The sequence below is a fragment of the Pagrus pagrus genome (assembly GCF_965226575.1).
Source record: "Pagrus pagrus genome assembly, chromosome: 1".
Lineage (NCBI taxonomy): Eukaryota > Metazoa > Chordata > Actinopteri > Spariformes > Sparidae > Pagrus > Pagrus pagrus.
Genome location: NC_140185.1, coordinates 36,905,224 through 37,468,992, shown reverse-complemented (window position 1 = coordinate 37,468,992; position 563,769 = coordinate 36,905,224). Strand labels below are relative to the sequence as shown.

General features: G+C 43.5%; 9 protein-coding genes, 2 long non-coding RNA genes and 2 pseudogenes across 47 annotated transcripts in view; 10 read left to right on the top strand and 3 right to left on the bottom strand.

Moving 5' to 3' along the window:
* The window catches only part of LOC311255050 (nuclear receptor ROR-alpha A-like), a 63,393-nt gene extending 51,399 nt beyond the window's left edge, over positions 1–11,994 (top strand). For both annotated transcript variants that reach the window (XM_084349184.1, XM_084349185.1), the window contains 10 exons: positions 1–69; positions 1,682–1,823; positions 2,191–2,456; positions 2,546–2,753; positions 4,844–4,965; positions 5,100–5,232; positions 6,076–6,183; positions 6,672–6,782; positions 6,884–6,996; positions 7,658–11,994. The exon at positions 1–69 is cut by the window's left edge and continues 17 nt beyond it. In XM_084349184.1, coding sequence (XP_084205310.1) covers positions 1–69; positions 1,682–1,823; positions 2,191–2,456; positions 2,546–2,753; positions 4,844–4,965; positions 5,100–5,232; positions 6,076–6,183; positions 6,672–6,782; positions 6,884–6,996; positions 7,658–7,825 — 1,440 coding nt within the window. In that variant the 3' untranslated portion in view covers positions 7,826–11,994. The remainder of the gene's footprint in view (positions 70–1,681; positions 1,824–2,190; positions 2,457–2,545; positions 2,754–4,843; positions 4,966–5,099; positions 5,233–6,075; positions 6,184–6,671; positions 6,783–6,883; positions 6,997–7,657) is intronic.
* Positions 11,995–126,663: 114,669 nt separating this feature from the next.
* On the top strand, positions 126,664–148,709 carry LOC311263188. Its single transcript, XR_014623327.1, has 5 exons — positions 126,664–127,010; positions 145,015–145,106; positions 146,517–146,590; positions 148,321–148,457; positions 148,620–148,709. It is a non-coding gene; the product is annotated as an uncharacterized lncRNA (long non-coding RNA).
* large2 (LARGE xylosyl- and glucuronyltransferase 2) lies at positions 142,542–222,370 on the bottom strand. Of its 2 annotated transcripts, XM_084363094.1 has the most exons (16): positions 222,239–222,370; positions 192,626–192,728; positions 164,774–164,997; positions 159,952–160,241; positions 159,303–159,385; positions 157,160–157,283; positions 154,980–155,151; positions 153,940–154,044; positions 153,676–153,788; positions 152,368–152,493; positions 151,638–151,793; positions 150,920–151,083; positions 149,755–150,033; positions 148,614–148,760; positions 148,327–148,522; positions 142,542–145,620 (listed from the first exon to the last, which is right to left on the bottom strand). In XM_084363094.1, exons 3-16 carry the CDS (start codon positions 164,871–164,873, stop codon positions 145,423–145,425), a joined length of 2,253 nt encoding a protein of 750 aa, XP_084219220.1. In that variant the 5' UTR covers positions 164,874–164,997; positions 192,626–192,728; positions 222,239–222,370; the 3' UTR covers positions 142,542–145,422. The 2 variants fall into 2 exon arrangements, with proteins under 2 accessions (XP_084219220.1, XP_084219221.1); XM_084363095.1 differs by lacking the exons at positions 192,626–192,728; positions 222,239–222,370 and adding an exon at positions 176,332–176,425.
* On the bottom strand, positions 160,934–163,315 carry LOC311263195. The gene is made up of 3 exons (XR_014623328.1): positions 163,058–163,315; positions 161,152–161,214; positions 160,934–161,023 (listed from the first exon to the last, which is right to left on the bottom strand). It is a non-coding gene; the product is annotated as an uncharacterized lncRNA (long non-coding RNA).
* A 78,930-nt stretch (positions 222,371–301,300) lies between the features above and the next one.
* Positions 301,301–303,609, top strand: LOC311261697 (tripartite motif-containing protein 16-like; annotated as a pseudogene). The gene has a single exon. The product of its transcript is annotated as a tripartite motif-containing protein 16-like (transcript).
* A 23,291-nt stretch (positions 303,610–326,900) lies between these two features.
* LOC311261650 (para-nitrobenzyl esterase) lies at positions 326,901–339,827 on the top strand. The gene is made up of 10 exons (XM_084360479.1): positions 326,901–327,006; positions 328,313–328,583; positions 328,756–329,176; positions 330,660–330,767; positions 331,590–331,786; positions 333,907–334,106; positions 334,184–334,242; positions 335,802–335,969; positions 337,263–337,490; positions 337,600–339,827. The coding sequence occupies exons 2-10, from the start codon at positions 328,320–328,322 to the stop codon at positions 337,740–337,742; spliced, it is 1,788 nt and encodes a 595-aa protein (XP_084216605.1). The 5' UTR covers positions 326,901–327,006; positions 328,313–328,319; the 3' UTR covers positions 337,743–339,827.
* A 1,225-nt stretch (positions 339,828–341,052) lies between these two features.
* Positions 341,053–361,814, top strand: LOC311261658 (USP6 N-terminal-like protein). 4 transcript variants are annotated; one of them, XM_084360490.1, is made up of 15 exons: positions 341,161–341,475; positions 347,079–347,152; positions 347,341–347,419; positions 351,678–351,763; positions 351,859–351,898; positions 351,978–352,058; positions 353,468–353,575; positions 353,834–353,943; positions 355,448–355,496; positions 356,487–356,607; positions 356,797–356,891; positions 357,023–357,088; positions 358,633–358,732; positions 359,197–359,349; positions 359,465–361,814. In XM_084360490.1, the coding sequence occupies exons 2-15, from the start codon at positions 347,145–347,147 to the stop codon at positions 360,109–360,111; spliced, it is 1,743 nt and encodes a 580-aa protein (XP_084216616.1). In that variant the 5' UTR covers positions 341,161–341,475; positions 347,079–347,144; the 3' UTR covers positions 360,112–361,814. The 4 variants fall into 4 exon arrangements, with proteins under 4 accessions (XP_084216619.1, XP_084216616.1, XP_084216618.1 ...); XM_084360491.1 differs by having other exon boundaries at positions 341,252–341,293; XM_084360493.1 differs by lacking the exon at positions 347,341–347,419 and having other exon boundaries at positions 341,053–341,293.
* A 136-nt stretch (positions 361,815–361,950) lies between these two features.
* LOC311261521 (ankyrin repeat and BTB/POZ domain-containing protein 2-like) lies at positions 361,951–381,586 on the top strand. 3 transcript variants are annotated; one of them, XM_084360223.1, is made up of 18 exons: positions 361,951–362,264; positions 363,553–364,577; positions 372,485–372,634; positions 373,304–373,511; positions 373,614–373,766; positions 374,032–374,197; positions 374,413–374,502; positions 374,865–374,966; positions 375,374–375,470; positions 375,834–375,969; positions 376,875–377,116; positions 377,541–377,719; positions 377,858–377,963; positions 378,044–378,146; positions 378,952–379,024; positions 379,103–379,171; positions 380,297–380,410; positions 380,646–381,586. In XM_084360223.1, the coding sequence occupies exons 2-18, from the start codon at positions 363,695–363,697 to the stop codon at positions 380,874–380,876; spliced, it is 3,102 nt and encodes a 1,033-aa protein (XP_084216349.1). In that variant the 5' UTR covers positions 361,951–362,264; positions 363,553–363,694; the 3' UTR covers positions 380,877–381,586. The 3 variants fall into 3 exon arrangements, with proteins under 3 accessions (XP_084216349.1, XP_084216350.1, XP_084216348.1); XM_084360224.1 differs by having other exon boundaries at positions 362,218–362,264; positions 363,550–364,577; XM_084360222.1 differs by lacking the exon at positions 361,951–362,264 and adding an exon at positions 362,625–362,712.
* Positions 381,587–381,594: 8 nt separating this feature from the next.
* LOC311261541 (serine/threonine-protein kinase BRSK2-like) lies at positions 381,595–557,241 on the bottom strand. 26 transcript variants are annotated; one of them, XM_084360279.1, is made up of 24 exons: positions 557,036–557,241; positions 554,823–554,987; positions 509,689–509,835; positions 503,791–503,887; positions 441,190–441,284; positions 426,963–427,048; positions 423,978–424,118; positions 422,508–422,624; positions 419,339–419,372; positions 417,961–418,029; positions 413,956–414,102; positions 412,751–412,782; positions 411,939–412,103; positions 411,535–411,632; positions 410,248–410,401; positions 405,922–405,981; positions 400,496–400,556; positions 395,359–396,016; positions 394,773–394,821; positions 394,164–394,287; positions 393,414–393,594; positions 391,687–391,779; positions 384,754–385,019; positions 383,689–384,480 (listed from the first exon to the last, which is right to left on the bottom strand). In XM_084360279.1, the coding sequence occupies exons 4-23, from the start codon at positions 503,885–503,887 to the stop codon at positions 384,796–384,798; spliced, it is 2,685 nt and encodes an 894-aa protein (XP_084216405.1). In that variant the 5' UTR covers positions 509,689–509,835; positions 554,823–554,987; positions 557,036–557,241; the 3' UTR covers positions 383,689–384,480; positions 384,754–384,795. The 26 variants fall into 26 exon arrangements, with proteins under 26 accessions (XP_084216390.1, XP_084216405.1, XP_084216382.1 ...); XM_084360264.1 differs by lacking the exon at positions 384,754–385,019 and having other exon boundaries at positions 381,595–383,793; positions 557,036–557,240; XM_084360256.1 differs by having other exon boundaries at positions 383,689–385,019; positions 557,036–557,240.
* Positions 513,512–514,842, top strand: LOC311261723 (hatching enzyme 1.2-like; annotated as a pseudogene). Its single transcript has one exon. The product of its transcript is annotated as a hatching enzyme 1.2-like (transcript).
* Positions 523,641–530,831, top strand: LOC311266801 (up-regulator of cell proliferation-like; the record flags this gene model as incomplete). The annotated part of the gene is made up of 2 exons (XM_084369349.1): positions 523,641–523,695; positions 526,126–530,831. The coding sequence occupies 2 exons, from the start codon at positions 523,641–523,643 to the stop codon at positions 530,829–530,831; spliced, it is 4,761 nt and encodes a 1,586-aa protein (XP_084225475.1).
* LOC311266718 (up-regulator of cell proliferation-like) lies at positions 538,944–550,239 on the top strand (the record flags this gene model as incomplete). The annotated part of the gene is made up of 2 exons (XM_084369230.1): positions 538,944–539,100; positions 544,958–550,239. The coding sequence occupies 2 exons, from the start codon at positions 538,944–538,946 to the stop codon at positions 549,661–549,663; spliced, it is 4,863 nt and encodes a 1,620-aa protein (XP_084225356.1). The 3' UTR covers positions 549,664–550,239.
* LOC311261705 (ras association domain-containing protein 7-like) lies at positions 554,982–563,404 on the top strand. 3 transcript variants are annotated; one of them, XM_084360570.1, is made up of 6 exons: positions 554,982–555,052; positions 560,100–560,228; positions 560,871–561,506; positions 561,591–561,859; positions 562,770–562,938; positions 563,206–563,404. In XM_084360570.1, exons 2-5 carry the CDS (start codon positions 560,126–560,128, stop codon positions 562,920–562,922), a joined length of 1,161 nt encoding a protein of 386 aa, XP_084216696.1. In that variant the 5' UTR covers positions 554,982–555,052; positions 560,100–560,125; the 3' UTR covers positions 562,923–562,938; positions 563,206–563,404. The 3 variants fall into 3 exon arrangements, with proteins under 3 accessions (XP_084216696.1, XP_084216695.1, XP_084216697.1); XM_084360569.1 differs by having other exon boundaries at positions 562,770–563,404; XM_084360571.1 differs by lacking the exon at positions 563,206–563,404 and having other exon boundaries at positions 561,591–561,852; positions 562,770–562,877.
* The last annotated feature ends 365 nt before the right edge of the window (positions 563,405–563,769 follow it).

Below are 563,769 nucleotides of genomic sequence, written 5' to 3'. Positions count from 1 at the left end.
CCCTGTAAGATCTGTGGAGATAAATCATCAGGGATCCACTACGGGGTGATCACCTGTGAGGGCTGTAAGGTAAGCCCCGCCCCCTCCTCGTCATCATCTCACTTCCTGCTCTCAGTTATTTCTGTTTCCTCTGTTGCTCCGTCACTTCAGAGCCTCTCAGTGTGCTGTCAGGTCCACGTTAGTCTGCTTTTGTTTCTGGTGGTGAACGGATCAACGGCACCACCAGGACGACTGAACTGTCCTCTGAACGGTCCATGAACGCACCAGGAGCCACACTGCTGTTGTTCGACATTGTGCAGCTTCACTTTCTGTCATTGGCTGTTCAGCTCAGCCAATCCGTGCACGAAATGTCCTCCATTCAGTGCAGCTTCTCTTTATTTTTCTTCACCAGGGACTTTTCCACCTTTAATCAGATATATTCTCCGATGGTTTCTCGAGGTGTTTCTTCTCACACAGTTGGCTGTGGTCTTTGGTCTTTGGTCGTTGCGGTGCGTTCAAGTGCAGCTTTTGGCCGAGGCGTCATGAGGCAACGCAGCACTCAGCCTTCATCGCTGCTAGTTCTTTAATGTCAGTTAATGTGTCGCTGTCCAATCTTCTGCATCTATTCCACCTTTAACCTCCAGTTAATGACACACCTTTACACAAGTGTGTTTAAATCTCCTGAATCGTTAATAAAACGTTTTAAATCTACCTTTTACACGTATTTAACGTTGGTTAACACCTGTTGATTTTAACTGCGCTCGATAAAATCACCTGAATTGACATCAACATAGTTTATTATCCATGAGTATTGGACCTGAACCACGGCCGTGCTCAGATATATTTACAAAAGCGAGAAGTAGCTCACACGTTTACACAAAAATCACGATATGATTTTTCCCGTTATCCTCTGAGGCTGATCCGTGTGATCCGTCCACTGTCTGAGTCTCATTAACAGAACAAAAGGGAACATCTGATGTTTAGTTTGGACCATCAGTGAAAAGCGTTTGGCACAGAACCTTCTCCTGGTTAGAACCGGTCCCCAAACAGCCCGGTGTGAACAGCTGCTGCAGCTGCTGGAGGCTCAACGAGCAGCAGAGGGAGGTTTAACATGTACAAACATGAGAGAGGGACAGACAGAGAGACAGAGAGACAGACAGAGAGACAGACAGACAGAGAGAGAGACAGACAGAGAGACAGAGAGACAGACAGAGAGACAGACAAACAGACAGAGAGACAGACAGAGAGACAGACAGACAGAGAGACAGACAGACAGGCAGACAGACAGAGAGACAGACAGACAGACAGACAGGCAGAGAGACAGACAGACAGACAGACAGAGAGACAGAGAGACAGGCAGACAGACAGACAGACAGACAGACAGAGAGACAGAGAGACAGGCAGACAGACAGACAGACAGACAGACAGAGAGACAGACAGACAGAGAGACAGACAGACAGACAGACAGATAGGATGGGTCATGGACACAGGAGATGTTGAGTCAGGAAAGTGAATCAATGAAACATCCTGACAAAAAGAATATTTTTAAATGTGCTGAAGTGACGTCCGGCCCACCGACTGACCGACTGACTGACTGACTGACTGACTGACCGACTGACTGACTGACTGACTGACCGACTGACTGACCGACCTGGTCATGGACTCAGGTGTGTTCAGGTGTGACTGTGTCTTCGTCCCTCAGGGTTTCTTCAGGCGCAGTCAGCAGAGTAACGCCGCCTACTCGTGTCCTCGCCAGAAAAACTGTCTGATCGACCGAACGAGCCGCAACCGCTGCCAACACTGCCGCCTGCAGAAATGTCTGACTGTGGGCATGTCCCGAGACGGTGAGACACACACACACACACACACACACACACACACACACACACACACACACACACACACACACACACACACTAAACTGATTAGCAGATCGAATGATTTACAAACTGTTCTGTCGTCTTCGATCAGCTTCAGCTTCATGTTTGATGTTTCAGGTTGTTTCTGACTGTAAATGAAATTACAGCAGCTGAAGAAAACTATAAATCAGTGATCTGAGCGAGACACAGCAGAGACATGACGTTTGATTATGTGTTGGTTATAACTGTGGACAAAATAGAACTTAAAGGAACAGTTCACCTGAAAATGACAGTTCAGTTCATTCACATGACTGAACTAACAAACCTCTCTCCTCCTCTCACTCGATCACAGCTGTAAAGTTTGGTCGCATGTCCAAGAAGCAGCGGGACAGTTTGTACGCGGAGGTGCAGAAACACCGTCTCCAGCAGCAGCAGCAGCAGCAGCAGCAGGGTCCCGTCCTCCCGTCCCACCCCGGCCTCAGCAGCCCGAGTCCGGCCGAGTCTGAGCCGGTGTCCCCTCACTACTGCCTCTCCTCCACGGGCCTGACGGAGCTGCCGGACGAGCTGGGAGGCTACATGGAGCAGAACTCACCTGAGGGAGGATCGGTTTCATCCAAGGTCTGTGGTCTGTTACTTTTCGAAGGTGTTGGAGCAGAAACTAGACCCTAAAACTGATTAAATCACCAAATGTTCTCTTCCACAAACAGGCCGACTCTGGAGGAGGAGGAGGAGGAGAAGGAGGAGGAGGAGGTGGGTTCTACCTGGACTTCCAGCCATCACCGGACCAGTCGGGCCTCGATATTAACGGCATCAAACCTGAGCCGCTGTGCGACTACGGATCCAGTAACGACTTCTTCCCATATTGCTCCTTCAGCAACGGAGACACATCGCCCACCGTGTCCATGGCTGAACTCGGTGAGACGGAGGAAAAGTGGATTTATACTTGTATTGATTAGCAGACAGCAAAGAGTTAACAGGAAGTGAGGGTGACGTGGTCTCTTCCCAGCAGGACGTCTCACTGCTGCCTCTGTGGAGGAGCACGGAGGAGGCCTGGTCACAGAGTCTGTATCCATGTCTGGTGAAACAGAAAAGAATAAAACTTATAACATATGTTAGAGGACTGCAGAGAGCTGGAGGGAAAACAAACAGAGAAGATGAGGAAACATCGTGAAAGAAGTGAAGCAGAGACGAGGAGGAGGAGGAGGAGGAGGAGGGGGATGAGGAGGAGGGGGATGAGGAGGAGGAGGAGGAGGAGGAGGGGGATGAGGAGGAGGGGGATGAGGAGGAGGAGGAGGAGGAGGAGGAGGGGGAGGGGGATGAGGAGGAGGAGGAAGAGGAGGAGGAGGAGGAGGAAGAGGAGGAGGAGGAGGAGGAGGAATAAGAATCCACAAAGAGGAGTCGCAGAGACAAAAGGAAGGAGAGACGAGAGGGAAGTGTGGAGCAAACAGAGGCAGAAAGGTGTTTTAAAATAGCAGGAGGGTGAAACTCATCTTCAGAGCTCATTAAAGTCTCTGTGTGGTAATTAGCCGGCTGTTAATTAGGGCCGGGCGGGACGTGGCAGGGCACTCGATGGGGGAAATCATCTCTGTGTTCTCCCCGGAGATTTTTTATTCACTTATTTTTTTTATCTTTCACAAAAGCATGTATCATAATACTCCTAGACCTCCACCTCCACCTGCCCCTGCACCTCCTCCCTCTGATCCAGGAGCTCTCTGATGTTATTTCACATTTCTTCATTCATGCTTGAACAGATGCTGAACATTACAACAGTTACTGTACGTTCCTCATGAGCTGCGTTCACAAACACTTAGTAGTTTCACACAGTATTAAAATGTGACTCGAGGACTAAACTCCTCTTCTGTGTTACAACACACTGGATATTTAAAACATCTTGAGCAGGAAGTTCACGTGTTTTGTTCGGTTGGTATAGACACAGACCTCAGGAAGTACCAGAAGCCGCCAAGTCTCTGTACAATGTCCCCTCGTTTGATTACAAGCTGTTAATGACCTTTAGTTGGCACTTTGTTGCTCATCAGCTGGTGATCAATAAAATAATCTAGAATACCTTTCAGAAAAACATTATCCATCATCTGTTCTGACTGTTGTCGTAAAAAGTCAGCGGTCAAAACACAAATCAGTCGCAGGACTACAAACTTCTGCAGTTTTTTGAGTTTTTGACTTTGAGACGTCCTTATGTCAGGATGTGTAAGCGGCTCATAAGGATTTTATCCTCCATTACAATGATCGTGAGGTAAACATGCAACATTAAATGATCTGGCAGAAATGTGTGATCCTGACAGATCCTGTTGCTTCTGCAGCCTCGCTGTGATAGTCAGTCTGAACGCAGCTCAGTCTTCATGTTCCAACATCTTGTTGCAGGCGAATAACTTCTGAGCTCATGAAGTGTTGATGTCAAAGTGCTGATGCTGATTATTTTTAAAGTAACAATCTATGAACATGTGCATCTTGTATTGTAACAGTAGTAGAAATGACAAATTACCTCGAGTCAATTAAATCAAAACTCAACAGTTGTGAACGCTAACAGGCAGAAGAAGTCGTCTGACGATGAACCAAACTACAGCAGTGAGTCTGTTAACTCTGCCAGAGGCTAACAAGCTAACAGGCTAACAGGCTAACACGCTCTCAGCCTGCTGCGTGACTCTGAATCATGAACAAGTGTGTTGAGCCTTCGGGCGCTCCCTGTGGTCTTCTTCAGCGAGCAGGCTGCAGGCCGGCGTGTACAGGAAGTGAAGAGGCAGCGCTGAGAGCCAGCTCACCTTTGTCACACTGAACTAAGCGAGTCTGTGACTGTGTTTAAGGTTCGAATGGAAACATTGACTGATATATTTCTGCACTCAGCGGGTTTAAAGAAGCAATGAGCGAGAAGATAATAATCACTGACCCTGCAGACATCTGTGACTGAAATACACAAACACTGTGATGCCCCTGACCTGTGGATGGATCCAGAAGTGATCACCAGCTCACTGTGTTGTGTTGTGTTGCAGATCACCAGGTCCAGATCATCTCCAAGTCTCACCTGGAGACGTGTCAGTACCTGAGGGAGGAGCTGCAGCAGATGAGCTGGCAGAACTTCCTGCAGGACGAGGTGGAGAGCTACCAGAGCAAGGTGTGTTCACTGCCTCTACCGTTTCCAGGGTTTTGTGGCATTATTAGACTCGTTAAGCCGTCACATTTATCACACTGTTTTCATTTCCTTTATCTAACATGTATTTTGTTTCCTTCCCGCTCTGTTCTGTGCAGCCTCGTGAGGTGATGTGGCAGCTCTGTGCCGTAAAGATCACCGAGGCCATCCAGTACGTGGTGGAGTTCGCCAAACGCATCGACGGCTTCATGGATCTGTGTCAAAACGATCAGATCGTGCTGCTGAAAGCTGGTGAGAGGAACCAACACGGGTCTGACGGGCTGCAGTCAGAGTCTGGTGATATTCAGTGTTTTCTGATGGTCAACAAATCAAATAAAAAAACCATCCTGTGTGTATCACAGTATGTTGGCTCAGTACGCTGCTGCAAAACCACAGATGAGTTCAAACTGAACGTTTCTTAATGTTGCACCTTTGTTTAGTTTGAATTTTCAATTTCTCTCTCGTCACAACGCCGACGCTCTGCTCATGTTCAGGTACAGAAACCACCTGGTTAGAGTCAGAAAACATCAAGGTTTGGATTAAAATACCTGTTTTTTTACAGGATTTATTGACAATAAAAAGTTGTGGCCAACAACTTAAACCAGCTGTTCTCAAACCTTTGTAACCTCCTCAAGGACCCATGAGGGTCCCTGGGCCCCACTTTGAGAACCACTGTCCCATCTATTGTTATACAGTCACTGTTAAGACGAATCAGGAGCACAGAGACGTTTTCTAAATATTCAAACTGGAAATTTGGTTACCGGTTTAAAAAAGTCATTAAAAAGACTCTTCTTCCATGTCCCGTGTGTTGTTTTCTGTCCTCCGACATTTTACATCATGTTCTCTGTGTTCTTCAGTACAATAAAATCAGTTTTACACGTTTTAAATCTCTATAATACAAAATGTGTCTTAAGTATTCAGTCAGACGCGCCTCTGCTCCGATATGAAAATCATCTAGTCTGAAAAAGTTCCTCAGTTAGTAAAGACTGATTAATCAATGAATCAGATATTAAGCAGCGAGTCATTAAACGATCATTAGATGTGACATCATCGGATTAGACATTAATCATCGGTGTCTCTGTTTTTCTCTGCCAGGCTCTCTGGAGGTCGTCTTCGTCCGAATGTGTCGGATGTTTGACTCTCAGAACAACACCGTCTTCTTCGACGGGAAGTTTGCAGGTCCGGACGTCTTCAGAGCGTTAGGTGAGAGGAGGAACTGCACAACTCATGATGCTTGTTCCTCATTGCTGTCACAGCCGGTCTCACAGGGAGGAAGCTGCTGTTCCTTCTTGTAGTGGGAGATTTTAGTACAACATGTATTTTAATGTTTTAATGTTTTAATGCTTTTACTGAGTCCAGTGTGTAACTCAGTGGAGTCAAGCAGATTAATGCAGCAGAACGTGTCGCCTCTGGCCGCTAAAGACACGAGTCCCTCTCTCTCAAGTCAGTGTGTGGTTTGTCCATTCTGGGCTACTGTAGAAACATGCTGGACTCTGCTCTGCTCCCTCTGTAGACATGAAAAGACTGTAAGGGCACAAAAACACAGCGATTGTTAGTTTTAGCTGATTAAACACAAATGGAAACATAATTATCAATATTATATTCCAATTTGGTCTGTAGATCCTCCAAAATAAATTATTTCCCTCTGTCTGTGTGTGTGTGTGTGTGTGTGTGTGTCTGTGTGTGACCAGGTTGTGATGACTTGATCACATCAGTGTTCGACTTCGCTAAAAGCATGTGTTCTCTGCATCTGTCCGAGGACGAGCTGGCACTCTTCTCAGCGTTCGTTCTGCTTTCTGCAGGTACGTCTCTTCACTCAGGTGTGTCCAACTTTATTTATTCATCCCCCAGTGTCGTCTTTGCTCATTGTGTGTGTGTGTGTGTGTGTGTGTGTGTGGTACAGACCGGTCGTGGCTTCAGGAGAAGCTGCAGGTGGAGAAGCTGCAGCAGAAGACTCAGCTGGCTCTGCAACACGTCCTGCAGAAGAACCAGAGAGAGGACGGACTGCTACACAAGGTACACACACACACACACACACACACACACACACACACACACTACAGTAACAGTGAGTTGTGGAGGAAGCGTCTGGCTGCAGGCGTGTGTGGACAGAGAGCCACTACATGTTTGTAAATCATTATGATATAAATCAAATATAAACTCTGCATAAACACGAAGATGAAACATTAACACCTGGTCGTATTGTTCTGGTGTCGCACTGTTCAGTGGAGCTCACATATTAAACTCAAAGGTGAAGACAAGCAGTTAGGAAATGGCCTCACACTGCCCTCTGGTGGCAAAATGTTGCACTACACTGTTCACAATGAGCATAGAGAAACCAACAGCTTGATAATAAAATACTGAAATGTTTAGGATTAACCTTTAAGACTTACTCTAATTTTAACGCTACTATGATCCTACATTGGTGTCCTGGCCCTGAAGAGACCGGAGGGTCGACTCTAACGTATCATCTGACGGTAAAATCACTTCCTCTTACTGCTGTAATAACTCTCATCCTCTTCCTTCTCTGTCCTGACTCCTCCCTGTCCTGTCCACGTCTCCTACCTCCCACTGATTCTCCCTCCTCCTCTCCTCTCCTCTCGTCTCCTTGTCTCCTCCTCTCCTCTCCTCTCCTCTCGTCTCCTTGTCTCCTCCTCTCCTCTCCTTGTCTCCTCAGCTCAGATGTAAGGTGTCAGCGTTGCGTTCACTGTGCGGTCGGCACACAGAGAAGCTGTCAGCGTTCAGAGCTGTTTACCCCGACATCGTTGGGACTCACTTCCCTCCTCTTTATAAGGAGCTGTTCGGTGCCGACCTCGAACTGACTCTGCAGACCGACGATGACTAAAAGGTCGACCACGCTGCCGGATCCGGATGTACCGAGCCCGGTTTCTGTGGCCACGGAGGACCGGACGTGCTGACTCTGCACTTCTCCTGGACAGTCCACACAAACGGAGAAATTTGAACTCCTTCTTCACCTCCTCTCTGGGTCTGGATGCAGTGAGGAGTCCGATGGTCTCCCTCCTCGTGCACTGACACCCGTCTAGTATTCAGGATCAAGGATCTGGATCAGATTCACCTCTGACTTTAAAAGAAACCTTCAGCATTCACACACTGAAAGTTTCATATCTGAGTGTGGTGCAGCACAATTCATTTTTATGTCCTTGACAAACTGGTTCATCTGGAGGCTTGGTGACGTAGTGACCACCAGCAGTCAGCAGGTGAGCTTCTGTGGCAGGTTTCTCAACACCCAGAACAGCTCACCAAGCTGAGAGTTCACACGACTTCTGTGGAGCAGTTTATACTTCGAGCATAGCAGGGTTTTATAAAACTGGACGGGGCACCAAGCTGTAGCTGCTCCTCTTCACCCTCAAACATCAGCTCTGATAAGGCAGCCCTGACAGTGAACGCCTCATCTGTAGGTTTCCATGTAAATGTTCCACCTTTTGATTCTGTATCATCTTCTTTATGTTTTCATGGCTGCACCATGTCTCCAGATCATTTTACAGACACATTTCCCAGAATTCAACCTGAAAATGTTGGTATCTTTGTAAACAAATATTAATGTCTGTGAGGTTTGATTGAGCCACTGGAAGGTACATTAAAGTTTAAGACAGGTTGAGATTATTGAGTCATCACAGGACATCCACAGTCCAGCCTTGATTGGCTCTTGTTTATCAGCAGCTGGTGTAATGAGAATATTCTGCACAGCTGGGTGTTTTGTTCTGCTGACATTTGTATCTCTTATTGCTTGGTAAAGATAAGAAGTCCAATATCATCACTTCAAGTTTTATTGCACCCTAAATTTACCCCTGAACATTTACAGGAACAGGGAGATGGGAACATGAACCGGTCAGGATGTTTCTTTCGTCTGCTGAGTCGACCGGTAAAGTTTTTTTCTGGTTCAGGTTTAAATGAGTTCAGCTGGTCCGTCCGAGCAGAACGTTTTTCTTCTCCTGGTGTCTGTTCGTGTATCACTCAGGTCAACACAGATCTTTAATGTCTACAATAATTAAACTGGACACCAAACATCATATTCACGTCTCTTCTCAGGCAGGTTGAGTTAATTAGCAGAAATGTAACGGCTGCAGTTGTGATCTCATCTGATTTGAAAATGGATTTCCATCTTTGTGGCTGCTGATGATTTGTTGATCACATTATTTCTCTTTTCTAGTTATTTTGTTCAGATTTCGATTATGAAAATGAGTTTTTTCTCTCTGTGGTGTGAGACGAACAACTGATCCCAAAACAAAAAGGAATAAAGTAAATATGCACCAGTGACTCAACACACAGCTGATCCAAAATAGTGATATTTATTGTTCATGAAAACATTCAGAACCTCTTCAATATGATTTGATTTATTAGCTCTGTTGGGGTCGTGTCCAGAGCACCGACTGCTGAGGCTCATGGGAACTGTAGTATTTAGAGTTCTCCTTAAAAGTGTAAATGTCAACAGTGAAAATGACCTCATGCCGATGTTACTGCTCTTTAAAACTGAACAGGTCGGTCACGTCTCAAACAGTAATAACAGTGTAGCAGATATGAGTCTTTGTTCATGAGTTCTGGTTGGTTTTATTGTGTTTAACAGAAATAATTTCATCCTCCATGATTTCATTCCTCCTCCTCCTGCGGTTCCTCCTCCCAGCAGCCTGTCTGATGCTTCTGTGCTACATCTGGTAACATCTGCAGACAGCAGCATCAGACAGTTGGACTAACTCATTCTAGTTAAGCAGTGAACCTGTAGCACCATCTGGTGGCTTTGACAGGACAGCGCAGGCTGTTTTCTCCTGTCAAAGTATCTACTCCACTCATCCAGTCTGAATCCTTTTAAATCCACATTGATTTGATAAGAAGTCGGTCCAGACAAGCTCTAAGGCCACTGGCTCCAAGGCTAACTTTGAGCCATGAGCAGATTATCTGAAGCTCTGGTGATCTGCTGTGTTTTTGGAGCTACCTTTGAATTCTGGGCATATTTTTTAAGTGACATTTGTCGGCAGAGAAAACACAATCAGTTTTGAGAGTCGGTGACATGATGCTTGCTTTGGTCTATATTTTTATTATCGCCATCAAACCTTCATGTCCGACTTCCAGTCTGCAGCTCTCAGCTCCGAGCATTGTGACGACAGATATCTTTAAAAAACCATCAAAAATATATACTTTCATGCTTATAAAGAAATGTCCTCAAACAGTTGCTCAGTGATTTTATTAACAGGACTATTTTCAACGTCGGATTAAAAGTTCTTGAAATGAAACAAAACGAAGAAAGAACAGCTCAAACCTCACATCAACACAAGTGTTTGTATGTTTACATTTAGGATTCAACCAGCTTAATTATTAATAACAGTATTAAGAGCAATATAGACTACGCCATGAAAGAGAAACTATGCAGACTCGAGTTTGGTGAAGTGGTGAGAATATTAACGTGTTGCACTACAGTGAGCATATGTACTGCCTACCTTTCAGTGTGTGTGTGTGTGTGTGTGTGTGTGTGTGTGTGTGTGTGTGCGTGTGTGTGTGTGTGTGTGTGTGATCTGTGATAAAATACAAATCATTTTCAAAGTTCGGACTTCAGACTGCTGGGAGAGTTTTCCATCATCTCAGTGACTCATTACATCCTGTCGTTTACTGTTCCACCATCCAGAATGAGCATCTGTCTCACCTTCACACATCAGCTTTATATTTTAATAGTCAATCAATTTGTATTAATATAATTAGTAACATCATCACCATCATGTTTTATCACCTGCTGCAGTCTTGAGGTCAAAAGCTCAATAAAAAGTTGTGTTTCTGGCAAATAATGAAGAAAACTTCAGCCATAACTGAATGTCAAGCAATAATGTATAAGTGTATTTTTTATCTCTGTTTATTGTGTATACTTTGGAAATGTGGCATGTCAGTGCAGATTTTCATTTTGAGCTGTGTCGTCACTTTCCTATTTTGTCTCGACCCGTCACGTGATCACATATGCTGATGACACTCTTTTCTCCCTCCATGCCACCTGTTTTGGTTCGGCCCTCGTTCTGTAAGTAACTTTATTGATAAGTCTGTACAGGCCACAGGAAAAACTGCTATAGATGCCTGATGAGCATCAAACTTTTTATCTGTTGATTGATATGCATCATAATGTATAATATCTGGTTTGATATGCACTGCTCTCCCTTAGATTTAGTTTAGCTACAGAGAGCTTTTTTGTGTTTTAGGCTAAGCGTGTGGTGCTAGGTTACCTTTTGTTAGCAGGGTCTTGATTTTACCAACTATGCCACATTGTACGTTTCCGAACAGGGTAAAACATTAAGAGGAAAATTCTGTTTTTTTACAACCTGAATGCTCCTTTTCAGATCTTTGGCTGTCGTACATTAACAACCTTTTACTGGTTGTGTGTCAGACTTTTATGATTGCTCGTATTGCATTGCCTGGAAATATTGTATCCTGGGACTTCTGGTGACTAAATGTTTATTCTAAATAATGTTATAGTTCAAGGTAATGATTACTACAGTTATATGGTACAACGTATACAGTTAAAGTCCTGTAGCCAGAGTCATAATTTGGGGGCTGGCGGCCAAAACCAGGCCATTGCTTGAACTGGCAATGTATGTTACTCTACTTTTCCTAACTTACTGTATGTTGTCATGTCAATTAATTAAATATATTCAAAGGGTACGGACACTCATTAGCAAAATACTAACAAGTCTAACAGTTTCAACCTTGTTGATTCATCTCACCTTTGAGCTAATCAAAATTGTCTGTGTACTCAAGGTAACAACTATAATGAACATAAAACCAGGAAACTGTTTACAGAGTTGTATAAAAACAGAATTTTCCTTTAAATTGTCAAATGTCATTATGATATTGAAATATCATAGTAGAAACATGTTATTGCCGAGCCTGCACCTGCATCAGTGTGCCAGGCTTGGGTCAGTTTCTTTGTTTAAACGAGTCGAACACGACTTCTTTTGTTGTGATACAAAGCAGAGCTGCTGCGTCTGAAATGTATTTAAAATAAAACAAAGAAATGTATTTGTTTTCTCTGGTTTCTTTCAAACTCCATATGCTGCTGTTTAAAGCATAATGAACAAAAGTGATAGCACAACCTCTGTGCGCTGCCAAAGAGCAAACCGTTCATGGCCACCTGTCATGGTCCATTTTGTAGGTTTTATTATCTGAACCTCATGTCGTCCTGGTTTGTACTCACTTTGTCACCTGCCTTTTTCATTGCCAGCATTTCGGCTTTATTTCTTTCAAGCTCACTTTCTGTTTTCCACGCTGCCCTGAGTCTTGCAATGGGGTCAACTTTTGTAAACCGTAACCCCATCTTTCAAAGTAAAATATAGTTTGGAGTGTTGGACCAATGAACCAGACGATCTGAGGCCAAATGTATGAGCTGTGTGTGTGAACCAACACCACTCTCCACATGCATGGGCGATAAGAGTGACTGGCTAATGTGTGGCTTTTGATTTTTACAGTAGGAGCTGATCTCTTGGATTACTGTGCTGAATGGGCCCCGTGTGTGTGTGTGTGTGTGTGTGTGTGTGTGTGTGTGTGTGTTGAGCAACCATGATGCCAGGGAGACCCTTCAAGAAGAAGGAGAGGGAGGATGAGATGATGCAGGACAACAGTCTGCAGAGTGGAAGCAAGACGACGAGCACGTAAGACGCCGTTGAATGAAATTTGGAAGCGTATTTCTTCTTCTCTGACCCGTTTCCTTCATTTTCAGAGGCGACCTGAGTGGAGCGGAGGGCTTGAGTGACACCGGATCGTTTACATGCTGCACACTCACGTCTGTGTTGGGTCGACCCGTGACCGTGGTACCGTGACCCGGTACAGAGATGTGGACACTGTTCTGGTGACTTGTAACTTGACGAGACTCGACTTGGAAGTTAAAGACGTGAGACATGATGACTGACCGACTCGTCTGTGTCTGTTTGATGTTTAAGTATTTATGTCTGTCAGTATTTCACAGATTAAAAGTGACGGGGAGGAAATGTTTCTATCGAAGAAATTAAGGAATAAATTAGCGTTAATGAAATGAATTGTTTTTTGTTTGATTATATTTATTTCAGTGATTATCAGTCAATACACATGCAATTCATTTTGGGAGGAGAAGGGACTCGACACAACCTGTGAGAGAAAAAATGACTTGGGACTTGGAACAAACACACTGAGAGGATGAATCTGTTTACAGAATGAGAAACACTTGCACTCCGTCCATGTCCAGATCATTGACGATGCGGAAATGATGCCAACAAAAGTGGTCGTTAAATGGCCACAATTCATTTATACTGTCTCATACTTCACACCAGCTGGCAGGGACGTCACCTCTGGAGAGACAGAGTGCTCCTCAGTTTCAAATAAAAGTCCAGTTACCTGTCTTGTAATGGGGCAGAGGCAGAAACCTCAGAGACGGACATCAGATCAAACATCTGCACGGTTAGATACCTCAGGAGGAGTGAAAGTAGTTACAGTATGACATGAACCAGGACTGTGTCTCTAGCAGGACGGTGAGATGGTTTTCCTGCACCTGCCTGCCACCAGTTTTTCTCAGTAGATGGCGCTGTTGTACAGGTGTCTCTGTGATAACCTGCAGCGGTTGAGACGGGCAGATTAAACCAATTTTCCTCCTGACACAGACTGCAGAGCTCATCACCGCTCTGAGGATCACACACTGTGTCTGAGATTCCTTCTGCTTTATGGAGTCTGTATTTATGTGCTCAATGTCAAGTTGTACATTTTCACACGAGGAAAAAAGCTGACAGTCATGAATCTCTCTGACAGCTGACGGACTCGCTCCACTTCTCTCTCATTGTTTTTCCTCTTTTTTTTAAAGCATCATTTCTACACTTCAGCACCTCCTCGCTTGTTGTTCAGTCTTTCTCACCTGCTCTTCACAAACTCTGAACTTTAACAAGTGATCCCAGCTTCCACAGGAGAAGTAGCCTTTGCTATTTCCAGTCCGACGCCTTCACTTTCTTTGGGTGTTTTTTACTCGTCTGTCAGACCCGGTGCTCTCTGCAAACTGTCTTCTTGACAAAACATCACCGTAAAATGTTGTTTTCTTCACTTTGAACTGGGTTCGCCTTCAGCCCGTCCTGAACGTCTCTCATTTAAAGTCTTCGGTTGTGACCTTCAACACGTGTCAGGAGTTGTTTTTCTTCTGTCACTTGGTGTCATTTTACAGCTACTCATGTGACCAGGGCCATGAACACAGTCCTGAGAACTGGGGGACTCTAACTTTAATACTCTCCTGCAAACACTTTGCATCCATTTGCATGTGAATTTGTGACAGTTGCAACACTTTCATGAAAAGGTTCGAACAGATTCATGCCAGCTCGCACTGAATCTCCCGGGGAGATTTGGAGCTGATTCAGCAGATTCTGTCAAATCTGATCTTCCTCTCCGCCCACACAGACACCAGGACAGGATGGTCAGCACCACCACCTCCGTCAGACACTTCTGCCCGAGCTGGCACATCATAGAAATAAGGTGGAAGCTGTTTCTCTCTCGCTGTGATCAGGCTTTCACTGCCCTGCTGCTGCAGAAATCTTCTCATGTCTGTCTGTCTGCCCGGTCCACCGTCACACTGTCCGTTCTGCACAACACGATCGGTTGATGCCAGACTCTTCTCACATAGTGCTGTGCTGTAGTAATGTTTGAGCTGACTGATTGCAGTGGATTCAGATCACCTGTGTGCAGGTGTGCACACTGGCTCCTAATTAACGAGCGACAGCAGCTTGGGCCATTCCCCTCACAGCCAATCAGGGTGTGACGACGCCCTCGTGTGAAGGCTTAAGAGAGGTGGAGACTGACTCACCTGGGTCACTGCAGATCTCAAAACAGGCTGTCAGCCAGAACCTCGGCTCTGTTTAGGTCCAGTTCAGATTCCTGTGCTGTCCTTGTTCTTTCTACTTCAGGGAAATTGGGAGTGGATCATTTGTTTGAGTGTTGCTGCCTCTCAGCAGCCTGACGCTTCTTTTGTTGTTTGTCTTCACTGAACCCTTTGATACCTGAGCCCGTCTATACTCAGTGCGTTCCCATTACATTACATTACATTACCTGAGAAACATCTCCAGTCCGTCTGAACTTTGGACAGAAGCAGGCTGACATCATATCTACTGTTCAAACATGAGACTGGTATCAATATTCTCATAGCAATTAAGCAATTTAGCAATTTCCCAACATGTGGAACTAATCTTCTTCCTGCCATGAGGCTTGATTAGATATGATCCCGTGTGTCGTCCTTGGTAAGTGTTCAGGCAGAACTTAAAGCTCATTTTCTCCTCAGTTTCTTCTTGCGAATGAGGTTTTACAGTCTAAATGTATTTAAGACAAACACCCAGTGTAACTAGCTAGCATGCTACATACCCAGCATGTTGTGTGGAGTGTGTGAACAGCTCAGACTCTTTTCCTTTCACCCCCCTCGCCTCAGATCTAACAGCATGTGCAGACACCAGTGCTCTCTCTCTCCAGGATGTCGGGATATTTCAGGTTTCCTCAGAGTGACTGTGGACTCAAGAAGCAGACATCCATCTCAGACTGAGAGATGAGCCGGTACACAACTTTGAATTGCCACAATTTGTCATCACTGATTTTTCAAAATTGGATTGAATCGACGCTGCTGAGAAATGTTCCAGCGTCTGTGTCGATTTCTCAGCGATGATTATTTGAAGCCGACTGCTGCTGATTGTTTGTTCGCTCACGGAGCTGATTTGGCTCTCAGAAGCTAAATGACTTCATTTTCTTTCGACATGACTTTAACACTTTCAATTTCAAAGTTCAGTTTTACTGTGTGATTAAAAAATGTGCATCACACTGTCAGAAGAGCACCTGCAAACTAATCAATATACATTATGTGACATCTAACTCATACAAATACGTTACAGGGTACGAAGAGGAGAGTTGTGTTTGTCTGTGGAGGTAAAACGGAGGCATCGCATGTATTAAGTTATCTTCTGTAATGAGAATTCCTTTGACGAATTAGTCCGTCGCTAATGAACAAGTAACAGAAGCTGTGGAGGGACTTTAATGAAATAGGAAGCTTTAAACAGGTTACAGCAGCTCATTTTGTCGTCATTACAACCTGTTTAGCCTCACACACGTTCAGCAGTGATGTAAAGATCAGGAGAATATTAAAAACCACACACCAGAAACAAATTACATTTCAGATGAGATCACATTTCACCACACGAGAGCTTCTTCATGTCTGTGGAAACGTGAACAGACGTCGGCACTGACCTGCTGTTTGATCATCAGTTTACAAATCATCACTGAAGTCACAAAAAGATGGACAACGTGAGAGTAAATGGCTGCAAGCAAGCCAGTTAGCTCATCAGCTAACTCCAAAAGTGTGACGTTCATTGTTTTTTATCAGCTGAAGCAAAAGATTTAACCCTCTGTGTGCATCAACCACAGGTGGTGCGTATCAAGATGCTAACTGAACAACATGATGGTGCACAGGTGTGTTACGGACGGTCACAACAGAAGAGCACTCTGAAATGTGACAACACGATGCCACAGACTGTTGGCCGACTGCAGGACTATCCACCACAATCTCTGGCAGCATGCTTATGTTCATTTCATAAAGATGCTGAGCATTTAAAAAACATTTGTAGCCGACACACCTGTGATCCGTCGGCTCGACATCAGCCTGATAACGAGTCATTTGCATCAGGTGTTGATGCAGAGAAACATCTACATTATAGAAAGATGACTGTGTGTCCACACAGGACAAAGTATCCTGTGTCATATGTCAAACCAAACGTCTTCCATTAAGAAATTCATCTAGTGTCACCTGTTTGAATGCTGCAGTGGCCGAGCCCTGTTTACATGCAGAGTGTTACAGACCACCTTCTCCTCTGTATTAATAAAAAGGGAGAGTTAATCTTCAGCTGCTGTAAGATGTAAAACATGTGAAATAAATGCAAGTGGTTGTGTGAGCCAGCCGCCCCTGATAGTATTGGCAGCCTCCCTCTGCTTTTTGGAGCATTGTTCACACATTTGTTTTTTCTGTCCTCGTCCTGGCTGAAGACAATCTCCACATTAAATCCTGCGAGAGACCAGTTTTAGAACAACCAGGATAAACAGCCAGAACAGGGCTCAGCAGCGCCCGTCTGTTCAGCGCCAAGCTGTAATGACCAAACACTTCCTCCGTCTCTGGAATGAGACTTTGATTTACACAAACAGCTTACATGTGCCTCCCCTTCTTTTACCTCTTTACCCCTTCATCCAGCCCTCCGGCTCTAATTACCCGGACACACGGGAGGACGTCCCTGACGACGAGCGAGGGGGCGAGGAGAGGAAGGGAAGTCGCTGGGGAGGAGTGTTTGTTAATGAGATGGATCAGACTTGGCAGGCAGCAGAGCCTGGCAGCAAACTGTGGACAGAGAGAGACGGACGCTCAAATCTGCGAGCTCCACTCACACTTAACCAAACAAATCTGGAGCAACAGCAAAGACCTGGACTGTAAATAGCCTCCGAGTCCATTTTAGAGCCTGGGGATTATCTGCATTTTCATACCGTCAGTTTGATAAAGCCTCAGTGAAGCATATGTGAAGCAGGGCTGATTTCATGGTGGAACAGAGTGAGCACGTCGCAGCTCGAGCAGCAGAAAAGCTTCTCAGCAGCAAATAAACAAATAATCAGGCAGAAAAGTAGATCTGTAAGATCTGGCCACACCCCCAACCGTGATGTCATAACAGGTGTTTTTACTTCAGCCCACTCAACGTGATTTAATGCTAGCACCAAATCCAAGGTTGACATTTGTAGCAAGTATGACCTTCATTATCTGCCTATTGGCCACGTTTCACATGGGGAGGTGGAGGTGGAGAGGGGGGGGGATTCAGCCAGCGAGGCTGCCAGTCAGCTGACTGAGCCTGACTTTATATCATCAGGAGGAGACGATGACTGAGCCTGACTTCATATCATCGGGAGGAGACGATGACTGAGCCTGACTTTATATCATCAGGAGGAGACGATGACTGAGCCTGACTTTATATCATCAGGAGGAGACGATGACTGAGCCTGACTTTATATCATCAGGAGGAGACGATGACTGAGCCTGACCCTGCACTTTTCTGTCTTGGTTGTTTTTATTTTGTGAAATGAAGTGTTATTCGTCTGTGTGGTGCTTGTTGGTAGCCAACTTGAAATACAGAGCGAGGTGATGAAATGGATCGAGGAGTTGGAAGAAGAAGCTCCCATTAATTCCCGGATGATGATGAAGCCCATATGAAGTCACTGCAACCCGCTTGGAGTGGAGCCATCTGAGGCACGACTTGGCGCGTTTTAAACTGATAATATAAATGCAAATCAAAAGTGGCATGGTTTGACTTGGCATGGCCAGAAGTGCCAATGCAAGAGCCTAACTGCTCTCTGCCTTCATGTCCTGCTCTCTCTGCTGAGTCTCGTACCTCGCCCGATATTAGTTGAGATATTTCAGTCTGAACCAACACTGACCTCATGCCATACCGCTAGTGAAGCTAAAATATCTACCTGCTAAATTCTCGTTATTTTCCTACAATCAACCATAACTGAGACTCTTCCTGCAGTTAGTTTCCTCCAAACACTCAGCGCTCAGCCTGAGACAGCAGAGCAGAGCGACACTGACAGCAGATGAGTGGCAGCAGAGCACAGAGCTGCAGGACGGACGCCCTCCGGCTGTCGCTCACCTCAGATGGATCACATTTAGCAGCTTTCACCCCTGCATGCTCCGTCCTCTGTTCTCCATTTTCTCATCTCCACCGCCTCCACACACACACACACACACACACACACACACACACACACACACACGCACACACACGGCGTCCACTCCTGTCCATCATATTATCTGCTCAGCGAGGCCACATCTCCTGTCTGTCTGCCTTCAGTGTCAGAGGCTCTCAGAGGTTCATCACTTTATCGGCCCGCTCAGGGTCGTGCAGATCGTCTGATAAGAATCACATCATGGTTTCTGTCCGATGACACGCCTGAAACTGCTCCGGGCCAAAGCCATTAGCTTCTCTTCATGGTTGTTTTCACTCAGGTCCTCAAACACCGCGGCTGTTGACTTGAATCATTTCATTCACAGGAGGCTGCAACATCTTTCATGTGGTCATGCACTCACATTATACTGTATGTTAGATGTTGTCACAGTGTGTATGAACTGATGTCAAAGAAACTGGTCACGGTGAAAATAAGGTGACGTTGACGGCACACGAAACCCATCTGCAGTCACACATTTAGAGACACATCAGAGGAGCAGTGATGATGTGAGACAGTGATCAGAGCTGGTGGAAGGACAGACGGACAGCTTTCAAAATGTACATGTTGTCAACAGCGATGTGTTTTTAGATGGACCTCTGTGTGTTTTGATTTCAAAGACAGGTCTGGGATGTGCTTAGCTTAGCTTAGCTTAGCACAAGACTGTACTGGAAGCAGGGTCAAACTGCTAGCCTAGCATAGCCAGTCCAGGGTTTTTTGTGTCCATATCTTAAGATAAACTGTTCCTGAAGAGGTGGAGGGACACGATGAAGACACGGTGAAGACACGGTGAACACCCAGCAGACACAGACAGTGTCTGGGTTCTGTTCTGTCTCTGACTGAAGTCAGCACACATCAGACTCTCTGGTTCTGGTTTCCTCTAGTGTCTTTTTGTTACCATCTCCTTTCTGTCTGCTCATGAAGTAAAGCAGATTACAGTAAATTACACTGGAAGTGAACCGCGCTTGTTGCTGCAGGCAGGTTGAGACGGTGCGCTCCTCGACTTCAGGTGTTTTTCCTCCAGAAGCTCCGGCTGTCTCATCCAGAGCTCTCCGGCTCCAGCAGCTGTCTGGTGGTTAACGCTAACAGCGTCGCTCATTAATCCAACCACTGGTGTCTGTCCCTGTACGCCGGTCTGTTAATCCAATCAACCGCACAGAAATACTTGTTGTTCAATATTTGCATCAAACGCCACAAACACGGCCAAGAGGTGAGGGTCAGTGGAAGCAGCTGAGTCCATCTGACGTACAGGTGTCATCAGGAAATTAGCTGTTAAGACCATATTTGGTACCGAACAGTAAACGTGTTTATTTCTGCATTTTAACGTGGCGTCTCTCTTGGAGCCACTCGAGTAACTGCAGTTTCTTGTAATGATAATGATAATGCATCAGTATGTGCAGCAGTATATCCAGACCCAACATTAGTATTTGTTGATTAGCATGTAAAACTGTGATGATGGCAGATCTGTATGGTCGCCCTCCCTCTGCAGCTCGGATGCTTTTTTCTGTAATTCAGTCACATGTTTGTATTTCATCTCTCACTCTGACATCCTTCATCCATTTACCTTTAACCCCATCTTCTTCAATTTCCTCCAACTAGATCCCATTACCACCACCCCCTGTGTTTCTGCATCCCCTCCTCCACCTGCATCCATCTATTTTTCCCTCTCTCTCTCTGTTTGTGTCTAAATCACACACACACGAGTGGCAGCAGGACTCATCCACGCCCTCCATTACCTGCCCCCTGCGTTCCTGCCATTTTTCACTTATTTCCCAGGTTCCCCGTCTCTCGGCGGCGCTCTGATCCTCTCCTGTGGTGTGTGGAGGTGTGTGGAGCGCAGCCCACAGCTTCTTCTCCGCCTTGTTACATTCAGAAATAACTTCATGTTACCTGAGTGTCGAGGCAGAGATCTGAGATGGGCGGCTCAGTCACTTTCACCGTGTTCTCACTTTCATCCTCCACCTCTCTGTTGTCTCTCTGGCTTTCCTCTTCCCTTCTGCTTCACACTCTGTTTACCGTGCATGTTCGTTCCTCATCTTTGCAATCTCCTGACAAATATTCAGTTTTGTCATCTCTTCTGCGACACATCCTGCTCAGCCTCCGTGTCTCTGGCACAGCTGCAGTGTTTGTAAAGAGGTCTGCGTCTTCAGATAAGTCGCTAACTAAACTGGACCGAGCTTATGTCATCGTCTACTTGCAGCTGTTTGCATCAGAGCGAAAATGTAGCTTCTTTTTTTAAACATAACATGTTAAACTACATTTCAGAATAAAGATGAAGGTATAGGACAGTGCAGAGTCTCTCTGACTGCTCATGTTGTGTTTGCTGTTCAGAAAGTGTTCAGACGTTTACATACAGTATAAGTAATGATTCTCTGTAGGTTTTCACAGCAGGAGCCCTGCAGCTGCCATTAGCCGTTAACATTTATGACTCATCATCGCTTGTGCAGTTGTCATGACAACAGAAACAGAGTGATATGTAATCAGCTGGAGTGTGTGATCAGCTGTGGCTAACCTGCAGGAACCACAAGATGATGGTGAAGTACTAAAACCAGAAAAGGGGGAGCTACTGTATGTTATATGTTCTGTTGTTATGGCTGCGGCGGCGCATGAAGATGCTGAGATGTTCCTTCAAATGATGCTCCATGAACACGTAGGTCCACGGCAGAAATACTGTCGTCATCACTGGAGAAGAAAGCGGCTGTTTGGATCGCCCCAGGGAGAGAGTCGGAGTAAGAGCCGTGCTGACCCAGCTCGGTTTAAAGGAATAGTTCACTCTAAAACAAACTTCAGTCATTATTGACTCACCCTCCTGCTGATGAGAAGTCCGGTGTAGTTTCTTATTCCTCAAAGTGCAGCTGCAGACCCGCGGTGCTTCCCTCCGCCAGCAGTAATCCATATAATGAGCATAAGTGGCGACCGAGACGAAAAGGTTCATAAAACTCCACAAAAACTTTGTAATATTCCTCCATACTGCTCGTCTGCTGCAATCCAAGTGTCCTGAAGTGGCGACATCCAGAGTTTACGCCAAACGACATCATTTAGTACATTTTTACAGCCTAAACAGTCGCTATGCTACATCTGCCTGGAGGCACGCGAGTCTCCATCACAGCGTTTGCACTGCGGAAGCCGCGGCGGACAAGATGAACGACACTCGCGATAGATACACACCGGTGTTTACTTCCTGTTGTGAGTGTCACATTTCAAATCACCAGTGCAGCAGATCCCTCTTGTGTTTGTGTGTCGCTCAGTCGCTCACAGCAGGAAGTAAATACTGATGTGTATCTATCGCGAGTTTAAGCTCAATAGCTTCCAGGTCATGTGATCAGTTGACTCAAAATCATGTTGGGATCATGTAACTACACTGGCTGCATGAGATACGCCTCTTGTTTTTACGTTTTTCATCACTGCTTGCAGTTTTAATTTGTATCTATTTTTGTTATTCTTACTGGTGAATTTGACTTTTTACAAGCTTCATGAACTCCACCGACATGCAGCTGACCGGCTCCTCTTTCCTCCAGCCGCTGCTGGACCAGGTCCTAATGAGAGGAGGTTATTTAAAGAGGATGTGACTCGACTCTGATGCTGCACATGTTTTTTGAAAAGTCAGTTCTTTGGTAAAGTTTGTTGCCCAAATCTGTGAGGGCCGGTTCACTTTGGTGTATATTCAGAATATCCTGTGTGCTTATCAGGCGACCCCACATTCAGTGTAGTACTGGTACCACCGTGTGGTTAGAGTTTAAGATGGAGGAGAATTTTCTCCACATGAAGATGCTTCATCCTTCAGTTTATCACAAACAACTGGAGATGCACGATTTCAACTGGACTGAAAAATAATCTGCAAACAGACTGAACTACATCTGGTGGAGGAGAAGTATGAAGTTGACATTTAGACTTTTTTGACAATTCTCCGGTGGAGTTCTGCAGAACCGGTGTCCCTCCTGTGAAATATCAGTAAAACTCCTCTGTGCACTGAACATTACCGAGCAGCCTCTCCAGGTCCAAACTAACATCTGAATCCTTAAAGCGATCAATCTTTTTATCATTTATGGCACGAATCAATAGTCCTCCTCAACTCTGCAGCTCCTCCTCTCTTCAATGTTATTTCCAGTTACCCTCTCACTCAGGGAGCGGATCAGGCTGCCCCGAGGCATCAGTGTAATGGGAAGTGTGGCGGGCCGGGCAGCAGGTCGATGGACATTGATCCGCCTCATTATTCCGCTCCATCGAACGCTCACCTCGGCCATTAACGGCTAAATAAAAACCAAATGCTCTCCTGCTCTAACTCTCAGTAATATTGCAGCGCTCTGCTCTACCTTTGCTCTTCATTGTTGTTTAAAAGCTGCAGCACTTTATCGACTCTTTGTTTAGGCGGCGTGGCTCGCTTGTTCCGGAGAGGTGGAGGTAATTACCGGCTGTTCTAGCTTTGGTGGGGCTTTTCGGGTGGAGCAGAGGAACCCAGGAGGCGACGGTCGATGGCGCCTGGCAGCGCGGCGCTCTTATCGAGAGACCAGAGATCTAATTCAAACTCTCAACTTTCCACTTTCATGCACCTGGGGAGGAAGGAAGGAAGGATACAGGCTGTTAGTGCTGCGTTTCTCTGCACTGTGGGAAAGATCTTCACCCGGACTAACAGGCCACACACACACACGCACACACACACACACACACACACACACACACACACACACACTCATCACATCGTCCCTGTCAGTATCAAACTATCACATCAGTATCTCAGCTGCTCTTCAATCTGTCCTCTGGTTTTCTTTCTATCCTCCAGGATTTAAAAACACTGAGAGCTTCTTCAGTCTGTGCAAACTTTTCAGTCTTCAGGAGGAACTTTTGATTTCTTTTTCACTCACACAGGTTTAATCATTGTTCCTCACTTTTTCTGGTTTTCTCAAGTTCGTTCTGACACGACACAAGTCTTGTCTGATCTTAAACCTTTTCCACTGGTTCTGTTTGTTTCGACAGTATTTTGCTTCCCATCTTTGCTGCTGAAGATGTGGCAGATGAATAAACAGACGTGCGTGTATGTTGAATTCATGGAGGACACATTCTGTGTAAACTAATCAGAAGGTTGTGGCGACATTACAACAGGCTGCCAAGCGTCACACCACTGGATGTACCACTGGATATACACCGGAAGTCATGTCCAGCGACCAAAACCGGCTATTTTTCACCAGTAGTCGGATCGTCTCCATCCATGACCGGGTATTTTAAACCAAACCCAGTGCTTTTAGTACCTAAACCTAACCAGAGCATAAGCAATGTGTTTGCAGATACGTGTGTGGATAACATGGATCCTGCTGATGGGTTGATTATATCTGCTGTCAGTTCTGTTATTCAACTTTTGTGGCGTTTGTTAAAGTGAGCCAGGAGTCACCATTCTTCACCCCGCGCCACTCAGAGATCTTGCATGGATATTCACTTTTCCCTCCCACCGTCCAGTCTGCTGCCAGCTGCTCTGTTTGTCTCTGTGCCCGAGCGAAGTGTCATCATACAGATGTTTAAAACTTCTCACCAACTCGCACAACCTCTCCTCAGTCCTCTGGTCGTGTCTCTCTTGGCTACACTGCCCCCTCATGACTACAGGAGGCGCTGCTCGTTGGTCCACATCCGTAAGCTCACAGAGAACGAGCAGAAATAAGTATGAAATGAGTACGGACAAAGAGCTCGGTCCATATCTGTATCTAATGTAGAGCATCAATCAGCCTGAAGATATTGATCATGGCAAACATGAACTCTAGCGTTTACCTCAAAGCACCGCTACATAAGTGATCACAGCCTCGGCTCGCTGCCGGCACGGCTGCAGCCTGTTGTCCTGACGAATGAGCTACAGCCACCAGAACCACCAGCTCACACTCCAGATGTGTAAGATATGAGTGTGAACTGAGGCGTCTTTTACGGATAAAAGTTAATTTTTTCCCACTTGTTCATGATCGTGTTCATGATCGTGTTCATGAGCTGTCAAAGCCTCCTGAGTGCTGAGGGATCCATCAGCGCCGCCGCCGCTTCAGTGCAACACGAGTGAAGGTGAAGCTTCACCTCAGTCATCGAACTTTACCTGACTTTGTACTTCATACTGTTAGTGAGTGTGTGTGTGTGTGTGTGTGTGTGAGCGCGCTCAGTTTCTTTATTTGTGCTCATATTCTTGTTTACAGCGAGATAACCTTGACAGCTCTAAAATCTAACATTTTTTATTATTTAAGGAAAACGTTGTGTGTGCAGCCAGATAAGCAGCGTTATTTGGGATAAATCTGAGCAGCACAAAGATACTTTAAACTCCAGGAAGGCGGATAAACACATTAGAAGATGGTAAAAGCGTTGATAAGCTCGGCGGGTTTTCTCTGAGCATAATGCTGTTTTGCTGTTATCAGGGAGGAAATACAGAAGATAACAGACATGAAAGGAAAAGTGACTCCGGCTCAGATTCCTCAGCAGCGCTCACATCACGTCTGACTCGCTGTCTGTCCGCCGAGGAAACACTTTGTACAAGCTCACTGACAGACACAGAGGAGCAGAGCACAGCTGAGCAACACAAACAGACTCACACACATGAAGTCATTGTCATTATGGCTGTGATTGGTTAGTTACCCAGCAGGCATTGCATTTACATGAAGGACGGGGATACAAACATGTGCAACTCTGTATCTTACAATTTCATTTATGTCCGTAGTTCTTCCCTCCTCTCGGACAAACTCAAATCAAACCAATAATTACAGCCCGTTCACGAGAAATGTCAGCAGTTAACGTTGCTTCACACCACAGATGCATCCACGGATGACGTGTAGCAAACATCTCGTATCACGTTCACATTACATGCTTATAGCTGACGGTCACATCAGGAGGTGGAGGAGGTGGTGTTGGACTTATTACAGCCAACAAGGCTGCAGAACGGCCGACCACAGGTCCACTCACACCGCTGGATAAATCCAAGACGCCCGCAGACATTTCCCGCCGTCTTTGTGGCGACCAAGACCGACTATTTACATCCAAACCATGATGTTTTCTGAACCTGACCAAGTGGTTTTACCAAACCAGAGCATCGCACTCTGTGACGAGAGAGAAATAGAAAATTCAACCTAAACAAACATAAGTTTTAACTTATCTGTGGTTTTGCAGAAACGTACTTAGCAAACATTCATTCTGGAGATTGAGTTGCAAAATTAATAAACTATAGAACTGAAGTGAATGTGCTGGATTCCCTCAGTGTGTCTTCTACAGATTTCAGTAATGAGGGGAAATAAACCAAAATGTGTGGATACAATCTTCGTCTTCAGGCTGTGGCAAAGATAAAACGTATTTTACAATAAAAGTTAAAGGTTTCCTTTCACCTCCGTGAGCGAGAAAGCAAAAGGGAGACAGAGAGAGAGGGAGAGAAAACTGCCCTTCACCTGTTGAGTGTTTTCTCTTAATGTCTGACATATTCTACATACAGACATTAAAACTGTTGCGTAGACCCTGAAGGATGAGCAGTTTCAGATGATGGATGGAGGGTTGTTATTGTTGATATGGGCCCCGGAGAGGTTCCCCCCCTACGTGCTGCTGTGTATCAGACTTGAAGCCATCAGAGTGAAATACAACATCTTTTTATTCAAGAGTTAAAGTTGTTATTACAGATCCACATAAGAAAAAGTCGAACTCTGGTCGACACTCTGACTAACTGCGAGTGTGTTGTTACCTTTTGACCGCCCCCCGGGGCGACATCTCTCCGCACTGATGTCAGGAGTCTGTTGGAGCGTCGACCTCAGTGACTCAGCGCTGAAAATCCATGAAACAGAATCAGGAGTGCAGAGAAATCCACATCATGTGTGTTCAGGGGTTCGTCTGCGAAGAGGAGAGCGGCTACGAGGGAGCCGGAATCAATGGAGCGGGAAATTAGGCCTTAATTAATAAATATTTGTATTCAGCTCACCCACCGCTGCAGGAGGAGACACCTGCGTGCATACTAAACACACGCACACACACACACACACACACACACACACACACACACACACACACTACAAACAGGATTATATAGCGTTATCAGCCGTCTGCTTCCTCTCACACACAAATTGATAAAAATCCTTCAGAACATATAAAAGGAGCTCATCCTCTGTGTTATGAGCACTTTACTTTCTGTTGAGTGATTTCTCATCACTTCCTGTTACACTTGACTTCTGGAGTGTAATTAACTCTCTCGCGCTGCGCTGCGACGCTGCAGACACGTCGCTGCAGACACGTCGATGTGTTTTGGAGGTAACGGATGTAAATTCTGCTGGATGTTCATTCGAGGCACGCTGTCAGAGTGGTTGTTGCTCATTTGGTGCTTAATTCCTTTTACTAATTAGGTGATGAGGCGTTTGCGGCTCAGGAGGATCGACTGAACAAACACACGTTACGTCTGAAACTACAAGTGATTTTTTGACCGTGGGGAGGCAGTCGAACTCCACGACACAGACCGAACATCTGGTTATCAAGTTGTTATAGCGATCTTGTTAGCAAACAGCTGCCCTGTGCGCTACCTGAACATGTGTTCGCCTTCCTCTGCTGTTGGATAAGAATAAACTGTGTCTCTGAAAATCAACAAATACTTCAATGCAGCACACCTCATCGGATACAGCAGCTTGGTCAGCGGCCCGAAGCTTCAGACCTCTAGTCAGTTTTGCACGTGAAGTCAGAGAAAATAAGTTACATGCAACATCTGGTTACACTTTCAAAATAAAGCGCTCTGATGAACAGCTGACATGACATATTATGAATATTGGACTGTTGTCAAATCATTGCAGTTTGGTTAGGTTTAGGAAAAGATCAGACTTTGGGTCATTTATGTCATGAAACATTAATTCAAATGAGACGTTCTGCTCATTTTGAGCTTTATCATTTTATTTTGTGTCACTGTGTAAGTTTACATGTTTAAATGCTCAAAAAAAGATGCATCAGTTATTGAATCATGTCCAGCGCAGCAGCCCTCTGTCTTTCAGCTCCTGTCCCTTTAAGGCCCGCCCTCCTGAATACCCGTTTGGTTCTGATTGGTCAGCTCACACACGCCTGAGCCAGCACCACTCACCGCGTCCCCGGTCAGCTCTGTTGTAAAGGCGGGACCACTGACGAGGTGTTTCAGGCACTTCAGGAGCAGCGTGCCGCCCACAACCGGGACTTTCCTCACTCTTTATGCTACTGTCCAAGCCGAGGGGTTCAACAAGTGCAGCTAGCGGGGGAGCTACAGACTGACTGCTGTGTTGAACGTGATAACAGGTTGTCTGTACAGCAGACAACACTTCCTGTCCAGAGGGCCTCGATAGGAGGAAAAACTCCCCAAAAACCTTTTTTTACACTGTTTTCTTTGAAAACTACAACTTGTGTATATGACGCGAGGAGATGAAGAAAACGTCCGGCCATAAAACAGACGATAATAAATCATTAATGCTGATGTCGTGAGGAGGAAGGATGTTGTTCGACAGTAAATAATTCTGTCACATAACTCCTGATTATTCTGTGGATTCTACGTTTCTGTTTGTGTTCTGAGTTCAGAGGTGCGTTATGAATCACCGGTCGGGTGCAATCAGGTATCACATGAAGCAAAATGACGTCACAGGAGCTTTTATACGACAAGTCATCACCTCCTCATAACAATGTGTCATCTCTACTGATGGAAATGTGTCGCCAAACAAATAAAAAAAGCCCGTCTGACACGACAACCCCGTTCATCAGAGAGCAGTTTCCCACCGACGAACACGCCTCTTACGAAACATGAGGAACATTAATTTCCCGCGGCTGCTGTGACAGCAGATTCTCAGGGGGGCAGTTCGGCTCCGAGTGGCTTCCTGGGAGCGCTCAGGTGGGTGCGGCGACAGCCGAGGAGCCGCCACGACTCATTCGCTTGTAAATTGGGGGAAATAACACGACCAGATGTTCTCATTATTTCTACTCGGCCCCGGAGCATCACTACCAGCCAGTGTTTCAGGGCAATTTTCCACAACCAGGAGCCTCATTTCACAGAGAGCTGTGTCCCTCGGTCCTGCTCAGCCCCCCCGCCGCCGCCGCTGCTGCTGCTGACTACAGGTCACATGTGACTCTGGTCAGGTCGACCATGAACGTGTCCACAAACAGTCAGGAGTGAAAGCTGTGCGGGGTTCAGTCTGAATGCAGTTAACTGCATCGTTATAGTAGAAACATCTTCTCCATCTCTACGTCAGTTTGAGGGAATCATGTGACATTTTTAGAAACTATTCACTTCATCCTGCTTCAGTTTCATCTACGTGCTTTCAGTTCAACATGTTTAGCTTAGCTTAGCTTAGCACAAAGACAGGTAACGCTGCTCACCTGGCTCTGTCAAACGTGCCTCCTACGATCTTTGTGTGATCGACGTCTGATGAAACAGAAAACAGATGTGTGACATGACGTCTGCTCTATAAGTGCATTAACCCTTCAAACTGCAGTTAGCTGGGACCAGTGGCTGCATGTAGCTTATGACGGCTGTACACAAGTTTAAAACTGGAGAGGACTCGGTCTTGGACGTGTCGATCAGTTTCCTGCCAAAACAAAGATACTTCTGGAGCCTGATCGCTGCAGTTTGTGTCAAAAATATCGTTTCTTTCTTCCAGTCAGATGTGAACACACTGACATGAAATACATATTTAGATTCAGTGTGACTTGATCATTATTTTATTTATGTCCAACAAAATAAAAAGCTTCAATTAATCAGCTTTGAAATCAGGAAAAAAGATTTAAAAAAAAAGACAAGAGCATCTGAGACCAAAACAAAGATAAGAAGTTCACTCATGAAGTCGGTGAATAAATCAACGCAGCATCCGATCACTCTGTTTTCAGAATCACGCTTTAGTACATTTGTCACGGGACAGCCGCCATTTTGTGTTTTTGCTCCAAAATGGAGCTCATCAAACTCAGATGTTTTAAAGTTTAGGTCAGTATCAAAGTGATCCAGTTATAGTTGTGTGTGTGTGTGTGTGTGTTTGTGTTCAGTCATTTTTAAACTTTAAATGCAAATGGTAATTTATGGGCAATATTTTTGAATATCTAAATGACGCTTCAGTCAACAATTATTATAATTATTTGCATTATAGTTGTGATGGGGGTAATAAAACAACTCACAGTATTTTTAGCACTTTGTGAAATGCAGAAATGTTTTCTGGAGCTAACGTGTGCTGTACATTATAAAGTGAATAAAACCACCGGAGTGTGTTTGTCTGTTTTGACTTCCTGTCCTCTTTTTGTCCCCCGACAGTCCTCGTCACCGTCGCGTGTCCCAGTTTGTCAATTAGTCGATCCGGGTCTGAGAAAACAGCGAGGAGGAATCCACCACAGCAGGACGACTGCTGCTCACCGTGTTTGAGCTCCTCTGGACGTAAAACAAACCGAGCGGCCCGGCTGACAAATGTTTGCCAACCTCACGTCCGCCCACTCGCAGTACATCAGGCACACTCCAAGCGCTGTGTTTGCCGAATTGAATTAGCGCCCGTGGTCTCGTTAATGTGCAGCATCAACAAGGCTTAACGGGAGCCGGAGCTTTGATTGGAGCTGGTGTGGCTCGACAGTAATTCCCTGGCAAACAACGCTATCAGGAACGCCAATGACCAGGCTCGGATTAGTGCTGACAAAAGTATAATTGGATTTCCTGTACAGTTAATTTAATTGGGCTAAGTGTTTCTGCCCATAGTTTGTTTTTGGGTTTGGTGCGTCTGCACTGAGTTTCAGAATCCTCACATCTAAATACCAAAACCTCGCGAGCCTCTCACTCACATGGTTTCTGTTTTTTAATAACTTCTGATCCTCGGACTGTTCAGGTGATTTGATCTGTCCAATGCTGCTTATAAGCAAATACTCGCAACTGGGATGGTGCACATGAAAAAACACTGCACCTACTCAACATTAGCATGTTAGCAACCTAGCATTAATCAACCATCTATTTTCCTTCAGAATATCTTTGAATCTGTCGGTTCAGTGGAAGAACAACAGAGATCTTTGTCTTCTGGACGTGAGAAAAGGTTCATGACTATAACTTTAACTATATAACGCTTCTATTAAGGTCCCTGTAATAAGCTAATAAGCCAATAATCACTACTCACTAATCAAAGCATCACAGGTTCTGCTGCATGTCTCGTAATCTTTAACAAAACTGTTAATACGGCATGAATAGAGCTACGTATGAGATTTATTCGGTAGCTGCAGTTGTCTGTTAAATGCATAATGAAGTCTGAATGTTACAGCTTAGTAAAGCTTTACAGTGACACTAGAGGTGAGTTAAACTTTATAACTGAGTAAACTTTTAAATCACGTTTTATAATCCAAAATAAACCAGTTTTATGATTTTAACATTTATTTGTGTTATTACCATTAACAAGCATCGTATCAGAACTTCTATTATGCACCAATGCTTGTTACAAGTACGTGAATATAAAGTTTTACTGATACTTTTAATGTATTTCTTGTATATTTGCAGTGGATCTTTAAAGAACTGAACCATGAGAATAACCGTGTCTGCAGACATATCAGCGTATGAAAGTGAAACCGATGAGATGACGGATGAAGAAGCAGAAACATTTAACATTTCTTTGGTCTGTAAATTGTTCTCATCAATGTCCTCGGGGCCTTTAATGACTCATTAACGCCGCTCTGTGTTTTTCTGCAGTGTGATCTCGACGAGTCGTCACAGAAACACCAAACAAGACGAGTCACGGGTCGATGAGGCTGCGGCGCTGATGAGCCTGCAGTGCAGTGTGGGTAATTAGGCAGCCCAGACTAATCAACCGTCGCTCTCCTCCTTCGTTTTTAAAAAGGGAGCAGATTAGCAGCTGTGTGGCTCTTTAATGTGTTTCACTGAATCAAACCAACAACAGGCTTTCACCTGTCGGCGCTCGTCACGTCACACACCTGAAGAACCCAGCTCGGATCTGATGATGGTCTTTCTTCCTGCTCGTGATGAAAGAGATGTTCGTCCTGATCGTCAACACAAAGCTTAAACTGAAGAAATACTTCTTACTCTGTCAGCCGTGATCGATGCAGACGGCCGTTTGGTCCAATCAGCAACAAGACGCACACGGCTCGTTACAGCGCGTCAATTAAAAGTGAAACAAATCCAGAAGCTTTTCAGAGACAAGAGGAAAGACTCACATTCATTAAAATAACATTAAGCATCATATTCGATGGTAAGTAGGAACAATAAACCGAAACGCACCAGAGGAGCAGAAGTTAGTGGCTCTCTGCTGTGACATCATCTTCTCCCGCTGTCATTTTGAAGCTGATTCTCAGATTTAGAGTCAAAATGTGTTTTTTCATTATCGTCAGTGTTGTTCGACCTTCTGTGCCGGGTTGTTTTCACATTCATCCTCTGAACAGGGAGCAGATCTCACATCTCTGTTCAACACCTGGACTCACCTGCAGGAATTATGACATCACAAGTAGCTCAGAGCCAGTTATGGTCCAGTGTGAAGAGGAAACCTGAAGGACACTGAGGCCACGACGCCACGTACACGGGCTTTTCTCAACACAAAGCTTTTTCTGGTCTCAGGTCAGTGAGACTTCTGGAAAACTCTGGACAGGGTGAAGACATTCAGAAATACGTGGACGGCAGAAACAGAGATTTTTGGAAACGATGTCATATCAGACCATTCGTTTTCATGTCTTGAAATAAAACTGTAAAGATGAACGCAAGGCAAATTTTAGAGATGATGCAATCACATGCAGAGTGGAGTAGTGACCATGTTGGGGTTGGATCACAGCAGCCTCAGCGCCTGTCAGCATCAGAGTGAGCTTCACTACGAGCGACCTCTTTATTTACCTGTTGTTCATATGAAGACTCTGGATAAGTTCATCCAGAAACACCTCAGGAGAGTATCAGGTCATGGAGGGGGCGACGGCGGAGCTGTTATTTTAAAAGCTCCAGTTATTTCCTCAAACAGCTGATCACTGTTTTTATCAAACCAACAGGATGAAACAGACGTATTTGTTGGAGACTATTTTCAGCAGCGGATTAATCCACGTTTGGTGCTCTCAGGACGGTGTGTGTGTGTGTGTGTGTGTGTGTGTGTGTGTGTGAGTGTGTGTGTGTGTGTGTGTGAGTGTGTGTGTGTGTGTGTGTGTGTGTGTGTGTGTGTGTGTGTGTGTGTTCGTGCTGATAAAGGAACAGCAGTGTGGCTCACTGATGTGTTTTTAATGGAGCTCTGTGTCACAGAAGAAGAAGATACATCAGGCCGATACACTCAACACGTGTCAGGAGAGACGTTCGCTCTCGTGGGGTCTGTTGATAATAAAGTATAGAAGACATCAGTGCTGGTCAACATGTCCCACGACTCCCTGCAGTAAGTACACACCATGTAAAGCGAACACTTTGCCCTCAGACCGGCCTGATCAGATGCAGGTTTTCAGCCACTCCTCTCTGCTGCTCAGGCTCCTTTAAAGTGTTTCTCCCTCAGGATGAAGGCAGAGCAGAGTAATGTCCCCCGTGGAGACCGCTGGGACTCCGTCAGGACTTTCTCCAATAGCTCAGCGGGAGAAAAAAGCTCTTCAGAGTCGCGGTCGATTCATCACGGTGCCGAGGACGCTGGGAAAACATCACCTCTGCTGGGCCCATACTGAAGCAGTGGAAGGACACGGAGGACGGAGATTAAAGACACATGGTGACAGCAGAGGGACGAGGAAGGGAGGGACATCTGCTCGTTCAGGTCACCGTGTCAGAGCGGGCGATGTTAGAGTCAAACCAGCTCTGTCGGCCAAAACTCAACTAGAACATTCTGGATTTTCTGGATTTTTGCAAATCGGACAAAACACTCAGACAAACGGAGAGAGAACTGAGCTGCTCCTGGTTCTGTTGACTTTAATGTGAGCTTACAGCACCACAGGTCTGCAGCTCCAGCACCAGCACCTGACACTGTTTCTCATCAGGAGTCACAGTATCGTCACCGCGTCAGGCTGCATTTTATTTCATAGTATGAATTTACTCTAGAATCACATCACGTCCAGTCAGAGTGAAGTCAGACATGATGTAAAAGCTCCGTCAGCTGAGGAACGAGCCTCCTCGTTTCATTCATGAAGGTGTTCCTGATATCTCACTGTCGCTCAGCACACACACACACACACACACACACACACACACACACACACTGACCTCTCCTCCTCTTCTTCTTTGTGTAACTCTGCATTTCTTCCTCTGAGCTGCTGTGTGAAAACTCGCTGTTCAGTCTGTGATCTTGTAAAACAAACAAGAAAAATCACCCTGAGGTGAAATTCTCTGTTAAAGTTTCAGGTTGTATATCCAGGACTCATTAAGTCCTGAGTGTCCTTGGCTCATCAGATTTATCTCTGTGTTGTGCATGCTGAACGATTCGTTCATTTAATTTGAAAAATCTTTCTTGAGGAGGGAACATGGAGCCGATCTTCCTTCCTGCAGTGATGAGTTTATCCTTTGGTGAGCTCGTGAAAAAGTCCAACTATAACTCATTCAAACACGGTGAAGACTGGAAACATCTAAATATTTGCATATCTTGTGCAACTTTAAATATTAAAACATTAAGTGACTTTTTTTTAATTTCACACAGCATAAGAGTTTCCTAGCTTGCTGACAAATATGCCAAAAGCACCGTATCTTCTTCTTCTTCTTCTTCTTCTTCTTGTTTTATGGCGGCTGGGAAACTAGCGTAGTTCACTTTCTGTTTGTGAACGGGGAAAAATGAGCAGAAAAAAAACACGTGGAACAAATTTCATCAAGTCAAAATATTAGCTTGGTAATCTAATAAACCAATTTTGCATTAATAAACTATATATTTATGTATTTAAATTGTGTATTTTGAGTGAAGCATCTGGATTAAATATCATTTTAAAGAGTTTAAAATGAAAGGACGGAGTAATAACTACTTCTACTACTCTGAGCTGCACGTCAACTCTCTGACCACTCGTAGTGCTTCGAGCTGTGTGTTGATGACTCGCACCCTGTTTGGTGTGTATCATGTACGAGGATGCTCGAGTGTGTGCGTGAGTCTTTCTGGTCTCAGATAAGCGTCTCTGCAGCCTCTTCACAGCAGTCCAACCTGCACATAATGGACTTAAAGAGGTCGTGGGCCACCAGCAGCGCTCCCTGTTCATCTGCTCTCTGCCTGTAATGTGCTCTCCATTGTTTCTGGTCCATATTGAATGTCTCTGTTATTGTGAGTGAAGCTCTGGCTGGTCAAAGATTGCTGTTGTGTGTTTTCTGTCTGTGTACATGTTCACCCTGTCTGCAGCCTGATAACACACACAGAGGAACAGAGCCGGGCCGGCCTCCTGCGTGAGGAGATAAGGAGCTGCAGACGAGGGTTATGACGAAGGAGCAAAATGTCAACCTGTCACCGCGCTGATGAGTCACATGGCGAAAGAGCCACGGTGACATTTCAGCACAGACGAGGTGTGATGGATGGAGGGGACGGAGGGGACGGAGGAGGAGGGTCTGGACGAATGTGAGGGTGGAGATCCAGACCATTCCCACCATTTTCTCTTCAGCTGCTGCTCGAATGAAATAAAAAATGTCACAAATATCTCGTGATTGTCAAGTCAGTTTTATTCATAGAGGCCGACATCACAAATTTGCCTCAGGGGGTTTTACAACCTGCACAGCAGACGACATCTTCCATCTTTAGACCCTCGAACCAGACGAGGAGGACGCCTCAGAAAATGACTCAACAGGGAACTGAGGAGGATCCTTCTTCAGGCTGGACACAGGAAGCAGATGTGTGTGGCGAACAGACTGACGTAGGGAAACTGATGAACGGTCGATCTGGATGACAAAATTATTGATTGTAAATATACAAAGACTACGGATCTGGGAGGACGTTGAGAAACTTCAGGTGTCGCCATCCACACAGAGAGGATAAAGGAACACAGGAACACAAGGAACACTGAAAGTAAAGATAAATATAACTTCGGTCAAAGTGAAAGTCACCTACGGATGACAATCTGATTCTAATCTACTAAAGTATAAAAAACACATAAAAGTACATTAACATTTATTCACTTGTATGTATATATTGTATATTCTGCGTAGACGATCATCAGATCTGATATTCAGCATTTTTTTAATTATCAGGATTTTTTTTATCCACCTGATGATAAAACAGAAACATTTGAATAGGAGCTTCTCGCTCTGATGCAGCATGTAATCTGCATAATGTGCCTCCTAAAGGAAGTGGACGTGTAACGAAGCAGAAAATAAATACTAAAATAAAGTATAAGTACCTCAAAATGTTGCTACAGTACAGTATTTGAGTAAATGTACTTAGCTACATCCCATCACTGCCTCTATGTTCCTCTGATGCTTAAATAGTTGTAGTTCTGTGTTTTTCTTAACCAGGTGCAGTAGTTTTACTTTAAATCTTATTCACATAAAACTATTTTAATATTAATCATGTTTTCATGATCAAGCATCACGACTTTCTGCAGCTGGAGCCCTTTTTATTTTCATCAGGCAGTCTGAGGCCACGACTAGGACCCATTCTGACTGTAGTTACTAGTTTATCATCTTTAGACACGTTTCTCTTCACATTTCTCAAATTACAGACGTCGTGACCTGAGCGTCGGGAGGGTCAGCGTGGATCAGGCGAGTGTTGAAACTCACATTAGATCAAATGAAATCTTCACACACGTCAGTCTGCGTCTTCAGTTGAGCAGCGCGCTCATGATTGGCTCCTGTCTGCTTTAAAAACAAGCCGACAGCCAAGTCAGCCATGAACCGCCTGCAACCGTCAAACCTCGAGGATGTTTCATCAAACAGACTTCACAGCTCCTGCAGCCGCGAGGGTTTTCGTGGATTCCTGTTCTCGAGGCCAAAAGACCAAAGACTGACAGGAGCTGACATGACAACTACTTCTGCTGCACGTATTTGTTCCGAGGCGAGGTATACGCTCGTCTTCACCTCGTCTTCTCAGGAGACGACCGAAGGGGGAAAAAAATGAACCTGAAGGCAAAATGTTGACTTGAGAATATCATTAGGAATATTTTAGAAGAAGTTAATAAGAAATCCCAAAGTTTTAATGGTCTGATATGACATGGAATAAATAAGGCAGAGATAGTGTCTAAGTCAAATTGGTTTTCTATAATTAAAACACAGCCCGTGTGGTCCTGGACACACTGCATTACACACACAGCGTTAAATCCTGCCTCAGATCTCTCAGATTAGGACTCATTTCTGGGGATTTGTGTGGCGGTATGGCTGCAGATAAGAACGACTTAAATAAGCAGACAGTGTGAATGTTTGACATGACGATAGTTTAAACACGGGTTGCATCAGTAATGCACGCACGTCTCTTCTGAGAATCTGTGAAGCTGCTCAGTCGAAACCTGAACCACCGTTACAATAAAACAAACTGTAATACAGAGTCGGTTATAAAGAAGATCAGAGACGTTGAACTTGGTTGTAAACTGAAATAACATTTGGTTTTTAAGGTCATCAGTTATCAGTTATCAGTCTCAGTCTCATTACTCAGATGAGTTGAGGCAGAGTTACTGGAATACAGCCGAAGCTTTCGTTGGAGGAAAATGTACAAAAGTCGCATAAATGATCTCAACTCAGCTAAAGTTTACTCACCCGGTTACAGCAGACATGCACAGAGACAGCGTTAGCGACATGGCTGCTGCTGTTGTGGTACATGTTGTTGTCGGATTCGTTGGTGATCGACCTATTGAGTCGCTTAAGAGTTGGATCAGACATTTTTAAACATTGTCACAGTCCAGTTTTCTGCTCCTGAATTAATCTGCATGTCAAAATGTGAAGATAATCACGGTCGTAGCATCACACAGGGCTAACATTACCATCCTGCAGCCGTCTCAGGGTTTGAAGTTTCTGGTTGATCGGCCACGACTCGCTCGTCCAATTATTTTAGGAGGGAAGATTCACGGTGAGTGTTTCAGACGATCACCAATCATCCAGGCTGCTTCTTCAGATGTGGTGTGTAGTTTGTGCTCACTGGATGAACCCACAGAGCTACATGTGAACTGTAAACCTCACTTTGGACTGATCCGCCCCCCCCCCTCCTCTCTCTGGTGAGGGATCCTGAGGGACCGTGATGTTTGAGAAAAGCTCCATCTCTGATGTGATTGATGCTTCTGCTGATGGCGAGCTGTCGGCCTCCATCGGCAGAGGAGATCTGCGGCGCCGCTCGTCCTGAATATCAAACGGCTCACGACCTTCCCCAAACTTCTCCCCGGCTCCGTGAGACGCACATGGAAGGTGACAGGAATCGTGTGTGTGTGTGTGTGTGTGTGTGTGTGTGTGTGTGTGTGTGTGTGCAGCTTTCCTACAAACTCCGATGCGTTTCCTCAGCTCGTCAGTCTCTGGCACAGTTTCAGTTACAGTGATGAGTCGTGCAGAAGCATCTTTGTAATGTAAAGTGTGACAGACAGAGTCTCAGTGCATCTTTTTGCGCCGCTTCAAACTTTTTTTCAGCAAAGCGAACATCCCGCTGTGTGAATCTACTGGCTTGAGTTTGACTGGTGCCTCTGAAGGACCGTCTGGGTGGATAACGCTGCTCTTAAGGCTTCGGACCCTCGGGAACACCATCGATTCAACAGCGGCGCTCCTCTCTCTCTCTGTTAGTGATGTTTGAAGCGCCGCACTTCCTGCCCCTCAGGACCCTACTGTACTGAGTGTACCTGCAGTGTGAATGACTTTATTGATTTTCAAAGACAGACTGATCCAATAGACTGCTGATAATCGACTGTCCCTGCAGCTCCGGGGACACGCACCCTTGAGGGAAGCCAACTTTTTCTAAAAGAAAACTAAACAGATTGAGTTTCAACGATGGCAGAAACTTTTCTTATGCTCCCGAAGTTTTGAGTTCTGCTAAGTTGACCTACTTGTTTTAGGGGTCGATGTAGAAAATCAGCCTCATCATAATAAATAAAGCACACGTGAAAAATCCTGGTTGTCTTTCAGAGCTGAAACACCAAACAGCAACTCACCATCGCTCTGTCGCTGACTGGGAACAGCTGTTCTCAAAGCACCTGAAACAGAGGGCTTTTTCTGCAGATGACTCATTTTGTGCCATTTGGATGATTTTTGCCAGCACAAGAGTGGTGGGGGTGTTTACCTGGCTGCAGGTAAAATGGAGAGACGGTTGCAAATAAACTGCCAAAACTGCAGCGATACGAAGCTGGACGACAATCAGCAAAGATCCATTTAAGCACATTTCACTTTCAAAAGAGAAGGATAAAGATGAGCTTCAGCCAGCGACGGGACGGTGTGTACACACTGCTGTGTTTACCACACACACACACACACACACACACACACACACACACACACACACACACACACACACACACACACACACTGGCCTGTGTTTGTGTACCAGCTGCTATTGTTGCTGACACACAGTATAATCGTCATTAGCATTTCAAAGCAGTGTGTGTCAGTGTACAGTCAGTGTGTGCAGGTGACGGGGCGACGAATCATCCCGTCTCTCTCACTCTCTCACACACACACACACACACACACACACACACACACACACACACACACACACACTCACACACTCACACACACACACACACACACACACACATATTCAGAGGTACTCAGATCCCCAAAGTATTTCTGCTCTACTTCCTCTGATGCGGCTGCTGTCTCTTGCTGTGGAGCGGTGCGGGGGAACACAGTGCAGTTCACAGCGTGCAGAGCTGAGGATGTCACCGAAAGGTCACGGCGGCTGTTGGCGTGTTTTTATTTGGAGGCTTCGTCAGGAGAAACAGACACTGTTCTGATGACCTCTCGGCCCCTCGTTATCCCGGGTTAGACCTGTTGTTTTGTTTCAGACCTGGTTTGATTTTGTTTTGGGGCTTCGGTACAGGTTGTGATCAGAGGAACACCGTGTCAGAAGATTTACAGCTTCATCGGGCCCAAACGGGTGAATCACTTCAGCTTGACAGTTCACTCGTCTGCAAGTTTGCACCGAGTATATTAAGGGTGCAGGTAACCATAGCAACAGCGGCGATGCTTCACACTATTACCTGTTAACTGAATAGTGAAATTGACACAGCCAACCCGACAAACGACAGCAGACTGTGAATATTTGGGCACAAATGAAGCCGCCGCTCTCCACTGATCAGCACCAGCTGTCGGCTCCACACATGAACTTCTACAGGGAGATAAACTGACACGACAACATGACATCATCAGATCATCAGAGAGAAGATCAGCAGTTCACTATCATCATTTTACAGTTATTAATCTTATTCATCCTGCAAACAGCTGTGTTATAAAAACAAACTAACAATATATATCATATCTTTCTTTCACTCACTTCCAAACTGAATGCACGAGCTGCTCCGGGGAAAGTTTCTTGTTTTATCAAAACCTTTAGTATTTAATCACTGAAAACTCTTCGTGTCGTGCGCTGAGGTTCTGGTTCAGTCACCTCCTGTCAGATTTTGTAGGTTTGTGTCGTGTCTTGTTGTACGCTTGTGTCTCTGTGATTGCTCTGATTAGTTTCACCTGTCTTGATTATCCTGCTGTGTATTTAGTCCAGGTGTGTTTCCTCTTTGAGCTGTCGGCTCGTCTGTCTTCCTGCCTGTGTTCCCTCACGCTGTACCGATTAGCTCTTGGTTCACTCTTGTATTTCTTCTCAGTTTCTTGGTGTAACTCAGTCTGCTTCTTCTGCTTGTGTTTCTTGCTTTTTGTTTCTTCCAGCTGTCTTTTCTTGGAGCATTTGGGTCCCAGTTTAGTTGTTTAAGAGGGATTTACTTCTAGCTGAATCAGCTTTAGTTTGTATCGAGGCTTTGGACAATGTAATCATGTATTCTCTGATGTGAATATTCAAACCTGCATGAATATATGCAGACATTAAAAACATTAGAAAGCAAGAACACAACACTGACATGATATCAACCCACAGCAGAGAAGCCAATGCTTATTAATGTATTGTTTTATTCAACAGAAACACAGTGTTACAAGACTAAAAAATGCAACAGATGTCACTAATGTGCAGCCTCGGGCACATTCATCAGACGACCGACACGATCATCTCACTGTGGTCGTGTTTGAGTCGAAATGATGAATCAAAGTCAAATATTCACTCTCTGTTAGCTCCGTGTTTGTTTCTGTATGGAAACTGAAACTGGTGCTTGATGACTGAACAGTGTCGGGGCTCTCAGTTGATGTTACACCGTTAAAAACCTGCTGATGTGAGAGTTAATCACAAGTCTGATCAGGGAGAAGAAGCAGAGCGAGCAGCATTTTATCAAAACAGGAAAAGAACAATCGTAAATCCGTAAACACACGATTACACAAATAGTTTGTTTGCAAGTTTTACTTTGAGATGAGCTTTTTTCTGCTTCAGCAAGTTTTACTCTCAAATTCTCACTGTGATATTTAAGAAGTTTAGTTTGATCGTGGACTCGGATCTGAGTCGTTATAATCCGTGTGCGGTGCTGAAACGTGTGCTCGGCAGCAGAGGAAACATTTTGAGGAACAAAGACTCGATTTCTTATAAAAAGCAAATATTCAAAGAATCGTTCAACAATAATAAAAAACACAGTAAAAAGGATTTATATGTAAATCCTCAGTGGATGAGCTGCACAGCTTCAAAGTCTGTGTGAACAACTCATCTCCTTTCATATACTGTCCTTATGTTGTATGACAGAGGTGAGACGCTGAGTCTTAAATATGCATCACTGCCTCCTGTGTGTGTGTGTGTGTGTGTGTGTGTGTGTGTGTGTGTGTGTGTGTGTGTGTGTGTGTGTGTGTGTGTGTGTGTGTGTGTGTGTGATGGAGGAGGCAGGGAAGCTAAAGACAGGCAGATTTAATTCCTCCCAGATTCAGACACACTGCACAGCAGCTGAGTGAGTCCTACTCTCTGTGTGTTAACTGGTCTCAGATCTGAGAACATGATTTCCACGCAGCGACGTCTCCGTCCATCGTGACCTTGAGAGCACCAGCTTCTGCCTGCGAGGCTGAGACACAAACATGAAAGAGAGCCAGCGGGAGGGAAATCTCTGTAGTATCACGTCCACCAGTGAACCCAACAGAATACTAACAGCCTGGATTGTTGTATTAACACCAAATATCCTCGAGGTGTTTCCAGACAGAAGCCAGGTGAATTTTCTGCTCACATCATCTGTGTGAATTGGACGTCTGGACCGTTTGTGCAGTCTGTGTTCATTCACATTGAACCACCGACAAAGCGACTAGAGTTGAGCGAGTACTCGGCAGACGCGAGGATCCGGTACAGATGATGTCGTTTGTGGGAGTTTGTGTCAATATCTGCACTCGTGAGAGAAGAAGGTCCTCTTTGGTTCATCCAAGTAGAAGTGAACAGGTGAGCTGTGCAGCATACGTTACCACGGTGATGTAATCTGTTTTCTGAGTAATGCCTAAAAGTAGTCGGATTACCCACTAATCTCACTACATTAACAGGCCCCAGACTTTCTGAAATACCTCCACCTCAGACATGTGGGCGGTGACTCCAGAGGTGGGACTTTCAGAGGAAATAAAGTGCTGGCGTCCAAGTTACTGACAGAAGAAACTGGTGTTTAACTGATCTCTGTTTACTCCAGCGCTGTGTGTGTGCGTGTGTGTGTGTGTGTGTGTGTGTGTGTCTGTGTGTGTGTGTGTGTGTGTGTGTGTGCGTGTGTGTGTGTGTGTTTTATCCTGGACTGAGTGCTTTTCAGTCTCTTCTGCCCACTCACAGCAGCAGCAGCAAAAGAAGCACGTACATGTAAATAACTACAGAAATGCCTCTGTTCTGCTGCAGACACACAGAGTTTCTATCGGTTTGAATATCGTAGACACTTTTGCGTAACGTAACAGATGTTGAAGCTCTCGCTCAACAATAACTCGCTTCTTAAACTAATGATCCGCGCTGAGATAAATAGATGAAGAGTTCAAAACGCGAGTGGAGATAGTGAAGAAGTGTCGCAGCGAGCGGAATAAAACTTTAGTCTCTGGCAGCCGACCATATGCTCATCCACACTTTAAATGCAATATCGACGCGGTTGGAGAGTCGGGAACGTGCTGTGATTCTGAGAGCGGCTCGCCGCGCTGGGCTGAGCTCTCAACAGGAAAATGACTCAATGATGCTTCATAATGCAAATTCAAACTACAGTGTTGTCAGGAGCAGTGATTGATTCGCTCACAGCGCTGCGAGCTCACGTCAGCTCACCTCTGCTCTCAATTTCACTCGATACAATCACAGATGTGAGTCTGTGGCGGCTCCTTCTCCATCCGCCTCATTCAGTCGGCTAACACTGTCGCAGCGGGAGGCCGAGTGATACGATCAGTCGACGCTGCACATATCACAAATCAATGCATATTCCCAGAGGCCAAAACTAACACACGGCTTAGCTCACGTTGAGAAGGCAAATGGAGTTACAATGGGCTCACACACACACACAGCAGCTCTTCATCAAGTGTATGAAAGTGAACGGTGGATGTCCACTGTAAATGAAATCTGTTTGAGCCGGACACGAGAAGCATCGGCTGGACGATATTGATTCTGGACAAATTTCTCCAAATGAAAGTGAGATTCTGTTGTTTATTCTGACAGGAACAGAGAGGAAGGAGACATGAATGTTGGTGTTGACACGACGTTTTATTGTCAGGCTGTCGATCTGCTCCTGCTTCCTCCGCTTCATGCCGCTATCAGCAAGTCACATGTGATTACAGAGAACCAGAACCAGAACCAGAAGCAGGGTCTCTGCTGAGTGCTGAGTTCAGTCAGAGGTTCATCTGAAATCTCTGCTAGTTTAAGACTAACGTACAGTAAGTCCAGTAAGTACAGTTCAGTCTTGTTGGCGGACTCCCTCACTCGCTGACTCTCACCGTTAACAACATATAAACCAGAGGTCTAGTTGTGTTTGGACATTTGAATGCAGACAACAAACCCTTTTGCATTTGGATTTGAACACTACGAGCCATGAAAACTGTTTTAACTGCTGAGTATTGTGTGCAGTACTTTGGTATGATTCATCACAGTGCTCTGGATCCAGGTTGGCATTAGAGCAGGTGCCGTTTAGTTTGCCAAATGAAAACAGAGTGAATCCACAGCCGACCAGCACAAACCAGCAGTGTGCCAGTGGGTTGTTTGAAGCATCGTAAAGCCTTAAGGGGGCTCTGCTTCACTGTGTGAGCTCCAACACCAAAGTGCTCGTTAGCCTTTCAGCAGCTGAACCGTCGGTTACGCTCACTTTAATCACGCACAGTGATTGACCAGGTGTTCAGAGGTAAGAGCGGACGTGGTTTTCTTATATTGTTCTTCAAAAACCAACGTTTCACAGCAGCAACAGATGAAATGCCTTTGAGGAGAGAGACTGATCACACGTCATTCCTCTCTGTGATGGCAGGTTTCTGATGGAGAGTCGGACCATTTGGAGCAGCTAGAAACGGTTTTGTCTCTAGTCATCAGACGACAGGTTAGTTATGGTGCTGACGCCTACAGATGATGATCCACAGCTCACAAACACCAGCAACAACCGCTGTACGTGGAGGACGAGAGGAAGGAGAGAAGAGGGAACTACATTTACTTTCAACAACATTTAAAACTGTGAAACTTTGTGGTGAAGACTCGTCACAGTCACATCAGTGTTTTCATTCACAGGACTGAATTCAATCAGTGCAAATGTTGCATTCAAGTTCAACTTTGCTGAACTTTGATTCGTGTATTTATGCCACTGATCAGTAGCAGTTTTACTGAACCTCGTCCTCTGAAGGTACAAATTAAGAACGGTTTATAGATGGTTATGAGACAGGAGTCGAAGGTACAGATACATCTTTTGAATAATCTTTTTTTAGTGAATTTATTCTCATGTCCAAGAGTTCATGTTCCTCTTCAGTGACTGAATTATTGAATGAAATGATGGACAAAATTTCAGGAGGGAGTGACAAAGCCGGGAGAGCTTTTGGCATGTCAGCGGTTAGTTCAGCAGCTATCCTTTTTGGAGTCACTTAAGCTTCTTGAGCCACATATTTCACAAAGACAGCTGAAACAGCGGAGTCTGCAAAAGAAAGACGCCAGCAGAGGCAACACAACTATTTGTTTCAAGGCAGCAGAGAACTGAAAGACAATAAAAACATGTCTTCGTCTCTTACTGAAGCCTGTGTGTCTGCTTTGGGTCTCAGGCTGTAATGAAACAATAGTTTAGCTTTTGAATCAGTATTTCTAAACTGTATAGCTGGAAGGTTTCTGTATGTTCGAGCCATTTAGGGAAATTGTTGTAATTTATTTATATTTTACTGCATTTGATTAACTGTGGACAAGCAGCTCCACAGTTTAATTGCAGCATCCTTAATTAGAATTAAGACGGCAGCCAGCGCTGGCTACTGATTGGTTTAAAGGTACACTGCCCTGCGCTCGTTTAATAATTCAGTTGAAGCAACGGAGGCTTTATCGTTTAATATGTGAAGGACTGGTCGGACTGAACTTATCGTACTTCTGAGAGACAGACGGAGCTGCACTAACAGTCCTGATGCAAATTAATTGTTTTGAACGGCAGAAAAAAGGACCAGAGGAGCCGTTTATTCATACAGCACCGAACACGGCAATGTTTTTAATAGTGAGTTTATTCAATTCCAGTCCTCGTGGATTCACAAAGAATAAATCAGCACACAAATTCCCAGTGAGAGAATAAGAGAAAAACGAGGAATAATCAGTGTGCTGCTGTTAAACAGCCTCTGATCCATATTTTACCCGGAGCAGCAGAGCTGCAGCCGCTCAGCTCAGCTGTGGCTCTGATGCTCAGCAGAGGCCTCATCAGTCTGTGCAGCCGCCCGCTGAGCGTCAGCCCCGATGCAGAATATGTAAATGGCTTAAGTGCACTTTCTGTAGGTACATAACACGCTGATGATTACTGAAGCAGATCGCATCTGTGGAGGATCTGAGCTTGATATCAGTGTTGAACGTAAAGGTTAGGAGTGTAGATCCAGAGTGCAGAATAAAAGCTTTGAAACGTTAGTGACGCTTAAACTCTTTATGATGCTCGTTACCAACAGATTTGTTGTAGCTGCAGCACAAGTGATGTGGTTCATGCACTTTGTGAATCAGCTCACACTGGAATATTATATTTATCATCGCACATTTCATAAACAGCAAACATGAGGAGGTGAAACAAACACACAGACATCTGCAGCATTACACTCTGTATGTGTTCCTGACTGCGAACCAACCAATCAAAATGCACATAATGAGTCACACGTAAGATTAAACGACATCTGCGCTGTGTCCCACCGAGAGGACGGCGTTACGCTAGCTGCTTACCAGCAAACCAGTTAGGAATCAAAACGTCATAAAGATGCTTCTGCTCAAACATCAGCATGTTCATAAAACATCACATTCACACCACTAGTTTAACCCGAACCTGCTGCTAACCTGGCTGACACCTCGTCACCCAGTTTGTAAAGGACTGGACAGTATCACACACTGACTCCTACTAAAAGCCTCTAAAGTCTCTGTGGACCGGCGCTTACTGTATGTGTGCACGTCTTCATGTTTGTGTCCGTCTGTTTCCTTTGTGTCTATCAGGAGAATCTTTTTCCATTTTAACTCTGCTTTTGTCCTCAGTGAATGGAAGCGGCAGCGCCGTGTCTCCTATAGACTGGAGCTCTGCAGGAGGTTGTTACCGTCTATAAAGGGACATTGATTCAGTCCATCGGGCTTCAGTGGACACTGTCTTCAGATTCAATGGAACAAATCAGCACTTTAATGTTGTTCTCTGTCTGAGATTCATCGCAGCAGGAAGCTAATAAATGTTTCAGCTGATGTTCAAAGTGTTTCAGCGACGGACCGACTTCTGAATGGTGAATCCATTTTAACATCAACCTGCCTCGTCTTCCTCCACTTCAGTTTGTCATTTCCTGTATTTCCCAAAATGCCCTCTGACAAACTCCGGAGAGAGAACTCGATGTGTTGTCTTCGGCTGGGGGGGTTTCACGTGCAGGTTGATGGAGAAATAGTTTTTTCTAGTTTAGAAAAAAGCACGAACGAGCCGCACAAACAGACGTAGAAAGAGTCTGGTCTGATCTTTTCTCTCTGATTGTTGAGTCATGTTCGCCTGCTAATCAGACAGACCTGCTGTTTTGTCTGACATTGTTAATGTGAGCCTATGAGGGGTTTTATTTTGCTTTATTTGGCCCAACCCAGTCAGCAGCTAGTGAAGTATCTGGTGTCTTCTTTTTCCCCATTTACTCTCCGTGCGTACAGTATATTTACAGTGGGTTTCGGCTCATTGCTGAAGACGGGTTGAGGAGTGAGAGTGAAGATAAATCCACTTTTTAAATCCCAGAAGATTTAAAGATTCTGTTCTGTGCTTTCATCGTTCTGCATTAGTTGAGTCCTCCAAAAGCTCGAAAACCTGCCGGCTCCAGTAGCTGTCTGCCGCTTAAAGCTAACAGAGTTGCTCGTTAATCCAAAAAGCATCAGCGTCTGTCCCTCCGCTCCGGTCTGTTAGTCCAATTAACTGCACAGATTATTTGTCTGATATCTGAAATAAAATCCTCCAAAAGGCTCAACAGCACAAACACGACCGAGAGGCGAAGATCTCGCAGCTAGCTGTCACTCAAAGTGGCCACGCCCAAAAACTTTTTGACACTTCCACGTTGGCTTCATCTCTCACTGTGGGAGCTTCTTGGCTCCTGCCGGCATTTTCAGACTTGTGGCCATTTTTCGGACACTATTTTTCTTGGATGTCGAAGAAGAAAATGTCCTCGTTCTGAATCCCACTCAAAGATCCCTCAACGAGTTTGTCCGACTGATTCAGAGGTTTGAAACCAGGCAGAAATTTTAGATGAAGTCAGTGAATATCAAATCTATCTATCTATCTATTTATTTATTTATTTATCTGATTATATTTGCTGACAACATTAAACCATTACGTCAGTTTTTATTGCCGTCGTATTGTTCTGCTGCTGTCCATTACACCCAGTGCTCTATGGTAAGTGCCCTCGGCCTGTCATGATGGTTTGACAGCTCGTTATTGATGGTGATTAGATGGACCACGAGGAGCAAAGCTTTTAGCTTGTCTCAACATGGCAAAACATAATTTCATCTCGTCAGACAGGCCGGTCTCAGTCCGTAATAAGTGAGAGGGAGAGCGTAGGATAATGGATGGATGTGGAACAGAGGCTGACAGAATAAAAAGTTCTGTGTCTTGGTTCAACTCCTCATTGAAGTCCGAGGATGTTTCCACAGTGAAAAGTTCAAACCTTGTTTTGTGAAGCTGAATCATTCGTCTGTTGCTGATGAAAAAAACCTCTCGTTAGTGTGATGTACACTTTAAGTCTTTACGTTTAATTATAGTGATGATTCAAGTTATCAGTAAATTTATCCTCTGACTGATTTCTGTGTTTTCTTTCTCTGTCAGGTCTTCAGGTCTCAGCCGATGTCGCTCCATCACCAAACCGTCAGGAGGTAACGGCGGCTATTTCAGTCATTTAAAAACCCTCAAGGAGCAGCCGAGGACTCGTGTGGCAGCGGCTGACTCTGTCCATGCTGCTCATGCTGTTAGCATTTAGCATTGAGTACTCAATGCTAAATGCTAACACTAGCATGGCATCATGTTGATGCTAACATGATGTAGAAAAGAGGGCGCTGCACTCTCCCACTTCTCTTTTTGGCCTCGGTGTGTTCAGTGTTGTGACTCTAACCCTCTGGATCGCTTTTAAAATTCACATGTGCCACTTTGGCAGTAGGAAGATCTCATAAAGAGCTTTCATGTGATATATATTTATAACTCATATTTATAACTGGCTCTCGCCCGTGGACATACTGCAAACATCAGCTCTGTACTCCAATAATCGTCCTCTACATGTTGGAAACTAAAGCTGGAGGGAGATCAGGAAAGTCTCCATGATGTGTTTTTATAGACGGACAGTTATTGAATATGTTTCATGAATTGATTGATTGATTGATCTCCTGCCTCTCTGTTCTACTATTTTAGTGGTTATTGATTCCAGCCTGAACTTGTCTTGGTAACAGTGTCTTCACCCACCATAGCAGCAGAAAATAGACCAGCATGCACTGCAGCTGCACCAGGTTGTGTTTGAGTGAGGCTGAGAGGAAGTAAAGGCAGTATCTTCATTACCTGAGTTACAGACTGATGCTTTCTAACGGTGTGAGTTTCCTCAGGCGGCTTCTTACTTTGACTAATTAAGGCGTTCAGGAAGAAAACATTTACTGGCTCGTCTCCTCGCTGCTGTCCGCACTGTTACTGAATCCTCCGTCTAACTGTCTCTCTGCACCTCTTCACACATCCCTTCGCACATTTCCCTCCTGTGCTCACCCACACATGTGGAGAAGACGTTATGACATTTCCGTGGCTGTGAGGGCGGCACGGCGCCGTTATTGTGTGAAAAGAGGCCAACAGAGTGAAAATACGGCCGGGCAGAGCTCCCACACACAGAGTTTCAGTGGGGTATCGCAGCCATGACCTTTCTGCTCCTTCATGGTGAAGCCGCCGCGATGACGAGAGGACGATGAACAGCTTTCAGAAAATCCATGTGGGGAAAAAAAGGACAAAAAAAAAAATCAAAGGACCCCTGACTCGCTCTGAATGAAAGAAAAGTGTTTTCTTTCCAGTCCAACAATAACCACCAGGCTACAACATTTACATCTACTGCTTTAACAAGTCAGTTATTTCACATAAAGGTTTGATTATTTTGACGTTTGGTTCAGTCCAGAGTTATTTAACCTCCCCTCATCTCCAGGACTGATACTGAGATTCAACAAAGAAACAGTCAGTGTGAGAAGATGATGTGTGAACAGACAATACAAACACAGAGGAGTGAAACCAGACATGTTAACCACGTGGAAACACATCTTCAATAAAGGTAACCAGCTTGTTAAGGGATTTTTTTTAAGGCCTGAATTGTTGAAATAAATTGTAACTATTCTCGAGCAGATCGATTATTTACATAAAAGTATCTGCGTGTTTACTGGCTCCATTCATCAACTGTGTTTTCCTTCTGTGTCTACATTAACGTCTGGTTGAGATTATCTTGCTTGTTGATTATTTTCTCAATTAATTGATGAGTCTTTAAAATGTCGATCAGTGTTAGATGTCCACAAATGTCTTGTTTGGTCCACAACCCAAAGATATTCATCTTCTAGATCTAGAGGAGGAAAGAGACCAGAAAATATTCACATTTAAGAAACTGACATCCGAGGATTTTGATTTTTTTTTTTTTTCAAACTGATCAATTATCAAAATATTTGGTGATTACTTAAAGATTTGACAACTAATCGATTAATCGTTGCAGCTCTGAATAAAACTGTTAATGCTGCTGTGAGACAAGACGTGGACACGCGTCCACTGTTCACCCTCCGAACTGACGTCTTGAATAAAAACCGTCTGAAGGTGTTGTGTTCTCTGATCATTCGCTACTTGACCAAACAACAGGGCCAATCAGAGCATTTGTGGGCGGGACTGACTGGTCGACCAGCATCAGCCTCCTCCACTCAGAAGACAGACAGGACCTGTTGTTGTGGACGGAGTCATTGACCTGCACCAGTGTCCTCTGCAGGTTGGACCATGACTTCACCTGTCACTCAATAACCTGGAGTCAGTCACTAGTGAAGTGTTTCTGAACTGGGTGTCCACAATCGGAGCTATTTTAAGCATAACCATGATGTTTTCTCGCCCTTATTAAGAGGTTTTAGTGCCTTTTATTTTGAAAGTGTAACCAGATGTTGCATGTTTGTAACTACTAACTTGACCGTCGATCTTCTCACACGTAGACGAGGCCAAACATCTCGACCACGTACAAAACAGGAATAGAAGTAATGACGAAGTAACTCTGATTCTTTGCTAAGAGCAAAGCACATCGGGGGATTCAGAGACACTCGTAGATCTAGAGTTACATTCAGGTACCAACACTTTACCCATAAACAACTTTCAGTCCACCTGATCCGGACCTCATCTCCTGTGAGGGCTGTGAGCTCTGCAGCCTGCTGTGATTGCTAACAGGGGAGCACAAAGGCTTGTCACAGAGTCGGATCATTTTGGACGTGGCTCCGGGGAGAAGAAGCCAACAGGGTGAATGTTGTGCGCTGGTCAGCTTTCAGCGGACCACACATGCCCCCGGGCCACTATCAGTCCTCCCATTGGTCCAGATGGCCAGTTCTGTGTTGCCTGAAGGGAGAGAGAGGAGGATCATCTGCAGTCTGACCACGGTCCAAGTGTGCTGATTCAAAGAGAAACCTGTCGCATGAAAATCATTTCACATGTTCTCCAGAAATTTAATAAGACACTTCTTCTGATTAAAGTGGTCGCAGTCAAAGTTATTCTTCTAATAACCTGATTTACATCTTATTTAATAAACCACATGAGGCAGGGTTTGTTTTTTTGTTTTAAACTCTGAATCAAAAATTGAAATACACGAATGTATTATTCATACATGGGTTCTTATCATTAAATTGATACTAATTGAAATACATTTTTGTGAGACTGGATTTGCAAACTAACCAACCAAACACAAACAGACTCTTCCACTGTGGAAACACTTTGAATTCTCTTTTTCTGGAAGATCTTCCTCGTCTTTCCTTTGTGTGAGGATGCAGATGACAACCAATTAATTACCTCTAAAGTTTTCACTATTCAACAAATTCCAGACACTTCACTGTATTTCTAACTGACAAAGCCACATGAAAGTTAGTGAGAGAAACAGTCATCACCTCCCTCCACGCTGATGAAAGTCAGGTGAAGTCTCGTAGTCCACAGAACATTTCTGGAGCTTCACAGTAAAACAGAGTTGCAGCGTTCTGCTGAACAGCTGAAGCAGCTGGAGATGATTTAAAACAGAAAAACAACAAAAAAAATTAAAATGTCTCCGTACAGCTCGTCTGCTGTAATCACAGTCTGCAGAAGAGAAGAGATCACAAACTGATCTGAGAAGACGTTATTTTCAGGAGGTGTTTAGTTCAGCAGCTACAGCCAAGAGTTCAGTTTCAAAGGGAAGCATGGCGGTGATGAAGATGATTTCCATTCTGATTGAGATACATAGAAAAAGTGCACTGCAGCCCGTCCTCAACAGAAAAACAACCACGTAAGTTGACTGTAGCAGCTTTTTGCGACGGAGTGGCCTCTAGTGATTTTAGTAGGTAATGCGGCAGCACAGGAGGAAGTCTGGTGAAGCAGCGTGAAGAGCGACAGACGAATGCAGGACTTACAGTAAACAGGCCGCTGCTCACGTCCAGGGTCAAATCAAAAGTCAACAGTCAGTTATTTTAAGTTGCTTACATAGTGCAGTCATAAACATAACATACCTTCAATTAGGAACATATGTTTTCTGAAACCTCACCAAGTCGTTTTCTTGTCTGAGTCTAACTGGACTGTGAGGCTTGATGAAGGTCCAGTACGATGCAACGGCCATGTTGTTGTGGGAACAGTGATATGCATATATGCGTTGACTGAGGACACAAAGACACCACGTCCATTTCTAGACTCTTTGACTTGAATATATAACTGTTGAATACGTTTGATTCCTGGCTGCCCCGGCTTTACTGCACACGCTCCACTCACGTCTGCGTGGCTTCCTCCACAGTCTGAAGACATGCAGGTTTATTGACGAGTCTAAATTGCCCGTCGATGTGCATGTGGGTGTGGATGGTTGGACCCTGCAAAGAAAGAAGTTATTACAGATCATTATTTAAAAACTTGTGACCTCAGTTAGGCTTCAAATCAGAGTTACTACATGAATTATCAGCAGCCGTGAATGTAAACATCCGGGAAATGATGCAGCTTGATTCTGGGTCAAGCTTCTTTTTTTAAGCAAACAGTTTTCAGCTGATGTAATAACTGGATTCGTCTCTTCCATGAGGGGCAATTATGGAGCTTTACATAGAAACTGCAGAGGATAAAGAAGAAACACAGATGAAAGAGGAGATGAGGAGAGAGCTGAATTAATGGCAGAGACGAAGAAATCTTTTGTTTTTTTGCTTCCTGGAAAAATAAAAAAGCATGGGAAAAATATTGTGTTTGAAACAGTCCCATCCTTTGTTCACTGCAGGCTTAAAGTGAGTGTGAAATGATTATAATTATCTAGAAGCCAGGATTTTATACTCACACTGAAACCAAAACACACACACGCACGCACGCACACACACACGCACGCACGCACGCACACACACACACACACACACACACACACACACACACACACACACACACACACACGCACACACACACGTACTATTGTGCTTTGGCTGATGTCTCATAACCTGGAACAATGTTGTGTTCGTGGTCTGTAGTCGAGCAGAAAATGACAACGAGGCAGCTTTTGTGTAAAATAAATGTAGAAATATAATCATAAATGAATCACTGCACATTGTATATTTGAATCATCATGCTGTTGTAATTAAGCTGGATTCCTTTGGCTCGTGCTTCTCATTGTATTTTATCCTGTAACTGCAGCAACACGCACATGCAGCACAATGTAAGCTACAGGATGTCGCTGAAGATTTAGTGCTCTGTGCTTTCTGTAAGGAAGACGTTTCCTTGTCCTCAGGTAACACCTTACATAAATATCTGCCCCGACAAGCTGCATTTAAATCATTACCACAGCAAGAACAATAAAGTTTTCAGTGGGACTGCCAACAGCAATACGTCTTTTTCTGAGTCCCAAGTTTTCCCAAACTTAAGCTGGCATCAGAAAGTGACTTCATCGGTGAGTAACTGTAAAGAAACTCCTAAAACTGCAAAGTCATACAGGAGGGAAATTCAAGCATATTGCAGAGGAGAGGGAGGTGGAGTGAGCAATGACACAGTTTTCTTTAAAAGACGTTTATATGCCCAACAACAATCAGCAGTCGGAGCTCTCGCTCTCGTCTCTGCAGACAGATTTATAATCACCAGCTGTTGGAGGCTGAAGACGAGGAGGACGGGAAATAATTACTGTCTTTAAAGTTCTGAACTCAAAATTGATGTTTAAATGTTAGACGCCTATATGTCAGAATTAGGCCCAACAATTTGGTTTTCTTGTATTTTAGAGTTGGTAGTTCTTGATTAAACCATTAAAATTGTTCATGACTCATCCTGCAGTCTGGAAATGAAACTCATTATTTCATACAAACTTTTATTGTTTAAAATTGTTATGATGCTGCCGTGGATGTAGGAAAGGAAGTCGTCACCAGAGCTTTTCTGCACTGGTTTGGGTGAAAATGTCCTATTTGTTGGATTCCCAGGTTGTCAGGAGCCAAACGGGCTCAGAAACCTCCTCAGTACCGTGTCACCTGCTGTCAAACTGGTCTCCGTCTTCTCGGAGGATGTGTTGTTCTGTCCCGGTCCGGCCATGTTAACTGGGAGCTGCTAGTCCGGGTGGAGTCAGTGGTACCGCTGGCTCCATGCTGCTATTTTCTGATGTACAGGCCAACAACAAGTCCCTCAGAACTGCCTGTCCACAGAGGAAACCCATGAATATGCTGAAGCTCAGTAAAGGTGATGGAGGAGAACAGGAGGCTCTGAGGGTAAATATCGGCGGTGCTTGTGCTCGTTGATGATGAGTAACAGCCCGGTTCAGGCGGCGCATCCCGTCCCAGCTCTCCCTCATCTGCTCTGGTTGCTCATGATTTTCTGCTTTTACTCGTTTCACCTTCCTCATCATCTTCCTCTCTTTGCTTCCTCAAGGTCGTCTCTTCAGAGAACAGCTTTGCTCGTTGATGCATATTTTATTCTCTTCTCTGTCTCATTACTACGTATGCGTGCCTTCACCTTCACCTCTGTGCCTTCGTCTCGATTACTCTCCCCCTCCTGCTGCCTGCACTCTGTAATGTGGGGAGGATGTTTTAATTCCAGTTGAATACGATGTTTCCACGTTTCTCATTACCACAGTAAAAATCTGTAGTGTCTTTGGAAAAAGCTTCTGTCTCCTGTTGTTGGGAAGTCGTGTCTATAAAATAAGTGGCTTCCCAGCGAAACAGCATGAAACAAAGCATCGTATTAGCATCTCCTGTCCTCCTGGCTGCCGCAGGCTAATAAGCAAACATACCACTATGAGCAGTGTCTGCACAGCTGAAATAAGGAGGCATGCTGTCAGCTGCAGATGCTTCCTTAGATTTAAAGCACTTTTACGTCTAAATCGTATATCCCTCCCTCCCTCTGCTCCTCCACTCCCTCGTTCCTTTGTTTCACTCCATTACAGATGTAATCTCTGTTTTCAAAGCTGCAACTTTCATCACAACAAATCCCAACAAATAAACAGGATTTATTCTCCATTATTAGACTGGAAGCCAATTTCACACAGACTGCTGCAACATAAAGATATGTAGACGTTGGATGTCGAACATTTCGTGATGCTGCAGGGCAGTCCAGCGAAGAGCTGCAGTGTTGAAGAGATGTCCCTCGTTTTGGGCTTTTTAAAAACATTTTCGGAGCTTTTATCCGATGTTTAGGAAGTTCTGCATTTAATGCGTGCTTTGATTATTTCTTAAAGCGACCCCTGGCAGAGCAGCTGCTTTGTGATGGAGATCTCACATAAAAAACAAAAGGTGGTGCGCAGCATTTTGCAAACAGAGCTTCAGATGTGTAAAGGCTGTGAGCAGATAATGCAGCAAACTAAACATCACAGCAGACTAAACAGCCGTCAGTGCACCACGGGACACATTTTACACAGATGTGAACATTTTTGTATGCAGGGTCGCTGGCTGTCTTGCCTGTGCCCGTCCACAGGCCCCTCACGCCCGTTATTTTAAGGATTACAGAGCTCTTTTGGTCCTTCCCTGACCCCGGGCCCTTGATAACTGACCTGGTGTTCCCTCTCTTTGTAGCCGCTGCTCCTCAACATGCCACAGTTTCCTTTTAAAGAAACAGACACTTAAAGTAATGAGTTAAAGCCCTGCAGACCCACAGCGTCGCACACAGGAGCTCTGATTGATTAGATCTCTTCTCAGGACTGTGTCGGCTTCACTGACGTCTCCCACAGTGTTTTGTCCTGCGCTAACCTCGAAGTTACAGACACTGAAACTAAAATAGTTTTTCTTGCTTAATTAACTTCTTCTGATGTTATTAAACAGTCAGTTCCCGATTTGAATGAAAGTCCAGGTTGGAGCTTTTGTCCACTGGGAGCGCTGTGGAGCAATGTTTTTAAGAGTGGGTCCCTGTTGTCTTCGTCGCTTGAGCATGTGGGTGACATGATGCACGGTCCCGTCGATGGTTCGCACTGATCGACAGCGGAGGAGACGCACCAACAAATGTAGGAGTTCACCAACAGTGGGCGAGCAAACATGAATGACAACAATGAAAAGGGCTTTCAGTCCTCCAAAAACTGGGCTCTGCAAATCTCACTGGTTACCATGGTTACAGCTGCCTGTTTGCCCTGTCAGTTTACCTTATATTTACACCACATTTTCACTAAAGGAACGTACAGAGAGCAGCTCTTTCACACCTTAAGATCAACTGGTGCGAGTCCACTTCATTCGAAATTAAGTGTAATGACAACAATGTTTCAGTTCTTGGACCTTCGTCAGGTTCTCTTACAACCCAATGTGGGGAGGCTGTCTTCAGTAGGTTGTGGACTTGCGTGGCCCAATCAGGACACACCGCAGACGACATCCCTAAAGAAATCCCATCGAACACACCTGGACCAACAAACACAACCATTAAAATCAAAAACATCAAAAACACCATAACAGGAAAATCTCATATCAATCAATGTGTGTATGTTCACAATAGAAATAGTACAACAGTATAAATGTAATACAAAAGTAAGTTAGATTATATATATATACATACACATATATATACATTGTATACTGTACATACCTCATGACGTCATATTAAGAAGTCCAGACCAGGTCAACATGTCAATGACAGACATGACATCAAACGATGTCCAGGAAGCATGGTCTAATATTTCAGAGGTTACATCTTCACAATAAAATTCACAGAACAACAGGAATCTCCAGAATATACAGAACTAACTTGAAAGCAACGTGTCAACTGATGTAATGAAACCGACCCAAACCTGGAAATCATTTCAAAATTTGTGTCCGCATCCAAACACCAGGAGGGAGAAGTTGGGTCGTGTTTACTGCGTTTGCTTTCATTAATTTTAGTATTTTTTAGGGTCAAATTCTGCAACAAATGTCAGCAAAGAGGCTTGAAGACATAAATACTGTTGTGGAGGAGAACTCGTTAAAATGCAGCATATAGACAGGAATGATTTTGTGAATGCATCATATCGTCTGTTAACCCTGATGTTGAATCCCTGCTGCAGTGAAGGAGATCACAACGCTTACCCATATCATCAGTGTGTGTGTGTGTGTGTGTGTGAGTGTGTGTGTGTGAGTGTGTGTGAGTGTGTGTGTGAGTGTGTGTGTGTGTGTGTGTGTGTGTGTGTGTGTGTGTGTGTGTGTGTGTGTGTGTGTGTGTGAGGCTTAAGCAGCAGATTAACGCTGGTTTAAAATGCAGCCTTGGATGTTGATAATGCTGAAAAAGGTGCTTCAAGGAGCAATTGTTTATTGTTTGAGGGGATTTCCATAATGTAAAGGCTAATTATGATGTCGCTGTGGATTCGTCTGCGTCTGACTGCTTAATACGGCCGATGGAGAAGGAGAGTGCTGAGCTATTGATCCAAGACGGTGAAGGTTACAGCCATCAATCAGCTGCTACGCTGCTGCTCTGTTCTTGTGCCAAATGGACCATTTAACCGAACCTTTTGTCCACTTTGGCCTCAACTCAAAGCTTTTGTCTTCCTTTAAATTCACTCATTCTTCAAGAGATTACTCTTCCTGCATCCAGCCTCGTCCAGACAGCACAGTCAGATGAGGTGAGGCTTATTCTTGTGATTCTGTGTTCAGCACCGCTGCCTCCTGGGACCTCCCAGCCTGGCAGGACTTACTCACGGAGGCTGGCACTGGGCACAGTGCTCCATCTCTTTCCCCGGAGACTCAGGCTTTGTAGTCGGCCCATGATAGAAGTAAACTGTACACCCTGGGACTGCTACAGGCAATAATGGAGACACCTCAGGGACCTTCAGGACCTTTGATGAGGTCCCTGAGTCCCAGAGGGAGAGGACATTTGGGCCATATAGCAGGGAACAACAGACACCTGCAGTCCTGCAGTTACTGAGGCGCAGACACTGTGTGATCGTATTACTCTGATGTGTTGCTGTGTTAAATTCTTCTACAACATTCTTGTATGTTGTGACTCCTTTTAATACCTCGTCCAGTTTCATCCGCAGGGTTTGTTGCTTCTTTTTGCGACAGTATCTTCTTTTCTAAAAGTAAAAGTTGTTAACTCCAAATTCCACCAGAGCGAGCAGGTCCACCTTTCTATGCTTCAGTCGGGAACACCGACCTTTTGTCTGTCTGTTGTTGTGTTTATAACACACACATGTATAATTGTGATTACGTGTCTCACCACGAGAAGACACGGCAGGCGGGGACAGGAGAGGACAGAGAGAGAGAGTCGGACATCATCAGCGTGTAGAGTCAGAATATTTCCACATGTTACTGTGAACTGAGGATTTATTTGGACCGAACCAGAGGTGACTGTGGAGACAGACCAACACTGTTCTGGTGACTGTGGCTCAGTTTGTGTCCAGTCTGAATGAAGTGTGTTTGACGAGTTAACGAGGAGATGAAGCTCGTCTGAGTTCAGTCACAGAGAAACTCGAGTTCAGACGGTGGACGCTTGTATTTTTCTGTTCAGAAGGAAAATAGATGTCAGAATATTTCTTTCTTCACATTTAGTGAGTTCATGTTGTCGACTTGTTGGACTCAGTAGTGAACTGGCTGCTTTTACATCTCCAGCTGAAACTACAGGCTGTCAGACTGTCACCTCTGAGCTACAGAGGGCTGTGAGGAGGCTAGCTGGTTAGCATGCTAACTTCTGCAACACAGAACAGAGACGTGTTGGACATCAGCACTGCTGTCTCTCTACATTTTATTGAAAATATCGGATCATTATTTTATGCTATGAACCAAGTCATATCCTCGCCCCCTTCACCATCACCTGTTCTGGGCTGCTTATGTGTTCTGAGTTCACACAGTGTGAGATTGTTCGGGCCTGGTTTGAGCTAATGTTGATAAGACGTGGATAAATCGTGTTAATGAGGGAAAGTCGACATTAATTTAAACTGGGCTTTTTCAATTAAGCACAGATTTAATTTGCAGCGTTGATGGAATACTCCACTACTTCAGAACTGGATTACATTTCAAAAACAAATGCAAATGCTGAACTGTTTCTCGGTCCTGAGTGGAGGACTGATTATGTTGGAAGTTGAAGCATGCAGGCATGAAGAGCAGACTGCTCCCTTGGAGGTGTCTTCTCACCCGGCAGGGTCCTCGCTAATCATCCTCACCCAGGCCGACTGATTAGTCTTTAATATGTTTGTTACACCTTCCACCACGGCTCATTACAGGTCAAGATGTTTGTGATTCATCAGTTAGCACGTTCAGTGACTCGTGACAGATTGCACCGCATCACACCGAGGAAGCACACCACTTAAAGGTAAAAGTGTGTGTGTTTACATGCCCCTGTGTGTTTCCTGAGGCAAATGGCGAGGAGGGGTGTTGATGCAACATCTGTGTCTGTTGCATGCATGTGTGTCTACATGTGTGTGTGTGCTCTGGGATCATTGGCAGGGAGGTTTGCAGAGGCATTCGGGAGGTTCTGCCGGTTTGTTTGATTATTGAGTGACAGGAAGCTCAGGAGAGATGTGCCTCGCTAGTTCAGCTGGCGCCTCGGGGCTTCAAGGTCGACAGGATTAGCATTTTAAAACCTCTGCTCCTCAGATCTGTGAGAGGAGAGAGGCGGTGGAGTGGCAGCAACCTGGCTGATTCAAAATTGGATCTTCTTCTTACTTTCAGCTCCTCCTCATCTCATTGAGATGTGTGGTATAGATAGGGAGCGGAAGTTTACCTGTCTCATTACCCCACATCACAGAACGGCTCAGAATAACAGGAAGCAATCGAACAGCTCTCCAGGCTGCACATGATTCATCCACAGATTTGTAACAGCAGTGAGGGTTCAGCACATTTCTGCAGTGCTGATTCATGTTTGAGTGAATTTGTACTCTTCGGCCTGAAAGTCTGAAGCTGTCTCACCGTACAGTTTATTTAAGGCAACAGTCCACCATGCTTCTCAACCTGTTCTGACTACTGGACCTGTTCTGATGAGCTGATGTGCCTCGGGGACACTCAGCCGGAAACTTCTGACATGTCCAGAAACACATCTGTGACTCAAACTGTCCATGAACAGTGTTTGTGCAGTACGAAGGCACATTCAACTCATTCAGGCTGTTGAACACATCTGGAATATGAACTGAGCAGGACGACCAGCACTGGTGCTCACGTTTGCTGCTGCAGGCTCGTTGAAGATGCTCTGCTTGTTAAATGTTTCAGTGAGCATCAGACCTGAGGTAGAGACGGTGCACACGAGTGTAATGTAGTCGCGTCCGCGGTACAGTACCAGCTCTCAGATGTCTCCTCTCCCCTCTGCAGTGCTGCCACAGACTCCCGGTTGAGAAACTGTAACAGGCAGAATCTGAAGCGTGGTGATCGGATGTTTCTTTCTAAAATGTGCCGCTGCAGTCAGAGTTAACGTCGACCTCAAAGTGTTTATGAACACAAGCTTGTGCCTTCAGATATTTTCTGACAGTTTTAACTCTCAGAGAGTTCAGTGCTGATCTGAACTGTGGAAGAGCTGCAACTGTGACTCATGTTATATTGTTTATGGGAAAAAAAAACAAGTTCCCTGTTTTTAATGTTTTTATCAATGAAAATACTTCCTGCTTTTCCCTCGACTGTCCTGCTGCTGCTCTGCCTCAATCCTGGACAGATAGCTTTACTTGTTGCTCAAGCAGCTGCAATTAGGGTGTTATGAATCCCCCTGGTTGTCTTGCTAGACCCCGCCTCTGATTGGTTACTTTTGTTGGTTGCGCTCCCTGTGTTTGACTTAAACTGTTAACTCCTTGTGTTGCATGGTTATGTCTGTTTTTCTTGTAGCGCTGCCGCCGGTCTGCTACTTGGCCCAGAGACACTGCAGCTGCTATAGCCAAAGAAGTCGGCGTGTTTACCGGGGAAACTACAGCTCACAATCCGCAATCCACATTTTTTGTCTCAGTTGTGGTGTGATTAAACAGTTAATTCATCCTCCACTAGAGGTCGCTACCCAAAAAGACATGTAAATATCGGTCGTACTTGGTTACACAGACGAGCTGCTTTCACCTGGTTCTGCACAAAAGAAACTGTATGAAGAAATAAAGTCATATTGTCTTTCGGGTATTAAAAATTCAGCAGCTGTTTGGTGTGAAGCGACACTTAATACCCCGCTGGAATCACTACACTGCCAAACCCGTCACTGCGAAATGAAAAATATCAATAGGACGCCGCAATTTGCTGAACCTGGCTTCACACAGACCCTCAGGAGGCTTCACACGTTTGTATCAGGAACATTTTCTTCCTCAAGTAATTTAAGTGACATTATTGTGTTTGTAGATTTTTTTTTTAAATCAGTTCAATCAGAACACTTCAGGGGATTCAACACAATACAGTAAATACAAGGAGCTAATTAAACGACCGCCTGTGGCCACGAGTATTGACTCTGTAATATCTTGCTGAGGTTGCTGAAACACTCAGGAGAAGTTAATGATTCAGACTGAGAATCTGACACAATCAATATGCCGCAGAGCAACGCAAGAAATGACAAGCCGACACTCTGAGACGGGTTCACACAATCATCCTGCTGAAGCAAATGTTATTATCAGTCATCCCGTCTGCATCATGTGATCAGCAGCGTCTCAGGCAGCAGGAGGATCCTGTTGGATGGAAACTGAACCAGTTTCTACACAAACATCAGAACATTCATCGGATCGGTCTCTGTTCTGTGGGAGCAAACACAAGACAAACTGAGACCTCTCATCAGGAGCTGCTGGTTCAATTCCCAGTTTTTCTGCCTGTCTTCTGTCGTTTTCAGTTGTGTCTGCTGCTGACGTGACTGTTTTATTACCTCCTCAGTTTCACGTGTTTCTGATAAAGCTGACAGCAGCTTCTCATTTGACACGAGGCAGAAGATTCTTCACACGGTGGGAACGAAGCTGCATTTTGTTTTAAACACTGGAAAAGTTTTACAGCCAGTCGCAGGTCGACTCTCCATCCAGTGGCTCAGTGATGCAGTTTATTACTTTGAAGGAGTATTATTTATTGTTACTGGCCCTTTAACTTATTGTATTTATCACTTTGTCTGGTGAAGAACAAAAGCTGATTTCATTTGAACTAAAGAAAGATTTTAAAGGTTAGTGAAAGCACCTGATGTTCAAAGAGCTTCAGAGGATTTCATGTTCTGTGATAATCCTCCTGTTGGTATTTAAAGTCTGAGGCTCAGTTATTGTTTTCTTTGAGTCATTTATTTTACTCAGGTTGAAATTATTGGAAACTAAATATTTGTGTTCAATATTGTATTCGAGTCAGTCGTTTATTTTTAATTTGACTATTTTAATCAGGACTGGGGCGGAGCCGTGGTTCAGGCTCCTGTTATTATTTTTATGGGTCGGTTAATGTTTTTGTTTTTGAAATTGTTCTGCTCAGTCTGATTGTGTCTGATTCTGCGTTCACTGAGTTACTATTAACAGATTGTGGGAGAAACAAAACAATTTATTCATTATTAGTTTTTACAGAATGTGACATTATTAGAGTTCACTTTAAAATACCTATTAACATTATTCTAGAGATGAATAGATTAATAGATTATGTCTCCTGTTCAGCTTATTGTTTTGATTTTACAGTGAATAACTGAACTTTTCGGTCACTCTCTGTTTTCAGTGATATTTTTTCTCAGGAGTTGAGCTGAGACCAAACCGGAGCTAAAAGGAGAGCAACTCTTGTTATTGGACGTGTTAATCAACTAAAAAGAAGAAAGATGTAATCAGTGTTGTGTTTATAGCTCGTTTCATTCCAAGACATCCTCACACCAACCAAGCTGCCACGACCAGGTACGAGTATAAGTTCAGCTTGAAGTAAACCCTGTCCGGGGTAAAAGTCCTGCATTTTCCAGCCCAGTCTCCTCGAGCAGACTTTGTTGCACTTTACACTATATCACTATATCACCACACAACACCACACCACACAACACAACACAACACCACACAACACCACACAACACCACACCGAACAGGCAGCACGTTCATCATGTTGTCCTTTGTTCATATCTGACAGTTTAACGTTGTTAAATATTTCTTACACAAGCTGCAGTTTCATATTTCAAGGTTGGACAGAGAAAGCACACGAGGTCTCTCTGAGGTAGCGGGTCGTATTTTAATTAATTTCCTTCAGTGTTTCCATTCAGACGTCTTCCTGTCTCCTGCGTCTCCGATTAAACCCCGACACATTTCTCTCTTCTGAGTGCGTCATTTGCATTTTAAGCACACGGCGCTCATTTCACAGCATTTCATCAGCCCGGCTGGTTTTATTAGTGCGGCTCACATACAGTACTGAGGCCTACAGCACACAGGTGTGTGTGTGTGTGTGTGTGTGGGCTCTCCTTCCTCCTGGGCTGAACTCTGCTTACATACAGTACATGTGTTTTCATGCATTACCGTTCCATTATTATAATTAATGACACATCTAATGCTCATCACCTCTGTCATGGAGGCCATTAGCAGCTCAGCCCCTCCAGCTCTCTGTCATTACGTAGCTGCAGAGCACACAGAGCAGGAGGTGTGGAGATGATAACAGCTGACTGAACATCACAGAGCAGAGCGGCTGATGGCTGAACAATGAAGATGTCAGGATGACGCACTCGCTCTCTGGTTGTTACTCAGACCACTATTAGAAAAAAGCTTCAGTTACTGTCGAGGGCGAGAGTTTAAATAATCTGAGGGCACAAATAACTCATTCCTTCTATCTGCCTGTTTTATTTCTTTATGATTTTCCATCTTCAAACTTATATTTTATGGCACTGTCGCTTGTAAAGCAACTTTTAACTCTTTAACTCGCTATAGAAAGAGAAGGAAAGATTATTATTATGAATTCAAGGGACCCGATTAAGTAGTTTAATGGAAAGGACGTCTAAACTGAGGTGCATTCATTGCTTATTGATTGTATTGACAAGGTTCTGGTCCATTTCCTGACTCCAGCCTCTCTCTCTGAGGATTTGCTGCTTTTCTTTGATTTTATGTTTTCTCCAATTTCTTGATAATTTACAGCAACAAGGACGCAAGTTTAGACAGGCCTCAGTGCACACTGCTCACTCGTTATGAAGCGCACACACACATACACACACCACGGAGCACATTTATATTTTAACAACAGTGCGTTGGGTTTTACAGTCGTGTCATGTAGTAATGCAGTTGTATTTTGAGAGCACACCGTTTTGATGTGATTGCAAGCAAAAAAATTTCAATCAGCAGAGACTCTGATTTTTTGAGTGAACATAATATTTAGGGAGGCGATGAAGCTGTGAGTAGGAAAGGAAAGCACCTGATGGAGTCCAGACTCTGGTGGTGGTGCTGATGGAGGAAGAAAGATCCTGGAGAGGATGGGGTGGAGACGGGTCGCACCAATGCCTGAAATGACAGCTGACAGCAGAGACGTGATTGGCTGATAGTGTTCGTGGCAGAATCCGGTTGGTCAGGTGAATAGAGGGAGAGAGCTTCATAAAACCACGACAGAGACGGGTTTGTCTTTTCAAGGCTGTATTGTAATGTACCAAATGAGACCGAGGTGAGGATCTGTACCTATTCTCCAGCCAACACATTGTTGGAGGGCCCACTCTCGCCTGCATTGTCTGTATTTAGGGTGATATTTAGCCAAGCAAGCCAACCAGCATGAGCAAATGAATGCCTGATTTATTTATTTCTTTATAGTATCTTGGAGATTAAAGCTGCCGTAAGTGTTGTTGTCGTTTTAGCTCACTTCCTGTCTGTTTTGCAGGTAGTTATCCCCTCCCTCCCCTCTACATCACCATGAGGACCGCCTCTTCCTGCTCTGTCCTGATTGGATAAAGTTGGCAGGGATACCCAAAAATGTATCTGCGACACGTGTCACTGACCAAACACTCTATAACAGTGATTACTGTTGGACTGCAGAGTTATTCAACTCTTATTTTATTAATAGAAAACATGAGCAGCTTTAACTTTTCTGCTGCTGGAAACAACTGAAGCAAACAGAGAATCAGAACTATGAATAAAAACAGGCTGCAGACGTGGTGACAGCTCGCTGCAGGATGATCAGTGGGAGGGTTCGGGTCACATTGTCACTTCTATTTGCAATAATTTACATTATTTACCTCGTCTGTAAGTGCTTTTTACTCTCTCTCTCCTGGTTTCATTGCAGACTGAACACAAATACTGCAGAGAGCAGTTAGACCAGGAAATAAAAATCCTGCCTGCAGTCTGAACACACCTAAACTGTCACGGCAGCGCTGACCGCTGGGCCTGCACACAAACACCACTGTGTAATTTGCATCTTAAACATATTCATTTCTGTATTTGTTCTGTTTATGCTGAACAAATGTCCCCGTACCACTTTTTGGGTTTTTTTCAATTTGAAATGTGTGCTGTCCCTGAGAGCGTTGAGTGGAGATAATAAAAAAGGTTTTCTATTCAGCAGATATTTATCTCTGCCAGGTCATTTCCCTTTCAATGTCAAAGAAGTGACATTTTCAAATGCATCCTCTTTTTTTTCACTGCAGCTGTGATTTTACTGCGTGCAGCAGTCAGAACCAGACGGGAGGCGTTTGTCTGAAATTATCCCATCATGATCTGCTAGACTGACAGTCCATTAAACAAAAGCAACAGACTGCTGCTCTGAATCTGTGATATGTTCTGCAGCTGACTGCTCCTGCAGGCTGGCAGCAGCTTCACACACGTGCTGTTGTTTGCTGCATCACATAGCTGACAGAAAAAACATGTAAAAGCTTGAGTTTGAAAATGATTTGAAACCTACGAACACCAGAGTCTCCCCTGCAGGCCTGGACAGCCTCTGGGTGGATCGAGCAGTCCTCAGACCCTGACAAAGACGAGTCTCCGCTGTGTTTCTGAGAGCCGTTTTTAAACAAGTGAAAATGTCTTTTGTCCATATCGACATGTCCAGGGTCAGTTTTGAGGAGACTTCTGCACAAAACGAAACACCTGATCCAAAGAAAGTCTCGAGGAAAAAGCTGTTGTTAGGTGAGTAAACACTGTCTCAGTCTGGACGGAGGTTACTGTGGACATATTCTTGAAACCAGGTATTAAATGGGCCCTGGGGCTAAATTATTAAAGACAGTAGTACTGATGAGCTCAGGACTGTCGGTTCTGCTGTTGGAGAGACAGCAGAGGACATTTAAGACGCCCGACTATGATGCATTTTCTCTATTCCCAGCCGAGAAGAGAGTCAAAAAAAGGTTTACATCTTCGTTGCTGCTGTGTGTCGAGTTCTCCGTCAACAAGACTGACAGCTGCTGTTAGGTCCCAGTTAAAGGGACTGCAGCAAGTCAGACCAGAACTTGGACTGGTCCAGTAATCTACTGAAGGTAACCAGAAGCCAGATTAAAGTAATGTCTGTTTGTGCAAGTGGACCCACGTGTCTACTGCTGCAGCACATATGTAGCTGAGGTGGTTCAAGCAGTTGATTAGGATCCTCTTGGGGGCACCAACTGGTAGGAGAGTCCGAGGCAGGCCCAGAGCTCGTGGAGCGATCACTTATCTCGTCTGGCCTGGAAACATTTCAGGATCAACCAGTAGGAGCTGGAAAAGCGTTGCAGAGGAGAGGGACGTCTGGAATACCCTGCTGCCGCCATGACCGGATGGATGAGTGTTGGTTAGCTCAGCAGCATCCACGCTGTCAGACCGCCCTCAGTCCATAAGGCTCTCGTGTATGACCATTGTGTCAGTACGAGAAACTCTTTCTTCTGAAGGTCTTCACTTCTTTAACTTCCCCCGTTATTTCAGCTGGCAGCATCTTTGCATTCAGGTGTCTCATTGTGTTTTGCTTGTGTACCTTACATTTCCATGAGCATTTACTCTCTTCTCTGTAAAATGCTGATGAATCTGTTGTTTGAGTGCTCGGACTGTCTGCGACCTCTTTGAGACTCATTCTGCGTGGCAGTTAACGGCGCTACCTCTGCAAAGTCTTTATATACGACCGGTTTTCTTTCATTTTCCTTCTCCTGACAGAATCTTATACATAAATTGGTGTGAATAATCATTCACGTTGCAGCCCAGTGGAGCTGATTTAGAGCGATCTTTAAAGCCACCTCTCTTACACAAAGCTTTCTTCCCGTTGGAAAAAGCCCCTCTTTGACCTAAATACAGAGGCTGGGGCACTTGGAAGGGAAAATGCCTGCAGGCATCGCCACAAACACAATGTTTACTAATGGAGGAGCCTAACCATGTGTTGTCTTTGAACCAGTTATCATTGAAGGCCTTGAGGTGAGCCTGTACGCGACCTTCTGCTCTGGATGCAGAAATGTCAAGAAGACAGAAGCTGTAACTGTTGGAAGTATCTCGCTGTGCTGACCCGGTGCAGGAGGGTCCACTGACCTCCGCTGGCGTCTGCTCGCTCTCACTCACATTTATTGTGCATGATATTAAAATGCTGCTTTGACCAGTGAAGACACAATTTAACTGCAGCTTTTTATTTTCCCTCCTGCCTCTGTGAGACGTTGCTTCAACAGAAGGCTGAGAAGGTGAAGTCAGTCTGGTAAACTGAAGGTACGTGTGCGGCAGGTAGAAAGTCTTAACTCACACAGGCAGCCGGAGCATTTTAAGAATCCCTCTTTCTTCTTCTGCCTCTTTAGTATTTACCCTTTCATGAAAAGATGAGAAGGATCCGGAGCTGTTGAGGCCCAGCAGGGGTCTCGGCAGAAGTCTTACCTCAACTTAGAAATGTTGCTTGGTTTCACAGTCGAGGTTTTTATACCAGCTGCGGTTTCTCTTTGACTGTTTGGCTTCATTTTGTGGCAGCAAGCGAGAGCAGAAAGAAATAAAGTTGTTGACAGTGACTGAACTTACAGTAAAGTTTAAAGGTGAAGAGCACCATTCTGGAGAAAGATCAACTAATGATCAACTATATTTCTTCACAATCACTTTCTGCCCCTGCGAGCCGGAGTTTCTCTTTGAAATATGACTTTCACTCGTAGACTAACTACGAGGAGCGCATGATGTTCTGAGATGATCTCTCGTTAAAGCGTCTCATGGTCTTGCAATTTTTTTGTTCACACAAAAAGCATCAGAAGTAACTGTGTGTTGAATGTCAAAAAAGGGAAGTTCAAACTGAGAAGTTTTAAGATTGTCACATGCGCTGTGTGAAACGCACAGACACCTTAATTTACAGCAGCGAAGAATCCAGTGATTCCTCCCACATCAGCTCCTGACGAGGAGCGTGGGCTGAGCTGTCTGACAGAAACAGTTTCCCACAAGTTCATCTTCTTCCTTCAGACTCGCAGCTGAACAGTTTCTCCTCTCACAGTACAGAAACACGCACCATGTTCTCCCCTCTCGTGCTTTAAGAGGACAGATGTGAACCCTCCAACCATCCTCAGACTCCCTCAGATTGTATTTGATGAGTTATGGCTGGATCATCAGCGTAACACAGCGAGGGGAGAGTTCATGAAACTGCTATCTGCCTTTCCTCAAGGTCTGCTTCACAAAACATATTGTACTCATTATATTACAGCACAGACATGAACCGTGAAGTTTTGCAATCAGTGTAATCTGCCCTTTTTTTTGTCTCATTGCATTTCTCCCTGTGGCGCAGCATAAAAGTCTTTAAGGAATCGACCCAATCGTGACATCAGGAGATGGCATCCCCCATCAAATCTCCCACTGATTGCACAGTTTCTTTTCTTTGTCTTATGTGTGCAGGTGTAGCAGCCGCGATAGCCGCCAGTCCTTTTATAAATCTGCCTGTCACTACCTGGTGGTGCTGAACAGTATTGACTCAAGATCCTGAGAATGTTGTGTTTTCTGCAACATGTTGAGCAAAACCGCCGAATATTGGATTCTAATAATAAAAACAGATATGTTGAAATTTTTACATTTAATTTGGCTCAATTGTCTATTTCATGTTGTGACACCGCTGTGCTTCTGGTCTGGTTAGGGTTAAGGCACTACAGTCACCTGGTTAGGGTTAGGACAAGACAATGTTTTGGCTTAAAATACCTGAAACACCCGGTTCTGTTGCCAAAAACACGGCTGAAAAATGTCCCGATGTTTGGATAAAAATATCCGCTGGTTTCAGGCTTCTTATTGCACGTACAAATCTGAATGTTTGGTTTGTAGAAAGGTGAAATACCAACATTATATTCAGTCCTGGGCTGGACTGACGGATCGGCTCTGCTGTCGTTGATCTACATCTCAGATGAAACACCTGAGATTTAAAGGAGCGGTACAGGTAAAGGTTTCTGACAGCAGTGATGTGTTCGAGTGCCTCCACAAGAGCGTGTTGCTCCCAAGCTTACGACTCACTCAAACCCACAACTGATGAACGATAATTCAGAATTAATACTTGTTCTGTCAGCAGAGTGATTCTGCTCCATCAGACTGTCCGAGCCTTCATCTCTCTTCAGATCCTCCTCCTCCTCCTCCTCCTCTGTTTGCTCAGCAGCCGATTCATCGCCGGCTCTGATCTGACTCTGAGGGCTGCCAGAGGAGCAGATTAATGGAACAACGTTCTCCTTCACAGCGATAAAAACGCCCGTCGTGCCCCTCAGCTCTTCTTGGAGGCCGTATCCAAATGGATCTGTCGCAGTTTTGTGGAGATTAGATTAAATTTGGTGGTAATGTGATGCCATTCTGTGAAGAGAGATAAAGCACCATCTGCTCCTCTCTCCCATTTTGTGTTCTCTCTTCCTCTGCAGCCTCTCACCTTCACGCCCCCACACACACTTCTTCCTCTTCTATTTTCTCTTTTATTCCACTTCTCACTTCCTCCCTGTATGCGCTCGCCTGTACTCGTTCTCTGCATATTTCTCTCTTGTTATAACTCATAATTTAATGTGTCCTTCTCTTTCAACCATGTACTCCAGGCTGCATAATGTCCCATGAGTATGCAGAACTTTCTGCATCTTCTCGAGTCATTCGCCTTCATCTCAGTGAATTTAACTTCCACCCTCTCGCTGCGAGCTGTCGGTGCTCTGCAGAGTCCTGGTGGGCGGTGTAGGCTCCAGTCTCTGCTGCACTCTCGCTGTTTGTTTGTCTTTTTATGGATTAATTTAACATTTCTAACCATGGAGGAAAAGCTGCTCGCTGAGAGAAAGTCAACAGGTTAAACTTTCCCGAGTCGTCTTCCTCACGTATTAATTCATTCTCAGCTCTGACAGCAGTAACGCTCGTGCTGGAGCGGTTGGACGGAGCTTCATTGACCCGCCTCAGTGTGATTTTCCTCAACGGGAGAAAACTAAAAATAAATTGCAGATATTTTGTTGAACTAAATCACTTTGTGTATTTTGTAATTCAAAATTCAAAAAAGTTCTGATGACAGACGACTGTGAGGTTCTGTCCCAGCTCATGTTTGATGCACTTCAGTTGGGCCGGTGTGAAAGCTGCCCTGCAATCTTTGGTGCGTTTGTCCGGTTCTGTTTGGACTCAAGTGTGGATCATTTGTTGTGTGAAGGCAAACGAAGCACAACAACACAAGACTGACAAACTGCTTCCAAAACACCAGAGTCACTGTGACGACTCGTGTGGTTACAAATAGTCCAGTTCTCCATGACGTGTTAATTATCTCCTAAAAAGCCAATTATTTAAAACGATATATGCTCAATAAAATATATATTTTATAACACATTTGGTTTAAACTGTGTTTTAATTTGTGTTGATAAATCAGGTTCCAGAGCAGTAAAGTAAAAATCAGACGTTCATAGTTAGTTTGGCTCTGCACAAGAAAAACTGAGAATATTAACAGACTTCATGCAGTTTATACTTTGAAACCTTGGCTTGTTGTATCTCTCGTCAGAAGCACAATGAAGAGCTGAGTGGGACGAGCCGCGTCGTCAATGTGGGATTTTTTCTCTTTGCTGCAAAACAAAAGACAGAAAATTAACACGAGGAAAAAACGAACGATGAAACAATGAACGCAAGATAATTACTGAGGTTTGGTCAAAGAACAAGGCCGTGGAAGTCACTGGGTGGTGTGTTGTTGTTTGTGTGTGTGTGTGTGTGTGTGTGTGTGTGTGTGTGTGTGTGTGTGTGTGTGTATTTCACACTGCTAGACTGGAAAGAAGTGCATCAAGGTTGAGGGGAGGAGGGAGACGGAGGTGGAAAGCTAAGTTATTCATTCTCACACTACACTTGGATACTGAAGTTAAAGATGGGAGAGCCTGTGAAGATGGTCTTTCTTCCTACGTGATATATACGTAGACGTTTCTCTGCTGACAGCAAGTAGCCGTCAGCTCGCCCTTTTATTTAGGTTCATATAGTAAAAGGAGACAGCAGTGTAGATAACATCTCAGTCAACTGTTGCTCGTCCGTGTTGCACTTTAAATGTGAGCGTCATTGGACATTTTGTTCGAGGCATCCAACGCCGGTGGCCAGTCATGAGACTCCACAATGAAATCGAGCAGATTTAGTTGCTGATGCGTTTCATGGGTTAGGACACAGTGTTAACCGGCTGGTGGGGCTGCAAGCCATCAACAGATGCTTCAGTTTGAAGTCGCTCGGGACACGTTCCTCCAGACACCACTGATCCAGCTGTCCCTCCTGAACTGATCCCGGACTCTGAGACGCTCACATAACTCCAGTCAGTGTTGAAGAGCAAAGTCTTGATCACAAACTTTTACAGGCTGTTATTGTTTTCAGTCACCAGCATCTCTAATGCACCAGATTCCTTTTCCAAAATGATTAATTTTCTGTTGATTGCCTGATAACTAGCACTGATAAACTCCAGTAGTGACAGTTTCCACTGTGTTAGTGTCCTCAATGTCCCAGTTTGTTCTGCAAACTTGTCTTTTAAGGCCACATATCTCAACACCTGTCCAGGTCATCACTGAGTCACTGTGGAGGAAGTTTAAACTCTCACACTCGGCTGTCCTTGTCCCAACCTGCGGCACATTGATTATTCACATACAGTCTCTCTTCTGAATGGCTACAGTTAACTGCTGAGTCACTTTTCCCATCAGCCCTCTCTCCCCTCTCTGCAGGCGTCCCTTGTCCTCTCCTGTCCACCTGAGCGTCACAGCGGCGTCCAGATGGGCCTCCGACCCGACGCTCCGTACAGGAGCTCAGAGGAAAGGTCATCGAGACACAACGCGACGAGAAAGAAGACGCTCCGAGTCTCCTGGACAGCAGCTGTGACATTCACACAGAAGAAGTGCTTTTAAAGGAAGTTGCTGTAGTTTTCAGTGTGTATGACAGGAAAAGGTTTAAAGACTGAGTCGAGGAGCAGCTTCACTGAGCAACACAACGCTGACCGCAGCAGAAAACATCTCGCCAAGACACATAAACGTTAAACATTCATGCCGTCTGAATATCTGAGCTTCTTACAGCTCTGCAGCTGAATCTCTCGTCCTGGTTTTACACATTTATAGGGTAATGAAACCGCAAATTCTGGTCAAATTTAAATTATTCAAATATCATGAATCTGGTTCATGCGTTCTGTATCAGGCTGCATCATTTATGACATTGCACTGAAGTTTGTTCCAGGAAGAAACTCTGACAAGCTCTCAGATTAAAGTCAGAACATCATGTTCCTACGAACCAACTCGTATTATCAACTAGTAAATTAGTCTTCAAGAGGAAAACACATCTTTACAGACGGCGTTCTGGTAATATGGAATATTCTGAATTTGTAGAAAGCATTTTTTTTCAAATAAGCTCAATATTGGCAGAGAAAATAAAATTGTCCTGCTTAGAGTGAAGTTCAGAACAAGTTCAAAGTCTTTTGAACTGAGAGGCCAAATCAGGTTATAACCAAAATCTGCAATGAATAAATAAATACATACAATAAATATTAAAACAACATGGTGCTGATTCCCTGTTAATAGAGGTCAGCTGCCGAAGAAAAGATGAAACTAACTCTCATCTGAACTCTGAAGTTGTTTTGTTCTGTGGACAAACTCTCCTCATTAATGTTCTTAACCAGCGACAACAAACAGACTTTATAAGTGTTTTCTTATAATTCAAAACTGCTTCTTTATTTCAGAAACTCATCACTTACAATTTATCATGTTCAGGTGCTTTGTCTGATGTCATTGTTATGTCTGCATGAATGCAGCTGTCTGTACAGCTCAGGTAGACGTTAAAAACGTTACAGACTTTCAGGTAGAGTTGGTCACATTTCAGAGAGACGCTGGTTGAACTAGTTTTTGAGTTTTAATTGAATTCTGGTTTGTAGATGCAGAAACGTGTCTGTGCTTTTTCTTGATTGATTAAATAAAGTGCAGTTGCTTGATTCCCTGCAGGTGCCTGCAGGGGGAGTCAGAGGTCGTCGAGGTGGATCTGCTTCACCTGGTCCGACGGCTGCAGCGCCTCATGAACCGGTGTCACGTCTCATGTCTCAGTGTCGATGGATGAGATGCCGCTGACGTTGCACTGCCGCTCTTACTTTGTTTTAACTTTGTTGAAAACAGAAGGTAGCGTCTCAATAATGGGCTTCTCAGCAGAGGGCTGAACTCATATTCTCAAAAACAAACTGACGAGGAAGCACTTCTCAACTCATCAAGTCAGGGAGACGAATGACTCACATCACTTGTTCATTTGGATCATTTCACAACAGAAAAACCTTTTGTGAAGTAAACAGGTTCAATCAGTTTTCTTGGGCCCGGTTGAGGTTATTCACATGAAATCACACAATGCTGCTAGCTTTAGCAACTGAGCACGTTTACATGACCGCGATTATCTGATGACTGGGAATAATCAGGTTATGATAATAATCCGATTTGACGTGTTTACATGCACTTTAATGTGATAATGGAAAAAACAGGTTTCCATGATTCAGTCAGTTTGGTGGATTTCTTTCCAAGTACATGCCGATAAAAACATCCTGTCGACGTGACGTCACTTATCACGGCGTCTCCGCCGGCCAGGACCGTCCTCATGTGGGATTTGTTAGGTTTGTAAAATAACGCTCTCCTTCTTCGCTTCATGAATATGAGCAGAAAATTAATCTGCTCACATCCAGTTACAGAAGAAACCAGATTAAAGAAGAAACTGTGATTATGGGATTTATCATAATCCGCTAATGGCGCATTATCCTGTTTACATGACCACCTGAATAATCTGGTAACTCCATAAATCAGATAATGATTTATTATTGTGCATGTCAACGTGCTCATTGTAATCCATGTTGGCACCAATAAAGTGAGGAAAAAGCCGTCTGAGGTCCCTGAAGGAAGCCTGGAGGACGTCCTGAGTCTTCCAGGAACATGAGCCTGTATTGATCGATCGTCTCGTCTGCTATCTGTGAGCTGCAGTGCAGAGATATTTCACTGAGCTGCCGGCTGCCTCATTCTTCTAATGAGCAGGGAGTTTCATTTCTTTAACAGGGAACTACTTAATGTTGGAAAAAATACAGTTTCTTACATAAAATTAACACAAAAACAACTTTCCTGAACAGGAATAACAAGAAGTATTGTTGCTGTTTAACTCAGTTCCACCTACGTCCTCCTCAAGCTGAACCTTCAGTGTCACAGCTCGCTGCTTTTGTTTTCCTTCCTCTCCCGCCTGCCGGACGTCGAGCATCATGTCGGTCCGCTGCAGGAACAGAGGACTGCTGCGTCTTTTCATCGTCAGCAGATTTTGTGCGGAGCCTGTAAGGACCGACTGCCTGTGGAGGAAAACTCACCGCCGCCTCTCAGACACTCCAGCTGATGTTTAATGCAGCCGGACGTGTTCGGCGGCGTCAGCAGAGACCAAACCTGAACCCAGCGTTCACCAACATGTGGACTTCAGCTGAGTGCTGCAGGGCCGGAAAAGTACACGTCACCTGAAGACGCTGAATTCACCCAATATTTGAGTTTAAAAGGAAAACTCTTTGTCTGCCTTAACAGTAAGGAGGATCCCCACATCAAGCAGAGACACATCAAGCTTTAAACCCTGACAGTGATAAAACCCGTCTGACTGAAACTGAAGATTAAACTTATCATGAACTCAGACGCAGACGTCTAATCGACAGCTGTCAGAGGGTGAAACCACCTCTCCAGCCTCCCAGCCCTGTCAGTGTGATTCTTTACCTGTCCACCAGAGGGCCTCAGATGTTTCTTCTTCCATTCACGATCCTGCTGCTCCCACCTGCCATCACCTCATTCCCTTCACCTGAGCTCCTCCACACCTGGATCTCATCACCCTCATCAGTCACCCACACACACACCAGCCCAGATCCCTTGTTCCTTTTGAGCACATTATCTCCATCTTTACCTGGACCCCAGTAATCTATTACATCTATAAATCACCGACGTCGTCCTGCTGCCTTCCTCCGTCTGGATTTTAGACCAATTCTGTATTTTCTGAGCGTGACAACAGCTGAAGCAACCTCTCAGAGAACATTCAAAGAGAAGCCATCAGCATCAACACTCTACAATCACCTTTTACCACAGAGGAAATAATAATGCAAAATAAAATAAGCAAAATCACTGTTCTTCTCCTGAACAGCCAGAACAAAACACCAAATACTTCTGAAAGGACGATATGAAACAGTGCGTGGATGACTGAACCAGGGGCAGCGCTGTGAGGGTGAAGCCTGTAATTCTACTTTGCATCATCAAAAAGCAAAACTCGACTTAAACTTAAAGTGTAACTGCAGAAGTATCTGCTGGTGTTCCTTCCTTTTTATAGCTGGAGGGACTTTGTAGTTCTCTGTAGCCAATCAGCTCATCTTTACGCCTTGTGTCTTGTGTCTTTGTGCTGCAGGTAATAACAGAAACGCTGCGACAGCCATGATTTAACCAGGAAGTGACGATGACACCAGCAGCAGCAGAACAATAATTAGACTTTCAGTTAAATCCTGGTCCCCAGAGGATGAATCCTAATGGCATTTCCATCTACACATACAGAAATAATGGAGGAGGGACAGACACAGACGAGCTCCCGGAGCGACTGTCGACCAGGGCAAACTGTCCTCACCGCGTCGCGTCGCCAGGGTGGAGACCAGCCAACCTGGAAGACATCAGGGGTCTGCGGCAATGTCGGCAACCCACCGACCCGTCCTGAAACACGGACCAAGGAGTCTAATGCACACGAGTCAGAGGGTAACGTGACAGCAGGGCTTCACCGAGCCCGCGGCATCCCTCTGTGCATCATTGCTCTGGCGTGTGCTTGACGGCCTGCGTTTGCGGTTTCATGTGGACGGGAATGCGTTTTTAAAAATGTTCGTGTGGACGAGGTCTGAAAGAGAGGAAGGTCTTAGGTCTTTTTTCCCCTCGGCAGAAGGTGAAGAGTCGAATCTCGTCCTCCTCTCCTCTTCTCCTGAGGCTGGATTTGAACTTGTGACAGTGATTACAGTACAGGGTTTCCAGGATCAGCCAAGCTGCCTTTTGTCCTCCTCCTCCTCCTCCTCCGGTCCTGGCTGAAATGGCAGTGGAAAGCTCGATAATCTGACAATCTCTGTGGACATTACCGGTTGTGGCCGGAAGGCAGGTGCCTTAATTTCCAGTAACGGGTAGTTATTACTGAACAGATCTTCTTAAAATGGAGTAGGTAATGGCCCATGGTGCTTTGGGTGCTCGTCTAAGCTGCCTATTAGAGCTTAATGTGATTTACACTGCAGAGGAGAGGAGAGCTAAATCGGGAAGAGGAGAGCGCTGCTATCTGTGTGGATTTGTGTGAATGTGTTTAAAATGGGAGCAGGAATGAATCCATGAAGGAATTTAAATTGAATGTGATCTGCTTTTCTGCAAGTCCTGCGAAGACGGACCGGTCGTACAGGAGAGAAGGACCAGTCCTGAAGCTGTGTGTGTGTGTGTGTGTGTGTGTGTGTGTGTGTGTGTGTGTGTGTGTGTGTGTGTGTGTGTGTGTGTGTGTGCCCGTCTGAACTGTGAGTGAGGATTAGTCCCTCAAGTCAATTTCATGACTTGCAGCAGTAATGCTTCTCTACATAATCTGTAAAAGGAAGCAGGAAGTGGTGTCGTGTGAGGGATCTGCTGGGATCCTCGTGAGGTGGCAGAGCTCAGCACCAGCTTAACCAGTTTAAGGATGATGGACACAAACTGTGACGAGTATTAAGAGGCGACCAGAGAGCCACAGCCCTGTCCCTGTTTACCCCCGGGCTGCATATGTACAGGCTTACAGCACAGCCACCCCGTGTCTCAGACATGTCCTCCATTGTTGTTGTTTCCAGGGAAGTGATGCTGCTCAGAAATGTAGTTCATCATCAGCACATATGCATCTGAAGACGGCTGAATAAACCACGATTTCATATTCTGCATTAAAAAACCTGGATGGAAGTGGTTCACAGCTTTCTGTCCCCCTCAGGATGACTTGTAATAACTTTGGTGATCCTTTCTCATCGGGTCAAAGCGTGATGTTTAAGCACAGATGTCCCTTTGACCCAGGAGACGGGTGTTTGTGTCCCGGGTCAGCGCTGACTTATTCAACTAACGTGGTTTATTTATCTTACATCACATTGGACGATCTTCTCCTAAATCTAACAGAGGAGTTTTGGTGTCTTACCCGACCAAACAGCAACAGCTCCACATCAACCACGTGTTTATAAGTACGAGGACGATGTCCTGGTTTTGTTTTGGTGAGGTGTTTCCTGTTTTATTTTGTAGTTCTTGGTGTCTTGTTGTCACTTTCTAACTGTATTACTTTGCTTTGCTGTTGTCAGCTGTCATTTTATTGTTCATGATTTTTGAACATCAGCTCATTAAAGCTCGCTTTTTGTTCTTTACCTCGTCAGAAGGTTTTAGGACTTTCTCAGTCTGATGATACATTTTGGAAAAGATGTCTTTGACTCTGTCAGCAGCACATTCACCACAGAGAGTTAATCTGAAGTCCTCCCACGCCGCTCAGCTGTCTGCAGTGATGGAGGCTGCAGGTGTCGAAGTGAAGGTCACCTTCAGCTTCCTGCTCGCAGCTTTCCTTCCTCCCCCGCCGCCGCCGCCACTCCTAATCCACCGTTAATTAACCAGAATCTGCTCGTTAGCCAAATAATCCATCAAACGGCCAATAAGGTTTAGGAGGAGACGCTGAGGGAGACGCTGCTCCTGTTCAATTAAAATGAACTTTAACTCCAGCATCACGTCCGGGTGGTTGATGTTGGAGCTGCAGCAGGCTCACAGAGGACGACTGCGTGTCTCATCACGGGTGGACGGACACATTTTACATCGAGGATGCATTAAAAACACACGTATGCACATGTGTGTCAGTTTAAACATGCTGTTTCTTGCACTTCATGAATCTGAGGGCTGGACTCGCTGGTCACTGCACGTTAAACATTAGAGGAACCATGTTGCTTTTTTCACCCTCATATTCTTTCTGTCCACACGGTTTTTCTTTGTTGGTGTTTTTATTTTAAGAATTATAAACGAAAGGACAGGAGATTTTTCTAATATCTTCCTGTGTTGCTTCCGTCTTTGTCTTTCTATCATTCTTCTTTCCAGAGGATAAAGTCGTCTGTTCAATACTGATACTGATACTGATCCGATACTTTTCGGTGCATTATCTTCAGTGACGTTGCTCATCCTGCTCTTCTGTTTAAAACTGAACTTAGTTTCAGGTTATTGTTCTCCTCAGTACAGCGTGGCTGACTATAAAACAGGCTAAAACACTTCCACAACAAAGTGAGAGTCGTGATCAGAGCATTAAAGAGGCTCTGATGAAGTCTCCGAGCCGCAGTGCACAAACATTTGTTTTTTCTGATATGAGCCACACGAACATGAAATGAGTTTTTTATCCTCCTTGACTTGGAGATTTGAGACGTGCTACCATTTCACATTTTTTAGAAAATGCTCACTGGATTTTTAAGTGTACACCTGTAGCTCTCGACTGAGGATGGAAATGATTATTATTTAATAAAATAAAGTGTGGGCGACACCACCTAATGATGTAATAATATTCTGTCTAGTTGACTGTAACGTTAGCAAACGTAGCTCCGCTGGCGTTGCTGAGCCTCTCAGTGAGAGCTCAGTCCGACTCGGTGGACGTAGACTGAAGTCTGCCTCTCCTTCCTTCAACAGCCTACATGCTGAAAATGGCGCTAACCTGGTCGCTAACAGTCTGAACCTAAACAAGCCAGCAGCTGATACCTTTTCTGTCGCGGAGGAGTCGACTAACCCTCTTAAATGTGTTAAAGTCTGGAAGAGCCGCACCATTAGATCATTTTATCATCATTTCCCTCAGCCGGGAGCTGAATGAAGGAGCTCAGGCTACTTTAATACCCTGAAAGTCAAACTTCTTTGGCTTCGTGTGCCGCTGAGAACCTCTCGGTGTCACATCAGTTTGGCCGATGCCCACAATGATCATTAATTATCACAACCACCGCTTCACTTAACGTCCACAGGTGTCGTGTTGTGCTTCGCTCCTGACAAACACCAGGTTTTCTTCACTGTGATCGCAGGCTGTCGCTGCTGAAGTGAGGAGTCTCTGCTGATTCACCCTCCAACATCCACACCCATAATTTCCACATTTCTCTGCATCAATCTGCTTCCTCTTCTCCAGCTGCGCCTCCTCTACCTGAACCCTCCCGCTGTGGGAAAATGAATTTCTCTCGCTTTTTAGTGTTCGTCGCAGGTTATTTGCATTTTCAGATGCGGTGCTCATTTCGCTAAATTTCATGGGACCGGGTCGACGAAAAAGCAGCAGGAGGTCAAAAGTATCACGAAGCTCATTTTATTCAGAACTCACAAAGAGTGCAGAAAGTCGAGGAGCAGCTAAACTTTAGTGAGCTGGTTTCTGTTACACTCGTAGTCAGCAGGTTATTGCAAGGAAGGTCGAAGCGGCTCAGCGGCATGCGTGCATGTTAATGTGCCGACGAGCTACCGAGCTCCGCTGAGCGCCTGCTGATGATAAGTCCAACACTTGAAAGGGTATCTGGAGCATGGAAGGTGGAAAAACTGTCTTTTTTAAGAGAGGAAATCCAGGATCCAAGGTCGGTGTTTCCCCCTCGAGCGAGCACCACCACTCACGCCTTTTCAGCCTCCTGTATTCAGAAGGAGCGCCACAGGCGAGGGCGCCGCCATTCACCAGAAAAGACTGCGCGAATCTGCTCCGTCTGCTTTTTTCCAAACCCGTCCTGCCAAACAGCCCGATTGGGGAATCAGGCAGCGATTAGTCTCCCCTGAGCCACACATGAAGGACGATCCACCAGGCTTGTCCTCATTAAGTCTCCATTAGCGGGAGTGTAATGGATTTTTAATGAAGGAGGGAGACACAAACACAAAGATGAGCTCGACTCGACCCCGACATCAGCAGGGAGTCACGCCAATCATGGCTGTGAATCCTCCTCCTCCTCGTCTTCTGCTGCTGAGGGACAGAAACATCCAAGAACTCATATTTCACAAAGATTTTGTTTTACATTTAAACAATTTCCCTTTCAGTCACACGTTAAAGACCTCCCTCATTACTTTCCATGAAATTTAAAGTGAAACAAAAGAAGTCCCTCTGATGCACGCTAGCTCCTGTTTTTCTTCACTTTAATCTCTCATTAGCAGTTTTGTTTTCTCGCTCTTCACCGACAACCAGATTGTTTTTGTGCGGATCGGACGACACTGATGAGAATTCTGCAGAACGAGACGCAATCAACTCCTCTTTTCAGCGGCAGCGATGATCGTCCCCCGACTGTGTCGACTCCCATTACACGAGTCCGACAAACACCATTAAGATCCTTCTTTTGTTATTCACAGCAGCGTGTGAGGCCTGAGCGGAAAGTCATTAAAGCTGCAGCAGCAATCAAAGTGAGGAGTTTAATCAGTTTAACTGAATCACAGATAAGATTCATCCATGTTCTGCTCAAAACCCTCGACTGTCACAGACACGATTTAAGTTAATATTCTTTAAAGATCCTCAGCACTAAAAACTAAAACTAATCATTTCTGTCTGTTTTCTCACAAAACACAAAATTCAATGATGAAGTAAAAAATTCTGACGAGCAAAAACTTTTCCCTCTTTGGAGGCAAATATTAATATCAAAAGTTGAATATTTGCAGTTTGTTCACAGTTTGATTTTTTTCTAAAACTAAAAATCTTCTATCATTTCTCATCATGCGTGTACGTTCTCTACAGCTGGACGTCTGCATGGTTTGACATTAAAACATTTACAGGCAGCACTTTTGTTTGTTTCTCCAAATCACAATAATGATTTTGTTTTTTTTGTAAAATGTCAAAGATAAGTACGGCAGCTTTGTTTCTGTCCCTCGCAACAAAACACACGACTTTCATGTTTTAACATGTGAAATTTTACATTTTACATGTTCTAGTTATCACATTTTCATTAAGAAATCACTTCATTAGAAACAGTAAACTTATTGGGAGTTCAGTAACTGCCAAAATATTCACAAGCATCTTTTCCTGCATCGTGATATCGGCCAACATCTGACGATAATATCTTCCAACTGATACGTCTGTCAGGCTCTAGTTTCTACATCCAAAACCTGTTTCCACAATGATCAGGACTTGTGAAACAGAACCAGGCCAACACACAGGTTCATAATCTGATGAAAATAGTCTGAGTCTCAGTTGTGAATCTGATGTCAGGGTTCACATCCAGTCCTGGTTGGGCTCAAACAGAAGAGTTAGGAAGATATTTTCAGTGGTGAATAAAATGTTTGTCGAGTAATATCGAAATGTAATCTTTAGGATTCGTATACATGGACATGAATCGTAGATTAAATTTCATCAGTGGGTCGACAGAGCTCCGATCAAACCACACATCACTTGTATGTGTCCAGTGTCGATGTCTTTACCTGGTCTGAGTAATCTAATTACAATCTGACTCTTCTCTGTTATCTCAGCAGCTGCGACTTCAGACTACAACTACACTGTACGGTCCGTCACAGAACGATGAGCCTGTTCTCAGCGCTCGTCTTTAAAAAAGGTCGTCCTGTGTTGATTCACTGTGACTCCTGCGTCAGACACGAAGGCCTCACGCTGATCGCAGACCTCAGTCACCTTTTTACTGTCGTATATCTTGAATTCAAACTCAACCCTCCACCTGCTCCTCACGGTAATTAACACAGGTATTGATTCCTTTTAACAGCTTTTAAACTCCCAGCGTTTGATTTAAAGGAGGAAAGACGTCCCGCTTAATGGCTGGCCTCCAAAAGGTCAGTTTTAATTAATGTTATGACTCCATAATGTAGGTGTGATTATCAAAGAGTCGCTCTCTGCATACTTAACATGCAGAAATACCGACGGGGACTGTGGAGTTTTTCTTAGAGAAAGACGTTTGTGTGTCTCATCACCAGCCTGAGAACACCAGAGACCAGCAGTGCACAAAGCTAATCGAGAGGCAAATCAATCATAATTACCTCCAGGAGAAGGAAATTTACAGTAGCTCAGACCCAAGCTTGTTCTCTAAATGATGGAAAATTGATGAGAGCAGAAGGTCAATCACTCAGGATCATCTGCTGCAGTATCGCTCTGCTGTGCAGGCTGCACAACGGCCCCGCTCGCACCCATTAATACACTTTCACATCAGTGGATACAGAGACTTGAAGCTCTCACCTTGAGACTGATTCAACTGAAACAAAAAGCTCAATGTGATGGAAATACGTGAAGATGTGCAGGAACAGTACGTCAGTCCTGCACCGACTGCACGAGACACAGATGTGGATACAACAGGACGTCTGCAGAGATCAATACGTCACTGTTGGATGTCTCTGCAGTAACAGCCTCCATCATGTCTGGATCATAATATTTACCCATACAAACTTCTTACCCCTCCGGGCCAAAGTCGCTGGAGCCTTTTGAAGAGAAAGGTCATCAGGCATCCGAGATGAAAGCTTCAGATAATTGGAGCAGGTTCAGAGACGAGGCTGAACAAACGCAGCTGAAACACGACAAAATGAAAATATGAGTCAAAGACGAGTGAGAGAGGAAGAAAGGAAGAACAGACGAGATCAAAAGCAGAGCGCAGAGAGCCGGTAATGCATCACAATTACAAGTCATCTTTTCATTATCTTATCCGACCTGCCGCGTGGTCCTACATGTAATAAAAGCCGCAATAATTTTTCACATCAGAACCGAACAGACCCGCACGCCTCCAACCCCGCACACTTCACGTTAACTCCGGCTCGTCCGGTCTCTGTAATCACATTAGAGACGTGTTGGTGCAGCAGCCGCCTGCTTCCAGTCAGAAGACATTTCCCCGGAGATCTCACAAACTTTGTAAAGAGCGACGAGCGGCTCGTGAAAGCTCATCTCTGCTTTTTATTGCGCTGTCACGCAGCTGTTGTTGAAGCCGGTGGCAGAGATATTAAAGGTGAATGAAAGCAATGCTACATTTACACAATAAACTTCATACATATCGAACATGTAACATTAAATTGTCTAAACTACCAAACCTCTGATCTGTGTTTTGTTCAGTTGTGTTCTTACATTATCCAAAATGTTTCCAAACGTGTTCACACCAAGTGCACTGAAGGTAACGGTGCGTTTCATTCGGTCGCCTGTCGCTCTAACGAGTGAGGATGAAGTGGAGACTTGACGCAGTGTGAATAAAACATCGTCTCATGCTACCTGTGTCTTTTACTTTGATTTGATTGAGAGATGCCGAGTGGCAGAAACAACACACTCTGATAGTTTGACTTTTTGGAAATGTGTTTATTGAAAGATGATATGTGTGCACGACCAAAGATCGTTTGCGAGGAAAGACGCTCCACTCTGATTGTAAAGTGGCGTTTTGTAGTTCTCAGCCAATCAAACTAATCAGGTACATGTCAGGAGTCTAAATCTCCCAGTTAAACAATCAGAATTTAATCTTATCACCTCAATATTTTGAAGTAGGACTCCCAGTATTGGCGGCACACAGGTGTGGTCTAGTCTCTGAGCTAAACTCAGCAGAGTGTTTTCACAAGCGAAGCATCTGTTCTTCAGCAGCTATATTCATAATATAATTCAAGTAGCATTAATAAATGTCAAGGCTCGTTATCGACGTGGTATCAGACGCCCTGCGGCTGGTTTGAATATGACGAGCTTTTGTTACTTTAAACTTACTATGACCACTCGATCTCAAAGCACAGCTGCTGTCATTAACTTACATTTTGATTCATTTTGTCTTATGATCATAAAGAAATGATCATTATAAAGCTGAGCAGCAGATAAAAAACAGCATCTATCGACAGCGATACAATTTCATGATTACAACAAGTGTGTGTACAATTTGGGTTTCATGCCTCAGACGCAGCCGGGTCCAGCTGATCGGCTGTTAGAGGGGAGCAGACGAGGCCTCTTCCAAACCTGTGTGTGTGTGTGTGTGTGTGTGTGTGTGTGTGTGTGTGTGTGTGTGTGTGGAAAAGCAGCTAGGCGGCGACGAGAAGTTGTCAAGGTCAGCTGCTCTGAGTTTGTCGTCGTTACTCGGCTCCTCGTTTCGCCTCAGGCTTCATTAGCTGCCTGATTGGCCTCCAGTTCACCACCCTGATGACTCTGTTTTATCACACTGAGTCATTACTGGCTGCAACAGTCATGACTGGCCCACACACACACACACACACACACACACACACACACACAGTTAACAAAGATGTTCATCTCCATTAGTAATTTAGGACACAACCAAATGAAATAAAGCATGTTGACATTAACTATGAGCGTCGGTTTGGTTGGCATTCAGTGCAAATTAGTCCACACACACACACACACACACACACACACACACACACACACACACACACACACACACACACACACAGTGAAGGGCTTCAGGGGCCACTGAGACTTCTGAGTCAAAACATATTTTCCCTCCAATTTGGCGGCGGTCCATGGGAGACTTGACTCGTGCTGGGCCCGCGAGGGGATGGCGTGGAGAAGCAGAGCTGCTGTCGAGGCCGGCGAGTCAGCGGGAACCTCTCAGGACAGGAAACTAAAAAAAACTTGGAGCGGCAGAAAGTGACGTCCATCTCTCACAAGATGGAGACAAGATGGCTGCTTAGGTTCAGCCATGTGACACAAACTTGCTATTTTGGCTGGTCGACATTTTAACCACGGCTCCAAATAAGTGAGCGAGGTAACTAGGTAACCATAGCAACAGTTCTTACACTACACCCTACCCTTTAGATAGTGGTCTTTGCACGAGGACAGTGCTCAGGTATTTTACTCGAGTATAACAGTGTCATGCTGGAGCGTATGATCAGCCTGCCGCCTCTGAGCAGACAGAGCGTGAGCGTGAGCGTCTGTAGTTGTGAACGTCACACGCCCACATTGAGGTGCAGGACCAGCAGGACGAATAATGGACAGACAACAATGGGCCAGAACGTCCATGTGAGGCTGGGTGACCTACTGGATTTGAATCCTGTGTGAAGCCATCGATCGACGGAGACTGTTTTAAGGAAGTAGTTATAAACCTGACCAGGTGTCTCTGGAAGTGTAACCTCGTCCTGAGGAGTGACCTGGCTTCACCAGAGTGAGACTGTGTACACAGCGTCTGTCACCTCGTTGGCTTTAAATGTTTTGTTTTTGCCGCAGGAGGTGAAAGGACTTACGTTTCATCTTCCTGTCGCAGTATCTTCAGGTCTTTTTCAATCAGGTGTCCTGTTTTGAAATTATACTAATTTATGCACGTCAGGTTCGGTGGGTTGAAGTCCTCTGATCTGAAGACCGGCGGCAGGAACAGGCAGGTGCAGGTAGAAGAAACAGGCCTTCAGTTAAAGCAGGTACACTTTGGAAGAAACACTGATTGTGCTGTTTTGCTTTTAATAAACTGTACAAATGTATATAACATAAATGTACAGTGTGAGTAATGTGTCTAATCAAAGACAAATCTACACTTCTTATTTACAACATCCCTAATTTTGTGTTAACAAATAAGCACAAATTCTTATTTCCAGACGAAGCCTGGAGGAAGCAAAGCAACAACTCAGAGTGTCAAACCAACAGAGAGAGAGAGGGAGTGTGTGTGTGTGTGTGTGTGTGTGTGTGTGTGTGTGTGTGTGTGACACAGTGGGGGTGTTGTGTGTGTGTGTGTGCATCAGTGTGAAGCACTGAGACAAAAACAACAAAGTTTTGAAGTGAAGAAATACGACCAGAGGGGAGGAAGGAAGCAGCTCGGAATAAATGTGTCGGAGAGAAAGCAGCAAAGTGGGACTGATAAAGCAGCAGATTCTGCACATAATGAATAGTTTGGGTGAGTAATTGTTTTTCAGACAGAAAAGGGAAGGAGGAATAAATTGTTTTCTGAATCCTCTCTCAGACATTGAATCTGTAACACGGCTCGTTGTTCTGGTGACGCTGTTGAAACAGGACCTGTGCAGACGGAGCTGCAGGGCTCCAGCTGATGTTTCACCCAGAGTCATATCACCTGCAACACGTCAAACCCAGCAGCCTGGTCAGTGGTCAGTGGTCCTACACTTGTACATTGGACGCCAGTTACCCCGCTAGCATCACTTCTTGCCGCGCCCTGTCATGCAGCAGTATGAAGAGTGAGAAAAGACCAAGTTGGGGCTGGTCGGGTTGGTCAGTTGGGTCAAGGTTAGCAGGACTTACCCCCACGGAGACCAGAGCTGATGTGAATACATAAATGATGTAATATGACGTGACTTAACGTAAGTTACATGACTGAACGTGGTTATTTTAACCCAAAGTATGATTTTTTCCTAAACATAGCCAAGTATTTTGTGCCTAAACCACAGATGAAACTACGTTTTCACAACGTTAAAGGGGCTCTGTGGGACTTCACTGTCAGCTACTGTTAGCGACACGGAGAGAGGCATGAAGTCACATCCTTTGGACTCATGAAATCAGAGTCCTTCATGAAGAAATCCTCAGTCGAGCAGCATTAAACTAACAGGCTTGTACAGACCACAGAGAGAGTCGGGGAGGGTCTCATTTTCACAGAGCCCAGTCTCCAGGATATAATGTCAGCAGCTAACATTTCTGCAAACCACAGATACATCCAAGGTTGATATTTGTATCAAATGTGTCATATCACGTTCACGTTATATGATTATTAGCTGACTTTCACATCAGGAGTTGATGGTGGTGGTGATGTTACAGCCAACAGGACACCTGGAGACGTTTCCTGCTGTTTTTGTGGCAAACAAAACTGATATCAAGTCAAACCATGATGTTTTCTAACCCTGACCAATCAGCACAGTGTTGGGACGAGAGAGAAATAGAAAAATTCAACTTAATCAAACGTCAAGTTGCAACATGAAGAAACGTTCAGTGTGAACTTGCAGAAATATACTTAACCTTAATATTTATTTATTTAATAACAGTCCAAAAGTCATAATATGTGACCTGTTTGTCAGGAGGCTTTACTTTGAAAGTCTAACCACAATACGTATTATTACTAACTTGAATAACTGACTCTTGAGGTTTTTTGTGTAATAGTTCGAAGCTGAAAGCCGCCGAGCTGCTGTTTGATGAGTGACATCGTGTTGAATTCAACACTTCTTCTGTCGACTTAATATGTGTTGATAGAGACGTTGTTCTTCATGTCTGTGCCGTAATGTTGGAAACGTTCTTGGAAAAAAGGTTTTCTGCGTTGGCTCTGAGGGTGGAAACACAACAACAGTTCAGATTATAGAAACATTTCTTGTTTGCTGTTGGACACGACCAGTTTAATGTCATGTCCTTTTTTTTCTCGTCGGTACTCCCAGCCTCTGTCCCGGTTCTTTGAGTGTCCGGGTTTCACAGGACATTTTAAAGACAGTTCAGCTGCTAATGGTTGCTGACAGTCATGAACCATAATCAGTAGCTATGTTACAACAGGAGATGGCAGTCGGCACACCCCCACTCGGGAGAAGCAGCGAGTGTAGCGGTGTAGGAAGCAATGTGATGCCGTGGACGTGCAGCAGCAAAACAAATAACGGACGTATATATTCTCCTCTGTCGTGTCAGTGCTCCAGTGTCTGTCTCTGTACAAGTGATGGAATAACAGCTGTTGTGCAGCTGGACCTGTTATTGAGGAAGGTATCAATAGATGTCCAAAAGTGTCAGGAGAGAGCTGCACATGTGCCATCATCTCCTACCATTTCCATTTCATCCGTCGGCGTCTGCCCTCTATTCAGAAGCGCTGGCTGATCCAGGTACAATAGAGCACACAGATCCCCGCCATTGGCCGGGGCGTCGTCCAATTAGAAGCATTCAATAAAAAGTGTCCAGACCATCCGTCTGTGACGAGAAGACGAGAAGACGAGAAGCTGAATATCTGAGTGTCTGTCAGATATTTGGGTTCCCTCATGGTGAGTCTTGACAGCCACAAAAAAAATGTTTCCGAAGGCAGTTTGCTCTGACACCATCTAGAGATTCAGCGCTGCAAGCGAGTGACTGTGAGGCATAAAGAAACACATCAGCTGGCAGGCTGAATGAAGATATTCAGTATAAGTGCTCCATTTGGTGAAGTGGGCAGAGCTGCCAAGGATGAAATATATTTCTGACAAGTGGAAAATGTTTCCAAACTTCTTTGCTGCTGAAGACCGGACACAGTCGACTGCCACTCGGCCCAGAAGTGTTTGTAGAGAATGACATGAGAGAAGATCTCCTAAATGCTCCGAGACAACCAGGAGAGTCTGAAAAACAGAAGAGTGGAGCGCATTTTAGCTGCAACGTTAAAAAAAAACTTTTTTCAAAGTACGTTTCAAGGACGAGGACTGTCTGACGAGTTTAGCAGAAATGTCTCAGGTCCACTTTTCCTCCGTCAGTAAAGAGCAGGAGAAGAGTCCACGTATGAGCCGGGTAATCAAATACGAGCAGATGTAGCAGGAAATGTAAATGATTATATAAATCAGTTTAATGTAGCAGAATAAATAAACACTGTATAGTTTCAGCAGAACATGGAGCCTGAAGGAGGAAAGACTTGAAAACTCCAGTAATCGATACAGAAGTACTCTGTAGGGCTGATATGTAATACTCACTGTTTTAGTCGTAGATGTGGCATAATTCACTTATTTGTTTTAATTGGAGAGGATTTAGTCAAGTGAAGTATTCTTGTCTCCATCATCTGTTTTATGTTTGAGGATCCTCAACGTGACGAGGTCGTTTCACATGAAAAACAAAAAACTAATCACGGCAGTTTAGCTCTTTGTAATTTGGCATTTTGCATCTGTGCAGAGACGAGATGAAAGAAAATTATGAATAATTGTCTTAATTTAGTGAAATCAGGAGGAGCAGGGAGGAAAACATGCCTCTAATTACAGAGTCATTACAGGGCTTTGTTCAGTGTTCAGCTCTGATTGGCCGATGACAATCAGAAGTTCACATGTTCACGTCGTTTCACATCTGCAGCAGAGTCAGTGACACCGTGTTGTTCATTCAATTCTTTAATTTCTGTTTTTAAAGAGGAGAAGGCATGTGTCAGGTTTAATGTGTCTGCTGCTGTGTTTCATGTTCACACTGACAAAGATGACGTCACACTGACGGACAGTTAACTCGTTTATTCGTCATTCATCTCCTCTTGTTGCAGTTTGGACTTCTTGCTGTGTTCTTCTGTGTTCTGGGCGGGTTACACGTCCTCTGGCGCAGCGTGACGTCTACTCACACCTGCAGCGCATTGACAATCAGCGTCTGCAGAGAAAGCCCTGGTCACCTCGCGCTCGCTGCCAGATGATTCACACGGTCGCAGCTCCGGCGTTACTCTCGACTATGTATTTGCAAAACGTGTTGTTTTGCCTGTTGTTAATTCAAGATTCCCCCTGGTCAGCTCCCAGCCGCCAGCACCTCAGAAACCACCGCACACTGCACCTGTTTGGGTCAATCTATGTCATGAATCTCCTTGTACTCTTTTCAGTCGTTAAGTAAGGCCCTGATCAGACTTGTCGCTCCAGGCGTGGTGAGCCTGTAGAGTGGGGCTGCGTGCACAACGGGGCAATCAAATGCAGTTGATGGAAAAAGTGGACACCAGAGGACAACAACGGTCGAACTAGTTATACGTCCTATAACGACACGCCCCGGTGTGATTGGCTGCTAAATTAGCAGGACACCAGGCTCATGTCCTCTAAAATCAGTCTCGCTTCATCATGTAAGTGCTTAATTTCAGATTGCGTAATATCTCGAAGCGTCCAAATCAACATCAGCTTGGATCATAATCATTTGCTTTTTTTTTCAGTCTTGTAGCTTAATCAGCATCATAACTGCTGCTGAGGCTCGATGATGGTGTTTCACTGAGTTATCAGATCATCACACTCAGGATTAGTGGCAGGGGGTCAATCTGCACCCCCAAATGCAACGGGATGTCTTTTAGGGAAATTGCACCGTCTCAGCAAACCCACTGGAACAACAACGTGTGTGTGTGTGTGTGTGTGTGTGTGTGTGTGTGTGTGTGTGTGTTTCCCTACAGAGGCCGTGGTTTGCACACAGAGCTGCAGCCGTAACAGATGAAGATGGATTAGCGTCTCTGCGTGTCCGTCTTAGGGAAGCAGAAACAGGACGGAGAAGCACCGACACTCGCAGTGAGAACACATTACTCCTCCCTGCCAAGGTCCCCTGATGAAAGCTTCAGCAATTTTGTTGGCTGGTTATCAAAACCAAGACGCAGCAGTTTCCTCTCCTCTGCCTCTCTCTATGTATCCGTCGCCTCCCTCCTCCTCCTGCTGTCTCAGCCGAGGAGCTGCCGTTCTTCTTTTGTCTGATGACATTTGTGTCTCAGTGTTTGTGTGAGGATGACGCTGGTTGTGTCTGAATTCAGAGGTCACCTCTTTCCAAAAGGGCTGAACGATTGCCTGCTCTTCAAAATATGAGAGACCCTCAGATGATTCACCACATCATGAATCGTCTCTTTGAGAACAAAGTGATACGAAAGATAAACATTGCAATCATTTGTCTGCTGAGTTCTCACAGTTGTGCTAAAATAAAGTTGGTTTGCGGGTTGGGCTGGGTTTGATGGCATCGCTACGAGCTGATACGATACTATATTTACTGTTTGTCAACCATACGCAAATTTGATTTTAAAGCTTGCTAGCGTAGCGTTAGCTCCCTGGCCAATAGCTGAGCGGACAGTTTATCATTAGAAGAAGCAATCGTAGGACATTGTTTTGATAAAGGTTTGACTTCATCCTCGTATGATTCGTTTGTGTCTCATGAATCCTCAGAGTCCAAACTGAGACTGTGGAAGGACGACACGGCGATGAAAGATCTTCACGAGACTGGAGGGGGTGTGCAAGGAGGCTCAGACAGTTCGGTGATAACATCCCTGATATATGCATCAAGAGTAATGAAGCAAGAGGGACACTGTACAGCTGTATGTGGGAATGTGTGCAAGTGAAATCCATTTGAAAAGATGTTATCAATATGATTGAACAGATTTTATCAAAGAAATCACCGCTGGATCCTCAGATTTTTATTCTGCATATCCAACCAAACCACACTTACACAGAGTTTAGGTTCATAGACGTGCATATTACAAGCTAAACATTTCATTTCTCTTCACTAGAGAAATATTGATGGACCGAGAATCAGAATGTGGATTAAAGAAACATGTCGAAGGTAACAATGACATACACTGTCAGATGTAAGCAACATGTTCTGATGATATCTGGAGTCCTGAGGGAGTAGAGCAGCCTCATAATGTGGCAGACTGTTCTGAGAAACACGCTTTAATTTATTTCATCTGATTATTATTCAGATTATTTCTGGTAACTCTACGATTCTTAGCACTGAGGACCATGTACCACGTCTGGTTGACAAAATAATGTGGCAGCGTGCGTAGAGGAGGCCGCGGATCTTAACCTGCCGCTTATTACCTGAAGCCGCTGCAGGTGTGTGTGATCAGCTGTGGCTCAGGCCACCAGAACCAGAACCAGCACCGACCATGCTGCAGTTTGGCTCTCCTCCTCCCCACAACGCTCTGCTCAAACAGAGGAGCATCACTGAGCGCCACAGGAAGTCATTCCTACCTGTGGCCATTAAACTTTACAACTCCTCCCTCTGATGATCGGACTCAACTGGCTTTATATATTTATATATGTTTATATATATATATGTGTATCTACGTATACTTCCAGTACCATATCTATATTGCACTGTATATCTGTAAATACTTGGAGTGGTCACTTGAGATTGTCTACTTTATTATTTTATTTATATCTTTATCTTTATCTCTTGTTTCCATTCATGATTTATTTCTATTTCTCCTTCACACGGAGCATCTGGAAAAAAAACTATTTCCCCCCGGCCCGTGGATTAATACAGTATTCTGGTTCTGATTCTGATTCTGATTCTGAAAGCCACGCCCACCAGCTCCACAGCACCTCTGAAGCACAACGCCCGTCTGTGAGACCCTGAAGGCATCACTTTTCTTCCTGTGAGCTCTGTGTCCAGATGTTTCCTGTTTCTTTCTCTTCCTCTTCCTCACTGAGTTAATGAGACAGGTGTGTGTGTGTGTGTGTGTGTGTGTGTGTGTGTGTGTGTTTATGTGTGTGTGTGTGTGTGTGTGTGTGTGTGTGTGTGCGTGTGTGTGTGTGTGTTGGGTATCGTTCCCGTCGCAGTCCAGCGCTCTCACGGATCAGTCAGTCTGGCAGGTCATTAACCTGACGGAGGCTGAGCGATACCAATCCACCTCCAAAAGGTCAGAGAAAGGTCAGACTCATACAGCGGCTTATCTGACTGATACCGACACCGCGCCGTCTTCTATCGCTCCACCATCCCCAGACAAACATACACAGGTCGCACACCTTTACCTCTTCTTCCTCTTGTGTTTTACGTCCTCCCCGGAGACTAAATGTCAGAGAAGTGGCCTTTTGACAGGAGGTCACCGGATCACGTCTGTACACCAGAGGAGAAAGACATTTATAGGATGGACGAGATCGTATGATAGTCTCTCCTCTTTAAACTGCTGCCCTCAACATGCTCTCACACGGGTACAGGAAGAGAGAAGTCTTGAAAACTCTTGACTTCACAAAGCTCAGAGGATATTACACAACTGTTTCCCTCATGATGACTCAGCTGGTGGTCAAAACTGTTAGAGGCAGTTTCTCGTCGCTGTCTTCTCAGATCAGGTTGTGATCTCGGGGCTTCTGCAGCCTGTGATTACAGCAGACGAGCTGTACGGAGACATCTGATGTTTTTTTGTTTGTTTTTCCGTTTTAAATCAAGTCTCCAGCTATTTCAGGTGTTTAGGAAACTGCTGCAACGCTGTTTTACTGTGAAGCTCCAGAAATGTTTTGTCCACGTAGCGTTTTTTTCTGAGCGCTCCTCCTTTTTTGTGCGGCCGCTCCGAGCACGTTTAGATTGAAAACTAAGGATCCCGTCCACACATGTACTAAGGGACAAGAAAGGCTCTCCTGTGTAACTGTCCTTGTGTTTTTGCAGGGAAAAAAGGTAGTTTCCACATTAAAATCCTTCAGACGGCAGCTGTTTGTTCTCCCTCGTTAGAAAACTCGGAGATATATGAAGATGTAAATCATTTTGCATACAGTTAATATATAGTTTTCCTGCTGGACACAAGATGTCTCCTCCTTCACTGTCAAGTCCATTCTCAGTGTGTGTGTCCTGTGTATGTGTTTGCTGAATATTGGACCAGGATGTGTGATGTCATGAATCCGACACGTTCTCGCGCCCAACTCGTTGAATCCAGCAGCTTGGTCGACTACGACACGCCGACTACTTCTCTGATCACAATCACAACAATATGTTAGAAACAATGTCTGATTACATTTTCAAAATAAAGCGTGCTGAATGCTTCGAGTGTTAAAAACGTTGTCAGACGATCACAGTCGGTTACGTTTATATAACTACTACCTGGTTAGGGTTAGAAAAAGAAAGCACTAAGTTAAATTAGGACAATATAATTCTTTAGGTTAAAAACACTCATGTAAGTGATGTAAGTGAGTGGGCGGCACGGTGGCACAGTGGTTAGCACTGCTGCCTCACAGCAACAAGGGCTGGAGGCCTGACCCAGGCAGGGTGTGGTACCGGGGGGGCAGAGTCAGCATGTTCCCCGTGTCTGCGTGGGTTTTCTCCAGCTTCCTCCCACAGTCTACAGACATGCACGTTCAGTTAATCGGTCACTCTACATTGTCTGTAGGTGCAAATGTGAGAGTGAATGGTTGTTTGTCTGTATCTGTCAGACCTGTGATGAACTGCTGACTTGTCTAGGACGTAGCAGCCTTCGGTACGATCGGCTCCGGCCTGATCTCAGCGGGCTACGGGGATCGGTCACAGATAATGAATGAATGAATAGTTACATGCGTGATGTCACTAACCTTATTGGACGTGACATCACTTACGCCATTTATGTACGTTCTCTTACTTACGTTACATAAATTAAAGACAAATCACTGTTGACTCAATAACAGGACATGAACCCAAACCACGCAACCAGCTCCTGGCTCCAACGCTCTCGCTCATTTATTCAGGCTGCAGCAACCACAACAAGAAAAACTGAGCCCAGGGCTTGTGACCAGGCTGCTGTATCTGACAGGTCCAGAGTGAGAACGGGCTGCACAAATCATGCCTGAAGGCCCGCCTCTGAAAATCAGATCTTCAGTTAGCTCAGAGAGAATTTACACTTTCAGCAACAAATGTGAAAAACAGCCTTTTAGTGTCAAACTCTGGACGGACGTCACTCGACAGAGTTTTCATCACCTGCCATTAGTTAACTGTCAGCCCTCATCAGCGCTGACACACGTTAATCATCCTTTCATGCTGTTTTTTAAACGTTGTTTCTATGATTGTACACATTTAAGAGTTTTTTCTAACTCAACTCATTTCGTGACATTGAAGCTCACGACGGGTTGTTAATGTTGGCTCGATGCAAACTCAGCTCTCTATTAACGGCCACTGTTGTGTTTCGACTTGAGGGATGTAAACATGCTGTTATCTCACACACGTGCAGATAATTATTTCATAATGACACAATATTCCCTCGTTTCAGCCTCATTTTCTTAATCTTTGTTTCCGTCACTTACATTATCTCAGTTACAGCTCCCGTACAAATGAAACCAAATCATTATAAATCTGCGGATGATTGTCGGTATCACAGTGTCTGTGTCTCCCTCAGCCAGCACCACCTCATTATGTTTGCACAGACTCAGAGCTGAGGAGGGGAAATCACAGCTCATCCTGTTAAAGCTGTAGTTTAAGTCATTAGATAAATAGATGTTTTCTCTCCTGAAGAACGGCGTCACCATCAGTCTGAACGGGCTCGCTAACATCCTGCCTGCCTCTAATGACAAAGCATTGTTATCACGTCGGATCGCTGTCAGGATTATAATCACAAATAAAAACGGGCCGCGTAAAATCATTTATTTGTTGTGTGTGAGGTTGTGAGCAGGCTGCAGAGCCACGGACAGATTACAGGCCTCAGTAACGATGGAGGGACTCACATTGTTTAAGAGGATGAACACTTGTAAACTGCTCTTATGTGTGATGATTACAGGCTGTACAAGAAAACAGCACCATGATGATTCGCCAACAACACCAATTAGATTGTGTTATTTATTATTCCCGGTTAAAAACTTCCTGTGTGCACATCTACAGGCTATTCACCATCAAACTGCAGATGATCTGTGGACTTTGTACTGATGGATAGAAGAGTATATGGACTCTTGCCAGAGGAGTCACGGTTCAGTATAACTCGTGGCTCAAACACACATCAGGGGTCCAGCTTGTTTCAATGTCAGAATGGCTCTTGTTGATGCCGGTGACATTGTTCAGATGTGTCACAACTTTACTTTTTAAAGTTTTCTCTAACATACCAAAATGTTTCAGCCTGATTAACTGAGAAAATATTCTGAAGTCTCATCTTTGGAAACAGGAGAGCAGTTGTTTCCTCCAGCTGGCTGCCTTCCTGGGGCCGCATGTATAAAACTCTGTGTATTCAGGTGTAGAAATCTGTCTCCATCATCCTGAAATCGTTCGCACAATTTACTATAAATGGCTGTAAACTAATTACCTGGTTTGCATATAAAGGAGCAGAATGTAGTTTAGTTTTGTGCAGAAATGCCAGAAGCAAGTAAGACACAGTTGAAAAAGAAGTATAATTTTACGGAACGTGAACTTGAAGTAACGATTGGTCGACTGAACGTTGAAGTCAAGTTTTATTTGGAGGCTTAAGTTCAGCAACAAAAGGAAGCAAGTGGAAAGAAGCAGAGACGCTGTGAGTTCAGATCCACGGGCTTTTTGAGGAGTTAAAAAAAGTGGGATGACTTTAAGCGAGAGGCCGAGAAGCACATCCCTGTGGGAGCTGCTGGAGGAGGAGAGGGGATCCCTGCACCTGGTGAGCTTCACAGTGGACCAGAACATCAGTCCAGTCCCTGAAAAATCACTCTCACCTAATTTGCGCATTGGCAATGTCCTCTAGCAACACCAAAGCAGCTGCTGTGTCCTGTGGCACGGCCATTACGCATGGCCACAGCCCTCATATAGTGCCGGTTACACCTGAAGGCATCTCACTCCCCAACAACACAGGAAAATCATCTTTATTTACATAAACGTTATCATAATCATAAGGCTAACAACTTGTGTGATCATTACGGAGGTTTGCCATAAATAAATCAACATCTGAAGCGACTGCCTGCATGAACACATGGTGTTGAAGATGTGCACCACACACACACACACTCTCACCCTCTGGATTAATACATTTGGCCTCTTGAGTGGCAGCAGATAACGAGTCGTCAGAGTTGATTGGCTACCACTGCAGAGGGCGTGGCCCGAGCTTATTAAGCTGACTGATTCTCCAGGTGCACTCTTTCTTTTGTGTCTGAGCAGCCTGCCGACCACAGGACCTGCAGCCTGCAGCAGTTTGGGTTTGTGTTGTTCATTTGACACACACGCTCCTGATATCCAACATGACTTCATTATGAGTTATGTTTAGTCTCATAAATCTCTTTCCCAGGTCAGAACACTGTGGACACTCATTCGTTACAGTCTTTGAGCCAAACTCTAAAAAAGCTGCAGCTTTATGAAATGGCTGAATCCTCATGTGACTGAAATGTGCCCAAAGTTTAATCCACCAGAGAACGATGTAGACAAACGATGTCAGGCGATGTAGTGATGTCTGCAGGAAGTTACCTTATTTTACACGACCCTTTCCTTTTCTGCACCTCCAAAACTTAAAAGATGTGTTAAATGACACACGACAGACTTATAAAGTGTGACCTGACACGCAAAAGTGTCCTTAAAACTGCTGTTTTTATACAACATCTCATGAGATCCTGTGTGAAAAACTCTGGACCAACAGTGATTCACCTGAAAGCAATCAGTGCAATCATGAGGTTAACGAAATCCACAGTAAGACTTTGTTCAGACCCAAATTTGTTCTTTTTCCTACTTGCAAACAGCCTTGACAAAATTCGATTGAACTTTGTTTTGCTGCTCGGTTTGTCAGCGGGAACATTTTGTGCACACAACACAACACAACACCACACAACAGAACAACAAGGAGTGTTTTTATGTCCATGAAGGAAAAACACAACTCAGAGACTTAAAAAAAATCAAAAAGCTGTGAAATGAAAAGTCACAAAAACCTGAACTCTGAGATGTTCCTGCCTGTTCTGAATGATAAAAGCTTCACGGAGATTTTCCACAGAAATGTTGTAGTTAACGGTAACATGCTGTTGTTGCTTAGTAACAAGTCCCCTGATGACTGCCCTGCTGTTCAGTTTGAAAAGATCAGAGTCAAGGTTAGCAGCTGTGGCTTCACCTACCTGGATTATTATTAATGACCTTGTCCCTCTGCTGGCATGATGAACAACACCTGACCTGCCACTGAACCCTGAGGACCCTGAGAGAGCAGCAGCAGCAGCAGCAGCAGCAGCAGCGCTCACACAACAGATGACACAGAGGACAGGAAATTAATTTACCTGAAGTTGTTCAGTAAAGTTCGAACACAAGAGAACAAACAGAGCGAAACACCGCAGGACAGATGGAAGTCATTTTCTTTTATTAAACTGCCGTATTTTTTTTATTAACGTTTCCTGCAGGTTGTTAAATAAAACTGTGAAAAAGTTAATTCTCCGTTGGGACACCAGTCCTTGAGATTTATGCATATAGATTTATGAAGATGGTAATAAACATTACGAGTAAAGTTTAGAAGTAAAGAAGTGACTCACAGCAGTCAAAGTCAGAGAGAAAATAAATTACATACAATAAATGTGTACCAACAAAAATTAAACATAGCTCATCTCCGTCCTTCATCCTGACTGCTGCTGCTTCATGTAGAAGATTAAAGTGTCGCGATGGAGGAGAAAACTTAGTTCATGAGACTCACAGGTGATCATGTTGACAGACCAGAGGACACACGTTTAAAACTGTGTGTATATTCAGCTGTAGACATCTGTGTACTCAACCATCCTGAGCTTTACGCTCCCCAACAACACAGGAAAATCATCTTTATTTAGGTATAAAGATCATGTATTTATTTGTTTATTTACATAAGGATCATTAAAAGTATAATTATCATAATGCATACTGACAAACGTATTTGCAAAAGACGAGGTTAACAACTCGCGCATCACTGTTCTACCTAATAAATATATATATACATATATATGTATATATAGTATATATATATATATATATATATATATATATATATATATATATGTTTACCTGTACTGTACCGTACAACGTCTGTATTCCTACGCACAGGTGGAAAATAGTGGAAACATGGGGAGAAGGAGGGGGCCTTGTATTAAGCTCTGAGGGACCCCAGAGGCCACATAAGTCACTTAATATTGAAAAGAATGATGTTTTTTGAAAAGAAGAACGATCAGACGGAGAGAACATTTACTTCTTCTGTTCAATATAATACTTTTCTGTCGTTTGTTTCCTCCCTATACACAAATAACCCTTTACAAATGTCTAGAGTGGTGAGAATAGTACTGCCGCAGGAGTAGTAGTTTAAAAACATGTATTTATTAGTTCAATTATTTAGAAGTTAAAACTTCAACACCTCCCCTGAAGAGAAGAAAAGCACGTTCTGTTTCTTTAACAGGACTCTGATACCTGCACATTTGCTCTTTCATACCATCATAAAATATTTGTGGGTTGTATATTTTCTCATATTTTGGGGCCTTGTTTCATTATAAAGGTGATCCAGTCTGTGAACTGTCTCGGTTCTCACAGCAGCAGCATCTCCGGCAGACGCACACAGGTCATTAAAGTGTCCGAGCAGATTTATGGAGGCAGGAACAGGCCACAAGTCAGCCGGCAAAGACCAATGAAAAATTAATAACTGATTGGCTTTTAAAGAATTCAGGAGTGGATGATTTGCTCGAACTGTAAAATACGAACTGCCAAAGATAAGAAATACAAATATATAAAGTATTTATGAGCCAAAAATAAAGGATGCACACAACAGTCACATTCAAAGAAGAGTAACGGATGAACAACACGAGCATTTAATATCACACAGTGCAATATTTAGACCAGATAGCTCATAATGCAGGTGAGCAGCTCCAACACACACTGGGGATTATTCTGGGATGACAGGTATTATTGAGTACAGACAGTTTCGAGACTATAACAAGCCTTTCCTTCATCGCAGCTGTCCGTCAAACACAGACCACAGTGGTGTTCGCCTCTTGAAAAGTAATCTACTTCACTTATCTTTGTAGAAACTTCTCTCTTTTGTGTGACTGAGCTACAGAAGCGGTACATGTTCAGGTCTTTGGTGGAAAAGACATCTTGACCTCCTCAAGAGACTTCCTCCATGAACATGTCTCCATCATGTCCCCATGTGCATGATGGACAAATGAAAAGTAAAGTCTCATGTTGTCTCAAACTGGAATGATTTTATATGATTCAGTCATGATAAATGTATCAGTCCTGAGTAAAGCACAAACCTGATTCATCCTCAGACAGTCAGTGAATTAGCGATAAATCATCCTGAACCTCCTGAAGTCTGATTGATGGAGCACCAGGCAGTGATCAGAACCTCTCCTGTGCGGCTTAAAAGAGTTCACACAGTATCAGAACAAAGTCCAGACAGCCAACTAGTTCCTCCACAGTTCAAGCAACTAATGACACAGCAGCCCTCAATGAAAAAACAAGGCTGTACAGCCACGCAGCAGCTCTGAGGTCGTACTTTCAGCCGTATTTTAAGCTAACGTCTGCATGCTGTAATGCTCACAGTGATGATGCTAACATGCTGATGTTCATTAGGTTTAATGTTTGCCATATTCACCATCATGATTTACTATGTTAGCATGCTAACGTTTGCTAATTAGCTCTAAACACAAAGAAAAGTTAAGTCTGATGGGAATGTCAGTAGTTCTGCAGGTGTTTGGTCATAAAGCCCGTCCTCGTCAGAAAAACAAATATAAAGCAGCTTATCACGACACACATTTACATTTTTTGTTAGGCGGTGGCCGTAGTAACTGTTATAGGAGCAAAGGAGGTAGTCAGGTGTAGTAGAAGAAAGAGCGAGAAAGTCTCCCGCGGTAGGTCAGGGTGGGTGGTCGGATTTTAACATAGTGAAGTGCATCACGTACATAAATAGAATTGAAGCTACGTACGCAACGTTGGTAAGTAAAGTGGTTATTTTGACCCAATGGTTTGGGTCGTAGTAGTTTTGTTGCTTAACGTTGTGACGGTACGATGAAGGTCCGTCAGTCACGAACAGTGATATGTCAGTTCTGGGAGTCACCAGCAACATTCAGTCCTTTAGATATGAGGAAGTGTTGTTATCACGATTCATCCTGAAGGGAACATGAATGTCTGAACCACAGTTCATCACAATCCATCCAAAAGTTGTTGAGATACTGAAGATCTCGAATGTCAATCTCATGGTGGTGCAAGACAAGAAGTCAAGGCATCACTCAGGTCGTGTCATCATATTTACTGATAATTATCAAAGGCAAAGTCCTGCATCCAGTGTGTAAGTCTGTCAGGCTGTGATACTCCTGAACTCATCCTCACACGACAAATAAAAAGTATTTTTTCTCTTGTGTAGCATGAAGCAACACACAACACTTACGTTTCATTGTACAGACCTGTGAACTAGAAGGACAATGAAATGAACCTTGATGGAAACACGTGTGTGCTCCTGAGGCTTTGTACTCTGAAAACTCTCCTGATGATCCGTCTGTCTTCGTCCAAACAGCTTCAGGTTGTCAATAGAAACAGAAGTACAACGGTGTGCCGAGACAGCTGAGGTCCACGGGTCAGAGAGAGGCCGGACGGGATGAAAGACCTTCATCATTCTGTACTTTCATGAGCTGTGAGGTTGTCCTGCGGCCTGACGGCTCGACGTCAAACTCTGTGACTGTAAAGAAAGAAAGTGTTCTGAGTCTGATTACATGCTCTGCCTTTTCTGACTTTCATTTGGGTTCATTTTCATTTGGTGACAAACATTAATCACCCGACTCTGATGTTTACTGCCTCGCTCAGGAACAGTCTCATTATCAAACTAACACAGAGAGTCGGTCGGTGTCGGCAGGTCTCTGCTCAGATATACAGCGTCAGGTCACAGAGGTCGCATCACTGAGCTGATTTATGTCGTCCACTCTTTCAATAAACTCCTCCTCTCTCTGTGTCGCTCGCTGAGAGATGACGGAGCAGTTCTCGGGCCTCTCCAGCAGCACCAGGGTCAGCTACTGCGTCATTATCACCACATGTGGGCGAACGGCTTTGAAATGTCTCCTGCATCACCCACAGCTGAGGGGTGAGAGGGTAAGCTGCAGCCCGCTGGCACAACATAACACAATTCACTGCGAGCTGCCACACGAACACACACACATTTATACTTCTGTCTTTATGAGGACCAACACTGACACGATACCGTCCCTAACCTCAGACCTGAACCTTTAAATAATATCGGCTCAGCGTAGTTTCAGCAGAATGTTTTCACCTCTTACATCGGGCAGTGACTGTAGAAATGATTATCTGTTCCTTCATATTTTCTATTTATCATTATCAAATATAAACGTATATATAATAAATCTTTTGCCGTCCAGGGCCCTCGACTTTGGAGCTTCCTACCTGAGGAGAAACAGAGAATCAGAAACGTCTTTAAATCACTTCTTAAACCCACTTTTAGAGACGTTTCTCGGAGAGCCACAGTGAACAACAGTGTTTTGAGCCCAGATTGAAATGAGCTGGTTTCAGCAGACCTCAGCTAGTGTGAAAGCATAAAAACTGAAAGCTGCTTTACCTGGCTTGGTTCTGATCCTGTACGGATCCGCCCTGCAGTTCAATTCATATTACAATGAGCCTGTGTAGGAAAAACTGCATACAGGAACACCGGCTGCGACCGACAACAACCTTTAAGGTGGTCTGTAAAAATATGTTTTTCTTCTGAATGTGATGCCTTTGTGCTCACTGCATGAGCTGATGTTGTGAATCAACCCACCTAAAATTTAAAACCTCTGACCATGAAGGTCCGCTGGTCTGTGGGCATTCAGACTGCCTCTCTTGAATGAAGTTTGAATTCAGGTTTTATCAGCTGGGTCTTATTCTGTGTGCTGGAAACAGTAGATTTCACTATTTCTCTTGATCCAGAGGAACTTGTGTTCTTATTATCCACAGATAATTTCATGCCAGTTGAGATATCAGGTTCCTCAGAGCGTTATCTCATCGTAAGCGTGACCACTTCCCAGAGAAAACAAAACAACACCGGTGTTTTCATTGGCTGTGGCATAAAAGTTGAGTAACAGCAGACGGAGCTGATTTGAGATGCGTCTCGTCTGTTATCGGTCCCCGTGGCTCGTCTTCATCACTCTCTCTCACCCAAACATCCATCCTCACAAATGTGCACCTTCTGGCACAATCCTGTGTGATGACAAAGCAAGGCTGCTGTCTTCATATTTAATCTCAGCTGTAAAAGTGTCAACACGATCATCTGTCAGAGTCCTGACACTGAACCAGAGAGAGAGAGAGAGTTTGAAGCAGACTTTATCAGCCACGTTCAAATAAAGACACATTTCTCTGATAATTCTGAGTTAAGCTTTAAGGTCAACCTACTGAAACATAATGAAATCTGATACGTTGCCTGTATAAAAGGTAAAACATACAACTCTTTAGTCTCTGGTGGCTAATGCTTGTGAACTGCACCATAACAGATTAGATTCAGGTTACACAGACATGCTTTCAGTTGTGACTCATTTATTCCCATTGTGATCGCACATTCATGCAGTTGGCAGGGAAGTGTGTGTGTGTGTGTGTGTATATATATATATATATATATATATATATATATATATATAGGTACCTATTTTTCCTCACATATATTTTCCATAGACTGAAGAGTCTTTTAGGACTTAAAATATCTCGTTGTGGCGTCCTGTTGGCCGAGTGGTTGAGACATGCACCATAGATCATCTCTCTCATGTCAAACTAAAGAAAAATCCCCAGTAAAGTTATAAATACATCTATGAAATTGTCTCATTCAGTGTTTCTGTGATTTATTAAACTGCTTTCGTGATGACGAGGTGAATTTATAGCAAAAAACAATGTTTTTGTATCATCAAGAGAAAAAAACTGCATTTGATTTCTGTGTGTTTCATCTCTTTCCATCACGTTTTGTCTTGATGTGTCTCACTGAAGAACAGAGTAAATAAATGGGACCATACAAGCAGCAGGTTCACAAGCTTGACGTAACGTTAGTTCATTTTCTTTTCTACCTTTACATCATCCTCATTTGAAGTTGCCTGAGACCAATTAAACCACCATCTGTGATATCTGTGAGACTAATTCCACTTCTGCTGTTAACTTTGTCTTTTATCTGGTTATTTTTGTCCCTGTGATACGGTTTGAACTCAAATTAATCCTTGCTGGAGTCTTGTGCTGGCCTCAGGAGAAAAATGCCCAGTCGCTCTAAATATCGACACACTGGCCTTTTCCGACTCAGCAGAGAAACGTCGACACAATGGATGCTGCGCCGCAGTAATGGTTGACTCCTGCCTGACCCCTCAGCCTCGCTTTTAATCTGAACCCAGGAGGCTTTGACTTTTCTCTGACATTTAGCATCATACCGCTACCTTAGAAAACTGAAAAGGGCTTAGTTACTGGCTCTCAGCAATCAATAGGCGGGTAGTACATCCTGCAGCAGACGTCTATTGAAAGACGGCCTCTGTGTAATCACATTAATCTGTCATATCAAGGTTATAAAATGTAAACAAGCCGCTTAGCTGTTTCAGTTTGGGTTCGGTACAACTGCAGTGTTTGGTTACACATCAGCTGTTTGTGATGTCCGATAGCAGTAATCACCACATTACTGGGAGCCGAGAGTCCTCAGTGAGTCAGGCTGAAGTAGAAGAGGCTCACGACTCAACATGGAGAGGATGTAGGGGGCAGTGTATCACCAGAGCAACTGCAGGTCTTTAGCTATCCTAGGCTGTACCTAGCTGCTGATAGCTTTATTTCTCAGGGCTCAGTCAGCCGTGGAGAGTTTGCTTTAATGAGACTTTGGATCATGAGGGAAGTCACCACGAGCGATGGGGCTCAGCTCAACTGGATTTAGTAACGTGAGAGTGAACAGCCTCTGAGAGTGACGGAGGTCAGTCTGAAGACAGGGGATACAGTACAGAGGTGATTTACAGCGAGACAGAGTCGGACATCATCAGCGTGCAGAGCCGGAATATTTTCACATGTTACTGTGAGCTGAGGATTTATTTGGACCGAACCAGAGGTGACTGTGGAGACAGACCAACACTGTTCTGGTGACTGTGGTTCAGTTTGGGTCCAGTCTGAATGAAGTGTGTTTGACAAGTTAACGAGGAGATGAAGCTCGTCTGAGTTCAGTCACAGAGAAACTTGAGTTCAGACGGTGGACGGTTGTATTTTTCTGTTCAGAAGGAAAATAGATGTCAGAATATTTCTTTCTTCACATTTAGTGAGTTCATGTTGTCGACTTGTTGGACTCAGTAGTGAACTGGCTGCTTTTACATCTCCAGCTGAAACTACAGGCTGTCAGACCGTCACCTCTGAGCTACAGAGGGCTGTGAGGAGGCTAGCTGGTTAGCATGCTAACTTCTGCAACACAGAACAGAGACGTGTTGGACATCAGCACTGCTGTCTCTCTACATTTTATTTTTTAACATTTTAAACTGAATTCTGTCCGTGTCTGACAATCTGCCTCTTAAGTTTTATTATTTTATACACGATGTAAAACATTTGAACTCAAAATCAAGTAAAACACAATCAACACAGAATTAAAAAAACAAAACAAACAAACAAAAAAACTCCCTCTCTCTCCTAACGTTCATGGATTTATCAAAATGTCCCTGTATTCCTTCAAGCACGTTCCTAGAAGTTCGGCCCACGATGAAGATCCAGCTGGTGGACGTCAGCGCCTGCTGACGACAGCAGAAAGAAACCTGACGACGCATAAACGAGTGAGAGAATCTCTGACAGCACGAGAAAGCAGAAATATGTCATTTGACTCAGCATCAGAGGACGTCTCCGTTTAAATCTGATGTCATGGGGCCGACGGCAGTGACTGAGTTGATTGAGCGTGTGGAGAGGAATCACTTGACACCAGCGTCGTGGGTTCAGCAGGTAATCAGACGGGTGAAGGCCGGGGCAGCCTGGAGAGTCTCCACCAGAGCTGACACGATGCTCCAGGAAACAAACTCTCTCTACAGCGCTGACAAAGTGCTTCTGTCCTCTTTCTTTACACCTTTTTAAAATGCAGTGAATCAACTGTACGACAAGCAGCCGGCGCTGTCGTTGTCCTTTCGCCACATCGTCTGAACTGTGAAGCAGTGGAGCAGATAATAAGCAGCAGAGGTGCCTCTCAGTCGGACTGAAACTCAGAAGTTCACACCGAAAAACCTGATTTATTTTCACCACCACTTGCCCTCTGTCTCCACAGGTGACTCGGAGGTTCAGGAGGACGAAACAATGAGCCACGAGAGGTGTTCAGGAGTCAGAGCTGACTCGAGTCCGGATGAAGTCAATGTGAAGCATCCAGAGGAAAGCACAGCAGAGCCTGGCTGATGTTTTAACAAGAGAAATTAACAAGATCACAGAGCACTTTCCTTTTGTCCTGTCCGACAGATCGTTACAGTGTGAAGAGCGAATCAGAGGCGTCTGAAAATAAATGAATCTTTTAACATGAATCTCACAATCAGAGGACGAAACTATGAGCGTTTTCTTTTTAACATCTCAGTCGTGTGTAGATTTCTAAATATCCTCGTACCAGTTCATGAGCTGATTAAAAAACACCTCCTGCCACCTGCATCCTCCGTCCTGATTGGTCGGTCTATTTAAAGCTCTGTCAGCAGTGAGTAGTCGAGTGGCTGCTTGTGTGACGTACTTCAGGTATTTGCTGCGCTGCCTAAGTGCCCATTGAGACGGCAGCATGTGGACGTTATCAGAGCTCAGCAGGACAAATACCTGATTTGATTTTCACCTGAAGAAAAGACGTAAGAAATAACCACAAAGTATTCCAGTCACAACCAGATGATTCAGGAGCTGTCTAATCAAGACGGATAGATTTATTAAGTGATAACCACCTGGAGGGTGAAGAGCAGCAACAAAGAGAGGAAACAAGAAACTCTCTGCAGATACGAGACACTAACACGCCTTTTCTCCCCATTCAGCCTCCCTCTCTGTCTGTTCACGTCTGTAACGTCTTTGTTTCGTCTCGCTGCGTCTGCCGTGCGTGATGTGCTCTGATAGGTCGACATCAGTCTTGTGATGTTGGGAAGGCGGCGTGCGATGACGCCAAATAACAATAATCCATAATTCACCTCAAATGCATCAAACTAAAGTAACGAGGCTGTTTGAAGCTGTGAGGAGGAGAAAGTTCAGATGTTTGTGTTCAGATGTAGAGAGGGAAAGTCTCAGAGATACTCAGGTACAGGACAGACACCTGAAACACAGAAACAAAGTAATGCCTACAACCTGGAGGTTCATGAACTTCAGTGATTAAAGGGGAATTCCAGTATTTTTAAACCTGAGAATATATTTACTTGATGTAACCACGAACCCAAGAGCTGTTCAGGGAGAAGTCTCGCTCTGAAAATCACTTCAGTATTCAGCCACGACTTTGGGCACATGTTCCTCCTCTGACTCATGTTTCCACCGTCGACCTCCTGCAACAACTCACCTCGTCAGATGTCACATCTCTTTGAACGAGACCTCAGTCGGTTACATTAGTGAAATTATGTTTATCAGTTACAGTTTTTCATAGTTGACCATTTTCTTTTGCTTTACAGGCACGAGACACAAACTGGACTCTCAGCCAGTAGATGTCTTTGTTTCACCCATCCAACAACCCTGACGTCCCCCTGTGGACAGCTTACACCACATCACCTGACCTGCAGTGAGCTTGTTCACATGACAACAGTCTGGAGAGCACCAGTACATCATTGCAGCAACATCAGCAAAGTCTTGGTTTTCAGGGTGGTTTAAGTTCCTCTTTGACCAAATTCAGATGTCAGGGGTCGGTGGAGTCAGCATTTTATAAATATTTAATTAAGTTACTTATTGACATCTTCTGCACTGCCTGGACGTCCTAAAGTCCAAGTGACTTGCCAATCTAAATGAAAAATGTAATAATTAACTGCTCCTCCTTCAGCAGCGTTGAACGTGGCTGATGAGCAGCAGGAAACCAAAGCAGGACGCATAAATTAAAGTCCATCAGACCTCCTGAGAACATCCTGGTAATCATCACATCATGTACAATAAGTCTCTTCATTCATCACGCAGCTTGTCATGCCACCTGTCACATGTGTGAGATCACTTCACCGCCATGTGTTTCTTACAGGACGGCCTCGTCAGGCGATGACCTTCACGGCTCCTCGGTCGTCTCTCTGTGACGACGTCCCCATGACAACCTTTAAATCAGCCGGCGGTCTCGTCTCACGGTCAATAAGTCACATTATCTGCTCTGCTGGCTCTTTATCCACATCGTCAGGACACTGCTGCTGACGTCTCAACATCTTTAACCATCAACACAGACTGTTACGCCATTACAACCCGCCATCACCATCATCATCATCATCATCACCATCATCGGACTGATTGTGGTAAAATGTGGAATAAGCAGCGGCAGATTGAAGCCTGCAGCTGGCTGCATCATCAGCCCGCAGCAGTGAAACGCATTAGAGCTGGAGGATTGTGATGCACTCTGACAATTAGAATAACAATGAGAGTCGGATTCATGTGGAATCAGGCGACACACTCCATCATGTCTGATGTTAATGGCTTACAGATACCGAAGGTGCGTTTGTGCTCGGCGCCTGATTTCCCTCGAGGAACCGAAAAATAATTCAGCTAATCCTGCAGCCTCCTCCATCAGCGAGCGTCTCTACTTTTCTGTACTTATGTATATATTTGAGCGAGTGCCTGTGGGTGAAGTGCTGCACATCCGACTACTGTGCAGCCTGTGTGGGTTTTCTAAAACTGTAGTGAAGTAACACGGCGTGACTCCGGGGACGTATCGAAGCGTTAACGCTGACGTGCTGACAGAGGTGTTTTGTTCTGACGTGACGGAGCGAGCTCGGGGACTTCCTCCATTTATCTCCTCTTACATCTTTGGTTTCGGGTTTTTTATGTTCTGCATTTAATTACGAGCTTCTTGCTGCTTTTTCTGCATTTTCTCTAACAAACTTACAACGTATCTCGTCAAAGGTCGAGGTGAGAAACTTCAGATCACTGAGTATTGATGAGGATCTTTTAAGACCATCTGGCTCCTATGATGCAGACATGCGTCACTGTTTATGTGCAAAGTGCTTTTTTCTCTCTTTTTTCCTTTTCTGTTGGGATAAAATGTTTGTTATTGCTGTTTGGCATTTCCTCTGCAGCCTGGTGGGAAAATGACCAGTCATCCACATCTGGCAAAATGTTTTTTTCATTATTTTAACTACTGACAAAACTGCATGTTTTTGGGTTTAAATCCGTCAAAACACAAATGCAGTTCTGCATGTGTTTCGCTCTTCACCTCAGTGACAGTATTCGACCTGATGCTACAGCGGTTTCAGATTTCTACTAGCATCTGTAATCCATCATACCTTGTTTGCTCACCTGCTGATATCCTTGGATTTTGCTTAAGTTATAAAGCTGCTCTTGATGAATAGTGCAGGGTTCAGAGTGTAATATATCACATAAAGTCCAAATCATCACGCTCCAAGTTCAAACCAGCAATTCATTTTTTCCTTCAGAGGATTAATGAGTCTGTGCCCAAGTCACTGCTATCGCTAACAGAGTAAATACACACAGAAGTCGTCCTGAATAAAAATCCATTGTGACATTTTAATTGCAGTTATTTGCACAGAGTCACTGAATTATTGCAACCTGAGAGTTGTGAACTTGAGTTTGCGTCTCAGTGTGGACCTCTGCTTCATTAACTCCACACGCACCGCGGATGTGAATTAAAGCAAAGTGTAATGTGGCGACTGTCCTCTTGCAATTACTTGTGTCTGATTAATTGACTGCGTTGAGCCATTTTACCCTCGTCTGTTCTGAACAATGACAGACAGGTAGAGCAGAAATAACACCTTTTGTATTTCTGAGCTGTTAGTTGCGTTGAGATCTCCTTAAAGGCTCTGCAGTTTGGAGAAGTGAGTGAGTCTGCAGTGAAGTGAAGCAGGACACATGAACAGGTTGAGGACATGAAGACACGTCAGCAGCTGCAGGAACAGTGAGCTCAGAGCTGCTGCCTTTGAAGGCAGCGTGTAAAAAGGAAACTCCAGCTGTGCGTCTTCTGCTCAGCTCTCCTCGGGACTAATTGAGATGATGTACAGTGAACCTACATTTCCCTCCGTGAGGCTCCTCTGCTCCGGCTTCACTCTCTGTCGCTTTGGGTCTTGAACCAGTTGCCTCACAGACTTGTGGGATTATCCAGCGAACCAGCCTGCATTTCCACACGTTTTGAGGAGAACCATTGTAATCAAGGATTATTAACGGAGGGTGCTGCACAATGCAATCTATAGATTATGACACACCCACTAAGGTTCACACTTCATGTCAGGAAGAACCTGGTATTTTTGGCTCCATCTGAGAGAACAGAACCAAACCCATTTCTTTTTGGACAAAAGGCTCCTGACAGTTGCAAATACATGTAAGAACTGAACTAAAATACTCTTCATGGCGGATTTACTTTTTGCTTTGCGATATTTTTAAGGTGAAACCAGACTGATGATGTTTTCAAACCTGACCCGCTGCCGGCAGATTAAACAGATGTTCCTGTAGGCCGGTGTCAAAGTTGTCATTCAAACTCTGGTGCAGATTAAAAACATCATGACTGTTTGATCGTGACTTCAGCGTGAAAAGCCGAGGAACTGTGAGACAAACTGCTGAAGATGAAACAGTGAATACAAAAACTTTTCCCTTCATACATCAGAAATTGGAAATGCTGTGGTACAACAGTCGACCCACCGATCCTCTAGAGGACGTGTGAGTCTGATGGTCAGACTCACTACCTCAGTCCGGGGTGAGTGAGCTCAGCTGTACAGTCGAGTCTGATGGGAAAAGATTTTTGATCTCAAATCAAAGTATTCATAGTTTAAATGTGGACCTGATGATGAGATTAGAGGATCACCAACATCATCACGATTCATTCTGAGAGAAACATGAATATCTGAACTACATATGATGTAAATCCATCTATTTCTTTAAGGTACTGAGATCTGACAGTTTGGACCGCAGTGGTTCAGCGTCAGACGAACATCATGACCCACAGAACCGAGTCACCAACAGTGAATACATGAAAATCCACGTGACTGCTGAGACCGAGCTAACGTCACTCCTGTGTAGGTGGAGACAGAAATACGGAGGCTGGCAGGTGTCAGGTCCCTGAAACATGTAGCATGTGAAATTACTGCAATGCATTCTGGTCTACCTCCTGCTGCTGTCGGTGTGAACACTGGTCTGATTCTTCTCCACGCTGGTGCAAGATGGTGGATCTGTTTCAGATCGCTGAAACATTTTCTGCCTCCTGAAGTCCTCCGGCCACATGAACTGTACTCGTCTCATGAATCTTCCACGTTTCGCAGCAGCTCCTTCAGTCCAGCAGTCGTCCTCCTTCATCCTCTCAGGAGGTCGTGTGATGATCTGCTTTCACCTCTAAATGAAACGTATCTGTGTCCTGAGGGCTTCGATCAGTTCCAGTTAGAGAGCGAGAAATTACAACCTCCGTCTCTCCTCTTCTCTCCCTCGCTCATTCAAATTCAAATTTGCTTTATTGGCATGACAGTAATTATGTACAGTACTTCCAAATCCAGTTTGTGCAGGGCCCACACTGTGGCAGCGCTGAAAGGAAAAGCTAGATCTTTATAAAGGACACTCCTACACAGCCATGAATCATCCAGCAGCTACACATCCTGTGTCACATCCAGATGTTCGCAGCAGCTCCAGCTGAGGTCTGTAACAGAAACTGATCCAGTGATCTGAAGCGTTTCTGTGAAGAGGAAACAGACCAAACGTCTACACTCAGACATCTGAGTCACTGACGGTGACACCTGATGTCTTCTCTATTCTTCTCTCTGCCGACGCTGCAGTAAAGTTACTTTGGTCTCAGCTGTAAAGCAGATTTTCCTTTAAAAGTAGCCGCGTGGCTGCAGGATGGTCGGTCAGCAGCCCACCGACTGAGCGGACGGTCCCCAGCTCCACCACACACAGACAGACACAAACCTGCAGTCTGTACGATGGAGGCATGTGATGGACACAGAGTGTGCATGTACCGAATCAATAACTGTAAGGAGTCAGAGTCTCCAGCTGACAGGCTGACAGATGTTGAGGAGCATTTTACTGAAGTGAACCGACTGACTCTTGTTCTTTCTTCTGCAGAAACAATCCTGGTTTTTCTTCACTGCTACAGGAGTAATAGTTCAGTCAGGACACTCACGTCACGGCTTTTCATGTTGGCCATTATTAAAGGCCGAGGACACCTGGAGACATTTCCAGGCGTCGCTGTGGCATCAAAGCTGGAAGTCAGAGCATCTCCGTCCATGATCACAGCGACCAAACCAGATACTTTACACCAAACCAGATGTTTCCCTGAACCTAACCAGAGCATCAGCACAGCGATGTGACGAGACAGAAATAGAAAACTCAACCCAAACAAACGTAAAGCAGAAACATGAAGAAGCGTTCAGTCTGAACTTCTCTGTGTTTTTACAGAATCGTACTCAGCTTTAACATTTATTCTGGAGAATTTGTTGCAAAATCATAAATAAGTAAAATCCCCAGATTCGCTGGTTAAGTTTGGTCTCCTTATTTCAGCTCTGATGTCTGGAGGTCGGCAGGTATTGATCAAACAAACTTATTCATGATCGACTACGATCATTGACTTTACTTTATTATTATGAGCCCTGTCACAGAACAGCTGCTCATTAAGTGCACACCGATAGCGAAGGCCTGATTTAAAGAGCAAGTTAGGTTAAGTTACTTCTCATCTCGTCTTCATTTTGACTTTGATTTAATGCAAAGTAATCGAGTTACATTACTTTAATACTTGGATTTGGTGACTGACTACATAATTAACAGGTAAATAGTACCTGGATCAGAACAGGTGATAAAAGTAAGTCCCCACCCTGCTGATGTGATGCTCAGGAACAAATCTGTCAGACTAGTTAAATATCTGGTATCTGCATACATGAACACTAAATGTTTTATATGATGATGATGATGATCAGATAGTAAGATGTTTCCGACACACACGACTGGAGGATGTGTGGACGCGTGACTGAGCTGCAGCAGCTCCACAAGCTTTAATGTGCAACTTTAATGTGCCGTCATATAATTTGATCACTTCCTGTAGGTTGATGCAGAACTTGGCAAACGGTTGCTTGAAGCTTTTAATCTATAAAAAAGATACCATAAGAGTGTGTGTGTGTGTGTGTGTGTGTGTGTGTGTGTGTGTGTCTGAAGGTTAATAGGGCTGTGTGTGGGGGCAGAGGGAGAACGAGTTTTGGATGAGTCCCATTTGTAGCGCATCATTACTCTCTGGCTTCTGGCTCCGTCCTCAGACAGACTGATCTATAAATACAACCGGTCCAGACTTCGCTGCACGAAGCCGCACTTAGAGAGAGCATGACTGAGCAGCCCCGACAAACAAACAGCCAATAAATGAACAAACAAACATCAACGAGGAGTTAAACTGCACAGGAGCGAGGGGCCGGATGTTCTCGGAAGCTGAAGGCCTCGTCAGTCGTTCTGACTCAGCCAGCGTCAGCGTTTGGAAAGCAGTCGGTTTTATTTGTGAGTGAAACTGTAGAAATGTTGAATGAAAACTCAAAACATAAATGATACAACAGAGGAACATACACACACGGAAACAGTGACGCAGAAAGTAAAGTCTGAAGTGTACACACACATTAAATCAGTCGAGCGCTTCAGCCGTCCTGTCGTCCCGCTGCGACTCTGTGTTACCTTCACTTCTTCTGTGGTCCGTCACAACGGATGAAAAGAAACCTTCAGACCTCTGAGCCGCCGCAGTCTTTACAAAGATTATAAAAGTTCATCCTTGAGTCGCAGGTGCAGCGGCTGGCTCGCCAGGAGAGAGAACAAGTGATGGTGCCGAAAAGCTGCACCTGAACGCACCGCAAACACTAACGCTGACGGCCTAAAGCTTGTCTGTTCTGCATTTTCTGACACCACTCTCGATCATATTTCTGATCAAGAATGAGTCTGATATAAAGCTGCAAATGACATTAACGAAGAGGCAGAGGAGAAACATCAGGAGAGACTGCACTAAACAGCTGAAGTCATGGATATGTTCAGGCTCAGGCTTCACTTTATTTTCTCTTTCTCTTTCCATGCACCGATCCGCTCACCGGAAACCAATAAGAGTGATTTTATCTCACCGAGAGCCGTCCAGTGCACATGAGAGAGAGCAGGCACCTTCAACAGCTACCATCAGGTGATCGGACGAACCAAATCCATCTGTCCATCTCTGTCTATCGTGGGCTAACTTCAACCAATCAGATGAACAGTAGAGAGCGCCACCGCCAGCAGAGCAAGCTGCTAAATCAACTCTCCACTTCTGATTGAACTGATCATCAGCGCATCAACCGCCAAGTCTCACTTCTCTCGCTGGTCATCACATCTGAACCTCGAGCTGCCAGTGGATCCTCAAAGGACTCTGATTGGTTCAACCCGTGCGTTCGAGTACAAGCTCGCAGCTCGATCAGGTGATCTCATGAATGCAGCTGCCTCCTCATCTTTCTCTTTCCTCTTAATGATGATGTCCAGCCAGCTGTTTCCTCCAGTTTGTTAAGAGATTTCCTCACCTTGTTTTCCTCCAACATGCCTCCATCAGTCACTTCAGCCGCCTTCGTCCTCAGCCAATTGAATGTGCTACCGAGGCGGCTGCACAGCAAATAACACAGATAACGAGAGAGCGAGTAAAGAAAGAAGGAGTATCGGGCCGCGCTGCTCTTTGATCCGGTCCTGTGCTGAATGTTTTACATCAGCGCTGACGGAGGAGGTCTGAGACGGAGAGGAGGCCGTGCACACTCACAGAGGACGGGGCGGAGACGCTTCCCTCGCCCTCCAATCTGGATAACAAGACTTCCATCAGGCCTCGAGCAGCTTGTTTACCTTCCACTTACTGCTGAGCCTCAGATTGTCAGATCAATAGCAGCACAGCAGGGTGCTACAGCAGCACACACACACACACACACACACACACACACGATCTGCTGCTCGCTGTTGAGGCTCAAACGGACCATTGATATATTTAGTTTACAAAAATAAAAATGTGAATCTTATTTATTTATTCTCAGAGGAGACGAAGTGCACAGACGGTTCAGTAAACGTTCCTGACACGGTGTCGACAGCAGGAACGTTAAAAATGTTGAGGAGTCAGAACCGATGTGATCCAGTCTAATTTTAAACATCAGATTATTGGAAATAAAGTTCTGTAATATCAGCGTGTCTGAAATAAAAACCAAGTTACACTCTGAGGTTTTTGATTTCACATCCTTTAATTAAAGCCTGTGTGTGTGTGTGTGTGTGTGTGTGTGTGTGTGTGTGTGTGTGTGTGTGTGTGTGTGTGTGTGTGTGTGTGTGTGTGTGTGTGTGTGTGTGCGCGCGTGTGTGTGTGTGTGTGTGTCTTTCCACTGGATCACATTTTATAATAAGAGGTGAACTTCACTTCTGGAGCTGCAAAAAAATTAGTTTTTAATTTATTTTAATTACAGGGAGCTTTGCTGCAGCAGCACAGATCACAAAACTAATGTAGGAAGTCTGATATACAGCAGTGTGTGTGTGTGTGTGTGTGTGTGTGTGTGTGTGTGTGTGTTGAGGCTCAGTTGGTACTAAAGGGGCAGAAATGCTTATAGGAGGGTTTCTGCAGACTGCTGACAGAGAGCTGTTATCATCAAAAATCAGGCCGCAACATCCAGGAAATCACAACAAGATAAACCTGAGACACACACACACACACACGCACACACATGCACACATCCCCTCCCACTTTCCTGTGCATGTCAGCAGGTGACAGAGGAGGAGATGGGGGTCACAGTGGGCTCATCAACCTGACAATTTTCTCCAGGTAAGCAGTTTCACACACACACACACACACAGACAAACATAAAGCAGTGAAGATATATGACTGTGTACATGTGACTGAAGTCCAGACTGTGAGTCTTTGATGTAAGATTTTATTAAATTAAATGATTTCACCGTTAATGAATAATAACAACGTCTTCAGCCTCTTGGATGAAACGAGTCCAGTCGCCTACGACACAGCACTTTTTTGTAATCATGACCTGGATGACTGAGAAGCTTAACGCTAACGTTAGCTAGCATACTACTGTTGACAGATAATAAAACCTCACTTCCTGTCCTCACTGAGGAACAGACAGCCCGTGAAGCGTCTCTCCGACCGTTTTATCATCCGGACTCGTTTCACTGCGAAGTGTTAACGTCACTACAGCAGGTTGTCTCCGTTCGTCTCCACTGGAGACGCTCAGCGCTCCCTCTGGCACGGTAATCTTGATGACATCCAGGTTTGAGATCGGAGAACATCTGTGAAGACTGTCCTCATGCACGTGCTGCCGGTCGGTTGGGATTTTAGAGCCCAGCCGAAGTTAACTGAACGTTTATGGGTGGCGTCCTGTCTGTGACATCACAGGAAGAAGCAACTCTGTCAGATCACGCTGGGATAACATGAGTCAGCAGGTTTTATACTGACTTGTGGAGTCCGTGCAGCTCGAGTGCCTGATGTCATTAGAACAAAAAGACTTCTGAAGAGATAAAAAGACTTCAGCTCTGATCATCTGTAATGAAATAAATCTTGACTTTCTGACCCGACTGTAGAATAACGTGTTTGCGCTCTGATTTGCAGAAACACACCGGTGGTCCAAATTTCATAAAAAACCTGCACCACCTGCCGTCTGGCTGCTCTCGTCTGGGAAGAGGTCCAAGGTAAAGAAGCAGATTCATCACTTAAAGGACGACGAGCTGCTGGAGCGGAACGAGTCGAGCCAGGACTGGAGTGAAACATCGCTGTCGCCGTTCCAAGATGGAAAAAAACTCTCCAAGGTGAGAAGTGATGACGAGGAGCCGTCAACATCTGGCTCCTGCGTGAAGGCCTCGCTCACATCGGCCTCAGCTCTTCCCAGAGGTGTTGATGGGGTTAAAGTCAGGGCTTCAGCAGCAGCCTGCAGCTTTAATGAGCATCAGCACGGACAGCCAAACATTTAGAAGACGTGTTTATTTCTAAACGTGTCTATTCCCTCTACAGTGGGAACATGTGTGTGCTGTGGTCCACAGACATGTGGAGGACGGGGTCGAACCTCTTTTAATTAAAACAGAAGAGAAAACAACATCTGTATTTCTCAACACGTCTCTGAACTGACACGTGGTCACATTCGTCTCCACCTCCTGTCAAACTCTGTTCTTAAAATAACACATTTACAGGATCGCACTGCTTCTGTGTCATTACGTCTCAAACAAATCACGTTCACATACGACTTTATTATATCTACAACTGCAAATATGTGTTGAAAGAAACATGAATCTCCCTCAGTGTCTATCAATCTTTCCATCCAGCTAAATCCCCGGAGATACATTTTCTATCAACATAACGGCGCCAAGGAGAGAAATATTTCATTTGGTTTCTTAAAATATATCTGCTTGTGCAAATACTGGAGCATAATTCATGCTCCACGGGTCAGTTTAGACGCTGGTGTAAATCTCTGAAGGATGACGGGTAAATATTTAAAAAGTGAAGAGAGAGTTCAAACCATTTAATCGTTTTAAAGAAACATCGTTCTGTCTGAGTGTGTTTATGCTTTTCTAAGAAACTGAATCTGCGACTCGAGTAAACGCAACATTTTACAAGAAACAAATGTAGAGAAACATCCTAAAAACTCAAAGTTTTGCAAATTAGTTTTTCAGGGATTTACTGGATTTACACACAAAGAACAGACTTTTCTTCATGTTTACACTGAATGTAACTGTGATTCAGATTTCCTGACTGAAGGAGAAGTGATTGACAGACGTCAGTGAATCAACAATCAAATGTTTTGTACGTATAAAAACTGCTGTTAACGTGGTCGACTGTCCCAGAAGTTGCAAACATATCTGACATGTTCAGTGATTGAATCTTGAGTCTTGAATTGTCTTTTTTCCGACCTGCGGTGGTGTGAAGACATGTTGGCTTCATAGTTCGTCCTGTTGTCCCGTCGTCCCTCTGGCAGGTTGTCCCGGTCCAGCTGTGCAGCTTCCTCCTCCCCAGTGTTGTTGCTGATCACCCTCCTCTGTCTCCTCCTGGTTTCCTGTTTGTCCTCTCACTCTGTGGTTCTGGCTGTTTTCGTTCACACCTGCAGCCGACCCGCTCATCCTGCTCCAGCAGCACATACAGGACCGCCCCGGCTTTACACTCAAGTCTTCGGCAGATGGTTCAGTTCCCCAGAGCGGCTCTAACTCTGCAGCCGAGGTCAAGTTAGTGTTTTCTTCCCCGTGTTCGCCTGAATCCTGCTGGATTCTGTGTTTACCTTTCTTACCTCGGGCTTTATTCCAGTCACAGCTCGGCTCTGTCCGCCTGCCGGCTCCACCGTGGTTCTGACTCAGTTCTCCAAAATAAATCTGCTGTTGAACTGTTGCACTCTGTGAGTGTGAGTCCTGCTTCGGGTCTGAAATTAGTTCAACCTCACAGATTGTAATCTGCACATCATTCATGAACCCAAACCAAAGTTTTCATTTTACAGTTTGAGTTTATTTCCTGCAGAAGTCTGGACTATTTAACGGTTCAGGAACCCTCACGTTGGGACTCTTTGCCCTCTGCCTCGCCTCTTTTCTCTTCGGGTCGCCGCCTCTGATCACGACAACGAGCCGCTGCTTTGAACTAACAGCAAATCATTTTTTGCTTTTATTCCTGAAGATAAATGCAGTTCATCACATTTCCACCTGACAGAGCTCTTAAATTGAATTGTTCTGCTCGTGACATTGATGTTATCGTCAGCATCTATTTAAAGTCAATTTCGGCGCCGGGCGAAGCAGCAATGAAGACGAGGGGAGACGAGGGCGGCGGGAACATGACAGAGCCTTTCTTCTCTCTGCTCTCCCATGAAGCTTCTCCAAATGAGAATCCATCTCTCGACAATAGGAGCTTTTCTCTCTGATGGAGACAGAAAACTGATGGAATAATTCAATAACAGAACCGACGCTCTTTGACTGGATCGAAGCACGGCGCTATCTTTAGTCCTTGATTAAAAAATGGAGAGGTGCCACTCAGAGGTAACAATGAAGAAGATGAAAACCGCCTCAGACACAATAGAAGAAGAGAACGGGATGGGGGGGGGGGATGCAGATTAATTGATGAATTCGGTACCGTGAACTGTGTCACTCATTGTCTGAGCTACAATGAAATGTGCCTCCGACACAAATACAATCCATTTTCCAGCCCGACAGTGATTGTTTCCTCTTTATTATAACACTGATGTGTGTTTTAGTTTTTCTTTTTCACCGTGTTTTCTCGGCATAATTCAATTTCGTCTCCAGACAGATTTTTTCAGGTGGTCTGACGTGCGACTCGCTGCCCTCCGTGCAAATCACAAATTCTGAAGAGAAGCTACATTCAAGTGTTTTTGTTGAACCCGAGCGGCTAAACAAACTGGTGATGTTCAGTCTGAGAGACGCGTTCAGACTCAGACGGCGAGGCTGATTTATATTGTTTAAATATCACACCAAGTCATTCGCTCTCTGTGCTGGACTGCAGAATAATTAGTGTTAATAGACAACATGACGTCCTGATGACACACAAAGTGGAGGTGAAGTCATTAAGTCCATTCTCTCGTCAATCAGGACACCAGAGGGAATTATTTTACTCGCCCCACGGCCGCCAACCACGAGCAGCAACAGTCATCAACAGCATCGTTATAAACACTTTCACATTAATAACTTTAATCCTCGTAAACTGAGCTTTTGTGAACGCAATCAAGAAATGACAGCGGAGCTGAGCTTCAGCGTCCTCCAGCAGCTTCACTGAAGGAAGAAGCATTAAGATCTTGAGTGAATATAAAATATGTGTATGTAAAAAAAGTAGCACACACACTCAACACAAATATAAATGCTTGTGTCGAGATGCTGATTAAACAGAACGGTTATTAAACCCTAAATGTCCTGAACCCGACTGACGACAGGCTCAACAGGTGTCAGACAAAGATAGAAAACACAGTAAAGATCTCCTCTGGCTGTAATTTTACATTCAGCAGTTATTTCACAGCTGAAGTATGAAAATGTGCTATGTTAAATGAAATGATGGAGGCAGAGCTGCAGGACGCCCCGGCTGCAGGTCACGATATCCTCGAGCAAGATACTGAATCCTGAGTTTCTCCTGACGAGCGGGTCGGCACCGTGAACGGCAGCCTCGGCCTTCAGTGTGTGAGTAGTGACATCTTTAACTTTTATTATACATGCAATAAATATTTACACACCTTCACATGAAAAACGTTTCAGGGAAGTTAAATTTATCTTCTTGGAAAAAATGTGAAATCCAAATATCTGAAAAAGTGTTTTTCAGACTGAACTCAGGTTTTTATTCAGCACCAAATAACTTGAGATGTGACAGAACCACAGAACCACAGAACCACAGAATCATCTGATTCATCTGATTTTCCTCTGAGAACAGCTGGTTTATTCACTGATGGAGAAAGTTTGTATTATGACCTCATTAATATTATAAATATAAAAATTCTGAGTTCAAAAGTAATCAAAGTAAAAAGAGTAAAAAGTAAAAAAAATTACCGCAAAAATGTGGTTACATGGAAATACTCAAGTTAGGTAGAAACACCAAGAAATGTATTTCAGAGTAAATATACTTGAATAAATGTGACTGTAGTGTTTCTTGGTGAACAGTGAGTCACGTGGAGTCGAGTTACAGAGCAACAGAGTCTCATTGATGTGTTTTTAATGGAGCTCTGTGGCTCAGAGGAAGAAGATCAGGCTGTGAAACACACAATACTTCACTCTCAGGGGATTTGATGACAGTAAGAAACATATAAATATATATATATATATATATAGAGAGAGAGAGAGAGAGAGAGAGAGGGAGAGAGAGAGAGAGCACCGTAGACGTGTGCTATAAACAGAAACAGTGTTTCTTTATGTTATTGATCGGAGCTGCCGGAGACGTCTGCGGTGTCTTTGGTGTCTTTGGTGTCTCGGCTGTTTGTGAATCGACGACCACGCAGTTAAAAAACAAACAGACGCCGACGCTGCAGCAGAAAGATGCGCACATCTCATCCCTCCTTTCTTCCTCACATAACAGGATTGTGTGTGATTACAGGGTTAAATGATTTCATAATCTAGCAGGCATGGCTCGGATACAAGAACGACAGATAAATCCTCCCAATCCTCCCAATCCACTCATGAGATGCCCCCTCTGCCTGTGTGTGTGCAGCACAGACGCCTCAAACATCACATATGAAACATTTTTATATTTAAAGAGATGTAACAAATATAAATATATGATATAATATGAAAAACAACCTCCACTCTGATCTTTTTAGAGCTACAGGAGAATATGAGCTCCAGCTCAGCAGCAGCTCAGGTGATGTAACGCTGGAAGCAGACAGCCACACTCAGTGTTACAGTGGAGGTGCAGCCCGCTCCTTCTCTCAGCTCGCTGCAGCTCCGCTCTCGTGAAAACCCAGCGGGTCACGACTCACTGAACGACTCCCTCAGCTGCTGCTGAACGCTGGATGAACCGCGGGCAGCGGCAGAGCAGGAGTGTTCATTTTACAGCAATCAGTTCTGAAGGGGTCTCGTGACAGGTTTCATTAAAGTCGTTACTGTTCATACAACTGTTTGGTTTCCCAGGTTCGGACTCCAGGAGAACTTCACAGCTGGAGGTCCGATCAGCTCCTACAAAAATGCCTGAAATGAAGTAATTGTAGTTCATTATTTCTGCAGCTGCTGAGCCGTTTATGAATCCTTTGTGGTTTGGAAATGATCCCGTCATGGTTCCCACTTCAAAAATTATTTACTTATTTTTAGTAGCATCCTGGAAATGACCTGAAATAAACATGCTCGTTTGGAAATGTTGTAACTGAGCTGTATTTGAGCTACAACCCACAATGCAGCTCAACCACAGACACCTGGGCTGGATATTCAGGTGTGTGTTGCTACCAGCAGCTAATGTGTCCGGCAGCAGGGATGAGGAGCAGCTACGACTCCACTCGAGGACACAGGTGGAGGCCTTCAGCAGCTTCAGGCTCATTTATGTTCAACAGCAGACACATATCGTTGCATCTGTCCATACTTTGCATTTATTTTATTCATAGTTGTGCACATTTTCTGAATGCGTACAGATGAAATGCAGGTGCAGTGCAGCAATAGTTCAAGCATGACGACCAGACATGATGAATAAGTTTGAACAATGGCGAACGTCAGAAAGTACTGGAGATGATGTCTGTGATCAGCGTCCTCTCGTTGAGAATATAATGTTCAGTCATGATGTGTTGAGTGCAGCTCAGTCTGGATAAAATGTCAGCAGTTAAAGTTTCTGCAAACCACAGACACGTCCGAGGTTGACCTCTGTACCAAACGAGGCATATCACGTTCACGTTATATGATTATTAGTCACCTGTCTCAGCAGGAGGTGGAGGGGGTGATATCAGACAGCCGACCACAGTTCAAGTCACACTGCTTGATATTTTTAAAGACACTTGGAGACGTTTCCGGACGTTTTCTTGCCGGGCCATCTTGATCCTTGATTGTGACGATAAAAACAGATATTCTGAGCCAAACTGTGATGTTTTCCTAAACTAACCAGAGCAGAAGCTCAGCGGTGTGACGGGAGAGGAACAGAAAGTCCAACATTAACAAACGTAAAGTTGCATCATGAAGAAACAATCGTACACTTATCGGTGGTTTTGCAGAAACGTACTGAAATAACATTGGTTCTGGAGATCGGGTTCGTTTCGTGGCCTCACGGCCGTCAGAACTTCCTCTGCTGTCACCGTGTGTTGTTGTTGGACGCTGAGCCGCCCTCCAGGCCGCATGGCAGCGTGTTAACAGTTATGGTTACATTGTTTTTGGGCATTAATATACGTTCAGGCCGTCCTGGTGCCACACAGGACAAACTTGAAAGCTCTTGGTTTTTCTGTCCATCTATCAGATTAGTCTTCAGTGTGTAAATGTACATCGCAGCCTCACAGAGCCGCTAACATGCAGAAGACATTTAGTCATGATAATTGCTTTTCTGAGCAAACAGTCACACATCACGACCCTGTGATTAAAAAGCTTCAGCGAGTGAAACTGGCAGACTGCAGTGATTATTCCCGCCTGCCGTCCTCTGGCGAGGCTTGTTTTTCTGTCCTCTGACACGATGTAATTGTCTTCCAGTCCCCACAGGAATCTGACCATCAGATGTCAGAAAGTCACATCGTTCAGCCTTTTTGCATTCAGAATAATTTGATTTCATCGCTTTTTCTCTTTTCTTGTCAGTAAGCTGCAGTTCTTCAATGAAACCAGACAGTTTCCTCTGTGAAACAGACGAGCAGCGGTCGTTAGCCGTTGTGTGCTAACTTCTGTCCGCCCGTGGTTTTGGTTTTGCGTTAGTGGAATAAAGTTTACATGTAATAAATCAAAAATAATTCAGACTGCTACTAGTTCCTGATGTTAGGATCTACAGGACTGTGTGAATCTGCTCATCGCCGCCTTCTCTCCCTCTCACAAACTGAGAGAGAGAGACTGGAGAGTGGAGAGAGAGGGAGATACAAGACGGCCTCGGGGGAAATCGCCACATATCGGATGTGCTGACAAGACACCGCAGCCGAGATTAACTCTGTGAAACGCTGTGGAAAACATCCCTCCCCTGCACCTCTCCACACGCCATTAATCTGAGATGACACGCAGGAGACGGGCCGAGAGGCGGAGGCCGCGCTGACGACTGCGACTGAAAAAGAAAGAGGCGGTGACGCTTATTTCCTGAGATATTGGCACTATCATCGCCTCGCTCCCTGTCATGTTTGTTCACTGCGTGCCCTATATGAATAGGCGATGAAGTGTGTTCCACTCTATAAATGTTTCCTTTATGAGCCCTTGTTTAGGCTGTCAGGAGGAAAAACAGGAAGTTGTGTTGATGCTGTAAGAAGTGAGTGGGAGGGAGCTGCAGTGTCGTCCTGAGGCTGCAGCGCCTCACAGTCTGAGATAATGAAGAAGGGGACGAGGAGGTCTGCTGCCGCTGGACTGCACAGATAGTCTGTCAGTAATTAAAACTTGGAAGTAAAAGAGACTTAATCATTTCTACTTAACGGTGACGTGACGTGTGTTGGTGTGAGTCCAACAGTGTGACTGCATATAACAAATATGATGGTTAGTCCTGTTGAATATCGGTTACAGCTGCACACACAGCTGATTTTCTGAGGAGACGTTATCTACACCCTCAGTTTTGTGGACTACGAAACTTCGCCTGACTTTCCAGCAGCATGGAGGGAGGAGATGATGACAACTTTTGGTTGAAATGTTCCTTTAAATGAAGGTGTTGTCAGTCAGTCAGTGGCGTCACCAACAGCTACAGTCTGTCTGTACATGGAAACCTGCCAGCATCTTTCTTCTCGTCTATAAAACTGAGGTTTAAACGTTAGAAACACTGTTTTCTGTTCCACAACTGAACAGAACTCAGCCACCGAACTGTGCACACAAATGATGTCTGTCCTGCCAGACGTGGTTTACTTTTACTGACGTGTATCTAAAATGTTCTGGCAGAACCAAGAGGATGTCTTCCAGGCTCTTCCAGGCTCTTCCAGGCTCTTCCAGGCTCAGTTTACGAGAAGCTCCAGGTCAGAGGTGCCTGTGAGGAGTTGTTCTGCACACGTCTGACCTCCTCTGCAGTCCAGAGGCCTGCAGGTGAGGTGAACTGACAGACTGACGCTGTGACTGACTGACTGAGTGTAAACGTCTCCGCCCGTCCGTCAGCGCGTGGTCGACCTTATCAGCTCAGTTGATTTGATGGTTTTCAGGTCAAAACACTTCCGAGTTAAAGTTTGTTGAAAAGTTTGTTGAAATGTCTCGGTGCGTTACACTTAAAGGGCAAAATCCAACATCAGCAGCGTTGATCCCTCTCAGCCAACTTATTCTAATAAATGTAAAAGTCTGTCTCGACTCTGAGCCGCACAATACAACAAAACTTTTTATCTTGTATACTTCTCACAGAGCCTGTGTGGAAATGTAATTTCCGAGGTTGCACAGCCTGGTGAAGACGATCTGAGCTGCAGATAAATCCCTGCAGCTCCACTCTGAAATGTTGTGGAAAGCAGGAGAGCGGAGGCAGCGCAGGAACGCTCGGGGCTTTACAGTGACACGTTCAACAGCAAGTCAAGTTGTGTTCTCTTGTGTTCTTCATATATTCTCTTCCATGGAAATAAATACGTTTATGGCTTCAAAGCATCTTGATGAAGTAAACGTTGATTGCACGATGTAACTATGACGCTCTACCGTCCCTCCTGCTGGGGGATTTAGTGAAGCCGCCATCATTTCTACAATTTCATTTCTGCTTTCACGTCTCTGTTGTCGACTACATGAAGGAATACACTCACATTTCTGTGTTATTGGTAGCTGCTGCTAATAACACCACTTGTACACGCTAGCAGGTAAATGTTGTCTGTTTTAAATATTTGAATATTTGTCTTCACATTTTCAGGATGTGTAACATGTAGAGGACAACATCCTTATTTTAATTCCAGTCATGTTCTGTAAAATGACAAATGAAACCGTGAAGTTGAATTTTGGTGATGACATTCACTGAGTGCTTCACTGAGCTGATCGACGCTGCAGAGCCAGATATCCTCTTTGGCAACTACACTACCCACAATGCAACTTGACCAGCAGCAGCAGCAGCAGCTAACACGGCCTGTATCCTGCAGGATCAGCTCACTTCTCCACACACCAACACGTTCGTTTCAGTTTCTAACTTGCCGACTCAGATGACATCACTACAGGACATTTCTCAGACTTCACAGACACTAAAGGCTTCATGCTGCTGTCAGATATAATAATGTGTTCTGCTCCTTTAAGACTGTTGTCATTCGTTACAACATGTAAATAAAGTTTAAGACTTCAACAGTTTGAGAACTTCTTGCTACAGACGAAACATCCACTGGAGCCTGTCGTGGGTCAATTCACTTCAACGTCAAGCAGCAAAGTGATGCTGAAGGACCCATCGGCTTCATGCACCACGAAAGTTTGTCCTCAAGTCTGTTAACACACACACACACACACACACACACACACACACACACACGCACACACACACAGGTTGCAGCTGCAGTGTGTGCCGACGTGTCCTGATGTGTCGGTGGGTGGATGTGGATGCTCCACGCTGCTCACTAAGATGTCGGGCTGTTTTCTGATGTGAAGCGCCGTCGGCTGGATGCTGCTCAATTAGTCTAATGAGGAGAGTCAGCGTGACGTCACGACGCAGCGCCGGCGGCCGTCACTCGGGCCGCGGGGGCGTGGGGACCGTCCAGCCGCCCTCTTCATCACACCGTGTCAAATTATGCAGCTTTTAATAAGAGCGTCTGAAGGTTTCATGATCGAAGTCGTCTGTAAGTCGTCTGGCTGCGTTTCAGATCGATCACCTGAAGCCGCTCTCATCTCGTCATCTCCCGCCTCACCTTTCATGGAGCCCTGCAGAACCACCCGGCGCTGGTTCCTCCACAAAAAGAACTAAATTAGCTTCATCTCACACGCGTCGGTGTATTAAAAGAAGCCATCGACAGTGATTTATTCGTCTGCTGTTCTTGTTCTGCTGAAGGGACTTCTTCTTTGTCTTGGCTCAAAGAAGCAGCGGGCATGAATATAAATGAGTTAATCAATTTCAAACGCCACAGTTTGTGCACCGGACGGCTCCCACGCTGTTGGCCTGGAAACCACAACTCCAGATAAGACCTGGAGAGCGTGCGACAGGCGTGCAGCTCCGTCACTGTCGAGTTACCGCCGAGGCCTCAGAGACGCGTCAGGTCGCTGCTGGACTGAGTCGCATCCCAGAGTCAAGCTGCTGGGAACAAACACACCAAGTACCAGCCAACATTATGGTCTGTGTGTGTGTGTGTGTGTGTGTGTGTGTGTGTGTCTGTGTGTGTGTGTGTGTGTGTGTGTGTGTGTGTGTGTGTGAAGCTCAGCGGTCGCTGCCTCTGGTTCAAGTCTGATGATCAACTATCAGAACCGGCAGGATGAACCTGTCTGAGTTGATATTTCACTGATTATTAAACGACGGCTGTGAAACTCGTCTCTGTTGTTTGTGGTTCAGCCTGTTTTTTCTCTGTTGTTCTGTTTTGGTTTGTGTAACTTCACGTTTTCAGGGTTATTTAGATCTCAGGACACCAATTTAGTTAAAGCAACACTGTGTAACTTTTAAAGCAGTTCTGGAGAAAGATTTGACCGTACAGATGGTTCTGTTGGACCGGAGAAACCAAACCAAAGCTTCAGTACTTGACAAGCGGGGGAATGAGACTCATAAAGGAAAAGAAGAAGGAAAGGCCACAAAATGAAGAAAGGAAGGTTTCTCCACAGTTTAATCTGCAAAGCAACTTTAACAGAAAGAAATACACACAGGAGAGAAGGAGAAGAAGGAGGAGGAGAAGAAGAAAAAGGAAGAAGAAGGAGGAGGAGGAGAAGAAAGAAGAAGAAGGCAAAGAAGAAGCAGAAGAAGAAGGAGAAGCCCCGCCTCCTCCTGAGCTCCCTCTAATCAACAGGAAGTAGCAGCAGGTGTGTGGATGTCAGCACATGTTGGAGTGGAGGGAGATGAAGCTGAAAGTCTTAAATGTGAATATAACAGAGAGAAAACTGCCACAACACACAGAACAACGTCAGCTGAACACTGTGCTCAGGTGAAGACAGCCGTCCTGCCTCTGGACACACCTGGACACATGGGACACATGAAAGTGGACGGTGTGGACGGTGTGGACATTGAATGCATCACAGGATCACTTGTCTACAACTTCTTCTAAACTGTGAGATTCAACAAGGAGGCGTCAAATCTGCTGGAAATCAAGAGGAAGAAGAAGAAGAAGAAGAGGAAGAGGGACTGACTTGAGAGGTCAACAACCTGCAGCAGGTAGGATCAATATGAAGTTCAGGTGTCATCAGTCAGACTGTCAGTGTTTCACTTCACAGACTGAAATGTGTCTAAAGTTTTTATTACTGAACGGATGAAAACAGCCTGTGGAGATGTTTCCTCCCTGGTTGTCTGGCAGACAGGTGTGTCATGTCACCAGGTGTGTGTTCATGTCAGCAGGTGTGTGTTCATGTCACCAGGTGTGTGTTCATGTCACCAGGTGTGTGTGTCATGTCACCAGGTGTGTGTTCATGTCAGCAGGTGTGTGTGTCATGTCAGCAGGTGTGTGTTCATGTCACCAGGTGTGTGTTCATGTCACCAGGTGTGTGTGTTCATGTCAGCAGGTGTGTGTTCATGTCAGCAGGTGTGTGTGTCATGTCAGCAGGTGTGTGTTCATGTCACCAGGTGTGTGTGTCATGTCACCAGGTGTGTGTGTCATGTCAGCAGGTGTGTGTTCATGTCAGCAGGTGTGTGTTCATGTCACCAGGTGTGTGTGTCATGTCAGCAGGTGTGTGTTCATGTCAGCAGGTGTGTGTTCATGTCACCGGGTGTGTGTTCATGTCAGCAGGTGTGTGTTCATGTCAGCAGGTGTGTGTGTTCATGTCAGCAGGTGTGTGTGTCATGTCACCGGGTGTGTGTTCATGTCACCGGGTGTGTGTTCATGTCAGCAGGTGTGTGTGTTCATGTCAGCAGGTGTGTGTGTTCATGTCAGCAGGTGTGTGTGTTCATGTCAGCAGGTGTGTGTGTCATGTCACCAGGTGTGTGTTCATGTCAGCAGGTGTGTGTTCATGCCACCAGGTGTGTGTTCATGTCAGCAGGTGTGTGTTCATGCCACCAGGTGTGTGTTCATGCCAGCGGGTGTGTGTTCATGTCAGCAGGTGTGTGTTCATGCCAGTAGGTGTGTGTCATGTCACCAGGTGTGTGTTCATGTCACCAGGTGTGTGTTCATGTCACCAGGTGTGTGTTCATGCCACCAGGTGTGTGTTCATGCCAGCGGGTGTGTGTTCATGTCAGCGGGTGTGTGTTCATGTCAGCGGGTGTGTGTTCATGCCAGTAGGTGTGTGTCATGTCACCAGGTGTGTGTTCATGTCAGCAGGTGTGTGTTCATGTCAGCAGGTGTGTGTTCATGTCACCAGGTGTGTGTTCATGTAAGCAGGTGTGTGTTCATGTCAGTAGGTGTGTGTTCATGTCAGCAGGTGTGTGTTCATGTCAGCAGGTGTGTGTTCATGTCACCAGGTGTGTGTTCATGTCACCAGGTGTGTGTTCATGTCAGCAGGTGTGTGTTCATGTCACCAGGTGTGGGCCTGTTGTGTAAAGTGTGAGGCTCTTGTGTTGAAGTGTTTGTGAACAGTGTGAGCTTCAGAGAGAAGAAGCTTTGTTGTTTTTTGTTTTAATTGTTTTTGAACATCGTTGTTTAAGCGCGTCGGCTTTCTGATGGATTTCTTGTATTTTGGGTCCTGAGAGAGAAAGTAGGAGCAGATGGTTGCTCTTGTTGCAGCGTATTGTTGTTTGATAAATGTTGTTTCGTCACTGCAGTGTTGTGTTTTGCTGTCTAACTCTTTCACACTGGCTGAAACAAACACCAACACCTGCAAACATCTGGCTTCTGCAGTGTGAACTATATTTTCAGGGTTTTTACTCCCGGGTCAGTCGACTGCAGCAGTCAGTCACGGGTCTTCATCCCCTCCGGCTCGGCTCGGCTCGGCTCGGCTCGGCTGTGATGTGAACGCTGATTTGTGTCAGCTGTCTGATCGGTACTGAGCATGTACAGCTCATCAGAGATCAGAAAGAAGCGCGATGTCTCACTCCTCAGCAACAAAAAAAACGATGTGTCTAATTCAGATTATTATTGATTATGACTTTTTAAACAAAGTTAACGTCTCCTGGATGTTTTCTGATGAGGTTTATAATCTGTGTCACTGCGGACAGTCGGGTACGGCAACCCGACCTGGACAAACCACACTGAACTGATAAAATGCTAACGCTGCAATCTGAGTGTTTTTTTCTTTATCTTTATTTATCATCTTTCCAGTGTTACATTAATTGTTCATAGAAATAAATGGAGGCTAATTCAATAATCACATTTTCTACAGCTCATATGGAACAAAAAATAATATCAAAGAAAATCTGGTACAAGAAATCAATACAAAGTCGATGATGTCAAATGTGTAAGAGGAGATCGAAAAATATGGGTCTTTAAAATCTTCCTTTTTTTGTTGTTATCTTAGAAAATTAGCAAGGTAGCAGACGCAGTTATCAGCAGATTTACCTGCGTTTTAAAAATCTGCCTCAGCGCTGATTTGTCTGTATGAATTAATTTGTTTTGGCGGTTTTGTGTTGGGTTTCAGCGCTGACCTGTTAAATACGTCTGGTGTCCTGACAGAGTGCTTCAAGTTTCCTGAAGATGAGCGTGAAACTGTTCATTGCTGTAGTTTTCTCTGCCAAGGAGGTTGTGTTTTCACTGAACGGTCGGTCGGCTGCACAAAACTTGGGTAGAGGATGAGTCTCGGCCCAGAACAGGCTCTTATTAACCTGGTGCTGATCCAGATGAAGGGACGGACCCAGGACTTTTCTCTCACTTTCTTTAACATTGTGAGATAACGTGCATGGATCTGGGTGAACAGAACCAGGTGTCAGCTGGCTGTGATCTGAGGGACTGCTGGGCGTTGGTGGAGGTATGCACTCTACACAGTGCCTGTCTAGTTGCTGTTTATAAAAACAAAGTTGTCAACATTTTGCAGCTTTATGAATGAACAACGTCTCATTGTGTTGATTGACAGGTGTGTTATAGGTGACATCTTTGAGTGTAAATGTCATTTCTTGTTCTGGCTGAACGATGCATAATCCTGACTTTGGCGAAAAAAACGTCCCATAATGCAACTGGATGGTGTCGTCCATCAGACCTGGTGAACAGCCACATCTTTAACACTCCGAACCGCAGAAGTCCCATTTTTAAAAAAGGTTTATGAGGCCAGAAAAGTGATCGGCTCCCTCCAGAGCAGCGACACAAAAACCTGAAAACTGACACACACAAAGTGACAACCTAGTTCACATTAACACACACACACACACACACACACACACACACACACACACACACACACACACACACACACACTTCCTGCAGCGAGCTCAGCAGATGTTGTGAGCAGGTGTTTTGGCCTCTGTTCCAGATGAGAAGTTTGGTCTGTAATTGGAGACCTGGGGCCACGATGGACACACACACACACACACACACACACACACACACACACACACACACACACACACACACACACACACACACACACACACACGCTGCACCAGTTGGGCTTCATTTACCAAATGCTGCAGTATGTCTCTCTAATGAATCCATCGTGTAAAAGCGTGTTCGCCCCTTCGCCCTCATTAAGCGCTGCTGCTGCCGCTGCTGCTGCCGCTGCTGCTGCCGCTGCCTCCTCGTCGGACCACGTGATGTCAGAGACGAGAAGACGACTCTGATCCACGTTGCACAGCTGCCGGCCGCTGAGAGGCCCCTCGACCATCCTCCCATCAGGGGGAAGGATCAGGGGGGCATCAGATTTAATGAAGTGGAAAATGTCCATTTGTTTGTTTTAAAGGCGTCGGGTGTGAAGGTGGACGTTGTGGGCGTGATGTCAGATACATACGAGGCTGCTCTGCTGGCGTGTTGAGGCTCGGGAGTCCTGAGTGCAGCTGCTGAAGTTTGGCTTCAACCATAATAAGGACAGTTTTGTGTGGTGTAGGAGACTGTGTGTGGTCCGGATGACAAAGCAGGTGAAACTCTCTTCACCTGGACGCACCTGCAGCATTCATGACATCACAGCTGGCTCGGAGCCAATCGTGGACCAGTGTGAAAGCTACACACACTTGTGCCTTCATGTCTCCTGATAAACAAACTGTTAGGTGTGATTGTTATGTGATCCAGACTTAATACTTGGAGCAGTGTAGACGAGCATCGACTCTGTGAGGAATCCTGACAGGATGAAAACAACTTAACACGATTAATCAGCTGTAATCATCGTTCATCAGGCGCCTCTTTGTTTGTGAGCCGTCGTGTTTTAAACTCGCAGCAGAAACACGCTCGTCGTGTGAAAAACAATCATCTGATCGTCAGACTGACGCTAACGATGCTCTTTATTACTTCATGATGAGCTCGTTTGTCCCTGACAGGGTCCTGTGGGAGTTGTGTTTTCCCAATGAGCTGATTGGTCAGTAGTCGGGCAGGTGACGGGTTAGCTGGGCAGCACAGGTTGCCATGGTGATTGGCCTGGTTTAAAGTGAGCCAGACTTTCTGATGCGGAGCTGCTGACGGTCTGTTTCTGCTTTTGGAGACTCAGCTGTGTTTTTTACTTTGTGGTGGTATACACACTGATGGAATGTAACTAAGTACATTTACTCAAGTAAAACTTTGAGGTACTAATTTTCTGCTTTCTTACACATGTATTTAATGACTTTAGTTACTAGTTACTTTGTAGATTACATGCTGCATCAGAGAACATAAATAAGAACAGCGATTCTGATAATCAGAGAAATGCAGAATATCAGATGTGATGACTGGACGGGTCGACGACACCAGGTCAGCACTCAGTAACTGGTTTATACTTCAAAGTTTAATTTACTTTTACTAGTAGTTTTATTACTTAAGTACGTGTCATATCAGATACTTTTACTCGACTACTATTCATATGGGCGACTTTCACCTTTACCAAATTTTCCAAATGACCAATTTTAACACCAAATCTGAACTGTGGTTCTGTGACGCTGAACATCTGTGGAGCTGCGACCATTAATCAATAAGTTGTCAGTTATTAACCTTCATTATTTCTATCAGTCATTATTTCAAAACGCTTTGATTCCAGCTTCTTTAACTGTAAACAGACGTGTGTTTGCTTTAACGTATCATTATGAAGCACATGTTATTTACATGATGTAGAACAATGACACCATCATCATTGGTTCCCTGTAAACTTCACTTCAGTCTGCAGCTTTGTTCTGTCAGGAAGATGAAGACTGACTGGAAAATGGAAATTATCCAGTTGTCTTTGCAACAGCAGCAATAATACAGTTGCAATAATATTTAAAATTTGAATATCTTCTGGTTTCTTTCCTCCTCTGTGACAGTAATCTGAATATCTTTTGGGTTTGGACAAAACAAAACATTTGAGGACGTCATCTTGACATTTTTCACCGTTTTCTGACATTTTATCGACCTAATAATTAATCGATTAATTGAGAAAATAATCAACAGATGAGGCCGAACGTCACGTACATCAACATGTGACATCATCATCATCATCATCATCAGGTCTAAACGTCTGCGTGTCTTCGCCGCTGCAGCTCAGCTGTGATGTGACGTTGATGCAGTGTACAGCAGTCAGGATGTGGAGGTCAGTGGTGGGAGGATGTGTTGTGTAACCGTTCGTCTTCATTGTGTTCAAGTTCTTACATCCCGTGTGATAAAGGGCCTTTTGTTGCTACGGACGACAAACCGCTGAAAACTGCTGACTGACACAAACATGAAGCTTCAGGGTGAAACGATGAGACTTTTCTGGAGCTTTCAGTCGTATCAGGCAGTCTTCATCAGGATGTTTGCTCAGGTGTCATGTGAGAGTGTTTTAAACCACCTTTCTACACCATCACACGGTCTTCATCAGGATGAGTTGTCGCTGCTGTTTCTGTGTAGAAACCGATCGTGTGGATTGAGTCAGATCACATTGAAATCGCTGGGTTTTGTAGATTTGAAGGATTTCTGAGATAATAAATAAAATAATAATGGACAATGAGTTTTTATACCAAAGCTAAGGGAAGGAGTTTCTTGTTCAGTGCAGCGGTCGCTGCTTGTGACGTCTGATCGACTTTAATAATTATGGAAATTGCAATTTTGTTTACAGAAGTTACAAATCTATTGATCAGAGTTTACAGCAACGAGTGTTTAACAAGGATCTCGGGTTTCAGTTCGAGAAGCAAACGTGACAACACGAAAAAGTCTGTAAAAGAAAACATCCTAACGATTTGAGCAGAATGTGTCAGCCGCCGGTTTTCTGTTTTTTAAATCCATTTTTAAAATGTGAAAATATGAAGATAGATATGAGAGTAAAGTCAGGATAACTTAAAGGTGAAGTAGAAGCTAAAACATGTTGTTTTGTCTCCGATTCAAAGTTGGAGAAACAGAAATATTTGAACTTATTTAATTTGCTGACTTTCATAATGACACACAGAGTCTGAACATTCGTATCGACCCGACATGAACGTGAATGTGTTCTGAGAGCGGAGGCTGTAAACTCATTAGCTCAGTGTTTTCTAAATGACGTGCACTCAATTAAAATAAGACTGAAATCCTCCCACAGGCGGGAACCTGCTTCCAATTTATGACATTAAGCAAAACAATTCATTAAACTGCAGATGTCAAATATCAAAAGTTACCAATTAACACATATTGATCAAATTAACTTTGAACAGGCAGCGGAGAGAAACGACCTCGGCCTCTCATCAGACCAAACGTTTCTCAGTCTGATTTTCTTCATGGAGGAAAAGTCACATCTATGGATCCAACTCGACCTTTTAATGTTTCCTCTTTATCTGAACCGACTTCTGAGAAACGACGCCGTGTTTGTTACAGAAGCATCTTCAGTTTCTGTCAGAAATGTTATTTATGTGGCTGAATGAGTGTGAAACTTCAGATGGTGCCCTCAAAAACTCAGTGTTCAGGCGTTAGTGTATAAAATATTTATTTTTCTTGCATAAATGTTTTAATACAAAAATCAGCCTGCCGATGAGCGATAACTGCCCCTTCACATCATATAGTCTCACATGGTCCAGTTCAATCACTGAAAGTGAACCCAGTCCTCCAGCCTGAGAGGAACCGGAGCAAACACTCATTACGGTTCTTTATTTCTTATTCACATGACTGTGCTGATAAAATGGTCAAAAACAAGAGCTGAGGTGGAAAAACAGCCACATAAAACTACATTAACTTGCATAATTTCCAGGTTTATGGCTTCAAAAACTGACTAACTATATATTACTGGGTTTGAAATCTCATTGGCTACATGATGCATCAGTAATCTGGAGGCTCAGGACAAAGGAGAGTCACTCATCTACACCATCACTCACTGGCTGTTGTTGGCTCTGGGACGGGCGTAGAAGCTCATCCGGCGTCTGACGGCGTCTGACAGGAAATGAGTCTTTTTACAGATTAAAGCTTGAAAAACATCCGTGATCGCCATGTTTTTGCCACTTCGTCACCATTTAATCATAGAAATGGATCTCTTGGACATTTGGGAAGAAGAGAAGACTATTGGACTTGACGCATCACTGAGATGGTCAGCAGGTTAAACTTTGTTCATGCAAGTTTATTAGCTTGTTTGTTTGTTGCTGTGGTTTCATCGTGACCTGGTTTGCATGAATAGAGTCACGTCTTGTGTCATGACTGCGTACTTGTATTGAGCCGTTGGCCTGTTTGCTCGGCTGTTTGTGTCGTTTGGTGAAGCAGCCGTGCAGCTCGACAGGTGAAGCCTCCTCGTGCTCGCTGTGACGAGACAAACTGTTTTAAAGCAGCCGAGTTCACATTGTAAATAATTTCTTTTACTGTTTCTGTCGTCAGTCAGTGGGGCGAATAAAAAACCAGACTTCAGCTCATAAATATTCTGTTTCACAAACTGCTGATCAGATCTGTAGTTTATGACGGAGACATCGTCTGACAGTCGACATAAATACAAGCCGACGACAGCAGCAGGTGATGTACGGACTGTAACAGTGAGTAATCACAGAGAAGTGGTCGTCTTCACTGCACATCACGTTCGATATTCCTCTGGTAGTTATGAGATATTTACCTGGAGGTCACGTTAACGTCTCTGATCCGCTCACTCACAGTTGAGATGTGTTCAGCCGTGTGGTCCTGCCTGTTCTGTGACTCCGGCTCTACCGGGTCTGGATTAGTCATCAATGGACAAAGCAAACTCTCCAGAGACGGAGCGGTCAATAAAAGGCAGACAGGACAATAACCACCCAGAGTAAATATGATGGATACATCAGTGCTGCTCTGCTGTGAGCCTAATCACTGCTGAGAGAGACGGAGTGTCAGCCTCCCCTTTATTGAGCTGATGGAGAGGAGAAGACCGAGAGGGAGCAGTTATTGTCATCGATCTGAGGAGGAGGAGGAGGAGGAGTCGTCCTCCGGGCCGCTGGTGGGAGTTGCTTTTTGTTGGGAGCACATCGATCCAGCTCGACTCTGACACTAATAATCGTCCTGTGCCCGGCCCGGCCCGGCCCGGTCCCCGACGGCTCCGTCACCTCCTCCTGCTCCACACCGAGCTCAGGCCACAGCTCCGGAGAGATGAAGTCAGACCCATTGTTTTATTTTCATTCTCCATGAAACCAGAGCGCTTCTAGTGAAACTGGAGGAGGCGCCAAAACAATTGAGTCCAAACTTGAGGAAGTGATCCATATTCTGATCGAAATCTAGTGCTGGTAGAAGTTTTGACAGGATAATCTTTCTTTCTTTCTTTCTTTCTAAGGTCCTTAATTTTTTTTTTTCACCTGTGAAAATCTGTGAAAAAAAAAAAAGGTTTTCAGGAGATTTTTTTTTTTTTACATGTGAAACAAAGATTTTCTCCTGGAAAAAAAATTAAAGTGTGTTTTCCTGGCAAAAACCTTTTTTTTTTTTTTTTTGATCGGCAGAAAAACAAACAAAAAAAGAGATCCTGATTTGATCTGTGAAAATTTTATTCAAAGTAAAAACATTTTTTTTAAAAATTCAGTTGATTTATTATTCATGTTTGAAAACAATTTTTTTTTTTTTTTTTTTTCCAGGAGAATTCATTTTCTTTTTTTCTGTGTGGATCCAGAAACCAGGTGGGAAACAAATAATCTGCCGTTGGTGTCAAACATTTTCATTTCTGCGGATTCATTTTCTGATCTGAATTATTTTCTCTCTGTGATGATGAACTGTGACGTAGTGGTGAAAACAGTTTGGCAGGAAAATCTTTCTATGTTCCTTTTTTTTCCATCTGCGATAATTTTTAGAAGTTTAAAAAAAATTCAGCTGTGAAAAAACTGCTTTTTCTTTTCTTTTTTTCATGTGAAAAAGAAAAGATGAAAATGTGTTTTCACAGATGAAAAAAAGAAAAGCATGTCTTTCTTTTTACGAAGATTGTTTCTTACATGGTGCTAATCGGCCGTTAGTGTCGTGGCTGGAATATTTTATATCGGAACAGATTGAAGATTTAATTTTGTGGCCTCATAATTATTCAAATTCTGATATACGAGCATTTTCATGTTATTTAATTACAGCTCACCTGGAAAAAAGCCTGAATGGTTTTCATCCTGTTTAGGACACGAGTAGTCTGCACTTCAGCCTCTTGTGGTCAAAATGAGTATTACAAAAACAAACTCGTATCACAAAATGAATCTTACAAAGTAAAAAAAAAAATCCTCTTGAAATTTTTTTTTTCTTGAAATGTTGCGAGAAGGAAAAAAATTTTTTTTACTGGAAAAGAAAATTAAATTTAACTTTTTTTTTTAAAAAAAAATCACAGAATTTTCTTTTTTTTCTCATGAAAATTTATTTTCTCTCAAACTCTTCTCACGTCCCTTCAGGGCTTCCGTACAAAGTAGTGACCGACGTCACAAAGTCTGCAGAGGCGCCTCAGAGAGCACAGCAGAGTGGACTAAAAGTTTTACAATAATCCATCGTCAGGAAATTAGTTGCCAACTAATTAAATTAGGGAAAAAACGTTTGAGCGGACGTTTTTTACTGGTTCAGCTTCTTAAATGTGAAGATCTGCTGCTCTTCTCTGTTTCTGACAGTAAATGAAGACGCTCAATAATAATAATCAGCATTTGAATCAATAATACTCATAATTACTGTTTGATTGGAGCCCTCCTTAAAGGTGACGTGTTACACGCCGTTCAGTTTTCCAGCTCTTATGGAAGAGAGTAGTGTTACATTGTGACATCATCACTTCCAACAAGGAAACAAAACTCTGACTTGTTTCTTCTCGGCTTCATGAACCCACTTATTCAAATAAATCCCCAGAAGAAGAAGAAGAAAGCTTTTACTCCTCAGATGATAAAAACGTAATGAGCAGGCTGTCGTCAGCTGAACCGACTTTGACTGTTGAACTCCAGCGTGCGATCTGCTGAGAGGATATTCTGTAATCTGAGTTTCAGTCTGTCATTAATTTTACATTCCTCCACTCTCCCTGACCCTGAACGCCTCACATGTGGATGTGAATCATCAGGAGCTCGTTCGTCCTGTAAAAGACTTGTTGCATCGTCGCTGTAGTGAACTCTGGTGCATGTATGTGTTAAAACACATCCAGCTGATATTACTGTTCATCTACTTAAAGCACCTTGTAGTTATGTTTCATTATAACCATCATTGCAATGCACAGATACTGACAACATGAAACCAGAGAGAGGGAACAGAAGAAGAATGAAGCAGATCAGATGTGGTGACGTGTTTTATTTCTGTCATGGCGGAGCAGGAAATGATCGCAGTGGGAGCTTCACTCCTCTGGAGAGGCGACTGAGGTCCAGGTGGAGCGAGTCGCAGCTCGTCTGTTCAGCAGAGTTAAATCATTCACACCTGCAGCTCGTTTCCTTTCGTCTGAGCCACAGAGGAACTCACATTTAGAGCGTGTGTCTTTCTAACTTTGTTTGATTTCTCAGGTATTTTCAGGCTTAAAGTCAAAGAACAACAACAACAACAAAATAACTCATCAGAGGAAATAAAACTAAAATCAACTAAAACTTCAAACCAATTTAAGAAGATAAAAGCATTTTTCTTCAATCTTCACATCAAAGATGTGAAGATGTGTTTCCATCAGCTGCTGGAGCCAAAGTATTTAAGGCGGTTAGATAAATGAGTGTTTGTGTTTGGAGTTGGGTTCAGGTGAAGTTGTTAAACATCTCAGTTAAGATTATAAATTGTTTTTAAAAAGTTGATATAATTTTGAGAAATGTGCTGCAGACTGATTAAATATGCACGAGTTCATCACCAGCATCCGTCATGGACAACGTTCAGGAATCCAAATTAAAATCATAAAGACACTGACCTGAGATCATCATGTTTAGTTTTCCTCAACCCAGTGATTATTATTATTATTATTATTATTATTATTATTATCAGCAGTATACACAGATATTTACAACCTGTTCTTTCCAATAAAAATGTTCTCTGTAGGCTTCAGTGTGCCTCAGATGCTGAATGATGGATTCGTGAGTATAGACTAATAACTACGGTTATTCTGAAAATAATAAACGGCGTCCTGAATGTAGCGACCGTCTCTTCGATGAATAATTGTACATGTGTGCTGTATGTCTGGTGACACTGTACTTACGGGCCCGGTTGGCCTACATGCAGAGAGGCTGACTAATAATTGAAGAGTCGTAGCTGAGGACCCTGCAGGGGAGACGTGGACGGGGAGGCCGAATGTTCCCGCTGTGTTAATGTGTCGGAGGAGAGGACGGCTGCAGGCTGCTCCACATACAGACACACAACCATGAGGAGCAGCGCTGTGTGCATGTATGTGTGCATGTATGTGTGCATGTGCATACAGCTGCAGTAAATGCAGACATGTTGAAGGTGTGGGACTCGAGGAGCAGCACGACATCGAGCTCCTCTGTGGTTCACATGTTCGGCTCATGTTTCAGGCAGTTTTTATCAGTCCGGACAGAAACCATCATGAAAACGACACCTGAGTCAGTGAATAATTGTCTGTATCCCAGTCGGATGAATGTTGGCCGTGTACATTCCTGCATTTCACGCTGTGTTAACAGTCTGGTTGGGTTGAGGCACAAAGACCTGTTGGTTAGAGTCGGGAAGAGATCATGTTGTTTTGTCGACACAAACGTCCCGATGTCTTGTTCTAACGATCCAGTGGTTTCACTCTTACAAATGTACAGAGGTCTCTGGCCTGGCAGCCTTCACACCTTGCTGTAACTCCACCTCTCAGTATGAGTCAGGCCACTAACAGTCATTTGAATGTGATATGACATTTTGTAGACTGTCAGTATGATGAGTGGCCTGAAACGTACAAATGTGAATGCATCAGAAGTTTGTAGAAACGTTAAGTGCTGACATTTTTATCCTGGAGACCTGGATGGTGTCCTCACATTGGGTGGTGCTCTGTTTTTTGGTCTCCACCAGTTCCTGAGGGGAACATCTGAGGAACTCGTACTGAGGAACTGAGAAACCCTGTTGCTGTGGATGACATCATGTGAGATGGATGGACGTCCTCAGGACCGCTTCAGTGATTGGTCGACAGGTGATGGGTCTGGGTCAGTGAATGTGAACATGATCAGGATTTAATCTGAAGTATTTTAGATATTTCATGTATTTCATCACAGATTTCACACATAAACACATGAAAGCAGATTAAAGCCCGTCTGCATGTTGATGCTGTGACACTGATGGAGCTGGTGTTGGTCTGATGAGGTTTATCAGGTGATCCAGTGATGGAAATGAAATGAGTTGTATTTATTTCAGCTGTTCACTTAATGAACTGATGATTGTGGCGCCTGAGGAGCCGCTCAGGTTTGTGTTATAGTGACAGCTCAGATATGAACTCCAGTGTTACTGAACAGTTCCCGTCTGTTGATGAGCCGATTGGATCCGTATGAACCTAAATGTCATCTAAATGTGCTTTTTAAAAGTTTGTCACCGGTGTAATAGTCTGAACGTCTGACATGAGGCTCGTTACCTGCTGACGGTGAGCAGCTCTGAGCCCGCTGGACCTCAGACTTCTCTCAGACTGAGGAGCTTTTGGCTCGAACGACTTTGTGGATTTCTCTGAGAACAAAAACTGTGAACGTTCAGACTGACACGAACTTTAGTTTAAGGAGTTGCTCGGCCATTTACAAGGGTTAGGGTTATATCATTATTGATTGATTGATTATATATGTGATATGAGACTATATAAGCTATTCACGAGAATTTTTTTTTCTGTGTGGAACCGAGCGTGTGCTTCTTTATGTAATACTAATTTTGACCACAAGAGGCTGAAGTGAACCACTACTGATGTCTTGAATGAGATAAAAGCGTCCATGTTCCTCCAGGAGAGTCTGAACACATGATGCATCTATAAAGTATATGTCAGCAGGTGATGTAACGTGACTGTCATGTTTCTTTTGGCGAGGAATATGACATAACTTGGTGCTGTGTGTTATCAGCCTTCTCTTCAGTGGTTCTCTACAGTCAATAGTGAATCACGGCCACAACTGAAAGGAAGAAGAAGAAGAAAATGAATATATCTGGAACAGAAAACGAGTTGTGAGTGTCTGAGATGGAGGTTGGAAATCACCTTAGTGCCGCCGCAGTATTTCTATGTTTACAGCGATCACACCGTCTGCTTCCCAGATTGCCCAGATTATGTGTGACGATCAGTGGTATCCCTCCGCCTGAGGTATCGTTTGAAAAATAGAAGTTTGACACATGAACACTATTTATTTATCAAAGTCTAGTAACAGTGAACTCGGCCTGCATCGTGATCGGGACTCACACTGAGGATACGGAGTGCAGGTACAGCCACGTTACATCAGCTGTAACACACAGTAATAGATTCATCTTGTGTTAGCGTGCGGGGAGAAGTTCAAACTCTCCTGGAGGAACATGGACGCTTTCATCTTATTTTGGACATGAGTAGTCGTGCACTTCAGCCTCTTGTGGTCAAAATGAGTATTACAAAAACAAACATTTGTTTTTGAACCTTACTTTCCTCGTGAAAAAAAAAGTTCACTCTGTTCCACACACACTTATTTTTTTCTGGTGAGAATTATTTTTTTATTTTAATGTTGTGAAACGGTGAAAAAAAATAGTTTTTTTTTTTTTTGTCGAACCGAGGGGCCTAAAAACATTTCACAGGAAAAAACATGTTCATGTGTCGAGCCGAGTGGAAAAAAAACCAAAAAAGAATTTTCTTTTTCAAGCCGAGCAGAAAAACATTTTTTCACTCAGCTCGACACATAAAAAATCATTTTTAGAAGTTACAAAATGGAGAAGCAGAAATAATGTCTCACTTGTGTTCATATTTTGTGGGTTAGGTCAGTTTGATGCTGTCGTTACTCTGCTGTCACTTCTTAAAGCCTCGTAGTGTCGCAGGACCAGGACCGAACTCTGGACCTGAACTGAGAGGAGGGGCTCCGGTCCTGTTTACAACTAGGAGGGATTTGTTTTTAAGTTATGATACGTCAACACGTTAACGGACTAGATAACATAATGACTCAATATAGTTATTTTAATCACAAGTATGATCTTTTACGTCTTTGTCTCGTCTCGCTGCGTCTGCCGTGCGTGATGTGTTTGTGTTCAGATGTAGAGGGAAAGTCACAGATACTCAGGTACAGGACAGACACCTGAGACATGTACTGCAGGACAGTAATGAAGTATTTGTACTCTGTTACCTCCAGCCTCTGTTTGACATTAAAACAGTCCAAAAGTCAAAGTTTGTCATAACACGTGAAATGTTTGTCAGCGAGCTTTATTTTGAAAGTCTGGCCAGATGTTCCAGATGTTATATTACTAACTTGACGTGGAGCCGCTGACAGCTGCTGCATTTAAGAGTTAGGAGTGAGATGTGTTGAATATCAATAGAGGTATTTAGTCATAAATATTGTGATATTTAATGTTTTTGTGTATCATCATTCAGCCTGATGATATTTTAAGGCCACATGGCCCAGATGTAGTTTCAGGGTTTATTTTAAGGCTTTTCTAAATGTTCTGTACTTGATAAATATAATACATATTCTAGTGTTCCACTACTATTGTTGTAATGCATTACTACATACTATCCTTACCATTAATCACTACTACTGTTATCACTAGTAATCACATTTCCATGTGCATTTCATCATTATTGCTGTAATACACCTTTATGTACTTTCACTCCTGTCAACCATCGCTTATAATTGTATACATCGTGATCTCGTTGATCTGCTCTGTACATGCGACATCTATTGCACGTCTGTCCGTCCTGGGAGAGGGATCCCTCCTCTGTGGCTCTCCCTGAGGTTTCTCCCGCATTTTTTTTCCCTGTTAAAAGGGCCTTTTTTTGGGGGGCAAGTTTTTCCTCACTCGAATCGAGGGTCAAAGGACAGAGGGTGTCGTCTCTGTACAGATTGTAAAGCCCTCTGAGGCAAACTGCGCTTTGTGAATTTGGGCTATACAAATAAAATTTGATTTGATTTGATTAGTGTTTGCCAGTGAGAAACTAAAAGATAATGTTTTTTACACACTGCAGGAGAGTTTGTGTCCATTAATTTATTGTAATTTACGTTTAACCTGGACATGAACTATCAGGAGGCTCCTGTCTTCATCCAGAATAATTTAGTTAATAGTATTTATTGGACCAATTACACACATGGAAGGTTCACACGGGCTTTAAACCAGCGAGCCTGGTGAATATTACGACCGGCTGGTTAGACTAAGATGTTGTTTGTCCCGGCGGAGTTTTAAACAATCCCACAATAACATGAATTCAGATTAACTGAAGAAAAGTTTCCGAGTAGAAAAACGAAACGCACCAGACGAAGTGATTTAAAAAAGGGCAAATTTATTTAAAGCACTTACATAGAAAAATATGATTGATTTGAGTCAACAATAATAAATAGAGTGCCTGACTATCCCCAGGCCCTGTCGGTACAACAGTACAATCAATATCCAGTTTCACAATACAGCAAAGGCACTAGCATTTACCACAATCAACAACAAGTCAATGGAGGCGGCGTGGATGGGGGGGGGGGGCAGTTCACAGTCACTCCTCAACAAACAAAGTGTCTGAGCCCGCGGGCCTCACGTACACCACCACTCGAGATCCAACAGCCACTCCCTGTTCTGTGGAAATGATACCAGGTCTGAATCAGCTCTGCTCTGCTCTCCTTTTGTCCGAATGCAGGAAGGGATAAAATAAAATGAAGGGACAAAATATTCTGAACAAGTGAAAAGAGGAGATGATCCCAAATTATTCCAATTTTTGAGGGAAAGAGTAAAGACGGTTCTGTAAGAACATCAGGATCATCTGTGGGGAGCTCGACTTTACAGGACAGATGCATCTGGCCAATAACTTCATAAAGTTTGTCAGGGACTGAAGGTTCATTTCATTCGAGAATCCTCTGGGGAGCGTGACGGCTCGCTCACTGAATGTCGTGGTCACACGGTCAGTCGAGAAAGTAAAAACTCAAAAGAGAAAATAATAATAAAAGAAATGAGGAAGGTTAAAGTCCAACTGAACCTGTTTCACACGTTTTCCTTCTGCTGCAGCCTCCAGATGAGCTCTGAGTGACGGCTGTCGTTCTTAAAGGAATACAAAAAAAAATCGTTGCCTTCTTTAGAGTTTATATATTTTTTAAATGCATTAAAATCCTCGACTGACTCGTCTCACAGCGACGGGAGGCAACTTTTTCTTTGTTTGTCATCTCGAATGCGCCAAAAAAATGAAACATACGGAAGCGTAGACACGGTTGATCCAGAAGACAAAAATATTCTGAAGACTTTTTAAAACTAATTTAGACGCATTGTTTTTTTCTGGAGCTGATGATGGAAGTTGTTGAGGAGTGAGACGTCTCCTTTCTGTCTGGTCTCTGTTGAGAGTTGCACACGCTCGGACCCGATCAGGCAGCTGACGGGTTCATGTTCTGACGCAGCATCCTTGACTTCTGCATGCGTCATAGCCAGGTGTTGTTTCCATCTCAGCCAATCAGAGCTGAGAAACACTGATGACTCACATTCACGTTAGACAGAAGCCAGATGTTCGTGGGTTCTCTGTCCAGTGTGAAAGACGTCTGAAGGCCTGTTGAGTTTTCTCTTTATCTACCAAAATAGACTCGTCTTCGAACAATATAACCTTCACTGTCACGCTTCCCTGCAGCCTCAGAGTCAAATCTGTCTCACACGGACCTCCACTTTTCCTTCGCCTCCCTCCAGTCTCCTCCCAGCTGTTCTGTACTGACTGTCTGCAGTCGCATCATACAGATGTTTAAAACTTTTCACTAACTCATAACCTCTCCCCAAAAAGCTACGCCACTTTAAAAACTTGTCCTGCTTGAACTATAAGCCACACTGCCCCCCCGTGACCACAGGAGGTACTGCTCCTTTGTTCAGTACCCGTCTGTACCCGTGTACGTGTCTAACGTAACGTAAATAATGCTTCTTTTTCATGATGAACCAGATGAAATTATCTTGTTGTGAAAAGATTCTCATACTTTAATTCAATAAAGTAACAATGAATCTGATCCGACTGCAGGAAGGTGTGAAGTTTACATTTCAGTTGGACTTTAGAAGAACGGCACCTGTAGGGCGGTTCAGTAGACGGCACATAAATCCAGTGAATCGGACACATTAAAGATAACATGACACAAACTGAAGAAGCTCCTGCCCCTCGTCCCAGTGTAGCTGTTTCATTTCAGAGCTAAGAGCTTCATTAATAACAACTCACTGTCACATGTCAGAGTTGGTCCCAATCAGTGATGATGTCTCTGCTGTTATTAATAGATTCTGCTTCTCTCTGAGGATTAATGCTGGAAAACAAACTGAACGATGACGTGAAAATAACGTGTAGTGCAACTGTTCACATGCAAGCAACTATATGATCAAGACAAAAGCCAGAATGACATCGACAACAATCAGTAAGCGTGTTGAAGACGAGCCATATGATGCAGCTGGATCACACTCACACACACACACACACACACACACACACACACACTGAGCATGTCCCTGAAGCTCACAGAGGATCTGACACGACTCGACCGGGACACGATGGATTTTCTTTTAAAGAGGTCAGAAAATATAGAAAGGAAAAAATAAACTGATTCTTATGTAAAGTCGTAATCAAAACATTGTAAATGCCAATGTTTGTTATTCATTGGTTCTGATTTACACCGGGAAAAAAAAAGAAATGAAAATATTAAATATCTCAGTAAATACCATGAAAGTAATAAGGCTTAAATCTTTCTCCAGTTCGACTGGCCTCACACATACGACTCTTCTCTTTGAATGTTTCCCCAGACAAGACGCTTCCTGTCGTGTCCTGATGTCCACGAGGACGGACTGGTTCATCCTGTGTCTTCTGGAAAAAGCCCTGATTGTCAAAACAAATTGTAAGTATATGGTTGTTATTTCCGGCCTTAAAGCTAGTCCCATCAGTATCCACACTCATCCGTCGGCCCGTCTTCAGGAGATACTCAGTCTCTGCATCTCGTCCTCGGTCCCCTCGAGGTGGAGTCGACTGGAGAATTAATGCACAGGAGCCCAACAATGTTCAAAGGGCTGTAAAGCTTTACCGTCATTGTTTTGCACTCTGCAGCGATGCGGCCGGCGGCGCCGTGCTGCGTCAGTACGTGTCCGAGCTCTCGGGCCTCGTCAGTCAGGAGCTCCGAGGCTGACGGACTCGCTGGCTCTCAGCAGTTCGTGTTCTTAGATGTTCCTCTGGGCAGTGAGGTACTTGAGAGCAGCCGAGCCGTACTTCCTGGACAGGTCCTGGTGGAACTCGTCCTTCAGGGTGTTCAGACAGTTGCGGTAACTGGAGCTGGAGCGAAATTTGGAGATGTCGAAGCTGGGAGCGTGGGGCATGTGGATCATGAACGCGTTGGGGAGAACCATCAGGTCGTACTCCTGAGAACGGGAAGAGAAACAGCTTCAGACAGAAATAATGACACTGAATATAGATTTAGTGTTTAAAAAGTACCAACAAGTCAGATAGTGTGTTAAATATTGGCTGTTAGAAGTGAAAGTCACCAGTATGGATCGTAATCGAGTAAAAGTATCTGATATCAAATGTTCCTAAGTATCAAAACTATAAGTATGAGGCCGATCACACCGACTGGTTTTAAAGCACAAGGCGCAGGAGTCGCACCGTGTTTCCCAGTGATGACTTAAGATGGCCGACTGCACATGCAGCAACGCTCTGCAGGAGCTTCACACTCGTTTGTCTAAAACACACTTTTCTGAGGTGTTTATGAAGCGGTCGCAAAGAGTGTGTGTGTGATCGGCCTCTTAAGGTAAATTATACATCCTGCATATACTAAATACTGTAGGTCCACTCACGATCATCCTGTATTCAACATTTTCTTGTTACTGAAATCAGTGTTTGTTTTTATCCAACTGCCGATTCAGATTAATTTATAAATGTAAATGCAAAGTAATTAATGTTGTCAGATAAATGTAGTGGAGTGAAAGCATAGCAACAAAAATTTGAAATAAAAGTTCTTGTACTTTACTCAAGTAAAGTACAAGTACCTAAAGATTGTACTTAGTTACATTCCTTCACTATTGGCCTGTTACACCTTCACAAACATCGTGTCTCTCTCACAAAACTGAAAGTTACTGAAACAAATTAAAATCACCGTCTCCACACAAACCTGACTGAACGTTTGTTTGGAGGAAACTCATCTCATGCAGAAAAACAATAACTGGATTTGAATTTCTACATCAGAAACAGTTTTCATGTCATCGTGACTCGTCTACTGTTCCCTCAGGATAACGTCTGGCCTTTGTGTTCGTTCAAACAGGTTTCATCATCGTTCCTCTCAGCTGTGTGAACGAGGCGGCACAAAGGGAACACTGTTCAAACTCAAAGGATCAAGTGAGTCAAACTTTATTACTTCATTATGATCGTTAGGAACACACATTACAATCAGTGACCAGAAATAATTCACTGAGAAAAAGCTGCAACATGTAAAAAATATTTTTTCCCGACCAGCCAATTGTCTCCATTTGATTTGGAGTTGCATGTATATTTTTTAATACGACAGCAAAGACTTAAAAGCTGCACATATCAGAACATGTACCGACTGACCGGGCTTCTGTGTTTACTTCCAAACAATATTAATAACTTAAGGCACAAATACGGAGCCAGAACAGTGACAGTGAGTTCTGGCTTCGAATAACAAAACCTGACCCGACAAAGGAAACATCGACACTGAAACACTGAAAAATAAAACAGACATCAAAAGTTGATTCAATTAGATTTTTGGGGGATTTTGATGTTTCTTCTTCAGACTACTTTTCTCAGTTTCAACTTTCTGTCACTGTTTTGGTGTGGAGAAGAGGCGTCTGGGGGGAGGGGCAAGAACATGTGATTTGCATACCTGCATACTAATGAGAAAACTCCTCTGATGGAGTTGCAGAGCTCTGACATCAGCACATAGCTCCTATAATTTCACCTGGAGCCCCCAAGCTGCAGGTACGCTCAGTCTGTTTCTCTCTGCTGTTGTTCTTTCACACAGAACCGGATTAAAGTTCATTTTGAATTGATGTAATTCTGGTCTGGTGTTCTGCTGGAACAAGATCTGATGTTAGCTAATGTCGGCAATCACAGCTAACGTTAGCGACGTTGTAAAAAAAAAAAATGGCACACTAAACATTCCTGCTGTTTTTAACGTAACCAGGAAGTCAGGAACATGTTGACAATTTCCTCATTTGAACTTTATGACTCATCTTCAGGAGATCAGAACCAGGAGTCCGAACTGCACCACGATCACACTGACCGCAGAACTCTGACATGACGGCTTTCATGAGTTCACCTGAATCTCAGCTGATTATCAGCGTCCAGCTTTATGTTAGCTGACGTAAGCAAACGTCTGAGCTGGTCCCAGCAGACCTCTGCCAGACCACGACACATCAGTCAGAATGACCTTTAATCCAGCCCAGATGTTTCAGGTGAACTCATGGAAGCCACTGCTGTATGCTCGGGTCGGAGCGGACCTCGGGTCCACACGAGATGTTTTCTCATTGGTTAGTGAATATGCAAATCACACTTTAATGTCCCTCCTCTCCACATCAAAACAGTGACAGAGAGTTGAAACAGAAATCAGCAACACTGAACACTTTGCTGACGTGTGTGTGTGTACCGACATCATAAAAAATCCAAAATGTGATAAAATAACTTTTGATGTCTGTTTTATTTTTCGATGTAATTTTTTTAGTGCCAATACAAATGTTTCCTTTGTCGTTCAGTTTTGTGTTTAATAAAAGAAAAATAACTTATTTTCGATGCCAAAATGACCCGTCGCTGCTCCTGCTCCACACAGCAGCAGACAAACCTTCAGTCTGAAGGACTTGCAACACATGGAGGTAATGAATGTTCCTGTGAGCATTTCTTGTGTGGAGAATATATTTTTAACGGAGACATCCTCACAGTGAGGACTCTGAAAACATAACCGGACTTTAAAAATCTCTTAAATCTGTTTCAAGACGAGTGCAGTGACTGGCTGAGAGGATTACTTATCGAACCTCTCAGATTTAAATTCAGCCAACATCTTCGCTCATCTCTCTGTGTATTTATGTCCCTTCTAACCTGCCATCACGGATCAGACGTACCTGTGCATCCAGCTCCATGACATGGGACACTTTGTTCCAGCCGAAGCCAACGAAGCGCTGGTCGTACTCGGGACAGTCTCGTCTCACCACGACGTACGGTTCGAAGTCCGGCTCCCACTCCACCTTATAAGGTGTGGTGGCTGTTCGCCATTTGGCATAGTTGGTAGGAGCGTGACCTTTGGGCCACACGTGATACCTGGGGAGGGACGGGAGACACGTTTTATAATCAATTTTTCTTCATCTCAATCATCGTTCACTAATATGAAAAACTGTTCATGCCGATGTACCTGAAGGTGTAGAGAGTCCCCATGTCCAGCATGGAGAGCAGCTCAGCTTTGGATTTGGGGAAGGACAGACGGTAACGAAGCGTCTCGAAGGCTGGAACCACCAGAGCCTTCTTAGTGTGAGCCATGTCCAGCTGCACCACGGACTTTCTGCTCGGAGGAAACGGGACAGGTGAGCCACAGGTAAAAAAGGAAACAAAGATGTTCTATCAGTCGACGTAAGATATCCTGAGCAAGGGCTGCAACTAACGACTTTTTATGATTGTTTAGTCTACAAAATGTCAAAACCATGTCGTCAAATTACTTCTTTTGTCCAACCAGCAGTCTAAAACCCAAAAACTCTGTACATATACAGAGCTGGAACCAGCAAATGTGGCAAAAATGACTGAGACGATTAATTATCAAAAAATAATTGGCATTTAATTTTCCTTCTGTTGACTAAACGCTGCAGCTCTACTCTGAGCTGACCTCACCACCTGATCACATGCACTAGTTTAAACAAACAAAACACAGTCTGGTGTTTACCAGGTGTTGAAAAAATACAGAAACTAAATGTTAACTTATTTTAATTTGAACATTTTTCTATTGTTTTTTGCACTGACCAGCTGAACACAGAGGACGCAGCAGGTCTGTGTGAGGGTAGGAGCTCCTGTTAGACGTGCTCTTTGGATTGTGATTCATGGAGACATAAAAACTTCAAGGCACTCGCTTTTAAACTAAAATGCATTTGTTGTCACAGCACTGGTCATGTTAGACCTTACATACAAATTCCTATGTGTTACGGCATCAAGCCTTCGACAACCTGACCAAATTGTTCTTGTGATCAGCATCATTATGAAAACTGAGGGCCACAGCTGCAACGATCAGTTGATGAATTGATTAAGTGTCGGCTATTAAATTAATCACCAACAATTTTGAGTCATTTTGAGTAATTTTTACTCTTCAATAAAAGGTCAACTGAATATCTGTCTTCTGGACAAATCAAGACATTTCACGACACCAGTGATAAACATTTTATGGACCAAACGACTAATTTAGTAGCAGAGAAAAAAACAACCTAGAATGGACGTGTGTCAGTACGGTGTGTTGCTTCAGGTGCAGGTGCAAACCATTATTGTTCTTTCAGCACGGCGGCTGATCGTACCTGAGGTAATCGTAGAGACCGTACATCGGCAGGAAGTCCACATCGGTCAGGAACACGTACGGCGTGTTGGCGTTCTTCAGGGCCACGTTCCTCACCAGGTTGACGGGGTAGAACTGGCCCTCCTTGTAGACGATGTGATAGCCGACGTTCTTGCGGTTCTTGAGGACCTCGGAGGCCTGGGCGTACCGGAGGAACTGCTGAGCCTCGGCGTCGGACATGTAGAGTGCCAGGCTAATGGGACCCTCCCAGTGTTTACAGATGGCCTCCAGCATCTGCAGCCTGCAGGTGAGAAGTCACAGGTGTTGTGATTTTTTTTTTTTATTGATTTAGTTAACAAAATGTCTTAAAATAGAAGTCATGCCAAGTTTCCAGAGCCCGAGCGCACATTTATAATGTCTTAGTTTGTGCAAAACCCAAATATATTCAGCAACATTTACAATAAAGGGACCAAAAATGTAGAATAGTTACGAGGGAACAAATTAGGAACTAATTTCTAGTAAATGATTAACTCCACATCCAATTTGATAGAAAGTTAATAAGTAGCTTATACTTCTTAGTATAATGAAGTACTTATTAACTTACTTATTAACGAGTTATCAAGTCTCTCGATTTATTTCCCAACTCATTATTAACAGATATTCAGTTTACTGTGATATCACACAGAGTAAAGTGGCAAATCTGGAAACACATAATGTTTGACATTGTGCTTGAAGAATGACTTAACAATGACTTATTGGATAACCACTGATCAGCCAGAACATTAAACCACTGACAGGTGAAGTGATTAACATTAGACACCTTGTAATGTTCTGCTGGGAGACTTGTGGTCATGTGGATGTCACTTGACACACACCACCGTGACAGACCAAGTCCACCCCCTCATGGTAATGGTGCTCCCTGACAACAATGCACCTTGCCACGTGCACAAGCTGCTCAAGGTTGGGATCTGGGGGTTTGGAGCGCTTCGTCACATGCCACGAGGGGGTGTACTTGGTTCTCCTACAGTGTTTGGGTGGGTGGTGCTTGTCAAGTGGTATCCACATGACTGCCAGGACCCAATGTTTCTCTGGAAGAACGTCTGATTATAACGAGATGATCATCGTTATTCACTTCCCCCATCAGTGGTTTTAATGTTGTGGCTGATGAGTGATGGTTGGCTGGGTACCTGTCCATGGACAGCTGGGCGACCAGTGTGACATCCGTGTCGTCTTCAGTGGGCGTGTACTCGTACTGCAGGAAGTAAAGGTGCACTCGGTGAACGGTGAGTCGCTCCCGACGGAAGTCGTAACACTGATCGTCCTCGTCCAGCTCCTCCAGAGCTGCCTGTAGCTGAGGAGACGAACAAAACGCCGGTCAAGATAAATTCTTCTAAAGCAACGAAACACTTTGAACAGAAGGAGTTTTTATAGCCAGAAAATGTCTTTTAAATTCGTATTACGTGTTTCTTCAGACTGGACTGAAGAGATTCAAGTTTCTCCTCCTCAGTTTAGTTTTTGGCTCTCTTTTAGATTTTGAAGGACAAACTCGACCGCACACATGAATCAACCAATAAAATTAACATCAAGTTTTGGCAAATCTTAGCAAAAAACGGTGTTACCATGGCAACCACGCTCCTGCTGTACAGAGAAACATTAAAACTGATATCCTGCCAAATAACAATGACATTATTAATGAATCACATCTGAAAGTGTTGCATTTAAAATGAATGTTGGCCAAGAGATTATCAGATATTTGTTACAAAAAAAAAAATATCAATCTTTTCTTCAGCCTCAATTATTCAGTCCGACTCTGTGTCACCCTGAAGTCCCATAACAAGGTAGAACAAACTTCAGCATGTGTCATGTCCAGTTTCCTGTAGCCTGAACTGCGTTTGTCTCTCTCACCTGCACAGTGTCCGGACTGGCCTGACTCGGGCAGCCGAACAGCTCTCGTCTCAGCAGGTTCCCGTCGTACTCCAGGAAGGTCAGGTAAAGGTTCCTGAAGAACTCCACGTGTTTGTTCTTCACTCGGAGCTTCTTTGGAGAGTTCCAGTGGATCACCTGAAGACACAGCGACAGTGTTTCCATTTCAGGAGACTTTCGTTTGATATTAAAATGATCTTAGAAACCAAAAAAGTGTTTTGTCTTCTACGATTTGAGGAGATTCATCTGAAAGTGAACCAGGAAGCTGTCCCTTTATTTCCTGTTAAAACTTGAAAAACATTCTTATCTCCAATCCAGTGATCATAAACTTTTAGAGCAGCGCATAATCCTCAAACTGGAGGGTCAAAACTTTGTATCTCAATTAATTGTTTTTATGATTTAATTGAGTCACTATCAGGAACTTGTAAATGTCCACAGTCATTTTTGGCTGATTTGACTTCTGCTCTGGATGAAGAAAAGGTGCAACAGATTTAACAGGGGAGTGAGAGACGTGTCGATCAAAGATAGGTTGTACAAACACGTGCTTGCAGCACCTTTAACATTTGACACATGATAATATTTTACTGCTAATTTACTTTAACTTAGGTTACATTTTCAATTCAGGACATTCAATAATAATGGTGACATTTTTTGTCTGCCCTCAGCAGTTAGCTACTGATATGTGTGTATGTGTGGGTGTGGGTGTGTGTACCTTGAGGTCCGACACCTCGGTGTAGCACTGCTCGGAGCGAGTGTGATCAGACAGCTGAACGTTCCAGAAGCAGGGCAGCTGGTGCACCAGGACCGGGTTCTGCTTGATGAAGGCGTTGAAGATGTCCTGCACACAGACAACAGACAGCGTGAACATCCCTGACAGCAGCTCCTCTGGTCTGCCAGCGGTTCCTGACACCGTGAGTCATCGTGGCATTAAGACTGAAACGCAGCAGCTCGGCTCTTCAAGGCATCAGGAAGAGGACACATTATCTCTGCGCTGGTTCCCTGGCAACCTCGGCTTTGATTTTACAGCCTGTAGGATGGTAAACAAAGGCGGCTCCCGGCGCACAGGCCGCTTTGTGTTCTTTAAAACACAGTCAAGGTCTCTGATCGAAGCTCAACAAGCATGCTGGTAATACAAGATGTATAATTGTAAACGCACTAATATGAATGATGCGGCAAAAAGAATAATTCTTGTTTCATATTGAACTGTATAACAATGGACCGGGACTGAGTATCGAACCTCAATGCTGATCTTGTGTCAGTTTGTCTGCACTTCGTATTAAAAACTCACTGAATGTCTGTTCCTGATTTAAATCTGAATTTTGACCTATAAAGCCTAATAAGCTCAATGATTGATCTAACCTGGGTTTCTTTTTATTTATTTTTTTTAAACCAGCCTCGATACCAGATTCAGACATTACTCCCTAAAATGCTGGAATCAGTATTGCTGAGTAAACAAGTCTATGCAGCAATAATCTGTACCTTCCTACTTCCCAGCGACCTGCATTCAACTACACAGATTTTTAATGCGTAACTGATCTTGGATATCATATTTTGATAAAATAATCTCTAGCTGGGCGTTTCAGCCTCCTGCTGAAAAGCTAGTGAGAGGATTGTTTTGCAGTCATTGTTTAAGTTGTCACTGTTTTCTCTATCTATTTCTGCATTGGTATATTATACAGTCTGCACTATATGAATATTAAACCGATTTTCATACACTTGTACCTCTGAGTGTCTCACCTTCTCCACTATGTCCCGAAATGATAGTTGTACTTAAGCAGCTGCAGCGTATCAAACAAATTACCAAAAACAGTCAAGTCATCAGAAACTGCAGCCGTTGTATAAAACCGTATTCAGACTCACTTTTACTGTGTGACCTCTCAGTGTTGCTATCACAGACTAGAGATCCTGTTGATATTCATGATCCATAGAAGAAACATTTTAATGTTTGGTGACCTCTGACCTTTCGTCTCGTGCCATCAAATGTCCAAAAAAAAAAAAGTGTGTTGGAGGCGTCACTCACCTGATCAGCCAGCGATGTACTGAGCATGCTCATTAGCTCCCTTTCTGCCGTCAGCCGCCACATCTGCTCCCAGCCGATCCGCCGCAGTCGCTCCAAGTAAAGAAGAATGACGCCTGTGAGAGAGAGAGAGCAGAAAATATCTCTCAGATATGTCTTCCAGCTCCTCTGTAGAAACCGCCGCTGTAACCTGCCTCCAGGTGACTTCACATTGTGTCTTAAAGCCGCTGACTTCAGTGACAATCGGTCCGGAAAACCAGCTGTTACCTGTGTTGAAGCCTCGTCCCAGCGCAGGCCATGGTTTGTGGTTCTTCCACAGGTTCCCCAGGTACCAGTCACTCTGGTTCTCCACCAGGCCGATCACCTGTTTATCTGCACGCACAACAAACAGCTGTGATTAGCAAAAACATAAGCTCTCATACTATACTGTAGTTTATATACTCACTGTATAAACACATTAATAATATACATGTGCACATTACTATACATAAATCAACACATACATTATTCATACTTATGTATAAACGATAACTACATATATCTAGTTACACATTTATATCCTTTTTAGTTTATGTATAAACAACATCCTTATATTTACATTTGTACTGTGAAAATCTCCTGTGCAATTAAATGTTTATACTTTTAGTGTGATGTAACACAATCATGGGTCAAATATCCTTTTCTGTGCACTGTACGTGAAAATCTTAAGTTTTCTGTTTCACTGTCTTGCTTCACTTCTCTGATTCTGACTCTTGAACAACTGAATTTTCCTGCTGTGGGATCAATTAAATCTCATCTTTATCCGTATCTTATCTCGTACTCGTCGTGCAGTTTGACAGCAGCACAATGATTAACAGATGAGCCGATGGTTTTGTTTGTGGGCATGTTAGACAACAACAGCTTAGAGGTGATGGAAATAAAAATAATCCTCTAATACGAGTGAAACTATTGTTTTTTGTTCCAGTTTGTTTATCTCTTAAAGCAGATTTAATTAAGTAACAGGAGAAATCTTATTTATTCTGTGGTTAAAGGTTTTGGACAGTCTCTCCTCTGACTCATTTCATTTTTATTAAAATTGTTGCATATTTGAATGACAATGAAGTTTTTCATTTGTAGATCTGCATCATTTTCCTGTAATTGTGTTTTTGTGCTTTAACGCTCCAAACTCTGATGGTAGTTGGTGTTTGGGTGGTGCAACAGCAGCATCATCAGTTTAAATGGCCGCCGCCTTTGTGTTCATGAATGTGACGCATGCAAAGCCTCGACATCGTGTTTACAGACAGGAATACAATTCAAACACGTCTCACCGGTGAACTTCCTAAAAATGCCCCAGAGCTCAGCGATGTCGGTGGCGAAGGTGATGTCCGTGTCCAGGACGATGACCTTTGACAGGTCTGAGGGCAAAGCTTTGGTTAGCGTCAGCTTCATCAAGCCGTAAATACCTGAGTAATGTTTGTTGGGTATCCACGACACCTCGGACTGAAACGACAAAGAAGAAAACAAATGTGTAGGTTTCAACAAACAGGTCGACAGTGAGTGATGTGTGAGCCGTATTCTGTGCGTAGGTGAACACAAAGCAACATTCATCATATTTTGGCGAAAGCTCAATGTGTTCTTTTCTTCCAGAATCTGCAAATAGTGTCTTTTAATTAATTCTCTTGATTCAGAGTAATTGGATCTGCATAAGTGCATCATGTGCAAATATAATCGGCTTAGAGTCTCGTCTGTTTTTCCTCCAGTTTAATGTGAGTTAATGAAAACTGAAGAGAGAAGCTGCAGGTCGAAGCATCTGACGGCACAAAGGACTCATTGTTCAGCACAAACACTGTGAGGGAGGAGAATGTGATGATGTGATGGAGGGGGATGCAGGTTGGAGACACACACACACACACACATTCATGCTCGTTCCTCACATTCCCGTCACTCTGAGAGCTCATTCATCAACTTGATGTTAAAATACATTATTTGGTGTTTTTGTGCTGAAGTGTCACTCGCCTTGGGGAGAAAAGTGTTTAAGCAGCTCGGGCAGATTGTTGCTGTTCAGTGAAAACCTTATAACCCTCACTGAGGTGAATGTCACTGTTTTAATGTTAAGGAGCACGATGTACAACTTGGAGGTGAGGCGGGTGAAGGTCCATCTCAGTCGCGGCTTGGCTCAACAGGACGCAGTAAAACAGACAATACTGAACCTGCACCACCCTCAGTCAACAATGTGAAGGGTTGAGCAATATGAGATATACACCGTAAGACAACTGCTACATTAGGGCTGCAACTATACCATTTTTCCATCACATCTGCCGGCCTGGTTCTACTCGGTTTGACTCGGCGCGGCCGGGGTTTAGCATTTCCATCACAACTGGGCTACCTGCTTGAAGGTGTGTCCAAAACCAATGACACTTGTCCCGTTCCCCGCAGTCCTATCGAAGAATAACCGCTAACAAAGTGGCTCCGCTAAGTCAGTTACAAACACATTTAATTTCCTATAACTTCTTCACAATAAAAGCCCCTCTTATTTAGTCATTTAAAAGCTTTTATTATGAAGCAGCATCACAGGAAACATCAGCAGATGTTTGAAACAAACAGGACGAGAGAAACTAAAGAGATTCAGTCAGAAGCTGCAGACGTACTGAGAGCTGAACACACTGACTTTAAATCCTCTCTCTCTCAGGTTTCCTGCACAGACATGAGTTCAGTATCCAATTGAGGGGCAGATGGGTGTTTGTTACTTGTTGCATTTTCTCAATTGAACTTCCATTTAGGAAAAGAGCAGCAAAAACAAAACACATCATCATTAATCCTGCTGAAGTCTGCACTGTAATATATGCACAGTGCTGATCCCACACTTGGTATATAATGAAACAAGGTGACTTCAGAGGCTGAGACTGTTTCACACTGAACGGTGTTTCTAATATTGTGTCCCAGCACATTAACACAAATGAGGGTGGACACAATAATAGAAATAACAGACAGAGATGTTAATTAGTCGAATATTGACGCGTCCAACTCTGACGGGAACTTGGACCTCCTGTCTTCAGATTAGTTGTCAGTGTAAATGGAGGTTAAGCTGAAGATTGACCCTCCATCACATCTTGATGTAACATCCAGTTAACACTCAGCAGCTTAAACAGTCCTCTGATCTGTTAATGTGACATCTGACAGGCACATGAAGACGCACGCTGTGACCTCCTGCTTTAAATTCACGATGTGTCTGAACTGTGCAGGTTTTGTATTGATGTCTCTCAGTCTTTGATGCTCCGAGGTGAATCTCTTCTTGAGGAGATTTATAAATACATTTAACTCGACTCGTATCCTCACAACCAGCTGCTGCTCTGGTGCAGAGAGATCCTCCTTTGATATGTTAAATGTGGTGTTTGACTTTGGCTCACCTTGTCCTGACGGAGCAGGAAACGGGGGATGTGTCGAGGTGTTTGGACAACGACTGACACGGTGTATGTGAGACCAGGTGTAGGTGTGTGTGTTCGCTCACCTTGAGTTCATCTGCATCGTAGAAGCTGACTTGCACAGATGGGACCATCCAGGACTGGAACAGAGAACTCAGGATACGATTGGCTACTGTGTCGGTGATGAAATGAAAGTGAAGAGGATTTCTCCTGAGGAAAGGAAACAAAAGAGCCGTCAGGATGACGAGGGAGAAAAAAAAGCCAGTGAAGTTTTGCTGACACAGCTGCTTCTCTAACAATAAATGTTGATCTGTATGGTGGTTTGATGTTCTGGGCAGGTTGAGGGCGGTCTGGTTTGAAGCATCAGTGCAGTTAATACCACCTTAACTCACCTTAACTTTTCCAGCGCCGAAGCATAAAATATGACTCATTGAAAAAGCTAAGCAGGGCTGAACCTGTTCACAGCCTCGAGGGGAGACTGCAGAAATATAAGGAGTGTGTTGGACTTGAATTACCTTTTTATTCCCCCGCGCCTCAGGCCTGACCGGCATCTTTCAAATATTTATGATGATTTTTTTAAAGAAAAGTATTTAAATGATTTTACTTGTGCCTGTGCACATCACCAACATCCTTCGTATGTAGTAGGGAAAGACAGATTATCAACCTGGACGATTACTGGCTCCGAGATTAAACATTTTTCTGATTGTTGGTGTTTTTTGTGTCCAATTGCTAATAAAATACATTCATTCAGAAATGTGCTAGTTTGGCTCTGATGCAGCATCTTCTCTGCCCTGCTCCATCTACAGCTGTAGGTGGTGGTCACACATGCATGAAATGAACAGTGTTGAATATTCACCTCCCGTTCGCTTCTTTTCTATGTGAGCGAAGGGGCAAATAAAATGTTCGCTTCCGTTGGCGAAGCAAATTTGCATCACGGCTGTGAGTTGAGTTCAACTTTGGTGAACCTCAACTGACGAAGTCGAGCCGCAACCAAGAGCAAGGAAGCGTCGTCCTGAGTGCACAGTCACATTTCCTCTACAGAGGACAATAAAGAATGAATGTGTGTGTGGTTGAACCAACAAACCAGCAAACTGACTTCTGTGTGTGTCACATCGCTCACTGCCCACATTCAGCACCAGCAGTGTGTGTGCGCCGATGTGCGACCGGCTCTCACTTGGTGGCAGTTAAAATATTTAAACAAAGGAGCCAAGTGAAGGTTTAAAACACAACATACAGACTGTGTTTATGGCTCATTATGTCCCTTCTTTCCCCAAAAACACACACATTTTCTAAAGGACGACTGGTGAGTTAGCGTCAACTCTTCACATGAAGACTGTGTTGTGTTGCTGAAGTGAATATTTTGCTTTGTCACGTCTTTACAAAGAGGTTTCACGGTGACTTCAAGGACCTACGAACTCCTGACATTTATATATGTTTCATAAACTGGTCTTTATTTGAAGATTTTCCTGTTGACAGGTTCAAGGCTGAAACGAGAGCCACATGATCTCAAAACCAACATACACACATGGACATGGACCGCACTGAGCTGAAAGCAATTTAAAAGACAGAAATATCTTGAAAGCAGGTCGACAAGAGGAAGCACTCAGAGTTTGAAAATACAGAGAAAGAGAATTCAGTTTGTTCTCAAACCAGCAGCACATCAAGAAGGTTGAGGTTCAAATAGGAAAAAATACCTAATTTGAACTTGAAACTGAAAAGTCTTTAAAAGCATCTGTAAAAAGCAACAAACCCACGAGACAAGAGCCGACTGAGGTCAGGAGAAATCTGCAAACAGCAACAAAAACCTGACAACTTCTCAACATCTAAATCTAGAAGGTTAAAAACATACGAGTATTCATAAATAGGAAATCAGGAAGAAATAAAAATTGTAATTTCATTTAATTTCAGAATCAGAAGGAAGTGATACTGGGATCAAAGGGTTGAAGGTTTTTCTTTAATTCGGGCGCTACATTAAAAGTATCATTAAAGGTTTTATTTTCAAAACCTCTCTTTCTTTCTCTCTCTGACACCGTTCAAGGATTTACAGCACCAACACATCGGGGTTATGGCCGTGTCAACTTCTGCTTCACAGAGAAAATAGAAGCTGAAGTGGAGCCCAAACACGTTTTAGACTCAGGAACAAAGAGGGAAGTGGAAGAGGTCAAGGAAAGGTCTTTGAAATGAAAATTCAGTGTGAAACCTTTTGCTGTTGTGGATGAAGTGACTCACCTGTGAAAGAGGACAGACTTGACCAGCGTGACCACGTCTCTGCTGGCGTTGTGACCGGCACAAACGCACGCTACATGGATCAGCTGCGGAGAAGAAGACAGGAAGAGTCAGCGGCTTCGAGGCAGCCATCGGCACTTTCACACTCCGGGTGCAGACAACTTTCATCAGAAGTTCACAGCATCCTTCTCTCTGTACATCTGCCACCGGCCTTTTTTTTTAATGACAACATGCAGCCACAGCTATCAGTTTAAACACCTTATTTGTGAATTTTAGCTTTTTCTAAAATAACTGAAGCTCCTCTTTTTAGTTTCCCAACATCTTCTGGAGATAAAAGCAGCTCCCCCCCGTCAGCGCCACATAATCCAGGACATCACACCCCACTCTGATGTGAAATTTCACATTTAGCTTCTCAGATATGTATGATTTCACGTCACACACTTTTCAGCAGGAGGAGTCTTTGAAAAGTTGGAGCTCAAAGGTTGGAAGTCACATCAAAGAGCAAAGTGTGTGTTCCCTCGAATCTGAGTCCCCGTCAGCTTCCTCCTGCCGCCATCTTAGATCTGTCTGTGTGAGCTGCTGTGATCCAGTGAAGGTGTGGTGCTGCAGTGTGTTTCACAGTCACTGTTCAAGTGTGTGTGTGTTTCCTCACCTCACACTTCTGGACGGTGGGCGATCGGGGACACTCGGTGTGGTTGTTTTTCTCCTCTGCCGTGTTGTCTCCGTCCTCCGGTCCCGTGTCTGCGGATGCTCCCCACTGCTGGTTGCCGTAGTTACCGTCCGGCGGCTGGGCGGCGGTGCCTTGCGATTGGCTGAGCTGCAACCGGATCTGCCGGTTCTCTTCCTCCACCTCTCGAACCCGCGACTCGAGCACGGCTCGCTCCAGGACTCGGGCCGCCGGTGTGTCGGCCAGACAGGGAGCCAGGAGCAGGGAGCGGCCATCTGTGGAGGAAGACAGTGGGCGTGTCAGACCGTCTGTGACTATGTCCAGGGTTTCTGTCAGTGTCCGACATGAAGTCCACCCCCACCGGACCTAAGCTCTGGGAGTTCTGAACAGAATCAGTTTTGAATTAAGTTTAAATTCTGAATCATTCTTTCTGAATTCTGAATAAGCAGTTAAAGGTGGTTGAAAGTCAGAGTGATACTAGTGAGTCTGATATTGGAGTAGAATTGATTGAATTATATGGGACTGTTGGGTCTGGGCGGAGGTATGCGATCTACTGAGTGCCATTCTAGTTTGCCATTGAAATGTGGTGGCTTAAAAATGGGAAGAAAGAAAATCAAGTGTAAGTATCATAATCTCAAACTGTAGGCCTACACTGAGATAGAGGATGAAGCTTTGAACCACAAAAAGAAAAGCAGATGTTTCATCCAAAGCAACATGAATATTAAGAGTGATATTTTGGTGCACCGATGACGGCGGCTGCTAACAGGCTCTCTTACTCAAAACTTCCCCGCTGACAGGCGACAGAAGGTGAAACCCTGAGCTCTAGCTTCAAATCATCACTTCACAGACCTCCAGCGGTCACACTCACTGCGCTCACGCTTTTATACTTAATGGTACAAACATGCAGAGAATATGTGAGCAACGTGTCCTCGTGAGTCTCACACTTGAAAATTGGCTCATCACACTTCTTCTTTCTCCACCTTCCTCCATCCCTCGCTCTCCTCCGACAGACTGTGGTGTGAACGCTGGCGGAGTGCCGCTGTGTGGCAGCTTGTTACTTAATAAAAGTAAAAATATGAGCGCTGGCAGAGATCCATTTGCTTTGAATACATTTGAATAAATCACTTTGTCTTTTACTGAGTAATTTCTGACGCCTAATTTAAAGCTGACTTGAAGTGGACTTACAGTAAATTATGCATGTATGGTTTGAGGGACGTCAAAGGCAACACCGGCTCTGTTTTAATGGCTCTGAGCACACGGACAAAGTAAAGAACAGAGAGAGAAATAAATTTGATTCTTTTCATTCATATTCACGTCTTTCATGATATATTCTAGTTTCCCTGACTGCCGGTCTCTCCTTTCCCTCCTCCTCCTCTGCTCCCTCTCTAATGCTGTTGGAGCAGCAGCTGGCCCACAGCTGAAGTGAGGCATGCTGGGAATGTTCACACCCTAATCTGAGGGAGAAAGAAGATGACAGTGACAAGCGGCGAAGGAAGGAAGGAAGGATCATCATCACTGTACAGGACAAAACTCGCTGTATATCACAACATATGTTTCTATTGGATTAATGTTACAGATGCTTCAACATACAAGAAGCATTGTATTGTAGTAGTATTATAGTATAATATTTCCTTTCCAACATTAAAATACGCTACAAATACCTCAGTGTTGCACTCGAGTACAGCACTTGACTTAATGTAGTTTGCTACATTGCATTTTTATTGTTGGTGGGCGATCCGGCCAAAAAAATAACATCAGGATCTATTAAATCACAATCCTGATGCACAATCTGAACTGTGGTCTCAGTTCTGAAATAACCTCTCGACTGAAGGCAGACCTGAAAAATTCCATCAATTTCTCTATTAAATAAGATCTAATTAAATAAGTGACGGTGTACAGAAGTCACTGTACGATTTTCAATTCAACACCAAACGTAAAGGTCTGGGTCTCTTTGTATTTATTTCTAACTGACTCCAGCTATTAAAACACTATTTTTGTTGGTATTTTTGGTAAAAACAGGTATTTTTCAGCCATGTCGGTGCTTATAGCTAATGTTGTTGTTTACAAAACGTCACCCGAGTAGGAGTCACGAGAGGGAACTCGTCCAGTCTGCATCGCCATCTAGTTTGCTGCATCACTCTGGTTTGTTGAAGCCGTCCGGTGGATCTGCTGGTCACTCGTGAACACCTCCACCTTCACCACCACCTCAAATCCTCAGATTACCCACCCCTCGTGTATATAGTGTTCTATAATGTATATAAAGTATCAATAAGCATAAACCATTTTGTCGACATCCTGGATAATTATACTCACATTATAAACCTTGCAAACACGCTTTTGAAACACTAGTTTTGAGAGGAAGGGAGAGTGAAAGAAACTTAACCTGAGACAGATAGAGTGACAAAAGACAGATGGACAGACAGACGGACATGTAGCAGCAGAGGCTGCTGGTTATTTCTGAAGCGCTGTGTTGCTATGCAGAAGCACAAACAGTGTCTAAAAGCTCAGTCCATCATGGACACACAGCACGGCGACAACTCAGCAGTCGTCCATGTTGCAGAGAGAAACGATGGACAACACAGAAGAGGCCTGCTGTCCAAGAATCACGCTCACCTCCACGTGTACGCCACATATGAAATGTGTGAGCAGGAACTGTGTGTGTGTGTGTGTGTGTGTGTGTGTGTGTGTGTGAGGCGGGGCCCTTGTTGCTGTCAACCTTCTCCATCACCATTAAAATCAATAAAAACACCACAGGGTGCACATGGATCAGCAGAGACTCATTCATCCATTAATAAAACACAAATGCACTGAAACGCCATAATGTTCCTCAATCACTGCTGCTTAATCAATAATGTCGACAGGTCCATACTCATGAATATGTTGAATATATTCTATTAATCAGAAATGTCAGAAATCCCCTTCAAACACTGAAGTACGGCTGATCTGAGCTCCCTGGTTCTGTAACCTGACTGTTTACAACCTGCTCCTCCAGTGAAACTCAGTTTACTTCTGCTGGTTCTGCTGGTTCTGGAGGAAAGCGCCGGTGTTACAACAAACTGAGACACGTTCAGGGTAAAAACTTCCAATCTACCGTTTAAACCAACATGGACGAGAAGTTTCAAGGTGGTCTTTACGTGCTCGCGCGAAAATTTAGCTTGAGTTCAATATTTTCAACTCGCGCGAATGCTAGCTTGGCGCCATTTCCGCGTCACTCGCCCCGCCCCCTCTTCACTGACTTGTGCGTAAGCTAGTCGCGCAACAAATCGCGTCGCGTTTGGTCTCAAAATGGCGGACAGGGGCGGAATTTAAACGTTTTATTAAAGTTCACAGAAACGCTCCGCTCGGTACCACAACACCGCCGTGACTCGACTACTGACCTGCAACATGTTGATAGAGTCCAGCACATGAAGACGCACCTCACTTCGTCATCCAGAGGTGTGGCCGGAAGTTCCCACCTGAGACAACCCGGGGCGCAACTGCTCCCGTGACAAAGGTTCCACCTGGCTGCTGCTTACAGTTACTGACGTCACTGTCGTCTACAGTTTTATTTGATGGATAATATTAAACCCTCAAAATCAATCGGAGGAAATGACTTCCCTGCTGTTTCAATTAAATAAACAAAAACCTATTTCTTTTTCGGGGGACCACAGCTGCAACTAACAATCTTTTACATTATTGATTAATCCGCCAAATTTCACGATTAATTAGGCCTATTTAAATTGTTGGTCTATAAAATGTAAAAAAATGTTTTTAAAAAAGTGAAAGTGCTGATCACAGTTTCCCAGAGCCCAAGGTGATGTCTCCAAATCACTTCTTTTGTCCAACCAACAGTCCAAAACACAAACACTCTTCATTTACTGTCCTGAACAACAAGGACAAGCAGCACATCCTCACATTTAAGAAGCTGGAACCAGACAATGTTTGATATTTTCACTTGAAACTTGAATCTCAACATTTGATGTTGTTATCACCACAAATGCTTAAAACCTAATACTAGTAATAGTAATTATACTATTAGCCCTGACAGAATCAAACATTGTAGCAGAGCCCAGAGAGGAGCGAGAGGACTGAAATCAGCATCCTGTATCATGATGACAAACCTGTTAACAGTGAAAGCATTTACTCAGAAAACAGATGCTCTGTCACACAGAACTGAGAAGGTCTTATCTTGAGTTTGTTCATTGGATTTTGATATTAGCCTGATAGAAGAGAGCCCAGATGGTGCTGAAAGCACCAGAGCTGAGGTTTGATTCTGGCTAAATAAGACAAATAAATCAGGAAGAAGCCTCTTGTACCCTGTCAGATGACTCAGTACAGTCCTTGCAGATTCAGTGTGAGCTCAGGCATGTGTGACTCTGACTGCCTGTGTGACTATGTGTTATAAAAGCTCTTCCAGGAAACGGCACCGCGGCCTTGTGGCGAAGAGATTCTCTGAACTGACCTCGACTCTTACGATCCAAACAAAAGCGCTGACTGCGGCCGCAGCGGCTCTCTGCGATGTCAGAATGTAAAAATCAAACTGAACAGAAAATAAGCTCCACATGTTTCAAAAATTAACTTAATAGTCGGATCGAAGGGGAAACGAGCTGAGTTGCAAAAAAAACCTCCGATAATTGATGTTTTCTGTTCTCGCTGGTTGGATCAATGTGTCCCTCTGACCCAAACCACAGCTCCACTCTTTTATTATAAATCAGCATTTGACTTTTTCAAGTCTCCAAGTCTCCATGATAATTACACAGTGTGGATTCTCAGATGGGACTGAATAATGAGAAAGTTCTGGCAGAGCTCGATTTGGGCTCATACTCACTCTCCAGGTTTCCAGCCAGCAGGTAGAGCCAGGTGAGCAGGACGATGGCCGTGAGAGACGCCACCAGCAGCTTTAGGCGCCCGCGACACAGCAGGTTCATGATGGGATGGCGGCGCTGAGGGCTCTGAGGGTCGGGGAGGGGGAGGGTCAGGGGTCGGGGAGAGGAGGGGGAGGGGTTCAGGTAGGGCTCAGTCCCTCGTCAGGTCGCTGCAGCATCCTTTCATCTGGAGAGACGAACAGAAGAAGACAGACGGTTGTTCAGAACAGTGAAACCAGTCGTGACATATGTACAGTACATACAGGATGACAAGGAAAACAAGCAGAACACGGACATCAGAAGTCAGTGTAGTGTTGTTGGCATGCAAAAGATCTACTTGTTTTTAACAAGCACAAGTTTGTATATTTCATTCAGTCATCCCAACTGTTTGTGCAGTGATTCAACCGATCAGCGTTCTGTAGTTGACTCGTGACCAACGTGTCAACCAGTAATTCTGATGAGTCTCGGCAGCTTCAGCAGACGTGATTTCTCTGATGAAGCGAAAAAGATGAAGCTTTTGCAGCCGTTTTTTTCTGGCACCAACACTGGCTGTTTCTTTTAAGAAGACCTGCACACATCTTTGTGTGTTTTTGTGGCTATTTTTGACAGGAAGTCAGACGATCTTCATCCGTGATCGTGGCGAACCAAACAGATATTTCGACCCAAACCATCATGTTTTTCTAACCTTAACCAAGATGCAGAAACACAGCGTTGTGATGAGAGAAATAGAAAATTCAACCTCAACAGACGTAAAGTTGAAACAAAGTTCAGTTTGAACGTATCTGTGGTTCTGCAAACACAAACCTAGCTGACATTTATTCTGACGACTGGGTTTCTCCTGGTGGTTCAAATCAAACAGTTCTTTCAGTTTGCATCACTCGTCTCTTTTATTTAGTTTTCCTTTTCCCGCCCAGAGATGGTGTCTGATCTATCGTCCATGATGTACAGTGTAATGATGCACAGACGCAGTTTAAAGACATCGCTTCAGCTTCAGGCTGCGATGAGATCAAATGATCCTCAATAGCTTCAGTCTAATGAGGCTCAACTGAACTGAACAGGAGAATCAATAAGTGTCACATTTGCAACATGTAAACATGGAGAATGTGAATCCAGAACAAGCTGTAGCAGCTTTGTAAAGCGTCCGCGTGTCAGTCGGCCTCTGTCTCGGCTCGCCTCCCTCTGTGTGCTGAGCCTGATTAGAGCCGCAGGTCTGCCTTTGTTTTACAATGTGATTCATTAATCCCACTTTAATTAGACAGAAGCCTGAAGGAAACATGACCGGCAGGAACACAGCGGAGTGAGTTTACAGCAGCAACAAGGAAACTGAGAGCTGAATCCACCGAGTCAACAAGTTTCATTTGGTTTCTGTCGGCGTGTTGGACGAGCATGCTTCGTTCTGAGACTACGGCAGCTGAGGAGGAACAAAACTGACAAATGTTCAAGATTAATGATGAATCCATCGAACCGTGGCGTTAAATACAAAATATGAAAAATGTCCTGCTGACTCTTGCCCCTCATAAATTTCAGGACCATCCAACGACCAGTAGATTCATCAATTTGTTGTCAACTATTAAATTAATGGCAAAGGATTTTGATAAATCAGTCGACCATTAAGTCAGATATTTGAAAAAAAATCAGAATTGTTTGATTTCAGCTGTTGTGAATATTTTCTGGTTTCATTCCTCCTCTATGACAAGAACATGACTATCTTTGGGTTGTGTGCAAAACAAAACATCTGAAAATGATAGACAGATTAAACAATGATGAAAATAATAACAGTTGCAGCTCCAAAATAAAAAGGTGTGTATAAACTTTTCAGGAACATTTCATTCAGTCGGCCGTTGCCTGGACAGAATCCAAGAAAATCCAGCGAGAGACGTCTGAGACATTCATCTGAGTTTATTTCCAGACAAATCTCCTGATCCACTAAAACCCAAAAAAACCCTTTTTATTCATTATAATTTATTACTGGAAATTTTATCCGTCATGTCGAATATGCTTGCAAACTTTTGTGTGTTCAGCTGACCTGCTTTGCACCGACTGAACAACTTCTGAGAAAGTGAAATTAATTAACGTGAAATGAACAAACTGAACTCTGCTTCACCTTCAGTCAGAAACAATCAACTTCTCCTGTTATCCATTTTTCTTTGGTAGTAGATTTAGAAAAGTTTCAATGCAATGACAAAGAAAAGACTCAAAGGACAAATATCACATCGTATCCACATGATTTATGTGTTTTTCTGTTTCAATACGAAGTCACAACCCTGTGAGACGAAACAAAACACTTTTCACTGGCTGGCCTCGTCTGTATGAGAGACACTTCCCGACCTTTAGATGAAGAGCAGTTTGGAGGACACAGTGAAGAGAAAGAGTCCAAACACAGTCGGCCTTCAGAGATTTAATAAAAACATCCTCAATAAAACAGTCCAGAGATGAAGGACACAGATGTGAAGCTTCTGTCAGCAGGAACATCTCCGCTCGTTTAGTTCTCCGGCTTCAAAAAGAGGAATTCAACAAAAAGAAAAATCACTTTTTCTGGTTTTTCGAGGAACAAACAACTTTCTAAGGTGTCAGTCAGCTGCAGGAGAAACGTGAGCGTAGCGCTGAATAATGATCCACGGTGCTGTGTTTACTCTGAGGACAGGGTCCTGGTCCATCCGTCTCTGTCAGGACGTTCTGCCATCGAGGCTCTTTTCTCTCCTCAGCAGCTGAATCAGCTTCATGTTCAAACACAAAACACGGCGCTGTCCGACACGCAGGCTTCCTCTGCAGCACCTGAAGGTCACCTCACACCGCCTCTCAAGAAACAACTCAGGAAAAAACGTCTATCTCAGATCCTCGTCCACTGAGAGCTTCACCGTCATCATCTGTGACGTTTCACTGACTTCAGTTGCTCTGACGTCGGCTGGATATTCATGGTCCTCAAAGGATGGACCCGAGTGTGTTTGGTGACTCCCTGGTCTCCATTTAATGTCACCAGCAGAACAAAATGTCCACTTGCACAGAAAAAATATTAAAATCTACTGACAAGACTGATGCAAAATGTGACTATAAAGAGAGAAATCATTTGGAAAACTTCAGTCTTTATCTCCTCACCCCCACGCTGATGGAAAGTCAGGTGAAAATATGATGTTTCATGTCCAGATCTTCATTATGTGAATATATCTTTAAGTCGAGGGTGAAATAACCACAGATCAGACCTCAAAGATTCTTCAAATGCGTTAAAGAGTTTATCTTCTTGGTCTAAAGTTGATCCTGTGTGGTTTTCTGGCCGGAAGAAAACGACAGATTGATCATCTGTAACAGCTTTATAAAACTAAACTTTTAGTTAACGGCAACAATACAAGGTCGTGAAAACACTGTGATTAGCTGCTGTAAATCAGAGCAAAGTGTGTGCAGAGCTCCACTCCACCGACACTGCCAGAGGTTTTAACTTTCCAAGTACATAGAGATGATTTATGAGTTAATTAGTGAGGTTGATGTATGCGCTGTACGTCGTTAAGAGCAATGAAAGGTGCTGAGATGGGAGGAAAAGTGAGGAAAAGAAGAGACGGAAAGAACGAAGAGAAAGTACGAAGAGACGTGAGGAGGAGGAGGAGGAGAGAAGGTGGAAGGGAAGTGTCTGCAAAGAGGAAGAGAGAAATGTAAGAGACGAGGTTGAAAGGAGGAAAATAGAAAAGATGGTGGCAGACCAGAGGAGATAAGGAACAACACAGAAGCTGAAGGAGAATAGAGGAAGATTTAGTTTAAAGAAAAGAGAGGAAACAGCAGCAGAGAGCAGAGAAAAGAGTCAGTAAATAAGATCCAGGCTGAGTTGTGGGATGCGGAGGTGTATTGGCCTTTCAGCCTCCAACACTCATAAACCCAGCGAGGATATAAAAGTGAGGGACAGTGCCACTAAAGAGGAGTTTAATAGGCAGCTTTTGTTGATTCTGCAAGAGCTGCACAAAACGCTTACACTCCTGGACTCTAATTGTAGCCGTAAAAACAAAAGACTCGCCAGCCGGCGATACGAGGGGGAGGCGTTGGAGGACTGCAACCGGTCGTCTAATCAGAGCTGAGAACAGCGCCGGAGGGACGGCAGAGGCTGCGTGGGCGGCACCGGGGTGGACATACAGAGAATAACTTGGTCTAATGGCTGTAAATTAAAGGATAACACAGAGAGTGGACGCTCTGAACGTTCCTCTGAAGCAGTTAAACTGTGACTCGTTTACTTTCATTCAGTCGCAAACTTAATCAAAGCTAAAGTTTCTGAGGTCAAAGTGAAGGCGGCTCGGAAATCAATGGAGATGTAGAGAAATATTAACTGCAGGATGGAGTTTAATGATGATCACTACCATCAGTGGAGCTGCGGTTCAAACCACCAACTACACAAAATGTAGGATGACCCGTAGCCTGCAGCGTACGAACAATGCAGCTACGCATCGGACCGGTCCACCTGCTGTTCTGTGTCCCACAATGAAAATCACTGGAATGGTCACACAGCCAACAAGAGAACGATTTTTACTATTAACATATTTCATGACTCAATTCACTTAAAAAAAAAAAAATATGATATTGAATATTGGCAAAAAACAAAAGTGGAGGCTCAAATGCAGAAGCAGCTGTTGGGGTCGCTGATGAGCATGAAATGAGTGGTGACCACAGACAGAGGCAGGACGCTGCATCAGAGACAGAGTAGTTTTTTAAATCAACTCATGTTATCAGCAGACACACACACACACACACACACACACACACACACACACACACACACACACAGCAGGGTGCCCTGGCAGCTCAGTCAGTCGAGCGTGGCCGGGTATAGAGGCCGTCTCCCTGCTGGATGTGACCCGTGGCCCCGTGCTGCATGTCATCCCCCGTCTCCCTCATCTCTTAAAGCCGTCCTATAAATCCAAGAAAGGCCAAAACACTACACATATACACATATACACATACACACATACACACATATACACATATACACATATACACCAGTGATCTGACAAACTCTGAATCTCTGCCCTGATAGTTGGCCAGGCCGATAATCAGCCTATCCCTACCCACAACTGTAATTTGTATTTTCATACTGCTGTTATTCTTTCTTTACATGACATTTTTGATGTATTTTAATGAATATGACCAAACAAACGTCGGCATTAGGACGAACAAAAATACCATGAGTCAGCAAGTTTAATAAAAAAAGGCATCCAGCTCGACTGAAACAAGACGGATGACTCTACGCTGCCAAAGCAACAGAAATAACGAGCTCCACCTCACGTTATATTTTGCAGTGAGTTGTGAAAAATCTCCAGGAGATCTGGTTCCCTTCAATCATCAGAGACCGTCGCCAGATCGGACCGGGCATTCTGCAAAATCAGTCGCTATATCTACATACTACTATGAAAGCTGTATGTTTGTTCACAGACACAGCACCCGCCTATCATCATCTGCTGCTCTGCCACCGTCCACTGGTCTCTCACTGCACTCCTGTAACACTGTTGGACTCATTACCAACAGTTTGCATTCTTCTTCCTCATCAAACACCTGGAGACTACATTACCCACAATGCAACTCGGCCACTGAGGGACATCACTGGAGGCAGTTTATCAGATTACATGCAGCTTCCTCTGGAGCCGCAGAAGACTTCACACCGTTACACTTTAACACGACGCTCGTCAGACAGTGAGCATCATCGTCTTCTTGTGTTTCCTTGTGAATCGTCCGGTTTCATCAGTAACACCAGTGTTAACACTCCGTCACTTCTTTTTGCAGACTTACTAAAATGTCTGTGAAAGTAGACGGAGTCGTCTCAAAGCGAGGTCGGCCCAGAGCGGTACTGAAGAGAACCGCAGAGGGAACCTCCTAATCAACAGATAACTTCTCTGATTCCTGAGGTCGGACCTGCAGGGAGTCTCTCTGCACGGGGGGGCCTGTGAGTCAGGGCAGCCGCGGGGGGAACGTACAGTATGATAATGCAATTAAGAGCTGAGAGCAGAGTCCTTTGGTCCGGCGGCCGCGTCTCCATTCAGACTGAAGGGCTTTTTAGCACCAAGCTAATCACACAGGAGATAGTCCTGATTAAGGGAATAATCAGCAGGCGCTTCCTGCATTAGAGGAGGCCGGAGATAAGAGTGGAGACGGGTAATCAACTCCACTCTCTCTGTTGACCTCAGTGACCCCCCCCCCCCACACACACACACACACACACTTCTTCCTCCTCTCACATGTCTACACAAGTACACTTGGGATTGAATTAAGCCAGTGTGTTTACTCGTCGTCCACAATAAGACAATTCAGCTGTGAACAAACTGTCCTCATACGTACGGCACGCCGCCACCGCCGCCGCCGCCGTCACACGCTGTGTTTATATACTGTAATCTAATTATCCCTCCCAGCTTCTGATCATTTAAATGAAGCTGTTTTCATGCCCAGCAGGAGAGCGTCAGAGTAGTTTAGTTCTGTTTTTAATGCTGTTTGTTCCACACACTCACCGAGCACACTACACCTTCCTCCATGCACGACGTGTCGGCCGTCTGAAAAACACTTGCACTGATGGAAAAGCGGTCTGCAGGAACACGTCTTCCTGCTCACACATTTAGGATTTAATTGACCCTTTCGTTTCAGATCCAGTCTATTTAATATTACTGTTGCTACATACGTTTACCCTCGGACAATTCAAGATGATGACCTCCAGGCACTTCACCTGTTTGCAGTTGTTTTCACTTTTGAAATGTTTCAATTCTGCATATTTGTGTTTGGAAATGAGGGAAACCTTTTTCAAGGCTTAAATAAAGGTTTCAGTGAATGAATAAATCTGTCAATATACAGTTTACAGATAACCAGTGGCAGATTTATAATGTTTCTGAAACAACAGCTAACGTTAGCCTAACTTTAGCATCCAGAACTGGACCCTGAACAGCAGAGGCGACGTCGCGGTCCTGGCCAGAGCTTCTTTCTAATGTTGTCTGTAAGCCCACAAAATTATGTAATTAGCTAAAGTCAATGATATGAAAATGATAAAAAACACTAACACTACTACAGATGTTTCTCTAGGTGCTTAGCCAGTTAGCATGGCGTGCTAACGTGTGTAGCCTAGAGCAGAAGTAGTTTAATCCGTTGTTTGTAGTTTTGCTCTTGTGTTTGTTTTAAGAAAAGCTGAATGTTAGCATGCTAACAAGCTAAACCCAGATGCGTGAGCGTGGTAAACGTTACACCTTCCAGCATTGCCATTGAGAGCATGTTAGCATGCTGATGTTAGCCTTTAGCTCAAAGCCCCAACTACGAACACAAGACAAGTGAACTCCTGTGTGTGTTTTTTGTGCATACAAAAACCCCACAGAAGAGTTCATATTCATAAACAACAAACATCTAAAACTGTCTGAAACTACATTTACAGCAACATCCTGCGGCTTCATCAGCCCATCCATCACGGTGAAGTGAGCCTCATTAAAAACCAACTGTAAGTACTGAGAACAGTTGTGTTGGACTCACAACAGACTTACTTTGCCAATATTATACACTAATAAAATCCCCATCCACTCACAAAACAAACCATTAAACAATCAGCACAATTAACGGACGGATAAATCAACACTGACTCACTCAGTTTGCCCTGAAACCGTCTGAAATTTCACCAACAGACTAAATCCACACAGAAACCTGATGACTGTTAAATGTTTTACCATTACAGACGCATTAATTCTCCATGGAGAAGCACGACTGCTGTGTTGATATCGACAACTATTAAACTTTGATCATGATTCAACATCATCGTGAGGACCGAGGCGAAGGTCTGTCGGGAAATCAGGAGGTGAAACAGCAACTACAGCGAGAGAGAAAGCCGTCTCCTATAACGATGTCTACGCACTCAACTTCAGGATCCGTCTCTTCTCTCATCACTTTATCTTCAGAATCACAAACCTGCTGCTCTGCTCACCAACGTCACCTTCAGGATTTCTGTGTACCAGCGGTGTCAAAACTCAGTGCCAGCATGTGAGAAACTGCCTGGTGCAGCTCTCAGAAAGTTGGCTGTTCTCCTCCTCTGCCCTCCAGCGTTGCCGTTTATCATGTTTCAGCATCTTCTCGTCCTATTTTTCCCTCCTCACCCTCGGCTTCATGACTCTGCTCTCATCAAAAACCTGCTGCTGCTCGTCTCTACCCGACCGACATCAGAATCAGAGCTCTGCAGCAGCTTTTCGGAGAAATTAACTCGACTTCAGCCTGTAAAACACACACCTCTTCTGGAAAACACTCATAAACACATGATGATAAAACTCAAGTACTTAAGAGGAGAGGGGTTGATGAGCAGATGCAGGAATACTCCAAACACAGACTGCTTCATGAAGGTGGGAATCAAAGGCGGTGAAACAGGAAGCGTTTGGTTGAGTAGCGGGGTTAAGCAAGGTGACCCCGTGTACATCCGTTTGTTTGCAGACGACCTGGTGTTGTTAAGCAGTCTTGAAAAGACTCTGCTGAAGGTGAACTCGCGCCATCTGTTCTCAGCTGGGATTAACAGCCCTGAATACGAAACAAACAACTGCAAACACTGAAGGTTGGATGACGCCACCATCCACCTGATTGGAGTGGAGAGTATCTGTGATGTATCTGGGGATCCTGAAGATCACGAGGGCCAGACTGACATAAATCCAAAAAGCTTGAGACACTCAGGACGTCTGTCCCTAATTTTAACGATTTATCAATTCACTTCTGTGCTTTTATGTTGCACATTAGTGCAGACGGAAAGATGCACAAACAAAAATCACTGACAAATATCTAAACTATCCACCAGCCATCGAACCTGAAGCATTTACAGGTCTAATAACGCCACAAAATGGGTGCAGGTGGTGTCTGATGACAAGCTAACATGTTAGCCTGTGGATATTACTGCAGCTGCAGTCTGATTGAACTCTTAGTGCCTGTTTTTTGTTATCTGAATATTATAGTCTCTAGATAAAGTACAATACTTCTTGATTTCATGTTCTCAGCTTTATGTAGCCATCAGCTTCAGATGCAGGAACGATACTGAAGCATTTATATCAGATATCAGCACATTCTGTTACTCTGACTCGTCGAATATCCCAAAAAAACACTCAGGTTCGACATATTTAGAGGTGACGAGTCTGATATACTGAGACAACACATCTCTTGAACGACTGCATCAATCACATTAATCAAATTTAATTAAAGTATCACACAGCGAAGGAGAAGGAGTTTTAAAAGTGTCTCCGCAGCTCTTCTTCTATCTGAAGTGAGTCCGTCTGAGGCGCAGAACATACATATTTCATCAAACAGACTCCCAGGTCAAATATTACTTATCATTCACTCTCACCGTCTGACATTTCTCAACATTTCCTGTCCTCAGTCTTTTGTTCTGACAGGAATGAGAAACAAGTCGGCTGTGAGCTCCGTTCTCCTGCTCTGATTTTAATTTGATTTCTTTTTGGTCACAGAGGCGCTCGACTTAATCTGCTGTACCGTCGGCGTGTTGGCCTGCTCGCTGAGGTCGCCTGTATTTCTTTGTGATTTATCAGAGTAAGCTGAGGTGGGATTAGTGGGTTTGTGACCAGGGACGACCTTTTCATTTCATTTCCCTGCAGTCCCACAGACGCTGGCTGGAAATCACAATGAAACACTGATCTCTCTCTCTCTCTCTCTCTCTCTCTCTCGTTCTCTGTTTGTCTTGTCGCTCGCCCACAGATGAACTGGAGCACATGTCTCATTCTGTTCACAACAAAGGTTTGGTAATGTTATCACCTTGTGTGTGTGTGTGTGTGTGTGTGTGTGTCTGTTGTAGTGAACTACCACAGAAGCAGTTTGGAGTAAGTTGTTTCTATCACCCATTTTCCCACTGGTTAAAAATCCCACTTAAACCCACTAACATCGGGCTTTTGTGTGCAATGGGAATGTTTACACTGCATTTACACCTGGGTCAGTTGACTCTGCAGTGGACACGGGTTTGACCCGGTGAACGGGCTAAAGTCTGACGTATGTCCTGTCGCACAAAGTGATGACGCGTTATCAACATCCGGTGGTGGCGCGTAAATAAGACCGCCGTAGTAAAATGTACAAACTGGTTCGTCACTGGCCTCCACGCTGCCGACTGCTCGCTCGTGCTTATTTACAGTGACGAAGGCTGACTGTGGCATCGTCTCACGTCACCTGTGTCAGGGCCAAAAATCAGCACTTGAACACATCGCAAAGACCACAACCGTGAAAAGTGGCAGCGGTGAAGAGGCAGAGTTAAAGAGTAAAAATAAGGATGTACACAGTCAATGGGTGCGAAACCCTTGAAACGTTCCCTCCTTTTTCTCTTCTCATGCAGTGATCTGCTCAGTTGAAAAGCCAATCAGAGCAATTTCTCTGACCAACAGCCTCGGCCTCAAACTCTACATGCTCAATCGACCAATAAGGTGCCGACAAGGGGCCAACTAGCGGCAGCAGTGCAGGAAACACCACGACGACGAGGGCCACAGGCGCTCACAGAAGTCGGTGGCATTGACACCAGCGTGCAGTTCAGATCAAAACGAGGGCTGAGTTCAAAGATGGGTGTGGTGACAGAGTAGTCACGGGTCGACTTCTGAACTCATGTGATACTACATGGTCTGTAATTATTATTTTACTTACAGATTGTTGTTTAACTGGTACTTCAACTGCAGCTGACGTAATATTTAGTTTTTTTTATGTCTCGTATCGTTTGTGATATGAGAAAATACATTCAGTCACTTTGAGCAGAAAACTTGAATATCAGTAGGCGTAGCTCACCATGGTAACAACCGATGAGTGGCAGCATTCCTAATATTGATCAAGTGCTGCAGTCTTAACATTCAGCTCGAATGCAGCGAAAATGCAAGAAAGAGGCGACTGTTGGTGCCGAGGATTTATTAAATAACTGTTCTCTTGTTTGTTCCCTGCAGTCATATTCTGGAAGATGCCTGTTTAAGCCACACCTGCCTTTGAACCCTCACCTCCTTTCATTTGTGTTGCTCAAAGCAGAGAGAAATAACATCTGAAAAACTCATCTGGGTTTAAATGATTCTTCCTACAAGAGAAATGTTTGCAGACGAGACCTGTGGACTATCAGGAGTCAAGAGGACGATATGAGACCCCAAAATGTGGACAAATTAAACCCAAACTATCTGTCTTGGATATAAACCAGGGTCTAACAGCATGTCTGCCTGTTAGACATCACAACACGCATCAAGACAAACCTCCTCCTCCTGCAGGAGCAGAAAACGCCTCGTAACAACATCTCAGAGGTAAAGCAGATAAATTATAGTCAGCGGTCGCCAGGGAGATGAGAGACAACGCTTTGATGAATCAACAGAAAGAAACCTGACGAGAGGAGAAGCTCAGAGATCAACAGTCTGACTGCGCGCGCGCACACACACACACACACACACACACACACACACACACACACACCCGCACACACACACACACACACACACACACACACACACATACACCCGCACACACACACAGTAACACATGCAAACACTGACCCAGTAACCACAGCAGGGACCTTTGCCCGTCGTCCTACCTGGATATATTTCCTGCGCTCCTTCGGCGTGATCTTAACATGTGGTCACAAGTTCAGCTGCACAGAGCGAGCCAGGCGCTCTTCCTCGTCATGCCCTCCTCCTCCTCCTCCTCCTCCTCCTCCTCCTCCTAATCCTCCTCTTTCAGCTCTCCAGCTCCGACAATAAACTCCACAGTCTTTTCTCTCTCAGCAGACTTTTGTCCCAATTCTTCAACCTCTGTCGCTGCTTCATGCCCTCTTTTCCTTCCTTCTGCCGCTCTCCTCCCACTGCTCCTCCTCCTCCTCCTCCTCCTCGCCGTGCACAAACACACCATAAATCGCCTCCACCTCGGTGGGAGCGGCTCTGATTTCAGCCCCCTCTCCTTCCTCTCCTTCCTCTCAGGGCTTTTACTGAAACGAGTTCAGCTCCGTCAGACAGATGGGAGGAGAGAGGTGGAAAGAGGAGGAATAACGGGGAGAAAGGAGCGGTGTCATCTTACATACTGTCAGGGATAATAGAGAGGAGCTTTGTGGGTGTTTTAGCTGTGGAATGCAAAAAGTCTTTGAGGCCAACACAAAAAAAAGAGAAAGAGAAGCGTTTGGGTTTGTCTTCCTCGGTGTGTGCGGGAGGGACGGACGCAGCATTGTTCACGGTCGATCAATGAACCAGCACCTGCAACCGGTCAACAATCACAGGGAAGAAGTCCAGTTCTAGATCCAGAACAAGACGAGGCATGCCACTGTGCAGACTGAGCATCAGACTGAACTGATGCCTGGTTTCACCTCACTCATTCGTTTTTATCCAAAGCAGTTATTATGTTTCCACCCTGCAGCTGCTGACACAGACGCCGATTCTTCTTCTTCATTTGTAATACGCAGCTTGAGATATTTCACACAGTCATGCTTTACAGTACTTGAGAACATGGTTTCAAATTATTCTGTTATGTTCTCCATCACATTTTAAGACTAAAAAAGCAGAAATCAAAGCTTGGCGAACTCAACCAGCCCAACAGCCGTCATCACAAACCAGACGTGCACAGACACAAACACAAACTAACTACAGCAGATTACAGTGAAGACAGAACCACAGAAATAGGTTGTCAGGGTCTAAAAATAACTTTTCTTTCTAACCAGATTAACTCAAATCTCTCTCTCTGGAATAATTCTAGTCTTGAACTGACTGAGCCAAAGATTATAATCTTCCTGGAGACCAGCTGAAGACTGACAGGAGTTACAGACACTGCTCCTGACCATCCTCCACCTGTAGGGGCAAGTCCCAGAGCTAACTGGAAGCTAAAAACACTGGCACAGCTGACCGGAGACACAGCAGTGCTGGCTCAGGCCTGTGAGGCCGACCAATCAGAGCAGACTGGGCTTTTCTGTAGGAGGGCCTTAAGGAGAGGGAAACACGAGTGGACAGTATGAGATAATTAAAGCATGTGTAATAAAAATATGAACCTGAATATTAGCACGTCTTGGATCTTGTCAGTGAAGACCGATGAGTATCAAACGAGCCCCTGATAGGACCTGTTCACCAATCAGATCAGTTTCTGAGTCCGATTCAGAGGAAACACAGTGGAGATGATTTTCCAGCTACAGAGTTACAATCTGATGTTGTGTTTTCTTGGCTTTGTGCTCATAAAGTTGTTTATTTCATCTCTTAACGTTGCCCAGGACACCACGGTCAAACAGTAACAGAGACCCATTTAAACGACTGTAAGCTCCTGGTTTAATTTATAACCCGTCCAGGAAACTGCCTTTGATGTGAGATTGCTCTCACTTCTCGATCCGCTGCAGACGCTGTTAAACAAACTCACGGAGCGCCTGCAGAGTCCAGGTTTATTTGCCAAACATGATTCATGGGGAGTGAATCCGTCCTGGCTCATCCTCTGTGTTTCAGGCGCCTGGAGGCATGAAGGTAAGTTCCCTTAATAACAAAAGCATCACGAGTGTGCGAGCGCTCTGTAATTACTGAGCACACAGACCTCCAGTGTTGGCGGCGCTGGGTCGAGAACGAGTCGGTGCACGCTGCATGCCTGAGCGACTGAAGCTGCGCCGGTAGATGCTTCATTAAGGACGGGGATCAGTGGAGTGGATCAGCAGGGAGGCTGGAAACCGACTGCAGCTCTTATCTCTTCTCAGGAAACAACTCACACTCTATCTGTAGCTTTGGGGGAAACTCTACACCGCACATGAGCAGTGCCAGGAACGTCTGTAATCACCTCCTGCAACGTAAACTGTGTGCAGAGCTCAGAAGCTTCCTCCTGGAGCCGCACTTTATCTGGAGGTTATTCCAGGTTACCTTCAGCAGGTACGACAGACGTGCAGACAGGACAGATTAAAAGAAACACCATCATTTTTTAAGAGTCTTAAGTTTGTCTTCGTGCCGACAGAGCAGCTTCAGTGCTCCTCAGCATTACGTCACCGAGTCTCTGAACTCTTCTGGAGGGATGAAAACCTTCCTACTAGAACATATTCCCTCATTTGATGTTCTGATGACGGTAGTGACGAGCTAACACGTCAGTCCAGTCTCTGTGACTCCTGAAGCTCCTCAAGGTCACTTAAATCTTTTCCACGCTGCTGCATGCTACAGACAATTACTGCACAATTAAAGACACAAATAAGATCTGAATCAGTTCAGCAGGCGAGCTGTGGAGTTTGTAGTTCAGCAGCTGGAGCTTGAAAAAAGACGGCCGTGTTGGTTTAACAAGGATGAGACATCAACACTTAGTCCATCAACAACAACACGTCCCGCGAGTCTTAACATCCAACTGCATGCGGCTCCCGTGAGGCTCCGGCAGAGACTCTGAGGTTAACAAAGAAATCTCTCCATCTTTGATATCCAAGACAGAGATGAGACCGCGGCGCTGCACTGTGAAGTAATATTTCTCCTCCGAGATAAAAACAGGTTTTAACAAACAGCGGTCGCAGGGTCAACGACTCGTCTCGCAATTTACTCCAAGAACAACAACATGTGTTTTATTGGCTGCAACTTGTTCTGCTGTGAGGGGATCAGGTGACCGTCCTCCAGACGACCTGACAACTTAACACCAACACTTCCCTCCTTGTTATGGGGTCAGAGGTCAGGTTTACGGGCCCACAGGGGGGTGTTACTGCAGACTGGTAGCACATAAACAAGAGACGGAGGCTCCACTTTCCCTGCTGAACATAGAAAGAGTGGTGGAGGTGGTGGTGTTGGGTGTGAGGGGAGTGAGTGGACAGTAGAGGGCAGGGGTGAGGAGTCTGGTTTCCCCCTCGCACCTGCTGCACTTCCCTCCTCCTCTTCTTGACTTCCAGGGAAGTTTGAACTCTGTCTTATCTCCTCGATACGACACTCCCTTCTGCTAAAAATGAAGCATCCAGCTTCAGTTTCAGCAGAGAGACTTCAGGACAGCAGACACTGAGATGTAATTACATTCGATGTATGTTAACCATCACAGCTACATGACAGCTCATCTTAACATCTGTCAGGCTGCCAGTATCCAATAGCTTCCGAGACACATTTCTGGATGTTGTGTCGTCCGACCGTCTTTACCTTTCTAAAACAAATGATCAGACCTGAGAAAGGAGCCACGGTTTGACTTCTCTCTCAGATCACAACTCATGCTGACCTTCAACGGAAAACCAAATCACAATCCTCAAATAGAACCGGACACTGACGACCAACAACAGCCCGCGAATCAGTCGTCACAAAGAAAATCTTATCAGTGATTATCCATTAAGACGGCACTGCCATGATCAACAGGGAGTGATGGTGAAAAAAACTATAAAAAAAAAAAACGCTGTGAAAAAAAGCAGAACTTTCCTTTTAAGGACAACAACAGCTGAGCTACTTTAAATTCAGTGCGCAGAGGATCAGTGTTGGACGGCGCTGCAGAGGATCTCTCTCCATCTCTTTCAGTGTAAACATGTGCTGCCCTCTGGCTCTGCACTGCCCACCCACACCGACTGTATAAATAATATGACAATAGAGTTTACACACAGATACACACACACACACACACACACACACACACAAGAGCTCTTCTGTCTGTTTCTCTGAGCTCCGGCTGCCTACACACTGCAGATTCACACACACACACACACACACACACAGAGCGGGTCAGAGGTTCTGCTGAGAATCTATTAAAAGCAGTGAGCTGTTGTGTGTTCACCTCCAGTTTCTGAGCAGAACTGCAGGTTTATAATGTTTCTATCTATCGATGGAGCAAACGTACTGAAATAGATCCGTGGGCTGTTTTACACAGGTCGGCTGATCGATACAGATGACTCAGCGATCGCTCGGCCAGTTGTTGAGATTGTTGCCTTTAAAAAACTCACTTAGTTTCAAAAAGTAAATCTCTCTCCTCCCTCAGGAACTCAAAGCATTTCTATCAATGTTACTGCAACATATGGGAGGTTGTCCGTGACCTCTCAGCTCTTTTACACCGAATCTAATGAAATGTGACCTTTCTGTAGGATTCAGACACAAGAACTGTGTTTATATTTACTCAGTTACTTTCTGGTAGAAAGCAGTGTGGGATGCATCCACATACTTTCATTTTTATGCTCCAATTTTGCAGCATTGTTTTTAAAAATGTACTGATTTGCTGGATGGATGGATGGATGGATAATCCAGAGCTCACACGAGGTCGGCATAACGCAGCATAACGAGGGTGATTATCATAAAACCACAACAGATACGGTCCCAGACGCACCAAACCGCTGTGTCAAACACGTCCTCCTACATGAACAACTGAATAGGTCTTTGTTGTACTGCACAGTTTGGTCCAGTTTAGGAAAACATTGTGGGTTAAAATGACATCAGTCATGTTATTATGTGACATCACTTTATCATGTTAGTCAGTTAAAATAAACCACAGACCACAGACAGCTCTTAAACCTCTGACTACTTCGCTTGACTTCCGTCTTTGCTGCTGAAATAATTATAACGGCCACCAGAGGTCGAAGAAACATTAACATGGTTGTAATAAGCTGCTTTCACAGTTGAACTCTACGATTGTTTTTCTGATGAGGACTCCTCACGTCGCCTGTGTCTCCGCCAAAACTGGAAGACTCAGGACGGCGTCTGCTTTAGTAAGAGTGGTATGTTTAAATCATGGATACTATGATGATGACAGACAGAAGAGACTTTATATGTTTCTTTTCTCGTGCACTGATTCGCTCAGCTGAACAGCCAATCAGAGGGATTTCTCTGCAGGCGGTTCAACATGCCGACTGATGCCAACAGTGCCGACACGCCGCAAAAACTCAGGCCAAAGATCCTCATTCATGAGCTGCACATCTGTGAACACCCTGCAGCCTCAGATGTCCTTTGTTATATTCATTTGTAAGACTGCAGAGACATTAGCATTAGCATTAGCATTAGGCTGATATTGAAGAGGGAAACCTGAGTTATAACAACTCCCAGCGTGGTTAGTTAACACGGTCAGAGAGAGAATCAAGGCGGTTTGTGATTTGTGGACTGACCCTATAAGATCTGTGTTTCTGAGAAGATCTCGGCTGGAAACAGGAGTTAAAAAACTTGTAGCATGGAGCAGCGTGACCCGGAGGCGACGCTCCATCATGTGGTGGAGCTGCAGCTGAAACTCAGCAGAGACCGAACCAGAGCCTGCAGGCTACATAACTACCAGCTGCTCTTTCCCTGACCCCGACTCAGATAACATGCTGCATCTGAGGCTGCAGGGTCGCTCTGTCTGCCTCCGTCAGCCCACACACCGACTTCATGTGGACGCTGACGTCTCTCATTACACACGGGTCCACAAGTCCAGAACTTTTTCATGATTTTCTGACTAAACCAGAGCAAACTCAGTATGAGAAATGTTATATTCCTCCAGCACTTTGTTGATGTTGTTCTGAAGGCTGAACAATGAAGCTGGTTCTGTTTCAGTCCAGACAGAGGTCAAGTATTGAGTTGACTCTCTCTCATGAACTCAAAAGATCGTGATGCAGAAATCATGAAAAAACAGAAAAGACGAGTAAAATCTTCACGTCTTTGCAAAAACTGCTGCTGGATTTAAAATTAAAGAGGTTTCGGATCAGAACTGTGTCACTGAGGGGAACCAAAAGAAAAATAATAGGTCTCTGACACAGAATCACACCATGATGCCTGAAAAACCCAAACACACACACACACACTTCCTGTGCAGCACCGACCCGACCAGCAGGAGCAGGTCCGGCACAGCAGGCTGAACCTCACAGCTCACATTTCATATTTGAGTCAGGACCGACTTCACCAGAACCACTGACACCTCCTCTGATCTCCTGCTCAGGAGGCATGACAGAACTTCCTGCTCACAGTGAAACACCTGAGACGAAGGAGACAGCTTTATCTTTTCTACTTCGTCCTCTTTTCAGCTGGTAAACAAACAGAACTGGATCACAGTAAACATCTGGTGAGGAGACAGACAGATGTGACCCGTTCAGTACCGTCCTCCTGCTCTCTGTGATCACCAGGACGAGAACGTCCACCAGTAGCTGTTCTCATTAACGCGTGTTTCTGTGGCAGTTTTCAGAAACTAGAAGAAGGATTTCAGGATTTCATCACAGTTCAGCAGCTGCACTGTGATCGAGGCAGTCAGAGGCAGCGTGTTTGTCTTCTTGACTTTCAGCTGAAACTCTGAAAACACCAACAGTGTTTCAAGATTTACACTTTTGGAAAAGCTACATTTTTGTGGTAAAAACCGACCCAACCACCAGAATAAATGTTGTCAATGTATGTTCCTGCAAACCATGGAGACACTGTATGTGGAGACACGTGCATATGGTCGGGTTAGGTTTAGGCACAGAAAGCAGTTAGTTAGAGCTAGAGAAAGTCTACAAGTGTTTAAATGTCGTCTCAAACTGCCGTCACTGGCTGCAGCCTTGTCGTCCAGCTGTGAGTCCGACCTCATACCCTCGTCCCACGGACACGAAAGTAAGATATACATGTAATCTGAACATGACATCAATGTGGTACGTCCCTGGTTTTTTACTTTGAAATGAACGTAGACGTACTCTCAAAAACCACACGTGTTAAGTTCAGCTGACAGCGCCCTCTAGTGACCTGGAGGAGCTGAGGAAGAAGTGACATTATAGCTCCATGAAATCAGACAGAAGATCTGTGTTTGCTTCCTGTTTTCTTTTAACTCTGTTTAACTAAGTCTTTGTGCCTAAACGTAACCAAACGTTAACCCAAGCTGTGAAGATCAGGGGATGGTCCTGTTTCTGTTACGCTGGTCTTGAGCTGCTCTCCTGCTGATGCCGGCTGTCTGGAGGACAACTACAAACATATTTTGTCACTTTCTCTGTTCACAGACTTGCAGAGCTCACAGAGGGCTTTGTGCCTGGATGGGGTTTTATCTTGGGAAAGTAAAAACAGCTTTTGTTGAGATTAAATAAAAAATTCCCTCTGTAAATGTTTTGAGCTGAAAACTCAAAGAGGAATCAGGCTGCTGAAGCTAAATATTGTTCCCTGTCTGACTGTGAACACCTCACACTTCTTATCTTTTCCTCTCTGCATCTGGAAACTAGAACCAGAATCTGGTTTTTGTTTTTGTGCGTTCGTTTTCCAAACGTTGAACAGCTGAGCCGCATCAATTAAGCGTCGCTGTTTGGCTGAAAATCAGATCCAGTTAGCAGCTTTTTGGATATATGTGGAAATAAACTGTGGCCAACTCTGTTATCATGTCGCTCATTATGAGTCTGACGGCCAGGTGTGCTGGACTCGGCCCAAGACAACCGGAGCAGAGCAGAACTGAACGGCTGCCCGGAAGATAGAAATCTACGTCAGGCTGCAGGACAGGCTTTGGAAAACAATAAATGTCATATATAAATATATAAATGTATGATTTGTATATTTTAACAACTGAAGCATTGAAACTGGAAAACAGGAACAAACTCTTATCTTGAAATCTCTGTTGGCTTCATGATCTGTCTGATGAGGTTTGAGGTTTGCACCTGTTATTCTGCGGCGCTGTTGACCCCGTTTGATTCATCTCAGATCTAAAAATAAAACTTTACTGGTCATCCTCAGATCTGGACTGAAGGTGAACACCATAAAAATAATCTCAATGTTCAAGTTCTGTTTTGGAAATCAGACAAACTCATTTTCATAACTGACGTCTCCTCCAACCGCTCGGTTTCATAAAGACTGTGCATTGTTTTGTTTGTACTCTTTAGTCCTTTCGTTTTAACCCTTTTTATCATATCATGATTCTCTTTCATCGTTTCTTCCATGTGAGGCGCGTCGTTTAATCAGTGTGAATACATGAATAAATAATCGGGTTGAATACGAGGAAAAGTGGCAGTCGGGACTCAGAAATGTGCTAAAAAAGTGAAGTCAAGCTGACATTGTGTCTCGCTGCCTGACACATTAACACATAAACAGACTGGATTTCATCTCAGCATTATTCAGAGAGTGTGTGTGTGTGTGTGTGTGTGTGTGTGTGTGTGTGTGTGTGTGTGTGTGTGTGTGTGTGTGTGTGTGTGCGCTGCACTTTGATGCTGTGAGACCTCGTCAGGCTTCTGTTAATGTGGTGAGTCACATGCTGCTATTTCTGTCCACATTAATGCTGCGGTGCTCTCAGGCTGGTCTGAGGTCAGCGCAGGGTAAACACCTTTCATCAGGTCACTCCCTGTGATCCGGCTGACAGGTGACGTCCAGCACTCACAGACGAGCTGGGAGAAAACGTCTAGTGATGTATAGATCTGCAGGACTGATTGTAACTTACCCTTCATCTTTAATCTGATTTTAATGCCTGAATGATTTTTTGTTTGTTTGATAGACAACTGCTACATCACTTCACTGGAGGTCACCAACAGACAGAGACAGTTTTCTAACTCGAGAAGTCGAGAGAGGAAAATATGGTAATGTTATTTTTGATCAATGGCATCATCAGACCGTATCAAACACACAAGTGATGAAGAAGACAAAGACGAAGGAGGAGAAGACAAAGATGAAGGAGGAGAAGACAAAGATGAAGGGGGAGGAGGAGGAGAAGAAGAAGAATACGAAGAGGACGAAGAAGAACAAGAAGAAGATGACGAAGACAAAGAAGACGACGAAGGACAAGAAGAAGACAAAGAAGACAAAGACAAAGGAGGAGAAGGTGAAGAAGAATACCAAGAAGACCAAGAAGACCAAGAAGAAGGAGAAGAAAAAGACGAAGAAGAAGAGGTAGAAGAAGAAGAATCAATGTGGTCGTCCAACATAATACGGGCTTTGCTAAATATCTTACTGGCGATGTTCTTGTGGGGCGACAGGGTCGGTTTTACATTTCGTCTCCTTCCAACAACACACTGATCTCTAAGAACACATCGTCACCATGGAGGACGTAGCTGCTCAAACTTAACTGAACTGTAACTATTGAAGAGCCATCAGACTGTTTTCAGTATGGAGACTCTGATACTTCAGGTCTCGTCTCGTGTGAGGAGACGAGCACCAGATCTGACTGTATCTGTCACCGAGTCAGAAGATGTTCTCCTTCTTCCTTCCAGGATTGTTTACACTGTGTTCATCCCATCTTAAACCTATTTTAACACCAATTATACGACAGCAGAGAGGCTGTGAAATCGAATTTCACCCCTCGTACCCTCTCGGCTGCCGATCTACAGAAATCCCGTCTCGTCCCGGTGACTCACAAAGTGCTGAGAGGAAGCTGCCGTGTGCTCGAACAGCTTCAGGATCTGATGTTGAGATTGTGGCGATTCCTCGGCTTGAAACGTCACGTACAGAGGGCGAGCGAGGTATGGAAAGAGAGAGAGAGAGAGCGAGAGGAGGTGGAGCTAAATGATTAACTATAGACGTGAGTTCATTTCCCCTGCGGAGCCCCGGCTCCATTTCTTCCCATCCACCAACAGAGATTCATCTCCCTGACAGCGAGAGGTGTGTGTGTGTGTGTGCGTGTGTGTGTGTGTGTGTGTGTGTGTGTGTGTGTGTGTGTGTGTGTGTGTGTGTTGATAGTAGATACAGTGACATCCATTAATAAAAGCTTTTCACTGTACGCATCGCATGTTGTCTCCCTCAATCTTCGTTCATCACTTCCCCTCCGTCCATCTTCTCCCTCATTTCTCCAGCAGTCACAACAAATGTAGTCGATGGCTTCACAGGGCGGCCTCATCATTTACTCGCTATGACGAAGAGGACAGCGAGGCACTATGGGGAGGAGGGTGGAGGCGGCGGTGTTGTTGTTGTTCGGAGCTCAAGGCGCTGCTGGCAACCTCGAAGGAATCTTTTTTCTTTCAGATGATTTCGATCAGATATGAGAAGGTTTTATTGTTGTTCAGAGTTAATTAGTGCGATCAGTCCGACAATCAGGATTTAAACGAATACAATCTTATTTGGAAGTGAACAAAAGTGATACTGAGGCTGTTTTATCCATTATCGTATTTTTGATTCATCTGTAATCATGAAACGCAGGAAACGTCCTCTCTATTGTTAGAGATCGTTCTTGATATGATTCTCTTTAAATCAAAAAACATAATATTGAGAGCATTCATTCTGTTTGCAGGGGAAAGCCTTCTGTGTTACCGCCTCACCATGTTGTACACTTGATGATGTCATTATGTGACACTGCGTGCGGTGCATGATGTCGTGACAACACGTTAAAGAGGAGCAGGTGGACAGAAATGGTTTATTATAGATGAAATTATCTGAACATGGTACGCAGGTTAATTAAGTTATGGAGTGTTTAGACATTTAGAAATCTTTTGGATCAACATGTTTTGTGTTTTTATTCAGAAAAAGTGATTTAATTCTTTAAATGACAACATATTTATATTATTTTTGTATTTTTTTCATGGTTTATTGACATTATTAACATAATCTTGAAGGGTAGGTTGTACTTCTGTCCATCCAAAAAAAAAAAAATCTAATAATAAACTGACACACAAACTGACAAACAGGCGACTTAATGAAAGTCTTGTCACAGCTCCTCTCCAGCCTCCTCGGCTCGTCACAGATCTTAAGTTTCTTCTGAAGAAAGACCTTTTATTGTTTCTTTATGATCTCTTCAAAAGAAAATTTAAATGTCAAACAAAGTAAACAAGATGTTCCCGGTGGACTTGAAGTAACTCTTTTCATAACTGGTTTTCACTTTACACGACAGCTGAATTTGTTTCGATCTTTCTACATAAAAAACAAAAAATAGGTTTCAATCAGATCCTCCCTCCACAGATCACACAACGTCGAAACCTGCTGTCACTTTCAAATTCATTAAGCTTTAATACACTGACCTTTCTATGAGGTCAAATATTTATGCTCATGTGTTCAGACCCTCATGCGGGGCTTCATGTCACCTCTGACCCTGACGGACCCCCTCAGGACAGAGACCTGGGAACACCAGCTCATTAAAACCACGAAGCCTCCGGCCTCCCGGACCCTACCAGCACATCACATGGCCTCTAATGTTTGTCATCCATCCAATCAGAGGCAGGATGTGGAGGAGGGGGTCAGAGGTCAGGGGATTAGGAGTGGGAGAACGAGGCATTGTGGGTGCGTGCCCTGTGGTTGAGCCAGGTCACTTCGGTCTGGAAACTGTGGCGAGGGAGAACACAACTGTGTGTGTGTGTGTGTGTGTGTGTGTGTGTGACTGGCTGTCACCTTGTAAAAGCTCATTACAAGTCTTACAGGTCATCTGCAGCCGCGAGCTCATCAATCAGTCAGAGGTGTCGCATTTCTGCACACAGCAGGTTCAGACACACACACACACACACACACACACACACACACAGGTCTACTACAGGGTCTGATTTAACTATCTAAAGCTCAACTAATCAATATATTTTATATTGCCAATGAATAAAATTACTACATGTGATCTGAAGGTGTAGGAACAGTCTCTCTCCATCGAGGTGACGGATCAGAAAATGCTCGTATGAATCACTTTTGTACCAACATGAGTCATTCTGGACGATACTGATACACAACACATTTACAGTTTAGACACGAGACGCGTCTCTATGAGACAGTGAGACGGACACAACGACGACAGCCACAGCATCAGGGAGGACATGGGTCAGTATGGTGTTGTTATGGACTCTACTGCCTCTGATTGGCTCGCGTCTAAGCTGTGACGCTGATGCATCTGATTGTGAGCTGCAGTTTCCCCGGTAAACACACCGACCTCTCCAGCTGTGGCCCAGTGGCAGCAGCCAGCTGGACGGTCCACCCGTCAGTCCACTCTGATTCGCCAGTGACACTCTGGTAGCGAAGAGCTAAATACTCTTGTATTGTAAAATAAATACTCTTCCTCCCTGCAGTATTATCGAAGAACAACCGCTAACAACATTATAAACATGTTTTATTTCCAAAACATTCTTCAAAATAAAAGTCTCCGTTACTTAGTCATTTAAAAGCTTTTATCATGAGGCTGCTAAATGTTGGTTTTCAGCGGCAGTTACTTAACGACTCCTGAAACAGTCAAACAGCAGATATCTGAGTGAGTAAACAGGGACGCAGGAGAGAAACTAGACTTCAGACAACAGAGATTCAGTCAAAAGCTACAAAACTGAAAAACTTCTGCGACCTGAACAAACAGACTTTTACAAAGGGGGAAGGTCGCAAGACGTCAGTGACGCCTGCTTTGAGGCAGGACGGGCGAGCTTTGGTCCTGCTCTGGAGATGATCCATCTCGGGCACGGCTCTGTAAAACTCTGCACTCGACACCAAAAGTGCCAATGGAAAAGCACCACAAGACCCCACAGAGCTCAACTCCTTCCTCTTAACGGCAGATCAAACATTACTGGGACTTTATCGACATCAGCTTAATCAACTGGGAGATTCTTGTTCAAGATGTTTGGTTAAATTGGGATCGAAAGGCCTCCAGAAGACGCCTACGCCACTGAACTGAACACACACACACACACACACACACACACACACACATTTCCACCAACAGTTTTCTGTGTGTCATGAAGCTGACAGTTCGCTGGTGGATCCTCTCGCACTGCACAGACTTCAGAGGCCGGTTATTCCCAAACTCTAAATAATCTGCAGCAGCCACGGGACCAAAGGAGGACGATCACTCGACGCAGCCTCTTTTTATCTGATCAGGATGAAAACACTGCCTCATACTCGCTCCGTCTCCACAGCTCCAACCAAGTCCCAGTGCCTCCCAAATTACTCCTTTTCATGTAGTTGCAGCGTACACGAGAACACACGACGTGCAGGCAGCCGGCTCAGAGTCGACGCTGTGTGCGTCGTGTTTTTAAAATTGAACGAGGTCTAATCTAAAGCAAAGACACTGCAGAAGTCTTCAGGGAGAGTACAACAAAGCAGAGAGGATGTGGGAGGTGGTGGGGAGGAAATCTAACGGTCGATACCAGGAGGAAACTGAAGCACAATTCCCACCTGGTGCACTTTGATATGAGGAGTCTCCTGCCTCTGGTCACATGTTCACACTCTCAGCTGTCTGATCCACGACATGACAAACAGTCCCGATGTTTCAGTTCAGGAAATCTGCTCTTCATCAGCAGTTAACACGACGAACATTTACCAAACCAACCAGTTAGTGTAAATCCTTGAAATTTCCATGAAGTCAAAATCTGTGTTTTTTACACCTACACATCTTCCACTTCTGCTCAACAATGCCAAAAAGTCATTTTACAGGACTCTTAATGGTAATTTAGAGTTTATAATTTCCTGGAAAACAACAACATTCTTGATGACTCATCCTGCGTTTGAGGGCGTTAACTCATTTTGCATCGAATAAAAACGAGCTAAATTTTTTTCTGATGCTGGGATGGATGTACAAAAACAAGATGCTGCCAGAGAGAAGTGTTTCTGATTTTACTGGTCGTTTCCCAGATATAGTTAGTGATTGATGAAAATGTAACCAGGGTTGGGTCGTCGTCTTTTCCAGTTTCTGAAGGGCGGCGTGACGGAAAAAAGTCTGAACTAAACTGCTAAAACTAGTTTTTATATATTGACCAGGCTCAGTGCTGCGTCTTGTGGCTGATGGCAGAAAAAAACACCAGCTACAGCTGCTACCACCAGTTGTGACAGTCGTACAAGACATTTTCAAGTCAAAAATGTCAAACATTGTCTGGCTCCAGCTTCATGAAGAGTTTTGGGGTTTTTGGACTGTTGGTTGGACAAAAGGAACAATCTGAAGCCGTCACTTTGGGCTCTGGGAGGTATGATGGGCATTTTACACAATCATCTTATCTTAAAGATTAATCGTGAAAATAATTGTCTGATTAAGCAATAATGAAATAAGTTGCAATAAGTTGCAGCTCAAACACCATCTGTGCCTCAGGGGGCAGTAATGAGTCCCTCAATGAGCGCTGCACTCAAAAACTTAGCTGGACAAGAGTCACAAAGAAGATATTTCTGCTTTGTTGGACGTCTTCAGTGTGTTTTGGTTTTGAGGATCGGCCGTGTCTGGTTAACTTTCCTCTGATGAAGAGCAGCTCAGTTTCTCCTACGCAGTGGATGAGTGTTCATACAGTCCAACACGACTGTCGGTGTCCCAGAGGGAAAACTAAAAGAAAGTCCGCCCACAGCTCACATTCATCGTCTTCTAGACTAACCGGGGGCCTGATGTGAACAAGATCTGTGCTTCATGTGAAACATTCACACAGACTATAAATGCAATAATAGACATTTACAGATCTTGAAATATTACTGAACATGAACATAAGATGGTTTCAAGTCAAAACCTTTCTACGATTGGCTGCTGCCAGATGATCTGATAAACACTGATACTTTTCATTGATCAGCAGTGAATGGATCCATTACACGTTCATATAATTCTATAAAACGAAATGTAAGTCAGTAATTCAGCCGGTTCTTGAACGCTTCATCAGTGAGATCCGTCTCTGTCTGTTTCCTGTTTGCTCTTTCTGCTCATTAAGTCTGATGTGTTTGAACAAATCGACCGCAGCCGACAGCAAATATCACAGCTGGTGACATTTTTATTAAAAAGCAACAAACCCTGCAGACTTTTACCACCTGAAGCTGATCTCCTATCTGACAGTTCAGTACATTGTATTATCATCATCATATACAGTTTGTCATGTTCATGTTATTCAGACAGAAACTGTGGTAGTGTAATCAAGATAACTCCACATTTGTTGCATTATTTAAAGAAATATGTCAATTAAAGAGTTTTTATTTCCAGAAGTTGACTTAAAACATCTTGTCTGTCGCTCCGACTGGCTCAGCTGTTAATTAAACTGGCAACAGGCAAATATTTGGCTCTAACTACTCAACCTGAAGTAAATGCTGATGGTACAGTGTGGTGACTGTAGAAAAGTGACACCATCCGCTTCTATATTGGATCCCTATCAGCTTGCTTTCATTATGCGATTCAGTCTGGATTTCTTTCTGGAAAGATGAGGGTTGAATTACAGCACAAAGAGACAATAAAGGGCGTCGTTTTCCCTGGTTACTAGTGTGGAAAAAGATCACTGCTGATGGAGGAAGCAAAGAAGGTGAAGAGGGAGAGGGCTAGAAACGAGAGTGAACGGACAGCGTTCACTGGATGGAGGCGCTCCGGTGTTGTGTCAAAGTCTGTTCCCCTGTTGATATGTGTTTCCTCTCAGCACCGGGACTCAAGACGCTTCAGAACCAGAATGCTTTTCACTCAATCGGTAAGAAAGAAAATCTGCCTACTTATTAATACGACCGGCTGTTTTACTCTGACGTTTCACAGCACTGAGATCAGGGTTTCTAGATCAAACGCGGATTCGCAAAACTCAGTTTTTTGCTTTGGACAGGAACCAGGCTGCTAGCAGCAGCCATGTTGCTAACCCTGCTAACAGCACCAACAGTAAACACCATAGGGAAACACTTTTGTATTTTAGCACAAAACACTCCACTGCCTCTATTGAGCGAGTATGGATCGTATATTAATACTGCAGTATTGATTTGTTTGTGATCTTTCTTCAGAGAGCTTCCTGCTCTGAATGAGTCTCCAGGCTAATGAGTTATGTTTCAAGCACACATTCATTTCCACTGCAGCTTCTATAATTAAAGGAAACCTTAAATCACTTAGAAGCCAATTAAACATGCCTCAGACTTTACTTCTTCATGTCTCGTGTCACATTATAGACACCACAGAAGAATCAGAAGAGCAGTCGTGTCAAAGTAAACACAGAGAAATCAACAGCAAAGAACAAACCCGACAACAACTCTCTATATCATCACGTCTTCTGTTACTGACTTGATGCGGCTGATTTTACACTTCACATGAAGTCAAGACAACAAAACCTCGTCACACTCCCACACACACACACACACACACACACACACACACACACACACACACACTGAGCGGAAGAGAAACAGTGTGACATTTGAAGCAAGAAGAAGAAGAAAGCGTTTGTTCCTCACCAGATTCGTAGACGTAAATCCCAGGGTGGGAAAGAAGTGTGACGGAGAAGCTGCTCAGTCGCAGTCGACGAGTCCAACGGGGACCACCGGGAGAAAATCCAGTCTGTAAATACATAAACAGGTATGAGATGACAGATACAGTGTGACAGACTGCTTATCAGATAAAAAATATAGAAGATATCGCATAAAAATACATTTAAAGAGAGAGTAAGATGGATATTTTTTTGTCGAGCTGTGTGAGCAGAGCAATTGAGCTGTCAATCAAACATCTGACACAGAAATTCAACTGTTCAAAGAAAAATCACAAAACGTTTCTGCTGATGTTGCCATCATTAGACTCATCACTGTGTTTCTGCATCAGGCTTCACGGGTCGACTGAACGCGGCTGAATGTGACCGGATCCGATGTTGTGAATTTCAGACCACAGAATCACAAATGGAACAAAAAAAACTGCATCCACCACAACGAAGACCAGTTATCGTTTAAACATGGTCATGTCTGTGAGCTGTGTGATATAATGATTGTTGGATGATAGAAAAACTACCATTGTTCCATATTATGCTTTGTTTATTTAATTATATCACAAATCAGACTCTTCACAGCAGTGATCTCAACATTTGGACGGCAGTTTGTGCAGGAAATTTGCATGAAGGCAACAGAAACAAACATGGAGAACAAACAGGACACAGAACGAGGTAACGCCGTATCAAATGACCCCGACCAGCCAAGACACAACGAGGAGCCTGAACCCAACACAGTCGGATCAAAACGTCTAAGACCACTGTAGAGATCTCTCATGTAGTCACGGAGAAGCACCGCTCCATCCTTCAGAGACATGCTCCACCCTGACGGAGTAGAAGCACTGCTCCATCCTTCAGAGACATGCTCCACCCTGACGGAGAAGCACCGCTCCATCCTTCAGAGACATGCTCCACCCTGACGGAGGAGAAGCACCGCTCCATCCTTCAGAGACATGCTCCACCCTGACAGAGGAGAAGCACCGCTCCATCCTTCAGAGACATGCTCCACCCTGACGGAGGAGAAGCACCGCTCCATCCTTCAGAGACATGCTCCACCAGTATAATGAGCCCAAACATGGTCCTTCCTCCACAGTCACCTGACCTCAACAAGACGCTTTGTGGAACCCTGTCGGATCCTGCTGGGATAACATGAGTCAGCAGGTTTGACACTAACTTGTGGAGTCCATGCCAGCTGCAGTGCATGCTGTCATTAAAGCAAAAAGGAGGACAAAGCAAATACAAAGATATTCTGAACAGAAGTGACAGGTTGCATGCCCTACATCATGTCTCCATGTCGTGGCAGTAATGACAAACAAAAAAAGTATCGATAAATCAAAACTGAATATCTGAAACAATTTCAGTATTCATTGTTTGCAGTATCGATACTCAAGCTGCATATTTCTCGCTGCTCCTTAAGGAGTAAATAAACGTAGGTGGTGTACACACGCTTTATTTCTCTTCTAATAAATGAAATGTTTTCCCATAATGTGATGGCAGTTGTTATCAAATATGACTATTTTTCAGGATATGATATCGAAGTCAGATAATCCAGTATTGTCACAGCACCAGAACTGAACTGCACCACTGAACTCTTACAATCAGACGTATTCACTGAGTCGCTACTACAAGTGTTGAGTAAAGCATCGGTCCAGGCCTGCAGCTTCACTCCAGTTGACTTCTGGGAAGGTACCAGTGTGCAGCGCAGCTCTGGGGGGGTTCAGGCGGTGACAGAGAGGCAGATGGGTGGAGTGAAGCAAGAAGTCAGAAAACCTCCACAAAAAGAGAGTGTTGTCTTTATTTCGTCCTCCCTGGCGCTCGCTGCGCTCCGTCCAGATGGCAGCTCCTCTCTGCAGCCGTACACAACAGAGGGAGGCGACATGACGCCCGTCAGAAACTCTGCCCCGGAGCCCGATCCGAGCCAGAGCCTGTAACAAACCCTCAGCACGCATGCCGACAGTCTAATCTGCATCCACATCAAACGGGGCGTGGAGCGGGGGAGGGGGGCTCGAGTCATCCCGACCTGCAGGAGGTCTCGGGCTGTTTTTACTGCAGCTGATAGCGGGAGTGCTGCTGTTGTTTGTGTGCTAACAGCCCTCTGATGGCTCCAGGAGCACAGCCAGATTGGCTCGTAGTGTGAAACAACAGCAGCCATTAAAGCTGCTCAATACAACCTGGGGGAGGGAGGGGGGAGGAGGGGGAGGCAGCCACCCACCCATAACACAGCCCTGCCCACTGTGAGCGAGGATAATCTCATTCTCTTTCTTTCTGTTTTTGTCTTAGTTAGCAGTAAACACAATCAGGAGAGACTCACATCCACTGACATGCTCTGCAGTAATCTGATTACTCTTACAGCAGTAAACAGATTACTGCTCTTTATCGTGTTAAAGGTTTAAAACAGTTTAACACACACACACACACACACACACACTTCTGCAGGATGAATGAAAACATGGAAGGTTTTGAAACATGAAAGGAAAGATTCCTTCTGCCAGCAGAGACGAGACGATGAGACGAAGATCATCAAGTCCAAAATGAATAAATCCAAAGTCTTCCAATCCACCGCACTGACGTGTATACGATGTTTACAGGAAACTTGTCACAGTAATCATGGGAAGGGGGATTAGAGGAGCCTGGTTCTCCTGGAGGAGACAGAATCTCTGGTATGTATCCACTTTAACATGCGAGTGTGTGCAGGTCGGGCTGGAGGAGCGTCGCTGCCACGGCTCAGCAGCAGGAATACGGATCAGAGGATAAAAGATTTCATTGTGGATTGTGATAAAAAACACTGTGGCTGAATACTCGGCTTGTACACCGGACAAGGATCATTAAAATCAGATGAGGGATTATGGATAAGGTCTCACAGTTTAATTATCCTTTATGATCACCTGACTGAAGACTGTTTGGTTGTATGTCCACATTTAATGATTCTCTCTCTTTTTTTAGACGATATAAAACTTTACGTCACAATTAACCCGGCCACATAATTCATGCTACAATCCTGAAGGCATCGTAAAGAAATAAGAAACAAATATTACTGCATCACAGATCAGCATATTCACAACAGCTTAATTTAAAATCTGATCAAAAGTGAACGAACACATCGTAGCGTTACAAGTGAAAATACATCAAATCTCTTCGTTTGAAACCTGATTTCTTATATTTAAACTGCAGACGATGCAAAGTGACACTGAAAAGCTGCAGCACCATGTTTCTACAGTTCTGTTTTCTGTCAGCAGTTGAACAGCTTGTTGATTTCAGTGGATCCTGTCATCAGATACAGTCTGTGACTTCAGATCAAACCCGACGAGAACACATGAAGAACTCACAGACAGGCTGGTGACAACACATCAACACATCAGCACATCAGCACATCGACACCTCGTGGGGATAAAAAATACTTAAAACCGCAGTAAGTTTATCAGCATCACAAACAGTCACAGGTCACACTGCATGGACTGAAAGCCAATTAGCAGCTTTGTGGAGCCGTGGAGGAGGTTTGACAATCAGCACTTTGATGTGCGACTTTTCAAAGCGACGTGACACAAACGACAGAGAGGACGAATCATGTGGGAGCTGACTGCAGGTGCAGCCGTCTGAAAGGGTTCAAAATAATTAAATACGTTAAAGGAGACGATCCACAAACAGGGACAACAAACAGACACAGACAGCACGGACGGACAACAGACGTGAAGTCTGTCTCGTGGTCGGGTCGTTGATATATCATATATATTACATCAGCTTCAGCCTGTAACAGGCTGCAGAGGTGCTTCATACAGCAAAGTGCCTTCAAACAGTCATGACTGAGGTGGACGAGCTGCAGTGGTGATGTTGGCAGCCATTTTAGATTTAGTCTGAGTTTTAGTCTTCAGACCGAAAAGCTCATTAGATTAAGTCACATTTAAGTCCTTCTTATCCTTCATAGTTTGAGCCTGTTCTTGTTGACAAAATGTTTTAAGTGTTAAAGTGTTTTCTCACTTTAACTAATTCAATCAGGCCTTTTAGTCTCTGTGGCTCCATTTGTTGCAGATTTCTCTTTCCAACGTCAGACAGTTTGATCTAGTCAAATGTTTTGATGTGCAAAATATTTGACTAGAAAGTGAAGTGAAAGGTCGCGTTCAGAGCTGCCAAGACGTGAAAACACATCGAGCATTAAGAGCTGCTTCAATCTCCAGATATATATATAAATATATGAATGAATAAACTGGCAGAAACACGATGGTGTGCATTTAGACTTTTTTCCAACAGGACAGACGTTTACTTGTCCTGGACAATGTCAAAGCTCTGCATGTTTCCCTCACAAGCTCTGTAGCTAACACATTTACCCAGCTAACACGTTACCCAGCTAACGATGGCCTGAAGCCAGACATTAGCTGACACATTAAGCCATCCGTCCATGCACATATATGCATCCATACCCCTAACTCACTTTGGGGAGTGTATTCTCACAGACAGACTCAACCAGGGATGCTGAGGGGTCGGTCTATATAATGTCTTTATAGTAAACGGTGGGCAACATGAATTTTTTTTTGCATTGATTTGAATGGGGAGGATTTCATGTGTCTGACAATTATTAACAATAATTAACAACATTTTGAACTAAAGCAGACGGCAAATGTGAACAGCAACATATTATAGGTCAGAACAGCCACTTTAACTACAGTCAACTACAGCAGGGAGATGAAGAGGGACACACAGTCCCCCGACTGAAAGTTCGCATCATGACTGAGGGAAATTAAGGTTTAACAAAGCTGAGAAACACCTGAGGTCCTCAGTATCCCAGAATGCACTGGGTGATAGACACTGTGCTATTTCCAGTTTATTTTTGAGTGTTTTTGGAAAAGAAAATCCACAGCCCACGACGACCAACATCTGAAAGTGATTTTACAGAAAAACAAGCACAAAGTCGCCTCTAATAAGCAGACCTGGCAACCCTGATCCGAGGCTCCAGTCTTCAGATCCTCCGACCCATCCACCCTTTCACTGCAGGGTCCTCATCTACATCTCCTCCAGGCTCCCTCCACTCTCACTGCAGCACTCGTCCACGCCTCAGGGCCGTTACCTTCAGTCCGACCAGCATCTCTCTCACCGGGACAGACGGACCGAAGCGCTGAGCTGCTGCAGGGCTGCTGAGGTATTCTCAGCATGTTTGCTGTGAAGCGTCTGCAGGGACTCAGGTTTAGACTTTGGGGTGAATTCAGGTTCTGAATCCTTGAATTCTCGGTACAGTAGAAAGAGAAACAGGACGTTGCTGCTGCTGCTGCTGCTGCTGCTGCTGCTGGGGGGGAAACTGAGAGGAGGAGCTGAGATAAGAAAGATTTTTAGATGAGTTTGGGGACTCGGGGAGGGATTCTAGCTTTGGTGGGAAGTGGAGGGAAAGCAGAGGGAAAGCAGAGGGGGGTTAAAAGCTTCGACTACACTTCTTCTCCTGACTGGCATACAGCAGGGAGAGAGAGGGGGGAGGAGGGCAGGGCGGCGAGGGAGGATCCTGCTTTCCTCTTTGAGGTGAAGCTCATCAGCCCCAGAAAACATCTACACCTTTAAAAAAGGAGTCTGTTGATTTTACACAGAAACACAAAGATCTGATGCTTCTGCTGCCGTCAGACGACACAACAGCTCAGAGTGAAGACGCTCTGAGGTGACGACGGATCAGAACATGTTTTCACCGACAGAGAAAAATACAGAGAAAGACAAAGAACCGCTGCCAAAGTAAAACACACAGAACGTTCTGGAGTCGTTTTATCATTTAGCTGAGTCATTTTAACATTAATAGTTTTTTAATTCACTCAAAAAACATAAATTAATTGGTGAAACTTTTAGAGTATAACTTCCAAAATACAGAGAAGCAATTCTGCCAAGTTAACAAGCATTGAACACACACACACACACACACACACACACACACACACACACACTCTGCATGCACGATTAACCCATCGACTCGCTCTCTCTGCTGCTTCAGTGTCTGGTGGAGGTGGCAGTAGTATTTGGGAGCGAGCGATGGAGAATAATGAGGTTATGATAGCGTCGCTCCACGCTCCATTACACCACCCGCCTCCCAGAGGCCCCAGCTACACCACCGCTGCACCACCGCTGCACCACCGCTGCACCCAGGACGCTCAGCTCAGGCGCCCGACCGGTTATTTTCACGTTAGCGACTTTATTCATGCTTGTTGACTGAGGGGAAGTGTGTGTGTGTGTGTGTGTGTGTGTGTGTGTGTGTGTTAAAATCAAACAGCCTTTTGAATCCAGAACGATCCTCCTCTGACACACAGTGATTTAATGTAACTGAAACTAAAAGTAATTTTTTACTCAAGTACTGTATTCAAATACAATTTTGAGGTTTTTGTACTTTGAGTATTTTAATATTTTCTATTTTCTTTAAATTTCCACTCCACAGGTGCAGATATTTCACTTTTTACTCTGATACATGCATTCGATAACTTTGATTACTTTGCAGATTACAGATTACAGATTACAGATTACATGCTGCATCAGGGCCAAAGTAATGTAATTCTAATTTTATTTGTTTAATCTGCTGATTCCAATAATCAGAAAAATGCTATAAATCAGATCCAATAATGAGTCACAGTGCATCAGGTGAGCATATAAATATATAATTCACTTGTACTATCAGATACTTTTACTCTCTGTGTGACTTTGTGGTACTTTAACAAAACTACATTTGTCATTTTAATCCAACTATAAACATCTCTAACATTTCATTTTCAGCCTGATGTTTAATTTAATCTGAATGTTTCTGTGTTTACAGAGTTCGTCTCTTTTTAACTAATTAACTTTATTTCGCTCTCAGACTTCTTTGATAAATTAGTAAAAATTACTGACAGTCAGAAACCAAAGTGGTTCGGCCCACCAGCACATCGTGCCAGAATCATGACGTGAAATAACCACTTCAAGTTCACCTGTCTGATACCGGTGCCAGCGCCGGCCCATGGCTGGCCCACTTTGGACCGGTTCCAAACCCTGGAAACCAACTTCCAAATCTGGCAACCTTGTTGGACACAGATGTGACTCACATCTGGCGCTGTGCTGCCAGAACGCAGCAGAGTGAGGCGAGGACGACGAGCGACGCGCAGACTGATGTTTTCTGTGAACAGAACTTTCTCTGTGAAGGTGACACGTCTGACCAACGTCTCCTCAGTCCGACCGGATCAAACCGGATCAGTGACCCGGATCATTGGAGACCGACGTGCTGCCAATTTAAATAACGCTCACTAATAATGTCGACCTGAAGAGTTCTCACTTAAAACTGAAACTGCACAAATGTTTAGTTTTAACACTGTGAGGAGTTTAAACTCAACAGTTACTCACAGCTCAGTTTTCTGGACCGAGTCAGAACCTTTTTAGACACATCGAACTGCTTTTAGGCACAAAGTCTAAATAAAACATTTTAAATAATCTAAAAACATCCGGTCAGTTCTGTTAAGTGATCAACTTCAACATGTTTTCTTCTGACAAAACGTGACGTGAGTTTGTAATCAGATTACTTCTCCGTCAGACTCTCGTCTTCACGTCGTCTCTCTGGTTCTTCTCTGCAGAACAAACAGCTGCCAGCTGAAGTGACCCGGCCTGTGATCACAGACAAACTGTCACAGTGTTGTGACTGTCACACACCAGCGTGGAGGTGAAACCTGACACACACACACACACACACACACACACACACACTGAACACACAGACTGGATGTTTACACACAGATTAACCTCCAATCAGCACTCAGGAAACCTGAAGCTCGTCTGAACAGGAAGTCACACACCAACAACAAGTCCACTGAATTTTCTTTGAGTTTTGGACAAAGCCAGACGTCTGGAGATGATCTAAATCTGTTATAGATGAAATCTGTTTGTTGGAAAAACAGGTAGAATAATTCTTCATTTAAATAAAACTGAGCACCACAGCAGAGCAGAGCTAGGTAGGCATTAACAGCACTAACAGTCGGCATCATTAACATTTCTGTAAACCACAGATACGTTCAACATTTCTACAGTGACCACTGTTCAGGACTGGGTTTCAACTTTTCTGAGCCTGAATATTTTAAAAGAGACACCGAGATATTTTTTCCAGCCTCGTCTGTGGCGACAGAACCAGGTACCAAAGCAGGATCTTCTTCTCACCCTGACCGGACTTTAAACACAGCAGTGTCAGAACACGAGATATAAAGTCCGTCCACGGTGTACAGAAACGTACAACGCCAACATTTCTACTGACAACGAGGTCGAGTCTGCAGGAGAAGAAAACAAGTGACTGTTCACTTCCAACACTGGTGCTTCCACGTCTCAGAGGTTACAACACCAACCAAGAACCAGGAGGTCCAGTTCAAATCCATCTGGAGACATTTTTACATCTCGCTCAGAGAGCAGACGGAGACGATCCATCATGAAGACGAAGAAACTAATGTTGAGTTAATTCTGATCTTACCGGCTGATTGAAGTGTTTTTATGTCAAAGCTGCATCACGTTACGCTCCACTTCCTGTCTGACACTTCAAATCGAAAGTGTAAAAATCTCATGAGACGCAGGTTCAATGAGTCCGTGTTGTTAACGGCTGCTCCGCTTCATCTGTGGTGTTTCTGGAAGACTTTTCCTCTAGACTCTTAAATGAAGTCATGTGAGGCTGTAGAAGAAACTGTACCTACATATTTTTTAATCTAAAGACACAGAAGAGGTTTTTGTCCAAATCCCACCAGTGTTGTTGTTTGTTGATATCTCACACGCGTCTGAAGGAAGTTACCGACTGTAAATCCCTCAGAGGCGAATGTGTGATTTGAATCTACATGAATAAGATTTACTCGACCTGGTTCGGCCATTTTTATTCTTTCTAAAGAAATTATTTTTGCTCCTCGTGATTTTCTGATCAACTGAAGCTGATCGGCTCTCGAACACGTGCTGCAGAGATGAAGTCAGAGCAGCAGAAAGTTTCCAGCTGAAGTTTGAGGATCACGTCACTCGGGGCGCTGAGTTCAAGAGCGTCGGCTAAATGGACGCTGCATTATTTATGAACAAGATTAACGGCTCATGTTTCCGCTTTCGCACAAAAGTCTAAAACATTATCTGGCTTTTTATCGCTGCTCCCTCCTGCTCTTCTCTCCTCCATCACTTCCTCCCTCTCTTCTCTTACTCATGTTAGCTTTAGCCGCTCGTCCCGGCGCCACGCCTCGTCTCCTCGGGTTCATTAGCTGCAAGTCACTTCCTGATCGAGAGCTTCTTTGATGGCACGACGGAGATAACGAGGAGGAGGAGACAAACAGGCCGAGGGAAGAGAGTCACAAATCACAACCACATCACACACAACATCACTGGTTATATACACCTCTCACTGTGACACACACACACTCGACACACACAGCATGTGTAGGTAGATGTGTGTTCACACACTGAAGACTCGTCCCACACAGAGAGCTCTATAAATACAAAGAGGAGGACAGTTGTAGATCCAGTGTGAGCAGCAGAGAGAGATGGAGGGAGGAAGAGGCTTTTTAAAGAGAGAGCACTGCTGGCAGATACGCAGCAGAGTGCATCTTCATGTACATTAATCCCGAGCGTTCAGGTCAATCAATCAGCGAGAGCTATAAATGGACTTATGTAAGAGTCTTTATGGAGTGACGTCATCACTTTTCTTCATACCTCTACATCACTAAGTGGAAAAGTAAAGTTCAAGTTCACTACGTGCAGCCGAGCTTCTGCTTCTGTTTCCAAAGCTCGACAGTGTGCAGCTCGCAGGGATCACAGGTCTGCTGTCACGTGACTCGTCCACATCAAATACAGCTTCTCAGAAAGAGAGCGCCATCATCAGATCAGATCAGATCAGCAGGTATCCTGAATAAAACAGGAAGGTGCATCCTTAACTTTGGTGTAGAGGTGGGTGATATGAAGACAAGTCTCCAGCTGCTTCAGCTGTTCAGCAGAACGCTGCAACTCTGTTTTACTGTGAAGCTCCAGAAATGTTCTGTGGACTACGAGACTTCACCTGACTTTATATCATCAGGAGGAGACGATGACTGAGCCTGACTTTATATCATCAGGAGGAGATGATGGCTGAGCCTGACTTTATATCATCAGGAGGGAGGAGATGATGGCTGCGCCTGACTTTATATCATCAGGAGGAGACGATGACTGAGCCTGACTTTATATCATCAGGAGGAGACGATGACTGAGCCTGACTTTATATCATCAGGAGGAGATGATGACTGAGCCTGACTTTATATCATCAGTACACTTTAAATTCTTCAGAATATTCAAACATTGGAAGTGGAATGTGAAAACATATTATAAATAAATAAATAAAACAATAAATAAATCAGACTCGTTAACAAAGATTGTCTGTAAATACGACGATAATAATAATCCAGCTCTGCGTCCATCGTCTGTCCGGTCACGACCGCACGTGTTCGTGGATTTACAGCCAACATGAAGCCGTGCTCTCTGACCTCCTGCGTGACTTTTGTTTCTCCAAGTTTCTAAAACTATGTTCAGGCGGAGACGATGTTCTGACCCACAGAGAGCTGCAGCTCCTCGTCCACTTCCTGAAATATTCAACAGTCTCTCTTCTTCTTCCCCTCTTTCTTTCTCTCTCTCCTCCTCGTCCTCAGTTCCTCCCATCACTCCTTCACCCTGACTCAGCATCCTCTCTGCTGCTGCTCGTCCTCGGTGTCACCACTGACACAAACACACCGGCAGCTTCTGCAGAAGTGAAGGGTAAATATAATATTGTTTGTCTGGAGGACACCTGGGTTTATTTGACTTACTGCGGCTTTAAGGTAAGAAAACATCCCGACAGAAGACTGAGTGAACATCAACGTCCCTTCATGACCTCAGAAACACTTGTGTTTCTACTGAGGACGACCAGGAGACACTGAGAGCTCTGGACTGAGCTGCTGAGAGGAACTAAATAAAAATATAAACCTCCTCTTTGATTTAAAATGATCACTTATATAAATATGAGTGTGTAATAAACCCACAAACCATGAATAACATGAAGTACATTCTGGGAGTAGCAGCTTCATATCTTACATTTTATTTTATTCTGAATTTTATATGCTGGTAATTTAATCTGTTTTGGCCCTTTGACGACAAAATTAACGGAAAAATAAAATAAGGTAATAAACCTGCTGGCTCCAAGGCAGAAAGTGTGTGAACCTGCAGAGAGCCGATCCATCACAGCCGACGTTATGTTGCCTTTAATTTCATTTACCAACGTTACATCATCATAATGTGATGCTGCCGTCGTGAGCAGAGACGATTTTAATTAAAAAATGTGTCTTTATAAAAATCACTGCACGACGGTGCATTCAAGGACATTCAGACATCTCAGATTTAATGATCATGTTTCCTGTAAGAGTCTAAAACTTATTTTCATTGTTTGGTCTAAAACCTGACCGATATATTGATCGGCTGATATTATCACAGATATAAAGTATCAGCATACATACATACACATACATGTTGTCCGAAATGCGCTAATATATAAAACCTTTTTTTTTTTTCAGAACATAAAGTGTCTGGGGTCATTTATAATTATTATATTTTCAGTGAAGTTTGACTTTCACTGCTCTGATATCACTTATTATTGTTCAATATTCTGCTTCTGTTACATGTTTTTGTCTCCAGTGTCCCTCGAACATACGAGGAACGATTGCAAAATTGTGCGTATATCAACCGAAATATCACCAACTGAATTTCTTTATTACCTGATATCAGCTTTGGCCCCAATGATTGAGTATCAGCCCGTTTCCCAGAGTCCTCAAATGTCTCGTTGTGTCGACAACTCTAAAAACATTTAGTTTACTGTCACAGAAACCAGAAAGTATCCTGTGCTCATTGTGAGGGAATATAAATCTCAAAATGCTAAAACTTCTTCTAAATTAGTGCTAAAACATGTAAAACCTCACAGAGCTGAACTTTGGTCCGTGAGCCACAGTCACATGTACCGACACAAATAAAAGTCCTCTGGGACGTCTTGGCAGACGTGCAAAGGATCGAGCTGAGCCGAGCTTTTTGGACAGATCATCAAAGTTTGACTGAGTCTGTGAGGACGAAGCCTTCAGCTGCCTGAGGCCAGCTTCCTGTCCTCAACCAGCGCAGACAACACACCAACCATCACTTCCACCGTCCTCCATGACGGCGAGCGTACTTGGGTCAGATCGAGGAGAAGCTCGTAGCAGCACAAAGTAAAATCAATGATGAATATGAACAAATATTAATGCACATCTTGTTGCCTTGTTAACAGCACAGGATTACAGTCATCACTCACTTGTCACCTCTTATGTTGTTAATGAGATTCCTCTCAGTCTGTGAAAGTGATTTTACCCACTTCACATTAGAAACAGCCTCGTCCAGCCACAATGATATATCAATGTTTCATCTCTCCTCTGTATAACAAGTGCACGGATGAATGAATGAATAATTATCCAGCTAAATGTTTTACATTCGGCTCGTGAGCAAAAAGAAAGGATCAAACAATTTATTAAAAAGAGAAACAAGATTCGGAGGGAGGAGGTTTTTTCATATTCATAATGTTCATTAATTCAGACTTTAAAGGCAAAGAATGGAAATCATCTCTGATGCAGCTGAGACGGGAGGAAACACTGGTTCCTGTGAGCTCAGACAGCAGACCTGCCCCGAACCCAAACCTTCACAGGTAACTTCATGAACTGGACCAACAAACTTGACTCTCCGTCGTCATCCTAGAAAACAAATGCTGCTGAACTGCCAACTCATTGTTGGTCAACATCCAACCACCGAGTCGAGGTGGCAGCAGGCTGAGTAAGGTACTCCAGACGTCCTTCTCCCCAGCAACACTTTCCAGCCGCTCCTGGAGGATCCCGAGGCGTTCCCGAGCCCGATCAGATATATAAACCCTTCAACGAGTTCTGGGTCTGCCCTGGGGTCTCCTTCCAGTTGGTCGAGCCTGGAAAACCTCCAAAAGCAGGTGCCAAGATGCCCCAACCACCTCAGCTGACTCCTGAAGGAGCAGCTCATTCTTTCAATCACTACCTAAGGCTCGTGGGTAGATGAGGGCTGGAACGTAGATCAACGGGTGAATTGAAAGCTTTGCCTTCTGGTTCAGCTCCTCTTCACCCTGAGATACTGCTGGAGGAACGGCCCAGTGTCTGCTGGAGGAACGTGGGCCAAAGAAGCCAACAGAACCACCTCGTTTGCAAAAAAAGCCAAGACACAACTGGGAGGTTTCCAAACCAGACGCTCTCCTCACCGTGGCTGTGGCTTGAGATCTTGTCCATGATTATCACGCACAGGATCAGGGACAAGGGACGACCCTGGTGGAGCGCAACGCTCCCTGGAAACATCTCTGACTTTGGGTAAATAAAGGGAGGACACAGTCGTAAGCCGTCTTAAACAGAACCTGCGTTGCTCCTCCTGAATCTGAGGTTCGGTCTCAGCCTCCTTTTCAGCATCCTGGAATAAACTTTTCCCAGGAGGCTGAGCGGAGTGATCCCCGATAACTGGAGCACTCCGACCCACTGGAGGTGTCGGTTGGTCTGCATGACTATTATTAATCTTTGCACATTGTTCAGGGTGCCGGTTCAAGAATATTAGAAAATACTGCACTTATTGTCTCTGGTGTCATTGAGAATAAGAACACAATACGTTCATGTAAAGAGCAAATTCCTTCATCATGAATCATGAAATAATCCATAAAACAGTGTTTAAAACCATCTTCTGGAACGTTGTCACTCTCTCCTCGTCTGTTATTACAGACAGAACCACGTGATCCACATCAGTCCACGCTCGGGCTGCCGACATGAACAGGCGATCATATCAGCAACGTATCAAACCCTCACATGTGAAGAGAGGAAACAGAGCGAACCAGCGCTGTCACAAAAGGCTGAATCACACACAAACACATCGTCTCCAGCTGATCCATCATCAGCTGTCACGCTGAATGTCCCGGTCAGGACCGGAGCTGTCAATCAGGGGACAATAAAGGCACGCTGGGAGCAGAGTTCAGCTGCAGCAGGACTGACGAGCAGAGACAAGACGGATACGTACAGGAAGGATGACGAGTCCTCTCCCGGGATTCAGACGAGGACTTTAAGCAGCTTTGAAGCACGACTCAGCAGCTTTTTAGACATTTGGACTGAGCGACAGTTCGTCCTCACAGAGCTGCAGCGAGGACGGAGACTCCTCAGCTACAGAAACTGTTCATCCACCAGACCGACTCCATTTTTCTAAAGAGTTGAAGCTCATCTTTCAGTCCCGCCTGCCTGCGGTGTAAAGAGGCACAGTATCACTCATTAGAGTTACTACCACTGAGTCGCCTCATCACCAAACGTCTGGTTGTGCTTTTTCTCACATTTGAACAAAATGCCACATTTTCCATCTGACACCTCTGTTAGAGATCAGCTCCAGCTGACAGGAAGCCGTCATGGAGCCCAAAAATAATAAAAGTCGTCCCAACGGACAGAAAGTGTGATTATCAGTCGGCAGAGTAAATTATAGAGCTGCAGGGATCATTACAGCAGCTGTGAACACGACCACAGAGCTCCACTCGCACATGAAACCAGGTGTCTCACCCAGAAATAACAGTCTTCTGAGGTTTGGTGCAGCCGACCTCGTGTACGTACATCTCACATGTTCCTGAGGTGGAGCTGGAGTTAAAATGAGCTGGTGACTATTTATAAAGAAGATTCAACTTCCTTCTTAGAGACGGCCACGTGTGATGTTTCACCACAATTCATTTTAGAGTTACTATTCATGCATGAATTATTAAATCACAATCAATCACATTTTCAATGTTTTAACTCTTGAACAAGTGAAGAATTATGCCAATAACCTTTCTTTCTCCCATGTATGTTATTTTGTGCTTCACGCTCAGCGGACTGGACGGGCGTATTTCAAGTCATAGAAAACAAGATCAATGTTATTAAAATCTCATTTAACATATTTCTCTCATCTTTTCCTCGTCTGGTTTTTATATTAAAAGAGGATTAAACAACTTCTCCAGAGGTGCTTGGTGCTTCTCCTCTCCCCTCTGCCAGTCTGAATTTATAATGCGAAATGACAACATACAAAGACAAAAATATGCTTGAATTAAGTCTCATCACCTGGTGTGAAACATGTTACTCAGACTTAAACGGCCTCCAAATATCTAACACAAGAAAACACCACAAACATCCAAAGGTCTGACTGAAACCATTAACTTCCTCCTCCGTAGTCATTCAGTTTAAAAATGTTTGCATGGAGTAAAATCAGTTCAAATCAGCGGACACGTCTGTTACTGCAGCTCCAACAATTCACTTCAGCTTATTTAAAAACTACAACATGAAACTTGATAGAAAACATATAAAGCACCAGGAGCTGGGGAAAGTTCAGGGTGTCTGTTTGTTCAACATGTTATCAAAATAAGTTCATCTTTAAAGTTATTCCTCATGTAAAATCGTCTGACAGAACATAAATCTCGCGTCACGTATTTCCCAGCAGCCTCCAGGGCCTCGACCTCAACTGACAAACACAGACGGCTTTAAACACATTTTAGCCAATCAGACGCGAGAGCTGACTGAGGTGGTCATCTTTCTCTCAGGTATAAATGGTTTTAACACTTTTTTAAATGTCGCCTCGCTGCCTCAAAGTTTCCTTTGTGTTGGCTCTGTTATATTTTTCCATCCGATTCAGTCGACAACTCTAAAAAGACAACTTCCATCCTTCCCTCAGGAACTATTAGGTCTTGTGTGCAGCTCCTCAAACGGCTCAAAAGATCCAAAACTTAATTCAAAAGTCCTCTCAATCTGTGAAAACATCTAAAGACCAGTCTGAAATATATCAGGCTTTCTCTTCTGTCTGGGTACCTTGGCCTCATGCTTCCCTTTCATATTTTTGCTGCCTGCAGCCGGCACATCACAGATGAACTGAAAAAACTGAGCAAAATCGATTTCTGTGACACAAAAACAAAACAAAACAGGTCTGAGTCCAGGGTTCAAGCCTTACCTCGAGGAGCCTCAGCAGAGAAACTCTTCCTGCCTGAGTTAGAAACAGTTGAGCAGCCAGAGGAGCACAGATCCATCTGAGGGGGCAGAGTTAATGTTCCTGACACCCACTAACAGATGATCTGAATACGAAGAGGCCGCCGGCGGGGACAAAAGAGCCGGCATGAAGAGAGCCGACACCTCCTGAGGCTAAAACACCTTACCCCCGCCCCAACGCCTCCTCTCCCTGATCCTCCATTCATACTGCCCTGCAGGAGTCCCCCTCGCCCCCACAGCCCCCACAGCCCCCACAGCCCCACTCAGGCCGTGTTAATGTGAGGGGCATGTTGAGAAGCCACATGTTGGACACAGGCCATCAGGACCAAAACACCCCCAACTACTCCAACAGCAACGTGGTGGGAAACACAAAGGTGGTGAAGTGGACGTCACTGCGAGGACAAAATACAGAAGATAGAAGATAAAAGTGTTTCTGTACGAGATCTGCAAAATAACATCCAGAACACCAAACCCACAGAATAATAAATGGTGTCTAAGAACCACACAGTCGTCTTCTTCAGGGTCCAGCAGTTAAACTGAGAGATTAACTTTTACTTTGTGAATGAAAAAATATTTCCCCTCTAAAGAAAAATGAGCCCTTGACAAACCCACTGTGCTCATAAGAGCCTGAAGACAGCACTGATTGTGTCGGATCCACGAGGCTCTTCCTCTGTTAGTTTTCATTTTATCAAAACAGATTATTCCTCTATTTTAGTAGCACAGTTGACTCGTACCTGATGTTTCCATCCACCCTGAGTCCTCGATCACAGGTGGACAGCTCTACGTCCGTCAGTTCACACCTGACGTTAACCACTTGTGATCAGAGCTCACTTCCCCGCTTTAAATGCAAATATCACATCACTGGGTCAAACAGACAGGAAGTTTTCTACACAAAGACAGAAAGAAGTTCATGTGTAACATTTGCTAAATTTACAAGAAGGAACAAATAAGTCAGAATCAGGTAGAGACAGAGTTTCACACAGTTTATAAAGTGTCTCCAACTCAACAACTCACTAAATTGGGTGTTTTTTTAAGGGAGTCTGGGGACAAAGAAGTAGAAGAAATCTGGTTTTGTGTATTTGTAACATGTGACATGTTTAGATCAATAAAATGTTTCTTCTTTCATAAATTGAGTGTAAATGGTGAAATCAGTGTAAACAGTGTGTTCAAACAGCTGCTAAATGTTGGCAGGTAAGACTTTAGCACTTTAGACACAGAAGCAGACAGGCTGGTACAGCCATGCTGCCACAAACTGACACTTTTTACAAGGAAACAAACAACTGACTGTTTTCATTTAATGCTGAATTTACAACAAGGAGACAATGATTCAGAATCTGTCAGAGACAGAGTTTCACTACGTTACAGAGTTTGTTTTAACTCAACAACTCTTAAAATCACCACATTTGTTAAGGGAGTCTGGTGATGTTGAGGTTACTAGTTCAGTGGTCGGATCAGTTGAAGCAGACAGTGTTTAAGGAGGTGCACTGTGTCACTGAAGTACTTCATCAACATCAACAGTCGATGGAGTATTAGGACTTGTTTGGGTACACAAAGTTCAGGACTTTGTCTCTGGACTTCTAGCTCAACACAAACCCTCACATTTTTAAATGCAGTCTCACACTGAGTGAGTTGTAACTCCATTTGAGGTTTCATTCTTGAAAGAACAAAAAAAGATAAAGCCGCAGCTCTCTCAGTCTTTGACGTATAACTTGGAGACGCAGTCAGAAAGTTTTCTCACCAATAAAAAAGTAATTTATCTGCCTGGTCAACTCTGAACTTTTCTCACAGCTCACAGCTCAAAAGGTTCAAATACAGAACTGAAATCATGTTCGGACACGATCACGGGTCAGACGAGGTCAAAACGTTCCCAAATCTGCTTTTCATTTCATTCATCACTGATCCGTTAGCAAGCTGCGCTAATGCTACACACAGATCTGCCTCTTTGAAACAAAACTGACATCTCAGTCAACCAGGAGGTTTATTTCTCCTTCATAAGACCACTGAAATAGGTGAGATGGAGGATCACACACACACACGCACACACACACACACACACACACACACACACACACACACGCCTTTCATAGTCCACAGAAATAGGAGTGCAGAGAGAAAAGCAGCGGGTCCGCTATAAAAGGCATCAAATCAGAGCTGGACTCCCACGTGCAGCTCGGCGCTGAAGGCGATGAGCGCCGCAGCAGCTCGGCTTCGTATCACACAGCACACTGAAGAGAAGCAGGACACGGGTCAGGCTTTATCCTCCTGCTGCTGCCGGAGCGACGGACACGTGAGAGAAGACCTCCACACCTTTCACACAAAGACTGAGTGATGAGATGAGATGTGGAGCGCAGCTTCAGTTCACGTCTGACCAATAATATCAGCTCTGTGGTTCTCAGGGCGATGATTGAGTTAATTAAATGTACTACAAATTACTTTTAATTGGTTGATTCTATTTAATATTGATGCCTCTATATGACCTGAATCAGCAAACAAGACCATCAGAGAGAAGATATTAAAATATGTTGCATATTTCTTTTAATTGCTCCCAAAACAAATGAATGAAGGCCAGATCTTTACCACAGGAGGCGCTGGTGCTCATACCGCTTCTGTCCACAGGGGGCGCCACAGTCAACACAAAATCAAAGCTCCTCAAAGCAGCTTTAAGATTCAATACAGCAGATTTATAAATGTTTTTTTATTAACCATTATTTTCTACATCGCCAGCAGCAGAACCTGAATATGTTCCTGTGTTTCTGTCCCTCCAAAGTCACGTCTCAAGGTTCATTCACGGTCTCCACAGGAGCGACCCAAGTGCAACCACAAAGACACAAGATGGAAACAAATGACGAGTCAGTTTTGCATCTCAGAGTTATGATTCAATTGCAGAATGAATCTCCTCCCTGAAGGTCACCTCCAGCACAGACAGGAGCTCAGTCTGCCCACTCAGGCACCGTCGCTGTACTGAATCAGCTTCAACCATCAGAATCAGAACGCAGAACAGCTCTTCTGTACTTTGATCATCTATATAGCAGGAAATGAACCAACTTCCTCATTCAGCCCAGTCTGCAGGATATAATGTCAGCAGGTCACAGTAATGTTTGTACCAAATGTGGCATCACATTTACATGATATGATTTCTCAGCAGGAGGTGGAGGAGAAGGTGGTGGTGTTAACACCTCTGGATATTTTTAAGGACACCTGGAGACATTTCCAGGTGTGTCTGTGTCGACCTAAACAGGTTTTTTAATCCAAACCAGTGTTTTTTGTGCCTCAACCTAACCGGAGCATAAGCACAGCGCTGTGACGAGCGAGAAAGTTCGATCCAAACAAACGTAAAGTTGCAACATAAAGAAACAAACATTTATTCTGGAGAGTGGTTGCCTCACTTGTAGCACTGCGGCTACGTCAGCTGGAGCAGAGGAGCTAAATGACGTGCTCACAAAAAAGACCTGTATGTGCAAATGGAGCATTAGTCAGTGGATCCTACATTTCCCATAATGCACTTCATCTTTACATTGTTTTTCACCAGCTGAGAAAAACTAAACATGACAAATAAACTGATGTTAATGTGTAAAACTTCTGTAGTGAGTGAAGCCAGCTCACTTCATTACTCAGTGTCTGTGTTTCCAGGCACATCTGGCACACCGAGTATTTGCTTTATAACACTCTGAAATCTGAGTGAAGCTGAAATAAAATCAAAACTGCAGCATCAAACCACTGAGACGAACAAAGGAGGAGTTTCATGTTATATTTTATCCCCCTGAGCTCCCATCTCTCTCTATAATGTCAGCTGGTCTTAAAATCACAAAAACGCTCTTAACACGAGCTCATGATTGAATAAATGACAATAAAACTGCAGTCAGCAGACGATTTAATGACGCAGAGTAAATCAAAATGGACCAGGTATAAATGAGCTGTAGCAGCAGTGATAAACAGACGTCTTAACAGCTGAATTTGACCGCACTTGTTAACGTTTTATCCTCAGTATTGGACGGCATAAATCTGACAAGCAGCTCTCTCAGCTGTACGAGAGCTAAAACACAAACACAGCAAACAGATAATGACCTGAAATCAATCAGAGCTTCAGAGGGATTATTAGCATGCAGCCCAGCAGGCCGCGCAAGTCTGCAGTCGTCTGTGCGGTCTGGATCTGGTTCAGGAAATGTTGAGAAAGGAGGTCGATGCTCAGAAAAGACGAGCGGGACACACAAACACACAAATCTGTTTCCTCACACGAAGAGGACGAGACGAAGGAGACAAGCATAGAAACTTAATGAATGTGGTACAAAGAACCTTTTCTATCGACGTGAGAGTAACGTCTGATTGTGAATAAACACACAGTAAATAAAATGAACAGACCGGAGAAGCAGGTGAATAAGTTCCTGACTGTGTTTTTTTAAAGGAGTTGGGTAAAAAGTTGAAACATACAGAAAGAGACCAGCATCAACTCTTTATGAACACATACACGTAATATTTCAACCTGACATAAATCATAATAATCACATACATTTATTTTGGCCTGAGAACCCAAAAATGAAAATTCAATCATTATGAACTCCTTACACCAATGGAAAGTCAGGCTCAGCCATCATCTCCTCCTGATGATATTAAGTCAGGCTCAGCCATCATCTCCTCCTGATGATATAAAGTCAGGCTCAGCCATCGTCTCCTCCTGATGATATAAAGTCAGGCTCAGCCGTCGTCTCCTCCTGATGATATAAAGTCAGGCTCAGCCATCGTCTCCTCCTGATGATATAAAGTCAGGCTCAGCCATCATCTCCTCCTGATGATATAAAGTCAGGCTCAGTCATCATCTCCTCCTGATGATATAAAGTCAGGCTCAGTCATCGTCTCCTCCTGATGATATAAAGTCAGGCTCAGTCATCATCTCCTGATGATATAAAGTCAGGCTCAGTCATCGTCTCCTCCTGATGATATAAAGTCAGGCTCAGTCATCATCTCCTCCTGATGATATAAAGTCAGGCTCAGTCATCGTCTCCTCCTGATGATATAAAGTCAGGCTCAGTCATCATCTCCTGATGATATAAAGTCAGGCTCAGCCATCATCTCCTCCTGATGATATAAAGTCAGGCTCAGTCATCATCTCCTACTGATGATATAAAGTCAGGCTCAGCCATCGTCTCCTCCTGATGATATAAAGTCAGGCTCAGTCATCGTCTCCTCCTGATGATATAAAGTCAGGCTCAGCCATCGTCTCCTCCTGATGATATAAAGTCAGGCTCAGCCATCATCTCCTCCTGATGATATAAAGTCAGGCTCAGTCATCGTCTCCTCCTGATGATATAAAGTCAGGCTCAGTCATCATCTCCTGATGATATAAAGTCAGGCTCAGCCATCATCTCCTCCTGATGATATAAAGTCAGGCTCAGCCATCATCTCCTCCTGATGATATAAAGTCAGGCTCAGTCATCGTCTCCTCCTGATGATATAAAGTCAGGCTCAGCCATCATCTCCTCCTGATGATATAAAGTCAGGCTCAGCCATCATCTCCTCCTGATGATATAAAGTCAGGCTCAGTCATCGTCTCCTCCTGATGATATAAAGTCAGGCTCAGTCATCATCTCCTGATGATATAAAGTCAGGCTCAGTCATCATCTCCTCCTGATGATATAAAGTCAGGCTCAGTCATCGTCTCCTCCTGATGATATAAAGTCAGGCTCAGCCATCATCTCCTCCTGATGATATAAAGTCAGGCTCAGTCATCGTCTCCTCCTGATGATATAAAGTCAGGCTCAGTCATCATCTCCTGATGATATAAAGTCAGGCTCAGTCATCATCTCCTCCTGATGATATAAAGTCAGGCTCAGTCATCGTCTCCTCCTGATGATATAAAGTCAGGCTCAGTCATCGTCTCCTCCTGATGATATAAAGTCAGGCTCAGTCATCGTCTCCTCCTGATGATATAAAGTCAGGCTCAGTCATCGTCTCCTCCTGATGATATAAAGTCAGGCTCAGTCATCGTCTCCTCCTGATGATATAAAGTCAGGCTCAGTCATCGTCTCCTCCTGATGATATAAAGTCAGGCTCAGTCATCGTCTCCTCCTGATGATATAAAGTCAGGCTCAGTCATCGTCTCCTCCTGATGATATAAAGTCAGGTGAAGTCTCGTAGTCCACAGAACATTTCTGGAGCTTCACAGTAAAACAGAGTTGCAGCGTTCTGCTGAACAGCTGAAGCAGCTGGAGATGATTTTAGGGCTGTAACGATTCATCGAGTTACTCGAGTTACTCGATTACAAAAATTGGTCGAGGCAAAAACTCTGCCTCGAAGCGTCGTTAAATTCCTATGACGCGCAGGGATCTTGAATGTTCCACACGGACCGTTGTTACTACTGCGTAAAGTGCCGTACACGGACACAGAGAGCCATCGTCGGAGAGCCTCTCCGGGCGCATGAAAGATTTTTTAAGTGTCCGTCACTCCGTCGAGGGGAAACGGAGACGGCAAGGGCTGTGATTGGTCCTCTAAACTCACGTCCTCACGCTGGTTCTCCAGCAGCCCGGGGGGGATTGCATTGCGTATCCGCCACAACGACGGAGAACTGCGAAGGCTCGAGATGACATGCCAGAGCAGAATCAGTTTGTGCCTTGTTAAAAAACGTAGATATGATATCTGCTTTACAGACAGTTGAGACCGACGTGACATGTTCTCTCTCTCTGTCTGTAAGTGTGTGTGCACGTGTGTTTGTTTACGTCGGTCCGGAGCTCCTCCCTTCGTAAAACAGAGCGGAGGAGAATTGTAGATGCGCGACGATGAAGAAATTATTAATTAAACGAACACGGTCCGGACCGGTTCTATAGGAAAAGTGACCTTAAATGACTTCTGTTGTGATTTGGTGCTGTGTATAACATAAAATCATATATAACACAGCATGCGTGCACACACATAGGTTGCTAGGTTACCATAGCAAATAGGCCTATCCCAGAGATTATATATTATTTGTTAGTAGGTGGTTAGAAGGTGCAATCCCTTTTTGTAATGTTGTATAAGACAACACTAAGGCAAAATTGCCTACTATTTAAGTTTGTATTGATTCATAGTGTTACATGTTATACATGTTTTACAGTAAGTTGAAACTGTATTGTTATTTAATTGTTTGCACTTGCACTAAATGGGTAAATTGCAATAAAGTTTTGGAGCCAAATGTTGGAGTTGTAAGAAATACCTCTGTTTTTTTAAGAAATAAAAGCCAAATGGTTGATCATTTTACAGCCACATCATTTTCGTCATGCATTATTTGTTTTGGTTGTTTAAAAATGCAAAAAAATATATATATACGATTAATCGATTAATCGATCGATAAAGTGCTAGATTAATCGATTCCAAAAAGAATCGATAGCTACAGCCCTAGATGATTTAACATCAGATGTCTCCATGCAGCTCGTCTGCTGTAGCCAAACTCTTGTAGCTGCTAAGCTAAGCATTTAGCAGATCATTACAAAACTGAATGATTCATTATATTCACAAATATAGTGATAATTATGATTGAATTAAAAATGGTCTGTGCACGAGTTAATTATCTGATTTAAATGAACCACAGCTCAACATTTAACTGGACCGGTTACCATCGGCGATCAGCATGATACAGCAGTGTTGGCTCTGTCCGTCGCAGCAGCAGCACACAGCCTCTTTCTGTGGGGCCACACTGAAATATCTAACAGCTACCTGATGGTTTCCCATGCAGACCTTTTCTTCAGCTTTTTCTGTTCTCAGAGATAAAAGCTGTAAAAAGCCATTGTACACTTCCTGCCGATCAGCAAACAGCAGACAGACACAGTTAAACAGTAGCTGGTGAACTCAGCGGAGCATTTAGCAGCTACAGAGACACATACTTCCCTCAGGCGGTGGTGGAGGCCAAAAACAGAGCTAAAAGGGAGCAAATGCTGGACTGAGACTCATCAGGTGACACAAACACAACACTTTGCTCTGTAGCGATAAAAACGACTCGATAACCTAAAAGATGATTTTGTTTTCTGAGCTCGTTTCTTCTGCAAAACACAAGGCCAGGAGAAGCAGCTCAGATCAGAGAGAGGTGATGGTGTGAAACACAGTCTGCTCCACCTGCATCAGAGTCCATGAAGATTTCATTTTAAATCATTCAGCTGCTCATCAAACAGCAGAGGGAGAGAAAAACTCACCGGGCTCCAGGTTAAACTGACGATACAGCAGCTGCAAGGACATCCAGAGACAATACTGTGCAGACCTTGTGGCAACAGTTTCCATTAAAGAGAAAAGGTAGTGAGTGCGTGTGTGTGTGTGTGTGTGTGTGTGTGTGTGTGTGTGTGTGTGTGTGTGTGTGTGTGTGTGTGTGTGTGAAGGCTTAAATGTGTGGTCAAATCTGTGAAATGCACGGCTGGATAATGTCTCTTTCCGCTTGGTCAAACACGTTATTTATTTGTCATTATGTGTGGCCACGGGCCGTAAATAAATCTGTAATTACCCACACAGCCGTCAGGTGGGGTTAATGGAGAAACCATTAGCAGCAGAGAGGGGACGGACGGAGGAATGGACGGACAAAATGGAGCAGAGACAGAGGAAGGAGAGGAGGAGGAGGACGAGGAGGAGGAGGAGGAGGAGGAGGGGAACAAAGCTACGGGCAGAAGCAGCAGATAGTCGTCGTTAATTCTGCCTATAACGAATCCGCCTGCCGCCCTGCTGCTTCCTGCAGGAGACAGGTCAGCAATTAAAAGAGGATCATAAGAAATAAAGGAGGATCTGATTTCATTTAATTGTAAAGAGGCTGGTGCTCCGACTGTCAACAACTAACACAGCAGCTCACGGTAGTTTTTATCAAACCGACAGGAGGAGGTAGAGTGTTTATTCATCTACACGTGTTTGTGGCAGCAGGACGGTGTGTGTGTGTTCACGGTTATGAAGCAACACTTTTAAGTGTACTGACAAAATGACATCGAGCACTACAGAGTATTGATTCATGTTCAATCAAATCAGTGCCAAATTATTAAAATCAATATTTGACTCCAGTGTATCAAAGTTATATCTGCACACTTGATGTATGTATTGTGCTTCACCGGACTTTAAAGGAAGTGAAGTGGAAACATAAAAACTTGATGTATTATTAGACGAGGAAGAAGAATTCTTGAAGGTAAAAAAAAAAAAGTGCTGTAAATTAGAGAAGTGGTTGAGAGGTCGAATAAAACTATTATTACACTATCAGCTCTACGAGCAGCAGAGTACATTAGGGCTCACTCAGCAGGGCTTGTAACATTAATATTATACAGCATATACCTTTGAAATATTGATCAGCCATATTTTAATGGTTAGGTTTCTGTTCTGCAGACAACAGAGCAGGACGAGCTCATTACAGAGCACAGCTGAGGGTTACAGGAAGTGAAAGACTTAAATAAAAACGGGTCGTTACTCTTTTAATCATCCAAGAATCTGCTGAAAGCAACTGAACAGAAAGAACAAAAGTTTGTGCTTTTTAAAACATTACTTAGTTCGTTATTTTGGGGAATACGCCGTCGGCGCTGCCATCGCCGTCTGTAACGTACATATGAAGCTACAGGTGGAGACAGTTAGCTTAGCTTAGCATAAAGACTGGAAACAGGGGGAACAGCTAGCCTGGCTCTGTTCGTAAGATACTAGAATCATGAAATAATCATTGTTTGGTGCAAAAAGGGAAAATTTATGACAAAATGCTTCATACTGATGTTAGAGAGACAGAATATTAAGTTCATATTTGCTTAAAGACGACATTCACAAGTATAACTCTGCGACCTGATCTCCGTCTCGCACACATCAGAGTCGCCTTCACATCCCAGACTCACACTTCTGCTCTTAATGAGAAGATCTTGTGATTTATTCTAATCATCTGGGTGAAACAGGTTGATTCTCTGTTCAAATTCTGATTAAATTCACGGTTATGAATGTTTTTATTCGTCACAAATGAAACTATGATTAAAAATTAAACCCCGTCATGCACACACATGAAGCTCCCCAGGTATGTCTGCAGAATAATTGTGGAACATCTGCTGTTTTCCTCTTTGTCTCATTCTCCATTTTTAATTTTAATTTTTTTAACCTTCTCCTCCGCCTCCTCCTCTCCATCGCTTTGTCTCTTTCTCTGTGATCAGTTACCATCTCAGCCATCTGTCACAAACGGTACCAGGTTAGACTTGATCACAATAACCATCGATCGTTGAGTGTCATCGCGTGGACGCTAACGACTCTGTAATTATTCGCTCAGTTACTCTGCAGCGACTCGCCACATGTTCAAGATGTGGCTGCCTGACTGTGTTCTACATTTCAGCTTATTACAGATATTATCAGAATTACTATAATCACAAGATGAAACCAGCAGTGAGTGGACACCTGCTCCGTCATATGTAACATGTGACACCACGTTCATTACGCTGCTGCTCTGACAGCCTCCGCTCTCCTGGTTTCAGACCCTCTAGCTGATGTTTGGACCAGCTGCAGCTGGTTTGATCTCACTGCAGAGCATCAGTCAGGTCCAACACTGGTGCTGGTGACCGGGTCTGACTGAGTCGCATTCAAATCAGGGCTGCTAATTTCTGTTTAATCGAAACCAAAGGTCCAAAACCAAAAGAAATTCAGTTTACTTTCATTTTTTAACAATAAAAAGCATCAAAGCATCATCAGAGCTGAAGTCGGGTATTTTAAAATTTTATCTGCAATCGGACACAAAAATCACAGATACCTGTACTGTAGAAAAATGCTGAATATCGGCTCCGATAATCAGTCAGACCAATAATCAAGCCTGTGTTGCATAAACCTGTGTCTCGACCAATCAGCACACAGCAGAGACTTCAGGCTACGGCCATCGAGCTCGTACCTTCTGCTCTCGCGTGAGAGGAAAAAAACTCTCCACGCCACCAGGGGGCGATAATATGTATCGTCATTCAAAAAGGTAAAAAAGATATCCTGATATATCTATGAATCAAGCTCAGAAAACATCCTACATTTCCCATAATGCAGCTTGATAGGGTCCTGTGAGTAGACCCTTCCCACCTGGAGAAGATCCACACCTCCAGGCAGTAGGAGAAGAGTAGTCCTCCACATGACATGCAAACTGATCTCATGTGTAAAACAGTCAGCCTCAGTATCCAGAACCGGTCTGGGTCCGACCCCTCCAGGCTCTGATCCGGCTCTGCCGTGCGTCACCGGTTCCCTCCACTAAACAGCAGCATTAACATAAAGTGCTGGAGGTGAAGTGTGACACGCGTCATCAGGAAATCCAATCGCACACTCGAGGGATTTCCGAGCGGATGCAAATGGCGTTTCTCATTTCCTAAATCTGATTTCACACTTCCTGGACGGGTTAAGTGTGGAGTCAGTGCGAGCCGAGCGCTACGACTACTGTTCCCTCTCAGAGCGCCACTCTGGCACACCTTCATTCAAGTGATGAATATTTAAATATTACATGCCGGGGAAGTGTTCGCCGCCATTAATACAAAGAGGGACATGAGAGGGAGGGACGGGGGGGGAGGACACAGAGGACAGAGCAGGACGTCAGAGACCAGAACGTCTCATTTCAACAGTTTCCTTTGGAGCTGCATCTTTAGAAAACATACAGCAACACAGCGAGTACACTGCAGAGGCAAATACACCCATGATGCATTTCATGACATATGGTGACTCTGCAGTTCCCCTCAGCTTTACAGAGCTGTTTAGCCTCTTTTAGCTCTTAGTTTTGGTAACAAGCTCTGAAAAACCCGACATTCACCACAGCAGACAGTCACAGTCAGATATCAGCTGATAAACTGATCAATGTACAAGTTGTAAAGTCAGAGTGAGAACAGTGTGTAACTAAAGTGGGCCTGTAAAGACGGACTAGTGAGGAGACGAGTCTCCGTGTTCGCTGTGAGGACGTTTAATGTCCCCGACAACCTCTGTAGTCTCATTCAGACACTTGTTGTCGTGGTTTATTTACTAACATATCTGTGTCGTAGAAAATCTCTTCATCTTAGATGCTAACTCATTTCAGGTTTAAGGAATCAGTCCTGCAGCACTCGAGTTGTAGTTTGTCGTATTTCACTGATTAACTACTAATTAGCTGACCCCAGCTCAGCTGCACAGAAGCTGTTAAATGTAATAGTTGATTAATAAACGATGTTATGATTCTTAAAATTTAAATCCTGGTTGATTTGGCGCCTCCTGTGGTTACTGGAGGTAACTGCAGCTGTTTCCTTTCAGCTCTCATGTGCATCTATTTAACCTGTTAGAAGCAGCAGCGGTCGCCATTATTCCAACTCGTCGGACGTACGGACGTGAAACAAGGCGTTGCTGCTCCACAAGCTGTTAGTGGACGGAGTAACAGCACTGAATCACTGTCTGTGTAAAAAAAGGGTGAGTCAGCAGGACGAGATGCTCCGTTACACACACACACACACACACACACACACACACTGTTGTGTTACATGTCAAGCCCCACAACGTTGGCATGTAATGTAAAAATCACACACTGGGGGCGCCTTCACGCCAGCGCTGTTCAGTTCAGTGTAAAAAAGCAAAGCTGGCGTCACGTTTTTGCAGAATCTGTGTTTAAAGAGCTGATCACTGAGGATGCGTTCACGCTGCAGCTGACTGACGGGAACTGGGTCTGAAATAATGGAAATACTGACTGAAACTTTAATGACACTCATATCCTCCTTTATTTAAATAAAATCCATTCCCTCTCCGTGGAGGAGGATGGATCCTGAGGCAAAACGAGCCGAAAAACCTTCATCTTCAGAATACAAAGTACAATCAGTGCTTCAGTGGGAGCATCGCTGTATAAAAGCACGACAGTTTGAATGAACTGGACCGAATAAATCAGCAGGTGAGAAGAGCATTCATGTTAAAAAGCAGCAGAGCAGGTGAGTGTGACACGACTGTGTGGACGTACAGCAGGACTCATCACCAGGTGAGTCTCCTCTCTCCCGGCATGTTTCTATTCATGAAACAATCACTAATCCAGATTCTGCTCCTGTTTGTGCAGCAGCTTTTATTTTTACTGGACGCTGTGTTAATGTTCTCACTAGTGACAGTTTCAGGAGTGAATCTACAGCAGCTGATCGTTTTGGTTTCTAGGATTTAAATATATAACCCAGAAGGAATTAGGTCATCGGTCGTAACCTTAAAAATTCATGACCTAAAAAAAAATCTTCTATTCACAGAAATATTAACATTTCAATTTATTTTGTTATGTGTGAGAAACCAGCGTGTGTGTGTGTGTGTGTGTGTGTGTGTGTGCACGGTGAGGGGGCTTCTGAACATGGCTCAGCGGATAAGAATGTAGCTGTTAGACCTTATCCAACACACAGGTCACATGGACCTGACACACACACACACACACACACACACACACTCACTCACACACACACACACACACACATACACACACTCACACACACACACACACACACACACACACACATGCATATAATCCATCAAAAGCAGAATTACATTGAGAGATTTCTGTTGCTTTCTCTTCCCTCTGATCCTCTCAGGGTCAAATCTGAGTATCAAACTCAAACTGGCTTCTTCATCTTCATCTCCATCATCATCATCATCATCATCATCTCCTCTCAGAAGCAGAGAGTGAACATGTTGCTCACCTGTGTCTGTAGATCCTGGAGGCTGTTACTTCCACTGCTGTTTGGTCCCGAGCTTGTGAATCACTCCATATCTTAATCCAGGAGATTTGTAAACCAATCAAACATCCATCCAGAAACAGGGACAGAGCTCTGCAGGAGGTGGAGGCATCGTCCAATCCAAAAAGGTGTGTATCCGCGTGCGTGTGCGTGTGTCACTTTAACAGCTCTGCAAAAACTGTCCTCAAACGCTCGTGCACACACAGACACACATGTAGAGCAGAGAGGACGGCAGAGACACGCTGAGACACGCAGAGCTCCGGAGGAAAGAGGCTCAGTCCGCGCTGGATTCACCCGCAGCACGGTGCACCCTGCCCGGGTTGGAGGAGTGAGGACGGTGCCGCTGTCAGAACCAGTCCGCTGGTTCTCTACAGTCCGCCTGTGTGTCGGTGTGCAGCCGGTCGGGGTTCGGTCCGGGAACAACACACGGTCCGCTGCCTGCTCAGCTGCTCCTGAACACTGAGGCTGACTGCAGCAGCACCACCCCCCAGCGGGACAGGCCCCGCCCACACACCGGCTCAGCCAATAGCAGAGGCTGCCTGCTCTTACTTCCTGCCTCTCTCTCTCTCTCTCTCTCTCTCTCTCTCTCACACACACACACACACACACACACCTCCCTCTGCCACACACACACACACACACACCTCCCTCTGCCATACACACACTGAGCCTCAGCTTCACACCAGGAGCCAATCACAGATATTCGGCCTGTACCAGCAGCAGACAGTCGGACTGAGCTGCACCAGCACCGAGCAGCGTTACAGACACAATCCGAGCAGCACCTTGAGCCAGAAACACCAAACTGAAGATTAATGGAGGAAATAAAAGTACTTTTACACCCTGAAAGTACTCCACTATGAGTAAAAGTACTGCATTCAAAACTTCACTGAAAGAAAAACAGAATATTATCAGCAAGATCTATTTAAATATACGGCCTGAGTTTTAGTTTAAAACGTTCAAAAACCAGAATCAACATCATCAACTGAGTGTGAGACAACAAGTGTTGATCTGTCTGTTGTCACCGGCTACAAAAGTGTCGCCGGGCGATGCTCGAGGTTTCTGACTCACTCACCAACTCATCAGATACTATACAGAGGCTGAAGCTCTCGCTCTGCGTCCAACTCGGTTCTTTTTCTTTGGTTCCTTCTTTTAAAACATGTTTCCAGTTGAAACTAGACGCCATGCTGACAGTCCTGATGTAACTTTTAACCTGACTGAAATACACTTAAATGTATCTCTGTTGACACAGCAGAGTCAATTATTAACCTTCTTATGTGACGTTAAAGTTACTGAACTACTTCAACAGGTGCTCAAGAAGAAAGATTGAAGGTCATGATGTTCAATATTTGCACATTTTTTAAGCTTTTGGACAGAAATCGAAGAATTTATTTTTGTGAAGACGTAGAATCAGAAACTTTAAGTGAGACTAAAGTTGGTGTCATTGAGACTAACAATCTGTTTTCCTGTCTGCAAACACAAGACTGAGAGGTTTGCCAAGACAAACAGAAATCCTGCAGAAACACCAGGTTGTAGACAAGAAGTCCAAAGTTCAAGGAAACCTGAGTTGGATTTTGCTGCAGCAGCTGCAGATATCACACTTCAGCTCTCAGGTCTCAATAAATCTTCTCTCCGTGAAGCTCAGGGAGCATTTTAACTGATTTAAGACCTTTTTATATTCAGGTTAAGATCAGCGTGGGAGCTCGCTCAGCTTTGAATAACTGTATGAAAAATGCATCAGAGCAACAACAAAAAAAGAGGGAACAAAAACAGGTCTGTGTTATCAGTTTGGACCTTTGGGGTGGAACAGATCCATTTTTCTAAACAGGTGAGAGAATAACTAAACAAGATCAGACCTCAGAGATAAAACTGTGTGAATAATGAAACCTACAAGGACACAACGGACCGCACAGGACAACACAAGAACACACTGATTAGAAGAGTCCACCACCCACTTCCCTTCACACTCCCATAACTCAGACGCACAACGTACAGTACAAACAAAACAGCAGATCACAATCAGTGCAGCAGAAACAGAGACTTTGGGTCCAGAGATGAAGGAGGAGTTTAGCGCGCCTCAACAGCTTCACATGGAGCTGGAAGTCTCCGGGGAGGTTATTAAAGGCCAGTCTCCTTTTTATTTGACTCTGATGAAGACACACAAGTGACATCAAAACCTCAGTCCTTGAATAAAAGTTTTTCTGGTCTGTACCCGTGTACTCCAGTCCACCTTGGACTTTGTTCCTTGAGTTTCAAGAGAGTTTGGGACCTATAACTAATAGATTACTTCCATTAGATTATTATTACATTTAGACGGAGAGTTCCTATTTGAACTGGCTCAGCTTTTCGAGCCTTTGCGGCACCAGTGACCCAGGAAAGTCACAGGCCAGTTACATGTTTTATTAATGACTCATATGAAGCTGCACAGACAATTAAATCTGTGTGTTGGATTAAATATTAACAAATCACCCGACTAGTGTCACTTTCAGAGATTTAAATAATCTTCGAACCTCTGACCCCGAAAGTGTTCGAGGTGCAAGATGCCAGAAGTGAACAAATACTTGACTTACTGTGAACAAATGACAGTCGACGCGTTAAACATTTTATTTTACAGACTTGAATACTGAAACATATCTAAACATTTCATTCACTAGTTTTTTACAAACACTAGTGTAAAAATGCACCCGACACCCTGCTGCCATTGTTGTGTAGAAAGACATTTTCAGGTTCTGTGTTGTCCTGAACGCAGCATTCCTCTCACACCTGCAGAGGAAATCGTCTCCTCTTGAAGGTGGACAGTTTATGACCGGCAGCCACATGATCAGATATGATCAGCTGTCCTGTCTGTGCTGGATGTCTGGACATGTCTGCAGAGGACTGTCAGGATGAATCAGGCATCAAAAATCCTTTCTGAGGTTGTGTTTCTGTGTCTGCAGCTCTCGTGTGGGTAAAGTGAATATGTGGAGATTTAAATTGCATTACTGTGATTACTGTAGTTTCATTTTGTATATTTAGAATAAAAAATTCTGCATTTCTGACACATTTCAGTGATGCATATCGTAACGCTGCCTGCTGTTGGTGTTTTTAGTTCATTGTGTTTCTTGTCAAATGTTGTTTTGTTGCATTTTGGATGTGAGATGAGCTGCATGATGGTGAAGAGAGCTGAGCACAGACACAATGTAAAGGGTGTCATTGATCGGGATACAACTTTATAATATGTGTGATTAGATCAGGACGTTGTACATACGACATCATTCTTAGCGCTCGCTCTCACCGACTGCCTCGTGTGCAGCTTCAACCTGCTGAATCAGCTGCAGATAAGGCTGAATAGAGCCAATAATGCTGCACACACTGAGGAAACTACTAACAACTAAACGATGGCCCGGTGATGTCTGGATGGCCCTGATATCACCTCACCATCACAGCGGTGTTTGTCGGTGGCCAGTGGTTCTGATTCCCACAGAGACAGACGGAGGTTCACACTGAAAAAACTCAGGTTGGAAAGAAGCTGATAAACGAGCGAGAGGGAGAAAATAAAGTCAGTGGAAGAGCGAGCGGGAGAGTTTACAAACTAGATTCAGGCAGGAAAAGAAGGTGAAGCAGCACGAGAAGCAAAAAACCCGCAGATCATAAATAATTCAGAGACAAGTTGTTTTTATAAGAGCAGAAAAAAATCAGACGAGGACAACTTTCACTGAGCTGGAGCTGAGACACACACACACTCAGCTCACACACAGACACACACACACACAGACACACACACACACACACACACACACACACAGATATGCACAAATATTCAAGGTGAGGCTGAAGATCCAGAAGAGGCATCGTATGCAAATCGCCCATATGTGCTGCCTGTCACAGCAGCAGTCTCTGGACACACACAAAGTCAGGGGTGTGTGTGTGTGTGTGTGTGTGTGTGTGTGTGCGCCTGTGTGGTGAGATTGTTGGTGAGACAGCTGATAGTTGGGATAGTGTGTTCACGGTGGGGTCAGAGGTCAGATGGGACGCCTTAAAGGACAGATGGACGACCGTCCTGAGAAGCACTTTATGTAACACACACACACACACACAAACACACTCACACACACACACACACACACACACACACACAGGTTTACAATATAATTAACCTTCTCTGACCCACCTTCTGCTTTCTGCAGTCCGTCCGTCTAATTTAAATTAAAAAGCAACATTATGTCATTTTTTACCTTAAAATAACAGATTCAAGTGATTTAATGTCAGTGACGTGTGATAAAGTATCACATGTTCGTCCTCTGTGTAACTTCAGTGATCACAGTGTGAGAACATCACACAGCACCGACTATCAGTGATCTCGGTGAAGCTGCTTCATATTTTATGAAGAAAACGTTCTCTGGTTTTCACCCTGATGTCCTCCAGCTGCTCTGCTGCTGCTGTCTGAGATTCACAGAGTTTCTTGAAAGCATCATGTAACTAACTGTTAGCTCTGTTAGCCGGCTCTGCTTAGAGCGCCGCCGGGGAGCACTGTTGTTTACACCGCTCTCACAGCGGCCCCGGACCATCGGGGAGGTTGTCAGGGGCCAGGATGGGCACCTGAAGTGGAGCCGTCCTCAGCAGCCTCTACGGACTTCATTACAGAGGTGAAGAGACCAGAGACCTGAGACCTGAGACCAGAGACCAGAGACCTGAGACCACTGACAGAGGAACTAAGAACAGAAAAAGGGGGAATAACTGAACGAGAGGCGACAGACAAGAGTCTCAGACCGGCTCTCAGTCCTCGGTGACAGCTTCACTACATGAAAGGCTGCAGACAGACGCAGAGCTGGACTTGTACTCCAACATTCAGTAATATTAGTTGTATTGTTGAGTTATATGTCTTGTGTTGTTGCACCCGCTGGCAGCATGTTAAAGCCAGGTGCTGCTGTCTCCGGTTCAGGTTCTGTTAGCTTGGCTCGCTGTTAATGTTCTGAGTTGTGTTTGCGCACGTTTACTTCAAAACCTACGTTTTCAACACAGAGCTTTTGTAGGACGTGCTGAGTTTTGTTTGTAGCCGGCACATAGCATTATATCACATCTGACCAATCTGTTACAGAGCTTGCATTGATGATAGCGGTGCTGCACTCAGAAAACACTACAAATTACAACAAATTCAAAAAACTTGATAAAAGTAAAAATCAATAAATGTTGAGACAAAGATCAAGTTTACAGCTGACTGATTTTTGTTTGTTTTTTTATTTAACAAATCAATTTTTCCAACTTAAAAACCTGAAACAATGAGCTCCGCCTCTCGTCTCGTCTCCAAGGTTACAAAAAAAAGTTTGCTCCAGCTACAAACACGCAGCGCGAAGGCGTCACATGTTCACCGCATATATTTGTATGTGCGGTGCAGTCGGTGTGACGGCTGCTGCAGACAGACCTTCAATATTTGATGAGCTGCCAGATGGCACAGTGGAGCCTTTGATAGCCATCTTTAATATAGGTAGTCAGGCATACCTCTGTGTGTGTGTGTGTGTGTGTGTGTGTGTATGTGTGTGTGTGTGTGTGTGGTTTGAAGATGGTGGGGTTCCTGCGATCAAAGAACCAAACTCCGATAGCAGACACGAGTCAAGAGCCAGACGCACACATCAATAATTTACCAAACCTACACACACACACGCGCACACACACGCACACACACACACACACACACACACACACACACACACACACACACACACACACACAGCATTATCTGAGTTCTCTTCAGTCTTTCTTCTTTAGTTTTGTGTTGATGAGAATCTGTAAATTCAGTTGATTCATTAATTTTTAGTGCAGTTTGTTTTGAATGTATAATTACATAAACTGTTAAACATCAGACGTTGAACTCGGTGACAGACTCATCCTGCTTTCAGTCGAACATAAATATTTCTGAGTGCGCTGCACTTTGAGCCTCGTGTTGGACAGACTGCAGATAAACTTGTGACATCTGAGATAATAACTGCTAAATTAACTGCAGAGAAAAGATGGAAGTTCGCCCCAAATGGCCTTCAAAAATAAAAATACAGCAGTGACTCAGTTTAAAGCGATGGCCTGCCAACTCCGGGACTCAGACTACAATAACGACTGAGTGCTTTTAATTCTGCACCAAGTCTCCACAGGCTGTGATAAACAACATGTGGAGACGCTGATGCAATCATTTCTAACAAATCTGAATCATGAGCTGGAAAAAGCCGGTGACAGCAAACAGCTTCAGTCTCATATTCACCAGGGCTTCAACACGAGGCGTCAAGAAGAAAGACATTCATCAAGCCAAACAGCAAGACGACAGCCAGCGACTTCTGTTGTCCTCCCTCGAGTTAAGATGCTTCGTCTTAGCGTTAGAAAAAGTATCACGTAGTTCTGATGTCATGATGTTAAACAAGGTGACTGCAAACTGACTGTGAACCGAACAAACACACAGTCTGAAATAACCCTGTCACACTGCAGGGTTAGGGTTAGATCAAGCACATGATTGGCTTCGTGACGATCTCTGGTGTTACAAATCTTTCTTTTCAAAATGCTCTCAGTGGTTCACCTCCTCTCTTCAAAGGTCTCTGGAGATACTAAACACAAGTTCCAGGTTTCAGTGCTGTCAGCTGTGATTGGTCAGGCGGGTGTGATGTCATCATCAAAACAATGACGACAAGATTGAACTCTGTGATGTTTGAAGTGTAAATTAAATGTGTAGCAGTAAGAAGCTAATGCTAGGCTACAAACAGACGACATCACGGTCACATGACTCAAACGTCTCCACCACTGAGCGTCTTACTGCACAATTACTATCCAGGTTTATATAAACTGATCAATGTACAAGTTGTAAAGTCAGAGTGAGAACAGTGTGTAACTAAAGTGGGCCTGTAAAGACGGACTAGTGAGGAGACGAGTCTCCGTGTTCGCTGTGAGGACGTTTAATGTCCCCGACAACCTCTGTAGTCTCATTCAGACACTTGTTAGCAACCGCTAACTGTTTTTAACACATGAAGAGCTTTATAATTAAACTGTGGGACATTTAATGCTGAATAAAATGTGTAAATATGTTCAGCCGGTGGTGACCACACACCTTATTTCACACATTTAACTGAAAACCAATTAAAAGAAACTCCCAGACTTTGAGACGAGGGAACAGGAAGTGCTAACATGCTAACTGATTTCCAGGTTTTAGGACTACAGACTGCACCTCTCTATTAGCCCAAAGCACAGGGCAGAGCCGAGGCTGATGGGAAGGTCCAACACTGTGAAGCACTTCCCTCCAGCAGGAGTTTGCATCAGGTCCATCAGGACCAAAACTTGCACCAGAGCAGCTCCTTCCTGTCTGCAGCCGGCTCATCAACACGGCCCGCAGACGCTACATGTTACATTAACATAAAGTCGACAGATCTGACTGGGCGCGTTGTATAACTTGTTCCAAACTGATGAATAATTTTCTACATGAGGCTTCAAAATAAAACCCTGACCATGTATATTGTATTGTATATTGTATATTATATATTGTATATTTATTATATATTGTATATTGTATTGTATATTGTACTGTATATTGTATTATATATTGTACTGTATATTGTACTTTATATTGTATTGTATATTGTACTGTATATTGTATTGTATATTGTATATTGTATTGTATATTGTATATTGTACTGTATATTGTATTGTATATTGTATATTGTACTGTATATTGTATTGTATATTGTATATTGTATATTGTATTGTATATTGTATATTGTATTGTATATTGTATATTGTACTGTATATTGTATTATATATTGTATATTGTATATTGTATATTGTATATTGTATTGTATATTGTATATTGTATATTGTATTGTATATTGTATTATATATTGTATATTGTATTGTATATTGAAGAGGTGACTTCCTGTTTCTCCCTGCAGGTCTCAGGTTGATTGACAGAGGGTGTGAGGCAGCACTAATGAAGTCAGGATGAAACAAGGTTTCCTCGTGTTCACGCTGATGGATTATCTCATTCTGAACGAGATCGAATGGCACCAAGTGGTTTCTCCTGATATCTGCACCGACAGATACAAACAGGAGAAACACAATCTGAACTACACACCAGCTGTGAACAGGTGTCTGCTTCACACACACTTCATTCAGCCTCACCTGTCTGATGGTTAACGCTTGACAAAGTTTAGAGATGAGACCATTTCGTAGATATTCAGGAAGTAACTAACAAATCTGCCAAAGGCTGAAATTTAGTGTTTTAACTTTCAAATTTACGTTACTAGTTTTCTTGCTAATATGCTAAATGTACAGACGTTGGATTAGTTACAGTGACTACGAGGAACTCTTAAGTGTTTATGTTTAACAGGCTGTGATTCCTCTGATGATTATAAATGACCTGTAACAGCGAACAAGACCATCAGCGAACACACTGCTGTTTGTATATAGTTATTATTAATGCCTGTGTTCAGCTCCGATCACAGACATCACATATAAAGTCACATAAACAACCTCTAAAACAAATGCACGCGCTAGCAAAGATCTTTACAACAGATCGTACTGCTTTTGTCCAAACGGACGCTAAAATGAACAAAAACTGAAAGTTCTTCATCGTCACTTTAACTCAGTTGAATGAAAATGATTTATTTATGGAAAATAAACAAACAAGAGTGTGCTGATCCTTTTCATTAGTTGCCTCCTCTGTCATTGTTAACGACTAATACAATTTGTGGATATTTGCTTAAAAAGACGGGTTTAAAAAATGTAAAATACATGTCTACTCTTACCTGTAGCGCTATTGATCCGTCTAGATTGTTTTGTTGTGAGCTGCAGGGCTTCAGAGATGTCTGTCTTCCCTCCAATATAATTGAAGAACATTTGAAAAACTCAACAGAAATGTCTCTTTCCAGAAATCATGACCCAGTTATTCAACAGAACTCCGGTGTGAGCCATTTCATTCAGAACTACACCTGCAGTCAGTGTGGGTCTGAGTAAGCTAAAGCTAAGCTAGCTAACGTTACAGCTCAGCTGAGGAGGACAGCAGTAATGTTTACATGCAGATCAAATCAGTTTTATTTATACAGCACAAAAGTTTACCCTCGATTTGACTGAGGAAAAGAACACGCTCACTACTAAACCGATCATTATCTGGTTTATGGAGTTACCAGGTCATTCAGGTAATCTGCCCAATATTCAGTTTTATTCGGTGCATTTGTACCGTTAATCCAGTTTCTTTCGTTCATTTACATCTGTGCATGTGAAAACGTAAAAGAAACGGGATGTTATTAAAACACGAGCAGATGTGGATTCATTTTCTGCTGATATGCATAACGAGAAGAAGAACAACACGGACAGATGTATTTTCCAGCAGCTGCCTGTAAGCGTTAAAGCTACAGCAGCGTTTCTGTCTGTGTAGGTGGTAGCATCCACTCGCCTGTGGGTTATAAAGTGTAAATGAGTTTGTGAGTGATTTACAGTCTGGTTCCATGAAGTGCTTTGCATGAATACACAGCACATTACACAGTATATCACAGCACATCTCCACCTGAGGAGGTTCAGTTTTTTCACTCGTGTCTGTTTGTTGGTTTTTCTGTTTCGTCAGCAGAATTACACAAAAAACTAATGAATGAATTTAAATGCAACTTGTGTGGCGGCTGAGTCTCTGCCTGGAACAGACACCATTAATGTTAAATATGTGTTTAAATGTGTTTTATATGATATCAGATCAGGCTTGAGTGAATTCACAGGGACTGTTGGCGGAGGTGAGTCGAGGTTAAACGGCGACGCTGAGCTGAAACTTGAGTATTTTCTAAATCTAAGAGTCTGTGGAGCATAAAGTGTGTGAGCTCCTCCGACATTACATTAAGTCTAATACCACTCCAACTTCTTCTAATGTGAATATAACATATTTAGGCTTCGGCCTAAAATAGTAATGTAATGTTCTATTAGCACCAAAATGCTGAAATTAAACAAGCCATCAGGGATAAATGAGGATTATTAGGATTGTCATATTACACCCAAAGATGAATTAGAGGCACTCGGGAGTGAGAAACATATTATTACTATAATATTAGTATCTGAGCAATAAAATGTGACTTTCTGATGGGAAACATAAAAATTGGATAAAAGGAAATTAACAATCTGCCTCTGAGATTTGTGTTATGTCATAAAAGATCCATCTCAACATGTCATTCAGCCTCATTTCAGCTTCATTTGAGATCATTTTTTTCTCCAGATAATGAGACGATTAATTCAACTTGTTCCTGCTTCAGTTTCCCTTCCTGCATCTCGACGGAGGACATTTTAAACAACATCTACAAACAGGAGTCAGTTTGTAGAGAGAGCATGTGAAGTCTTTGTGAAGAAACAAAAAAAACACTTCGTTTATCTGCTGAAGTCGACACGAGTGTAACGATCTGACCAGTGAGTCCAAAGCAGACCAAACATGTGGACGACCTTTTTACTCCAACGAGATTCAAAAGCAGCAGAGAGACGACTGAAATAAGAAAGTCAGAACTGAAAGAGCCGAGTGTGTGTGTGTGTGTGTGTGTGTGTGTGTGTGTGTGTGTGTGTGTAGTTTCTTGTATATGAGTGGGTCTGCTGGGAGAGGGATGTGCTCGTAGCTCCAGCTGCCTCCGGCATCGAGAACAACACATAATCCTCCCCTTCATGACTGCATGATTGCATATCAACAAATCCCAGAGTCTCTAACCAGCACAGATTTGATGGCTGCAGACAGATGAGGGGCACTTTTTACAGTGAACTACACTTCAGATACAGGAATCAGTCGCTCGCTGTTGCTGGCAGCGGGAAAAGTTTGTGAAGTTGGCACTGAATGATAATTTTGTGTGTGTGATGACGAGAGAAAATGTGTTTGAAGAGGCCACGAGGTCGTTTACCTGTGATTACAGTCCACTGTAATATTCAGTACATGAGAGAACAAATCCTCAGAAACATGAACTATTCTTGCTACTTGTGGGCAGCGTTGGGGAAGTTACTAAAAAAAAAAGTGATGTATTACACAGAAAGTCATTTGTTACACAACTCATTACTTAACTGTGATGCACGGTCACATAAATGGCAGTTAAGGATATGACATTAAACCCCTCATACGTCCGCACATCAGCACATCAACGAGGAGGACGTTTTTCTTAATGCTCTTTAATAACGTAACAACACAAAGCCGAGATCCCAGGCTGTTACGCAGGTTAGCATTCTGTGTTTGAGCCTGAGGCTGGTGATGAGGGCAATTCATTAATTGAAGATATGAAGAATGCAGCTTTCAGTTTTCATGTTCTAACTTATGAATTATTATGTCAGTGCGTCTGAGAGTTTGAAGGAGTGTGAGAGTGTGTTACAGATCACAGACCTGCAGTCTGTCTCTCGTTGTGTTCGTTCTTCCTCTCAGTGTTTCTGAGCATCTCTGTAAGTTAATAAGAGACAAAGAGGAGGCGAGCTGACGAGAAAAACCTTCTTGCTTCATCAAGGACGCTTTCTTCCACACCGGTGACAGTTGGCCAATACTCTCTTTTTATTCAATATACACAGCGTCTGTATTGGCCGTGTGCCCTCTGATCCGCTCCACAGAAGAGTCAGAGCGAGGAGAGTGTGTGCATAAACCGTGTTGATGTGTGTGATGATGTTTAAGTGTATGCGTTGCAGCTTTCAGCAGTGCCACGCTGACATTTCCTGAGCTGGCGGAGCAGCAGAGGTGAACGGTTACTCGGGTGTGACTTACCAAAGTGTGTCTGTAATAAAGACCTGAGAGGACGGCTCCAGTCTGCTCCGACCTCCATTACGGTGTGATTGTTGGGGCCCGGGGAGCCACTCCAGAACCATTATCCCCCCGATGTACCCAGAGAAGGTCAACCAGGAAGGAAACTCTGAGAAAGATGGAACAAACTTCAAACTTTTCCTCAGGAAAAAACAGGAAAGATGACGTCACTACACTCACGACACTTAATGCCTGTACTCGGGTCCGATCACATATATCACATACAAAGTCATATAAATGACCTCATTGAGACCCCCCTGTGGTCTCTGTCACGCGCTAGCAAAGATCTTTACATCAGCAGGCGCTGGTGTCGTACCGCTGAAAGTTCCTCGTCGTCAGTTTCCAAGTGGTGTTACTGTTGGTGTCGCTGCCGCAAAGACAACTGGATCAATTCTGTTTTCAACACAGAGGAACTGTGAAATCAACCTTTACTTCATCAGGATACGTCAAAGCAAAAAAACTTCTGTTGCTGGTTGAAGTAAAACGTATAATATTTCCCTCAGCAGCCTCAGAAGTACAGTACTTGTACTTGAGTAGATGTACTTTGTTACTGCTGGTCAGTATTTTAAAAGACGCTCACAGTTTTTAAGAACATTTAACTGTGGAAATGAAACTTTAAATGTAGGAGAGGAAAAGATAAACTGCTTCAGGCTGTTCCCACAGACGCCTGCCCTCCTCCTCAGTCTGCTTCTTGTTGTCGCTGCCCGTCCACCACGACCACCACCAGCACCACCTGCTCCCGCAGCACCCGCCTCTCCTCTTCTGGTGAGGTTTCATTTCTCTTATTTACTCAAGAATATATTTTTTTTATTAGTAGCAGATTAAACTGGCAGAGCTGTAATGAGATGCCATTTTACTGCAGCAGTAGGAGTCACCATCTGCCTCCATCTGCTCTCTCTCATTCCACAACACCTACACAAACACACAACCAACCACCGTGCACATGCAACGACACACACACATAGACACACACACACACACCTACACTGTACATCACACACAGCGGGCAGTAAATCAAAAACACGCAGCGGTGCGTCCGGCAGGTAGAGAGGTCTTTTTAATCCGGTCTGCAGGAGGTTCCACCGAACACACGGCGCGATGACGAGGAGGGAAACAAGACAACACAGCACAGCGTTCATTACACGCCTTCAGCCACTGTCTCCACCCTCTCCACTGTCTCCACCGTCCTCCACCCTCTCCACCCCCCTTCCCGCCTCTTTATTGCTCTTTAGTTTCCCTGCAGCAGCAGCTTCATTCATCCCTCCTCTTACAGACGGACGAGGCTCTCTGATCATTTCAACTGGTGGAATGTAACTAAGTACATTTACTCGAGTACTGTACTTATACTACTTTCTACACCACTACATTTAAAATACTGAAAATACAAACAAAACATTGTTATTTGAGTGAAAGGAGTGAGCTCCATCATTACATTGAGAGTTACGGCACTTTGGCACGTTTATGTTATGAGGAAAATCAGGCGCATGTAAATAAAGATCCAGATCGAGCAGATTTAAAGGTTTTATTTGATATTGGATTAGATTTGATTGAATTAACGGGGACTGTGGAGCCTTGGCGGAGGTATGCGCTCTACTGAGTGCCTTTATAGATTTAGTTTTCTAGCATTACGTTGCATTTTGTCATCAAAGAGATATTTTTCCTCTAAACTCGAATGGTTTCTTTAAAAATCTACTTGAGGATCGAAAAGATAAAAATATTCCAACATTTCATAGAAAAAGCAAAGATTGGAGAGAAGTCTTAAATATTTTAATATTAGATATATTAATATTTATTACACTTTTACTCGTAATGGGATATTTTTACATTGTTGTATTGGTCCTTTTCCTTCAGTGAAACATCTTATTCATCAATAAAATATCTGGACCGTCTCTGAAAACTATCCTTCAAGCCTGAAATGGGCTAAAAGTTAAAAATCGCAGAAGAACAAAATCGGGAAGCGTATCTTTAAATCTTTAAATGAGACTGGAGAGTAAAACTCAGGAGTTTCACCGCTGGTTTGTTTTGTCTGTCTGGACCTGGAGGGATCAGAGTGGACCTGGCAGGGTTCTGTGCTCGGCGCTGCAGATGAACAACCTCTGTCCTCCTCAGGGAGAAGCTAATTGAAACTCGGCCCATTTCCCCAAAACTGCTGTCAGTCACCTCTGACCGCTCGGCCGGGACACAATAATAAAGGCAGTCGTTTCAGGACAAACTCGGCTGCTTTCCTTCTCTTCCCATCAATAAAATAGGAGCAAGGTTAGCTCTGGCTACACGGCTCTGTCAGTGCCGTTAACGCCAATCAACGAGGTATTCTCGGCACGGAGCTCTGGTGTTTCTGTGAATTCAGTATCAGCTTTTACCTTTAATATTTTTTGTCAAGTGTATTCTGTAAGCTGTAAGTATCGCCTCCAGGATGTGTGTACGCGTTGACCGCAGGAGTTTAAAGAAGAAGGAGTGGAGGGACGATTGGAAAAGACGAGTCGCTCTCAATCATGATTCTCGAGCTCTGGTTCTCACTTCAGCTTCTAATCAGAGGCTGCTTTACAGTCGGGATGCCAGGTGAAAGCAATTAACCGCCTGGTAGGACAGAAACTCGAGGAGACGGCTGGATTCCAGAAACAAAACCAAATGGAAAAGACCAAAAGATGTGTCCGGCTGCAGCAGCATCAAACGAGCCGCCACGGTCCACCTTTAATCCCCCACACAGCCCTCTGCTCACAGCAAACACTAACAAGATGCATATTTTCAGTCCAGTCACATCAGAGCACCTGTCGCTGAGAAACAACGCAGCTCGGTTCAGCTGCACACCTCCGAATTCACTCCTCAGAGATGTTCGGACATCAAGACAAACCCGTCCAGCAGCTTCATGTTGGTGCTCGCTCACAGTCACAGGAGTCGTCCGGTGTGATGTCACGTCGGCTATCAAACTATCCACGAGGACATTTGTGAGTTTGATGAAGACCTGGTGTGAAAACACTGAAGCCTTCTCATGTGAGGACGTGTTGCGTTTGCATGAACAGAAATCAGCAAAACACAAAAAACAGCAGCAGACTGACACTGAGGCTTCTTGGAGTGTACGTGTGGATACAGTATATGTACAGTAGCTGCAGCACTGTGATCCTGTAGCATCGATTCACGCCTGCTGCAGACACCAGATGTGTCAACCAGACAGGAGGAGACATGCACCATCCCGCATGTTTCTATCCGGAGGGTTAATGGGATCAAACCGCTGCCTCTGTGCAGGGAAGAAAAGCTGTGGTGCATCAGGATGATATGTGGGCCTGTACAGAAAATAAAGGAAAGTAACCCGTCAGTCGCGTGCTCTTGGACGTGCTCTTGAACGTGCTCTTGGACGTGCTCTTGGACGTGCTCTTGAACGTGCTCTTGGACGTGCTCTTGGACGTGCTCTTGAACGTGCTCTTGGACAAAGTGTATGTGAAGCTTTATCAGCACATTTACACCAGCTCGTCAGAAACACAACCACGTGGGTCGACTGTTAGTTACTGTAATCGCAACTGTGATGCAAAAACGATCATTCCAGCTAATCGAGAATCATCTGTCAGAATAATCACAGCGTGGTTTGGTTTTTTTAATAAAGAAAAAAAAACTTTAAAGACTTTTTCCCTTGTTTCCAAACCGAGTGGCACCGAGCAGAACTGACACCGAACAACCTGGTTAAAATATCAGTGACTGTGTTTATCTGTGAGACGCTCGTCTCTGTTCTCCTCTCTGTCTTCAGCAGCTCGTGGACCAAACACAGCAGATCAACAGGTCAACAAGAGGAGGAGGGAGAGGAGGAGGAGGAGAGGAGGAGGAGGAAGAGGAGGAGGAAGAGGAGGAGGAGGAGGAGGAGGAGGAGGAGGAGGAGAGGAGGAGGAGGAGGAGGGAGAGGAGGAGGAGGAAGAGGAGGAGAGGAGGAGGAGGGAGAGGAGGAGGAAGAGGGGGAGGAGAGGAGGAGGCGAGGAGGAGGAGGAGGAGGAGGAGGAAGAGGAGGGAGAGGAGGAGGAGGAGGAGGAGGAGGAGCATTTTGATACAACACTTCAGTATCACAGTGTTCCTCCTCTGGACACTGATCATGTTCATGTTGTTCAGAGAAACTTTTGATTTCTGGTTGGAGGACGACCAGCAGGGACTCCATGGTTACCACTAATGGATGCTAGCTACAGCAGTTGCCATGGTTACAGTCCAGCTGGAACAGGTTTTTTTTTTTTTTTTTACATCACTTCAGTTTGTAAAAAAATCTTTATAAAAAACAATATTTATCAATATGACAAATGTGTCTGAAAGCTGAGGCCTGATGGGAAAAAGGTTTTCTTTCCTGACATGTACTCAGAGTATCAGAGTAAGAAGTCTCCCTCTGAAGGACATCCGTGGTCAAAGCTAACTGAAGCTCACGTCATATTAATATAATTCAAAGACTATTAAAGTTAAAGGTAGAGTCAGTAGGATTTGTCCCAGCTGTTCCTGAACGCACCACAAAGATAGTTGATTGTTGAGTCTCATTCCCAGGACGTCAAATAGCCACATGTTGGGCTGGTAAAGCGTCCCGAGCAGCAACAAAGAGAGAAAATAAGAAACTCTCTGCAGATACGAGACACTAACACGCCTTTTCTCCCCATTCCAGCCTCCCTCTCTGTCTGTTCACGTCTTTTACGTCTGTGAGGAGGAGAAAGTTCAGATGTTTGTGTTCAGATGTAGAGAGGGAAAGTCTCAGAGATACTCAGGTACAGGACAGATACATGAAACATGTACTGCAGGACAGTAATGAAGTATTTGTACTTAGTTACCTCCAACCTCTGCTGCATCGCTGTTTTACTGTGAAGCTCCAGAAAAGCTTTGTCGACTACAAAACTTTACATCAGCATGGAGGGAGGAGATGATGACTGTTTTTGGGTGTACTGTTCCTTTAAGTAAGGTTTTTTAACTGTTACAGAGCATTTTCAAAGTGACGTATGAGAACTATTAATGAATAAAGGATCTGAATGCTTCAGCGCACCGCTCCGTGTCCTGGTGTCTTTAGGTGACAGACATGTTGTGGTTTGCTCTCCTGCAGTCGGCAGCAGGAACAGTCGAGTCGTACGGAGAGAGAAGTACCTGCTCCGGGCTGAACTAGTAAAAACTGTTATTCAGCAAGTTTCCTGCTTTTCCACACAGTCAGGACAAATCACACATTTGCAGCAGCTAGAACAGTGACCCAGTTTCATGGCAAAAAAACAGAAAAATCACGATCCACCAGTGACGTGTTCGTTCAGCATGTGGCCCACGAGCAGTGTCTCTGGCTTGACAGATTGTCAGTGTCTTGTTTTGTCCAACAGGACAACACGGCACCTGTAGTCTCCTGCTCGTGGAGCTCACTGGTGCACAACAACAAGTCTTCACATAGATAGCAGCTATCAAGAGAACCGAGTCCTGATGTGAACCGCTCCCCCCCCCGGAGGTTCTGGTGGTGAGCGTGTCCGCCTACCTCAGTTCACTTGTGAAGCCGTCACGTTGAACTGTTTGGCAGGAAGCGTTGTTTAAAAGGGCTCTGAGGTGGAGGCTGGTGAGCTCTGTGTCTGAGCGCATCTGTGAGTCTAATGGAGCCTGAAGATCCTGCTGCCATCAGAGAGAGGCTGTAATCAGCCAGGCTTTTAACGCATGGCCTGCTCTCCACCAGCCTCACCCATCACGCCGCGCCGTCACACAGCCAAGAAACACAAACACACCGACGGGACACGCAGGCCGGAGGACAAGGAGCAGTGGAGGATGTTTTAAAGACTTTTAAAAGATCATCTTCATTATAAAACCTGTAATATTAATGCAATATATTTTCACATCTGCATGAAGTTTTCTTTGCTGACTTCAGTCGAACACACTCTCAGAGATCATTAGACGTCATTTTCAAAATCAATAACTCATTTTCCATCTGTGGTGAAGAATAACAGTCCGAACTGAGGCTGCGGTCCACTGAGCTATTCTGCATTTAACACAAACTATAAACTGTAAAGATTATCATTTAAAAGGTCAGAAGAAGAGGAGATACAGAACCGAAGCTGAGGAGAGATGAGGGTCTCAGCGTCTTATAGTAAGTCATACATAAGAAGTGCACGGCTTGCAGCTTGCAGGGAGCCGGTGGGCTGCAGGCTGAGATCCACAAACTGTGTCACAAGCACAAAATCCATCAGCAGCTTCCCACACAGAGAGACCAGGACGGGAATAAAATGCATCTGACTGCAGCCAAAAATAAAGTGCCTCAGCAGCCGTGTACTGGCTCAGCTACCAATAATAATTCACCAGAAAGAAGAAAAAAAACAAGAAGTGGCTTTCAATCCTCAAATTGATTTCAGCTCGATGCTTCCTGTCACGAGAAGAGCTTCAGTGAGTGATGATCGGCAGCGTTCAGGCTGCAGAGGACTCATTGTTGTCTTTATGCTCACTGACTCACCGATACACGGGTCCATCGAGGCTTCTCAGAACCAGGCGTCGTTCTAGTCCGAACATGTCGAGCTTTAAATAGTAAAAAGTACAACGTGATGTCTGTTAGTCTGAACTCTGCAACCCTGTACCTGCATCACCCGCATCATCATCCTGATGAAGGCGGGAAAGGAAACGTCCTTTATTTTTATTTTTAAACGAATAAACAGAATTCTGACAGTTTTTTTCATTTTTCATTTGAATGGCTGGATGATTGGATGATTCACAGACCCGACCCAAGTGTTGGCACCGAACGTTTTTGCAAACTACAGAAACTTTACATTTATCTCTTGGTTAGTGTTCGGAGAAGATCACATTTTGCTACAAATATCTGTTTCAGTCGTCGCTAACACAGCTGGAAAATGTCTTCTGAAATATATCGGACGGTTTCACGCTTACAAGTGTTGGAACACGTCCTCAGACGGCGGTCACTGGCTCGGTTTCACGCTGCACTGCAGGAACGCAGCCGGACGACCAGAGCTCAGCCTGAAACAACCGAGTGAACCTCAGAGACAGTCGAGCACTCTCAGATCTCATGTTTGTGAGTTTGAGCTGCAGAAGTTTTCTCTTTACTCCGTCTCCGCTGTGTTTGTTAACAGGAGGAGACGTTAATGTCACTCATTGACTCTCTTGTGTCCTGTGTGAAAGTTTTTAAGATATGCACAACACATCGCATCATAAATAAATAAGAGCTTAGCAGAGAGTCAGAGGGGATTGTTTTTTTAATTAACTGCAGCTATAACGTTCACCGAGGCCGGAGCGCTTCCTGTCTGCTGCTCAGGTAACCCCCCGTTTCTCTAACGAAGACTCCGTCTCTTCCTCAGTTTCAGTACTTGCTGTTGTTGTGGCCGGTTTTAAGATGCCAAACTTTGAAAAGCCCAAACTTTTAAGTGGCTCCCCGGAGGATAAACGCCAGACAGGCGCCAGAATTTGTGCCTGCTTTTAAAAAGTGGCCGCCCTGCACTTTAGAGTCCAATTCTAAAGCTATGAATCTCAAACAGGCTTGGAGGGAAATCTCACTCTACACTACTCAGCCGCCTTAAGCAGACACACACACACACACACACATGTCAAGATCACAGGCCAGGGTGAAAACAGCTTCTCTAAGTGATTTCAGTGAAGCCTGCGGGGTGTTCAGACTGTGTTACTGTCACACTTCAATAACCAGCCGCCCTCCAGGATGCATCTCTCCCAGCGCTGTCATTACACTGGAACAAGTTTGCACCAGTCACCTGTGACAGTGGAGAGGCTGCGATTTAAAACCCAAAGTCTCAGAAGTCTTTCTCTCTCGCTCTTTCAGATTCAGCAGAGTGACCGGAGCTAATGATCGTCAAAAAAAAACAACCTCAGCTCGCTTTCCCGTCTTTAACGCTGTGATCTCTTCAGTAAACGTACGTGTTCATAAACACGTCATCTCTGAGAATCCAAACTAAAGACAATCTCATCAAAGTACTTCTGTTACTTCTTCGTCTTTACTCGGGGACACAGATGTACCGAAGGACGGATATCCTCAGATACAACACAGGAGTCGAGGCTCAAGTCTTTTCCACAGCAGCGGCTCGAGGCTGGAAAGTGTGTTACATAATGCTAACACAGAACAAACAGATGATTTTTACATTGAGGCTGCTGTTAAAGTGAAAGTCGTGTAGCCATAAATATCCAAATGGTTTTCATCCACTTGAGAGTAAATTACATGTTTTTCTGCTGGATATGTTATGAAATAGGTGACGAATATAACTGAAGCCTCTAACACGTCGCTCTGAGACCCTGCAGGTGTGAACCTGAGTCTGGACCTCTGGAGTATTAAGTGTTTTATTTTACCAGTAAATACTCGTGTTGACGCTGCCTTTGTAATTAATGATGGTGCATTAACTGGTGAGGGGGTCGTCTGGTAATCGGAGGAGGCCCGGTTCGATTCCCCGGCTCTGCCAGCTGCACGTTGAAGTGTCCTCGAGCGTCGTCGTTGTTGACCTCCTCTCTGAAGTCGGCTCTTTCATTTTCTGGAGACGTTTCTTCATCAGAAGTCAGACGACGTAGATATGTTTGGGTTTTAGTATGTTGACCATTGACTTCAGTACAGCCGACACCAGACTGGCACCAAACCAGATCCGGTGACGTCGTGACCTCCTCCTTCAGGTTCCTTTGTTTTTTTTCTGCAATTGTTTCAACTGTTTTTTGGCGCAAATCTCAAAGATTCAAGGAATTTATTGTCGTGTATAAAATGCAAACTGTGTCTAAAACTGTGTCTTAAATACAGAAGGGTTCAACCTCTGGGAAGCATGACTGCTCTGTACATCTGAGGGATCTGGAACCAGCCCAACCATCAGACTTTCCCACCACTTGTGGACAAAACCCGATTTCAAAGTCTTCCCGTCATGAACCAGCACTCAGACCTGCTCCCCTCTCCTCCCTCTTCTGCACACAGATCATCTTACAAGGTCGGAGGAAGCTGAAACTGGGTGCAGCATTACATTATGAGAATAATACAACAGGAAGTACTCTGACAGAAATAGCGCAGTGGATTTTTCCCCTCAGCTCTGAAGAGCTTGATTGTCACCTCATTATTTTCCACGAGCCGGAGCAGAATCTCTGTCTTTAAACTCAGTACAGGATCAATACTGCGGCGCGTTCCAGGACCGCGTGTCATCTCCAGCACTGGGTTTATTCAATCAGCCTTCTCCTCTCTGCATCACTGAGCTGTAACTGATGATGCCGTTCAGGGAGAAATCGGAGCCCCTCCAGTGTACCTGGCTCTCCGTCTCACCATGAGAATATTCACAGATGAACAGTCCGTTGGGGAGAAACCGAGCAGCACAAAATCACTTAGGAATTCATCCACTAACTCGGCCCATAATCTCTGCAGCGAGTCCAACAATTAGAAATCGTTACCCATTTGCCACCTGAACAGCTCGCTGCACAAACGGGGGAGAAAAAATAGTCGTAATGAGGAGATAATTCTGTTATTCCTAACGACACTCCAGTGCATTGTTGCGGTGTCACTGTGAGGTTTTCACCCCCCCTCATCGTCCTCCTCTTTTCCCAGCAGCAGTGATTAAGTCGAGTTAATGAATGCCACAGTGAGAGTTCACCTCGCGTCCGCGCAGGAAATACAACGATTTACAGGAAAAGCTGCAGCTCTGAATAGCTCTCGTCTGATTACAGCCCTGACGCCACAATAAATGTTGGCAGCTGAAACTACAAACACGTTCTAATTTCTATGATTCACATGTTGCCACTACAATACATGTCGTATCACGCTTATGTTACATAAGTGAACTGACTTGGATGGTGGCAGCGAGAAGGCCGACCAAGACTGGTTGTTTTTAACAAGACGTCGTGTTTGTGGCAAACAAACGCAGATATTTTTGACAAGACGTCATTTTAAACCATGAGGTGGCCAAAAAAAAATGTTTTTCAGCTGGACATTTTTCAGCCGGGTTTGTGGCAACAGAACCAGAAATCTTGGGAACCTGGATATTTCTGACAAGAAGTCACAACACTTACAGCCATGTTTGTTGTTTGTTTGTTTGTTTGTTTGCATGTTGAGTTGAGTTGAGACATTTACATCCAGTTTTTTGGTATGAAAACGTGATATTTTCAACAAGAAGCTGGGGGACAAAAAGTCCGGATATTTCTGACGAGGCGCGATGTTTACAGCCGTGTTTGTGGTGTGAAAAGGACTTTTTTGGACAGGACGCCGGGACACTTGCAGGTTTGTTTGTCGTGACAAAACCAGGTTTTTTAAGCCTCGTCTTCCTGAATCTAACAAGGTGGTTTTTGTGCCTAAACCTAACCACCATAAGCAAACGGCATTGTGACATCATACAGAAAGGTGAAGTTTGAACATGTGGTTCGCAGTAACGTGCACATAAACACCAACCTGATTTTCTACCACGTCAACCTGAAAATTCAGTTTATTGCTGCAACCCAGCCTTGTACATAGTCGTTTGATGCATCACTAAAATATTGAATAGTGCAGCTTTAAACTGGACTGCTTACAGACAACGACACAGAGACCAGCTGGTCTGAGCCGGGCTCTCCACCCTGCTGACCACCGAGCTGCTCGACTTTCTCGCATTAATAAACAGCACAGGATGTTCTCCAGCTGCTGTCGAGTGTCCTCCACATCTGCCGGCTCATCCCATCGTAGCTCCAGTACAGACGCTGCTACGCAGCGAGAACAGACGTCTTCACAGCGCCTCGTGTAAGAGATAACTCATCCAGGAAAATATGAGGTGGCTGCAGCTTTTTATAAAACAGAAAGATGGGCTCGTGTGTTTTAGAGTGCATTTCCCTTTAACGTCCTCTACTGTAACCCTGTGTGTGTGTGTGTGTGTGTGTGTGTGTGTGTGTGTGTGTCTGTGTGTGTGTGTGTGTGTGTGTGTGTGTGTGTGTTAAACTGTACAACATCCACCTCTCTGACAGAGAGAAGAACCTTTTGTTCCACCTCTACAGTCCCCAATTACAGTAATCTCCTTCCTCGGCTAATCCTGCAGCGCACAACTTTGAAGTGAAGCGCTTCATTGAACATCAAAAGTGTCTCCTCGCTCCTCCGCTCACGCCAGCCGCCCAAACACTGTCGGATATAAAAGGGAGAGGATTGAGGATTGATGTGACGGATAGAAGAGCCTGCACAACACAAATATACACTTTGTCCCACAACTTCAAATACGCACTCAGCAGACTATTACAGAGGAAATCCAGCTAATGCTGATGCAAAGCTGCTGCTGCTGCTGGAGACCCGACGGTTTGCCAAGTTTTGACAGTCACACGGGCAGAAGTTCACAGAGGGAGGGTGGGATGCAGGATGAACTGTGTGCTGGTGAGTCTCACTCACTTTTAACTTGTTTTGGTCTTGTGCGGAAAGTTTCTGCTGGAGTTTGGCTTTTTCATTGTGCTCATATTTTTCTATCTGCGCTTGTAAAGTCTGCAGCTCATCTTGAAGCAGCAGAAGGCCAAACTGTATTCAGTTATAATTGACTGTATTGAGTATCTACTCGTACAACACATTCTTCAAGTGCTCGGATAAAATGACCTTCAGGTTTTCTGCCAGTCTGAAGACGTTTTACTCAGAGTTAGAAACTCTCAGAAACTTTCCATCAGTCGTCTTTACTGTCTCCTGTCGGCGTACGAATCCCATCATGTGCAGGTCATCATGTTTGGGGTCAAAGTTCATCCATCCATCCATTTCCTGCAGCTTATCCAGGCTTGGTCACTGTGGCAGCAGGTTAATCAAAGCTGGGCAGATGTTCCTGTCCAATACCTGCCGACCTCCAGACCTCAGAAAAAGGGAGGATTTTGAAATGAAAGCTGGCGTCGGGGGTCCTGTGGACACATCGCTTCCTGCGTTCTGGTGATTTTCAGAGAATGAAAATAATAAAATCCACTGCAGCATATTTAGGTTAAATACATTTAACTTTTAATATCAGGCGTCTGGAATAAACTCATATTCATCAGTTTTCATTCATTCATCCCTTTAGAGCGTCTGTGCACATCACTGCCCTGTGTCCGTCAGCCAGACGACGGTTCGACCCGCGATGGCCAGAAAAATCAACACGACAGATTTTACAAAATGCTCCTTTTCTTTAAACTTCCCGTAAGAAATGTGAACTCTTTCTCCCAGAATCTTTGAAATTCTGCTCAAATCATTTCTTCTCCTTTCACTGAGGACGACCAGATGCAACAGTACAGCGGGCTTCACGCTGCACAGTGTCAGAAACAGGTTGTGGTAACTAAAAGGAGAAACAGGTGAACATTTTTCATAAATCACATGAAATACAGAAGAATTGTGACCCTGGGAGAAAATCGGGGGAGGATAATGAAAAACAGGAGGCTCCCGGCAAAATCAGCTCTCTCCTCCTCCTCCTCTTCTCCTCAGCTCCTCCTGAGGGATACTGAGACATTCAAAAAGCCAGATGAGATATAAATAATCCCTCCAGCGTGTTCTGGTCCGACCCTCTGGCCTCCTACCAGTCGGACGTGCTCAGAAAACCTTGATCCTGATCAGCTTCCCGATCCAACTCACCTGGCTCTACTACTCCGCGCTGCCTCTGGATGAGAGCTGGAGCGTAGATCAACATGTAAATCAGAAGCTTTGTCTTCTGGGTTACAACACCTGTATCACCGCTGGCGCTGCACCGACCCGCCCGCTGACCACACGCTCCATTTTAACCCTCGCTGGTGAACGAGACCCCGAGACACTTGAACTTCTCCACTTGAGGGAAACAACTCACTCCCAACTTTAAAGTTAGATGTAGTTGAATTTCTTGCCACACACCCTGAAGCCTCACACAGCTGCCGGAGAGCGCTGCAGCTGTCTCCGCTGGAAATAATGACCTCGCTCTGCACAAGGCCGAATATCTCAGCCATGAGCAACACCTTAGTGCTGTTTTTATTCCATATTTCTTTATATTTTGGTGAAACTGCACCGGCTTGTTTGAGGACACAGTTACTTTAGAAGTTAGACTCCCATCTTCCATTCTCTGTACAAGGCTAAAAAGTTCTGGACTTATGAAACACGGACCGACGTCCTCGTCTGACAAACAAACAAACCCTCGACATCCGGCTCAGCAGCCTTCTCACCTGTAAGTCCACCACCATCTCCGCCACCTCCCAATGTGAAAGTCAGGTCATTAACATGTAACATGAACCTGATATGAGGTTTTATTGATCGTCAACAGTATGCAACCTACGACACGTACAAATGTTGCAGAAATGTTAACTGCCTCCATTTTGTCCTGCGACTGAGCTCGTCACATCAGCAGGCAGCAGCCAGAGTCTGGTTTCAGGAGGAGACACTGTGTTTATTCCACTTTTGCAGTTATAATGTTTTAATCAACCTGCAGATCAACCACAGACTCCGCTCATGTTGCAGAACCGCCGGCCATGAACACAGAAACCAAACTGCAGGTTTTTTTGATCAATTATTCAAACGGCACACTTTTTTTTCCACCTCAAGGCTTTTAGGTGATTAATTAGACTCGGGCACGACCAGCGAGGAGCCGCCGCATCCATTTTCATTTAAAACAAATCCAATATGTAAACGTTGGATTAATTGTATGTGATGAACGATAGGACGTTTATTACATCACGTCTGTTTCAAAAGCGAGAGCTGAGTTATATTTGATTCATTTTGTTTCATTTTGAGGTCGAGCACAACATTCACAGCTGAACGGACGACTCGATGTCTGGAGACGTAGCGACAGGAATATAATATATCTTCTTGTGTAAGAGTGCGGTCGCCTTCCTCCACGTGTCACATGACAGGATGTAACCATCAGGACGAAGAGGAAGTGGAGTGTGAAATTACTCTTCACTTACAATTCATCCACCTCCATTGATCATCCTATCGAGTTAGTTTTAGATCGGTAAATGTGGAAATCGTTTGCTGCTGAACGTGGCGTACTGCACGAGGAGCGGTGTCAGAGCCGATCGATCGTTCTACCTGTGAGTTCATTTAACACGAGCTTTACTGTGTAATCAATCGAGAAAAACTCCTTCAACACGAAGACTTTATTCTTCACATTAGTGCTCAGCTGCTCGGGTTTTGATGTTTTTTGCATACGTCTTTACAGACGTCTTTGAGCGGAAACATCCCTGAAAGAGATCGTTTCTTTGTTGGTTTATCAGTTTATCAGCTCGTCACATGGAGCCTGATTGATGTAGTTTTACATTAGAGCGATGAGACCGATCTGCTTCTACATCAAATTCTGAGGTGTCCATTTTTGCCGTTTTTGTGGCGATCACAACAGGTATTTTAATCAAAACCATGATGTTTTCTAACTCTGACCAAGTGTTTTTTGTGCCTAAAGCGAACCAGAGCATCAGCACAGCGTGGTGACGAGAGAGCACCTGTGTTGTTATAATTTACCAGAGATCTGCTCTTTAACCACCTTCTGGACACTTTTGCACTTATTTCTTCATGACCGCCAGGTATCAGAACCAAACTGAGAACTTTTATCAAGCACACAGTTCAGTTTCTGTACATGGAGTCACCGCCTCACAGAGCCACGAGCGCTTGTACTGTAATGCACAGCTCCAATGAGAATCAGTCATTAAAAACAGAAGAAAAGGTCATTGACAGCAACTCAGATGGTTTTTCCTGCAATAATGGTGCAGTTTCTGCCTCACAAGCCATGCACAATACAGAAAAAGGTCATTGAGAGCCGGAGGACTGAACACTCACAGTTAATATGTAACCATGAATAACTTGAACTATAAGAGACACTTTTAATAAATACTGAGAGGAGATTTGTCAGTTGAGGCAATTAGTGGAACTGCAGGTTTCAACCAACACACTGACCTTTGTGTTACATTAGTCATCACCATAACATACGTGTCATGATTACAGTGACTTCAAACACTCGCAGAGGCCGAAATAAAGGAGTCATCTCTGCTTTGCTTGAATCATGTGATGATATATCTCTGCCGCGTCGGTGGGTTTTGCTCCTCAGCAGTTACTCTGGGCTCTACTTTAAAGTTAGAATATTTTTATCACCCGAAGCTTCAACTGGACCACCTGCAGGTCCAACACCAGACTCCCTCACATGTTGCAGGTCACGGATACAGAGACAGTCCAGGTCTTGATCAATTATTCAAACAGCCCTCTTTTTCTCTGCAAGGCTTTTAGGTGATTAATTAGACTCTGAGACGCCCACTGAAGTACCAACACAGTCGCCTACTTCTTATTTTTAACCAAAAAAAAGCTGAAATTATTGAAGAAAAAATAGAATGGAAAGTGTCTCTGCTTTCAGAAAACGTTGCCTTTTATCCTCAAGAGCTTTTGAGGCTCTGTGGCAGAAATATTTTCAAGGAAAAGAAACTAAATTATTGAGGGAAAACTGCTTTTATCAACTGTTATTTGTGGGAGGCAGGAGGAAACCTTTTATGTGATGCTTCAAGTTTTGCTTCTGAAACCACACGTGTCCTGATCTGCTACTGTTTGATTAGACTGAGGCGCATAAAGAAAAGATTGTGGTCGCAGCTTTGCTGACCCACCCACAGTGTCCACCAAGTTGATCCTGGTTCAACTTTTCCCCAAACGCATCGTCATGGAGCAGAACGATGTGCTGTCTCATCAGGACGTGGACGTTTGAAGAGGTGCACATAACAGATTCTCTTCCACGAGGGGTGATTGATCATCTTATATATATATATATATACTACACAGCTCTCGTTACATGCACATGCAGTTCAACTCTTTGCAGATTTGAACTCATCCAACACTCGCCCCGTTCACCTGACTTGATGCCCTCAGATATCCACCTCGACCTCTACAGAGCCTCAGATCCAGCAGCCTGGTCATCCCACCCCTCTGGTGGAGAGAGCGAGAAAGGTCCAAGTCAGGAAGCAGACGGGAGGTTGGAAAGGTCATAAACAGGAGCTTCCAACCGGAGATCAGGGTATAAGTCCTGTGTGTGACCAAGAATCGAGACGTATCATATGTAAAAGTGACTTGACTGAACGCAGTATGATGTTTTTCTGAACCCAACCACATGGTTTTTGCAAACCAATCACCAGAATAAATGTTAGTCAGGAAAGTTTCTGCAAAACCTCAGATCAGTTCAAACTGAACCTTTCTTTATTTGAAACCACTTCTCTCTTGTCACCACGCTGTGCTGATGCTCTGGTCAGGTTTATGCACGAAAAACACTTGGCCAAGGTGAGAAAACATCAGGTTTTGGCTTCAAATACCTGTTTTGGTCACGACGATCACTGAGGGAGACTTCTTGTGAATAAAAAACACCCAGTGGTGCGACTCAAACTGCAGTCGGCCTTGTTGATGTTCACGACATCAGTAACAGTCCAACATTCATGATGTCATAATGTACAAACTGTTTCTCAGTAAGCTAGCATAGTTAGAGAGAAGCCACCGACCACGCTGCTGGATCTGAAGAGTTGGACAGTGATCATTATGGATGTTGTTCCCAAAACATAACGTTTTGTTCCCATAAGCTCGGGTTTTGATAGTTGAAGGGGATCTGTGGGAAACAGAAGGTGAGTTGTGAGTTTATCAAAGTCAGCGAAGTCCTTCTACCTTTTGTTGTTACAGTTCAAACATGGACTCTCATCCAGCAGCTTTAATGAGAGCAGTTTTCATTCAGGCTCCAGTCAGCGCTCACCTCTCTGAACCGAGCCTGAGCCGGAGGTAAGAGGCATGTTTGAGATCCGTCTGTATTGTTTGACTCTGTAAAGGAAGGTAGGAAGTGACTGAGGATTAAACTGCTGTGGAGGAACAGCAACAAGTACTGACTGAGGAAAAATAACTGCATTCATTACACATTTATTCTGATTACTGTCGTCCTCATCCTACTGGAAGATACCATCCATCCGTTTCAGAGACAAACATCCAGACAAATACTGAATGAATTAACATTAAATTTGGGTTAGGGTGAGGTTAGGTGCCAAGATGTCCTGAGATGGCCACCGTACCGAAGATAATCTCTGCTAATGCAGGACCTTTCCTCCGACACCACGCTCAGGAAAAAACTTTAGATTGTTTTCTTTAAGAACAGAAAAGTTGTCTCTCCAGTTTTCATTAGGTCACAGTTGTGTTTCCTGTTGTGAAGAACAGAACAGATTTTCTCTTCAACAGTTAAACTCTGTCTCACATTCAGACCCGTCTCGATGTCAGTCAGTTAAAAACTTTAAGCACAAAGAGACGTCAGCGAGGTTCAGATCAGATCCACTCTGATCCGTTCATCCGTCTCTCGGGTCGGCAGGCTGAAACAGGCTGGAGGGTGGAGGATTTGGCACAGGAGACGAACAGGTGGAGCCTCCACACACACACACACACACACACACACACACATTCAGCTGCAGACTGCACCGTAAAACTGTAGCAGCAGGAAGAGGTTGGAGTTCAACAACGCAAACTGTCATAAAGGCTGCATTTCAAACGTATAAACAGCACAAGATGAATTCGTCTTCTGTGTAAGTGTTCATGTGCTCATGGAGCTCTTCAACAAACTGAAATTGCAAAAAGAAACAACAATAATAACAATAATATTAATATTAGTTTTATTTACTCATAGGCAAATGCGTCTGCGACACATCGTCAAACCAAAACGTAGTCAGTGTTTTCTAAAACATCACGTATCACAGCTCCTAAAACAACATGGCTGTCGCAGCGTACCAGCCGCAGCAGACCGGACCCTCATCGTGCGCTCGCAGGTTGGTCAGGTTCAGGAAAACATTGAGGTTTGTTTTAAAATCACCACGTTACTTCTGCAACTTCAGTCACAAATGTACCTACATCACATACATAACTTAAGTGACATTGTGTGTCCGCGGCCACTTCGCTATGTTGGTAGTGAAGTAACTAAAAATACATCACTGTTGACTTTTGGACACAAAACAATCCGAGCCAACCTCTTCACTGTGTGTACTAACTCACCTGACTTCCTCCTTTGCTGCCATAATAATAATAAGTAGTCGCCATTGAACAAGAAATTTAAACATGGGTCGTAATAAGCTGCTTTCACAGTCGACATATTTTTTGTCTGGTGAGGACGGGTTGGATTTTTGGACATTTCGCATCAAATAAATTGAAATTACATCATATTTCACACATGAAATGTAACAAGAGAAAACATCAGGTTCACGTGATGCGAGTTGTGAAACAACATGTCACATTTCATACGCAAATGATCGTATTTCTTTTTAAAACAATGAGTTTTTTCATTTTAGCTGCGACCTGCGGCTCTACAGATCGCTCTGACGGTCGGTCCACTCAAACGTTTCCACCCTTTGACGTTCAAATGTTCAAAAATGTTGGATATAATTACTGTAAACCAGCTGGTGCAGAATAATCAAAATACAGGTGAAATGAGCAACATGACAGGAAACACAGCGCTGGCAGCAGCTCGAAGCCTCATCAACAAGTTCACCTCAGCGGTTTGGAGATATTTGGCTGTTTTTGTGTGTTGTCGGGTTAAATTACTAAACAGGTGTGTGGTGATGCCCGTCTCAGCCGCTGTGTGACGTCTGCACAGTTTGCAGTGAGAGCAAGAAGCATATTTTGATGTTGAAAAGAGATTTTATCTTTATTACTGTTTGAAAAGTTCCATCTCAGATTAGTGAAATGTTCTGCGGTGTTTCTCCAGCCCGGAGCCAAACGAGTCATATCACGTTCACATTATACGATTATTCCCATCTCATCTGCAGCAGCAGGAGGTCGAGGAGATGGTGGTGACATTTGCATCCATTTTAGTGGCAACAAAACCAGCTATTATTCACAGAAAATCAGACCATCTCCATCCATGATCGTGGCGACCAAAACAAGGGACACCTAGAGACGTTTCCAAGTGTTTATGTGTCGACCACAGCAGGTGTTTTCACGGTAAGTCTCCGTCAGTGATGTGTTGCAACATGAAGAAACGCGTCTAACATTTATTCTGGGGGTTGTGTTGGGAGTTTGTGAGGATGTGTGTGTGAATACGTGGTCAGCTGGTCGAACTTATAGTTAATTCACGCTTGTTTTTGTGAGGATTGCAAGAGAGGAAGAAGAAACAGAGGACATGCTGGAATGAAAGCACTTTGAGCAGAAACACCAACGTGTTGGACACAACGATCCGGTGGCTCACAGTTCAACACGGAGTGATTCAGTTTAATGGCAGTCAGAAATCTTCCTCTCCGGTTCACAGAAAGTCCAACAACTTTTATTGCTGGTGTTCAGGAGGACGCTGGATTTTAATCTTTCGCTTTCCAATCTGTCTCTCCACATGGAGACGATCTGGAAATCACACTGAAGTTTCATTTGAGCAAACAGGATGAATGTAAAGTGAAGCGGTGCAAAGAGACACTCCTCTCTGATGTCTCTGATGAAGAGGCTGTACGTTACCATTAAACTGTCTGATACAGACGAAGAAGACACAAACTCCTGTTGTACCACAGAATCAACTCCATGAAATAAGAAATCAAAGTGTGAAGGATGATGGATGCACCTGTATTTGGCTTATTTCTTTGTATTGTCTGACAGTGTGTTGCATGAAAAATGCAATCAAAGCAAGATTATTACTCCTCTGTGTCTCTCACACTAACACATGTAAATGTAATGCATGTTCCTGGTTTAATAACAACTGAGATTAAAACTGTGTGTGCATCTCAAATCTCTTTAAACAAAACATCACCTGCTTCCTCAGGAACACTGAAACAATCCTAAAGCTCCACTAATCAACATCTTTATTTTTACAATAAGATAAACTGCTGCGACAAACCCACAGAGAAAATCATCTACTCTGCAGCTTTACTGAGCTTTTAGCCCAAATACATTTCCTGTCTGGGTCAGTCGTGTTTCCAGCAACCGTTTTCATCGAACATGCTCTGATTAACCCGCTGCAGGCCGACATCAGCACAACTCAATCACCAGAATAAATGTCACCTAAGCACGATTCTGCAAAACCATTTCTTTATGTTGCAACTTTATGTCTGTTTATTTCATTAATTTCTCTCTTGTCACGATGCTGAATATCATGGTTTGGATTAAAGTACCTGTTCTGGTCGCCATGATCACGGATGGAGATCGTCCAACTTCTCGTGAAAGATTATTGGTCTTGGTCGTTAAACACGCTGGAAATGTCACCAGGTGTTCGTAATATCCAGTGATGTGACTCATTTGTTGACACTTGAGAACCAAACAGGATGACAACTGACTCATCCTCATTACATTTGAGAAAGTTTTGGGACATCCAGGTTTTATTATCTGAGACAGGTTGTGAGCTTAGCGAGGCTCCTATGATCCGAGGGTTTTAATGTACAGTTGAGTGTCGTCAGCGTAACAAGGGTAAGAGACATTCCTACATTTTAAATAACCTGGACAAGAGGCGGCACATAAATCGAAAACAAAAGAGGACCAAGGACGGAGCCTTGAGGGACTAAACAAGTCAGACCAACTGCTGAGGAAGTGAGTTTACTCAGCGACAGAAAGAGATAAGTGTCGTAAGCCTCGCGCTGAAAATGATTCAACTGGAGTGAAATGTTTGTTCATTTCTCGCAGCTTTACAACTCGACTTCATAAACATACAGAAAGAAGAGGAAAGAGGAGAGAAAGTGAGAGGAAACTACAGCTCTGTGTCTGCTGGATGTTGCAATAAGCTTCTGTTTGCTAACGCAGAAACTCCTCAGAAGGATAATGTGCCGCAAAAAATGTTGAAAGTCGAGTTCAAAAGCAAGAAAATTCGATTTAAGTTACGTTAAACTTGGGCTATTTAAATCAGTAAATAATTTAGGGTCTAATTAATATCTCGTGACTAAATTATGACACGATTTAATGGAAATGTTCATTAAAAGATTAAGATTATAGCTGGATTTAAAAACGGCTGTGAAAATGTTCAGGAGGAAGAAAGTGATGGAGAGCTTCAGAGAGGTCCGAGCCAGCTGATTGGAGCTCATCACTGTGTGTGCGTGTGTGTGTGCTTGTGTGCTTGTGTGTGTGTGTGTGTGTGTCTCATTAATTCACTTTTACTCGGCCTCTCTGATAAGACTCTCTCTCCTCAGTGAGCTGAATAAATTGCATTTCTCCACTCACCGAGAGGACGGCTGACTTGTGAATGAAGCGCTGAGCCTCGATAACGCGCCTCCCGTCCTGTTTATTGTTTCCTTCCTTCGGCGGGAACGTGAGGTTGAAAGGTTTCGAGAGAAGATTTCATTTGCTCTGTAGATATACATGAAAAAATAATGAGACGTCTTTGTGCGTTTCCGGCTTTCATTAATAAAACAGCAGCCAGTGTGGGAGCGAAGAGAGAAAAGGAACCGGATTCGATCTTTTAAGTTATTATTGAAGTAGCACTGTTTTCTCCACGTAGTCCGGGTTAATGTGGAAATAATACAGGCGATAATTCGACATTAACTTAATTATTCGTGCAGCAATTTGACACCGATTCTTTCTATTTTCCAGAATATCTGGCGTCACCACTGATCCGCCTGGTTTCACATAAAAAATGACTTTCCACATCTGAAGCGCGGTGTGCGTTACAGAGCGATTAAAGCCTTTGTTTTCTCAAGCGACTTTGTGTTTGAACTGTGAATGAGTAATCCTCGACACTGTAAGAACATTATAATATGGAAAGTATCTCTCACTTTGAGCCCTTATGTTCCACATAATCCCTTTAAATTCCCCCTCAGTAGCTTCATAGATTACACATTTTTCCAGCACTCTTAAAATTGTGGCACTTGTCGTCCTGCTCTGGTGCTCGAAGCCACATCACATTTAAATAGAGTGAAATATATGGCAGCCATTCATTGTAAATACAGTATATGCCTCAAATCAAATGGAAATACTCGTCATTTTATATACATTTCACTTCAAATATGCCTGATTTATTTACGTCTGCTGAAGCTGTGGACGTCCTTCTTACAGCCCAGTCACCAGAATACATGTTAGCCAACTGTGATTCAGCTAAAACACAGCTCGTTAAACTTATGTTGTAATTTTATGTTGTTTTGAATGAATGTTTTTATTTCTCTCTTGTCACAGCACGCTGCTTCTGCTCTGCTCAGGTTTATAGATAAAAACACTTGGTTAGGGTTAAAAATACCTTTTTTGTTTTGTCGCTGCGATCACAGATGAAAACGTCTCCAGGTCCTTAAAGATATCCAGCGGTGTGACGAGGACTGCAGTCAGCCTTGTTGGCTGTAATAACGCCACGTCCTGATGTAAATCAGCTAATGATCATACAATGTGAACGTGACGTGACACGTTTGGTACAAATGTCGACCAACGTGTCTGTGGTTTTCAGTAACATTAACTTCTAACATCATGTCCTGGTGACTGGGACGCTTTTCGATCAAAAAACTGAAAACTGTCATGAGGAACCGAAGCCCCATCCACATTCAAAAGACTGGACACATTTTGTAATCTAGGGAAGGAAAGTGAAACCGTTTCTACTTTACACACTTTCAAGAGACACATGAAATGAAAAGCACTGGTGGAATGTAACTAAGTACATTTACTCAAGTACTGAACTTAAAGCAACATCATGTAACTCTTTACCTTAAAATAACAGCTAATGTAACTGCTGCGTGCTGCAGCTGCACGTTAGCTGATTCTGCTCGGAGCACCAGGTTGCTCTGTTTACACGGCAATCACAGCCGGTTTGGACCGCTGGGACGAAGAGGATATCAGGTCTGGGCCCAGAGTGGGGAACAGAACCAGTGACAGACAATTGGCCAATAGAACTGGGCTCAGCAGTCTCCATGGACATCATGACAGAGGTGAAGAGACGTTGACAGACGTTGCTAAGTTGAATGTCTTGTGTCACTTTCTTGATGTTTGGCTGTCAACCCATGAAGAAAGTTGAGAGCTTGCTAAGAGTCAATCACAACGGAGGTTCACCAGGTGCTATTGTCTCTGGTTCAGGTTATGTTATCTTGGCGTGCTGTTACTGTTCTGAGGTGTGTGCAACGCTTCTGCAAAAATGCCTGAGCGTGCATGTTTACTTCAAGACACACGCTAACAAGACGTAACACTGTTGTGGGGCGCTGAGTTTTGTCTGTATTTGTACGCAACGTTACATCACATCTGACAAACTGTCACAGAAACTCTGCACTGACTACATCCTGATGGTTTATGTGATCTGCACTGTCGGGTTTACAAAGTGTTTATTTGGGCTGTGATGTGTTAAATGTGCCACCAGCATGTACCTACAACTTTAAATTGGGTCGTAATTTATGTTCAGGTTATAAAAACATGTTTGTAAAACTACAGCCTGAAACATCCAGGAACATGAGCTGTGTCAATAAACCTGCAGACCCTGAAAGCTTTTTTACTGAGAACGACGGTTTAGCAGTGGAGGCACACGGAGCGCTCTGTGGATTATTACTGCTGACATGTTTTGAATTGTTTGGAGCAAAACAAGCAAAATCTAATTTACCTCCGTTGAGCTGGACCTGCAGTCTCAGTGACAGATCTCACAGGAGGAAAGGAGAATAAACCAGTTATGCTCTCATTTATTTTGTTCTGTGCGTCTGTACGACGAGAGGAAAGTATTGTGTTAGCTTATTAACTGTTCAGTGGACTGACTCTTTAAAGAAAAACTCACGGACAGGAGATCAGCCTCCACCAGCCCCTTGTGCACCTGACACCCTGTGCACCTTATTCATTAAGATCATGACGTCTTCTTCAATCTCTTCTCCGGCATCAGAAGGTCGAACGCCCACTTTAATCTCCTCTCGGTGTGAAGTGCTGCTGTCATCTCCTCTGCTGCTCTGATCGCTCACTCATTAATTCCTTCCCTCGACTCCTCGTGTCCTGTTCGACACTCTAACAACACGTGAACGCATGTTTTAATTTCCCTCCTCGTGCTGCTTATATCTCCAGGCTCTCCTGCAGCCCCTCGGCGGGCGGCTGTTCCCGCGCTCTGAGTGTCTCCTCCAGCTGTCGGAGCTCCGGACTCGTACAGAGAGCTCTTCACGTGGATCTGAAGAGGCCCAGAGGTTACACAAATGATGGCGGGGAGCTGCGAGTAGCGATGCAGCCGAGGACACCTGAGGGCTGATTCAAGACCGGGGCTGATCAGGAGGCGAGACATGCAGTGTGTCGAGATGTAACGTCTCACTGGTGGTGATCAGACTTCTGTAGATAAAGTATCCGCCTGCATCATAACACACCCGGGTCTTCATCCAGACTGTCTCTGAGACAACACGACACCTGAGGTCTTTTCCGGACCTTAATCAACTGGTTTTGGTTCTTGAAGCTGAACCAAATTGCTCCCATATCGAGTGTGTATAATGTAGCAGGCGTTTCCTGTAGTGACGCTTCAACATCCTGTATTCTTGAAACTGTCAGACGCCAAGTTGCATTGTGGGTAGTGAGTGAATAAAGGAGATGATATCTCTGATTCTTCTGCACCAGTTTTGATCCTTTTAAAGTCAACACTGTTCACCTGATTCAGCGAGTCCTGCGCTCGATTCACCGACAGTCTGGAGTCCGAAGACGCCCGTGTCAAAACTCTGACAGTGACGCAGATTTAAATTCTCATTAAAGTGACTGTTTACAAACTAGTGCACAAACCAACCAGTCAGAACACAACATAGATACACACAGGTAGATAATAACACACCTGCATCTGATGGCTCTCTGAATATATATTTCTTCTGTTGCGATTGTATATTTTAGCATTTAGATTATCACAGATTCTTCAAACTGAAGCTACAGTTCAAGCCTGGCCTTTAAATAATATTCTGATATTTTGTGATTCACGATTTATATCTCAATATATTTTGAAATCTCCTCAAAACACACAAACAATGAGATTTTTGAATGGCAGTCTGGTAAGTTCAGAAAATGACATGGCTTCACTGTAACGCAGCGTTTAAAACGCTGTAACGAAATCCAGAATCTGAGACCGTATATCATCTCATTCAACGAGTACAATATTATGTGTTGTTTAATCTGGCTAACGACACGAGTTTTGTGGTGTGTTCATTAATCAAAGCATTAAACGTCTCGACTGGTTTGTTCAGTCTCATGTAATCACATAGATGCTGCGGTCGGCTCTGGAAAAACTATATTTTGTATTTTTCTGTGTGAGATGAAACTGAAGCCGGAGGTCACGCTGCGACAATAACAGCTTCTTCACAGAGAAACAACAACAAACGTAAAAGAAATATAGAAATATAGAAACACACGGCAGCTAACTGAGCTTAATGTGGCAGAACAAGGGTTAACAGGTGAAACTAAATCAGAAATAAATGAAATTCAAACCTAACTGATGGTGATACAGACACTGAGATCAGGCTGGAGAGCTGAGAACATTTGTCCAACATGACATCATGTCCCTGTCTGTCCCAGCTGTGCTTAAATATTATATACAGTGTCGTGTAGCGTGGCGGTGAACAGGTACGCTCTGTAGATATTCTAACACCAGATTTATGTCTCAGCTCTGCTGCTGTCACACCGTCTCTCTCATAAATCATAAGACAGACTGAAGCTTGAATTATCCAAACAGTTTGGTCTCCGGGGGGAAGAGCAGCAGCGCAGCACTAATCCACACCGACAGGAAGAGCATGCGGGAAAAAGTGAGACTCACGTTAAAACACATTGCTGCACACTGAATCCATGCACCAGGCGCAGAGTTTTAATTATAAAAAACTGCTGGTGTTCTGCTGATTCTTTCATTGTTTAAAATTGATTCGGTTCTTGTCAGTCTTCTGCAGAGACATGCAGGGCAGAGGACGGTGAAGTGCACTCTGAGCTTCGACCACGTCGGTCGCTTCCCGAGCGAACAGCTGACAGAATCCGTTCTTCCCTCTGAGTCTTCAGGCGTCCGCTGACCTGAGGGACGGAGAGCAGCTGACGCCAACCGTCCCGGTCAGAGTTCGACCGATTATCAGCTGCATGATGACACGAGACGCTCAGTGAAATGTGTCCTCTCCCCTCCACAAAAACACAAGTAAAGGTTTTTTCCCGTGTCACGTTTGGTGCAGTAGAAAGCAGCAGGTCACAAACCTTCAAATGATCCAACATTATCGACAGATTGTGAAGAAATAACCTTGTTGACACGTCAAAGACGTCTATGTACTGTGGTGCCAAGGTTTCCGGCCCGTCCTGTCTCACTGACACACAGTCCGACAGGATGGATCAGCCCCAGAACCGTCTTGGTTACTTTCAACTGTCCAACAATCCCCGACTCTGATACTCACTGATACATCTGCAGCCTTTAGTCGTGCAAACAAGCTAACGTGTCTACTGTGTCCTCATCAGAGTCCCGTGACAAAACCTGACACAACGTTCCTGCTGGCAGAAAAGCATTAAGCTGAGGCGCTTAACATGCAGCCTCATGCAGCGGCTGCGTGTTTCATTTAATTCACATTACTTATACTTGAGCACAGAGTCCTCTATAAGTGGAGTCTTTGTCCAGTGTGAAAGTGTTTTAGTGTCAACAAAAATGTCAGATTCACATTTATGTTCTGTTACAAACTTTATCTATAAACCTGACTGTTCATCTATAGAAAGAAATGATCTGATCTGAAAAAACCTGCTTCCTGTCTCACCTCCACACAGCTGACCAGTCACAGGGCGTCAACTTTTCATGTTCAGTTACAGTTCTGACGCCAAAGTGGTGTGAAGGGAGTTCAGACGCTGTTTGACCTCTGGAGCACCATCGGGTCAGCTGACTCTGCCACACACACACACACACACACACACACACACACACACACACACACACAGTGTGTCAGTGGTCTCCATGCAGTGAATCATACAGATGAGACGAGCAGACCTCCGGTCACGCTCAGAGACGTTCATGGTGTTACACCGCTGTGCTACGAATGAGACGAGAGAGAAACCCTGTCCTCACCTCCACACACACTTCTGACCCATGTGACTGTCAAGTCATCGGTTTTGGAAAGACGACCCGACTGAGCCTCTGACTGTTTTAGCATGTAAGGCTCAGATATTACACACATCTGAGTCCACCTTCAACTGATTAAAGCTGACTGACGTCTCCTGGTTTCCTCCTGGAGTCACAATTATTTTTCATTCACAACCTTCTTCTGTCTCAGTTCAGCGTTCAGTCCTCTGAGCTCAGTGAGCGAGAGACCGATGATTTAGGTTTGTGTCTTTATTGAGTCAATACTACTAACTTTATCATTGCTTAGCCCACTTAGTTAATGCTTCTTACATGATTAATACACGTAAATAAACATGATTAATCACTTTGAAACCTCTCTACAAGCCTGTGAACCATCTGTTGAAGCTGATTTCTTTGTGAAGGACAAAAGGATGAGATGATCTCGAGTGCCTCGTCTCAGTTCCTCTCAGGAGCTAACGTTGGTTTAGAAACGAGTCCGTTAACATAAACCAACGACCGGCTTCCAGCTTCCGTCCGTCCTGCTCCAAAACTTAGTTAAGTAAATGTCCGTACGATTGAGTTTCCTACTTTAAACAGTTTGACAGTATCTTAGCTTATATAATTTTATTTCCTTGTCCATAAGAAAACCAATAAAGTCCAAGTTGTCTGTAATACTGTGTGCTGGAGGTAAGACTAACCCATAAACCCGTCATCACTGTCGCTCTCTCTCACTCCGTCTTCCACGTTTCTCTCAGTTTCTCTCAGTTTCTCTCAGTTTCTGTCCTCGGGGGAGGAGGAAGCAGCGTTTTGATGCCAGGCAACAAAGTTTCAATTGATCCGCTCCTTTAAAAACTCCACTGAGCCTCAGTTACACATAATCAGCCTGACCGCCGGTCGGTGCCTGAGACGGGCTCCTCGCGGTGGTGCTGGGGACATTTCTTGGCACATAAAGACTAAAACTTACAGCCTGAAGGAGAAAAGTTCTACAGAAGCTTCAGTCAGCGTCTAATTAGATACTTTCCAGAAGATCCACACGGCCCAGAATGAATCCTGCACGTTCTGCCTGAAACCAAACTGTAACCTCAGCCGCACGGAAACGATCCCTCGGAAACAAATCACAGAAGTTTCTGGTTCCAGTTGCAACTCAAGCCACATTATATCAAACAGGAGCTGCTCGTAACAGGATTTACACACTGAGAGCTTCTGCTGGAGAAATACAGCCTGTTTCTGCTGCTCGTGACTGAGTCTGAAAGAAAGTAAAGACCCCGAACGCAACGTATCTTTAATCTCTGTTCATATCACAAAATGACTAATAAATCATATTAAAGTAAAGGGAGTAAAGGACAGTCGGTCGGGTAAAGGATTATTTTCAGGGTTAATAGATGAATCAGAGGATATGAAATGAAAAAAAAGTGAAAAATGCTCGTCACAATTTCCCAGACCCCAAAAAATTGCTTCTTTTGTCAAACCAACAGCCCAAAACCCAAAAACTCTTCATCTACCATCATAAATGACGAAGGAAAGCAGCAAATCCTCACATTTAAGAAGCTGGAACCAGAACATGTTTGACCATTTTGCTTGAAAAATGACTGAAATGATTAATCGATTATCAAAAACAGTTACCTGTTCATTTTCTTTCGATGGACTCGTCAGTTGAACCATTAATGACTAATTGTTGCAGCTCCTGTTTTAAGTGCAAAATCAGAAAGTTGCATCACATTCAAGCGTCGTTGTATCTATCTTTGATTTCATGTCCTGACACTGCAAGTGTAAAAGTCAGACTGCGTGAGCTTTATTTTTAAAGTCTAATCTGTTGCTGCATATTGAGGATTATTGTTAACTGCAGTCATTCACACGAACGCTTCATGTGCATCTCGACTCCACGACAACAATATCCTGACAACCGCCGCTGCCCGATCGACACTGCTTCTCTCTGGAGCGAGGCAGATGTGTGATCCACAGGAGACAAAAATACAGTGAATATTATCGCCTCGACCAGGATGAAGACAAAGAGCCACGGTGACGTCACCACAGCCTTTCTGAGACGTTGAGATTTTCAACTCGGCTGCTGACGCTCATTTGGATTAATTTTAAAAAAAACGTGGCCTCTGAGAAAGAAGTCTCTCTGTGGACACGAGGCCACTGACGGAGCTGCTGAATCTGATGAGCTGGGAGTTAAAACGTGTTGAGACATTACTGAGAAATGACAAAAGTCACATTCTCCGCAAAAATATTCTTAATTCGAGTCTGTATATCAAAAAAAGCTCCTGGCAGTGATCATTTGGTGTTTGCTCCATCACCAGCCAGCTGAAATCATGTTCTGATCGCTGCCCGAGCACAGGGAGACGAACAAAAGCCGTGAAAACGACTGATGTTCATGAAAGGAGCTTTAAATATCTCAAACATCTGAGCGCTCAGCTGATCGTCCTCCAGCTCTCAGCTTCGGCTCTGATCAATAACCGCCGAACACACACGTCCACACGTGGAGCTGTGATGTGATGGCCTCCGAGAGCTGCTTTAAAGCCTCATCTCTACTGACGCCTCAGTGGTTAACAGGCGCAGAGCGCATTCAAACCTCCTGAAGGCTTCCCAGAGAAACATCTGTCTCCATGGTGATCCCAGGGCTCCGGCTAGTAAAGCTGCAGAAGTCCGAACCACGCGGCTGCTTCTCTTCGTCTTCTTCTTCTTCTTCCCTCCCATGAGGCCCATTTGATCTTTATGTGCAGGGCAAAGACGCAGTAACACGTCTGAGCGAAGCCGTTTACGACCGGAGCACGCTGCAGCGTATATAAAACATACCGATGGGGTAAGAAGCCTGCGGGCTGCGAGGCACCCGGGCAGTCGTAAAGCTAAAAGGAGAGGGCAGTGAGGTGCAGTTTAAAAGGGGAACGGAGTGCTCTGTGTCAGCTTATGTAAAAGGTACCGGCCTCCTCTGGACTGGACTGAGCTTACTGAACCAGAAGGTGGACAGCAGGGCGGGAGGAGGACGAGGTCGACTGGTGCAACCTTCTGCATGAGCGCTCCGCTTCACAACACATTTGGAAACTCTTTCAGGTGGAGAGTTCATCTGTGTGTGTGTGTGTGTGTGTGTGTGTGTGTGTGTGTGTGTGTGTTGGCTTGAAAGAGTGTTTTTCCACAAAAAAACAGTCGAGTCTCTCTCCGTCTCTCTGTTTCTCTGTTTCTTGCCCAAAGTACTGGTCTCTTTAATAATTCAGTGCCAGATGGGATTCTGGGGAGATGAAGGGGGCAGATATGTTGGACAGTTTTTTTTTTTTCCCCTAAAAGCAGCAAGTCTGAGAAAAAGCTCCATTTTCTGTGAAGAGGAAAAGGATGAAAACTGAACTAAAAAAAGGGGTTTCAAGATAAAAACTAAAAATGCGACAGGATGTTTATTCTGATTAAACTGATCTGCTGCGCTGTTTCAACTTCAAACACGTCCGACAAGTATTTTAAAAAACTACCGACCAGGAAACACAATCTTCTGTGACTCTTCATGTTTGTGGTGATTCAAACATTTTGAGCAATTTCTGAATTTCTTTGAATGCAAATGTTGAAACTGTCAAAGTGTTTAAAGTGAGATTACTCACTTTAAACATGCTGTGTGTCGAAGCTTCAGAGATGTTGTTTCTCATCATTACAGATTATTCTGTGTGATAACACTCTGCAGCAGGAGACATGACTCATCATCAGCCAAACACACGTATTTATCTAATGTATTTATTCTAAGCAATGTGGTTTTCACAGAAACACATCCGTCACTCGCACAAGAAAGAAAATACAACAATAAAAAGAGCTCATCAAACACACTGCGCTGCAGCGTCGTCTGTCACTCACTTCATTTCCCACAAAGTGACCTCCAAAGTAAAAAGGATGTGGACCGGCGGCTGCAACTCGGTTCACCCTGAAGAGAAGAAAGAAAAATTAGAAAAAGCTTTGGCAGCATTTATGGAGGCGTAAATATGAGAAAGGAAGAAGAGGTCATACTCCAAAAGAGTATTTTTAATCCTGCAAAAAAACCCATTTTTATTTAAACTCGTCTCTGAGAATTCACCGAGCTCTGTCCTAGGGGGGTGCTGAAGGGGAAATGTACGGTGGCCGACGGGTGTAGAAGACAACAGGAAGTCAGAGAACACAACAGGAAGTCGGAAAACACAACAGGAAGTCACAGAGCACAACAGGAAGTCAGAAAACACAACAGGAAGTCAGAGAACACAACAGGAAGTCGGAAAACACAACAGGAAGTCAGAAAACATTTAGTTTTAGTCTTGCCGTTGTGATTTGCACCCGTCTGCAGGGGCGGACTTACCATTAGTCAAAACTAGGCGGTTGCCTAGGGCCCCAAGTTCCCGAGGGCCCCATAAAAATCCTCATACACTTATGGTTAATACAGTTATTACTTATTTGCGCACATTAATTATGTTTTTGATTAAAATCCTCTCGTTAAAATGCCGTTAGAACGGATCCAGGAAGACAGCAGCAAAACGAAAACAAACGGCGCGAAGTGGCGAGAGAAGAAGAGGAGAGTATAGAAGAGAAAAGTAAAGAAAAGAGACAGATGAGAAGAAGCTGCCCCAGCCGTGCTGACAAGAGGAGAGAGAAGGAGGAAAACAGAAAACTGATGTCCAAGTTACAGAAAGTGACGACTGTCTTCACTGCGGCTGCGGCAGCAGTAGCAGTAGCAGCATCATCAGCAGCAGCAGCAGCAGCAGTGGCTAGCAGCAGTGGCTAGCAGCAGCAGCAGTAGCAGTGGCTAGCAGCAGTGGCTAGCAGCAGCAGCAGTAGCAGTGGCTAGCAGCGGCAGCAGCAGCAGCAGCAGCAGTGGCTAGCAGCAGCAGCAGCAGCAGTGCTAGCAGCAGCAGCAGTAGCAGTGGCTAGCAGCAGCAGCAGCAGTGGCTAGCAGCAGCAGCAGCAGCAGCAGCAGCAGTGGCTAGCAGCATCAGCAGTAGCAGCAGCGGCAGCATCAGTAGCAGCAGTAGCAGCAGCAGCAGCAGTAGCAGCGGCAGCAGCAGCAGAAGTAGCAGTAGCAGTAGCAGCAGAAGTAGCAGAAGTAGCAGCAGTAGCAGCGGCAGCAGCAGCAGAAGTAGCAGTAGCAGTAGCAGCAGCGGCAGCAGCAGCAGCAGTAGCAGCAGCGGCATCATCATCAGCAGCAGTAGCAGCAGCGGCAGCATCATCAGCAGCAGTAGCAGCAGCAGAAGTAGCAGTAGCAGTAGCAGTAGCAGCAGCGGCAGCAGCAGAAGTAGCAGTAGCAGTAGCAGCAGCGGCAGCAGCAGCAGCAGTAGCAGCAGCGGCAGCATCATCATCAGCAGCAGTAGCAGCAGCGGCAGCAGCATCAGCAGCAGTAGCAGCAGCGGCAGCATCATCATCAGCAGCAGTAGCAGCAGCGGCAGCAGCATCAGCAGCAGTAGCAGCAGCGGCAGCAGCAGCAGCAGCAGTAGCAGCAGCAGTAGCAGCGGCAGCAGCAGCAGAAGTAGCAGCAGCAGTAGCAGTAGCAGCAGCAGTAGCAGCAGCGGCAGCATCATATGCAGCAGTAGCAGCAGCGGCAGCAGCAGCAGCAGCAGTAGCAGTGGCAGCAGCAGCAGCAGCAGCAGTAGCAGCAGCAGCAGCAGCAGCAGCAGCAGCAGCAGCAGCAGTAGCAGCGGCAGCGGCAGCGGCTAGCAACCCACACCCGGCAGGTACGACGACGACGACCTCGACACCTGTTGGGGAGGGTCCGTCGTGTAGAGATGAACTAGTGAGTATCAAAACTGTTCAAGGGGTGATTTTTTCCCCCCTATATCGATAAGTATTCCTTGAAGGCGGAAGCGTATGAGTCATTTTGAAGTAAGCTTTGAATTTCGTTTCTATTTGCTACAGAGGCTGAGAAAACATCAGAAACTATGTAACTTAAGGAAGTTATTAACAACTACTACCCCCAAGATTTTGAAAACAGGAAGTCGGTACACGCTGTAGCCGTCTTCTCCGTGTGTTTACTGTAAAGTCTGCAATACGGGTGCACTTGAAATGTTGGAGTGGCTGCGAATGTCGAATATCCAACTTAAAACTAACTTCGCTGAAGTCTTGTCATGATGTATTTTCCAGCTGGCCCAAGACCATTTTTTAAAGAGTTTTGGCTGAAGAAGTCGACCCACAAAGGAAGACTCTTTCAGTTTATCACAAATATTAGCATTAAATCATCATTTTGAGGGTACATGGTTTTCACTGGGCAGGAAGGGTTTGAAATATGTAGCCAGCAACGTAAATGATGCACAGTAGTGGAGTAGAAAGTGCAGTATTTGCCTCTGAGATACAGCGGAGCAGACAAAACTGACGTTGCATGAAATCCTACAATGTCTACGTCAGCACTTGAGTAAATATACTTACACTTCACCACTGGGTCAGAGCCTGATACTGTGTTTTGTGTGTTTGTTTTCAGAATGAGGGAGAGAGACAACGTGAGAAAGGGACAGGAAGAGAGGGACAACAGGTAAAACACATAATACATGTGTATTCTGTTAAAACGTATGTGTCTGTATAATTGACCTGTTGTTTTGTGTGTTGTCTTCTCATTTCAGAGGGCCCCATGCCTGCCTTTGCCTTGGGCCCCAAATTTCTTAAATCCACCACTGCCCGTCTGCCACCGTAGAAATGCTTTGTTGAAAAAGTTTTTTTTTTTTACATTATCTTCTACAGTTTATTCTCTGTTGACCAGAGTTATTACAGTTTATTACTGTAGTTTCATTTAGTTTCCAGAGTGGATTTCCTCATTAGTCTCTCAGAAATGTTTAGTTGTTTTAATTTCAGTTGTGGTTTTAATTCTCCTGTCACAGTATACTGTATGTGGGTATTTAGGAGCAGATGTTCAGAATAGTTATAACAATACAAACACAACACTGTGACGGTTACTGACTCAGTGTTCAGGTAACATCCCAGCCTCAGTGAACACAATGCGCACTGACAACGACTAAAACTAAATACATCTCCTGTATTTTTACTACACAAGCACCTGACGACCCGTATTTACATTTCTTGTTTGGCTGAAAACTCTACTGGTCGTATTAAATATTATGGCAACAGAGGAGGAAGTCGAGCAGAGAGAGGTCAGGACTTCAGCCAGGAGGCCGCGATTGTGTCCAGCGTGAAAGTAAAAGTCAGCAGCGAGTTAATTTGACTTACCAACGAAGTTAAGTTACGTCGCGTATGTTAGTTACTGAAGTCACGTACATGATGTAGGTACATTCGGAAGTTACAAACATATTAATGTGACACCAAAACACAAAGTTCTCACAAACCTGAGCGAGTGGCTTCAGTGCCTGAACCTGAACGGACCATCAGTTTCATCATATCTGTGCCAGACTGTCAGTCAACCAGCTGCCAGCCTGGAAACACACGCGACAGATCAGCTCAACAAAAACATAATTCAACAGCAAGGACAGTCAGGACGGCAGCTCGCATTTTCCCTCTGACATTATTTTAGATTAAATCAGCTGCTAGTTTATAAAGTGGAGACGCCACCAGACTGAGGCTGCAGCCCACCTCGATGGTGAAGAAGTGGTGAGGCTGGGTGAGCAGCACACACAGATGTATGTGATCCGTCAGATCACTGAAGCTCTCACCTGTGCACCAGCAGAGAGACACAGTTTCAACAGAGTGTTTGCAGAGGGACAGAGAGGACATCTGTACATGAACCGGTCTCTGGATCAGCCTCTCCCTCGGCTCCACCACGGCCTGTTATCCTCAGAGGAAAGCTCCTTTTAACGAAGCTCACTAAGCAGCCGTCAGCCGTCAGCGAGGTCGATGAAGGCGAACAGAAGGACGAGAAGCCATCACGACTCTCATTAACCCTGCAGACACCTGAACCACACGGCTCAGAGGAATCTCCCCACAAAAACTGATCATTTATGAATCTGACTTCTTCTAATCTGCTTCATAAATAACTTATTACTCTCTAATTCCCTCTTTGTGCCATTTATTAAATATTTATTTAGGCTTGTTGTTCGAGCTCCTCTGAAAGACAAAATGTGTCATCGATGGGATGAAACCAGAGTTTTAATCACAATCACCTGAGTCACTGCTGCTTTGATGGACTCGTCTGCACCTGTTGATCCACGTTGGAGGTCCGGGCTTCGTGATGCTCCAGAACATTGTGTCTGATACAGAACTGCATTTGCATCCAAATGTATGTTGCTCATGCACGTTGAAGTAATTTCAGGGCAACGAACACGCTGACCGGCAGCTGAACGGGCTGAAATTCAACAACGCTTCCAAAACCAAAAAAAAGCCATATTGTGTCTGTAACGCCTCCACAGCTCTCCTCCTCCTGCTGCCTCCACCAGCTTCTGTCTCAGTGTCTTCTCTTGGACCGTCCTTCACTGTGGTGTTTAAGCTTCGAGCATCCTGGGAGGCAAATTAACAATCAGGCCAAAAATACTCTCAGGTGTGTCAACCGTCCTGCAGCTGCTGCCAAACCACGCCCACACCGCCACAGTCACTAACACAGGTGTACGAACTCAAAACTGATGATAACTAACACTTGATCTCCAGACAGCTTAAACCACTGTACTGCAGCACAATGTCATCCGGAACCAGAACCCAGAACAAAAGGTTCTGGTGTTGACACCTATTCGCTCTCGTGCAGAGGGTTAGAGAATAAGACCGATCCCGCTCTCCTGTCTACAGCCGGTTCTGCAGGCGCCCCTCTAGTGCAGTTGGATAGACTGGATCTGGGTTTTTCATGGGTCATACACAGAACTATCAACCTGCAGACTGGAGCTTGCGTCCCGTTTGGGACCAAGAGTCTCGATTCATTTGTTTTTAAGTTATTTCACGTAAAAAAAGAAGCAAAAAAAAACGTGCACAAAACCACACACTAATCAAAGTCACCACTTCTTGTCTCTTCTGGACTCTAAAGGCTCCTGGAGGATCATTTCTACAGTTTTGAACAAGATTATGATAAATTACACCGAAAATGTAATAATCCTGCAGGCACGACGAGGAAGCTAACTCTGGAGATTTGCTCGGCCACTTTTTGATCTCTTTAAACTTTGTGTAAATCTGTTTATACTCGGATTTGACACCTCCTGCGGTCAGTTGTGAGAATCGGTCACATCCAGTTTGTTTTATTATTCTTTTTAATCTCAACTCAAAAGCAAAGAAAATGACCTACTGTGTATTTCCAGCAGACACAAACCAAAGTAAGCAGACTGTCTCACAGATGTCCTGCAGATGTAAAGTAAAGGCCTTGAACATTTCCCTCTGCAGCCGACTCTGTGAACCACGTCACAAACTGTCTGAGCAGCTGCAACAAGAAGATGAAGAGAAAAGAAATAATATTTTAATAAATAGTTAATGTGACATAAGTGATGCACTTACCCAAAACAAGCTACGTGACTGAATGTAGTTTTCAACACAGAGAATTATCTTTTCTTCATCTGAACTAAATGCACAACATTAATAACATTCATGTCATAACGTGTGAACTGTTGGTTCAGATGGTTAGCTTAGCTTAGCACAAAGACTGTGAACAAGGGGAAACAGCTAGCGTCGCTCTCTCTCTCTGAAGGTAACAGACTCTTCCTCCCGGTGTAACACGTTTATATCTGGTCTGTTTAATCTGTAAAAAAGAAACAAGCTGCGATATTAGCTGAGGCTGGTGGCGTCGATCTTCTCGATGAACTCTCTGCAGGAAGGTGAATCAAAGTGTTGAACTGTTCTCCTAACCACACACTCATACTGACGAACAGCAGGTCCTCCGGGAGCCTCAGGTGGAGATTTAGACTCTTATTATTTCATTCCTGCACTTTCAGCTGAGGTAACCTCAGTGTTCAGCAGCTGCTGGTCACTCTCACATACCTGCTCTGTTTCTCTCTTTTCTCCGACAGTCCTCATTCAGACCGGAGACGTTGATTACTGAATTACATCTGCTCAGAAACACTAATTTTCGATGGCCGGTTGCCATGGAGCCACGGCGGCCTCGCAACTGCAGCAGTCGGCCTCATTACCGTTGTTTTCTGAACGAGGGCTCTGAGTGTGTGAGTATAACGTCTGATGTTATGAGAATAAAAACGAGGAGCTTCACTTGAAAATGGAAATAATACTCGAGACATGGAAGAAGTCCTTGAAACCGCCCTCCTCCTCTTCCTCCTCCTCCTCCTCCTCCTCCTCCTCCTCCTGCTGCTGCTGCTGTATTTATTCGACCTGCCTTGTTTTCTTCCTTCTGTTTTCCTGCTCTTCATTTCCCTCCTCTCATTGTTGGTGTTTTTCAGTCGGGGTGTTTTTTTTTAATGAATTACCTCCCGACGCCGCAACGCTGATTACAATGCATGTCTGAGCACCTGTAAATCAGGTCTGGCATGAGAGCAACGTGAGCGAAATCCAATTTTTGAGCGAGGACAGACAGCTATTACTTTAATGGATCTCGGTGTGCGAACAGTCAAAGAATCAAGGTGACTGAGTCGGAGTGAAGGATGATGGGAGCACAGAAACAAAGGGGAAGTCAGATAATCAAAGAGCGCTGCTGAATTACTCCACTCTAAATTATCTTATTAACATTTTACTGAATATATTTCAAGGATTTATATTCTCTAATAATCTGAGCGAACATGAGCAGATATGAGCTGCTGTTGTAAAGTTTTCACTGTGTTAAGATTTGGACTGGACTTCTTAATGATCTCATGTTTGATTAATGTTTATGGCAGTGGGTTGGATCGGCGTACATCCGTCTCGCTGTAGCAGTAAAGACCATTTTAATTTAAATTTGACGGACAGACGGAGCTGCGGGACGCAACAGGGCCTGACTGGGGCGGGAATTTTTAGATCAACCGACAGTGATGGTGACGGATCTGGAGCTTCACAGCAAAAACAGCGTCGCAGCATTCAACTAAACAAGTGACGAAGCTGGAGACTTGATTTAAAATGGAAACACAACCACAAATAAAATGGCTCCGTGCAGCTCGTCCAGTGTGATCCACGTCTCCGGACGCTCTGAGATCCCAAACTGAATAACAACACAGAGAACAACCAGCAGACGACTTCATGTAGCGACTGTGGTGATAATTACGACAATTAACGTAGTTAAACTGGCGATAGATGAATTTTTCTGCTTCAGCGTCTCATTACAGAGTCACGTAATGGACACAGAGTAACAAAACCACCAGTGTTTTCATTGGTTCCCTATAAACATGTTATCGCTGTACAGGTTTGTCACTCGGGAAAACGACCGTTGATCCATTTCTATCATCGATCACCTTCTGACCTGTGTTGTTGTCTGCTGTCTAGTGCCACTTTAAGCTATATCATGTACATAATGTAAAGTAAGTAACTAAGTTTGTAACTGAACTTACTGAAGTCAAATATTGTGATTTTTAAACAAACCACTATGTTTTTCTCAAACTAACCAAACTGCGAGCGCAGCCAAATGTCGCTGGTACGCTGCGACGGTCGCGCTGTTTTGGGAACGGTGATACGTGACGTTTTAGGAGTCGCTAGCAATCAATCTATTACGTCTCTTTGGTATAAGGATCAGCTCATATCCTGCACGGGAGACGTAGCGAGACAAAACTATATAAAAGTTATAAGACGAAAAACAGACGGACGCAGACTGGAAATGGGAGAAAAGGCGAGTTAGTGATGAAGGCTGTCGACACCTCTGTGATTCAAGGATCCCCAAAATAATTAGCACTAAATCACAAAAAGCTATATAATCAGTCTTAACAATGCACCATGCTGTTTACAGTATAAAGACATAATAACAGCAGCAGACCAGCTAACTCTTCATGATGCTACAAATGTCCGGCGCTCTGTCCTGTAAATCATCCTCCTGGAGCGACATTAGAGAAAGTTTAGTCTAAACTTACCGGGGAGTTTTTTTCTATTTCCGTCCCGCCCTGAGTCAGTGACAGGCGGGGCGTCTGTAACACCCTGATACACAGCCACACGGGTAGTAACGTTTCTCCAAAAGCAGCCGGTCAAATATTCAAACGCCGCCACGAAAATAGACTTCAGTGTCCTGAAACACAAAGATACTCTGCATTACGTTTCACAGCCTCTCTGGTGTCTCTAGTGCCACTCAGGCACTCAGTCTCTCACAAGCGTCGGCCACAGTCACCCTCAGCTTCTTATCAGCGGCTGTCATTTAATTACAAACACCCACTATTTGATTAACGCTGGTTTTTTCCACTATAATGAGAAAATTGAGCAGTTTGAATAAGCAATGACCAAACAGCTGACTCAATAATGTGAGAACAGACGAGCTGCATCATCCATCTCGTCCTGTTTCGTTCCTGCTGCAGAGCCGACAGCTGCAGTGAAACATACGTGTGCACGTGTCTGCCATGTTTCTTCACTTCACTGTGTCCAGAGGCGACGCTGCACTCCTCCCCTCCGCTCACAGTATATTAAATACAGTCAGTAAATGTATAAAACACCTGCTGGGAGCAACAGGAGGGTGAGGGGTCAGGGTTAGCAGAGTGTGTATTAATGCTTCGCTCTCCCTCTCTGGAAATGAGGAGCAGAAGTTTGTGATCACATGGTGGGGGTCAAGAGAGGGTCAGCAGATGATTCAACTCTCTGACGTTCGCCATCATCGTCAGCGAGAGAGACAGAGGAGGGAGGAACCGAGCCGATCCGAGCCTGTGCTGCCGGGGCCCGCTCTGAAGGAGCCCGGAGCAGCCGTCTCATTTAGGGAGACTTTGAAGGGGCAGACTGATGGAAATGGCTTCGGCTTTGATGCAAAGCTCTGTGGATTTGTGTCAAATTGGACCTCGGTGATGCGACTCCTCGCAGGCGTCCATCTTAGGGAAGGAGAGCTCCCACACACACAAACACACACACACACTCTCTCCAGGCTGGATGCTTTATCTTATCCGATGCTCTAATGAGTGAATGTGGTTCATCCTCGTCTGAAGCGCCGTTTAGTCTGGACGGGCCTCGGAGGAGGAGGAGAAGGAGCCGGGCCGGCGCAGACGCTCAGGGAGGAGAAATAAAAGCAGCTCGCTGAGGTCGTATGGCACTTTAACTGAGGCACGCACGCACACACACACACACACACACACAGTTGTAGCATTATGATGGCGTGTCCTATTAGCTCAGCTGTGGGGGAAGTGTGTCTCTCTCTCTCTAAAGGGCCTCGGCTCCCAGAGGAGAGAGAAATGCTTCACTCGTTCACTACAGAGGGGCGAGAGAGCCAGAGAGAGAGCCAGAGAGAGCGAGGGGGGATGTGTTGGTCACAGAGAGAAATGGTACAAATTGAACCAGCCCTCATTGAGACATCAGGAGGAAGAAGAAGCATCGAGCAGCTCGCTGAGAGCAGCATGACAGAAGTACCTCTCTCTCTCTCTCTCTCTCTCTATTGATATTATTACATTTGATTCAATCCAGCTTTATTTACACGATCACAACAACAAATCAATTCAAACAAGATAAACAATAATTTGTCTCCACCTGTTGACTGTCATGAAAGGAGGGAGGTGACTTCACGTCTCTGTACTCGTCCTGAGTTTCATTTAAACTCTGCCACAGTTGCAGACGAGGGTGGAGAAGGAAAGAAATACAGGAAGAATTTGCGATCCTGTGTTTGATTTTGATGATAAAAACTCAGCTCATTTCTATTTTTGGTTTAGAAAACGTGACAGTAGAGTTGAGAATTAAAAAATTCAAATATAATTCAAATATTAAGGATTGAAGCTCAGATAGGATCACAAAGAAAGACTGACAGCAGTGAAACAAGTAAAGGAGACAAAAGTAAAAGCCCGACATGAAACACGTCGTGCTTTAAAACGAGCAGCTTGATATTGGCTGGATTCACCGAGACAAGTCTGAATGAGCTCGTCTGTTGAACGGAGAGAATAAAATCCAGACTGTCTTCACATCATGATGAGCCTTTTCTTGACCTTGACTGTGGTCCGGAGGTCAGAGCGAGTCCCAACAACACCCTGTAATTTAATCAGTTTGTGTGAGAAAGTGAAGGAGTGACAGACAGTGGGGTTTGGTGGAGGACCGAGAGATGAAGGGCTCCTCGTTCATCCAATTTCCTCCCCTGCTTTATACGCCTTCTCACTTATTACTGCTCCCATCGAGAGCGTTATATAAACACATCAGCCCGGCCCGTCCAAGGAGACGGCGGTGATACGGAGCGGTGAGTCACTCCGTCGGAGGCATCTATCATTCAGAGTGCGATCTGACATCAGCTGTCAGACGAGCCGGAGGAACCTTGACTTCTGCGTGACTCTGCAGGAAGTAATCCTGATAACATTTAGCAACAGTTCAGACGTTTTGGGAAATATGCCGTCACACTTCCAGTCAGATGAGCAGAGAGATGATTCATCGGCACAGAAAATAAAAAGACCTGAACATGTTTAGGTCGGCACAAAGTCTGGAAGCAGGAGGAAACTGCCATCTTCAATCTGTCAGTGTGAAAACAGGTTGTAAAAAAAAGATTATTCCTGTTAGCATCAGTTAATATCAGTCTGAACATGTGATGACACTTTTCAGCAACACCTACTCCCCAAATTTAGAAATGACCCCACGCGTCCTGATCAGGTAACGCTCCAGTTACTGAGACGCTTTCTGAGGTGGGCTTCATGTTTTCACCCTTGTTTCTCTAGACTGGTGTTTATACTGTATATACCTGCTTGGCAGTGAACCAGGAGGTGAAGACAGGTCAACAGAGAAACACTGGAGGAAAGGTTTGCAGAGGATTCAGGAGAGCCTCTCCGCTCAAGTCATCATGTTTATTTCTGGTCTTTAATGGTGAGTTCTCGGGGGAGATAGCTGCTCTATGGAAGAAGGAGGAAGAAGCTTTTCGTGCAAAAAGTGTTGGTGTCTGCAAGAGTCCGAAAAAATGTTGCACACTGTGTGTTCATGTGCTGCTGAAATTATCGGAAAAACTATCGGAAAATTCTTGTGAATCTCTCCTCAAGTCCAAACAACAACCTGGAAATTCAGACAAAATTCTGGTACTGGAGCTGAAACATGGCAGAGGAAAGCAAACGTTGGGTTGATGGTAAGAAACTTTTAACTGTAGTCGTCGTATCGTGTCTTTTGCTCTTCTCTGCCAATAAAACACTAGAAACGTCTGTCAACATGTTTAAACAGTCCGAGTGATAAAACGCAGAACATCTTCCATGTTTCTGTCCCAGTCCAACATAACACACAGGAACAAAGTCGGAAGGACGAAACTCACGACTCGGGAAATGGGACCATCATGAATGCAGCATCACACTGGCCCGATCTGCTTACATGGAGTTGGACAGCAGGAGAAATGACTCCCAATGTGTCTTATTTTGAGTGAGACTTCTTTAAAAAAACATATTTCTTGTTCAGAACCAGGAGGAGTTCTGGGTTCAGTCAAACAATGTCTGTAGAAAACTGTTTGTGTTATGAACACAGTGTGCAGTTAATGGAGCTGGACTGAGTGATGGACAGCACATGTAATGAAGTGATGACGACATTATTGAGACAGCCCAACAAAGACCTGAACTTTTATGATACGATAACTGATGTTTGACCAGCGACACACCAGCAGGTCCTGATCCAGAGTCCTCTCAGGATCCAAAAACAACAGGGTCTCCCCTCTCCGCCGCCTCTCTCTGAGCGTTATCCCCCCGTCGCTGCATGAAGACACTGACAGCCTCTTTCATCAGCTGACATTAGATCCTGCTTATGATGAAAGGCCAAAACTAGCACTGGCTGCCTTCGCTGAAAATAGCACCGCTCCAATTAGCTGCCCCCCCCTCAGAACAACTCTGTCAGACAGAATGAGCTCTGATGCCAAGTTGGGCCCCGGCCACGTCCTGCTAATGGGAAACCACGTGTCCCAAAAAATAAATTAAGACAAAAGGTCAGATAACACAGAGTGAAGCAGAGCGGTGGAGAATGTGTGAGCTCAGGCTCTGCAGGGCTGAAACGCTGATAATGAATTCAATCTTAAAATACAGCGAAAACAGGTGAGCAAAGGTTTCCAGGAAGGTGCAGCGTCACCCGCAGAGAGTACAGCACCTTAAATAAACCTCTGTGTGCAGATGATGTTACATTCGATTGAAAGAAAATATCAGTTGTTGCTCGTCATGTTGCTGGTCTGCAGCGTTTTGCTCCTAGAATAGTCAGACGCACCCAAAGACCCTGAGTGGAGCAACTTCTTCTTGGTAATGCTGCCGGGAAATCACCTTTATCTCTAACTGAGCAGCTCCTGCTGGGCGGTTGAGGCGCCTGCACGGAGAAGTTTGGACTTTGTGGGATAGTCCAGATCTGGCCCACATCAGATACGTTCACTGGGCTCACATACAGCGTGGAAAGATGGCACCTGGGTCGTCCGCTCCTTGTATTTAACTAGATCTCTGTACATGATTCGGTCAGTTAGTTCGATTTCCTTCCAAGTACATGATGTACGACGTTTTCTTTTTATTTATTTATTTTCCAAAACATCCTGTCAACATGACTATCACCGTTATCACGGCGTCCCGTTGGTCGGGACCGTCTTTATGTGGGATTTGTTAGGTTTGCAAAATAATGCTCTCCTTCTTCGCGTTATGCAGAAAACACATCTGCATCCACTCACATTTTAACAACATCCGGTTTCTTTTACGTTTTTCCACATGTGCAGATGTAAAAAAGAACAAAAGAAACCAGATTAACGGTTTACATGCGGCGAATAAAGCGGATTATTGGGCAAAATGCTTTGTGTTTATGGGATTTCTCATCATCTGATAATGGCTTTTATCTGATAAAGCATGATGCATTTAAATCATAGATCAGATAATGATTTGTGGTTTATTCCTGTGCATGTAAACGTGCTCAGTGATTCTGGATATCAGTTAAGCAGCGGTTGCTATTGAGCATCAGGCCCGAAGCATTTTATTTTAGCCTGATTTCAACAATCTTTGTGTCGCAATAAAGCTTCTTAGTTTAGGAAAAAACTCTCAGTGGTTTTAGTTAAGAGCCAAAACGAGGTGTCAGTGAGCTGAAAGTCTGTAACAAAGGTCAAACCTTGTCGTCACCAAGGGCACCAACACCAACTGTCGTCACACAGGATGAAAAACAATCTATTTTTCCTGCCGTGCAGTTTATCACAATCAGATATTATCGTCCATGAAACGACTCGTCTCTCTTCTGAAGGCCGTTTAAAGACGAGATGAAAACAGAGCTGGTTCTGAGCTGGTCTGAGCGGGTCAGCGCTGAAATAACACCCTCTCATCACACAGCACATCTCCTCACGCTACGGCTCAGTCCGGTTCACAGTGAGTCATCACAGTCGCTAAATACCAAACGGCTGCACGCAAGGATAAAGAAAGAAATACAGTCAGTGTGCTGCTGCAGACGGTGAGGCAGAGTTTCAGTCTGCTGCAGCGCCGTCACTCTCTCATCATCAGCATCATCTCACGTGTCAGAGAAAAATCATGAGTGAGCTTCCTTATTGCCTTTGGATAGTTACAGGTTGTTTTCTTCTAAATCAAATGGCAACATCCACTTTTTAATGTATTAAACCATTTATACAATTAATAAATACAGTGTAGGTAAATATCACGTCACCTTCTGCAACATATGATCCGTCTTTCTGTCTCTGAGACATTTCGACGTTTGTCCAGCGAGTTTTAATGAAAAATTCAAAACACAGATGACACTTGACAGGAAATACACAAACTGCGAGAAACCTAATAGATATGAGACGTCATGCTGCTGATAACGAGCACACAGACAAGATAATTGAAGCTGAAAAAATACTATTTTTTGTGGAACAATCGAAAACATGAGCTGTGTTTTAAAAGAGAAAGAAAGGAAAGCTGAGTGCTGATGGAGACTGAACCCGGCGGCAGCAGCACAGAGACAATAACTGTCATTTTGAGACGTCTGAGCTCAAAAACAAAAACGTCCTTCAGGAGGAGAGAAAGAGCGCCTCAGATTACTGACAGGACTCTGGATCTGTCAAACATGTTGCAAAACTTCTTTCTGAAGCTGTTTGTCATCCTGCAATTGTCTGCTGGCCGGCTCGGTGCGTTAAAGGAAAGTAATCAGCAGCTGAAGGAGAAAACTGATACGAGACAAGAACGAGCAGGAAAATACGATTCTGAAGTTTGAACAATCAAACCTGGCGTGTTTGTGATCGGCTACTTTAGTTACCCTGTTATAACGTTCAGCGCCTCAGTCTGTCAGCAGAGTCGAGTGAACGACACCATCGTTCGTTCAGATGGACGAACTGACCGACCTTTGGTGTGAACAACTTCCAATGAACTTTGTTTTACATTAACGTAGTGGTATGTTCTGAGAGAGTGTCTGTGGTCATCAAGCTTCAGGTTGTGATTTTAGGGGCAACATTCAAATGAACTGTGGCAACAAAACAGCAGCTGGAAACTCTTTACTAACCTTCAGTCAACCGACAGGCCGAAGCTGAACGCCAGAACAAAAGTCAGTGAAGTACTTTTCTGTAAAACTTACGTTTGTTTTTAGTTGAATTTTTTGTTTCTCTCCTGTCACAACGCTGTGATTATGTTCTGATTAGGTTGAGGCACAGAAACCACTTGGTTAATGTTAGAAAACATCACGGTTTGGCCTGAGGTACCTGTCCTGGTCGGTATGATCACGGATGGAGATGGTCTGACTTTAGCATGTAAAACTGACGGCTTTGGTCGCCACAGAAAGTGCTGGAAATGTCCACAGATGTCCTCAAAAAACACTCTGACGTGACAAAAGCGGATGTAAATGTCTCCAGATGCTGCAGCCTTGTTGTCTCTGTCCACCTCCTGATGTGAGTTTATAGCACAAAGCTAACCTGACGTTAGCAGGTTAAGACATTGCAGAAGCTGTCAGTTACCAGCAAGAAGAAAACTATTGGTTTGGACAGTTTAAATATACAGATGTAATAAACACAAACTGAAGCTAACAACGTTAGCGATCAACGAGACCGTATGAGGCAGGTAAACAGCAAACAAGAGCAATGAAGAAGAGGGAGAAATCAGCTGAAGAGCATCGATACCAGGCTCACAGATTCAATGAGAAGTGACGAAGGAGCCGGGAGACGGAGCAACTCACTCATAATTCAAGATTTTTCAGGATGTAGATGCATTTTTAAAGCTACGAACTGATTAGAAGAACGAATTGAACATGAAATTATTACCGATAATAAAACCAGAGTCTCAGCAGCTCTGGTTTACTGTTGACTCTGTTCAGGTCTGAGTCAGATCTTGGCTCCCGGCTGAGGCTGAGTTGTTCATATTCATCAATATTCAGTGCACTGACATCCAACACTGGAGCAACATTAATTTTTAATTTGAGTGATGATCCCCTGTAAGAGTATAATCTCTTCGAGGCTGAGGGCTGGAAAGATTTCTGAAACCATCGCTGGAATTCAAACTGAGCGAGACGTTCCTGGCAGAGCCGGTCGCAGCGCAGCGATGAAAGTCTGCCGGCCGAGAGCTGAAGTCCCTCCGGACGACGGACAGGATATACTTCATCATCGTTTTATGATGGCTGATGGATCCACGAGTCACTGCGAGATGAAGGGCTGTGATTTACAGTGTTGAAGGAGGAACTTTCTCCTCTTTAAAGCTGCATTTCTCTGAATCCTGTCCATCACACTTCAGAGTTGAAGGTGCCTGAACTTGTTGCTTCTAGCTGTCAGGTTTACTGCAGAGGATCGTCTCTCATGGATTTGTGTCTGTCCTCATTAATGATTGTTGGCAGTTCAAAGGGAAGTTTTCTTGAGCCCGACGGGACCGATACCAAAAACTTTATAAATATGTTCTGCGACTGGGCTTATCGTACGTTTTCAGCTTGAAGTGTCCAGATACTTTTGTGAACTTGTTTGACGCTTTTTTGTGTTTAAAGAGGTCATATGATGCTAATATTCAGGTTCATACTTTTATTTGTGGGTCCTAGAATAAGTTTACATACTTAAAATTTTTTCATATGGTGCATTGCTGCAGCGTCACTTTACACACTGTGTCTTGAACTTGAATTTTAGCTACAGAGTGAGACATCTCGCCTCTGTTCAATCTTTGGTGAGAGTTGCACATGTGCATTACCTAACGGGCAGGATGTGGCCAATCAGAGGCAGAGTAGGGCGGGCATGCCGAGCAAAGTAGTGTGATCTAAAATAACAGCGCTACAGAAGTAGCAACCGTACACACTTACACTTACACGCTAACAAATCACAATCGCTAGCAAAACATTAGCGGGAAAAGCTAGCAGGTTCAGCAAATGAAACTTGAGCAAACAAAACCAGAAGCTAACATATTCTGAGCAGAGAAAGTTCCCACCAACGCCCCGGCTTTAATAATCTGACAACGTAAATGTTAGTTTGTTTTAAATCATCTCTGGGGTTCAGGAATACAAAGAAATTAAAAATAAAAAGGCATTTTTGAGTGTGTGGATTCATAGATGACATAAAGGTGAAGTCTGTGTAATTGCACTGTTTATATCGCGGAAGCCAAAACTTCATCAAATTGGACTTTTGAAGCCGATATCTAAATTGGCTCTTCATTTAATATAATTCAAGATTTAAAAAACTCTCTTTTATACGATGAACGCCTGTAAAAACATTTGTGACATGAACTTAAACTTTCATAAACCTGTCGACAGAGAAACAGTTTTTCTGCATTTTAATTATTTATCAGCTCACATACAACAATATCAATGAATGTGCTGAAGCTTGTATCAGACTGTACAGATGGAGGATTAACTGGTGGTTGCAATAACAGTCAATGATCCTTCATTAAAGTCTTCTGGGACAGATAATCGGGATCTGTAGACGATGGTGATGTTTAATATTCTGTTAGTTTACTGACCGTATGTCCAGCGCTGACAACAATGACATTTTCTTACTATTGATGTTCTATTAATATTTATATTATTAATATTATGACACCTCCTGTTTTATTGACGTTCGGTCGGGCTAAAATGTCAAGAAACACCTAAAATGTCCCAAAGTAGAGCTTCAAACAAACTTCTTCTTCGTCTACCTTTTACTGACCAGGTGAGTAAACAGTCCCGACTTGTCCTGGTCGTATATTTGCCCTATTTTAAAGATACAAACTGATCTGCAGCACGTCGCAGGCTGCGGTTTCCTTCCTGAGAAACATGCAGAAGAAGAAAAAGAGAGAAAGTGTGTCAGGCTGGTTGGATTTTTGCAGCTGAACGGAGCAGATATAAGAAAATAAAGACTGGAGAGGCTGATGCGGCTGAAGTGTATTTGTGTTTGTGAGGAAATCTTGGCTTCTCCTCTGGCGCCTGGTTGCCAGTTTGAGCAGCTTTGGGAGGCCGAGGACTGTATCTACTGAACGGCAGGCAGGTTTTAGATGGCTTTGTCACGTTTCAAGATGCATTTTTTAATCACGGCTCGGCGCGGTCGCATCGCCCCGCCACCCTCAGCACAGAAAACACCAGGGTCAGCAAAGAGCGCTGGCTGTACGCTCTCCACGGGAAATTAGTTTTGACAGTGTTTTCTGCTGATTATAATGAGAACAAATTGAGCTTTAAGTGTGTTGGCTGATGATGGAGCGTGCGGTCGTTAATGCTCGGCCCTGCGGGGTCGGTAAACAGCCTCGCACAGATACGGCAGCGCAGGACAAACCTAATTAATGCAGCAACATAAGCGGTTCAATATGACATTTATACATACGCCAGCTTCACAAAAACCCACCCACACACAGGATTAACTCATATCCCTCATCATTATGAATTCATGTGACCAAGTTTTAATGACTTACTATAAACACCGCTGATTGAACAGCAGAAGCCGGGTGGATGTTGTGCATTTAAAACAAAGTGAAGCTCAGCACTCACCGCTAACTGCTCCGCTGCTCCATGACTGCTTGTCCTCGAGGACGCGACGTCATCTGGCATGAAGTGTGGATCACAGCAAACGTCATCACTTTGGACATTTACAGGCTTTTATACAGAATAGCTGAGAACACAGGAATGAGCCGGTCCTCAGCAGAGAAACAGCGGCAGTGCTTGTTTGTTAAAATGCCACAACAGCCGCTTCTCTTTACATATCGGTGATAAGATAATAAAACCTTTTGCTGCGTGGATTCATGAACTTTAGACGTAGCGCAACATTTTAGCACCACGAACCCTCTCAGTGAGGAGGGCGGGGTGGGAGGACGACGGCCCAGTCAGCAGGATAAAACGTTGGCAGTTAAAGTTTCTGCAAATTACAGATACGTTCACATTTGTACGTGTCTACACACCGTGATGACGTGTCATATCTCGTTCACGTTACATGTTGATGAGCTGTCATATCAGCAGAGGGAAGGATCGGTGGTGCAGTCACAGACAATGGGTATTTTTAGGAAAACCTGGGGACATTTTCCAGCCGGCCATGATCTTCTCTTAACTCTAACTAAGTTGTTTTTGTGCCGAGTCTAACCAGACCATAAAACCTTCAGCGACATGTCTCCCTGACTTAACCAACTAGTTTAAGTGTCCCAAACCGAGACAAACGTTCACCACAGGGCCACATTTCCAAATCTGTTTTGGTTTTCTGCAACAAGCAACCGAGGGTCAGTCGTCCTCCAGGCAGAGGTCGTCATCGTCTTTATCATTCAGTGGCTGAACTGAGCAGGATCAGATAAACACTACAGGCTCGTTGTGCCCTTTCTATGATCGCATCGCACGATAGTGTTGGTGGCGCTGAACCGAGGATGAAGAGACGGTGCCACTGCAAAACAGTGTCGGGGGACGTGGTCTGCCCGTGGGGAGGCGACCTCTGGCATTGAAATGGTAACAGCTGCTAGCTTGTTCACGTTTGTGCCGTTAACTAACAGGTTAGTGAGTAACTGGAGGTTGATGTTACATCAGTCTCCAACTCTGCAGACAGCAAACTCACAGAGTCAGAGACGACTAAAGCAAACAGCAGAGCGGCCAATTACACGCCGCAAATTAATTATTTAAAGAGCTGAAAGTCCTTAAATGAATGTGTGCAGTGGTAATAAGTGTTAACATGAGATACAGAAGACATGAGTCAGAGCAGCAGCTGGTGTTTGTCTGTTTTTCTGAGGACATTCCCACGCTGAGTCCAAAATGGATCCTGACCAGCAGGCAGAACCGCAGACGAGCACAGGCTGACGTGGGCTGGAAACTACGGCAACGACCTCTGACCTGCTCCTACAGGGCCGGACGTCTATTCACATACAAGGAGATTAATCCGAACAGGAAGCAGATTACAGTAAACTGCACGCAGACGCTGAACAAGCTGCAGCTCACTTCCGGTTTTTCTGTCTTTTTGAAGCATTCGGAGGAAAACTACAGTCAGTCCCTGATGTTTGCAGTTAATGTTACAGTTGGATGTGTAAAGCTGCTGTTCACCTGTTTACAGCAGACAGTAATCCTGAACTCGTTCCTGACATTTGTCTGTAAACACATTCACTGACAACACGACTTTAACGCTGCTTTACCGTCATATGAATGTGAGCTGTCAGTGGGATTGTTCCTTTAGTCCATAAAGCTGTTCGCTATCATTAGGCCTGCTGCTAACGTTAGCTTTACGCTAGCTAACATCACCAGAGCTGCATGCAGGTCGGTGAATAAAAAATAAATGAGCTTTTTTTTCCATTATTCAATCTTTCTTATCACAGTTTATTTATAATTTATATTTATTTGTATTTATTACATTTTATTTCATAGTTTTCTTTTTTTCTCTTAAATCAACTTCAGGTGAAAAAGAAGCTGTCAACAATATTTTTGTCAAAGTTTTGTTGACAAATTAACGCTGAATGTTTGGTGCCTTACTTGATGAATTAGTATTTAAATTATTGATTAATTTAAATTATTCCCCTTTACAAAAAATAACTATTGTAATTAATCTTCCGTAGATTTCTGAATGAAGTGATCGATTCAGCACGACAGAAATAAAATATTTCCTCAGCACTGTGGTTCGCTGCTGTAAATCTGATGGACGTGCTGAAAGAGAAAAGTGAACTCAGAAGTTTCTCACAACAAATTCATCAAATAAAAACCGGAGGAGGACGAAGATGAGGATGAGGATGAGGATGAGGAGGTGCTGAGAGGCAGCAGGAGCAGGAGAGGACGAGTGAACGTTTGAGAAATGTGGACGAGACGTTTCTCAGGTGACGTTATTAAAACGCTCACGCTGTCGTCGGAGACGCGACATGACTGAGAGTCACTTCAGCGGCAATCTGGAAAGTAATCAGGCCAATTTGTTACCTAAATGACTCGAGTCCCGGCGGAGAAGTGCTGGTCTGAAATCAGCTGAGTGATTTGTCATGCTGACAGGAACAAAGCTGAAGCAGCGGCGTTGAACAGCGAGGCTTGGCAGTGACTAAACAAGAAATTACAACAACTGGTGACCTGCGTCGCAGCAGTCACACACACAGAGACACACACTGCTCACAGAGCCACAGTAAAGTTTTAAGTGTTATTAAAGAGCAGCAAAGTGTCCAAGAGGAGAGGAAGCCGATCAGTCATCGACGCTATCGGTGCCGATGTTCCCAGAAGAGCTGACGGCGCTGCGATTATTTTGAGACGGGACGCAGGGCGAGGAGAGGAACCGGGCTGAGCTGTTTCTGTTCGTACAGAGCAGACGCACAAATACACAATAACAATAAATGTAATTACTGTTCACAAGGTTGGAACACGCTCACAACATTAACGTTAATTAATGCAGTAACACTACCACATAACACATGACGTGAGTCAGCCCACAAACCAGAGGACCGTCTGTTGATTTGCCTTTAATACGTTTCAGCAAAACCACAGAAGAGTTACGACTGAACGTTTCTTTCTGTTGCAACTTTACATTTGTTCATGTTGAATTTTCCGTCGTCACAACACTGTGCGGAGGCTCTGGTTAGGTTTAGGTACAGGAACCACTTGGTTAGGGTTGGAAACATTGTGATTTTGGTCGCCACAAAAACGTCTGTAAACGTCTCCAGGTGTCTGTAAAAATATCTGGTGGTGTGACTATAACTGCAGTCAGCTGTTCTGCAGCCTTGTTGGCTGTAATAACTGACGGAGCAGTCTGATCAACATGCTCGGGCGTCGTCCCACCTGATCGTGGCACAGCGAGCTAAATTAACTGTGTTGCTTGAAGTTGACGTAGTGGCTTTGAGCAGGGTTAGTGAATGAACCACTGCAGGCGATGAGCTAACTCTCAACTTGCCGGCAAATCAAGGGAACCGATCCCGACGTCACAGACTTTGCTGACGTAACCTGGTCAGAGTTTGAGTTGAGGCTCCTTATAATAAAACACAAACTGAGTACACACAAGTACAAACATTCAGTTCTAGGAATAAAAGGCCGATGTGAGGTAGTTATTTAGAAACATAACCCTCACCCTAGTGAAGGCCTGGTAACCCATGGTAACCCTGTGTTTAATGTGACAACACTATGAACTGTGAAAAAACAAGGAGCGGTCCAGTCGGTCCGTCTGCCTGAGTGATGTTTGCCGTCCAGAGCACAGCTTCATCATTCTGTCAACCATGTCACCTTCAGTGTGTGTGTGTGTGTGTGTGTGTGTGTGTGTGTGCATGTGTCTGTGGGGTTTCTGAAGTTTTGCCTGCTGCAGTTTGAGTGTGACGGAGGAGCTTCATCATTTATCATTCTTATCCAAACAACAGAAACCCCCCGAGGGAAAGGGAAAGTCAACGTACCTGCTTTGTTGGACCTCGGCTCAGAGCGTCTGACAGATCAGCGGTGAAATAAACCTCCTCCGTCTCGGGTCCAGACACCGTGTTCAGCCCGGAGAGCAAGTCAACACACACAAGTTCACATGAAGATATAAAGTTTGGTCACAAAGATTATTGTCACTGAACAAAATAACTCGTCTGTTACGTCGCTTCATTAATCCAACACTGTACGCAGACGACAGCAGCAGAATAAAGAGGCCGTGGCTGATAAACTTTACAGCCTTCTGCTTCATTTCCTGTGTTAACTGCGAGTGTTTTAATGAGGGCGGAGATAAAATTCATATGAATAACTCTGTTACGATTGCTGGAGCAACACTTTCAAATATCAATTAATTATCAATTCAAGTACTGTGAAACTTTTCTGTAGTATTCCCGACAGACGTAAGACTCAAGACAACACTTCAGCTTTTCTGTGGAGTAATCGGAGTGGCTGTCTTCACACTGACTGAACCCTGACGACATCCGGACCTCTGACTCGAACTTCATTTGTTGGTGTTGGTTGAGGTACCAAGGACAGCAGCCGAGTCAGTGACGGCGTCCTGTGGAGAACAAATCTCCTTCCTCATAAAACACTTACAAAGCTAAAAATGATTACATTTAATATCTTTGGATTCTGGATTATTAGTCAAAAAAGTCAACTTACACTTCAGTGACTACAATCCAGACTGGAACACACAGATGCAGTAAAATCAATGTGTTTATAACCAAAAGGCAGCGGTCAGATAATTAAACTCTGTAAACACAAAGACACGAGGGAACGAGACGAACTGGCACAGAGGGACGTGAACACGGAGACTAAATACAGGAGGGGAGACAACGAGACACAGGTGTGACACATGAGGGCCGGGCAGGTGATCACAGGAGGACAGGAAGTGAAGGAACCTGAAGCATGTGAGTGTCAAAGTAAAACAGGAAACTCAAGAAGAGGATGACAAAGATGCTTCCCCAGTGCCATGTCTGAGCTGCCTGAACAGAGACGGATGGAAAAGTCCTGACGAGCGAACATCCTCAACTTCAACACTGGTCGCAGACGTTAGGTGTTCGTGGGTTTTGTGTCCAGTGTGAAAAAGGTGATAGATGAATATTTGTGTTCCTGCGTTGGCCACTAGGAGCAGCACTGAGCCTCTTCCACATGTGCAAACAAAGTGGTGCTGGAAGAACAACTGACTCCAATCAGCGGTCCAACGTTTCCCTCCACATCAGGTGAAATGAAATCGTGCTCTGGCCTCTGCATCGTGTCTCCTGTGTGCCGGAAAGCAAATTGAATCCCTCCGGAGGAAGACGGACTCCGCCAGCAACACTGATCTTCTATACAGACGCAATTATGGAGTGTAAATACACGACACGGCTGCTGGTGAAACACTGACGGCTGTAGATGAAACCACAGATGAGGTCAGGATTATAACTTTAATAAGAAATCTGATGACTTTCCTGTGAAGAAGACAATTAATCAGCGACTCCACATCCTCCTGATGGTTCTGACGCCGTTGTGCACAGAGGAGGCAACAAAACAGGATTACTGACGACACCCACCTCAGACCCTTCATCACACATCTGAAGGCAAACAGTGTGTGTGTGTGTGTGTGTGTGTGTGTGTGTTTGAAACGCCTGCAGCCACTGACGCCAACAGGTGTGTTTGTTGATGCTTGTTTGTGATGCCGTCTGTGTGTGTGTGTGTGTGTGTGTGTGTGTGTGCGGAGCTGACGCTGCCGGGCTCAGTCGGACCTCCCTCTCCTGCCAAGTCTTTCCCCCACAGTGCTACTTTTTATGTTAATAATATAACAGCTCATATAATCTGACGAGAGATGAGCGGCTGATGAGGTACGAAATGAAAAAGTTTAAAAATTCATTCATTCACTGATGCAGAATTAACAGTAAAGTGCAGCCTCAGCGTCTTTTTTAACGGCAGGATTTCTGGCTGCTCAGCACTCAAACACAGGAAGTGTGACTGCAGCGGTGACCGAGGATCAGATGTTCGGTTCTGAGGCTGACATCCACGTATCTCACGGAGACAAGGAGAGAAATCTGTTTCCTTATTTCCAGATCTTACACTGGAGATGTTTGACGGTGATGTTTGATGGCGATGTTTGATAGTGATGTTTGACGGTGATGTTTGATGGCGATGTTTGATGGTGATGTTTGATAGTGATGTTTGACGGTGATGGTTTGATGGCGATGTTTGATAGTGATGTTTGACGGTGATGTTTGATGGCGATGTTTGATGGTGATGTTTGATGGAGATGTTTGACGTTGATGTTTGATAGTGATGTTTGACGGTGATGTTTGATAGTGATGTTTGACGGTGATGTTTGATAGTGATGTTTGATAGTGATGTTTGACGGTGATGTTTGATAGTGATGTTTGATGGTGATGTTTGATGGAGATGTTTGATAGTGATGTTTGATGGAGATGTTTGACGGTGATGTTTGATAGTGATGTTTGATAGTGATGTTTGATGGTGATGTTTGACGGTGATGTTTGATGGTGATGTTTGACGGTGATGTTTGATAGTGATGTTTGACGGTGATGTTTGATAGTGATGTTTGATGGAGATGTTTGACGGTGATGTTTGATGGTGATGTTTGCTCCACGAGCGCAGGACACAGAGGTTTTCGGGCCTGGAGCTAGCTGGTTAGCATGCTTACTCCAGTAGACATCTCTGCATCACACCACATGGATGTCTTTGACCTCTAAACTATTATTATGTTGTTTCTTTACATACTTTTTTAGAATTTTTGTTGATTTCAGTCCTTACACGTTGCACATTTAAGTATATTCAGATGCCAGTACACACTTTTACTTCAGTAAAGTATTTTCTGTTATTTTTACTAAAGTAAAAAATACATCTTCTTCCTGTGGTTTAAACTGTCAGGTGGAGACATAATCAGCAGCCCTCCTCTTATTCTAATTAGTAAAAGCTGCTTCGTTTCTCATTTGTTACACTAATTACTTTTAAAAACACATTAAATACCAGATATATAAAAAGACAGAGAGAATAACCTGTCGCCACTGATCATCTTATTTTAGATAACAAAGTTGTTTACATGACGACAATCTGCACAGTGTGCGTGTGTGTGTGTGTGTGTGTGTGTGTGTGTGTGTTCATTCAGTGTCAATTAAAACTGAATGTGTGTTAATGATCTGTGATTGTTTGGAAAGCAGCTCGTTAGAATGAGATCAGACGCCGACAGGATACATGATACATGTAATAGTCACACACACACACACACACACACAGGTCACAGTGGGGGGCCAGGCTCCTCTGGAGGAGCACAGCGAGCTGTAATGGATCCGACCCGGCTCCTCTGACGGACATGAGGAGGATTAAACGGTGTGAGAGACGGCTGGACGTCCACGAGGACGAGACGAGACGGACACGTCAGCTTTGATCCTGAACGACACGACGTCACTGAGTCACGAAACAGAAACACACAGAGGACGAAGACGACGCTGAATATTCACGAGCAGACATTTTCTTCACAGGCTCGAGTACACACATGGAAACACAACGCACACAGACACACATCGATGTATGTTCGAGGGCTTTCTGTCGGTAAAGACATGACAGCGAGCGAGTCAACTCTGATTTAATTCATGATTATAAAATAGTGTTTTTATGTAATACGACAGTAATAGTCTTTTCTTAGCAGCATTTAAAGTCCAGTTGAAACCACATTTAGTCCCAAATAATGCCAGAGACAGAGGTCAAACACAGACACCCACATAATAAATATTAAATAATACAGATGTGCTGATACAGTGTAACTCCAGCTCCAGTTCATTAAACTGCTCTTCATAACGAGTCACTTCAGTCCCTCGTTTCTGCGCCACAGAGACCGGAGGAGAAACGAGAGAACGCAGTGAGACAGAGCGAAGGTCATCACACTCATTAGTCTTCCTGCTCGGCTCTCTGCAGCACAACAGCTCAGAGATCAGGAACACGAGTCCGGTTCAGCTCAACTGCTCTGACGCTGTCGTCATATCAGTAACCGGAGAAGTCGAGATGGATTCAGCGTCGGTACTTTCTCCAAACCACAGAGGAGAAAACTGTGGAAAAGTTATTCTCTCTTCTGGAACGTGCACGTTGTAAATACCTGTTGAACTTTATTGATTATTGATTTTTGAGTCTCGTGCCCAGCTCGTCAAATAATGATGCTGTGGGACGGCGGCCAACCTGTCTTACAATCTCAGAGCCTCATTATTGGACGAGTTGAGACTCCAAATAGCACCTTAAAATGTTTTCTTTAAATCATTTCACCTTGCTGTTTACAGATTGTACAAAATAAATCGGGGAGTGGGTCGGACGGAGCTGACGGTTAAATGTTTTAAATGGTATTAACAGTCATAATATGTAAAATGTTTTTTTGGAAAGTCTAACTGAACGTTGCATATTTATTATTGCTGACTTGACTGTGGAGCCACTCTCATTCTGAGGTGATGAAAACACAACTATTGTTAGTTTCAGGTTCTTTAAAACTAAAGAAAACATCATAAATATTATATCCAGTCTCTTAACAGATCGCTGGACCTTTAATGTAAAGAGGGACGACGACATCAGCGCCGCTCTCACAGAGGAGGTTAAATGAAGGAGTGAAGCGAGTGGAACAAACGAGCAGCGACAGATCAGGACAACAAAGCTTTTTAAAAAGTCCATCACTGAAACTTCTTAGTGCTTCTGAGCTTTCAGCGTTCGACTTGACTTATTCAGGACCAAACACACACACACACACACACACACACACACACACACACACACACACACACACACACACGAGTGAGCACGCTCACAGTCCGCTGCACAGAGTCCTGCATGTTCTTAGTATCTCGCTGTAACATTATTTCCATTTGTGATGTCATAACAGGCAAACACACAGAGACTGCAGGGCTGATGGAGGAGGAGGAGGACGAGGAGGAGAAGGACCAGGAGGAGGACCAGGAGGAGGACCAGGAGGACGAGGACGAGGAGAGCGGGTGGTGCAGAGATGAAATTAAACTCTTCAAGGAGTTTTGGAAAGAGACTCTTTCATCTCTAACCTCCCTCTCGACTCTCTCTTGAGTATCTTCTGGTTCCTTTCGTCGGTGATACAAAGATTTAAGATCATCTCCTGACAGTAATGTAATATTATATTCATCATGACGATCTCATTAGTGTATAATCAAGTTTAAAGTGAACGCTGAGGTTAAGTTATCTTCAATCACCAGAGAGATTTTAGACTGGTCTCTTAGATAACATATGACGGCGGCAGGAAGAGATCCAAACAAGATCAGGGAATCCCAAATCTCACAAATGCCCCTCAGCGGTGATCAAACTGAAAGATGTTTCTCCCCTTTACCTCCCTCTAAAGTTTACAAAATGAAATGAAATAAATTAATTAAACTGACTTTTTCAGTTAACTCGGCTGCAGAACGCTGAAGACTTCCCTCAGTCAGAAAGAACAAAGATCAGTGAAGAAATCACAGCAGGATCTAAAGTGAGCAGAGTTTCTGTGAGACGCAGGTGTGTCAGTCTCCACCTGTCTTCAGCCTCCATTAAAGGGCGACGTCACGCTCTGATTGGCTGGTGAGGTGTGTTTGTCATAACTCAGCAGTAATACAGAAGAGTTGTGACTCCAGGGGGAAACAAGAAGACGGCAATGAGAAACAGGAATCTCCCGGGAAGTTCATGAGGGTTGGCGAGTGTGTCAGAATCAACCAGTGCACTTCAGCTACACTTCTAACAACTTCAAAATGTTTCTGTATTGTTGGGTGTAATAAGCATCGAGTCCTTCCGGGGTTTTAAACTCGACAAAGCGAGCTAACCCTGCATGTAATTCCCTCTTCTTCGCCTCCCGGTCGGCTTCCTTCAGACGGCCTCCGACCCCCTCGCTCACTGCGTGTATTAATAAATCCAGCTGAGGACGCTCGGGTCCGGACAGGGAGGAAGGATACGCTCCCCGCCGGGACCTGACCGCAACGTGACTCCAGCCGGCCCACTTCCAGGTCCTGCGTGGAGAGAAGAGGCTCTCTGCAGGGAGAGAGAGAGGCTAATTGACTGGAGAGGAGCTGGAGGAGCAAAACTGAATGAACTCTAATTAGGACGCGATTAAGGCTAACTCTCACAGCTGTAAAAATCCATTAACCTTTAATCGTACAGTTCATCACACTCTTGAGGTTAGAGAGTGTGTGTGTGTGTGTGTGTGTGTGTGTGTGTGTGTGTGTGTAAGCAAGAGGAAAAAGAGAAACTGAGCTGGATCTATAATACTGAATGAGAGGGGAAATAAACCCATGTGTTGTGATGATCTCAACAAAATCAGGTTATATACTTTATATAATGCATCGTACTATGATTAAAATAAATAAATGTATTTCTTATACTTGAAACATCCATGAAACAGAATTTTAATGATTCATATTTGATGTATTAGATGCTTTGTCAGTAAATATAGATATATAATTACATTAACATTAAAGTTTTATCAATTATAGTTTGTTACTTCAACTTATTTCCCTTCAGGTTTAAGAAAGTTATGTTTCTATCTATCTTACACAAAGAGGAGCGGATAAACATTCTTAATAAAAACAATATTTACTTGGCTCAGAATAGAAAACATTGTCTCGGCAGTAAACATGTAAACACATCAGAGACTGAATGAGTCATCCAGCCTTCAGGACAACCGCTAACGAGACGCCTCATCCATCAAACTTTGAGCAGCGATGGCCTTTTCAGACTTAAAAAACGTCGTCTTTTAGTTATATCATCAGTGACGCGTTGAAAAGAAGAAGAAGAAAAGATGAAATGTTGTTGCAACTGGAGCCCTGGAGCCATGTTTGAGCTACAGAGTTTGACTTAGAGCATGTTAATGATGCACATTGTGATGTGATGTTGATCGGGTGATGACAGACGGTCGTAGCCTCGATCCGTCCTGTCAGTCACGCTGGATGAAAAACAAAACATCGTCAAAATAAAATCTGCAGCACAAATTTATTTTCTATTGTGTTTGTACTCAATTTAAGTAAAGAGGGTACAGGACTCAGCCGGCCCTCGTCAGATAACTCACCACAGAGGACGACAATCAGCTTATCACAATCCATATTTATGTTTCTGACTAGGCGGCGACCTCTAGTGGCCGTAGTAATTATTATGTCAGCAAAGGAGGAAGTCATGTGAAGACGTATAAAGAGCGACAAAGTCCACATGGGGAGGAGGTCAGGATGGAGTTAAGGTTGCGTAAAACAAAAAGTAAACTGAGTTATTTTAACTAGTTAACTTACAACACGTACATAAGGCTGAATATGTTACATGCTCTTTTTAACGCCATCATATTTTCCTAAACTTGGAGCATACAACAAAGGGGGACTTTTATTGTGAAACATCTGAGCAGGAAGTTCTGGATTTTATTGATTTGAGCTTAACAGCAATCGGCAAAACAGCAACAAGTTGTTGATTCAATAGCTGAACCGTGATCGGAGCCGACAGAGTCCAGACGACGGGAGGTGGACTCTGTGTTCACACCATTGATGCTCACACTGTCAGAGTTGATGAGGAACTTCGGATGTGAAGACCTCAACCACGTTATCATCACCATCTTCAAACATTTAAAAGATGCACTACGTGTTTATGTACATAAATAACTGTATATATGTTTTATGTTTGTGGAGCATGACAATATAGCGAGGACCGACCGGAGCATACCTCACATCAGCAGTGAGACATAACAAGGTGCTCTGAGGCTGAAAGAGATGACACATGAGATGAGGCGACGCACTTTATGACATGCTCTGTCCTTCCCTGCTATCCAACCTAATCCAGTCCCTGACATAAAAATGGTCATAAATTTTAAATGCACTGCACTTATAAGCTGTCGAGCAGAACGGTGCTGACAGAGCTGCCATGCAGGACCCGGGTCTGCGTGTCGGCAGCAGTTTTGGTCACTACAACGTGAAGCTGGGATTGTAAACTTACCTCACTTTGTGTGTACATGCAGGTAAAACTGAACGCTCGAGACCACTATGGCTGAAAAGTGTGATTTTGGTGGACTGACCCTTTAATGTCTAAAAGACTCTGTCAGCACAAAAAGTTCCCCCAAGTTTCAACATGAGTTTTATTTTCAGCCCTTTCCAGATGAAGTGGTGTTGAGGAGGAGGAGGATGTCTGACACCTTCACTTCCATAATTCCAGCAGTTTGACTCGTCTTCCTCTCGCTCTCCTCCAGTTCAAGTTCAGCTGCAGTTTCTGCTTGCGGAGCACATTTAGTGAAAGCACAGGAAGATTTTGACTCAGTTATATCCTCCACAGCAGCACCGAAGCTGTGACGACAGCAGTGGTGCACTGTGTGGTCTGAGGCCAGCGAGGCTAAATGACAAACAGATGCCAGTTAATGAGCTGAGGGTGACGGAGCTGCAGCTTCTGACACCGCAGATAGACGGACAGACGGATGACAGACAGCTCTGTGCTGCGGTTAATCTCTTTGTACAGAAAAACAAACTGTGACGGATAAAAGTCGAGTCCAAAGTCTGTTTTGTTTTTATTCTTAGCAGTCATAGTGAAGTAAATGTGAAAAAGGTAGTGGTTTGTCACGCGATCATGCTCAGTCTACGCTCGTGTTTCCACTGGCCGTTGCCACGACACGTTTCAGCAGCGTCCCGGAAGAAGCCCTCCGCTCTGCTCCGTGGAGAAAACACACCGAGTCTAATTTTTGATGGAAGTGGACCGCAGCGGCGTCAAGCTGCGCAGAGCAGATCGAGCCAGACAGGAAGTCAGACAGCAGAGCAGCACGGAGCGTCTGGTCCATTTATAAAATAAAACTGTGATTTGTTTACATGTCTACAGATTTACACAAGAAACACAGTTGAAACAGGCAGATAACCACGTAGCCTTCAACCACAGCAGCAGCAAAGTGTTTGCGAGACTTTCAGTTTTTTTTATTCTAGCGCCCCCTTTGGACAAAAGGCGGTACGACACCAGCGCCTGCTGTTGTGAAGATCTTTGCTAGCGCGTGCCGGTGGCGCATGCATTTGTTTTGGAGGTTTTATGTGTGATCAGACCCGAGCATATTAACTATATAAAAACAGCAGTGTGTTCGCTGATGGTCTCGTTTGCTGTTACGGGTCATTTATAATCATCAGAGGAATCACAGACTGTTTCATAAACACTTAAAAGTTCCTCGTAGTCACTTTAACTGAAGTCCAGCAGTGAAGTTGCTGCAGCTGGTACCGCTCCTCTAATATATATAATCTATATATAATATCTAATATAAGACTAGCAGAGTAGGAGCGCAGGCTGCTGATGTTAGCCTATAAAGCACTGCTAGTGGCCAGGGAATGAAGTAGTGTTAGCTCACACTGGAGGTAGCTATTATACATTTGTTTCTGGCCACGCTCGCAGCATTGCTCTATCAGTGTCAGTCTCAGTCCGTCAGTCCAGTGGATGCCCAACAGACAATCAAGGCCTCCAGAGGATGTATACAAAAGCTTCAGATGTTTCCTTCTGCTGCTCAGAGTTCATCGTAAATCACCTCAATTCTTCACAAGAAGCTCATTTTCCTGCACTTTTCTGAGCAGATGAAATTACAGTCACCACCAAGCAGCTGGAAAAAAACAAACCTTGAACTCAGAATCATATTTTGGTGCAACGGATCACTTGAAACTCTCCCTCACAGCCTCCACCAGCGCTGCACTGCACTTTTCCTCCAAACACCAGGAGGCTCAGAGCGAAGCCGTCCTGACCCTTTAATAACAGGCTTCACCTCCTAAAGCTCTTCATTACAGACAGATGAGACGCTGGCAGCCGCGCTCCGAATTCCAGCCTTCATCCCTCCGATATGACGGGCTGGAAACACAAACAGGGAGAGACACACCAGCAGTTTGTGGGATGGTGTGTGTGTGTGTGTGTGTGTGTGTGTCTGTGTGTGTGTGTGTGTGTGTGTGTGTCTGTGTGTGTGTGTGTGTGTGTGTGTGTGTGTGTGTGTTAGAGAGAGAGAGAGAGAGAGAGAGAGAATGAGTTTAGCGTCTGTGAAGGAGAATAAACACCACCTGTTGGACAGACTGAGGCGGTGCAGTGACTGGAGGTGGAACTAGAAGATGAATACACTCCCTGATGAAGAGGAGGAGGAGGAAGAGAGGATACACATATGTTCACTGGTGCTTTATGGAAACCTCAGATCTCTGTGTGATTTCAGGCTCCCACAGACAAAAACCAGAGAGATAAACGTGGTAACATTTTTGGTTGTCAATCACACCAGACTGTCTTCACTGTGAGTCACATGAATCAACGCTGACTGTTGGGAATTTTCACAATGTGGCTGCTGCTGAATCTCATGTTTACAACCTACAACGTAGCATGGATGCTACAAAAATTGCATTGTTTAAACACACAGTATGTTTCTCAATCAAACCAACAACAAAAGAATTTAACCCATTATTAGTTTAGATGCACCCGTGAGTATCAGCTGTGACTGTGGCGTGATGCACTGTTGCTATGGTTACCTGTAGTTTAATATAACTTTAAAACTGTTGAGTGGACGCTGTGTTTGAGGTGTCCCAGAAAAGTCCACGGTGCTGTAAGCAATCAATATGTCTCTCTGTCAAACCTGCTGGGGATTAAATAATGGCTGCCAGACAAGAACAGGTGATAACACACACACACACACACACACACACACACACACACACACAGTGGCGAAGGATGAAGCAGCAGCCCTGTGAAACTGATGCATCGCTTGTTGCAGCTGTCGTACTTGGCAAAAAACAAACCAAACACACACACACACACACACACACAAACACACACTCTCTCTCTCTCACACACACACACACACACGCTCTCTCTCTCACACACACACACACATGCACACACACAGTAGGCCTATGTCAGAGCCAAGGGGTGTTATTTAATGACGGTGTCATCGGGGTCAGAAGGCAGATCACCTGAAGGCTTTGACGGAGGATTCCAGCTGACTGTCTGACCTTTATACTCAGCCCAGGAGACACACACACAGTCACACACACACACACACACACACACACACACACACACACACATGCTGAGTCTGGGTTTCACACCATCGCAGCAAACGTGGATGTGGGAAATTAGCATTTTGACAAGTGTTGACTTTAATTATACATGATGACGCCGAGCCACGAACACGACAGAGCCAATTGCAGGAAATGTTGGCAAATTAGCATCAATGACAGTTTATTAAAGGACAATCATACACTCACTGAACCAGGAACAGCATCTGTGTGTGTGTGTGTGTGTGTGTGTGTGTGTGTGTGTGTGTGTGTGTGTGTGTGTGTGTGTGTGTTGTGTGTGCCTGTGCACGTATTCATTATCACATGCATGTCTGCTTTTGTATATACTCATGCCATGTCTTCAACACATTACTGAGCTATAAAACTGTTTGTCTTTTCTCAGCAGTGTGTGTGTGTGTGTGTGTGTGTGTGTGTGTGTGTGTGTGTGTGTGTGTGTGCGTGCATGTGTGTGGTGTGTGTCCATGTACACGTATTCATAAATGTCATCACATGTTTGTCAGCTTGTTCTGTTCAGCCGTGTTTTCATCACCTACATTACTGAGCTGTAACTGTGTTTGTCTTTTCTCAGCAGTCTGTGTGTCTATATTATGTGTGTGTGTGTGTGTGTGTGTGTGTGTCTGTGTGTGTGTGTCTGTGTGTGTGATCTGACACTGGCAGCTGCTGTAAACAACATAACTCTATATAAAGAGCTTTAATGAGCGGTCGGACTCACAAAGGGAACGTAATCTTCTCTGTGTGTCGATCAGACGGATCTATCAGGTGGAACTGAACACGTCCGGCTGCAGCTGATCATAAAATCTATGCTGAGGAAGGTCAGAAATTAATGAGGGTTCAGAGGAAAAAATGGACCCAGATGTTGTTGTTGCGTGTCGCAGCTGTGGTTGTAGTGCTGGTTTTGTTGCCTTCTGCAAAAATAACAACTTTCTTATGATGCAGCCTACTTCGTCTATTGAAGAACATTCTCTGGCACCGTGCAGGTCAGAGGATGATGTTTGCTTACAGAATAAAAATCTTAAAATAAGCCTGTGTTAAAAACTTAATTCAATATATAGTAATACTCAGTACTGTAAAAAATACTCCTCTCCTGTCGCTTCAAACGCTTTAAATAAAGTTTTATTTCAACTAAACCACAGTTGGCAACTGTTGGGACAGAGCAAAGACGGACGAAGATGGTTTTGGTGGGCTTTATTTTGTTTCCGTCCAGTCCGAATGAAGTTAGTTTTATGACGATAAAATCATTGTTTCTGCAAGTGGAGTCTGGTGGCTTTGGCCTGTTTCTGGTTAAAATGAAGGTATATCTCTGCAGGGGTTCTTTCAGTGACATCCTCAGACGCTAAGAATAACAATCTGAGCCCGCCAGTGTCAAAAACAACAACGTTTTTAAGTGGATGTATTTTCAAGGTGCACAAAAGATTACACAGCAGCGTGTTTCGTGATCGCTGGCTGCAGCACTGAAAGACATCAAACATGAGAAAATAGGTTCAGATTGAAAACAATTAACAACAGTGATTACAGGAGTCACTTTTCTACAAACACTGAATCTGTCATCGGCTGATGCAAACTGAGCATTTCAAGTTGCTGCTCTTTCACATTAAAAGTCTCTCATTGGTAAAAACACTGGGAGACTTGTGACACAGCTCACACACGGCCCCAAGTATTACAGTCTCTTAGTGACTCTTTAATGTTAAAATATTAACCACCTTGGGATTTCATAAAGTGGGGAAAAAAACGTTTTCTGTTCATAAAAGGTCTGTACAATAGTGTAAATACAATCAGAGTAAAATCTAATAATGTCTTCCTCACTCGACAACAGGGGTTTTTCCATCGAGCCGTGCTGCGTCACACCTCCAGCACCAGTTTTACAGCAGTTTTACAGTGTTGATCTAAGCCGCGCCCGGGATGGACCTGCTCCGGAGTAGGGCCAAAGTGCACCCACCCGCCTCCAAGCGACCCGCGGTGACGTCTTTGTGACTGCAGCCGATCCGTGACTGTCTGCTGGTGAATGACCAACATGTACAGGATCAAAGCGAGTAGAGCCGGGCTGGCTGATGTAATGGAAAAACACCACTGGTGGCCAAAAATATACAGAACACAACCTTCTGTGTCCAGAGACAATCCTGTGTTCTGATTCTGATGGTCATCCAGACACACGTGTGATACATGGGGTCCCAGATCAGACCTAGACCAAGACTGCTGGAAGGACTAACGTCATCCTGCCGCTGTCAGAGTGAAGAAAACAAATGTTGTGCTCCATTTGTGTGACTGGATTCTTAAGAGTTTATTACATCACAAAAATGCGCTGAGAAAAAGATATCAGGGGGCGGAAAAGTGAATTTCTTTCTCCTCACTGTAGAGGCTCCACTGCCACAAACACGAGACGAGATGAGGTCGTGATGTGGTTATGGTTTCATGTGAATTGAAATGTATCACCTCATCCTGTTTTATTATGGTTAAATATAGATGCGACGGGCCGCAGGTTGTGTTTGTATCCGTGTGTGTGTGGTCTTCCAGGTTTCCCCTGCATCCATCACTGTGGCAGCGCCGGACAAACCAATCTCCTCCCTGTCTCTTCTCATTCCATCACACTCCTCCAACCAGCAGCTCCATCAGCCGGCCGGCTCTCAGGAAGACACACGGAGGACGGATCATCTCGCTAGATGGACTTACTCAGCTTCTCTGTGGTCCCACGAGGCCTCGGGCCGCTATATACTGTGTGTGTGTGTGTGTGTGTGTGTGTGTGTGTGTGTGTGTGTGTGTTCTGAAAGTGATGATGCTCGGTGGGTTTATTATCTCTGTCCACAGTAATCAAGACAACAACAAACGTGTTTCTGTTTTTACATTTTTATACCTTTGGTGTGTAAATATTAGAAAGTGCAGAGAATATAATCAGGATGTGTAGGAAAGGGATCAAAACTGTATCCAGAGCTCTTTAAAAATATACACATCTGCATGATTTTCTCTGGTAAAAGTTCACATTTTAACTGAACGGTTTGGTCTATAAAATGTCAGAAAATGGTGAAAATACCAGGAAATATTCACATTCAACAAGCTGAAATCAGAGAATTTGGACTTCTTTAGGAACACCCTAACCCATTTGGATAATTGATCGTGAAAATAATTGTGGATTCATTTCATTGACAACTAATCAATGAATCATTGCAGCTCTACTGAGAAACTATTGAATGAAGACTGAATGTTTCTACTAAAGCTGAGAGATGTGACAAGATGCCGACTGGGTATTATTATTTATTTTTTATACTTATTATAAATATTTATGAAAAAGACTTTAACAATCAAACAACTAGAGCTGAAAGGTGGCAGGGTCCACCACATATAGACACAGTAAAACAGTATAAATTGTGTTGTCCTTTAAGGTGAGTTTGTTTATTTAATTTGTTTAGGCAGAAAAAAAAATCAGCCAATCAAGATCTTTCTCTGCTCATTTCTTCATTTCTTCACCAAAACTACAGACTGCTCCTTTAATGACGTCATCTTGTGCCCTCAGGAATCTGTGCCAGCTGCTGTTTTCTTTCTTTTCTCTTATTTTCTTTGGATGATTTTTCTCAAAGTTTGGTTAAAACTCAAAATACATTTGGATGAAAACTTGACTGCAGACACACTCGAACATTTACAACATGACACTTTCAGTAAATGAGGAAACAGAGTTCAGATCCACAGAGCTGCTCCTCGTCCTGGAATGAAGCAAAGGTCAATATTCGTTCCCTCTTCCTCCTCCTCCTCTCACACAGCCGCTCCACTCTGTCAGTGAATTTCCTTGTTCCCTCCCCTTCAGATCTACAGTTTGTGGATGAGTGTAACTGAGCTGACAGACCTCGTTCACTGCACAAACACACTCTTCAGATCAGAGCTCAAACCAGTTTCTGTTATCAGGAAGTGAAACTCAGACAGTCTGAGAGGTGAAATGGCGCAGAGAGCAGTTCAGCTGGACCGAGAGACTTTCTCTTGTCCGATCTGTTTGGATCTACTGAAAGATCCGGTGACTACTCCCTGTGGACACAGCTACTGCAAGAACTGTATTAAAGACCACTGGGACACAGAGGATGAGAGGAGGATCTACAGCTGCCCTCAGTGCAGGAAGAGCTTCACACCGAGGCCTGAGCTGCTGAAAAACACCATGTTAGCAGCTTTAGTGGAGGAGCTGAAGAAGACTGGACTCCAAGCTGCTCCTGCTGATCACTGCTATGCTGGACCTGAAGATGTGGCCTGTGATGTCTGCACTGGGAGGAAACTGAGAGCAGTAAAGTCCTGTCTGCAGTGTGTGGCCTCTTACTGTGAGCAACACCTGCAGCCTCATTATGAATCATCTGCTTTAAAGAAACACAAGCTGGTGGAGCCGTCCAAGAAGCTCCAGGAGAACATCTGCTCTCGTCATGATGAGGTGATGAAGATGTTCTGCCGTACTGATCAGCAGTGTATCTGTTATCTCTGCTCTGTGGACGAACATAAAGGCCACGACACAGTGTCAGCTGCAGCAGAGAGGACTGAGAGGCAGAGAGAGCTGGAGGGGAGTCGACAAAACATCCAGCAGAGAATCCAGGACAGAGAGGAAGATGTGAAGGTGCTTCAACAGGAGGTGGAGGCCATCAATCGCTCTGCTGATAAAGCAGCGGAGCACAGTGAGAAGATCTTCACCGAGCTGATCCGTCTCATGGAGAAAAGACGCTCTGATGTGAAGCAGCAGGTCAGATCCCAGCAGGAAACTGAAGTGAGTCGAGTCAAAGAGCTTCAGGAGAAGCTGGAGCAGGAGATCACTGAGCTGAAGAGGAAAGACGCTGAGCTGAAGAAGCTCTCACACACAGAGGATCACAACCAGTTTCTACACAACTACCCCTCACTGTCAGCACTCAGTGAGTCTACACACTCATCCAGCATCAATATCCGTCCTCTGAAGTACTTTGAGGATGTGACAGCAGCTGTGTCAGAGGTCAGAGACAAACTACAGGACGTCCTGAGACAGAAACAGACAAACGTCTCACTGACAGAGACTGAAGTGGATGTTTTACTGCCACAACCAGAGCCCAAGACCAGAGCTGACTTCTTAAGATATTCCAAACACAGCAAACAAATGGCTGTTATTATCTGAGAGGAACAGAAAAGTAACAAGAGTGAGTCAACCACAGTCTTATTCTAGTCATCCAGACAGGTTCACTCGGTGGTGTCAGGTCCTGAGTAGAGAGAGTCTGACTGGACGTTGTTACTGGGAGGTGAAGTGGAGAGGGGAAAGAATTTATGTAGCAGTCACATACAAGAATATTAGCAGAGCAGGGGACTCACATGAATGTTTATTTGGATACAATGACAAATCTTGGATGTTATATTGTTCCACAGACAGTTATTACTTTTATTACAACAGTGTCCACACTCTCGTCTCAGGTCCTCGGTCCTCCAGAGTTGGAGTGTACCTGGATCACAGTGCAGGTATCCTGTCCTTCTACAGCGTCTCTGACACCATGACTCTCCTCCATAGAGTCCAGACCACATTCACTCAGCCTCTCTATGCTGGAGTTTATTTATATGGTTGTGGCTCTGCTAAGATCTGTAGACTCAGATAGACTGAAGTCATTTCAGGGTCAGTGGGTTAAATTCTGTGTTTCATTTCTTCAGACTTGTTTTGTTTCCATCATTGTTGCTGAGAGCTGATTGTTGTGTCATCTCTTCGCCTGTCAATCAAACCTTGTGGGCGGTACTTTGACGTCTTCTTGTTGTTGTGTAAATGTTTGAGTGTGTTCAGGCGGCGCTCCTTCCTGTGTCTGTTCAGCCTCAGAGGCTGTCACTGCTCATGATGAGCTCAGTTCACATGATCATAATCAATCAGGAGATCAGTCCTTATTTGCTTGAACACAGCTGAGATTCTGCTCCGACAAACTGATGAAGTGAATCTGTTCATGAAATCACTGAACAAGAGTTGTTGAACAGACTTTACTGATGGGATGAATTTTTGATCACCACCAGCGCTGTGGAGCAATTCTATATCTTTTTTACTTTCAGGTTGTATTTTGTCTCACATGCGGACGAACACAGATGAAGCAGTACTTGTGAGTAGTCTGGTCTCAACTTCTGTGATTTTCCACTCATTGCCACAGTGGCCAAGGACTCTGGGTGGAGGGAGAAAGGAAATAACCTTGAAGAAAACTGTAGATACATGACTGTTTTATATTTTGTGGGTTTTCTATCTGAAGGTACTTCTCTGTACAGAAAATGATGTTTTCTCCAAAAACAAAATGAGTGAAAATTAAAGAATTACATATTTAAATTCAAGTCACGATGTGTTTTTTATGTTTCCACGGTCACCAGCCTGCCTTGAAAACACACTTAAGTATTCCAGTGATTGTAACTGCTGTCACATATTGATTTAGTGATTCAGGAGCAGCTTTCAGACACAGAAGAGCCGGAGGAAGAATCTGTTGCATTATCCATGCAGCTGACTGATACAAACACACATCAGTCAGGCCCGGTTCTGTTCGCCAAGGACACACGTGGAGCTGCTGCAGCTAAATGTCATTCTTTGAAGTTCAGAGTGATTTTATCTGGTATTCAGCGCACGGCGACCTCTCAGCGGCGTGATTTAGAGCCCGGGAATCAGCCGTGCCGCTGTGGCACAGTTCATATTAAAACTGCTCTTCCTCATGGACGATCCCCACACACTGCCCCCCCCCCCGACATCCTGCGATTATGTGCCTCTAATAAAATGTCCCTGTTGGAGGTTCGAGAGGGTGAGCTCGATATCTGCTGCTTCACGAAATGACCCCATTATGTATTTCCTGTCTCTGAACACTGACAGCAAAGTGTGACTCCTTCAGTGACGCCAGGTTTGTTTTAACACCAGCAACAGAAAATGCTCTGTTTGCTTTTGTGTTCATGCAGATGTATTAGAGGGCTCAGAGTAAAGGTAGTGTAGACGAACACACATCAGTCATCTCGCTCTTCTGCTGTCACACCGTCAGGTCGTGGAGCAGATTGTTGTTTTCTGTTGTCAGAATCAGAATCAGCTTTATTGTCCAAGTGTCCACAAACAAGGAATCTGACTGTTCAGGGGATACTGTAATAAACATTAAATCTGAAAGAAAATAAATAACTGAACAAATTAGGCCGGCCACACTGCTGAACTGCTGCTGAGGTCAACATTGAAATTTCTCCAATACTATGTCTGTTATTCACATTGTTATTTAGTTACATAAACTCTCAAAAACTTCTATTGACCGAGACCTGATCCCAGAATGTAGGGTGATGTTTCAGTGTAAAAACGTATTTTAATTTCCGACTATACTGATGATCAACACATCGCTGTCTAGTTTCAGCTTCTCAAACAACAACACAACAAACACAAACACTGAACTGAAACTCCACCTCCTCTGTGAAGTAATAAACATGTGATGGATGCTGACATTTATCTAATAACGCTCTGCTCTGATTGGATGTTGAGGTTATTCCCCTCCATGTCTCTGCTGCTCCTGTTCAGATATTCGCCTGCACTGAGCGTGTGCAGCATGATGACAAACAGTTCATCACTTTCTATATCTCATCATGCAGCACACACACACACACACACACGGCCACCTCATAAACGGTGAATGGAGGAGGAGTGTGAGAAAAGCCCCGAGCACATTAACCAGCAGCTGCAGCCGGCAGCATACATCTACATACAGAGCAGCGTGAGCGCAGGTAGAAAAAAAAAAAATGGGTCTATTTCCGGGAGCTAATGGGAGGCTGAGCCAGCCGCCCACCAGATATGAGCTGAGAACAACTTCCACTGAGATTACTATGCTAATGATCGGGTTACAAACCGCAGCAGGGTCGTGTTATTTGCATGAATGAACCAGTGTAATACACCGCTCTATTAGGCAAACACACAACGAGAGAGCGAGGAGGGATACAGAGTCAACACACCTGATAGAGTCTCAGTGTTTACAGACGCAGCAGACAGATTTATATCTTTGGATGGAGTTTGAATGCTTGAATAGACTTTTGAAAGCCTGAAGTAGTCGAACACAGAGAGGAGGAGCAAATAGTAATAATGTGTGTTTGCATATTCAGACACCTTCGCTCAAAAACTGAGGTTTGGAGATTGTTTCCTGAAATCCGTCTCAGGAGGAAATCAACTTTATAAAGTATGTGGCGGCTCAGGGAGGCTCAGAGCGTCGTTGGGCTGCAAATGTGTCCAAACTATAATTATACAGTGCAACACATCCTCATGCTAAACAACTGAATGGGTCGATTGTCAGCGTCACATATGGCCGTTCCAAAAACAACATGGCCGTACCAACGACCAGACACTCCGTTGGTTAGGGTTAGGCAAGGATTCTGGTTTGAGAGGCGCTGTTCAGGATCCACGGGTTCACAGGAACCGTTCATCTTAATGTGTGTTTCCAGTACAGGTAGCAACAAGTAGAATAATTAACTGACTTGGTGTGGAGGGTTTGTGTGTGTAACGTTGACGGATTAAATTGTTGAGTTTAACCATGTTTGAAACACTCTCAGACAGATCTTATTTGTCCCTTCTTGTAAATTTAGCATGTGTAGATCAGCTGCATGGACATTAAAACACACACCATCACACACACGTATTTCTTGATTATTATTATTAAAAATTATTATTCATTTCTGTCACACACTGCGTTTGTTTTTCACACAGCTGACGAACGATATTTTGGTGTTTTCGTGACACTGAATGAACGTAGAATCCGTCAGTAGTGTCTCTTTCAGCCTTTCCTCCCACTCGCTCTCTAAATGTGCAACAACTTATATTTTATATAAGCTGAAAAATCATCCATCCATCAGTGTTATGTTGTGTATTGTTGTATGGATTGTGTTCACACTAAAACGACCTTCAGAGGTGCTCAGGCAGATCTGATCACGTGTCCAGAGACAGATCACATCTGAACACCAGGTGTAACTGGGTTCTCCGTAGGCAGGATAATTAGTTTTAGTTGTGAGAAATAAGGTAAATACGAAGCCACACACATGTCAGCTCTGCTCCAGCAGCTCGGTGCTGTTTCTCAGGTTATTTACTGGTTGTTTCGTGTATTAAAGGAGTCGGACATGATGGTGCGTCTGCCCTCAGGTCAGGATGAGTTTCCACAGCAGGTATTTTACAGGCCGCTCCTGTTTTTATGCAGCAAATCTCTGTTCTCTTCATTTATTACCAGCCTGCACTGCAGAGAGGTCACATGTAGGCATGCTTTATTAACCCTGTTTCACCCAGCATGCATTTTATTGGGTTTGAGGCCATGCAGGCGAGTGTCATCCCTGCTAGGACACGTGTGACTCTGGTGCCAAAGTACATCGCCAGGCCCAGATGGCTCATTAGTCCGGAGCAGTGAGCCGCTGGCAACACTGTTAAAAAAAAAAAGATCCCCCACCTGAAATACAGCTCGGCAGTTCAGAGATGACAAACCTGACAAGAGACCAGCGTGATGAAAGAGTGTCAGAATAAATCAGAAATCTCACCCCCTCACCGCCACAGGAAAGACTCACTGCTCATCTCTCCGTCCTGAAGGTGCACCGAGGAAACAAAATCTTTAAGAGGAGCAGCTCACCCCTTACTTACTTCACCTTCGACGCCCTCAGCAGCTCAATCCTCCAACGAACTGGCAATATTTTTACTGCAGGAGTCAGGAAGAGCTGTCGTACCAGGTCCTGACGCTGTCACTGGAAGAGGCTGCGAACGCCACTTTTTTAAAAAAACTACCAGATAATTAACTGGTGGCCCCGACGAGAGACGCTTCTCGCCTCGTTTCACCTTCTCACGTCTGCTGGAAGCTGACTGGATGTCAGCAGGAGTCACTGAGGATCAGGGAGGGAAACCGCAAAGACTGAGAGGGCTTCAGTTTCTCACCGTCTCTCCTTTAAAGCGTAATTCTGGTTAATTAGCTGTTCGTTAAGTCCCTGTGTTGCTAATGATATGTCCTCCAAGGTTTCTACTCTAATTCTTGTTGAATTTTATGAACTAATACGTCCTGATTTCAGTCAGATGAAGACAAAAAACAGCCCAGTTATCAGGATAAGATGTTATTTAACTGTACATGTAAGTCGAGACAGCTGTGAAGCAAAAGACCACCGTTCCTTATTTTCCGGCCATGTTATTGGCGACAAAACCTGATATTTTTGATGAGCAGAGAAGGTGGCAGAGAGACGGCCGGCAGAAGTGCACTGGGTAAAGTTTTATTCTCGATCACGGCAACACAAGGAACAGGCAAACACCAGGAAACATCTGGGAAACACAAAGGCAGGCTCGACAGTAACCGGACAACAGACTGGACTACAAGGAAACAGGAAGGAGAACACTGGAAAAGGACAAAAGATGGCAAAAAACATAGAAAACACACAAACAATGAAGCTAACGTGACCACGACAGTGACACTTCTGGGTCATTTTCACGGCAGACATTTTGATGTGTCAAAGCAGGAGAAGCACAGCTGTGACCAAAACGTTAACATGGCTCTATCCCATTAAGTGACACAGTAAGCCATGCCAGCGAGGGAGCGTGCACGAAGCCAGAGCCCTGCAACCAGCTCACCTGAATGGAATGTGGCCGTTGTTATGTTAAAAATTCCACCTGTGCTGTTCCTGCTTTGACACGTCAAAATGTCTGCTGTGAAAATGGTTCATTTGGAGCCAAAAAACTTGTTTTTTTAACAAAACGTTAAAAAGATTTCCAGCCATGTAGAATCAGGTATTTTAAATCAAAACATCATGTTTTCTGACCCTAACCAGCGTCGTCTCGACATCAAATTGAAAATTGAACTTAAAGAAATGTAAAGTTTCAGGGGCGGCTTGTTAGCATGACATGCTAACAATTGCAGCTAACGTTGGGGCAGATAAACTCGTTGTTTAATCCATTCTTTACACGACGCTTTCATATTTTTCTTCGGGTTATTGTCATGATGAAGAAAGAAATTATTGACTTTACTTCAAGAAAAGGACGATCAAACGTTGAAGCCCACCCTCACGTCCTTTCTCTCTCTCTTAGCTGTCCTTAAAAATGCTTCACAGCCCTCAGCTCATGATTGATGACTCCCTTCAGATGGTCTTTACAGCGTCGCACAGCCTTTTGCCATTTCATCGATTAATGGATTGAATCCCCGGGGATCAAAGTAAATCACCCGATTACATCCAGGCTCCTCGGGGAGGCTCTCTCCGCTTCTCCTTCCTCTGGAGCAGCGAAGAAATGAAATACAAGTTGCACTCTGTTGATGCGCTACAGCGGAGGGGTTAAACGTTAAGCAATTATATTAACATTCATGCTTTTTGATTTTCACAAGAGGACGTTTTGCAGCTCCCCTGGGTCCTCAGCGCTGCACTGGGAGCTGTGTGAAGAGACCTGCAGCCCGAAGGAGACTTTCTCTAACGTGGGCATCAAACACAGAGCAGGCTCGTGTAGATCAGCAGTCTGACGGAGACTTTGAGCTCGACACACGTTAGAAATGTATGGTTAAATTTAAGTATGAATCATTTTCTGGCCTCCAAAACAGTCAGACAGACACACAGACCTCCAATACATGAAGCAGAAATGTTTTATATGTTGTAAATAATTGTAAAAAAGTAAAATACTCCAATTAGAAACCATAGAAATAGTTGCAAATGCTATAAAAATGTAAATGATGTAAATAAAATCAGTGATTAAACGCAGTATAATAAAAGTAATGTACTGATATATTTGGTCTTTATGCTTCGGACCAATAATAATTAAAAAACCCACATTAGGAACATTTAAATGGTAACATTTCATCCAGAGACGTGTGGCGCTGTGCGCAGTGAGATAATGGTGAGATATCCTTTTAGAATAATAGATGGGGAGCAGAAATTTTAATCTAAAAGTACTGCAGTCCTTTTCCATTTCTTTGCTGCTCTGTGGAGGCTTCATAATGAAGCAGCCGTGTGATCTCTCAACATAATTACTGAATTAGAGAGCAAGCAGAGACCAGCGAGCGCTGCTCCTAAAGTACCCTCAGAAAGCTTTTCCCCGGAGGCAGAGGACAGACGGCTCTCGCTGACGACTTCCCAACGTTAATTTGATTATTTAGTTTGTTAGGAAAACACTTTTATTCAATTAGAGACAAAGAACATTTGAATCTCTCAAAAACACTTTAAGACACGCTCGTCTTGACTTTGTCTTTGTTACTGAGCGCTGTGATGTTCTCAGACTTCACTTCACTAGAAATCATGACTTCCCCTGCAGCGCTGCCGGGCGCCTTTTTAAATCTGTGTAGCTCAGCCGGTGCCGCCGGGCTGCAACACCAGGTCCAGTTCACAGTGAAGAGTCTGCAGCCGTGTTGGAGGCTCTGGTGGTGCTCTGAGCTAAACGCTAACATCAGCATGCTAACATATTCAGGTTCAGGTTCCTTAATGTGCACGTGTAGCTTGATTTGACAAGACATCCATGTTGACACAAGCTTTACAGCACCACTAATGTTAGAGCAGATGATTATAGTGCTCCTGGCTCCACAAAGCCACAATACTTAATAATAATAATAATAATAATAATAATAAAGATTTAATTGACATTGCTTCTACAGCGTCTGTGCAAATGTTGCTACAACCAACACGTTCTCACTCACATCTCAAACACAGCAGCTTCAGAAGTGAGTAATATTACATGATGTGTGTATTATATTGTATAATTACTTGCTCTTAATTCAATATGTCTGGATTGAAGCTATTTCTATACCGCTTTAATGTTCAGCAGATATAATGTTTATCATCTTTCTGCTTATTAGCGTGTGAACATTTGCTAATTAGCAGGAAACAGAGTACAGCTGAGAGGCGGACGGCTGCGTCATCAGTTCTGCAGATATTTGGTCATAAAACAAAGTAGTGGACACGTTGACATAGTGACCTGATGATGGAGCAGATGAAACATTAGAGGATCACCAAAGTTATTATAACTCATCCTGACAAATCCATCCAATAGTTATCAAGAGATTTCACTTAAAGCCGTGAATGAGCCAATCACAGAGCCTCACTGCCAGCAGAGCCAAAAAAAACTCAACAGACACTAAATAAAAAAATAACAAACATTTTTGTTTTTGCTCTGATTATTAACATGTTGAAGTAAAACATTTAAGACTTTTTTCAGGCACACAAAATTCACATTTTGAGCAGGAATTTGTTGGTGAGCACTTTGCAAAGCTGATCCATCCACCTGACAGGTGAGGTACATCAGGATGCTGACTGAGCAGCATGATCAGTGAGCAGGTGTGACCTGGACGGGGACTTGAAGCATGCAGATGGTGTGCTGACTGTAGAAATGTGCATGTGTCACACCTGTCAGGTGGATGGACGGACTCACTGGCACATTCTCAGATTTGAGAGAAACAAAGTGCTGCTTTTATATTTTTGCTGATTTGCTAATTTCATTGTTTATTTAGTTTGTTTGTTTTTAGCTGCCAGACTCCGTTTCCCAGAAGCCCTAGAGCTTCACAGATGTAGGCTGTGTCAGGCAGCACTTATCTTTTCCCTGAAGTTTTTCCCAAATGTTCACAGTCGAGTCAGAAAAGTCGTCCTCACATTAGTTTCCTGTGCTGGTGGTAAGAAATCGCACCGTCAGCCCAAATTCAAGAACAGCCCGTGTCAGGAGGCCGAACGTGTAAAATAGCTTGTTTATGATTTATCAGCCCATTATTCCACCGACTGCAGCCATGTGGGAGACGTCATTATTCAAAACCCGTCAAACACATTCAGCGTGGAAAGCATAACCTTTACAGCTGCTGTTGATTAAAATCTGCTCTGGAGAACGGGACCTGGAGGAGCTGTCGACGGCCTTCATCCTTCATCTGTCAGAGTTTACAGGAGCTGCCGCCCAGCGCGTGCCGCAGAGGTTACTGCACATTCATGTTAAAGCTGCTTTAGGGTCGTTTTCTGAGAGAAGGTTCTGAAAGAGGAGAATGGACCCGACAGTGTGTTCTGCTTCAACTGACAGCACCAGCTCAGACGGACTCAGGTGATTTCACTTTAGCACCACCTGTTCACTTTCAGAGAAGCACGATCCGTCCACAACGACAGAGCTGTGGCTGAACGTTAACATGAAGCTGAAAGATATAATATGTAAGATGTGTTCGTTAAAGTGACAACTAGATTGTGTTGATATGGAGGTGAGTTGTGTTACATCATCCCAAATGTTTCCAAACAAGTTCACTCAACGCTGCGTTTCATCCAGTGGACTGTAACTTCAGAGAGTCAGAGAGGAAGGAAGTCTGAGGACGAGACGAAACATAACGAGAAGAAAACGTTAAAACGTCACATCAGTAATGTCGGTTGTTTAATGACTTCTTCACCACAGCAAAGCGAACAGCCAGCTTCCTTTTCCCGTACATGAGACGTAAGCTAGCGAGCAACATCAACCTCTGAGTGAAGTCCGCACTCAGCAGAGACTCTGGTTCTGGTTCTGGTTCTCTGTCTCCTCTCTGTAACGTTAAGTTCATGAAGTAAAGTCCGTTTCCCCTCCAGCTCCAGTCAGCAGTCGACAGTACAGAACCAGGAGGTCACCTCCGGATCACTGCTGCAGTCAGGCTGATCAACAGGAGTGAAGATAATCCCACAAGTTAAAAAGTAACTCTGAGCTCTCCTCCCGTCGGATCAGAAGTGTTTATTCCTCCGGACGGTCTGGATCTGCACCGACTCTCCTCCAGAGCTGGTTGAACATTTTTTTGTTTAGTTTTGAAATAACATAAACAGAAATCAGGACTGGAGGTCAGTGCAGATTGTTTTCCAAGTTTACAGTCAAGAGAAAATCATAACTTTACACAGAACAAGTGAACATCAGGTGGTAGAAATGTTTTGTGTCACTGCAGCAGCAACACAACACTCAGCCAGACTCACACCTCAAATTAAACTCTTCATACGTTATAATGGGATGTGTGAGTGGGTAGTGAAGCCTAATTTAATGCTGAGGAAAAAGGAGAATGATGAAAGATGAAATTCATATTTTCAGTTTATCTACATGAGCCTCGTTATAATTTCCAGCTCTAAATCTACAGAAACACACAGTGAGACAGCAGAGAGCCTCTCGTCCTCCCTCAGGTTATTGAATGACATTATGATTTTCCCTTTTCATCTCCATCAACACGACACTAAGTGTTGGAGGTTCTGCCGGACTCGATCCGTTTGGCTCCAGCCTTCTCTGCGCTGCAGGTTCTGCTCTAATGGGACGTCTGTGTGAATACCACAAAGGTCTCCGCCGTCGTCTGCAGCATACTAATGTTTCACTTTGACTTCTGGAGGCACAGCGAGTTATTCTTGTAAAAATCACCCTCCCACAAGGAGTAAGAAATGTTCCCCGTTCTGCATTTGCTGGAGAAAATGTAAATGGGTTAACATTATTCTTCCCAAATATCAATGTTTCTCATGCAACAGGACTCATTACGGATGCAAAACACGACGGCAGACTCATCTTTGTTTTTTTCTTTCTTCCATCAGCTAACAGGTACAGCAGAGCTCCTGCAGATCACTTTTAAAGGCTTCTCTGCAAGTTTTTATTAAGATAAAATATAATTCAACCCACCTGACACAACGCGGCTGTAATGAATGTGAAGGAGGAGAAAGAAAAAAACAACCAGTGAGAAAAATATAATTACAAACTCTGACAACACAAACTGAAACATCCTCCTCCAGAGCCAGCTGAGTTTACTGTGCATGAGGCAGAGCTACAGTGTCCTACATACAGCAACTCACCACAGTCCACCACACACACACACACACACACGCACACACACACACACACACACACACACACACACACACGCACGCACACACACACACACACACACACACACACACACACACACACACGCACACACACACACACACCAAGCTTGTTTGAATGCGGCTGTCACATGCACTCAGTGTAGTTGTCGCTGTGGCGTCTATTTCTGTCCTGTACCAGGTGTGGGAGAGCCGAGAACAATCTCCTCACTTTCATTACCCTTGAAATGGTTTACACACACACACGCACACACACACACACACACACACACACACACACACACACACACACACACACACACACTTGTGCATCCATGCATATGACCATACACTATGACCCAGGAACACATTAACGGCTTTATAAACTCATGTTGTTCATATTTTGTCACCATCAGTGTGTTCAGTTTCTGTGTTCATGGCGTCATCGTCTAATTACTTTGTGAACATGTGGATTTTTTCTTTCTTTCATCCTTTCCCTCACATTCCTTCTATATATTTCTTTGTTTTTATTGTTTTTTGTCTACTGATTGGTTGATTTCTATGTTTATTGTGTTGTGCTAACTTTTTATGATTTTATTTTTTTGTTATTTTTCTCTTTAAAGGAGCAGTCTGTAGAAGAAATGTTAATGAGCAGAGAAAGATCCTCATTGGCTGATTTTAAACAAACTAAATAAACCTGTGGCGTTTTGATTGGATATTTCAAGAAAAAGCCATATTATGAGGACATAGTGACATCATACGGTCATGTAACATGTGTAGGCTGCTCTTCAGTTGTCTTGCTAACTACGCTAACATTACCGAGCAGGTAATGGAGACGCCTGCGACCGTCAGAGTCTCGTCTTGCACATCATGGCGGAGGAACGTGTTGTTTGCTAAAATAAAACTGAATTATTTTGCAGCTGCAGCAGCCCGACTTCGATCAAACAGGAGGTTGTTTTTTTAGTTTTGGACCAAAAAGCTCACTGCAGATACGACGCTGGAATAAATAAATCAATAAAAAACAGGACAGGCGTCGACAAACCTGCTTTTAATACCTCTATTATATTTGGGGGGCTTTTGGTGTATTTCTTAAAGCAACTTTAAAGTGAGTTTGATTTTGTGGGTGAGAGACGGGGAGGTGGGTGAGGAGGGCGTCGTTCTCTGCCAACATAAAGACAGAAGAGAGTTTTCCAGCAGGGATTTCTGGAGCGAAGACGAGCGTGAACCTGACAGCCTGAGCCGAGCACAAACAACAGCAGCCCCCCGCTGAAGCACAGAGCAGAATCTTTGATTTCCGTTCCTCCTCCGGTTTGTTTCCTGGTCATGTACTGTTCAAAAATAGACTCGCGTGGCATGTTCTCGGCCTCTTAATATTTAATCACTCCACTTAGTGAGACGAGCATCTATTATTCACAAAGAGGTGGTCGCAATTAAAATCCCTGCCAATCAGCGGAGCCCCGAGGGACGCCGGCGTCACCGGGAATCTGCCGGCAGACTGCAGAGAAGAGGAGGAGAGGATCCGCGAGGACCGCAGACATTAACTCATCTGGTGGCTGAGGAGAGAGATTTGTTCAGAGATATGATGTCTGTGTGTGAGAAGCATATGCAAGCAGAATAAAGCAGCAGCAGGAAGGTTGTCCCGCAGGATCACGCTTTAAACGAACCGCTGAAACGTCCTTCAGCAGGACGCTGAGTCCAGCACAGATCTGTCCCAGTCATTTATCACCTTCTGTATTATTATTACTTATTCCTCGGGGCCGTAGAGCTCCACTGTTAGGAACTGTTATTAACTATGCATCATTTCTAAAGTGGCTGGAAACTGGATTTTACTTATAGTCCAAACAATCCTGCTGCAACAGACCAACACCGACACCAAACAGAACTCTGTGGGGCAACACGACATATAGTGGGACACCTTCAGGTGAGCTGTGACGCTGTTTTACGGTTCAAAGTGTGTTTCATCGCGTTGTCGCTCTGTGAACGCGTCCTCAAACCTAAAGTTCTGAATGGGTTGATAACTGATTCCTCCCACAACGACACATATGACAGGTGGACAGTGAATCTTCATCGTCACATCGGTAACGTCGTGAAACAGTCGCAGTTTGTTTGTTTGGGCACCAGAAGGACCAGAGCAGTGTGGGTTAGAATGAGTTGCAACAATAAACAACTCTTCATTCATGCTGTCACAGTTAAATGGCTTCAGATTGGTTCCTTATAAACCTCTCTTTCACTGTGCTATGCAGTCTGACACCAGGCCAGGGGGAGTAGCTTATTTCTTACGTCTCTGACCCAGTTAACCACCCGTCCTCCCCCCGACGTGGACTTTGTCACTCTTTATACTACGTCACCTGACCCTCAGGTGAAACAGGTTGTACTATTACTTGCACAGACGACCGGCTGTTTTTCAGGGCAGTCTGATAAATGTCCTCGAGTGACGTCACTTGAGTCATCGACAGTTGAAGACGATGAAGGTTTTGACAAGAACGAAGTGGCTCCTTTTAGATTATTTTTGTTTTAAACTGTCCATCAGGACTCCGACAGTCAGGAATGAGATGCTCAACCAGCTTCACACCGTCAGCCTGTGCTGTTTACAGGCTGCTGCTCTCACCTACAGTAATCTCATCATGGCATCGAGGTACAACAGTGGAAAATAGGCGGATAGTTTCCTTTAACGTCTGTCCGGCACATCAAAAACCTTTTTCAGCATTTTAGATTTGGTCTGCTTCATCCTCCTCCTGCCTCTCTGCCTCCTCCAGAGGGAGGAGAAAGATGGAGATGGGAAAATCTGCCCACTCAACCCCTCTGGGAGAGCAGAGTACTGCGCAGAGCCAGATGAAGTGATAGAAGAGCAAATAGAGAAAAAGAGAGAAGAGACAGCAGAACAGAAATTGGAAGGGACAGAAGAAGAGAGGAAAGTGCAGCGTCCTGCTGTTTGTCCGGGACGACTTTCATCAGCTGACTGCAGGATATTCAAGCGGTGACGTCATCACAACCTGCAGCCATGAACGCAAACATCAGGTCATATTGTGATGACAGCATCACACACACCGATCTGTGTTACACCGCTCAGCGTGCTTCATGGAGCGGAAACACCTTTTGTAGGAAAACAACTAATATTACACGAGTCATCAGCGAGCTGACTGCTGAGAGAAATGCTAAACATCATTCAGTTTCTGGACATCTGGAGCCGGCTGCACCAGATGTTCTCGTGTTGTAGCTCAGCCTCTTCATCACGTCATTAAAGCTCCTGTTTGTCAGGTGGTTGATTTTTTATTTTTTGACGCTGACCCGACTACAATCCCAACAAGTGAGTATTTGAATATTCAACTCCTTTAAAAATTGGACCTTTAAATCAAAAGTAGAAGATTAGATGTAAAAAAAAAAAAAAAAATTAAATGTATTGATTCTGATTCTTTAAAAGAGAATCTGTCACTAACATGGATTTTGTTGGGAAAAGCATATAACACACAAATAGACCAGATAATTACACTTCAGAAGAGTTATTAATAAATAAAGCTTGTTACTGTGAATTATTTCAATTGCAGACAATTATCTGTCTGTTATTTTTTTAAAGGCACCTTAAAATTTCTAGATATTGTTTTAAAAAACACCAAAAATACTCGAGTTATAAACAAAAGACTTCTTGTTTTTATTTAAAAATTTGAAATTAAGAGAAGGAAATTATAAGTTCAGAGGGTTGTTTGCCTTCGAAACCTGCAAAATGAGAACCGATGTGAAATACAGATGTTGAATGATGAAGGATTTCAGTTCATATATTTTCTTTGACGTCGATGTTCTGAGTTTTTCATTAATAAGCTTTTTGTTTGCACAGCAGAGGTCTTACTTCAGCTGGGATGGGAGTGAAAACAGAAATGTATTTGTTTCTTCTGTATTTCCTATTTTATTGTTTAATTCTGTCATAATTTAAAATGCTTAAATATTTGTTTATACATTCTCAGTGTGAACACTGGAGGAGCTCAGCTGTGTTTCACTGTGCCGTCTCACATAATAACAATAAAGCTTCAAACATTTCCGACGCCTCCTTTTTATTCTCATGACCAGTTTAAGAAGTTACAGAGAATATATGTAATTCATCTTTTTCATGTTTACAAACATAAGTTTGAATAATAAAAGTCATTTCTACAGAGTCATTGAGTCTCTGTGCACCTCAGACTCACATCCTGTCTTTAATTGGGTGAAAGCGCTGCTGTTTGATGTGTAACAGCACACGACTTATTCAAACAGCTGGTTCAAACCATTTTGCTGTCTAATAGTGCTGTAAAAAGAGCTCATGTACTAAATGAGATGTACTAAATAGATGCAGCGTTTCTGGAGTCTGGGCGCTGATCCACACAACAATAGAGCAGAGCAGCATCGTGACAGCAGGGAGCCGAACAGGCGTCACATTCACAGCCAAAACAATCAGATCAACATTCAGACTGCTGAGAGGAACCTGAACACACCGCGTCCCGCTGAGCTTTCATCTGAACTGTACAGATCTGTTTCAGCCCGCAGCTCCAAACCGAGACGACTTTTCACTTCATTAGAGGCTCACATCAGTCAGAAACTCTGAGCTGAAGGACATTTTTGGAAACAGTCCTGATCCCAGAGTGAGTCAGTGTGTGACCTCAGTGATCTCTGAGTTACACACAGCGTTCACAACCTGAAGGTAAATATCAGGACTTAGGACTTAAACTTACACCAGTGGCTTTTTTCATGATGAGACGAGACGTTGACGAGCTAAAAATGATCTTTGATAGAAAACTTTTAAGATGCTACGATGAAATATATGTTTCATTTTTTCAGACAGGACCTAAATGTTAGTGTCGGGCTATCATACGTTTAACAAATGCACAATATTTTCCAAAGAATGTGGAAATACTTACCTTACTTTACCAAGCTAGAGAAACTGGAAGTAAGTTTGCATTGTTGCGCTTCCAGTTCCCTCGACTTAAAGTCAATGGGTCTTTGGTTAGATGCCTGAAATAGAGCAGTGTAGTGATGACGTGTTTTTGTTGGCTAACCGAAGTTAGCATCACTCTGGTTCCCTCTGTGTTTCTGATCCGTCCAGGTTCTGTTCAGCAGATCATCTCCACAGATGAACTCCACTCTGTGATGTTTGAAGTGTAAATTAAATGTGTAGCAGTAAAAAGCTAATGCTAGGCTACAAACAGACGACATCACGGTCACATGACTTAAACGTCTCCACCACTGAGCGTCTTACTGCACAATTACTATCCAGGTTTTCTATAAACTGATCAATGTACAAGTTGTAAAGTCAGAGTGAGAACAGTGTGTAACTAAAGTGGGCCTGTAAAGACGGACTAGTGAGGAGACGAGTCTCCGTGTTCGCTGTGAGGACGTTTAATGTCCCCGACAACCTCTGTAGTCTCATTCAGACACTCGTTAGCAACCGCAGCAACTGTTTTCAACAATGAAGAGCTTTATAATTAAACTGTGGGACATTTAATGATGAGTTTATATGTTCAGCCTGTAACACACCTTATTTCACACATTTAACTGAAAACACATTCAACGACCTCAGACATTGAGATGAGGGGACAGGAAGTGCTAACATGCTAACATGCTAACTGATGTCTGTGTTTTTGGACTACAGACTGCACCTCTCTATGAGGTCTGTGGTTAACGCAAGATACATAAAATGCATCAGTAAATACTCCACGTTTGAATTAAATAGTGTTTACGTGCCTTATAAAAGGAGCTGCTAACATGAAGCTAGTAGGAGGCTGATCGTGGTGGTGACACCGAGGTCACATGATGACGATGTAGCTGGTTTATAGCATAGCTTCAGCTTCAGCTTCTGACTTCTGACGTCTAGGCTTCAAAAGTCATAAAAGCCGTGTTCATCTGTGACGATTATCTCGTGCCATCAACTTGTGCGCCACCGTTTATTTTCTGCAAGGATCCAAAATCCAACTGAAAAAATCTCATAAGCTTTTCGTCGATGGAGGCAGAGCGGTGCTAATTTTCAGGGTAAGCCCTGAAAAATACATCATCCCTACACTCTGTTATTATAACCTGCTGTCACCTGCTCATGTACAGATTACAGCTCCACACTGACCCCACAGAGCTGCTGCTGCCATCTGCTGGTGGAAACTCACACACTGCTGCTTTAAGTGAGAGCCGGTGAGTTTGGTTTTTCAGTGAGAGGTCCAAGAATCAAACCAATCGATGCATCGCTGAAGGAAGAAATGATCTTTGACATTTCTGTGAAAGTGTAAAATAACTGAAGCATCATTATAAATCACTACTAACGCTGCAGCATTGTGTCTTCAGTCTGTCTGTAGGAAGCAGATGACTCACAGACTGGGCGATAACCCCTAAATCCCTCTGTAGTTTAATCTGCGGGAAAAGATTTAGAAAGATTAAGGGTGAAATTGTTTCCTATAAACAGTTTCTCTTGACAGTAACGTGGGGATTACAGTCGTCCTGTCTCCACATTAAATCCTCTTATGACACCCGCCTGTAAAAAGAAAACATTCTCTCCTATTGGACGACCAGCAGTCCTGACAACAAGCTTTTTCTCTCAGGTGGCGTCCTGCACAGACCAAACTGACTGAATGAAAGATGGCAGTGAAGCGTGGCACCATCACCTCCGTCTGTCTCCACCCGGGGATTTTGAGGAAAAACACTCACAGTGTGTTTCTCAGACGCAGCGTGAAGCCGACCTTCGTCCTCCCACATGAAACCCCAGAGACACACGAGACAGTTTATGTCTGCGTGTCAGTCGTCCCTCGTCTCTGCGTGGACCTTATGGACGGACTCAAACATCCCGTCTCCTTGTTTTTGTTTTTTGTGCTGCATCGCTCTCCACTTCTTCTTCTGTAATTGACCAAAATGTGCCAGCCGCTGTCCGCTGCTGCAGGGAGATAGGCCTTTATTGTTTTCTTCTGAGGGATAAATCTGTCTCCTGCTCCTCGCTTTAACCACTTTAGAAGCTCTGATGTCTTCTTTATCTTCAGTAATAAAGTCAGAGAGGCCTGAGTGAGGAGGTCCACACAGAGCGGCTGAACAAGCACATTCTGTGAAAAAGGCACAATTACTGGCTTTATGTTGGTGTAAATTATCCACTCTTTAACGCAGCTGTTATACATTTCACTGCTGTAGTGCAACCAGCCTGCCCTCATCACACAAATGACCAGATCGACTGTGAAAGCAGCTTATTACAGCCCATGTTTATGTTCCTTGTTATGTGGCGACCTCTAGTGGTTGTAGCAATTATTATGGCAGCAAAGGAGGAAGTCAGATTAAGTAGTAGAAATAGTGACAAAACCCACATAGTGAAACGTACATGACATGGGTACGTTCACAACTGAAGTTACATAACTAACATGGTTATTTTAAGCCAAACCACGATGTTTTCCAAATCTAACAAAAGTGCGACCGTACAGCGAAGGTCTGGTGTGACTGATAAATATATCTGACAGCCTGTTCAGTCGTTAGGCAGCAGGATGTGTTGAGTGCAACATATTGTGTATTTGTGTTTGCTAGTTAAATCTCACATTTTTTTACGACACATTTGTATTCATATCATAATGAGCCAAGAGTTGTGTTGGAAGTTTCTGCTAATAATTGAAAAATATTTCAGTGCTGCAGGATGAACAATAATGTTCGTATTGTGCAATAATGTTTCCCCGTACGATGTTTGATCAGTAATGTAAAAATGGCCGTAATGTACAATCATTTCACCATTTTGTGACGTTTATATTGTTATTTTTCGTCAACGCTGTCTCATTTTAATTCTCACTTCTTCTGACAGAAGCAGGTAAGCAAAATATTGATCCAAGGTTTCACATGACCTCACGTGGTCAGGCTATGATGTTATCTACGGTCTGTGATGAGGAGCAGTGCTGCCTGAAACAAAACTACTTTGGTGCATTAAATAAGTCAATGTTGGAGCCGTGCAGAGTCAGAGCCGTCTTTATGTTTCATGTTTCGCTCACTGTTGTTGGTTCGTGTTTGACCTTTGATACAATACCTTGAAAAATATCCACACAGGGAAAACTGATAAAACATGAAGGCCGTTACATTCCAGATGTTCATCAAAAGGTAAATATAACACGATGTGTGTACTCTGTGTTAAGCAATGAAACCATTTCAAATATACAGGATATATGTGACAACACTAGTCTGCCGAGCTGAGAGGTTGTTTCACGTTTCGTCCTTAGTGGACTCGAGATGTAGAAGAAGAAGAAGTGACATACAAATACAGATAAGAGAGAAAAACACAAACAAACTGAAGTAACGGGGAGTAAAGTGGTGAATGTGTGCCTGAAGACACGAGACAACAAAGAGTCTCGACGTCGTCGTCGTCCTGCTGACTCACTGTTCTGATGCTGCTTCACTGACTCTGACTTCTGGGTGACACGCAGCACTGCTGTGCAGCCTCGGGCCACTGACAACGCACTTTTGTAGTTTTGTGTCTTTTAGCAATCAGCTGGCTGCAGACAAACAGAGCAGCAGCTGTGACACACACACACACACATACACACACACACACTGAGCCCCCCCTGCAGAAACAAACTCTCTGTTAGCATCTAGATGTCGACCATAAAGATAAGAGAGTTTTTATGATCCTGCAGCACACGCCGACTGTAATATTTCTCTGAGCGCGCGGCTGCATCGTGTCGATGACCTTGCCGGTTGCTGATTTCTGGCTCTCTGAACTCACTTTCTGTCCTGGACTTTGTTTTGGAACAGAACCTCGGTGCCCTGTGGTGTTCAAATGCTAAACACAGCCTCCAGCAAACACGTTTCTGCTCCAAATGATAAAAAGCATCATTTTTCAGCCCGGAGAGCAAATGCCAAAGCGTCCCCGGTGTTTAGCCCGACGACAGGTTTGTTTTAGGCCGACATGAACGAAACCAGCTGGGAGCAGCAACAAAGAGGAGGGGTCTTCAGTCTGTGGCAGAATAATCACTTTAATCATTATAGACTCTGTGGGGATAACAATCCTTTTATTACTTCTGAACATGAGGCTTAAAAAGACAAAATGCCACCAAAGAAAATGTCAACATAACCCAATGAAGAGGTTCTGACACGAGAAATAACTGCAGAGCAACTTCACTATTTTTACTATCGTCAGGATATCAGGAGACAAAACTGAAATGGTGGCTGCAACATCAACAACAAGCAGCCCGACCTCCACCGGTCCACACACAGTACTCACCTGCCCCTGAGTCAGACCCTGTGCTGCTGACACCTCCGATATGAACCTGGGGATGCTGAGATATTTCCTGGTGTTGCAGCAGAAGAATGCAGCTCTGCACTCGGATCTGTCTGTTGTTTTTAAAGAAAAACTCTGAATTATTGAGAATGACTGTAAAAATATTTCCATTTTTAAACAACAGTGGCAGATCACAGAGCTCATCCTGTTGCTGTCACTTATTAACAAGCCGTCTTCGTCTTTGTTGTCCTCCCGGCTGGCGCCGCGTCCTGTCTCATATCCATTTGAAGCTGCCGTTAAGAGAGTTTTGGTCCTAAAAATCAACTTAATGAATCTGAAAGCTCTGTGGTATTTTAGCTTTCAGCCTCACAACAGAGCAGAGGACGGAAATAGAAAGACTTTGTTGTCGGCGCGTCGACGTGTCTCGCTTTGTTTGTTCGGTTTTAGAGTGATTTCAGTGGTTTGCATCAGAGGTTTGGTTTCTGAAAAGATCCTTTTTAAATCATCTCTGGTGTCACACACACACACACACACACACACGCTGCTCTGCATCCCCAATATCCACCTGTCAATCAGACAACATGTGAGTATTTATGTTGTTGTCATAACAGTTTGTATATCTGCGATCTTGAGTCATCCAGTTTCCCTGTTCAATGATGAACGATGACAGACTATCGCCTCCTGGTGGTACGGAGAGTTATTCTCTCTCATGCAGGGTCAGAAGGTTTGAGTCTTTGTGGTGCGTTCAAGTGCAGCTTTTTGGCCGAGACACAGGCGACGTGATCTCTGCTGGTTCTTTGATGTCGGTTTCGTGTGCCTGATAAAATAAGATACTCCATGTGTGCCGTCTGTGTTCCTGCTCTCTAGTTTATCCTGAGTTTTTGTATTTTTCTTTAGTTTCTTGGATTCTCATTTGCCTTTTTGATCTGTAGAGTAACAGAGCGGCAGCAGTAATACAGTCTCACAGATGGCTGCAGCCACGGACAGAGATTAAGCAAATTTAGCTGATTTCAGAAACTATCAGGTGTGTAAATGTGCATGAAGCTGCAGCGTCCAATCACACACAGACAGCTGATGAAGAGCTGCGTTGGTCCAGTCAGACACTTCTGTGTCTCCTCAGAGCAGAAACAAGGGGACCGGAGCGTCATCATGGTGGCAGATCCGGAGCCAAGCGAGCAAAGATTAAATAAGGGAAGTGGAATGTAAATATTCAGGAAAACTTCCCTCCACGTCTCCTTCAGCCTCGGAGAACACCACACCATCGTTTACTGGAGGAAAAGAGATATTTAAAAGATGATTCAGAGTATTTCTGCTCTGCGTTGCCTGATTACAGTCTAACATGAGTTCAGTTATATTTGGCTCCTGTGAATTCTCCTTCCAGTCGCTCCTTGAATCACTTTCAAAGCATGAAGAAAAATATTTGGAAAAGGAACAAGGTTGTGATTTTTTTTTAGATGGCTCCATAAATTTAGACCGAAAAACCAAAACGAATCTGACTGCGCTGCATTTATGTGGAGGCAACCTGCAATCAGCCACACACACACACACACACACACACACACACACACACACGGTCGGCTGCCGTTCATAAGTCACAGTGTAATTCTGGCCTCCTGGCTGCTGCTGTAGATGAATGTTTCTACCCGGAGAGTAAACAAGATTGTGAATCTGTGTTAATATTATCCAGCTGGGTGAAACTGAAACCAATCATCCCTTTTTTTCTTTTCTCTTCCACACCAATCCTGTCTCATCACACTGTGAAGGGAAACGGTGCTGCTGCTGCTGCTAAATGGATGTTTTAAGAGGAATGGAAGAAATTTTAAAACACGACTGCATGATTGTGTAGTCACGACGGCAGCTCTGTGAGGCTCCTCGCAAAGAGTCGGAAAAACATATTTAGAAAAACAAATGTGGACACGTCAAACTGAGGCTGGATTTATTCTTTTATTGTTCATATTTTCAAACAATCAGTTTCCTCTTAACAACCTGTGCCACACGCCACCGGCCGCTGCAGTTTATTCTACCAACACACAGGTTGTAGCTTGTCATATTTATAGAAAATCTCAATATTTGACATCAATTAATAAATTAAATGCAGTATCGGTGGCTGGTGCAGGCCTCGAACAAGCCCATCAAAACATCTAATTCAACACGTATGAAACGATTGGACAGGTGACCTCCTTGTCTACCTACACACCTGCCAACCTGCCTGCAGTCAGCAATCATTGTGCACGGCGGGACTCTTCCACAAAGCTCTGTGGATGCGTTGCTAAAGCTATTAGCAAGCAAGTCGCACAAGAAATGGCAGAGAAAGTGCAGCCAACATTTCCCAATGCTAACATACGTTCATCATGATAACGTTAGATGTTTTCTGACATGCGAGGGAGACATGAGATGGCCTGGTTGGGATGTGAATTGCGGTAACAGTACACAACCTCTGAGATGTTCAGCCGCTAACTCAGTAGCACAAAGCACACAACCCCTGAGCTGAAGAACAGCAACAGCCTCCTTTAGCAGCTAACGTTAGCACAAAGCACACACCCACAGCTGTAAGGAGAAAGTGTCATGTCGGGGGCTCTTTTTGGACCGAGGTGATCGGATTGTATTTTTGGGGTCCAGGCATCATCAACATATCTGCATGGGTTGCTATGGTAACAATGTAGGTGTCGGTAACTACGTACACTGGTGACGCGGCTTTCCAGCAACGAAGAATGATCTCGCTCTACAAAACAGTCGCTTGTCAAGGACGATCTGAGTGTTCGAACTGAGATGCGTGTGTAGAAATATGATTTGAATCAAATTTCAAACAACCTCCAAATGTAGTTTGGATCTGATTTGCAAAAATCACATTTCATGTGTTTTTTTTCTGTCCAGATTTCTTAAAATAGATATGAATATAATCTGTATCAGATTTGGGCTGGTGGTCTGAGCTTCACTTTGGACATCAGGAGTGTGAGTGGTCCGGATAAGAATATCAGGGTAAGCCAATCAGAGGCAGAGCTGGGCGGGTGATGCCAAGAGGAGCCGGGGGATCCATAATAACACCTGGTTACCACTTTATTACTTTCTCTGACTCGACAGTAACTGACTTCACTCTCAGGTCTTATCGGTTAAACTCAGAGGAATAATTCCCTTTGTGATTAAAATACTTACAGACATCACTGCTTCTGTTCTCACTCGACGCAGGTCGAAGAGGAAAATGGCTGACGGGGCACAAACTCAGTCAATCGTTCTGATCAAACAATTAGTGAAAACATTTAACTGTGAGCAGCAGGCCGTCCTCGGCATCGACCCGCATTGATTTTTACTAATGTGGTTTCTGTAAGGCCGGTGGTGACAGAGCCACTTCCAAGGTCTCAGTGCTCATCATGGATGCTTTCATTGATTGTGGTAAACAACAGACTAAAGGTAGATAATTGAGCAATGAGCCAGGTGAGGCTTTACTGCTCTGTGGTGAAATGAGACGTGAAAGCACCTCGAGCTGTTAGGAAATAGACGGAGCAGTTTGTGTTGTTGCTTAGAATAACTGTGATAATCGTTCACAGAGTTTCAACTGAAGACATTTTTAATCAGCCAATCAGTGAGTCGACTCATTAGAAAACAATCCAACAAATGTCATTTACAAACCAAACCAGCGATGACATCAGAGCCCGATATATCTTCTTCCTCTGTGCCACAGAGCTGCTCAGTGGCCTGATCACATCTAGAATCAACATGTGCATCTTAAGTGACCACTTGTGATTTCACTTCCCCACTCGGCATGCACATGTGCACGTCCATCACTGAGACAAACAGACTCCATGTTTCTACTCAAAGACAGAAAGAAGTTCATGTAGAACATTTGCTGAATTTACAAGAAGGAACAAATAAGTGAGAATCAGTCAGAGACAGAGTTTCACACAGTTTATAAAGTGTCTCCAACTCAACAACTCACTAAACTGACACATTTGTTAAGGGAGTCTGGGGACAAAGAAGTCGCCTATACTGGTTACTGTTCAGTGTGTTTGCAAAATGTGACATGTTTAGATCAATAACATGTTTCTTCTTTCATAAATTGAGTGTAAATGGTGAAATCAGTGTAAACAGTGTGTTCAAACAGCTGCTAAATGTTGGCAGGTAAGACTTTAGCACTGTAGACACAGAAGCAGACAGGCTGGTACAGCCATGCTGCCACAAACTGACACTTTGTACAAGGAAACAAACAACTGACTGTTTTCATTTAATGCTGAATTTACAAGAAGGAGACGATGATTCAGAGTCTGTCAGAGACAGAGTTTCATAATGTTTATAAGTTTTACGCTACTCAACAACCCACAAAATTAGCTGATTTGTTAAGGGAGTCTGGTGAAATTGTGGTCAATAGTTGGCTTCATGTGTTACATCTAATGCTGAATTTACAAGAAGGAGACAATGATTTACAGTTTGTCATAGAAAGAGTTTCACAGTGTGTATAAAGTTTCTCTAAACTGTGAGTTTGCTGGTTGAACATTTTCAATGCAGGACTTTAAGAGACTGTTCACGGTGAGGTGTCGGTACTTTAACTGAAGTAAAGGTCTGAGTGTTTCCTCCAGCACTGACAGATGGTGGCCTGTCTTCCAGATTAGTGTACTGTCCCTTTAACTGTTACAGACTGATAGGATTGAGGACATGCGCACTGCGCTCCGCCCAGACGCCAAACTAAATGCGTCAACTTTGGTTTCCACCACTTTCTTCTTCCATGTGTTGTGTGTTTACAGGACATGGTGAGTAACTGACTGTGTGTGTGTGTGTGTGTGTGTGTGTGTGTGCAGTGTTTCTGTCGTCGAGCTGCACCAAGTGTTGTTTTTTTAACGGAAACTGCAGGAGAAGTTTGGTTTGGGGCTGAAAACATGAAAGCTGCTCGACGCTCGTTACAGCAGTAAAAATGAGCGTTTTATGAACGGAGTCTGGTGTGTTTAGTTTGTTTGGACAGTTTTCAGTTAATGACAAACTGCTGACATTCAGACGCTGCTGGTCGTGTGACTGTCAGCAGACTGAAGAGTATCTTATATAACACGAGTCCTATGATAATAATAATAATAATAATAACATGTTGTGTGCAATGAAGAACAGTACATTACTGTATTATTGACTTGGCTGCAGTCTGACTCTCTCTCTTCTCTTCGTTTCCTCTTTTTGTTCCACACGTTTTTTTCCTGCTTCCTTTTTTTTGGGAAACGTGCATGTGCGCGCGCGTGTCCTGGCCCAAAATTACACAACACAACACTGTGAACACAACAGAGTGAACACAACAGAGTCCAGTGGTGGAGGAAGTACTCACAACCTTAACTTGTGTGTTAGCAGCACCACACAGTGAAAATACTTCAGTACCAGTGAGTCAGGACTGATTTACTGTATATATATGTATGTATGTATGTATGTATATAGTGTGTGTGTGTGTGTGTGTGTGTGTGTGTGTGTGTGTGTGGGGACTAGCTGAAACTTTTTGTGTCAAAGTTTTGAACAATCAGTGATGAAATAAAGGTACAATTTACTCAAAGGTACTTTACTTGAGTATTTCCATTCTCTGCGACTTTACACTTCCTCCCCACTTATAAATATATAAACTTAGTTACTAGGTACTTTGCAGATTGAGATTATTCAGTTTATAGGTTATTAATTGTGACGGATCAGGTATTGTTGTCTGCGGGACTTTAGTGCTGCAGGTGTTTAAACATTTATCTGATTCACAGTTTTTAAAAATCTTCCAGAAGTATTATCAACAAAATGTAGTTTAATTATCAAAAATAAAAGCTGTTAGTGTCATAATTTTATATATCTTTTATATATAATCTTTTACTTGGATTATTATTACGATTATTATGATTTGTCAATATTTTCTGCTCCATCATGTTACACAGTATTTATCACAGCACTTGACATCTCATCTGAAGCCTTCAGAAACGTGAGGACTGGATGTTAAAATCAAATATCGCAGTATTTTTTGTAGATATCGATGTTGTGACAGTTTTCTGCAGAATAAATCAGATCAGATGCTGAACTGGAGTTTTCTCTGTTCCTGTGTGTCAGAGTGAAGATGAATGAGGATGCGTTCGAGGTCCCGGAGAGGACGGAGTACCGCTACCTGGTGCAGGAGGAGGACGAGGAGGAGGTGCAGTACGTCCGTCACAGACACTACATCAACCCCCTCCTGGTGCTCTCCAGACGCTGCATCTTCCTCATCTGCCTCAGCGTGCTCGCTCTGCTCTCTCTCGCCACCTACCTGGGCTACGTGGCCCAGACGCTGCCGCCGGGCGTCGCCCAGGTGACGACTCACTGCGGAGAGTTCAGAGGAAGACACGTGAGTTCAGACTGTTAACGTCATCAAGACACCTACTCCAGTTTCTTTGTATTCAGTCCATCAGCTGGGAACACGAGCCGCCCGTCACTTCATCTTTTCTGTCCCGCAGGTTGAAACAAGACAAACGTGCGTTTGCTTTATTTAACGTCACTTTTGAATCCTTCTCTTACAGAAGAATGGAGCCTACTCCTTTAAAGGCATGCCCTACGCCGCTCCGCCCGTTGGTACCCTGCGTTGGGCCCCTCCGGCCGAGCCGACGTGCAGGAGCGGGGTGATCGATGCTGGCCGCTTCCGCAGCATGTGCCCTCAGATACGTCCGCTGTCGAGCACGGGGAGGGTGATGGGCCAGGAGGACTGCCTCTTCATCAACGTGTGGACGCCCACGCTGCAGCCCGACGCCAAGCTGCCCGTCATGGTCTGGATCCACGGAGGATACCTGCACATGCTCAGCGGAGGAGAGCGGGGATACGCGCCCACAGAGCAGCTCGCGGCCGACACAGGAGTGGTTTACGTCAGCTTCAACTACAGACTCAACGCCTTCGGCTTCATGGCGCTGGAGCTGCTGAGGGAAGGTTCTCCGAAAAACACCTCAGGTCAGTCAGAGCTCTGCTGAGGTTGATGATGTAAACACTGCTGTGGGGTGAAGTTGAAGTTAGGTGAGCAAACATCACAAACTGATGCCTGAGAAACCTGTTAATCAAGCCGCACCCGAACACTCCTCTGTTTGAGCCACAGTACACTCCTAATGAAACACTGTAACCAGACAGAGGCCCGTTTTTAAACCCAGCAGTCGAACTACGTTTGTCTTTATGTACCCAACATTTGCACCAAGGTTCCTGCACCTGTAAAGGAAGGAAAATGCCACTCCTGCCCACCTACACATAACAAACAGCCCAACATCAGATCTTATTTAGCTGCATGTTATGCTAAGGTTTGCTCCCTGGGCCTTTTTCCATTTCCAAGTCCATTTACCATTTATTCTAGGTGCTGTATCGTAGGCAACTGGACAGTTTGTTGAAGACCTTTCGCTTCTCTTCAGGCTCCTTCCGTTCCAACTATCTGGAGGGGAGCTGCAGGGTTTTAAACTGTGTGGGAGTGTCCTTACAGAGTCGTTAAGGACACATATGAGCTCTGAGTTTCAGAGTCGTCAGGACCACTTGTGGGTCGTTGAAGGCCGGTTAAGTCAACGACCTCTTGGATGCCTTCGATACAGCACCTAGAGTTACCATGACCTGGATGACTGAGAACCTTCATCAACAGTTACCATCTTCATATTTATCCACACGTGTGCGTGCGTCTGTGAACATGAGTATTTGAAAATAGATTACATGCTTTCATTCATGCCGCCGTACAGATTAACTAAGAACAGTGGGGAAGAGTTATTTTTCATGCATTTAATGGCAAATTAATTAATTTAGTGAAGCGTTTCTTTCAGTTTTTATTTTTTTATTTTGTCGGTTTCAATCCTAGAGACATAAAATTAGGATCAAGAAGTTCAGGAAGTCGTTGTAGTTGTTGTTTTAAGAGCTCGTATGTGACTGTTTCAGTTCAGTGTGTTGTGGTAAAGAAGTTATTATAAGTGTTGTGGCCGTTACTTAAACAGGCTGTTGAAATATTTACAGTGTTTACATCGTGTTCCCAGTCCGACCGAATGTCTGTATGAGTCCACATGTTTCCATTAAGATGTGAATACTTGATGAATGTAAATGTGAGTCCGTCTCTTAAAGTTAGTTTTTTCCTTCACTGTGAGACACAAAATGTGAGTCAAGCTGCATAATTTCTGTTACATAATCCGAATCTGCCGCTGTGACCTTGATGTGAAGCGACCCGTTAAACGAGCGAGCCTCCCGTGACACGATGGCGATTTTCATCTCCCGGGCGCAGCTCGTCCCGCGCTCACATTTCTAATTTTGAATCCTCCTGATCTCGTGGCCCAGTTACTCGCTCCCTCAGCTTGAAAAGAGTTAAATTTAGTTCAAGCTACAGTGAGCTGGTTCTGTTTCTGACAGGGAAAATGGGACGGCAGAAACAAGGCCACATAAAAAGCAGGTTTCTAATCGATCCACGCCTCCACAGGGAACTACGGCTTCCTGGACCAGATCGCCGCTCTGAAGTGGGTCCAGAAGAACATCCACCTGTTCGGAGGAGATCCTGGGAAAGTCACCATATTTGGACAGAGCTCAGGTATGAAAACAGTAAAATAAAGTACGTGACGTCTCGTTACCGTCAAACCTGGAATAAAGTTTCTTTTTTTTACTTTAGTTACTTTTAAAAATCAAAATGATCACATATAAAATGAGAGCTCGACCGTTACTCGACTTCTGGTGCCGATGCTGTTACACACACATTTTCTGTCTGATCCCTCGAGTGTGCTAATCAATCAATCAATCGATCGATCGATCGATCTAGCTGCAACCTTAAGAATTTAAAAAGGCTATTTTATAATAATGAGTTTTAAAAGGTTTCATAGACGCAGATACTGATATATCTGTGAAATGCTGATATCTTCGGCCCATCAATATATCAGCTGGGATCCATACAAAACATAAAAACCTTTATAAACTTGATGAATTACAAAGAAATGAAACTTGAATACAACTTTATAAATGAGCCTGTCCTCATCCAGCTACAAGAGAAACATTCTTTGTTTTTTACACCCGATGAGCAAATATATAGATCAGTGATGATGTGATGATATTTGATGATTTGATGAGTTCAGGAGTCGAGATTATCTGGAGCAGCTTCAGAGACGCTGTCGGCCCGTCGGCGTCCTCCAGCTCCTCTCTTATCTAAATTCTTCTTGTTATGATTGAATTACTTCCTCGCTCTGTCGTCGGGTCAGATCCGCTTCCTTTGTTCCTTGTTTCCTTGTTTTGATCTGCACGAGTACGATTACTGTGTTCAGATTCAGAAGAGTTGTACAGAGGAGGGAAATAAACCAGAGTCTGCAAAAAGTGATTTAAAACCAAACGAGGACTGACGGTCTGACTCGTGTCTCTGTCTCAGGTGGGACATCAGTGTGGACCCTGATGATGTCACCGCTGGCGAAGGGTCTCTTCCACGCGGCGGTGGACATGAGCGGCTCGTACGTCTACAACGCCACGCTGGAAGAGGCCGAGTCCGACAACCTGGTGTTCCTGAAGAAGACGGGCTGCGGAGACCTGAGCTGCCTCAGACGTCTGTCCATCAGACAGGTCCTGCAGGTACGACGCGTCTCCACTTCCTGTCCACTCGGCTGGAGTCGTCCTGTGAAACGTATCGGAGCAGAGGGGCGGTCGAGTCATTTGGAAAAATCTAATAACACAAAAATGCAGCACGGCAATTACTCTCTTTAATATTCCCTTCAATATTTGAGGCGTTCATAAAATGTCTGATTCACAGCTCGTCTTTATGACATAATGAGACAGTTTGATAAATGTTTAAAATTGCTCAGATGGATCATTTTGTGTCCTCCAGATATTGGAGCACCTGAACGTTTCTAATTTTCCTGCGATCGTTAATGAAGAAAGCAGACACTAAACTTAATGAAAGAATTTCAATTGTTGAACTTTTTGTTTCTCCAGAGGCTGAAAACCTTCACAGAGGAGTTCCTCACCTCCGCTCAGACGCCTCGTTAAGATTTATTCAATAAAAGATTTTCTGCAGAGAAGAAAAGTCATTTTAAAAAGAGCTTCATTCAACATAAACGTCAGGATGAGTTCTGAATAATGTATTTTATGAAATGAAATAACGTCCGAGCTCGGTTCAGAACAGAACTTTAATAATTACATCACTCATCAGACTCTACGTTGTTCTGGTGCATCAGGTGGACAAGAGAGTTTAATTCAGCTTTTATTCAAATGTTTCATTAATTTGTGTCAGGATTTAAACCAAGAGTTTAGTTTGTTTATTTAAAGAAGGTAAAATATTCCAGACTTTCCAACGAAAAGACTAAAAACCAAACCGAGATCGATCGATATGTTTCTCTCAGGCCAGTATTGATTATAGATCAATAAGGAGATCATGGGCGGTAAAAATTAAAACCTTATTGTCAAAATTTAAATATCCAGCGATGGATGTAACTCCAGTTTAGTGTTTAACGTCACGATGCTGGAGTTTCTAACTTCGATAGAAAACCTTAAACACTGGTGCAGCATCGGACGCAACATTTATCATTTATTAAAAACATGACGAGGTTCGTTCTGTGTGAAGAGCAACAGCCTCTACGTTCATTTACTCCTGGAGGAGGAGAACGTTTTACATCGCTGATGTTCAAATATTCAATATCGATACTTAGCGATATTTTTGACAACACTACTACAATTTATTCAAGTACTATATTTGAGTACGAGCTTCTTTACTGGAGTATTTACATTTTCATTTTTCATGAAAATGTTTTCAATTCTGTACTTGTACTTGTACTTGAGTATACGTTACACCATGTCAGGTACTCTTGACTACTTCTGCTTCTTTCAGTCCAGTGTTTGAGAGGAATACTTTGTACTTTTACTTCTGTTTTATTTTTATATTAGAAGTCTTACAGGTAATTGAGTAATATTCAGTAATGTAACTGTACTCTTACTTGAGTACAGATTTTCAGCGCTCTCTCCACCACCGTGTGAAACCAGTCAGATGGTGATGTGGGCGGGACATTGAGTGGTGACTACAGACAGAGAAAACAGAGTTATGCATGTTTAAATTAATTTATTTTATCAGCAGTCAGTCACAAAAAAATACAGATAATCATAAAAATCCTGAAAACCAACAGTTTGAATGTTTCTATCAACTGATTGCTGGTTTAAGGAAAAGTGTTTCTTTCAACACTCGTTTGAATTATTTAACTATCGATATTATTTATTAATGTGACCTTTCTCTGGCCCCGGGCCACAAACATGAAATTAAAATCACAAAACATGGTGAACACAGGAGGAGACGCAGCACAAAGAGAGGCTGTTAAAGTCAGACAGAGATTATTACATATTTATAACAATGATATGAAAAGGCTGGTGTGTGTGTGTGTGTGTGTGTGTGTGTGTGTGTGTGTGTGTGTGTGTGTGTGTGTGTGTGTGTGTGTGTGTGTGTGTGTGTGTGTGTGTGTGTGTGTGTGTGTGTGTGTGTGTGTGTGTCCTCAGTAAAATGTGATTCTGATCTGAAGGAATACACAAACAAAAAAACATTGTTAAATCCCGTCTCTGAGGCGTCTCCACGCTCACATCATCAACAAAGTCTGGAAAAAATGCATAAACATCAAATTAGCCAAACTGAATGTGAGCTCTGTTTCCTTCTCTGCAGCTTTGATCTAAAAGTCTTCAGAAGTCACTGCACAGACTCTGTTTGTCCTCAGGCCATCCCGTGGCAGGAGTACCCGTCCTGGGCAGCAGACGATCTGGTCGACCTCCCCGTCAGAGGGCGCTTCATCGGCCCGGTTGCGGTGGTGGACGGCTACGTCCTGGAAGCTCCACCTTTCGAGGTGTGGGAGCAGAAAGGAGACTACAGCGACGTTCCTTTAGTCATCGGGACGACGGAGCAGGAGGTGGACTTCAGGTGAGAGCTCGCCTGGTTCAGCTTCATCGCTGTCGGTCGGCACTGTGATCAAACTGACCTCCGTGTTTCCTCTGCAGCCCCGTGGCTCCGAACATCTCCATGTGGACGTGGGAGGACTACAGCTGGTTTGTGACAGGTAACAGGACAGTGATGATTGTAACACTGATGAATGACTTACAAATGTGGATGATGGTGGTTGACAGCAAACTCCACACTGTTGTGTTCAGACATAAGCGGTGCGAGGACTCAACAACAACAAGAACATTTTTCTTTTATTAAATTAACAGCAATAACCCACGTGAACACATCAGCCCCTCTGACGGTGCACCTCGTTTAAAGTGTCTCATATTTGGATTCAATCTGAATTAGACGCTTTTATTTACACTTGGTCACATACTGTGTGTTCGGTGACCACATAATGAATCATGCATGTCGGTGTTGGCCCTGCTCCGGTGCAGAGGGTGGTGATAAAGCACCGGAAGCTGAAGAAGATAAACAGTTTGATTAGTTAGCTGGTTATGCAAAGTGCAAAATGAGGTCACACTTAAAGACGCCGTACTTCTGTCCGTGTGTTAACTGTTCAGTTATCTCCTGAAGCTGGAGTAAGATTGTAGAAACCAGCAGAAAATAAAAAAGCACAACTCGCTGACTCATGTAATAAACTGCATGCAGAGTGCTGAATGCTTCTCATAGAGAATAAGCAAACAAGAACCTGTCAGCTGTAATTAACACACCTGTGCAAGCTACATTTTAAATGTACCAGGCCCAGAAAATCCCACCTGCTCCCTCCAGGCCTCGTCCAGAGCCTCTCCTCCTAAACACAAACGTACTCTGAGTGTTTTCATCAAGATGCATCGTTCCCTGACAAATTAACCAAAACTGTCGAAAAATCTCACATTGTTAAAGAAAGTGAGAAAAAAATCCTGGATCTGTCCGTTTATCTGCATCAGCACTGAAAGTTAATTGGGTCTATTCTGGGCTGGGACCCGTCCTCCATCCAAGTTGGGTGGAAATGTAGATTTTGTGCAATCCTGCTGACGAACCAACAAACAACATGTTTTAATGTTAAAAAATACGAATACAAATAATCTCTTTTCTCTTCCTGTACCACATATGTTCATATTTCTGATGACTCCTCTTGAACTCGGGGACATTTTTATTTCATAAATATGAAATGAAATTTTGAGATCTGCAGAAATAAATAAAGACAAAATAACATTTAGACCAGTGGATCTAAGATTTGATGCGTGATGACATGGTGCACAGTGCAGGGTTACACAGCACCGTGCTGTTCTCAGACACTCTGCAGCACTTAGAGGAGCAGAGAGTCGACTTTGTTCATTGCTGGTCCGGGCGTTCATGTTAGCATGTTGTGCTAGCTGATGTGCACAGAAAGCAGCTGAATATTTAATGAACATTGTGTGCTGCGGTCTAGTCTGTGAAAAAGCCTCCAGCCGGAGGAACAGTGTCTCCTTTTAGAAGAAATGAAAAATGTCTTCAGAGTCATTAAATTTAGATCCAGACTCAACAAGAAGTGAGTGAAGTCATTGAGGTGAAGCGGCGCTCCAACACGGAGGTAACGATCTGTCCTCGTTCAAACACGGAGGCTGTTGTGGACGTGGACGTCAGTCTGCTTAAGGACGATGCTGTTGTATCTGTATGAATCTCAGTCTTGTCTCTTCTCTTCTCACACAGATAAACTTCAGGCCTTCAATGAGAGTCTCCCTGAAGCCGCGTTGAAGCTGTACCCGACCTCCGCCCCCTGCCCCACCACGGACCGCTGTCCAGAGAGAGCCTACACCACCATGGTGTCTGACATCAGGGTCAGCTGTCCCAACAACGACCTGGCCGGGAGGGCTGCAGGTAAACTCCACTCACACTCACACTGCCTTTTCTTTTTCCGAGGCGGGAATATAGTGGCGATATTCTGCCTCGCCGTCTGTGTATAAGGTACTGATCCACTTTCCAGGATGCATTGTGGGTCAGGAAGTCTATCACAACACTTGATAACAGCATCCATATGATTGTAAACTGCTGAGACATGTTCAGATGTAAAAACCCTTCCAGATCTCAAGGTCATGATGTCAACCGCCACGTCTGTTTTGCTTCTGTAACACCAGCATACTGTATGAAATGACGCACCGAGGCGGCTTTATGCCGGCGCTGCTCGGCTCAGTGTGAACGAACAAAGACGAGCCTTCGTTTCAGCGCCAGAATCTCTGTCTGATAACAGTGCTCACACCCGAGGCCAGGTGATCCGCCTGCAGGCAGTCAATAGTTTGTAAGAGTAAAAGTATCGGATACAGTTTGTTTCATTCGGACTAACGAACGTGAGCCCACATCCTTCTGTTTATCTGCTGCGGCTCCTCAGCGAGTCTCGGTGCAGCAGGATGGAGCTTCACGGAGGTTTCGGTGCCTGTGGGGCTCGTTAGGCTCAGTCAGCGGTGAAGCTCTGAGTAAACTGACATTTAACTGTTGTGAGAGGAAACTGCAGGGCATCCTGGGTGATCTGCTGCTGCGTTCTTTACGTCGCACAGACTCGTTTTCTCCTCTTTTAGAGTAACAGTCGATCTGGACTGATGATGAATGAGACTCAGAACAGAAACATCTAAATATTCTGTTTCCTGAAGCTTCTCAGACAGAATGAAGTCAACAACAGCAACACGTAGAGGCCGTTCCTTTAATATCTCATAAAAATAATCAAAGCCACAGTGAACGTGTCTCCTGACACCATGAACACACACACACACACACACACACACACACACACACACACACACACACACACACACACACACACACACACACACACACACACCAGAGCACCACATGTGGATTAATCCGCTGCTGAAAGTAGTCCCTGACAAATGCACCGTTTCCGCCTGTTACAACTGTTATTTGATATTTGTGAGACATTTTTAAAGACAAATATAAAGAATATAATAACTGGAATATAAAGAATATATATGGTCAGTAGTGAGGTTTCTGTGCATTATTGTGTTTTGGATTAAAAAACGATCACCAGAAAGATCTTAACTCCTGATTCTGATCCGCGAGCCGTGAAGCTCCAGAAATGTTGTGGCATGGATGGAGGAGATGATGACTGGATGTTCGGCTCCTTTAAGCTAACTGTGTTGAACCTCTGTCTGTCTGCAGCGGCCCTGAACAGTCCGGTGTATCGATACCTGGTGACCCACACGCCGTCAGGCCCGGTGAACGTCTCCAGCGACCCGCTGTCGTTCCCCAGCCGCTTCTCCTTCCACTGTCTGGACATCGTGTCTTTCTTCGGCGGGCTGGAGTTCATCCTGGGGAAACCGCTCTCTGCTGAAGACAAGAACTTCCAGACTCTCCTCACACGCCACCTCGTCAACTTCGCCAAGACAGGTTCGGATGCTTCCTGCCTCTCGAACAGCTTCGACCTCAGCGCCGACTAATGAGGAAGATAAAGCTTTAACTAATGATCGATGACGCTCCTCCTTTTTCTTTCCTGCAGGTAAGATGGAGGCTGAATGGCCCGAATACCCATCAGCCACTGCTCTCCTGTCCGACCGCCTGTCGGTGGTCCAGGACTACTCGGCTGCTCGGTGTCAGCTGTGGAAGGAGAACGGCCTGTACGCCTACGCCTGGATCAACTGAGCGCGGACTGACGGCAGCGTTCAGTTACTCTAATCACTGAGCTTAATTACAGCCACCGCCTCGTTACACTGAGGTGATGTCACACAGCAGCTATTTGATTGGCTGCGAGTTTGAAAACATGCCGCGAGTGAAACGTTTTGTTGGTTTCAAGTTGCTTTTGAGTTCTTTGCTTAATTTTAATTATCATGAAGTATTAACAACAGTGTTTAAATATCACTTAATTAAAGGGTCAGTTCACCAAAAGTACAAAAACATCTTCTTTCTGATAGTTTTGGTGTTATTTGTCCAGGTTTTCAGATGTTTCTACACCTCAGTACAGTGAAGTGGATTTATTTGGAAATGATGTGATGATGATTTGTCTTTCCAGAAATAATGTTCTGATCCAGATAATCCACAAACCTTTCATCTGGACATCAAAAATAGAAAACTAAACTCACCTGAGCTTCTTTTTAAGCTACATGCCACTATACAGAGGTGATAAAGTATTTTTCTTGTTTTTTTTTATTTGGGTGAACTGACCCTTTAACAAGACGGAGGTCTGGCTACACGACACTGAAGTGACTGTACGTCAAACTGGGAGTGAAGGAGCATCGAGACCAAAGAGACAGAATCAAAGATTTTAAAGAAAATGTTGTTGTTTAATGTCCGGTGAGTGTGAAGCGTCTTCATGAGGAAGTTTACAGGAAGATTCATGTCCAGAATCTTTAAAGGAATATTTAGGAAGTTGTCTTTGATTTGATTGTCAGCAGAAACTCAGTCGTAGTCACCGAACACAGCGAGTCAGCTCCATCTGAACCATCTGCTACACCCAACCAGGAGTCAACAGTCCTCCAGTAGAAGTAATCGAGTACAGGCTCTGACATGTACTCAGAGTATCAGAGTAAAAAGTCTCCCTCTGAAGGACATTTGTGGTCAAAGCTAACTGAAGCTCACGTCATATTAATGTAATTCAAAGACTATTAAAGTTAAAGGTAGAGTCAGTAGGATTTGTCCCAGCTGTTCCTGAACGCACCACAAAGACAGTTGATTGTTGAGTCTCATTCCCAGGACGTCAAATAGCCACATGTTGGGTTGGTAAAGCGTCCCGAGCAGCAACAAAGAGAGAAAATAAGAAACTCTGTAGATACGAGACACTAACACGCCTTTTCTCCCCATTCAGCCTCCCTCTCTGTCTGTTCACGTCTTTTACGTCTGTGAGGAGGAGAAAGTTCAGATGTTTGTGTTCAGATGTAGAGAGGGAAAGTCTCAGAGATACTCAGGTACAGTACAGATACCTGAGACATGTACTGCAGGACAGTAATGAAGTATTTATACTTTGTTACCTCCAACCTCTGACTACACCACCGACATTATGAGATGTGACTGAAACCTCGGCGTGGAGACTAAACACACACTCGTCTCTACTTTATTCTATATTTTCTGAATAGTTCACATCAGCAGCAGAAGTCACGTAAATAAAATGAAGATTTGCTTCATCAGTGTAAATATGAAGGTTAGTAAGAAATAAAATGCATCATTAAATATTCATTTTTAAATATTTGCACGACTTTATTTCCCCCTTCGGGCGCTCGAGCTGCTCGTCGGGCTGTGACGCAGCTGCTTCCTGTCGGTGGCTCAGAGACAAACTGGACTCGTGTGTCGGTGACGACGACTGAGAATCTAAATTCAGGGAAACGTTTGAAGTGAGAAGAGAAAGTGAGGCGGTTTGTTGAACCTGTGAATCAGACGTCTGTTTTGTGGAGCTGCTGTTTGCACTGATCACTCGTCACCTCGACGCTCGGCCACTCAGTCTTTTGCACTTTTCCTGTGAACGTGTTGCGTTTTGTGTTTCACAGCAGTCACGTCTGTATCTGAACCAAGTTAACGTTTGTTTGTTTCTGAAGCTTTTTTCGGTGTTTTTAATTCACACATTTACATCCAGCTTCGTCTGAACCAATCACACTTATGATTATTGATGTTTATTCTTGTTTTTGTTTACTTTTTTATGGTTTGCCAGCAGTGATCATGTTCTGTGACATCGTGCTCTGTTGTGTTGACGAACTGATATTTGATCACTTTATACGCTCAATAAACACATGAACGGTTTTCATTTCATTCTTATTGTCACTGGATGCTGAGCCGTCGTCTTCCTTCTCAGGTTGTTTTAACAACACAACGAGGCTTTAAGCTGTGAAACTGTTCAGGGTTTCAAAGGAAAAAGCAAAAGTTGAGAGAATTTTAAAGTTTTAACCTAATTTCAGTTTAGTTTAGAGAATCCTGAAGTCATACTCAAGTAAAAGTAAAGATATCGTGTTAAAATATTACTTAAAAGTGAAAGTATCCACTATTACATGTATTTAAGTATCATAAAGTACAGGTAAAAGTAAATCAAACATGTATTTACATGTGTATGTATATAAAATGTACACTGGGGGTTGACTCATCGACTTGGCTGATTTTTGGATCCAATATTCAAAATGTTTCTGTGAATCAGAGTTTTCTAAATACATTTAAAAATGTGCTGCTTTGTCTCTGATGCAGCATGTAATCTATAAAGTAACTAGTAACTTAAGTTATCAAATACATGAAGTGGCAGAAAATTGAAATACTCAGTAAAGTATTTGTACTTCAGTACTTGAGGAAATGTACTTAGTTACATTCCACCACTGCCTTAGTTTTATTTGCCTTCCTGTTAATCAAATTAAAGTAATAAAAAATAAATATTCGAAGAGGTGAAGTAACAGCAAATAAATAAATATATAATATGAGAATTAAAACATGATAATTGTAACATTTAATCAAGTTTGGAGGCAGAACAGTGAATTTTATCATCGAAAACAAAAACCTGAAAATAATATTTGTATTTATAAAAGTCACGTTGGCACGTTTCTTCTGATTTTGTCGTGTTTTGGTCTGATTTGTGTCCTCGTGTCTCTTTTAGCGTCAGTCTCCTCAAACAGCTGCTCCCACAACACAACGATGTCTGTGTTTTATTTTTCAATGTTACTTCTTCAGCGCCGACACTGAAAAATTAAGAGACATAAACACAAATTATTTCACTTTATTTTTGATTTATTTCTGTATTTTCTGTTTTTCAGTCACAATCTTCAAACTTCTTCTTCATGTTTATTCTTCAGTGACTCGACTTTATTTTTTTGTCTTTTCTACATTTTTCTATTTTTCATTATATCTTCAAATTATTTTTCAGTAAAGTTTGTTGTTTTGCACCGACAGCAAATTCCTCGTATGTGAAAACTTACAGTAATAAAACTGTGATTCTTCTTCTCATGTCGTCCCGCGTCTGTCCAGCAGATGGCGGCAGGAGAGAGCCCTGCTGAACCTGTGTGTGTGTGTGTGTGTGTGTGTGTGTGTGTGTGTGTGTGTGTGTGTGTGTGTGTGTGTGCTCCTGCAGGCAGCCTGTCCTGTGTCTTTAAGGCCGGGTCTCTCAGCTCCCTCCCGGCTGACTGGTGCCACGCTGCGGCGCCTGCTCAGTGCGCCTCCGCCGCTGCTGCTCGGATCCCGGACCAGGAGCTGCTCTGTCCCCGCGTCTGCTGCTGCTGCATCCTGTGTGTGTACGTCTGTGTGTGTGTGTGCGCGCGCTGTCTGATGGTTAACCTATGGATTGACGGAGGGAGGCTATTGTTGTCAGCCCGGTGGTTTGTTCTGCTGGAGCGGCACTTTCACCGGAGAATGCCCAGCGGAGCCGGAGCGGCGTCCCTGCACGGATAGCGCAGAGCTCCAGCCGACAGACACGGTAACGACTCTGCGATTCACCCTCGTTCATCTCGTCCCGTTTCCTCCTTTTGTTTATTATTCTCATTAGAATAAAAACAGATGTCGCGTGAGGCTGCAGCACCGTCTCGCGTCCCCGGCGCCGCGGCGCGTCCCGCCGGAGGCTGCGGGCTTGTTTGCCGGCAGGATAAAGGACAGTGTGAGGTGTCGGAGAGGTCCAGAGCTGGGTCCGATGAGTCTGTACCGTCCGCAGACCCGGACCAGCATCCTCCAGCCATCACCTCCGGGCTGTACGTGTCCCCTCAGGAGGGGAGCGTGAAGGCAGCAGCGGCGTTCAGGCCTGCTGGGAGCTCACAGCTCCAGAAAACACACTTCACAGTTCTTCATTTAACAGATGAGATGAATTTATAAGAGCTGATGAAGATGAAGATGATGAAGATGATGATGATGAAGATGAGCTCAGTGTAAATAAGATCACAAGGTGGTGGTTAAAGAAGCCTCTGGAGTTAACAAAATAAAAGCCTCCGTCAACCATTTCTAGACAACAACAAATTAAAAGCATTTTTTATTAATAGAAGAAAATAATGAATGTAATGTGATCAAACTGATCATTATTGATTACATCAGAGTCGCAACCATCGGAATGTAACTAAGTACATTTACTCAAGTACTTTTTTGTTTCTCCATTTCTGATTTTTCTACTTTTTGTACTCCACTACATTTATTTGACAACTTTAGTTACTAGTTACTTTGCAGACGACATGCTGCATCAGAGCAACCTTTCATTTATCAGTCTGATAAAACACTGACTCCAGTAACGATATAACGTTGTTGTTTCTGGATATTTCACCTGGATGTGATTTTAACGGTACGATAACTGTCTGTAGATATGTCGCGGTCTGACAGCAGTTATTAATATAACTATTATCAGTCATGATGAACCTTAATGAAAAAAACACGATATAAACTTGGAATAGATCAGAATAATCAGAATAATCAGAATAAATGTTCGACAGATAAATTCTCGTCACATCGCTGTGTTTGTGCTCCGGTCAGGTTCAGGCACAAAAACACTTGGTCAGGGGTAGAAAACATCCTGGTTTGGTTTCCACGATCACAGACGGAGATGTCTCCGGCTCTCCTTCGGAAAACATCCGGTTCTTTGGGTCAACAACGGATGAAAAAATTCCCAGGTTCCCTCGTTTGGCAGCCATGTTGGCTGTGGTAACACCATCACCGCGTTGGTACACGTCAGCCATGGTCGTATCTGCGGTTTGGAGAAGTTCACTGCTGACTGGACTCATTATACTGAGATATATTTACTAACACTATTAAAGTAGAATTCAGTCCCTTTGATAAACAAATATACGTTATGATACCGTCAGTTTCATCAACAGACAGAAGCTGCAGCTGATCCATGTGAGCCGCCACCGCGAGACAACTTTGTTACATCCATGTGCGACAGCCTCTGTCGATGAGGCGTCCTGGATAACATGGAAACACAGTCTGGTTCTTCAGATAGCACCGATGTTCTGCTGCTGAACAGAACCGGTTCAATAACCAGAACTCATTTGGTGGAGAAGGAGTAACAGAGTGATACCAGCTGTTTCAGTGTTCTCTGGGCTACTTTAACGCAGACGTTCATGTTTTTCCAGCATTTGGAAAAAAAGACTCGTTCCCACTTTGAACGTTTCACCTCCGACCACCACAACAACCCGACCCGACTCTCCACCCTGTGATGTTTGTTTGATGAAGTTAAAACTCCTCTTCAGGTTTGGAGACATTTAGTTTCTGTGTCTTCAGGACAGTCTGTCCCTCCGTCCGTCCGGCAGTCAGGTGGGGTTAAGAGCTGCCGTCCAGTCTCTCTGCTCTCCCCCAGTTTGGGCCTCCACCCTTCTTACTGGGAGTCCAGCCAGCGCTCGTCTGTGATTTAGTGTGCTGACCACATGCAGCCGCTGCCATATGCTTCAGATGACAGCTCATATTTAAAGCTTCTGTAAGCTTTAACCTTTTTACACGAACCTCTGCAGCGCCACAGCTGATCGGAAACTCTGAGGCAGAGCTGAAATCCAGCGAGTGTCTCAAGTCTCTGTGTGAAACATGTCGAGATCCAAATGTCTGAGCGGTTACAGTGACCCGAAGAGACTCTGACACTGATGTTTACTGAGAGAACGAAGAGAACAGGAGCTTTTTAGACCAAAACGGGACAGAACCAGTAAAATACGTTCAGGGTCAGAAGCTCCGAGAGGGAGACGACTGAAAACATGAAGACATACGGCAGAAAAACATCTGAATGGAAAGTAAATGTGTCAAGATTCTGACAGACAGACAGCGAATTATTTAAACAATCACTTCACTGTCGCAATCCAGCTGCTGTTGTTGTTGTTGTTGTTGTTGTTGTTAGGCTCTCATGTTCGGGACGATCACAGTCAGAAGATCTTGAAGAGCTGGAGATCAGTTTTGTTGGCTGACTTTGAAACCAGCCAGACTGCGACAGACGTGTCGGTGGTGAAAAGTTCAACACGACTTCGACTTCTTTAATGTGGTCTGGATGAAAATATGCACTTTAAATCCAAACCAGCGCTGTGAAAGAGTTTGACTTTGTCTAAAGATTGTGACTCTGACAGATAAATAAAGATTTATGTCGTTTAACAAGAAAACCAGCGACATCGTCTCTGTTTCCAGAGAATATTTATATTTCTGTGTTTAAACCGTTGGCCGGACAGAACAGCAGCTCCACCATCGTCCTCACTCCATCTGTGTCACTGACCGTCTACCAGACACGACCTCCACCTTCCAGCTGACTGAATTATTGAAGCAGGTTAACCCACATTCAGACGCACAAACTGGGACAAAACACGATGAACCGGCCTCTTTAACACGAGCCGTCCCAGATGAAAGCTGAGGGTCAGAGAGAAACGTGATTCAATCTTTGGATCTCACTGTGAAGGACGTCCTGACCGCTGACGTAACGCTTCAGCAACTACACATACGTTACGTTCGCAATGACATGAACTAGTGCAGAACAGACTGGAGAGCTAACGCTAATGCTAATGCTGCTGCTAAGAACAAACCTCTTACTCACTTTGCACGTTTAGCATTTTATGTCTTTTTCTCTCTGGAGCTGCACGATTAAACAAAATATCACCCAAATGTAAAACATGTGACAAACAGCATCATAGTGAAGAAGTGTAGAGCTGCAGCGACGTCCTGGAACAAAACGTGTTTGTTTGACCCAAAGAAACGTCACAGTTTCACGATTTTAATAGTTTTCCAGTGAAAATGAAAACAAACATGATCATTCCCACGTGTGATGTCAGTCGAGGCAACTTTTCTGCAGGAGAAGTCTGATATTAGATCGTTCAGTCTGCGTTAACAGCTCTTGGATTAATGTGAGTTTGTTGCTTGTGAGTGACGAACAGACTCTGAATCCACAGTGAAGATTCATCGATCAGTTTATCAATCGCAGCAGGGCCTGATAGAAATACTCCGACAAAATCACCTCAGTCCTTCTGTAAAAAGATTCATTATGTCCAAGTAGAAGTGTTCAAGTTTCTGCAGAAAATTCCTGTTGATTTTCAATATAAATCCAGTGAAGGAATGTAACTAAGTACATTTACTCAAGTACTCTGCACTTTGACTTTAACTTTAAACTTAACTTTACTGGAATATTTCTATTTTCAGATGCCTGATACTCACACTCAGCTACATTTTGGAGACAAATATTGTACTTTTTACTCCACTACATCTGTGTGATTTAGTTATATTTAGTTATATAGCACCAAAATATCACAGTGTCATTTCTCTCCAGTGTTGTGCAGCTTCACGCTCGTCATCGTTTAAACATTTTCAAACACGAGAGCGACGCCGTTGATGATGAAACTGATGACGTGTCTGTTTTCATTGTTGTCGCGCTACAATCTGTCGACCCTCACAGCTGATATCGTTCAGTGGGACAGAGATGGTGACTGACAGCATGTAGGACCGTTGTTATCACACAGTCTGACAACAGATCAGCTGTGGTCTGATGATCAGTTTGTGTGGTTTGATGCCTGATCAGTGATTCCTGGCATCAGTCTGTGGTGAGTCTTAGCCTCGGCTCCAGAGTCGGATGCTCTTGCACACTGCTGTACTTTCATGATTCTGGATGACAGAACAAAGTGGACCCATCGCTCGTCTTTAGTCCTCAGAGCTCTTTGTTCCTCTTTGTTCCTGCTTTGTGGAATAACAGGCTTTCGTTGCATAATCAAGCTTTGCAGATATTCCTAATCCAGATGGTTTGCGTGTCCTGTTGCGTGTCCAGATTATCACCCCGGGTCCTGCTGTAGATGAGGGATTAAAACCCTCTTTGCTTTGTTTGGGGAAGATTTAGCTGCACCCCTCCGGCTCCCGCAGGGGTTTTGTGCGTCGTTGTAAAAGAGACAAAAGTGGCCTCGATCCATGTTGTTGTATCATGAACCATAATGTGAACTGTACTGCATTACACATGTATCATCAGCCTTTAGTCGGTGGGGTCGTCTGTTTGAAACAGATTAATGCCTCTCTGTAAACTGTGGGATTAGTTTTGTGACTCACAACATGAGGATCTGTTGGTGTGAGCAGGTATCATGCGGCAGGCTGGGTGGAGGTGGAGGTGGAGGTGGTGGTGGAGGCTTCAGTCACACGGACGCTGTCAGGTTGATCGCTCCCAGGAGGTTTCTATTACTGCAGCCGGCAGCACGCTCAGCCCAGCTCTCTCATGTTACCCAGCTCTGGCTGTCAAACCTGCACAACTCTGCCCACTCATGACCCAGTTCTGGAGATCTGGCTCGATGACCACGTCTCAAATCTTCAGAAAGGTCTGATGTTGGTGGAGACCGAACAGTTCACCCCAAAATATAAATTCAGTCTTTATCTCCTCAGTCTCGTAGTCCACGAAACATTTCAGGAGCTTCACAGTAAAAGAGTTGCAGCATTCTGCTGAACACCTGAAGCAGCTGGAGACTTAGTTGTTGGAGCTGGAGATACTTGGATTACAGCCGACGAGCTGTACGGAGACATGTGATTGTGTGGTTTCCAGCTGCTTCACCTGACTCTCCTTCAGCATGTGGGGAGGAGATGATGACTCCATGAATCTGCTTAGAAATCCTCAAAAACCTCGATCCTCACGTGCAGAACTTGCCTGAGAAAAGTCATGTTTTTAAGTTTTCCCCAGTGTCAAAGTAATCCAGTGATGTCTGTTCATGCACGAGTACACTGCTGACAGGAAGCTGCTTCACTCTGAGCTTTCAAATCAGTTTGAGGGAATTGGCCTTTGGACGATGCTTCCACGCTGTTTCGCTGTGAAGGTTTTGAGGACTATGAAACTTCACCTGTTCCTTTAAATCATGTTTCTCTTCTGCATTTTCAGTAAATGTTTAAACACATCATGTAACCAACAGCTGAGCGCTGTGTTTCCTCTGTGATGAAGTCATTACAATCAGAAATGTGCTTCAGATTCACGGGCCTGCCAGCTCATCCTGTCGGTTCGGATGCCAGCTGTCGCCCACATCGATCAGCTGTGCTCGTCTTTCTTCTGATTCATCTTGAGCTGTTGTTGTTGTCGTTCTCCGGCTCACACACTTCTTTACTTTGCTCTTCCTACAGATATTGACATGAAGAAAGACATTGAGACTCTTATAGCAGAGGAACGTGCTGATATCATCTTGAAATATGCTACGGTGAGTTTGTGTTTTTTTTTACATGATTCATTCTGTAAAAACCTTTTCTTCATCTTTAATTTCATCATGGAGGTGTGAAAACGTCTTCTCATCCTCTCTGCTGTCATCCTGTCATCAGCATCATCAGTGCTGCAGGATGATTTGTGTGTCGTTACATCTTCTGCTGTGTTGTGTGTGATTTTCTGTAGGACGGAGTCACACGTGGTTGATTTTGTGGTTAAAGAAACCAACAGACACTCTGAGGAGGACGAGAGTGTGAACTCAAACGTGTGTTGTGTGGTTTGTGTGCAGTGCATCTCTGCATGTGTGGATACACACCATGAGTGTGTGTGTGTGTGTGTGTGTGTGTGGGTGGATGTGAGTATGCTGCCACAGAGCATTAATAACACGTTGTGTAATAATACGTTTGAGCGTGTGGTTTGCTGTGATTGGAGAATGATGACCAGATATATGAAATCTGACTGAAACTGAAACTAACATTAAAAACCTGGCAGAAAATATTTAAAGTGACAGAACTTCAAACTAAATGCAGACGATGAAATCTGCCTCTGTTCACAGTTTTAGTCTCGAGCCAGTTTCCCCAGTGACGATCAATAAATGATGATCACCAGTGCAGTGAAAACATGCTGCTTGGCTCAGATGTTCTGGTGATGTGAGCGGGTTTACAGATCCAGTCTGAAGCCTCCAGAACAGACTCATCGGGGCCGACCCGATAATATCGGACATGTTTGATATTTATAATCTGGATGATTACATCGGTACTGTCCGAGCTGGACCACAACAACCAATGAGAGAGGCCTCGAAGAGCAGCTGACGGTGCTGCCAAGCAACGCTAAACACTGTAGCCCTCGAGGCTAATGTTAGCTAACATGCTACTCAATCAAAAATCAACCAAAATTAGCTTTCAAATTCGATCATCCCAGTATTTTTTTCTCACTTCTAAGATGACACAGCTAACTTAGCATTAGCCTGCAGCTAGCTTAGCATTAGCCTGCAGTTGGCTTAGCTTCCAGACTCTTCTCCTGTGTGATGACGATCAGCTGACTGGTACTGGAGGAAACTCTGACAGTCGGACATGTTGGCTTATTTTCTTATTCAGAGATCCTTTATTGATTTGTTTGTGGAGAGGGTTCACTCTGGACAGATGTGAGAAACTGAACTTTGCAACAAACTGAATTTCTACCTTTTGTTTATTATTGTTGAATCACTGAAGGCTGGTATTTGTTATTGAACTCTGGAGTCTTTATTTTTGGTGATTATTATTATTATTATTATTATTATTATTATTGTTGTTAACCCTAACCTGCAGAATCGATAATCAAGTTGTGACCTTTAAATCAAACCCCGACATGTTGAGGGATGTTTGTCCATCAGACCAGCTGTGATTTGAGATAATTCCCAGATGTTTTGTCTAAATCTGCAGAGCAGCATCAGGTTATAACGACACTGACGGAAACAGATGTTGTCACGTTTCAGGACAGAAGCCGTGATGAGTGTGAAGCTTCTTGAAGCCGTCTGACGTTCTGCATCTTTACTCAGAGCAACAAGCCTCTTCACCGGATGCTCGAGTGGTGAAAGTGCTGATGCAGAGTTGAACTGGGGGGTGGGGGGGATGGAGATGAGGTTAAATTTAGCTCGGCAGCTCGGAGCAGAGGGGTGGTGGTGGTGGGGGTGATGGTGGGGGTGGTGGAGGGTTTGCTCTGTCTAGCCATAGCAACAGCTGTGACACACTGTGCAGCGATTGACTTGACACCGACCTCCGGGGGCTGGCTGGAGTCCCGGTCGTTATGATTTCTGTGTCGGATGCTGGTTTACAGCAGAGTGCAGAGAGGAGGAGGAGCAGGGCTGGAGGAAGATCAGCTGTTTATCATCATACGTGAAGGTTTATGTCTTTAATGCAGGTTTCATAGAGAGCGAGCTAACTGACACACCCTGCTCTCTGGATCCTCCTTATTCTGCTGAAACAAGGCAGATGTTGTGACTGTAAATCATCTCATGTCGAACAGATGAATTAAAGAAACACTTTCTTCAATACATTTTAATGACAGAGTGTCGCGGCTTCAACACAAAAGCAGTGAACGATAACCTTGTGTATCGATGTTGGATCTTTTGCTCTTTTCTTGGATTCATCGCCGAGTGTCCTCTGAACTTAGTTATCTTAATTTGACTCAAGCTGTTGTAAAAAGGCATTTTACCACAGTGAAATGTGGCTGTTACCAGAGCCTGACCTATAAATCCAATATCAGCCCATCGGACCTTATTTTAAGGCATTTCACTGAAACACAGACTTTAAGAGAAGGGAACCAAAAGTGCAAAAGTGAAAACTTGCTACTGTAGATAACTTCATGTGCTGACGGGACAGGAGATGCTGCTGAAGTAACAAGATCTCCTGATGACTGAAGACTTTTTTTTGTTAGTTGTTCTTTAAATTTAAATTAGGGACAGACTAATTGTCAGAGCCAATATTCAGCTTTTTTCATATTATTAGGATATCTGTGTTTTTTGTGTCCGGTTGATGATAAAATAAATAATTTTAAAAATACAATACTTTGATGCAACAACACTATCTGATTGGTGACATAGCAACTCTGAATAATGTGAATCTAGTAACTAAGATTATTAAATAAATGCAGTGGAGTGGAAGAAAATGGAAATACTCAAGTAAAGTACCTGAGAAGAGTACATTCCCTCACTGGTTATTCTAGATTTTGTCAATAAGATTTTTTAGTTTTACTGTAACTTCACATCAGTTCCAGATCCTGGTCATCGGTCTCCTTGATTACTAACAAGTTTAATTCAGAATCAGAATCAGAATCTCCTTCTTGTGTCTCACTCGTCCTTTTCTGACTCAAATCATTCTCTGGGTCGTATTTTTATCTTCAGTAGTATCACATTAGCATGAGAGATTTCAATGAATGTGTCTCTGATCTGGTTCTGAAACACTGTGTGTGTCTGATCTGGTTCTGAAACACTGTGTGTGTCTCTGATCTGGTCCTGAAACACTGTGTGTGTCTCTGACGCCCTCAGTGAGGAAGTATTTTTAGTCCTCTCACTTTCATGACGCTGACATCACTCGCGGTGCCTCCGGGCTCAGAGAGTCGACTCAACCACGAAGAAGCCGAACAGTTTCCGTGTGCACAATCTGACCCTCGCTCCCCTCGCTGAGAGCAGGAGGCTGATTGGCTGCTGTCCAGACATGCAGCCAACCACACAGCGGTGTTGTTATTCAGAGCGGAGTGAGAAGCCTCTCCGGTAGGCTGTCGGAGGATTAGTTCCCTCTCTGTTGTGTCAACACTGGGACCAGATTGAAGCCTAAATGGATTTTCCATGATACAAACATCGCTCTGAACTTTGTGCTGCTTGATGCAGATTCTGATCGCATGTTGGACAGTCTGACTGTCGTGTTACCTGCTGCTGCAGTTTATTAAAGCTGTTAGTGTTGAAACCTCTGAGTGCAAACTGCTCCTGCTGTATGAGGACTGTGTGTGCATGTGCACCATTTCTGTTGTTGGACTCAGCAGTGTGTGCACGCAGCATGTGTCATGTGTTCACTGTCAGTCGGTCGCTTCTTGGGCCCAGATGTTTCCATAAAACAGATCATGATATCCAAAGGATAAATCCCAATGAGGCTTTTTTATGGATAGTACTGATTTTCTTCCTGCGACCCGCCCATCTGGGTCTCTGATTGGTTCTCTTCATTGGCCATGTATGTTAGGTTTAAGCGTGAGGAGTGAGATTGGTTAAGGTCAGGGAAAGAATACCAGGACGAGCCAATCAGAGGCAGAGTAGCAAGAACAGCAGTGGGATCCATAACGACGCCCCAGTGACCAAATGTAGCAAGCTAACCACATTTAGCATTGTTGTTACTATTCAACACAGGCTAATAAAAGATGATATTCCCAGACAGCACACACACACACACACACACACACACACACGTCTTACAGATGAAAAGACGCAGTACGAGGAACGTTTGCTGATTGTTACGACGTCAACCAAATGCCAACGTCTCTCTACACAACGTCTTTCCAGCGAAACTCACACCAGCATCTGCTAGACACATGTGTGCTATTGGGGTTAGCATGCTAACACCAAGATCAGTGTTAACTTAATGTAAAGTACCCTAACAGTGCAAGTGCTTGTGTTAGCATGCTAGCATGCTTAGCTCAAAGTATGGCTGAGCAAAGCAAAGCTAAGGCTGACAGGTCCCGCCCCCTCAACCAGACCTCATGGACCTTATTTCAGTAGTTTGAACAATGTTGTTTTCTGGTTAGCTGTAGATTTTAAGTCTTGTTAGATAGAGCAGTGCTCCTGCTGAGGTGCCCTTGAGCAAGGCTTTAAACCCCCCAGCTGCATGTTCTCAGGTAATCTGCTCTCTGGCTGCAGAATAACGACAATGAAGACAATTGATTTTAGATTTTAGTTTAACTTTTTGTGTTGAAGGTTCAGTAACACATACTGACATGTTTTAGATAATCTGAATCTGTATCAATAAGTGTGTGTGTGTGTGTGTGTGTGTCTCCAGGGCAGGCAGGGCGGGGTGGAGATCGACCCCTGGGAAGATGCCGACTACAGTATCTACAAGGTCATCGACCGCTTCGGCTTCATGCAGTGAGTCTTTCCTCTCTCTCCCCTCCTTGTGTTGTGTTGGGGCGACTCTCAGTGTTTCAGCCTGATGGTTTGTTTTGTTCAATTGTGTTTTCCAGTGAGGATGAGCTGCCGGCCCCGACTGCACACGAGGAAAAGGTAAAGATGGAAACTGTCAGACAGCTGTAGAGCTAACGGGCCTGTAGCATGTTGACACCAGCTCCTGTCTCCTTCACAGAGGAAGCAGCTGGAGATCGAGCGAGCGGAGAAGTGGCTGAAGATGGTGAAGAAGTGGGATAAATACAAGAACAGCGACCGAGTGAGTCGCAGCCCACGGAGATCTGACTCCACACACATTCAACACGCCTGATCATTGTTATTATTAGTTCAGATAATTACTGACGAGTATGTAAAGTGGGCGCTGCTTTCTGACACTTGTTAGCTGTGAGGACACGCAGAATGAATCAGTGTTGAGTCCAACAGCAGTTTCCTGTAGCGACACACTGGATTCCTGCAGAACTCGCTCACTCATTCTGAAGAACTTGGATCGGAGCTTCACGTAATCCCTAAAATATGAGTCAACTAGAAGATAATTGGAGGGGAAAACCACCACCCACACCGAGCACTTTTCCAACCTACACTCAGAAACATTCATCGCTGACACAGTAAAGCTCTGCTAATATTTCTCATGTGAGCTCCGTTATTATTTCACTGTGTGATGTGAAGTTGAAGCTCGTAGAAACTCTGCTGAGATGTTTTTAGTCTGTTTCAGCTCAGACGTTTGGTTTGAGTCCAGAGTCAGAGTCTCTCAGCAACCTCACATCCAACCACAGAAACAGCTGACGGTCATCTGAAGTATGTGGAGCTTCAAAGTGTTTGATAAATAAATGATTAGGAAATAAATAGTCACATGAAACATCGTGGAAAATACATAAATTAGTTTGTAAAATGATTAAAGAAATGAGCAAAACTCAACTCAGTTTTATAAAATGTTCTTTCATCCTCATTCTCGTTGTCGCAGTTGAGTTTTGTACGACGTATTTATGTTTCATGATATTTATGTTTATTTCAAACAGTCTGCTTTCAATCAGTCATTCAAATAAAACATCTTGAAGTCTGACAGATCCAGATGTTTCATCAGACTGTTCTCGCTCACAGTTACCAGCCACCTGAACACAGCTGAGTTTTGAAGATCCATTATGCATTATTCCCAAATTAAAGAAACCCTGGGTCCGTCTCTTTATCTGATCCGCACCAGAAGTTAATGAAGTCGGTTCTGGGCTGAGACTCTTCCTCCATCTGAGTTTGGTGGAAATCTGTTCAGTAGTTTTTGTGTAATCCTGCTGACAAACAGACAAACAAGCAGACACAGGTGAGAACAACCGCGTTGATGGTAGTTAGTCTTTTTTATTTTACTTTTACTTCATACTTTAAAATCCTCTTGAACAAACCCTGTTTCTTTTGGTCCAGGTCCGACACACACACACACACACACACACACACACACACACACACACACACACACACACACCTGCTGTTGTGTGTGTTCACTGAATACGTTTCACATGTGAGAAACTTTGTCTTTGTTCCTGTGGATCCGTCGTAGGCGAACTGTAGGCGGTTAAACTTTCCCGGTGACTCACTCTTCACCGCGTCAGCTCTCTAAAACCTTCTGGCTTTTTTTTGTTCACCCACTGTTTTTCTCTGCTGCTGCTCTCCGCTGTCTAGATGGTGAAACGGGTGTACAAGGGCATTCCCCTGCAGCTCAAAGGCCGGGCCTGGGCCCTGATGCTGGACGTGGAGCGGTCCAAGAAGGAGAACGAGGGAAAGTACGAGGTGAAAACACAGACGATGTTCTTCAAGCATCAAGAAATGAGAGAGAAGCAGGAAGAGATTAGGTGCAGGAGACGTGATAGAGCCCGGTACAGACCGGCCCGGTAGATGTCAACACAGCGCAGTGGATGATACTGTTGAATTTCAAAATAAAGTGATTTTTGTGCTGAGTTAGCATAAAACTGTTTCTTCTGAAGTCTTTAATCAAACCATGTTTTTAGACCAGGTAATAATCTCTGTACTGTTCGACTCGTCCTTCAGAAAATGAAGGAGCAGGCCCGGCGGTACTCAACTGAGATCAAACAGATCGACCTGGACATCAACCGGACCTTCAGGAACCACATCATGTTCATGGATCGCTTCGGAGTCAAGTAAGTTTCTCAGTGTTCGAGCGAACGCTTCAGTCTTCAGACAAATTCTCCATCTGTCATTAATTTACATCAGAGCCAAACGTTCGGACTCACATTCTTTTCCTTGAGGTTCAGAAACACGACCCAGTCAGGTGTCCGCATACTTCTTCTCTTCCCTCGTTTGTTTCCTGGTTGTTATTCAGCTCAGAACCAGAAGGTTTTATGTGCTGGTTTAAGAACACAAACTGTGGTGGAGGCTGTGATTCTTTTCCGACCTCGGTATGAACTCGTGCCGAGTGTGAGAGAGGTGTTCAGGCCGTGTTCTGGATGGCGTTTTGGGTTTGCATGGAACCTGATCCGGTCACAGAGTGATGTCACTGACAGTTTAATAGACCGCAGGCCTGCTCGGGGGCGGCAGTGGAAAGTCTGGGGCAGCAGAACCTTTCAATATTTAATAGGAGTTCAGCGGCCCGGCAGAAATGAACCTTTTTATAGCGAGTGTTCTCCGTTCTCCAGGTTCTGTTCTCTGTTCTCCAGGTTCTGTTCTCTGTGTTTTATGTTCCCTGTGTTTGTTGTGTTATCTTCTCTGTTCTCAGTGGGTTTATTTAGAAGTCGGGTCCAGTTTAAACAGTGAGACCTCCTGTAGAAGGCAGAACAGTCTGAACTGAAGTCTCAGTTCTCTCTGAAGTCATGATGGTAGTTAACTCTCAGCAGTGTTCGAGGTAACACACTACAAAAGTAACTTGTTACAGTAATATACTTCTTTAAGCAGAAACAGAGTAATATTACATGTTTCTAAAAGGATTTCTGTAATATTATTTCAGTTATTGTGTAAAGTTATCACCAAAAAATATGTTTTTATTAGTTTTTTTCTCCCTGAGAAGAGCTGTGTTGGCGTGAAGCAGAAATGGCTGCAGTCAGACTTTTCTAAATAAACCCTTTGAGTTTATCAGAGAAAAGGACAAACACGTAACAGTCAAGTGCAAACTGAGCTGAGGGAAATGAGAAACATCAGCAGGTTTTCAAGTATTGATAATTAATCAGTGTTTGATCGCTGCGTCTAAGGCTGCTCCATTATTTAAAAAGGTCGAGGTGATTAAATTGTTCTGTATCATCACACTGGAGACAGATACGTGTTTGAACCGTCCTATAAATCACACATGATGATGTTTGTCATTATAAAAGATCATTATTATGCTGCAGTTTGTTATAAAGCTGCTGAAGTTAAAGACTGAAGATACGTAGTCAGAAAGACGACACAGCGACAGTGAAACCTCGTGGAGACGCTCCTGTGTACGAGCGAGCTCACAAACTTCTCAGTTCTCTTCCTGTGACAGGGTGGCGGCCATGTTGGCGTTGATGAGACGGTTTCACATGAAACAAGATGACGTTTCACTTCATCTTTACAACAAATCTTTTCTAACATCCCATATCTGTAATAACTCTGCACACGTTATGGTAAACGGTATCATTCACAAATGTCTTGATAAGTCGTGTACGTCTTTCTTCCCTCTCGTCTCTGCAGGCAGCAGTCTCTGTTCCACGTCCTGTCTGCATATTCAGTCTACAACACAGTAAGTGGCTGCTTCTCCTCCGTCACATGAAACACTCAAATACCAGTTTAACTCAATTTGAGTGATAAAAATCTCGATCTCAGTTTTTCTCTTCCTGAGCAGAGCAGAGGCTTCGGCTCATTCGGGACTTCAGTGTGCTTCTTCTATCACATTAGTTCAGATCTGAGGTTGAAGCCAGCTGACGCGGTCATCTCATGTATCTGATCACTGATCTGCTTTCTGAAGCTGCAGGCTGAACTTATTATCTCTGCAAGTTTTAGATCCACAGCTGGTGGAAAGAAACAGTTTCCAGAGGCTCATCACTTCAGATGTTTAACTGAGCACCAAGAAGTTAAACCATCAGGCAGCGTCAATAATTCTGGTTCCAACTGTGGTCCAGGTCCGCCTGTTTTAAAACAAGCTTAACATGATCATTTTAGTTTGTACACAACTTGAAATGCGGCTGCAAAAGATGGAAAAGACAGTTTTTTCCACCATTTTTCTTCAGTTAGCTGTGCAGTTGGTAAACAAGATCTGGTGCTCTGAGTACCAGGGTACCAAGCTTTGGACCGGAACAGGTTTAGTTGTTGTTGTTGTTGTTGTCACCAGTTTGGGATCACTGAGGTAAACCTGTGTCAGTATTTTGCTCCTGAGCTCATTATGATGTTTATTATCTTGATTATTTAAATAAACCTGGACCTGGATGTGAATCTTAAGTCTGGTTCAGCATGTAGGTTTTGCAGACGTGGTCATAAACCAAAGTACTGGAAACATTAAAAACCTGATGATGAACATCTGAACCACATTTCATATCAGTCCACCAGTCGTTGTTTAGATATTACAGCAAAAAACAAAATGTCTTTTGTCTGTACAATGATCGACCATCAGTGATGTTCTGCACGTTGTATTTCTCTGAGATAACTGACGGTCACTCGTCCCGAGCCAAATCACAGCCGGGCCTGAGTTCAACCCGTCATGTGACTGTCCTTCATTCTGTCCCGTCGCCTGCAGGAGGTGAGCTACTGCCAGGGGATGAGTCAGATCGCCGCCCTGCTGCTGATGTTCATGAACGAGGAAGACGCCTTCTGGGCCCTGTCGCAGCTGCTGACCAATCAGAAACACGGCATGCACGGTGAGACGTCGCGGCGATCTGATCTGAATGTGAACATTAGAAGATGAAGTACACGACACATGTTGAAGTCGGGTTCCTCTCGGGGCGTTGTAGCTGGCGACAGGCTGCGCTGCTTGTCGAGAGAGATTTGGATTGGTATTAAGAGGGATTAAAAAGTGCCTCCCTCCTCTCCTCTTCTTCTGCTTTCAGGATTTTTTGTTCCAGGGTTTCCCAAACTTCAGCGATTCCAGGCACATCATGATCAGATAATCTCCAAACTCATCCCCAAACTGAAGAAACATCTGGTGAGATCACTGTTACACAAGTGTGTCAGAACAGAAAATGAGGGCGAAGACAAGAATTCAGATCTGTGACATTTAACGTGATTCGCTGGCAGTTTGATATTTGCTGATTGTCTCTCTGCGTCTCTCTCCAGGACAGAGAGCAGATGTCTGCAGGGATCTACAGCACCAAGTGGTTCCTCCAGTGTTTCATCGACAGGGTGAGAAACCTGCCCGGTCCATGAGTCCATCTCTCAGTCTGTATCTCACCTCCAGGTTATAACATAAATTCATCACATTTAAAGTAGAAGCAGCTCATCAGCTGCGTCTTATCTGAAGGTGACAGTAATTAAATTACAGCTCCATTAAAATGAAATCTGATCGTTTCATCAGCTGTTGTCTCAGCGCCTGCTGAGTTAAGATAAGAGAAGGTGAACCTGTCCTTGAGCACCTCCTGATGAGCTCTCCTTGAAGATCAAGAGATTTTGAATCAGGCTCCTCGAGGTTCCTGTCAGGGTTTAGACACGGCGCCATTAAAATGAGGGATTCCTCTTCAGTAACCAGAAAGGAAAGAATAACTAGTTTTAGATGACTGATGACAGAATACGGACAGAGCTCTCAGGTCAAAGTGCCGTAAACCAGCAGGGGGCGACACCACTGGTGTCAAAGACAAGTCCGATTATATGTAAGCTTATGAGAAAATGAGCTGATACCTGATGAGTTTCAAGTCTTCATGATGTTCATTTAGTAAATTATGGTCTCATTTACAGTAAAAGAGAGAGGATAAAGCAGGGGATGCTATCGGGCGTGGCTGCCTTGTGATTGACAATCAGGAGATCCTCCCCAGCTCCACCCTCTTGTCCAAATATGGTCACAACTAGCTAAAAAAACCCAAAATGGCTACAAAGTCTCTGGAAGACTTGAGATCCCAATTGATTTGAAAGGAGTTTATTTACAGCCTCATTGTGCAGTCGAGCTCGTGCATCCGCTTCAGATGGGGTGCGTGCTAACACTGTTAGCTTAGCAGCTGCAGTGAAGACTAAATGACGTCTTCTCAGATAAATGTATGATCTCTGAGCTGAGCTGAGACTTGGATCACAGCAGACGAGCTGTTTGCAGACATCTGATGCTTTTTTGGTTGTTTTTCCGTTTTAAATCAAGCCTCTTCAGGTTTTATCAGAACGCTGCGACGCTGTTTTACTGTGAAGCTCCAGAAATGTTTTTAGACTCAAACCATTAACATCATTAGTTCAACCCGGATCAGATCTCCGTCTACAGAACCTCAAACTTTATCAACAGGAAACACTACTGGCCTGATCGACACGTGATTTCTGGGAAGTTCAACCTAAAAGACACAACAGAAAGTTATTTCCCAGAATGACCAGAGAATGTGTCAGATTTCCTTTTTCATGATGATTTTAGATGATTTCAGCATTAAAGCATCCTGCTGTTATTTGAGCTCTGGGACGTTGCATTAGAGGAGAGCATTAAGAGCTGTTAAGCTAAACTGCTATTAGTCTCCTCCAATGCATGCCCACAATCCTGTGGTGGTGGTCTGGCAGCATTCAGCCGCTGTCAGCACTTCTCCGTCCCGCTGAGTCGCTCGGCTCGGAGGGGCCCGCGGGCCTCTGAGGTCTGGGAAAGAACCAAACAAACCTCCTGACTCCGGCCAGGGGGAGGACTGCAGATATGTCAAACCGCCGGCATAAACAAATCCAACTGACTCGCGGCGATACGGTGACCTGATGTGTTCGTGTTCCTGCAGACGCCGTTCACGCTGACCCTTCGCCTGTGGGACATTTTCATCCTGGAGGGAGACAGACTGCTCACCGCCATGTCCTACACCATCCTGAAGATACACAAGAGTAAGCAGACAGTCACCACACGAACACGAGCATCCAGCTCACAAACACATGGTTCAGTCAGGTTTTATCATCTCGTTCAGCTTTTAAATAAAATACTGAAATCAAGTGTGTTTGATGATGTTCAGCTGTCAGAGAGTAAAGGGTCAGCCATTGTTATGTCTGCTTAAAGGGATCGTTCAACTAATTAAAGTTATAGTTCTGATTGAATGTTAAATTGTGTTTCTGGACAGTAATCAGAACGACCCGGTTTCCCAAGAAACTCTCCACTGTCGTGGCGTCTATCTTTTATACATCCAGGGCACAAGTGTTGTGGAAATTACGAACTCTTACAAACCATTAAGAAGAACTACAAAACTACTTTTTTGTCATTGTAGCGCCTGATGTCATCGTCGCATATGTAAGATTTGTAGCAAACATTTAAAAACTGATGGTGTGTGTGTGTGTGTGTGTGTGTGTGTGTGCAGAGCGTATGTTGAAGATGTCTCTGGAGGAGCTCAGAGAGTTCCTGCAGGAGCGGATCGCTCAGACGTTCTTCTACAGCGACGACGTGATCATCGAGCAGCTTCAGGCCTCCATGACTGAGCTGAGGAAGATGAAGCTGGACCTTCCTCCTCCAGGTACACAGCTGCACACGGCGCTGAGAGGCTTCAGTACTGACTTAGCTGAGTTTGGTCGTATTCGGGTCAGTGCTTTGTCTTCTCAACATCCTTTGTGCACCTGCTCTGTTCTCAGGGAAGCCGGAGGAGTTGCCCCGGAAGCCTCTGGGTCAGGAGCTGCCGTTGAGTCCCAGCAGGGGGAAGCCGTCCTCAGCCAGCGGGTTCCCCAGAGCCGGCCTGAGCCTCCACATCATCTCCCACCAGCCTGACTCCATATCCCCAGACCAGAGCCCCTCCAAGGACCCCAGGGATCTCGACGCTGTGGATGATGAAGAGGCCCCGCTGCCTTCCCCAGACCCCATCATCATCCATAGCCAGGCCCCGCTCACACCTGACGGCTCCCCGCTGATGGGGCCTCCGCCTTACCAGCCCCCAGCAGGTCAGGCAGTAGTGACAGCAGATCCCTCAGCACCGGATGATGGGACAGAGATGGAGGATGCAGATCCAGTCTCCACAGACGACTCCTTTGTGACCACTCGCTCAGCTCTCGACACCGACCAGTCCTCCTATAAGGTCCCGCGGACTGTTTCGGCGCCCGTAGCCCAGGCGACCTCACCGGTTTCGGGCCTGGCTCAGTCTGAGAGTCTGTCTGCAGCTGAGAGTGCTGAGGACAAGTACCTGGTCCAGCTGCTGGAGCAGGCCTCAGCTCTGACCACCGACAGGAACCTGAACCAGGACTTGAGCGAAGCCTCAGAGGAAACACAGGCTACAGACTCTTCATGAAATGATTCTGTGCCCTGGATGATGTGTCTGTGGCATGAATTGGCTCTGGACAGGTTCTGTAAAGGTCCAGATTAGGCGGGTTACCACTCATGTAACTATTCAAGTGTAATTTATCAGTCAGATTATCAGTGTGAAGCAATAACTGCTTTAAACCATTTCAGGACTCAGTGTTCATTTTGGTAAACCTCTAGATTTTTAAACATGATCTCATGTGAGACAAATGGTCCTGAACACCAGGTTCTGTATTGAAGTGTCGGATCTCATGACCCAAACCAGGGACTCGAATTTGGCTGTTTTGTTTTTAATCCCCCAAATGTATAGAAGTGAAATGCTCCCCAGTGCAAACTAGTAAATGTGATTTCAATCACAGAGAAATTACAAACGTGGATAAAAACCAGAATGAGTGCAGAGGAAGCCTCCCACAGCACCACGTCTCCAGCTGACTCACACACCTTCACAGTTCGTGCACGAGGCGTTATTTGCATTTTGAGAAATTGTGCTTGTTTCCCATATTTTGAGGGAACTGGAGATACACCGTCACAGCCACACTGTTTCCTGTTTGGCTTAAAGAGTCTCAGATACCTGGGAAATCAATTTGACGGGACTGACACGCGTGCAGGCGTCTGAGGCATCACCCTTTACAAAAAAATAAACTTTTTTTGTAGTTTTGTAACGTTTCGTCGAGCAGAGAACATGTTGCTCAGTCAGCCTTTGTAAAATGTTTGCTAGCAGAGTTACAGTTTTATTTTTTGTACTAATGTCTCGATGCCTTATTCGGATCAGCTTCAGTTCTTCTGTGGACGTTGTTGATGTGAAACGCTGCACGACAACAGGAAGTGAAGTCGTTTGACTCGACACGTGGACAAAAAGACAAAACCTGCAGGTGTTGGACTGAACTCAAACCTCTGACATGGTGAGCTGGCTCACTGTTATGATTGTACACATTGAAACATATTGAGCTCATTTTAAGTAAGTGGTTTTCTAGCTCAGTAATTTATTGTTTTATCCTCTTTAAGAAAGGCATCCAGGTCATCCGACACCCGCTCTGTGCTCGTTTTCTTCTCAACAACTGGAATATTTGCTGCATTTCCGTTGAGCTCCTCGATCGGTTTGTTTTTTAGTCTCATGGAGGAAGATCTGGATTTAGACGTGTCAGATTTTGTTAATGTCGTGTGTAGAAATGTACAGTATTGTAGAACCTGTAGGTACGAAGAGTTAGAACATTTCTTCAGCTCTGTGCTTAGAAATAGTGAAAGGCTGACATCTTGTGGTTGCTTTAGGTCGAGCATGTCTCTCTAGATGTCGCCCAGAGGAGTAGGAATGTGATAGAAAGAGTTTTGAACATTTAGAAATTATCCAAACAACAACGAATCAGATTAGCCTCGTTATCTAATGCCATCGTTCTGAATGGTGTGAATATGTTCTGGCTGTTAAAACGCCAGCGGATCTGAACATGTTCTGATTTGTGTGTCACTGTAGCCATAGTCGGATCAATTTGCTGGTAGTTTTCTCCAGAACCTTTGCTGAGATGAAGCTGTAGTAGTATGATGATGTTACGCTCTTCAGGTTGGAGCGTGGAGGTAAAACAAAGTGTTGAATTCTCGGCTACAGATTTGTTGTATATTGAAATAAAGCACCTTTTTGTTTGGAGTTTGAAGAAAGTGATGAAACCCTGAAGCTGAAACAATACAACCGTAATCTTCTTTGGTTTCCTGTGTTTCATTTGTCTGATTTTATCAGAGTCTACAGAAACAAAGTTAGTTTGCAAATTAATTCCTAAACTGTGAGAAGTCACAATCACACGGGACAGTGTTTTTCAGTCCCGGTCCTGAGGCCCCCTGATCACACGTTTCAGGTGCGTCCCTGCTCCAACACACCTGATTCAAATGATCTGCTCGTCACCAAGCTCTGCTGAAGTCTGACGTTTGAATCAGGTGTTTTTCAGGACCATGATTGAAACACACTGAAACAGGACTTTGAAATGGGTCTAGGTGGCTCAACCAACCACAGAATATAGGAATTTGGGGGAATTAAAATAAAGTCTTGCTGAGAGGGATGTGAGGACGGTTATTATCAGGCTGCTACAGCTAGGGGGCAGTTAGCTTAAAGTTAGCTTAGCACAAAGATGGAAACAGCGTCTGTCATGTTCAAAGGTAAAAGAAAAAATCCACCTGCAAACAACTCTGAAGTTCACTACTTACACTTTAATCATGTTGTTCAACTGTTTAAAAACACAACACTTGAATGTGCGGATTTGTGAAGGATTCTGGGCCGTGAGTAGTGACTTTAAGCACCTTTATGCTAAGCTAAACTCAGCTACATAGGCAGAAACTTGGCCCCCTCAGTAGCCTACATCATTAAAAACATAAATGTAAATTATATTGTAATCTGCATTAAAAACACCTGTGCTAATTAAAGATGTGAAACAATATGTCTGTCAGGATTGCTTCCCCCCGCCACATGCCTCAAAGTGGTTTGGTCCACTGCACATCAACTTGCAGCCTCATGCATGCGTGCTCAGAGTGTGCGGGAAGTGCGTGCGGTGTCAGGAGCTTCTTTGCAAAACATGACTTTTCAACATAAGTGCTATTTCTGCTGAAGGTGAGGTTCCTCCAGGTCCTGCAGCTGGGACGCCTCTGTGTGGCTGTCACATGCAGATTATAACTGCAAACATGTTACTGTGGTGACCGGGCTGAAGGATGTCTGACGTTTTTATTCAGTAATTTCTTTCAATAGCCTCCAGGTCATGTGACCCATTGACTCAAAATCAATGCCGAATTATCTCTCTATCCTGTTTGAATGAGACACACCTCTTTCTATTGGAGTTTAGCCCTTGTCATGTTTTATATAAATATTTTTTATGAAAAATCAGCAGTTTTGTCATTAGCTTCCAGGTCATGTGACCCATAGACTGGTAAAACCATGTAAAACTGACGCCACCGGATTCGGAGCGAATGTCTTGTCAAACATCACAGCTATCTTTTTAATCCAAATTCAAATTGTTCGTTTAAATTAAACTTTTATTGCCATATACTATCATATATGGTACAATATACAATGTAAATCAAACAATAAAATAGAGAAAACAGGAATAATGATGCAGGGAGTGATAAACTGCAGTATGAGGTCACAGTGTCACAGTGACGTGGCAGGTGGATGTATCACAAATACAACAAAAGAAACCAAACGTCCTTCAAGTGTGGCTTTAATTTGAAAATCCTAACCAGAAGTCTCACCTGTCCCTGAAGGATAAACACACCTCTGCTGTTTGTCAGCAGCTCTTCATTTAAAGGTTGTTCATGTCCGTATTGTGGCCACAGGGAGGCGCTGCAGGGCGGTAAGAGCCCCACCTGTGTTTTGACCGGGTTCTGGATCTGATTGGTCTGCGTGCGTAAAACGCGTTTCGTCCTGCTCTTACTTTGGTGAGTTGTGTCCCAGCAGGTCAGTCTCGTGCAGCTGTCTGACAGGAAGTTCAACTCTGAGTTTTATCTTCAAACTGAGACTGAAAGTTTGACTTCATGGGAAAGTTTCCATCTGTTCTTCGCTGTGCGTAAAGTGACCAGAGCGCTGAAACCTCCTCATCATGTCCGGCAGTGTTCTGGTGAAGACCCTGGAGGACCTCAGCCTGGACTCGGGCTATGTGGCCGGGGACCCCTGCCCGTCCCTCAGCCTGTCCTCCTCCGGCAGGTCGAGGCAGTCTGTGCCGCACACGAGCACTCCTCACCGGGGCACCTGGTGGCAGCAGGCCGGCTCTCTGTACAGCAGGAACGGCAGCTGGGACACGGTGAGCACGCTGCCGGAGGACGCGGCGGACATCCTGTCCAGGTGCCCCTGCCTGCCCGAGCTGGAGGAGTACCCGTGGAGCGAGCAGGAGCTGCGGGAAGTCGTGCGTCGTGTCGCCGGCTCGGACGCGTCGTTCACCGGAGAGGCTGTCCGCCGGCTGTCCGCTCTGCTCCGGAGGGCGCTGGTGCGGATCTCCCGGGAGGCGCAGCGGCTGAGCGAGCTCCACAGGCGGTGCACGCGCCTGGAGGTGCAGAGCGCGGTGAGGCTCGTGCTGAGCTGGGGTCTGGCCGACAGGTGCGTCTCCTCCGCGGTGAGGGCCGTGTCCCTGCACTGCATGAGCTCCGGGGACACCGCGCGCCAGCGGAGCAAGTCCGCGCGCTGCGGGCTGACTCTGTGCGTGGGCCGCTTCTTCAGGTGGATGGTGGAAACACGCGTGTCGGTGCGCGTGCATGAGTACGCCGCCGTCTGCCTGGCAGCCTGCGTGGAGAGTTTGATGGAGGAGGTGACCGGACGGGCGCTGCAGGCGGCGCGGCTGGCCGGGATGGAGGAGGAGGAGCGGGGCGGCGGGCTCACCTGCTGCCCGGTGACCGCGGAGCTGCTGGAGGGAGCCGTCAACAGCGACGCGGAGCTGTGGGGGCTGCTGCAGAGCTACGAGCACCTGATGTGTGGCAGGAATGCGAATGGTGAGTTCAGTTACTCATGACACGACTTCTTATCACTTCATATAATCAAATACATGAGGAAGAAAGAAACATTGATGAGCTGCCTGTCAAACTCACAGTACAGATAGTTGTGATGATCATCAGTGTTTCCAGCTTCATGTGAAGTTCAACTCATTTTAACAGTTTTTAAATGTTTCTCAGATTTTGTCTTCAGGTTCTGGGAAACTGCAAAAGTTGTATTTTCTTAATTTTGTGATATTTGATAGATTAATCAATTGATTGACAATAACTGACAGATTAAACAAGAATAAAAGTAGCTGCAGTGATATTTTTCTCTCATTTTGTTAAATTCTCCAAGATGAAGAAGAAATACAACTTATAACTTAAAGGTCTCGTGTTAAAATGCAGATAAAAAATCACCATTCAGACACTTCGTTCTTATTTAAAAGTAGAATTTCAGATGAGCATCTCCACACAGGAGGTGTGTGTGTGTGTGTGCGTGTGTGTGTGTGTGTGTGTGTGTGTGTGTGTGTGTGTGTGTGTGTGTGTGTGTGTGTGAGACATGTCACATGTTCACCAGTGAAAACAATCACGGTCCATCACCTAAAGAACACGTGTGTTTTGAATCCACGTGTGTTTTCAGTCTGTCAGGATTCACAGGAGAAGATTCTGGTTCCTGTCGTCGCTCCACGACTTCTTCTGCTCTCCTGTCACATTGTAACTGATGAGAACGATGATGCAGCCGGTCCGTCTGAATATCTGGATCATGAAGATAGTTTTCCCCAAATAATCTGAGAGAAGCTGCTCTCTGCTACTGAAGTAGGAACTTTACAAACAGTGTTAAAACAATTGCTTCACTTGACGTCACACTGCGTACAGCGCTCTCCCAAACTCCTACAGTGGCTGGGACTTATTTTAAAATGTAAATAAATAACTGAAACACAGCTCATCCGACATCATTTAAGTCTGCAGAAGCCCCGAGATCCCAAACTGATTTGAAAAGACGTTTTTTACACACTCGACGTGCGGTTGAGCTCTGATGTTTTAAATCAAGTCTCCAGCTGCTTCAGTTGTTTAGCAGAATGCTGCAACTCTGTTTTACTGTGAAGCTCCAGAAACCTTCTGTGGACTACGACACTTCACCTGACTTTCATCAGCATGTTGGTGAGGAGACGATGACTGGATTTACATTTTTGGGTGAACTATCCCTTTAAAGCTGGGTGGTATTACAGAGCAGTTAGAGAGTCGTCGAGACAATAATAATAAAAGATAATTAACAGCAGGCGAAGAAGTTTACCGGCAGTGTGATGGGAAAACCCCCTCAGACAGGAAACAGCCATTTTGGGTAATAACTGACAGGAAAGTGGAAGATCGACTCTGATAAACGTCTGCGGTCAGATGCTGCGATATTTATTGAACTGTGTGTGTGAACATGCATCCTACTCTGAATAACTCAGCACTGCCTGCATGTTAAACTAAAGATTTCAGTCCATTGAGAGGTTTTGGTTCGTCTCTGAGCGTAATAAGCGAGAAGATACACAGAGGAGAGAGGAGACACAAAATGGAGGCATGAGAAGAGCTCAGTGTGTCAGGTAGAAAATAGGTCGCCTCTCCTGGTAGACGGTGAGTTTACTGCATCTTACAGGCCACATTTGTTTTAGCTTTAGATAGTTACTGCAGTTAGAGCACAAGCAGCTGGCTGTGCTGTCGTTCGGTTCAGTTTGTCATTTGTTAAGAGACACTTCTTCATCTGTGTCTGGGACGACGGTTTGATTTGTCTGGTCAAATATCAAAGATGATGTTGAGTGTTTTTAAAAACCAGAATGAACTCGACCCCCCCTCCCCCCGAGAGGCACCGTGTTTCTCTGCCTCCTGCCCAATGCATGCTGGGATATGAGCTCCAAACCCGTCTCCCATGAGAGCGAACAGGAAGAAGCGGGTAAAGTAAATGAGTGAGTGTTGTTAGCCTCTGACCCACACCGACGACACAAAGGAGCTCTGATTCCCGCTCAGGCTGCGACCACGAGGTTCACTGTCGCCTGCTCGGCTAAACAAACAGCTGCTGGAGCTGCTGTCTGAGCAGGAGAGGCAGCCTGTCACCCCACTGCAGCAGCACACAGGCTCAGAGACCCGACCCGACCCGACACTACACGACCCGACACACTCAGGTTGTAATGCAGATGTTGTTCGGGGACTGGACTGTTCTGCCTGATGAGATGATAAAAGTAAATCCCAGCAGTGAAATGTGAGAGAAAGCTGCAGAGAGGATCCAGCAGCACAGCTTGTAATGTCATCATCATCCAGAGATCTACAGTCAGCAGATTTACTGTCCTCACTGCATCCGATCAGGCGTCGGAAAGAAAGAAACATTTAATGACTTTAACATGTTAAACAGGCTGAACAGTGAACTCATTGTTACGTCTTCAGGTTGTTTGTTTCAAAAAACCTCAAGATATTAAAGTTACAGTGACGTAAAAATGAGAAGACAGCTGATTATTTTCATGATTAATTCCTGAAAAAGCTGGAACCGGCAACTGTTTGACATTTTTGCTTGAAAGACGACCGACTCGCCAGAATAAATGTTCGCTATGTAGATTTCTGCAGACCACCGATATGTTCGACACTCAGTTTCTTTCTTTTCTGTGTTGTGTTCAGGGTCGGGTCTGGAAAAGATCGTGTTCTGGCTTAAAATACCTGTTTTTGTTGCTATAAACTGAGCTGGAAATTGTCCAGACGTTCCCTTAAAAATCTCCAGTGGTGTCACGATTACAAATGTTGAAACAGCTTCTCACCTGTGACTCACCTGGACATGAGAGTCGGGCCATAAATGTGATATGATGCGTTTTAAAGGAATGTGAATACTGTGCGTCGCCTCTGACACGTATAGATTCGGTTTGCAGAAATGTTTAACTGCCACCGATTTTGTTTCGATCAGTTATTTCTGAATTGTTTCAGCTCTTCAGATGTTTAATGATAAATGACACCCAGTTATCAGGATTTAGGTTCATTTCTGTTGATTGAGTTATTGGTTGGACTAGTTTGGGACGTCAGTTATAACTGTTATGTATTTGGTTGTCCTGATCCTCAGCGCGCTGCTTCCTCTGGTTGTACCTGAGTGAAACATCGTCAGGATGGTCGTCAGTCCTGTGTAATAATCAGGTGCAGTCGTATAAACATGGATTTCCAGATAAAACGTGGGAAGAATATTGATTTGTTTATCCACGCTGGCACATTTTAAAAATATATATATTTTCAAGTTGATATCGACTTTCATGTCTGTCAGGAAATGTAAAATTCTAGTAAAGGTTCTGAGATGATTATTGTACTGTGAACATCTCGTGTGTCGTTTCGACTCTAACTCCAACAACTTGAGAAAAATAAGGAATAATGAGTGTGTGCGGTGTAACAGAGGTCGACACTGCTGAGCTGTAGATGACCAGCGCTCACATCTGCAGCGTCTGGTCGTTAGTTTGTCAGGATGAAGAGGAAGTGAAGAGAAACAGCTGGACAAAGTGTCTGATACCGAGTCCGATTACAGAGACGGAGCGGAGAGAAATCCGAACCTCAGATAATGTCGTCTCCATCTGGCCTGTGTGTAAAACTATAAAGCAGAAGCAGGAGGTGGCTTCAGGCCCGGCTGCAGTGTTTCCTCCTGCTGATACACCCAGAGATGAAAGGACAGAACCAACCGGAGCGTTCGCTGATGGGACGGCTCCCACTCAATGATTAATTAGAGGTTGATGACTTTACACGCCTCGTTAATTAAACACCAGACGTGGCAGTGACAGGAGAGAGGCGAGCGTCTCTCAGGAGGCCGGTGTGGATGTTTTAATGAGACGTGATCGGGTTCTGCTCTGCTGTTAACGGCCCCTCGGCACCGCTGACCTCTGGCTCCGTGCTCGCATCTGTAAAGCCTTGTGTCAACTGTGTGAGAGCGTCCACGGCTCCAGACGCACCGGCCGCGGGTCTTAACCAGATTACGCTACTAAAACAAAGTCTTCCCGCCAGTTCTGCCTGCGTGTCTGACATGACTGAGCTGCATGAAGAGTTCATTCACGTGCAGGAAAACATGCTGGAGTTCAAATCCCATCGTTGTCTGAGTGTTTTTATTGTCTTTGTCACAGACGGCCTGTGGTGCTGGGGTTGTGGTGGCCTCTTCATTTCACTTCAGTCAGCCTGAAATCATGTCTGGTGGAGGAGGAAGGTTTATGTTGTCCGAGTGATCAGTTTTGTGATAAATCCGTCCTGTCTGCATGATTTTCTGTCGACGCAGCAGCTGTGAGGAGCAAATAACTGACTTTTCACTCCTGTAATACTTTTCCACTGGTTAAAAGTCTCAAACCTGCTGAGATCAGCTTTTGTGTGCAATGGGAATGTGTAAACTGCATTTACACCCGGGTCAACTGGTTCTGCAGTAGACACGGGTTTTCATCACGTCGGCCCGGTTTTGATCGTAACGTTGTTTTCTCTTCTGTTACAACTGTTTGAAACGTGACGTCAGTCACAGGTAAAAGTCAGACGGCCTGCAGGGAGTGGGGTCAGTACCTGATTAGACGGATCGACCCGCTAATTTTGGTGGAAAAGCAGCACAAGTTCTCAACACTCTGCTCAGCTGCGATGAATCATCGCTCCTCTGATCATATTGCTTTTACTGGTTTACATGGATGAAGCTAGTTTGCTCCAAGTCTGATGTCCTTCCTACTTAGCTTTGATTGGTTGATTGTTCTGGCGAGTCAGAAGTTCTGAGATGGTCTTCGACAGGAAGCTGTCGGTTGTTTCACAGTCGAGGATGAAACACGAGGAGGTTGAGTCGTAGTGATCGCAGCCCCACTGAGTTTAACACTGGTCTCGTCCTCAGACTCGTCGTCTGATGCTCCGTTTACGAACAAGATGTCGGTTTAGATCTCGATCAGGACTGTTTGCTCTCTTGTACTCAGCTTAGACTCTACTGAGGTGGTCCTGACCTCCAACACACACACACACACACACACACACACACACACACACACACACACACACACACACACCTCTGCTCTCTGTGGTTCTGTTGTCTGAACCGAACACTTGCAGCTTTATACCACGCAGCAGAAAAGAGCTGTTGTTTTCAGGCACGGTGACTGTGCCTCTGTTTTCATTTGGGTCACACACACACACACACACACACACACACACACACACACACACACACACACACACACACACACACACACACACACACACACACACTTTGTCTGAGGATGAGGTTGCAGACTCGGGGGTTGTTCTGTTTTTATTCAGCCACACGTACAAACAAGGAGAGAGTCGAAGGAAATGACTTAATCACTCTGATTCTGGATGTGAGCAGGGCAGTGTTAACTGTGTGTGTGTGTGTGTGTGTGTGTGTGTGTGTGTGTGTGTGTGTGTGTGTGTGTGTGTGTGTGTGTGTGTGTGTGTGTGTGTGTGTGTGTGTGTGTGTGTGTGTGTGTGTGTGTGTGTGTGTGTGTGTGTGTTGGGGGGTCAGGACTACACAGGTAGGGATTAGAAGGCAGTGATTTGTGTTGTGTCGGCTGCAGACTGGTCTCCTGTTGTGTATCATGAATAGATGCTTGTTCGCTCTGTCTGTAAACGCAGCGGGTCAATCGGCACCAATTATCTGCCACACTCGCCTCTTTCTTCCACACAAAACGCCACTTTCACAGAGCTGAGGTGTGTTTTCCAGGTCAGAGTGATGAATCTGTTCAATCAGTAGTCGGTCCTGTGCTAAACACCAGGCGGGAGGTGGAGGCGGGTCGAGCTCCTCCACAGCAAACTGGAGCCGGTTTGTGTACGAGGAGGTTGTCATGTTGGAAGACGACTGTTGTCCTCGTATTTTTGGATTTATTGTGAAGCGTTTTATTAGGTGGAAGGAGGTCACTGTGGTGGAAGTTGTACCGGTTTCTCCTTCATCTGTTTGAACCATAATTAAGACACATCTGCTCCAGTTGAAGCTCGTGTTCGTCCTCCTGATGATCACTGACGCTGTGGATAACGGCTCCAGATGACTGTGAATGTTAAACTTCACAGCAAAACAGCGTTGCAGCATTCTCCTAAACAACTGAAGTAGCTGGAGACGGAGTTTAAAACATGAATATAATATCAAATGTCTCCAAACAGCTCGTCTGGTATAGTCCAAGTCTCCTGAAGCCCCCAGCTCCCAAACTGATTTGAAAAGATGTCATTTACACCCTTTAAGCTGAAATCTTCACTGTAGCTGCTGAGCTCAAGTGTTAGCGTGCTCCCTGACTGCACATCGAGAGTGTGAATCTGTTGTGGACTAAGAAACTTAACCTGACTTTCCGTCAGCACGGGCAGTGGCGGATTTAAGAAATTTGGGGCCCAAGGCAAAGGCAGGCATGGGGCCCTCTGAAATGAGAAGACAACACACAAAACAACAGGTCAATTATACAGACACATACGTTTTAACAGAATACACATGTATTATGTGTTTTACCTGTCGTCCCTCTCTTCCTGTCCCTTTTTCACGTTGTCTCTCGCCCTCATTCTGAAAACAACACACAAAACACAGTATCAGGCTCTGACCCAGTGGTGAAGTGTAAGTATATTTACTCAAGTGCTGACGTAGACATTGTAGGATTTCATGCAACTTCAGTTTTGTCTGCTCCGCTGTATCTCAGAGGCAAATACTGCACTTTCTACTCCACTACTGTTCATCATTTACGTTGCTGGCTACATATTTCAAACCCTTCCTGCCCAGTGAAAACCATGTACCCTCAAAATGATGATTTAATGCTAATATTTGTGATAAACTGAAAGAGTCTTCCTTTGTGGGGCGACTTCTTCAGCCAAAACTCTTTAAAAAATCGTCGCTGGAAAATACATCATGACAAGACTTCAGTGAAGTTAGTTTTAATTTGGATATTCGACATTCGCAGCCACTCCAACATTTCAAGTGCACCCGTATTACAGACTTTACAGTAAACACATTTTGAGTCAATTGATCACATGACCTGGAAGCTATTGTGCTAAAATGCTAATATTTACATATAACAATTAATAAAAATTAATAAAAATAATAAAAAATATTTAGAGATGTAAAATGTAAAAACAAGAGGCGTATCTCATGCAGCCAGTGTAGTTACATGATCCCAACATGATTTTGAGTCAATTGATCACATGACCTGGAAGCTATTGAGCTAACATGCTAATATTTACATATAACAATTAATAAAAATTCATAAAAAATATGAACAGATGTAAAATGTGAAAACAAGAGGTGTATCTCATGCAGCCAGTGTAGTTACATGAACGTGGGGCCCTAGGCAGCCGCCTAGTTTTGCCTAATGGTCAGTCCGCCCCTGAGCACGGGGAGGAGGAGGGGATGACTGGACTCAGGGGGGACGGTGGTGCACAGTGCAGGAAGCTCACTAAATCAGTCAGGATCGTCTCTGGTGACCAGAATTTTATGAAAATGTGTCCAACAGTCGTTGAGATACTGGATCAATTTTAAGACCCTGTCTGAAATATTGTTCGTGCGCACCAAGTCACATAATTATCCTCCCATCATGTCTGTGTCTCAAAGTGCTCGATGCATTTTTGTATTATCTCAAAGGTCAGAAATGTTTTTTAATTTGGTGATTAAGAAAAACGTGAAGCTGACAAAGAAGAGAGACGGCAGAGTTACAAAGCTGTCGGTGGTTCCTCCGCTGAGGTCAGTGTGACGCTGAGGCTCAGATGATGATGATGATGATGATGATGATGATGGTGTTTCTTCCCACATAATCACTGTGACTGGTTGAGGTGGACGTCCCTCCAGCTGGATGTGTTTCTGCTGCAGGAGGCTTCAGTTTCTTTTGTCCTCACTGAAGCTGTTTCATTGTGAAGAAGATCAGAGTCAGCAGAAACCTCCAACACAAAGGAGCTCATCTGTGTGTGTGTGTGTGTGTGTTTAGGTGAGCTGTCGCTGCCGGCCCATGTCAGCCCATACACGAAGGTTCCCGAGGACTCAGTGGAGAGCAGGGAGGACGCCTACATCCAGCTGGAGCTGCGGACACTCGAGCAGGCCCTGCTGGCCACCTGTGTGGGCAGCATCGCCGAGCTCAGTAAGTGTGTGTGTGTCATAGTCGGCTCCTGTGTTTTTTGTGTGTGTGTGTGTGTGTGTGTGTGTGTGTGTGTCATAGTCGGCTCCTGTGTTTTGTGTGTGTGTTTGTTTAAACTGTGACCGGCGTCGGGCTCCTGGGACGGGTCGTTAGACGCTGTCAGCTCCCCCTCGTTACATAACAACCTGAGGCTTGTATCCAGAAAACAAGGGCACCTTCACACCTCACAGGCCACCGTAGCTCATTATCTGAACGCTCATTATGGAGTGAATATAAAGGAGGTCTGTAGTGTCGCTGCTCCTGCTGGTTTATGGACCATCTGATGACAAGTTCATGTGACCACGAAGCACTTAAACGCACCGTGGTGAAGTCATTGTTTTTACTTTTCTCCCTCAGTTACATTTAGATTATTTCTGTTCAATGAAAAGAGATTTTTGTGTGTGTGTCTTAACTTCAGCTGACCCAGTGCAGGGACATCTATGAGATGGGAGTGATTTGAATTAAAAAACTCTCAAAACACCAACAAGAATATATAGACTGCTGCAGACAGGAAGGCCCCTCGAACATGTACGAGTTACACCTTTAATGACGACAGTATCATTCAGGTCCAACATGACACTGAACTTTTCTGTGGATTTTCACGTGATGCTGATGCTTCTTGTCGTCCTGCAGGTGACCTGGTGTCTCGAGCGATGCACCACATGCAGCGTCTGCGCAGCTCGAGTCCTTCCATCAGCCCCGCCCGCTCATCCAATCAGACGCCAGTATCCTGGGCTCCGGACGCCCTCAGAACGCTCTACTACTTCCTGTCCAGCCCGCAGATGGAGTCGATGGAAAATCCAAACCTGGAGCCTCCGACCATGACGCTCAGCAGAGAGAGGTGTGTGTGTGGGGGGTGTGTGTGTGTGTGTGTGAGAGTATTTTATTATGATTTGATCAAATAATTAAAATATCTAAACAGAAATATAAATTCTCCCTCCAGGCCGTTCCTGCTCCTCCCTCCTCTCATGGAGTGGATCCGAGTCGCCGTGGTGCACGCTGAACATCGCCACAGCCTGTTGGTGGACAGTGATGATGTCAGACAGACGGCCAGGCAGCTCCTCCCAGGATTGGACTGTGAGCCCAGACAGCTAAAGTAAGAGCCAATCAGCACACACGTACGCGTATTTTGTAGTTTATTGCCAGGCCGTGGTTTGGGTCGAACCGGTCCGCAGTCTATAGAAGGCCTGAGGGGTGAGTGAGGGAACTGAGTGAAAACAAAAGATTTTACTTGTTTCTACACATGAGAAAAAAAATCTCATAATTTTTGCCTTTTTTTTTGTCTGGAACCGAGTGATTTTCTTTCATCTGTGGAGAAAAATAACTTAATAACGATTATGTTTCCATCCGTTTCCCTGCAGGTCTGAGTGCTGTTTCCAGTCCTTTAAATGTTTGGACGCTGAAGCTGCTTCGGCCAAGTTCCAGCTGGATCTGGGCTTCAGGATGCTCTCGTGTGGCCGAGCCGATCTGGTCCATCAGGCCACGCAGCTTCTGGGAGCTGAGGGGGTGAACACCATGGACGACCAGGTGAGAGCACGGGTAACACCAAGTGTGATTAATAATGGTATAGACAATCTCTGATGCTCTATTTAAGGTTTATATTCTGTTTCTCTGTCACCATCAAAGGCTGTGATTGGTCAGAGTGAAAGCGTCCAACACAAAGAAACACTTTTATTTTATAAGAATTATTAATGAAGACACAGATTTATAAACCAGTTTGCTGTGTGTGTTTGCTCCTGCAGGGGATGACTCCTCTGATGTACGCCTCTGCAGCAGGAGATGAAGCTCTGGTTCAGATGCTCATCGAGGCCGGAGCTCACCTGGACCTGCAGGTAAACTCAGCTGACGTCCTCTTTCCTGTCCAGGTGCTTCGCGTGATGTAAATGACATGTTTGCTCTCTGTTAACCTGCCGGTGTCAGCAGCAGATGTCTGTGAACACACTGTCTGCTTCAACTGATCCAACCATTGAACTAAAAACGACACTATCACCAGACTCCCTTTAGAAATGTAGTGATTTTAAGAGTTGTTTCATGAGAAACTTTGTGAAACGACTTCAACAGATTTTAAATCATTGTCTCCTTCTTGTAAATTCAGCATTAAATCAAAACACCAAGTTGTTTGTTTCTGTGTCTCCTGGTGAGAACTTTACCAGACTCCCTTACAGTAAATAAATCACTCGTGTGTGTTGTTCAGGTCCCCGGCTGCTCCGTCAGACACCCGTCGGTTCACCCCGGCAGTCGGCGCTGGGCAGCTCTGACGTTCGCTGTGCTGCACAGCCACCTGTCCGTGGCTCAGGTGAGAACACAGGACAGTTCATAGAGATCAACAACATCTTCATCTTGAGTCTTTGGTGAAAGAAATCTGCATTTTTGGAGATTTAATAAGCGGCTAGTTTATTGAAGTAAGACCTGGTTTCAGAAGCATACATTCAGTTTTAATTACGTCGATTTTTCAATACATTTTTCAAACGAGTGTGTCGTGTTTCTTGTCTGAGTGATTCCTCAGCAACTGAATATCTTGTTCTGTTCGGACCTTCATGGTTGAACTTGCTGCAGTGACGTAGAAGTGTCCACCAGGATGTGTCAGTGCACTGTGACATCACTAGACACTTTGTCCAGTTGTCTAAAAGACAGTGACGGCTTGAAGGAAGCAGCTCAGTAGGTAAACGTGTCTCTAACGGTGTCGTCTCTTCGTCCTGACAGCTGCTGCTGGAGGCCGGAGCAGATGTGGAGGGTGGAGCCCTGCTGGACGGTCAGGAGAGCTCCGCTGAGACGCCGCTCCAGCTCGCTGCTGCTGCAGGTATCCTGTCAGCTAATATCGCTTTAGTGACTCTAGCTTACTGCTGAGTGAGACGTCCTGTTTGTCCGCTGATCTGTCTTTTCTACAAAAATCTCAATATTTCCACACAACTGATTTAATCCCGAGAGAACATTAAATATCTGCATCATCTTTGTCTTGGCTGCTCATCATTACCTGTCTGTGAAGGAGGAAACTTCATGAAAACTGTGGAAATGATCACGACTCTTCAGTTTCAGATGATTTAATGTGTTACAGTATATTTATGTAGAGTTTTATTTACATGCAGGACAACATTCAAGATTAATAAGCATTAATACACACACAGGTGAGTTCAGGTACAGATGATGTCTCTCTCTCTGTTAGGTGACTATGAGATGGTGAGCTTGCTGCTCAAGGAAGGAGCAGACCCTCTGCTCAGAGTGCATCATGGGAGCTCACTGACGTCTCCGCTGTACGAGGACATGAACTGCTTCAGCTACGCGGCTGCACACGGACACAGGTGAGACGTTTATTCAGACGTTTATGTAAGTAAAGTAAAGATGGAGGAAAAAATCAACAAGGCAAAGAAACACGAGATAAAAATCTGATTTCCAGTTGAAATGATTCTTTAGCAAACAGCAGGTTTGTGTCAGGACTTTGATGATGTGAGGAGCAGACAGGAGGTGAGAATGACTTCATGGTGACATCGTCAGCTGCAGCCTCCTCTTTTGAAAATGTTTCCTTTTCACACACAGAATTTCAATATTCAATTCTTCTACCAGACAGACATTTTTTGTGTGAGCTACAGAAGCCCTGAGGGGAAAGTGAGAATTTTTTTTTCTGGTGATCCTAAAAACACCACGTTTTTTTTGTCCATGTGTGGAACAGAGTGGAAATTATTTATTTATTTTTTCTCAGAAAAAAAAAAAAAAATCACGAGAATTTTTTTAGATATTTTTTTCAGTTTCTCACAAAAATTGAAGAGTGAAACATTTTTTTGTTGTTTCACACAGAAAAAAAACACTGCAAAAAAATTGGTCCTTGTAAAAAAAAAAAAAAAGGAGAAAAAAATTGTCTTCACTCAGTTACACATCTGGAAGACTGTAACTTTTTTTTTTCATTATTTCGCACAGAAAAAAACACTGAGTTTGTTTTTCCGTGTGTGGAACCAGCTGAAGACATTTTTCCCCACAGAAAAAAGATTTATTTTCCTGATTAAATCACTCCGTTCATCACAGAAAGAAAAAATCCTGTGAAATCTTTTTTTTCACTCTGTTCCACAAAAAAAATGTCTTCCACTTCTATTTCCTGAGAAAAGGCAACAGCAGCGAATTCCCCAAAATGATCAGATCTCACTTTGCTTTATTGAAACCCAACATGTGATACACGACAACAGACCATCAGCTGTCCTCTCTTCTCCTGCAGGAACGTCCTGAGGAGGCTGCTGCTGCAGCACCAGCACAGGAAGGAGGACATCCTGTCTCTGGAGGAGATCCTGGCTGAAGGAGTGGAGGAGGAGGAGGAGGAGGATGGAGACCCTCCAGGTCTTCACTCCTCCAGCCCTGTTCCCAGACTGTGTAAGGCCCGGATGAAAGCCCTGCAGCAGGCGGCGTACTACAGCGCCGAGCACGGATACCTGGACGTCACCATGGAGCTCCGAGAGATGGGTGAGTCATGATGTCACTCGTTGGGTTTATTTGTACTTTTAATCTGAAATCTAAATAAATGATTTGTGGTCGTATGGAAACGTATGTGCAGTGTAGTAACGAACGCTTACAGTGAATGTTGAGGTACCAGAAAATGTCAAGTTGCACTAAAAACTACCATTTTCTTGTTTGATTTCTGAAGTTTTATTTCTGCTTCATATGAAAATCCCTCCTGAGAAACGATCAGTGAGCACGCTGTGACATTTCACGATGCAAAGCAACAATTACCTGCTGCAGCTCGTGTTTCCTTTAATGTCAGAGCTGCTGTTCGGCTCTGAAAGTCACCGATCAAGAAAAAAAGCACCGAGCTGTTAAACAGCAGAAGTCGTTTCTGCTTCAGTCTGATAACCGGCCTGTGCTTCCTTCCTCGTCCTGCTGTGTCCAGGTGTTCCCTGGAGGCTCCACATCTGGCTGCAGTGTCTCCACAGAGCCCAGCAGCTGTGCAGGGACAAAGTCATCGTCTCGCTCCTCACAGAGTTCACCTCCATCAGGACGGAGGACTACAGCCCCGAGCTGCTCTCCACAGGAGTACCGCTCATGTTCAGCATGCTGCAGACGAGTAAGGTACGGCTGAACGTCCGTCTGTCTGTTCACGCTGCTGAAACATCAGGTTCTGTCCGTCTTCTGACATGAAGAGTCGCTGCTGAAGTTATTTCCATGATGTTCCTCCAGTCTGAACTTCCTGTTGCTTCTCCTCTGCAGGACTACGTGGTAACGAAGCGGCTGGCGTCTGTGTTCGCTCAGTGTTACGGCTGCTCTCCGGTTCCTCCCGTCCCAGCGGTGGACGTCACTCTGTCCACACAGCTAGGTAACCGATCACGGCTGTCCTGTGACGACCTGCAGACTGAGTGAACACCTGAAGACTTACATGTTCGTCTCCGTCCTCAGATGTTCACTTCCTGAACAACCAGGAGATGTCAGATGTGACGTTCATGGTGGAGGGGCGGCCGTTCTTCGCTCACCGGGTGCTGCTGCTGTCGGCGTCTGAACGGTCCGAGAACTTTTTCTGACTTAATAAACATAAATCATGACTTCTGTTAATCTCAGTAAAACTAAACTAAAACTTTCTGCCTGTCAAACTATTTTAAAAACTACTTTTCTTTAAACTAGTCAAACTTTATTTTTTATTAGTTTATTTCCTACACATCGGCACAAAGATACGTATCAGTAAAAGTAAAGACGTGACATGAAGCCAAACAATTCAAGAAAATACAACAATTAATTTAACTGTTGACATCTAATTGCTCAATCAACTATTTTGATAATCGTTTAATCAGTTTGAGTAATTTTTAGTTTTTTTAGTTTCTCTCCTCCTCTGAGACGGTAAAATCATTTTCTATAACGTTTTTCTTTTGAGGACGTCATTTTGGGCTTTGGGACGATTTTCTTATCGATTTAATCCAGAAAATAACAATGAAAATAATCGTTAGTTGCAGCCCTGAAATGAATAAAAATGTGAACGAAGGATGAAAATAAAAACATAAAAAACTACAAAATCATCTAAATTTACAGATGTGCATGTGGCTTTTTACTGAACTATATTATCATTATTAAATCTCTTTATTTGTTTTTTTCTGTTGCATTGTCTGAATATTTGTTTAACCGAATTTCAGAAAGTTTTTATATAAATGTAAAACAGTATTATGAAGAAGAATCTGTACTTAAACACCTCGACATGACAGATTACATTTAGAGTTTGAACAATAAACCAGCACATTACAGGAAACTGTGAAATTTTAATGACGTAGATAAAAATTAAATGTCACCATTATTCTAATTTTCAAAATAAAACTCAGGTTTCGATGGATGCTCTGTGACTCTCCTGATGACATCATCCACATCAGTCACATGACCTACAGCACCTTCCAGGTAGGTTTCATTTACCTTGCTGTCCTGTGATGTGACGCTTGGCTCATCAGCTGACTGACCTGAGGTCTGTGTCCACAGATGATGATGAAGTCTCTGTACTGTGGAGGAACAGAAGGACTGACGGTGTCGCAGTCTGAAGCCGTGAAGGTAAAACCATTCACCTGTTCACCTGCTGTGTTACTGCTGTGTTAATGGAAAGATCTGAGGAGCATGCTGGTATTAACCAAACACTCCTCGATTGCAGAAATAAACTGCAAGTAAAATGGTCCACAGTCCTCAAATACTTCTTCCATACTGCTCATACAAAAACACAAAGAAGTTTTCATTCTTCTACCTGACAGACATTTGTTGTGTGAGCTACAGAAGCCCTGAGGGCCAAGTGAGATTTTTTCTTCTGGTGATCCATTTTCTAACTTCTTAAAACACCACCATGTTTTTTTTGTCCATGTGTGGAACCGAGTGAAGACATTTTTTCTGAAATATATTCAGAAAAAAAAAATCACAAGAAATCTTTATATATGTATTTATTTTTTGGAGGAATTGTTATTTTTCTGTTTGGAGCCAAGTGAAAAAAATCGCTCAGCTCTTGAAAAAAAAAATGTCTCTGTGGTGAAAAAAAAAAAAATATCTTCGCTCAGTTACACATCTGGAAAACTGTAAAGAGTGAAAAAAAATGTTTTCATTGTTTCGCACAGAAAAAACAGTTTGTTTTTCCATGTTGTGGAACCAGGTGAAGATTTTTTTTTCCCCCACAGAAAAATAAATAAAATTCACGAGAATTTGAGGATTTTTTCCCCGTTTTGAGTGAAAAAATCTTTTTTTTCATTCTGTTCCACACAAAAAAACTGTCTTCACTCAGTTTCACAACTGTAAAACTGAAAAAAAAATTATTTTTTTTAATGTTTCACACATAAAAATTTCAGAGATTTTTGTTCCTCAGTTCCTCACAGAAAAAAAAAATCCTTGTGAAATTATTTTTTTCCAGTTTCACACATGAATAAAAAAACATTTCAGAAAATGGATCACCAGAAAAAAGACTTCTCACTTGCCCCTCAGGGCCTCTGTATATTTCAGACTGTATGTAGTTCAATGAATCGGACGGTAAAAAGTACCAGAAGTCACGTACGTGTTGTGATAATTAAAGGACACATCAATATAAAGTGTTTTAGTCCCGGACGATACTGAAGACAAAGGATCTTACATCGGGCCAAACGGTTGCTACTGAGTCTGTTTTCTCGTCATGTGTATTAACTGACCTGACTGTTCCTGCAGCTGCTGCCGGTGGCGTCTTTCTTCCAGCTCGGAGGTCTGCAGAGGAGCTGCGAGATGAAACTGTCTCAGAGCGTAACTCTGGACAACGTCGTCGACGTCTACCAGACCGCAAAGGTACGACAACTTCACAACACGTGATGAACAGTGAAAGAGACTTTTCATACAGCTGCTGCTGAGAGCTGTGAACATTTCAACTGTGCAGGTCCACTGTGAGTCGTTAGTGGACTTTTATGTTCTCATTTGTAGAACAGACCAGAACTTTATTTCTGTTGTCAGTTATTCCTGAATGTTGAGCCTTCGTCCTATTCAGCCTCGTAAAGATAAACGCCCGTCTGTCTTTTATCTGCAGCGACACGGAGGATCTGAACTCTGCAGGTTCTGTGAAGGATTCTTCCTGCAGAACATGGACCTGCTGCTGGACCGGGAGGACTTCCACCGCCTGCTGCTGGGAGCTGTGGGTCAGGAGCTGCTCTGCCTGGAGGTGGACGCCCAGGACCAGGATCCACCGGTTCTCCTGAGGGTCCTGGAGGCAACGCTGATCCACAGACTTTACAGCCTCCACTCTGCATGTCGAGAGTAGAAACACTGCCGCAGCCCCAGGACCCGGACTGAGGTCCGCCTCACTAGAAGGTGTGTTTGTGGAAAGCGGCCATGTACCGTGTTTCTTATGTTCGTCTTCTTTGGGAGAACGTGTTTGAGCAGAAGATAGAACAGATGATGTTCTTCAACTTATCATCTTATTTATTAATCTGACACGAGTGAACGTTTCTGATCCGACGAGAGATGATCCGGGTCATTTTTTGTCGCTGTAAATCAAATGTTTCCTGTTTCTTTGACTGTTTGTTGAACAAATTAAGCAACTTATTATTTCTGTATTTGTTTTATTTCTCACAGCAGTGACAGATTATCAGTGTTTGAGGCTTCTGTCGGGACGTTTCTCGTATTTAAAAACTCAAACATTACCTCAGGACACTGAAACTATTTAAACAGAAGCCAAACTAAAGCTCTTACTGAAACGTATGTTTGTTGTATTTAACCTGTAAAGATCAGTCCAGTTAACTTCATGTCACTTCTGCCAAAGGGGAAAAAGTTTGACGTATTGCCGATGTTTGTATTAGTTTTTGCAGTTTCGTATCGATTGGATATATTTTGTCAGTGGAGACGAGGTCTAAACGGTAAAGAAAAGATTTGTAACGTAAATCCTCTGCAGCTGCGTGTAGAAGATCGACTCTGAACATGTGAAGTATGAACATATTTTTGTGAATAAACATCTCAATCAGAAAATGTGCACACAGCTCCAAAGTCAACAGATTTATTTCCTTTAGCACTGAAGTTGTTCACAGTAACATCACAAGGGAATACATTGCCAGTGGTTATCCTGCTCAGTAGTAGCGCTCCGTGCTCCGAGTCCATTCTGTGTGCTCTGGATTCCCCCAGTAGAAAAAGAGGAAAGCGAACAATGAAAGGTATTGCTTTAATTTTTCTCTCTGATAACCCAACGCCCACCGAGCTGGTGAGCAACCCGATCGCCAGAGAGGTCCCTCTTTGAGAGAATGAGTAAGGAGGATGCATTGCACGGTTACTGTGTGGACACAGTAATCAAAAAGAGGGGCGAGGGAAAGAGGACGGCGAAAAGAAAGAAAAAGCTTACAAAAGAAATCAGAAGGCAAATTAAAACAAAAGCACATAAAGAACATAAAAACATAAATAAGTGGAGAGAAAAAGGGAACGGGAGAACAATTCCAACGACGACATGCAAAGAAAAGACGAATGCTGAACATGCAAACAACCGTACGAGGTCAAAGCTAAGAGTAGGAATCCTCTTGGTTTTTTAAATAAGCTTGTCAGTAAACTTGGCTTATTTACAGAATGAGTGTTTTGGTGAGATCTGAGTCTTCATACAGACGGAGGGAAGAGGGAGCCGACAATTATCAACAAAGGGTTTGTTCCTCTCAGAGAGGCTACGTCTACATTCTTAAATTACGGTAAATCATTTCCCAAACGTATATTACAAGGTTTCTCTCGTCAAAAAAGCCGGGAAAAGGAACAAAACGCTCACAAACGTTTGAGATTTCTCGGTGATCAAATAACTTAAACATGACAAAAATATCCTTAAATAATTTGACGTTAAGAAACATTCTCTACATCTCTCATATAAATAACGGAGAATAAATTAATAACAAAAAAAAATGACAATACACAATAAAGTACAAAAATATACACAGCAGTTCAATATTGTAAAAAATTATAATGAAAATTAAAAATGCGCTGACGTGATGTAACTGAATCCAAATCTGAGTCACTTCTCAAAAGTGCAAAAGGAAAAGGAGACGTTTCATTGGTCGGCCTGGTCACAGCAGACGGACGGCTGAGTTCATCTCTGTGAAATAGTGTCGGTCTACAAACGTACTGAGTGAGTCGCTGGTGACGTTAGATAACATGCTAACATTATCAGTTGGTTCAGAGTTTATTCAAAAGACGTGTTCGTTCACTCGACTCTCATTTCTGTCTACAACCAGTTTAAACTCCAGCAGAGGACGTTAAAGGTGTCATTTGTAAGACATGGCCAGAATCAGAGGGCAGCTCCAAAACCATAGGGGGCAGCGTAACCGCTAACCTCTGCTCTACATACTTAGCTGTTGCAACTAGCTGCCATTAGCAAGGAGCTCAGTTAGCCGTGGAGCTAAGTGGCCCTACTAGCTGACAGGAGTCTGCCCACACTGCAACCTCAGATAACGTGGTCACCGTGGTCAGTGGGCTCAGCACCAGGATCTGAAGTCGGTATTCGCAGCTATGAAACCGTGTAATTATTTTGTCACGTGATGCACTGGGGCCCAAAATTACTTCTTCCCTGACGCTCACATTGGGAGAGAGCAGCTGTGAAACAGTGGAGAAACGACTCCTTTGACTCATAATTTGAACTGAAATTTGGAAAGTGTAGAAGAGCAGCAAGATGAAATAAATTTTAATTCTAATTCTATAAAAAATTATATTCGAGTAACCGCCTCGGACGGTGGAAACGCTCTGAGATGCACAAATCAGAAGATCTGGGTAATTTTATAGCCTAAACACTGAGTCCAGGTTTTAACGTAACATCCTTGGACCCGGCTCACAGGCCTCCGAGGTACGAGACGGGACAAGCTGGGGCTAGTTTGGTTAGCATGCTAACTTCAGTAGACATCTTGCATCAGTCACTGTTGTTTCGTCACTCGTTTTGAGAACATAAGTTCATGTTTTAAACTGATATTTTGGCCGTATCTTACAAGATGATGACACGCAGCTAACAAACTAGGATAGCGTCCTCCATTTTGATTTCTCCAGCTCTACGTTCCCTCAGAGTTCAGCACTTTCACGTCGACAAAACTTTGTGTGTCCCAAAGTTGATGAAAAACAGATTTATTTCAGCCTTGTGAGTGAATCGACTCCTTGCAGCGATTCCATTGGAATGAATTCATTTCTCCAGGAAAACGTTTTTTTGGATGCTGGTGTGACCAGGCCTGCACAGGAATACAAAACAAAATATGGCAACACAACTCTAAAACGTAATGTCACGACTACACTTTTTGTACATACGGAACATTATTTAATCTGTACAACAGAATAGATCATTCATTTATGTAATATCACCTCCCCCCTTATCATACTTTTATGGGCAGCCTTCGAACTGCTCGAACCGTTTTACAGAAACGCCACAGAGCGAGCTCCCGAAATCTGCCGTTCACAAAGAAAGACGACATTAAAAAGAATTACAATCCAGCCAGCGTTCGTCCGTCTGCCCGTCCTCCACCGCTCCTGCTTCCTGTTTGTCAGCGTGTGCAACGTCATTACATCCCGCAAAGAAGTCATGTTTGTGTAGAGGACTACGTACAGTATGTGTGTTTTTATGTACATGTGGGAGGAATAGAAGAGAAAAGAGTGGAGGGGATGTGTGTGTAGATTGACAAACATCACTGTCTTAAGGCTTTTTTTTCTTTTTACAACTCTTCTGAGATGCGTCTGTTTGGTCTGGTGGGGAGAGGTGGACTCTACTGAAAGGACTGGGGAGGGGGTGAAGTGAAGTGGGGGAGGGACAGGGAGGGGTCCTCTGTCTTTTCTTCAGTTTCGGACTCTCGTGGTGGTGGCGGGCCGTGAGCGGGCCGCTGTCTCCAAGAGCCGCCGAGGTTAATAGTTATTATGGATGATCCCTGGTGGCAGAGACAAGTCAAGCCATCACACATGTGAGGAGGACACACACCCACCGAAAGACCCCCGAGGACACAGAGAGGGACACAAGGTAGGGACAACAAAGCTACATTTGCTACTTATTGTAAAATACTGATCAACTTTTAAACTGAATAGCCATTCCCAGTATACAGTACAAAATTTATAGGCAAAAAGTAGATTTCTTTTTTTTGTTCTCACTCCTAACTAAAGGGTAAAGTTAGCAGCTCTCCTCTGTCGTTCTCTTGTTTAATGACCTGATAACTGCTTTTCGTCTAGTCATGCACAGCTACCGCTCCTTAAGGTTGTTCCTGTGTCCTGTTGCTGGCGGCCATCTTTGTTTTGTCTTTGCCGGGGGGGCATTTAGAGTCATTGGGCGGGGGCTGGTTGGGCTTGCTGCTGGGGGCATGCTTGGCGGGGGAGCTAGGCGTGGCGGGGGCGCCAGGGGAGTGGGACGCTTGGATGTTCTTCTCGTCTGAAAAAAGCTGTTTAATTACGTCAAAGAAGTTACTCAACGGGCTGCCTACACAGATGGGAAGAAAAGAAAAAACAAAGAGAGAGAGAACAAACAACAGATGAGCAATGAGGTTAACGTGAGGAGAAGAAGAGGAGGAGGAGGAGGTGATGGAGGGATGAGAGGAGGAGTGGAGGCGGAGGAAAGGAGACTCGTCAGCCGGGGGGGAAAGGGGAAATGGTTTCAGGGTCGTTGAGGCCGGAGGAAGAGTTGGCACCACGAGGAGCCGGCAAAGTGAAGTAATGTCTCATCTCCAGCAGAGATATTAGTATTTCTGTCAGTATCAGTGAGGTCAGTGTTGGCTTCAGAGTCTCAGTTTCCTCTGCTGGCTGGAGAGCTAATGGGAGCGCTGGAAGACGACTCAGATCTCTACGTGTCGAACAAGCTTTTTACTGAGAATGATTTTTAATATAATTACATTTTTAATCATCACGAGTACAGAAATTAGCACATTTTACTCAGATGATACTCAGTACTAAGTATATCAGTCTCAGTTGCACAAGGTCGACGGGTACATGCTTCACTCGCTAACAGACAGCTCAGTCTGTACAGAACTACAGTGGCTGTTTGTCACGATTTAACACTTCAAACTGACTTAAAGTGATAGTTTGGGTCTTTTGATGTTGGGTTGTATGAGGTACTGATCTGTGGTCAGTGTGTTACCTGCAGTAGATGACCGTCGGCTCTGGTCCGCCCATCAGCAAGATGTATTTTAGCCACCAAAACTAAGTTAGCCTTAAAAATATATATATCTGTTTTAGTGAGCGCTATGTTTTAAACATTTTTGGTGCTTTGCTTTCAGACGGCCTTTTTTCACAGTCCACTTGTACGTAGGAATTCAGATGTACAGTTGAGGGACTGCAGTGCCAAAGGAAAGCGCCAAAAATGTTTAAAACATAGCGTTCACTGAAACGGATATATGTTTTAGGTGGTTAAAATACTTCTTCTAATTCTGCTTCTGCTTCTCCACACAGGTGAGAGCTGATGTTCATACCTCACACAGCCTCACACCAGAAGACCCCAACTATCTCTTTAAGAAATTCACGAAAATTGAGCAAGAAGATAATTTCCTTCGATCGTTTTGTTGGGTCATCAGGTCTCTGTAGTTCTGCTGCCTAGCTTGGCCTTGGCCCGGTGCGTCTGTAAGAGTCCTACGTTTTTAGCACATCTACGTTCAAAAAATGAAAATAACCTCGTATGTTTCTTCTGCTTATGATTGGTTGATACTTTAATGCAGAGATATGTTCACATTTCGTGCTCTCTTCTCTCACAGTTTTTACACAAATGTTTCTCTGTGTGAACGTCTTCCAAAGCGCCCGTTAACTCTCCATCATATCAACATCCATCACAACAACATCCAACATCCAACATCCACCCGTTAGACAAGGTTCTTTGTTAAGTGTTTAAAACAGTCATGAGTGAATCAAAACGTGCAACAGTACAGCACAGTGCACACATTAATACACAGTCATTGCCAAGGTTAGTCTCCCAACAGCGTCCCTCAGTGATTAACATCCTGTTTGTTTGGTTGCTGATGAAGATTCATTGGTTGTTGTGATAACTTACCATGTGACCTCTGTAACAGTGACATGTGCATTTCTGGTGTCTGATTCTTTGTTCCAGTGATTTCAAATATGGAAAGTTGATGATGAGGACGAGGGACAACCCACTGTCAAGCTTCACCATGCAAAGGGTTACTCAGGTCAGTTCAGAGCTACACACACACACACACTCACACAATGAAATATATCCATCTTATTGAGTCATTTCATCTGCTGTCAATCTGCCTTAAACACCTCCGTGAATAAAAACAGGACAACTAACAACTAAATTATATTTGTATTCATGTATTTCTATATTGATTACTGTCCTGCTGTTTTCAATCAATTTCTGAATTCTTGACAATCAATTTTTTAGTTCTGGGCTTTCCAATGTGAAAATGTGTTGCATGTCTTTGTCATGTGAAATGATTTTGGTCTTTCGGTTTTTAGGAAAGTGAGAAAGAAATTATTCACCATTTTCATAAATTCTGTAGAACAAACCAGTCGATTGATAAAGGGTTTGATTGATCAGCCACTGATCGTTATTGGCCGATATTGGTTCTAAATAGTTTGATCGGTGGTCTTTATAAAGGGTCATTCTGTACCAACTCACGAGAAGTTCATGTTGTGGATCTTCTCAAAATAATTCACGCTGAAACTTCTATTAAATTCATGAGACTGAAAATCCTGCTGGACTCCAAATACTTTTTAAGTTATGAATTTTTGAAGTTTGGCCCTCGGAGCTAAATTTCAACATTTAATGATTCTGTGTAATCTGAACTTCACCAAATGTTTATTTTTTTACTGGACTGGGTTGAAATTCGTCGTCAACATCCACAGAATCTCAAAAAAGCTGAAATTTTGCTCCGAGGGCCAAACTTCAAAAATTCATAACTTAAAAAGTATTTGGAGAACGGCTGCAGGATTTTGCTCAACATGATTTTTTGAGACATGAACTGGGAAAAGTTCTGGATTCTGGGTGAGTTGGCCTGGAGTGACCCGACCGCTTGCTGCAGGGCTCGAGACTAACTGCGTCCTGTCGTCTGATCTCGGAGCACCGTTAAGATCAGTTGATGATCACCTCTATGAGTCAGTCTTCTCAGCACAGGATCAATTTACTGATGAAATGTACTAAATACATTCACGCCAGAAGATCCTATTTTTGACGAGAGCTTCTCTTTAGCGCTAACTTTAACTTGTATGATGATGTTCTGGAGTTGTGCTGTAATAACCACTGCAGCCTCGAGCGTGTTTAGACTTCAGTGTCGTTCTGCTCATGTCCTCAGAAAACGTATTTTTAAATAAAACAGTTGATCTACATGTGGTTCACATTTAAATGACTTGTTAAGTTGAACTTATATTTTTGCAGCTCACACTCTCTCTCTCACACGTGTTAGTGCACACAGGGTGTGTTGGTGACAGGCCTCCACAACGTTGCCAGTGTGTGTTAAAAGCCAGAGTTAAGGTGTTTGTTGCCGGGAGCTCCCGGTCGCTCTGGGTCTTACCACGCTTGGAGGATTTACTGGGCAAAGAGGCTGAGCGCTGAGAGCCATCTGAGAGCAGAGGACAGTGTCAGAAACACCAACCGACCCACTGAGGCCCAGTGCTTCATCATCATCAGCTGCACACTGGCTAAAACACTTCACTTCTCCTCGGTACCAGTTTAAAGGATAAATAACTCCAGACACGGTGAATGTTCAGCTCATTTCCATCTCGCTTCAGAATTCAATTCTGTTTCTTTTTTGTGATTAATTGCAGCTGGAGGAGTTCCTCTTGTGTTTCAGTCAATTCTAAGTCTGACAATCTTTGATCTCCAGCGCCGCTGCTCAGGTCGGGACCTCCTGGAGGAATGAACAGCCGGAGTCACATCAGATTCTGCTCTGATCCGGAGCCGTTTACCGACGGGAGGAGAGCTCAGGTAATGTTCTGAAGCTTTCTTCATGTTATGTTTAGCCTCTCTGACTCTCCTGGAAGTTATAGCGACAGTGGATTTCTCTGGTTTGTAGCAGAAATGTTGCATATTATATCTTTAACATCAATTACTGTCATTTAAAAATATAATATGTAGCATTTCTGCATTAAAATGGCCAAAAAACAAAATATATAAACTTCAAAACATTACTTCATCTGTGAACATTATAAATTGTAATGTCTGGGTTGTTAGCTCTGGTCCAGAATCCATTAATGGTATTGATCACTTTAATCACCAAAACCTGGCACATGACCAGGAGACGGCCTGTTGGACAAAGATACAGAAGCTTTTTTTTGCTACTTGGCAGCATTTTGTGTGTTAATAGCACTGAAATTTCCAAAAGATATTCAGACAGGAGACTTTGGTAAGCTGAACATTCACTGCACAGACATTACCCTTTAAAATCCATCTGCTACTGCATCCACACAAGTATGAGCTAACACTCACACATAGACAGACCATCAGGTTCACATGTCTGTGGAGCTGTAAGTGTTCAGTAAAGTTCATCAAACACATGCAGATCATCTGCTTCTGAGGCAAAGAGATCAGCAAACACAACCACAAACGCTGTGCTTGTTTGCTCGCTCACTGCGACATACAGTAACACACAGTAATATACAGCATGCTTCACTTTAGCTTTTCAGTGGCAAACGCACAGCTGTGTGTGAACGGCAGCTCGCCCAGAACCATCGGCACACAAAGAGTTTGGCGACCCTGCTTGTGATTAGCCTGGCCGGTACCGAGCCCAGAGGCCGGCCAGCCCAACAGTGTGTGCATGGTTCTGGGTTGGCATTTCATTCAGCATGCGAGTCATTCAGTCCATCCAAGTGGCATCAGAGTCAAGCTGTGGATGACAGAAGCAGGTGGCATGGAGAGGCAGGCCAGATAGATAGATAGATGAGAGATAGATAGATCGATAGACTGATTGATTGATTGATAGATGTGGGTTATTGGCACATCTACACGGTGGGGGGTGACTCATTGTGCATACAGTGCCTGATAACAGTTCCCATCTGTGGCAGTGACTGGGTCGACTGGTCCTACTGGTTCAGTGTGCTGAGGTGATAGTTTGGAGTTTAGTGTAACTCTTGTATTTGGAGATCTTCCAGATAACCAGCGGCTCACGAAACAAAGGTGAACAGCGGCTAACGAGGCGGAGAGGCTGGATGTTCGGTCTCAGTTAGGTCCCAGTGAAGCGTCGCGTTGGGCTGAGGCTGAGTTCAGATGAATGAAACGACCTGGATTTTCACGGTTTTACAGATTAATAAACTGTATATGTGCATAAAGTTTGATTCTTTGTTCATTCAATATTTGAAAACTACACGTTTCAGATAGTATGTAGTATAAAACAATATATAAGTAATTTTATTTTGAAATCTTAAGTAATAGTTATATCCCAAACTATTTTGTAATTCAGATGATCGAAAGTCTCTTTTCTCTCAGCGTTTCAAATCACACCTGTGTCTCTATAAAAACGTACGGGACGCTGTCATGTCTTAACATCTTTAATGTGATGTCTGAAATACATTTCATTAAATTCTATATTTTTAACCTTTTCTTTATAAATGACTGATTGTTAAATTGAGTTGTACATTTCATAATTTTGTTTTTGAACAACCTCCCTTAACTTTTTACTGCTAAGCTTTTACTGTTTATCATTTATTTCAATTTATTAACAGTATTTTCTGTTCTAATAAATCTTTGTGTATAATGTCAATTGTATTATTTTTACTGCTTGTTATCTAAATGTATCTGTTATTATTTTAACTACTGATATTTTATCACTGTCTTATTCAATTCACAGGTTTGTGTATTTTTTTAATATCCTACATTGTGTCACTTGTAAACACTTTGATTTGTCTGAAAGGTGCTTGTTAATAAAGTTTGATTGAATGAAGGAATATTAACTTTTTTTGACATTGTTGAAAATGTGTACTTTGAATTCTGAGTTTATAATTGAGGTCAAAGATGGTGTTGAACTGGACTCCATGAGATTAAGAGATGTTTCACATTTTCTGTCCTCATGAGGACAAAATATTAGGGACACCTCTGAATATAATGCAAATACCATCACTACCTGCCGTCTGTCCTCAGGGATAAAGGATGTAACTCAGTTTATACCCCTAGAACAGCGTCAACAGATATTGTTATTATTCATAACTAATCGTCAAGTTCGTTAAAATGATCTCACTTTACTTTATTAAAGCGAATAAGACTTGACAGAAATTATTTGGTGAGATTATAAGTTTTTGCTCTTTTACTTTTGTTTTGGAGCCGCTGTCTGTCTGGAGACCAGAGGTCACTGCTAATCAATATTAAAAAAATCCAAACTATCTGGATCTGGCTTCGTGATGTGGGAGCTGAGGTGATGTGACACTATGTGAGGATGGGTTGTAGTTACTCTACTTCACCACCAGAGGGGACCATTATCAAGTAAATAACCACAGATACACCAACAGGAGAACTACAGCGTCACACTAACAAACAAAACTAAGGAGGACGAGTGGAGAACAGTCACTTTCTTTTCTTCCATATTTTTATAATCCGTCCATCTACTGCATCTATAGGCAGCCCAAAATATCCAATCACATCCAAGAGGACCTCAAAGATTTGTGTGTTTGTTTCACTTCACACTTCAAGTATGAATATGTTCTGCAATGTTGACACTTTTCTGCCTCCTTCGGATAACAAGAGCTGAATGCACAAATGTAACTGCTAATCACACGTGTTCAGTTGTAAACATCCATTTTCCTGATTGATCCGACTGTTGGCCTGTGTGTGTTTCTGCTGAGTCAGACGCCGGGTGAGAGCCGAGCGGCCGTCTGCGGAGGATAAATTACAGTTTGACGTACAGCTCCTGAGTAATCAGTCCTGTAAATGCACATCTAGAGCTCATTGACTAATTTTACCATGTACTGTATGTGTGTGTGTGGGTGTGTGTGCACGCCATGGTATGTGGCAGGGGCATGCACGTGGAGATGCCGTGTGCTAAAAGCAGTGTGCTGAGCTGAGCCGAGCGGGTCCGAGCCAAGGTGGGCCGCAAGTGTGGCTGTGCTGTGAGGATGCCGGGAGGGAAGGAGGGAGGCTGTGAGGACGTGGAGGAGGAGGAGGGTTTGGAGGGTGTAGGCGTGGTCAGGGACGGGTGGCGAGGGACTTCACTTACCAGATATCTGTGGCTGGATGCCAGGCTGGTCGTTAGAGCTGAGCAGCTGGGCCTGGATGGTCTCAACCACACGCTTGAAACGTCGGCTGGGACCTGATGAGGAACAAACGGAGCCTCATTAGGTTTTATTACAGGTGACTGAAAGCTGTTTACAGGTAAAGGTTATGTAACATGGCTATTTTCAAGCCTTAATTAATGATCATGATGAGCTTGAGGGACGCTCACCACAATAAATCTCTCTGCATCAATTTCATCAATTACTGTAGACTTTCATAAAATCCATCCGAGCATAAAATTACGAGACTCAGTCAGTTGAGACGTTTTCTGCTGGATGTTGAACTTTAACACAGCTTATTTAACGTTGTGTTTACATTGATGGGACTCAGATTGTGTTGGACGTGTTACACTGACTGACTCCGGTCTTCACGTCTCTGATCGGATGTGGATTCAGCCCATTTTCTGCTGCTTGAAAAGATTGAAACATTCATGATGCGGCCGTGTTCAGGGAGGATTCAGGAACCTCGACATTTCTGCGCTTCAACTCACTCGTGATCTACACCGAATACTGTTCATTTATTCATGTTTTTTACAGACTCCCAACTCATCACATTGCATGGCTAAAAGCAGGTGGACACCCAAACACTGCGGCCATACGTGATAACACGACATGCAACATCCGTCCACCAGAAGCTGGACTTGCTGCAGGGATTTCCTTCCATTCAGACACCGTAGTGACACTTCTCCGTCTCCCACTGAGCACTGTTTTGGTGATTTACAGTAAAAAACTGGGCTTACTTTGTGGTGCATTTCAAGCCTCACTCTTTCACTTCACCATGGTACTTAATATTATGTAGAAAACAAACTTTAGAGGTGTGTTCTTAAACCTACGTTTACATATGTTCGAGTGTAAATGACTGATAGGTACAAACATTTTTTAAATCAGTCACCTCAGCCAGGAGCCGCACATGTGCTGTAACGGCTGCAACGTAATCCTTGAGGGCAACTTTTACCGTCTCTAAAACTGGTTGTTTCTGCAGCTTACAGGCTGAGGTTGTTATTCTAAGTGTGTGACAACATTTCCCAAAGGAGCCCTACAGAAATCGGCCATTTTGTTAAAGAGTAAAATCCTTTTTGTTTAACCAGAAACAGCTGCTGTGTTGCTCTCCATTCACAGAAACAGTAACTTTATCACCGTCGAACACAACGGAAACTAAATAAATCTGAGAGAAAAAGTCTTCTACTGTTCAACAATCACCAACTCTAGTTTGGTTGAAATAAACCCTCAACTCACCGCAGCAGATGTGAAATATTCTGTTGCTACACACTGTTTTCCCCGCTGATTCTCTGCTGCTGACCTTTTCACATCTTACATGGTGTATCAAGGCTTTGTTTTGATCAAACCACAGTTGGAAAGACAAACGAGACAAGTTTTATTTTGTTTTTGTCGGGTTTGAGTATTAAGTGTATTTTATGTGAATTCACGTTAGTCTTCAACAGCCCAAAGTGACATTTCAACACACAACAGTCCAAAGCCAGAAGTTATTAATAAAACAGACAAAAAGCCATAAAAACAGGAAATGTTTGGCGTTTTTGTTTAAAAGACATCTTCAACCTTTTCACCAAACTTCACCAGACTTTTTCCTTTTGACCTGCAGATCAACAGATCAATACTCACTGGTCTGTGCTCAAACGTGTGTTGGACTGTAAGTACTGTGTGTTCTGTTCACCTGAGAGCAGGGTGAAGGTGACGGAGTAGATGCCGTTGTCCTTGGTGGCGCTGCTGCTCTCGGTGTAGGTGATGTCCACCTGGAACTTCACCGGCTTCTGGAAAACCGTCGGACCGGCTGTGGACTTGTACTCCGCCCTGAAGCTGGTCTGAGAGATGACGCTGTGGCTCAGACTGGGGATCTGAGGGGAAGCAGACTCTGAGTCAGCAGAAACACAGACAAACAACTTCTGCACCAGTAAAGATGGCAGCATGGAAGTGAGAGGAAGAGACAGGAGCAGACGGAGACGGTGTGGTGGATGTTTTACATCTGAACACATCACAGTGTTGTGCAGCGTCAGCGTCGGGCTCAACGCTGACAACGAGACATGAACAGACAGCAGCCGGCTGCACATGATGCTGCTGTCCGCATGAAAACACACAAACTGACTGAACACACACCTACACACAAGTTACAGAACATACTCTCTTATAATTTAAAGGAATAGTTCTAAATACTTTTCCCTTGTACTGCGGCGGGTTAGGGTAACTGAGGTTACATAAATAATGCGCTTATTTTTACCCAAACCAAAATGTTTTCTCAGCTCGTTCTCATGCCTGAATCCAAACAGGCTTCCAGTGAAGGTCTGGTTTGCCTGTAGGTGGTGCGCTGAATCTGTCATGTAGTTTTAGGAACGGTGTTATCATGTTGATTCATCAGGAAAAAGAGAACAGACGATGGATGGATGTTGGGAGCAAAGAGGAGACTCACGGAGAGGAAGGCGTGGACGATGTCTGCCTTTATTGAGCTGAGAGGTTTGTCTCTGATCACAATGAAGATCTGCTCCTCCTTCTCCAGGTTGATGAAGTTACCGAACCACGACTTCTTAGCCAGTCTGCAGGGACGAGACGTACCGAGATCACGACTGGATTCAAAACACTGGATCAATGGATTTGTTTACACCAGTACATGTCTGACATTAAAAATATACGTGATCAAAATCTTACTGGTTACTCAGAACGGGAACCTCAGTTTGTACTTTAACACATTTAGAGAGTTGGCTCAAATTTGGACTCATTACCTCGAGTTAACTTGTGGATTTCTCTGGTTTAAACATTGTTGGAAACATTTAGGATAATGAACGTACAAGACTCAACAAAATCTTTAACTTGCTAAGCCAACAATGAAAACACATCTGCTACAACCACTCAGCCTGCTAGAATGTAACAGTACTGCAAACTATAATACACAAGATTACTTTTTAAATATGTGTGTTTCTGGATTATATGTGGACAATCAGAAATATTTTACTGACCCGAGGGAGAAACTGGACAGTCACGGAAACAAGAAACAACATTTTGCACCTCCTACATTACTCACTCTGGAGAAGAGTCTGGAGTTAGACTGGACATGTCTTCCTGGGTGGGAACTGTGGAAATGAAGGTCACAGAGTTACGTCTGTGATTTGTGACTTCTTAGATATTTCTTACATAAACCTCAGATCAACATCGACTTCCTGCTGTCTTCACGTGCTCATAAGGATGCTTCTGTTTTTCCACTGAGCGTTATTTCAGATTATAAAAATATAATCTGTCTGTAAATGAGATTATCTGGTCTCTGTTCAGTTTGTCTGGAGGGACTCTGTGGCTCTATTACAGCAACTACAGGAAAACCGCCTAAACTAAACCATAAAAAATGGTGAATTTTCCACTTCCTGTAATGAGATAGTTATCTTGAGTGTGACACGGCCGGAGGCGGCTGTTTGTCATGATGAGGCTGCAGCAGGTGAACCGTTAAATACTTCCATTAGGAACACAGAGACGATTTGTTCCCCTGAGCTACAGGACTGCTGCATAAACACTCTCTGCTGAATCAATAAGAGTGAGATAATATCCTAAAGACCTGATCTAAATAAATCATAAACTCCCGCCCACTCTCCCCGCCTCCCGCCCCTCCCCCTCCCCACCTTGCATTTTCCTGCGGTGGAAGCGTGGCGAGCCCAGGAAGCTGTTCTTGATGGAGTTGAGGCGTGTCCTCCAGGGCATGCCCCCAATGGAGGGGCTGGGCGGCGGCGTCGGGCTGGGCGTACCGGTCGGGCTGTCCTTGGGCGTGTGCACCGGGGTGCCTTTAGGGGTGGGGAGAGGGCTCCCTCTGGGGGAGGGGTGGGGGGTAACCTGCGTGATGGGGACAGATTTGCCGTTGTGGTCAGGGTGGAGGTGGTGGCGACGGCGGGGCGACATAGGAGGCACAGGGGAGAGGGGGATGGAGAGCTTCGGGGGGACGGTGAGAGGTGGGTGACGTCTCACCCGCGGGCTGTTGGGGATGCAGGGAGCCAGAGACTGGCAGGGCGTGGAGGGCTCAGATTTGGGGGTGGTGGGGGTCTGGGCTGTGTTGGGAAGAGGGTTGGACCTGGTGGTCTGCAGGGGCTTCTCAGACACTTTAGGCTTGGCGGGGAGGGTCTGCGTGCGGGGGTGCATGAGGGGAGACCCCATCTTTGGATGGTAGGAGTTGGGCGTGCGCGGCCCCACCCCGTTAAGGCGGACCTCGGGGGAGTGGGTGGGGCTGCAGTTGGGGGACTGACACAGGTCTGGGGACTGGGGCGGGATGAAAAACCGCCGGTGGGGCTGCGATTGGTCATGCACCGTTACACATGACAGCAGAGGCAGCCAATGAGAGAGCGAGGCCAGAGGAGCACCGCGGCCCAATAAAGGTTCATTCCCATTTAAAAAAAAAAAAAAAAAGCACACCAGGAAATAAAAAAGGAGCGTGGCAGATGGGTTGAGAGGTGGAGCAGGCAGCAAGTGGTGAGAGTGCAAGAAAGAAAGAAAAAAAGAACATGCGATTAGCACAGTGATTAGCCAATCAGGAGGCAGCAGTGGAGCATTCATGACGCATTAACAGCAGGGATGCACCGAGATCAAACCCGCCGGACCAAAAGCTTCAGTCAGATCAGTTCTGCCTCAACAGGTTTCACACTCACCTGTGTGAAACGTTTCTTCATTTTTAAATCACAATTTTTATTATATTTTTCATGAACCACTCTTATTAATTAGAGAAACCAAAGTGGTGCATGCACTGTGTTGTGCGTCACTGTGAGTATTTTAATGACTCATTTATGCAAATTATAAATGTCAAATCTATTTTCTATAAATATTTTCAGACAAATGTGATTATTGTAGTTTAGATCAGAACAATTTTGTGTACAGCAGCAAAACCCTCCAGTACTGAATTTATCAATAGATTTTATTTATCATGATTTTAACTTTTCACAGAATAATCAGCTACACATCGTTCGGATTCTCGTTAAATTAAAATTTCCATTGATGATTATTGTCTGATACCTCGGTGCATCCCTCATTACCAGCAAGTGACCCAGCTTGAAAGCTAACAGGTTTAGCTTCACCCTCCACCTGGGAAAGCAGCCAGAGGTCATGCACAGTGCTGATGCACAATGCTGTGGGATGAATGAGCAGATCACTGATCAGACAGTGTGAAGACTCAGCAGAGCAGACCTGAGGTCAGCTGTCAGTCTCTTCTCATAACAGCATCAGAAGGCATGTGTGAACACTTCACATGAGGTGAAACTCACTCTTGTCTCGGTTGACGGGGAAGGTGTGTGTCAGTGTGGGGCTCATTCTGATTTCTTTAACATAACGGACCTCATGCAAGAACCTCTCGTACAAACAGATTGTTTTCCTAATGGCACCTACCAACTATTTACATTCGTCCATTTGGTACAAACTAAACCGACAAATGGTCACGGTACAGTCAGCATTCGTCTACCAGAAGATACAACGTGTAACATTTTGGCTTTTTTAGTTTAGTTAAAAGAACAATATGTAAGAATTTTAGTTAAAACTATTCAAAAGTAACCAACAGCATGTGAATAAAAAGCAGTGTTGACATTATGACGCTAATGTGCTAGCCATGTATGAACCACACTCCCCTGATCCCCCAGCTCCTAGTCCAAACGGTTGGCTGTACGGCTAACTGAGCTAACTAGCTAAAGGCAGCTAGTTAGCAGCAGTTAGTGGCTATTCTGGTGATATGCTGCACTCCCCTTTTTTTAGTGGGAATCTGACGGATGGCCAGTTTTTACCTTTTGCACCTTTAAGGTGCCAACTATTTACCAAAACTTCCCCCGATTTGACCCCTACTAGCACAAAATGGCTGCCCTCCAACAGAATATGGATTTTACTTTGCAAAGTAAAATAGAAATAAATATGATAAATGAATATTATGTTCATATCTCCTCTTTCCTTTGGTTTTGTTATCTGCCAAGGACTTTGGACCGACTGTCTTGTGTAAATATAGAGTTAAGTTTATCTTTTACTGTGACATGCATCGTCATGGTTTGCCATTTTACTGAGAGGCTCGACAACTTATTGTTTTATTTTACTATTAAGTATTTAGTAGTTTCTACTCTGGGTCTTTATGTAGGTCAATATCCAGGTGAACATCCTCTGTTGAACAGCACTTAATCTGTTTTCTGACGTCTAACTTCATGTTTCATTAACATTGGCCGCTGTAGAGATATTTTTCTTAATTTTCAGATCCTTTAACTGCTGACTCTGCTGAACTTGTTATGCTTTCATCTGTTGATCAACAGCGGGACCTCAAGCTCCAGTTTTTCTTCTTACTCTTGAATGAGAGAGATTTTTGTAAATAAAAAACTGCCCACAGATTGAACCAGAAGCCTCGAGTGTGTGAGGGCATTAACATGAAAAGAAAAGTCCAAGGCACTCTCTTTTTAAACACTTAAAAACAAACTCTGATGCATTTCAACTCCAGGCTCTGCGACTTCCTGAAAAATGCTTGATGCCAAAACACGTTGAAGTTTGTTTTGAAGGTCTAACATGATCATGCTGTTGCAATAAAGACATTTTAACAGTATAAATGAGAGTAACTTGGAGATTTGTATGTCTACATGTATGCCTATCTAAAGAGCACCTCTAATAAACTCAATACGAGTCTAAAAAGCGGTCCAACCCTATTTTAGGGAGTTAGTTATGCCAATAATCAAATATCACACACTCATGAACATGCCACATTCGTCAAGTTAAAAAGAGTGAGTTTGTGCAATTAAGATCAAGTTTGATGAATATGACTTGTAACAGTTGACAAGCGAACCTCACAAGAAAAGGTTTAGAGACAAGTTTAGAAAACGTTCTTGCATGAGACCTGATGACTTTTATTCATTACTTTTGAAACACCTCATAATTAAACAAATGAACAGATAAGGAGAATGTGCCTTGAGGAATAAAGCAATGACATTCATTATAAAGCAAAAATGTCTGCGTGGCTTTGCAAGAGAGCGAATGTTTGATGATACGCAGCCTGTGTCCTTGCTGAGGGTTAGCTTAAAAAATACCTGGCTTCACTAAAACAGGCTGCAGGCGGCGGCTGCAGGCTGATTTGCACAGTTAACCTTTCTGCTTTGTCACTGCGGCAGCACTTTTTGTCATGATGGATTTGAGTCAACTAATCTGCAGCTGCATGAGAATCCGTTCTGGATGATCATTAAATCACCGGATCTCATGTGGAGTTTGGTGTTTGGTCTCCGATGGATCCGGTCCCACTTCATCTAAAGCTCTGTGACTTACAGTGCAGCCTACGCTCACCTCGAGGTCAAACGACGACCTTGATGAGAGAATGAACAGTGGCTTCTAGTTCTCATTTATATTCTAATGTAGAGTTGGTGTCGAATGAGTCTGATGTAACAAGTCGTGGTGATGAAGCCCCTCGCTGCGGAAATCTCTTATGTCATCACACAGAAATCAAAAGAAAAGTCACCCTTTGATATGTTTTTCATAATTATACATTAGGCTGTGGGTGGTGTCAGGAGTTACATGAGCTGTGTGAGTTTCCACACTGTCGCTGCCGTCATGTCAGTTTCCTCTGGACAGCCCCGAACATTCAGCCTGTACCACCCGACACGAATAATAACACAGTACAAACAAAAGTGAGAGGGTCTTAACCTGTATTTAACTCCCTCTCTCTACTGTCTATATTATATATTAATTTTAAAAGCTATGATAATACAGTCAGTTGCCTGTTTAATCGGTCTGCTCTCATTGATATAAGAGTGGTGGACAAAAAATTAATAACACCTTTCACTACTTGTCTCATTTTGAGTTTGAAACACAAGAAAAGTCCTTTTCCCTGCCTGCATACATGACAGCCACTGCCTCACTTCACTGCCACAGTACGAGACAAAAGAGTGTTCAGTTTAACCTCCAATGAGTTGAAGCATTAATTGAGTCAGTAAAGGAGAGGATGGTCTGTCAAATTAAAGCTAACAGGCTAACATCAGTGTTAGCTTCTCCAACAAGTTTACATTGGTATTAGCGTCTCCAACAGGCTAGCGTGTATGTTAGCCTCTCTAACAGGCTGACATCAGTGTTAGTTTCTATGCTACTTTCATCAAGTTAAAAGAAGAGAGTTTGTGAAGAGTCTAGGATTTGAGACTTGGGAAGTATTACGGCCCCAGGACCATAAATTAACAAACTATATCCTCCAAAACGACCATAACGACATTCGGCCACAACGCCTCTCTACAACAGTTTCATCGAAGTCTGAACATAATAACTTTGATGAGGATTTATTGCTGGATGACTGCATTAGATTGATACCTAACTTCCACTTGGAAGAGGCAACACAGGTAAAGCTTAAAAGCCATTACTCAAACTGTGAGAGTCTGGAAGTTAAAGTAAGTCCGTAAGTATGACTTTTAATGCTTTTAATGGATATTTAGTTGCTTTTTCTTTCCCATTTTCCCGTTTTGATAATATGGGGTTTGCTTACAACAGACTAAAATATAGATTAATCTACATTTTGATATAAATCTGTGCTCATCAACTTGCTGACACTTCTTGCAGCTTCCATGACTTGTTACTCAGTTTGTTGTTCTATAATCTCATTCTGGCTGAGCTGTGAATCACAGGCCTACAATGAAGTCCACAGTGGTGTGTATGAGCGTCTGATGAGAGGCCGAGGTGATGGTGTGGATATCAGTGTGTGAGCGTCACAACGTATCAGCAGCGGCCAGCCACTGAGGTGCATTGTGGGAAACCAATGAGTTCATGGGAAGGACAGAGACTTACCCTGGGACTGCTGAGAGGACTGGTGGACAGACCGGAGGACGCTCCGCTGATCGACCGCGATCTACACAAACACACACGGAGTCAGATCAATACACACACATACACAAACACACACACAAAAAACTGCATAATACACTGGGTCAAGTACACCACACAACAACACACACATAACAGGTACACGCAAAATCCCCAAACTTCTTTGTGTAGTTGATTTAGAAATCAGGACTGAACTTTGAGCAGATTGAAGGTGATTTGATCTGAGAGAGAGAAGAAAGTCTCAAACGAGGACACACACAGAGAAAACTTATTTTTCTCTGCTGCCTGCAGTTCTCACTCTTATCACTTTGTCCTTCAGCAGAACGTCCCTCACGGTTCCTCTGTTCCTCTCCTTTAGTCCTGAATACACTCACTGCACCACTGACTTCACAACGCTCTATACATTCATTTGGTGAAACCGTCCTGTTGTGTGTTCGTCCACTGTGAACAGAAATTAACAGATGTTTGTATAGTTTGTCTCTAATTTGGGACACATTAATATTGACCTCCTGCAGCCTCATGTCGCAGAAAAAAAATCAATGCACCGGCCCACTCTCACTCCCCATGGGTCAGTTACAGCAGCTTTGGTCAGTGGCTCAACACTTCAAACATGACGTGGTCGTTATTATTTATCTATTTCTAGCATCTAGGTGAACACAATTCATAGTTTCTCCTCATTATTTCTGCTTAACAGTTCCAAATTATTCTGTTTCCTAAGCCACCTTTTGTTTGCATTTTTTATTTTTGATCTGCAGTGGGTTGTTGTCTTTCTCAGCCACCGTAGAGATCCTGAACCAGCGGGCGTGTTTTTGATGGGGTGTGGTTTGTGAAGGGTCTGTAGAGTCTGCGAGGCTGCAGCTGGACCCTGCAAGTCGTAGTTGACGAGTTTGCAGTGAGAACACGTTGGTTACAAACCAAACAGTGAATGTTTGGATGAACTGAACCTCATTAACATCTTTTTAAACTAAGGTGCTAAAATATTTCAATATATTCATATATTCTATATTCATATTTTATTTCCTCTCTCACAATTTTTCCAGAAAACAGTATTTTTGGTTGATAGTTAAAGCAGCTACTATTGATTTTTTTTATATTAACAATTTATGAAATGACAATGTGTTGTGTGCTTCTGGTTGTAATAATTCATCACAGAGAATCATCAGTTTAATCTGCGGCTCCTGCTCGGTTTTAAAAGTGAGTCTCAGCTGAAAATGTTGGACCAACAGAGTGACGCTGACCACAGAAGGTTTGAAGTGTGAACAGAGCCTGTGGTGATGTTTTTAAGCCCACAGCTTGGACACGACATTCACTCGTGTGTGTTCAAGAGTCAGAGCTTATTAGGAGAATCTGCCAGACAACAAGGAGAGACTCCCGTTAACATTTACCAAACACTCACACATGAGCAACATCCTGGGTTAAAGTCAGGATCTATAAATAGTTCAGAAATGTCAGCATTATACCACACACACACACACACACACACACACACACACACACACACACACACACTGCAAAATTCATTAGCATCAATTCTCTTTTCTTCTCTTCATGAGCTTTTCCATTTTTCATTTACGAATCATTAACTTTTCATATCTCCCTCCTTCTCTTTCTCTCTTTTGCTCAAATGGCATCTCTCCCCTCTCCCTTCTTGATCACACACACACACACACACACACACACACACACACACACACACACACACACACACACACACACACACACACACACACACACACACACACACACACACACACACACACACTTTCTCTCTCTCTCTTTTACCAAAGCCCACACAGGCCTGCCGATGTCTTTGAAGACTTGGGGATTTAATTGCCCGTAGAACAATTTGGCTTTGTTGGAAGTGAAAAATGAAAACAGTAAATCATAATTAAATATGCTTGAAGACGCACGCAAACGCACACACACACACAAAATGGAGGGATGACATCACTTGCACTAAATGCACTTTCACAGTTGTGTCATCATCGCATGAGACGACTTTACAAACATGAAAATGTTGCGTGCTAATGGCGGCAATTTTGTTCTTTCTAGTTTAATTTTTTATATCGTTGCCTCTTTTCTTTGTCTCTCTGTCGTTCGTCACAATAACCCATCGTGTTGTAAACGTGTAATTTGCGTTTCTTTGAGAGGGTTGTGTGTCTTTGCCTCCTTTTTTCTAAACGTCATCAATCAGCTTCTTGCCGACATTAAGCAGTAGATTTAAGAGACGAATATTTAAGACTAAACATGTAAAATATCACCAGGCAACATGTTAAACATTTAAAAATCAGAGCCTTATCACTGTATCACTGCCTGCTGGTATAATTCCTCTTTACATGATGATCTGTTGTGTTTGTGCTGATCAGGCTCACACAACCTGCATCTACTCTGTTAACTAATATTGGGGACATGTTGACGGCTGCCAGCACACGACGCTGCTCCATTAATGACGCTGAGGAGACTCTCCACACTGTCAGACACTTCACAGAGGAGCTTCTGTTAACATGCAACTCATTAACTGTGACACCCATCCAGTCCACAATCAGGAAGCCGGTGCCGGCTAGTCTTTGAAATCTGGAAATTAATTCATGGTTCATCGCTGCTGCTGCGTGCTAGAGAGGAGAACGTTTTATGGATCTCCCCAATTAGATGATGAGCGAGATAAAGGACTATTCAGTGGGAGTGAGAGCCTTATTTCCATCTCCTGTTTGTGCTCCATCTGCATTCCTGGCAATTAATTTATGCTAATCTCCATCAGGACTGCGAACACGTCAACAAACTGCGTTTCCCTGGTGCAAGGTCAACCACATGGGGAGGCTGGAGACTGCACGCATGATGGAAATGACCCGTCCCCACGCTTCACTGGAATAACAGACTGGAACAAATATAAACACACACACACACACACACACACACACACAGATAAACACACACAGACACACACACACACACACAGACAGTGAGGAGTGGAGATGGGTGGAAAGAGAGACGGGGAGCGAGCAAAGGAAACAGAAAAGTTGACCTAAAAATTCTCTTCACCCCCGAGGGCTGAGGGAGGAACGTCAAAGAGGAGACTGTGCTATTTTTCCAATTTCACAGAGAGGAAAATATTCTTCTGCTTCTCTCACAGCACGGATACAGTCAGAGTTCAGTACCAGCGTTTCTGTTTTACTGGGTTTAATTTATCTTGATCATGTGTGTTCCCAATAACACTGGTGGGATCTAATCTAATGCTGATACTCGAAGCATTGTTGGGCAACAAGGCTGTGTTTTAATTATCTGGTAAAAGTGACCTGCAGAGTGCAGTGACCTTTGCTGCATGTCACACTGTCATTTCCCTGTTTCCTGTCTGCTTCTTCACAGTCACTGTTCAATAAAGGCAAAAATATCCCCTTAAAATCCGATCAAATAGTCACCAACCTCAGAACAAACCAGACACGTGTTGTGATCGACTAAACTGGCTGAATGCACACAGATTCAGATATTTTAGGAGTAATAAAGAGTAATGTTTCTGACACCTCATCTGTGCGGATCTCACTTTTTTCTTCTTTTTTTTTTACAGGTCCAGTATAGAGGTTTCAGTGACATCTAGCTGTAAGGTTGCAGATTGCAACCAACTGAACCAACACCTCACCCTCACCATGACGAGGCCAAAAATCGTGAAAGTCCCACTCTAGAGCCAGAGTGTGTGTCAACCACTGCTGCCTGGTCAGTGGCTGTACGTTTCAAAGTGTCACTTCTTAAGGCGCCTGTCTAGTGCAGTTAGTATGAAGAGCGAGAAAAGTCAGTTTTAGGAGGCGCTTGGGGCGGTTGGATGGTCACACTTTCCCTCCGAAGACCAAGGTTTGTGTCCCGTGTGTCAAGTGTCAAAATGTATCTGCTTTTATGTGTCGTTTCCCGAGCAAGTTAACTGTAAATTACACAAGATATCATGTGACTGAATGTAGTTATTTCAACCCAAAGCGTGATCTTAAACCTAACCAAGTAGTTTTGCTGCCTAAACCTGAAAAACTTGACCGTGTCGTTTTTGTGCCTAAACCGAACCAAAGCTCAACTATTTGACAATGTTATTAACAGTCCAAATGTGAAATGTCGTAATATGTCACCTGTTTGTTGTCATGTACATCTTTAAGTCTAACCAGATGTTTCATATTACGTATTATTACGGGACCACGGAGCACTTCAGGTGCAAAACTGGTAACACACCATAGTCTGACTCTTAAGGCCACTGACCAAGCTGCTGTATTTGAGGAGTTGGGAGAGTGAACATGTAGAAACATGGCAGACTCTTCTGAAGAGGACCTGCTCCCTCTGTAGATATAAAAGGCTCATTCTCAGGTAACAAAAACACAGTGATTCTTAGTTTCATTATTCACCAATGCAAACATAATCATGAATATCATTTTCCATTTCTGCCAAAAGAACCACCGAAATCCTACACAATGGATCTTTAACTGATTTTTTATACTAAACAACAAGTTAAAACACCAACTCTAGAGGAAAAATCTTTTTAGCTGACAACTGTTCCACTTTTATCCCCAGTTAGTCTTTACATGTCTGAGGAGGTCAGTAGATTCTGTGAGGAGACATTTTATATCCTTTGTTAGTATAAAAACACTGACGAGCAGTTTTAAGGTCATCATTATTCTCTTCTCTCTCTCTGGTGTCTCCCAACTAAAAACAAATATCCACTACACGACCACACAGGTGATTTACAGAGTCTTCACACTGACGGGGTCATCGTGGGACAAGCAGCGACCTGCAACTGAGCAGTAATGAGCTAACACAGTTTGGAGAGAGGCGCAAATTAAGTGTCAGCTAAACTGGCAGCATTTCAGGCCACTTCAGTCAGTCAAGTATCAGCACTGGATTACCTAAATGAAATATGAATGTGCTCTATAAACTGATAAAAGTAGTAAGATTATTTTTCTGTGATAACTTCTAAACTCACAACACAATTTCAACCTGTTTCTAACACAAATCAAACTGTTTCAATCACACTAATTCAAGGATTTTGCATCATTTCAGGATCGAGACACGAGTTTTTGTTGTTTTTTTGCATCGAACCAAGTTAAAATAATTGACAGCAGCGAGATTTTCTGTGTTTTTCTGGATTTCTTGTGGTGCAATAACCAAATGATTCGTTTTGTTTTTGTTAGAAAGTTGAAATGTAAAATAAATTTTTCTACAATAAACATGTGAACAGGTTACTTACACTTAAACAACGTGCTACATTTAAAAGTGAGGGACACTTCAAGACATTTAAAGGACTTGAACATGCACCGAGTGTTAATAAAAAAGGAAAGTGAACAGATGGATGGTCAAACACTAACATGGAAGTGACACTACAGACAAACTGAGGAAACACGACGGACGGAGCCGGCCAATACCTTTCTTCCTTGCTGCAGTTAGCGTTTGTGATATCCAAACTTTTACTGAAAACAGATTTGCTAAAAAGGGGGCAGACAGAAATAAAGAGACAGACAGAAAGGCAGTCACATAAGGGGAATCCTAACAAACAGCATGCAGTACTCAAAAAGCAAACAAATAAAACTTATGACAAATTCAGCACTGTAAAATAAAATGAAATCAAATCACCATGAAACACAGAGCAACACAAAAACTCATGCACAGATTGATAAATCAGGAACAAAAAAACCAGGAGGAGAAACATTCATGGTTCATGCTCCAGTCAGCGGGACATTCAACACTCCCTCGCTGTAGAGAAGCGATTTCTGTTTCCATCTCCTGGAACTTGTTTACACGGTGTAATGTTCAAATGTATTATCTCTGAATCATCCATCAGGCAGCAGAGACCTTCAGAAATGTAATAACAGACGAGCAGCTGAGCAGGCTCTGTGACAACCAGAAATCAGGTGAGGCGTGCTTAATGAATCTGCAAACATTCTGTCAGAGCTGGAAAATAAAACCTAATGCTTCGGTCGTGTTTGTGAAAAGATCTGATGAAGTCTTCAGTCGAGTCGAGCGATATGTTTTTTCAAGGCCGATACCAATAATCATTATTAGATCAGCAGACTGATAACCGATAACTGGAACCAACATCAGCGTCACAAAGTCAAGAACAACCAGTGACGGATTGTAACCAAAGACAATTTACACAAATGCTGTAGTCAAGTACATTTCTGTCTTTCACTCCACATAATGAATCTAATAACTTCAGCAAGCAAATTCAGATTATTCAGTGCTGATCAGCTGTAACTCGTGACTGAAGAATGAATGAATCTGTATATAAATCGATTTGTCCTCAGTCTATCGTCGAGGATTTCTTTGTGAAAACGTCTGAGGATGTTCAGTTTGTCTCCTCCTGTAAACATCACGTGATGATGTTCCTGCCCGTCTACGATCAAACCTGCCGACATCTTAACTTTATGTGTATTAAGTCAAAACACATCACTTCCAACAGCAACACAGCTGAACGCTGAAGACATAACGTTTCCATCTTATTAACCTTCACGTCTCTGCCGGTCGAACACATCGAGCTGAATCCTCAGTCTCTCTCTGTGTTGGTCGTTTACTCTCACTGAAAAGGGAGGAAATGTACGAACACACAAACTGTTTGTGCCGTCGGAGCCTCCGGTCCACATTAAAGTCTGACTTTCATGTGGATCTGAGCTCCTCTCGCTCTGCTTGTAACCCTTCAATTAAATTGATGTGAAATGGCTCCCTCTCACTCTGAAAGCTGTAAATGATGAAGATTATGAAGGTTGTCAGAGCAGATTTATTGCTCTGCTCTTGGACTGTTGACCTTTATATGACAGTTAAGTGAATTTATTCATTTCTAAATACATTAAGCCTAATTGGGAAGGTCCTGTGGGTCAATTAGGTTAAATTTTAGGATAAATGTGAACATTTAATGAAAATTAAACTAAATAATCTCTTCTGAATCAGCTCTCCTTTCATGAGTCAGTCCTGCACATCGACTTCAAACTGTCATCATTTTGCTGAATGTGGGATCAAAGCAGCTCCTGGAGGAGGTGGAAGTAAATATATATATTTTCTGGACAGATTTTCGTCTTCTTCCTCGTCTTTCGGCTGCTCCCTGTTGGGGGTCTTCACAGCGGATCATCTGCTCGCTACGCTACACATAAACTGTCTGGTTTTCATAAATATTGTACTTATTGACCATATGAACGCAGATTAAAAAACAAAGCACTTTATGATAAAGATGTTAAAACCTTTATCGACTTGCTTTTATCTAAAGTGACGTCGTCCTTTTTACATTTGCATGTTTTAATATTTAATCTTGATCTTTTATTTAGTGTTTACTGCATCGCCTTACGTCATTACTTTATGATCAATTTCTTATTTCACATTGTTTGCTGCCGTACTTTCATCCTTTTGTTTTCACTGTCTGTCAAAGCACTTTGAAAAACTTCTTCTGAAAAACTTCACAAATCTCCCGCTGTTACTCAATAAAGACGCTCAATGAAAAAAGAGCTGTATAATACTGCAGACAGAAGACTGAAGCCTGCGTTTCAGTCGTGGCTTCAGATATTTACACATAATGGAAATGTTTTTATTTTGCCCACATAATAATATTCATAGAGCCAGAAACACCTCAACCACCAACAGCCTGAAGTCCCTCAGCTGGTGAACACAGGAGCGCTTCGTGTTTACTTTACATCACAGCTGAGCGTTTTAAAAACAGAGAGCATATTTTTAAGTTTTAAAACCTCTCAGACAGACGTTAATACGTTATCATCAAGCTATTAAAACCAACAGGGTTTCCATCATCATCATCATCATCATCATGTCAGCTTTAATTGTTGGTTGGTTGTTTTGACGTGTGTGTATATTTACGTGGCAGCCTTTATGTCCAAGACAAATTTCCCTCAGGACAAATAAAGTAATCTTGAACCTTCATCACGACACAAAAAGAACGGATCTCTACACGTTGATCCTCGGACGTCCAAACCTTTCAAAGTATTCCTACATGTTCGTGTTTTCCCGACAAACGGCCTCTTCTGGTCGAGTAAATAAAGACTGAATGTGATGTTGTTGTAGTTCTGCTAAATGTATCAGGGAGGATGTTGGATGGATGCATGTACTTCGACACTGATGATGGCCATTTAAGTCCCATCTTGAACAAATAGTAGACAATGGTTTCACAGTTTACAGGACCAACCGACCGTCTAACAGAAGATGCCTCAGACACCCGAACCAAACTGAACCCTAACCAGAGCAGTGACAGATGAGAAAACACTCATTTACTCACAAACAGTAACACTCGCTGTTTTTTAACAACAGTTATTTGCACTGGTTCAAGAAGACACTGGTATAAAAAAATGGTGTCTTGCTCATCAAAGAACGCTCAGATGGCTCATCATGACTAACAGACTATTTAATATTTAGGATGACAGACTTGATGGGAGATAAACTGGCACAAACAGCTGACTGGACAATGAAAATGACTCATCAACTGTAAAGGACCACAGTAAATTAGTTTGAGTCACTGGACTAGAACCAAAACCCCAAAATGAAATTCAGTCATAGTCGGCTGCCCCAGGCTGATGGAAAGTTGCTGATTGTAAAAGATGTTATTTAAAACCTTTTTTAAGATGAAATCTTCACTGTAGCTGCAAAATTAAAAGTGCGCAACCCAACTGAAGTAGGTACACAAACTCAACTGTGCATGGAAGGTGTAAATAATATCTTTTTAAAAATCAGTTTGGGATCTCGGGGCTTCCGGAGACGTCAGACTTGCTGTATGAAGCCATTTTTTCCCCCTGGTTAGTTTTCCAGTTTAAATCAAGTCTCCAGCTACTTCAGTTGTTTAGGAGAATCCTGCAACTCTGTTTTGCTGTGAAGCTCCAGAAATGTCTTGTGGAAACTTCTCCCTGCCTTTCCATCAGCATGGGGGGGAGCAGACCCCACTGTCCACTGTGTTTCTTTTGTTTGTGCCACAACTTGATTTACATAAATCAGAATTCAAATCGTGCAACATCTGTCATGCGAGATGCACAAAAATTACGTTTGTTGTGCTTTTACAGATGCAGAGTAATATTTGTTATGCCAAGGCTCAGTTCTCAGCTTCGTGTCATACCCGGGATAAAAATGATGCTCTTTCATGGAACTGATCCTGGATGTTGAGACACATTTTCAAACATTTAGACTCTTTAAAATATTCTGACTGATATTCTGTCGGTTCATCCCAACAACACAAACATCAACAGTCACTTTATGCACCAACTTGCCAAATACATGTCAGGTTCACAGCCTCTTGTCCTCTTCGACTGCATGCTCCATGCACACTTAACACACACGACGCACAAACCTGAGAGTCCTGCTCATGCATTTTAACAGTTTTAAACCAGAACTAAGAGCACACTTGTTAATCTGGCAGAGTTTACGTCAGGCTTTGTTTGATATGTACCGAACATGTTGAACTGACAGATAGAGAACGATGCATCATGTATTTAACCTCAGTTCAGAGAAGGCGTGGACAGACCTCACAGCGAAGTGAAGAACTGAACTAAGGTCGTACTGAAGACAAACAGTGTGTGACACAAATTAGAAAAAGGACCAGTCAGATTGATGCTGATGCTCCTTCCTTCCTTTGCTTCACTGAACTGAGATTAAACACAATATTTACACTTTAAACACTCTGAACAACAGCACCTCCTCTTGACTGACCCGTGTGTCTCAGGCATGTCTGTCCATGCTCATGAACACACGTGCAGGTCTCCGTCTCTTACCTCTGACCGTGGGTCGCCATGTCGATGGCTCGTCGCACAGGGACGGGAGATCCTCCCTCCGTGACGCTCAGCACCTCCATGGACTTCCTCTCCGGTCTGCGCTTACCGTGACGGCTCAGCATGGGTGAATCCACACGCTTCCTGGGAGGGTCTGCTGAGCGATGTCAGGGGTCAAACGTCAATGAGGGGAGAACACAGGGACAGAAACTAGTCAGGAAACCAGATCGACAAAGTCAACAAAATCAGCACTTCCTCTGGCGTGCAATGTTATAGCTGATGGTACAGTACTACTGACACATACACTATACTTTTCTGTCTTCCAAGTAGTACACAAGTAGTACTGCACGTGTATTTTTACTGCTGTACTTTTTCTTCTATTCTTATTTTATACACATTTAACTGTTCTCTTTAATTTTCTCTATCTGTACTTATTCTGTCCTTGGGCTCCCCTCTGAGGATCAATAAAGGATTATCTGATCTTATCTCGTCTTTACCAAAGAAAAGCTGCCTTATTTTTGTATCTTGATATCCATCCAACACATTTATTCTATCTGGACAGGAGTTGAAAAAAAGTTCCCTAAAACGGTGACGTAATGTTTGAATTTGAAGGTGCAAATACATCGGTGTGAAGCCAAGCCAACCTCTGTTAGCTCAGAGGCTTGAGGCAGTGTTGACTTGTGTACTTGCTGGAAATGATCCACAATCCCAGGCTCCCTAAACAAGTCATCTCCTCGCTTTGTTTCTCTAAAACGTCTCTGGTGCAGCATTTGAAAGATGGAGGGTAGACAATAGATGTAAATACTAACATGGAGCTGGTATTTTATTGGCTGAGGAGGTAAGCCATCTGTGATCCGCAGTCTGTCTGCATAGATAGTCCGATGACAGGATCTCCTGAGTGCTCTTAAGATGAGAACTTCAGCTGCTGACATATTAACATGCTGATGTTTAATGTCAACAAGGGTCACCTTCTTAGTTTAGCTCCGGGGATTTAAAGTGTGACGCCATGTTTCCACATAGCTCTGTGTGCATATGTCAACTCAAAGTATAATTTAATTCAATGGGAACCTTTGTGATCTCAGATGTGTTTGCAAACTCCTCCTGTCTTTTTTTTCAGTCTAGAATGACGGTGTGCAGTCTGTGCCACAGGAACGTACAATGGCAACTTAGCTAACTGATTGAGTTTTTGTGACGCTCGCCTGATGATGGCTGTCAGCTGATCACCATGTTATACACAATCATGACCTATCAATTAAAAATTACACTCTCTGTTTAGCTGGACGGGCCTACCGATCTCGTTGCGTGGCGGCAGGTTCTGGTCCTCGTGGCTCGGATACCTCTCCTTACGGTCCAGCAGCAGGAAGTAGATCATCTTCTCCTGGTTCTCCCTGGAGAGAGGAGAGAGCTCGCCGTCAGCTGAGTGCTCATTGGTTAAGAGCGGGACAGTAAGACGCTCCATCATCACAGACATATTAAATAGAAAAATTCATCAAACTGACAATTTCTCAGCCGTCTCATCTATTTCTCTGGCCATCTCCTTCCTCCCCCTCCTCCCCTCTTTAATCTACTTCCTCTGTGGTTTTATCGTCTCTTTGCTCCCTCCACCCTTCCTCCCCCTGCTCCTCCTCCCCCTGCTCCTCCTCCTCCTCCTCCTCCTCCTCCTCCCCCTCCTCCTCCTCCTCCTCCTCACTCACTCCTCAGACAGCAGGTCTTTGGTCAGTTTTTCCTTGTCTCTGAAGCAGCCCAGAGAGTGCATGCTCTCCAGGACGTCAGGGTCGATCTCCTCGGCCGTAGCCAGCGTCCTGATGGCCACCTTCCTGGGGACGGGTTGCTCGGGCTCTGGCTCGTTCTTTCCAGCTCTGCGACACGACACATGCAAATAACAGAATGAGCTTCGGGTTTAAGACATGCAAGTGTTTATTAAGGCGTAGACAAATACATTTAGACTTAACTTGGTAATAGCTTGTGGCTTTTGCCTTTGAAGTTGACCTTTTTGTAAGAACAAATGTTTCCTTCGAAAATTAAATCATGTTCAGTTGTAAAAAGCCGCTAATTGAGCACACTGGGTAGCTGAAACCTGAGGGGAGCCGTGCTCTACTGCACAAAACTTTCTGATAAGCAAACAAACAAGTATAATAACTGGAAAGGGAAGCAGGAGCGCTAAAGCGTGACGGATATGCGGCACAAACTTTGTTTTGTAAGCTGATGATTTGGGAACAATGTGCCTTCCTCATTAGCTTCGAAGACAAATGTGTTAGCATCTCATTTGTTGCCTCCAGGTCGACAGGATAAATCCCAACAATATGGAATAAACTAATGTTTTTTAATCAAATACAGATAAGTCACATGTCCTCATGTTCCAGATCTCTCACTCTCAAGACTGATGGAGCTGCTGCTTCGTCTATAAACTAGCTTTGATGTGCTTATTCTGCATCACCTGCTTTAATGAGGACGTGCATACAGACATTAAACAGGGAAGAAATAAGTAACAGATGTTTCTACTTACAGGTACCACGTGTGCTTCTGGATCTGCTCTAACTGTAACAGAACATTAGAAGAGGAAACAAACGTTAATGTCTCTTTAATTTGTAATTGAAACAAACGAGCAGTTATGTTTGAAGGCATCATGACGCAGGACGTTGGAGCAGGATGTGATCTTTGTTACAGCTTCATTTTCATACTCAAAGACTCCGTAAGTAACAATATTTATCTTCTTTTTGAATCAGGAAGGTCTTTTGAAACCTGATGGTGCAACCAAAATATACAGATCCAACAGAGAGGATACTTTAACTTCTGACAATGAGCCTATAAGTACGGATACACAATACGATTTTTTCAGCTGATACGATAACAAATAATTACCGGCCTTTCATGGCCGTTACTGTTAACGTAACTGATAATGTCACATTTTTATTCTGAACCTGTAGTTTATTCACACCTGAGGGTGAGACAGGCTCAGACGTAGTGAGCACAGACAGATGATTTAATATTACGCAGCTCTAATGAGATTTGTTGTGTCAAGACTTATAGACTTTCTCGCTCCTCGCTGATCCCCTGCTGAACACATACTGCGAGCACTTTAACCATTCAGCGCCATTTTGATTCTACTAAACCTCTGATTTGTTTTGTGGGAGGCTGAGAAAAGGAGGATTTACCAATTCTTTATATATTAATAATTTGAACTGTGTGACCTCGACATGTCTGGCGTTAGTTTTAGCTGCAGGTAAGTTAATGAAAGAGGTCACAATGTGGCGTCACTGATCATTGGCCCTTTAGGCTGTTTCACGTAACTGAACTCAGTCTCTTGACAAGCTGCCGTGATCGAACAGAAACATTGGTCTTTATCTATGAATTTACTCATTTATAAGATGAGTAGCTGTTAAAAAACAACTGTTTAAAGCTCAAATAACTGCAGACTAATCATGAGTGAAAGCACATTATCTAAATACATCCTTTGTTGTTTTAGTTTCTATTCTAAGCCAAAGGAAAAACCTTGGCCTGAGATGAAAAGATTGTATGCAGAGCAGAGTAGCTGCAGGGCCGGTCCTGGTGCAATTCTGCTAAATTTAGCCTGAGCAGTCCCGAAGGCAACAGCCCAGACTGAAAAACTGCAAACTGAGCACGAGTCCACTGATGGAAGATTTCAGCCCTCTGCGTCCTCTGCAGCCAGGCTGGCCGGTGAGGTGAGACCAGGTGAAGTGCGTCGCTTACCGTGAGCCTCTTGGTGGCGTCCACTTCAATCATACCGCGCAGGAGATTCTGACAGTCTGGAGGGATGAAGTGAGGCATGTGGAAAACTCCCAGCTTCACCTTCTCCAGAAGGTTCCTCAGGTTGTCATCGTCGAAAGGCAGAGCGCCCTGGAGGAAGAGGAGAGGAGGAAACATGTCGGTCGCTGTTTATTTGACACTTTGGTGTAACGTGTCACCAAAACATTTCCATCTCTGTATCTGGCTATTTAATGTATATACATCACTCAGTTTGTGGAGATGCAACAAAGAAGCAAATAACATGTATTAAAAATGAGAAACCGCTCACAAGACTCCCCTTCAGTCTGTTTATTAACCTCTGAAGATGAGCCTATAAGAGTGCAGAGTGCAGTGAACATCTGCTAGACACCAAACAGAATCACAAACTAATATCATCTAAGTCTAATTTTTGATCCATTATTTTCAAATCTTCTAATATATTCTGTGTCAACGTGGCCTGTGGCTGTTGAGAGATCTCAAACACCTGCAGGCCTGAACACCTGGAGGAGGTATCAACCTGCCCCGTCAGACCAAACGACACACCGACATCCTGCTGTCGCCGTGTGAGCAGCCTGTCAGGTGTTCAGGTCTGGAAGCAGTTTGGAATCGGTCATCAGAGTCGGTGATGATGAAGCCGTTTGTATCGCAGCCAGCCAGCCGGCTCGGCCTTTACTCTCCAGCTGGGGAGCGCGCTCAGTGACGTGGTGACCGATACCATTTCCTCCTCAGTGAAAAGGAGGCAGGACGCAGCCAGATGGCCGCCGACACTGTGTGTGTAATCAAAACAACACGAGCGGAGAGATTTATCTTCACATGATGACTGTGTTCTGAGCTCCATCTTAATCAGGAGAGGAACGTGCCCGCGTGCACAGAGTACACCGACAAACAGTCATTTAGTCAATACTCACTCGTCACTGTCGCATTATGTTGCTGCTGGAATGAAAAGCCTTTGTTATTTATGTGATGTGCATTTTTGTGTCACTGTGTGTGCTACACAGCAACATGAATAGCTCTAATGTATACACAACACACAACTGAGGCACTGGAATATTTAAAGGGGAATGTCTTATTTTAAAAAGGGCCCATATGTTAATGTGAGAGCACTCATTTATGGAAGATATTCCCAACACGCTGTGTAAACTGTTGCCCTTCATAATGATCTATGTCAGTGTTCTCTGATCCAATATCCCTTCTGACAGAACATTATTTGTCCGTACCAACCAAATAAAAAAAATCATTCAGATGACAGTTTTCTTATCTGCTGACTTTAAGACAAAAATATTTCTGTCATATGAGGAAAAGATCAGGCTCACGACTAAACGAAAAAATATATTGACAGTTTATCGCAAACAGGTTGCAAATAACGTCACACTACACTCGAGAGCAGTCGCCAATTAACTTACTTTCAATCGAAAAATCCCTGAATCAGCACAACCAACCAGAAATTGTTGAGCTATTTCACTCAGTGTTGGATGAACAACGATGTCCAAACCGTCTATCGACGATTCACAGTCCAACTAGCAACTTTAGACATGAGAATGGAGTTGGAGACGACATCTACTGGCTTTTATCTGCATATGAATGCAGGAAATTTTAAAAAAAGAAGCAAATGAAAAGCTAAAATGGTGTCAGACAACAGCTAGAGCGGTCCTCTTTTGCTCGCCACAGGGACTGTTTACCTGCATGTAATCAAAGCCCATTCAGATGTAATTGACCGACTGCAAATGGAAACCAGAGTGTTTCGATACAAAAGCCCCACAAGTCCCTTAACTACAGATGCCAATCATCTGTCAAATCTGTCAGATGTTCATAGAAAGATGACAACACTGAGACAAGCTGGATGATAAAGCCATGTTAGTTGTGGCAGGGTTTCATTTCTGAGCTTATTTAATACATAATGTGGCTTCAATGTTTTATTGTCCACAACATGTTTCATCTTCAATGTAATCCCAGCTGGTGTGAAAACAAAGAGATGGTTGTATAAGAACAGACGCGGTGGTCTATACAGTACGTCATCCACGCTTTACTCACACACCAGTGAAGTTTGAAAAAGCAGATGTACAAATGTTATATAACAGCGTGACCTTCAGTATCAATAATAAACCTTCCTGTCACAAAGTGTATTTGGATGTTAACCTTTAATTTCCAGGTCGAGTGATGGTGTCAGGTAGTTTATTTTGTGCTGAAACACTTCAGTGACCTTCCTCACTACCTTGGATATTCTGCTGGGAACAACTGCTTCACACATAAAGAGTTCATTCAGCATAAATATTTGCCTCAGGAAACAAACTAGCAAATCACTTTTTCCTTCTCTTTCCTCTGCAACGCTGCATCAAACCAGGAGAGTGAGCAGGTTCATCTGTGACTGCAGATTTTGAATTACAATACACCTGCAGGGAGGAATATATATATATATATATATATATATGAAACACATATATATATATATATATATATATATATGAATCCAGGATATACGCTGTAGGTTGACCAATGATGGTAGGGGTGTCGCAATATAGTAGATATAGCAATAATATCGTTATCGTGAATTAGTTTGGTCTGGATCATCTCTGATCATGTGGTTGTGATCAAGGGCTGCTGGAAGTTTTGCTTTCATCAAGAGCAACAGTAGATACACAGAAGAACAAATAACACAAGTCTCTTAAAATGATTAACTCACTTCAAACTAACTAATAACATTACTTATTTAAGCTGACTTGAATATTCTCAACAGTACAGCATCATACTTACAGTGTTATACTAACCGTCAGACTTAATGCAGATGACAGGAGACGTTAAAATCAGCACCACTCATTAACAACAGAACTGTTAGCTTCCATCCATCGTCACACAAGCTCGATCTGGTCTACTGTTGCTATAACTTCAGCTGAACTGTACTCAGCGCCCGTTATTATAATTTAAGCACCCAACTACCTTACAGCAAAATAACGTAAGTAATATAATATAATATAATATAATGCCGAACCGAGCCTCAGCTGGCCTCTCCACAGCCTTTAAGTTACTGTTGGCGCCACACAGAGGCACCGACCGTTCATTCAGCAGTTAAGCTAGCTAGCTAGCCGTTGTAGTTACTCGTTGTTTCCTTCATGCCTGTCACTGCTACCTTGTCTTACCTTCCATCTTATCACCGATGGTCTTTTAACGAGCTTTTAGCAGGGAGCTGCTGAAGCTCAGTGTGCCGATTAATAGGCAGTTAAACCGGGTTGAACACCTAACGCGGCTCCGCTCGTCTGCGGTGCCTCCGCTGTAAGCTAGCAGGTGAGTCCGCAGATTCGTGACTTTGCCATCTAGTTCCGGTGTTGAACCCAGAATACGTCCACAAACTGCCGCTCAGGTGTTTGGGTGTCGTTACTGTCCGCTCAGGGGGCTCTGATCGCTGCTGTCCTCCATTTTCGGAGCAAAACAGCTCAACGTTAACGTTAGCTTGTTTACTGAGAGGTCACTGGGGTCAAAGGTCAAGCTGATGTGAAGTGTTAGCGCGCCCCCTGCTGGATCTTAGGAGAACTACAACAAACAGCCTGATGCATTCAGGGACAGTTTGCTTCTTCAGCTCTTTACACTGTAAACACTATGATCTCCCCCTCCTGTGTATTATAAACACATCCTAAAAGTACTGGAGGAAACGCCAGAGATTATCATCACTAAACTTAACATTTAAAAAAAGGATAATTTTCTCAGTTTTGATCGTATTTTACTCAGATGCCTGCCTGATTATTATTTAAAATTATTATTATTATAGCACATCACTGTTCAGAAGGACAGTATTTGGCCAGTCTGCTTTCAGATAATACACCAAACGAGAGGGCACAAATAAAAAATATATATATTTCAAACAGGTTATTACAGCTCGGATATAAACTTTTCACCCCTCGTTCAGCCCTGACAGATAACACCACTCATGTTGACCCCACACTCAAGACGCTCAGTTTATCGGCTGCTGTCACTCACCACTAAAAGTGCAAACAGGATGACTCCACAGCTCCATGCATCTGCTTTCCTCCCGTCATACTTCTCCCCCTGGTAGAGACAGACAGACAGACAGACAGGCAGGCAGGCAGATAGACAGGCAGACAGGCAGACAGACAGACAGACAGACAGACAGATAGACAGACAGACAGACAGACAGACAGGCAGGTAGAGGACAGTCACATCATCAACTCTGATAGAAGTCTGTGTGCAACATTTATTCTGAGCCTGACAGCTTTGAGCCGTGGCACCAAACTTAATGTAAAAATTCACCCGTTTATGGAAATACCTTCAATGTAGGAGCAGCAATTTGTGATGCTGGCGGTGCTGCAGGAGTTACTTTAAGGATGAAGTGTTTGAATTTTCCTCTTTTCTGCTATGTGAGGTACATTAGTTCATCATTTGCAGCAGCGCTGAGATCTGAGTCTGGGGACGCCAGGAAACTACTCTCGTCTACAACATTTACATTTTAAAAATCAATTTTACTCTCAGGTTTACAGAAGAGTGTATTAACCGGTTCACAGAAGTTGTACTTGAGTAAAAGTAAAGATATTGTGCTTGAATATCACTTTGGTAGTATACTTACTACTACTACTACTTTAAAAGTAAATGTTGGTTATATTAACATACTGTCAGGGATTAACAGCCTGGATTATTATTGAATCCAATATCAAGCATTTTTCTTGTCTGATTTAGTTTTTTAGTTTATTATTTCAAATCTGATTGCCAATAAAATAAAATGTGTTACTTTGGCCCTCATGCAGCATGAAACCTGCAAAGTAACTAGTAATCAAATAAATGTAGTGAGTAAAAAGTACAATATTTGGCTCCAGATGCAGTTGAGTGGAGGTAAAAAGCTGCAGAAAATGGAAATAATTAAACTAGAAGTACCTTAAAATTGTACTTAACTACAGTACTTGAGGAAATGTATCTGGTGACATTATATCACTGTCATACCAAATAAATAGTAAAATACATTTGACCAAATATATATTGAATGAACATGCAGAGTCAGGATCTTTATGTGTGAGTGTATATTTAAAAAATGTCTGTCGAATTAAAAACTTAATGTATGTGAACAAAAAGTAAATGAGGAAGTCTTCATCTGCGTTGTGTTCATTAGATACAGGAACAGTAATTTAAGTCTGGTGTCCACACAAACTGAGAGACTGCACGAGGAGCAGATGATCTTTAAAGTGTGTTTAAAGTGTGTTTGAGCCCGGTGGAGGTGGACGAGGTCGGGACCAGAGAGACGAGTGCAGAACAGAGAGAGGACGAGCTGTGATGTAAGAGTCATTGTGGAGAGAGCCGGGCGGTCGCAGCTGCTTTTTACCGTATGAAAGAGAGAGAGAGCACTTACCCTGATAACCTCTGGGCAGGCGTAGTGTGGAGATCTGTGAGAGAGGCAAAGAGGCAACATTACACAACATTACACAACATGACACACTCACACAGGCGATCCTGTGAAGATGAGCCAGCAGGTGAACCTCTGATACGACGCTCTCTGCAGAAACATAAACCACTTTAACAGAAATCCATGAAAATGTAAACTTTTATTGCCTGATGTGGCTTATTTTTTTGTTGTTGCTGGCTAAGTGACTTTTACATAACATGAAATGGCCTCAATCCAAATTGTGGTGACGACAGCTCATCCTGTTGAATAACATATGACGGCATCCAGCAGTTTCCACCATGTGACACAACTTAAAGGCAAAAACCAAAAGTGGGACAAGTTTGAAATCATTGACTTAAAGGGACAGAACTCATTCTGGCTCCAGAAGTCACATTTACTGTTGCTGAACATTTTTAAAGCCGATAGTTTCCATTTATTTCCATAAAGTATTGAAATGACAGTAATGTTTCACACTATGAACAGAAGTTGTAATATATGCTTCTTTCTGCATCTACTTTATTACATTTCATTTACTTTTTACTCTATTACATTTTCTTCACAGTTCAATTTACTGTCTACAAAACAAATGTTCATCTCATAAAATATGTTTTGTTAAAGTAGTAAAATGAGCTGTAACATTTAAAAACTGTGCACAGTAACGTTAATCCAACATCCTGATGAAATAACACTGGGCCCTTTTATCTGCATGATAACTGTCATGCACATCATGTCGGTTACTTTTGATCATTTAAACACATTTAACAAATCAAACAGGACTTTTATTGGTAATGAGTGTTTCTTTGTCTGTCTGCCAAGTCTGTCCTGGGTTAAATTACAACACCACTCAAACATCTCCTGATAGATTGTGTTACAGCACAGAAATGAATTAAAGAAAATTAATTGCTGTAAGTGAAGAGAAAATCTATTCAGATTATTAAAACAGCATCGAACAAACCACAGAGCATAAAGTCACAAGTTTAAGATGCTAATGTCTAGCGAGCAGTTTTATTAGCAGTGTTATTCCAGAGTCGAGGATCAACAGCACAAACATGATCACCTTCATTCAGCCTGAAGCTCCTCAACACAACAACACAACAACACAACAAGTCTTTAGATGACAACAGGTTTGTCCATGTGACGTCTCATATGTGACTGATGGAGCCAGTGGACAGAAGTTAAAGGGCTCGATGTAACTATGTTTTAGTGTTTTACATGTATTGATCACTTTTATATTGTCAATATGTGAGCGTATTATAATGTGACGTGACCGTCCCCGTCTCTCTCGCTTCTCTACACAAGCCTGTGGACGATCTGTTGAAGCTGTTTTAGGCTGTTAACATAAACTAACCACCAGCTTCCAGGACAACACAGAAACTCCACAGATTCCTTTAAAGCTGCAGTAATGTGTGATCTGTGACCTTAAACAACTAGTTTGGTCCTTTAGTGAAATAGTAGCTTCACCTCAGTGGAGACATCCTGCATTTTAGAAGTATTTATTAGCGAAGATCACTTCGGTTGTTCTGTTGGACAGAAATCGACAGTTTGACTTTCAGACTAGATGATAAATAAAGAGCTGAGGTAATGAAGGAGGAAACTGAGGACTGTGGTTAAAGTTAAATCAGTAACGGGTCACGACTGGAGCTTCGGTCATACAGTTGAAACATGCAGCTGATTCTCTGAACGCGTCCTTCGTCACACGCTGAGCCGACTCAGATCTGTGCTCAACAACCACGGAGTGAAAACACTCGTCTGCTCGTCCTCTGTGTGGATCCATCACAGCAAATGAAGCAGAGAGCGCCGCTCTTGTAACGGCGCTTCCTCCAAACACACAGAGTAAACACACTCCATCATCGGCAGCATCACACCTCATTATGTTAATGTATGTAAAACCAGTCGATGCGAACTATTCAAACACACACTGGTGTCAGAACATCAGAATATACTAACTGAGATCTCATTACAGCAGAGCTAATGTTCATCCTTCCTGCTCCGGGCGACGTGTCCGAAGTGACATTTAATAAATCCCATTAACGTCACATGAAGAGTCATCTGACTCGTTGCTCACGCCAGATATTTACAGGATCCATCAGAGGTTCTTCATAAACACTGTGAGCATCAGTGAAGTATGGAAGAGCGATGTGGCAGATGGACACAGCTCCGCTCTGACGTACTGTGACGCTCTCAGGATGTCTCGGCACCTCTCAGCAGTGATCACGCTGCTGGTTTCAGGTCAGGAGATGTCTGGCATTTGGCTGAAACTGGGCTGAATATGATCCTGACGAGAGCAGGATGAGCCCAGGACCAGTGCACACAGGTCCAACAGACAGATAACTGAACAGCACCGGCGTCTGTGTTGTCTGAATTATAATAAAGACGGATGAGTAACTGTAAGCAGAACATTTTGTTCAGTAACTCCATCCTCTTCTCTTCCTGTGTGCCGTGTTTCTGAGGAGCTGGAGGACTCGTCTTCAGCTCTTCCACATGACCGACTCCATAAAACACTTGTTGGCCCGCGGTTAGCTGTGGTGAGCGGGACACGTCGGACCGGCCTGAATCCTGCAGAGCTTCATAAAGGCTGAGAAACAAACAACCGGGAGCTCACCAATGAAAGGATTTCATTCAGAGCAACAGCGTCTTTACACAACAGCTCAACTCAGGAAAACACACATGTGGCTAAAGGTCAGGACTTCTGAAGCTCCACTAATGAACTGATTCATTAACAATAGATGAAATGGCTGTTTGGCCTGAGCTTTCAGCCTCTCTTAGCTTCTAATTTTAGCACTTTTCCTGTCGGCTTCAGTGTTAATGTTTCCAGCAGCAGGTGTTTGATAAACTCACTGTGCTGTACACTGCAGCAGCAGACAGCTGACAGACGCAGTTACACATGAGCTGCTGAACAAAGTGGAGCATCCAGCAGATAAAGAGTCAGATAGTGGAGACCAAAACTAGTAAAAATGTAACGCCTTGTTTCCACAAGTCCACTCATTCCTCCAGCACCTCCCTGATCACCTGTGTTTGCAAAACGAGAGCAGGTTCTCAGTGTTGAGTGTGAAGAAAGGTTGTCAACACAAAGACGAGGATGAAAACAGGATAAAAAAGAAATCAAATCAAGATGAAGAGGACGCAGGTTACTCACCCACAGCTGGTCTCCAGCAGACTGTCCCCGACCTGCAGAGACGCCATGCCAAAGTCTGCTATCCTGATGTTGTTCTTCTCGTCTAACAACAAGTTCTCCGGCTTCAAATCTCTGTGGCTGCAGGACGACAGGACAGGAAACAGAAGAGAGAGACCGACATGATGATCTGAGGTCAAAACTGATGAAACAACGACCGTCCTGACACCCCGAGTCCGTCGATGTCCACAGTTCTGGAGCTGAAGAAGCTTCTCAGATGACATTTCACTTTACACTTCTAGATAACAAGTCTCACTTGTTTCCCATCCGCTGTCATCGAGGCGATCCGTTTTTGTACTTCAGTTTCTGTCTGTGAACCGTGGGACCATTTCACTTAGCTTTGAGTTTTATATAAAATAATAAGTGAATCCAGCGGCTCCTGACATCTGCGGGCACTTTGCTTTTATGCTTGGACCTCTGGAGGGAGTGTGGGCGAAACAATTAGTCTTGAAAGACTTCAAACATCAAGTATGTTTCTGTGGTAAAGGCGACCTTATTGCAATTCAACTATCAAGAAAGGAGGTCCGAGTCAGTATCAGAATTACCCTTTTACTCATAATGACTGAGGGAAATGAAACCAGTAGATAAGAGCTCGACTTTAGTCGTGTGTCTCTTTGGATCATCCAGGAAACTCGGCACAGAATAAATCTGCTTTTCAAAGCTAAACACTTGACGTCTAATGCCGAGAGTCAGGCTGAGCGTCTTTGATGTGCAGTTGCTCTTAGATACACAGTGTTGAAGCCGTGTGTGGAGGAACTAAAGGTGCTCCCGGAGATGAAAAGAGATGAAGAGGAGCTGGACGATCTGAAGTCGCCCCCGGCAACAGCTGATGAGGAGAGAGGCTGAAGAGGAGGAGCAGGAGGGAACCTGTTGTTCAGTCATCACAACTTCTTAGAAAATAAACTCTGCTGCCTTGAAGTGAAGAATATTTTGATCATTTCCTCTTTATATTGAATTTGTTTAAATAAATATAAGTTGATGGAAACACAGCGTCTCTCTCTTTGTGTCTGATTAAACAGCGCTGCAGATTTTTACACCTGCTTTCCCACAAATTGGATTTCAGATGCAGTTTCCTGTGTTGCAGCGGTCGTCGTTCAGCAGCGATAAATCACGAGCAGCAGCCATTTGTGTAAATTTGCATTGTCCCCCACGCCCATAATTTGTGCCTCCACACAGGAATACATTGAAATACATATTTTACGAGCCTGCAAATTTTCAGTTATGACACCTTTTTTTGCATTTTACCTGCACAAAGTATTCACTGTTAAATGTCCAAAGAAGGCCTCCAAACCCTTCCTGAAAATCCTCCTGTGTGTTTTCTAAGAAAGTACAATTTTGGAATAATTGTGCTGTCGTATGCAACAGAACCTCCTGAACCTCACAAAGATAAAGCTGCTCTGCTCTCTCATTATTCTGAGTGTGAAGGTAACGAACCATATAGAGTGGCTGTGGCAGAAGTCCAGGGCTGAGATGATCTGTCTGAAGAACTTTCTGGCCTCTTTAGGTGTTAACCGGCCCTTCTTCACCAGGTAGTCGAACAGCTCTCCTCCGGACACATGCTCTAGCACCAGATACCTGCACAGGAAGAGAGAGAAGACGGGTCAGACATCATAAAGTCCACTAGAACCAGTATGAGCAGCAACACATAGTAAAGCTCTGGAGGAGAGAGTCGGTGCAGATCCAGACCGCCTGGAGGAATAAACACCTGGAGTCTCATCAGATTCTGTTCTGATCCGGCGGGAGGAGAGCTCAGATTACTTTTTAACTTCTGGGATTAAAAAGTGGATTTATCTTCACTCTGTTTATCAGCCTGACTGCAGCAGTGGTCTGTAATGTTGACTGCTGACTGGAGCTGGAGGAAAAATGGACTTTACTTCATGAATGTAACGTTACAGAGAGGAGAATAAACACAGATGATCCTGTGGTCGATGAAAATCTATCTGACGTGTTTTCAGACACAGATGTTCTCAGACGAGGTGTTTTAAAGTTTTCTTCACGTTACGTTTCGTCTCGTTCTCCGACTTCCTCTCTGACTCTCTGAAGTTACAGCGACAGACGACCACACAGAAACAAACAAAAGTACACAACTCAACAAAACATAGAACAAAGGTCTAGTTGTTTTTTAATGCAGAATTCTTTCACATTATATCTTTAATTGTCATTATTAAAGCCTTTGACCTTCAGCAGGTCCTTCAGATAGAGTTCACTTTATTATTTAATCATGAATAAGTACAAGTGATCGAATGTGCAGGATTCTTTTGTTTCATGAGAGTTTCAGATCTGATCTCTGAAACCTGCCGTCATCAGATCCACCTCAGTCCACACAGACAGTAAACATCCTCAAATCCTCTGTTTAATTTTCCCTCAGACTGAAAGAGGCATTAATGAAATAATTGAGTCGTAAACTACAGAGTATTTGCCTACGACGTGTTGAAGTCGCCGCAGTGCATCCGTGCAGAATGTAAATCCTTGAGAAAATCCCCGACCCGTGTTGGTTTGTGTGCCTGTGGTTTAAAATGTTTTATCTCTCTCCTCCGTTCGTTTGTCTGGGAGACATCTCTGATCCTCGGCCTCCTCCTGCAGCCCGCCGTCCCCACGGACTGATTTATTAGCAGATTAAGGGATCTGCTCAAGCGTTTCCCTGTCGGCGCTATTTAAATTAGAAACGCGTTCGCTTGTGATTTGTGAGTGTGAAATCTTTCTCCCGCAAACTGTTTGCATGCACGATGACCATCCGTCCCTGTCCTCGCAACATTAAGAAAACAAATTCCTGCTCCGTTCGTCGGCGGAGCCTTTATCAATTATTGAACAGCGCATTAAGTCGTGCCACTGGAGCACGGCCGCCACATGCAGTAGATTAATGTATACAACAGAACAGGGATATACATTAAAGCTGCACAGTCAGAGGGGGCGGGGGGGTTAAAGTGAGGGGGAGCCAATAAAATATTGAACACTTCAATAAAATCCAGAGCTCGAACTGCTGCGTGGAGCGAGAGTGATCAAGCGAGAGCTGTCGACAGCAGAGCGTCATCCAGAGACACGCTCTCATCTTCAGATCTGATCAATGTTGTTTTTCTGGAGGCTGAAATTTGATTTCTCCTCATATTCAGTCAGAAGAAAACACAGTGTGTGATTTCTCTCATTTTTTAACATATATTTTAACACCATCTCAGCCTCGAGCTTCCAGCAGGTCCGACTGACCTGAGGACCAGAAACGTTGATGCAAGACTTGATTCTCGATCGTGTCAGTGCCAAGCGATCATCAGCTACTTAACAACATGTGTGAGAGCTCAACACGCTGTCAGGTTTACTACCACTACTGTAGTTAGCCCAGCTTGCTAACATTAACACAGACCAGACGCTACCTTTCCCTCCCTTCACCTGAACACAAATATCTGAACTTTCTCCTCCTCACGTTTCCAAAACAGGCTCGTTACTTTAGTTTTAATTATTATTTTAAACTTTGAATTCCTTCAACAAATGGAAATACTCTACACGTCTTGTGAATCACTTTTTACACGTCCTCAGCCTGATATATTTGGTGTTTCTCTCCCCTAGAAGCTCAGAGGAACGTTCTGAGTGTTTGAACGTGGATCTCAGCCTGGAGGTTTGGCAGAGTTTGTACATATAACTGCAGCTGGTCCAACTACATATTTCCATTACACATGTTTCTCTTTATACAGCGAATTAAATCTGTTTGAGACCCGGCGGCGACTCAAAAAATGAAGTTGTGTGTTGAATCTTAAATTAAAGGAGTGATGATGTGGCACTGACAGCACTTGATTAATGTTAGGTCAAGATTATGGTCTGTAGTAAGACAGAAAAAGTCAGTAATGAGATGAGACATAACATTTTTAATTATCGTCTAAGTGGAATCTCTGCTGACCTTAACCGAAGTGCTTTTAATGCCTAAACTGAACCACAGACAACAGCCTGGCCTGATAATCCTGCACCTTCTACGCCTCTCATCCACCTCAGCCGCCTCTGAACATCGTCCGGGCAGCGATTATGTTGTTCAGCACAACAGTTTCATTAGAGCCCTGCAGATATAACAGATATATCTGTACTGGTGCATGTGTTGCCAAATTTGCGCCAATCTGAAAACTGTTACAACTAAAATATTTTTGTTTTTGAGATTTTAGTGCAGAAAAAGATGCTTTCGATATTTATAATTATTTTAGTCCCGGTGAGTTTAATGTTTCTGTGCACTGATTTTATTTTACACAAAGTTCATTGTTCAAACTGTAAAATATGTCTCTGTTAAATATCTTTGTCTTCGTCTGAGAATACATTTAATACCTATATCCGAATGTTTTTACTTCCTGATATCAGCATCAGCACACCGATACATACAGGGACAGGGTTGGATGCCGTTGCTCACAGTGTGAATGCAGCGTTCACCTGGACAAACATACTTACAGGTATTTCTTATTTTCGTAGACGTCATGCAGCTTTAAAACGTGGGGATGCTCTATGAGTTTCAGGATGGCTATCTCCCGCTCCACCTGCAGAGAAACACAGAAAAAAAAAGAAAATTAGTTTTACCACGAGACGTGAAAGAGATCAGCTTCATTTACAGGACAAACACGGACACACAGTCTGAAGTTAGGTCAGCCTCGTTTACTTATAAAACCTGAAGGTCTGTTTGTTTTAAGGTCGGCTCTGATGCTGTTGTAACAGATTTCAGTCTTCAGTAGGACCCAGTGGGCCACAGACAGAGAGGGGAAGTCAAAAAGAGCAGCAGACCAACACATCATTAGTTTCCTTTCATGTGATTTGTTGACAAGAACAAAAATATAATAAAAATAACTCCTAACTGATGTGGCAACAGATCCTGATCTCCTGTCACAACAGGATTACATCAATTTCAGCCTGCAGGCTCAGTCAGGCTGCAGGTGAGTGTCATGATACGGAGACTAAAGTGTCTGGACGTACAGATGCTGCCTGCAGCTGTTTCACTGCTAACCTGCCTGCTGCGCTCTGGATTTACTGCCAGTTGGCACCTCGGCCGGCCGCAGGGTGAACTGAGTTTAGACACCATCAGTCAGACGTGTTATTAAACTGCACCTCTGAGATCACTCTGTCAGCTGTGTTTTTGTAATTCCTGTGCATAAAAAGGCCACAACGACACAAAGATGACGTCAAATCAGGTTATTTCAAGCACAAAGTTTCAAGCAGAGTCTGATGCAGAAAATGTTCCAGGCTCCGAATCAAAGACCAAAAGCATCTTCACAGAGCTCAGATCCTGCTCAAAGCCGGGAGGGAAGTTATTTTATTTTCACTTTCAGCCCTGAACATTTCTGACTGGTTGAGTATGTGATGCATTTTATTTCAAAATGCCACCAGTTTTTAAAACCTGCAGTCGATAACAACTTTGTTTTTTATTCATTGTGCTTTGCCGCATCACATTATGGATGGACTGACAGCGTTGTTGTGATGATGACGATGATCTTCTTCAAGTTCTTTAGAGGCTCAAGGAACCTTTAGTTCCCTGAAAAGCAGAACAAGTCCCACGAGAAAATAAAATACAATGATGAGTAAACTGATAAGTACAGAGAGCCGGCCGGCAGAGAAAGCTGAAGATCACATACTTTGTTTTGATTCTCATCTTATCGTTCTTCAATTTGATATTTGATTTGAGGTTGACCTGTTGAGTGTTTCACAATAAACCACCAATCCATGTTCAATGCGTTTCCTTTAATCACCTGCCAGATTTCAAGTTTGCTTGCTGTGTTCGACACTGAGTTTGTCGAGAATCAGTGCAGAAACAAAAAGTGGAGCCACTCATAAAATCATATCTTTTGTAGAAACTCAAGAAAAGAACAAGACAGCAAACATGTTGTCTGTTGTTTTGTAAGAAATGCAGTGATGGAAATAAGTTAACTTGTCGACATACAAGGAGAACTGTAGTCTGGATACCCGACCCCAATCCATCCACTAAGTTTTAGAAATGTGTTTCAGGCTCTGGGTCCGGTCACTTTAAATGAACCGGTGCTTTCAAGTGTAAAACTAAGTGATATTAAGCGACGGGTCTACAGTCTGGCTGGTTCAGATGTCCTGTCCTGTGCAGGTGAGAGGCTGTTTGTTACTCTTCAGGCGGCGAACATTAACCGAGCCGGGCTCGAGTCAGGTTTGGATGTGAAAACTTTAACATGAGAATCGTTCTCTCTCAGGGTATTCCAGTCTTCTTCATCTGGTAACTAAAGCACGGCCCACGTTTTCTGATTACGCTAAGGAAACTCTAACTTACACTAACTTTAAGAAGGAGATGGGAAGAGTTTCAAGTTGATAGAAAACCACCAGCAATATCGTGGTTCATCACAGGAGCCCAGGTTATTCTGCCAGAGCCAGAGAAATGTTGACAGATGTGGAAGAGACCCACGCAGCTGAGCAGTTTGCTGTGAGTCGACTTACAAACTTAACAGCTCTTAAATTCATATTTCTTAAACTCTTCCCAGCACACGTCACTGCAGCGCCCCGTGTTGACTCACTGCTGAAGGTCAGAGCAAAACCAAACAACAACCAAAAAAACAAATCAAACTGAACTTTGCACATATGAACAAGTTTTAATACTTAACTGATGAAGAGAAATCAAATGGAAGTTGAGCCAAAGCATCAGGCAAATGTGTGTGTTATCTAGATAAGTTGGGTAGGAGGCAGAGTTCAGACACTCGGCTGCTGTTGAAAGTTAAATCCAAACTACTGATGTTTCCACCACAGAAGCCACTTTATCGATATCAGCTTGTTGAAAATGTCGGATCAATTCTACACGTTTATACTGAGAATCGATGAGGCGAACACTGTGCTGGCGTCAGAGGGGATCTATACCACAGGTAATCAAACTGATCCTTCGCTGATACATCCTATTGATTTCGGATCCTCGTCACTGCTGGGCTTTAAGCTGCCGAACACACAAACACCATCACTCATCTGTCAATCATCGGCCTCCGATCGCTCAGTCAGTCCTCGCGACTCTGAGTCGTCCTCTGGTGTCCCCGCTCAGCGCTGATGTGACGGGTCAAACGCAGGACAGAAGACACCACGAAAAAATCATTTCATTTCCATCAAAGACGCCCGTCTTCAAAGGTCTGTCATGGCGAGTGATGGCGGCTGGCAGCAAATAAATAATGAAAGACTTCCCTTTAATCTTTGGCCCAGCAGCCTCCCAGACCGGGTCTGTCACACCAACTTCTCCCTCCATCGCTCTCATCTCCCAACTCTTCTCACGAAGATGAAGAGGTCGAAGAGTCAGGAGAGAAACGTTCAGATCAAATGATGACTAAAGATCTTTGAGGGCCTGCTGGAGGAACTGAACAAGTGAATGGCGATGATGGAATAGCTTCGATATGCTAATATTAGCCTTGAAACTGAGGTCACCTTGTTAGAAATACCACACAATACAAAACCTCGAGTGCTTTAACCTGCTGCAGGGACGTACAGGTGTGCTCCAGCACCCTGTGACATCACTGGTGGGTGTGGCTACAGGTGCAGCAGAGCGCAAATCACTGTGTCAGCATGTTGTTTAGTTACTTTAGAAAGTTCTGTTCATTTATCTACAGAGTTCACACAGTCCTCTGAACCTCTAATTCAGTCTTTATGTTATTTTCAGCCTGTTCTGATGTTTTTCCTTTAATGTCGAACTTTATGTTGTTCGTTTTAAAGGAGCAATACGTAAGAATATTAGTTAAAACATTCAGAAATTAACGAGAATTATCAGCAGAATGTGAAGATATAACAGTTCTGACGTTGTTTCAAACACGTCTTTGTTCCAATATACAACATTCAGCCTCACTAGATGTCAGGAAACAACTATGAGCTATGTAAAGATACAGTGGAGTAAAGACGCCCTGAGTAGAGCAGAGTGGCGTCACACTCCCTCGCTGTGTGTTATTATTATTATTATTATTATTATTATGAAGCTTCTCTGTTTTTGTCTCTGAGCCGGTCTGGCCACGTGTGCATGGAGGAGCCCCTCTCTTCTGAACCCAGTGAGCAGGGTTCTGTGTTCTGACTTAAGCCACTTTTGGGGACAAACACCAGAGACATGAAAACAGGTCTACCTGACCTTCAACACTTCAACAGTAGAGGCGGGCAAAGCGCAGACTCTGGCTGCAAGAGTACATCTAATTAATTTTATCCTGATTCATTAATTTTAACCCGAACAAGAAGACATTTGCGCCCTAACTCTAATGAAGTACAGCAGCCAACACTGTGTCCTCTGGTTCTGACTCGACTTTAACACAACAGCATTAAGCTGTAGTTTCCCAGGTGTGACACTTTCCCACCGGCAGGTGAACACAGTGACTCATGTCTGCTGCAGGTGCTTCGGCTCGTCCTCCTGCTTTCAGATCTCATTAGCCTCTGATTCATCTGCTCACATCAGCGAGAGCCGACACACACGGCAGCACGGCAGAGGCTAATTAAACACATGTACAAGGTAAACAGACATTCAGCCTCCCCTGACCTTCACACATGAGCGGTGACGGCGACGTTTATTAAGCTCCATTAAGACCCATACGGTTTTTAATGTGCAGTAATAAAAGTGCATGTGAGAGGAGGGAAGGAAACACGAGCCGAAACATAAACCAAGACTCAGGTCTGACCCTCCTCGAGGTAACTCAGCCCACAGATCTGTAATTGTCTCAGTTGCTGTGATCTCCTCTGAATCCAGCGTTCACCCGCTCACCTCGTCCTCTCTGTTGAGCCGATTAGCATAAATGTTAGCAGCTGTGTTCGCTTTCATTAAAAAGGCATTAACATATAAGCTTTTATCAAGTTAAGTCAAGCATAATGGACTCTAACGGACAAAGAAGAAATACTTGATACATTAATATAAGACAATTATTCATTCATTCATTCATTATCCGTGTCTGCTGATCCTCTGCAGGTTCACAGGAGGCTGGAGATCTCAGCTGAGCCGCGGGGTGAAACACTGGATTTAGAGTGACATGCAGAGAACATGGATGCTCCTGCAATAACCAGCCACATCATCAGCAGTTCATTTTATAATCAATAAGATGAAGTGCTGACTCTGAGGTGGGTGCTGAGGTGTGATTCCTCCACGTATTTTTACTTCCACCTATGATTTTCTGACATGTAAGCAGCGACGATGAAGCCGAGGGTGAAGTCAGGCAGCTGAGGAAGATTGACGGGGACGTATCCGAGACGATCTGCCGTGTGAACAGTGACTCAGGCCTCGCAGCACTAAATGGCTTCAGAGTGAGTCAATACTGCGACACACCTTCTCAACACCGACTGACTCATTCAGTGAAGGAGGGATCAGAAACACACTCCTCCAGCTCTGTAAGCATGGCCTCTGACACACACACACACACACAAATGTAGCATCCAGCATCATCTGAGTGATGTAACATTTCCTGACAAGAAGTCACATGGCCTGTTCTGCTGCATCAGAGAGCATAAAGGAATATTCCACTATTAATTACTCAAAAATTGCTCCTTCCACTTTTAGGGAACGCGACTGTCAGCAGATACAAAAGAGACCAAACTACGCACAACACTCTATAAAGCCTTCATGAATCTAGTTACTTTTGTTCGTCACTTGCAGCCAGCATCAACAAGTTGAGAGCAACTTGTAAAATTCTTGTTCAATTTCAAAAACGAAAACTCAGTCATCGTCTCCTCCCTCCATGCTGATGGAAAGTCGGGTGAAGTCTCGTAGTCCACCAAACATTTCAGCTTCACAGTAAAACAGAGTTGCAGCATTCTGCTGAACAGCTGAAGCAGCTGGAGACTTGATTTAAAACGGAAAAACAACCAAAAAACATAAAATGGCTCCAAACAACTCGTCCAGAAGTCTCCAGAAGTGATTTAAGAAGACGTTATTTTCACACTCAGTGTGCGGCCGAGCTCGTGCACTCACTTCAGACGAGTGCACGCTAACACTTTTAGCTTGTGAAGATTTTGGCTCAAAAAAGGGTGTAAATAACGTCTTTTTAAAACCAATTTCAGATCTCAGGACTTCTCGAGAGACATTTGATGCATTTTTTTGGTTGTTTTTCTGTTTTAAATCAAGTCTCCAGCTACTTCAGCTGTTTAGGAGAATGCTGCAACTCTATTTTGTTGTGAAGCTCCAGAAATGTAGGAGCTGATGACTGGATTTTATTTTTTTGGGTGAACTGTTCCTTTAATGACACTTTGGTGATAAAAGGGTGACAAATGTTAGTGTTTGAAGCATAATGAGTGTGTGGATGAATAAAAAGCTGTTTGTGTCTTCGGTCAGGAAGCAGAGTTACAAGCGACGGGAGTAATCAGGTACCAGCATGATGTTTGATGTGTAGAGCGACAAAGTCTCAAAATAAATGAAAATTAAACACAGAAAACACTTTAACATCTCAACCTAAGTGCCTCGGGGTCACCCTGATTGATTTCTCAACTGAAGCCTAATTGAACCCGCTTCTGACCCCTGGTGTTGCTCTGTTCACACCCTGCTGATGTTTTCCTTCAGTCCATCGAGGGGCTCAGAGCTCCTGACTCATGCCAACAACCTCCTCCAGTCAACGCCTCCACGCGTGATAGCTCCTCTTAATGAATTATGAGGATTGACTCTGGTTGTGGCGCGCTGCTTCCAAATCCCTATTTAATTGAAACATGATACAGAGCTGAGGGGCACGAGGGGTGATAAATTGGAACATCCGCTCGGTAATCAAACCGCCATCTGTTGCCATGACGTCTGGGCGATCCTGGAGGAGAGGAGGCGAGCTGAGGAGGAGAGACCGGCCCCGCTCCGGTATCCAATCACCGTCAGACGGCGGCGCCGCAATCAGGCGGCTGCTGTGGACCGCTTCGTGTGATTTGGCAGACGAGACAGAATATTTTATGAAGCAACACAAATCCATTCAGAGGACGACAGGAAGAGATGGTCTGTGAGGAAAGGAGGAGAGGAGAGGAGAGGAGAGGAGAGGAGAGGAAAGGAAAGGAAAGGAAAGGAAAGGAAAGGAAAGGAAAGGAGGAGAAAAAGCTGGAAGAAAAGGTAGAAACAGATCGGACAGGTCAGGGGCAGGTCAGGTCAGGAAAGCAGAGCAGAAGTCTTTATTTCAGCCATCAGCTCAGCCAATCAGCAGGGAGCGTCTCCTCAGCCTGTCCAGCTGCGGCTGCTGCTGGGGCTGCTGGGTAACGACCAGGCGGCGTGCCCAGTTTGTTCCATTCAGACGTCTGGTGACGAGTGTGATGGAGCCAGCAGCCTCCTCAGAGTGTGACTGACATCACAGAGAAGGATCATACAGAGGACGGACGGACGGACGGACGGACGGACGGACGGACGGACGGACGGTGTGACGAAGAGCAGATTAAGGTCAGTGGTGAATCATGGGAAAAGGGCAGATGCTCTCTTCTGTGGTGGATTGCAATCAGTATCCTTTCACTCATCTGTCATCTGCTCCGTCACCACTCTGTCACTCAAAGGACGTCTGCAGTGACGAAGTCCAAGACGACGAGAAGTTCAGCAGGTAGAAACACACTGAACGACACAGCTGAGAGCCTCAGTTCCCTTCACTGACAGTAAAAATAAAACTATCTCTGGAGTTGTGGCCATCATTTATATCAGTAATAATAACACTGTACTGACTGTTGTGAAGTTGAGACTGTGCACTGATTGTTTTATCTTTCTACAGACTCATTGCTAGAAAAGAAGAAGTTTAACGGGACAACAACAGGATTTTTAGAAGAGAAAGTTAAGATGATCTTAAAATAATTAACAAACACTCTGTTGTAAACATCCATGACAGTTTACAGACAGACGTCCTGCTTCAGATCTGTTTGGTCTTCCTGTGCATCGAGGGATCGTTACCGAGATTTCAGCTGCGTTCACTTTTAGTTTGACCTCCAAATAAAGTTAAAGACGTGGTTTGTATAAACTTGGATTGTTTACAGCCTGTCTGACTGCGTTTGACTTCTTTTTAGTGATGTATCCTGTTTCCAAGATCTCAGCAATTGTGCAATACAGCTTATTGTTAAACTGTAAAATATCCTGTCTCGGTCACAAGTGATCAATATCTGAGGGATCATTGCAAAAAATGTGTGTTCATGTACAGATTCTGTGTATATTAAAAATATCTGCCAATATATTGATATCCACGTTTCCACTTCCTAATATTGGTTTTTGCATCTGGCTCAAATGTCCAGTCTCATTCAGGCTCCGTCTTTAACTTCAACGTGCGTCATCACCACAGAAAAAGGGAGCGTGTCTGCATTACGTCCACATCACAGCTGGTCGGAGCTGCAGATGATGAACATCCGTGAGCGCTGCAGAGTCCCCTGACCTGGGAATGAATCCCAGTTGAACCCTTTCACACTGAAGACATTAGCCAGATGTTTGTGGGTGATGATTTCTATCCAGTGTGAAGGGACTTAAACTGATGTGAACCAATTTTTCTGTGAAATGAAGCATCGTAAGCAGCTGAGGGTGCTTTAAGGAATATATTTCCCCCTGATGACATCATTAGGAGCTCTGACTGGCCAGCTGTTGCTGCTGGTCCGGCCAACCAGTGTCTCCTGTTGCCTCTCTGAGGGCTGCAACTGATTTTGAATTCATCATCACAAAAAACAATCTGATAATGTTTAAATGGGAGACAGGATTCATGAGACGCAGCATGACAGATACATTCATAAAAAATAATAATAATTTGAAAAACCTCTAAAGAAATAATCATTAATTCATCTTAACGCAGAATAAGTAATAAATAAATCTCATGATTTTATGATCCAGTCGAGCTTGTGAAGCGTCATTTTATTTTTTATACTTTTCAGTTATTTGATTTCAATCAAACACTGACACATTGTAAACCTCTATAATATAATTATGGCACAGAGTCCAGGCTGCACTCTGATTTCTGCTTTTCAGGAATAAACCCCTGAATTCACAGCTGATTCTCAGCTGATCGAGTGGAGTTAATATTCTCTTGAAAAGATGCCGAAGCTGTGAAGGAACAGCTGCTCCTGATACCAGAGTGGATATTTCTGTCATCAGGTGTGAAACTGAACATGTTGTTAAACACACACACACACACACACACACACACACACACACACTGAATCAACACAGTTAAGTCAGTATTGACACCATTAACACAAGCAGCCAGTCGTTGAGGAGATGAAATGAGTCCGGTCAGGCATGAGAGGGCCGAGTTCGACGTCTGAGGAGCTCAGACACACAATCAGCTGCACTTCAACTGGAAAAAGAGATTTAATCACACACACACACACACACTTGAGAGGCAGACACACACAGACACACACCCTCCCCCGCCACATGCTGTTCCTGTACTTTCATGGTTCCCTCAGGACTGAAGACACGGACGCACACAAATTCGACACTGACGAAGTCAAACTGTTGAAATTTCAAAATCTTTTACCACCGAGAATCACTGTGTTAAAGTACAGACTCACTGTGTTAAAGTACAGACTCACAGTGTTAAAGTACAGACTCACTGTGTTAAAGTACAGACTCACACTGTTAAAGTACAGACTCACTGTGTTAAAGTACAGACTCAGTGTTAAAGTACGGACTCACAGTGTTAAAGTACAGACTCAGTGTTAAAGTACAGACTCACTGTGTTAAAGTACAGATTCACTGTTAAAGTACAGACTCACTGTGTTAAAGTACAGACTCACTGTTAAAGTACAGACTCACTGTGTTAAAGTACAGACTCACTGTTAAAGTACAGACTCACTGTGTTAAAGTACAGACTCACTGGTAAAGTAAGGACTCACAGTGTTAAAGTACAGACTCAGTGTTAAAGTACAGACTCACTGGAGAAATGATTTAAGTATAGAGTAATGTGAGTTGTTAACAGTATAAAGTATAACGAGCTCATGACTGGCAGTTTCCCTCTGACTGTCAGCCGCTAACGCTAGCAGCTCTCCATCAGCTGCAGTGAATCTCTGCTGTAAATACCAGGTTTGACATCTGGCTGCCAGGCGAGGTGACGCCTCTGTAAGGTGCTGATCTCTGAGGTAGTACTGTGAATGTCAGGCTGCTCATCTCACCAGGAATCACACACACACACACACACACACACACACACAGATAGGAAGCTTGTTCAAGGCCGGACGCACAATCACATGTTCGCATAATAATGTGCACATTAGCACATGACAAAGGCGGAGGTCGCAGAGGGACGTGTGCCGTGGAGACTAGAATAAGTGAAAGATGTCAGAGCAGAAAGCTACAGCGAGCAGAGACCTCAGACCTGACGTGGAAACCTGCAGGATTTACTCTCGCACAATCTACATACTGTTAAACAAACAGTGTGTGCTGATGAGTGGCGTCTTTTTTGATTTTCAGTTGATGATGTTTGAGCTTCTGGAGGCTGCACTTGTTAACCACACTGCTTTATAATTTGTGTCTGACCATTAGGGTGTAAGGTTTCCCATGCACCGTGAAGCAGGGCTCGATCAGACAGGGTAACGATCGAGCGGTAAGCCACACGACCTGTTCAGTCCTTCACTGTGAAATATACTCACAGACCTGTAGCTTTTACTTTGGCAATCTAGAAGTAGTTAATATTCAGCCACCTGGTGAATAAACAACATCTCGATAAAAGATCTCTGTTTCTGATTGAGAGTAAGAGGCTGATCTGAGGAGAAATCAGAGCGATTACGAGCAGCTGGTTCAGGAGTTTCCCCTGGCTGGTTCAGGTTCATGTAAAGATGAGTCAGGGACAGTTTGACGATGACGTTCAGTGCTTCTCTGCTCTGAGTTGAATTTTTTTTTAACTCAAGGCATCCAGTGCGCTCCTGACAAAACATGAGGTGTTTCTGCTGTCTGAAACATGATGCACCCAGCGCGCACGAGTAGTGTGCAAAGTACTTACTGTCTACTGTATATAAAATATTATAAAATATCTGAAAACAGACGCCCCTCACTGCAAACACTGCGCTCTGACTCATGGGACCCTTATGCATTTGTTTTCTGGCGATATGTAGCCTAACTGCCAGAGTATAATGTTCGCAGTTAATGCTTCGACAAACCACAGAGAGGCCCAGATAACGTAGCTCATCACGTTCACATCAGATGCTTAATAGCATCAGGAGCTGAAGAGGTTGGCGGTGGAGTTATTACAAGCCACAAGGTTGCAAACAGCCGACCACAGTTTGACTCTTTGGGGACTTTTCCAGCTGTTTCAGTGGCGACCAAAACATTTCAAGCCAAATCATGAAGTTTTCCTAACTCTAACCACGTTTATGTGCGGAAACATAAGCAGAGCGTGAGCACAGTGTTGTGACGAGAGAGAAATAGAAAACTGAACCAAAACAAACGTAAAGTAGTAGTTCAGTTTTAACTTATCTGTGGTTTTGCAGAAACGTACTTAGTTACATTTATTCTGGTGAAAAACTGACATCAGGCTTCTTCCACCTTCGGTTCAGACAAGAGTTACTTAACAGGCGCGTGAACCACCAACAAACGCTGTCATTATTCTGCTGGAGCGTCTAATTTAACCCAGAAACATGAAGCACTTCTACTTCTAGTGTTTCTGGACGATGAGAGTTTAGTGCAGCCAACAGAAAAGCTTCAAGCCTTGTATATAAACTGAACCCCTCCGGGAGAAAGAAATGTATTTATATGGAAATGATTTGGGTTATTCCTTTAAAGGGCTCCATGTGTAACAATGGACAAGGGAAATGTAAATGTGTGTTGTATTGTGAACAGAGGATACATTCATATGCAAAACCTCAAAAGAAAACATCCGAGGCTGTACAAAGTTCAGGATAAAAGAAAGAAAAAAGTAAAAACCTGCCGCACGCTGAAAATGTCAAACAAAATGGGACAAAATGGGGTCTCCTGAAAATGCCAGCTGACGCAGGGGGAGCAGAGCAGGGCGGGCGTCATGTTTTAAACATGCAACTCCTCCAAATCCCCTCTGTTGTTTTTTTATTTATATATATTTTTGGGTGGCTGGTTAGACTTCATTGTGCGAGAACAACAAGGCCATAACTCAAGCCAATCCCTGCCTGTTGCCATGACGACAGGGCCTCACCATCCTCTAAAATAAGACCGAGGCGAGAAAGATTAGAGGAAGCTGCTGGGGCAACCCCCCAGACAGACAGACAGCCAGACAGTGGAGGGAAAGACTGGCATCGAACACAAAACAGAAGCATCTGCTACGTTCAGCAGCTCCATCCACATCTAATTAGAAACACAACAGGCTGAAGATCTGATGGAAAGGGAGAAAATAACAATACGTCAGTGTGTTGTGTTGTCATGACACACTTTTACTGATAAAATCCCCAAAAAGTTGATGGTACTGAAATCACTGCGACACAGAAATGTGACATGCAGTTTATCATTCACCATTTATCCAACTCTTAGTACGACTTTCCTTATTTTCCCATAATTTTGCCATTCAGAAGCTGTTGAGACCCGATATCAACATCTGTTCTGAGTGATCTGATCACAAGTGTTCAGCTCTCGGTCCATCGGTTCACACCTGACATCAACATGTGTCTTGAGTGGCCACTTGTGATCAGACCTCATTTCCCCGCTCTAAATGCAAATATCACATCACTGGGACAAACAGACGGGATGTTTTTTACACAAAGACAGAAAGAAGCTCATGGAGAACATTTGCCGAATTAACGAGACGGCCCAAATAATGAAGAGTTTGTCAGAGACAGTGTTTCACAAAGTTTATAAAGTCTCTCCTAACTCAACATCTCACAAAATGGCACAATTTTTTAAGGGAGTCTGGTGACTTTCTGTTACTGTTCACTGTATCTCTTTGTTTTCTGTTTCAGAACTGTTTGTCTGAACTGGATGTTTGTTTCCAACCTGACTGCAGATGTTTCCTGAAAATGGACAAAACTTCTATAATACACCGAGTAAGCCATGCTCACCCTGAGTGCTGGTGCTGATGTGGTCTGATCTGATTTGGGAAATCAAGCCAGCAGCCAATCAGCTCGCCTCTCTGACCTTTAGGTGCCACTGACATCTTTCAGAGCCTTGAAATTGACTTTTAAGTCATGTTGACAACATTCATGAGATGTTACGACACGAGACAATCAAACACACCTGCGGGCTCAGGTACGCTCGCAGTGCAATCAGTGTTAACAGCCAATTAGCTGCCTGCATTAACTGAGGAGAGGAGAGAGGTGGTCTGAGTGTTCCTCGCTCACCCCGCTCATTAAGATGAAAGGACGGTTATCAGCAGAAAGCACACACACACACACACACACACACACACACACACACACACACACACACACACACACACACACACACACACACACACACACACACACACACACACACAGGCTTTCTCATTGGAGAATTTGCTGCTGCTGATCATTACAGCAGGTCCAATCTACTAAGTAGTCCCCAAGTGACTATGGTCCCGTGTCAACAAAGCATTTTTGGGGGCAGAAAGCGCTGGCTGTGCGCTCAGGAGAACTGAGATGAATCGCTGCACATGCATCTTGTCTCTGTGACAACAACACACCGCTGTGTGATTTTTATTTGACATCAGGACATCAGAGCGAGGAGGATGTGGGTGATGATGATGATCCATAGGAGACAATTATCGCCGAGGCCGGGAGAAAGAGAAAGAGCCACACTGACGTCACCAGAGTCTTTCTGAGGAGTTCAGAGATTTTCAACTTGAAGCGCTCGGAGCAGCCGCGCGAAAAAGGCGGAGCGCTCGTGAAAAAGACGCTGCGCCTGCTGCCACACGCGCTCAACAAGACAGCAGAGCTCAGAAAGAAAACGCCATGTGGACACAGGGCCTGAGTCATAAACACACACTAAACTACACACAGAGTTTGTCCTCTGTGTTTATTTGTGTGTGTGTGTGTGTGTGTGTGTGTGTGTGTGTGTGTGTCTGTGTGTGTTCTTTGCTTTCCGATAAAACAGTTGTGATGAGTCTGTCTTGTCCAAAAATATCTGTACATGACAGTAATCCAGTCCAAAACACTGTTAATTATACACACAACAAGTGTATTGAGCGTGTGTGTGTGTGTGTGTGTGTGTGTGTGTAATAAAGCAGAAAGTTGTGATGGAAGCTGTCAAATCAGCACACAGAGACTCATTACGCCTTTCCAGATGAAGTGAAAGAGTAAAATACAGACTGAAATGAGCTTTCTATCAGATTATTCTGCCGAGTGACGCTTTGCTGTCATGTTTTCAGAATGACTTTGGAAATTGTTTTGTATCAGGAGTTAAAGACTTTAAACGGGACTGCGAGACACAGACATCTAAAAACCAGGACAATAAAACCAACACAATCTGAATCAGCCTGTTAAAATCTCCAGGATCAAAGTTATAAATGAAACCGCTGAACAAAAGGAAGAAACACTCCACACTTCCTGCATGACGTGCATTAACTGCTGAGTCATCCTCAGTGGCAGCTGACACACGGTACATGTGACTCATTCTGCCTGACTTGGCTGCGTCCAGCTGTTTGCTGAAGGTGGAGGTGGACACAGAAGTGGTGACAGTAATAACAAAAGAGCAGGAGACGGTCCGAACACCTGCTCTGTCAGCTGCGCTCAGCCAGCGGGGAGACACTGACGGCGACGTAACAACTCACAACTGCATTCACTCTGCTCTGTTTCTGCAGAAAAAGGTCTTCTACCAGACAAATAAAAACAAAACCACATGCACACACAACAACACAACAAACAGGAGTCTTACCTTCATAAGAACAGACTCGCTGAGTTTTTCTCTGTTGACAATCTTTATGGCGACTTTCTGACACGTGACGCAGTGGATGCCCAGCTTCACCAGACCTGCAACACAGACAGGAAGAACATTAACATCAAATGATTCATTCAGAGTCTTTGTGATTCACTCTGAGGGACGAAGTGCTCAAAATGCTCTGATGTGTTCAAAAACTCTTCATTCGACCTTGATTCTCACGGCAGGAGGAGGCGATCAAAAGCAGAGCTATGGATCTGAATTAATGACATCACACTCAAGGTTTCCTGTCTGCTGCTGCCATGATTAAACCTCACAGACTCACAGCCCACTGACTGAACAAAAACCTAATCTGAATCAGCTTCACGTGTTATTTCACCATGAAGGTTCGCTTCACCAGTGAACAGAGCGGCTCAGTGTCGTCATGTGTGGACCGCAAGTGGATCTTGAGATTGATGATTCCCAAAACAACTGCTGTAGTTTTATTTATAAGAGTGGAACGATGTAGGAGTTACTGAAATTGTTTTCAGTTCGACAAACTAATAAATCCATGAGGGAATACAGTAAAGGAATATTTTGGGAAAATCTTTCTTGCCAAGAGGTTTGTTTTTGTTTTTTCATGTGTGAAATCGAGTTAAAAAAGAAATTTGTCCCTAGAAACACAAATTTTCAGTAAAAACGTTTTTTCATGAGAAAAACTGAGTGTTTTTTAAGAGAAAAAGAAATTAGATCAAAAATCTTTTTCATACAAGAAAAAAAAACATTTTTCTTGTGAAAACAAATTCTTCCTTCAGTTCCACACATGGGACTTTTTTTTTCTTGTTTACCAAAATTGTATCTCACTCAGTTTCACACATGACTTTTTTTGTTGCTGTTTATGTTTTCTCAGATGGAAACTATTTAAGGGACTCAGAAGGATTATCCTGGAAAAAGTTTTTGGGTTTTTTTTTCACCAGCTCATGAACACAGGAGCGGAAATAATTTAGCTCAGACTCAGAAAATGGATCACCAGAAAAAACAACACATTCTCCCTCGCCCCGCTGGGCCTCCGTAGTTTAGAGAGTGGACACACACTACCAACGCTGTAGTGACACAAAGCTGACATGTCAGTGAAACACGGCATCATGATATTTAAATTTCAGGACTCTTCTTCTTCATCCAGATCCTGTTTCATTGTGAAGGCTGTTGAGGTAATATTTAAAATGATATACAGAAAAGGAAAATTAAACAAAAATCAAGACCAAATACTTTAAAAAGGAAGATGAAAGACATTTCTCTGTAGTTCTGATAACGTTAAAGGAAGCTGATCAGTGATCATCACATGCAGCTGGTTTCCTCTGCAGCTGCATGTTGTTTGTCAGCTGACGGAGCATAAAACAGGAAGATAAAAATGCCACCGACTTGCATTCTGTGACTCCTGACTCTCTTTTTCATTGTGTACTTCGGAGAACTCGCCCGACGCAACAAAAATGTCAACACACAATACCTTTATCTTATTACAGCCACAATGGCTCCATCCATCTCTATCAAAGCTCCGACACCAGGGAGTGGATTTCACTTTGTACTGAAGGTCTGCAGACGCCGATGGAAATGCCACTGCGCATATGCACCTCTTCATTACCTGGAGCTGCATATATATTTCACAGGAGATGAGTGTGTCACTATCTGAAAGGTGATTTCCCCGCGGGGTCTCGCACGGAAACAAGCAGAGCCGGCAGCAGTGGGGGTGTTCGGGCCAATATGGCAGCCTGGGGGCTCTTTTATGTCTCCAGTTAGAACTGAAATGGCATCCTGTGCGACATTCACTCGGCCTCATTGATCTTGTTGTCAGAGCAGCTCGAGGACGACTACAGCTGCTTACCACAACAGAGAAACCTGAGAAAGCTGTGAAGATGGCTCTGTGCGCAGGTGTGTCTGAGGCACACACACATTCACCTCTGTGAGTTATGAGAAGCGGCGTAGAGGTGTGAAGGAGGACGGATCGAGTGGAGCACAATCATCCTCTGAGGAAACCCACAGAGCAGAAACAGGCGGAGGAAGTTCAGTTAGAAGGAAACAGAAGAAGCCTCTCCACCCAGGAGGCTGAAATCTGGTCGGTGGAGCTTTTTTAATAACCAGTTTCTGGTTCTTGTATCAATATCAATCAATCAATAGCAATAAGGCATTTATGGAAACACTTCATTGTACATGTCTGCAAAGAAGGTGGTAATCACCGACTCCTCCTCAGCAGGCCACTGAATTAAAGTTATCCAAAACACTGATGCATGAGGTTTAACAAATACATGACTGCTCCGTGGGTTGGCTTACAAAGAGTCTAAAAAAAATCTACTCATTAATTTTATTCCTTTATTGTTATTTCTTCACAATCAAGTCTTTGGCTTTGAGGCTGATTCTAATATTTTCAGACCACGTTTGACTGTTTTAGACAAAAAAACTAAATTAAAATAAAATGCAATCAGCCTACGACGCCAAAATACATTTAATTCATTAGTTAAATTAATAAATAAAATGTGAACATATGTGATTTTTAAAATGTCCTACTGTATTTTGACAAGTTCAAAATACCAGAAACAATAGCAGAGATATGAGTGATGTTATATGATATTCATGTTCCTATACACGGCTCCTCTGAGGAACAAAAGCTATTTAAAGTGTATGTTACAGCTACATGAGCCCGCTGAGGGCAGTAAAAATGACTGATCTCCACTAAAAACACATTTGTGCTCCCATAATCTTTGCTGTAGTTTTTCTTCTCTGGTAATTACTCCTCCGACACCTTAAATGTGAGAGCTTGTGTCTGAACAAACTGCTATATGTTTTTAATCCAACCCAGAAGGAGAATCATTAAAGCTCTTTATGTTTGACATTTTTCTCTGTGCTTCTCGGTTATTAGAATCATTATGTAGCTCAAAACCAGTCCTGAAGTAATAATCTCTGACATTTTCACATCAGGAACCGTCCACTTTGTTTCTCTCTGCCTCGTTTCAGTGAATAACTCGGCAATAATGAGCTCATGAAAGCTCTTACATATGAAACACCTTCATCAGTGTCTGGTCATTGGTGTTTTATATCTCTGACAGTCAAAGAACAATAAAATATATAAATAAAAAATAAAAAAGATGAATAGAAGATGAAATCAGACCAACGTAGAGTGGAAGCTACAACAGCTCAGTTTCATTGATTCCTCCTCTCTATCAGTTTGCTCCTCTCGGCTAAATCAGATCAATAATCTCCAGACTGGTCCTCCTCAAACCTGCCATGTTCACAACTAAGCTTCTTCAGTGAATAAGCTCCACATTAACCACCTACAGCGAACACAAAAAGGCCAAGGCTAAGAAGTCTGTATAATGTAAATCAACTACAAATCCCAGAGAGCATTGCTGTACGAGACATCCAATCACTGAGCAGCTCTGTAAGACCTGTGGGATGAATCTAAAACAAGAATTTTGGTTAATTAAAGCAGCTTTGGGGCTCTTGTTTTGGTTCTGATTTAGATGTTGAGCTGCTCTGAATATTAAACATCTCTGAGTGGAGTCATCTCCATAGCAACAACCAATGAGGCTCATGGGTAATGTAGTATTAAGTGTTTTTCACGTTTCAAATTCTGAAAAAATTCAGTTGCTGTTTACACCTGTCGTTAATATTTTCTGTTAGGTGATCGAAACACAACGACCAACAGGAGAGGCATCGTGATCCGATCAGTCAAACCACCTCTGGAGGTGGTCCAGGCTGACGATGAAGAATGAGGAGGAGGAGGAGGAGGAGAAGAAGAAGAAGAACGAGGAGGAGGAGGAGGAGAAGAAGAAGAAGAACGAGGAGGAGGAGGAGGAGGAGGAGGAGAAGAAGAAGAAGAAGAAGAAGGAGGAGGAGGAGAAGGAGAAGAAGAAGAAGAAGAAGAAGAAGAAGAACGAGGAGGAGGAGGAGGAGTTTCAACTGATCCAACCACTGAACTAGTAACCACTCTATCACCAGACTCCCTTAACAAACCGTCTGATTTTCAGAGTTGCTGAGTGGGCAGAAACTACACAAACAACTGCGACACATTCATCATCATCGGTGCCTTCTTGTAAATTCAGCATTAAATCAAAACCTGAAGTTGTTTGTTTCCTTGTTAAAGTGTCAGTTTGTGCCGCTGCAGCAGACAAAGCCTCTGTACACGGGACAGCTGCTCCACCAACTGAGCTACCGGGGCGCCCCACAGTACACCAGAACTAATATAGTGTTCTTCTTTGTCCCCGTGGATAAAGTCACCAGACTCCCTTAAAAAAAGTCTCAATTTAGTGAGTTGTTGCGTTAGGAGAAACTTTATAAACCTTGTGAAACGCTGTCTCTGACTAATTCTTCATTATTTGGGCTTTCTTGGAAATTTGGCAATTGTTCTCCGTGAACTTCTTTCTGTCTTTGTGTAAAAAAAAACATCATTGTGTCACTTGAGATGTGTTTTAATGCCATTCTGAGATTTCTGAGAAACAAGGTTAAAACACTTTGACACTGCACTACAACAGCTGTGAAATAACACTTTATCATTTAATACTGCACTGCTTCTGTGTGAGTGACATAAATACCTCATTTGCGTCTCATTTGAGTCTCTTGGACGTGGAGCAAGGTTTATTTTGTTCTCTTGACTAACTGGAACACATCAGCTGATAATTATGTTGAAGGGCTGACCGCAGGTGCTTCAGTTTCCCTACAGTTTAGATTAACAGAACCAGCTGGAAGGCACTTATAGACTGCATTAATGGCAAAATAAACACTGTGAATGAATGAAACCACTCCACAGGAACCTGCTATTTTGCAAATTAAATAAATGCTGCTTCTTTATCAGAGAAACAACATACAGGCAGGAAAGCACAATGACACCTGAGGGTAATTTGGAGTTTCTATCTCACCCAACCTGCAAGAAACTGGAGCTTTCACAAGAAATGCACACAGACTCTGGGAGGAGGAACATGCAAAATCCACAAAGAAAAGACTTTAAAAGGAAGCACCCAAATCGGATTGGCTGTCAAAGGCTCATTTCCATAAAAAAAGCTTCAACAGAGGCAAACTTTCCCCGACTGTCAGGCTGGCTGCTTCACACGGACCGGCTGAGTCGCTCGGCTCTGCAGGACGTGACGTCCATCGTCTGTTGAACGTTTTGTTCACTTCATGAACACATTCAGAGCCGGTGGAGGACGATGTTTCTGGTCCAGCAGGAGTAAAAAAAAAAGAAGTACCTTGACAATTTGTAGTCTGTTATTAAAAAGGAGACAGCTGCTACTTTTCTTTTTTTGTTCTCCAGCTTCTTAGAAATGACATGTTGGCACTGTTTACTATCCAAACTGATACTGAGGGGAACACCAGGCTGAAGTTTCCAGAAAGATTCCCTGAAAACTTTCTCCAGTGATGTGACAAGTGTCTGGAGAAGGACAATACATGTGTCATCGGCTGTCAGTGTTCGTTTCCTGTGTGAACGTCACAACACGACTTAAAGACAATACTGAACAGATCCTGCAGAGCGTGTGTACGGGACACACACAGTCAGTGGTAATGAATGTTGACAGGTCAGCTGTTGTCTGGTGACCTTCTGCATTCACACACTCCCACCCCGCCCACAAAATGTGACAAACATGCTTCTCAATGTCACGTTTGCTTCCAATCACTCACCACGTTATACGCATTTTACGAATCATTCAGAGATGATCTGACGTGGATATCGTGTCACGTACATCACAGACAGTGGTGATACGTGAGGTCAAAATGTTACATACACACATTAGATCATACTGAGATATATTTCTATTCCAGAATCATGTAACATGACAACATAAATCTCAACTCAAGGTCAACTTAGCTCTTTATGGAGCTTTCAGCCCGACCTCAATCACCAGAAAAAATGTTGGCAATATAGTTTCTGCAAACCACAGATGTGTTGAAACTTTACTTTTATTTATGTTGCAACTTCTTGTTTTTCTATTTTTTCTTGTGTCAACACTCTTGCTTATGTTCTGTTCAGGTTTGGGTTTGGAGAAGATGAGGTGAAGACAAAAAGAAACTGAAAGAAAACACTAAACATGTTTTTCTTATTAAATGTCCAGGTGGATGGCAGGCAATTTTGTAACCTCAAAATACCCCTGCTTAACAGTAACAGAAGCAAAATCTCATTTTAGTTCTTTATTTCCTTATTTACACTAGTATGTGCATATAAAGTAGGTGGGAGAAAAGAGCAAAATGCATAAAACTATATGCACGGTCACTTTTGTCGGCTCCAGGACGAGCATAGAAGCTCATATCTGGTCAAATAGGGTGTCAATCAAGCGGTCAGAGGTCGGCAGCCATCTGAGTATTCTCCATGTTACCGAATAATGAGGCTATTTCATCACTTGTTTACTCAGGATACTGTGTTGTGGACGTTTGGGAATAAGAGAAGACTGTCCCTGTTGTAGTTTGTTGCATCATGAAAGAAAAAGATGCTTCAAACGTTGGTCTGTTGGTCCGTACCTGCCTGACGTGGTTTTACCTTAATTTAACAAGAATCTAAGATGTCTAACGATATGTGGCTCAATTACCTGATTAAAGTGTCACACTTACAAATATTGAAGCATTGTCTTGAACACTGGTCTCTGGCTTGGCAGCCTTTTCACCTCACTTTTACCTTGAGTTAAGATCTGTTTAAGTAAATTTGGTGTCTTTTAAGTGGTCTGACAGACAAAAACAACTGAAGGATCAGGCAGTAAACACAGTGGGAGATGGTGTAACATGGATGAAGATGTTCCATCGAACAAAAGAAAACAAAGACTCTAAAATCCAAACTTATTGGTGAAAGCCCGGCTGAACACATCAGAGAGAGGTCCGCTGCGGAGGCAGAGCATGCTGGGAGATATCTTCCTCTCTCTGTTGGTTCAGTGTGTTGGCACACAGAAATGTTTTCAATCATGCAGCGCTCGGGGCTCCTGGACCTGCAGGCTACAGTCAGCCACCCACACACACACACACACACACACACACACACACACACACAAACACACACACAAACACACACACACACACTCACACGCTGTGGTGAAAGCGACCAGTAAAGCCAGGAGTCAAGAGGCTGGTCTCTGCACCACTTCTGGCAGAGATTTCTGACAGCAGAGTGAAGACAGTCGAAGGGCATCCCTCCTCTACATATGGCTGATAATAAGCAGGCTGCAGCTGTGTGAACCGCTTCAGGGTGAAAGAAAAGGAGAGTTGGAAAGAGACAGAAAACTGAGAGGAAAACTGGAGCTAGACAGGAGGCAGAGCCGTAAACTTCCAGCTAATTGAGCTAAAAATAGAAGCACAGTCGAGCACTTCAGCCGAAGCATTTTTAGATCTCATCTCTTCTCACTTCACAGCGGAGGGGATTGGATAACGTTTAAACAGGAAGCTGTTACCATGAACAACAACAACAATAACTACGGCTTTGTTGATCAAGGATTTCCAAGTCGTCTGATCCTCTACAGCAGCTGAGGAATCCTCCGACAAACTCAATGCGACCGTTTGAGGAGCTAACTACCGCATGATAGTAAAGACACAGACGGACGAAAGGAAACCGAAACAGAAGAAACTCCAAAAAGGCAGCAACTCGTGTGTGACACTTGAATCCAAACCAAAGTTCAAGTGTAGTTCAGCCGGAGAACGTGTGCCCCGAGTCTGAACCCAATGCAGCAGTTCTGCAAACACCATGAAATGTCTTACTACACCCGGGGGTACGAGGTTCAAAAGTTGAAGTTCATTTTCTCACAGACGAAGTTAGATAACAGACTGTTGAAGCATTTCAAGACCTCAGTGGACATGAAACGTCCCTGATTGCACCATCAGTACAAACTAGGGATGAGACGACGAAACGTTTTATCGCAGATTGTTAAAAACACTCACGATAAGTTGATCATGGGGAATTTTCACTGTCAGGATAATCGTGAATGGAGATAATCACATGTCGAGCTCGCTGACACACAGTCCTATATTGGTTTACTGATTTATTTTGAATTGTCTGAGCTTCATCCAGTGGCTGAAGGCTACATCAAAAAATATAAAACACCACAATGTACAATTTTCTTTGAACAAAGGGCTGTGAAAGAAGACATCTGTGGGTTCAGGTCGTCTGCAGAGATGATGAAAATGGTAAACCATGAGACCCGTCGAGTCAGTACGTGTCCGTCTGCGTCAAACACCTCATCACAGGTTAGTTAAAACATCTACTTTTAGAAAGGAGTCTGGTTTAACAGTTGGTCCACAAGAAGCACAGTGGAGCATTATATTATGTTAATAACTCACTTCTAACAATGAAGCTTGTAAACAGCATGAGGTAATGTGGGGAGTGGAGCTAAACCGACCTGTTGTCACCCATCAGCTCGTAGTAAAATGCTGAGTAATAAAAACGAAGAGACGGTGGTTTCGCTTCGCCACAGCGATGTTACTAGTTTACAGTAACGTCACATTGGACAGAGTACAGAGACACAAAATAAAGTTCCTTATTGTGATGAGACGATGACGACGATAAGCGGACGATGGAGATACAGTACCATCGTAGAAAAACCTGGATTCCTCAGAAGAAGTTGACACAATCTAAACCGATGGTCACAACATAAACCTGAAGTATCTTTAAATGATCCAGGAGACTCTTTTTATGTGGGAGAACATTTAAAGAAATGGGATTCACAGCGAGGAGAAACACTTCAGCACTGAAGGGTGGAGAGGAGCTTGTCACCGGCGGCAGACCTGTGTGGAGCTCGCCGCGGCTCTGATGGAGTTTCCCGGCTGTCAGCGAGCCATCTGTAGCTGTCCGGCAAGATTGATGAGCCCGCTGCCTCTCATATTTGAATCAGACCTGCCAGCCTCCGAAAACTGAGCTCTGGCCTATTTACATCTTATTACAGAGACGGGGAACATCATTCACAGCAAACAGCAAACAGAGAGGACAGAGGAGAAGACACGAACTCAAAACTAATGTTGACGCTCTCACTCAGTCGATACATGTTCATCTTCCTCCCCTCATATTAACCAAAAAGATATCGATCAGTCTTCACTTCTGCCTTGTAATTGCACACCTTGCTGTCAGTCATTTGAAGCCACCCTCCTTTGTTCCAACCAATCATGTGAGTCGAGTCACCCCGCCGCTCTGTAGCATCGATTAACCGCCGCCGCTGGTTTACAATGCGTCTGAGAGGAACGCGGAGATGCTCTCGATGTCGCTGCTGCCCACTGAGGCTAATGAGATCACACAGACAGAAATGAGCCTCAACATTGATTTCATACCATGAATTAAGCATCGCGGACCGCTCAGCCGTCCTGCTCGCGGTTCCAGATCAGTGAAGAAATATTGGATTTGAAATGATCAAGGTTCGGCTCGGACAGCTGCGGGTTTTTTAATAAACATTTTCAAGGCATCTCTTTTCATTGATATGTGCAGTAAATGAGCAGGGAGGTACGACGTGTGGAGAAACAACGTGTGGTTTGTGGCCAGAGGCACATCAGTCTCATCAAGGCTGTTTCTACCCTAAATACAGCATGTAGAGAAAAAGCTAAAACCGACCCATACCGCCTCGTGGTTTTATGCCTCCGTCGACCAGTCAAGCTGCAGTTTACGTCCATGTCTGTCCAGGTTCATATCATACATGTAGCAAAGTCAGCACACAGAAAAATATGATGCTACAGAAGTTGACCCTCAAGATATCCCATGAGACTTTTGTCTAAGACGATATCCAGCAGTGAATAACGTTTCCATTACGTAAGAACCTGATGGGATTGTAATGATTGTTTCAGCAATCAGTCACACGGAGCTACTGCTAGTGAAAACCTTTATATTTTCATCGCATGGTGAACGCGGGACGATGATACCCTTTGAGGTGTCTGTAATCAGGAAATAATGGACGGTTCTGGCCTCAACGTTGTCCATCAATTCCTGATAGCGGACACCTCGTCAGGCATCATCCCCTACATAACTTTAATTTACAGACGTCTCTGTGGGGAAAATGCTTTTTTGGCTGTAGGGGGAATTTTACACTGTAATACCGCGAGTGGCCACTGGGCCAGACTGGAAGCTACGCTGAGCAGCGCCGTCCGGGGCCCCGGCTCTCTGCTGCCACCTGTTGGATGGTGGTTTGGGACTCATGCTAAACATGATATGGGCACTGGATTTACACCACATCTCTAATTTCATGTACTGAAGAGGAGTGAACTGCACATGTACAACTCGTACAGGAAGATTTTTGTGACTTGGGCCGTTAATACGTCACCTACCACAAACAATTTTAATTGCAGATTAAACATTTTACTCACAAACTGGTTAACATATTTTTTTAAGTCTTATTCAGTGAAGGTCTGTGTGATTCTTCTTCATGTGGGGAGAGGTTGGGCAGCATCACATCGCCCTCTACTGACCAGCATGATTAATGGTGATTACACCTGATCCTGAACCGTGTTGACCCAAACAGAGACAGTAACACTGGCAGCAGCACGATGAAACTTTGGGACTCCTGAGCCACAGACGCAGCGGCTGTGTTCACTGCGGTGTTCGACATGAGTTAATCAAACACTCCTCTAATATCTGACCTGTCACTAATCAGCTGAGTAGACAGACCTGGTGGTTATTAATGTTGATTACATGAGAAAATAAAGTTGCTTGGTGAAGAAGAACAGCCACAGAAGACTGTAAATGTGCTTACCTGTTTTCAGATCAGCGTGTTGGGAGCAGGAGGCGGCCGTCCAATCAGCGGAGAGCATGAGGAGAGAGCAGAGAAGAAGAGACCAATGGTTAGCTCTCAGAGCAGGAATCTACCAGGCAACAGATGATGGAGACACTCAGCTCTGGCATCCAATTGCCTCCTGACTGTTTGTGTTTCAGCTACTGTACATTCACTGTGTATTTGCTGTGAACACTGTACATCCAGTGAAACAGAGGAGATCTGTGTCAAGGTTAGCCTCCCCTCCTCCCTCGTCTCCCTCCCCCCTCCTCCTCACCCCCTCCTGCTCCCCTGACGACATCATTCCCATCAAATATATTGAAAACGACCCCCCCCTCCGTCTTTCTCCACATCCTAACAAAGCTCTCTTTTCTCCATTAATGAGGTAATCAGCTCCTCCTTTTTTCCCCTCCGTCAGCGTGGAGAGAGGGGGAGGAGAGGAAGACGAGGGAGGCCAAGAAAGCGGGTCAAGCCTCGAGAGGGAGAGGAAGAGCGAGAGTAAAAGGCTTCGTGCAGCGTTCGGGTCGGATCAGAGGAGGCAGTGATGCTGGATGATATCGACAATCAACACAAACTGCAGCACAAAGACACATCGTGAAAATATCAGAGATTATTTTCTGTTTTGCCGCCGTTTTCTCTGCCTGAGTCGACACACTTCATCCGTCTGTAACGTGTGAGGCGACAGAAACATCCTGTGTGTCCTACTTACATTAAAACAACCAATGAGAAGCGCTGGAAGAGCTCACGTCTTCACAAAAGTATCTTCAAGAAGATTTAAGTTTCTTTAAATCTGGTCTTTTTTAAATCGGACTCTGTAAAGTCCCCCGAGTGTAACACTAAGTCACTGACAGATTAGTTTCACTTTGGTAAATCTCACGGTCTTCTGCATATGTGAAGAAAAGTAGTGTGAAGTCTTGTTGTTGCTATGTTGCATTGTGGGTAATGTAGGCATGTAGCATGTGTGGAATAAAGCTTCTGCTGCATCGGTTCTGATCATTTGTTTTTAAACTGTCCATAATGAGTTTAAGATTTCTTTTAGTAGAGCAATTACAGACCAAACCCTGATGCCTACATTACCCACAATGCAACCTAGTCCCACTGAGTCACCTCACTGTGGACTTATCTACATGTTCAAGTGTTGTTCGAATGATCACAACAGCGTTTATCCGACTGGGAAAGTTTACAACTCTGAATGTCAGAGAAAATATTGGTACATGAGTCGCCGTCATGTGACGCTGAAACATGGCGGACGGCGGTACTCGTCGTGTTTGTCACACAGTTTATGATGCTGTGAGACCAAACTGATCAGGTCTTCTCCCATGTTGACCTCAACATCAGCTGAAACACAGGACAAACGCATCTGATTCTGACTGAAGTGATGAAGCTCAAAGGTTTAGTACGAGTCCAGAGAGAGAGGATTACTCCTGCCTCATCAGCCCTAATCACTGAAACATGAAGGCACTTAACTGTTAATTTAAACCGTCAGCAAAAGTCGATCAGACATACATTCACTCTATATACTCGCCGATAGCCAATCACGGCCGACTGCTCATCCCGGCTCGCAGCACACAGACTTCAGTGGAGGACGCCGCGGCGACAACGAGCTCTGTAAAGTCTTTCGACAGCTCTCAGGCCAGTTTAACGAGTCTGCCTCGCTGCCAACGTGCCATCAGAAGGAAATCTTGTCATGATAAGAGAATGGCAAAACTTTCAGCTCTTCACTTTAATGAGTTCAGTTTTATGTAACTTGCAGGATTGAGGGGGAAGCAGCAACACACAGTAATTAACCCACTGGAGAGAGAGAGAGAGAGAGAGAGAGAGAGGAGGGGAAAGATCCAAATCTGAGTAGGATGAGAAGAAGAAGAAAAAAATGAGGAAAAGGAGCTTCATGATGAAAGGAGAGGAAAGAAGAGGAGGAGGAAGAGGAGGAAGAGGAGGAGGAGGAGGAGAGATGCTTCCGACAATAACGAAAAGTGGTGTTGATGCCAAGAGGTGCAGCCAAACTCCCAATCTGATGACGCAACCCGCTCCGAACTTATTACAGTAAAACCTACTCGTCTTTTGTGCTTTTACTCTGAGGATGAGTCGACTCGCATCTCAAGGAGAGAAACACTGAAGAACGAGGCCGTAAAATCTGAGGAACACGTTCATCTGCTCGGTGTTCACACGGAGCAGGAACATGAACCACAGAGGTGGAGAGCGTCGCTCCACGTCCAGCTGACCAACACCGATCTCAGGTGGCCTGTGTGTCGTTAACGGCCGTCAGGACTGAAAATCGACAGTAAATTAATTGTCGACGGCGTGTTAACAACATCTGGCAGCTCAGTTCACATTCAGTGTGGAGGAAGCACTTCAACATGCTGCAGCACTTATTAAGCCTTTTCCAAGTCTCTCAGCCAGCTGCTGGTTTCAAAATCAATCTCAACATCTCCTGCAGATTGAAACAAATGAAAACCAGCTGTTCCCTGGAATTTCTGTAAATTAGCTGAAACGTGCAAAAAACCCTGCAATGTTTTTTAAAAGATTTTTGTTGTGTTGATCTGTCGCAGGATGTTAAACGTGGTCGCTGCACGAGTAATGCAAATAAACAAGACGTCCCTCTCACTGCTGATGTGTTCACCATCAAACAACAACACTGCTGATTAAAGTCTCTCTGATGTGACTCAGACACAAACGCTCTCAGACGAGGTCAAGTTTTAAAGTTTTAGTCTCGTTACTTTGAGTAAACTTGTGGATTTCTCTGGTTCGAACACTGATGGAAACATTTGGGACCATTTTAGTTCACAACTCAACAAAATAACAAGTCGAGTCGTTTTTAACATTTTAATGCAGAATTATACATATTATACTTTTAATGTTTATTGCAGTCGTTGAAAAAGATCTTTAAATAAAACACTTTTTATCAACTACCAGTATTTAGTGAAGGAATGTAACTAAGTACATACAGTGTACTCACATATTGTACGTGAGTATTTCTATTCTCTCCTACTTCATACTTCCATTTGGAGGCAAATACTGTACTTTTTACTCCACTAGATTAAATTGATACTCTTAGTTACTAGTTACCTTGTAGATTACACGCTGCATCAGAGTCAAAGTAGCTCATTTTAAAATGTATTTCATTTACTGTCAATCAGATTTTTATTTCATAGATTCAAATAATCAGAGAAACGCTGAACATTAGATCCAATAATCAGCCGACCAACTGTATTAAGCACATACACATATAAATATAAATATAATTTACTTTACTTTTGATATTTTAGTGCTTTTCATGTCAGATTTTTTAAAATGTATATTTAGGGACTGTTCGTCAGGGTGACTTTCATCTATCTCCGTCTTTAACCCGCTGCTCCGGCTGAAGGCCACAGTGTGATGAAGCGCAGGGATGCTGTGAACACCAGACTGGTTAATGAAAAAGAAGCAGTCACACGTGGGGAGAAACTGGCCCGGTTGCCTGTTTTAATCCCGGGTGGAAACCTTCCCTCCACAGTCAGGTGGACTTGTCTTCTTCTCAGCATGATGCCACTTTGAATTCAGCAGCACTAATGAGTTGGTGATTTTCAATTTCAATCTTTCATACCTCCCTCGGCGGAGTTCATTTGCTGACGCCGAACCGGCTGTTTCTCCATACGTTTGAATTCTCGTTTTCATTAGAGCGTCGACGTGAATCTCTGGGAATAATTCTCCATCCAGTTTGGGCCAGCGGGTTTATTATTTCCAGCACCAACTCCACCACACTGACAGCCAATTACATTTCAATTACCACTGATGATAATCCTCTACTGCAATAACTGACAATGAAAATCATTTTTGTCTCTTTTTCTGTCTCCATGCTTCTGAGCTTGGTTATACGATGTTGCTGGAGGACCTGGAAAAGCGACACTTGACACCCGGACTGTGTGGGAGGCCTCTTGTTTGTTCCGTCCCTCAACTGAAGATACATTTTGTCCGAAGTAAAGAGCGGATGAGGCTGTGAGGTCGACCTCACCATCGGCTGAACATTACGATTAGCTTGCTAGCTGACATATGACGGTTAGTGAGCACCACATCAGGAGGAGTTAGCCGGGTTTGCTCCCTCCTTACTTCTGTGGTAACGTTTCAAAGATCAGACAGGACGGGTTGGCCAAATGAATTCACAATAACGAAATTATCAAAGTTTCTCTCGTTGAGACCAAAAGATTTGGCCACAATTTCTGTGTTTGTAACGATCAACATCATGACTGTATCCTTCCATCAGCCACTGTCGTCCTCGTTGTCAACTTTTTACTGACTCTGACTCTACTTTTATCTAATAAACACTGCAGCACCTGCATCACCATGTTTTAGTCAAGTTTGTCCGACCAACAGTAACAACGAGGTGTGAGACTTTGAATCGATCAATTATTCCACTTAAATCAGGATAAACTCCTGTCGAACGTCTCCATTACAGTTTGGTTTAATCTACTTAATTTTCAGTGATAAGGAAATGTTCTGCATCTCATATTTAGTTTGTTTTTATCTCCATATTATCCTCATGGATTATCTTTGTGAACTATCCACTAATCGCTATTCTTGCTATTTATATTGAATTACTTTCTGTTAAAAGGAAAAATCTTAGTGAGAAGAAACAGAGCTGAAAGTTTTCCTGCAAAAACCACAAACCTCACAAATATCTGTCACATCCAAACACTCACGCCGCTTCTGTCGTTTCACTTTCAAGTTAAATTGAGTTCTTGACCCTGGAAACGTCGCCCTGGGATCGAGCATCAAGTCTCTGTTTCTATTAGTGTCACAGGTCCGGCTGAAAATAAACAATAACCATCTGAAGAGCAAGATTTCAGATCTGTAGCACCAACTAATCAGTTGTTCCTTCACCTCCGGGGAATCTGTCCACCAAATACCACAGGTCCTCAGCCTGAGAGAGACGAGGTAATAACTGCACCAGAGATCAGATCAGAGGGGCACAACGGTTCATTTCATAATAATGCTAAGTTATACGTGCACATTTGAACTTATTAAACATGAATCCATACACTCAGTTCACATGTGCTCCAGTGTTTGCAGAAATATTCTCCCCTGCAGCAAAACTTCCATCGCCTGCAGTCGGAGCTTCATAATTAGTGTCTGACTTCTTTGTCACCTTCTCCTGAGAGCTCTGCTCACTCCTCAGCTCCGGGCCTCCTCTCTCTCCCTCTCTCTCTCTCTCCAGCTCTATCTGCTGCTCGCTCTATCACACACACCGATAACTCAACGCTTCCTCTGCAAATTAATTTCCAACATGACTCCGACCTGACTCGACTCGCCTGTCAGCCGCGGCCGTTAATGAGCCCTGATGTCTTTCTCACAAAAAGCACAGAGATTACTAATATAGCCACGACACAGGAGCGACCTCCACCTCCCTGAACACACACACACACACACACACACACACACACACACACACACACACACACACACACACACACACACACACACACACACACACACACTAATGATGACGTTGAACAGTGCGGCTCTGGAGGGTCCGTTGAAGTGAATGGGAGCTTTGCTTCGGGCCCTGCTGGAGGCTGCAGGAGTCGTCCTGCATCTCATCAGTGGTTTTTATCCACGTACAACATTAAATATCCAGGAAGTCACTTTCATCACGCTGTCATCCCTCGGTGTGCTGATGGGACTCTTTGTTAGGTCGTCACGAGAATTTCATTTTCTACGGTTCCTGTCTGTGCTCCATTAAAAAGTGTAGTACAATGTATGTAAATATGTTTTTATTGTACTGATTTTAATATAAATATAACTATGATTCTTTAAAAAGCAGCTGTGCCGTATCCATGAACTGTCAGGAGAGGTTCACTGGGAAAACCATCATGGGTGATACTCCAGGTGCTCCGAGGTGCCGTAATACCTGAGACTTTCAAAGCTTTAGCAGTGTTAGCTAAGTGAGCTAAGTGAGCTAAGCATTAATAACAGCGTTGTAGTGTTCACTCGCTAACCTCCATCTTCATGAATGGATAATACAGCGTACGAGGATTAGCGTCCTGTTACCGTGGACTGGTTTCGGTGAGGTGAGGTGGATACAGTGATGGAATGTAACTAAGTAGATTTACTCAAGCAGTGAACTTAATTACAGTTTTGATTTCCAGTTTCTGCCTCTTCACACTTCGACTCCACTACATTTATCTGATGAGCGGCACCTTTTTAAGTGAATTGATATTAGCAGCAATAAAAAACGAAGATACTTCTTCAGCAGGTTAAACTCTCGTCTTGTTTTCAGGACAGGATGGAGGATTAAACAGCGTCTGATTATTATTAGTCTATCTCTACACGGTTGGAGGTGTTTGCACATGATGTCACCTCAAACACATCTGACTGTTATTGAAACAAAAATATACTGAACAGCTTCTTTAAACTGACCCAGTGGATCAACTCCCTGAAGCATCAACAGCCTCACTTTACGGTTTCTTTAAGATACAACAGCCGCCGTCGTCTTTCTTCATCGCCACACATCTCAAAACCTCCCAGTGTGTGGACGTGTTTGACTCAATGAGCAGTTGTGTGCCAGCGTCTCCACAAGCCGCTCTGTGGCTCAGTTAGCTGAGTTGGCATCCTGCTGTTGTGACCCAAATACAAGACTACTGCCTGTCTGCCAGCCGCCGCGCTCTGATTGGCTGTGAGATGACATGAGTGAAGGAGGATGAGGATGAGGAGGATGATGATGGAGGCATCCGTACATTCATCTTAAAGAATTTGGAAATTCTCACCGTGTGTGTTCAGCTGATCTGAAACTGTCTGAATTAATTAATGCGACACACCTGAAGGAAGACGCCTCCACGTATGTTTGTGTATTTATAGATGTGTACGTCATGTGTTTACTCCACATAATCCCTCAGTCCAGCAGCGCGGAGAGCTTCCCGTTAATGTTTCAGACGTGGAGCGGCAGATTCCCAGTTGGTGTCAGAGCTCAGACTTCTTTTGAATTCTGCTGGACTAACAAAATGTATTTAAAATGAGACGCACGCCTGAACCTAAACCCATAAAAGATGAGAAATTCAGCCTGAAAAAGCAGCTCCATCCAGCCACACCTCTGCTCTTCGGTCTGGGGATTTCCAACAATAAGCTTTGAATCTGTCTGCCACAGTCCCTGAAGTAATTTGACGTTTTCCTGAAGGTATCAGCTGCTGGCAGGCGGTCTCAAGCGCTCTCTGAAACTCTGAGATGATTTATTAAAGGCACTGAAACGCTACTGAAACATTACGGGCATGGAAAGCTGCAATTTAGGTTTTTTTGTGACGGTTTCGCCAGAGAACGTGACGGGAGGCGTCCAAAGACACGATGAAGCCAACATTTAAAAATCATCTACGACACTGAAAACACTTCTTTCCAATAACAGCAGTTATATTTAGCAGGTAAATGTGATTCTCTACTGGTACTTAAATAAAGTACAAAGCCACATTTCAGAGAGATCCTGCACATACAGACACATTTTACTGATCAAACTGCTTCACCGACCTGGAGGCGTCAGTAGTCGAGGTGCGACTCTTCACCAGCCTCACGATTCGTTTACGATTCAAACGCTCAACAATTCTTGATCTATATTTCTATATTATAGCGCACAGATACTTTATCATCATTTACATCAGGCAGTAAGATGAATCTAAATCCCATTTTTATTAGAAAGTCCTTAAAAACCAGACAGCAACAGTTTAAAATATAAAAACTACAGCAGCGTCCATGTGACCTCCTCAGCACCCAAACAAAACATAACTCTGTCTGTTTGACACGTGTGCTGTAATCTAAAAACATACAGTCGTCACATCGCAGCTGTAAGACAGAACACAAACACGCCTCAGTCACACGGTGAAGTCTACGCTGCCTCCTCGATTCACGGCTGCAGAGCTGGATCGCTGTATTTTTTAATGGCTGCAGACGTTAATGGCTAACCTGGGTCTTCAGATCTGTTTCACACACTGTGTGCGACTAAGTAAAGAAGATGAGAACAAAACATTTATCCCTCCACAAAACTAATTTCTTCATCTTAATCTTCTTTTAAGGTTTTCAAAAGTATCAATACTTTGGAACAATATCCACATTCAACAGTATCAGAACAGATCTACGATCAGATCTTCAACCCGAAGCTGCACAGATATCGTATATTACTGTACCAGCAGTGTGTGTGTGTGTGTGTGTGTGTGTGTGTGTGTGTTTACACTCTGCAGCTCCCCAAGGACACAGACCTGCTTAGTCCAACAGCTGCTCGAGTGTCACTGCACCCAACATGGTGTCAGTGACAATGAACTGACTATCAACAGCCCTCTGTCTCTCCACACACACACACACACACACACACACGCAGCACTACAACACACACACACGCAGCACTACAGCGTGTTCAGTCGACACCTAAAAATCTCACAGCGCTGACAAAAGAGTGTCAATCGATATGAACCCACTTAAGCATGCATGTACACACGTAAACACACACAAACACACACACACACAAACACACACACACACACAGCAGCAGTAATGGAGCTCACGGAGACTCTGGCCCGGTGCCGGCTCAGAGGATCAGACCTGCTCTGAGGGAGGACGAAGAGAGTATTCAGGCCTGAACTGACCCTGAGTCAGCTCCATGCTTCATGCTTCATGCTTCATGTGCAGCAGCTCTACAGATCTGTGACAGAGCTGAGAGCGGACGAGCCGAGTGATGCAACAATTTATCCATCAATCGACGTCAACTATTAAATTAATTACTATTTTTCTAATCAAATAATCAGCCTGAATATGTTTCTATTTCTCTCTCGTCACATTGTGTTTACGCTCTGGTTAGGTTTAGGTACAAAAACACCTGGTTTGTCGTGACAAACATGGCTGGAAATGATCCCGAGGTCTCCTTAAAAATACACAGCAGTGTCACGGTATTATTAGGCTGTAACGCGATACGCTGTTTATATCTCCATATATTAAAATGTCCTTAAAGAACTTCTTCAGGGATGACTATTGGTACTTTCACAAAACATTAGCACAGTGATATTCATGATAATCATCAGTAATGTGGATATCATGACTAAGTGGGTAAAGGCAAGTAGACAGGTAAGTTCAGAAAATCACGTCACATCACTGTAGTACAGCCTGTACAACCGGGCAAAGACAACACGTGTGTCACATCGTAATATAATATAGCCTCGTATCATGATAAGGATATGTGTTGTATAAATGTCAAAGCCCTAGTGTCACGTTTCAAATGTGGAAACAGTCTCGAACAGTGGTTCATCACCAGCCCCCATTTAAAATACAGGAAAAGAAAACGCTGGTTTCCTGTTTTTAATGTATTTCATAATTCTGAGTGCGTTAAGAAAGAAACAGGAAATAAAAACACACACACTCACATGAAGCCGTATGTAAATGCACACAATACTGTACAGATGCTTTGGAGGCAGAACACTTCCCATTCAGCAGTGCACACACACACACACACACACACACACACACACACTCACACACACACTCACACACACACACACACACACACTCTCACACTCACTCACACACTCTTCTGCCGGAGGCTGCAGAGGTGATTCCTCTGCTCCCTCCGTGATGTCTTCAGAGACACTCGACTATTTTTAGCTCGCTCTTTCATACTCTCTCCCTTCTTTGACGGATCACCCTTTCAAACGCCCGACCACTGCTCAGAGTCTTTCATACAGATCTTCTCCATCAGCACGTTTTCCCCTCCACCTCTTTTGTCTTCTTTCCTTAAAGCTTTTTCTTCCAGTCGTCTTCATGAGTTTCTTTCATCGTTTGCTCAACGCGACAGTGACGTACTGAGGAAGTCTTAACAGAGCGAATCTGTCAAGGTCAACAACACGGAGCTAAAACGTTTGTGTTGCTGTCTCGACAGTTTTTACTGCAGCTGGTGTACAAATGTACAATCACGACTCCACAACATCGAGTCTGACAATAAACCTCAGCAGAGGAGCATCCGGCTAACAGATGCTGCACTGTGACTAATCATAAAGTCAAACCTATGAAAAACTCATCCAGTCACTGCGGTACGACTACTGCTGGTAGAAATACAAACAAAATATATTAATATGTTTCATTTTGTAGCCGTTCCTCTGCTGGTGATTCATGATGATTAACTTTATCTATACGGCACTTTTCAAAACAGAGTTACAAAGAGGACGGGCTGAACGAGTCTGGAAAAACACTGACACATTGTGATTTGAATAAAAACAGCAAATCTAAATGAAATGAGTTGTAAACAGCTTGTAAACAAAACCGACCGTCAGCAGGACGACTCTTAACCATATCAGAAATTGTTTGCTGAAGAAAAGACTGAAACACGTCCAGCACACATCAGAAACCGTTTCAGTTTTACAGGTTTGACTTTCTGCCAACGACCACGACAACACACAGTCAGTGAACACAACACGAGGACCGAGCCGAAGACAAGACATGTGTTTGTGTTTCTTTGTTCTTTCAGCAGACTCTGTTTCACATCGGAGGTCAGTTCATCCCGACAGCTGCTGGGATTTAATACCTCGCCTGAGGAAACTTCACTAACAAGAGGAGCTTCGACCAAACAGACTGAAGATCCACTCAGCCGCTGAGGTCAGCAGGTTCCCGATTGTGAGAGGAGAAGGCAGAACGAGGAGCGTTATCAGTGACGGCTGTTGTCTCCATGGTTTCTGTCTGGTGTTTTGTGAGGAATGTGCGGTTTGAGTCAGTGTGTAGGCGTCAACACCGCCACCTCCACCCCCCGACATACTGCAGCTCACAATGACACCACTGTCAGCAGGACATAAACAGCCCGGCAGCAGAAACACCAACATTACTTTCACGACACCGGACAGTAAACTGTGGTGCATGTTTGGAGGCAGATCAGAGCACAAACACAAGCTGAGGACCACATCAAAACATTTCCTGCCAACTACGCTCTCACTCAGGGCTGTCCAAAGTAGGGCCCGCTGGCTAAAGGTGGTCCGCCATGAGGTTTGATTGGGTCTGAAAGAAGTTTATAGTGAAAAAACATTCAAAATTACACTAAAATATCTATAAATAGATCTATAAAGTCTCACATAGGCAGACCTGTCTCCACAGCACTGAGTTAAAAATAAAATGTGTCTTTAAACCCAATCACAATCATCTTGATTTACCTCAGGATGCAGCGGCGGTGCCCGAGCAAAACAGTGTCAGGGAAACTTGTTTTGCATGTGGGGAGGCTTGTGGTGTTAGCAACCAGGTTATGTTAGAGCAACCTGGCTAGCTTTGAGGCAAGTCAGACTAACAATACAACATACAATATGTGTTTGCTTTTGGTTTTGCACTAATTTTCAGTTTTGGCCCTCCAAGGGAAAAAGTTTGGGCACCGCGTCACCGTCACATTTAAGATCTTGGTTGTTTTTAACATGATATTTTAACCAGTTCAAGGATTTTGTCATTGGACGTCCAGATCTTAATTAGTCATAGAAACAAGGTGAGCTAACGTGAGCTAATCATTTTTATCAACAGTCCAGTTTCCAGGATCATCAGGAGGTGGAGGTGTTGTTGCAGCCGACAAGGCTGACCGATGTTCAAGTTACATCACTGGATATTTTTAAGGACTCCTGGAGACATTTCCAGTTGCTTTTGTGGCGATAAAACCAAAGCAGGTATTTTAAGCCAAACCAGGATGTTTTCCAAAACCTAACAAAGTGGTTTTAGTGCCTAAACTAAACCAGAGCATCAGCACAGCGTGAAGTTGCAACGATCAGCTTGAACTCATCGGTGGTTTTGCAGAAACGTACTTGGGGTTGTATTTTAAGTGAGAGAACACGAGGACAACGTACTCAGATCAGAGGAAGCAGGAGGCAAGCAGAAGCATCATTACCCGTGTTGTATGCACAAGAGGAAACACTGCATGTGATGTAAGCAGAGAGCGGAGGACTTCCCTCACCTCATCCTCGTTAAGAAATGCACGATGAACACAGAACATCTAAAAATACACCGTGTCTGGAAGCAGCGGCAGATTTCTCTGTGCACCATGTGACCAGGCAGCAGCCCTCATCACATGCACATACTGTAACGCTGAGTGGAAACGATGTCTGGTCTGCTAATTATGACTCTGCGGTCTCTGCAGCTCCGTGTCCAGAGGCCAGAGAGCCGCGCTCTTAATTGGTCAGCTTTTACGTAACCGAGCTGAAAGGACTCTGACAGGCCGAAGACAAACCAGGAAATGACTGGTTAGATTTAACTTCCACTCTGTGAGCATCAGGAGGTTTGAAAGGAGGAGGAATCACAGAGAATAAATGTGAAGACGAGAGGAAGAGGACGGCCGAGATGAGGACTTTTCTTCACTCGCTCATCTCGGAGAATGTCCGATCGATGGTAATCTGATCGGTGGAGCTCTTCCCACGGCCGAGGATGAGGAGAGGAGAGACGCACCGTCACTTTAACTGAATAACACGACATAACAGAGACAGATAGAGGAGGAGGTGGAGGAGGTGGGGGGGGAGGAGGACGAGGAGGAGGATACAGCGAGGAAGCTGTGACACTTTGTTAGATTCAGACCTGAGACGTAGTGCTGATGTCACAGTTTATTTATGTTTCTGATTGGACAAAAAAAAGGAGGATACAGAGAGGGAGGAGCTACAGAGCTATGACTCATACTGAGAGGAGAGGAGAGGAGAGGAGGAGAGGAGAGGAGGAGAGGAGAGGAGAGGAGAGGAGGAGAGGAGAGGAGAGGAGAGGAGAGGAGAGGAGAGAGGAGGAGAGGAGAGGAGAGGAGAGAGGAGGAGAGGAGAGGAGAGGAGAGAGGAGGAGAGGAGAGGAGAGGAGAGGAGAGGAGAGGAGAGGAGAGGAGAGGAGAGGAGGGGAGAGGAGGAGAGGAGAGGAGAGGAGAGGAGAGAGGAGGAGAGGAGAGGAGAGGAGAGGAGAGGAGAGAGGAGGAGAAGAGAGGAGAGGAGAGGAGGAGAGGAGAGGAGAGGAATGACAGGTAGAAGAGGGGAAATGAGAAGGAAAGGAAAAGAGAAAAAAAGTCTCTTTCTGTCCGAGTTCACCGTAAATAAATAACATCATATTTTGACTGGTGTTATTTCTGGTTGATTCATCCTCTCTCAAACAGATCAAATGTAAAATTGGGACTTTAAATGAGTCCGACTGAAACTTCAGGTTCTCCTGAATCAAATGATGTGCAGCACTCGATGCTGACTGTTGAGTCGGGGAGGTAAAGTCAGTCCAGATCTTTGAGGCTTGTTAAATGTGAATATTCCTCCTCGTACATCCAGTTTGGACCGGATTATCAGTCTGACGAGAAGGAGGGAACTTTTTGCCACATTTTTATTTTGTGCAGACAGGAAGATGTTTTGTTGTTGCTGAAGAAGTTTAATTGATGATTCAGAGCCAGAATATGAGAGAAGATCAGTTTCCAACATCCATTCAAACATGAGTGATGTGACAGAGAGAGACAGGAGACAACGAGTCCACCATGATCCTCTTCTGAGCATAAAAACACCAGCTAAAGAACATAAAGCGTGAAAGAAAAGAAGCTTAACTTGTATCATCAACCTCCCACACACACACACACACACACACACACACACACACACACACACACACACACACACACACACACACACACACACCTCCCTCTTCCTCTCTCACCACTGAATGCAGATTAATTACCTCACCCCCCCCTCTCATTTCCTCTCTGCTCCCAGAGGAGGAGGGCAGAATAAGATGAGAGCGATAGAAAGAAATAAAGACGGAGAGACAGAGCAGAGAGGAGGGCGAGACACAACGACGACGCTGTGAGGAGGAGGAGGATAGTCCTCTTCTTTTATTTAATCCCATACAAGTGTTCATAATAATAAAAGCCTGATGAGTCAAAGGGATCATCCCGTCTGAACCGAACAGACGATAAGACGCGAAGAAAGAACGTGACAAAGAGGAAGTGAAGAGGAGGAAGTGAGGAGGAGGGACTCCTGTACCCTTCTGGATGGATGAGAAGAAATGCAAACACACATTATCTTGTTAGTTTTTGTGAAAGTCTGACGTATCCGTTTAAAATGTGATCACTTATACTTTCTTTTTATTTCACGTGCAGAATCCAGAACAGTAACTTCTGCAAGAAAAAGCATCTTCATCATTCCTCAATGAAACCGTAGACTCCTTCATGGATACTCCGGCTAGAAACAACAAGCAGCAGTTCAGCCAAAAAGGAAAATTCAGTCATTGTGTCCATATTATCTCTTCCTCTGTACCATCGAGCTCCATTAACATCACATCACTGAGCCACACTGCAGTTTACTTTGACCGTCCTGCAGCCACAAACACTCAGGAGAGCACCAAATGTTGATTAATCCGCTGCTGAAAATAGTCCCCCATAACTGATAAAAGGCAGACGAGCAGCTGATTAAGGAAATGATCTAACCTTTTAAATATTCATGTGATGTTTTTTTTAAGATGAGAGCCACAAACAGAGAAAAGAAGCCAGCGATGGATTAAAACATTGTTGATTTTTGGACATTAAATCTCACCAGATTTATCCTCTAATGCTCAAACATGCTCACAACTTTCAGGCCAAACATTTCAGCGTTTTGCTTCAGTGGTGGTGAAGTTATAAGAATAGCAGAGATGTCATCCCTTCGTCACTTTTGTTTTCTGCCGTGATGAAGATTACAGCTGCACTGGGGCCGGCAGCGTGCCCGCAGGCTTTACGTCTTGTTTAATTTAGTCTTTACGAGATAAAGTAGATGATTTTAACGGAGGTTTGACTAAACAACACGTCAGAAAGCGGGTAAACACACAGAAAGATGTAATGAAGATGTAAACTGGGAGCAGACAGGAGTCTTCCGGCTGCAGCTCTGAATGACATCAGGATTTTTCTTTTAAAGTGACAATTCTGCCACCAGCAGAGCAACAAAGCATCCTGCCTGACATCCTGCAGCAGCTATGAGCTCATCCCCCTCTCCTCCTCCCCCCGCCACCTTTATTATCTGCTCCTAAAAAAAGAAATCCCTCCTCCTCCTCCTCCTCCTCCTCCTCCACCTCCTCCTCCACCTCCTTACAAATATGCCCATTAACAGTGTGCAGGACAGTGTGCAGCCTGACAGGAGGCTCACCGCTTTGAAGAGGAACAAATGATCACATTTTTGGTCCGACGGCTGGATTTTATTGTCTGCCGCCGCTGCAGCCGAGTCAGAGCTTAAATTAGAAGAGACTCGTCTGCGGCGCCGTAATCAGTCACGTTAAAGCGACATGAAATCAGGATCAGCATAAAATAACCTCGGTTAAATATTATGTCCAGCTGTGGGCCGTGATTACACACAGTACATGATGAAAAATAACTAATTATCGGAAGGAATTGTTAAAACTCACGTTTGTCGAGCAGGAATTTGATTTATTTCTGTGGTCGGCGCCTGTGAAGCGTCGACACCCAGTGAAATTAGATTTAATGTACAGCGAATGTTTGAATGTTTTTACAGGATGAAAACAGCTTTTTCTGTCTACACCCCATCATTTTAGCTTTCTTGTGCCCCATGTCATCAGCTCCATTAACTGCCCATCACTGAGCAAATTAAAGGAGCAGTCTGTAGTTTTGTTGAAGAAACGTTATTGAGCAGAGGAAGATTTTCACTGGCTGATTTTTTTCTGCCAAAACAAACTAAATAATCAAACTCTCTTTGTCTTTGTGACTGAATAAACAAACTGACCTTAAAGGACAACACACTTTATACTGTTTTACTGTGTTTATATGTGGCGGACCCTGCCACCTCTCTAGCTTCAAACAGTGTTCTGGAAATCACTGAAAAAAACAGAATCGGCAAATACAAAACAAGCGAGACAGGCAGCCGAATATATTCTAACAGTGGTGATCTGATGTATGAGAACAGAGTCGTGTAGCGCTGAAGTATTTTTGTAGCTAACTGAAGTTAGCATGGCTCTGTATCCCTCTGTGATTGGACGTTGGATTATTGCCATTTAATTATGTATTTTATGTGGTAGAACAAAACATGTGAATATGTTCAGCCTGGTAACCACACACTCACAGACAGGGAACCACATGTGCTAACATGCTAACTGATCTGGGTTTCAGGACTACAAACTGTATTTATAACAACAGAACCAGCAGCAGGTAAAGGTTCTGCCCACTAACAGCATCCGTCTGGCGGAGCAGCAGGTGGTTAAAGGTTAAATCATTCTGCAGTTTTGCTCCTTTTTCCCTTCAAGGACTCAAACTGTTTATAATGAAATCAAGAAGACAATGTCAGGACCTGTTCAGGAAGCAATTTCCTGGCCTTCTCCGTCTTCTTCTGCAGGATTAACTGCGATGAATGAACACATGCTGATATTTAACCTGTCCAACGTTTATGTTAGAAGATGCGATCTTATCTCAGACACCAATCAAACCTTCCAGAGTTCTGATGAAACGACATCCAGAGAAACGACATTAAGAGATAGACATCGCTACGTATTGATTTTGTGTTCGTGTACACTTATACGTTTGTGTGTTTGTCTGCTAAAAACACTTCTATTCTGCGGGGAGGGGACAAAAGCTTTGGAAAGGTCAGGGAGCTATTTTTCCTTTCTGCTAAATGTCTCAATCAAATTTAATCTCAAGATGGTGCAGAGAGCCTGACATTTAAGGCCGGCGTGGAGCCAGAAATAAGTGACACGACTCGGCTCTCGTCTGGCCGGTTTATTGGATACTGTGGACGCTAATAAAAGAAGACAGTGAGGGCAGGAGGACTGTTGTGAATGTGGATATCTGACTCTTAAAACACAACATGTTTGTTTGTGGGGATTCTGAGAGATGACGTTTCAGGTTGTTGTGAGGAAACAGCAGCTCGCTCCAAATCCTGGTCCAATTACAGCTCAGACCGCCACAATACAGTATGAAGGCCAGATGGGATACTGGCAGAGTAAAACCCCATCCCCCAAAACACCAGCAAAACCACACACACACACACACACACACACACACACACACACAGCTCAATATGTGAACACACAGCACTCACTATCCCTGCACTGATTGGCTTTAAACTCCGAGGCAGCTAATGGTGCCTGTGTCGGTAACAGCTCCACAACATTCATCTTAACCTACTTTCCAGCAATAATCTACATAAATACTCCCCAATCTCCGAGGAGAGGGACGGCACAAGACAAATTACAGCCTAGGGGCGAGAGTGAAGCGTGTGTGTGTCAGTGTGTGTGTGTTTGTGTGTTGCCGATGTGGAGCTGTATGCTCCTGAGGCTCGCAGTACATCAAAGAAGTCCTGGCTTCATGTTGTAGTTAAATGTAGATGATTCTCCGGGTCGTCGTTTGGACTCACGGCGCGTCGACACAAATCACTGCGGCCGCTTCTCATCAGCAGACGCTCGCTGAGGAGGTTCGTCTCTGAGCTGAAGGTTACAGGAGGAAGAGAGGTCCTGATGCAGCAGAGAGTCTGCAGGCTGAGCCGCTTCAGCACCGGACAGCTCCGACTGCACACACACACACACAGCTCCGACTGCACACACACACACACACACACACACACACACACACACACAGCTCCGACTGCACACACACACACACACACACACACACACAGCTCCGACTGCACACACACACACACACACACACACACACACACACACACACACACAGCTCCGACTGCACACACACACATACACACACATACACACACAGCTCCGACTGCACACACACACACACACACACACACACAGCTCCGACTGCACACACACACACACACACACACAGCTCTGACAGACCTGCAGGTACCACAACACACTGTACTGCTGATACTGTATACTACTACTACTACTACTACTGCTACTCTGTACTGCACACACAACCCTGACCCAGAGTATCAGAGTAAAACGTCTCCCTCTGAAGGACATTTGTGGTCAACGCTAACTGGAGCTCTCGTCATATTAATATAATTCAAAGACTATTAAAGTTGAAGGTGGAGTCAGTCAGAGGATCATCAGGTATAAAGACGTATCCTCTGGTAACCTCTGGTCGGTCCGTGCTGTACATTAGATATATTTCAGAGATATTTCAGTCTGGACTAAAGTGGAGGATCCACAAACTGCTGTGCCGCCTGTGTGGCTGAAAAACACCAGGTCTCATAGAAGGAAACCAGCAGAAATAAATAAAGATTCAATGAATAAATCATAGAGAACATCACTCTGGTCTCCCTGGGCTCTCTCTGCTTTTTCTTATCTGTCTAAAAGCTACAGAGGATGAGTTTTATCCGGCTAACCTATCTCTGTGTCTCAGTGTGTGATACGTGCTGCTGCTGAGTGAGCTGAAGAGCTGAGCGCCGAGTCTCTGTGGGCCGCGACCAGACCTCCGCACGGCTCCCAGCTGCAATCAAAGGCCTCCGCACGCCGCCGCTCACCAGCCATCTGAGTGACGGCGAGGAGCCCGCTGACGGCAGACCGCTGCCATCCAGCCTGAACACACACAACACACACACACAACACACACACCGCAGCAACTACAGCTGAGCATCACTTCAGGTATTTCACCAGTCAGTTGCAGCGATCATCAGTCCTTCCACTGACACAACTAGGCTTCTCCTGACAAATGTGACGTTCAACTGAAGAAATCTAGGACGCGGCCCCGTCCTCTGCTAATCCCCATTTAGTTTGCGCTAAAACTGGTGCTTTCATTATCATCAATACGGTTTATAGAAAAAAAACCTAAAGCCGAAGTCTCTCCTCCGCTCTTCAGGGGACGAAATCGCCCTTGAGCCTCCAAAATACAAAATACATGACACTTTTATGTCTTCGTCTCTTCATCATATTTGTCATGTTCTGGAGGATGAAGCCGTCTCTCTCCGTGTTTCCATCCACTGCACGTCCACAACAGACACAAAGGGATTCCCCAAAGTCTGCGATGGAAAAGTGGAGCACGAGTTCATCTGCGGAGTGATGAGAGGGTTTATGAGAAAGGGGGTTTAGGGGGTTTTGGAGCTGCTGCTGCTGCAGACGTGCGTGCATGTGTGTGTGTGTGTGTGTGTGTGTGTGTGTGTGTGTGTGGTGGGGGGTTGGGGGTTAAGCTGTCATTGCTCTATATCTCACCACAACTGGAGCTACGGGTGGATGTGAGGGGAGAGGCGGCTTCATCCCGCTCCAATCCCTTCTGCACATAGGTGGAAACCAAAGCAAATCCCCCAAATAAACAAAAGATCCTCCACTCTGCTCCGGCCGCCATATTTGCTCCCCCACCGCCACATACTGTACACGGCTGCTGTCACCACACATGCCCCCCCGAGGTGAGATCCTGCACTCGCTAATCCGAGGAAAGCCGACTCTGGAGAAACTAGTCTGTGACTGATCCGTCTGTCTGAGTCTGTTTCTATCTTCAGGTATCACACAGACGACTTTCACCTCAACACAGAAACCATGAGAGGTGGTGTTCGCTCAACAGATCACGGAGAAATTTAAAAAGATCTAATTAAGATCAATGGACGAGTTCGATGAACCGCTACATGAATATGAACATGTATTATAGGCAGAGGTGGAAAAAGTCCTCACATTGTTTCCTCCAGTAGAAGTTCAGATACTTAAAAACAGAAAGTAGCACTACTGATTCAACCCCTTTACTCAAGTTAATTAGCATGTGTTGGAGACAGCGTTTCACAAAGTGTCTCCTGACGCAGCAACTCTCAAAATTAAGTGTTTTTTTAAGGGAGTCTGGTGATAGTGTAGAGGTTTGAATCTTGACGGACTCGTAGAGTAAAACAAGTAAAAATCAGGATTTAAATTGGGAACTATCTGATCATAGATTAGCTTCCTCTTTGCTCCCCGAGGCTCAGTGATCTACATCAGTTGGAGGAGACGGGTGGAGCTGCAGAAAGGACTGCAGCCATGAAGCTACCAACAACAGAATCCTTCCTGTGTGCTTAAAAACAAAAAGTCGATGACTCATTAACTTCCACCGTTCCTGCACATTTTCCCTCCAAACTAACACAATAGGAGGTTTATCAGACTGTTCGCTCCTGAGTGAAGCAGTGTGACTGGTGCAGCCTCCACTGCATACCTCCCTGTGTCTTTAGCTGCCGGGTGGAGCCGGTTGGAGCGTGGTTGCAGGCTGTTGGCTCTCGCAGCAGGAGGAGGACTGCAGCAGTCCGTGTGAGGAGGAGGCCATGTAGCTCCCAGCTAGCGCTCACCCCTTGATCGTCCCCCCCGGAGAGTTAAAAGAGAGCAAAACAGGAACACCGGCGCTGCTGCATTTTCCAGCCTCCCACTGCACTTTAATCTTTTTTAAAATATTTTTGAGCGACGGGACGCTGACGTCATGTTTTGACGTCAGCGATGAGTTTGCTGCGTGCTGAGACGTTGTGAGATGAGTGAGTGGAAGCTCTGCAGCTGTCGGTTGACGTCAGAAGAACAGACAGCGCACAGACTCTTTCATAGTCGAGGTCTGGATGAGTCTGAGGTTTGTCTGACTGTCCCTGCAGTCACCCAACAACCTGAAGGAGCTGCCGTGACTCAGCTCCTCACTGCTCTTAAAGGAACATCAGGTACATCCTGAGTCTCAAAACAACGTATTTATAGCCTGAGTTATGATTTAAGTGCAGACACAACACATCCAGTCATGTTCAGTTGTGTGTTATACAATCAGAAGCTGCACATTAAATGTCAGGAGGAGAGACGTGACTGCTTCCTTTCAGGTGAATGACACAACCTTCACTTCACAGCCGTCACGTTCAGTGGACGAGCTGCTCTGCTGACGAGATGCACACTGAGCTGTGCTGGACAGTTACGTAACCCAAGACCAGGCCGCGCTGACTAACCACGACATGGATTATAATAATTACTAATGGTCAGAAACAAAACACGCAGGGACACCGAGGAAGACACGACAGACATTAATGCTCACATACTGTATAAACTGTCTATTTGGTAAATTAAGAACAGTTTAAAAAGTCAGTTTGTCACCTTGAAGCCTCAAAAGGACATGATGGTACATTAGAGTTTGGCTTTCAGTGCAATGTAAGCCAGCGGCACAAAGAAGAGACAGTGGCACCGTAAACATTAACGCTCACCAGTGGCAGGTAACAGCTGCATAGAAGATGTTCTCATTTTTTACTAAAACTGCACTTAAACCTGACTTTTTGTTTAGTTTGATCAATATTTTGTACTTTGTTACATCGTTACTGAATTATTTCAGTTTCAAAGGACAGCAACTGTTAAAGAGAAGCAAAAAAGAAAAATTGTAGAAACAAAATACGATAAAACCTTTAAAGGAACCCCAAATACTGTTGATCGTGTACTTAACAGCATGTTGGTAAAATAGTTTGGATGCAGCCAGAGGATGAGAAGATGTGAAGATACTTAGAAACAGATACTGTCAATCAATACGAGTGATGAGGCCCAGTTATCTCCAACAACAACTTCTCCAACCAGACAATTAATTACATACAGACGGTGATGAAGATGTTGATGTCTGTACTTTGTTATTTCGTTATTGTATTATTTCAGTTTCAAAGGACGGCAGCTGTCGAAATATTTCAGGGACAAAATACAATCAAACCTCTAAATAAAGACGCTCATGTGATTTTAAACATCCGTCCGTAGTGTTGTGAAATAAGTTCTTGTATTGTAACCACAAAACTGCGACGCTTCCGCAGACTATAATGGCATCTTCAAAATCTCTAATCGTTGCATCCGTATTTGGGCCGAACAACTTCTACTGACAGCTCACGTAATGATCCATTTAAAGTTTAACTCCTTAACTCTTTAACTTAAAGATTTCTTGTGTGGTTTAACTCGTCTTCGGGTCGAGAGCCTTCCTCCCCGCCTCAACTGGAAGTAGACGTCATCCTCAGGAAAGAAAGACTCGCTCGTCCGTATATTTCAAAATCATTAAAATAACATTCAAATCCCTCTTTGGTAACTACACTCGCAGTTCAATCTAGCCGTAATGAAAGGGTCATTTATTGTTCTCATTTAAAAGCGAGCTATGATATCATTTTATTGAACATCTCAGGCAGAAAATCTCTTTTATTGCTGCCTGAAGCGCTCGTGTCTCGCAGAGCCCCAATATCAGCGAGCAAACCGCAGGCGAGCGCGGCGTAACGAGTATCTTTCTGCTAATATTTCGACCAGTTGAAACTCTACATCTGTGCACATATGGAGATTAAAGGACAGTCATATAAACTGGTTTTACATCAGCGTCGGGCTTTAAATCAGGAGCACGTGCAGCAGCAGCAGCAGCAGCTCCAGGGAAACTGCACTCTCAGAAAATATGTTATCATTTATTCATTACAGATGTGTGACTGCTGCCTGGCCCAGAGGGCGGCTATGATAATGATGAGGGCTGGAGCAGAGCAGTCAGATAACAAAGTGAGACGAAATGAAACAAAGGATTTTCAGCCAAACACTGAAGAACGCTGACATTTTAGTTCATATGCTGGTTTCGTGATTTAACAAGAATTTGATGAGAGGACTGATGTTGATTCAATTTCTGTGCTTTTACTTCAAAGAAGCAAGACAATACATGGCCAAAAGTATGTGGACACACAAACATCACTCCCATAAATGATCACTGAGGATTGTTGTGCTCTGTAAAAGCCTCCACTCTCCTGGAGATGCTGAACCTGCTGCAGGTCTGATGTGGCTGACGTGTTGAAACGGGAAAAGGAAAAACAAAAAGTCTTGACAGAGAGTTGGAAGAAAACACTTCACACTGTGGGAGGAAGATTTCCCCTCAGCTGAACTAAGAGTCTGAAACTTAACGAGGAAAAACAGCCCAGAACAAAAGTACTGTACTTGTCGACAAGGGCGTCCACATACTTTTGGCCGTGTTAATGCCTCTCAGCACTGAGACTGAAATAAGACACACTGAAAATAATGAGAGCTTTACATTTTTAATAATTCCTCATCTCCACCTCTCGTCCAATCAGCTGATCTCTTCATGGAGCCACAGATTCATTTCCAGCATCTGAACGTGCATGTGAGCAGAAACACTGTCAGCCTCACAGTACGTATTGACATATTAGCCATGAGAGCATCCAGCTGTGAGGAGATGAGGAAACTCACCAGGGAGGTAAACTCATCTCAGCAGAAGCCTGCAGGCGGCTAACCGCCAATTAGACTCTTCCTACTTCCTCTCGCTCCGTCAGCAATTTCCTGTTGGCAGAAACATCGCTGAGCACAGCTGACCTTCAGTACAGCACGTCTGCTGTCATCAGGACACCAGGTGGACGGCTTCATGTCACTCACAAAGGTGTAAAACCAATCAGACGTCTGTGTTCAGTGATGACATGAGGACGCTGACATCCACATCACTATGACAGGACTCCAGACAGGACCACTAACACCAGGCGGCTTTGAAGAAACATGGAAACTGAGTCATAATAGAAAACCAACACTCAGACTCTGTGTGAAGATCGATTCAACACCTCAAAGTTGAGTCCTGCTGTTTAAAACCAGTAAACCGCTTCTTAGCCGTCCTTTTGTTCCCTCCGTGCTGCCGCTATAAAAGGTCGACGGTTTGATACGGAGGCTGTCGCAGGTGTTTCCAGTGTGGCGACCTGCTGAACCGGCTCCTCCGCCCGCTGACGGAGGCGTCTGATCGATGGCTTAATGAAACTTTTATCACTCCAGTTTGTCGAATGGATTAACGTCGCTTTGCCTCTAATGGCTGCTCCTAAATCACTGCCATCAGAGGGGACCGACACACAGGGGACCACCAGGTGCCCCGACACACACACACACACACACACACACACACACACACACACACACACACACACACACACACACACACGCTGACTCTGCCACACCAGAGTCTCTACTGATGCTTCATCTCAGACCAGAACACACTGTATCAGTCTCATTAGTTTGATTTTGAATTTAAATGGTTATTTAGCCTTTAAAGGAACAATTCACCTATAAAAAGTGAACCTCAGTCATCGTCTCCTCCCTCCATGCTGATGGAAAGTCAGGTGAAGTTTCGTAGTAACACATTTACACCTTTTTAAAGCTGAAATCTTCACTGCAGCTAAATCTGTCTGAAGTGGCTGCACGAGCTCGAGCGCACGTCGAGCGTGTGAATAACATCTTTTCTAATCACTTTGGGATCTCGGGGCTCTCGGGGACTCGGATTACTCCGGACGAGCTGCATGGAGCCATTTGATGTTTTTTTTGGTCGTCTCCAATCAAGTGAAACTAAGTTGTAACTGTGGTCTCTGGAAAACTGCTTGTTATATGGGCCAAGTTTACACAGAGAGCAGCTACAAGACGGTCTATATTTCAAACAGGGCAAAACACATCTGTATATAATATGACCTCTAAAAAAATCAGTGATTCAAGGGTAAGATGACTAAAATGCAGTAACAGTATTGAATGTAATTTGAATCCATGTTGCTGACAGTGAGAAACATGTGTTAGTAGCCGGACAGAGAGACTCAAAGAGAGACTGGCTGCTACTTCAAAACAACCAACATTTCCTTTTTCCTGCTGCATCTAATGATTATTTTCATTGTCGACTAGTCTGTTGTTTGTTTTCGTGAGCAAACGGTTAGTTATCAGGTCGATAAAATTATATGAAATTATATGAAAATGTCGATTGGTGTTTCACAAAGTCCAAGATGATGAATGTCTTGTTTTGTCCACAACCCAAAGATATTCAGTATAAAACAGTCATGTGTATGAAGCTTTAATTTCTTTAATTACTCAAACCAATTAATCGATTATTAAAATAGCCGTTGATGAATTCAATAATTGACTACTAACCGATTAATCGATTAATCATTGCAGCTCTATTCAGCAGCAAAGCAGAACCTGGAAGGATGAATGAGAAATCATCTGTATTCGACCCTGCAGTCATTCATTTACAGTTTAACCAGGAAGTTTGAGTTATCTTCACCAGACGTTACATAAAGAAGTGTTGGAGCAAAAAGCTGAGTGTCTTCAGTGTAACTTCAGTGTAACTTCAGTGTAACTTCAGTGTAACTTCAGTGTGACTTCAGTGTAACTTCAGTGTAACTTCAGTGTGACTTCAGTGTGACTTCAGTGTAACTTCAGTGTGGCTTCAGTGTAACTTCAGTGTAACTTCAGTGTGACTTCAGTGTGACTTCAGTGTAACTTCAGTGTGGCTTCACTGTGGCTTCGGTGTGAGGACTTGTTGATACGAACTGTTGAGGCTCGTGGTGAAGCCGCTGTGGACGAGGAGTCATTACACTGTTACCCATCAATTCTACATACAGCTTACATCAGCTGAGGACCAATAAATCTCCAGTATCCGCTTGATGTGACAGCTGAGAGCCGCTCCGTCTACACTGCGGGGATTATGAATCTGTTACACTAAAAATAAATGGCTCGCAAATGTGTAAGTGTAAACAACGAGACAAATTTCCATCCACTCAGCCTGGTGTGTCAGCCCGGCTGCCAAACACATATCCTCTTACTCTGACAGAGAGTGAATGGCAGACGGAGAGAAGCCTGAGCACAGCCGACGACACACACAAATCCTATTATGTGTGTGTGTGTGTGAGCTGCTGTCAGATGACCCACTGCAGCTCGCCTCTGTCAGCATGCAGAACATCTGAAGGCCACACATGATCACCTACAGCAGACATACCAGTCTGTACATGACGATGACATAGATAATATAGAATAAATATATAAATGTTGGTCGTCCTCGCTGTCTGAATGTGTCTGACATTTAAGACTACACAAAGACCTCACTGACATCTGGCTTTTCTCTTCAGCAAGATACATTTTTACACCAAATTCAGTTCAAATAAGTGAATATTTTTTAGTGTAAAAACTAAAAAACTACAAACAAGCGATTGAAAAACAGGGAACGATAAAAAGCAGCAGATGGTACACACCATCAGACTACATCCAGAAGACTCAGAATACTTTACAAGATTGTGAATTAGACACATGATTTGGGGGAGACCAGTCCAAGCTTCATATCCACAGTGAGGGCAAACAGGTCTAACAAGTCCAAAAAGAGACAGAAGATAACGATAGAGCCGCAACGTTAGTCAGTCAGCTGATCGAAAGAAAATTAGTTTCAGTCGTGTTTCAAGTAAAAAAGTCAAACATTGTCTGGTTCCAGCTTCTTAAATGTGCTTTACTTTGTCATTTCTAACAGTAGATGAAGACACTTCTGGGAGTATGATGAGCATTTAAAAAAAAAAACATTTTATAGACTAAACGATTAATTTATTAATTGTTAAAGTCAGCATCAGACTGAACGATAATCTGCCCTACAGGAAACATCTTCCTTTCATTATAAGCTGGTGCTGATATGCACTATACAACCGCAGTGTTCAGACACCTTTGTGTACTCATGTTCTGCTTCTCTGGGCCCTTTAGTTCTTATAAAGTCAAATCTTAATGCCAAAGCAGAAGTGAGATTTTAGACATTAATGTGCTTTCAACTTTGATACCTTCCCTGTTTCTACATGTCAGTGACCCACGCACAGTGAGACAGCTGCACAAAGACATAACACACTTTATGTCCACATACTTTGAGCTTTAATGTGTTTAGTCTTTATTTTAATTTGACAAACGTCCGTCCTCTTTATTTGTTTTTCTGTGAGTTTGGTTCATTTATCTTTCAAAGGTTTTACTGAACGTTGCCGTGGGTTTAACTCAGACGTCGCTGTTTGTCATGAGCAGCAGACTCAGTTACATCGCAGAAACACAGAAATCCGTACTCTCATGCAATATTTCTTGAGCCTCGACGCCTGCAAGCCTCCCATTTTCTGAAATATCTCAGAAGGAGAAGAGGAAGAGGGCAGCTGGAGAGTCTCTCCAGCAAGCAGCCATCCCAATCTAATCCTATTTTAAAGGGCTCCGGGCCACTCTGAGCTGAGGAAGTGCAGGTTAGTTACTTCCCAAATGGACCTCTGCACTTCATATTTCCAACATGGTGACAAATCTATAGGTTGTGACAGCGTTACCCTCCTCAGCCTGCTGCAGGCTGAGCTGGACTGAATCTTTCATCGGGCCTGACGGAGACGACTGAGGCAGACCGATGACGAAGCCGGCAGCTCTCATCGCTCACACACAGTCACTGCTTCACCCTCACATCCATCGCCCTGCTGTCCGGACGCTACCCTGACAAACAGATGAGTCCTGAGAAACTTCTCCATCATTAACCCGCCGTCTCTCTTTATCAATCTGCAGTCCTCGGTCTGCAGATCCCTCGCTCCTCAATCTCTTTCACGTCCATCCATCTCTCTGCTGCTGCATCTTCCTTCAGCTCAAAGCCACACAGTGTGGAAGACGTGATGGCAGAGACACAAGCCTCAGCAGCGATAGCAAAGTTTTTGAGAGACGTTTCGGGACAAAGTCGGCTCTCTGGACGCTGACATTTCATTAAAAAACCTGAAGGGTAAGGCGAGCGTGCATTATTCTTATATCTGACTCCCCTACAGTGTCTGCGTCACTCGGTCCCGAGTCCAGTGGTTCCTGTGAAGATGTAAACCTTTGGAAATGTCTCACAAATAAATGGTTTAATTTGCTAAAACAGCTGTTCACTGTAGTTTCTATTAAAACTTGCTCAAACAGAAGGAAAACATGCGTTTACTGAGGACTATTTTCAGAGGTGGATTGATACTCATTTGGTGCTTTGCTGACTTTTTCCAGCAGGTTCAGTACCGACACTAAAATTATACCACATTTTCATTTTCACCGAAAAAACTATTAAAACCCTGACGATGATGAGACAAATGTCGGGTCTGTAACGGACAAACATGTTCTCTTAAATCAGGAGAACATTTGTAGGTGAGGACTTCATTCTGACGCTGTTCGTCATATTTTACATACTTTATTTAATAATCTGAATAATCGTGCAGCCCTAAATAAAGATTTGGGTTTAAATTGAAGTGTGATGTTAGTGGCTGAGGAAGACTAAGGTCAAAATAGGTTAAGGTTGTGTGTTTTCTGAGCAGATGACAGAAACACTGTCCTGTAGTTTGCGTCTCCTCCTGGCTGCGGCCGGCTGAGCTGCAGAGATCATCACGGCTCTGAGTCGAGGCTACTTGAGGCCGCTGAGTACTTTGGAGAGTCTCCCTTTTGTGTAAATTCAAACCAAACAGCCGCAACTTAATCACAGCTCAGCTTTCACCCTCAAAGGTCCATATTGTGTGACAGATAGGACGCCGGCCAATTAGTCCTGACCTCCCATCGAGGAGCATCAATGGGCCACAAGGAGCCGTCTCTTCTGGCCGCGAGTAATTGTGGCTGGACTGAATGCAGACGGCAGCTGGCAGAGAGAGAGAGCGGCCTGCAGACAGATGGGCAGCACCCACACAGATAAACAGTTGTTCAAGAACAACACGACCGCTGAGGATTTCACTAAATATTGTGATCAGTTGTTAAGCTTCATTAATTTTACTCGGCTGACAGAGACACCGACAGGAAGTGCAGCAGCAGCAAACTGTGGGTGGAGAGGAGAGTCTCTGTTGGAGCAGTGAGACGAGCACAGCAGGGCTGCAGTGTGAGACGTTCACGGCACGATAACAATCAGGTTTGTTTTCTGATTGGTTCGTTTGTCGGCAGGATTACAAAAAATGGTTTTCAAGTCAAAACCCCCAGTGGGTGGGGGGATGGATCTCAGCCCAGAATAGACTCTGCTGGTGCAGGTCCAGATGAAGGGACGGGTCCAGGTGCGTCTTCCCCCTTTTCTTGAACATTGCGAGATCAGGTGTGATCGACATTTTCGTTAATTTCTCAGTAAGTTGGCTGGTGTCTTTGAGTGAGAACAATTAGATTCTGATCCAAATAAGAATCCGGATCTAGAGGATTTTCATACATTTTATTTGTTATTGGATATTAGGACTACTGGTCGCTCTGAGTACATTTCTAGTTTTCATTATCATCATAATGATCCTTAAAGAAACAGTTCACCAAAAAACATCAGATGTCTCCATACAGCTCGTCTGCTGTAATCAAAGTCTCCAGAAGAGACGAGATCACAAACTGATCTGAAAAGACGATATTTGCACCCTCGACATGCAGTCGAGCTCGAGCACCCGCTTCAGACAAACACGTTTTGGATCTCGGGGCTTCTGTTGACGTGGATCACACCAGATGAGCTGTGTGGAGCCATTTTATTGTTTTATAAATCAAGTCTCCAGCTGCTTCAGGTGTTCAGCAGAATGCTGCAACTCTGTTTTACTGTGAAGCTCCAGAAATGTTCTGTGGACTACGAGACTTCACCTGACTTTATATCATCAGGAGGAGACGATGACTGAGCCTGACTTTATATCATCAGGAGGAGACGATGGCTGAGCCTGACTTTACATCATCAGGAGGAGACGATGGCTGAGCCTGACTTTATATCATCAGGAGGAGACGATGGCTGAGCCTGACTTTACATCATCAGGAGGAGATGATGGCTGAGCCTGACTTTATATCATCAGGAGGAGACGATGACTGAGCCTGACTTTATATCATCAGGAGGAGACGATGGCTGAGCCTGACTTTACATCATCAGGAGGAGACGATGGCTGAGCCTGACTTTACATCATCAGGAGGAGACGATGGCTGAGCCTGACTTTACATCATCAGGAGGAGATGATGACTGAGCCTGACTTTACATCATCAGGAGGAGACGATGGCTGAGCCTGACTTTACATCATCAGGAGGAGACGATGGCTGAGCCTGACTTTACATCATCAGGAGGAGACGATGGCTGAGCCTGACTTTATATCATCAGGAGGAGACGATGACTGAGCCTGACTTTACATCATCAGGAGGAGACGATGGCTGAGCCTGACTTTATATCATCAGGAGGAGACGATGACTGTGTTTTTCTTTTTGGGTGAACTGCATCAATTTTCATAGCTCGATATAACGCTGCAACTCCAGCGCAAAGCGAGGTCCAGGCTGAGAAAGAAAAGACTCTGCACGTCAGGAGCATCATCGCCGTGGTGTCGTGGCACAGACCAGTGACCCTCCACCTTTTGGCTACACCTCACTACAGCGTGCATCCACCACAGAGCTCTCAGCCTCACAGACTGATTCATCTGAAAAACCATCAGATATCCAAAGAGCTAAAACTGTCCTGTTCCTCTCTGCAGCTGCAGGACCCAGTGTGTGTGTGTGTGTGTGTGTTGTTGGTCGGCGATGTGTGTGTAATGCTGCTCCGCTACACTTCCAGCTGTGACCTGCGCTGCTGTTTGAAGCAGGTCCTGCTGACATGGAGCACGTCAGACACACTGTACGGTGTCGCTGTCACAGCCTGCCGTCTAATTGGCTGCGCCACACTGCCAATCAAGCCTTAATGAATAATTGGGACCAATTACAAATGATTACATCATCGGCTGGATCGGCTTTCAGACTTGGACCGCAGCCAAGGCGTCATCACAGCTCATCACAACGCTGCCGTCTGTTTCCTGTTTCTGTTCATCTTCTCGTCTTTCCGATCATCACTTCATTCACACCTTCTCCTCTTTATTCTTCTCCTCTTCTTTATTCTTCATAACTCATATTATTATTATTGTTATTTTGCAGGCTGTTCCCTCCCCCGTCCTTCATCCCCTCCCCCCTCGGCTATTATTCATGCGTGCCCCTCCCCCTCTCACTCTCTCTTTCACTCCATCCTCCTCTCAGCTCCGCCCACCTGCCTCTCCAGCTCCAGTTTTGCTTGCAGCGGCGTCTTTGTCTGCCCGGCCTGTGTGTGTGTGTGTGTGTGTGTGTGTGTGTGTGTGTGTGTGTGTGTGATGAGCACTGTTGGCAGGCGTCCAGAGCTGAAGAAGGCTGTATGACTCTCTGAGATGCTGGGTCGTATTTTTAGCTCAGGCTCTCCTCTCCTCTCCTGCTTCCTCCTCAGAGAGTCCAGAGGAGCTGACCTGCTCCGGCTAGCCCCGCCCCCAACGCCTCCACCACCAGCGCAGCCATTGGTCCGAAGACACGCCGCGTTACAGACTTTGTGCAGCAATGCTGACTCTGTTCAAATGACTTCCCCTGACGCACGAGTGAAGGAGCCGTACTCAGGACTGAACTGCAAAATAAAACATTCTTATTGTCAGTAGTAGTTTGTAGTAATATTAATGTTTTATATTATAACATATATGTATATTTTACATACATACATATAAAATACATAAATGATGGCTAACAAACCTCAGAAAGTCTTAATGACCGGCTGGTCGGTTTCATGGTCCACGAGGAAATCAAACTTTAGGAACTGTGAATTATTCTGTTAAAACTAAAGTTTATATTTCCCAAAATAACGTTCTGAGAGAAGCCTTGGTGTCATAGTGGTATTTGTATTGTTATCAGCAATATATTGAAAAATTATGACATGATATCCAATCATTAAGACACATCAAAGCCACTGTGCAGCAACACGTTTACAGTTATTGTGTAAAAATACATTCTTACACGATCCGACAACGAGGATTTATCTTGTTTCTGTTTCACAATTGAAACAGATTTAATTTGATACTCTTAAAGGGCCTTTGACAAACCGTATTATGCATATTGTGTCATACATCATCAATAAAATGTCTGTTTTAATGCTGCGTTTTTAATCACCAAACTATTTTCTACTTCCCAAATTGATCATTAATAACGAAGGCTTTCAAGACAACTCAATAAACATAAAGGAAGTCACTGAGAACGTTCAGTTATCTCTCGCTTAATGACAAATATACATTAAATAAAGAATATTTACAGATCAAAATCTCCTCTTTTCCTTTAAAACCTTCAAATATTTTGATGATGATGTTGATTTTCAGTGCATCAAAAGTGATTTCAGGCTCGTTTCCCTCGACCATCATATGACTTGTGGGCTGCCGTGCGACTTAGAGCTCTGCTGTCAGTTGTACGTCTATGAAAACAGTTTTCTTGAATAGCGAGGTCGAGCTTTACTTAATCATATTTTCGAGCTTGCAAACTGAAATGTCATCCAGCTCTCCGCAGCCTGTCGCTGACATGTGGAAGACAGTGTTTTCATTTGTTGTCCGTGTCCGACTGTGCGTTGAGTCCGGTTCACGTGGTGGACTCAGCAGCCCTGCGGAGCTGCACTCAGTGTCTCAGCATTGTGGGAGTCTGTGGGGGGTTTTAGCCTGAAGGACGAAGGCTGCATCAGCAGGGTCAAGGAAGGGAACTTGACTTGGTTTGCCCCCCTCCCCACCCGGCTGCCTACACTGTTAGTGTGCCTGAGGACAGAGAGGAATGAAAGAGAGGCCGAGGGAGAAGAGGATGGGCAGCGGGGCAGAAGGGGGTTGATGAGATCAGGAGTTTGTAGATAAAAGGAGGATGTGTGTGTGTTCAGTGTTCAGGGAGGATGTTTATAGGAAGTATTGGACCGGTGGCTATTGGAAGAGAAATCTGTACACCGAGCTGATCCTGACTGCAAAAAAAAAAAAATCCTAACAACGTAAATTAAAACATCAACACGAAGCAGAAGCTCACTGTACATTATCCTGCTGCTTACACCGCTGCATGCCAGAGACATCCATCAACTGCTGACAAATATCGATTCCACAACATTTCATTACAAGCTAATATAAATTACTCTGGAGGATTGTAACTACCTCACATTTTTCATGCATCTATGGAGCCTTTTGTATTCGTCTCTGAACTGTTTTGTCTAAAAAACATCAGAAAATAGTAACAAATGCCCAAAACGTCAAAGTCGAAGTTTTGTCTGACCTACTACAAAATAATTCACAGTCATGTCGCCTGAATAAAATGTTGGCAGTTAGTACTCGTTCACATTCGTGAGACATTTCTGCAACATGTGTGGCAATTTCATGTTGAGGCTGCTGAGAGCCAGTGACTGCTGTTAGAGAACGTTTCAACATTTGTGAGAAGAACTTTTTTTTTTTTTAAAGTCAAAACAAGATCTTTTCTGAACACTGACGAGTGATTTCTTTGCCTAAACCTAACCAGACTATAAACACAGCGCCGTCACAATATAACATTGAAAGGTTTTAACAGATCTGTGGTTTGTAGGAACGTATATTACAACAACTGAACCAGCAAAACTCAAGTTTTATGCATCAATATATGTAAACTGAGCAGTGAAAATTTAGCATTCAAAAGATCGGGAAAATCTCCCCCTGCTTTCCCTTTCACACACACACACACACACACACACACACACACACACACAGCGTGGTGTTGGGCCATCTGGCAGGTGGTGTAATGAGGGTCATGACCTCCTGTCACTCCCCCTCCTCCTCCATTACCAAGCTAATATTTTCATAACAACAGATCCTTCTCTCTCAGAGTGAACACACAGTCGTGGATTTCACTTCACATTTTCATTTTAACAAAAAACAAGACAACATTCAAACATGAAAAACTGAAGCTGTGTTTGGATGCGAGGGTTCACGAGTGTTCAGGTCTCACAGTAAACAGCTTCTCGTTCTGTTTGTTTTTCACACTCGATGGTCAGATTAGCGGCAGATTAAGGCCAACGGGGGTGCTGGTGGTTCTGGGGCACGAACACCACCCATCATCCTCCACCCACTCTCCCATTGTCTTCACACGGAGGATCCAGCAGGACGCTCATCGTGGCTACGGTGTGTCGGAGATAACACTGATCTTCATTTTAAATGTGGAATCACTGAGCAAGATCTCCAATGTGGACAATATTACATTTTATCTGCCTACACTTTACTGTTGCCATGTGAAGTCATTATCACCTCTTTGTTTATTTTGATATTTTAAGTTTCTGACAAAGAAAGACGGCAGGATATCCAAACTCACGCTCGTGAACCAACATTCATTGTGTCTATGACTCGTTTGCTTCCTCAGATAAAGAGAAACAAACTAGACAAAAGAAGACAAACTACAATAACAAAGATGTGAGAGGTGTCACTCCATGTGCAACAGCTCTGGGTTGAACTCATCTTGTTGTGTGGAATGCCCCTTTAAAATATTAATATGCTACTCAGATTTAGCATGCAGGCATGTGAGTGCATATTAAAGCCATCGTAGATTTTTGTCTGATGCCCCTAAAGGTCCAATCACTGCACCGTTTTCATTCTTATTATGTCGTCAGAATAAATTAAAAATTCATGCGATCACTTCCAGCCTGAGTTTACAGGTGAGTAAAGGTCAGAGAGGTCAACAAAACCATCAGGGTTCGTCCTCCGGGGGCCGAGAACATCCACAGCAGCCGTCACGGACACGTCGCCTCGAGCTGCTAAAAGTTTACCATCAAATAATTCAGCATGGTTTCATTAATTTATCTACTCATCTATAACCTCTGGGCATGCCCACGTGAGTCATTCACACCTGCTCGGTCTCACATACATGCACGCACACACACACACACACACACACACACACACACACACACAGGTAACCATAGCTACAGCGTGTAACACAGAAACAGTTTTACAAATAATGTATTACAGCAGAGGCCCCTTTTCTCCCTCCAGTAACACTAGCAACACCGGTGTGTGTGTGTGTGTGTGTGTGTGTGTGTGTGATTACTGCAGAGAGGCTGCAGCCCGTCGCTGCTGTAATGCAGCACTGCAGCCTCACTACTGTACTCACACTGCAGGTCACAGAAACAGAGCGCTCCCTGAAAATACTGCAACGTAGCGTGTACACACACACACACACACACACACACACACACACACACACACACACACAGGTTTAGGAAAAGAAATTTGGGGCCAATGCCGATATGAGAGAGTAAATAAACTTCCGATATGGAAATATCAGCCAGTATACACAGACTTCTTCCAGTGATCCTTTCAAAGTGTATTTCAGGAGGCGGAAATCCAACATGGAGGCCTGTCCCAATATTCTTTCTGCAGCGGTGTGCATACATAAACAAGAACACATAAAATCACACTGTGTGTGTGTGTGCTACTAGAACCATGTGATGGTGTGTGTGTGTGACAATTCACACACACACACACCCTCACACACGCCCGGGAGCGTTTGTACCTGCCGTCACCACCAGTAAAGTGAGTATAATGGTGCTTCTCACGGCCCGTCCCCCCGCCCCTTAATCTGATTATGCCACATGATTGGACGCTCGAGTGCGGCTGCGGGCGACGCAGCTCGTCTACACGTGCTGCCGCTAACGGGCCATCTGTGAGGACTGGACGCTTATTCTGAGGCAGGACGGGTTCTTCCAGAGCACGGACCATCTGTGTGAGAGCGAGGACACGACACAAGCAAAGCGTGGCTCGAGCGCAGTGCGGCGGCCTGTCTGTCCCTGGTGCTCATGGGTAATGCTAATGAGCTAATTCAAAAACCTCATTAAGATTTTGTACCTAACTAACTGGACTTTGCATCCATGACCGCGTCCTCCTCGCCGTGAAATCTCTTGTTGCCAGAAGCACTCGGCCGTCCCATCATGCACTAGTCAGGGGTTTTAGTGGACGGAGGGAGGCGGGTTTATTTATCTATTATGAGATACCAGAAACTCCATATTCCTACAAAATGAAGGTCGAGCGTGGGCACAGGGCCGGATCAGAGCGAGGGAAGTAAAGCAGCTCTTCAAATGGTAATTTCCCCTGCTTCAGTCCTGGACGCTGTAAGTGCTGACTCAGGGGGAAAGTCCAGATTGCTTTTGGAAAAGGATGAAAGTGAGTTTTTGAGCGGGAGAGAGAAGAGGGATTTATGCTCAATTTCATTAAGTTTTTGGCTGCGGGAGGAAGGCTGCGGGACCATAAGGGGCTTATCTGGAGCCATAACCCATTCCTGTTTGATTACCAGCTATTGATTGAGGCTTTAAATTGGTCTCTGTTGAATGTGGCAGCATGTGAAGACGTGCCGGTCGGGCTATCAGACCTGACAGGAAGTGGGACCGGATTAGAGAGAGATGGCCGATAGGCAGCAGAGCAGGTCCTGGTGGCCCTCCTCAGTCACAGTGACTGAGCAGCTAGTGTTTCAAATGACCTCTGGTGTGTTTGGATCATTAAGGCTGGCGGGACAGCTGTCAATTAACTCGGATCAGGCAGCAGGACTCGGACCTATTCAGGTTGTCACAATTCTCAAAATCCAAAGTTTGATTCCTCTTCAGATTTTAAGGTTATGAGCCAATACATTTTTTAATTTACACATTTTCCTTCAGCACTGATGACTGTGGCAATGTTGGACTACAGAGTCTTGATTAGTGATTAGTGATCGCTTTTATGTCCATATTGTCATATTTCAGCTTCTTTAAAAACATTTGCCAGATGGTATCAAGACTGATATGACTGCTATTACAAATTTTAATTATTTATTCAGAATGTCATAAAATTGCTTCAAATTTACTTCCAACTGTGCAAAAAACCTTCAAAAGACGTCCAGAGGAGAGCCAGAATCAAAGTTTTTGTGACGGCACGTTTCCTCCATGCAGCAAAAGCTACAGGGTGGATTCGGACCCCGAGCCTCCTGCATGAGGCATGCTCTTTACCCAGAAGCCTCCTGCATGAGGCATGCACTTTACCCAGAAGCCTCCTGGATGAGGCATGCTCTTTACCCAGAAGCCTCCTGGATGAGAGGTGAAACGTCTTCAACAAACTGAAACATGTCCAGCTGCCTACGATACAGCACTCAGAATAAGCACGACCTGAATGACTCTAGCACTCATAGACACCAGCCTAGTGAATACACCTCCATGCATTATTCCCTGAGAAATGACTGAATATGTGGAAAAACGCCTGCAATGTCAGAGAAAATAAGAACATTCCTGGATCAGTCTCTTCATCTGGATCCACTCCAAAAGCTAATGGGGTCTATTCTGGGCCGAGACTCATCCTCCATCCAAGTTACGTGGAAATCTGTTCAGTAGCTTTTGTGTCATTCTGCTAACAAACCAATCAACCATCGGACACAGGTGGAAACATTACGTCCTTGCTGGAGGTCATTAAACAGCTTCTTTCCTCTTTGGTACCGGCGGTGAGGCAGTAAATCAGTAATAAGTAGCTGGACTTCTGTTCTGACAGCACCTCTGCTACACCACTGTTCCTGCTGCAGGGTGAGTGCCTTCAGCACCTCCATCTTAACAGGTGTTGCAATCAGGCTGATAAGTGCTGATGATTGGGCTGATAGAGCCTGGTGGCGCTGCTGCTGCTGCAGCCCAGCAGGAACTCTAAACCTCATTTCCCTCCGGCCGATCCATGCAGACGTCCTCAGCGCTGAATCGCACGCGCTGAATAGCCGACACTGAAGGGAGGCGGAGCCATCGCAGCGGGCGGCAGCATGGTCCCAAACGTGCACATGAACATATCGACTTCGCTGGTCCACACATGCGCTGCGTCTTTACCGCTAACAGCAAAACAATCAACAGCACTCACATGACAATCATCAAGCTGTGCATGCTCGCTGCAGGAGTTGATTAAAGCGCTACCTACCACATAATAAACATAATTGACTGGGGATAAATTCAGGACACGAGCCTGTAGGTACATCAGAGGTAATGGAGCTGGAGAGCAGAGCAGAGGAGTCTCCAGAGACCACAGAAATCACTCCTCTACCAACAGATGTGAAGACAGGGAGAAGGAAGGCTGTACGCAACCCATCCACCAGGATAAAGGTTGTTTCTGCAAAACCTCTGACCACTTTTATGCTGTGATGAGGCTGTGGGATGATGTCTGTGCAGTTCGACACGAGAAGTCTGATCTCACATTCACTCTTAAAAAGTGTAAATTTGATCTGAGCTCATTGAAAATCTGTTCATAGGCCGGCCTCTGCTCGTAGGAAGGTAGGATTTTATTTAGTCATTAAAAATATACAAAACAATGTCGGACGCATACGAGAGGCCTGTGTGTGCTTTAATACATGTGCACAGGGGAACTTTAAATGATTCAGGGTCCATGATAAAGACTTTTTATAACAATTAATTTGATGAAGTAACGCACACACACACACGCACACACGCACACACACACACACACACACACACACACACACACACACACAGATGCTTCCCTGCACACCTCAGTCTACCTGAATATTTCAGCAGCAGCCTGCTGACTTGCACAGGGAGACTTGTTAATGACTGACAGCCACAGGCGAGATGACAGCAATCTAAACTAACTCAACACTCGTGTCTGTGAGCTCGAGGCGACCCGGGAACAAACGAGTACCTGCGTCCCTGTGTGTGTGTGTGTGTGTGTGTGTGTGTGTGTGTGTGTGTGTGTATGTGTGTGTGTGTGTGTGTGTGTGTGCCTGGCTCCAGCTAATTGAATCACTCCACCAGCGTCTCTCGCTCGAGCCGCAGACACGTAAACAGACTTTGTTCTTGCTGTTCCCACGCTATCAAAGTTTTTTTTTATCCGATCTGAAAATTGTTTTTCTTTTCTTTTCTTGCATCATTAATTCACTCAGCACTTCTAAGAGCAACGTCTATTAGAGTCTGCTTTTATCCTCGCTGTGGCTACGCTTAATACATGCCTCCCTGCGCTTCAACGTGGAAACAAACGTTCATTTTTTTAATAGAAGGAAAAGTCGAGGAACAACGATTCAACGCGGATCACGTGACTCCCTCCACGAATCGACACTATCGTCGGAGCTTCGTGTACACTTTCTCCCATCTCTGGATTTTTTCCGGCTGAATGTGGAAGCATCTGTGTGGATCGTCTCGGGCTGAATGTGTCCTGTGAGGAGAAGCTGTGGATAATCTGGCAGACAGAGAGGCATTAGCTGCGGCTCGGAAAATGAAAATCGTACGCCTCCCAAGTAATGACTCATTCAGGCGGCGGGGATTCAGAGGTAGTCCTGAGCTTTAGCCTGACAACCTCACAGAGCGCGGCGGAGCGGAGGGGGTGGAGTGAGCGAGCGACGGCAGGAGAACGTAAGAGCGATAGAGATGTGGAGAGAGAAGAGAGAGAGGGAGAGAGAGGGAGAGATGGGGGGTAGTTTCTCAGTCATTGTTTAATGGCTCAGGCGAACACCCCCCCTCAGGCTGAGCAGAGGGGCCGTGGAGATCTAGAGCGAGAGCATACCTCCAACCAGCCACAGAAGAGAGCATTCCTCCGGTTGCCATGGTAACCGAGCCCTCAGCTGGGAAGGCGGGCGAGTGAGCGAGCGAGCCAAAGGGATGTACTGTATAGGAAAAGGGGGGGAGGGAGGAAGAGGAGGAGGGAGGAGGATGGGGCGTTTGACACCAGCCATAATTTTGATGATCCCCCTCCCGTCTGCCTCCCGACAGACTTTACCAGCAGGGTTTCCTCCCCCACTTCCTCTACGGTTTTGGAGCGCGCTCATTGCAGCTCCTCAGTTTATGAAGATGCAGCGGCAGGCAGGTGGAGAGCAGCTCCGACAGAAGAGACGCTGCCTTCAGCCTTTTCCTGGTGTTCAGGCCCAGACACACCAGGGGACATCAGGCCGTTGCCTCACGTAGCCTGTGTCTCGGCAAAAAAAGCTGCACTTGAACACATCACAGAGACGACAGTCGTCAGTCAGCTATCTTGTACGTTCTGCACCTGCGTGACAGGAAATACGTCCCTGTACCACCAGGTGATGGTGGTGCTCAGGACTGTGGATACACAAACTGCTGTGATGATAAAGCAACGTTTTTTTCACACCTCTCTCATTATTATAGCCACTTCTAACTGAGAATGTGTGTCATCAAAAGTTGTAAGAGGAGTTTGATTTATAGAAATCACAACATAGGTTGGAAACATCTCAATTACTTGATGACCTCGTTCATCGTTAAGTCCGACATTGTTGCATATTTTAATGGTTTATATTACTCCACATTTATTATTATCATTATCAGGTAGAACAACCATGAAGCAATGACAGAGTTTCTTTGGTTGAACGCTTTGTTAAAATTTCACTTAATATTATTTCCTGACAAACTTGAAACTTGATTTACATTTAAAATACATTTTTTTTAATAACTCTAATATTGTTGAATTAAATACTATAGATAAGCAAATGCAGATTATTCTGAGAAATGGACAGATTGAAGAACATCAGGTGAAAATGTTTGTTAGTAAATTATTGTAGAAGCAAACTGAACACTGGTTTTTGCTTTTTTTCCTTGATATTTAAAAAAAACTACATTTTATTTCTGCAGAGCGACTTCAACCGAGACCTGCTCCCTTTGTGTGCAAATGAGGTGACATGAATATTTTGTGTTGTTTTATATTTAATGTAGTATAATGAAGCAAAGCCAGCAAGTTCAATAAAACAAGCTGAAAATAATGTTCACGGTAAATCCTCACACGCACACACACGCACACACACACGCACACACACAGGAGTGTATATATACATATGCACACATACGCCGTGAGAGTCATGGGAGTGTAACCACCTGCAACCTGCTGATAATGAAGCTGTATTTCAGCCACCTAAAGGCAGCCATCTGTGCTGGGGCTCTCCCTGCTGCCCACACCACCCCCACCACACACACACACACACACACACACACACACACACACACACACACACACACACACACACACACACACACACACACACACACACACACACACACACACACACTGCAGCAGCACTCCTCTACTGGAGCCGAGGGACTGCGGTCTTTAGGTTGTTCCACGTCAATAACATGACACTTCCATTATAATACAAGTGGGACACACACACACATGCGTACAAATAAACACACACACATTCTCATTACTGGCTGTAGACAAATAAAAATGAACGACGTCGTTACCAGCGGATGTATTATTAGCAGGTTGTCAAATATTGATATTGGTATGTGAGTGGACGGTTGTCACGTGAACACTCATGACTTAACAGTTAACCGGCTTTCTCAAACGATCCTCTTCGTCCCACAAACAGTAAAAAGTTGATCACAAAGCAGATCCGAGAGTCTAACAACTAGAAACAGAGAGAGGACGAGAGGAGGGAAAGACCGGCGGCCGCGGCCCCGCAGTGATCACCACGAAGGAAAAGAGCGGCCATTGTCACTGGAGGAGAGATGAAACCATGACAACCGTCCCCACTGTTGGCCAACACTTAGAAAATGAGCGCGGTATGAAGCCTGGGAAACCAGTGTAAAAGAGGAGCACTTCACCCCCCCACACACTCCCTCACACACATGAAGACACACTGACTAATTGTTCAGAGTCAGCACAGGCTCTCGCCATTCAGCTTCGACCAGCAGACGCACACCACGAAGGCATTGTTCCAACCGTCGACTCTCTGGAGCAGCGACCCAACAGCGTTTGTCTGAGGGGGAAATTTAAAAATGACCACAGAGGTGAAGCTTCAGCCGACGTTCAGACGAGCCGCCGCCGCCGCCGCCGCTAAACGCTAACAGCCAGAAGTTTTGGTTGAAGCGTGTTTTATGTATTATTTTGTGTTCAAGCGGGAATGTTGTGTGTTGTATCACTGCGTTGTGCCACATAAGATGAATCCTCTGATCATATTCCAGGAAATCACTTTGAGGCTCACGCTACAGCTAGCTAGCTTAGCAGCTACATGAATGTGGTCAGACAATTATTAACGAGGCTGTTTTGAAGCTGTGAGGAGGAGAAAGTTCAGATGTTTGTGTTCAGATGTAGAGAGAGAAGTCACAGAGATACTGAAGTAAAGTACAGACACCTGAAACATGTGCAATGAAGTATTTGTGTTTCTTTACTTCCATCTCTGTCAAAATCAATACAGATATCACCGTTTTTACTCCACTCATTCTTCTGCCTTTTCAAAAACTTGTGCCTACATTACCCACAATGCAACTTAGTCACACAGTGACATCACTGGAGACGGTATAAGATCACATGCAGCTTCCTCTGGAGCCACAAAATGCTTCATACCACTTTTTTACTCCCTCAGACCTGTTAACACACTTTAATGTGGGAAAATGGTGACGTTACCCTTTAATATTCACACATTCAACTCTTTTGTTCCATGATGAAGTCACAACTGGTTCTGATATATACAGTACAGTAATGATAAATTCATTGCATCAGTTTCTTTGCATTAATATGAATTACACTTGATGCAGGAACTGAATCAAAATCAGCAAATCTGTTCATGTCCAACACCCGAAGAACAAGAACCGTTAGTCCATCCCCTCAGAGATCCCCTGTGTGTGTCTCTCACACACACACGCACACACACACACACTGTAACAAAGAGCGTGGGCTACACTTGTGGAGGAGGTTTAATGATATACGGACTTCCCTGTCTGCCAGCTCAGCAGCCGAGTCTTCGATTCAAACAAGCAGCATCAACAAGCAGAGAGTCACTCGTCTTCTGCCGTCACTACACACCAACACACACACAAACACACACAACCATGCACACACACACACACACACACACACACACACACACATACATAAAAAACATACCGCTCTGCAACTCGACATGTGTAGATATACATAAGACAACAGAGAAGACGCTGCAGGCTCGAGTCAGACTGCTTTATCATCTATTTTACTCTAAGTGGGACCGTGATCTACAAAATGAACATCCTGCTGCACTGAAGAAGACTTGAAGCTGAAGATTGAGACCATGAACTCATTATGAATCTGCTCACTGAGGTCATAAATAAAGTAAGAACTAGGCTCATTTTCTCATAAGCTTACATACAATATGACTTCTTTTTTAAACAAGCCAAAAAGAAAGGCACTTCTGCATGGGCTTCACTTTTCAGACCCTGAAGCTCCGGCTATATTTTTATACAATCAATGTTCTGGAGACGAGACGTTTACTGTGTTCGTGGTTTCCAGCAGATCTGCTGTTGTGAACACTGACGGCTGTTTGACTTTGAGACATCTTGCTTTCAGCTCACTGCTTTAAAGTGTTGTTTAATTACACTTTCTCAGCAGGAAACTGGAAAACTAGACTTTGCAACATCTCCAGACGACAGAGAGACATCCATCAGAGCGAGGCCGGATGAGATGGGTCACCACAGTCACGGCTGTGAGAAGCGATGGAAGAGAAAAGGACATAAAGTTGTTCAATAAGCCAATCAGAGTGTTGGATGTGTGGAAGTGGACCTTTACTCCTCCTCTGACTCCGTTACTGTAATTAATCCTGTTGAAGAACAAAGCAAATGATCTGTGTGTCTTTGTGCGATTAAACGCACACTACTGCAGCTTTATTCGTCTGCTAAATAGAAGCATTGTGTAATTAATACAGCAGCTGTTACAATCCAACTCTACCAAACAGCTAATTGGCTGGTTATGAATTATTCACCCGCCGAGGGAACAGAGCAGCGATGGAGCCTCCACCTACAGGAACTGGAGGGAGACACCTTGATCATTCCTGGCTGTCTGCGTCCGCAGATGGCGAGGGATCCGAAACGGAGACCCTGGCCTGAGCCTCCACACAGTCAACCCGGCAGACTACAGCATGGTGACAAGTCACTGAGACCAGATTTACAGCAAGTGTCTGCAGCTCAGTGCTAAACTAACAGACAGCAACACGCATAAATAGTTTTTACTGGGATGGATTACCTGTTGGACGTTTCCCCTGCAGGAACTTTAAACATCGGTAATCAATGTTTCATGAGGACAATGTATTATAATGTGAAAACACCACACGTTCTCATTCGAGGTCGTTAAACACCGTCATCGCCTCGTCAAGTCCATCAGCGTCTCACACAGACGCACAAGTTATCAGCTATCTACCTGCCAGGAGTGAAACAGCAGTTTGTTTCAGGCACAAAAACGACTTAGTTAAGTTTAGGAGAAGATCCCTGATGTTTGGTTTCACAAGCAACATGAAGATTTTCAGATTTACTCCAACCTCCGACCGGTGGAGCGGTTGCTCTGATAGTCTCACATTACCGTGAGATCCTTGTTAAATACAGCAGCCTGGTCCGTGACCCTACGCTTCAAACTTATTTAACAAGCGCTTGATGAAGCGCCGCTGCAGTGCCGTCGTTTAAGAGCGAGAAAGGTCAGAGTCAAGGGTCGGACGGGTCAAACACTACACTTTCACTCCAGAGACCAGGGTTTACATCCTGTATCTGACCAGGAGTCCAAATTTAGATTGTTTTAATTAACGTAACACAAGTTCATGTACAGGAGGTAACCAGATGTTATGTATTATTGCAAACTTGATCGTGGAGCCGCAGCAGAACTAGAAGGGTAACGCTGCGATCCAGACAACTCAGAATCAAAGACTTCTGACCTCCTGTGATGTCTGGATCGCTGCACGAGTAGAGCGGCATAGTTTGAAGCTACAGACCGAGCTGCTTCATTAAGACAGACACAGTTACAGACTAGCTGGTGAACACAGCGGAGCATTCAGCAGCTAAAGAGGCCGATATTTTTACTTTCAGGAGCTGGTGGAGACCAAACACGGAGCTAAGAGAGGACCATCAACGAGACAACTTGTCATAAAATAGATGCGCTCTGATGATATAAGAATCGAGGAGTGTTTCTAATATTATGTCCGTTCAATTTACATGGAGGGTAGACTAAATATTAGGAACACCTCTTAATGTAACTCAACACAATTCAACAACACCACATCCTCCAAAATGGCCATAAAGTTGAGTCAACACCTCTGAAACAGCCTCAACACAAACCGAACAGATTTCTCACCAAACATGACACTTTCACACGCAGCCAGTGACGAACATCAGCCTGACGTGTCCCACACATAAACACACATAATGAGACATACAGTGTGTTGTGGACGGGCCTGTCAGCATCATGCAGCATCAGCCGGCCTGCCATCTTTACCTGCAGAGAGGCTCCAAGCATGAGCTCAGCACACTGCACCGGTAATACAGATATGTAGGAATGTGTGATGTTGCAGCTGCAAAATGTGTGTGTATGTACAGTGTGTGTGTGTGTGTGTGTGTGTGTGTGTGTGTGTGTGTGTGTGTGTGTGTGTGCAGGGACCGGACAGTGCAGCATCACTGCTCTGCCTCTCCTGCAGAGAGCAGCCTCAGCAGCATGTGACAGATGGATGCTATAACGGAATTAGAGACAAGAAAAATCACAAGGGCCCGTTATGAGCAGCCCTCTCTGCCTGACAACAAGGATTAAAGGCGCACTAACACCATCAGCACCGCCGCCGCCACCGCGATCATGAAGGCAGCAGCTCTGCCCGCAGTCAGCACAGCCGCATCCACCAGAAACATCCGCACTTTTCAGGCATTTCCCCGCAGCGGCACGCTCGGAACACGCAGCAGCCCCGCATGACGCCGAGGAGAGTCCTGACAGCATCACGCAGCAGAGGAGGACTCTCACTAACCTGTCTGTCCTTTGCCCAGCGTCTTCTCCAGGCGGTACGGTCCCACATAGTTGGCGTAATGCCCGCTGTTGGCGTCCTTGCCCGACGATGACATGTTGTGGCGTGAAACGAGTCGCGGGGAGTTGTTCTCTTCTTGCGGGTGTCCGTGCCGGGACGCGATTCTGGAGCGAAGAGCGCAAATCCGCGGCGCAGTGGAGTTCGCCTCGGCCGGCGTTCGTTCCCGTCGGTGTGTGTTGGCTGCTGGTCGCTGCGATGTTCGCCTGTCCGTCCGTGCGTGCGAGCGTGCGTGTGTATGCGTGTGTGTGCGGGTATGTGTCCACGCAGTCCTCCGCCGGGTTCGTCCTCAGTGCGGCTCAGATTGCGGTTTTGAATCTGGGTGTCATGGTGTTGGTGCGGGAGGAGCGGTGCGCTGCAGCCCCGTTGGGTGTGATCTGATGATGGGACAGCATCTACCGCTGCTGCCGCTCCGGCGCCTGCGTCAGCGCGCACAGGCTGAGGACGGACGCTTCCGGATGTCCCTTTCAGAATAAAGGCTATTCCTCTCACTGATATGAAGTACAGAAATCTGAAAGTTGAATCCGTCCATCCGTCATCCATCCACCATCCATCCATCATCCATCCATCCATCATCCATCCATCATCCATCCATTCATCCATCCATCCATCATCCATCATCCATCATCCATCCACCATCCATCCATCATCCATCCATCCATTCATCCATCCATCATCCATCATCCATCCATCCATTCATCCATTCATCCATCCATCCATCATCCATCCATCCATCCATCCATCATCCATCCACCATCCATCCATCATCCATTCATCCATCCATTCATCCATCATCCATCCATCCATCCACACTGTCAGATTGAGGAGTCCATTTCTGTTCCCTAAGGTAAAATCTACACTAATTTACCCCCTTGGACCAAATATTGGACCTCAAGGTAACTATATGAACCTTTATAGGGCCAAAAATGTTCATACATGCACCTTTTTTTCTTTAAACTAGGTCTTTTCTCCCATTAAATTAAGGGTACAGAAGGTACCAGACTGAGCTCTTTAAGGTAAAAACCACCAGGGTACAAATATGAACCCTTGTGGAGGGTACAACAGCCAGTGACAGGCTGATGTACCCCCAAAGGTACAAATATAAACCTTAGAGATGATTTAAAACAGAGAAACAACTAAAAAGAAAACATTAAACGTCTCCATTAAGCTTGTCCGTTCTAATCCAAGCCTCCAGAGGCCCCCATGTTTCTTTTCTAAAGGTGCATTATGTAGTTTTGGGAAAGAAATTAAAGAGAAGAGAAAGATATTCATCGATTAATTTTCATAATGAAAAAACAAACTATTTCATACAGTTTTAATTGTTTATATCCTGCATCTTTCTAGCTTAAAACAGTGTTCTGGGGACCTTATTCTCCCAGAAGACAGTTGGTTTATATGGAAATATATCAAATAATTATTTCTGATTTTGTATTTTTAACCTTTAACTTTCTGTGTCTGATTTTTTTTTTTTTTTTTTTTTTTCAAATCAGTTTGTGATCTCGGGGTTTCTGGAGACTTGGATTACTACAGAGGATTTTCTCAATGTAGAGTGGTGCCTTTTTCACAAAATAAAAAAGTTTCAGTCCACATGGAGCAAACCTGTAGTTCGCCTACAGGTCATGTGTCTGTAAAAGGGGACGTAGTTGCAGACTTTAACATTTAACTGGAAAAATGTCACTGATTTTTATGAAAAACAAAACCATGTCACAGAGGCACAAAGCTGCGCGGTGTTTTGAGAACGTAAAGATTGTCAGTTTTGTGAGTTGAAGCTCAAAAAAAAAAATCTGTGCAGTTTAAACACTCTAGTTTTATTTTGAAGGTCAATCCGCCTAACTTCCGCTGCCACTCCGGCTTGACGCAGCTGCTTTAATTAGGGAACACGCATGCGCAGATGTGTTCCATCGCAGGGGTTGGTGATTGAATTCGGGTCGAGGTGACAGAGGGAGATGAGAAGCTGCCACTGCTCAAAACTGCTCTTTTCACATCTATAAATAACCCAAACTGAGCAAAGTGACGACATTAAAGGCCACACAGACAGAAACTTCCCAGGATGCACCGAGGTGGCGCTCTGCACTGTCTCTGATGTCACCAGCAGAAAAAACTGATGCATTTATAATTTTCATGCACATTAATGATCTATTGTTGACTGATTTCTACATCTCTGCTCATTTAATTCATGTATTTATTACTGTGTGTGTGTGTGTGTGTGTGTGTGTCTGTGTGTGTGTGTGTGTGTGTGTGTGTGGGTGGGGGGGTGAACATGTTACACGCTGGGACACTTTCACTTGATTAAACCAGCGGTCGGTGACAACGACCATCTATCTGCCTCATCACTCCTCCACAACAAAAGCCTTTTGGCCCAGCACGCTCAGCGGCAGATGGGCCCCCCACCTCCGCCCCCCCTCTCTCCTCCCCCCTCCTCCCTCCTATCTACCCATACCCCCCCCCACTGCCCGCCCACCGCCCCCTTTTAAATCCATGTCCCTAACAAAGACAGGGGGTCTCCATCTTAACCACGTAAGACCTGCTCACCACGGGACAGCTTTCCCCAAAATTACTTCCTGTTAATTAACCGAGGACCCCTCCACCCCTCCACCCCTCCACCCTCCAGAAGTGATGCAGGAGGAGGTTGTGACCCCTGTCCACAGATCAATGATGAGTTTTCAGATTTATGCCTCGGTGCGTGCTCTCCAGCCTGATCTCTGCCGTCCGATCCCCCGGTGGCTGTAACGCTGTTTGACAGCTGCAGACAGCAGCGCGGCTGTAAACCACACCGTCCTAATCACCTCCGTGTGCAATCATCTGCCATCGTCAGCCGGGCGTCTGAGGAGAGGGCACACGACCGGGGTCGGTGTCACAGTGTCTCTCAGTGGCTAATGGTTTAGAGGACACCAGGACTGGCTGATCACTGGGGGATAAAGCAACGTAATAATCACGATCATGTACATAGTTCCTGTGATGACTTCTCCATGGTGTACCCCGCCACTCACACAGTGTCAGCTGGGATCGGCTCCAGCCCACCATGACCCTGAAAAGGGTGAAAGACAATGGATGGATGGATGGATGAATGGACAAAGATACAAAGTGTTTAACAGGAAGTAAAACTTCCAAAAGCTCGTACGAAGAGAACGGTTCTAAGAAGCGATTTAAAGGAGATGAGGGACTTCACGCGTCTGAGTCACCAGGATGTCACGTTAGCAGTTAACGTTTCTGCAAACTACAGATACGTCCAAGGTTAACTTTTGTTTCAAATCATCATATCATGCTCACATTATACACTTATGTGCCACCTTTCACATCAGGAGGTGGAGGGGATGGAGGGCCGCAGGTTGAGTCACACCAGTGGATATGTTTAAGGACAGATGTTTCTGTGGTGACGCAGGAACTTGGACCATCTCCATCCGTGATTGTGGCGACAAAAACAGGTATTTTAAGCCGAACCATGATGTTTTCTAACCCTAACCACTGAGCGCTGTTAACTGGAGCTGCCGTTTGAACTGTAGTGGGACGCTGTTATGATGTCGATGTGATGTCTACAGATCGTTTTCAACTATTTTTTGACCGCTCGCATGTCGCGGTTTAAAATAGGCAACACTTCAAATCTGTGGACGACACGCCGCCACAGCCTCGCTTAACGCGAGAAGTGAGAAGCACGACTCACACAGCCAGCGTGGCTGCAACATGGACGCCGAAATGAAAAAGCAAGACGTTACGCCACACAGCTCACACAGCCAGCGTGTCCAGCCTGTTGTTTTCATCAGGTACCAACGTTGCAGGTGAGATAACTGCTACCTCAGCCCCGAGCTCAAGGGTCTCGACTGTCTTTGACATTTGAACTAATAAATTAAAAGAAATGTACCACATGTGACTCCTACACCGCAGTGTGACCCAAAGCGTGACCTCTGTGTACCGTTTCCCCCCAGAATCAGCTGATCACTGCAATCCTACTGAAATGATGATGATTTAGATACGAGCTGGTGTAAACACAGGTCTGATGGAGGCTTCAGACTCTCCGTCTGTCTCTTTTTCTTTCTGTCTTGACTCTTCAACCTCCCTCAACCACCAACATAATGAGCTGTGTCTGAAGAGGCCATTAGCACCAGAGACAAACAGCCTACATCTGTGTTTCACTCACTACAAGATCCACACACACACATACACACACACACACACACACACACACACGTTAAGCCCTCAAGATAAATGTTTTTATAACCAGTGTTGTTTTTGTCGTATTTCCCTTCTCGTTATGCTCGTGTGATCGTGTGTGAGGAGGTGTGTGTGCTTTGGCCGGTGACGTATATATTTCTGTAGCAGAGGACGAGAGGAGGGAGATATAACTGTAGGAACAGGCCACAGGATGCACTCTTCACTTCTCGAGACATTTCTGGAAAAAGCAGCTTAGCCTGCAGTCTATTTCTGCATTAGTCAGCTCTATTGTGGCTGTCTTGCCAACGGAGCAGGATAATGCGGGCACACACACACACACACACACACACACACACACACACACACACACACACACAGTTCACTCACATATTTCAAGCCAAATGAGAGAGCATCTCTTCTGACAGAGAAACAGTGAATCACTCAGACGAATCGAGGACAGAAGATTCAGCCCAAACTTCACGAGAGCCAAGTTCACCTGCAGGTTTGAAATAAAAGTCCTTTAAACGCTCAGTCACAAACGTCCCAGCGAAGCTTGGACCAGAACATTAATCAACTAAATGCATGGACACCGCTCGGCTGATCAGAACATTTTCCATCAGCGAGCTGATGAGGTCATCATCAGTTAAAATGGAGTCCGACTCAGTGGCTGTTTTCTGTTTGGCTACACGTGCAGAGGTGTTTTTATAATTAACACTCAGCGACTCATTTCCAGCAAATTACATCTTGTTTGAAAATTCTTTGTCACGAATTTCATTTCAGTCCCGAATCAATTTGGGACGGAAATGACACAAAGCATCCAGAGAGCTGTGGAACGACTGCGGACCGAGACGATGCACATTCACAGATTTAGATAAAAAATCCATCTTCATTTTTATTAGATTTTCTAATAATAATCAACCTGTTCTGAGAATATTCTTCAATCCAGGGCGATTTTCTCTTTTTGTTGAAAAACACTAATTTCCAAAAATCTTAAATCAAACTCCACTGAGACAAATGTGAAGAAAGCCGTCGTTCCTCCAGCAGATTTCAGTTTCTGACAGGAACATTAATATGTTTTATTAAAGAGGTCTGTTGTTCACTCGAGGGTAAAAACTCGTCACACTTTGTTCTTGTTTTGTACCATTTTGTTCTTGATCAGATCACACATGCTCCTTTTTTCTCCAGATTCAAATGATATTTTTGTCTTTAGCTCCAACAAACCAGAGAAAACATCAGACATGTGGAAAGTCATGTGACCGATCCATGAGTCCTGCAGGTGACTCCACCTCATGTGTGGATTTTTCTCTCCCTGATCTTAAAGATTCGTCCAGATCTGTTTTAAAACACATCAAAATACTCCGCTTCATCTTCATCTTGTCTTGTTTTTCCTCAAATATTCAATTACCTCCTCACAAATTCTTTAAATAATGTTTAATTAATATTCACTTCCCTCTCGTTTGGTGTCAACTACAGTGGGCAGATATTTGGAAACCATTTTTAACCATTTAACGTGGAGTACCATGTCCCAACCACCAGGTGGCAGACTCCCAAAGCTTTGTCCACACTTCATTTAATTATCTTTTTAAATCTTTGTCATTTTGAGATATGGCATCATAAATTCAAAACAAGAAGAGGAGAAGTCATGTAACAACACTCTTATTCTCAGAAAACCAGATAAATAAAAAACTACATCAGTTGCTACTTTAATCCAGATTTTAAAAACATCTTTCTTGTACATTGTTTCTGAAATCTGTCCATTCCACATGAAGCACCAAAGGTCCCCTGTCCACCGGAGCAGACGGATGTGTTTTCAGTCACATAAAAAAGATGCAAGAGAAAAATCTGTGGATACAGTTCATCTCACATCTTGTTCAGTTAAAAACTATTGTTTATACTACTATACTACTATAATACTGTCTGGTTTTATGAAAATGAAAGGATTTAATAGTGACTGCTTCACTTTTGTTCATGCATGGTGTTCACTGGAAATCCTTTAAAGCAACATATATTTAAAACAGTTTCACTTGTTTAAGACTAAAATCAAACAATTCAACATGCTCAGCAGCCGACTGACACGCTGATGAAGCTGTACAAATGTTATCAGCAAAACAACTTGAGACTGAAGCACGTGAGAACTAGAAAAGGCAAACTGCACCGTGAGGCTCCAACATCTAAATAATGAAAAAAGCAAAGCACATTTTTGACTGGAGGCAGACTTTTATTCTCTCCCTCTCAGTTCATTGTCACTTTCTGAGGAGTGATATTAACAGGGACAGACCCAAACGCCAGTTGGACAGACCGACAACCAACCAGAGCAACGAAACGTCCACCGAAGCACCAGTTACACTAAACTGACAGCAGAACGTGCAAAACTCAGAGCACAGATGAAATGTAAAGCTTGCACTGAACTGTAGAGTAAGAAAGTACTGATAACATACACAGGGAGCAGCGTCAGTCGCCCCTGCTGCTCTGTTTGTATCAGCATTGTTATTATATCATAAAAACAGGTATTTTGAGCCCAAACGTGATGTTTTCTGAACCTAACCAAGTGGTTTTCATGCCTCAGTAACCTGAAATTTAACATAAGGAAACCTAAAGTCTCAACATCTTTGTGGTTTGCAGAATCATAAACTGTCAATAATTTGCACACCTTCCCTGTAATCATGTGTATAATGCAGACATCTTGCCGTCCATGTTGATTCACGCTGCTGCTGTTTGGATTTACATTTTTTCTCCAGGAGGAACATCTGAAATGAAGTGAAAACAAAGTCTGTTGTTGTGCTCACTTCTTGTTAGACTGCAGCGCGACAATAGCTCTTCCACAGACAAATTGTTAGTAATTAAGTGGGGGATGCAGAGAGACGCGTGCAGTTCAGTGGTAATTATAAAACTGCTAATTTAGAGTGTTGCTCTGTAAACCCATTTAGATTACAGCACTGCAATTAAATTGGCAAAAAGACTGTAATTACTAACACCACTCACAATACGCAACCTCACAATCCATCTAGTTTTCCTATTTATCTGTCAGAGCCGGTCTGGACCGCTTCTCATTTAATCCCATCCTGCAGATATTAAAAGTATCAGAGCTTCATGTTAGAAAAGGACAGTTTGGCTGTCAGTGGCTGCCATGTTAGAGAAAATGAAACAGGTGGGACGACTCGTCTCGGCTGCTGTTTCACCGGGAACACCTGTCTCCTTCTGAGGGGGAACATTTTTAAGGTTTTTCCAGACAGACGCTAGAAAGACTGACACAGGACCAGTTCAGCATGGTTCAGACTTTCACAGCCATTCAGCTCTTTGTAACTGTATTTATCAGGTGGACATGTTTCTATAACCATAATGCCTCAATTCAGACAGCATTTGTGCCAAACAAGCAGGTGCTGTGAGGGAGATTTCAGCCTCATGTTGTCCAAATAAAAACAATTCTGTGTTTCATGTCACTATCTGGCCCTGAATTTTTAAAATGACCACGTGCAGATATAAATTTCACACGTGGGGGTATTTGTACCTGCAGAAACTGAGAGGAAACACTGACCCACAGTTCAGCTCATATTGTATGTGAGACGCTGCCATCCAGTGGTTTTACTGAAGAACTGCACTCAAGTCAAGTCCAGTCACTTCTGCTGCTGGAGAGCAACTCTCAGTGTGTGTGTGTGTGTGTGGTCTCATTAATATTCGAGGCAGTCGGTTTATTGCTCTGTATTTCCACCAGGTCACAGATTTTCCCTCATATCACACCCACTGTAATATTCTCCCTGGTCAGACACCACAATCATGACACAGGATGCACTGGTGATTTCCTCAAATATCAACAAAGACATTTTAGGAAAAACATTTTCAACTTACACAGAATTTTCGACAACACTACACTCAATTATAAATGTTCATTTATTGAAGTTTAATTCATATAAAGTTTAGTTTCTTTTGCCTATTTAAATCCTAACACGCTGATGTACCATCTGATGTTTCCCCTGAACAGCTGAACTAATGAAACCTTGAATAAAATTATTGATTTCTCTGGTTTGAACATTGTTGGAAGCATTTCAGATAACACAAATACACAGCTCAATAAAATATACAACAAAGGTCAAGTCGTTTTGTCATTTTAATGCAGAAATCATACTTGTATGTACTGACCTGAGAACCTCATTGGCTTTCCTCACTAGAAAAACGACCCTACAGGTCAACTATGAGCTTAGCTTATGGTGACCCACATTTCCGTTTTTGTTGTTGTTTTTTTTGTTTTGTTTTTATTTATTTTATTTTATTTTATTTTATTTATTTTAAAGAGGACAGTGCACATTAATGAACATGACTGTAAAAGTGCCAGTGTTAGCCAGAGGCTAATTTCCGACTGTAGTCCTCTGGCAAGATGTTAAAAGCCATTTAAATATACAAGGACACAAGGGACATAAAAACACTACTACTAGACAGTAATACACACAAAGAAAGAAAGAAAGAAACAAACAAGTCTGCAGAGGTCGAGGACGGATGGTCGGGTCCGACAAGCACAGGACTTTCACCCAGGAGATGAAAGTGTGAGGCCAAAAGTAAATGTTGAGATATTTGAACTTAGTTATGTCATGAACTTTACGTAACTAACTTAGTTATTTTAACCACAATGTTTTCCTGAACCCAACCACGTAGTTCTGTTGCCTAATCAAACAGTGACCTGCAGGTCCTGCAGGCCGGTCGCTGGTAAACAGCAACAGTCATGTTGTGTTGGGAGTCACTGCCAGTCTACACACACCTGCAGGTGGATTCACAATATATGAGCTCGAGAAGCGTGCCAACAAAAAAAGGCACCCAAAACAGAGCAACACAATCCTGTTTGCTTTGTTTGACAAAAAAAAAAAAGATTATTTTGAGGTCTGATCGCTCTAATCGTTTTGTATGAAACACGTTATTCTGTGATCAAAGCGACTCACTGGTCGACTGAGTTAGTTTCATTTCTCATGTTGTGTTCTGAGGAATATGTAGTTGTTCATTAACAGCTTAAAGGTTATCGCTTATTTACACCGCTGACTTTGTGAATGTTTAATCAGGACCATTAGCTGCCAGGAGCGACTGTCATCATGCTGCTTTTGATACAGTAGATCACCACATCTTATTAAACAGACTTAGCCACCTAGTGGGCCTCTCTGGTACTGTTCTTAACTGGTTTTATTCCTACCTCACAGATCGTCACTTTCTTGTAAATATGGATACATGTTCCTCAGGAACGCATAAACTTGAATGTGGGGTGCCCCAAGGATCAATTTTAGGTCCAATACTTTTTAATTTATATATGCTACCCCTTGGGGACGTCATCAGGAGGCACGGCATCAATTTTCACAGCTACGCTGATGATACACAGCTTCACATTGCCGTCTCTCCTGATGACTCGGGACCTATTGATTCCCTTTTAAACTGTATTCTTGATATAAAGTCATGGATGGCAGAAAACTTCTTACAGCTCAACCAGGACAAAACAGAGGTTTTAATTATTGGTCCTGAAGGCAAAAGAGAGAAACTTTTACCAAAATTAAATGCTTTTAAACATTCACAATGCGTAAAAAACTTGGGCGTTCTTTTCGACTCTGAGCTTAATTTTATTCCACACATTAGAAACTCTACAAAGATTGGTTTTTACCATCTCAAAAATATAGTCAGAGTCCGCCCGTTTCTCTCTCTGGCCAGCACAGAGGTGCTAATGCATGCTTTTATCTCCAGCCGATTAGATTACTGTAATGCCCTGCTCTCTGGTCTTCCAAAAAAGAGCCTTTCACACCTTCAACTGCTCCAGAACTCAGCTGCACGTGTGCTGACGAAGACCAGAAAGCGGGCCCACATTACACCCGTTTTAGAATCGCTGCATTGGCTCCCTGTGCGCTTCAGGATCGACTTTAAGGTTCTTTTATTAGTTTTCAAGTGTCTTAACGGCCTTGGCCCTTCTTATCTGTCTGACCTGCTTTTACCGTATCTGCCCTCCCGGACCCTGAGGTCCTCCGGTACTGGTCTTTTATCTGTTCCCAAGGTTAGAACCAAAACCTTTGGTGAAGCCTCATTTTATCATTACGGCCCTCGCTTGTGGAACAGCCTGCCGGAGGGCCTCAGGGCCGCGGAGTCTGTTGATGCTTTTAAACGTAGGCTCAAGACTCATCTTTTTAATCTAGCTTTTAACTGAGCTCCCTTTTATCATTGTTATTTTAGTTTAATTTAACTCATTTTACTCCATTTTATTTATTTTATTTATTTACTTTTAGTATTACTCATTTATTGTCTTTTATTTTCCTCTCAAAAGTTTTATTATTTATTTTTTATTTATGTATTTATTTATATTTTCATGTATCTATTTTAACACTGCATTTATGGGTTTAACATTCATTTATGTTGTTTTAGGACGCTCTTCCATCTCTTTTAATAGTTTATAGGTTCTTAGTTTCCAGCTCCATTGTTCTCCTCATGGGGGCCCTCCACTCCGGGAGCTCTGTCTGGCCTGCCTGCGGGGGTGCCATCCTGGGGATAGTCCGGGCCTGGATAGTCAGGGAGTCCTGCCCCAGGGCTTTATGGCCGTGGTAGGGGCCCCTGGCTGTCTGGGTCGGGATGGTCTCTGTGGCGGCGCCCCTCCTGTGGTCGTGGCCTTGGGGGGCTCTCGGTGGGGATGGCTCCAACAGGTTGGCGTTTCCTCACCTGGTCTATCGGTGCTCAGCCATACTACATTTTATTTTGTATATATGTGTGTGTGTGTGTGTGTGTGTGTGTGTGTGTACGTGTGCGTGAGTGTGTGCGCATGTGTGTGTGTGCGCATATGCGTGTGTATCTGTGTCACATGAATGGGGATGTTATGCGGGGTTTGTTTCATTTTTCTTTTCTTTTAATGTACAGCACTTTGGGCTGCATTTTAACATGTATGAAAGGTGCTATATAAATAAAGTTGATTTGATTTGATTTGATCAGAGACACTGTCGGTGGAGCTGGAGGTGCACGTGTTCAAGCAAAACATGTTTATGATCATGTTATTGTAATCCATCATTTCAGCTTCGTCCAGGTCTTTGCTCTTTGATATTTTACTACTTTATACCCATTTTATGAGTGTGTGAGCATTTTCATTATAATCTGCTGTTTGATCTATATAGCAATGACGTCCATCAACACACAAGGAAGTCAGATAACATTATTGTTTCTCCAGTAATATGTGATACTGTTTTCCCCGAATTTCTTCCTGATTGATGTAACATGACAGAGTGAAGTGCAAAAACAGGCTGTGCTACTCAATGTAACATCACTTCAGTGTAATGAATGAAATTTAACTGAACTCTTGTAAAGTTATAGTGTAATTTTTTCTGTTTTGGAAGAAGTTTGGGTTTTCATTCAAAGTAACGAGAGAATAAAGAGAGACACGGTTGGAAACAAGGAATTTGCTCACAAATGTATAAAGAAAATCCAACAATTACAATCCAGTAATCTGTATTACAGATGCCTCGGACTGTTCTGGTTCTGTTAGTTATATGAATCAGTATTATGCTATTAAAGTAAAAAAAAAGAAAACCTTTAATTTCCACCCAGGAGTGAGTAGAGAGGCACTGAAGTCATGAAGTCATATTTATTGTAATTCCTTCACTATTTAGGCCTCTAGATGAAGCAAAGGTTTATTCTGCCTCCTTATCTCCTTCACAAACCACTTCTATTGCTCTGATTCATAAACGATCACTTCCTGTTGTTGGAGGATCAAACAGCTCCTGATTATGTTCTCACCAACAAAACAAGGCTGTTAATGGAGCCATATAACAATTTAACTTTCAGTTTCCACATTCTGGACATCAACAGCTGATAAAGACATTAAGAACGTGACTCGAGAGATAAAAGGCCCATGTCATAAAACGTGACCATGAAACATCAATAAATATAAAAACGTTCCATGAAGCTCTGAGAACAATATTAACAGTGTCACTGCTGCTCTGTAGATGGTACCAGTGGTGTTCGACCCGCTCTACCTCCTGAGCTACAGCCGGATGTGTGTGATGACCATCTCTGTGATGAGACGGTGATACTGCATGTCCGATGTGCAGAGAGCAAAAATGACTTTTAATAATAACTGGCCAGTTTAAATACCAAGATTTTACACACCAGTGTACGATGAGCTCACAAATAATGATGTTCTCTGACTGATTATACGACCAAACTGTGATAAAGCAGTTAAATCTAGTTTTGCCTTGATCAGCTCCGTCCACAGTTAAATGCTGCATACATATTAATGCAACAGTCATAATAATCCAACATTATAATGTAGCACTCATGGGGGCATAAAGAGGATTTTTGCTTTGTGTTACTTTTACTTCAATAAAGCATCTTCTGTAGTGCACGTGTTTACTTTCCTTCCTGGATCATCAATGCCAACAAAGTATTTTACTGACTGCTGAGCTCGACAGGTATTGGTGAAACCTCAGACACACCCTGTGTTAGATGCTATAAAAGAGTGAGGAGCTGGGCTCAGGGACAACAGACAAACTCTTAGGACAACAAACTTATTCCTGAACAACCAAACTCAGATTTGTTCAGATTTTGCCTGATTTTTTCATATTTTGAAGTTGAACTGAGACGACCTCGTCATGACTCCAGTTTTCTTGCTCCTCCTCTTCCTCTCGCTGAAGGCTGCTCCTCTGGTAGGTCTGACTCTTTCAGCATTGGGATAAACCTGCCTGATTTCATTAGCCTCAAGTAGAGAAAAAACACATTTGTCAATGGACAGCAGCAGAATAATCTGCCAAACAACATCGTACTTCAGAAGAAAACATGATTTAAAAATGTGCAATTTTGTGCCTTTTTTTTAACAGCATGCAACAGATGATGGAGCTCAGACCGGTGAGTTTAAAGTAGATCTACTCTGGAAGTCTCAATGCACACGTGTCTGACACGTGAATACATTTAAACTGCTTGTTTCTGATGTTCTCTGTTTCCTCTGTTTGCTTCCAGACACGTCTTCAGATGTCTCTGAAATCATCGAGAGAGCAAACGCTGACACAAGTAAGAGTTTGATATTAGTAACTCTTCAGGCTAAAATACAAATAAACGATGGCAAGAACAGAATCAGATTTGCAGGTGATTGTAAAACTGAAATAATTAATGGATTAGATTATAAACAGAAAATTAAAACTGCAAGCAGTGATGATCGGGCCCTCGCAGGGTATGCTCCCGTCGGGGCATGCTGCTGTCGAGGCATGCTGCTGTCGGGGCATGCAGCTGTCGGGGCTTCTTCATGCAACAACTTCCGTTGAGGAATGAAAAGTGAAGGCAGTCAAGCTGTTCTTTCATCATTTAGCAATAAAAGCGCCATCTATTGGCCGATTTGCACCAAATTTAGCACAAACCGTCAGGTGGCCATGGAACACAATAAGTTAAAGTCTTGTGTTAATCGGCCTGTATTTCGTCAATATACGCAAGATTGACTGTTTGACCACAATGTGCAGGAAATTGTAATTCTATATTTTGGGTGTTTATTGGACTATCAAAATTCTTTTAATAACTTTTTGTGGTCAGCATCCACAGATGGTGTGTGCAAAATTTGGTGCACATCGATGAAATTGCCTGGGAGGAGTTCGAAAAAGTAGGTTTGAGACATTCGGGAATGTGCAAATGGAAATGTACCTCGAAAGTGGGCGTGGCCTACATCAATCAATTCATCTGGATTCAGGGAACACGTAGATATAAGGCTTTGAACTGTGTGACATATTATGTGGGAGTTATTCACCGAAAACGCTTTTGTCTTGATAACAGCGCCACCTGCTGGTCATTTTTGGTGTGTGAGTTACAGGGGCCAGTCTATACCACCCCAATGAGTTTCATATACATAAGTGTTATGGTGTGGGCACAGTGCCAAATGTAAAATGAAACTGCCACCAGAGCGCCACCTAGAGTCGGATCGGTAAGACCTTCATCAGCTATCCTCAGGAGGGCACTGGCAATGAGTGTACCAAGTTTGGCATTAATCGGACCAACCAATGTTGAGATATAAAATAGTTTAATTTAAAGAGCGCCACCTAGTGGTCATCAGCCAAAATTTTGCACAGAGCCTTAGGGGCTCATGGGGAAGTACTATCCTGAGTTTGAAGTCATTCGGACACACCAATGTGGAGAAATGCAACACTTCCTGTTTTGAGCGAAATCTGCAGGAAGTTGTAATTTAATAACTTGAGTATTATTTGGAATATCAAAATTATTTTAATAAGTTTTTGTCAGGAGGGTCCACAGATGCTGTGTGCAAAGTTTGGTGCAAATTGGTGAAATTGCCTGGGAGGAGTTTGAAAAAGTAGGTTTGAGACATTTTGCGAGCTAGCGAAAAAAAACGTTAGGCGGATATGGGCGTGGCCTATACCCAGAGATTCAGGAGGATTCACTGAACGCGTGGATATAAGGTTTTTGAATGTGCGACAAAGTATGTGGGAGTTATTAGGCAAAACGCACTTTCCTTGATAATAGCGCCACCTAGTGGTGAAAATTCACAATGACAACAGATTATAAAATTTTTCGCGAGGCCTGATGTATTTACCAAATAAAATCGTGATTTCATCCATGTTCAGGCAGTGAAAAATGCGATCATTTGGGTCAAAGGAAAATAATAATAATAATAATAATAATCATTACAATTACAATAGGGTCCTTGCAGGTTCCCTGCTCGGGCCCTAATTACACATCAATAGATATGATGATCAATTAATCATTCATGTTATTTATCAATGATTAATTCCGACCTCCAAGTTTCAGCTTCACATAAGGTTTTATCCTGATTACCATTGTGAATTGAAAATCTTTGGATTTTGGACTTTTATTCAGTCAAACGAGCAATTGGAAGACATCACAAAAATATTAGATCATAAATAATGAATGAAACAATAAATCAATATTTAAAAAAATAAAGAGTTGCAGCATTAAACACGTAAAACTCCAGATTCCCGGTTTGAAAATCGGTCTTTTCCTTTGTTGTTCCACAGCAACGAAGCTAATTCACGGCGACATTAAGCCAAACACGAACAGGAATGCAGTCCCCTGCACAGCAAGAGGTTGCAAGTGGCCTAAACGTGGACGCTTCGTCTACGTGCCTGTCGCTATCTCCTCCACATACAGTAAGTGTTTATTTCCTTGATAATCTATGTGCATGTATTCACAAAGGACAGAGGCAGAGCTTGGCATCAGTGGGAAGTCTAAATCACACTGGATCTAAAAAAATATGTGCATCATGTTCAGATTTGATTCATGACTCTTAGTGACATGGTGCTAAGAAATAGTTCCTTACTGTAATTGCCTCCATTATCTATATGTGCCACTGGCTTGTATGGTTTGTGACTGGTTCCTGGTCCTGTGGGCAGGTTCTCAGGTTTGAAAATGTATTTTGTATTACTCATTTATTTCTTAGTTTTCAAAACAGGTTACAGTGTGTAATGTTAATGATGCTCAGAGCAAACTGTGTCTAATAATGAAGGACAGATGATCTATTGATGTGCGGTAAAAACCTGAACTACAAACATCTCAGTGCAGACCAGTAATGTGTTTGGTAAATTTCAGTTACTATACTTGGAGGAAGGGTATATATGGCCTGATTAGGGAGAAGACTTCTCAGCAGGCTATTCTTTGTCTTTGCAGCCACAGAAGAGCGCAACATCATCATTAGGAGCCTGCAGACCTTCCACCAATCCACCTGCATTCGCTTTGTCTGGAGGAGGCCGTCGGATCGGGATTACCTCCACTTCTTCTCTGGAAATGGGTAAGAACTACTGATGTGAGATACCACTGATTTTCTGATCCGATACCCAGTAAAACCCTGGCTGGTATAGCCAATACCAATATGTTACTGATACTTTATACAAACGCTTAATAAAACGGCATTCTGCAGTTTCAAGAATGCAGGGAACTCCTGCTGATGATGGACTAAACCATTATCCACTGAGCGTGTTTCCCCTCAGACTTTGTTGGTGTTTGTGAAATGTGGGAGAGAAAATGAAAAGAAGTTTGTTGCTGCTCAGTGAACTAATGTTAGTCTCAGTGTCCCCTCTGAGGGGACACACTACCTCAGATTCAGAGAAACATCACTATGCATCCTGCAAACAGCTGTTTGTTTTAAAAAATAGAATTTTTAAATACGTTCACTCACTTCCACAACGAATGCAGATCAAAATCTGACACAAAGCAGTAGCTGCTTTTGTCCACAGGGGCCGCCAGAATCACACATAACTAAAGATCCTTGCAGCTGCTCTTGTGTAGCAGGACACTCCCAGACCAATACGCTGTCAATCATCTAACATGATGACACTCAGCCAATCAGATCAATGCATTCTGATAAGCACTGCAGTCAGAGTCCGAGCAAAGTCATTTCACATAGCCTGTCTGAAAAGAGAAAAACAGACAAGTTTTAATTATGATGAAACTCCAGCTGCTCTTCTTATTACGCGTTTCTCCAATGAAGCACTTTATCTCAACATGCACATTGTTCAAAAGCTCTGTTGTTTATTTTAGTTTTAAATGCATCTCTTCTTTAACCAGAAATGAGAGATACATGTTATTTATGTATCTATAATTAATAATTCCTCCAGTAAATATTGTTGAAATATTATTGTACTGTGTGTGTGTGTGTGTCAGGTGTTGGTCCTATCTGGGTCGTCAGGGCGGAGGACAGATGGTCTCCCTGAAGAGAAATGGTTGTTTGTATACGGGTACTGTGCAGCACGAGGCTCTCCACGCTCTGGGCTTCCACCACGAGCAGGTCCGCTCCGACAGAGACAGATATGTCTCCATCCTCACCCAGAACATTCAGCCGGGTCAGTTCACCCACAAAAACCTTCATTTCAAAGATCTGTTTTTATGTTTCATACACTGATCTTGATCCCACTGATCTTGAAGAGGATTAATTCAATTAATGAACATTTTAAAAGCTGTGCTGAAATACTCTTGTCTGTTTTCTCTTCTTGTGCAGGAATGGGACACAACTTTGTGAAGGTGCAGACTAACAACTTGGGTACTCCCTACGACTTCAACTCTGTCATGCATTACAGCAAGTGAGTGTTTGAATGAGCGCTCTACTGGAAGTTATTATATCACACTCAGAGCAAATAAAACCCAAAAGAACTGACGAGTCAGGGTTAACTGAAGAAAAGGCCTCATTTGCAGTTGTATTGTTGCTTCATCGAAACTAATCAAAAGAAGCACGAATGTTTCAGTTGTGCGTACAGATCCAGTATGTTCCTGTGTTTCTACAACTCTAAATACCGCTAAAGTTTTGTTTTTGTCTTCCTCAAGATACGCCTTTTCCAAAAATGGCAAACCAACCATCATCTCGAGGAGTAATCCTAACCTTTCCTTTGGACGCGCCACACAGATGAGCGCCAATGACATTGCCCGTGTCAACAGGCTTTACCAATGCCGTGAGTGAAAACACTATATTATACATACAGTACATATTCATCCCACCTCTGACTGAGTTACTATGTAACAGCAGCACAGTCGAGCGAGACAAAAAAGTGTTGCAACATTACGTATCTGAGACTGTGATCCATCTATTAATCAGAATGTTATTTTTTTCCCAACCAGGACGGTAATGATGGAGGGGAAGTCTCAACCACCTGAAACTTGAAGTCTCGGCTTGTCATGATTACACCAAAGACCCAAGTCAAAAGTCCAACCACACTTCGGAGCCTCTGCTCGCATTTGGTCTTTTTAAGTATTTAATAGCACTGGGCAGTAAAATGACCAACAAGTCAGTGATGTAGAAATAGAATCTGCAGCTCCAGTCCTGCATTTGTCTGTGGCTGAGATTCAAACATAATATGTACATACAATCTCAGGAAACTGTTTCAGCTTGTAAGAAAGACTCATGAAGGAAATCGCTTTGGCTGCATGTTTCAAACAGGCCGGACAGCAGAGCCACCTGCTGGAGGTCGATGGTATTAAATTATTTTCCACAGCGGTCAGACATTGAACCAGTTTCCTGCAGAGCCTTTTTGAATCATTTGTTATTTGATAAAAACAATTTACTCTTTTACTCTTAGTTTTTTATTGGTTTATTATGCAAACTTTATGATTTGGTTATGTTCTTACTGACTGAGCTCACAGAAAGCCAAGAGACAATGATTTGATTTGATGCTTGTTAATGTTGTTGGCAGGTGCAGCTCTGAAATTACAATAATGAACTTAGCATAGAAAAAATGATGAAATTATTTCTGAACGAGTCAATTAAATGTGAAGTGACTGACTAGAAGCATTTTGATCTTTTGATGTTGCAACAAAATAATGTAAAATTATTCAATTTTCTTTAAAACACGTTTTTTAACTTGGAGTTCCTGTCTGTTGTTTTTACTGGGTATTTATGTATTCATGGTACAAAGTCATGGCTTTGTATTAATTTTCTTTAATGGAGTGAAACATTTCAATAAAAATAAATAAATAAATAACAGTGTGATTATTTCCACAAAGAAGAGGGCGCACCCCTCCATCATTTTAACAGATGTACAATACAGTTTGCATCATAGGTTCTCCTTAACTTGTCAGTGTAAGACTGCACTTCAGTTCTTTGTGTTTGATGGATAAACTCAGAGATCAAGTTAAAATCTGAGCTTTGTGGAGGTCTTACATTAACTCTAAGTTAGGGCCGAAGATAAATAAATAATTGCAGAAAGGGTCAATTCACACCTTGCATCAGATGCATCTCGTTTTGAGTGAGCTCTTGTGATCGGGTCTCACTTCCCTGCTCTATATGCAAATATACACCTACATCACTGGATACAATGTTTTTACACTAAGAAAGAAATATATTCATGTATAACGTTTGTCAATTAACAAGTAGTCCCAAATACTAAAGACTGTGTTTTATACAGAATTTCACAAAGTTTATATTGTATCAATTAGATCACAACAACGATTTAATTTAAATATAAAAATGTATGACAGCACACACCTCAAAGAAAGAGACTTACGTACGTGGTCATTGTCATTCAGAGAGAATATGGTGTGTAATTCCTCTGGAAAACATGTTTCTTTTAAGGCACACAAAAATTAATTATTTGTGATTAAAATAACAGTTGTTGTTTTTGTTTTTAAGTTAGAGTAGCAGCCCCTCAAAATGTCTGAACACATTCCTGGTTGTTGTTCTTTGCCAGTGAGCCTTTCTCTGTTGAAAAGTCACACCCCATATAATGACAGGCTCTTATTTGCACATTGTGGAGGATAAAGATAATCCTTCAATAACAAACAGAAATACAGGGTTTAGGGTTCAAACCACCAAACTCGTTTTTGATGGCCAGCCACCCTACCAACCTTTTAAGCCAGACATATGTTTCTGTGGCTCCTATTTATTTCCACAGCTTGTGCAAATTGCTTCACAAGTTTGGAGTAGCCAGAGCTGGAATGCCTCAATATGTGCGCATGTGTCTTATTTAACATAAAGTTTAAAACTGCTCCTATTACAGACAATACTGACAATGCTTTTGAAGAGCATATGGAAAACAATCAATCTAGCTAAATAATAAGGATTCCTGTCAGCTTTACAGGAAGTAAAAGAGAAATGCATCAATGATTTCTGAGAAACAGACTGTGTGAGATATGTGGCTGGCACTGATTCACATGGGTGTGTATCACCCATTAGCACCATGTCTGAGATGTCTGGCAATTACACAATCAATACACAATGGTTTTGCTGTTAACTCTGAAGGAAGTTGGCACAGTGCTGACAGAAACACCTGCCTGCATGTAAACAGAAACAAAACATGTTAACCAAGAAAACATCTTCACCTCTTTTGCAACAAATACCAACTCAAGAAAAACTCAAGTAAATGAAACACAAGCGAATTAGAAACATATTAACCTAACACACATGTGGCATACATCAGAGTAATGTTTCATCATTATTACAAAAGACTCAAACCTGCCATCACCGATGGCATCGTCACCATCTGACTTCGACTGTATGATTTGTTGGGGTTTATACCCAGTCAGACTGGTTTAGTGACAACATCAAGTCGAGACAATTGTCCTTGTTCAACACGTACAAGCTCAGAGGAGAAAGAACGGGATAAAAACATAGAAACCTGTTCTTCTTGTTGTATCAAATACTTTCAGTTTCTATGAGCAGTATAAAAACCACACCTGACACAGAAAGCCCCAGAGTCTCCTGCCGCCTGATGTCAGGTAAGTTTGACTGATTATATATTTTCTGGAACGATGTTATTGATCTGAATTTTCATCCAAATATATTGCAATGACTTTGCAATAGTCAATTGCTTCACAATGAAACTGCACATAACTTTATCTAATCAATGACAGACAAATGATAGTTTATGTGGAATGTCTTAAATGATCTGATTTGTTTTGATTAGAATTACATTTTTTGGTTGCATGCCACTAAAGAAAACAACAGAAAAAATAGAAAGGATTTTACAGGGATGAGGCGACGACCGACACTTTTTACAAGGAAAGAAACATCTTCATGTATTGTACTAAAATGCAGAATTTACAAGACGGCACAAAGTTTCTCTTCATGCAATGAGTCTTAAAATCAAGTGATTTGTACGGGAGTCTGGGATATTGTGGTCACTTCATAATGTGGTTCAAGTCTACCACTGTCATTCAGAGAGAATATGGTGTGTAATTCCTCTGGGAAACATGTTTCTTTTAACACATATAATAATGAATTATTTGTGATTAAAATAACAGTTGTTGGTAATTAGTGACCCTCATAGATCTGTGATTTGACTGCTTTCATGGGAGCTCCTGTTAACTCCCACCGAACTCAAACCCTGGATATACTGTAGGTCTGTTAATTACAGAAGCAGTACAATGCATGCTCTGTGTCTTTAATTATGGATACAATGCACAAAAAACCCCTTCTCACTGATATATATCACATGATATATCAAGCAATGTGCAGCCTCTCACAGCTGTATCACATTGGGCAATTATGCCTTATATTATGTCATTATTTGAACCAATCTTAGATAGTTGGCTAACATATATAGGCAGCAGGGTGAGGGGTGAGGTTACATTAGAGCTGCAGCCCCAGAAAATGTCTGAGCACATCCCTGGTTGTTGTTCTTTCCCAGTGAGCATTTATCTGTTGGAAAGTCACGCTCCAAATGATGATGTGCTTGTATTTGCACGTTGTAGAGGATAAAGGTGTTTTTATAGATAATCCTTCAATAACAAACATAACTGTAGGGTTTAGGGATCAAACCACCAAGTTCCATACCTATGACATTTTATATGATATGTTAAATATGTTGAAATTATGTCTTCATGTAGACCATGTTCATCTACCAGTCAAATATGACTTTGGAGAAATACCTTCACACTAATTACAGTTTTTCTCAGTCGCTTTGGTGCTTTTCTCACATCACTATTACATTTTGCACAGCAGTTAGTGCATTTCTCAAAACAATTAATGCAAACTGCAAAACCTAGTGGACAACCTGCAAAAGCATGTCACTTGCTCAAAATGGATAGTCCATTCCTCAAAAGCAAGTATTCATGTCAATGAAGCTGCCAGTGTCATCAAAATGAGAAGTCTTGACACTATCGTTTATGAACAAGATAGTCAAATGGCTTTGTCATGTTTTCATTATGACAGTTTATTCTCTCAGTGTTTTCCAATGCAAAAAAAAGGTCAGAACTCGGTGACGCTACCTGACAATGCTCAAGACAGCACTATACACTACTTGTACAGCCATTTGAAAACTACAGTAAAGTTACACATTGCTACACATTTTTACAGTATATGCTCTTTGCAATTCTACAGCATTGTGCAAAAGAAAAATACACTACAGTCACTTATTTAGAACAAACATAAGAAACACCCTTTCGGTAGAGCTGTGCACAAATGTGAACAATATAACAGTGCATATTGTAACTGAACATATATAGGTAAATCATTCTGGCACATCCAGACGTTCCTGTCTGTCTGGCCACATATTTTCATCTACATCACAACGGATATTATCCCTTGCAATGCAGCGAGGAAAGTATCTCCTGGAGTGGTGAATCCACCCTCTGCATGACTCTGCTGTGATGTCGTCACATGATGCATCCATGGCTGCTAGCAGGGCCATTTGCGCATGTGGACGCCGGACATAAACCTTCCACCTCCAGGCAGAGAAAAACTCCTCTATCGGATTAAGGAATGGGGAGTAGGGAGGGAGATATTCGACCAGCATCCTGTCATGTGCTGCAAACCACTGTCTGACCAGATGTGAGTGGTGAAAATGGACATTATCCCACACAACATACTTGTTGAGTTGGCCTCCACTCCTCTCATTCTCAGGGACTATGTCCCTGTAAAGAGTGTCTAAAAAAGTCAGCAGATGTTGTGTATTATATGGACCAAGAAGGGGGATATGGGTGAGGACGCCATTGTCTGAGATGGCTGCACACATTGTAACATTCCCTCCGCGTTGGCCTGGGAAATCAGTGGTTGCTCTCTGTCCAACGCAATTTCTTTCACGCCTTCTACCTTTGGCCAGATTGAAACCCGCCTCATCAACGTATATGAATGTGTGCAGTGGTTCCCTGGCTTCCAGCTCCAGTACACGCTTTATCGAGAGACAGAGAGAGAGAGAGAGAGAGAGAGAGTTTTCCTGTGTAACATAATGCATTTTGGAAAACATATTGTACAGTATGTTCTGTGAATACATATACAGAATTGCTAGTGTACTGTATGAAACTACACAAAGTAAAACAGTTTACAGTGCTGAACATTAGAGTATACATAGAAGACATGTTTTACCTGTACATACTGGTGACGGATCTCCTTCACTCTTTCCGTTCAAATGGCACTTTGTAAAGTTGTTTTCATTTAATTTCTCTTGAGCACTCTGTCAATTGTTGCAATTGACACAGATTCAATATTGCCAAATACACTTATCCTCTATGACACCGCTTTGAATTTCATTCAACCTTATTGCATTGTTTGCAATCACCATTGAACAAATGGCTTCCCCTTGCTGCGGGGTAAAAAGGGGCCCTCTTCCACCTCTGCGAGGTTGTCTTTCAATCCTATGTGGTGCAGAGTAAAATTACAGTAATGTACAGTAAACATGAGATATTATGAGATGTTGGATTACTGTCCAATACTATACATACCTGTTCTCCCTACGAAATGTTTGAATGATTGAATTCACAATGGTTCTTCCAACATTTGGCTGCACCCTCCGACCAGCCTCAGCCATTGTGAGGCCGTGATTGACAACATGGTCCACAACTGTAGCCCTAATTTCATTAGGAATCTGCCTATTTCGCCTCTTCTCCCTCTTCCCCTGTTTTGTCCCCTTCCTCCCCGCATCCTCAACCCTCTTCCACGTGAGTGAAAGCTGAAGTTCACCTGAGAGCAATTGTTCAATTAAGAGGCATTTCCAGGAAAAAATGATAAAGGTATAAAATTTGCTTGACAGAATTTGATAACTACTTCAACAATTTTGTATGTAATGACTCAAGTAATAAAAGACTAAGACCAAGTTTTATTGGGAATGACTATTCAGCATCCATAAGTATAGTTCATTTTGACTGACATGACATAAGCAAATGATAATGTTATAAAACAGCAGAGAATTGTATGAAAGCAACTGATACATGTCCAAAAGCATTTGCAATTTGTTCAGAGGAAGGAAAAATTGCTACTATGATGTGCACAAATGACGGTGGAGGTTGAACTAATAGTTATGAGAATTTTCATTCTGATCTGAGAAAAGCACCAAAGCAACTGAGAAAAACTGTAATACTGTCTCTCTCGAGACAAATTATAAAAAATTTGCTTTTTTGTTTTTGGCACATTGATGTCGTACAGTAACTAAATTTTAGTTGAAAAAGGGGGCGAAAAGACATCTCAGATGTTTTTAACGCTGAAATCCCAAAGTTACAGTGTGCTGACAATGCTTTTGAAGAGCATGTGGAAAAAAATGAATCTTGCAAAATGAGGATTCCTGTCAGCTTTACAGGAAGTAAAAGAGAAATGCGTCAATGATTTCTGAGAAAACGACTGTCTGTGAGAAATGCACATAACTATATCTAATCAATGACAGACTAATGATAGTTTATGTGGAATGATCTGATTTGTTTTGATTAGAATTCAATCTTTGGTTGCATGCCACTAAAGAGATTTTTTTTGTTTTTCTCTATTTTCTTTCCCTCTAGGTTTGAAAGCATGATGTAGCTGAGTGAAAAGTCAGACCATGTCTACAATGAGCACATACAGACAAGAGCTTGCAGGTACACTCCCACTTAGACTATTTATGTATAAACCAAATGCAGTTTTAAAAGGATATGACTTAATTTGTTATAAGAGGAGTTTGATAGATAGATAGATAGATAGATAGATAGATAGATAGATAGATAGATAGATAGATATAAACTAGCTGCAGAGGCTAACTCTTTTTTACCCTAATATTGGAACCGAAACTTGGAATCGATAAGAACTCTGAACAATGAGCAGAATCGGAATCGATAAAATTCAAATGATACCCAACCCTAATCAACTGTATCTGTATCAGTATATGCACACAGTTTTAGTTGTGAATCTCCACAGTTTTTTTAATCTGGCTGCAGGAGTTTGATTCCTAGTTAAGCTGTGCAATCCAACAAACTCACGAGAACAGACATGTGGAAAGAGTGATTTTGGACGTTCAATTTTCTGAAAGTAAAAGTTTAATCTGTTTTATGTTATACAAATGGCAGTTGGAGCACCTAGTTTTTGCATGGCTTTTAGGTTTAGCAGACCCCCTGTGGAGTCTATGAGAGATAACAGGTGTGCAGGGCAGGAAGGTGTTGTGGCAATCTAAGAAATAAAGAAATCCAACAATGATCCGTCTTTCTGTTAGTTTACACAAAGCATTTACAAATATGCTTAATCATACAAACATTAGTGGTCTTCACAGCAAAGAGCAAAGATCTGCTCTGTGTGTCTGTTCTTTAATCAACAAGTGAGCATGCAGGGGAGGGGCTGCCACACAACCGTCACAATAGCTAACAGAGGTTGCAGCTAGAATCAGCAACCTGCATCTGCCTCGTCTTAACCACAGGTTCCTGTTTACCTGGAGCCATGGCCTCCGTTTCTCTGAGGTATAGAGACAACTGGGTTAGACCCAGTAATTTCAACTGAACCGAACTCCTACCATCTTAAGACAATTATCAAGACATATGCTCAAATGTTATACACTGACCCATTGGATTACAATGACTGTGGAGTTACACTCGTCACCCTGTCAACTTTATATGCTTTAAATATTTTACTATTTTGTACTTGGTCTGAGTTTTCATCCAACATTTTGAATTTCTTAAATGGAGTTTGTCAAATTCTTAACATTGAAATTGCTCATAACTGTATCATCTCAATGACAGACTTAGGATACTACCTGTGCAGTATTTTGATTTTGATTGTCGCAACTGAGTATTGAGTTGCAGCAATGAGTAATTAAGAATAGGTGTTTTTGGTTCTGTGATATTTAAGATATTTATATATATTTATTTAGGGCGGCTGTAGCTCAGTGGGTAGAGCAGGTTCGAACCCCGGCTCCGCTGGGCGGAACCGAGCTACATGCCGAAGCATCCTCGAGCAAGATGCTGAACTCCAACATTGCTCCTGATGCGCAGTTGGCACCTTGCAAGGCAGCCTCTGCCATCAGAGGGCCCTGCGATGAGCTGGCGTCTCATCCAGGGGTGTACCCTGGCCTTCGCCCCTTGAGAACTGGATTTGGCCCCAGTAGCCCCGCAACCCTCCCTAATCAGGACAAGCAGACAAGAGAATGAGATGAGATGAGATATATATTTATATTATTTTTGCCTCTAGGTTTTAAAGTACAAATGAATGGAAAAGCTGGACCATGTCTACAGTAAACACAGATGGACAAGAACATGCAGTTCTTAAGAGTACTTGTTTCTGACTGGATATATACATACAGTCTAAAAGTGATCAAAGCTGTTTAATAACAAAAAAATGGCACCTCATGTTCTGAGAATATTTGACTGCCCAACCTGCATTAACGCCCAAACACAACTCAACACTAACATGGATGATTTAACTATCCAGTAAAGTGCACACCAACCTCTTCCACAGGCAACATTTGTCCTCATCAAGATGACTCATGTCGCTGCCTCAACAATCAGATAAATGCTGCAGCAGCACGTTACACCTTCTGTACGATTGTATGTGCTGACATCACATCCTTTGCTGACACGACTGTGCCCTAGGGCAGAGCGTTGCTTCACAGAATATTGATGGCCTGAGGGACGTTCATAAAGGTGGCTCAGAAAGAAAGAAATAATCTACCAAACACAAATTTCCTCACTTTTTGTGTTACGTTTGTATACATATAATAGTGAGTATTGGTTACGGCCAAGGAGCCTCAATGTCTAATCAAAACTGTATCCAAGAAATTGAAGAATTTTGAGTTTTCACTCAGACAGACTGGTTTACTGATCATTATATTAAGAAACCTGTTGTTGTTGTTGTTATTGCTTTTGTTGTATCAAATTATTTTGTTTTTTGTGTGCAGTATGAGAACCACAGCTGACCAAGACAGTCCTAAAGTGTTCGGCCATCTGATCTCAGGTAAGCTTCAGTTAAAATGTATCTGCTGGAACCATTTTACTGTTTTGTACTGAATTTGAATCTAAATCTATTGTAATTACTTAGTTAGTCCTGTGCTTTATGCTGAAACTGGACACAATGAATGATCCAATCAGTGACATACTACCTTAGTCTAACATTGATGTATGCACAATTTTGACTGGTCTGATTCAATTGTTTGCTACTGATCTGCAATGAGTTACCAAGAATACAGCGTCTTTGTTTCTGTGACATTAAAATGATGATATTGTTGCCTTCAGGTCTGACAAGACAGGGAAGTTAAGGGAACGGTCAGACCATGTCTAAGCTGAACAAAGGACAAGAGCCTGCAGGTACAGTCCCAGTTAGACTACTTCATAGTACTACTCATACACACAACTCTTTCGTTAATTCATAAAAAATGTTATTTGTATGTGTATTTCCTTAAAAAAAAAAAGTACACTGTTTAAGTCACATAGGTAACAAAAAATGGCACTTGAGTCTCTGAGAAGCCTTCAGTGCCTGCGTAAAAGTTCCTGCACAAAGGCCCGACACCACCCAACATAAACATGGATGATTTATCTAACCAGTAAAGAATCGTCACCAACCTTTTCCAAGGACAGATCGCGACTTTCTTGATGTTTTGTTAAGAGGAAAAGAAAGTGCAGCATTAGAGGCAACCTGTGAGGTTACTGACCACTAGAAGTGCAGATCTCAAGGATACACACAACATGTTAAGGTAACACTGACTCGAAAGAGGAATTTTGTTTGTTTACAAAAACAACACGGAACCTGAACACAAAGGCTCACCTCCTCTTAAATCTATAGCCAAGAAGAAACACATTCAAATGTAAAAGAATGAGTAAAAAAGTAATGCACCATGATGCACACACAGATCCAATAGGATTTCAATTAATAAGGTTGTTTACCATGATGACATATACGAGGTGTGCTGGTTCTGTTCTGTTGTCTGCAGCTTTTTGTCCAGTCAGTGCATTGTAGCTGTTTCTTCATTCAACATTCTTTCCTGCACTATTTAAAACTGATAAAAATATGATTCTGAAAAAAAACATAGCAGCTGCTTCACAATAATAATAATTCACATTTGTAAACAAAAGCAGTACAGGCAATCAAACTCCTCCAATGAGAAATGTCTTAACTTGGTAGTTACACAGAGTTACACACAGTTGCCAAGCAGATGAATTCCTGAAGTTTGACCCTTTGTTCATTCACACCTAGCTATATCATTGCCTTCAAGGCATTTCTATCAAGTAAATTTACACACAGTAGCAGCACACGCAAAAATACCGGCGAGGATCCCAGGGCAAAAATGGGCTTCATTTAAAAACATTTTAAAAAGCTAATGCTAGCTGATCTAGCACTGCTAAACTCAAAAGAAGAAAAAACAAAAGAACAATAAGATGACAAAAACTTTTGACTGGGAGGCAGTTAGCTTAGTATTAAGACTGCGAGCAGGGTGAAACATGCACATTTGCAAATCACACATCCAGCTGAACAATGTGTAAGTAGGCCTGGGCGATAAACTGAAAATTTACCGATACCGAAATTTACGACAATAACCGACATCATTTTGCCCATGTCGGTATATTTGGTGTTTAAAAAAATAAATTAAAAAAAGTCGTTTTATGTCTTGTTTGGCTGTGTGTGTAGGTAGGCTACCAGTATGTTCATGTGTAACTGTTGCCAAAATGCAACCTCGGCTTATTTTGTGAATGAACACGAGTCAAACCTTTGTGTAAAAGCATAATTACGACGAAAAAGCCACTTTTTTCATGTTGTGTCGAGTCTTCTTAGTGTTTTAAAAATAGCGATTTTGATGCTACAGAAAAGTTGCCCCTGTACCTCCATTGTAAATGAGTTTGACCTGGAAACGAAACTACGGTGAATCTTAAAAGTGGCTTTTTCAGTTCTGGAGGAAACATTGTTACATGCCTCAGATCCTGCCTGAAGCCTGAAATGGTAAACATGCTAGTGTTTCTTAGCAAGAACCTGGAGTAAACACTAGTGTGTAGAGTAGAGTGATCACATGCAGCCATGAGTCAGATTCACATCTACAACACTAGTCTGAGTAAACAGGTCAGGATACCAAGTCTGCTACTCCTTTTTTAAGTGCCCTGTTCAAGCCCCCCTTATTCCTAATCATCAGTGCTCTTATTTGTTTAAAAGAGTTTAAAGTTGTCACCTGTCACATGGCAGTGTTATTTGCAATAGTTTTTTCAGTGTTTTATTGACATTTTTGTTCATAACATTATTTTTCATTTGTTTAAAGGTGACACTACCTTTTTTTTTTTTAGGCAGTGGGGGGGGTGGGGGTGGGGGTTTTACTTATCGTTCATTTATTGTTATCGAGGTGAGTTGCTCAATATATCGTGATATTGATTTGAGGCCATATCGCCCAGCCCTATGTGTAAGTGATTGTCTTTTTCTGTTTGACAGTCCTTCCCAGTTTTCTCTCCAAACTTGGACTGCAGGATTTTTATCCCAACAAGCTCACTCTTCGGTCCTTTTTGGAGATCAACAAAAACAGCCTCAATGAGGACGTTGTTTCATCAGTGAAGGAAATACCTTGGTGTTTCCTCAGAAAACTGTTTAAAATCAATGCAGAATGTAGAAGCTGTACACAGTTACCAAACAATGATAGGATAGAAGACAATGATCCCTTTAGCCTGGATCTCTACACTGCAGATGACTCTGCAGATGATAAGGTTAACCCTCTCGACCTCATAGTAGCACTCTTCCTTTGTGCTGACAGCTCTCTGCAACAGGAAATGGCCCTAAAGATGTCAATGTGCCAGTTTTCTGTCCCACTGCTGTTGCCCGATGGCAATAACAGTCAGTGTACTCTGATGCTGTGGACTCTGAGAGACATCGTCAAAGAGTGGTGTCCACATGATTTGTCTGAATCAAGAGGGTTTGTTGAAAACAACATTGTCCAAGCAGATATACCATTCTTTTCCTTTGTGAGGCTCGAAAACTGCAGTTTATCAAAGTCTCAGGTTTTGAACCACATTCTCAGCCGTGGCCAGCTGCATCACAATATGTTCATACACAGAGATATGGAGGGAGGAGCAAACGCAAGAAAAATTGCAAATGGTTTGGTAGAGGTTTGCTGGTTCCTCCCCGACGGTAACAGAAATCTTGACGTATTTCCAAAACCAGTTGCCTTCGCCAATCTGAGAGGAGACATTGGTCAGTCAATCACACAATTCAAATTTCTTTTTGAAGTGTCAACTGCTACCTTTGTATTTCTGGACAAAGTTGAAGAAAATGAGCACAAGATTCTGACTTCACTTCAAGATGTGAAATCCAAACTTCTCTTGGTTGTTAATCGCAAGTCAGAAAATGTTAAAGAGGACATGATGTCTGTCAATGCAACAAAGGACGAGTTAGATTTACCAAACAGCAATGTGAAAGTCAAAGACTCAAAGATAAATGTTGCAGAGCTTTCAAAGAAACTTTGTGAACTCATCAAGGCACACCCATCTGATGTAAAATCCACAATAAGGATTGAAAAAATGCCTGACAAAGCAGTTCATCTTGGTCTGTCTGTGGACGAAAGCAAAACTGACGAACGAAGGAAAACAGCTGAGGAGATTATTAACAGCATTGGGGACCAAAGTATACCAGACTACAAGAAACAACAGCTTCCTTTGCAAGGAGAAAACTGGAAAAAGTTGTCAAAGTTAGAGAGAGAGGAATGTAGAATGAAAGATGCTGGTGACTCCAGCCCTGAAGAGTATAAATCTCAGCTGCAGGGAGAAAAACAAAGAATCAGGGAGGAGCAAAGCCAACTAAAACTATCCAAAGCAATGAGGAGTTTTATTGAAACTTTATCAACAAGTGACAAAGAGAAAAGAGATTTTTTCCTTAAATCAATGAAAGTCAAGTTGAATACACATTCTCGGGACAAACTTACTGAGCTCCGTGACAAATTTAAAGAGCAATGCAAGAAAGAAGATGCAAAACTCATTGAAGAGTTGGATCGGGCTTTGGTGGATAGCTCTTTAGGAATAGAGCACTACATGAGAGAGATGGGACTGATCTATGAGTTTTCCTCACAGTCAGAAGACCCTGCTGATGACATGTCTCATCTGCCTGGTTTGGCTGCTGAAATGCTCTTGGATGGACATCCTTTAGAGCTCTTGGATGGAGATGCTTCCAACATCCCAGAGAGATGGGTGACAGATGTGCTCATGGAGCTTCACAGGAAGGTTGGAGAGAAGAGCAGACTGTTGGTACTGACTGTTTTGGGTGTTCAAGGTACCGGGAAGTCAACACTCCTCAACACCATGTTTGGAGTACAGTTTCCTGTCAGCAGTGGAAGATTTACAAGAGGAGCGTACATGCTCTTCCTCAAAGTGGCTGAGGATATGCAAAAAGAGCTGAACTATGACTTCATAGTCCTCATTGACACAGAAGGTCTCAAGTCTCCTCAATTAGCACAGATAGAGGACAGTTACGAGCATGACAACCAGCTGGCAACCTTTGTCATTGGTATGAGTGACATTACCATTATCAATGTTGCAATGGAGAACTCAACAGAGATGAAAGATGTTCTGCAAATTGCAACTCATGCATTCTTGCGAATGAAGGAAATTGGTAAAAAGCCAGTTTGTCATTTTGTGCACCAAAATGTCGCTGGAGTTTCAGCTCACACCAAGAACATGTCAGAAAGAAAACATCTCCTGGACCAACTCAATGAAATGACACAAATTGCAGCTGAAATGGAGAATCAGCCATCTATAAAGGCATTCACAGATGTTCTGGACTACGACATCGAAAAAAACAACTGGAACATCCCAGGACTCTGGCTTGGGACTCCACCAATGGCACCAGTGAACAGCGGTTACAGTGAAGCTGTAGCAGATTTCAAGAAAAATCTCTTGGAGACAGTGAAAAGTGACAGAAGTGATGAACTCTCGAAGATCCCAGAGTTTCTAGAATGGCTGAGAAGTCTCTGGAAAGCAGTCAAATACGAGAACTTCATCTTCAGTTTCAGAAACACTCTTGTTGCTCATGCCTACGACAACCTTTGCAAAGAGTTTAATCAGTGGGAATGGGAGTTCAAAAAAGAGATCTTCTCTTGGCAAAAAGAAGCAGAGTTGGAAATCTTAAACGCTGGTGAATCTGAATTCAATGATCCGAATGAATTTGCTGAAATGAAAAAAATACAGGCATTGCAAAAAATGGTTGACCAAGAAAAAATAATGAAGCAGAAACTCGAGGACTACTATGAAAGGAAGGACAGACGTGTGCACCTGATTGAAAAATACAAAACTGAATTTAACAACAATATCAGAGGTCTTAAAAATGGAATCAAACATTCAGTGAACAATAAATTGGATTGTGCACTTGAGCTAAGAAAAAGTTTAAAAGAGGTTCAGAACATTCAAAGAAAATCCAGAGAAGTGACTGAAGAACAAGTAATGAAACTCATGAGAGACTGCAAATACCACACATTGTCTGAAGAGGAACTGACAAAGGAATTTGAAAAAATGTGGACTGAAGTCACTGCGAATGTGTCTGGCCTGAAAGAACACAATATATCCGCAAGAATCATCGGCCAGCTGAGGAAAAACCTCTTAAATCATAATGTCAAAAAGGAATTGAACAAGATAAAAGACCTAAATGAAATTGGGGTGAAGACATTTGAGGTAAAAACTGAACATGTAAAAGAAAATATTGCAACAGGTATTTTCACCAAATTTATGTTGAAGAATGCTACAAGGAGAGAACTGCAGAGCTTTGCCAACAGTGTCATTGAGTCTGGCAGACGGTTTGTAGAAGATATTGCAAAAACAGATGCAGATTACAATGATTCTTTTACAAAGGAGCTTCTGGACAAAGTGGACCAATCCCTTCAACACCACAAAAAACATTGCAATTCCAAGTTCGAGATTGACCTGAAACTTCACATGTGTGGCATTGCCTCAAGAGAGTTCCTTAAAATGCAAAAAAAATTCTTGTTAGATAAGGATCCCAAAATTCAGCTGGAAAAGTACAAGAGTCAGTACCTGTCCGATTTTCTTGATACAGGCAAAGAGAAAAAGGATCACTGCCAACGCAAAGCAAATTCTTTTGTCACATTTTGTATCAAACCTGCTGTTGAACAATACATCAGGAGATCTCTGGGAATAGACATTGTGGATGAAATTATGAAGTTTGCAGAACAGTCAGCAGAGTACAGCATCCGCTCCTTTTTTCAGTACAACATACAGAAAGAGTTGTTGCTAAAGGAGGACTTTGAAAGTTTTGTCAAGTACATCTGTAAATATGAAATATACGTCAAGGACTGGATATTTCAACACATCCTGCAAAAAGTGGAGAACAAAACTTTGTGCAAACTGAAGAACAAGACTCTGCAGGTCATAGTTCAGAAAATAACAGAAGCAACAAAAAAGGCCTCAAAAGGAGAGAATGGTGTTCAGCTGCCAGACAACAAGGAAAGTATCACAGTGCTCATCAAAAACATGCGCAAATATTTGATCAAAGACATCTCAATTTCAGAGGAGGATGAAAAAACCATCATGTTTCAAAACCAAAGCACATGCCATCCATTTACAAAGTGCCTCACTGAATCATTGAGTGAAATGAACGAACAGCTGCAGAAGGAATTCTCAAACTCTGAAGACATCACTGAGACTCTGAACAAACTTCCAATCAAACCACAAGATGAGCTTTTCAAGCGGGTGTTTGGCTGTGGACTACAATGTCCATTTTGTGAAGTTCCTTGTGAGGCTGGAGGCAAAGAACACAAGAAACATCATGCAGCTGTTCATCGGCCACAAGGTCTTGGTCGATACAAGTATGAAAAAACTGACAAGCTGGTTGAAACACTGTGTACAACAAGTGTGCACAGTCAACAAAAATTCAAGAAAACAGACACCAAATGGCAGTGGCATCCTTACAAGAAGTACACCACATACTATCCAGACTGGCACATTCCTCCTGACCCCACAATGGAGGCATCTGACTACTGGAAGTACATCCTGGTTAAATACAATGACAGATTTGCTCAAGAATACAAAGCCAAGGCAGCAGATGTTCCAGAGGCCTGGAGAAGCATCACGAAGGAACAAGCACTGAAAGGATTAAACAATGCTTTCAACATAAAGTGAACAGTGTATGATCCTGACTAAGACCTTCAAACAAAGCTTCAGACATGTAAATATACAAATGTACTTTGGAGAAGAGCAAAAGGATATGAAGACTGAAAATCAAATCAGTCAAATTAAAGACCGATCAATAATGTTTAAAATGAATCAACTCTGCTGAGCCATTATTTTTACTTAAGAAATTATAAATCTTTAGCCTGATTCAGTGTAATGACAAACAACTCAACTATTTTGGAACTTGACAGAAAACAAGATTTTACATTTTATTTTTCAGTAAAAGTCAAATAAGGACTAAACCAGTGATTGACAGTGAAAACTGTGACATGAAACGAGTGTAACAAGTTGCAGAATTTGAGAAGCTGGTCACTGATTTTAGTAAGATTTCAATTATTTTTCATATTTTTTAAATTATTAGTTTTCATTTTGAATTTTTTTGAAGATTACAAATGTTTTGTTTTCACTTAATTGTCTAACATCCTCATGCAAGAGGTCTGGTATGCACAATAATGATGATGACAATGATCATGAAAAAAGAAAATACTGATGTTCTACAAAGATGAATTTTGGTTTTATATATTAGTTGTTTTTTCTTTTGGGAAGTGCCGACATTTATACTGGTGAGCACAATTATGATGCTGAAAATGAAAATGATAATGATGCACTTCAAAGATCACATGGATCACATCTCATGTTATTGTCATGTTATATTTCATCTTTTTGTTTTTTCTGTTTTTATTTTTCTTTGTTCCTATTTTACATAATTGCATAAATAACTGGTGTGCACAAACATAATGATGAGGACGATGATAATGATGATTTACTACAAAGACCATGTGGAATGAGATGTTTTGTTATGGATATGTCAGCATGGTTCATTCAGACTTTTAATGTCAGTTAGATTTTTTTATGTTTACTTGCAAAGAAAGACAGAAAAAAATATGTATATTTGATACCAGTCAGTGAAGTACAAGTGCAGATTTTTATTACTTTTGGCGCTGACTTTCTTGTTTTTTACTTTTAAATATTTACCTTTTTTTTGTTTTATCATTTTTTCAATGTTTTTTAAAGAATATAATGACCAGTGTGCACGAGAATGTTGATGATGTAAGTCTATGTAATACAAAGATCATGTGATGAGATTAAGTCTTGTCAAATATGTCACTACCTGCCTTTTTATAGTTTTATTCCTCAACAATTTTGGAAAATGAAACCTGAAAAGGTAAACAGAGAGTAAACACATCAGCAGTAGTTGAGATTTATCCATGTTGATGTCAATGACTTTTTGTTTCATGTGCAAATACTGTGGCATCCTTGTTGTAAATGATTAACTCATGATTTTCATTATTTTAGACAGACAATGATGATGATGATGATGATGATGATGTGTTGAACAAGTAACAAAGAAGTTAAAAGCTGGAAATAGTTTTGTTTTCTCTGACTTAAATATGTTCTTATTATTCTTATTATGTTTTGTTGTTCTGATGATTACAACACGTTTTCAGTTCTGTCCATTATGGCTAAAAATAATGATGATGATGATGAAGATGTTTTTGAACATATCATTCTTATATAATATTTTAACTTTTATTTCTACTGGTTAGATGCAAAACATTTGTATCTCTTGATGTGTGTTTGATAAAAGTCAGTGAATAAGAAATGTTGATGTAACTGACTTTGTTGCTCATGTTTAAATACGAGTTGACAGCAGCTGATACTGTGGTTTCCTTTTATCAGCTGATCATGCTGAATTTCTGACTGATTTTTTGAGACCGATGATGAATAAAACAGTGAAGATGTTGAAAAGCTGGTAGCTATCTCCTATTTGTTAACATTTTCTGTATTTTATTTTTGTTTGATTTTATTGATGAGAAATGTTTATTTTCTCCTTTTTTCAAGCTGATAAACAGTTCAGTCATGTGCACACTGGAGAGTGACAATTATGGTATGTTTTCAAAGATCATGTGATAAAGTTTGGAAATAAATATAATACAAAGACAAATAATGTTTCAAGTCACTTTTGTCAAATGTATTACACATTTATTCTTTAGTTTTTTGTATTTGAAGCTTTAACTAACGTCATTACTGTTAATCATCCCCTTTTCTGACTTTCAGTAGTTATTTTCCAGTCATTCCTTAATTTCTATTGGGCATTGCATTATGGGACAATGGTGTATCTATAATTATAACACAACCATCACAAAACAGTTTATAATTAGGACACAATATATTATTCATAGAGAAGTATATTATAGAGAGGGGGGTATTTTTTATATGTAAGAATAATGCATCTCTCTAAAATACAATGGAGGTGAATGGAATGTTATATTTGCTGCTCACATCATTGAAAAAGTACATTAAATAAAAGTTCCCAGTTAGTGTGGACCCCCACAGAAGTGTTTGAAAAGCAAACAGTGAACACAAGAAAGAAGTACAGTGATACAACTGTGTGCAATTCAGTCTCCTGCCACTAGAGATCACAAGAAATCAGAGACTGCACAATCACATTACTGTGTGTGATATATTCATATCAGTTATACTGTATGACCATAACAATGTTCTATCTATATATAGATTGAATATACATAAACAGTATTGTGATGGTAGTGTTTTAAATGTAATACATCAGTGTTTAAATTGATGCTCTGTAAATGATATTTTATATGAAAGCTGTGTGTGTTACTTTGGTTGAAGGTTCAGAAAAGAGAGAAGATTTTTTTGAGTGCAGTATTTCATTTGAAACAGATTTGTGGAGTTTTGACAAAACTTTTGTGTTCAGAGTTTTGGGAAACTGAGCTGTACATTCAGGAAACATGTTTCAACATTTAGGAAGTGAAAAAAAGTGTAATAACTGACACAGAAAAACATCACTGACAGATATGCTCTCAAATACAAGTTTTAGTTCTAATAAACCACCAAATTTACTTGATAAGATACTGAATATAAGCTGTAACAAATACTGTACAGGACATCAAGTCTGCACTAACACATCACTCACGAAACACTTTGAAAACAACCACAAGGGGGCACTCAAAGCACATGAAGTCCACAATGAATAGAGGCCAAAAGCACAAAATGCTTCACAGGCAAAGAGCACTGAAAAACAGGAATAAAAGAGCACAGTTAATATAATAATAAGATTTGAATGAGACAATAAAACATCAATATTTTAACAAAACTACAATCACATAGATAAAATCTGAAGTAAGTTTAAGTTTAATTTAAGTTTTATTTGGAATGGGACAATGCACATTAATGAACATCGATATTAAATAGCGTTGTAAATGTGCCGGATTATAGCAAGGCTGCTAATTTGCATCCGTAGTCCCTAGTAAATAAATAGAAGAGATACAGAACCATTCTTGGTTTAATTCTCTTCTCTCCTATGACTGACATCAACACACGACTCCAGCGAGTGAGCATTGTTTGGTTACACCACTACAGCAGCTGGGTTATAAAGTGAGATGTAAAGCAACAGTTCACCCCAAAATGACAATTTAATCATTATCTCCTCCCCCCATGCTGATGGAAAGTCTTTTCAAGTCTAGTTAACAAAACATTTCTGGGGATTCATAGCAAAACAGCGCCGCAGCATTCTCCTAACAAGATGTCAATGATGATGATAAATAATGACTCCATTTATTTGTGAAATTTTACTTCATGGTGAGCTCAGAGAAACTTTGTCTCTCCAGCAGATGAATGTGAAAACACCCTTTTATTGTTCAACTCCACACATACATCTTCCATCTTCCCCCCTGCTACAAGGGTTTTTTTTTTTTTCTGGGACGTGTTTCCTCACTCAAGTCTTTGAGGGTCATACATAAATACATAAAAATACATATATAAATAAAGTCGATTTGATTTGATTTGATACAGGGCTGATTAGTAACTGATATTTTTTTAGTACCAGCACCATATTAGTTCATGCACTTAAACAACATGCAATAAATCATTTAGCTTTGCAGACATAAACATAAATGCTGGACTTTGGACACCGTTTGTGCCAAATAAACAGGTGTCAGGAGGGAAACTTGATCCTATGTTGTAAATTAAAACAATTCTGTTTCATTTGAGTAGAAGTGACCATGAATTTTTAAAAACACCAGCTGCAAATATGAATTAACACATGGTGGTTTTTAACACACTGATTTCTTTTTAATATAATTATTTATAACTGAAAAAGAACAAAACCAATAAATTAGCCAAAAGGTTTAAATAAACTGATTATGTGTATTTCAGGTATCATATCAGCACTAGTATTCAAACAATACCTGGTCATATTTTAACTAATCAACTGAGAGAGAGAGAAAGACAGTGTGTGTGTGTGTGTGTGTGTGTGTGTGTGTGTGTGTGTGTGTGTGAGAGAGAGAGATATATATATATATATATATATATATATAGAGAGAGAGAGAGAGAGAGAGAGAAAGAGAGACAGTGCACATGTGCACAGAAACACACCAACAAACGATGTAGAGCAGAATGAGGCAGAGACCCACTGATAATTAACATTCAACAGAGAACGCTCAACTTTTTTAACCAGCTGAAGTCCAGCCAGAGACGCCCTCCACTCCAAAGCCCTCCAAAGTCAAGAGCTGAGCCCAGAAAAGAGTCCCCTATGTCAGCTGGTACTGAGGCTGACTGCCCCTCTCAGACAGTCTGACCAGCCTCACAACAACACTGCTCTCCAAACATCAATCAGAGTCAAGCACATTATAACACAATGTAAAGAAACCTGCAACACTGGAGAGAAGAAACTAAAAGCCAAAGTGGATCAGAACCAATCTCGCCCTAAAAACATGATGAGTCAGCAGAACATCTCTCTACTGTCAGAGATAGGAAGCAGAGACAGATGCTCACCAAGTACAGGCTCAGTGACCACACACTGACAATCCAAACAGGAAGACACAAACAATCATGGCAACAAAAGACAACACAACATGTGGTCACTGCTCGACAGGTGAGGCTGAGACAGAGATGCACTTTCTCCTACAATGTAAAGCATTCAACGACACCAGGAACATTTATTTTAACAAGTTCAACTCTGTAATCTCAGAGTTCAAAGAGCTGAACGACATATCAAAATTAAAAATACTCCTGGGAGAGTAAGATAGGGCATATCTGCTGCCCAATGTGTGTCAACATGCCACAACCTGAGGGACAGTGAGTGACCAACACACACACACACACACACACACACACACACACACACAGTATATACTGTATATATAATTAATGTAAATCAATCTTGGTGCTGTGTTGGTGTTCGTGGTGTTATTTGTTGTGTTCTGTCCGAGTGTTTGGACTGATGCTTTGGCGAAATAGTTGTTAAAACTTTCATGCCAATAAAGCCCCTTTGAATTGAATTGAGACAGAGAGAGAGAGTATGTGTGTGTGTGTGTGTAAGAGAGAGAGAGAGAGAGAGAGTGAGAGAGAGAGAGAGAGAGAGAGAGAGAGAGTGAGTGAGTGAGTGAGTGAGTGAGTGAGTGTGTGTGTGTGTGTGTGTGTGCAAAATCAGCAGAGCAGAGTTAATCATCAGCACAAACACAGGCTACACGCCATCTCCCTTTCCCAACCCTCTCTCTCTCTCTCTCTCTCTCTCTCTCTCTCTCAAACACACACACACACACACACACACACACAGTGGAGTTATGGAGATTTCACTGGTGAACACCTTTTTTCTCCAGGTTCGGGGGTTTCAAGATTTCAGATGAAGAAACTAAAGAGTTCAAATCAAAGAAAGAAACAAAGACACAGAATGAAAGACAGGTTTAAAAATAAGAAGATAAAGATTCAAAGTTAAAAATTCCACTAAACTTCAAAAGAAACATGAACAATAGAACCTGTCATCTAACAACCCTGCAGCTCTGCAGTTCAACACCCTTGAGATAAAATGAAATAATATCAGACAGCATCAGCCTGCCACTACTCAGTAAATCAGTGTTGTCCACATGTTGTCCACATGCAATATAATAATAGATCTGGTCTCTTGTCCTGAACAACCTCACAAATTGTCACAAACAATTGTAATCAACTGAGGCTGCTAAAGAACATGGGTTTTATATGAATTCATTTCATTTTAAATGGAGTAGAGGAAAGAACAGAGCAACATTATTTAATAAGGATTTCATAAATACACAAGCCACATTTAAGTGATACAGAATAAATGACTCTGATAAGCGTGATAACCTGTTTTTCCACTGAACTAGCAGACTCTTATCATGAGAGCAACAGGGCTTAGGCGAGGATAACAGCTTCTACCAGTGATTGGCTTGTTTTTCAAATACTAAGAAACAAATGGTCCTCTCAAAACCACATCAGAATTATTATTCAATGATTAATCATAGAATAGTGTTGGTCTGTCACCACTAAAAATCTAAACGACCCTCGGAGGTGTTGGAAAACTATAAAATCCCTTTCTTCAAACTGTTTAACAGGATTCTGTTGCTGGTCAGGGCAAAGATTTAGATTTTAAAATTGTTTTTTTATTTATTAGTTATTTTTTACCAAGCATTTTATATCTTCTGGCTCTTTGTTTGGCTGTGCTTGTGCTAAAATAGTGCTGTGAGTGACATGCAAGACAAGACTAGAGGTAGTTGTTAACCAGAGATTCCAGGATTTTTGCTAAGAAGGATTGTTTTGAGACTGAGGGTTGAATAATTATTTAAATAATCTCTATCACCACCTTTATGTTAATTAACAACCTGGGCAAAAAGATTTAATTTGAGTTGTTTTTATTTTTTTCTAAAATAAATTGTGCTTTTTGAATGTGAAAGTGTCTTGTTGCCACGACATTTCTTTATTTTCTCTGTTTACCTGTGCTGGATTATGGGGATGCTCAGTGTCTCAATATGGTTGATGAAGTTTACAATGCTTCATAAAGTTAAACAAAAGTTTAAAGATGTGTTCACCTTAATTTTTCACTCATATACATAGAGAGACAATGAATAGAACTCTGAAGTGACAAATACCATACTGTAATTTATTAACTGTTTGGCTCTTTAGACTTCAAACCACGTCAGTTACTTTGAATACCAAAAGCAATAATAAAACAGGTCACTATGGTTTACACTGATGTCGCAACATTCAAGGTTAAAGATTATTTTTATGGATCCATAAATAAATTGAACTTACTGTTTTAATCATTAAATCTGATTAAAACACTATAAACATGTCGACAATAAAATTGCCACATGACAAAATGTCACCTGATTATGAAGCATCGAGAAATAACGATTTCAAAGTAAAAGAAAATTTACTTAACTGCAAAAAGAGCAGTTGAACACCCCGAGGATAAATTGAAAAAATGTCAGGTGGCATCAGCCTGCCATTATTCAGTGTTAGGTCAGTACATGTTGTCCACATGCAAAACAAAAGTAAATGTTGTCTCTAATCCTGCACAACCTCACAAATTGTCACAAACAACTGACAATAAATAATATTAATACTGTGAGAAAGTGTAGCCGAAGCACATATCAGTGATGAATGCATTAATAAACATCACCCTCTTCAGTGCATTTTAGTGTTTTTCTTATTGTAACTTCACTTGGATGTTTGTGCTTCTCCGAGCAGAATGATGTATGTGAGGAGTTTGTCGTTAGGAGGATGTTTGCACATTGATCTGCTGAAGAGGAAACATTTCTCTGTGCTCACCTGAACCTTAAAGCTGAGTTTAACGTGTTGAACAAGCAATATTTTGCGACTTCCTATTTAGATGGAAGCTAGTTATAGTCCAATAAGCAACAAAGTATGGGACAATGTTGTGTATTATATCAATACAGTTGACTGTAAAGATGGTTTAGCCTCTTGTTCACTGGATCTACTTCAGCAAACAAGTTTTCAAAAAAGTTCTCAAGTGCAGTCTTTCGGGGGAGGCTGATCAGGAATCAGGTCAATCTTTGCTCTTTTAGTAAGTCTTAGGGTCACAGGCTGTACAGAGACAGGGTGATAAGATCAAGCTGTGAGTGGGTCTTTATGTCTTTATGTTGGGTGGTAAATAAAGAAACTTAAACTGATGAAAACAAGTCAGTATATCCGCCCTGTATTTTCCCTATTAGCCCTATGGGCAAAGTCCTACAATAAGTGGGGCAGTACGAGGAGAAGGTGCAGCAAGCTGTAAAGATGTTTATGAGCGCCTGTCTTCAGGATGGTGTCACCTATCAGGGGCCGTGGCATCATCAAAGTATAAATAATGGCAAGGTCACCACCTGCCACCAGATCCAAAGAGGCAGTTCAGATGAACAGAGAGATGCTTCAGCCTCCTGTAGCCTGATGTCTGGTAAGTCAAAGCTTCATGCTTTCATCACTTTGGCCTTTTGCACAATTGTTCTGTTGCTGATCAAAGGAATAAATTAATGTTGTGGTTAGGACAGTTCTCCTTGTGTGAACTTTATAGAAGTATACTGATGTATGCAGTTTTTGTTTATTTATATGGAATGGACTTAGATGGCACTTTTTTTATTACTGCTACACAAAAATATATATATAATTTTCCTTTAGGTTTATGAAGAGGAGCAGAGGAACATCAGACCACAAATGATGGACACAGAAGATGACAGCTCAGGTAAACAACCACACAGTTAATACTTGTTAATACTAGTTAATACTTAATACTTGTTATAGTCAAAAAGTATTTTAAATGGAATTAAGTGTCGAAAGAAATTTCCAGTTTATATCCAAATCAGTTCAGCTTTTATTAAGCATGAACATTGAAAGTGCACCACAATTCAATGTTTAACGCCTTGAATTTGATTGATAGCTAAAACCACATGGTCGTAGCTGGGAAAAGATGTGCATTATGGTAAATTAATTATGTGACACTGGTGGATCTGAGTGAAAATACAGAAGGGACAGTAGCATTAGGCAATGAGACCATGGCAAACCTGACACACAGTATACCAAAAACAGATTCCTTCCCTAAAATAGCACATTAGTCCAGTCAAACCACACTAGTAAGGCTTATTGTACAGTAGTTATGTGTAAATAAGTGTGCTCAGCATTGTGTAAGTATGTTTTTGCAGAGAGAAAATAGAAACATGAAGTTGAAATTTAACAAACTTTAAAAACCAGGAAAGTGTGCATATTCAGTGCATTGATCATTTTCAGCTCATCAAAACCTAATGATGCAATTATGTTTCAATTAATCCATTAATCAATTACTTATTAATTGTCAACATGTTTTATATTGATAAATCAATTAAATCATTTAATAATTCAACATATTAAAGTTTCACCTTAGTAATGATTTGTTGCTTTTCTGTTTTACATCAATATATTCTGTAAAACTCGGGTTCTGGACTGTTGATGACACAATTCAAGTAAACTGCGGTTGCAGTGTTGGGGCATGCTGAGAAGTGATTGGAGTTGTATTGCTGAAACTGTGGCCCACTCAGTTAAATACATCATATAAAATGCTATGGAAACTTGTATGTGCAACGTTTTCATTTACAGCTGTAAAATAGCTTCAAATGATGCTCCTCTTTCATTCAGCCATCACTGCCGACTTTCAGATTAAACTAGTGGTCAGGGCGTGCAACAGCAAAGCAGTGGAGGAGCAAAGTACAGTACTGATCAAATTGACGCTAGAATCAACTTCATCTCATTGTGGTGCACTTTCATATTCAAAGGGTGAGTATTGGTAGTTTTGATATCTTGGGATCGATCTGCCCAGCCCTAGTGGAGAAACGCATTTATAAATATATGGTGATAAACAACATTAAAATGTGGCAGAGACATTCAGCGTAGTTTTTTTTATTAAATCACTTTTGGCACAAACTGCTAGTGTGGTAAATAGCCTGACGAGATTTGCTCGCAAACAGAAATTGTTGCCATGCAAGGTGCCACATCAGGAGCAGTTAGGGGTTCAGTATCTTGCCTAAGGACACTTTGACACCAGGGGAATCAAACCAGCGACCTTCCGACAAGATGCTGGCTCTTCACCCTGAGTCACAGCCACCCTCTCACACCAAAAACAATAGTATGTATTAACTTTTAACATTAAGTATTGCACTGCATTGCAGTAATTAATCATTAATTTTATTAGTTCCACTGTTGCTTTTTCTGCTAGTAAAAATGTAAGCAGGGAAAAAGAGAAATATACAATCTATTATACGAATCTAATGAATTCAAAAACAAATAAAAGTGCAAGCAATGATGAACGGGCCCTCGACCCACGTACGTCGGGCCGTGGTGCCGTTGACGGCACGTGCATCCTCCCTAAATAGGATACGTCACCCAAAACACAACAGTGAAATTTGCAGTGACTTCCTGTGTCCAGTGGGTGGCGCTATGGATATGAAACAGCATTGAGGCATAGTCGTATTCAGGGCGAAACACTGTACATGTGTAGTCAAATAGTCAACCTATCAGTTTATTGCCAATTTTGAGTAAAATCATGGAAAAAATTGTGTATGAACAAATTCAGTCATATTTTTCTAATACAGTAATAGCATATTTACAGATTTTCAGCATGCTTATAAGGAAAAATACTCCACATCAACAGCTATGACAAAAATGTTAGATTACTGGTGTAATGAAATCACACAAAAGAAAATGATAGGAACTGTCTTCCTGGATTTTTCTGCAGCGTTCGATATTCTGGATCATAAATTATTATTGGCAAAATTGAAACATTATCAGGTTTTCATCATCAGCTTTTCATCATCAGCTATTAAACAAGCATTTACTACGATGACAAAAGGCTACCTCTGATTAAACATAGAACAGACACAGACTATATCGACATGCTTTCACCATTCTTTGAATTTGGCTAAAAATTAATTATAGTAGTCATTAAGTGAAAATTAAATAAGACACACAGTTGGGCTTGCCAAATCACGGTATGATTTCAAAACACGTTAAACAAATTATTGCGCTAATCACACTTATACTATAAAAAAAGGTAAGGACAAAAGTCAAATTTGACTTTTTTTGACTTGGCACAAGCGCGTCTTGTGAAAACGCAGTATTAGCATATATCTTGGCAATTCACTGTCAGTATACACAGTTGGGGTGAATTATAAGGGACCATAACCACCTGTTTAATTAATCCCACCTATTGATTGTGAAATTGACAAAATATGGCTACAGGCTAAAGAGAGTCTCCCCCAAAATGTTCATATGGTGATATTAAACAGTGCGCTTTATAACTTCAAAAAAATAAAACATTAATCACTTTCAGTACTCACACTTACTTGTTGTCTGTCTTACTCCCTCTATCTCCTAAGGAGATCTCCTTTGGATCTCCTTGAGATTGTCTAATTTGTCGGGTGGTGCTGTGGCGAAAAACTAGGGTCATAGAACAGGGTTCTTGCACCATTTTAAAAGTCAAATTTAATGCTTTTTAAGACCTTCTTTAAGACCTCAACAAATATAATTTAAGACCCAAAAATGTCATAACAATTTCTTTGGTAGAAATTACTCAATTTTTTTCATTGTAAACACAATCAAAGCTCACAGTTGGCATTTTCATTTTTTTTTTTCCGATTTTGTTCAACAACTTAATTTTGATAATTGCAATTATTCTTGTTATTATTTGTTATTTTAATGATTTTTTTGCTTATATATACATACACACATACAGATACAAAATCATTGTGTCTGTGGCCTATACATTTAATGGTACATTTTTCAAATTAGACATTATTTTCTATAGGTTTACTAACTGGTAAAATCATGTATTCTGTGCTAAAATACAACATATCTAATCTGTATTTACTGAAAGCCCCATGGTCCCTAACGAAAAAGTCTTTTTGCAGAATTTGCACATTACCTCACTGATGTTTTCAGCCGGCGCCAACCATCTCCTAAATACATCCTCTTCCATCCATTTGTTGTTAAATTTGCACTTCCCCATCTTTGCATTAACTCTGCCGTTTTACGGTACGTCAGCGACAGACGCTGATGTATTGAAAACGGCGGAGTTAATCGTGGAGTCTCATTTACTACACGGTCTTTGTACTAAGTTAATCAAACAAATACACACTATTAGATGTTTTACGGTGGGCCAGTGTGCTTTCCCATCGGCATTAAACGCACCGTCTGGAAATTAAATACCTACAACAAATTTACAATAAATTTAATACAATTTAAGACCTTAATTACCCGGATTTTAATTTAAGACATTTTAAGACTTTTTAGGGACCCGCGGGAACCCTGTAGAAATGCAGTCCTGAAACTGCAGCCTACTCTACTGCAGCTAAACCCTACTCAATATTTCACATCATATTCTGTTGTGTTGTTTCCTTCAAATTTAGGGACATCAAAGAAAGAATTGCACAGCTGTCTACCATCTTTACACAGCACTTTATTTATATATATATTTATTTATTTTACACTTTATATGTGCACACACAACCTCAGAGACAAAAAAAACACACTACAGGTCAAGTAAAGCCACCCGAAGAGGGATCTAGCTGTGCAGCTATCATCAGAAAGTGAACAATGATGCTTTCACTAGGTTGGGAACCGAAACTTGGTTCCAAATTAGATGCCAAATAATGGGTAAGGTGAAAAAAAAAAAAAGTTCTAATTGATGAAGGTTCTCAGTTATCCAGGTCATGGTAAAACTAAGTACTGTATAGTAGGCAACTGAATTTATTTCAGTTTCTTGAAGACGTCTCACCACTCATCCAAGAGGCTATTTACTTCCAACTAACTGAAGGGGAGTCGCAGGGTTTTAAACTCTGTGTGGGAGTGTCCTTACAGAGTCGTTAAGGACATGTGTGGATGGTTGTTAAGCTGTCTGGGAAGAGAACTCAGTACAGCATTGTAGATGGGTGATAAGTAATGTCTTAGTCCACCTCCTCTGTTCAAATACGGTCGTTCCAGTTTGACATAGATAGATTCCTTTACTCCTCTTTCAAATCATCTGTCTTCTCTGGCCAAGATGTTTACATTGTTGTCCTCAAAAGAATGATTTTTCTTTGAAGTGGACAGCAGAGCCTTGCCCTGAGGAGTTGGCTCTCCTGTGTTGTGCCATTCATTTGTGGAGAGGTTGTTTTGTCTCCCCAATATACAAATCTGTGCATTCCTGGCGGCATTGAACAGCATCAACTGCAATACTCTGTTTATGCCTCCTGGGTGTTTTGTCCCAAGGATGGACAAGTTTTGTGTCTCAGTGTGTTGGTAGGTTTAAAGTGAACCGTGATTAGATGTTTATTAAAGATCCTCCTGAATTTCTCAGATGTTCCTGTGACAGAAGGAATGACGATGTTGTTACTTTTTCTCATCTCCTCCTCTCTGTCTGCTCTGGATCTTTTAGAGGTTCTGACAATGGTCCAGTTTGGGTAGCCACAGGTTTTAAGTTCTCCCCTGATGTTCTTCTGTTCCTTCTCCTTCTCCTCTTGCTTTTTAGGAATGGTCTCAGGTTCCTAAACATAACATTAAATTAATTAGTGCAAACAAAGGCTACATCTATGCAAGATCGTGGCTTGTCTGGCTACCTTCCAGGACCTTTTTCATCTGACAGGACTCAGGACCTGTTGTGTCATGCATCAACACAACAGCAAGCTGGATAGCTAGCGTACATGACTAGCGTGTCACAGTAGCAGTTTCAGAGCAAAAGGTGGACGAAAGTGTGGCTTCAATTTATAAAAGAAAAAAATGACAAGGCAAAGTGCAATGCATGTGGGAAGTTCATTGGCTGCAAGTCAGGTTACACGTCAAATCTCAGGACACATTTAAGGCAGCATGGCATCGATGAACACGTGTACCATGTTTGATGTTTTGCAGTCTATGAGCCTGAGTGTGTCAGCGCCAGCGTAGGCTCTGCCACTGAACGCACTTTAGTTCCAGCATTTTAAGTGTGGGTTTTCTGTTAATGTTGCCTGTCTGCCACAAGGTGTCACTGCTGCTGCCCAGTGTAACATAAAGTACAGTACAGTACAGCATTTTTAAGGGTTTGGCTTTTATTTTTCCAGGGATGAGATATTTTGTTGCCTTCAAACCAGAACAATGGAGGTGAATGCAACTGAAATATTTGCAATGAAAAACTGCCTCTGAAAAACCTAGCTTGGATAGACAAAAGTTGTTTTTTAATTTTAGCTGTTAACCAACTACAGTTAACAAAAAGCAGTGTTGTCTATTGTCAGGTTTGTTGTTAAAAGTTTTTCTCTTTTTTTTTTTATCTCCTTTAGACCTTTTGAAATTTGTCCTCAGACTTGGACTGAAGAAATTTTATCCCAAAAAGCTCACTCTTCAGGCTCTCTTGGAGATCAATAAAAACAGCTTATCTGATGAAACTGTTCAATCAGTGGAGGAAATCCCTTGGTGCTTCCTCAGAAAATTATTTCAAATCAACGCAGAAAGCAGGAACTGTATACAACTATCAAACGATGACAATGATGATGATGAGGAGGAGAATAATGATCCTTTTAGCCTGGACCTTTACACTGCAGATGACTCTGCAGATGATAAGGTTAACCCTCTCGACCTCATAGTAGCACTCTTCCTTTGTGCTGACGACTTCTTGCGACAGGAAATGGCCCTAAAGATGTCAATGTGCCAATTTTCTCTTCCGCTGCTGTTGCCCAATGGCAATAACAGTCAGTGTACGCTGATGCTGTGGGCTCTGAGAGACATCGTCAAAGAGTGGTGTCCACATGATTTGTCTGAATCAAGAGAGTTTGATGAAAACAACATTGTCCAAGCAGATATACCATTCTTTTTCTTTGTGAGGCTGAAAAACTGCAGTTTATCCAAGTCCCAGATTTTGAATCATGTTCTCAGTCTTGGCCAGCAGAATCACAATATCTTCACACACAGAGATATGAAAGGAGGAGCAAATGCAAGAAAAATTGCAAATGGATTGGTAGAGGTCTGTTGGTACCTTCCCTGTGGCAACAGAAATCTTGACATATTTCCAAAACCAGTTGCTTTTGCCAATCTGAGAGGAGACGTTTGTGAGTCACTTGCACAATTCCATTTTCTTTGTCAAGTGTCAACTGCTACCTTTGTATTTCTGGACAAAGTTGAAGAAAATGAGCACAAGATTCTGACTTCTCTTCAAAATGTGAAATCCAAACTGTTCTTGGTTGTTAACCACAAGGCAGAGAATGCTAAAGAGGACATGATGTCTGTCAAGGCAACAAAGGAAGAGTTAGATTTATCAAACAGCAATGTGAAAATCAAAGACTCAAAGATAAATGTTGCAGAGTTTTCAGAGAAACTTGCACAAGCCATCAAGAAATCAATGACAGTTGGAACAGTCAAAATAAGCATTGAAAACATGCTTGGCAAAGCGGTTAATCTTGGTCTGTCTGTGGACGAAAGGACAAGTGAAATACAAAAGAAAGCATCTGAGGAGATTGTGAAAGGAATTGGGGTGCGAAGTATACCAGACTACAAGAAACAAAAGCTTCCTTTGCAAGGAGATAACTGGAAAAGGTTATCACAGTTAGAGAGAGAGGAATGTAGGTTAAAAAAAGGTGCTGATCAAAGATTGGAAAAATATAAATCTCAGCTACAGGAAGAAAAACGACAGATTAAGAAGGAGCTTTGCAAACACAAACTATCAGGTGCTATGAAGAGTTTCATCAAACACTTACCAGAAAGTGACAAAGACAAAAGAGATTTTTTCCTCAAGTGGATGAAAATTAAGCTGAATGCACATTTGCGGTCTGCCTGCCAAATATCTTTACAGCGTCACAAGTTAGCAGAGCACAGCAATAAAAAAGAGAAAGATGTGAAAGAGATGGCAGAGTTGGATCGGGCTTTGCTGGATTGCTCTTTAGGAATAGAGCACTACATGAGGGAGATGGGACTGATCTATGAGTTTTCCTCACAGTCACAAGAAAGCACTGATAAAATGTCTCATCTCCCTGCTTTGGCTGCTGAAATGCTCTTGGATGGACATCCTTTAGAGCTCTTGGATGGAGATGCTTCCAACATCCCAGAGAGATGGGTGACAGATGTGCTCATGGAGCTTCACAGGAAGGTTGGAGAGAATAGCAGACTGTTGGTACTGACTGTGTTGGGTGTTCAAAGTTCTGGGAAATCAACACTCCTCAACACCATGTTTGGAGTACAGTTTCCTGTCAGCAGTGGAAGATGCACACGAGGAGCATACATGCTCTTCCTCAGAGTGGGTGAAGACACGCAAGAGAAGCTGGACTGCGACTTCATAGTCCTCATTGACACAGAAGGTCTCAAGTCTCCCCAGTTAGCACAACTAGAGGACAGTTACGAGCATGACAATGAGCTGGCAACCTTTGTCATTGGTATGAGTGACATTACCATTATCAATGTTGCAATGGAGAACTCAACAGAAATGAAAGATGTTCTGCAAATTGCAACTCATGCATTCTTGAGAATGAAGGAAATTGGTAAAAAGCCAGTTTGTCATTTTGTGCATCAAAATGTTGCTGGAGTTTCAGCTCATGCGAAGATGATACCCGAAAGAAAAAATCTCTTGGACCAACTCAATGAAATGACACAAATTGCAGCTGAAATGGAAAGCCGCCCGTTAATAAAGGCATTCACAGATGTTCTGGACTATGACATACAGAAAAACAACTGGAACATCCCAGGACTCTGGAATGGGACCCCACCAATGGCACCAGTCAACACCGGTTACAGTGAAGCTGTAGCAGATTTAAAGAAAAATCTCTTACAGACAGTGAAAAATGATGGCAGTGATAAACTCTCACAGATCCCAGAGTTTCTGGAATGGATGAAAAGTCTCTGGAAAGCAGTCAAATATGAGCACTTCATCTTTAGTTTCAGAAACACTCTTGTAGCTCATGCCTACGACAACTTATGCAAAGAGTTCAGTGATTGGGAATGGGACTTCAGAAAAGAGATTGACTCCTGGCAAAATGCAGCAGAGTTGGAAATCCTAAATACTGAACACAAAACTGAACTCAATCATGTGAATACATTGGTTGAATCAATAAAATCAAAGGTGTCAAAGGAGATACAAGTTCAACAAACAACAATGAAACAGAAACTAAAGGAGTACTACAAAAAGAAAGACAGACATGTGCATCTCATAGAGAAATACAAAACTGACTTTTTCAACAGTGTGACTACTCTTGCAAAGGAAATCCAACATTCAGTGAACAATAAATTGGATTGTGCAATTGAGCAATGGAAAAGTTCAAAAGAGGTTCAGGACATTCAAAAAAAACACAGAGAAGTAATTCAAGAACGAGTACTGAAACTCTTGAGTGACTGCAAACCCTGCACACTGTCTGAAGAGGAACTGAAACATGAGTTTGAAAAGATGTGGACTGAAGTCACAGTAAATGTGTCTGGCCTGGCCGAACAAGATATATCTGCAAGCATCCTCCAACAGTTGAGAAAAAAGTTGGAACATCGCAAATTGGAAGAGGAATTGCAGAACATTACAGACCTAAATGAAATTGGGAAGGGGACATTTGAGGTCAAAACTGAACATCTAAATGAAAATATTGTCTTAAGATTTTTTAACAATCTTATCTGGAAAAAAGATATAAACAGCGAAATGCAGAGTTTGGCAGACGGTGTCATTGATTCTTGCACACGGTTTGTACAAGATACCGCAAAAACTGATGCAGATTATAATGATTCCTTTACAAATGAGCTTCTGAAAAAAATCGATGAATCCCTTCAGCAACACCGCAAGAATCTCAAGCTCAAGTTTGTGTTTGACCTAACACTTCACATTTGTGGCTTTGCCTCAAGAGAGTTTCTTAACATGCACAGAAAATTCTTGTCAAAAATGGATCCCAAAATTCAGTTGGAGAAGTTCAAGCCTCAATACTTGGCAGATTTTCTCGATCTGTACAAGAAAAACGATCACTGCCAACGCAAAGCAACTGATTTTGTACAACTTTGTATCAGACCAGCTGTTGAACAGTACATCAATAGATCTCTGGGAATAGACATCGTGGATGATATTTTGTCAAGTTCCCATTCAGCACAGTACAGTTCCCGCTCCTTTTTCCAGTACAACATTCAGAAAGAGTTACTGCAAAAGGAGGACTTTGAGAGTTTAGTCAAGTACATCCGTAAATATGAAATATACGTCAAGGACTGGATATTTCAGCACATCCTGCAAAAAATGTCAGAGGACAAAACGTTGTGCAAACTGAAGAACAAGACTCTGCAGGTCATAGTTCAGAAAATAACAAAAGCAACAGAAAAGGCCTCAAAAGGAGAAGATGGTGTTCAGCTGCCAGACAACAAGGAGAGCGTCACAGTGCTCATCAAAAACATGCGCAAATATTTAATCAAAGACATCTCAATTTCAGAGGAGGCTGAAAAAACCATCATGTTTCAAATTCAAAGCACATGCCATCCCTTTACAAAGTGCCTCATTGGATCATTGAGTGACCTGAACGAACAGCTGCAGAAGGAATTCTCAAACTCTGAAGACATCACTGAGACTCTGAACAAACTTCCAATCAAACCACAAGATGAGCTTTTCAAGCGGGTGTTTGGCTGTGGACTACAATGTCCATTTTGTAAAGTTCCTTGTGAGGCTGGAGGCAAAGAACACAAGGAACATCATGCAGCTGTTCATCGGCCACAAGGTCTTGGTCGATACAAGTATGAAAAAACTGACAAGCTGGTTGAAACAATGTGTACAACAAGTGTGCACAGTGAAAACATTTTCAAAAACACAGACACTAACTGGGACTTGCAACCTTTCAAGGAGTACACCACGTACTATCCAGACTGGCACATTCCTCCTGACCCCACAATGGAGGCATCTGACTACTGGAAGTACATCCTGGTTAAATACAATGACAGATTTGCTCAAGAATACAAAGCCAAGCCAGCAGATGTTCCAGAGGCCTGGAGAAGCATCACGAAGGAACAAGCACTGAAAGGATTAAACAATGCTTTCAACATAAAGTGAACAGTGTATGATCCTGACTAAGACCTTCAAACAAAACTTCAGACATGTAAATATACAAATATACTTTGGAGAAGAGCAAAATGTTGGGGCATTCAACAGAACAATCAGTCACATTTAAGACTGATCAATAATGTTTAAAAAGAATCAACATCTTTAGTCTGATTCAGTGACAAACAACTCAAATATTTTGGAACCAAGATTTTATATTTTATTTTGATGTGTCTGTTCAGTCAAAGTCAAATAAGGACGAAACCAGTGACTGACAGTGAAACTGTGACATCCTTTGGTTTTGTCAACATGATGAATGAAATGAGTTGAACAAGCTGCAGAATTTGAGAAGCTGGTCACTGATTTTAGTATGACTGATTATTTTCTACAAGTTTAATTTTTTTTTTTTTTTTTGAAGATTACAAATGTTTTGCTTTCACTTAATATTCTATACGTTCTCATGCATGAGGTCTGATGTGGACAATAAGGATGTTGACAATGATCATGAAAAAAGAAAATACTGATGTTCTACAAAGATTATTTTCGATGTCTTTTGTATTTTTTAGTTGTTTTTCTTTTGGGAACAATTATGATGCTGAAAATGAAAATGATAATGATGCACTTCAAAGATCACATGGATCACATCTCATGTTATTGTCATGTTATATTTTTCATCATTTTGTTTTTCTGTTTTTATTTTTCTTTGTTCCTATTTTACATAATTGCATAAATAACTGGTGTGCACAAACATAATGATGAGGACGATGATAATGATGATTTACTACAAAGACCATGTGGAATGAGATGTTTTGTTATGGATATGTCAGCATGGTTCATTCAGACTTTTAATGTCAGTTAGATTCTTTTATGTTTACTTGCAAAGAAAGACAGAAAAAAATATGTATATTTGATACCAGTCAGTGAAGTAGAAGTGCAGATTTTTATTACTTTTGGCACTGATTTTCTTTTTTTCTACTTTTAAATATTTACCTTTTTTATTCTTGCTTTATCTTTTTTTAAATGTTTTTTAAATGAATGTAATGACCAGTGTACACGAGAATGTTGATGATGTAAGTCTGTGTAATACAAAGACCATGTGATGAGATAAAGTTTTGTTAAACATGTCACTACTTGCCTTTTTATAGTTTTATTCCTCGACAATTTTGGAAAATGAAACCTGAAAAGGTAAACAGAGAGTAAACACATCAGCAGTAGTTGAGATTTATCCAGGTTGATGCCAATGACTTTTTGTTTCATGTGCAAATACTGTGGCATCCTTGTTGTAAATGATTAACTCATGATTTTCATTATTTTAGACAGACGACGATGATGATGATGATGATGATGATGATGTGTTGAACAAGTAAAAAAAAAGTTAAAAGTTGGAAATAGTTTTGTTTTCTCTGACTTAAATATGTTCTTATTATTCTTATTATGTTTTGTTGTTTTGATGATTACAACACGTTTTCAGTTCTGTCCATTATGGCTAAACATGATGATGATGATGATGATGATGAAGATGTTTTTTAATATATCACTTATTCTTTAATAGTTTAACTATTATTTCTACCAATAAGATGCAAAACATTTGTATCTCTTGATGTGTGTTTGATAAAAGTCAGTGAATAAGAAATGTTGATGTAACTGACTTTGTTGCTCATGTTTAAATACGGTCTAAACAAGCCGACAGCAGGTGATACTGTGGTTTCCTTTTATCAGCTGATCATGCTTAATATCTGACTGATTTTTTGAGTACGATGATGAATAAAACACTAAGATGTTGACAAGCTGGTAGCTATCTCATATCTGTTAACATTTTCTGTATTTTTGTTTGATTTTTATTGATGAGAAATGTTTATTTTCTCCTTTTTTCAAGCTGATAAACAGTTCAGTCATGTGCACACTGGAGAGTGACAATTATGGTATGTTTTCAAAGATCATGTGATAAAGTTTGGAAATTAATATAATACAAAGACAAATAATGTTTCAAGTCACTTTTGTCAAATTTTCTACACATTTATTCTTTAGTTTTTTGTATTTGAAGCTTTAACTAACGTCATTACTGTTAATCATCCCTCTTTCTGACTTTCAGTAGTTATTTTCCAGTCATTCCTTACATTCTAATGGCGTATCTATAGTTATAACACAACCATCTCAAAACACTGTTTACAATTAGGACACAATATATTTTTCACAAAGGAGCATATTATAGAGAGGGGGGTATTTTTTATATGCAAGAATAATGCATCTCTCTAAAATACAATGGAGGTGAATGGAATGTTATATTTGCTGCTCACATAATTGAAAAAATACATTAAATAAAAGTTCCCAGTTAGTGTGGACCCCCACAGAAGTGTTTGAAAAGCAAATAGTGAACACAAGAAAGAAGTACAGTGATACAACTGTGTGCAATTCAGTCTCCTGCCACTAGAGAGCACAAGAGATCAGAGACTGCACAATCACATTACTGTATGATATACATTCATATACGTTATACTGTTGAAAAAGGAACATTTTAAACATTTGTATATATATTGAATATACATAAACAGTATGATTGATGGAAGTGTCTTAAATTCAATACATCATTGTTTAAATGTATGCTTTTAAAGGATATTTTATATGAAAGCTGTGTGCGTTGCTTTGGTGGAAAGTTTAGAAAAGAGAGAAGATTGTTTTGAGTGCTGTGTTTCATTTTAAAGAGATTTGTGGAGTTTTGATGAAACTTTTGTGTTTAGAGTTTTGAGAAACTGAGCTGTACTTTCAGGAAACATGTTCCAACATTTAGGAAAAACTGTAATAACTGACACAGAAGAGCATCACTGACAGATATGCTCACAAATACAACTTGTAGTTTTAATAAGCAACCAACCACTTACTTGATAAGAGGCTGTGTATAGTCAGCACTCACTTACCACTTTGAAAACAGCCACAAGAGGGCACTCAAAGCACATGAAGTCCACAATGAAAAGAGGCCAAAAGCACAAAATGCTTCCCAGGCAAAGAGCACTGCATTATACTCATACCAGTTATGGCTTTATTCTGATCAAATTTAAAGTACTGCATTTTATTCTTGGTTTATTATCTTCGTTTATTATAATTATCTTCTCTCCTATGCCTGATATCAACCCATGACTTCAATCTTTTCAATGAACAGCTTGTCAGCTAAAGACATTACATTATACATTGATAATTATCATTATCAAAGACATTATCATTGGTAATTTTTCAACTTTCCCCCCTCCTCGTGTTTCCCTGTGGTATTACTGTTGCCACTGCTGTCACAAAGACAGCTTTAGCAACATGTCTTCCACTAGCAGCCTGGCTACTGTTCAAAGCAAAAAACAAAAACTAAATGTAAGAATACCAGTTTGATCTAGAAACGCTGATCTCAGTACAATGAAAAGTCAGAGTACAACAGCCGGCTGTATTAACAAGTAAGCAGATTTAATTACTTACTGATGTTGTAGAAAGAATGGTGGTTATGAAGGGTCTCAAGTCCATCAGCAGGGATCTTTTTCTTTGCGGTGTAAAGTTTTCACAGTTATCCCAGGTGTTCCACCGTTACCTGGAGATAGTGACTGGGAGAAAAAAGTGCCTCTTCCTGTTTTGGTTGCGCAATGGCAGACGTTCTTCGTTTATGCCATAATTCAAACTTAATTTTCCTGTGAAAAATCCAGGCCAGTGGCAAGCTGTTTAGAGTGATCCAGTCATGTTAATACAGCCTTTACACTGGGCAATCAGTATTTACTTCAGAATGATAAGTTAAAGATGTTAATAGAGAAGTGCAGGGTGACGTTTTTTTTGTAGGCTAACCCTGAAGTTAGCATCACTCTTGTTCCCTCTCAGATTTTTGAATTGGATTTTGGATTATTGCAGAAAAAAATCTGTGTCAAACACAAGTACTTACACATTTTGTTCATCAAGATAATCTTCACAGATGAACACCACTTTGTGATGTTTGAAGTGTAAATTAAATGTGTAGCAGTAAAAAGCTAATGCTAAGCTACAAACAAACGACATCACGGTCACATGACTAAAATGTCACCACCACTGAGCGTCTTACTGCACAATTACTATCCAGGTTTTCTATAAACTGATCAATGTACAAGTTGTAAAGTCACAGTTGTTAGAATAGTTTGTAACTAAAGTGGGCCTGTAAAGACGGACTAGTGAGTAGATGAGTCTCCGTGTTCGCTGTGAGGACGTTTAATGTGTTCAGACAGTTGACAGAAAATCTTGCTGTCAAGAAATTTGAATATTATGATGTTCAATTTCCAACTGATTGAGAAAATCAGATTCAGATTAATCAATAACAACAATGAGCAATACAGCTTTTGTTATGTCTAATAGGAAGACTCCTCACTCTAACATCAAGTGTATTTTATTCTGCTCTCAGCTGGAGTTTGATTTAGACCAAAACTAATTAATGTCAGTAATGAGAGGTGAAAGCTTTGATTTAGAGTTAATGTAATTATTGGACACTTTACAGCTGAGGTGCTGCCATCCAGTGCAACAGAAAACCAACACAGAGGCAACTGCTGCCGGCTGCCCTCCCTCCTCAATACCTTCTGTGTGTGAGTGTTTGTCTTTGTTTGCTGCTGTAATTGAACAGGACTGAGGAAAACCAGCTGAGCAATGTTGTTAATCCTCAACACAGATTGGCACACGTGCACACACACACACACACACACACACACACACACACACACACACTTGAATGTAGATATGACTCGCAGAGTGGAATGCTGGATATTTGGTGAAAGAGGCTGGTGGAGCCACTCCTGAGTTTTATCTTAACCCACAGTGGGAGGAGCCCGGTGTCAGTGTCACAGTGACATCACTGTTTACTCAGACAGAGACAGTAGTGGCAGATGAACAGTACATGAACCTTTCACGAAACTAGAAAAGTAGGAGTATCAGAGTGGAAGAATGTATTACAAGTAGAGATCATTCAAAACTTTTCTTCTGTGAGACTACACATGTTGGTAAAACTGCCTGATAGTGATGAAGATTAGAGTTTAGTTTGGCTGTCAGGTTCAAACATTGTATTTCCAGTTTTTGGAATTTTCCCGAAGGAACGGAACGAAAAATAAAGGTGTAAGAAATGAAAGAAAGATGAACTTTACGGTATTTAATTATCTCACCTCTCTAAATATAAAGTTAATTACCTGGCACCAGTTTCAGAGTGACATCACGTTTCATGCACGACTTCCAGAAAGGCTGCATTCCACAGCTTCACTCCTCCTCCTCTTCCTCCTCCTCCTCCTCCTCCTCCTCCTGCCTGGCTGAAGTGTGTCTGTAGGTGAGTGTTTGGGTCAGAGCCGCTCACCAGCCTGAACACACGACAGTGAGAAGGAACAAGACCATCAACGAAACTGAGAGGAGCTTGAACTAACAGGTGAGTGTGTTAAAATTCCTCGCTGAGCTCTAATGAGCCTTTAAAATGGTTTGACTGACACTAACTACTGTCGTAACAAATCAGAAAAAGGTTTTTTTCAAGAGGTTTTTTTTAAGGTTAACAGCTGTATAATTGTTTTATTAACTGAACTGTCTTTAAATCCAGCATGTAAAGGCATTGATCTTTACATTCATTTGTCTAACTTTATAATCATTATATTGTACATGATGGCATCAGAGCTTCTCCCTAACTGTTATAATACTTTTTTCAGATTAAAAACACTTTTGCAGAATACAAGCCAGAAACAAACCCAGGAGAAGGTGCAGTCAATATCAAGAAAACGGCCTGAAAATAGACATTTATATAAAAACATTCCTGTAAATGTAAGAAATTGAACCTAAAACAGTGATTTGGTTAAATTGAGCTGCAGTGTGCAGAAGATTGTTCATTTACAGGACAGACAATAGACTAAAATGCATTTCTCAAAACTTTACTTCTATCATTTTATACGTTATATATATTTTTCAACCAAAAACAAAAATATCCTTGTGGGGAAAACGTTCTTATTATCAGCAGATGAGGAGCACAGAGACCAGTTTCAAGTCTTTCAAAAGTGAGTGAAAATCATGATAATCCACACAAAGACTTTTCTTTTGTGGTGGTAGTTTTTTAACAATATTGTTGTACTTCCTATAGATTATTTTCTGAATGTTGGTGATGATACAGAAAGTGATCTGAGCGGTGGAGGTTAGTAAACAGTGAGAGGAGGCATGTGTAGGTGGAGTCTTCAGGAATGTCAGTGTGTTCTGCCACATTCCTGCGCTCAGCAAACCTGTCAGTCTTCCTCTGCAAACACAGAACGACGACACAGACACAAACCTGCCCTCGCTTCATCGTCATTTCCTTTTGTAAAAATTTAAACTTGTGTGGTGCATTCAATTGATCGCTCGGAGGGGTTTTCTAACGTCTGACGTGAATAAGTTCAGTCAGAGAAATATCTGTTTCAGTCAGACGAAATGTAAACTGACGAGCTGATGCTTCTTCACATGGCAGTGTGCTGGCAATCTTAGATTTCACTTGGCAATGTTACTAGTTTTGACCTGGCAACGTTTGACCCAGATACAGCAGAACAACATCATATGCACAGATGCATCCAGCTTCTTAGGAGCACTGTAATAAATGTCTGGGTATCTAATCGACAGGTGGGCCGCTTTTACATTTTTGGCTGCCACTTTGGTTGAAATATTCTGTTTATTGTCTATTTGGGGTATTACTGTGTTGTGGCACTTAATGCTTTACGGTTGTGAACTGTTTCCCCCCTCAATTAAAACCACAACCTCTGTCCTTCTAAAGTGACCGAACAAAAATGGCTATTTTGTTAACAGATACTTTGGGGGGTTTTATGGTCCAGGTTTGGCTGGTTTATAAGAGCATGGATATTAATTTGTGGCACTTGAAAATAAAGCACCAACATTATTTTTCACCTCTGCTGTATTTGGGTGGAGGCAGAAATCAGATCAGAGACAGATTGTGTGGCCTGAGGCTTATGTAAACTTAAATATGTGTAAAATGCAGGTTAGCTAACTGACAGTTTAATCTGCGCCACACCCTGTAATTGTGATAGCAGCGCTAACGGCTGAGCGTGACTGCAACTGTCCCACACATGATGCTAGCTTCACAATGTTCTTTACAGAAACATAACTTGACGAAACAGGCCAACACAGCATGACACTTACTTACTTTACATACTTACTGCCTTGCTAGTGACAAATCTGGTGACACACTTAGCTTAAAGACAAACAACAAAATAACTTGGCTAACGTTAGCTGTTAACAGCTAGCCACTTACTAACAGGTGCAGTCTGCTGACAAAACTCAAAGACAGAGGGGGAACTCAAAATCACTCCTCAAACTATAAATAAAACAGCTACATGTGTCAAAATGTACAGGTTTTTGTCTTTCCCCACTTATTAATTAGCATTACCTGGCTATGCTAGCTTCTCCCCTCTCTCCAGCAGGCAGCGCTAACTGGCTCAGAGCGGTTACCGCGCTTCTCTTAAAGAGACAGAACACACTTTATCATCCTACACACAAGTTACACTCATATTGAGCAATAACGCTGTAGGAGACATGAACACAGTCCAGTATAATGTGATGTTATCATGCTGTTGTCGCTGAGAGTTATGGAGGGCGATTAAACTTGACAGGAAATATAAATTAGATAACATGGGAGCACGCGCAGGGTCAGCGCAACACCGCAACGGTAGAGAGATTAGTTCCGGTTTTATCCTTTCAAAATAAGAGTCTCTGATACACAAGCATAGAGAGCCGAAGCCCCGCCCCTTCCGCTTTGCTTCATGGGACCTTATTTGATCAAACCTTTGTCTGTTAATGATGAAGAGCCACAATAATGTATTGATCCTGACTTCAGTTAAATTAGTTTTAAGTTGGATATTCGACAGACATTCGCAAGCCACTCCAACATTTCAAGTGCACCCGTATTACAGACTTTACAGTAAACACATGGAGAAGACGGCTACAGCGTGTACCAACTTCCTGTTTTCAAAATAAAAATTTGGGCTATTTAAAGCAGGGATACTGTGTTTATACCTATTGAGAAGCTATTGAGCTAAGATGCTAATATTTACATGTAGCCTAAAAATTTATAAAAATTATGAACAGATGTAAAATGGAAAAACTAGAGGTGTATCTCATGCAGCCAGTGTAGTTACATGATCCCAACATGATTTTGAGTCAATTGATCACATGACTTGGGAGCTATTGAGCTAACATGCTAATATTTACATATAACAATTAATGAAAAATAATAAAAATTAATAAAAAATATTTAGAGACGTAAAACGTAAAAACAAGAGGCGTATCTCATGCAGCCAGTGTAGTTACATGATCCCAACATGATTTTGAGTCAATTGATCACATGACCTGGAAGCTATTGAGCTAACATGCTAATATTTACATATAAAAATTAACAAAAATTTATAAAAAATATTTAGAGATGTAAAATGTAAAAACAAGAGGTGTATCTCATGCAGCCAGTGTAGTTACATGATCCCACACTGATTTTGAGTCGATTGATCACATGACCTGGAAGCTATTGAGCTAACATGCTAATATTTACATATAAAAATTAATAAAAATTAATAAAAAATATTTAGAGATGTAAAATGTAAAAACAAGAGTTTTGTCCTTGGCATCCTCTGTGTCCATGGACATACATGAGCCATTGAACCACTGGTCGCAGTCATCACATTGGATCTGTTTAATTGAAAACAAATTATTAAATTAAATTATTTGACACCTAAACATTATTACATTTTTTCATGGCTATATAACAATTCAACATGTCTTTAGCTGTTTTTCAATTACTCACCCATTGTACAATGGCAGTTCCTGGTCCTGGTGGCTTGAAGGTGGCACACATAGCACAGCAATTTTGATCATCAAAGACTAAAAAAAAAAAACATGTATTTCATTGTATATCCCTCGTATGTATCTTGTTTTTGATTTGTATGCTTAATTAGCCTTTGTTCATCAAGAAAATATCCAGACTAGAAAGCTAAGTTGCTCGTCCAGTGAAGTATTTTGACACATCGACAGTAGTAGAAATTAAGTAAGACGTTTATTTACTCAAATACCTGTAGGCCTTCTTTACTATTCGCGTTATATCATACAAAGTGCGCGGCCTGCGTGTGGGGAACAGTGCAGCTGACGTAACAAGACGTTTGGTGGTTGATGCTTTACTGAAGGAGTGTGACATTCTGTGTCTTCAAGAGACCTGGCTTGCTAAACAAGACTTGGATAAACTGAGTACACTACATCAGGACTTTCATGGTGCTGGAGAATCCACCACAGACCTCAGCACAAAAAGAGTACAAGGGAGGATACCTGGAGGTGTGGCAGTATTCTGGAACAAGAAATATGATCCATTTGTTAATGTTTTGAGATTGAATGTTGATGGGCTACTGGGCTTGAACTTCATTGTACTAAAAAGAAGTTTACACTCATAAATATTTATACACCTTATGAGTCTTGTGAATTTGAGGATGAATTTCTGAGGAGATTAGCACTCATACATTCATTCATTCATTGAGGATAATGGTTCATCTTGTGTCTTTGTTGTTGGGGATTTTAATGCTGATTTGTCTGATCAGAAATCTTTATTTGCTCAACACCTGCTGCAATTTTGTAGTGATAGTAATCTCATATTATCTAGCAAAATCTTCCTGCCTGACAATAGTTTTACCTTTGTCAGTGAAGCCTGGCACACAACCTCGTGGCTTGACCACTGCCTGTGCACAGCAGATGCTCATGCAGTTATAGATAATATGGATATTTACTATAGGATGGCTACTACTGATCATATACCAATTGTCATCTCCATGAATGTTGAAAATATACCATTGCTGGCTGATAAAGGTGCTGATGCTAATAGTGGGAGGCTGGATTGGACAAAACTGACCAAGGAGGATCTAAATCGATATTTTACTGAAACGGAAAACTTGTTAAGTAATATTGAGCTGCCTATTGATGCTCTTCAGTGTCTTAACATGAACTGTAAAAATCCAAATCATAGTATCAAACTTTGTGGTATGTATGACAATATAGTGTCTGCCCTGAATGCTTCTAGTAAGCCCTTAAGTAAACATAAAAACAAGGCTTGTAACATCAAACCTGGATGGAATGCAAAATACAAATATTCACTTTGTTTCATTAAAAGACATGAGAACAAAATGAGAGCTGATTCACTTGCCAGGAAGTTGAGGGTTAATAATCACTATGATTTCTGGAAAGAGGTCAGAGTTATGAACAACTGTAAAACTTCCCTACCATCTAATATTGAGGGTGCCTGTGAACCAGCCAAGATAGCTGAGCTCTGGCGTGAACACTATTGTAACTTATTTAATTGTGTTACAAGTAAATTTCTTAGCTGAAACTTGAATGAGTCGACAGTCGGGGCAGATCTGATCGACAGGGCCGTGACTGTGAAGGTACGATGTCCTCATACACGTCCGTCCTCCTCCATGCAGGTCACTGGTGGTGCTGAGGCTGAGTGATGGAGCTGAAGGTGTGGGTGGACGGAGTGGTCCGAGTCGTGTGTGGCCTCTCACTGAGCACTTCCTGTCAGGATGTCGTCATCTCTCTTGCACAAGCAATTGGTAAGTCTCCCAATTCTTATTCCACAAAATTCACTGACAGCATCAGTTTTTTATAATTGAATAGCAACATCATCAGTACGTCTTTCACGCTGTTCACAGTTTTGTGTTACAGGGTGCACTTTAAGGCTGTTACTAATAATTATTGCCACTGTTGATTGTTCCGTCACCTTTTGTCGTGTTTAATGGATTAACTGTTCAGTCTATAAAATGAGAAAAAGGTGTGAAAAGTGCTCATCACAATTCCCCAGAGCTCAACGTGACGTCTTCAAATCGCTTCTTTTGTCCAACCAACAGTCCAAAACACAAAGACTCTTTATTTACTGTCAGAAATGACAAAGAAAAGCAACAAATCCTCACATTTAAGAAGCTGGAACCAGCAAACGTTTGACATTATTGCTTGAGATCGATTATCCAAATAATGCTCTTTTGATTGAGTGCTACTGTCATCTGCATGCTAGCTTTTATTCTCCAGCAGCAACATGTTTTATTTAAGTAATCTGCAGTTTTTATTTTCACTTCTGACTGAAAGTCCAGTTTTTCTATTAAAACAAAAACTCACTCTCTGCCAGGACAAGCAAAAAAGCAAAATAAATAAAGTCCACTCTTAAACATTTTTCCTTCATGTATCTGTATTTTCCGCAGGTCAGACTGGACGTTACATTCTCATCCTGAAGTTTCGAGGGACTGAGAGACAGCTGATTGCTGATGACTGTCCTCTTCAACATCTGGCTCAGCTGGGACAGCTGGCTGGAGAGGTCCAGTTCACACTGCGGAGGACCGGTCCCAGCCTCAGTGATGGTCCAGACACACATAACAGAGAGAAACTTCTCCCTCTGCCCAGACTATCAGAACCAGAGCCGCTCAAACGCAGAGAGCCACAAAAGGCTCTCACCTTCAGTCTGGGTCCCTCAACACTTCCCAAGAGGACTAAACCCAACAGGGCCTGGTCTCCGTCACCCCGAGCCTCCCCAGAACCAAGAGCTTCCCCTGTCTCTTTCCTAGATCCTCTAGTTCCCTCCTCCTCCAAAGAGGAAGTGTTCAGGCAGATTCTGCAGCAACAGAGGAGGCTGCAAGACCTGGAGGTTCAGCTTCAGGCTCTGGAGAGAGAGACAGAGGTGTGGGAGCAGCAGAGGACGTCTGCTACAGTTCCCAGTCTGATTGTGGTCCCAGCAGGAGAACTGGAGGAACTGGAGCAGCTGCTGAGGCAGAACGAGGCAGAGCTGATGCATGGAGAGCACTGGGAGGAAGAGCTTCAGACAGAGATCAACAGAGAACAAGGTGCATGTTCAAAGCTGTTTGTATTTTCTACATTTCATTTTTTGACATTGCTAAATCTATAAATGTTAACACTGTGATCAACAGACATGCACAGACGACTGCACCAGATACACTCATCAGTGAATGATCACAGCCATGACATTGAGGAGCTCCAAGCCCGCTTTGCACATCTGGAACAGGACCTAAAAGTCCAAGCTCACAGACAAAGCTCTCGACCGGCCGCGCTGCAGCCAGACGAGGTCCTGATGCCCCTGAAGCAGGAGCTCCACCACCGCCGGCGGCAGGGAGAAGAGACGGATGTCATGCTGTCAGAGACGCAGAGGGAGATGCAGGCTGCAGAGGAAAGGTTGCGGGTATAACTCAGTTCAATCAATCAATATCATTTAAATCGCAATGATCAGTGGAGTCACCTGAAAATACATTAAAGTGTGTTTACAGGTCTTAAATAGCCTCCAGTGGTGTCATTCAGTGGCTAAGTTGCATTGTGGGTAATGTAGGCGTTTTGAAAAGCAGTCCACAGGTCTATCACGGCCCTCCTATAACACTGATGAATGATCAAAATCGATACAGTGGGACCAAAGATGTCAGCTTTTTTTATTCCACACATTCTTCTTCCCTTTCAAAACCTGCCAACTACATTACCCACAATGCAACTGAGTTACATCAGTGGAGACTAGAGTCCAACACAGAGTCCATCTCTTCTTGTCCAGCTGTAGTCCTGATCTCTGAGGTTGATCTGGGATGTTGTGGTGGAGACAGGTCTCTGTAGAGACGTCAGCCCAGCAGTCTCTGATTTCCAGTTGTTTGCTCAGCTTGAGTCCCACTTTGTCCATCTCATCGTCCTGCAGCCTGACACGAGGCAGGAGAAGCCGTAAATCGGTCAGGTTGGATGGTCGAAAGTGATCCACTGCTCTTTGTCCAAACCCTGTGCTTTCTTCTCCCATGCTGACAGTATTTCTGTCAAGTTGAAGACGTGTTTCAGCAACAAAGCCGAAAAAATACCAGTTAGAAAACAAAAATGTAGCAAAATTTGAAGGAGCTACCTGTCGCTGCATCTGCATGCGCTGCCTTTGCCATTGTACTTTTACCAAAAGGCTCAGTTATTCTCCAAAGCAGCCACTTGTATTTATTTTAGCAAATGTTCCTCAAAATAGATGAAATTGTGCATTTGTGGGGACTATTTTTTCAGTGCTAATACATCTGCTTTAAAACCAAATGTGTTCAAGCTGACGTTGCTAATTTAGTGCTATCTTCACCCTGCAGGTGAGACGGGAGATGGTGGAGGAGCTGAACAAGGAGCTGAGACAGTGTAAGCTGCAGCAGTTTATCCTGCAGAGCGGCAATCCACACGCAGACCAGACGAACCCTCCGCTGGTCTCTGACGGTTACCTCAGCACCGCTGGTATCGTGGAGTAGCAGCAGCCGAGTCTCTGTACGTCATCACATTGTTTAGATTATTATCAGTTTACAGATAGAAGTAGTACCACTGTGGTTATACACTCAGGAATCCAGTCTAGTGCCACTATCAGGTGAAAAACCGGAACCTCCGGTTTGAGGGATCTTCATGCTATGGAGATCAGATAAAGAAAGAAAGACAGAGACAGACAGACAGATTTTCAGAAAGATTTAGTTGAGTTAAAAGTCCAGTACCTCTTCTGACACAGATGTCCGACTCTGAGATTTCCTGTTTCTACTGCAGGACGCCATGAAGTGATAATGTTCTCTGAAACCTCCAAGAACCGTCCAGACCATCCCTACTGTGTATGTGTGTGTGTGTGTGTGTGTGTGTGTGTGTGTGTGTGTGTGTGTCCATTCAGCTAATCACTGCCAGATTATCTGTACAAAATAAAAACAACAATGTATTTTATATGAATAAAACAAAACAAATATTGATGCTACTTGTCACATGAAGTCTTTTGTGTAAGTCATCGCTCACAGACCTTTTACAGACCATAATAATCTTATTTGTTGAAATGAAGCAGTCTATCTTGACTCCATCAGAGGGCGCTGAAGCTCAGATCATAATGAGCTTGACACACAGTGAACTCGTCTGCGGCCTCCTCTGCTCCTCTGCAGCATTAACTCGCTGACACTCCCATCAGATCCAGTAACAGTCGTGTTGTGGTGCGTTAAGTAACAAAGTAATCTCTCTGCGGGTTCAAGATTACATCACGGCCTCATAATTCAGGCCATCAGGTCTAATCCAATCTAAACACTAACCACCTCCATCCAAATATACTTCACGTTGTGTCCTCAGTCGGCC

What these genes read in the sequence shown, in the direction of transcription:
- large2 (XM_084363094.1), bottom strand. Translation starts at nt 164,873, where the DNA reads ATGAACCTGCTGTGTCGCGGGCGCCTAAAGCTGCTGGTGGCGTCTCTC. An exon ending in ACGATGCAGATGAACTCAAG is followed by an intron (nt 155,152 to 157,159) that starts GTGAGCGAACAC and finishes TTGTCGTTTCAG; the next exon opens with TCCGAGGTGTCGTGGATACC. An exon ending in GTACATCGCTGGCTGATCAG is followed by an intron (nt 152,494 to 153,675) that starts GTGAGTGACGCC and finishes GTCTGTGTGCAG; the next exon opens with GACATCTTCAACGCCTTCAT.
- LOC311261650 (XM_084360479.1), top strand. Translation starts at nt 328,320, where the DNA reads ATGAATGAGGATGCGTTCGAGGTCCCGGAGAGGACGGAGTACCGCTAC. An exon ending in GAGCAGGAGGTGGACTTCAG is followed by an intron (nt 334,107 to 334,183) that starts GTGAGAGCTCGC and finishes TTTCCTCTGCAG; the next exon opens with CCCCGTGGCTCCGAACATCT. An exon ending in CCTGGCCGGGAGGGCTGCAG is followed by an intron (nt 335,970 to 337,262) that starts GTAAACTCCACT and finishes GTCTGTCTGCAG; the next exon opens with CGGCCCTGAACAGTCCGGTG.
- LOC311261658 (XM_084360490.1), top strand. An exon ending in CGACTGCACACGAGGAAAAG is followed by an intron (nt 351,899 to 351,977) that starts GTAAAGATGGAA and finishes TCTCCTTCACAG; the next exon opens with AGGAAGCAGCTGGAGATCGA. An exon ending in ATGGATCGCTTCGGAGTCAA is followed by an intron (nt 353,944 to 355,447) that starts GTAAGTTTCTCA and finishes TCGTCTCTGCAG; the next exon opens with GCAGCAGTCTCTGTTCCACG.
- LOC311261521 (XM_084360223.1), top strand. Translation starts at nt 363,695, where the DNA reads ATGTCCGGCAGTGTTCTGGTGAAGACCCTGGAGGACCTCAGCCTGGAC. An exon ending in TGTGAGCCCAGACAGCTAAA is followed by an intron (nt 373,767 to 374,031) that starts GTAAGAGCCAAT and finishes GTTTCCCTGCAG; the next exon opens with GTCTGAGTGCTGTTTCCAGT. An exon ending in CTGCTGTCGGCGTCTGAACG is followed by an intron (nt 378,147 to 378,951) that starts GTCCGAGAACTT and finishes AATAAAACTCAG; the next exon opens with GTTTCGATGGATGCTCTGTG.
- LOC311261541 (XM_084360279.1), bottom strand. Translation starts at nt 503,887, where the DNA reads ATGTTCCTCCTGGAGAAAAAATGTAAATCCAAACAGCAGCAGCGTGAA. An exon ending in GCGAGTCTGTTCTTATGAAG is followed by an intron (nt 427,049 to 441,189) that starts GTAAGACTCCTG and finishes GTTTCTCTGCAG; the next exon opens with GTGGAGCGGGAGATAGCCAT. An exon ending in TCGTCCACGCCTTCCTCTCC is followed by an intron (nt 393,595 to 394,163) that starts GTGAGTCTCCTC and finishes GCTTCCCCTCAG; the next exon opens with ATCCCCAGTCTGAGCCACAG.
- LOC311261705 (XM_084360570.1), top strand. Translation starts at nt 560,126, where the DNA reads ATGGAGCTGAAGGTGTGGGTGGACGGAGTGGTCCGAGTCGTGTGTGGC. An exon ending in AGAGATCAACAGAGAACAAG is followed by an intron (nt 561,507 to 561,590) that starts GTGCATGTTCAA and finishes TGTGATCAACAG; the next exon opens with ACATGCACAGACGACTGCAC. An exon ending in CTGCAGAGGAAAGGTTGCGG is followed by an intron (nt 561,860 to 562,769) that starts GTATAACTCAGT and finishes TTCACCCTGCAG; the next exon opens with GTGAGACGGGAGATGGTGGA.